Below are 576,716 nucleotides of genomic sequence, written 5' to 3' on the forward strand. Positions count from 1 at the left end.
GAAATAGCAAAACCTTGATGGCCATAGAAAACACAGTGTACTTTATAGATCTGATCTCTGATGGTTCTCACATGTTTTCCTTGAAACTACAAACAACTACAACACAAAGTCAGCTATGGCTGTTGAGCCTCCAAGGCCAAGCTTGTCTCTCAAGGCTAACTGATAAGAGACCAAATTCAGAAGACCTTGCTGTCTTGAAGTATGTTTTATATTTGACAGTAAACATTATCCTCTTGGCTCTTCTTCCTTACTAAGAAAATAGTAATGATCTTTCTGTATGACTATAACTGCTGGTCAGATTTAATTTGTCAGTGTTAGGAAGAGTACCAGTCCATGCTTCATTATTTTTTCCTCATTTAGCTTTATTTATATGGCAGTGTTTTGATTACACACACACACACACAAAAAAAAATCATGAATAGCTATTTATAACACTTGACAATATTAACATATGCCTGATAAAATTAAAACACAGGGATTATCCCATAATCTTAATTTGATAATTAAATATCAGTAAAACTAAGCAGCTCATGGTATCTTTTATTTTTTCATTTCTCTCCATAGGTATTTATGAGATGATAAAATGGCAACATGGTGGTCAACCAGTAGGTAGTGGCTAGACATCATATAGTACCTGAATAGTACCTGAATATTATTTTTAAAATTATATTTAGAATATTAAGAATAAGAAAAGGAAAGAAAACTTCTCTTCATGAAACACTGGTGACAATAGCAAGCATTTTTTTCTGATGCTCAAGAATTAATTGGGACTAGGGTATAGTTTAGCAGTAAAGCTCTTGACTAACACGTGAAGCCCTAGGTCCATCCGTAGCCACACACACACACACACACACAGAACCAATTATCAATGACTATTTCATAATGTTAGAAATCTGATATTCATGTCAGAAAAAAAAAAAACCCTGATAAACCGAAGATTGACCACAACAATTTAGGCCTTTTAAATAAATAAATAAATAAATAAATAAATAAATAAATAAAAAAGATAGTATGTGTGAATTAATAAAGACAGAATCTTACAACTGTAAACTCTGGGTAAGTAATAAACTACCAAAAACTGTTCCCACCAGCAAGGCTCTAATACTTGCCATTTTAACTGTTTCATAGCCAAGAAACACAGCAAGAGTACATTCAGCTACCAAGAGGTTTATAAACTGCATATATATTTATTAAGCACTTTCTTTCAAGCATTAGCAAGGGCTAAAGCTACCTAAAGACATTGCTTAGATATTCTAAATCTAAGTAAAGACAGGGGCAAAATGTCATCTAATAGCAAAATCACCTTCTGTGTACATGCATTTTTGTAGACTAATAAACAAAAAAACTATATAACTGCTTTGGCAGTTTCAAAACTTTAAACATTACTGTTTGTCCCTCTAGCTTTCCTTTTTGAAAGGAAACATAAAATTATTGCAATCAAAAAGCAAAATCTACTCTAATTTGGTGGCTCTTGTTTTAGTGTTAAGTTAATCAATATAGTTTTAATATGTAAATTGTGCTCACTTTTGTCAGAAAATAAGCTGTATGCTGCTTTTGATAATAAAAGAGCGTCCATTTAAAGAACTATGTCCAACTAGACATCATAATAAAACATTTTAAAATTTATTAGTATAAGGGATTCTACACTGAAAGCAACAAATAAACAGAAGTCTGTTTCCCCAACGATGTGAACACACAAGTGCCATTAACACTGAAGTAAGTTAGGCACCCAGCCTTGAAAATTCAATGGGTCTGCCCTCTCAATAAATGCTTTCCTTTAATTTCATTCATATCCAGAAATTACCAATATACCTTGGTACAAGGACTTATTTGTTTTGCAATCTGGTGTGATATGAAATTGTTCCAAGACAGGCTATCTTTTAGTATTTGGTACATATTTTTTAACAAAGTGCTTGTGTTTTTTGTGAAAGAAACATAGCAAGACATTGAGTTTCTAGGACTGAAGACTTAGGAGCACTATGAAGCAATACTTTAAAATTGTATAAACCAGAATAAATAAATTTGTATCAAAATGTAAAAAAAAATTCAAAATATTTATCCATGAACACATTAATTCAGTGAACACATTTCATTTGAGAAATTTATGATTCACCATATCAATTTGTTGTAATGTTTCTTCCTAGGTATAGGTAAGAAATTCGTATTTCTATTCTGAAATTGAATTTTATAAAAGAGCAATATAGATGAACACCTTTCTACTCTATATTATAGATACACTGTTTAGCTAATTATTATATAAATAATTTAAACTTGGATTGAACTTAAATTTTCATTTCCTAAAAGAATTTTAAGATATATACATGAGGAATGTTTGACCCTTGAACTAACCCAGTTCTATAAAAATTCATATACTAGAACTTGGCTCAGATCTAAAGAGTCACTGGGGTTTCAGTTACATGGGTTAAAATCCTACCTAGATTCTCAATATAGACTCTCTAGCAGCTCTCAGTGAGAGATCCATAGGAAATCTGGATTCCTTAGTTTACTCAGTGAAGGGTAACGGTCAATCAGGCATTCAAGGCAGAATGTTAAGTATATATTCAGAAAAGAAAAAAAAAGGTATATGACATAGAGTAAACAAAAATGTTTTAATTTACTTCCTGCTCTCAAACTCCTATTACACATTAAGATTTCATTACTATATAAAACTTCCTTGCCAAGTTTCAATGATTATTACTGTGTTAGTCATTGTTCTGCTCAGAAATACAAACTCATTTGGTCTTAGAAATAATGTCCTAAAATTTTCTCTTAAGACATGACTGCAATTAAAATTTTGTTCAAAGTGCAGAAAAAAACTGGTAAAAGTGTTGCATAGCCATAAATTATAAGTGAAAGAGCACATGTTGAAAGCTTTCATCAATTCTTTCTATATACCTTTTGGAAAATTGAGCTTTGTACAAACATTAAATAGAGTCAAGGGTGAAAATGGTCTGCCTGATGTTTTTAGTGACTTGCCTCAATGAGGGTACCATATCTTATGTTTCAGAGCTGGACATTTGTGACTTGTATAATTCACCAAAATATACCTGATTTAAAAGAAGAAATGTAACTTCTGTATAAGACTTTTCAACATTTTATATAAAAGAAATAGCCATCTTCTAGGCTATTGGCCAACTTTTTGTATTGGTTAAATTTTTTTTTCTTCCATTGAAAACCAATATAAGCAGAACACAATCATGGAGGTTAAGGAAAACTAAAAAGATCTTATCTGTAAAATCTGGTAGCAAAGTATAGTAGATGAAAGCACAAATTTTTGTTTCCAGGTTATACCCAGCTCTAACACTGACCCCAAGAAAGTAATATTCCTCCAGTTTTCTTTAACTATAAATTGGGCACATAGTACTAGTCCCGGGATGATGAACTGGGTCAATACATACTGCTGAGAGCCATAGCCAAGTAGGAATGACGCATGGCAATTTCCTTGTCAGCCTACCCAATGTTGCTTAGAGGGAGGACTCTCCATTGTGGAAATGGGCTTGCCTTGGACCCAGGTCATTTGCAGTGACATTGCATGAATGTTTGAGAGTTTTGATTTGAATGGTGACCTTGCTCAGGGATTAGGGCGGATCCGGGTTTAGGGTGGATCTGGGTTTAGGGAGGATCCTGCTGGGAATAGGGTGTATCCTGCTGCCTCAGGCGCCAGCTCCTTGAGTTCCCATTGAGTTCTGGTGGGATTCAGAGGGTATTTAATACGCAGAGCCCGGTGGAGGGTGGATTTTTCCCCAGAACATGCGTGTAGAGTGCCAGTGAGAGTTCGGGAATAAAGAATTGCTGTTTGAATCTACAAGGCTGTGAGTGGCTCGTGATTAAGCACTTAGAACACAGCCTGGAATATAATTGTCATTGTGTAAAGGATTACTACCAACATCCCAACATCGTTATAATCATCATCAAATTGCTTTTCTCAGAAGCCAAATTAAATAATACACATGGCTATATTAATAGATTATTATATAATCTTGGTCAACAGCATTACCACACCTCCCCTGACCCCGGCCCCCTCTCTCTCTTTCTCTTTCTCTTTCTGTCTGTACTGGAGTTGAACTCAGGGGCACTTTTCCACTGAGCTATATTCACAGCCATTTATTTATTTATTTATTTATTTATTATTTTTAAAAAATATTTTTTAGTTGTTGATGGACCTTTATTTTATTTATTTATATGTGGTACTGGGAATCAAACTCAGTGCCTCACATGTATGAGGCAAACGCTCTACCACTGAGCTACAACTCCAGCCCCACAGCCCTTTTTATTTTTTAAGGCAATATGTCAGTAAATTGCCAAAGGTCTCACTAAATTGTTGAGGCTTCTGGCCTGGAACTTGGGTTCCTCCTGCTTCAGCCTCCTAAGTCTCTGTGATTACAGGCCTGCACCACTGCATTTGGCAACATTTTCCAAGTTATCCTATTTTTAAGTCATTTTCTATTTCAAGTACTTTTGTGCTTCTAAAAGATGAACAAATATATAAAACATCAAGCAACATTAATATGTCAAAGAGTACACTAATATTGAATATCTTTGGAAGCTTTGGATCACAGTTGTTTCGGTCATTTTACTTATAATAATATATATATATATTTTTTTCAACATCATATATATATTTATTTTCTTTATTTATTTTCTTTATTTATTTATATGTGATACTAAGAATCTGGAATTAATCCAGTGCCTCACACATGCTAGGCCAGCGCTCTACCACTGAGCATAACCCCAGCCCCATAATGGTACTTTTTAAAGTGATTAAATAACATTTTTGTTAAGGAACTACTTTTCACTAGCTTTTGGAAGTGAGAGATGGAGAATAAAGGAAAAGACAGCTTCTGTTTATCATTAGAGATAATTTAAATAAACAAGTTGGCTTGATAGAAATATCCTTTTTTTTTATTATGAACACAAGTGTCAGTAAAATTCACAACTTCCTTTATGATAACTTAGAATAGAGCATACCTTGAAATCTACGTTTGACATTTGTGGAAATTGTCAGTACTAAGTAGCCTTTAGAGATATCACTCCAAAAGGATACTCTAAGACAGCCGATGGAGACCAGCTGGGTGAAGATGGAGGGGCCTGTACATCCTGGTGAAGGATGCTGAGGGAGAATCATACCAATCATTCTCAAAAATTCCCTGAGAGTCCCCAGGAGGAGATGATTTAAATATTCTCTTGCGTGGGGCCTTTTTAAATTTTCTTGTGCTCTCTTTTATAAGATATGCAAATTAATTACAGTTGTTTCCAGCTCTGACTCAAACTAGTTTCGAAGCTAAAACAGAACATGGTGTGGAAAATACACCAGAGAAAGAATTCCTTGCTTGAAAACATTCTCCAGACTGTTCAGTTTCAGAAGGGAAAAGGTGGCTTTACAGGAGGAATGTAGTTTACATCTACACTTTAGAAGAACCCTCACATCCTTTCCTCCTTTTTGTTCTTTTCCCTTTATAAACAAAAACAAAAACCAGAAACCTTTATCTACCTTTCCCTGTGGTCCAGATGAGTTAACAGTTTAGTTACATTGCTATATGAAAGAGGACAGATGTTTTAGTAGGTTTTATTTTACACTTTTAAAAAGTGTTTTAAGTAGTGTTTTTTTTAAAAAAAGTAGTATTATTTTTGTATCTCTGTCTTCTATTCATGCCACTTAATTAAAAGACACCAGTAAATCAATTGAGAGGGCAAGGCCTATAAGTCCTAGCAACTCAGTAGACTAAGGCAAGAGGATTCCAAGTTGGAGAAATCCATCTGTGGAATTTAGTGAGACTGGCTCAAAATATAAAATTAAAAAGGGTTAGGTATGTAGCTCAGTGGTAGTTTTCTTGTGTTCATGTCCAATTTCCAATACCACAGGATGGTGGGGGAAGAAAAGGACACCAGTGGTTAAGAAATCTTTATATCCCTTCAAAGTTTAAATGTGCAAATTTACTAATGTTGTGTGTCTTACATAAACCCATGGTGTTGTTTAAGCAAACTCTTGTGTCAACATAGATACTTGAAACTGTATGTGAAATATCTCACTGAGAACACTGGTAGGTTCCAATTGCAATGTCATAGTACTGTTCTATTCTAGTTTTCATAGAGAATAGACATTTTACATGAATTTGAATTCACAGTCTTATATATTGTCCCATTTTCAAAATGTCCCAAATGCAATTTCATCTCAAGAGAACCATCCAAACTCTTTCTTGCTGATGAAATGTTAAGGCAGACATAATGAAAATAAACCATTAGAACCTTTGTTTTTTGGGCTTGAATATTTTCTTTTTCTCTGCAATTATATATATTTTGAGAATTACTGGTAATGATGAAGGACACTATGCAATCTAATGGCATGAAAGAATTGTTAAGTTTCCCTCATTGTCTAACTTAGAGAGCAGACAGTTACTCTGGGAACAATATGAATTTGAAAATTAGTTTCCAAGATGAAGATTAAGACAGTGTATCACATCAGCATTTCATAAATGTCTAGATATGTCATGGGAGCTGCAGAGGCCAACACTGAGTCCCCTATAAGGCACCATTCCCCAAGGTGATCAGCCAACTAAAGCAGGTTGAATACATTGGGCCACTTCCATCATAGAAGGACACTCTTTTGTTCTGACTAGAATATACACTCTGGATATAGATTTGCATTCTGTTCATGCAGTGCCTCTGCCAAAACAGTCACTGTGGTCTTAAAAGATGCTTTATTCACCCATCATCGTATTACACACACTATAGCTTCTGGGTACTCACTTCACAAAGATGAAGTAGTGGCAATGGGCCCATGTTCATGTAATTCACTGGCTTATCACATCCCCATCCTGGAGCAACTGTCTTGATAAACCTTTTGAAGAATCAGTTGTTTCACCAGCTAGGTAACAATGTTTTTCAGGACTGGAGCAAAGTTCTCTCGGGGACTATATATGCACTGAATTAGTGTTTAACATATGGTGCTGTTTCTCTCATAGGTAGAATTCACTGCTTCAGGAATCAAGAAGTAGAAATGAAAGTGTCACCACTCATTATTAGCCCTGATGACTCACTAAGATGCAACAGTGACTTCTACAACAAATGTTAATATTGTCACCTGGGCACTTTGAACCTGGGCAAGCCCTTGAATAAACAGACAAAGTAAGGAGACACTGTGCTTGAAGAGAGTTCCTGAACCTGACTACCATGGAGAAATTGAATTGTTACTCCACAATAGAGGTTAGCAACAGTATGTTTAGAATACAGGGAATCCATCAAAGTATCTCTTAGTATCATCATTTCTGAGGTTAAAGTCAATGGAAAACTTCAAACCAGTTCAGGGAGAACTAGGTATGGCCCAGACACTTCAGGAATGAAAATTTGAAACACCTGTAAAGTAAAACATCCCAACCCACTGAGGTACTTACTGAAGGCAAAGACAGTACAAAGACAGTACAAAGACAGTGGGTAGTGGGAGAGGGTAATTACTAGTACTAGCTATAGTGACATGACTAGCTGCAGAAACAAGGGCTGTAATTAACATGAGTATTTTCTTTTTGTTATGAATATGTATGTGTCAGTACCATGTAAAAGAAGGTATATAGACTTTATAGTCAAAGCATTTTGTAGTATTTAGCTTAGAAGTTATCAAGGAGAAGATGAACATCACTTGAAGACTTTGTATCCTTTCCTGGGAAATCATCTGGTGCATTTTGAGTTGTGCACAGAACAGTTGTATCAAATTAGGCAGAAATATAAGCTTGTTGTTTTCTTCTTCGGGAGCTTATGCTTTAAGAGATTTGTATATGTGCCAATTGACAAAGGGTAGACTTGTGATGGATAATATTATTTGCCAACTTGGCTTGGTCATAAGATGATGGATATTTGTTGATATATTATTTTGTGTATTGCTGTGAAGGTGTTTTTGAATGAGATAAACATTCCAATCAGTGAATTTTTTGAGTAAAGCCAATTTTTCTCCATAATGTATTTAGGCCTCATCCAATCAGTTGAAGGTCTGAATATTAAAAGACCAGATCCCCTCAGCAAGAAAGAATTCTCCATAGACTGTCTTCAGACTGTACCTACAACATCAGCCCTTCATGGATCTATAAAAAATGGACTTAGACTTGAAATAGAACATTGATTCTCATGGGCCTGCAACCTCCAGCCCACCTTGCAGATTTTGGACATGCCAGCCTCCATGATCATGAGTCAATTCCTTACACACAAAAACATACACACACACCTTCACTTTATGGTTTCTGCTTCTCTGGAGAATGTTGAATAATACAATATTACAGAGCTGAAGAATTTCAAAGCTTGGTCCTCCTCCAAGCTTTTATATTACCCTATCTCTTCTCCCCAACCTCTCTCATCCTCCTGGTGCCAAAGAACCCTTTCCTTGGAAAATACTTTTCTTTGGCAATTTCATTTCATGCTCAAAGAGTTAGTACCCCAAATGATTTTCAAACATATTCTTCCAGGCTTGCCTCCCTCTGAAGCTATAGATCCTCATTTCCAAGTGCATAATATTGATCTTCATCTGGTTATTGACGATTCCTCAATATACTCAAAGATGAATTATGTTTTCTTCTAAAAATTATATTATATTTACCTTTTTCTGTTAATAGACAACATTTTGGCCTCGCTACCCCCCAGCTCAAAATTTTATTTACTCCTTTTTCTGTACAACTAGTTGCTAAATCCTAACACATTTTCCTCTGCCACATCTCAGGCATCTGTTCTTTGCTTTCCATCACTTCTTTTTCTCTTCTATTCACACCTTGGTTCAATCCCCAGGTCAGTTCCTCCGCTGGTTGAATTTCTTCAAGAAGCTTCCAGCAGGTTTCCATTATTCTAGATTTTTCTTCCTCACATTTTCCTTATGATGGTGAAAGTATTTTCCTGAAAACATCATAGAAAAATCTTTTTTTTTATAGAAAAATCTTAAGAAGAGATTAGATGCAAGATTAAGGTCTCATGGAAAATACCTGCCCACCCAAATGATTAAGATCAGCTCTGGTCTCCATGCGGACAGCCTGTTCATAATAAAACCCGTCTAAACTTGTGAGGTATCTATGTTGTTGATACAGCCTAAGAGCAACAAGCCATACTCAAAGAATGTAGGATAATGTATAAATTTCAGGGAACAAGGTGGAGTCAAGACAAATGCTAGCTTCCGGATAATGCCATAGATTCAACACATTTGGGTTGAAAGAAAGATGGGAATTCATGGAGGTTTCAGAGGATGTAGCCAACTAGCAGACCAGTAGTGAACAGCCAATTTTCTCTCTCCAGATTATGGAAGTATCCAGCATTGTTTAAGCCACTCCTCTCTGACACTGGGGCAGGGGGCATCTGAGAATGATTTCATGTGAATCTTTGATCATGACTCCTGACTATAGATTCTGGAAACCAAAGATGATCATTGCCATAGCTGTACCTTACACTGCACTTGGTTGTTTAAAAAATTTAATATCTTAGTAATATCTGGTAAAATCAAAACAAAACAAAACATTTAACTTTCCATAATCTAGTTCTTTCCTACCACTTCAAACTTATTTCTCATCAGTGATTCTGGGCTCCATTAAAATGAGCTGATGTTTCATGTATACAGTTCAGATTACCAGTCACTATTTTAATAGTCTTCCATATGACTGAAATTATTCCTTTTCTCACTAAATTGTACATGGTTCCATAAACTATCTTAAATGATATTTTTCCAAGAATTCCCATACAGTTAGAAGTAACACCCTCGACACACACACACTCCTTTGCCAATCTATTAGAAAAGAGAATCATTTCTGAAGTCATTATAATTTCCCCTGTATATAGGGTGACTTTATATCTTACATTCTCCTACTATTCTTAAGTTCCATAACAACAATTTCTATCTGGATGACCTTGGTATGTGAATACCGAGCAAAGTTTTTTTTTTTTAATTAACTGTATTTTGAATGTGTAGTTTATGTCAATATTTGACAACCTTGTAAATCATTAGTAAATACAATTTTAACAATGTAATTCTTCCAATCCCTTTTCTTTGCATATTGTCTAGTTCATAACATTTAGAAACCCAGTCAGATATGGCAATAGATTTTCCAGTATCTGGGAAACTCCAATAAAGGTAGATATACATTCAAATGATATAAATTATAATAGGTATCCCTGTCTAGCGCTGGACATGCCAGACATGGCTTATTATATACATTAACTTGTTTAATTTCACAACACTCCTATGATGCCATTGTAGATATAGAAATTGAGGTACAAAAAATATTAAGGAATCTGTCCAAATTCAAGCAGCTGATAATTAGTAGGACCAAGATTCACATCCATGCTCTCACTTCTGTGATACTCAACTCCTATCACATTCCACCTTCTGTCAGAAAAATGCCCAAGTGGAAACATTCCATGACTAGACGGGTACCTTATCTTCCAGCTCTCTCCAGAAGGTGAGCCTGGAACCTCTTCTCAAGGGTGAATGGGAGGCACTCTAGAGCAAAGAGCATAAGCGGGATCAAGTTCTCCACTAGTATTTTTAAAATGCTATTTGTGCAATGAAAATTCTGGTGATACATCTCCAGTGTCATTATATAAGACCTTTGGTACAGGGACATATAGAGAATGACGTGTTTTGAGGGTATTGCCTTTGTAGTAGCCTCAGAACCAAATTTTCTAAAAAGTAAAGTCGAATATATGTGAATACTGGAATCACGAACACCCTTATTGCACACACCCTGCTGCGAGTTACTCTTTGAACAGAATTGCTGCTTAGACTTCAAACCACCACAGTGACCCTGAGAGGTTAGCAGAAAAAAAGAAATTCTTTGGTTCAGAAACCATAACATGGGTATAATGCCATTTAAAGGCACAAGACTTAGAACTGAATGTGGCTTTTTGCGAAAAGTCAGTCAATCCTCATCTAAAAAAGGAAAAGTCAATGAAATATAATGATTTTAAATTCCAGATTCATATAGGGTAGATATAAAGGCAGTAAAATATTATTTTGCCCACAAAAATAGATGTTATATACCTAAGTATATCACATTCTTTAATTGATCATGTTCCTACCAGGTATTTTTTGAACTAATGACAGTCTTTTCAATGTGAAATGGCAGATATCTGCCTAGGAAAAGAAAAAGTGAAAAACTCTGGGGAATTTTGGGCCCATGAAAAGTACATGATATAGCAACCAGGAAAATACACACACACACACACACACACACACACACACAGGGAATCAAGAGGCAGCGCGGGTACACCTACTTTAAAGCAGTGAATATAAACAAATCCAGGGACAGAGTTATCTTAAGAGAGAGTGTCAGAACACAGGCCAGAAGTATCTACAAGACCTTTTGACTGAACCCAAAAAGCAACAACAAACAAGCGTCTCAGATGTTAATTCTAAAATCATAGATGGTTAAAGGGTAATAGCTGATTCATTTCTCACAGGATTAGATTTTCATGATGCTCTCCTGCTTCCCTCCCCCAAATTCAGCAATTTCTGTCTTTGAGCATCTAACCTAAACAGTGTTTTCTCTTTTTTTCCTAAAGTCCACAGAAATAATGATAATAACAGTTATTATTATTGTTGTTATAGAAGATGGCAAAATCAAAGGAGGAAGAGAGGAAGGGAGAAAAGCAAAGAAGGAAGGAAGAGAGAAAGAAAGGGAACAGGGAGGGAAGGTATGGCTTTAGTTTGTGTCTTTTTTAAAATTTTTTGTCAAACGTAACATCAAGTTGTATCATCCCCTTCTCTCAGAAAAAATATATCAGAATAACACCTTGCTAGTTTCTCTAGCATTTCCATTTTGACCATATTGAAATATACAAGTGTAATATTGTTACTATAGTATATTGTATACAATGACTAAATCTCTAATACTCATGATCAACATTTGTTCAGTTTAACAATGCTCTTAGATTTTCTTTAATTGATTTATTAATAAAAGAGTAACTACCGGTAGGAATACTATTTAAAATAGAATTTCAGTAGCTTTTGATGAATAACGATTGCAAAAAGACTAACCTCATGTTCACAGCCTCAAGTGAGTAATTTTCTCATTCTAAGCCATTTAAAATAATCAGGCTCATAAAACTTTAATGATCACTACTTTCTCCCTCTGTTTTTATAGTAAAGCCTCTTCATTCTTTTATAAGGATACACCTAAATTCTCAACTATCTATATCATTCAATTATTATATGACATGAGTTTTCTTTGTTGGCTTTATCCTAATAACATTGGCTTTATCCTAATAACATAAACTATGCTCTGAGGACTTTCTACACAAATTCCATACATGTGTCAGACCCTGAATATTGAGAGCAATTAAATATTGTTGGAATATATTTCATCTAATCTAATTAACTTTTCATACTATATTAAATATTGCATGATCACACTCCTAGAAGTTCAATTTATAATGAGTTTATTGTGATTAATGAACTTTATGTATTGAGACATTCCAAATACTCTTTTAAAACTACGCTATTTTTTTCATACAATACTAGAATCGTCAGTAGAAAAGTTAGATAAATTCAAATCATCAGTAGATAAGTCAGTTAATTGGGTAATGGTTTCTACATAACTATATTTTCACTATTATTCCTTATGCTGATAAGAGTTCAGTAGAGTTTATTGGGATGAAGCCATGAGTATATAAGTAATAGATTATCTATAATAAGCAAAGTGGAAAAGCATATTCCCTCTGCACAGGTGGATGATAGTATTTGTGCCAAATATTATAGCATTTCTCCCCCTAGTTGATATTTTAAACATGCATTTTGTTGTCAGGCTCCCTGCCAATAGGATGCATGGGTTGCAATGGAGTCTGGCTGATAATTCAAAAGGTGAGTTAATTAGGGGTTACAGTTGGAATGTTATCAAGCTGCTGCTCATACATCTATCTGCTTTCCATACAGGTGTGAAATATTGAAAGCAAATTTTAGAAGTGTGATGACATTTTTACCTTTCATTTACTTGATTAAATTTTGATATGACTCATACTTTAAGGAGAATGAAACTCTCTCTATGTTCAAGTAGCTACATACCTTGAGAAAACACTTGTGGAGTTCAAAGAAACAGAGGCAACATTGTGGGTGTGTAGCATTATGTGAATTATATTGTCATATCTCCTAAAATAATTGTAAGACTACAGAGAAACATAACTTCAATTTCAGGACTATTTTTGCCTTAAGATGATATCATAAGAAGCAGTGACTATAAAGAGGCCCAAACCTTGATATATAGATATAGATTTAGATATAGATAACCCAGTGAGAATTAGGTGAATAACTTTACAACATAACCAAAGAAAGTTCTGTAACATATATTTTACCATCACACTCCTAGAAGGAGTTTTCAGTTTTTTTAATGAGTTTATTATTATTAGTGAACTCTAGATATTGAAATTATCTAAATATTCTATTAGAATTTAGAATCACCCTATTTTTTTAACTATAGTGGTAATATCATCAATAGGTAAAGTAGATAGATATGCACCCATATATAAATACATAACATCAGCAGATAAATCAGTCAACCAAGCAAGTGGTTTCTACGTAATCAATGTCCCCCCTTCCTCATCTATCCAAGTCAAACTAAGATACTAAGGTCAATTTCATATCCCAGTAACACTTTTTCATTTCCTTGATTTTCCCCAAATGAAAGGTAATTTTTATATCCCCCAGTCTTTAAATAATATATATATATATTATTATATATATTATATTATATATATATATATATATATATATATTATATATAATATTATATATAATATTGTATATATAATGAAATTTATTTTAAATGGCATTTAGATATATTGGTATATTTTACTTGTTTGTCATTAGTGATAAAGATGATGATAATGGTGGTAAGGAGGATGAGAATGACAGCAGCAGAAATAAAGATGGAATTGTTATAAACTAAATACAAATTAAAACAAAATCCACTTAACAATTAGTTCTTTTATATATTTGTGGAAGATAACTGTCTTAATTTGGTTCCAGTGAAAGCAGAGCCTCAGACAAGGATGTAAGAGTATGTTATTTAATTGAGAAGTCATCTCAGAAAGCAAGAGTGAGGGAATGGGGGAAGGAGGGAAGGAGAAACACAAATGCTTTTTATTGAGTTTGCCTCTGAAGGGGCTCAGTTCTGATGGGACCTCTGAAAAGCAGAAAGAAGGCCTTCCTACACAATCCACGGAAGGAAGAAGAGCTGGCAGTTCTTAATTCCCATTTTTGAAGGATTATTCCCAAGGGCAATACATCCCCCACTTCTCTCAGTCATGCTAATGTCAGTTCACAGCTGAAATACTAGCAAAGCAAGGAAAGCACATGGGGTGAACCTTGAAAGATGCACAGAGGTACTGAAGATAGGATAACCACCATCCAGAGAGGAGTTACATCTGAGCTCACAAGGACCATGTAAGGCAACTGACCACCATTCCAAATATAGGTGGCTGAGGAAGTATGATGAGGGCCACTAAAAATGTCCAGTGTAGTTAGAATTAAATTTAAAACAAATGTTTGGTTATTTGTTTGTTTGTTTGTTTTGTTGTTGTTGTTTTTACAAACTTTCCTGTGGCCAATTCTTTTAATTCAAACTCAATCAAATCTTTTTCTGGAATATAAACTAATGACTGGCGTTGCTTTCTCATTTTATTTTCCTTTGCATCAGAAAGTAATTAAGCAATGATAGGCTTGACTGTGTTTTTATAGGAAAAGAGGGAAGAGGATTATCTAAAACTTCTCACCCCTAGCACAAACTAATAATTTATCATTATAAAAACTTGGTCTTCTTTGATAAGTTAGTCAAATCTCAATTCCAATAACAATAACAGGAAATAAAATGGTCAAAAAGTACACAGAGGAAGAACTTCTAAAAATAGTCCAAGATAATTTTGTATATTATGGTAAATGAGGTTAATAATTTGCAAATATTCACTCCCTTTGCTCTTCAGAGCCTTGACATACAGTTATACATTGGTCCCCAATAAATCATGCCTCCACATGTTCAATACTCCTTTGAAATGGCTTTATGACTTGACTTTAGTCACTGATACAAACAGAAGCTTAATGAATATTTGTGCATTGGAACATATGCTCTAGAACTCTTTCACATGAAAGGCAGCCACCCTGCGGATATCTGAGCTTTCATCTGAAAGCAGATGTTTGTGTGATTTGGGTTGTAACCAGAAAAGCAAAAAGAACCATCCACAAAATCATTAGATATAATCAATAATTATTTTTGAAGCTGTTATATATATGTATGTATATATACATATACATATTTATATCTAGTTTATATTATACATAACTGATAAAGAAATTGGTACTAGAAATATGGTTATAGGTAACAAACTAAAATATATTGCATTGACCTTGGCTAGGAAGTGAGTAGAGGCCTGAAGGATGGAAAAAAAAATGTTTAGTGGAGTCTTGAATTGGAGTAAAGATAGTATGATTGAAGTTCACAGAAAAGCTAACCCTTTGTTACTGAGAAGAGAAATGAGATGTTTCCTGTGATAACTTTCATGATAAAAAATGTACTTAAAGCATTTATGGATATTTCCATGTGGAATGTTGAACATGTTAATTGCTTCCTCTTTACCCCCTTAAGATAAATTATTGCAAAAAGTGAGATGAATGAAATAGAGTAGGTTGATTTCCAAGCAGAATTTATAGAGGCTATTTGTAACCCAGAACTTTGTGGGCTGGGAAATAGAACTCTTATTTTCAGGGTATCCTTAGCAAAGACAAAATCCAGGGTACCACCATGAAACATGACTTTGGGATCAAAGTCAAATTAAAGATGAAGGTCTAACACCCTTCTTAAAACTTCAAAAGTTTTAAAGAAATGTTTCATAGATCCTCTCAGCAAGGTAAAATGACTTCTCAGAATTCTTAGGGCATTGTTCTATAGTAGGGAGACTCAAGTAGATATAAGTTGGTCTTTAAGAAATACAGGAGTGTGACTTTTATCTATTTGAACAAATTATAATTTGATATACAGAAAACCCATAAATTATTGGTAAGAGTTGAATTGGCTCAGAACAGAAACAGTTCAAAATTAAACAATGTTCCTAGATTTTCTGCATAGAGGAAACAGGCTAAGAAATTTATTCAGTTGCAAACATATGCTATTTCTTATGAAAAAAAAAAAGAATAAGTCAGAGAGCATAACCTGAGAAGGTAGAGCTAAAAGCTAAGTGTGCCATCATGGACATTAAATAGGGAGACCACTTCCAGGATGTATAATTGGATCTTAGTGGAGAAAAGGTCCCTGACCCCAGAATGTGAAGAGCCAAATTCGTGTTAGAGGATGATATCCCAATTACTATGGATAGAATTATATGCCTTCAATTCCACTCATTTTAAATAGGAACCTCTCATGATTATTCTGTTCTATTGTATATCAGGTATGTGTGGAATAGATAGCTTAGCTTTTTAATTTATAAGTCTTTGATACCCAAGAAGCCATGTTCAAGGAACAACATTTAAGAATCTATACATGAGGCACGAGATCCAAGACATTTCATTGTTCTCACACCTGATTTAAATGATATGATTTGCAAGTGTTTTATGGTTGAATGTTTGAGTCCCCTCTAAAATTCATGTTAAACTTAATCCCCATTGTGGTGGCTTTAAGAGATGGTACTTGGGGAAATAACTAAGTCACAAGAGCATAATTAGCAGATTAGTGCCTTATAAAAGAATGAGAGGCAGCTATCTTAGGTTCTTTTCATGCATTTATCCTTTCTGATCCTTCCACTATGTGAGAACACAGCATTCAGGGCACTATCTTGGAACCAAAAACTAGGACCTCCACCAGACACCAAACCTGCTGGCACTTTGATAATGAATTTCCCATTCTTCAGAACTGTAAGGAAATAAATGTCTATTTCTGATAAACTCAGTCTCAAATATTTTTGTATAGCAACACAAAAAGACCAAGATAAAGTTCAAGCCTATGTTTGGTATCAAAATGGGATTTAGATTTATAGGGAGTGTATTTTGCAAGTGCAATGATGTGAATCGTTAAAGACCACAGGGTTATGACATACTGCCACATTGGTGTTCCCCAATGAACTTCATTCATACTCCTGTATAATTCCTCAACAAAATGACTCTGAAGTTGGCCATGTGACTTGCTTTGGCTAATGGGACATTATCAAGTGTAATTCATGCATAATCTTAATAAACACACTTTGAGGCTTGTGCTCTTGAAACACTTCCTTGTAGAAGTCAATTATAATTCTCAGACTAAATTATGGAATCATGAGATCCATGTGATGAAAAGCCCTAGAAGAAGAGAGGTGTCCTGTGGAACCCAACCAATACCATATTCTCAGCAATAATAAGTCCCTAGAGCTTTAAAATCTTATGTTTTGGGGTGTTTTGTTATACACCACTGGGTAATTAAAGCACCATCTCCATAGAAGAACCATGCTGCTCACCTCATAAGCCTTGGGTCTGACCCTGTGTCTTGCATCTTTACATTCCCATGTCTAGCATGGTCTTGCTTTGACCAATTTGGTGTGGTTAGAAGGAAAGTAGACATTCTAACCCAAGTTTTAAGAGGCATTCTGTATTTCTCCATTCACTCCTTCAGCAACTTCTGATTTCTAACACAGAATAGCATTTTTTAAATACCTATTGCCTTTCCAACTTGGACTTTAAAAAAGGCCTGGTCAAGAGTGAGACTAGTAAAATACTCAGGGAATGAAATTTAAGAAGGCAGTCACTCCTGGGGTCAAGCGAATGTTGTCTTTGAATTTGCACAGTGCTGAGAGTAAGATCCTTTTTAATTTTATCTCCTAGCTATCTCTCTTGCTTCACACTAGTCCTGGTCCTGCCCCATAAAGAAACAGGTAAAGCACACCTGCCCCAGCTAACTGTAGCACACCAGACAGATGTAAATGTTTATTGTTGTATGTTTACTAAAGTGATTGTAGTGGTTTCTCAGTGAGCTGACAATACAAACCATACTGCCAAATACAAATCATCACTTCTGTGTCTTTATATTCCCATCCTCTTATGGGTTAAATTCCCCCCAAAGTTCCTATGTTGAAACCCTAACCTTCATGTGATTGTATTAAGGGTATAATTAAGATTAAATGAAGTTATAATAATGGGGCCCTCATCAGATAAGCCTGATGTCCTTATAAGAAGAGAAAAAGACACCAGAGGTCTTTCTCTGCTCCTACACACAGAGGAAAAGGACAAGTAAGGACATTACAAGAAAGTGTCTATCTGCAAACCCCAAACCAGAGCCCAGATTTTCTGGCATCTTGACCTTGAACTTCTTACCTGCAGAACTGTTAAAAAATAAATTTCTTTTTTTTAAGTCACTCAATCTGTGTATTTTGTCATGAAAGCTCTAGACCACCACACATACCTAGCATGATGTTGAACACATGTTTAAAGTTTGCTGCATTAGTAAGAGCTTGTCATCTCTCCCCCTCTCAGCATAAAATATATCACTTTAAGTAATATTTATAAGTCTCTAAAATCATGCATGCAAAAACAAAATGCCTACACACTAGCCATATAATGTAAATTCTATATTTAAAGGACTCATTTAGACTTTCATTTTGAATTGTGGTCTTTCTCTGAATCAAACATATAGAGATACTACCTGTGTTTACATATACTTTCTATAAATTGCACCACCTACCCTTTCATTCCAGCATATTGATCTTCTTTGTGATTTATCCAGTAAATAAGAATGTATTTTGATTTCAGAATATTCTTATGATTTTAATCATTATCCTGAAAAGGAATATAATTGTTCAAATGGTACAGAAATGTAGTATATGAAAAAACGGGTCAGATCAGGAACTCACCAACAGTAGTAATGGTACAGTTTCCAGAAAGGTAACCAAATTCTATGTCATGATTTTTCTCAAACATTGAAACAAGCTGTCAAACTAGTGATCCCTGTAGTCATTTCATGCTGTAAGATTTTATGATTTTATAAGTTGAAATTTTAGGACATATAGTTAGTGGCCTGATGATTTGATTGTATGATACTGTCATGTAATAATTTGTTAATACTTTGGCCTAATCTTAGAGTATAGTTCATAGGTTCAGGTTTTTTTACTGTAAATATCTGATGCTCATTTCAAATAAATCTACAAATTAAGTGTGATTTTTTTCAGAATTTTTGAACATAAGAAAATGTACATGAGTGCTACATAATTAAGTATCATTTTTGCACTGTTTAAGCGAGCTACAGATATTCAATTGCCATTGAAATATTTTTGTAAACCATGCAACCTTTTGCACAAAAGATAATTATGAAATAGCTAACATTCATTTGACCACAACCAATAAATAATTTATGAACTGGGTGTTTGAAATTATGCAAATATTCTAAATACTTTTTGTTGCCTGTACATCTGAGTAAGTATGATTCAGAAGAAAGTGTGCGATGGATTAATAGATTCAACATTGAAGAGATTTGCATTTCTACAGAGTTCTTTTCTTTGCTGGCTCCTACTATCTTTAGTATCATGGCTCAGAAAACAAGCTTGACAATACTGTCTCTAAATGTATTTGAATATCCTGGCATCCCTATTCATCAGCCTCTTTGATGCTTTAAATGTCTTTTGCTTTCTTTCCAGAACTCTTTATGAAGGCAGAGAGATATGCTTTTAGTAGAGTATCCAACTATATTATAATACACACTAAATGGAGGGGGAAAATGGGGACTTTAAATATTTTATATATCTGTGATAGCCCATAGCAGAGTTCTGTTAGAGTAAGTTGCATAATGGGCTCATGACTATAGCATAGTGCATGCCAGTATGTACAGGTACCACATGCAGCATCATAGCAGTGATCAGAAACTGTTGTCTTCATAAATTCCCTAAGCAAAATGAGCATCAACAACTTGCACCTGTGAATTGTTGGACAAACCCTACCAAAATTACATTAAATTGTCATTGGTGTGGACTAACTGCATGAAGAAAATGTGTTTGATTTGGGATTTTTAATTGAGTTTAAGAAGCCTTTCTCATTTTAACAGGGTATCACCTAAAAATACTACTTAGAAACGACTCAGAAATCTGGGGTTATTTATTTTCATTTCCCTTATACATCTTGGGGTGAAGAATGAACCACCCTTCCTACAACACTTCTCGAAAAATGAAAGGTAACATCGTTTTCTTAAGTTATTCACAAATAGTGAAACAAGGGAATATAGGCATTTAGGTGTAGTTTCTATTAATAAAGATATTCAAAAGTCTCTAATCAATGTTACTACACTAAGCAAAGATTCATTCTTGGGCTAGGGCTCAGTGTTAAGAGTGCTTGCATCACACGTGTGAGGCACTGGGCCTGATCCTCAGCACTACATGAAAATAAATGAATAAAGATATTGTGTACATCTACAACTAAAAAAATATTTTAAAAAAGATTCATTCTTTATATTGCTAGTAAATGTGCTGCCATTTCATCTAACAGTTTTCTTTAATGAGGTGTACCTTTGGTCTCTGATCAAATTTTCATCACACAAAGTAATGTATGTATCAATAGATTGGTGCCTCTCACTGTTTTTGTAAATCCAATAAGTACTTAAAGAATAAGAGGAGGAAGTTAAACTGGACAAAGAGCTACAGATTGGCATAGACAATGATCTTGGAAAATCTTTTTTTTTTCCCCTGTAAACTCTGATTGCTTAAAAGTTATCCAATGTTTTGCATATATATATTTTAAAAAGTCCCATCATGTGAGTTTAGACCTTCACTAATTTTGGTGTTTATTTTCTCTGAAGGGAACAATTTTACTTAATCCTAGCCCAGTCTTTCATAATCACAAAAGTTTCTTAAGTAATCATTAGATTTGACTGTTAATCTGAATACAAGATTTTCCTTAATATCTCATTACTATTTGATCTGTTCACATCATCAAATATCTTCTTTATCAAACCAGCATTTAATTCTCTTTATTTTTCTTTTTAGATGTTCACACGTATGCTTTTCTACCCTGAGAAAGCAAACCCACAAACTGATGACTTGAACAAAGAACTCACTCTCTCTGGCACTGTTGGATGAATAATACTGCTTATTTTGTTTTTCTTTAAATGTGCTGTATCTTGCTCTATGTTTGCACAGCACAGAATCACCTACCTGCCCCACCCACCCCCCAAATGGAAGAAAGCATTGTTTTCTTAAGTTAACAATAAATAGTGAAGCAAAAGAACACATCAAAAGCTATGTGGCCTGGGGATTGCTCACTCTGCTCTACATAGAATTCAGCAGAGTTAACTTTAAAACATTCCTTTTCATTTAGAGCACTCCCTTAAAAAGGTGGAAAGGATAGAGCACCATATAAGCTGCTTACATTTCTACTGCACATTTTATCAGGAAAGCTATCTATCCCAGATTTCTTCTCTTCAGAAAAATTTTAATGATCCGAGGTCACACCTCTTAAAAAGAATGAGGTCTAGTTTTACATAAGAAGGTCCAACTTGTAGGGTTTTATTTTCTTTTTATGCTCAGACCTCACAAACCGAGGACCACAGTCTTCAAATAGCATTCCTTGTTAAAATTGAACTCAGAAAAGAAGGTTATTCTACCTCAGAATTTTAAATAAAGCTACAACAAAGTTGAGTGTTCCAAAGCTTTAAATAAATCTGAATTAAAGCAGCACTCCATCACTAAGGTGTTTAAATCAGGTTCCTGATTCTCTTACTCTTGAAATGTGGTTTGTCATTTAGGGGTAGGGTGTAGATCTGGGTTTGCTTCTCAAAGCAGGGCCTCAGACCACCTGCATCACAATCACCCATGGGGCTTACTAAAAGATTCTTGGGCCCATCCCAGAACAACTGAATCAGACTCTATGTAGGGGTCCCTGACCACTGTACCCCTCCTGATATATTCTCCAGGCAATTCTGGCATGCACTGCAGTTTGAGACCACTGCTGGGCATTCATCATTGTTGTCCAGGGAGTCCAGCTGGCATCAACTTTTAACCTCTTAAGTTCTACAATTTCTGGAGACTTGATACGTTTACATTGAACCTTGCCTCCACCTCTTAGAGGCCAGGATTATGCTAAGAAGATTAAGGTCCCTCCAGATATTTAGAACTTTTGTCTCCCTGCTGTCAGCAACCAAGGAAGCTGGCAAACGCTGGTCTCTCACAGTAACATTTAGTGCCGGTCAACACACCGTATGGGCTAACATCTGAGCCCAGAAATAGGAAAGGCGAATATAAATAGATTTGAATTGGGGTTGGATAAGGATTTGGCAGGCAAAGAAATGACTGTGTGTGGATGGGGTGGGAAAGGAGAGCTGCCAATTCAGGGATCCGTGGTCGAGGAGCTTCCTGACCCCCGTCCATTCTAGAAGCGAGAAGTTCCTGTATGCTCTCTGGACTTTGAGCCTTTGGCTATAATTAGGGAGGTTACTGCTTTCCCTGGCTTCTTCCACATGCATGTTAGTTGTGTTTGGCATTAAGCTGCAGTGTTTGAAGAGTGTCTGGCCCCCACCAGCATCTAGTTGAGCCAGTCAGTGGAAAATATGACAATGGTATCTGGCATAGAACTCAGGTGTTAAAATACCTTTATTAAAATAGAGGAAATAGCACCTATTAGGAAGTGACCCCGAGCTACCAAATTTTATTAGACTGGGAGGAGGCGTTTCCCTCCTTTAAAGCATACTGTAAATTCCCTTATGTCTTTCATGATATTTAAGTACAGAAATGGGTGAATTCAGTAATTTCAAATTTTCAGTGCTATTTTTATTGCAACTCACTTTGTAGTATCAGGGAATACCGAGCTGTGACTTGGCATGTTTCAATAAAACTTTTTGTACATATTTAGCTAGAAAAGAAAATTTGATGGGGTAGGAGAGAGAGAGTCAACACTACTGGCAACTTCCCATCAGCAGTGCAGGAGGTAAAAGTCAAAAATAAAGCTTGTGGGATAAGTCTGAACATGGCATCTACATTTAAAAGAAATGACATTTCTTTTTCATCCTGAGGTGGGAGAGGAAACTTGACAGAAATGAGTGAAACCTCACTCCATAATATTCATCTAAAGCCAGCCCTGAAGTCAGCAGTGAGCATGTGAAGCTGTGGATGAAGTGGTCCATGTCCGCTCTCCGCAGCTCTGCAAAACCGCTTTAAAGTCAGCACGAGGTGCCGGCTCTCCCCTCCCCTCAATGAAAAGCATACTTCTTGATTAAAAATGTATGTTTCTAGTTTATGCCAAAACAAGAGAGCATTATTTTCAGGATGATCATAGAAACCAAGTTAAATGTGTTTCTTATTTCAAGAGATAAAAAAGCATCACAACTTGGTAAAGAAACATTGCAGTGCTGGATGTTGGTTTAATGTAGCACTACTATGCACGTAATTTATTTTGAAACACGGTGATGTATGAAAATCTTCAGCATTTTTGACAGAATGAGATTACACATCCATCCCCCTCTATGCTTTAAAGAAAGAAAACCTTGACTTAGCCTGCCAATGTTATAGATAATACCTGCATATGTCTGCCTTGTATACTCATCCTGCTATTTCCCCCTGGATAGAGAGTAATTCCTTGGATAATTTCATTCACATAGTGTTCCCATAGGAATAGTCAGGAAAAAGATATTAAAGATTATTTGTAGTCCTGTTGGACAACTTCTCAAGTCCATTTGACTCTTCCTTATCAGTCAGGAGACTAAGGAGAGTTTGAACATGGATGGAAGAGAGAATATGTAGGCATCCAGGTGCCGCCCATTGCAGAGGGCGAGCTATTTTAGAGGAAAGGAGCTCATGGGAAGGCATATACTTATATAGATGTTCTTTCTAGGCTTGTAAAGAGAACGACTACTGTCTGACCCAGAAAGCAAAATTACTAAATCATAATGTTTTTCCATCACTTGCCTTCTCCTCTCAAGCATGAAGCAGAGATTACAGGTAAATGATAGAGTATCCAGCATAGAGGGATATAAGAACAAATGTGTGTGTGTGTGTGTGTGTGTGTGTCCCACAATGACACAAAACAACTCCTAAATTTTAGCAACTTATTTACTTTAGAACAATATTAAAGATGATCATCAATTTCATATCCTTGGTCTTAAGAATACTTTAAAGAAGAAATTAATACCTAAGCACAAATATCCATATTCTTTGGGATGTTTTCTAACTTAATAGCTTATTTAATCGATTCACATAATTAAAAAAGCTCACCTGTTACTCTCCAAACTAGAAATTATCAGCAGATATTTCTGACTTCTAGTAGTTTTATTAACCTAGACCCAAGAAGCATCTCTTGACTCATTAAGATTTGACTTTCCTTACAGTTTAGCATTATAATATGTGTTGTGGAGCTGGGAATATAGCTCCATTGGTAGAGTGCTTGCCTCACATGCACAAGGCCCTAGGTTCAATCCCCAGATTTCTTCAAAATTGCTAATCCATGAATGATATTCAGAATAGACCTTAGTTAGAGTCCTCAGTTAAACAGAACAGTGCATAGCTTAAAAACTCCAGATAATTCATTTTTCTATAATAATGCTCAAAAAATATATGGCAATACTAGAATCTATATAAAAAATAAATTGTAAAATTATGCACAAAATCATCAATATGTAAAACCTTAGAAATGTGGAATTATGTTAATATATTAATTATTTATTTATATGCCTGGAAATATATCAAATATTAAAAACTGTCCAATAATCACGTGGAACCGTTACTTTCCTGAAGAAATATATAATATAGATCAGACTTTCATTAATGACTGAAGATAAGTATACCACTGAATACATTCATAGCATAAACCTGATACCTAATATAAACACTGAAAGATCAGCAGATAGAGACTTTGGCCTAGGAAGCAAAAGTTTAAAAAAAAATATGTTTTATTACCTCAAAACCAGCAGCAGTATTGTTTTCCAGTCAACCATGTCTATAAATTATGGTTACTCAGAAATGAGTACCAAAACGTACACATGCTATGCAAACACCTTTCCAAAGTTGGCACAGTTTCTTCTTCATTAAATTTCAGCCCACATTTACATGAAGTGTCTTATGTCAAGGCCAACCTATATTCCCAAAACTGAATATTAAAACTATAAGTCTCATGGTATTATATAGAAATGATCCTTAAAGTTTTGCAATTTGAAAAAAACATAGATATAAAAACCTTTCACTTTCTCAATAGAATGGCCAACCTATTTCTTGGATCAAGTACCCTGGGCATGGAAAATTGCTAGACTATTGGTTTGGAGTATTTCTGGGACTGGAACTGTGTTACCACCACAGCTACCCAGGCATAATAGGCACTGCTAGTCCTTTAGTTATTGTTATAGCTGCTAGGGGTCTTTTAATAGGTTATTTAGAAAAAAGAAAAGAGGACAATTGGCCCTGGGTGGTTTTCAAATTGTGCTATTACTGGTTTGTTTTCATAGATTGGCAGTACCCTACAAGAGGCAATGTTCAAGAAATAAAATTACAGTTGTATTAACAGCTTCAAATTAGGGGTATTTTTTCAAAGCATTGTGTGGGTTTTACTGAAGCAAGAATGAGTGGTTTTAATTGGACCTTCCTCCTTAGAGGCCTTGAAGAGAACTCTTCAGCCCAACCAAAGGACAGGAGAACCAAGACAAGAGTCACACACACTATTATTTTATGAAATTGCTGGTCAGTGTTGACAAAACTTATCATGATTTTTTTTAATTAAAATTCTGGGACCACGTCCTTTGCAATAGAGCACATTATGAAGTTTAAGGATCTCACTTTGGTAGAAAATCTTCAGAAGCTGAATTGCCCCAGGTTTCTGCATAATAAAATGATCTTCTGAAAAGTTGACTAGCATATTTTGGCTGTGAGCATCAGAAAATACCACAAACAAAATATTTGTATAGCTTATAAAACACTTGAGCTGAATATTAAAAGCATCTGTTTTCAAGGAATATAATTATAAAGTACTTGAAGTGAATCAGGAGGCAGGATTCACAAAACATTAAACATGTCATAAACAAGTCATTTGACTCATCCAAATACTATGGGTAATAGATGGACTGTTGATTTACAAAGAAATACTTTCATTGAAGATTCTGACATCAGAAACCATGACAGTAAGGGTCAAAAGCTTCCTGATGTCATTCTGGGATAAATAAATTCTCAACCACTTACAGAAGCAGTTTGATATTGTTTCTTGTTTGTTTGTTTGTTTTAAGAAACATATGAGCACAGATAGCCTTAATATTTTACCTTTTAGGAAACATGTAATCTGACCAATTCACACAGACCAGCCCATCTCGGAAATGTGTTGGTGGTGAATATCAGAGTGTATTATACACCCATGAGAGGGGCCACATTTCATCTGTAAAAGGGCATTAACTGTGCCTGTGGAGTAAAAGATTCAAATGTATTCAAATGCAAAGTATTCCTTTTGTTTTTATCTGGCCATATCAAAAATGAGAAACTTCATTGTGGGCATTATGAAATCAAAAGGAATTCATAATGGCATTGCTGTTTTGTGAAAGAAGAGCAGACAGAACCCACTTTCTAAGATTAAATTGAAACTTCCTTCTCCAAATGTTAAGCTAAAATTATGGGCAAAATTCTTTTCTCACATTTACATCATGGGACTTCAGCCTGTTATTCTTTCTTCCTATAAGACAGGCTCCTGGGAGTCCTACGTACTTATCAGGAGCAAAATACTGCATTTGACATCTGCAATATACATCTTTGTTGAATTTTTCCTAAATCAAAATACAATCCTGTTTTACATTGTTCTCCTGAGGTCTTGATGAAAAAAAAAATTGTCTTTTTTGCAGTCTCAAAAATTATATTAATTTTCAGAAAAGTAGTCTCTGAAAGCATTAATCCTTCCAAAATATTCAACTAAGATCACTGTACCCCACACATACATGCATAAACTTTGTACTGCTTACAAAAAGAGAAAGGTGAGGAAGAGGGGTGGATGAAGAATAAAATATTGTGAAAAGAAGAGGTCACTAGGTGTAAAGACTGATGCTTCCAAAAGCCATGGGATCTGAGGTTAGCATATCCTCATGTACTGGTGGGGAGCAGTTGCTAAAATTGTAAGACTCTAAAACAAGTATTGAAGCTTTATGTTCTCTTTTATAAAATTCTCACTCTCCTTTTTTGTTCATTTAATGTGTTTTATTTGACTGCTGATTGGAGTATTCGACCCTGACAGTTCTCTTCACAGATAGAATGTTAAACCTGGGAACCTTTAGCCAGCCACACAAGACCGGCCTTAGGACCCAATGACATCTTTGAACTCTGGCTCTTTCCTAGAGCTTGATTAGAGGTTTTATCCTGACTGCCAAAGGGAATGGGAACCTTTAATGAGAAATTCTGTTTTGTATGGGAATCACTGATACAGGAAGGAGAAGAACTCTACAAATTAGAAGCCAACTTGGCCAAAAAGCTACAGGACTGAAAAATCACTTTAAAGAATCACACCATTATAAATCATCATATAATTAGGCATGCGATATATAAAATGAGCATAAAGCATATGGAGAACAATTTTTATAGATATTGTTAATATGAATTTTAAATGCCACCATAAATTTTTTGCTACCTCAAATTCATAGTGATTTAACAGTTTGAATCAATGAAAATTCTACCATTTGAAAAGAGAAAATGTATGTACCACATCTGATGTTATTTGATGTTCTCTTTACTAAGAATACTTTTTTTGGTCTGGATTTGCAAGGTTTCTGAAAAATGTATTTCTATTGATGTTATTTTACTTGTACTCTTCCTGATTTTATTAATACAGAATAACAAAATAAAAGAATTTTGTAAAGGAAACAGTACAAATGCTTTCTGAAAAACATACCCTCTAAACTCTGGGAGGTATGCCATTAAACATAAGTTTATCTTGCTCAGCCTGAATTCTTTCCTCCTAAGAATTCACTGTCTTAAAATTAAAAATCTAAACTAGGGATCCAAAAATCTTCAACTAATCTGGTGAATATTACAAATAAATTAATAAATCACCTGTGGGATTCGTTTTTAAATTAGATTAAAGTTTTAATCTAATTTAGGTGATGCACTAAATTATTCTATAGGTCTTCATTACATTATTCTGAATTATTCTATATATGTGTTAGATATAATTAGATGGATTTTCTATATAGACAAGGCACCATGATATTTCAGCCATATTCACAATTTCATAGAGACCCCAAATTGTACAGGGGAGAGAAGCAGTACTGGGGCCTGATGCTGTCTTTTAATGGTTGCTAATACAGAAGATAAACTTAGAACCATATTATTTTTTATCTCTGTTAGGATTTCTTGCTTTGATCCATTCACGAACACAAAGTTCAAAGTTTTATAAAAGTTCAGGCATAGATTATATGGCCTGCAACATGACAAACCCTGCAGGAATCAGGTAGGAGATAGCATGAAATCTTTCTTACCTGAACCATTATGCTAGCAAATTGATTACCTCCCCCACCGCATGGAAGGCAAATAGGTACTGTGGTTTCTATTGGTGCCCTAGTTTTTCTCTTTTTCCTTTCCCCATGTTTTAGCCATTCAATCTAGTATACCACTGAGATACTCTTCTCTTCACCTCTCTTGCAAGTTATCTTTTCTTTGTTCAGAAAACACAGAAATGTGCCAGGAATACTAGATGTTTACTGTAGTTACTCATGCAGGCTGAGTATTTTAAGGCAAGGAAACTAGTGGTTTAAAAAAGATCTCTATTTTAAGCCAATCCACCTCCAGTGCTACAAAATGCAATACAAAAGTGTTTGCTGAAATATTTAGCTGTTACCAGTTGAACTAAAGAATTAAGGCTCAGAAATAAAAAAGATATAGACTTGATAGCATATTGGACCAATGTAATTAATTTTAACTTTCAAGTACAGTTAAGTGTGGGAGTTCCACATAGTCATAATTCAACAGTTCTCAGCATTTTGTATGCCTGATCCCATTCATTTTGACTGTTTTCAGCACCAAACAGGATTCTTTAGAGTGTTTGCTTGTCAACTAAAATATGAGCTGTATCTTCCAGCTTTATGTCATATGCAAATTTCATCAGCATTACATCAACATTTTTTACATAAAAGGGAGGAAAAATTTTTCAAATGGTTTGTTTATATGAATGTGTATTTACACTTTCACACATATATGCATCCATCTCAAGAAGCACTCTTTTTAAAGATTCTTTTGATAACAAGTACAATGAAGACCAAAAGTATTAATTATCTTGTCCGAGACTGCAGAGGTACTTGGGCCACATATACTGATAATTCTGCAAGACCCACATGTCCCGTGAGATTTCCAGAAATGTATCAACTAGTCTCCCTCCTCTCTAGATCCTACTTTCCTCAGAGGTTACCCTTATCTGGAATTGTGTCACTCATTCCCCTCCTTTATCATACATATTTGTTCATGTACATGATATATTGTTCCTTTTTGCTTAGTTTTGAATTTTACAAACAGTTTATGCCTGCAATTTTGGAGGCTTGTTTATTTGACTCCATTCTATATCATTAAGATCTGTATATATTATTATATATAGGTATAGAACAAAGTAATATTTATGGATATGTAATAGTCCACTATGTGACAATACCATAATTTTAAAATTTATTATCCCAATTTATATTTTTTGTTTTTTCTTCTTTTTTGTCTTTTTTTTTCTTTCTTTCTTTTTCCTTGCTTTTATGACACTTCACTGAGAAAATTCAAGTATAAACACACATAGGAATTGAATACCTGGGTCAAAAGATAAATGGGAAACCTTAAAAAGCTGAATTATTTTCCAATTTTTAACTGCCTTTATAGCTAGTGATAAGTAATATTAAATAAGAATTTGAATTGATAATATGAATATATAATTTGAATAAATAATATAAGAATATTATAGGAATAAACAATAAAACTTATTCCTTTCCCATTTCTGTTCCTTAGTCCTTTATATACCCTCTTCAGAAACAAGTATTTTACCAAACTTTAATAGACCATTCTTTAAAAATCCTTAATATCACCGAATCATTGAGTGTGAATTTGATTGAAATTTTCAAAGATATTTTTGATCAATTTAAGGAACCAATAAACAATAAAATTTTGGGTCACAATTTACGCAATATAACAAGGGCATCCATGAAATGTTTTATGGCTGACATCATATTTAGGGGTGGGATGTTTTATTGCTCAGTGCTTCCCCGCCCAATATCATGTCTAAGGCAAGGAGGACCACTTTCCCAACTCCTACTCAGCAGTGTACTGAGGTCTTATCCTGTATAATACTACAAAAAGGAAGAGAGGGAATGTGGGCAGAAAAATAAAATTATTTCTTTTTTTTTTTAAAGAGAGAGTGAGAGAGGAGAGAGAGAGAGAGAGAATTTTTTAATATTTATTTTTTAGTTCTCAGCGGACACAACATCTTTGTGTGTATGTGGTGCTGAGGATTGAACCCGGGCCGCACGCATGCCAGGCGAGCGCGCTACCGCTTGAGCCACATCCCCAGCCCCTAAAATAAAATTATTTCTATTCACAAATGGCCTAAATATTTGCACAGTCAATTCTGAAGAATCAGCTGAGGGGAAATAACTACAGTAACAAGTGAATTGAGGAAATCTCAGGATAAAAATTCATACATAAATCCCAATTATATTTCTACATATTAGGAACAAATGATTAGAAATTTGTTAATAAAAGCATACTACTATTACCATTAAAAACTTAGAAATTAATTGTATCAAGGATACATAGAATTCAATACTAAAAACTACAAGATATTGCTAAGAGAAGTTAAAGAACAGATAAACATGTAGAAAGCCAAAACACAATCATGGATAAAAAGTTTAAAAGCTTATTTTTATATTTATATGGAACTGCAGATGGCTACGAATCACCTTAACCACTGAGAAAAGAATAACAACATTGAAGGACTTATACCACTTGATTCTAATATCTACTATCAAGCTATAGTAATAAACTATAGTATTGGCAAAAGGATGTATAATATATGGATAAAATAGAGTCCAAAGCAGACATGGTGTTACATAGATAATTGATTTTTTACCCAAGGAACCCAAACGATCCAATGGGAATAATCTTTAACAAATGATGCTGGTATGTGATATCCACATGGGAAAAGGTTAGTATCAACTTCTACCTCACACCAAACCAAAACTATTTGGGAATATAGTATAGATTTAATCAGAATAGATAAAGTTATAAAAATTTTAAAACAGAAATATAGAATACTTTTATAATTTGAGTATAGAAAAATAAAGGTCACAAAAAAGCAACAAGACAACAAAATTCATAAATTCATCATATTTAAATTTTCTTGCTCTTCAAAAACATTATTTAGAAAAATGAATATGTAACCACAAATTGGGAGAAAATATTTGGAAATTTGGGGAAAAAAATGTATCTTGAAAAGAATATGCATTCATATTAAATGAGCTGTTTACAACTACTTGATAATTAAAAGACAATAACTAAAATTTACAAAATAGGCAAAAGATTTGAACAGACGCTTCACAAAGGAAGTCATACAAATGACCAACTTACTCAAAAAAAATTACATCATTACTGAAATGCAAATTAAAACTACAACTACAAACAAACCCTTACAATGGCTAGAATTAAAGAGTATACTTTCTTGCATTGGAGCAGAAGCAGAAAAGTAAAACACATACATTGTTGGTGGAAAGGTAAAATTCTGTAAGCACCTTGAAAATTGTTGCTATTTCTTATAAAATTAAACACCTGCCATAATTTAGCCCAGCAATTCTACTCCTAGGTGTTTATCTCAGAGAAACAAAAACATATGTCAAGAAAACCACTCATAAAATAGCATAACCAAAATCAGAAACAATCTAAATGTTTAACAACAGGAGAATATGTAAACATACTGTGGTACATTTGTATAATGGAATACTATTCAGTAGTTAAAAAGCAGAATACTGATAACCACAACAGAAATGAATCTTCAAGCATTATTCTCAGAGAAAAATACCAGACATTAAAAAGTGCATATTGTATCATTTTTTTATGTCCAAAATGGAATTTTGAGATCACCCATTGCTGGAAGTAATCAAGAATAATCAAAGTGACCAATTGCTAGGGACACTGCAAGCTAAGTTAGACTAGATGTCCCCACTGGGCCTTTCCAGCATTTATATTCTCTGATTATAGCCATATAGAAGCTGTTTAACAAAATTCAGTTTCCTAAACTTTAAAAGTCAGATTCTACCAGAGGAATGTAAGTAACTGACCTAGCAGCAATTATTATCACTATTTTGACAATAACTAAAATACAGTTTTGGGAAACAAAAATGGCAGATTGCTGTTTTATAAGAAACAGCAAAGAGTTCAGGACTAAAGAGTGCCTCCTAATATAACCTAGTGGCTTATGTCTTATAATAGTAATGTGGACATATCCATTAGTTAAAGGTCATGGAACCACCATTTGACCCAGCTATTGCCCTTCTCGGACTATTCCCTGAAGACCTTAAAAGAGCGTACTACAGGGATACTGCCACATAGATGTTCATAGCAGCACAATTCACAATAGCTAGACTGTGGAACCAACCCCGATGCCCCTCAATAGATGAAAGGATAAAAAAAATGTGGCATTTATACACCATGGAGTAATATGCAGCACTAAAAAATGACAAAATCATGGAATTTGCAGGGAAATGGATGGCACTAGAGCAGATTATGCTTAGTGAAGCTAGCCAATCCCTAAAACACAAATACCAAATGTCTTCTTTGATATAATGAGAGCAACTAAGAACAGAGCAGGGAGGAAGAGCAGGAAGAAAAGATTAACATTAAACAGAGACATGAGGTGGGAGGGAAAGGGAGAGAAAAGGGAAATTGCATGGAAATGGAGGGAGACCCTCATTGTTATACAAAATTACATATAAGAGGTTGTGAGGGGAATGGGAAAATAAACAAGGAGAGAAATGAATTACAGTAGATGGGGTAGAGAGAGAAGATGGGAGGGGAGGGAAGGGGGATAGTAGAGGATAGGAAAGGTAGCAGAATACAACAGTCACTAATATGGCATTATGTAAAAATGTGGATGTGTAACCGATGTGATTCTGCAATCTGTATTTGGGGTAAAAATGGGAGTTCATAACCCACTTGAATCTAATGTATGAAATATGATATGTCAAGAGCTTTGTAATGTTTTGAACAACCAATAAAAAAAAAATAAAAAATAAATAAAAAATTTTAAAAAAGGTCAAATCAAATCCCAGAGGCAACTGAGAAGTAGGGGCTTAATACTACCTAGTTCCTGCCAGGGAAAAGAAATTTTTCTAGCTTAATAAAAGACAGCTGGAGTTCCATATTTTATTCTGTATTAATCTTCTATGATATACTCTCTTAGTTGAAGTATATGAAGAAATGTTAACCTCATGTAGATATGCAAGACTCTAACTACAGATATTGCCTATAAATGGATAAAGTGTGGTGACGACTTTCTCAGATAGTTGAAGACACTCTCTTTACTACTACTTGCAAACTCAACAAGTGATAATTGCTTAAAGGTTAATGTTTTCAGGTTTTATAAATTAACTTGGGTACTCTATTTCTTCAAAATAGACTGAATTATGTAGCACTCTGGATAAATCATTTAACCATGCATTATTTTATAACTTCATACATTGGTCATTCAGGAAATCTCAGATCACTGTTATGTATATCTTCCAAATAATCACACATTTCACTATACACTATCAAAAACTCATATCCATCAATATCACTGTTGATGACCTCAGAAAAGTCTTTAAATATAAGGAAGCTATCAAATTCCTGGCGGTAATTGCAAGTTTTCCAAAATTCTAAATTTATCTTAAAAAGTAAAATTTCATCATTGGCAATCAATACTATTTCCTTGACATGCCAAGATGATTTCATTATTCATGATCCAATATTTGCCAAATGCTCGTCTAACTCATCATAGTGTACTTGCCAATCATTTTTCCAGTAGCATCGGATACCATTTACCTTGCAACTCAATCACTAGCACAATTGTTTCCTCAGGACAAACATGCTACTTCAGCATGCAGGAGAAGTTTTTTATGTGTACTTCCCATTTTATCATACAGAATATTAAAAAGTTATGTACTCAAGGATGAAGAAATAATAAAATCAATCACTTATACTGCTTTTTGAAGGGCACTATTAAGGAGAAACTGATTTATTTTTCCCATAAGTATGGGGCAGTATCTACAATTACAGTTTGATGTCAATGACTTTCTACTAAGATTTCAGAAGTTTTTCCTATTATTACTTTTGCAGTATTAAAAGCATCACTGCAAATGTCAACACTGTGAGAAAAGGCAATGACATCTGCTATCGTTTAAATGTGCTTTGTCCCCTCTGAAAACTCATGTTGAAATTTAATCCTTGTTGCAAGCAATAAGTGGGTGTAAACTTAATCTTAATGTGCTGTATAGAAGGGAGCCTCTAGGACGTGATTAAGACTAGATAAGCTCATCAAGCTGAAGGCCCCATGATTGAATATCAGTATCTTAATAAGAGGGAGAGACCAGGAAACACACATGCATGTTCTTTGTCTCTCCCCATGTGATATCTTGAACCACCTCAGGACTTTGCCAACAAGCAGGCCATGACTAGATGTGGTCCTTGTCCTTAGACCAGAGCCATGAGCCAAAATAAACCTTTTTCCTTTATAACTTTCCTTGTCTGTGGTATTGTGTTATTAGCAACAGAAAACTAACTAAGACAACCTATCGTTATTATTATTGTGAAAATAACTTTGGTTCTGCAGTCTTGTTGAAAGTGTCAAAGGGACCCCTCAAAGCACACTTTCAGAATGATTGATAGATATCATTCAGCATATTAAAAGAGCTTTAAATAGAGCTATTACAGTGTTTTCAGTTTCTTACACAGGGAACAAAGATCTGCTTTTATCATGATTTGTTTCTAGAAAAGCAAGTCAACATTTTTCCATTTTAAAAAAACTTCTAGAGGGCTGGGGTTGTAGCTCAATGGTAGAGTGCTCACCTAGCATGCATGAGGCACTGGGTTCGGATCCTCAGGACCACATTAAAAAAATAATAAAATAAAGATATTGTGTCCACCTAAAACTAAAAAATGAATATAAAAAAATTTTAAAAAGAAAAGTTTTTTAGTATATTTACATACATACATATATACATATACGTATACATGTGTATATAGCTGTGTAGATAGATAGATAGATCAACACATACAAAACAGGCAGCTTGAAATTTTGTCATCATGGTTTTGAATAATACAGGATATAGCATTGTATTGAACTGAATTTTCAATTTGTTTTCCACACTAGGTATCAAGGTAAAGATGTAAGGTTTGATTAGCTTTAGCAACTAAAACTATTCAAGACACTATTCTTATCACTCAGACTAGAGTTCCACCCACTCCAAACTATATGACTTAGGATTCCACTGTAACATACCTAACTATGCTCCAGTATATTATTCAGAAAGACAGAAGAATTATATTTAATTCTGTGGTCTTACGTGCACTGTTTTATGGGACAGATGATAAGGGGGGGTGGAATTTTGCCAAGAAGGGCTTTAAAAAGAATTAGTAATTAGCTAGACATCACTCCTTACCCAGGACTAAAGAAAGACAACATTCCTGGTATAACTGTGGGGGAAAGATGCCCTTTAAAAATATTCCATAATTCTCTGCACTTTTTAGTTCTCATCTGCCAAGAAACATAATAACTTTCCTTCCCACACATGTCCACATTAGGTCAAATATCGACTTTGGAGTCATATTAGTAAAATAAAACATTTGTGAAAGAGCAAAATATCAGTCATAGCCAGCCAGCTAGAATATTATCAAATATCAAGCAGCAGACATTTAGATTCTTTAATGTTCAGACTGTCAGTAATAAGACCTGTGTGAATTTAAACTCAGGCTCTTCTTACACATTCTGCATTAGCTGAGGAAATTATTCTGAAAAAAAATTTCTGAGATTACTATCTTCCTTTTCCTATGAGGTCACAAGCTTCCATTTCTTTCCTCCTTCATTTCTTCCCTCCGTCCCTTCCTTGTATCCTTCTTTCCTCCTTCAAATATTTTCTAAGTGCCTACACTATGCTGAAGAATACTGCAGTATCTCATCATGTGGTATTGGGTTTCCATGTGTTTATGAAAGTGATTAGTGAATCTTTGGGAACCAATAAAACAGAACGTCACCAATAATACATAATTAACTAAGATATCAACTGCTTCTTCCCTACAATGAAAAGTTCTCCCTAGACTCAGCAGCGATAGTGTCATCTGTTATGTCCCATGCTGCTGATTGTGTGCTGCATTTTTAGATATCTCTTATCCATGTTGCTTGGAATTGTGAAATGTCCTGACTTTTACTCACTTCTATTCATTTAATAATAACATTGACTATTTGCTTTGCAAGTACTCTGTTGTTCTTATTTTGTTGTTTGTATTGCCATCACTGGAATTCTGACCTACTAAACTTCTATCATATTTGTAAACCATTCACAAATATGGAAAGACAGTCTATCATAATGCTAAAATGAGGTCTTGACTTCAACATCAGTCTTCCTGAGTTCATATTCCATTCCAACTCACTCACATCCTGGCTTTGGGATTATAGGCAAATTACCCAATCCCTCTAAACCTCTGCTTTCTCATCAACAAAATACTATTAATCATAGTAACTCCTTTAAATATTTGCTTTAAGATTTAATTAGAGGAATAAACTGAAATCATTTCCTCTAAAATCAGAAACAAGACAAGAATGTCCTATTTAATATAGTACTTGAAATTTTAGCCACAGCAATTAGGCAAGAGAAAGAAATAGATACTAACAGGATAGAAAGAAGTCAAATTATTGCTGTTTGCAAATAAGATGATCCCATATACATAAGATCCTAAAAGCTCTACCAGAAGACTTCTAGAGCTGACAAACAAATTTAGCAAAATAGCAGAATACTAAATCAACATACGAAAATCAGTACTGTATCTATAAACCACTAATAGATTCATGGAGAAAAAAATAAGGAAAACTGTTTCATTTGTAATAGTATAAAAATAAAATAAAATACTCAGGAATAAATTTAACCAAAGAGGTGAAAGGTCTTGGTATGGAAAAATTACAAAACACTGAAAAAAGAAATAGAAGAAGACACCAGAAAATGGAAAGACTTCCCATATTCATGAGCAGGCAAAAGTAATGTTCTTAAAACAGCTATAATACCAAAAGCAATCAACAAATTCAATGCAATCCCCAACAAAATATCAATGACTTTCTTCACAGAAGTAGAAAAGTCCTAAAATTCATATGGAAGAAAAGACCCAGAATAACCAAAGCAATTCTGAGCAAAAAGAGTGAGGTCAGTGGTATCACAATACCAGACTTCAAATTATACCACAGAGCTATGATAATAAAAATGGCATGTAGGTAATGGGATAAGAATAGATATGTAGAACAATGGACTAGAAGACACAGAGACAAACCCAACAGATGAGACATCTCATTCTTGACACAGGTGCCAAAAACATATGTTGGAGAAAAGACAGACTTTTAACAAATGATGCTGGGATATCTATGTGTACAGTAAGGAAGCTAGATTCTCTCACTCAGCACAAAGTTCAACTCAAATTTGATCAAAAACCTAAAAATTAGATCAAAAATCTTGAAACTGCTGGAAGAAAACATAGGGGAAACTCTCCAACATATAGGCACAAACAATGACTTACTCAAGAAGACCCCTAAAGCTCAGGAAATAATACCAAGAATTAACAGTATGTCATCAAATTGTAAAACTTCTGTACAGCAAAGGAAACAATAAAGGGTACAAAACAAGACTCTAGAATAGGAGGAAATCTTTGCTAGTTACTCTTCCAACAGTGGATTAATAATGAGAATGTAAAAGAACTAAAAATAAAGAAAAGAAAAGAAAACTTAACACCAAAAATGCAAATGATCCAATCAATAAATAGGTAAATGAAATAAAAATACTTTCCAAAAATGTTCAGCATCTTTGGCAATCAGAGAATTATGCATAAAAACTATACTGAGATTTCATCTTACTCCATTTGCAATGCCAATCATCAAGAATAAAACTAACAATAAATGGAGACAAGGATGTGGGGAAAAGGAACTTTTATACACTGTTGGTGGGAATTTAAATTAGTACCACTATGGAAATCAGCATGGAATTTCCTCAAAAGAGTACAAATGGAATGACCATACAATCCAGCTATACCATTCATTGGTATGTATCCAAAGTCAGCATATTATAGAGATACATGCATACCCATGTTTACAGCAGTATGATTCACAGTACCCAAGTAATGGTATCTAGGTATCTGTGAGCAAATAAATGGGTAAATACCATGTGGTGTATATACACAATGGAGTTTTATTCAGCCATAAATAGGAACAAAATTATGCTATTTGCAGGAAATGGATAGAGTTGGAGAACACATCATGTTAAGCAAAATAAGCCAGTCTCAAAAGGTCAAGGGTCCTATGTTTTCTCTCGTATGTGGAAGGTAAAGAGGAAAAATGAAAGAAAGGGAAAGATGAAAATAGAAGAGACAGAAAAGAAGAGGAAGAGGATCGGGGGAGGGTAAGAGGAGGTAAGTACTAAGGAATGAAATTGATAGAATGATGTTAAGTGTATATATGAATAAACTATAATGAATTCCACTATTTATGCATAACAATTATACACCAATAAAAATTTTAAAAATAAGATTAGTTTGGTAATATACACAAAGTGCTTAGTTTAGTGCCTGGCATATAGTAGAAGAACAAAACATACTAGTGCAACAGAATTTATATCGCATATACTTTACATTCTTCCTATAATCACTTAATATCTTGATTGTTACAGCTTACTTAATACAATTCCCACTTTTATTCATTACAAGTAATTGTCACTCTTGCCTGCTGATTTTCAGACTGAAACTTACACCTTTGAATCACTTGGGTCTCCATCTTGCTGATTCCAGATCTTGGAATTTTCAATCTGCCAGTCTTTGTTTTACTCTGCTTTTTTGCTCCTGTGACTAAAAGACCTAACCAGAACAACTATAGAAGAGAAAATGTTCATTTAAGGTCTCACAGTTTCAGAGGTCCATATACAGCCAGCTCCATTCCCCAGGGTGCTCCAGATGAGGCAGAACATCATGGTAGAAGAGTGTGACAGAGGGAAGTGGCTCACATAATGATCAGAAAGCAGAGAGAGAAAGACTCCACTCTCCAGATACAAAATATATACCCCAATAGCTACGCCCCCAAGGAACCACTTCCTCCAGCCACACCCCACCTGCCTCCAGTTCCCACCCAGTTAATCCCATCAGGGATTAATTAGATGGTTAGGTTAAGACTATGGCCCAATCATTTCTCCTCCAACCTTTTTGCATTTTATTAACTACATAATTTCTTATAACAAATCCCTTTTTACATACACACACAGTAGGTATACATGTATCCAATCGGTTCCGTTTTGATGGAGACCCCTAGATAATATAGGTAAGGATGTAGGAAAACTTGTGCAGTTCTCATTCCAGCTGATGGCTTCCAGGTGAGACTGGTAAACCAATGTTGCCAAAAATTTGTCAAGAGAAGACAACAATCTGGAGTATTTACTACATCAATTTTTAAAAACTAACAAGAAAGTTAAATTAAAAAAAAATAATAAGCACTGCTGGGCACAGTGGCACACACCTGTAACCAGCAACTCAGTAGGCTGAAGCAGGAACACCACAAGTTTAAGGCCAGCCTCAGTAACTTAGTGAGACCCTGTCTCAGAATAAATAATACAAAGGACTGGGGATGTAGCTCAGTGATAAAGCCCTCCCTGGCCCAATCCCCAGTAGAAAGAAAGAAAGGAGCACATCTCATCAGCCTAGCAAAGTATGCTTAGAGGTCATCGGCATCCCAGGATCTTCAAATACTTACCGCATCTTTAGATAGTTAGGAGCCATTAAAGATCTCTGGAGCAAGATTATTCTCTCATAAGGACAAGAACTAGAAGAGAGGCTCTAAGGGCTTGGAAACCAGCCAGGAGGTTCACGCTACAATGGAAGTTCAAATGACAAAAGTTCATAATAAAGTCATAATTGTGAGACTAGAAAAGAAGGAAAGGAACACTTGAGAGGTGGGGTAATAGAGGAGGATGTGAACTGAAACTTACCATCGCAACACAAGGTTAACGATCAGGCTATTGGTAGAGTACTACTTCTCCCAACTCTGCAACAGCAACTTGTCTGATTTCATTTCTTTGACAAAACGAAAGAAATCTTGTTCTATGAAATACATGTTCTTATTAATGTACACTAGTTAACAAAATAAATGTTCTTCAAAACTTCAATGACCTAAGAAACAAAGTTTATTGCTTTGTATATGAAAGCCTACAGGGCTACAGCAAAGATGCCTTCTCCACAGGGATTCAGGTTCTAGGCTTCTCTTGAACATATGCCACTTCATAGGCTTCTGGGTTCCTGCACTCCAAATCAGCAGACAGGTTGTAGGCTGGCCCTGGAGGATCAGGCAGAAAGGAACCTGTGAAAAGAGAACAGACAGGATATTTGCTTTTTTTTCACATTTAACTACAAAGGAGGAAGGAAAAATGAATTATATGAACAGCTAAGCAGTGTGTCACATTATTGTTTTAAGTATTCATTCTACTTCAGCTCATTATCTCACCTATAAAATGAAAGCTTTGGATTTAGTACTTTATAAGATTCCTTCTAATTTATGAAGTTTTTATTTCTTAATAGAGGCATTTCAAGGCAATAAAAAGGCACATTTTCTTTCCTCCATATTAAAAAGCATAGAAAATATTATATATATTCAAATTGAGCCTCCATATTTAAGTAAATGACCACAATATTTGATCAAATTTAATTTCTTAGAATTTCAAAGAAGATTGGAAGTATCTGTATAATTGCCACAATTTTTCTTCTATTAGGTATTGGATCAATGGTCTTTTCTTGATTTATTGTTTTTCTGTACTCACTAGAATTGTTTCATTATTATTATCATTATTATTATTATTGCACAAAGTGTTTTTTGTTGTTGTTACCTTATGACTTTTTTCAACTGATTTCATATTATCATAATGCTTTGGTTACTGAAGCAAGTGAGATAATCTTCCAATCATAACTAGAACCAGTTTAGCCTTTGACAAACCATGAACCACCACCATAAACACAACAGTGTTAAAGAAATGTTAGAACCTTCTTCCCTAAAAAACACATCCAAAGCCAGGTGCCATGTTTAAACCATTGAATCCACCACATGGCAAAGCTGTTATCTTTTAGGGACTTGTACTGAAACAAAGATTCTTTAGATGATGAGTTATAGCTGGTTAACAAGGAATAAAACTTTCATTGGTTGCCTTGTCAACACCCCCTGGTTAATGCTGGCCAATTAAATATTCAGACAGATTCCTCAAGATTTTTGACCAGAGTGAAAGTCACCAAAAGTACCTATCCTTACTTTAGATTCCCCTAATCACAAGATGCATTACTGGATGTATTACTGTCACAAAATGAAATATGCAACTAGGATAACACTCTCTACAGTCACTGTCCTTAATCTGGCTACAAATAATTTTTGCCCTTAATAAAAACTTCATCTTTATTTAATATATTGTGGCTTCTATTGTGCTTTGACTCCTCAGTAAACCACCCATCTCACTATAAGAAAAAAATTCTTTTTTTATATATTTATTTTTTAGGTGTAGATGGACACCAAACAATGCCTTTATTTTTATGTGGTGCTAAGAATATCCTTGATTTATTATAGGACATACATGGAATGATGCTATATCCTTTTTAAAAATAATACCTTACATATTATTCTAACTAAGGAAAAACAATATTCAAATAATATATTTTGTAAGCAATTATCATAACATGAATCACATGCAATTAATTGACATCACACAAAATCTCCTTTATGCATTTTATACACCAGGATATTCTTACAGTAATGACATGAGTATGTACAAAAAGTGTAATGTAATTTTTAAGACTTTAATTAACACTGAATGGAATTATGCTAAGAACAAATAAAAGATGAACAAACGCTTTCTTTTCACCCTCTTGTTCTCTCTTGTTCCTAACAAAAATAATTTATAATTTCAACTCTTCCTGCTGCTTCTCCAAAATCCCAGTTTTAAACCCAATCAAAAGATGCCAACATATTCCAAAGTGAGAGAATGCTTTGGATTCTGTGCTCCTCCTGTCTTCCTTGTCTTTAAGGGATTTTAAGTCTTTTCTTTCCCAAGCTGCCAGTTATGCTGAATTGTTCTGAAATGTGAATGATTTTTTTGTGTAAATATGAGCTACCATCAACTAGAGCAACAATAAGAACTTCACACTTGTCATTTACTAAAACCTGCCTTTTGAGCCCTGTCAGTCATGTGCCTCTACATGTGTGTTTCTTGGTTGGAGCAGCGTTGTTTTATGGCAGCTTCTGTTTAGGAATTCATGTCGCTGTTTGGCATTTATGTAGTTCAGCTGTTAGAGAGTCAGGGAAAGAGGAAAGAAAACATGCAGGAGTGAAGGTTTCAGGGGCAAAGAGGGAAATAGGAAAGAGCTTTAGGTTGTGAAATAACAATGCCAGCCATGTGGCAGCAATAAACCACAGGCACAACCCCTTCGTTTAGGAAAGACACTGTGACAGCAGAACAGATGTAGCCCACACCCATCCTGATGATCTGGGTGGCCCGAGCGCTGGCACAAAGGGCAAGTGTTGCATGAAATATTAGCAGTTACCTTCACATTTCAATATTTGTCATTCTTCAAAACACTGAGCTTGATTACAATGTGTGCCACTGAGCTTAAACATGCTTAAAGCACAGACAAAGAGTCCCTGGAAAGGAGGATTCAGATGAAAAGCTAAATACTTTGGGTTCTCACCTGGTTGACAGAACTGTGCAGGATTCATGTTGGGGTCAAATATGCTCAGAAGTTCAGCTATTTATCTAACATTTATTGGCATAAAACTGTATTCCTTGTGGCTCTTGCATCTTAATGGAAAAAATTAGAGTAGAATTTCTCTGGAGTCCTCAAAAACTTTGAGGTTCATATTAGTCTCAAGTCTCTAAGAAACTTTGCATTTAGAGATTAAAGTTCAGGAAACAAGCTTTTTTAGAATATGTAAACAGAGTGTAATCACATTCTTTTCACTCCTTTTCTAAGTAACTTCAGGAAAAGTAACATAGGTTCTTTTCTTATTTAACTGATTTTTTTTTTAATGCAGGGTATCCAACCCAGGGCCTCATGCATGCTAGGCAAGCACTCTACCTTTAAGCTATATCTCTATCCTTTTAATTGATATTTTCTATTTGTGCTCACCGAAGAGAAAAATTTGAGTGTCTACAGATTGTTTGGAAGTTGTGGATTATCAATTAAGACAAAAAGAGTTAAACAAAAGTGTATACAAATTTTAAAATTGTATATTTTTCCAAAAATCATCATTTCCACTCTATAGCTGCTCCCCTTCTTTAACTAAATAACTTGAGCCTTCATGTGAAGCATTTTAGATTTATTGCAAAATCTAGACTAATAATTGCATCTCCATTTACAGTACTGTAAACTTTAACACATCAGCAAAATTTCTATTCCTTATTAATGTTTTACTATTAATGTATTTATATTTTCATTTCATCTTAGTAGAAAACCTCTTTAAAGTAACAAAGCATAATAACCAGAATTGAAGAAAATTACTATATAATATTTGTAGAAGATTCTCATTCATGTTCAACTTCTTGGGGATATGCAGCTTGATTTATGCTCACCTATTTTAGTTGCAAAAAACAATAACAAGCACAAGACTAGAACAAATTAAGTCTAATAACTAAAGTAGTATGTTCATTATGGCTAAAAGTATCTACTATGTATTGATAATGTCCAACAATAAGAATTCTTTGTATTTGTATCTAAAGAGCAACATTCTTTATTTATTATTATATTTTTTTATACCAGGGATTGAACTCAGGAGCACTCAGCTACTGAGTCAAATCCCCAGCCCTTTTTGCATTTTATTTAGAAACAGGGTCTCAATAAGTTGCTTAGGATCTCACTAAGTTGCTGAAGCTGGCTTTGAACTCGCAGTCCTCCTGCCTCAACCTTCCAAGCCACTGGGATTACAGGCGTGCACCACCACACCCAGCCAACATTCTTAAACTTAAAATCTCTTCATAACTAATGAGTAAAATCATCAGTCAATGGTATATACAGTAATTTTCATGCACTTATAGTTTCTTCCTTTGCAGTCATTTGCCAAAACAGAAGAATAAACTAAACTTCCTTGCCTTCCTCTTCCACACTTAGTATTGCAACAATTCTCTGAAGCTTAGAACTTTTTTTTTTTTAATATAGCAAAGTGGTTAACTGAGGCATAGTCAAGCACATTTTTGTTTCAATATCTCAGCAACAAAAGTATTCTTTATTTTAATGTTAACAAAAGTATTCTAGCAGACTAAAGAAAGTTAGTTGTTAATACCTGATTCAAAAAGAGGTATGCATTGGACATGAAAGTAGGACATTATCTCAAGCATCATGCTCTGATGTACATGGCATAAAACTGGGGTTTTCTGACATTTTCATTCCAGGTGGATTAATAATGGATTTATAATCAACTATTAGAAATAATATCTTGGTATCCAGGAACGGTGTCATATGCCAATAGCCCCAGTTGCCAGTGAGGCTAAGGCAGAAGGATTGTTTGAGTCCTGAACAACAAGGTCAACCTAGTCAGCATAGTGATACCCATTTCAAAATAAAGAAAAACAGAAAAAGGAAAAGAAGTGATATATTGGGAAATTTAATAAATAAATGCTGAAGAACTTTATAAATGAATACCTATCCATAGATTTTAAAAATAAGAGTGCTCACTTGGAAAGCACACTTAATACTACAATGGAAACATGTAGTAGAGATTGGCGTGGCTGCTACACAGGAATAAAATGCAAATTTGTGATGTTATCTGTGTTTTTTAGGGAAAAACAGTGGTTAGGGGATATAAGCATGTAAAGATTACAAAGAAGAATTATATTAAATTTATCTGAAATCATCAAATTGTGTGCTTAAAGTTGGTGAATTTGACATTATAATACCTTTTAAAAAGCTGACAAAATGTCTTCAAATACTAAAAATAAAATCTTTGTAAAAATTTTCATTCTCTCATCTCATACACTAATTTTGGTGATAAAACTTCATGAAAATCAGAGACTGTCCTCTTCTCTGTTCTGATCTGGGGGATTTCAGGCATGACAGAAGCAAGTTTTATATTAATTAATTAGTCACTTGGAACTCAGTAAAAAAATTCACTGTATTTAAATATAAAATCATAATTTTAATGTAGCATCAAATAAATTAGATATTTAAATGAATGTTGAGGAAACATATTAAATGTTTAATAAGTTGCCTCTCAAAAACCAAAATGCTTTTAAGAATCATGGATCTTTTTAAAGATAAACAGTATTATTCAACTTTTGACCATAAAATTGTATTTTATGTTCTCCAACCATTCATTCAATGAAAACATAAAACAAACATGTATGTTCATGTTATGCACAGAGAATGGGTATCTGTGTGTGTGTCTTCAGTATATGCAGTCAAAATGACAGAAGTTTGATGAGATGGCTAATGTGGCATTACTTTCTGTCTTTTCTCCCTCTAGACTTTTTCTGACCTGTCAATCTGATGAGGTGGGGAAAATGTCACTTAAACAGAAAGCAAACTGAAGCTAAAGACGATAGAGAAGATTGATTAACTCCACGTTATCAAGGAAGTGTCAATAGCAAGGAGCTACTGGGCTCCTGCACTGTTTTCCTCTAAACTTTTAGCCTTACATCCGTCAAACTTCAAGATAACTATCCATCATGGAGTCAAAGTGGCGAACAACTGTGTGGTCCTTTGATAAGGGACAGTGTCACAATTTGTCTCCCTCCTTTCCCACGGATCGCCTCTAATGGGGTAAGGCCAGGCCAGGCCACAACAGCTGCAAATAGCCCAAAGACATTCTTCAGTGTAAAGTAGATTCTCAGCAAATACATAGAACAAAGATCCAAGCAGCCCTCAAAACAGATCTAAACAGAGTGATTATTTACTTGAATATTTCATGCCAATTGTATATATTCTTTTCTTTCTAAATATTAGTTTTGATGAACCAACCCAATGTTTACTTATAATTAAATGGCAAGAATGCAATACTTTTTAAAATATGATAATGCTAACATTCCCTTGAGAACTAGAGTGCAGCATCTATATAATAATCCAAGTAATATTTTCAAGTTGTGACCAAATTACATGGTCATTTATGCATTGCCTACAAGGAGGTAATTCACGCATTTAGATATATTATAGAACATCTATGCAATTAAAAGTGGAGCACTATTCCCATCCTTCCTGCAAAAGACAACCTACCTTATAAAGCTTAGTCACCTAGAAAATGTTTATGTCAAATTAGGAAAAAGGAAAACTTAAAAATGTGAGTTGTGAATAAGATCCTATTTAATAAACATTCACAAAAAAATGAATGTTTACAAAGTGTACCATTGATGAGTCAAAGTAGTTAGATAATATATTTTCAGCCCTATTTTATTAATTTTTCCAGAGATTTTTCTAATTTCTTGATATATATTTTTCTCTACACATTTGTAAACTTAGCAAGTTTATTTTAAGATTCCTTAACATTTTGTGTCAGTAATTATTAGCCTTGAAAGGAAGAACTCTGTATCATAACCAGCAGGGGAAAAGTCAACTCAAACAGACTTGTGACTATCTTATTGTGAGTCAGTAGACCTCAGGTTTCTGAGCAGGAAGCAGATCCACTTAAGGTTAGTGAGAAGAAATGTATCCTAAGCAAGCATCTTGCGGCCTTGTCATGGTATTCTGAGTCTTTCTAAGAGGAGGGAATAAAATATAAATTAATAAAGAGAACCTAGGATTTTATGTAATTAGTTCAGAACCTCAAAGAACACCTAGTGTGTTGATTTTAGTTTTGGGGGATAAATAGCTGAGGAATGACTAAAAAAAATTAAAAATAAATCTATTTAAGGGGGAAACACTGAGTTTCCCCAACCCCAATTCTTTTTTGGAGAAGACACAGCATCTTAGCTCATATTTGTCTATCAACATTCTCCAATTGTCATGTTATCTAAAGTACATTATTTTATCTTGAAGGCATTTTAGTATATTGGGTTTTACCAAAATACAAAGAACTATCAGAGAATTATAATCATCTAGTGACATTTTTAGTTAACATATTTACATTGGAATTGGACAAGGATGGGGCAAAACAAGATCTATGGAAAACAGGACAGTAAATAGGATAGAGACCACCAAAAGTGAGGTGGTTACTGAAGGGGAAGGGAAGGACCATATAAATGAAATTTTGTTCAACCACATTTGATCCTGAGTCAATCCTGTTGCTCCTGGTTGAGTAAAGGACATGAACTTCAGAATCTGACCAACTTGGGTTCACATTCTCTCTTTGCCACTTGGTAATTGTGAGGTCATTACCAAGTTTCCTAATCTGTCTCCGCAGAGTATTTTCTTCATTGTTCAGTAAGTAGGGAAGGTAATATATTCTTCATGAAAATATTTAAGTAATTAATGAGGCAACTGTGTATTAAACTAGACATAACAAAAACTTCATAAATGTGAATTACTATCTTCTTTTATTTTCCTTTGTTTTTTTTCTTCTGTAAACTAACATTACATTGTATTCCTTAAACTCATATTTGTAACAACTTAAAACTCTATTTTAAAAAAAAAAATAATAATTACCAGCACTGCCCCTCACAACAGTCAAGATTCAGTCCCCAAAGGCCATAATGGCTCCTGAGGATCCAACTTTCCATTTGAAGAGAAGAGTTAGGTCATTTTGGTGGGTTTTTGTTTGTTTGTTTGTTTGTTTGTTTAGCTTCCTGAGCAAATGGCATGGAAACTCCACTTGCATGCTTCTTGAATAAGGAATTCAAACTGTCTGTTCATCCTAATCTGTTACAGAATATAATGAGCAACCCAGATGTGGATTTCATGAGACTGGAGCCACATGTGAATTGAAGACCAGTAGAGAAATGATTATCTCATCACAAACCCCCAGATGAGGCCTCTAAAGTTCAGTGGGAAAGACAAGGAGCCACAATGATCAGAGCTCTCTAGAAGTCCAGGTAAGAAGGATCAGGAGTGCTATATGAGCACATTCAAGGTTTGCCCAACCTGAAAAAGTGCCAGAAATGTCAACTCTTTCTTAGCAACAAACTTCCTAAAAACTGAATAGAACAGAGTTCAAATAGCAGTGTCTTTTGCTTGTTACATACAAGCTGTTTGGAATTTGCAAATTCCAAAACATTATGGGGAAAAAAATCTTCCAAAGGTGTATAGCAGATAAAATTAGAATGATGTTGGCCAAGGGTTTAACATATAGCTTTTACAATGTTGATATGTTCCTACTATCCCTAGTTTTAGAACAAGCAAATTGGGTTTTTAAAAAATACATTTTTATTTTAAGCTCTATAAGTTTAAATAAAAACAAGTCTAAACAACAGTCATGTTAATTGCTTTGTACCTGATATTTTTATAAAGTCTGTAAGAGTGTCACTCACTGAAAAAGCATCAGGGGGAGGACTTTGCTAGATTCTCATCTGACCTCCCAAAAGCTATCAGCTCTTCCAATCTGATGAGAAAACCAAGCCCATGTAATATAATAATATTATAACAATAGTAACAATAATCCATAAGCTTGCTGTGACAGCATTTAGTATATAAGCATTGTTTCTGAGAATATATTCAAACATGAATAATTATGCAAGGTAGGTCTATTATACTATCAAATAGAAAGAAATTTCTAATGTAAAAAAATGATATAAACTTTGTGCTTTACATTTCAGAAGCCAAAGAGCAAAGGTTATTTTCAATGAGGCTTTTCCATCCACAAGGAATTACTTACCCTACATACATACACACACCCATGCACACATACACACATATCCTAATGCATAGATACGTGTACAACAGTATCTTACAGGATGCTAAGCATATGATATACATGACAAAGCATTGCTATACCAGAAATAAGCTCTTAATAGTCATATGTGATCATTCAGTGAAGAGAATGTTTAGGATAACCCAATTTGAGCAAGCTGCATTACAAGATCAGATTATATTTTTAGGCTGGGTTTTTCTAGACAGATGTTGAAAACCCATAAAGAGGATTTTAAAAGTGTTATTACTGGTAAATTATTGCGCCCTTAATGTGGTCCATACTGTGGCAATAGAAGCTTCAGGAAAACATCTTTTCTTTCTGTCTCTTTTTCTCTTTAAACTTTATTTATAGCCTTGCAAAAGACTAGCATTCACATAACCCGCCTTTGCAGGCATGCCAGAAGATTAATGATATCGCAGTGTTCTTGAGAACAAAAATGTGTCTACCACTGTGTTGAATAATCTCTCCTTTCACACATTAAAAGTGAGATGAGGCCTACTTTAGAAAGCAAGGACAATGTGTCACAAAGAGCTACTTGGCTTAAAGACATACCCGTATTGCTATCCTGAATCACAAATTGTTTTCATGCATGTTATCTCAAGAATAAGAAAGCTTTTATCACCACCACTTTTTGAAAAATTTACATAGAGTCTCAAATTTTGACTTATTCCAGCATTTTTTTTTCGTGTGTATGCAATCTGTTGCTGGTTAAGAATTGATAATTAAGAGAAGGTTGTACATTTTGACCTCTGTCTCTCTTCTCGAATTGGGCTAACAAGACTAAAAGCTATTTAAAGACTTAAATGCTATGGATGTGATCATTTTTGTTAGAGCCATCTTTTGCCTAGGGTAGAAGAAGGATAATAACAATAACCCAACTTTTATTGGAAACTCACCACATGTCATTCAACAGGCTAGGGGTTCAATATACATTGTCTCATTTAATCCAACTAAAAGGCAATCACTACAATTATCCCTTTTGAAGAAGAGGAGAATTTATGCTTAGAGATATACATGACTCACTCTAAATTGCCCCTCTGATAAGTAACAAAACCACAACTCAAATCCAGGCTTTGGATTTCAATGCCATTTTCTTAACCACTAGGCAACACTGCCTCTCAGGCTACATGTATTGATATAAACATTTACTCAGCCATGTAATACTTTCAGGTTGTTTATAATTTCCAGGCATCTTATTACCAACATTTAAGTACTTACCATATGCCAGTGACTGTCTTTGACCTTTGGGATTATAAAAATAAGTAAAACACACTTCTTGTTCTCAATGTGTAGTGAGACCATAGAGCCAATTTAAGACTTCTCACGCCCTAGCCATTCAGAGTTTTACAGATCGGCCTGACATCATATAAAACATTAAAATGCACTCACATTCTCACACTAAATATAACTTGCATATCTACATATGAGTTGAGTTGCATTTGCTTGAGATTATTTTATAGGCATTTTAAGATTCATTAGTTTAGATGCAGATTTTTCAGGATTTATAGCCAATATATGTATTTTTTAGAATTTCAAACATTTTTTCCCAGGCTCCCCACCTAACAGTACCTAGGGCCTAGTGAGAAAGATTTAAAAATTAGGAAAGTGACATAATATAGTAATAATAGAAATGTCTACAAAGTATCATGGAAGCCAAAGGATATAACTTCACAGCACACAGGAAATTTGAGGAAAATCTTGGAATAAGAATGGAAGCTTACTAGGTAGCATAACTCACATTTGCAAAGCTCTCAAACTATAAAAATGTGTGCTATGTCCAAGAAATGTCAAGGAATATTATGTGATTTAAGAAGCATATCTGAGCAGCGTGACAGTGGTTAGAGCTGAAGACCTACAATTCAATGTCTTTTTACTGTATTTTCTCTTATCTGAAGGAAATCCTAATATATTATGCCAAAAATTTTGTTTCCTTACTAAACAGCCTGGTTTTCTTTAAAACATAATGTAAATTATAATTGAAATTCTTTTCAGACATCCTTTGTATTGCCAATTTTCCCAAGAGTATTAACTACATTTTTTTTTAATTTAAAAGATAGATTAGTTAAAAAATTAGTTATAAATTATTTGGGATAATACAATATATGTGTATGTATAAAAATTAGAATTTATAGTATGTGTGATTATATATATTCACACATCCTGTATTCATTATATATATAAATCATACATGCCATAAATATATACAAATTCAGTAAATGGAGATTACTTTTCTGCATATATGTATTCACATATATACATATGTCCATGTATATATATCAAGCAACAGGGATTATATATTGTTTTATGCCCATGACCTAACATTTCTTTTTAAGTTATAGAATATGTCAAATGAAAATGACCAAGTCCTATATTTGTCATTAAATTTTCTGAACAAAAATTGACAAAAGTTATTCTTAAAACTTCTACCGGGGATTGAATTGCAGTAAATAAAATTCTATGCTTGTGTAATTATGTCAAAATGAACCTCAATAATATGTATAATGTACTAATAAAAATAATTTTAAACCTTCTGAGAGCAAATGGAAAACCTGAGGGTGAAACCACTTAAAGAAGTGAGAAATTTTTACCTTGTACTGTTTTTAAGCAATTCTCCTCAAAACATTTAATGTTTTTAAAATCTGTCTCCTTTAGTAACTTGGTTTGATGGGAGGAGATAAAACAAGCAAAAAGGTAGAGGCATCTACCTCAGAGGGAATTGTGAGAGTAAAATCACTTGAAATGGTAAGCCAATTAAGGAAAATAATACTAGTAGTTTAAAGTTATACAATTTAAGAGCCTTTGTTCCAAACAAACATGAAAGATTGTAAAATTGGACAGTTAACATATAAATGAGTTTCCCCCTTGTGGAGCAGTAGGGGGGAAAGGGGGTAAATGATTCATTATTTTAAAATATATTCTGAAAAAAATAGTCTATACAATGCAAAAATTTATTATGAAAAAGTCACACAGAACATAAAAATTCTCTTATTTAAATATAAAGATCTTTGATTACTAAAGTAAACTGACTGAATAAAATACAATGTGCCTGGCTATGGTCAGTAGAGAGTGGAGTTGCTTCCCAATGTCTAGATATTTGAACTAGGTCTAGCACCAGGATTAGGTTATTAGATGTCATTACAAAGGGAATCATTCTGGTCACATCATTCTGTGCTTTAACAACTCTACTCCTCCTATTGAATTCTCAGTTCCTTTGTAATGATTGTTTAATGACATTCCAAAATTCTTTTTAAGAAAAGCAAATTATGAGCTTTTATCCATTTCTTAGTTATTCTTGCTAGAAAAGTTTGATGGTCTAATCTCCACATATTTATATACTTTTATTCTATACATTCTAAATTACTGACATTAAGATAGATGCTATGGATTTAACCTTAAAAAATATAAACATAATACATGTCCTATTGGAATTTCAAATACTATCAAGAAAGAAAGGTAAAGGGACTGAGGCAAGGCAACATAATACCATGAGGTTGACAAAAGTAAACATGGCCAGGCACAGCTCAGGAGGCTGAGGCAAGAGGATTGTAAGTTCAAAGCCAGCCTCAGCAACAGTAAGCACTAAGCAACTCTAAATAAAATACAAAAAAGGACTGGAAATATAGCCTATTGATTGAGTGCTCTTGAGTTCAATCCCTACTAATATATATATTATATATAAACAAAATAACGTATTATATGTATGTGTGTGTATAGGCTGGGGATGTGGCTCAGTGGTAAAGCATCACATACTTTTTAGCTGAGCCAGAGAAAGGTAAGGAAATTAGGAAAGTGTTTCAATAAGAGGAGTTGGTGTGTGCAAGATGCCAGAGGTAGAAAAACATGAATTCCGTGGAGGTGGGTGATTTGGAGACATAGAGGCTAGACTATACATACGTTAAAGAGACTGAATAATCTGAAGTAAAGGAAGAACATGATTAGATTTACTTCATAGAACCATCCTTTATCTTCTTTGTAGAAAAATGAAGGCAGGGCTTGAGGTAGAGAAATCAATTATTAAGTTACCATAGTACCTTAGGTCACAGACCAATTAGCATAAAAATAGCTAAAATATGATAAAGAAAATACGTAAGACAAAGAATTTATATCACTTGGTATTGCACATCAGTAAGTGGGAGGGATGAAGGAAACAAATATATATAACCCTCACATGTGATGTCAACTGAGTAAATGGTAGTCCGTTCAACTAGGTGGAGAAATCAGACAGGAAAGTTGACAAGTCCAATTTCAAACATGTTGAATATGAGTTAGAAAATGCCAAATAGGCAGATAGATACAGAGGTCTGATGTCATTAGTGAGGTCTAGGTAGGAGACATAAAATTAGAGGTCATGATTTTGCAGGTTTTATGATAATTTAAATTCTAAAACCAAATGGCATTGGTCGAGGAGAATTAGTAGAGCAATAAGAGCAGGGTGCCAAGCGCTGAGCCATGAAAGAGCATAACATTTACAGAATGAGAGAGAACAAAAGCACTCAAAAAGAACCTAGGGAGAATGTCAGAGAAAGCTTGACAGAAATAGGATTAGTGAATTTCAGAAAAAGGAATTGCTCTACAGTGTCCCAGATGGCTAAGAAGTCAAGCCATAGAAGGACCAAGAGGAGTCCATTCTAAGATCATTTGGTGACATGGAAGATCACGACCTTAAAGGAATATAGAAGTCAAAATGCTATCAACAATACCAATAACTCATACTGAGAAGTTAAGATAGCTTATATAAAAACACATGCACATATATACACATACTCATGTGGGTTTGTGTCTTACCAAAATATATGCACACACACACAATCATAACAACAATATTAAAAAGTAGGTGCTATACTTTTTTTTCCACTTTCCAGGAGAGAAAGTGGCAACACAGAGGCCTGACAACTTAATAAAAGCCACAGGCTAGTATGAGGTAAAGCCAAAAACTGATGAACAAGGCCAAAGACCTGCACAGTAGGTGAAGGAGTACAGGCTGGGGATGTAAATAATTTATTCCAGAAGAATAGCTGTGATTTTTTCAGAAAGCCTCACCTGGGAAGACTGTCTGCTTATCAGGTACAAGCAATCTGGTGAATACTAGTTTGACTGAATATAAAGAGATATGAATGACTTATGGAAGAATCTTTTTAAATATAAGTGTTGATTTCAAATGGCAATGGTAGCAACATGGAGAACTTTTTTTTCAATGTACTGTTATCTTAAGTTTTATCAACAATACACTATTCATTGTTGTTCATTAAACCTAATATTCATGTATAACACTAATTGGAACTACTTCAAGAATCATTCCAACAATCATTTCCAAAACGGAGTTTTCCCAGCAAATCCACTGAAATAATGGTTGCCATACATTTAATTTTAAATTCCTAGTTTCTTTACAAAGTATCCACTATATGCATGCACTGTGGATCGAGAGCATTTTCCTTACAGACATATCTTAAAACCGAATTGTTAAAACAGGTCAAACTGCTCCACTATGAGAGGTTAGTTAAATGTAAATTGTCAAAAAAAGTTTAGTTTTCAGAATATCAGTGAGATACAAATGATGGTATGAAGTAAAAGAAGAATTTCTTCATAATTTTATTTTCATTTTCAAATATTTTAGGAGTATTGTGTGGCCACATTCATTATCTGTTAGTGCTTGTATCACAAGCCACTGTGTTGGATGAGAAAACACATCAAGTATTTCTTATTTACATGCCTTATTCTTCCAGGATCTATAGCACAAGTAGGAGGATATTAATAATTAGAAAATCTATTTTAAAATCAGATTTAGAAACACAGAATGATCTCTGGAGTTTAAAAAAAAGGAAAAAATATATATTTAAATAAAATCACTAAAATTATGATAGATTAGCAATTTAGGGAAACTTAGGAGACCATTTTTTCAATTACCATTATCATTCCAGTTTTCAATTTGGTGGTCTGCTTTCTGTCTCTTCACTTAAAAAAAAAAAAAAAGTTTCATTTCCAAAAAAGAAACCAATAATGTTTGCAATTGTCTCAAGATTTTTCTTTGGCCACAATTGCCCATTTTCCATAATTTAATTTCCCAATGACAGTCCCATGAACTTTATTGTCTTGTTGACTGGCCAAAGACACACTATTTTGTCTCTAGATAAAGAATTATTTAAGGGATGCTGGACACAACTAACACGAAATTGGGAAAGACAATGACTTGTTTTTAACCACAAAAGGCATAATAATACTCAGTTGAGCCAAACTTTTGGAAGAAAATAAGTTTGGTTCCAATATTCTGATATGTTACATTGGCCATGTCAAAATGAGGTTACATTGTCCCTAGGACAACCCTGAGATTCCTAAGTGGCACTGTTCCAAACCTCACTGCTTTCCTAACTATGAAGTCTCACATGTCACCTCAGAGAGAGGTTACAGTGCTGTCTTCCACTGACAAAAGACACATTAAGGGCTGTAGCCCTATGCTTGGCTGCAGACCTTATTTTAGCATCCAACACCTGATTTTCAAAGGTTACCTTTCCCAAATTAAAGGAAGAGTGAGACAGATAATATGAGGGCTCCCCTGTGCTGACTCCAGTTTGCTTACATAAGCAATAAGAACTATCCCTCCAGGTGATAAATGGGTCAAACTCACAGAATATTGAAAATGTGAGAAGGAGGCTGGGAGAGGTTTTTCCTTATTTCTATTTTCAGAATGTGTTATAACTGGGATATCCACAAGACATTAGAGAAAGAAATAAAGCCAAGAAGTATTGCAAAAAAAATGCTAATATAATAAACTGAGGAACACCTCCATGATTCATTTTTCCACTACTAATACTAAGTTGTTATGGTCTTCTTTTCTTTTTGTACTTTTTCTATTGTTTTTAATCACTTCTCTCCCCCTATTTGTCTTAACCTATCTCCTCTTAAATATCAAATTCTCATTATTGTTACTGTGGTTATGTAATCAAATGTTATCTGAACCTAAATCCTCTGATTAAGGTAATGAATGTTAGATTCAAGGACAATGACCCAGTGGACATCTGCCTTACATGGGCTTTCACTACTTGCCCAGGATGCATGGAGAATTTACTAGTATTTACCAGGCCTTTATGTTATCAGGGACCATATAAAATCATCCCCTATACTATTATCATTCCAGAGTCAGGAATCCTCACTAAATGCATATTTTCACTCTATTTCCTATCCTTTTCTTTTTTGGCTGATAAAGACTAAAGTCCTGGGTATCAAGCCAAGGTGACAGAGGAGTGTAAAAGAACACAATGAACATGAGAATGTGGGAAAAGAGGAGAAATGTGTTGTATGCTAGCTTTAGATAAATGAGAGATTCATATTTAAACTTCTTGCCTCTAAGTTTTCATCTGCCTTGGCTTTTCAGTAATAGCCATCAATATCATCTATTAGAATCCTTCTTCAGAATCCTAAATTGGTATTAGTTCTCATAATAAAAGTCTGGCATAAGACTTTGTTTTTCTAAAAACAATACATGCAACCAGAAAACAGGTACCCCAAAGTCTACATTCTTCACTCTTTAGAGACGATTAATAATCCATCATTATGATGTTCCATCATCAATCTCATCTTCAATTTTCTAAACAGAGACTCTTAAAGATTCTGGATGAGCACGCTGACCGAGACTCCAGAACCAGCTAGTGCTGACTCCATCATAATGGCTATTCTTGGCAGGTTATATATTTTTCTTTTTTCTCCCTCGATTGCTTTGTTGATATATATATATATATATAAAACAACTTTTTAAAAATTGCATTGTACTGTTAACTTCAGTAGCAAGATCAGTGTCAGAGACTGAAGCAGATTTTGGTGGCTCGGCCTGTATGCTAACACGGATGTGATTTTTTGTCATTTTATCAGCAGCATATTAAAACATGGAAGGAATCCATTGAGGCCAACTTATCCATCCCTCTTCCCTTGCTGTTAAAGAACTATGTTTTAAGTACATGAAAAAATGCTCAACATCGCTAGCAGTCAGAGAAATGCAAATCAAAACCACCCTAAGATACCATCTCACTCCAGTAAGATTGGCAGCCATTAGGAAGTCAAACAACAACAAGTGCTGGCGAGGATGTGGGGAAAAGGGTACACTTGTTCATTGTTGGTGGGACTGCAAATTGGTGCAACCAATTTGGAAAGCAGTATGGAGATTTCTTGGAAAGCTGGGAATGGAACCACCATTTGACCCAGCTATTCCCCTTCTCGGTCTATTCCCTAAAGACCTAAAAAGAGCATGCTACAGGGACACTGCTACATCGATGTTCATAGCAGCACAATTCACAATAGCAAGACTGTGGAACCAACCTAGATGCCCTTCAATAGATGAATGGATAAAAAAAAATGTGGCATTTATACACAATGGAGTATTAGTCTGCATTAAAAAATGGCAAAATCATAGAATTTGGAGGGAAATGGATGGCATTAGAGCAGATTATGCTAAGTGAAGCCAGCCAATCCCTAAAAAACAAATGCCAAATGTCTTCTTTGATATAAGGAGAGTAACTAAGAACAGATAGGGACGAAGAGCATGAGAAGAAGATTAACATTAAACAGGGATGAGAGGTGGGAGGGAAAGCGAGAGAGAAGGGAAATTGCATGGAAATGGAAGGAGACCCTCAGGGTTATACAAAATTACATACAAGAGGAAGTGAGGGAAAAAGGAAAAATAATACAAGGGGGAGAAATGAATTACAGTAGAGGGGGTAGAGAGAGAAGAGGTGAGGGGAGGGGAGGGGAGGGGGGATAGTAGAGGATAGGAAAGGCAGCAGAATACAACAGACACTAGTATGGCAATATGTAAATCAATGGAAGTGTAACCGATGTGATTCTGCAATCTGTATATGGGGTAAAAATGGGAGTTCATAACCCACTTGAATCAAAGTGTGAAATATGATATGTCAAGAACCATGTAATGTTTTGAACAACCAACAATAAAAAATAAATAAATAAAAATAAAAAGAACTATGTTTTACACTTAAGGCAACTGAGACCCAAAGAGGGTTAAAAAACTTGAACATCCTTTAGTTAATCTTAAAAGGCAACAGGTAATCTATACCTCCATGCACACAGTAATATATGGTGATCTTTGTGCCCATGAAGGTCAAATAAAAAAGGCCTATTTTATGCTTTCTATAGTCTGAAATATTGAGAAACATCTTTTATCTGCATAGACAATACAAAATATTATATTACAATGAGCAAGTCTGCCAGCCATTGTGACCAGGAATAAATTGTACCAACTTCTCTAAATCTCAAACTTCTTTTTCATAAATTGAAAAAAATTAAGACTATTTTCATGTAGCTTTTAAGGATTGTGAGTTAACATATAGAAAGCTCCTAAACAGGATCTAGCATATGCTAGGCATTCAATAATAGAGTAACTATTATTGTCCATCAGATCCTGTTGATTTAGTTATTTAAATAATCTCCTTAAAGAATTTATAGGAGGCGTATTTAGGGAAAATGCAATAAAATACTACTTTAAGTGATTTGTAGAAAACAAAAAATATTAACTGAAGGAACTGTAAAGGCTAGGTGTACAAAGGAATTTCATGAAGAGGTAATACAAATATGGCAATGGCAATGAACTTGAGCAAGAATAAAAGAAGATTCTTATGAAAGCCTGAGTTCCCAGGTTGGCGATAAAATGAAAACCCTGCTCTCCCACTAATGTCCTTGGCCATTCTCAGGCTTAGCATAAAGTAACCCATTAGGTAGAAGTGCAGTTTTTCTGACATTAGCTGGAGGCAATCTACCCAAACCATCTGACTTTTTCAGTGAACATGCAGGAATGGGCAGAGTTCAGAAGTCCGATATATATTACGTAGTAGGGACAGAATACATGTGCACCTTGCATGAACATGTACATGTGTTTCAGAGTATGGCTTGTGGATAGCAAAAATGACAAGAGCAGCAAAATCTCTGGTATGCTGTTCACTTCTATTTAAAACCATTCTAAATACCCAAGTATCATTGTCCAAATCATGTGAAAATTTATCCATTTATTTCAACTCCTAAAGAATAAATAAGTCCTATCCAATGATGAAAATTTTAAATTTCTTAGATAATAAGACTCCCTTTATTTGTGAATTTTGAGTATTTTTACTTCATGTTAAATCCAGAACAGAATTATGACAACAATAATTAGCCAGTAAGTTTGCAACATTGCTTCTTGGCACAGATACCTTTAACATTATAGATCAGCAAACCATTTCTTCCAAGAATGAAGATTCAGATTGGTTTTTATTTGTTGGAACTCATTTACCACTCTCCTTGCTAGGAGTCCTAAATTGAGAGTGGTGGACTGGTGAGCTCTGAAGATGTGCATTGTCATCATTCAGAGTTCCAGTGACCTTTTCTCCCTATCAGCTCTCCTGCATATAGAACAATTCATACTCTTGCTAAGGCTAGAAAAGTGAAGCATCAGAGATATTGCTTTCCAATAAAGTAATAATGCTCCATTAGCTGTTTTGCTGTTACACGGTTTACCACAGACGACTCCTCTTTAAGCTGCCTTCCCGTATGTGGCCCAGTGATAAATTTTATCAGTGGTCAGCGGGACAGGGTTGCAGGCTGGCCTGTAGCACAGTGGCTTTTTATCTAGCTTAGTTCTCCCCTCTCCTGCCACCCCCCCACCCAAAGCAGCATTTTCTTGGCATAATTTATGTTGTGGCATTGCTGTCAGTAGATGTGGTGTCAGCAATTTGTGTTCCTAGTGGAAGTTTACATGGAAATGAGATACTTAGCCACAGAATAAAATTAAGGGTGGGATAAACCAATAAAAATGGTACTGTGCCTGCTTGTACCTTAAAAGTTTTTTAAAAGAGGATTGTCTCTTGCTGGGAAGGTTTGTATTGCTCGTCTCAGACCCTGATATTAATAGTATGTATAGACTATACCCTTTCACAGTTAAAGCTAAAACCATGTCACATTCACATAAGAAGTTCTTGCATTCCAGAGGCATTATAATACCATGCCAGCATAAGACAATTTGAAGTTACAATGATATTTAAAGTTTTAGAGCCCAAAATGTTTAATCAAAGTTTTTGGTGTTTATACCTTGGAAAAAATCAGTACATATGATGTATAATTTTGTAAAGTTAAAAAATTCAGCCCAGTGTACATTTTAATGGAAAAAATCATTTAACTGAATAAATATTCTTTGTCCCCATATGGTTTACCATAAAAAGATTTTCAATTATCTCATTGCAAAATATTGAGAGAATTTTGATATAGCTGCATACTGCATTAGAAGTGGAATAAAGGCATCATTTAGACTTCTGAGCCAAAGGCTGTTAAGAGAGTCAAAGCTCTAGAGTTATTTGGACTCTCAACTTCTCCTGTCTCCCTCTTAAAAAGGACTGTTGCAAGATTGTATCCTCATTCATTCTGAGGAATAATAGACTGGAAGAAGACACAAGTAGGGTTTTTCCATCATTGGTAACCTCTCCCTTCCCACTCCATTCTTTTCCTCACAGAGGACATGGTGCCCAAGAAGAGAAGCTGCACACACACATTATGAATCTTCTAAACAGACTTTCAGTTCATTATCAGTGGCAGGTTCCTGCCACTACATTAACAACAAACAAATTTTTATTACTTACATTTTTATATGTTTTTAAAGGTATTTGTTCAAAGGCTTAATGGTATTTCTCCCTGAACTAAAATTTCCTAGTTGATCCATTTATCATTTGGACTATATCCTCGAGTATTTAGTAATACATTATTCTGACATGAATGGGAAATGATGGTTATTTTATACACAAAGATGTTCAGAAAACAGATTGACTTCCATGAATGATTCCCCGGTTTCTGAAACTGTTTTCCTTAAGTCAAACTGGGAAAAAAAGCTTTGAATTCATTAGTTCAGACTTTTCACCCTTTTGAAATAATTTAAGGACCTGTCCTTAGTAATTTTGATTAAAGATGAATGCTTTGAAATTCAGTCAGTATATCCCATGTATATCTATCAGAGTCCTGCTAGAATTCTGAATAGACAGCAAGGCAGTATACATAGTTTACACATACCAAAAAGCCAATATATGTATTCAGCTTTGTAAATATGCCTTTAAAAATACCTCGCCATATTTAGCCACTCCTAAATATGTATTTACACAAGTCTACACACTGTAAGTGTTTACTTGGGAGACAGGAAAGGTCTCTCTGGTAAATAATATGGGTTTTATAGCCTTTCATGAAGGAATTTTTTGTTTGCTATGTAAAAAAAAATCAGCTTCTCTCAGTTATAATTTAATAAAAATTTTCTTTCCCTGTAAATTTACTGCATAGCACTTGAGGTAAAGCCCTGAAAAGTTAAAAAAAAAAAAAAAAGACAACACTGGTGTTAGCTTTGGGTACAGAGTAGCTTTGATTCATTTTGCTAAAGACTTTGAAGAGCAGAAAACATGGATATGATTTCTGAAGACTAAACAAATAAAAACAACTTGTCAGACACATTTTAGAGCTAAGGCTATCAAGTAATTATCTATTTGTTCAGTTTGGGTTTTTTTTTTTTTTCAAAATCAGAATCTCTTGGAAGATCGAAATATATTACTTTGTTCTAAATTTTATGAGATTTTGCTTTAATTTTACACTTTATATTATATGAGTGGATATAGATTAAACATTCTCAACTGACAAGCAAAATGTTTAAATTCAAAATATGAACAAATTCTTACAGAACAGCATCATTTTCCAGTACAACAGACAAAGAAAATTTAGAGCATACCCTAACTTGCAAACACAAGGCCTTGAGCAACATAGTTAAACTTTCTTGTATTTTTGAATTTGTAAATTCGATTGTAACCTAATACTAGAACTAATGAATGATGAATCCATACTCAGAAATCAAATACTTAATATTAATAAAGAAAAAAATATCTTTTTTAAAAAACATGGTTATACTTTTATTTTTTGAAGTTGAAAGATACAAAGTAAAATAGAATGTGTTTGGAATTAAAGAGATGTTCCACCATTGGTCATTCTCATAATTCGTCTGCTGTTGCCCTCCCCACTCTTCTCTTCCCTTAGAATCTTAGATATTAAAAAGCACAAATGCCTCTTTACTTGCCTGAGCCACTTCAGGGATCCAGAAAATGGATATGGCTTAATTTGGAGCCCTTTAAAAGTCTTCCAAGAGGAGGTTCTCTGAAAGGATCACTCTTATAATTAGTTTACTTCTTTCTAAAAGACAAAGGTATAGGATTTTCAGCAGTCTGCATGTGTGGAAACACTGAAGATTTCCCTGTTGCCAGTGGACTCAGAGACCTATAAGAGAACAGCAAAAAAAGAGAGGCCTCATACCTGAATTCTGAAGACTTTTAATAAATTAAAGTCTCTTCTCTCTCTTTGTTCCATGTCTTCCAAGAATTTTCTCTTTCAGGATTTTTCTATCATGGGTACTTGTGCACAGAATTGATGAGTTTGATTTATTTTGAGAAGGCAGGAAATATGGACATTTTCGGGGGGAAAGCAGATGAGGAGACATTGCAGGTATTTTCCAGGATAATACCTGGAAAATAATATATTTTTATCCTGGAAAATGATTCTTTATTTTTCAATGGCCCCAATTATTTTACATTTATATAAAAAAACTGGAATTTGTCAATTTAAACAGGTGATTATATGCCTTTCTATCTCTTCTCTTAAAAAATCTTGAAAGAGATTGTGTGTGTGTGTGTGTGTGTGTGTGTGTGTGTGTGTGAAATATATAAAAGGTATGGGATTGTTTACATATCAAATTCAAATTCTAAATATTTTTCTTCTGTTTATTCTTATAGTGTTGAAAGATACATCCTGTTACAAAGGATTAAAATTTTTTTAAAATGTAAAATATGACTTATTTTATTGTAAATGTATTAGAAATATAAATACAATGATATGCTTCATGAATAGTAAACTTTTTCAACTGGGTCACTAATTCAAATCTGATCCAGAGATAACTGAATACCCTACAATTGTCAATTATAAGTATCTAAAATGAATTCAACAACTGAACACCTGATTATAATTTCATTAAAATTTTATAACTACTCTACTAATTGAAGTGGAGCATAATTTACTCTTTGTGTACTCAATTTATACTTTTAAAAATTAGCTTGTATCATCTTACATTTTCACAAAAAGAATAGTAAATTCATTGGCATTGCAATAAAACCCACGAATGTGTTCCAAAGGGTATACATAATATATTTCTCACCCTCTGAATATGAACATGGAAGAAACAACTCATTGAGCTCCATCCTAGATTCCCATATACCTATATGCATGGTGAGTTAGAAGGTTGTTGCCTATGTACAACAAATTCATCCTGGTCATGGTGAATTATATACTGCAAGAAATGATACATGAGTAAGATCACTTATCCTACATTGAAATCAGAATACTGGAAGAAAAACTGCCTCTGTCTCTCAATATGTCTCTGACCTCTAGGGGGAATATAATGATTTCTATTCATTCACTTCTCACCAACCACTCCATACATCTTATTCCCCACTAAAACTTAGGTACAAGTACATAGGGCCAACTTAATTTAATAAAAATTTTCTTTCCCTGTAATGTAACAAGCACCTGCTCTGCTAAAAATTGCCCCTCTGCCTCTTTGTCCATTTCCTGGGAACAGATAGGTCTACTTTGACTTTCTTCCCTGAGGATGTTTTTCTGAAGCTGTTCTAGATTTTGGCTAGCTTCTGATATCCACCTTTGTTGAGGTGAAGGAATGGCAACAGGAAGAATTAAGTCATGAAACTTTAAAGTGGGTGCAGAATGCAACTTCAGTTAAACATTGTCTGAAATTCTTAGGTGATGTTCCCACTCTAGTCTGCATTGGTTAAATCAATCCTGGATATATGGTACTTAGATCCCAATCCTACCTGAGAAGAGTAAATGGCATTCAGGGATGATAATACAGCATATGAGGGAAACACAACCATATTCTGTACAGTGCAATTGAAAACACTGAGACTGGTTAGAAAAATAAATAGAGGAAATTCATAAACACTTTCACTTACTTGAAAGACCTTCATGCAGAGGGTGAATCAGCCTCATTCTACAAGGAAGTACCATGGGATGCCATCTGGTTGAATATGAAGAACTTTCTAGTAATTTAGCTGCACTGAGAAGAAATGCACTGTCCCAAACCAACACAAGAAGCATCAGGCATAGGTTGATGCCTTGGGTGCTGAGCTAAAGGACCTTCAGGCCCTTTTCAATGCTGAAATGGTATGACTCTACAAAACTGACCCAATGGAGAAGTTTTACCTATGTTTATGGGAGGTTTCATAGTAGAAATAGATCTGCCCCCACTAAGCATAATCTCACATTGATCTTCTTTAAGTTCAGAATTTCTTCAAGGAAGATACATTCCTTGAAATGTATGCAATAATAATGGTTTGAAGTCAAAGAGCCCAAGTTTAGAATCTTAGCTCTTACATTTCGTTAGCTGTGCAAATTTGAAGAAGATAATGAGCCCAAGAACACTCAGTAATAAAATGGAGGATTATTAGTCCCATCTCATACAGTAGATGTGAGCATATGAAATCATCTTTATATTTCTGGTGTACACACTAGGTGACTATTGTTGCAGGAACATAAGGACATGGAACATAGACACTGTGACCTACAACTCTCACTACCAGACCTCATGAGGAGGATGACCACATTTTGGTAAATTCTCAATGTCATGAGTTCTTACGATGTATGTCAATTATCTGCTTCTAGGGCTCCCTTTTCCATCCAAGAACATGCACATTTCTATTTTTTTGGAAAAATAAAAAGGTTTCTCTATGGAAATTATGTAATAAATATATAAAGTCTGCAAATAAAATAAAAATCATAGCAATGGACATAATCAAAATTCATATGAGACAAAACAGGGGGAAGGCAAGGGAAATTATTCTTTATGAGTAGCAGAAATTCTCACCATGGTCATGCTTATGAAGATCATGCCACTAATGTAGTCCATCCAATTATTATTTTTATCTTTTTAAAATCAAAACGCCAAAATATGGAAACGTTGGTCACAATGATAATGAATATTGATTGTCTGATTTCTTTGCTAAAGAGATACTTCTCACTTCACTTTGGACATTCAGTTCTTAAATTCCCAAATTAAAATTCTGATTTTTCAAACAGGAGGATTATTATTTTTACATGTAAATGGTTGATAGGGTTGAATCAATTCAATGGCTGAGTTTGTTAACCAGTTATTCTGTATAGTATAACCCTTTTTAGTGATTGTTATATATAATTCTCTTTGTAATTAATATCCTCTCAAGTACTAAGTCTGTACTTAACATGGCTAGTCCATAATAAATTGGAATCAAAGATCCTTGATCTGGTTGGTCTTCATCATATTTCTGGGGCATTTCTGCCATGAATTTAGAATTTTGCCAACCTTTTTTAAAGACTCTACCAACAGCTGGTAGTTCTTATCAGTTTGAACAGGAACATGTAATGAGCACTGAACTAATTGTACCCATTTAAATTCTGTACACTCAAGAGGACATGACTAGATTTAATGCAAACATTTACTCCTAACTTAGACTTATAACCTTAAATATACCACTGAGTTAAGAAAGCTTTTCTATTTGGTTGAATTCCTGTAGAAAAGCTGGTTACAAAACATGACTTCATGCAGCATTAAAAAATGTTTGGCTTTCAACTTGTGAGTTGGGGATGCATGTTCCAGGAATGCAATTCTCTTGCTCTAGCATAAGTGCACGTGGACACAAGAGGGGGACAAATTGTCCAAAAGATTTGGGACAGACCCTGGCTTCCTGCCCTACCTTTATGTGGCAGCAATTTCCCTGCACAAATGGCAGAGGGCCTCACCTTGACACTCAGTGTCTGGCCTTGCCTCCCACATACAAACCAACAATCAAGAATGACCCAGTGGGTATTAAAAAGAAAGCTGGACCTAACCACATAGCAATTCTGAAGCATAAGCAGTGGCCACTGTAATGCTGCTGGTAGGAGTTTGGTAGCATCCAATTTAAAGTGGGCAAAATGAAATTCCTTTGTCAGGAGTCCTGGTGGAGCATTAGCAATTGAGTACATCTTCTCCCCTTGGTGGGTACTGCCATGGAACAGCATGAAAGCCATGTTTTGGCAGCAAGGTGCTACATGGTGCTACATTTTTCTAAAATGAAACAAGATGGATGATTTGGCCTGATACTAACAGGTTACCTGATATGTAAAATCACTTCTAAAAATAAAAACAAAAGATTTGAAGAAAGCTGTGATTCTTTCAAAAGGAGAAGTATGGTTAGATAACAAGGTTTTTGCTTGTCAAGAGTGGTGTTAAAACAGACGAGAAGTATAAGTAGAAGAGACTAAAATACAAAACCAAGCACCTAAAATATTTCAGTTTGTTCATAATTCAAAGACTGATGGATAGGGACAAAATCCCAGAATAATTCAGAGAGACTGTGTTTGTGATGAGTGAAAAGGTTGTTTTATCTGTTAAGTTATTACAGAATTCAATAAATACCAGCACAAAACTAGGAACTAAACTAGGCACTGTACAAGCACAAATATAATAGACCTGCCTTCAGAAAAATCTATTCACAGAGATTGGGTATAAATCCTCTGGACATCAGAGAGAAAGTGTTAAAAATGAAAGAAATTTGACTAAAGGCATTTAAAAAATATTGCAGAAAAATATGTTTTAATTTTTTTAAAATTTCTCAGTGTAGCATTGGGTCTTCCCTGTCTCTTCTCTGACCCACCTCCGTCCCATCAGATTTCTTCACTGGTCAGAAACATTGCCTCACTTTCCTACAAAGGCAGGGTCTTTGTTACCTCTGTGTTCCCAAACTAATTTTCAAACTATTTATCTAAAAATGTGAGCATAGTCCTAGAAGGGGTTCAAGATCAAGGTAACACAAACCCAATGTTTCTTCTCTAAGTTGTATGTTAGAGTTTCTTTTACTAAGAAATTGTGATACCTCAAAGAACCTAAATGAGTACAAAGGATCCCTTTGTTGATGGCCACAACTAAGCTCAGGGAGCACAGATTCTGGGAACAGATTGAAGAACAGGGCCAAGCTTCTGTTCTCCAAGCTCCTGGTACAATGCGATCAAGCCATTTTATTACTTGTTATCTAATTTAATCTCAAAGTGTATTTGATTTGAAAAACTCAATGCTTATTAGATTAGAACCCCGGAGTTGCTTGAGACAACACAGGATGAGGATATAGAGTGTGTATGCTCCACGCAGGCTAACAAAAATGGAGTAAAAACCTGTGTAAAACTTTTTCTTAAGATGCCCAAGATTTTAAAAGGAAAATGAAGAACCTGTCAATGGGGCTGAAATTGAGCCACTCAACCAGGCTCAATGTTTATAAATGAGGAAGAGCCAAACCAATAATAATATTGTGGCATTGATTCTTCATGGTCTCAGTCACACCCACCTCATCACTTAATATTTTTTTCTCCTAATATGTGTTCAATTCCTTCTTGATGGTTTGGCTCAGCACTTAGAAAATGGAGCCAAACCATATCCCTTTGGTTGGACTCAAGCTTGGCTGGACTTTCAGTGACTTCCACATATTAAGAGCCATCCTCACAGAAGGCTTCATATAATAATAAAGCTACTTACCTAACAAGGAAGAAGAATCATATTTCTCCACTGGTTCTATTAACCAGTCTCTGTGCTTAGGGCTGTATGCACAGTATGTCACTCAGTCTTCACAATAGCACTCCAAAGTACCTAGCATTAGTTCCATTTTACAAATAAGGGAATTGAGGCAGGAAAGTTAGAATTTCTCTGTAGTCACAGAACCAGTCAATGGTGGCCCTTGATTCTGTCAACTATGCTCAAATTGCTGAAGGTTCGCAGGATGTTCTGCCATATCTTGAGGCCTGGCAAGTTAACATTACCACTTTCATAAATTCAGAAACCTTCACATCATTGAAATATGCAAAGACCAGCCAGCATGTGCCTAAACAATTGATCACTCACTATCTTCTGAGGCCGCCCAAGGAACTGAAGTTTCACAAACAAGCAACCAGTAACTAACCCCTCCCCCTCTGCCACCACCACCTCCTGCAGCAGCAAGAAAAAAAAAATTAGGTGTTGTGCACCTACACTGAAGATTGCTTTTTGATGTATAAGTGTTTGTTTCTTTTTTAATATAATTTATGTAGTCTGATGTCCCTGTATGTAGTATTTGTGGAGAGGTTACACAAAGTGTAACCTACCTCAGTTCAAACCCAAAATAACCTTGGTCCTCTCATCCCTGAACTTCAAAGTCAGCTCCATTCTCCCTGCTGCCTCTACTGTGGTGACGACAGTGGTCACAGGCCAGGCAGCCTGGGTGGTCCCCCACAACCAAGCATTCTCTGAGCCAGGGAGCAACCACATGCCCTCTTGTGGGGTGGGGCAGTGAGGAGAGAAGAAAAGATAGAGCTGATAAATACACCCTGGCTTCCCCAACTCCCCCTTGGGGAAATTCAACTATATACAAGCTGACTGCTCACCCAAGCCAAAGGGTTTGACAGTGTAGCATTGTCCAGCATAGCCTAGGGTTTTTCCTTCCTTACTACAGTGCAGCAACATGGGAGGCCATCTGGCATCTCATGGGTGGTGAGAAGATCGTGAAAACTGGAAGAAAAGGGACCCAAATGCTAAGAGACTCTGCCCTTCACAAACCAACATTTCTAGCTTTATATGTCCACCATTATTCCTCATTTTATATTTCTCTGAATAGTGGACTCTAGGACTTGTGTGTTTTCTGAAAATGGGGAAAATATGACACATTTCTCCCAAATCTCTTCAGCTCCAGCCTGTTGTAAAGCATCGATTTGTAGCAAGCAAATTATATTCTTTAAGAGAATTCAACTGGAATCAGCTTTAGCATCTTCTAGATGACAGGCAGGAGATCTCAATGAACACCTACCCTCATCCTGGGTACATTGCTCCTCTGGACACACAAAAAAAAAGATGTTTAAACTCAGGGTAACTTTTCACTTGAATCAGAAAGGATGTAATAACTTCATTCCAGTTATGCACTAGATTTTTTTCCTTCTCCACTTCTATTAAACTTTAATCTGGGGAATATTACCCAGAAAAGCCTGGGAGGAACAGAACCACCAGCCTATGAAGTTTTGAGGGAAGTTTCTTTTCTTTATGAATCCTAAAAAATAAACAATCCTTGTATCTGGAAGATTGAAAAATATTTCCAAGCCTTTTCAAAATGGCCTGTAGATATTCTAAGGCCATGGACTGGAGAGAGGGGAAGAACTGATTTTTTTTTTTTTTTGAGACTAAAAATACATTTGCATCTCTGTCTAACAGATACAAGGAGCAGATCCCATGGTCCCAGGTTACACATCTATTTTTCTTCTTTTGGTTTCTTTTGTTGTGAGATCCAAGCTGCTTTGTGCCCTTCTACCTTTACAACTGTTGAACCTCTTCTACAGTTCTGTAAAATGCAAAGAGGCCATTTCCAGATTACCAGCCAGCAATGCCACTTTTGTGCTGAAGCTGATGATGAACATGAAGGAGAAAGGTATTCTCTCATCCACATCTGGAAACACCTCCCTTCTTTCAAATAAAGCACATGTCATTCAAATCTAGCCAAAGCTTATTTGGCTTTGTGCTCTACATAGTTTATATGGTTACACAATTTTTCCCCTAAATCTATAGATTGTTTTTTTCTCCCTGACATTTTTTCTTTTTAAAATTTTGGTATATAAGAAAATAACCTTCTGAATAGAAACTGTATTAGCCTTAGCTATGAGTCCCAGGTGTATCCTAATTAGCTTTAAAGCATATATATATATATATATATATATATATATATATATATATATATATATACACACACACACACACACACACACACACACACTCTTCAAGTTGAAGACAGCTAAAGCAACTAGCAGCCACAGTTTGGGCTAATTAACTCTTCTGGTAATATCTAGTGACTGGAAATTGTGGTCTCAAAAATGCTATGATGATATAGCTACCCAGAATCTTATCTGCTCTTTTATCTTCTTAAAAATTAATCATCTTTGTAATGATTAACAATCTGAAATTATTTTTAGCTCTAGCTCTTATTTATTCTTTTCCTCTTCATTTATGTATACTTGACTATCTTCCAGCAAAACCTTCCAATCTTTGCTTAAAATTCTTTTAAAAAAATTCCATCACTCTTCTCCCCAAACATGGGCAAACATACACCAAATGGGGCAAGTGAAAGGAATAATGTGTCCTCTTCATCTTGAATTTGGCATTCCCAGAAGCTAAGGCAAACTAAGGCAGAGCAAAGAAAGGGGGAAATCTTGCCAAACTCCACTGGCTTAGAAAAGCCTGGGAATCTTAAGCTGCCCTCTCCCATCTTCCTCACCTCCTCAAGGGAATGTTGTATCTGCTCAAAGCAGGTTTTTATCTCTTTGCAGCTGATTTGCAGTATAAGGAAAGCCACACCTAAAGTTTTAGGACCAGCATTTGTCTGGTTCCAGAAAAGACCAACTGTAGAGGACTTGATCATGCACAACTGTCCAACCTTCAGAGATAGCTTGAGACAGACAGCAAGTGGTCCTGGAAATATTATAAGAAAAATGCACTCAATCTTACTTACCTTCATTCCTACCACCCTGTAGGAGAAGGTTCCTTTTTAAGACAACCTATATTTTGCCCAACTTACAGTTTACATGACGCAAGAAGGGTATTCAGATGACATACACAAGAAATCAAGGTCTCTGATATTATATGGAGGAAAGAGAATATTAGCACAGAAATTCAGAGGACTAAACTGTAATCCCCTCTTTGCCATTTGTGACTTTGTAGAAAACAGTTTCTTCACAGAAACTTAAGCCAGAGTATTTCTAAGGCCCCTTCTATCTATAAAGGTTCTGTGAGGGGATGTTTCTCCCAATTACCTCTTTGAAGACCAATTGATAACTTCTGTGCAGATACAAAAGAAAGGAATCAGGCTCAAGGAAATGAGATTTATACTTCATAGGACTTAGGTAGAATATTCAAAGACACATGTTTACCATGCTTTTCTGAAATCACAAGAGTCCTTGAAGGGCCAATGTTGGTTATAATGCCTACAAGTAATAATGTCATTTTTTTTTTCAAATTATCAGTTCCTAGTCAGAAGGTTAGGTTGAGATTCTCTAGTGCAGCAATAAAGCAACTCTAAAAGTTGAACTAAAATGAATATATATGACTACAACAATAGAAACACCAAATGAACATTTTAATCCTTATTTTGTGCCAGACACGGAGCTAGGGATTTCTGCATGTGTTATCTCAGCTTAGCATTATACACACGCTCTGTCCTCTCATTCTGTTCTCCAATTATCCCCCCAAGCTGGCCTGCCATCTGCCCACCTCCTGCACAGAGATGTTGTATGAGGCAGGACCTTTATGCACAGGCACAGCCAGACCCCATCTACCCAAAGAATGCCCATACCTTTCTCCCAACTCACAGGGTCCTTCCTGGTCAGAAGGAAAGAGCTCCATATTTGACACAAGGAAAGAGGTCTCAGTGTTTATCTGCCTTTTCCCAGCTGCTTCCTTCAAGTCTCCAGGAGTATTTTGTCTACATAAGGAGGGATACTCCAGTGTCTCGATCAATATCTGCAAAAGCTTTTAAACTATAATAACTATGGTCTTCAGCACTCAATGTATTTTGACAAGAGCACCTCTATGCCAAGTGAAGTAGGTATACTCTCAGGTAAGGATTTTTAGACTCATTCCTTGGCTCCAAAGTACTTTCAGTAGAAAAGCCCACAATCATTAAGCCAAATGCAAAGGAAAATGCATCCCAATGATACAGTTTTAATTCCCTATAAGTCTAACCAGTACGAACTTCATCACTACATTGTAGTGCTGCTAACTAATGAGTTGAATCTTGGCAGACCATTAATCTTAATTTTGTAAACATTGATTTTTTTTCCCCTGGATTTTGAATGGAACTAAAATTAGCTTTTTTTTTTTTTTTTAATGTAACCTCTGTTTCAACTTCCTGCTACAGGGTATTTTATGACAATAAACAGCTCTATCCTTGACCAAGGTCTAAAAAGAAGTCAGAAGAGTTCTGGGAATAAAGGTCCCACCTCTCATCTTGTTTCACACGCTTCCCTTCTCCCTTCTGGGACATGGAGTAGCCATTGACTGCTAAGGAAATTCACTTGAGACTCAATTAAAACTACTGGGTACAGAGAAGAGGAAGCACATCCTCACCTTTTCCTCTCCAGTAAGGTCTGTTTCCAGGACCATAAGGACTTTTGTGGGCTATGGTTACAAGACAAAACCAGGAGGCCCAACCCAGGACTCACCCATTTGATAACTGCTGAATGCCTTCTAGTTTCTCTTGAATGTACAAAAGGCCTAGAGATCAAAACTGGAAGTCTGGAAGGATCTCTCCACAAAAGGAGTATTCATGGCTCCCAATCTTCCCTCAACTCTCTCTGGGTTCTCAGCGATTGCTGTCGAGCAAACACAGTTTAGGGAGCACCAATTTTATTAGCATAGAATGGGGACTTTCGATTGTGCTCTGCTAAGTCAACCAAGAAGGTAAAACAGGCTATATATTCCATCCCTTCTTCCTATTTTCCTCTCTTTTCCATACTCCAGAAGATTTCAAGACCTTTCCTCTTATTTTCCTCCAATCTACCATGTTGTAGCCTCTAAGATATTTCCTCCCATTCTCTACTCTACCTTTATTCATTCTCATTATTTCATATCTATACTGATAAAACACCAGGCCAGGCTTGGAGCATTCTTAGCTCACTTAGGCCAGACCAATTGCATTTCTTCTGTAGCATCATCGTGAATTTATCACTTTTCCCAATGTTTTCCTGTTATTCACTGAAATTTTAAAAGTAGTAACCAAAGGGGAAGAATCCTAAACATTCTAAAAGCCTCTCACAGTCTACTGTACTTGTGATGCTTCAGAGAAAGTATCTGATAGCCAGACAGCAGACAGCCTGGTAGAAATCCCAGGTCTGTTCCATACTGCTCATGTGTCCCAGGACACATTACCTAACTCTCTGTTCTCATTTTTTTCTCATGCATAAGTTAAAGATACAATAGTCTCTACCTCATAGGAAAGTTGTAGTGAAGATTAAGAGAAATACTATATGTAAATCTTAACCATGGGGCCCAGCACATTTTAATAAATGTTAGCTATAAAACAAAAACATTCAGAATTGTTTCAACTAAAATCATATCTTCTACCCCAGTTGAATTTTTAAAATCATATCTTCTACCCCAGTTGAATTTTGAGGGTTGTCACCCTGTTGCTACACCATTCCATTTTCAAATATATTTAATTCTAGAATCTGGGGAACATGGAGTGTGGTGTGGGTGTGTGTGTGTGTGTTTGTGTGTGTGTGTGTGTGTGTGTGTGTGTGTGTGTTTAATCTCTCCTTTATCCACTTGTTTCTATGGGTGAAATCAAGTAATAAATGTCAACTCTTGATAAGGTATTATCAGTCAACACTATGAAAAATAGAAATAAGTAGGAATTCAGTCCCTGCCTCCAAAATCTACCTGAAAAAGAGGATATACATTCAACAATAAAATTATAGCCATATGAGAATTGGTTCATAAACTTGTATTTCTCACTGATTAAGTGGGCGGTACAGACAATTCCTTGATAGTTGAGATAACGCCTCCCTAACAAGGTGTAGGTCGGGTTCAGAGAGCAAGGAGAGTTAAAGCTGGACCTTGACATGGGCCTATCAGATAAAGGATGCAGGATAACCATAACCAGGAGGGAAATTTCAGAAAGAGTGACCCAGGGACTGGACAGAACAAAGCGTATTTAGTAGATAATTAAGTTCAGAATGTGCTTGAACAAAGCAGGAAGATATTGTACAGGAAGATATTCAGTGAAAAACAGTGGGATCATCATGTTGAGTTCACTGGCTATAGGCTTTGGCTTTGAATTTCCTTTGATTCAGGTGTTACAAGGGAATTTCGTCTGGAAAACAATTTCCTGGAAATTGATAATGATTCACTAAAAATTGTGTTGAGGCTACTGAAACCACTGGTTATTAGGGGGAAAAAGACATGATTATTAATTTTTGCCATTTAGGAGGAAGAGGTGGCCTACACATTTTATATCTGCAATACAGGCAACGTAAACAATGGAAGTCAGGAGGGCAATTTTGCCAAAGAGTGACATGATAAAGGAGATATTGTAAAAAGATTATTTGGCACCAGATCACAGAATGAGCTATTGAGAGAGGAGAAGGGGCAAGAAAACCACTTTGGAGGATAGCAACCAAGTGAACATGAAAGAAAGAATGAATGTAAAAGATTTTACGAATAAATCAATATACTTAGCTTGACTTCTAAAGGGTCTTCAAACTGAGTTACAGCATTTTGATTCTTGAGAAGAGTGCTATATTGGACAGCTCTTGCATTAGCAAAGATTAGTTTATTTAATTCTTCTATCACCTAGCAGAGGGCAAGGTTAGAAACATCTGAAATAGAGTACAAGTAAGCTCTGCTAGATGACAGGTAAGGGACAATTTGAATGCAGTACATGCCTCACCTCAGTGGATATTGGTTAAAATGGTACAAGATTCACCTGGGAAAAACGGGCCAACTAGAGGCAAAGTGACCTTGAGCAAAGATGGTAGAAGAGACTGAACATACAACTTGCTTTTTTCATGATTTGACCAGCTGCTCTGGTCTGAGTTATTTTACTCACTGATACCTTTCCATCCTGTGATAAGGTCACCATGTGTACAAGGACCACCATTGCAATGATACCAGGGTTGGCAAAGACACAAGGTTGAAGCCAGTTCTACTTTCAAAGACAAGTAACTCAAAAGGCCCTGGGAATATAGGAAAAGGGGAAAGAAAACTATAACATCACTATAATTTTTACTCATTAACTGATTTATCAAGGGATCATAAGGTATGAAGCTCTGAACCAAAAAAGCATTTCAAAAGTATAAGAATGATGTATATCTTCCCAAAACATACACTACACCTGGGAGAAAAGATATATCTTTATCCAAATTAAGGAATACAGTAAGAAAGGCACAAGCCATGTTCCACTAATGTGGCTGCCTTGTGTCTAATGGTCTTAGTGTGCTGCTTTCTGGAATATGACAAAATATCATAAGGTTATTCTCAAGTTGGGTGAAGGAAAGTATGACTTGGGGAATAGGAATTATCCCTCATATAAGTGCTGAATCACAGCGGATTTCCAAGGCAAGATGAATGGTAGGCAAAGGAAAGAACAAATGAGGACTAGCTTATTCAGAGAAGAACTGGCTCTGTCAAGGACTCCCTCTTTACGGCACAAATGTGTCGATTATATGTCTCCAACCAAGCCAAGGAAAAGATGGTTGGGACATTTCTTTAGACAATGGCCCAATTGAAAGGTCACTTCCTGCCACTATCTGTGCCCCTGAGGGGGAATCCCATACTGGTTCCCAGTAGACAGTGACTGCTATGTTGAAAGCCCAGCTTCTGAATGAATGCCTGGCTGCCCGAGTTACAGGCTTCTACTTCAGGGTTGAGAGATGAATTAAAGATACGTATTCATGCTTAAATGTACTCTGAAATATAAAGCAATCTGTACAATTTTTCAATTCACAATCATTGCAAAGTAGCTGTCAGTGTTTTCCTATATACTTCATTTATTCTATGATTTTTCGTATCATCTGAGAAACAGAAATTCTTTGCTCCCAAATGAGCAACATTTTGAACTCAACCCTGACCCTCACATGATAAAAATCTGTGCTGTTGAAAAGAAACATAAAGTGTTTTATTGTTTTGTTCTGTCTCTTCCCCTAAAAGCCATTCAAGGGCAGAATCCTGTTGCCTGTGTTCACAATGAGGACGACATAGAAAGAACATGGTATTTTAGACAGAGCTTTCAGAAAAATCCATATAAGGGCAAAAAGAAACATTTGATGCTGAATTCTTTCCTAATTCAAGACATTTTCAGTCCAGTTTTTATTTTACTTTTTTAAGAAAGGGTATAAAAAGAATTCCAGGGCAAAATCCTCTTGGGATTTCTTGTGTGAGCTGAATGTAGAGATGAGCAGACATTGTCCAAGTCACTGGAGGAACCCCAGAAAACCTGCACCTCTCTTCTGTACACCCACTTAGCACTGGCCTGCACAAAAGAGCATATCCCTTCCCTGGTTCACATCCTCATCCCCTGCATCTCAACATAATTCAATACTCTAGCATTTTAAATATGCTGATATGTTATTTTGAAACTCTCAAGTTACTTTAAAGGAACATTACATAATCTAAGGCAATGTTTATCTAAGCAGAGGATCTGTGCCACATTCACCTAGGGGTTTATTAAAATGCATATTCCTGAGTCCTTGCCTGAAATTAGCACATGTGGCATATCTGTGGAAGAGTCTTGGGTACCCAGACTGTTAAGACAGGCATTACTGTGGTCCAGATCCATAGTGAAAAGAGTGCTGGACTTTGAACTCCAGACTTAGTTCCACAATTAAATATTCATTGTAGACTTCAGCCAGTCTTTCATTTTTCCAATTCAGCTTTTCAACATCAGATCATTGAGAGGTAATAAATGGATAAGTATTTGTACTCTTTTTTAAAATTTCATGAATGTACTTGTGAATTCCCTAGTTAGATGATAAACTCTGATACCCAATAATTTCTTTATTGTATTGGCAATATCATATTTATAGCTGGGTTCTAGTAAATAGTTTATTAATATGCTATATTATCGAAAGAATTATAAGCACTTGCATATAACTCTGATGCTTGTAGAAATTCAATTACCAGCCAGGAGTTCAGACAAGAGTTATCTTAGTGAACTCATCATTGACAGGGCTCTTCCCTAGGACTCACAGTTTAATCAGCTATCAGAGTTGATTAAACTTAATGAAACTATTGTTTTTTTATCTAACAAAACTTATAAAGTAGATATGCAAACCCTCTTTGCCGGTTTATGATTTTTGTCAGGAGAAAAATAATAAGGTTGGCCTAGTAAGTCAGATTGGCCCATCCAACATAAGCACGTAATAAAATTGCTTTTTTTAAGTTTTTATTGAAGATAGTCTCAGTCCATTTGGGCTGCTATAAGAAAAGCACCATGGACTGGATGACTTAAACCCTAGACATTTATTTCTCAGTCTTGAAGTCTGGGAAGTCTGAACTTAAGGTGCCAGAGGAGTCAGTTCGTAGGAAGCCCAGCTTTCTGGCTTGCTATAGTCCCACATAACAGAGAGAAGGTTCTATCCCCGCCTCTCCTTCTAAGGGCCCTAATCCCGTCATAGGATTTCTACACTGGTAACCTTATCCAAACCTACTTACTTTCAAATGATCCACCTCCAAAAACCATCACACTGGGGACTGGGCAGGGAGCCCAAAGAGTCCTTAACAAGGAATTCTAATGCTTTGTAATGTCAGTGCTTTGAGAACTACAGAATATCCCTATTCTATAAATAAACAAAATCACAAGGAAATTGCTTTGCTCTAACAATGTGATTTTTCTGTCTTCACTAGAAGGAAGAGCAGTCAAAAGGTAGAGCTCTTAGTATGGGGCTGCCAGGGCACACATGAAGTGCTGAAGCTCTTCACTTAGGTTCGCTGTGGAGACTCACTTCTGCTCTGTTCCATGTCTGACCAACTTCCTCTTTCTGTTTGACATATTTATTTCTTTAAATATAGTAAGTTTTCATTCAGATAAGTTAGTTTTATAGGCACTGGAGTCACTTTATCTTGTACAGTCAATCTTTCCTCAGTTGTGTTTTATGTGGGAAAAGAATGAACACTTTTTGTATGAATAGTTATATGTGTGTGTGTGTGTGTGTGTGTGTGTGTGTGTGTGGTGTGTGTGTGTGTGTTTAAAAACTACAAATATGTATATATGGCCAGCATATCAAATCCTAATTCAAAAATAGTATTACAAACATGAGTTTTACTAATTTTGAATGGTGAGCTGATTAAAGTTAATGGAAAAAAAGAATAACAATGTAGGCATTAAATATAACATCTATTTAACACATGTATCCATCAATGTGTAGAAAGTTTATAAACAATGGAAGTTTGGGAAAGATATCTACAAATTGACTTTAAGTGACTTTCTGTATTTCACTATGAGTTGTTTTTATAGTCTAACTTTGAGAAAATAATATTCATTTCTCTATTTTCATGTTCTTCAGGGGGTGCCTCGAAGTAGCTTCTTTTGAGCTAACAAAATATATGACTTCATTTGGTTTTTAAATGCTGATTATGTGACTCTAAATCACACTAAATATAAAGATAGTAATAATAGTTCCACATACCAACTATTAGCATGAATGATACACTGTTGTAATTAGTCACTTTACACATACTCTTGTTGGTTATCAGAATTCCTGTGAGGTGGAAATCAGTCTTTCCAATTTATGGGTGTGGAAACTGAGATTGTGGCAATGGGATAACTACACATAGACCTAGAGCTTATTGAATGAGGGGGAAGCAAATTTTATAAAATTCCTTAGAACATATTGCCAAAATATTTTCAAATGCCTTTCATGGTAAAGTTTCAGAAAGAGTACTATAATTATAGAAAAACTCAAGGCTCACACGGTGTGTGTGTGTGTGTGTGTGTGTGTGTGTGTGTTTAAGTGAATTGAATTCATTACAGTTTTTAATGAGACACCTTTTAAAAGGTCTCCTGCATCATTTTTGTACTTCTCTCTGAAGCCAACACTCCCCTCCTTCTCATAAAAATTAAAACAGGCAAATCTGTTTATAGACAAGATCCCACCTTGTTTGCCCAGCTGAAGATGAGCACTCATCCTACCCTAGACAGGTTCAATCTGATTGTCTTTCCTAGAAATCTGGATTGAGAACTACTTCACTCAAGAGAGAGTATGTAAACTTGGATGCTGTGGGAAAGAGGAAGCAGAGAAAGAAGATAAAGCAGAGTGCACCCAGATGTAGAGAATCACTCCTTAAAAGAAAAGAGAAAGTCCAAGACATAGAGAAAGAAGTCCTAGCTGGATTTCTAGTTATAGCCCATTGCTAGATCCAGTTGATGCATCTCCTGTTCTTTTGTAGAATGGAATAGCTTAACAATAAATTCTTATGGTTTAATTCAACTTGTCTGATATGGATCTCTGCAGTTATAGACAACAGGTGTTAGGTAATTCCATCATAATTTGGGGGGAAAAAGTTACCTTATAAATTATTTCCAATGAGTAACCCTGAATCATTCAGTTTTATCTTACCATTTTCTGGTAGTAAATACATGACTGATAATTTTAGTTAGTTCTAGAAGTCAAATGCAGTCCCTTTGATTGCACTGTAATATACATACTATGCAATAAATTACTAGGGTTTTTTGATGGGTTTGATAAAACTGCTTAAATATTTTTGCATCATAAAGACATTCAAAGGAGAAAGCATTACATAACTACACAGAGTCACACAAGATGGCCTTTATTTATCAAATAAACCCCAGTCTATCTCATGTAGCTCTCTTTCAGTTGCTTTGTCTACTCATCCTCTTTTAACCATTATTACTAGAAACTCCAGAATAATTTTTGGTCCAGACAAAACTAGAGGCATATTTAGCAACAAAAGCATATTATTTAAAAACTGTCCCTTACTTGGCATGTGTTAATACAATGGTACATACCAGAAGAACAAAATAAAATCATCACAAGAAATGACTGCAAAATACCAGCGTTCTGGATAATTCAAACGTAAGACATTTAGCTGATTCAAACAATTTGGTTTTGATTTCATACATCACCAAAGTGAGACATTAAAGGAGACTGCACAGAGCATTTTTGTTGTTGTTCATCCATGCTTTCCCTTGAGTATAAGAAAGGGGGAAAAAACAGCATTTTTTCATTGAATTGATTTTTTAAATGAGTTTAGCAATTAAAATCAGATTTTTAAAGCAAGAAAAATACATCTGGGTAAATTACTTATACTCAAAGTTTTAACAGAATGTGGATTAAATTACTGGTTTTTAAACCACCCTAAAAAAAATTGTAATGGAAAAATAAGTAGATTCAAAGGAGAACAACATTTTGACAGCAGTAACATTGAAAAATAAATTAAAATTTGTTATAAATCATTTGAAATTTAGTAATCTTAGGAAATTTTTGTCTATACTTTCTTCCTACCTGAAACTGTTCTTTTCCTAGTATTTCCTTTTACTGATTGTTTCTATCACACAAATTCTTCAATCTATAGCTATTGAAATTTTCAGCTTCATCCACAAGTAGCTCTTGGATATCATATCATCATGCTTTAAAGGTATGAGTGCTCAGTTTCTTGACCTTGATTCTTTTAGCCTGAAAGTTATTCTTTTCAAAGTTTTTTTTTTTTTTTTTCAGGAGAGAATGGGCAAATCTAGCCATGTGGGAAGTGCCTTTGCTTCATGAGTTGCCATAAAAGTTAGCAGGTTATAAAAGATCTAAATGTTAGGGACCATATCAGCAATTTTAAATTATGGTTTTTCAAGAAAAAAATTTTGATAGTAACATGTTAATATTATCGTATGTCATATTGTAGATAAGTTTGTTTCTACAAAGTGAATGCTTTGCTGAAAAAATTGCCCAGCATAGATTGTTTTTGAAAGGAAGAATTATTGTATAAAGCTTAAATTCTTTTGTTTTGAAATGTGCATTACCTACTGAATTTATTAGGCCACTGAGAATGATTATTAGGCACCAGTAATATATTAGTATGTGCAGAGTAATGGACCAGGCCGATCTTTCATTGAAAACTAAGCAACTTTCTATGCAAAAATCTATAACAAATAATGTCTCCCTGTATTCCCATATAAAATGCTTTAACCCCTGGTTAATGCATATGAAGAGACTTAGTACTCATGCCTAAGAATTTATACCTCAAATCTACTAGAGGATGAAGCTGCAGATTTCAATAGCTATAACCTGAATAATTTGAGGAATAAATTAGAAACAATCAGTAAAATACCAGGACAAAGATCAGTTTCAACCAGGAAAACAGTGCAGTTATCTTAATGCACTTTTGATTCTTTACACAAATTCTCCTCTGCTTATGGGATTCTTCCCCTTATTCTTTTCTAAGGAAAAAAAAAATGTGTGTTTTTTTCTTTTTGTCTCAGTTTAAATGCCATTTCTTTTTGAAGCTTTTCTCCCATCAGCTCCTTCCTCTTGCCCAACCTCCACTGCAGCAGAATTAATAAATTCATCACATGCTCCTATGTGTTACCATAGCATTGTGTGAATACCTGTAGCACAGCACTTATCATGTTGTGTTATAATTAGCTCTGTGCACATGGGTCTATCACCACGCTCCTGGAGACTTTTGAAAGAGGGGACAATATGTAATTCATTCAGTGTTTTGCTTATAATTGGTACTCAACAAATGTTCAGCAGACATAAATAAGTAAAATCCTCTTATTAGAAATTTGCTCATGCATTCACTCATTCATACCCCATTCAATCATTCATTCAATCCTCAACCCAACAAGAATTACTTAGTGTATATTTTGTGTCTCATTGCAAAATACTTTCTCAGATTCATTCCTAAATAGTAGAGGGTAGGGACTTAGAGGTCATCTGAAAAATCTTTCAAAAGCATGTAATCATGTAATAAAATTCTCCTGCTTAAAAAAAAATATTGCCTATAGCTATCTCTGATGCTAAACATGCCATGTGTTTGATGAAACTTGTTGAATGATTGATTGGTTGATTGATTAATTGATTATAGCTGGGGTTCAACTGTTTTCTGTCAAAACAGGTGATAAAAATATCTGCTAAAAATTTCATCATCTTCTACATAAACTTTCTTTTAAAGTTAGGTTTCATCCTGACAAATAACTAACCCACACAATACTGATGTCATTCCTCAATAAAACCTTTAAAAGGTCTTGCATTTATATTTTTATTTTAAAATATTTATCTATTAATTATTATATTTTGAGTTATTTGTTCTCTTTATGCCCCTTTCTTTATAAGCTGACTTTCCCAAAATGAGAGAAAAAATATTTTCTCTTTCAACTAGAAGCGGGTAGTTTTGTGCCTCTGTAAAGCAGGAAATTTGACTAATTGGTCACAATTGGGTCAGTGATCTTTTTTATATCTATGGTCACCCAAAGGCAATGCAAATTTTTACTGCCCATTCTGGTCTCATCACATGACAAAATTAGATTTTGTGCCATGCTGATATCAAGCATAAATGACCACATTCATAAATGATTATCTACACCATTCATTCTTAAACTTTCAGAGTTAGAAGGCAATTTAGGGAAAATCTATTTCAAGTTTCTACCAATGAGAGAATTCCTCTCCACTACTCCTAATAGCCAAATCTACCTGAATACAACCAGGGGCAGAAATCATCTTTCTTATGGCCTATTCCATTTTGGAAGAAGTATAATTCTTAGAATGCACTTCCATTTATTGAGCCAAAATCAGATTTCCTGAACTTCAAACATTGATCCTGACTCTAGCCTCTAGTGTTTCAAAGATTTAATCTAATCCCTCCTCAAATATTGAAAGGCAGCCATAGTTCCCTCTAGGTATTTTCCAGTACAGCCTATAAACCCAACTAAATCTGTATCATCCAACCCACATGTGTCTATTAACCACAAGGACATCATGAGAGATCACTTCAAACGCCTTGCTCATGTACTAATGCCAGCATTTCTTCAACTACCAATTAAGTAAGCAAAGAGAATTGGTCATGATTGCTCCGAGGAAACACATTGGCTCTTAGTGATCACTGTCTATGTCTGTGTGTACACAGCAATCTGTTTAATAACTCATTTGGAGCCATGCATATTTTTTTTCCAGAATCCATCTTTCTGTATCAGTCAGAGTTCAACTAGAAGGGATGAAATACCCATGTTAAGTATTTAAAATAGAGAGGCAATTTAACCCAGGGATTTGATTATGGACAGGCAGAAAGGCTCACAGAACAGCAGATGCTGAGGCAACTCAGAGATGAGAAACAGCAGAAACTACTAGCACTTCTTAGGCTGAAAGGAGACAAGGAGTATTAGGAAGTGCCAGGAGTTGGGGTCACCCAGAGGGATCTGGATCCCTAACAGTGAAAGCTTAGAGGAGGTGCCACTTGAGACACTTAAAGGTAGAACCTGAACCACAGAAAGCCAGAGCAAGTACCCTGACTCATCCCTTCCTCTAGCCCTCTACTTTCCTACTGGCCAAACCCCTAGAATCCAGCTGACACAGAAGCCAGGAACTGCAGGCAGCAAGAAAACAAGGCAGAGCAGGAGAGAGGGAGAGGCTCTGGCTGCTTTTCCACAATTCCCCATGACACGTCCAAAGCTACACAACTGTAAGACATTTCAGCACTTTGGATACTTTATCATATCAGTTATTTTATTATGGTTTGTCCTAGAAGTTGCTTCTCCCATAAATGTCCCAAATCGGAATGAGATAACATAACCTTTGTCATTGTTACTGTTAATTACTGCACACAGAGACCCTAAATTAATACAACTTGGCTGATTCTGAAAAAAATCAAGTAGTCCCCCCAAAAAGCTACCTTTTTAAACTCTCTTCCGTTGCTTCATGTTTGATTTCTCCTTAGATGTATATGAATTACTATTTTTATTTATTTATTATGTCTAGTTTACTGAAGAGAGTTAACTGGAGTTAAGTAGATCCAATTTCCCTTCTTACAGGGTGAAGTTGACCATATCCACACTTGTGAATTGTTTTTCAAACAAATGCCCACCAAAATTCTATTGTAAGAAACATGGAATTCATCAGGAAATATTCAATCAACCTTTAAATGGTGCTTATCTAAAGACCTTCAATACATTGTGTGTGAGAGAGAAAGACACCCAGACAAAGAGAAAGGGGTATTAGGGATTGAACCCAGGGTTGCTTTACCACTGAGCTACAACCCCAGTCCTTTTCATATTTTATTTTGAGACAGTGTTTCCCTGGTTGCCCTCTAACATGGTGATCCTCCTGCCTCAGCTTCCTAAGTAGCTTGGATTGCAGGAATGTACCACCACACCCAACATTACATTTGTATTTTTAAAGTAATTCCTTTTTGTCTTTTAAGATTTTACTGAAGGAATGTTTACATGGTATCCCTGGCACAAACATTTTTACATTTAACAGCCGGTAGCTTTATAAAATCATGTCAGCTGGCTGAGTTCATGAATCTAACTAATCTTCTCAACAAAATGGCAGGTTTTAACAGTAATTGGCAAATCAGATCATTGTGTTAATTCAAGATGCATATCCAGCTCTTCTTGTCTGTCCAAAGTAAGTAGTTCAACCCCAGGCAGTAGACTGATCCTCTTGGCAATAGATAGAGCTGTGCTGTCCCATACTAGCCATGGAGAGCCACTGAGTATGTGAGACATGGCTCATCTGTACTGGCATATGCAGTAAGCATAATATAAAAAAAAAGGAGTGCAAGATAACTTAATTTTTATATTACTATAAAAATTATTGTGTTAAAATGATAATAGCTTGAATACATTCGGTTAAAGTGTGTTAAACTTAATTTCCTCTGTTTCTTCTTACTCTTTAAGTTACTCCTAGAAAATTTTTAAATATGTATTTATCACTTGTGGCTGTCTTTGTTTTTCTCCGGACCATGCAGGTTTAGAGCAAGTGAAGAAGTGGCCGTGTGCCAAGACAGGGCATAGCAACTAAAGGAGAAGTCATCTTTCCTTTTAATTAGTTTTGTAATTGCAACAAATTCCATGTCAGACATTTAAAAGACACAAGCCTATTCTCCGCATTCAAGCAAAACTCCCACTGTGGTTCCTAAGAGTTCTGCCTGAGTGAAGCAAATGAGATTAGGCCCATGATGTTTACTTCATACTAAAACATTTTCTCTTTTCCAAAACTTTTTTAGTATACTGTTGGCTACCAGACTGTACAAATGCAGAATAGAGAAAGGATGAAAGAACAATAAAGAAACGATTTGAAAGTGTTGTTTTGAAACATGTAACTAGTGCTGTCAGCTGCTGGTTCTTTCCATTTTGTACATTTACATTTCTTGACTGTAGTTTAAGAACATTTCACTGCGTGTTACTATCAATCATCCTTAACCTAGAAGTGCACTGTACATTAGTAACAGTTAATTGGCATATTTAAAGTAAATAGCTACTTAGTTTTGTTGTAAAGGTTCTGCATACAAATCTATAACACCACATGCTTTGTTTGTTTCAATAACAAACATTCCTGTCTGCAACGTTGCCACCTCTGACAATAGATGAATAGAGATGCAGTTGCCTTGAAGTACCCAGCTCACTAAATGACAGCCCAAACCATGTGCAAAATATAAGCAGGCACTCTTTGCCCACCAAATGATGTCCATACACAGGGAAGAACACAATGACGAAAAGGAGAGGCAATGTGAAGCTTTAGAGGGAGGGTCAAGAAGGAAAACAGTGAAAAGAATGGAGATTGTAACTTTGCCTATACTTTTGTAGGTGTCGAGAACATGTCAAACTGAACATGGTTTTTATTTCTCTCAATACATCATGGGCTGATGCTTTTGTAAATTAAAATACAATTATTTAGCAGACATTATTTTGGCCTCTGCCATTTGGTGAATGTTAGGTTCAAACTCTGTATGCTGCATACATCCCAACTCCAGGAGAGGTCTCATCCTACTCACCACTCTCAGTGTCCAGTAACAAGCAGAATAGGGCTTCTTCCTTGGACAGCAGGCAATGGGTTAGGTCTTCCATAAAAGAATGACAAGGACTTCTTTCCAATTGTGAAGTCAAGGCATTTATGATAGATACCTTAACAACAAATAATTCTCACTACATTTGGGGTAAACTCCAGGGTCTCTTAGACATGAGAATATGAATTTTCACTTGAGTCTACACATTCCCTTTGCTACCTAAACCAAGGGGTCAAAAGAGATCATCTGGCACTTATATATGTAGGCGTATATGTGTATGTGTATCAAGCAACAACAGAAACACTTGTACATATGGAAAATTGTCGTAGTTCATAAAAATCTTATTAATCCACAAAATGTTTGAAGCTAAATTAACTAATAACACAGTTAGAAATAGTGGTGATACTATTGTTAGTACTAAAAACATTATTCAAACTCTACTAAGAAGTTAATGAAGAAGAAAAAGTTTTATGGAAATAACCTGGAGATCAAACCTCTATTTCTAATATTATGTCTTTTTGCAAAATTTAAATTAGAGATAGTAGAAAGTTTTACTTAGAATTTCATTTAGGAACATCATTAATAAGCAGGAGTTTGCTACTTTTATTTTCTGCAAACCCCAACCATGGCATTTTCTCAGTGCTTTTTCATGTGACAACATGACCAGCAAATATAGGAGTGGATGGGCTCTTGTCCTTCATCCACTCCCATATATTGCATCAATCTAGTAAAGCAAAAGAAGGAAAGTTGCAAACAGTATTATGTCAAGCATTAGAAAATATCAAGAGGAGAATTTCTCTGAATAAAACTATCAGAAAGAATTTCCCATCTGTTCTAAATTTCTAATATTGAACTCTTCAGTCAAGGACCACAATCTTTCGTGTTTCACTGAAAATTTCTGAATAGATATTTGCCATCACTAACTCAAAACTAAAAAGCCAATGTCTTTCTTTTTTTTTTTCTGATCAAGTGTTTCAAAGCCTTCTTTCCAATGAAGCTTTCTAGGTCTAATAACATCACCATCCAGGCTGATGTTGGATTTAGGGCAGGATGTGTCTTCCAGCCATACAGCCCATTCAATTCACGATTATTTCCTTATTCCTTCTCCCTTGTAATTTTTCCAAGATATATTCCTTTCTTTCCACAATTACTACTGAAGCTCCTGAGTCATGTTTAACCCATAACTAGATGATTGCTATAATTCCCTCTTCCCAGGTGGATCCATTGTCTCTTTTACAGTCCATCCTAAATGACATGTAACATTGTAGAATCCAAGTGATGTTTCTAAACCACCCATGGTACTGAACTTGATTTTTATTTCCCTCAATACATCATGCACTAATGCTTTTGTAAATTAAAATACAATGAAATACTGGGAAAGTGATCACATGTGTAGCTGTCACAATTATATCAAATTGCTCTAAGAGTTTCTAAGTCCTGTCAGTGTCTATATTTTTCTCACCATAGACCTCTACCAGTTTGCTAATTAGTATCAGTCTCCAGACCACACCCTGAGTTGCCCCAATGACCTACTACTGTTCACTTAATCATGATTATTTTCTAGGCTTGTCATTTACACCATTCCAAACCAGGCATCAAAAATTAAAAAAAAAAAAAAACTAAATTATTTAAGGGCTAGCAATGTGGCTCATTGGTACACCACTTGCCTAGCATATAGAGGACCTGGGTTCAATCCCCAGTACTGCAAAACAAACAAACAAAAACCTAAGTTGTTTAGTTTGTTGTTTTCAGATTGATTGTGTTTAGAAAAGGCCTCTTTTCTTTCCCTTTAAATATACTTTGACCTTGAAATGCTTTAAAATTCTATAGGTGCTTGATAAAAAAAAATTCCTGTAGGTATGTAATAAAATTGTCATGGATCTTATAGCAAAGTACAAATGCTTTGATCAAAATATTGACAGGATGCTTGAAAACACAAAAGTCTGATAGAGAAAATTACAAATGACACACATGCAAAATCTCATCTAAATATATTACAGAAAATATTAAGAATAGTATGCAAAAGGAACATAGAAACTGTATCCAAGTTCTTATAATTAAGATGACCAAATTCAGTACTGAAAAGCAATACAGAAATAAAATTCTGTACCCTGTGCTTTTGTATAACTAAAGTTTTTTTAAAACACCAAACTATTTATTTTGTATTATGTCAACAAAATATCCAGATGAATTTCTGAAATTGTAACCATATTGACTGATATTAATATGTTGCAGAGATTACGAAGAGACAGACATCTCAGTGAGACACTTGCCTTATAGGTAGACTTCAGTATGCCATTAGTTTAATGGACTAAAATGCAGATAGCATTAACTTCATCTACAGGCTCAAAGACTGATAATCATCCCCTTCCTTCTGGGTCCCATTGCTTCAGCCAGATTACTTTTCGTACTGTTTCTTCATATACTTTGCAACACGATCACATCGCATTTTTCTTCAAAACTCTGGCAGATTGTTTGGGCTAGAGATAGATGGAGACAAGAGGCACCATCTGGTGCAAGATCTTTATTCCTTGTTAGCACTACAGGAGTTCTGGTATTTTACATGGTTCAAGCAGTAGCAAAGATTTTTTTAAATGCATAGATTGAGAAGGTGTAAGATGGTCAAATGGCCCTTGGCACTGTCTAATCATATCACTGGCTTCTATGGTGGAGACTTGGGGTTTTTTTGTTTTTCTTGTTTTTTTTTTTTCCTTCAATTCAGACAACCAGTGTGGCATATGGTTTCATGATTCACAAAGATGGTCCTGGACTATAGATTTGACGATCTCAACATAACTTCCAGGCTTGCCAGAGCTGTGTTATAGCAGAGAGAGCAAATAGCTCATGATATTTCTCCTCTGATGAGTAAGCTCCAAAATCTCAGGTTTAAATTTGATCTAGAATTGAAAGAAAAGAAACTATGTCCTCCCATGCCAGTATCTATAGGGATTTTTTTGACCAGAGGTGAGTGCTATTTTTGAATTACTGGCCCATAATTTGAGAGCCCAAATGCTTAAATAATTCCCAGGTTAATTCTATGGACACATACCAAATATATTTTCTGGCTATTTTTTTATACCTTTCTATTCTTTGAAAATGCAACTGTTGTTCTAAAACTCTGGTCACTTTTTAATAGTAAAAAAATTCCCTCCTCTCTCACACAATTAAAGGTAGTGTTTTCTAAAGAAATTGACTAAAAGCTGGGAACTAGAAAGTTTGCTGATGACACTAAGAAGCTGATGCACAGCTACCTTGAGTATAAGTGAAAAAAAAATGAACTGTAGCAGTGCTTTGACAACAAACTAAAACACACACACACACACACACACACACACACACACACACACATACAAAATGGGGCTTATACAAGTTAATCATGGCTGAAGTTCAATAATAAAACTAAAGGAAATACTCTTTATTTTCTCTTGATTTGGGAAGGCTACATTGAATTACTGTCATTAGACTGACTGTATGCCAGGAATGTGAAGTGTCTTTATAATGATCACTAATGCCATCTTAATCTCTGTGAACCACTAGCCCCAGTGTTATGCACACATAGTCCTCAGGTAACCCCCTCTCCCTTGGCCATTTCCTTCCATCCTTTCATCCCAAATTAAATTCCCTCTTCTCTTTCATCCTTTCTTTCATCCACCTTCTCACTCCAGGACCATCTTTTTATACAGTTTTTTCAGGGTTCACAAATTATTGCTTTTTTCTAGTGAGACCTTTGACTATTTATCCCTGCCATCTACCTCTCTCTCACTGAAATCTTCCTTTTTTGATATCAGGAAATGTGCAGATATCAGCTGGAATTATTTGAAATGATGAAGGAAAATAAAAATAATAAAAACACGCCTAAGATAAATAGGCATGTTTTCAACTATGTTGGGAAAAGAGTAGATGTCAAAAAAGTGGCTATGAGAGTACATGGTGTAAATGAAGTCAGCATTAACATGGTCAACCCATTGCTTTTACCTCATGGTAGATTGTAAATCATACTTACAACTCTGAGGAATCACAAGCTTTGCCAGTGGTTTTTCATTGACTCTCTTTAGTCAAGAGTCATGCCACCATCAATTCTTATTGTATTTGTCCAAGAGTCAGAACACCTCATAATTTTTAGGGCATTCTTCTTCAAAGTTAAAATTTTGTAAAGAGTCTTGTTTTTATGTTTATAGCAAATAATTTCCTTTAAAGTCCAAAGAAGAGTTATCTGTACACTTCCCACAGAATTATTTGGAAATGAAAATCTGCTTTTTCTTGGATCACACATCCCAAAAAGAAAAAGGGAATGTGAATGACTCTGTCTTGATAAAGGAAAAGTCATCTCGCAGTTGCAGCTCATCTGTTCTGTATGTTGGAGGTGAAACAGATGATGGAGTTCAGAGAATTACCAGTTTCAATGTGCTTTAAATTTAATGACTTTCGAAATCTTGACTTGGGAGATAAATCTGAAGCTACTGACAGAACTTAGGATCCAAGTTGCTACCAACAAACAGTTCATCTCAAGACTTCCAATGGTTCTCTTATGTAAAGACCACTTACCGATTTTACCTTAAGCTCTCCACCATCAGATGGCAACCTATCTTTTCAATGTTTTATGTTCTGTTTTTATTTTCTAATCCACAGTTCCTGGTAGAAAAATCTATATATCATTACTTTAAAACTTCATGTAGATTCAGGGTCTACAATTTTATTTATATGCATTTCTTTTGGAGATGTCCACCTTCTTGCCTCTCAACTGATCTACGCAACACCCTCCCTTTGAATCTGTCCTAATGACTCACATTGTCTGTGATCCTGTCCCAGCTACTTTAGACCTCAATACCTCTCTCCTCTTATCACCTACAGATCTGATCTTTCATGCTAGCCAATACACCCTTGTTGTGGGCTCTTTTTTTGTTACTAGGTAACATTTTTTTACATGTATTTTGTGTTCTCTACCAATGTAGCTGTGTCTGGGGCTGGGGTGAATTCTCAAGAATGTAAGTGACTTGGAGTCGGTCATTTATCTCTAAGTGCAACCTTAAAGAACTGAAAAAGGCACCTGTTATATTTGTCAATTGTCTGTTTTATTGAATTCATGCATTTTACAGTTAAGTACATGATCAATGTTAAATATTCAACTTCAAATTTCTCTAGCTATAAAGATTTTTGTAAATTAAGTCTAGCTTTAATAAAGTATATTACTAGGCATTAATGTAAGCCTGAGATAATACCCTAAAATCTAACTTGGTAAAATATGGATTGAAAGCTTAGAAAAAATCGAGATAAAATTAAAATTTCCTTTAAAAATCTGAAGGTAATATATGTGGCTTTCTAATGCATCCTCTTAACATAGCTAATAATCTGACTATCAACACAGTATTGATAGAGTTGGTTTTTGTTAAAGGAGTTGAATGTTGACCTGTAGGATTGATCCCATCAGGTACTAATAGAAAAAACACAAGATGCCAATTTGTTTATGTTGAAAAAATACTGAGACAAACCTATTCCATATACTCTAGACTAAGCTCTGGAAGAAGCAGTCTCTTGAGTAACCAAGGACAATAGAGCACTCTAGGAATTGGAAAATGTATATCAGGGAAGGTGACAGTATAAAGAAAAGTAAGTATAGTGATAATGACAATTTTTTTATTGGTTGTTCACAACATTACAAAGCTCTTTACATATCATATTTCATACATTAGATTCAAGTGGGTTATGAACTCCCAATTTTGCCCCAAATGCAGATTGCAGAATCACGTCGGTTACACATCCACAATTTTACATAATGCCCTATTAGTAATTGTTGTATTCTGCTACCTTTCCTATTCCCTACTATCCCCCCTCCCCTTCCCTCACATCTTCTCTCTCTACCCCATCTACTGTAATTCATTTCTCTCCTTGTTTATTTTCCCATTCCCCTCACAACCTCTTATATGTAATTTTGTATAGCAATGAGGGTCTCCCTTCATTTCCATGCAATTTCCCTTTTCTCTCCCTTTCCCTCCCATCTCATGTCTCTGTTTAATGTTAATCTTTTCTTCCTGCTCTTCCTCCCTGCTCTGTTCATAGTTGCTCTCATTATATCAAAGAAGATATTTGGTATTTGTTTTTTAGGGATTGGCTAGCTTCACTTAGCATAATCTGCTCTAGTGCCATCCATTTCCCTGCAAATTCTATGATTTTGTCATTTTTTATTGCTGCATATTACTCCATTGTGTATAGATGCCACATTTTTTTTATCCATTCATCTATTGAAGGGCATCTGAGTTGGTTCCACAGTCTAGCTATTGTGAATTGTGCTGCTATGAACATCGATGTGGCAGTATCCCTGTAGCATGCTCTTTTAAGGTCTTCAGGGAATAGTCTGAGACGGGCAATAGCAGAGTCAAATGGTGGTTCCATTCCCAGCTTTCCCAGGAATCTCCAAACTGCTTTCCAAATTGGCCGCACCAATTTGCAGTCCCACCAACAATGTACAAGTGTACCCTTTTCTCCACATCCTCGCCAGCACTTGTTGTTGTTTGACTTCATAGTGGCTGCCAATCCTACTGGAGTGAGATGGTATCTTAGGGTGGTTTTGATTTGCATTTCTCTGCTAGAGATGGAGAGCATTTTTTCTTGTACTTGTTGATTGATTGTATGTCCTCCTCTGAGAAGTGTCTGTTCAGGTCCTTGGCCCATTTGTTGATTGGGTTATTTGTTATCTTATTGTCTAATTTTTTGAGTTCTTTGTATACTCTGGATATTAGGGCTCTATCTGAAGTGTGAGGAGTAAAAATTTGTTCCCAAGATGTAGGCTCCCTATTTACCTCTCTTATTGTTTCTCTTGCTGAGAAAAAACTTTTTAGTTTAAGTAAGTCCCATTTGTTGATTCTTGTTAGATAATGACAAATTTTATATCAATGACAATGTGGTATCTATATAAAGTTCTGCACAATTTTCTTATGCCATAGTAACTATTTCAGCAAAACTTTTGTGAATTTAGTCAACCAATCAGGTGAATTAATTCCCTCAATTAATTAGTTGGTGGATTAAACTGACTACATGTTTAGGTATTAAAAAAGAGTATTAGTATGCAGCCAAATCAATGTTTATAACAACTGGACTCACAGTAGCCAAGCTATGAAAAAAACCTAGATGTCCTTCAATGGATGAATGGATAAAGAAAATGTGGTATATATACACAGTGAAATGTTACTCAGCCATAAATAAGAATAAAATAATGACATTTGCAGGTAAATGGATGGAACTGGAGAATATCATGCTAAGGGAAATAAGTCAAAAAACCAAAGGCCAAATATTCTTTCTGATATGTGGATGCCAACCAAAAACAAGGGAGGTTGGAGAGGGAAATAATAAAGCTGGATTAGACAAAGGGAAATAAAGTAAAGAGAGTGGGGAAGGGAAACAGGAAGACAGTAGAATTAATTGGGCATAACTTTCCTATCCTCATATTTGAATACACGACCAGCATAGTAACTCCGCATCATGTACAACAGGAAGAGTGGGATCCTAAATAATAAGTTATACTCTATGTATGTATAATTTGCCAAAATACATTCTACTATCATGTATAACTAAAAAGAACAAATGCAAATTTTAAAAAAATTTAAAAGCATCACTCATAACTTAAAATGATCTCAGAAGTTGAAGAGTTTATAGCTGTAAAAAAGCATTTTATAAGCTTAAAGTACTGTAGAATATCTTGCACCACTGACCACCAGCTATCTGCCATAGATGTGTGCTGCCCCACCACAGGGCAGAATTACAACTGGAAGGAGACTGCCCAGTCCTGGACTCCATTTCCCAGACTCTTGCATCTAGGTGATGTCCTGTGACTAGTTTTTATTAAAGGCAAATGACCTAAGAATAGCATAGGCTATTTGGGGTGTAGTTGTTAGAGAACACAAGTGCTTTCTCCACCATCTCTCTGCCTTTGTCTACTCAGGCTCTTCTCTTCACAAGTTTTCAACATTGCTGTAATCTACTCCCAAGATTTCTCTACGTCTATTCTTTTTTTATTTTCTCCATTCCAATCATAAAGAAAAGCCTAAAAAAAAACAGTTATCTGGGGAAAATTGGAACCACCAAACATGATTCATAATTTTATGTTTGATTATAACAATAATGATAATAGTGATAATGGTGCTGATGATAATGAAAAAACAAGGGGTTTTTGTTTATTTTTAGAAAAAATGTATTTACAAAATATTTAATAAAATAAATACCACATAAAGCTTTCCCTTTTAGTCTTTCAAAAAGATAAAAAATAATTATTTCAATTAAAACTGAGCTAAGCAGAATTTAAGCAATCTCTCTGTAACATGAGAACTACTATAAAATCCTGTTGCAAATAATTTCCCCCAAAGCATTCATTGTTAAGGCCTCTAAGGCATCAACATAGCTTGGTTTTAAAGTTCTGATTCAAACCACAGTTCATCCCAGTAAGCCCCCTGTGGAGCCCTTACTACCATGCAGTGCAAAGAATTGCATTGACTTCCTAAGCATCTAATGTAGAAAGAACTTACATGAGCTCTCATCTTTACAGTTCTCCTGGAACTGGCAACATCACCAGGGAAGAGTCTAGAGTTAAGATCTTGCAAATTGGAAAAGAGGGAGTCAACCCCAACATATACAAAAAAAAAAAATCTTGGAAATAACTTTTCCACAATTTCTTTAACTGTTAGCTAATATTAGCATTTGCAAGGGAAAATAAGCAGTAACATAAGCTAAAATCTCATTGTTTTAAATATACAACACTTTCCCTTAATCTAAGTTTTATTTCCCCTCTTTTCTCCAACTTGTGCTATTATTTGGGGTTCCCAAATGTAATAGCATTTCTGACCATTCTTAATTGGAATTTAATGGGTGTTAAGCATGGTAGTGTGTGCAAACATGCAGAGTTTTCTAGCCTTTGACTGTTCCTTGCCTCTGGCCTCTGTCAGGGAGGCTTGCTAACTGCATCTCTGGGGAGCAATCACACAGCTTGACTCAGCCTGTGGCTCTGACTATTGAGACTTCCTGAAGTCACAACCACTTTGGCGTCCAGAACTGGGGCACGGTGTGTCTACTCTTCATAAAATCCAGAGATTGCAAGGGAAGTGTGAAACGTGAGAGCTGATTAGGGATGCACCTTAAATGGTATCAAGGGAGCCAGTTAGCAATGCAAAATATGAGATAATATAAACATAACATTCTCTGCCTGCCAGTTGATCACTTATGTGAGCACCACAAAAAGCAAAATACAGCAGGGGAAAAAAACTGGTGATCTGCAACAAATACAAGATTTTCTCAAAGATAATTTTGCCTAAAAGTTCAATTTTGTGAATAAAATGCATAATAAAATGACATGAATGACATGCCAGCAGAATTTGATATGTCTATTTGTCTTTCCGGAACTTGCTTGGTATTAATTTCTAATGAGTATATCCAGTTCTTTTATACACACACCATTCCTTTCTTGCATGTTATTGATTGAGAAAGTGAGAAGATGTAATTATTTTGGTTCTATTTAACCTTCTTCTTTGACTCCAATGGAGTGATTCCATTTTTGCTGGTAAGAAATCAATGTAATTTTATTTCAGGAATTTCTTTTTTAATTATTGGTTTTTAAGGAACACAGCATCATGTTTAGCAGAGAGTCCCTTTCTTCTTCAGTATTCTGGTTTAGCTACTCTCTTGTCAGCCTAGGCTTTCATAGAAAGGAGAAAAAATTCTTTCTAAAAGCCTTGGCCTAATTAACAAGAATGAACTAGATTTTATGATGAACAATTTATAGGCAGTTAATAGAGCTCATACATGGTAGCCAGGAGCTAGATAATTTATCACAAAAGGAATCTCAGTTACAGTCCTAATCCCTGTTCTCTTGATATTGCAACCAACTGCATTCACAATGGCCAGTTTTAGAAGCTGTGATTTACACACAAATGATGCTGCATTTTGTGAGGTCATAATGAAACATACAAATCCAGCAAAAACTGTATTTCTGCCCATATGCTTCCAATTCTTTACCAAATCATTTACTTTTCTGCATTTTTGTCTCTAGATTAAATAATTTTTTAAAGATCTCCTAGGATTCTTCATCCTAGCACAAACAATAATAAAAAAACAACAGCAAATTGTTTATTAATCATCCAATGTATTTGTTGAAAATAAACTGATTTGTCCCTAAAATAGTAATTCCGCTATTTTAATGAGTAGTAAATAGGGAGGATAAATACTTTTCAGAATGATAAGTAAAATAAAATGGCAAATGTCCAAAAGTCAATTTTTAAAAGACAGAATTTAAGGTAGGTGAGACCTAGGAGAACACAGCATCATGTTTAGCTCATGTCATCTGTTAGCACTTAGTGCCCTACTGCTATTTCTGTTTTGAAGTTGTGACAAAATACAACACACCCTGGGTGGGCAGAATGCCTAACTGTATATGTACTGCCATCACCATCACATGAGCTGCATCTGGTTTATCCATTCCTCTCTACAGGGAGTTCTTGAGGTCCTCAAATTAAACAACACTTCCTCCAGGGGCTCTCCTCAACTCTGGTGTCCTTTCTATACACCTTCATACATGTAATTCTTCCTTCTGCCACACACAAATAAATTATACACACACACACACATTGAGCTGTAAATGCCTGATTAGCTTTCAATATCACATTGACCATGAACTTCAGGCAGTAAGGACCACTGTATTTCCAGTCCCAAGTCAAGCATAACACCTGGGACACAATGTACATGTAAATGAATGTGAAAAACATTCTGGTTTCCAAACATTCTGGTTTCTCACTTAATATAAGTGAGACTAATCATCCTAGTGGTATGATTCAGCAATAAACTTGATTACAGAAATTGACAATGAATTCATCTATATTTTTAAAAGTTGAACATTCAAAAGGCTTGACTATTCCTTTCTCATGTCCAACCTTTTTCAATAAAAAATAATGAATAGAATAAAAATTCAGATGATAAGAACAGAGAGATACAATTGTTTAACCTAAAACAGATGTGCTCAATATCACATTAATTGTGGTCTCTGGGGGTGCAAAGAAAGTGCTGCCCATCCCTTGAAGGCACAGAGTCATGAGCCATTGTAAGTATCAGCCTAGAAGTATCAGCTTCCTACCTAATAGGGATGAGATCCAAGATTATGTGTTTGTGGGTCCACTCAATGGACCATATTTGAGGTGATTAGGGAGTTAGTTCTTCCTTACAGGGAACCAGTTTTGTTTATAGCTTATCAAATTACCAACATGTGGTCAATTTTATTTTATCATCAACTATCCCCAAATATTAATATACATTTCTATGCTATGTGGGAGTTATTAGGATAGGTTCTGATATTTTTTTAGAGTAAGCTATTTTTTATAATCCACTTCCCTCCTGGATTCTCCCCATCTCCACAGAGAGCCAAGTCTCCAACAATAGTACCAGAAGTCAAACCCATGGCTGCCGAGAGACCTGCAAGAAGAGAACATCTCAGTTGGATAGCAGGAGAATGTAACGGGAAATTTACTAGTTCCCTAACACCTTTTCCACTTTATTTTCTGTCACAAGGTGCAAAGATGCAACACAGAACATGCCCTTAGCCATGTCTCCTGAGGATGCCAGACCAGCAGGATCATGCAGCCCGTGACACCTATGAGCAGATGGAACCAACAATTCTCTGCTCTAAATCAAAATAAAGCCTAAAAAAAGTTACCTTTTATGATTTCAAATGTCAACTAAAAATAATAGAGGTGGTTAGTTCAGACTGAAGGATCACCTTGGAGATTTTTCCCTAATTGTGCATCTTCCAAAAAGTGTCTTTTTTCCAAATGAAATTGGTCATTGACATGTGGATGTGCTCCTAATAGCAAAATAAAAATATTCCCTGCCTGAAGCATTATAATAAAGTTGTCTTTTTCCATTTCATTGTCTCAGAACATTTAATCAATTGACATGACATCCAGGGCAGGTCAAAAGGAGCCACCACTATTAATTTATAATTACAATAGTCATTAACTTATTGATGATGCACTATTATTACTTCAACTTATTTTTAACAGTTTTAGTTTTAATTTTGTGAATTTTTTCATTCTGTAAAATCTCTTAGGATTCAAGGATAAATGCCTAGACACTTTTTAATCCTGTGTTCCCATTTTGAAAACAATCCAATCACAAGGAAAATTCTGAAGTGGGTGAATTTTTGTCCAGAAGAACTCCTGGCCTCCAATTTAAGAGGATTTTTCTACTATGCACCTAATTTCAAGCATCTAAGATCTTCCTCCTATTAAACTCTTATCTAAGTTTAATATTTAATAAAATTTTTAAAGCCTATGTAATTCTTCTAACACAGAACTGAGCAGATATTAGAAGCCCAAAATTTATTAGCTGGCTTATATTTCCAGCCAAGGAAATTCTCTATTATGAGTTAGACTCATGTTTTGTTTTGTTTTTGTGGTGCTAGGTATTGAACCCAGTGCCTTGCACTTCCTAAGAGGTGTTCTACAATTGAGTTACATTGCCAGCTCACCAGTTATTTTCAAATCCATGAAAATATTGATTGATAATTTTCTTCTGCTTGTAGTATTTTATCTTCTCTAGTTATAAAATAAAAGGGTGCCTTCTCCTATGAATTATATGCACATGTTGGTTTTTCTGTGTTTGGATGGGAAGAGGGAAAAGGAAAAATTGAAGAAGTATGTATATCATTGAGGATGCTGAATTGACACCACATGAGCAAGTTATTAGCTCCATCTACACATAAAATCAGTCTTGGCCTCTGTGTCTTCCCTTTGCCTCATTGGCAGGGCCAGCTTCCTTGTCTCTATCTTCCTGAGTTAAGAACAGGATTTTGATGGTGCTATCTCAGTTCTGGAAACAGCCAGCTAAGTACTGACAAGGCAAGGCTTGTCCCAGGCAGACAATGGGAAGTAGATCACTGCTAAAGTCACTTAACTCCAAACATGGAAATGAATTAGCTAAACTGCTCTGGCAATGATTTCCCCCAGTAACAAATAGCATGAGGCAAGGCATTCCTTAGCACAATAGTGTGTACATGACAAGTGGTCGGGTTCATTCACTTAGCATGTTTTGCATAAGTTGTGATTAACGGTCCACGTTTTTTTCTGATATTGTCCTCATTTTATTGTGAGTTTTAGGTCTTAAACAACAGCTGTGTTTCAAATATTTTAGAACTTACCAGACAGGAATCCTCCACCCAATTACCAAAAATATTATAAATACTAGCTAAATTGGAGAATCTGTATACCACATTTCTTTCCCCGCCAAGTTTTTAAAATACTATACATATATGCATTCACATGCAAATTCTTTGCTGCATATAAGTATACTCACAAAGTCATTGTCACTTTCTTATTTGTGCAGGTAGAGAGTCTATTAGAACAAGAACTAAATTTCATGTACAGTTCAGGGCATCTTTGAATGGCACACCCTCTCTACAGAAAGTGGGCCACTCATCCAGACATCCTTGTATTTTGACATAAGCCCTGTCACAAGAAGATTCCATGCTACCAGATACACTTCTTTTGAAAATGTCATCCAGGGTATAAATTGATTTTCTGCCTCAAATGCAGCTGCTGCTCTGAGAAACCTCCCATCCTATTAAAAGTGTCCCTGTTCTTCCTCCACGTAGACATAGACTACATGATGGAGTTGACATATTTGTAGGAATACAAAGTTCTAACTGATTACATTCATTTATTCAACAACCGTACACCAGTCGCTCTTTCAGATGCCAAGGATATATAGCAGTGAACAAGATAGCCAAAGGTCCCTGCTCTCATGGAACAACTTCAAGAGTGAGGAAATAGATAATAAATCAATAATAAACAAGGTGATTTTAGACAACATGTTTTGAAAACATAAAAATAAAACAGGACACGATGATAGTGCGACCATTTTGGAAAGGAAAATCTCTCTGAAGTTTGTGATATTTGATAAAACCATGCATAATTGACTTGGTAGAAAGGAATCAGGATTTAGAGACAGAAGATGCAAGTTAGGATTTTTGTAAGCACCTTTAGGCAAGTTCCTTAAATATTTCCACCATGTAGCATGGAACTGGTAGCCCATTGGGACATTTCTCAGTATTCCTAAAAGGGTTCATACTGGCTCAACTTGAAGATCTTTTCAATTGTGACATTTACATCAAGGATAAAACCCACTACGATCACCTTTCCAAAGACTAAATCAATGGTTCTTAACTCTATATGCACATTAGATTTTGCAAGAGACCCTTTAATAAAATACCTATGCCTATGTCCCAGTCATTTTAATTCAATCTGAACCTTAGACAGAGACTGGACATTGCAATTTTTACAAAATCCCAAGTTATTTTAATCCTAATCCTATAGGAATTCCTCTAAGTACTGGTGCAAATAATGCAAGATGAATTATTAGGAATGACTTGCAGGTGCAAAAAGCAGGTAGCTAGAAAAGTGTTGGGGGGTAAAAGGCTGTTGGAAAGACATTGTGTTTAGATGTTCTACTGACTTACAGAAAACTACCTAAAATCAACAACAAAAAAATGAAACAATTCAACATTTTCTTAGCAGGTTTATCCTAGGTGCTTTAGCACAGGTAGCTGTATCAAGAAACAAACAAACAAAAAAATCATCAAGCCAGATTCATATTGTCTGTGGTACTGCCCTTTTTCTCAAGTTATACTACAGAAATCACACTCTTTGGAGTTAAATACTACCCTACTCTCTCCAAATGATTTTAAATATCATACCTCTACCCACACATTAAATTGGTCCAAACCAGATGGAGGCTGGTCTTTTAGGTTAGGATTACTGTCTTGAACAAGTCTTTGTGTGCTTTGCCCCATAACTACAGCTTTTACCTTTAGGCCTATAAGTGCTTTGCTTGATTTCAGAAATTAAAGCATATTTAGGCTGTTATAAAGTCTTTCTCTGCACTACAGTCTTCATATGACCATATGGTATGAGACTCCACAATAGTTTTTGGGTTGATCATTAGGAAGAACTAACCATGGGTTCAGAAATGAGTCATAAGATTTTAATAAACAAAAACATTCATAGGCCATTCATGGTGATTCCCACTGCCCCTACCAAATGCCTATTTCTTCTTTCTGCTTATTCCAATCCTGCCTGATTTCCAAGGTACTCTTCCCTATCTTGTTTTCCCTTTTCTAACACTCTATGCAAATTTGGTACCCTTGGTTGTTTTATGTTTGATTTATCAGGAGCATAAGTCTTATGATGAAAAGAAGCATATCTTACACTGCTGCCCTTCAATAGCTTTTGTGGAACTAGACTAGAATTTGTCCACAAATACAGTGAGGACTTGGAAGGTGGGCAATAAATGAAACTGATTTTGGAGAAGTCTTTTGGCCAACGGCCACAGGATTAGAGCTTGATCTAAATCAAGTCTTTATAAGGACAAAGTTGAACAGGCCCAGTCAACATGATCCCAAAACTATTCTAGAAGCCCGTAGTTTGGGAAAACAAGAGAAAATATTCCAGAATCTGAAGGCAGAACTAGATTGGAAAAGTCAAGCACAGATAGACAAATACTGCTTGATCTCACTTATATGAACAATCTAAAAAAGTAGAACTCATAGAAGCAGACACTAGAATAGTAGTTGCCAGAGGCAAAGGGGTAGAAAAATTAGGGAGATATTAATCAAATGACACAAGGTTTAAGTTATGTGGGATGAATAAATTCTGGTGATCTAATGTACAAGATGGTGACTATTGTTTAAAAAGACTCTAGATATACACAAAATTTTCAGAGAGTAGATCCTAAATGTTCTCATCGCAAAAAAAAAAAAAAAGTGAGATAGTAGATTTTATTAGCTTGATTACCATAATCATTTTACAATCTGTGTGTATATGTACATATTCCAAAATATCACACTGATATACATTATATATCCATAAGTACATATAATTTTATTTGTCAAGTACACCTGAATACAGCTTGTGGGGAGGGGGTATTTATTAAGTTACTTATTTGTGAAATAGGTTTGCAGACTTGCAACAAGAACAGACACAATATGTATATAAAGTTGCTACACAGTGATAGGCATTTAGCAAATTCTTAGTAAGAAATAACTATTATTATAATAATCTAATGTTGTTATTTCAAAAAGGACTTTATATTACACAATGTATACATGTATCCAACATCAAATGGTACATTATAAATAGGTACAACTTATATATTTTATGTATCAGATTTTTAAAAATTAATTAAAATAAGGACTAATCACATATCTTTGCAAATTCAGAATGACATGAGATATTAAAACATATGGAGGGGCCGAGTGCAGTGGTCTATGCCTGCAATCTCAGCAGTTTGGGAGGCTGAGGCAGGAGAATCGAGAGTTCAAAGCCAGCCTCTGCAAAAGCAAGGCACTAAGCAACTAAGTGAGACCCTGTCTCTAAATAAAATACAAAATAGGGCTGGGAATGTGGCTCAGTGGTCGAGTGCCCCTGAGTTCAATAACCAGTATGCCCTCTTAAAAAAAAAAAAGATATATATATATATTTGAAGATGTGGCTTATGGGTTTAGGGCTTGCATAGCATTCATGAGTCCCTGTATTCCATCCTCAAGCTCTGCAAATAAAAAAAGAAACATAGTATAGGCAAAAGGAAATTCATGAGAGATGAGTCACAGTGAACACTTAGATATAAGTGGTGAAATTTAGGTTCATGTGGGAAAAGGACTTCTTTTTGGCCTTTCTCTTATTATCACAGAAATGCCTCTTTTTTTTCCATTCTTTTGGCTGACTTTACAAAGTGTTAAAGCCTTCACATTGTAGAAACTACAACAGACAGGGAAAAAGGAAAGAGCCCAGGATTTGAAAAGGTTTTGACCTCACTGGAAAAAAAAAATATATTGTAATGTTGAATAGATATCATAATCTCTGCAAACTGTGCTCATCAGTTACAAAATAACTATACTTAGTCCATGACGCTTAAGGAAATTAGTACAATATGTAATACTGTATTCATCAGCTTTCCACTAGCGTAACAAATACCTGAGAAAATCCATTTATAAAGATGAAGCACCAGTTTTGATCCATGGTTTCAGAGATTTCAGTCCATGATAAGTTTGCCCATTACTTTTGGGCCTATGGAAAGGCTCTATATCATGACTGGGCTCAGACAGTGGAGCTCTCAGATGGTGATACCCACTCTCCTACACTTGCTCCTGATCCTTTTTTTAACACCTAACCATGCATCATCTCATGGCACTCATGGAGAAAGAGAGAGAGAGAGAGAGAGAGAGAGAGAGAGAGAGAGAGAGAGAGAGAGAGAGAGGGAGGAAGAGAAGGGGACAAGTCTGTGGTTCCAGTGACCTAACATCCTTCCACTGGTCCCCACCTCATGAAGGTTCTGCCACTTCCACATAGCACCCTGGAGAAGTGGCTGAAGACCAAGCCCTCATAACATGGGCCTTTGAGGGAAAATCAAGATCCAAACTATAGAACTTACTAACACCTTATATTTGAGACGAGGCAACAGATTTAATGATCAGACAAAAAAAATCAATGCTGAATTAATTCTTAGTATTTACCATGAACCAAAAGCCATGAAAAACAGTAAAGAAACCTAAGTTAGAAAATCTAACTTTAGAGAGCTAACTGCTACAATACACTTTAAAGGAGCACCAAACCAGGGGCTGTAAGTGGTGGTGGTGGAGTAGTAGGTACTGGGTTCAATCCCCAGCATCAGTCAATAAATAAAAGGAACAAGACTAATTGAGTGAAGGTCCAACTGTGAAAGCCATCCCACACAGACCCTGATTAACCACCAGGTCTATCATTCCAAGGCCACCTCAACAGAGCCCTAACCCACTTCTTGAAGCCTTGCTTGGAAAAATGTCTCCATCAAGTTAGATCCTGTGCCATTCCCAAACATGTGATACCCACTCTCCTACACTTGCTCCTGATCCTTTTTTTACACACCTAACCATGCATCCACTAAGAATATTTTCTCTTCTAAAAATCCCCCATTCATGACTACACATCTTAAATGCCCCTTTTGCATGAAGCTTTTCATAACTTTTAGAACTAAGTATTAATTTCCCATTTTTGAACCTCTATTTGGTTTTGTTAACTCTCCTCTGTAGCTGATGCAGAGTATACAAGACAGTATCATTTTGCTTCTGGATTAGTAAGCAGAAAGATATGCTCCTTCATTTTATATTATCCCCCAACAACTTGCTCATGGTAGATACTGAATTCACCAGTATCAGATCAGATTGAGGTGTGCAATTAAATTATTAATCTTAAAACCGATTTAGACAAACCAACTCTTTCTCACCTTGAAGGAATGGAGGAGCCCCAAAACTCCAAATTCATCATGCCTAACACCTGTCAGTTGTAATCTTATAATTTCCATTTCACTTACATCTCTTGGTGGTTTTAGTTTGCTTAACCTAACAAATATAGGCTCAATAGGACACTAAAGCAGAAGGCATGGGCCATGATTTCTCCACTCAGTTCAAACCATAATTAAAAAAGCATGTGCAGTACAGTTAAACTGACAATGTCCTAGATCTTGTTGAAACTGGATTAAAGAGCATGCATAATGCAGTTAAAAGCAGCACACTTCCCCCTTGTGAACAATGACATCAAATGTTAGCTCACCCTAATTGCAATGCTAAATCTCCACCTCTGGTGGAACATAGGACACATGATCAGAAAACATGCTAACATGATAAACTCCACCCTCAAGGCCTTTCCCTTACTCATCTGCTCAGGAATCTGACTAGCCCAAACCCATATAAGCCAAAAATATTTTGTCCTCAGGTAACCTGGGAACTGTGAGTAGTGGGACCACTCAGTTTCCTGATTTTGCAATTCAATAAAGATCCTTTCTGTTGACTCCAAAGCCTGACCTGAGGTAAAGCCTCTGAAGGTGTTTCGTGAACAACCACACTTATTCCTTAAATAGCCATTGGTGCCTATGATGTGTCTTGTACTGTGTAAGCCTAGAGGACACATTAAAGCAAACAACCAATTGCAGTAGCAGGTTATAAGGTTTTGACAAAAGAAGTATTGGACAGGAAGCAGAAGGCAGCATAGATAAAACTTCATTTCTTAACATTTTCTAAAGGACCTAAGAGAAGGGTTATCTAAATAGATGATCCATGAAACAGGAGGCTGACTTTTATATCAAGTCTCTCTCTCTCTCTCTCTCTCTCTCTCTCTCTCTCTCTCTCTCTCTCTCTCTCTCTCTCTCGGGCAGGAGCAGAATAATATGAGCTCAATCAGAGAACTTAGGAAATAAGGGTGGAGGAAGTCCCTCTTTTCTCTGCCATAGTAGTCTTATCTCAGAAGAAAATATTGAACAGATTGATAAATATTTTAGGCCCCTAGTAAAGACTTATGTTACATAGGAACAATCTTTTCTATAATTACACTGTTATCTTCTACATCTTTTAACCAATTGAGAACAATTGCATCTTAGAAAAGAGGATGTTGAAATGTGGCAAGCATCCTACTTCCAGGAGCAATAAACGAGGCTGTAATTATAATGTTTTTAGCATATTCTTTCTCCATTTCTCCTTTTGGATTATGGATTATAAAAGAAGGAATTTTATGCAGCAGTTGGTGACAAAATATATTTCTTATTAATGTGTAATATTTGCTACATTAATAATTGTATGGTTTTAATTATTGATGCAAACTTAATTGTGCCCCCTGTCCCTTTTTCTTGCAGCTCAATAAAAACTATATATTTCTTTAATTAGGCTTCATTTGAAGACTAGAAAACAATGCAGTAGTGGTTTCTTGCTAATTCACCTATACACAGTCAGGAAAGAAATGGAATTAGTGTCTTGAATGTGGTTTAGAAAGAAAAATTATCTAACTGAATTGAAAGTGTGACTTTCCTTTGCTTAGTTAACCTCACTCAGAGGCCAGAGACACACAGCCAGCTGAAACCTAACACCACAGCAAGGGATGGCTTCCTCCCTTTCCTGGCTCTGGGGAGAAATTTCATCCATTTCAGTAAAGATACAAAGAGAAAATTGGGGTCACCTACATGGGTATCATACCCTCTTCTCTCTTTACAGTCTCTGCTTTAGTGGAAATACAGTCTCAGTCATTCCTGCTTGATTTCAACCTTTGGTTATGGTGCTCCATTTCCAGCCACTGGAACTGTTATAACCACTTTATTCCATGTCCAAATGTTTCAAAAACAACTAAAAGAAAAGATAGGTGGAAACTAGCATTTGTTAAATATCTGGCTCAGGTTACACTAGGTGCTTCCAATCAATTCTTTCTTTCCTCTCTGGGGGTCACAACCATAAATGCCAACAAAACCAAAAAAAGAACAAAGCATACTGGGATCAAGAAACAAAGAACCCTCTGAGCTCCACCTCTCATATTCCATTTTTTTGAAAGAGAAATGAACACAGAAAAAAAAATGTTTTCCTACTTTAAGACTGGCAAGAGAGCAAGTACAGTTGCCGAATGGCAATTGATAACTGGATCTCAAAGTCAAGCAAGCCATTGGGAATAAGTGACTGGGAAACTGAAAGACACCACATCACATCATGTGAGAACATGGGCTTGATATTGACAAATCTTCTCAATTTCTGAGCAAAGATGAAAAAGCAGTGTCTTGTGTAAAACTATCCAGTTTTTAAATACCTTTATTTTTCTGAAGACAGTGCAAAACAGCCACAGTTGGATATGGCCCAGAGCCACTAGTTTGGTGTCTGCCACAGGTCTTCTTAGCACAGATAAAATATGTGGCTCTACCTTACTGCATGTGGACCATCCTACAAGGATAATCACCATGGATTTATCCTTAGAAGACAAAGGGGTCTCAAAGACTATTTTCCTTAGAAAGAATTTCTGAATATGATTTTTATGTTATTAAAAATTATTTTAAAGGCATATATATTCATTAGATATGTTTTAAAATACTAAAAATGGAGAACAAAGAAGTAAAACAAAATTGTCATAGCTCCATCAACCAAACACAATCAGTAAAGACAGTATTACACATTTCTATCCAGGATTTTGAATTACTCTTGTATTTGGTAACTTTTAAATCAATGTAATCACACAGTGTATATACAATTCTGCATACTTCATCTTAGCTGGTTATAATAAGAATTACTACACACGATGAACTGATTCATTCAACATTTTTTTAATGGCTGCATAACATGTCACTGAGGAGTTTTTTTACCAGTTTGCTAACTCAACCTAACTGAGATTTTCATTCGGAAGGAAATCTAAATATTGCATAAAATATTGCAGAGAATATTTTCTTACATAAAATATTTTGTATATTTAATTATTATTTTAAAATATTTAAAAGTATAATGTGCTACTAGTTATGCACACGGCTCAGGTTATTAAATTAGCATATCAGCTCTTTTTTTTCAAAGTATTACCAATTTATACTATGGCACATCAGTTTACAGGTTTTACTACATTTTTATTCACCTATAAAGTCTTAAAAATTAAGTGAATTTATATAATAGATTTTTGTATCACAGTCATGAAAAGAGAAATCTTTTCCCCAATGCTGATTATAAACAATTGATACCTATTTAACTGCATCTTATCTTTAAGAATCAGACTTTCACTTTGCTTTATAACTTAATAGAATGAAAAATCCATATCACCATCTCAATTGATGAGGCAGATAAGGATTAAAATGTAGATAAAGAGTTATAGATATTTTGTTTGTAACACAAAGACATAAAATATATTACAAAAGACATATGCATTAACTTATATGCGTATAAATTTGATGAGAAGAAAAAAGTCAAGAAAAGAGACACATTGATTTGGACTCTGGATTACAGCTAGCTGAATACTCTTGAGTCAAGTGCCACTTATGGTCCTGTCTTTTTAGCCTTACAGCTACAGTGTCTACTTAAAAGCATTGGTTTCATTTACATTCATTATCTATTGTCCTGTAGCAACCTAAAACCATACAATTTTATTATCTTCGCTTTCTTGCTCTGCAATATAGACATTAGTTAGCTGCATCTTCTGCTCAGGGTGTCAGCAGGTTAACCTCAAGGTGTTGACAGGGACTATAATCACATATTCTACTCCAGGACCCTCTTCCAGGCTCACTGCAGATGGTAGAATTTGTTTAATTGAAATTGTACAACCAGTAGTTATATTTCTCAATGTTCACCAAGTGTTATAGTCAGCTTCTAGATCCCATCTTATAATCCCCCCATCCTGTAGTCTCCTCAATGGACCCTCTTGTCACATAGATGCTTACCTCTTCCAGGCTAACAAGTGTATTTCTCTAACGCCTCAAATATTTCTGTTAAGATCTCACCAGAAAATGTCTGGTTCACCCACATTTATCTCCCTCTTGATTAAATAAAAGTGAAATGATTAAGGACTTTTGCAACATCTACAAAATCCTTTCTGCCACCTAATATAACACAATCACCAGGGAGATATCCCATCACAATATACTAGCCCTGTTTGTACTCAAAGACAGGGACTTATACACCAGGAGGAGAGAATCTTGCGGGTCATTTTAGGATTCTGTCTGCCATAGTACCTTTCTGGGGTCTCCCCAAAGAAGCATTGCACTCTTGTCAAAAAAATGAGTTTCTGAATAGTTTTAAACACTTTCTTAACTGCCGTTCTTTTTCCACAACTGCATTGATCTCTGGGCAGTGTCATACCACATTATCTGATAGGTCCAGTGCCATCTTTCAAAGCCTGTGACTATTTTAAAAACTTCAGTGCTGGAGCCTTTTTCCTGCCATTTGATAAGTATAATAAATAGTTGTCACAAATGAAATTCACACAAAAGCTGACTGTGTGATGTCAATAACAGGTATAGTTTTTGTTAACAGTAATGTAGGTTGATTCTTGAAATCCTAAATTTATCATTAGTACACCCCATTCAGAGGGACTTACCTCTCTTGATATACATAGAAAATTCAAACTTCAAAGCATTTTAGAAAATGACAGGCATCTGAAAGTCCCATTTTTTATTCCAATGAAAACACCTTTTACCAAGAAGTTAAAATTTCCCACAAAATTTAAAGTAACTAAAGAAAATAAAGGTAATCAAAAGTGCTATTATTCTCAGTAAGACAACTCATAAGCCTATTGATTTAGGAAAATCTTTGAGCATTTACTCATGAAATTGTAAGGTAAATTCAATTCCCACAATGCAAGGAAACTGCTTGGAGGAGTTTTCTGGGGTTTCTTTTCAGTGTATTTGCTTCTTTGCCTACAAAAATATTTTATATCATTTTAAGGACAAACTATAAGAGATGTTTATGTTTGGAAAAGAAATCCATCTATAGGAATTCAAATTTGGAAATCCATCTATAGGAATTCAAATTTAATTTCAATGTCTACCTAGACATTCCTATAAACAAAATCAGTGATTTCCCAAGGAACTTTTTGAAAACAAACAAATCAGCTCTCGCTATCTCATTTGTTGCATGAACACTGAAAAGCAATATATTGGGAGTTTAAAGAACAGTTGTATTATTTTATATTTTAGCAGATCACTTTACAATACTTTATGGCTTAGAAAAAACTATTGAGCTGTGTAGCTATTCTCTTTGAAGGATAACAGTTGAAACAATCAGCTTACTTCGTGTATGGAAGAAAATTCTCTAAACTATTCTTAAACCGATCTTCAATTATATAAATGACAAAATGGCTTTAAAATGAAGTATCTCATACTTCCCCAATTATTAGTGATAAATCCCTCATTCATAATTTTAAAATTTCTGTATAACTAAATAGTTATAAATGAATTGAATTACATTTTTATATTACATGGATTTACTAGATCAATTCAATCAAATTATAATATTTCACCATCTCTGATTTTAACAGAGCATGTTGACAAACATTTAGAGAAAGATGTTTCTGAGGATATTATTTGAAGTCTGGGGATATTAATAATGTAATGCAAACGTAACCTAACTTGAAATTTTAATGTAAAAAGAAATTATTTCTGTACTTTTTGGTTGCAGCAAGGTTGATTTTGGAAATGTGTGATAATTTTACTGGAGGCACTTGATTACAATAATAATTTTAAAAAACTAGAAAGAAAGTAGAATTACTAAAAGCAAAAAATTTAAAAAGCTCAATTTTTAAAGCACTTTGTGATTTTTGTTTCTGTTATTTTTAAAAATAACAGCAAAGGGGCTGGGGTTGTGGCTCAGTGGTAGAGTACACGCCTAGCATGCTTGAGGCACTGGGTTCAATCCTCAGCACCACATAAAAATAAAATAAAGATATTGTGTTCACCTAAAACTAAAAAATAAATTAAAATAAATAACAGCAAAGCTAACTTTAGCTCCTGTTGTACCTCTTCCAACTATTAGACGAATTGTGAAATTCCTGCATGGTATAATTTAGAAGTGTTGAGCACCTTCAAATGGCCTTACGTTGATTTCTGGTGACTAAGACTTCAAAACCTTAGTTGAAAGGCACTGGCAATTCCCAATTAAAGGCAGCAGCTACCTGGAGAGGATAATTTGGAAAGTCATTATCACATAAGATTAGTTCAATTGTGGCCTTCTAATGGGCCCCGAGCAGAATAGGAGCCAGAACAGTTGAGTTTGAAGTTGATACAGAAGAGAAAAGGCAGGTCTTAAAATACCCCAGCCACAATAACCACCTAGTAAATATTCATTGAAAAGAGTCAACTTGAACAGAAAGCATCAGACTATCTGGGAAAGTGTCTTAGGGTAATGCTTTATAACTGGAGCTCAAACAAAGCTTTGAGGACCAGGGGGAAAGCACAGACAGAACAGAAACTGCAGAAAGAAACTGCAGAAGACTATCTACAACCACATCTGAATATTTAAAATAAAGGTATGAGGAAACAGGAAAGGCGTGGACCAGAGGAATTCCTGCTTCTCACAGTAAAAAATTTAATTTGTCCCTATAATTCATTCATATATGTATAATTATATTTATATATAAACTTATTATACATATTACATGTAATATATACAGATATATTGTATACATATAGATATAAAGACAATACATCTTAGAAAGCCATAAATGTTAAACTGGTATCTGGAATTCAGACAAAAATTTAAAGAAGTTCCTCATATGTCTAGATAACTTCTAAGTGTAATTTTCATGTCTTTTAAGAGAAGAAGAGGAAGAGGAAGATGAAGGGGAAGGGGAAGGGGAAGGGGAAGGGGAACGGGAAGGGGAAGGAGAAGGAGAAGGAGAAGGAGAAGGAGAAGGGGAAGGGGAAGGGGAAGGGGAAGGGGAAGGGGAAGGGGAAGGGGAAGGAGAAGGAGAAGGAGAAGAAGAAGAGAAGAAGAAGAGAAGAAGAAAAGAAGGAGGAGGAGGAGGAGGAGGAGGAGAATGAGGAGGAGGAGGAGGAGGAGGAGGAGGAGGAGGAGGAGGAGGAGGAGGAGGAGGAGGAGGAGGAAAGAAGACGACGACAACTTCCTTGGCTTTTATCTTGAGTCCAGAGTATAAATTAACTATGATGAAAAATATAACTATTGATTAGCAACCTGAACTGCCAACACAAAGCATAAGATTAAGTCAATTATGCATTTTTTTCAGCATTACAATGTCACTTTCAAAATTGTCAGAGCTTGAGTTCAAATCTGGGATAAGGTGTTGTAGAAGATCATACCCTTAATTTTGTTTTCTGATCATTTTACTTAAGATCATGTAGATTCCAAAGTTTATAATTGTTAACATTCACTTTTCACCAATAGCATAACAATAAGTTTTAGTGAATTAACTGGTAGAATCACATATTTTCTTAATTTATTTTTTGCCTCTGAATAATTTTTCAACTCGTGTAGTTTCTAAAATCTCTGTTTCTTGCTTCTTGAAACAGAAGACCGAAGGAGCTTGTTTTCCACAATACACAAAGATTGAGGAATTTGAAATCTGGGAAATTGAGCAATTGTTTTAGTATTTCTACCAGCAGTTTTCAGAGGTAGAATTGTATGCCTGTGTTTAATCAAAGGAACTTAGCAAAGAAGTTCAGGCTGTGAATGCTGGGACACTGCACACAAGACAGGTATGCCTGTGGCTATTCAGAATCTCTTGGAGTTCAAAGGAAGATCCTCTAGAAGAGCTTTTGGGAAAACTGGAGACTTCTGGATAATATTTCAAATATGCCTACTCCCACTTGACAGCTGGTCATATTTCCTCGTATCAAGATAATTATTTGTCACAATTGTGGATTGCAAAATCAGGCAGAAATTTTTTTTTATCAAGGAATACTTTTAATATGGTAATATTTTCTTTCCTTTGAAAACATCATTTGATCAATATTGAATCTTAAACAAGAGTTCCTTTAGAAATTATAAAACGTGTAAATATTTCAATAACTAAATATAAGATGGAACATGAGAATAAAACCTTTTTTATTTTTCCTGATAGAGCTTTAGTGCCCTCTTCATTATTACAAAACCTTAACAAAAGAGGAAAAACAGAAAAAAAAATCTTTATAAATTTTTATAGAAATCTTAGCTATTAGACAGATCTATGTTTAAAAGCATGTGGAATTCTTCTCCAGACTAAATTTAGTATCCTTGTGGGGAAGAGAATTTACTTGTTATTTATAACAACTATGTGTGTGTATGTGGTGTGTGTGTGTGTGTCTTCCAAATAATTCAAAGCACTTTAGAGACTTTAAGACCATATCTACAATTCAACAATCACCGTTTTCATGAAAGATAAATTATTGCATGTGGTTAAGAGAGGTGATAACAAAAGGAATCCTTTTTGTTGAAAACTTGTAATTTGACCTGCTTTGACACATTAAGGGAAGGCTTCTAACCTAATTTTTTTAACATATTAATCAATCCAATGGTTCTGGGGCTGTAATTGAGTATTTTGGCACTAGATGATTTAATGATTGTCTAGAACATCTGAGTAATTTTATAGATGAGATAAATGAAGAAAAAGAAAAGAATCATTTTCTTTGCCCAGTGTTACCTAGCTAATTAGTGACAGAATCATGGGTGTATCCCAGTATTTCAGTGTCCAGTGTGATGATCTTTTCAGTAGAGAAGAAACTACTTCCTTTCCAAAATGTGAAAAAGATGCTATGGTTCTGTTCAGGGGTACCAGAACCTACAAACTGAGGCCAGATCTTAGAGGAGTTTTGAGAAGGCAGAATCAAATTTCACCACAATATTTCAACTTATTCTCCTCACTCTTATGGCCACTGTGCATAAATATAGTGTCTATATGGTGTTTGTAGCAGATCTGGGAATACTTGCATTAACAAAAATATTTCAAACAGTTGCAGAAGTCTTAAGAAGTTAAACTCATATATAATTTTTAGAACTGATGGCATCCTATGCAACCATTTCATTTTATTCCCTAAATTTGGGAAGGAAGTGTCCAGCAAAGTAAAATGGTTCACCAATTGCTGGCCAGAGCACGATCAGAACCAGAATGCTAATGTTCTAGCTGTCTGACTACTGCTATCTTATAACACTGCTTATTCTTCATGAATTATGTCTGTGAAATAGAGAGATGCAAAGTTACCTAACCTATGACAGCTTTTGCAGGAGAGATTTCTCAATGAAACAATTGAGACTTGTCGTCAGGGTTAATTCTCTAACATTTGCACCTCTCAGTGGTCATTGTCCTCCCTCATGGGTTTACCCTTCTTGTCCTATCACAATATCCTGTAAAAATGTTTTTACAAGCCATGTAATTTTTATTCTTCATAGAGCCCAAGAGGACCCAGGGTTACCTACACAGGATGGAGGAAAAGCTGGTTCCAAGAGGAGTGGTTCTAAACACAAACAAAATGCTAATGTGCCCATATGGGGAAAGATCTAACAGAAGGTCAGAGGCTAGAAAGATGAGGATTAGGGCTTATGACAGTGGCTTCACCGCCTTACCAGGGAGTCAAAGCAGTACCTTCATGCAACCCTGGTGTAGCAGGTCCAACTACTTTGACTACACTGTGCACCCTACTTCTCCACAGAACACCCTGGAGTTTGTGCAACATTCTCCCTGCGCACCCAATGAGACAGCTGGTGGTGGCATGCCTACTTGGGCACCTCTAGTCACCTTTAATCATTTTCTTTCTACCACTAATTTGTATCCGAACTCAAATCTTTGAAACTTTAATCATTAATTTGTTGGGGAAAAAAAACATTGGGATTTCTAGATTTCTAAGATGACACATTCACATTTAAAATACATATATACATATGTATGTATGCACATTATACATGTATATGCATATATATTTTTTCAAAGAAAATCTTCAAAGGTCTGTAATACATTTCCCTTTTAAACTTTTCAGTAATTTATTTTAATAATGGCTTCATGTATTTTTCAATTGGATATTTTGTTTAGCTCAAAAAATAGCTGTGATATTTCTCTTCCAGTAGAGTCAGGAAGCTTCTGTTACTGCCTAAAATGAAAATAAATCACTGCAGTCTGATTTCTTTTTCATTATACAGCATGAGATGAAAAGCCACAAAAATCATTATTTTCTTGATGGCTTGATCCTCCTATTCCTTTAAGGAAAGGAGATGAAGGGTGGGACTATGTGGCATTCCTAAACCAGTTTGCTTTTGGGTCTGGCATATTCAGGCAGGTACTGTTGGCTGTTTTACTGGTTTGAATAACCCAGGCATGGTACCAGAAAATCTAATGTCTTCGTTAGAATCCACATCTGCTTATGCTAGAATGAAAACCCATCTGAGAATCAATGAAGCACATGGAGAGGGTCTAATTAAATCCCTATGCCATTTCCTTTAAAACTGTCAAATTGAAATTGTAATCGTGTATTCATTCACCCCCAATGGTGTAGTGGTAATTTTAGAAGTGGGAATATTTAAGCAATAAGACCCAACAGGGCATGTTTTGCTAGGATATCAACAACACCAGATAGTTCTTAGGTAAGCAGCCAATATTCTGAAAACCAAACTTCTCCTAAATAATGGGTGAATCACAGACCCTTCTTCAATTGTACCCCTACACTAATGAAAAAGACAAAATTCTGTATTAGGAATAGGAATTTGTAATAGATGTGTTCATTAAATCATACCACAAAATCATTCTGAGCAAATGAAAATAATACCAGGCATTGGCACATTAAATCAAAGTGATGATATGTTCAACAAATTAAAAATCAAATTTTCAAGATTTGCTGGCTTTTGAAGTCACCATAAAATTCCAAAAACTTGTTCTGTCTACCATTCTTTGTCGTCTTCTGCTAATTTTGCTGTTGCCTTAAATGGTTCCCACTTATAATCTAATTGAATACGTATGAGAGAAATATATGCTCTGCACCGTGATGCTATGGCACCGTTGTGTCTCGTTTTAGAGGATTTGAAATGAGCCTGTTTTCAACATGGATTGAAATATATTTAGTCCTTTATACATATATTTCAAAAAGAGAACTGAGACCTGCAATTACCTATGATACCTTTGAAGCAATATTTAAATAACAAATAGTGAAAAAAGTAATTAAATTATATATTATGTTATACAATTCATCAACTTCTTGTGGACACATCCTGAGGTAAGAAACCATGAGAGATAGTCCTTAATGAAAGTATCTTTATGTTCTTATGTCTGGGCTATACTGTAGTTTACTTCATCTGAAGACAATGACAAAAAGTACTGCTGCAAATTATATTGTTAAACTGCCTTCCTTGTTATACCTGTTGACTAGAAGATTCAGTAAAAACAAGACTAGTACGACAGCACTATAACCACCTACATATAAAATATTCTTTCTTCTACTCATCTCCTATAATTTTATACACTCCTGCTTTCCCCTCAACTCAACCCCAAACATAGACATATCTGCAGGGACTGGGTTTTTGCTTGTTCTGCAGATATAACCCAAGCCAGAAAGATCATCACCTCAGAGCTACAGAGCACAATGGAAACAGGAGTTTGATTCTACTTTCATGCCAGTCTCCCCTCCTCACACAAGCCTCTTAAAAAGCTCTCCACAGTAAAGCTGGGCCGACCTCCAAGGTGTCTGTCTGCAAATGCAGGAATAACAAAGAAATTTAAGGGAGATCCCATTTTCCTGTGTGACTAGGGTGTCCTTCAGGGAAGAAGTTAGACAAGTAATGCTGACAGCAAATAAAATAAATCTAAATAGAACATGGAAAATGGAGAACAACTCAAGTTCTCACAAAAGAAATAACTGAGTAATAAAGTAAAACTGAATATTGTTGCTGTATAAGGAATAATGGAAGATAACGTATAATGAGAATTCAAAGAAATGAGCAGGTAATATGAAGGCACTTTCCCCATGTTCTTCTCCACTTTATGCAAGCCATTCCACTTTCAGTGACTGGGGATGGGGAGTAGAGGTAAGTTGGACACTTAACAGAATGGAAGAAGCCCACTGCTCTGATCAAGTACATCTTCTCTGATCTGTCAGAGAACACGAAGGCCACTCACACATCAATGTAAAGTGTAATATCAAGTCACATATTACATTCTCTTTCCTATGTTAGCAACATGTCGATATGAGCAATGACGGAGTAATCCATAAATTGTACCGTGGCACAATAAGGCAAATCTCCAATGTCAGAGTCCATCACAGGAAAAACATAAACAAGGTTATGATAAAACTCTAATCTTCAGCTTTCTTAAAAAGGAGCAGAAAACAGATATCATGGGACTTTTCAAGTATAGGGTACTAATTTGGGGGCTGTTTATTATTCTACCAGAACCTATTTTTGTCTACTTACAGAGATTTGTTTGTTTGTTTGTTTTATTGAACCCAGGGGCAATTTACTACTGAATTACATTGCAACTGTTTTCACTTTTTATTTTGAGACAGAATCTTGCTAAGTTGCTTAGGACCTCACTAAGTTGCTAATGCTGGCCTTGAACTTGCATTGTACCTGTCTCAGCCTTCTGAGCCACTGGGATTACAGGCGTATGCCACCACACCATGCCCAGCAACATTACTTATGAAAAGCATGTAGTCTCACTTTCCAAGTTTAGTGATACATTTCTAAAACTTTGCAGAAAAAAATAATAACTATTTATTTTCAATGTTCATTGGTTAAGTGTATTTGCAAGCTCAAGTTAATTAAGCATAATCCAACAGCCTTCATCAGAGATGTCAAATACATGACCCTAATTAAAACAAGTATCTCATAACTTTATTTCCTTAAAAGAATTATCAGAGTTTCACTGATATAAAAGTATTTTCACTCAAGTTAGAATTTGTCATATTTGCATTCTGTAAAGGATCCACATAAATAGGTCTTGAAAGTATCTTTCACTTATAAACATTACAAAATTTGATCTTTCATTTTTGCTGGGTTTTTACTTTTATTTATAATATAAAACATCAGAAATGTCTACAGTGAAAGGGATGTCTCCTTTTAGATAAATATACTAATTACTAGCAAATTATATCAAAAGTCAATAATTTTATATCATTCAGATGATTGCTTCTTTTACACATGTCCAAAACTAAAATGAACCATTTATAAGTACTAAGTATTATTAGCAACTTAAAATATGAATGATTTTGCTACAGTGTAAGCAGATTAATAATGAAACATACTTAGCTGTTTAATTGGTCTTTGGCCAGATAAGAAACATGTAGAAGACATGCAGGTTTAGGCATTTTAGATTAGATAACACCTGACTTACCTTGAGAGAGAAAAATTGCAAAAACTTGTTAAAATCTCTTTTGCTTTAATTAGGGATGTGATATCATGAAATATTTATTATTTGATTTTTTCCCCTCCTGGTGGAACAACACCTGCTCCTTGCCCATTATCTGAACTTGTCTGAACCCAAATAGTAGACAGGAATGCTTTCTGAGTGGTACATCTCAACTAAACTTTACCACACACTGATGGCTTGATAGAGCATTAATAATTAAAATTACCCTACTAATAATTTAGTTGTGGAAATCAAAGTATAGGTAAGTTTTCCTACCAAATGTGGCTTTTTTCACCTATAAATCCTTCCCAAAAATCATGCTGGAAGTTTAGTAGTAGGCTAATATGAAAGTCAAAGTCAAACGGAATTGTGTAAAGCCCAGGCTAAGAAAATTAACAAAGCTTCAGATTCAACCTTGAGGGAACCAATATTATGCCTAAGGAAGCATTACAACCTCTGATGGAATCTAGACTGGTATTTATATATAACCAGATCAAAATATGTGGCTATAGTTTGGATTGCTCAGGACCCAGCCCATTCAAACATGAGACAGGCTCAGGACAACAATAAGACTATTGCCCAGTACCTGAACTGGAGATGTAAATTATATTTATCTTTCAGTCTTAGTTTTCACCAGCTCAGCACTGGACAGAAATGCCTCAAGTCAAAGATTTTCAATATCTAAAGTTAGATAAGGCTAGAAGACATGTGAATCTAGCTTTCTGTTTTATTTAAACAAATGCTAAGTTCTATTTTTTCTATTAAACAAATGCTAAGGGGGCTGGGGATGTGGCTCAAGTGGTAGCGCGCTCGCCTGGCATGCGTGCGGCCCGGGTTCGATCCTCAGCACCACATACCAACAAAGATGTTGTGTCCGCCGAGAACTAAAAATAAATATTAAAAAAAAAATTCTCTCTCTCTCTCTCTCTCTCTCCCCTCTCTCACTCTCTCTTTAAAAAAAAAAAATAAATAAATAAATAAAAAAATAAATAAATAAACAAATGCTAAGTTCTCCTCACACACATACACACACATACATAGTACACACATAGTCACATGCAAGCACACTTTGTTAATATAGTATGAATTATTTTCTTAAGTTTAAAATTTTCAGTGGTGCAAATTTGTTTCTGATTGACACATTTTTAAAAAAAACATAAGAACTTAGGAAATCATATTTAAACTTAAAAAAATTATATTAAGTTTATGAGCTTTCACATGCATAATGTTGATTAAATGTTTATAAAAATAAGGAACTTTACTTGAGAGTTTCAGTTTTCTACTTCATCACAGATTGTAAAAGTTGGTGGGAAAAAAACGTAGAGTTGTGGAATAACCAGTGGGAATATACACACTTGTAATTCTAGTTTTCTTAATTTTAAGATCTTTATATCTTGGCTAGCCAAATGTAAATTTTGAACTTCTCCAGTTGAAATATTTCTTGAATACTAATATAGAAAGATTTATGTATATTCCCTATTGTTTCATTTGCTTAGAAAACAGATTGAAAGAACAATGATGCTGGATTTTTCAGATATCTGGAAGAAATACTGCATGCATGACATCTGTTTACCCTGGGGATTTGACACAGATTTGCTTTAATATACTGTTGTGTTCCTCATTACCTTAGACACTATATGCTAAAAACAAGAGTGTATTCCAGTTTTTAAGGAAAAGAAAAAAATCATAAATCCCAATGTCCTTCTCTCTGAAGAACAGTAATTTGGGGGTTAAGCTTTCAAAAAAGAAAAAAAATGCAAATAACCATGTTTTTAATTGCCTAACTTTTTAAAGATTATATCTAAGTCTTTCATAAGCCTTTTATACGTATTAGCCTTCCTTGTTATTGAAGAACTATCCAAAGTCAGAAAGAACATGCCTTTGAAAGTCAACAGCTAAAAGAAATAAGATCTGCATCCCTAAATAGGTCAAATCATCAACTTAGGATGTTTGAGATATTAATCCACTGGAAAATGGTTTGGCTTCCAGAAGCAGTGTGTCATTAAACATCTTTGGTGGAAGTCCTGGAGTTTTGACACAAACTGACACATAAAGTTCCACACAAAACACAGAATATCACTATTCCACACAACATCAGCTGCCTGATAGCATTTATTTCTCCGTATAATTATTTTTCATTAAAAAAATATACAGTATTCAAAATACTTACATGATTTGCATCCTGTATTTGTTCAACTTGTATACAAATCAAAGAACTGATCCTCCTCAGTAAAAAAAGCTATTGTAAAGCACACAGATTTGCTGAAGAAAAAGAATTTATATTATAACATGAGGAATAAACTATATTACAAGTTAAAGTTCTCATTTCATGTGGGTAGATAAGATAAAATCTTTTTCTTTTCACTGTATTTTTCTTTGCCTGAGACGACCACATCAAATGGTCAGATGTTATGCTGTAGTATGAGAACCTGATGGAGCTCTGAAAGCAAATGTCTCAAATCATTTCCTAAGTCTGGACAATGATAACAAACATCCCTTGAAGGGTCTAAGCCAGACCCACCAGTGGATACAAGCTGCCTTTGATCAGCTGAAAGGAAAACTGTCTCCTAAAGTTAAAGAGAGATTGACATCAACGTTTACCTTTTACTGGTACCATCTTGAGAAAGTTGGGTTCAGACCTTTGACTCATGTATCCTGATACACTTCAGTAAAACTAATATGACAAAAATCCAGTACTAAGTGAACTGAAGTAATGAGAGACACGAATTAATTTGGCAAACTGCATCTATACATTTAATTACATGCATTTGATTCACAACTTAATTTGGGGGATTAGGATTAATTTTTCTTTTATTATGATAGTTTTCCTATAGGCTGAGGCAAGAAGATTGCAAGTTCAAGACCAGCCTCAGCAACTTAGCAAGGCCCTGTCTCAAAATAAAAACTAACAAGAGCTGGGGATTTGGCTCAGTGGTTATGTGTCCCTGGGTTCGATCCTAAAAAAATAAATAAAAATGGAGAAGGCCCTACGTAAGAGATTAACAGAAAGTAATTTAAATGTCACCATATCCCTACAAAAACATGTGATGTTCTGTTTGACTAGAGAGCTTCAGCCTTATTTGCTGGTGTTGAATTCTGAACATAAATTCTATAGTTTTTAAAATATATATACATATGTGTATATTTAACTGAAAGGTTTGGAACAACTGACAGGTTTGGAAAACTAAAATTTTGAGACTAAAATTTGCTTATCCAGAAATTAGGTACAGTGTTTTCAGCCACAACACAAATGTGGAATACCTACATGAGCTTTCCATTGACAATCTTTAGACTAGGACAATAGTCTAATGCCCATCTTAGCTATACACCAAGCAACAAAGAAGGTTGATCCAGACCTGTTCTCTGAGGCAAGTTATTATTGCTAAATATCTTTGCCAAATGTGAGATTTTTGTCATTTTTGTGGGCTGTGTCTCTTTTGGTTTGAGTTTTTTGAAGTCTAAAAATTACAAAAACTATTAAAATAAGAGTTCTCCACTGATTAACTTAATAAAGCAATACATTGGTGAATAAAGAGTAAGCATAAAGGGGCTGGGATCGTGGCTCGTTAGTAGAGCACTTGCCTAGCATGTGTGAGGCACTGGGTTCAATCCTCAGCATCACATAAAATAAATAAAGGTATTGTGTTCATGTATAACTAAAAATATATTTTAAAAAGGGTGAGCATATGTGTGTGTGCATACATCTTTCAAAGACTAATTTACAATATAATTTTTAAACTTTTTTGTTTTAATTAGTTATACATGACAATTGAATGCATTTATATACTTTGATATATTGTACATAAATGGAGTATAATTTCTCATTTTTGTGATTTTACATGTTGTAGAATCACATTGGTCATTCAGTCATATATGTACATAAGGTAATAATGACTGCTTCATTCTACTATCCTTCCTATCCCCATATCTCCTTCCCTCCCTTCACTGCCCTGTACCTAAAGTAAAGTAACTCTGTTCTTCCCTAGTACCCCCCCCTTTTGTGAATTAGCAGCCATATATCAGAGAAAACATTCAGTCTTTGATTTGGGGGGATTGGCCTTATTTCACTTAGCATGATATTCTCCAGCTCCATCCATTTACTGCAAAATGCCATAATTTCATTCTTCTTTAAAGCTGAGTAATATTCCATTGAATATATATACTACATTTTCTTTATCCATTCATCTTTTGAAGGCACCTAGGTGGGCTCCATACTTTAGCTATTGTGGATTGAGCTGCTATAAATATTGACGTGGCCCTGTCACTGTAGTATGCTGATATAATTTTTAAACAAAAGGCCCAAGTATTTGATTTTTCTTCTTATGGTAGCTGGCTTGAACATGTGCCCAGTAGATCAAAGACAGCTGAGAGAAGAATTGGAGAAATTGTTCCTTAAAAGACTATAAAGACATTCGCTTTCTGTATGTTATAGACATAATGATATAGTATAAATTAAAGAAATTCCAAGAAAGCAAAAGCTGTCTCAGTGTTGAGTCTTAAGTCAAAACATCTCCCTGACAAGACTCCATTTTTTAACAAAACTGTTATCTCAAACTTGTTGACTGGGTATATATATTATACCAGAACAGGTAACTGAATCCTGAGACACTAAATTCTCCATACACCAGGACCATCCCCCATGTAAATTAAATACCAGTGGAAGTCAAATCAACAGAGTGTAACTTATTAATCTACTGCTGTGTTAATGCAACTTCCATAGGTGATTCACTTACTGACTGGGATTTGATTAGCTCCTAGAAGAACTTTGCTCATTTTATTCAGATAAGGCTGTTTCAAATCATAAACTCCATAAGCTGATGCTGACCCTCAGAAAAAAAAAAAAAAACAAAGAAAAAAAAACTTGTGAATTTCATTTTGTTGGCTATCTGTAAAACTATAACTCATTCACTTGCCGTCAATATGGAACATGGCTGGCTGTTCAAGAAGTTATAAGATATATAATCCTGCTATTTTTCAAAGATGTTTATGGCCATATTATGGGGAGGCATATTTTCCTCTGGGATCCTTATGCCATTATGACACTATCCAATATGCTATGACCATTGTAATACTTTGTAGACCAGTGGAAAATACATCTAAAAATAACTGTGCCATTTCTGAACAAACGCAGAAGTAATTGATGTTTCCTAGAAAAATGAAGCCACCTGGCTTTGTAGAAGAGCAGCATGAGTATTTCAGTGACAGGTAGATCCAGAACAGAGCTTTGTCCTCAATATCATTCTGATTTTCTGAAACCCCAAAGCAAGGTTCATAGAGATTCTTTAGAATGCTCTACTTGAAAGCCAGATTACACTATTTAAGTGGCCCATGGAGTTCTGTATTAAAGGCTCCCTGCTGCTCAGGAATTTTTCCCATTATAATATATTGCTGTAGATTTAACACTGTAGATGTCCTATCATTTAACTAATATGGCGCAAAAGGTTGTCATTTGGGATGATTCTAAATTATATCATTGCAAATAAACTTTGCTACAGAAGGAATTGCTTATTTAGCAAAGACATTTTATGGCATATTAGCATAAAAATACTACTTCTGTCTTTCAAGTTCACTTATAGCATAAATGCTAAACAGAAAAGCATTAGATATGTTACAAACACAAGCAACTTTGGCAGCAAGCTAATTTGCAAATGCATATTTGCAAACTTTAAGTGCACTGTTATGCCCTAACTTACACTCTGCATAACTCATAGATGTTTGTATATTATAAAAAGAGAAAAAAATACTTATTACTCAACTTTTTCATCCAACTTATAGGAAATTGGTAATCAACCACTGGGATGTTTGCCCCTGCTATATGTGCCTGGAAAGCAGGTGAATGAAGCAATTCAAAACAAGGCAGTTTCCAGAGGGGAATGAAACATTGGCTGTACAGTTGAATTGCTTGAGGGGATTTTTTTCACCCTCCCTCTAAAACCAACCATCAGTGAACACTGAAGCTGACATAATGAGAGCCATTTACCAAGCATTTTCATGCCCTCTTGATCTCAGTCGAGTGTCCATGATGGTTGAATATTGCAAAACATGTTAATAGGTTAGGTTTTAGAATCAGAGATGCCCAGACCCAGCATTTGTCTTAATGTTATGTACTATGTGTTCTTAAACAAGTTGTTTGACCTAAGATTCAATTTCCTCACACGTTTTTAAATGAGTATAATATACTGATCTTTGTGTTTAAAAGAAGTTAATAGTCTTTTGAAATAGAGAAAGCCGATACCTTCACTCACAACCTGTGCATAAAGATATTAAGGCTCAATGAATTTAAGAGATTTGTTCTAAATCACAAACAATAGAGTTGGGTACAGATTCTAATATTCCTGGATCCTAGCTTGAAGATATTTTTATTCTAAGCTTCAACATTCTCAATTTGCTTGGTTGGATGTTCTGACCTCACTAATATACATGAGTTATTTTCATTTTTAACCCAAACAAATCTTTATTTGATCCAGGCATGTTAAAAAGTGAAAAGGAAAAAAAAATGTCAAACAGCTAGTCAGATCAAATATATCTCACATCTGTTATTTTGAAAGTCTGTCCCTTGTTCTCCAAAACTGTTTCTGCTTTTCACAGATTCTTCCTTTGCTTCACTTCTGAAATTAAATATAAATCTTCCATTCCTCTCTGAAATTCCATGAGTATCCTGTGGTACTACAAAATACTGGGTGAAGAAGGTCATTTATAAGGGTAAATCATTCATTTGTTGATAGGTCACTGCTTTGGTTGCTATATGGTTGCTATGAACATTTTCTCAATTTCATTTACTTGATCATCTCAGAAAAGTTAGAGTACAATAATAGCCAATAATAGTAAAATATATGTTTACAAATTAATTTCTTCCCACAAAGGATTTTTTAAGTTAAAATTTATCCATGCCACTTAGTATAATATACCATAATATATAATTTAGGTATTTATTTATATTCTCATTTGTCATCCATCATTAGAAAGAAAATACATGAATTTATTTCTATTGTGATTCCTACTATATCCTCAACACCTAGAAAAAGTGTCTAACTAAATATTTGTTTGATAAATGAATGAATGAGTGAATGAAGATTTCCTTCAACCAATAACATCCCCCTACCTTCTTAGATATTTGTACTCTAACCTCCATTCATACTCCAGTTTAGAGTATGAACTCCTATATAATAGTCCTTAATGACCCTTCTTACTAACATTCCTTTTGAACTCAGGTCTCTAGAGAGAATTTCATCCAGTTTGAATCAGGAGACCAGGAGTCTTCACTCCATGTTCCCCTAGAAAAATTGTAAAAATAAAATAAAATAAAATACACTGACTCTGTACATGGTCTTCTGGTCCAAAAGAGGAATAAGGCATATGGGGGAACTCACCAAAAGGGAAAAGAAGTCTGAGTTGGAGGCCTGACTTATCATTTGATCCCATGTCCTTAGGTAGCATGCTAACTCTGGAGCCAGACACCCAAAGCCGTGGTGTGTACTGGGGAACAGTGACTGAGCAATTACTATGTAATGGCACTCTTATATCACTTTTCCAATTTTACTCTCTACTCCGTATTTGGAAGCAGGAAAAAAAAAACAGTTTTTAGACTGGGTAAATATCAGATTTCTTAGGTAAATCAAGAGAGTGAGCATAGAGAAAGCAGTAATGAAGATGGTGGCCAAAAACAGAGTTTCCACTAATAATGGCACATTAAGCCTACACATTTTTTAAGCAAAAATGATTATCTGCATGCAGGGCTAGTGAATCAAACAGGAACAATTATATGAACATTTCACAAAATGTTATTCCATGAACTATAAATAGAAGTTACCTAGAAAAGAATTTCCATGGCCAAATAAAATAAGAAAATGTAAGCTTAAATAAATTTAAATGGATTTCTTGACTGAAAGAGTTCTCAAAGATACAGAGAAGCACTTCCTGAATTTATAGGATTAAGGAAACATTCTTTATGAGGGAGATTCCTTGAAACTAACATTCTGAGAAACACACATGGAGAAATGCTCTCAAATCTGAACTGTACAGAATAGAATGTGTTTTGCACGTTTTCATTAATGATTGATTCAACACCAAAATTTGGGGCCAGAAAAATATGGCACCCAAATTCATATTAAATGACTTTTTAATTTAAAAAGCTCATTTTAATTCTATAGTGCTGAAAAATAAATATTTTTAAGCTCCTAAAGACAGGAAATTTGGAAGCAAATGAGCTAACATGTGTGGCAGGTATAAGCGATTGCATTGGTGATGTAAGAGTTGCCATTACATTCTTTTCACAGAGATTTTATGAGATATTTATTGTTATCTCCATGTTTCATATTAGAGATAAAGCTCAAACTGTTTAGGTGGCTTACTCAAATTAATGCAGGAGCAGAATTCGAAGCCATATCATTCCAGGACCAAAACTACAGAGTGCCTTCCTTCCTTCCTTTCTTCCATCCTTTCTTTTCCTTCTTTCTCATCCATGATGAAAATTTTTAAAAAAATCAGTCTAATAACAGCAGTCTCACTACCAAGATTTAGTTTTCTGTTAAAGGAGAAATATTCTGTTTTTGAAAATCAGCAAGGATTTTGCAGGTTCCATGAAAATGGTTCCCACTTGGAGTTACAGTGATCCATTATTTTATATGGACCACCCTGTAGTTCCTATATTGTCCCCAGGCTCTTTTTATTTCATGGGAGCAAAATTATTTTTTCTCTTAAAACAAAAGTTTCATTTAAAGGAAAAATTAATTAGTGCTTAAAGGGCAATTCAAATGCCATTTCAAATCATATACTGTTTCCTCTCTTCCAAGACATTCTACTTAGAATCTGAGCTGATTCAATGGGAGACCTACTATTTTTAAAATGGTCATTTTTTTTTTTTTTTTGTAGTCAGTGGTGTGGTAAGAAGGAAAGCAAAGATTTCACACAGATGTGCTTGGGTACCACTTGAGACCCATATTTTGCATTCTTTTTTTAATATTTATTTTGTAATTGTAACTAGACACAATATCTTTATTTTATCTATTTTTATGTGGTACTGAGGATCAAACCCAGGTCCTCGAACGTGCTAGGCTAGTGTTCTACCTCTGAGCCACAGCCTCAGCCCCAGTATTTTGTATTCTTGTTTCTCCTTTATAGCCACAAAAAGAGTTACTCAAATTTGGGAGGTATTAAGTAACATAATATATAAATTTAAACAAATTAACAGAAGGAAGGAAAATAACCTCTTCTTTTGCTTTTCCTTCTCTCAATTGTCTTTAAAACTGATTGTGATTTTGTTATTTCCTAACCAAATACTTTTCTACCTTAAATACGGGTTCCCATCCTCAAGTTGAGCTCTGATATACTACTGCTATGGTAAAACCTGACTGTAAGGATTTGACTTCACAATACTTACTTATATTGTCTAACAAATTGAGCAATTTAAAAGTTTGAGAAATAAATAGTGAAACATCGACTTTGTGGATTTATTCTCTGAAAAATTTTAATTCTCACTTCATTCTATAGCATCCATTCAGATCAAGATTTCTATTGGGATTCTAATCATATATATAGATATAGGTATACATCTTCATTCATAACAAAGAAAAATGCTAATTTAAACAATAATGAGACACCATTTTTTCACCCATCTCATTAATTAAAAATAACATCAAACCATATTAAAGCCATATTAAAAAATAAGAGCATGAATTGATTTAGTGACTTTGGAGAGTAATTTTGGAGATTGTAGTTAATTTTCATATTGGAAATGTGCCTATGCTCTGATTCAGCGATTCTATTTCCCAGTTGTCAGCTAGACTGCCAGTACAAAATATTAGACAGGGTGGGCTAAACAGAAGACATTAATTTCTTAGCAGTCTGGATAGAGGCTAGGAAGTTCAAGGTCAAGTTGTGGAGAGATTCGTTCTTGGTGAGGGTGCTTCGCCTGGCCTGCCAATGGCTGCCATCTCCCTTTTCCCTGATGTGACCTCTTCTTTGTACATGGAGAGAGGAAAAGAGTTCTTTCTCATCTCACTAGGCCACTAATCCTATCCTGAAGGACCCACCCACATGACCTCACCTAAACCTAACTACTTCTCAAAGGTTCCACCTCCTAATACCATTGTACTGAGAGTTAGGACTTCAATAGTGAATTTGATGGTGATGCCAGCACTCAGCCCAAAACAATGTTAGGGGAAAACTTTTGAACATGTGCTATGAAGACTCAACTATGGATGGTCCTGCAGTATTGATGGTCCTACAGCATTGTCGGTCCTACAAAAGTTAGTTCTCAAAATAATAATACTGAATAAATTGCATTTCTAAATACTAAACTAAAAAGGAAACTGAAGATGATAAAATGTAGGGGCACAACTCAATATAAATGTTTTAAAACAAAAAAACTATGAATTATTTATAATAAGAATATATATTAAGGGGGCTGGGGTTGTGGCTCAGCGATCGAGTGCTCGCCTAGCATATGCAAGGCCCTGGCATTGATCCTTAGCACCACATAAAAATAAATAAATATATTTTTAAAAGAGAATATGTATTAAGGGCTGGGGTTGTGGCTCAGAGTTATAGCACTCCCCTAGCATGCATGGGGCACTGGGTTCTATCCTCAGTACCACATAAAATAAACATACTGTGTCCACCTAGAACTAAAAAATAAATATTTTTTAAAGAATATGTATTAAAAAAATGTGCACCAAATTCATAGTAGAGATTATCTATAGGGACAAGAAAAGTATAATGAGATTGGCACTGATGATTAATGGAAAATATGAAAAAAAATTTTGCAACTGTTATTTCTAGCAATAGGTGTTCCATTAGTCTATGTATTTTTTGGAAATATTTATATTTTAAAATTAATTTTGAAACAAAGATGTTTTATGATTAGTAACAAATTACTGTTTTTATTCACATTCGAAATGCCACCAGGATACAGAGGTTTTGATCATGTTGTCTTTTATATGATTATGATATACAAGGCTATACCTGAAAAATAACTAAAATTGTTCAACAGTTCTAATAATGATATACTGGATGTTTTGATAAAATATTTACCCAGTTGAGATGTTGACAATACACTTAAAATATAGAAAAAATCATGAAATTTATATTATAATTGGCATTAGTAATGTGTTACATGATCACATTAGTTGAAATAATATGGGTAAAAAGTAGCATGAGCAACCTAAAGAAAGATTATAGTGTTGTTGGATGAAGGAAAACACTGCTGGTATTCAAATGCAATGTAAGCATGAATTCTGAACCAAACTGCGAAGGGATTTAGCCCTCTGAGCTTTGAAGGAAGTTTGACAATGTGTAGAATAAAGGAGAAATCGGAGAAATTTGCTTTAAATGGAGGAATAATGCATCATTCTAAAAACTCTAAGCTGGTGGTAGATATTTTGAACTTAATGCTTCCCTAAGCAGCACACTTAGAGAATCTAATGTCAAAATTTTTGATAATGGTCATATTGACGTTTTATTGAGATGTACAGTATGGTAATTCATTTTCTATTTGAGGCTTTTATATGCTAAAGATATGTCCTGGCCCAAACTGATGGCATGAACTCAGGCCCACATCATTTATTATCTATCTAACCTCTCAGCTTATTATTTTCCTCCAGTTTCTACCCACTTTTAAACTTAATATCCATTTCAACATGGTATTTCAGATATAAAGTTCTGATCAGGTTAACATCCTATTTAAATGCCTGTGTGACTGGGAATTTAGCTCAGTGGTAAAGACATTCTTGGCATGTGGGAGGCCCAGGTTTCAATCTTTAGGAAAAAGAAAAGAAAAACCACAGTGAATTAGCCGTTGACTTGGAAACATTTAATCTAAGAATAGTCAAGTAAGCAAGCAAAATATAGAAAAATATGCAAAGTATTCTTTTGGGAGTTTTGTTTTGTTTTTTGGTAACTGAGATTGAATCCAGGAGTGCTTACCCACTGAGCCACATCTCCAGACCTTTTTTATATTTTATTTTGAGACAGGATTTCACTGATTTGCTTAGGACCTCACTAAGTTGCTGAGGCTGGATTTCAACTCGTGATCCTCCTGCCTCAGCCTCCCTAACCTGTGGGATTACAGGCGTGTGCCAAAGTATTGTTTTGTAAAATAAATGCTAGTCAAAAATAACCCTATATTGAGCTGGGGCTGTAGCTCAGTGGGAGAGTGCATGCCTAGCACAGTGGAGGCACTGGGTTTGATCCTCAGCACCACAAAAAAAGTAAATAAATAAAACAAAGGTATTGTGTCCATCTACAACTAAAAAAATATTTTTTTAAAATAGCTGTATATCGGAGCTGGGGCTGTAGCTCACTGGTAGAGTGCCAACCTCGCATGTGTAAGGCACTGGGTTTGATCCTCAGCACCACATAAAAATAAATAAAGATATTGTGTTCAAGTACAACTAAAAATTTTTTTAAATAGCTGTATATATGGATATTAAATATAAACATATAATATATACTTGAATGTGATTTTATAACCAAGGAGAAAATAAAAGAAAGAATACAAAATAGTTGTGTGAGTTGGGGAAGAAAAAATGTTGCTAGAGTAGAGGAAGAAGATGGTGGAGAGAGTGGAGTGGGAGCAAGAAGCCAATGCTAATTTAATTTTTTTAAAAAAAGGAAAAAAATAGTACGTATGGTACAATCCCATTATAAATATATATAAATATATAGATGTGTGATTTTTATTTGAAAATCATAAAGTAAATCACTGAATAATTATAATTTCTCATTGACTGTAGAAAGAAGTTTAAACTCTTTGGCACAAAACAGTCTTTGCAATCCCTATATGACCTGACAATTGCACAAGTCTTATACCTTCCCCCATCACACCATCTGAACATTCCCTTTCTTACCCTTACACAACTCCTTGTGATGTAGCATATTCTTTCCCCTTTCTCTATATTCATTCAATATTGATTTTGAATGTCATTTGCAAAGCCTTCCTTAGTTAAATTCAAATACTCTGTCTTCAGTGTGCCCTTAAGTTTTTGTAGAGCCTTCTATTGTGATGCCAAATGCATTGTGATCGCTTTTAGACATATTTTATTCTATGATTCTCTCACTAGACAGCTAGTTCTATGAGAATTGAAACCATATGTTTAATTTTTTGCACATCAAGCACCCAGGATAACATCAGCATTATAGAAATGGTAAGCAGTTATTGTTGAATGAATTTATTTGTTTCATTTTACATTTTTAAAATGATGCACAATATTGTTATGCAGCAACATTGTTCTGTTTATTGTATGCTCAAGATTGAGCATTTACATTCCCCACAAACCAATTAGTTTTATTCTTACTAATGGCCATGATTTACATATATCTCATACTTGTCTGTGCAATAAGGAATGAAGGACAAGATTATAAACTTTGGAGGCCCCCCTAATCAAGAAGAAAACAATAGGTAGTAAGTTATTCCATATTCCAAAATGAGGCACCAGGCTTTATGAACAAGACTTGAAAGGAGGTGGGCTGAAACTGCTTGGTGACTCAACATCTATCTCATGAGTCTGAAGAGTTGAAATTGAAGGTAAGAAATTACAATTTCTCTGAAGAAAGCTGATGGAAGCTGTGACAATTTTCTGTCTCCCTCATTTAGGAAAAGCGTTTGGGGAACCCCCTCCCAGAAGGCTTGATGTTTATTCCCTAAAGTTCAGGGGACAAAGGGGAGAAGTGCCTAGTCCATTTTTGAAAATTTTCATATGGGCCAGGCACGGTGGTGCACACTGGTCACCTCAGCTGCTCGGAAGGCTGAGACAGGAGGAGTACATGTTCAAAGCTAGCCTCAGCAATTTAGTGAGGCCCTAAACAACTGAGCAAGAACCTGTCTCAAAATAAAAAAATAAAATAAAAAGGACTGGGGATGTGGCTCAGTCAGTAAGCACCCCAGGGTTCCATCCCTGGTATCAAAGGAAAAAAAAAAAAGAAAAGAATGAAAGAAAATTTCCAGGCAAAAGTTTCTGTCATTGTGACTGCCTGCTTAGTGGCAATGCAAACAGATGCACTCTACTTAGAGTCAGTTGCACTTCCACTGACAGTGGGGCAGAGATTCATGTTTCCATAGACCAAAGTGAGCCTTTTAGAAGGGAGCTGGCTACAGAATTATTTAAAAGTGATTTGTTTTCCTTTAGGGCCAATGCAACCTCAGTATAAGGAAGAAATGGAGGACAAACAGGAAAAGAGGTTGAGGAACAGTTACCAGAGTCATGCAGAGAAGAGGGGTGGCTCTGGTGGAGGAACCTCAGTGGAACACAAGAGTATTCCCCATGTCAGTTGAATACACCCAACAAGCCAACAGAGATCACTTGTCTCTCCTCACTTTGTCTCCACCAACAGGTGAAAAACCCAGAACTGTCAATTAAGGGGATGACAGGACATGTCTTCACCTGCACCAGAACCAAGAGGGGGAATGAGAGATTTTAACTTTATAATAAACTTGAATTATGGATTATTGTAAAAACACCAGTCATTTTAATCACTGGTAATTTTTGTCTCTTTGGGAATTGAATGAATTTAGGAGATGGACAACAGCTTGTGATGAGACCCTTCCCAGAAGTGGTTATATTCTTTTATATACATTCTTTTATATACATAGAAGTAGGTTCAGAGAGACCAGGTCCTAGAAGGAATTGGGGCTGGAAGAAACAAGATTACCAAGACTTAAGTGAATAGAATAATTGTATTGTCTAATACTGTAGCACTCACTTAAAATTTCAAGTGGAGATGGGGAAAAATCAAATCCACAGGAAGGGTTTGAGTTTATTATGTTTTAGTTGTTCACACAAATTGGTTGTTCTTGCTATTTTACACAACAATGGAATGAAAAACATATATTAATTTGTATACATTTATTGCCACTACTAGAAAAAAAATCCAAGTGTATGCTTGGCTCAGAGAGAAATATTGAATCATTTTCATATTGTAAACCAGCAATAGAGTAAATAGTCTATTTTATCATAAATATACATATACATATGAAATCACATAAAACAAAGTTGAGCAATAAATCTTATTTTATAGGCACAAAATATCCTTTTAATTTCTTGATTGAGACTCACAAAGATACCACTGCAGCAATTCCAGCACAAAAATATATTATCTTCATAAAGGTTTTAAACAGTCATAAAATAAGATAGTCAGCATAGTGTAACAGAATAACTCAAAGAACACTTTTAGAAAAATTTCATCTGCTATACTTATTTACTGCATGTCAGAAAAGATAGTAGGCACCAGGGATATGAAGACCACATCTTTGTTGTTGAGAAGCTCATAACCTAGAAGCAAGATAAATACACCAAAATGCTGGTCAGTAGGCTAGAGAAGCCCCCCTGTCAGATCACATCTGGACAATCATAGTGTTAGCCAACTATTCTTCCACTTCTGGACTCAACCCTCTTATCCATCTTTTAAGTTAAAACTAAATATGACCACAACACACACTTTCACAGAATGCTCTACTGGTATTATAAAATACCTTAATCTGGGATCATCTTTCTAGTCTGCCCTCTGCTTACCTCTCCATCCTCCCTTATACGTACTTCCCTCTTCTGAACCTAGACTCTCAGGCCTTAACTGCTCCAGTGTTCCTGCCACTGAGCCTTTGCACATGCCTTCATGTCTCCCTGGACCATGCCTTATCCTTTCTGCTTTTGAAACTCCATTTTGTCCTCTGAAACCTTGCTAAGAAATTCACCTCTTATGAAAGGTCTTTCTTACCTACTCCTCCTTTTTACAAAAGCTTATCCTTACCACTAAATGATTAAGCGCCTGGTATTGTGACTGGCACGTTGCAGAAAATGAAAAAGGAAATAACTAGACCAAGGCAAATTTAGTTCGGTTGTATGATGATATTTACTGATCATGATTACAGACCAGCACAGTGGTTGGAGAGGCCTAATGAACTGGGCTTTCCTCAGGACCTCAGTGGAAAGTTGCTAATAGGTCCTTCTAATTGAGTCGGGAGAAAATAAATGAGGCAATTTTTAGGAGAATTGGCTACAAATCAGGCCCAGAAATTATGTGATGGAAACTGGGGAACACGGAGAGGTTCAGAGAGTCCAGGTCCTAGAAGAAATTGGGGCTGGAAGAAACAATTAGCTCACAACACTGAGAAATCAAACAAGAAATCCCTCTGGCCTGGCAGGGTATTCATCCGAACTTTTTTTGATTTTTTTTTTTTTTGTTTTGTTGTTGTTGTTACTTTTCATGTTCAACTATCTTCCCCAAAGGCATACCTATGTGTAGAGAACCTGTAATGAAATAATTGAACAACAATAATGACTGCTTTTCACTTATTGGAAATTCACACAATTTATATAAATGCATGAATGTTCAGGAAGAATTATTAACCAACCCCACACTCCCAAAATTACACGGCATCTTTCTTTTTGTTATTGTCATTGTTTTTCAGTTGTAGATGGACACAATGCCTTTATTTTATTTTTTTATGTGGTGCTGAGGATCAAACCCAGTGCCCTCCACATGCAAGGCAAACACTCTACCACTGAGCTACAACCCCAGCTCTGCTTGGCCTGCTTGGTCATTTTTTTTTAAAGAATAAAGAAGTAGAATTATTCTCAGAAGTATTATCTTCCTTGAATAAAATTGGGTGGAAAATATTTAAATTAATTTTTCCATAGCACCACAATCCCATCTTCATTTTTACTATTCATCATAGTAACTAACAGTTTCCCTATCCCCATCACTACCAAAAGGATTAGAACACTCTTAGGGTCTGCTTATCCAGAAGATCAATTGAAGTTGGTTTACAGATTATCCTTGGTACAAGGCCCACATACACAAAGAGAAACTTAGTCCATCTCCAAACAGTTTTTGACCTTGGTTCAACATGGCCCAAGAGGCAACCTACTGAACAGCCTGTTTCAAGATAACTGAGACATTAAAGCTTCGTTGATAGTTTCTGACCATTCACTCATTCAACAAATCTGTAGTGGGCTTCCTATGTTTATTGGCCAGTCCTCTACACAGGGCTGGGGATGTAGCTGAGGGATAGACCACTTGCCTAGCATGCCCCAAACCCTGATTTCAATGTCGAATACCACCAAAAAGGAAACAAAACAAAACAAACAAACAAAAACATATAAGGACAGGAAAAGTAAGGGGCTAACCTTCTCTTCTAAGGATACCCAGAGAGCACTGTGGTCCCTAGTGTTTTGCTTCAATATACCAACATCTAAAAAATCAACAGGCAGCTACACAGGTTTGAAAATTATGTTATAAATTTCTTTACTGCACTTTCATATAGGAAAAAAATTTTTTGATAAGTGCATGTTTGGATTACTCATGCTCCTCCAATAATAATTTCATCTCATATTTCAAGGAGTTACTATTCATATTTCTGGAAATAGGAGGAAAGATTTAAGTTAGAGATATTCAATATTCAAACAAGAAGAAAGGAATAGAATTTTAAAATTCTATACTCTTTGGCATGTGAACGAAATAGTGTCTCTAACTCTATCTTAATGACGAATGACCAAAATAAATAAATGGATGTGAGTGCCAAATATTGCAAATAATGGACTATAGTAACTAACCAAGCATGTTACAGTTTTTGTTTAATGATCAAAAGCCAAACTGTCACTATGTAACATTTTCTTTTGTGAATGAATGTAAAAAGTTTAGCAATTCATACACTTTATAAATTACAGTTTCCAAATTAGTTTTGAAAACTTTGAAATGTTTAAAATGTAATTAACTCCAAAATTTATGTCTGCCTAAAAAGGAAATACTTCATTGTATTTTGATAAAACAGGCAAATTTTAAAGTCATGAAATTTTATAAGTCTAAGCTTCTCAAAATATTAAGAATTATAGTAATGAAACTATACTATTAGCTCATTAAAACTTTTATTTCAATTTCTAAACATGTTTTTTTTTGAGAGTACTTGTTTTTATTTTTTTTATTGGTTGTTCACAACATTACAAAGCTCATATTTCATACATTAGAATCAAGTGGGTTATGAACTCCCATTTTTACCCCAAATTCTAAACATGTTTTATGCTAAAATTAAAGATTATTTTTAGCGATTTCAGTTGGTATTTTAGAAAAACACTGAGTTTTAAGTCCATAAAACTCCAAAATGTAAATGGCAGTTTATATTTTCATAAAATCACCTTATATAAAAGGCCAATATGAAGTAACACAAGAAATCAGCACATTTTCTACCTCTTGATAATGGTGACTGGAAATAGAATTCTTAAAAAAAATTAAATAAAATAAGACTGGCTCCTTAGTTAGCAACTTTGGAGTTTCTCGGTCTGTTATGTGGTTGGAGTATTGCTGGAGTGTCTGGCTGGGGTTGACCACCCATCTAGCACTCAATCCACATGCCCAGTTGTGTGGGTGTCTTTCTGCTTTTGTGTTTTCAGAGCTGTGTTTGATTTTTTTTCACTGACCTCCTGTTACAATGACCTTTGAAGAAAAAACATTATTACTTCCCCGATGGGCTATGTGTGATGTTGTAAATGTGAATTAAGTATTGGGCAGCTGGATTATTTTAGAGCTAAAAATTCATGTAGGAGGCTGAACAAATTTGAGGAAAAATGCAAAAATTGTAAACTTCTGAGAATTTCCCAGGAGCCACACATCATTTCCACATTTTAAAAAAGAATGTAGTAAGAAGTTTTGCAAAACAGAGACTGATGCAAATAAGTAATAGAAAGAAAAAGGAACTGTTATTTATTTTTGAAACAAAAAGGATAATATTTTGAAGAGTGTGTTTCATGTAGTTGCAACAATGACTGGATGTATTCTAAGTGTTACCACATGGCTTCTCAGGGCAACCAGAGTCGTGTCTCTGCCTCAATGATGATACATGAAATGTTGAAGACGGGAAAAGGCTCAGATATTCTCTTTTGATGGAGGCTTTCGAAGCAGGACCAACCAAAGATTCTGATCTGTCACCATTACATTCAGTTTAAACCAGCTTCAATTCATTCATGGGGGATATTTTACAGGTACCATCTGTTTGAACAAAATGCTCCATAGCTTAAGAAAAATTAAAAACGATTAATCTAACCTGGAACTCAGATCAATTTACTACAAGTAACAAGGTAGCAGATTTGAGCACAGAACCCCTTTCTTCTAACTGCTGGTCTGGGCTTTATTTATCTGCCTCATAGTGCTTCAAATGAATTCAGCTCACAAAAATGGAAGAAATTGTCACAATATCTTACAGTCAGGCAACAGGCCTAACTTTTCTCTTAGGCATTCTATTCTTTTGTCAACTTAGGCTCTTAATTGTTTTATTTTGAAGCTCTAAGCCAGATTTATATTTTTTTTTATTTTGAGATTTGTAGCAGAGATGATTCGTTGCCTGCATGATATTCATTTACTCTGTCTTCCTCACCGACACAATTCAATTTAGTTGCAGGTTACAACAGGATCAGCTAAAACTCTTATTTTTCAGCCTCACTTGCAGGTAGAACGTAGTCCTATGACTATGTTCTTCCAATGAAATGTAAGCAGAAGATGTTGGGTGGGACCAATTCTGCAGCTACATGCCCCTGCCCCTTCCCCTTCTCTGTACTTTCTGCCTCAAAAGGATACATTCTGTTTAGAATTTATTTTGTCACCACTATGGAGCAGAAATCTAGAAGGATTGTGAGATACAGGGACAGTATGAAATAACCCACCAGCCTGGAACTTTGGGCTTACCTCGGTTGGTAGCTGTCAGTTATAATCCTACCTGATGTACTTTGGTAAAGAAATAGTTAAAAATTCTGTAATTTCTTCCACAGTTGAAAAGTAGCACAGTAACAATAGTCCAAATTTATAAAGCCTTTTCAAAAGAAATTTATCATTCACACATAGTAACATAATTTGGATCTTCTGTTCCTGGTTTCAAAAGAATCTCAAATTCTGAATGTGACAATAGGACCATAGCTTTTGCTTGATGTGTGCAAAAACAGTTTCCTAGGACATTTCTGTAAAAACAAATCCCTGAGCAATAAAACTGATGTTAATCACTTTACATGAAGGAAGAAATGTGTGTTAGTCCAATATTCTGATTTATAAATTATGTCTAAAACAAAACATTGTTATGGTTTTCCCAAAGCTAATATCTGTTTATTAATAGGAAACACTGTTGGTTCTTTCAGGTTAATTAAATATATAAATCACATAATATCTAGCTCATCTCCTCATGTTACAATGGAAAAGACAAAAAAAAAAAGAGGAAAGAGGAATTCAGGTGATATTTCTGAACTGTTTGACTGGATTCCCAAATCAAAGAACTTTATTAAATAGTGGGAAAGAACTTGTCATGCCTCCTTGGAGTTCTCCTTCTCCCATTTATTTTGACCACCCCTGAGCTAGGATGCTTTTCCTTCCCCCACTTTTAAAACTCCTGCCCTCCTTTCACCTGGGTAATGGCAAATCAGCCTTTAAGACCTAGGCACGGTCTCATCCTGAAAATTGCCTGGCTTCATATTCCCTTCAACCTGCAAGGTAAGAAGTTGCTCCCCTTTGCTGGCTTCATCTTTGGGGTTCCCACTCATACACTCCCTCCTGATCTTGGTAATGTGGGTACACATCTTCTCTTTCCCTAAAGAAAATAAACTATGCAAAGGTAAGGACCAAATCTGCAGTCTTCACTGTGCAGCATGAGATCTGGCCAAATATATTTTCCCTAATACTTTTTAGAAAATATATGCCAGTGATTCTAGTGTAGTGAGGACAGCTGCTGTATCAGGGGAATCTTACTAAGCTCCCTAATGTATCTTGAAACCCTTTTCCTCCTAACTTCCATCCTACATCCCAACATCCATAAACTCAGGAGAACTGGCTCCAAAAGCAAAAAGAGATTTAGTAACACTAGAAAGTTGTACAGAACCTGTTTAAGATATGGAAATACAATTCAAAGTACACAGCTTTGTCTTCAGGGAGGGTGTAGTAATTCAATTATAAGGAGCAAACAAGGGCAGGTAAATAATCAGAACATATTTGATAACATCATTGTACAAGTCTCTGGTTTGGTTTCTGAAAACACTGTGAAAGACATAGGTTTTGAAATTAATAGGTTAATCTAGGCTTAAGAAAAAAGATACAATGAAAAAAAAACACTAAGATAAAGTGCAATAGGAAATCCACTATTGGAGGAAACTTAGTTCCTAGAACAGAGATAAGGAAAATTAAAATGTTTCAAGTTATATTATTTGGGTAATGTATTAAATTTTTTCTTTACCACAACAACCATAATTTAGTGATTTCTAGTTGAAGAGATTTCTAAATGAGTGCTCTCTGGTAATTTCCCCCACCTCTTTTTTTAATGAATCCCTTTTTTTCCCATTCATCACATTTTCAATGATTCTATAAATAGTTTTTCATGATAAAAATAGTTTTTCTTTTATAATATAGTATTAAATGGGGGTCCTATATGAAAGATCCTACAGAGTGAAATATTAAGAAATTACCAATTGACATAGTCATTTTAATTACTACCTTGTTATCTGTGACCTAGTTTGCTTGGTAGTTTTTATGGAGCCTGATTTACTGGAGAATGAATGCTGGATTCAGAATGGATATAAGAACATCTTTTAGTTTTGTTGAATGGACAGTATTTCTGTAAAAACAAATCAAGCTAGTAAAACTCATTTTGGTATGTTTTTTCTAAATAGCAAATTTATATCAAATTAGATTTAATAAAGAAAGCAAACAATTTTTCCAATAATTATGACTCCCTATAGTGTCTATATATCAAGGTAGACAAAAGAAAAAACAATCTTATATTCTCTTGGAGTACTATTATACACAATCAAACTAAACCTAAGTTTACTCTTTGCTTTACAAACTAAAAGCAAACATAATAACTTGGGGAGCCAACATCAAACCTTGCACTTAGTTAGTTTCCTACACCCTATAACAGGTTTTAGTCATTTGCAAATGCCTTTAAACCCCAATGAGTCATCTCAGCTAACCAAGATACAAGTTGGCATTCATTTGTGATTATAGTATTCCCAATGGCATGGATTCCATTCCCAGAATGTGTAATGGTCTAAATGAAACCTATATAGAATAGTGAAAGCATTGACATTTGCAGGTACAAAGGCTTTTCATGAATGGTGAGAATAACAACAAACAAATGATAATAATCAAGGTAAGTGAAAGAGGGAAGAAGGTTTTGAAAGGCCCACATGTACATAGGCACACTCACACACACAGGCATGCCATGGCATGACTAGAGTATAAGGATTTCCAGCAGTCTTTGAGATCAGTCCCCTCCCATGAGAGTCATTTTTCAGAAATGACAAATTACCTCTCCAACAAGAGTCAGCATCTAGCCTGAGGTGTGGACTGAGACCCCAATTGTGCTCGGGTATCTGTGTGTGCACGTTGCGTGAACTTGTACAAGAGATTATAATGATAACATGAGAAATTAAACCAGACCTTCAGAGACCTGTTTCAAATATCCTAACCAAAGACATTCTAAGATATAAACTGTGTAAACTACAATGTTGCTGCTTTGAGGTAATTTCTGAGTAACTGGTGTGTGAGTTGAATGACCATGTTTCTTTCTAGAGTGTAGCTGCTAAGAATCTTAACTTCATCTTTGTCATGATAAGTTCTTCGGAAATTGATCAGTGGGGACTTTCTGACTAAGGCCATTATCCTACAATTAAACTTTGTGGGTGTGTTGTGTTTTCCTTCTTTTGTTTAATGGTTTTAAGTTATTTTCATTTATTTTGCTATATTTCCTTTGTGAAACATTCTGACTTTTATGATATAAGATGAAAAGAAGAAGGGAGGGAGGTGAAGGGAAAGAAGAAACAGGGCCTGTGTTCTGGGACTTGGGGTCCCATAAGGCCTATACCCTTTTACTTTGGGCATGTTGTCTAACTGGAACTTACTTCTCTGAGTCTCAATTTCATCTAAAATAGAAGGATATCAGTTCCTACCTAATGAAGAAAATGTGGTAAGAGATCAATTAAGTTTAGTTTCTTTGTTCCTGATGTTTCCATCAATTTTCTGTACTTGTTATATAAGTATGTTATATAAGTATATATATAAGTATGTCATGTATGAACAAGTATTTATATATACATATTTAGGCATACTATCCACCTGTCCCCCACAACACACCCACAAAGCTTAATTCTGGGATCAAGGCCTTAGTCAGAAAGCCCCCCACTAATCAATTTCCAAAGAACTTCGAGGAAAGCAGTTAGGAAAATAATCTATCCTTCACCACAATTGCTGTTTTTTTGTGTGTGTGTGTGTTTTTTTTAAGAGAGAGTGAGAGAAGAGAGAGAAAGAGAGAGAGAATTTTTAACATTTATTTATTTATTTTTAGTTCTCGGCGGACACAACATCTTTGTTGGTATGTGGTGCTGAGGATCGAACCCGGGCCGCACGCATGCCAGGCGAGCGCGCTACCGCTTGAGCCACATCCCCAGCCCCTGTTTTTTTTTTTTTGTTTGTTTGTTTGTTTTTAATTATGACCTACTGAAGATATTGAAAATGGGTCTAGGAAATGAACCATTTTATTAAAGCAGTGTTTGGGTAATCTCTATGTGTTAAATAGAAACCTAAAAGAAAGTCCTCCCCTTGGGTCCCCCCTACCTCGTGATCTGCTCTGTCTGCTACAACAATCATTGCCATGGTACACAGTGCTCACCACTGACCTACTGCCGACAGTTAATCAAGAGCAGAAAGCAGCTTTCACAGTACAAGCAGTTACTTGTTCTCAAGTTTTTAAAGTTCATAATTCAGTCTTACTGTCATTTCTTTCCTCTTGCTGGTGCTTTTATGAAAGGTATAGCTGAACAGAAAGAAAACCAGAGTCATTAACTGTTTGAAAGTTTAATGTGCTACCAAACCAGAATGAGATGTGATAATGAAATTTCCACTACTGAAAGAAGGTTTTGCTATCTGATGTATGTAGTGAGAAGGTGGTCACATAACCAACAAAAATAAAAACTCTGCTCACTTTTTTATATTTCTCATTCCTTTTTGTTTAAATAGTTCAAACACCAAATTAGACTTCAGTTAAGATATTTTAAAAGGTGTGTCTAGCAAAATTCCACTTGTTTCTCTTAGAAAATGTATTCTATATGTACAGCATCAATGCTGATCAAATATCCTCATATCTAAGATAATCTAGAACAATGGATAAGGACTAATGGCTCTACATAGCTAGACAGTATTCTGCCATCCTAATTGGTCAGAAGAGCCAAACACATCACCAGAATCCTTTCCACAGGGCCTATTCATGGCATCCATCAGTCTGCATTCAAGGTATGCCCAAATGAAATTCTAATTTACCTTTTCTCACCATAAATAATTCCCAACTTATAATGATTTCATTTGTAATCTTTCAACTTTACCATGGGATTAGAGCATACTTTGAATTTGATCTTCTCCCAGACTAGTCATATGCAGTACAATACTCTCTTAAGATATTGGGTAGTAGCAGGGTAGCAGCTTTAGTCTATCACAGGGTCTACAGATAAACAACCAATCCTCTACAGTGTGCTATGTTGCTAAGTAAAGATGCTCAGTAGTTTAGGTGATCAAAGGCATTTTCAACTTATCTTTTCTATTTAGTGTGCGTACATTGGAATATAAATAAGGGATTATGCTTAATAGTCAAGGAGGGTTGGTTCTTCAGTTTTTTACTTCTATGCTCAATATAGACAAAATGAATCATAGTTGTTTCCAAAATGCAACATGCTCTTTTCCCCTCCTTTGCCTTTGCTGTACTAACCTCCTAAAGTTCTCAGCCATAGCATCTACTCCTCCAGGAATCCATTGTGCCCTTCTTCCCATGACTTCCTCTCAGAGATCTCTTACAGATCACCATCTGTTGAAATTATATGCATTTTTAAATTGGATTAAGATGCCCTATTTTTCAAGGAAGTTTTCCTTTTGCCTATCTCAAACTGACCGTATCTCCTTCTCCTCTCCCTCCGATATCACTTGGACTTAATTCTAGTACATCACTCCTCATAGTTGTTGACACACAGTAGGAGTTCAATCACTGTACGATGAATGAATTAATGAATCCTGGGCTATAATGCATTTCCATTTATCCCCAGCTTCTTCCTTAACTTATAAGCCTTTTATTAGTAAAGTGGGGGGAGCGGGTTGGTGGGAGGATGGTGCTTATTAATCTTTGTAACCTTCCCATTATCTAATAGGCTCATTGCACATAATGAAGGTTTGATAAATATTTCTTGAATTGCATGATTAAACTGGGTCAGCCAGGTTAGAGGCACCTCAAATCACTCCTGGATTTATCAGGAGCAGTGCTAGTGATGCAAGAGGTAATTTTCTTTGCTGAATCATAGCTGAATTTATATCACACTAAGCTTTGGAAGGTACCACTTTTCAAATTAAATATAAAAACAATAACCTTTCTGTGTGTAATGTTTTAAGTTCTTCTGGCTCCTTTCAGGCATGGGGGCATCTCTGTAAGGTGTTGACCTAAATTTCTTCTGACCTAATTTCCTTGTTGCCAAAGGAATTCGGTGCAGCCAGCCCCCACTGCGGAAAGGTTTTGTTCTACATCACTGTCAAATTTCAATGACAAATGGAATGAACTTTGTTAGTCCTTTTGAGATTTCAGAATAGCTCAGGATATTCCCCTCTAATATCTAAGAGGATTTCAGTGATTCTTCCTGCTGGTTACAGAGTGTGAAAAGGCCTCGGTCTGTCCTGAGCATTCCCCCTGAGCAGCCAGACACGCCCCACAGAAGCACGAGGCACTACTTGAAAACATTTTTCCTGCACAGTAGCTGAAGAGATTGCCAATGAAATGGAGAAGAATGTAAGTGGCAAAAAGGACTCATTAGGTTCTTGATCCAAAATATAGAAACAATCTCAGCACCAACAAAATCTACTTTGGTTCTAGTCCTAAGTGTCTTGAAGCAAAAATAAATAAATCTCTACCTCGATGATTAAAAAGAAATTTCCTCCAATGATACAAAAATCTTTTTTTCCACAATGTTGTTAGCATGTTATTTTTGTGTATATATGTGTGTGTGTGCATGGTGTGTGTGTGTGTGTGTGTGTGTGTGTGTATTTGAGAAGAGGGAGCTAATGAAAGAATAGGATTTAGCTCAGATAAATTAGTAGCTATAAAAGTTAAAAGACAACAGACAGGAACATACTAAAAATGCATTCCTTTGAGCTTTTAAAGAAAAGATAAGACAGTCTTCTACTAAGAATAGCTTCAGTCTATCAGTTTCTGAAAGAAGATGGATATACTAAGATGACTACCCAGGGCTTCTTTCTGATGTTGTTATTAACCAATGACCATTATCTAAATCATGTACTCACATGCAGTTTTAATATAGGATAGATTGATTTTAAGATTCAAATTTTTTATAATCATTTCAGTAATATGGGGAATGTACCTTAAATATTTGAAATTACTAGAATTCTTTCGCATTTGATCACAAATTATAACTCAAAAATGTTACTCCATTATTTCCATGGGAAGCAATTCTCTGGAAGACCTTACAGAACCACACCCTGCCAGTTGGTGATGTGGTCAGCAAAGTCTAGAAGAGGTCAAAGAAAGCAGCTGTCCCAGCGATCCACCCTGAACTAAATGGGAACTTAAAAGAGCTATAAGAGGAGAGGAAAAGCTGACAAAGGAAAGCAAAGGAGTCAGTCTCAAAAGTGAAAAGATGTAAGAAAACCCGTGACATCTTGATATTAAAGAAGTGCATGGAGTCAGGGGTAGCTATTTCTAACAACAATAACTAAAGTCAAACGAATAAACAATCTGAAGAGGAAAGAATTTTAACCACCCCCCCAAAAAATTGCTGAATATTCATTGAGGCACTCCCCAAAAACCTAAAAAATAAATACATAAATTAATTAAATTAAATAACAAGCAAAGTGAAAGATGCATTGAAATAAACTGGTTATATGAAAATAAAGAAAGCCAAATGGTAATTCTCCATCTGCAAATAGTCACCAAGCAAGCATGGGGGGCAAATGCTTCTCTGGGTGCCGGATAAGAGATGACCAAACAAGCAAATACATATCACAGAGTTATTACACCAAGATTGTGTTACCCCATGGCCAGAACTAAAGAACTGATTATTTAGAATTGAATTTTGTTATAGTACATAGTATTAAACCATGATCAGAGAAAGAGAACTCTAGACAAAGAAAGAGAGAAAGGAAATGCATGTATATACTGGGACTATTTCACTAGTTCTTTAGCAGAAGGGCTGACATGTGACCTGGATCAAACAGAATAGATTCTCCCCTGAGAGTACTTTCTGGAATCTCTAGAGAGATCATCTACTAAAGAATGAAAAAAAAAAAAAGAAATCTTTTGTGAAATCAAAGGAAATTATTATTCTGGAAAGTTATTTTCTAAGAAAGAACTTTTTGGCATATTTCTGTGGATTGTAAAGGACAGCAAGGATTTCCTAGTGTGAAATGAAATTAGAAAAGTTTAATGGTTCAGTGAGAAATGATTTCAGAAGATTCCATTACAAAATGGCCAGGACAAGTTGTATGCAAATTAGAGAATTTGCCTGGGTCTCTTGCATCTCTTTGGTATCTTCTCCTAATCAAGGACATGATGATATGATCTCTTTACTTTGATTCATAGATGAGGCAGTAAACTTTTAATAACCAAGCCTATTGGTAACCAAAAAAATACATCTTAACATACATGTAAGCCCTGTGGAAAGCTTTAAATTTATTTCTTCTTAGGGGACCAGCTTTCCGTGACCATCTATTACATGATCTATTTGAGGAGTAAAGGGCCTTCATTTATTGACTTAGCACCCTGGCATCATTATTGCCTGATCCTTTTGCAAAACACACCTGATGCTCTCGGATCTTGCATCAAACACATGGAAAGGAGAACAAATTCTAAAATCCAGTTTTACTTTACCAAGAGCAAAAATGACAATTTAAAGCAAAAGCCAGGTCAAATTTAGCTTTTCATAAAATTGGCTGGGCCTGTCTCTGTTCAAGAGAAAGACTTGCTGAATCTCTGTTTTCAGAAGCCACACTAGATTGAACAATCAGACTGTTTGAAAAACCCATCATCCCACAAGGATTTGTGAAGTGTTGAACGTCTGGCATATGGGTGTTCTGAATAAAAGGATTTTGCCAAGAGTTTTGAGATCAGAGATTCACGATTAATTCTGACTGCTTGGATCAATAAAGATTGTTTTCCTTTGAAACAGAGCACCTATAAAATTATGTAATTTGAGGTATAGGAAAATCATTGCGAATGAGCAAAGAGTACTTTGCTGCCCACAGAATCCATTTGGTAATAATTTCAGCATGAAAAGTAAGACCATTATTTTGATAGGACAAATGCATTTGAAAGTCATGAAAGATTATATCAGTTAAAAATTATATTTTCATTAAATATGTTTTCAGCACAAACTCATTCAGGTGTAGCACTATTGACACCAGAAATGCAATTCAGTGTGAGCTGTTTCCTAAAGGAAAAGTACATGTGAGAATTTAGATTATTTTGTCTAGCACAGCTGCTGCTTGTACTGCAAAAGCAGAGATGCAGCTGATGACAAGGTAGAATGGAACTTGACACCTCCATTGGCATTCAGCCAAGAATACAGAATGTTTTAGCCAGTCTGTGGCATGTGATCCATTTCTTAATTGTTGATAACATATAATTAGGACAATCTAAGCCTAGTTTAATGAATGCAATAAGTTAAACTGCAGTGCTTGACTATACTTGGATAGACTTTGTTAGTCTTGGAGCATGGAACTGCAGAGTAACATTTTATAAACAGTACAAAATGGAATCTTCCCTTTACAAACTATCGACCTAGAATTATGGCCAACATCCTAACCCACAGTATAAATTGTGTGCACTGTATAAATGTCAACTGATATTCATGGCCAATGTGCCCAAAATAAATTTTCCCCTTGAAGATTTTAAAGGTAAGATTTATGTGAAGAAATTGGGCACATATTTAAAAATGACAGACTACACGTTCTGCTAATCAGTTATCAACCTGATTTATTTTGACAGACTTCTTTCTAAGATGATCAGAGCTCAGTCTAGTGTACTACACATTTTTTCAAAATGCAATGATTTTTCTTGAAATTAATGAATTGATTATTAATTTCTTATTAAAATAGATTCACTGCATTTATCTTTTTCACACTCCTATTACTTAGCTGCAAATTTTGTAAAAACATTGTCATCGTAAAACTTGCAAAAGACTTTTACCTAGGCCATAAAAAAAAATTCAACTAGATTTTAAATATCTGTGATAAAAGATTTATTTTTTCTAAAGGAGCAAAAAATCTTACCAATATATAAAATAATGCAAGAAATTAAAAGTTCCAAAAAATGTATTTTAACTTCTGACAAAAGAAAAAATATTACATACATACTATTTATCTATAGTATGTATGCTTTCTCTGATTTATTTATTAATTTATTTATTTGGTCTTTAAATTTGTTCTAATGTTATCAGAATCGATTTTTAGTCTCACTCATCCCCAAGGAACTGTCTTGAGTGAAGCTCTTATCGGGAAACTGTAATAAAGAATCAGCTCGCAAAGCTGTTACTATGGTGCTCACATATCTGAAGAAATTTTTAGTGGAAATAAAATTCCAAAGCACTAAATTTAGAGGTATTTCGTTTCCTAGTAAGAGGCATAAAAATAGTACTACTAGATACAATTTAAATTCCAAGGGGGAGATATTTATTTCTGTACGATGCTCTACCATGTACATTCTAGAAAGCTAGCTTCTTTCCACAGGCCTTGAGACAATTAAAAGTCATATTAACTAATTTCCTGTCAGGACCGCTAAAAGATAGTACTTTTTAGAAAAGGAGACCTTCTTCATTTTCACATTTTAATTTTCATGTTACTTTTAAGAAGAAATTTTACAACTTGGAAATGTAATCTTTTACATGTATTTAAGAAAACCCAGTTTTGACAGTGATACATATCTGTATTTTCAGATGTTAAATTGTATAGTAACTCATAGAGGGCAAGAAGAGTTAAAGAACATCATTGGTGCCCTGGTATGGTTACTAGAAAGCTCAGGCTTAAGCGATATTTTACATTAAAAGTAACAATTACTATGATGTTCACAGTCGCAAAATTCCTTTTTTCAAAAATAAAAAAAATGAACATTTCCAGAAAACATGACAAAGTATAGTTCTGAAATGAAAATAATTCTAAGTATCATACTTAAATACTCTGCTCACCATTCAAAAATGTACCAAATTCCTCAAACCAAATTACATTCCAGAGGTGTTGCCTAAATTACTGCTTGAAGAGGAAGAAATTTTTTAAATTATCATTAAATTTTTGATTTTATGATTAAGTCACCAAAAACAACAGAAAAAAATCCTATAATAACATTACATGGGTGAGAATATTATATTACATCTGTAACTTCCAAATTTATAAGAAAAAGGAAAGAAATTATCATCTCTCAAGAAACAAGACTAAAAACAACCACAAATCTATAACTGTTGAATGAATGACAGATACACTTATAATTATTGAAGAGGAGATAAACACTGTTGCCACATTTTTCCCATTCATTATTTGTAACTTAGATCTAAGTATAAATGTACTTGCACACAAAGAAACTTTTAAATATTCAGATTTGACAAGTGCAATAGAGAAATAGATTCTTGACTTACGCAATTTCATGTACACAGGAGAGAAAAAGAGAAGAGTTCATGTTATAATTGACTTTGATTTTATCTGTTCTTCCAAACTGTCCTTAAATGAAATTATTCAGAAAAGCAATCCACAACTCCATCCTCTAAATTAAAATGCAAACCTCACGTTAACACGAATAAATGTGCCCATAATTTCAGAGACTATTTTAGGAAATGTGGTCATTATATGTGTTTCTTTCTATGATGAATTTTGAATTTGGGATAAATTTTGGCTCATAATTAGAACAGAATACCAAGACTGAGAGACATAATGCAATGTGATAGTGGGCAGTTCACTAGTCTTTTAGAGTATCTAATTCAATACTTCTAATTATCAGTTTGCACCAGGAAGGAATATTTCTTTGCTTAAAGTAAATGCAGAGCCTTCCTTAAGTGTCCACATGATTTCCAAGGTATACTTTCCATATTATCATAATTTAATTTTCATCTTTATGTGACAAATCCTGCTACAAACAGTGAAATCTAATGGGGAGGAAAAGTATAAGCGAACTGAATTTATTTTGCTATCACATAAAACAGAATTTCACACTGTGGCATTCATAAAATAAAATTTTCTAAAGATTTTTTCTGTGACAAAACACTAAGGAAACAATCTCTAAAAATGTCAGTTTAAAAATTGCTCACTGTAAAAGTCACCTTTTTGTTAATTTGTTATTTCTTGATTAAAAAAAGTGTTTTCCTTTTTTTGTTATTGTTTTGGGTTTTTTTGTCACTATGACTGTAATTATTTCTCTTTTTAAAAGTCTATTATTAAATATAATCTACTAGTTTTTATCTACTTTTCATTTACAGTTAAAACTTGTTTTCCACCTTTTCTAGTTGCTAGACCAAATGGATTAGAAAGTGATTCTCATGTTAATTTTATCAGAAGCTAGAGAATGCAAACTGCACATTCAGCCACACAGATTTGCAGACTTTTAATTGTGCCCATGTAACTGTACCCGATGATAGTATTTTGTAAGGATTAAACCAATACATTTCAAGATATTTTCTAAATCATGTTTCTTTTCACTAAGGCCAACCCAGAAATCTTATTGCCCTAGTCAGGGAAGGAAAAGTAGTTAGTTTGACAACAAGGCTCTGTGCAGAGTAGATAGATTTGCTAAATTCTTTTAAAACCTCCTTCACATCTCAAGGACTAAGCCTGGGGACTCAATCATAGAATTCTCATTAGGAAAGAGACAATTCCTCCACCTGTGAACTCTGTAGGTCATGAGGTTGCTGCTCTATGGCAGAAGGGCTTAATATAAAGAGAAAGGAGAACAACCCTCTGTTTCTGGCAGCTAAGGATGATAGAGAGTGAAAACAATCAGAAACTGCATGTAGATTTCCCTTTCTGGCTTTCACTTTTTTTTAGTGATTAGATACAGGAAAGTTCAAGAGAAGTGCAGCCTCAAATTCCATATCTGATTTCCGATTGCAACCTCATAAGAGCTCATCTGTTACCCTTGAGGAATAGCTTTCTTAGACAATTCTTGGTTTCAGTGTGGCCTGGATAGAAACCAGGAGTTCCCATAGAACCCCACCCTTAAACCCAGGGGAAATTGACCAGGGAGCTGAGTAAGAGCTAGTACACAAGGTGACTCCATGGCAGAGACTCAGAGAACTACATGCAAATAAAGCAGACATGAGATTCTGTAGCACCAAGCAAATCAAAGGTGAGGGCAAATAGACCAAACCAAGATAAAAGGCATCCATATCTGCTGTAGTATCTGTAAGACCAATAGACAAAGGGCATCATCCTGAACACCAGAGGATCAATCAGACTCTGCAACAGAGGATGCCAGTTCTTCCCCACCAGTCTTAGACTGCAAAAGCTCCCACACACCAACTTGAAGGGGTGCCCAGAACTGGACAGAAGGTTGAGAAATCTGGGAGACTAAGCATGTTTTCCTAAACAGACAGCATTACCTAAAAGGACGGTTTTAATTATTGAATTGGACTGAATTTTAAGATGTACAGGACTCTAAATTTATAAGAGAACCAGAATAGTTATAGACAAAATAATGGAGCTGTTTTCCAGGCATATCCAAGTGGCTGTGTGAGTGAAGTCAGTCTTACATAACCAACACAAAGAAGAAAGTTTCTGCAGTAAAAATAATTCCCCCTCCAAACACATATTCATACACATATGCAAGCTCACACCAGGTTATTTAGTGAAGAGAGAACTTTTAAGAACATTTAAGAACTTTTCAGATGAATAACAAAAAAGTCATTCAAAGAATGATGGTAATGGGAAGCAAAATACCAGTGATACTGAAGGTTTCTCCCTAGCTGACCTTAGAAAAGGTATGAAGATCAGTGAGGAAGGGGTGGAAATAAAAGTGCCAGACATGGTGCCTGCCAATTCACAGAAGGCCCTTAACTTTACAAGTACTTCTTCAAGGAAAGGAAGAAAAAGAATAGGAGGAAGAGTAAAAAGAAGAACAACAACAACAACTTTAGATATACACTGGAAGATGCAACTTCTCATATAGTTTTATATTGATTTCCTAAAGAGTTAATTAATATCAATAGTTTTTAGATGTACCATACTCCCAGCATCTAGCACAGTGCCTTGCCCACTTTATTTCTGAATGAAAAGCAGTTTTTATTTACTTTTTGAATGAAAGAAAAGTCTGATACACTACAAAAACTTTCAATATAGATCTAGAACTGACTGTTATTATGAAAAACAGTTTTCTTCTTCTATTTAAAATAGCAACAACTATATCTAGCATTTGGAGATATTATCAGCATGGTTTTACAAATATCTCATTTGATCCTTACAAGAAATCTAGGTTTCTGAGAAGTTAAATAATTTGACTGGGATTACACATCTAGTAAATAATAACACAGAGCTTGAACACAATTTGCCAAGTTTCTTCTCATAACTCCAATCAGCTTCAATTGATTGATTGATTGAGAGTATTAATTATAAGCAACAAGAGCCTGGGTCACTGAGAATATATTCTTCATTGCAATCTCACTCAGGCTCATTTTTACATGTTATATTGTCCTCATTCCCTGTCATCTGTTTTAACCAAATAGGTGGTAGAAGTGATAATTGTGAAGGAGGAAAGTGACATCTTGCATGTGTATGATGTGTATGATGGACAGCATATGTTTGCTGAGGGCTTTTAGGAAAAAAGGTTCTATAGTGGCTACAATGTGTCTGCAGGACATGAACAAGAAAAAGGTAACCCTGGTATCAGCTGCTGGCTACCATCTTGTGACTATAAGAGAAATTGGAAGGCATAAAGGATAGAGGGTAAAAAAAATCAAGTTTTTACAACAGTATATAGCTTATCTATACTCTATCACCTATCAATTAAGAGGCCGCTACATGTCCATTATGCAGTTTGAAATGGGTTTCATGCTACGTGCAACCAAAATATATGAATTGATACTCGAGAGGAGAGGAGAGGTGAGGAAGAGGACATTTCACACTTTCCTATGTATTTCAGTCTGGTGTGCAAAGTCATTAATATCATATTGGCATTTAGTGTTTTAAAGTTTAAATGTTCTTGAAGATGGTTTGGATCACACTAATACGACTTGCAAGAAGTGGAAAATAATGTCCTAACAGCGCTTAAGGGAAACAGCAGATGCTTTTGCAAGAGTTGAAGGAGGAAACAGAAGACCCCTCCTTGTCCTACACCACTCAGTATGTCAGTAGATATCCCATCTGGGTTACAGGTGCCAGAAACAGAAAACGCTGGGGAAAAAATTAGACTAGAAGGGAATGTCTAAGTGGAACATCTTCTGAAAGGATCTCCTCTGCTCAAGAGGGAAAGGGGAAGTTTTCTACCCACACATTGGGCATTCTGTTTTTATTTTATAGGAGGTACCCCATCCCAGGCCCCTTTCTGCACTAAAAGGCAATGGGGAAAATAGACTTCTCCAAAGCACAAGGCAGAATGACCCACAGTGCTGTTCTGGAAGACAGCCAGTTCCCCAGCATTGATGTGGTCTCACTTAACTCCTCTGGGGTGGACGTATGTAGAGGCTTAGTGACAGCAAGCTCTTGCAGCAGCTGGAATACACTGTACTGAACTAGTGGAGTTACTGCGAGTAGGGTGGGCAGAAGAAATGCTTCAGAAAATGCTGAAGAGTCATTTCGAGCAATGCCGCATTGTTTTGGAATGTGGGAAACCACAGGAGTAAACAGGCCAAGCTGGCATGCAACAGGCAAAAAATAAGGCAGGACTTTTCTTTTCTGACCCAACAGAGAAACCAGTGACTGGCAGGGAACTGCTATTCCACAATATTGATCCATTCTGTGTCCAACTGTTTATTGCATGCCTACTACGTGTCACACACGCTGGCACTGGGGTCTACCAATGAATGGGAGGCCTGACGCACACATACAAAGCTGAGCCACTGAATTCAGATGTGCAAAAATATACATCTAATTTTACTTTTCTCCATAACAATTTTAGTATTTGAATTCCCCACTCTTATAGTGGCAGAAAGAGGGTGTCCTTCTAGCCCCTTTCACCTGGGTTACCATTAACTTCAAGGAGTTTAAAGTGTCAGGGAGTCTGGGGTGAGGAATTGGGTCCTCACTGCCATTGTCCCTGTGCCTGCTCCATGGGGACCTGCAGTCCATTTTGGTGCATCTCTGTCCCCCCCTCAGCTGGACAGGAGCACTCCTCTGGACCCTCAGACATTAATTTTCTGTTTCTTCACCATTCCAGGCATTGTCTGGGCCCCTTCTCAAGCACCCTCCAGCATTTAAACTCTTTCAGATCTGTTTTCTAATTTGAGGCCTTAACTCTAAGTTACAAAAATGCAGAAGTTGCCTCGTTTACTGTTGCTTGTTTTCCCTCCCTTGAGGTAGCACAGCTTCTGAAATGCAGAAGGGTAGAGGGCCTAAGAAATATTAAATATTAGGAGGACAGCAACATCAATTCACATCTCAAAAGATTATTCTACTACAAAAGTTTTGTTCTTCTTTGGGAATATGGAAAAATTTTTCCACGAAGAAACAATATATAAACTGGTTCTTGAAAGTTGGTAGGTTTTCATTGAAAGAAGAAATAAGAGCAATGCTGTATTTGTGCAATGCCCACCGAAAAATGTAGAAATAAACTGATATTTCACTTTATGTGGTTAAATGTCTATTTTAAATTTATATGCCTTCCCTCAACTTAAAAGTTAAAAATTTGAAATACTTTAATAAAAATATAACCACGGAGTAAATCCCCATAGCAGAGATCAGGTAAAAAATGAAGAATATTTCCCTGTCTTTCTGCAGCAAGTGCCTATTTGACTGGAGACTTCCAGTAGAATAATTGAGAAATGGAATATTTCATCATAATTGAAGGAGTCCCTAACAACACTGCCGCTACTGAATTAAACATTTAATTGTACATAACTGGTTTGATCAACTGTTTTGTCAAAGAAATGTGGAGACACAACAGGCAAAAACACTTTTAATCACCCGTGAACACTCAACTTCCTACCAGCCTTTTGTCTTACAAACTTCACCAGCACGTGTGTAACCCCCTTTTACTTGTGCGAGTTGTGTGGGTATCCACGCACTGAAGAAGAGAATCCCAAAAGCACACATCACTCTTCCCAATTTACATTTTTGGTATCCTGAACTTAAGCATGCTCAATGAATCTGACAGGGTTGCTACTGAAGTCTCAACTTGAAATAAATAGTTTAAAATAAAAAGTTGTATAAATATCAGTCTGTGCCAATGATGTGGTTTGAGAGGGAGTGCTATAAACACAAAGTAAATTAAATGGGATCTACTTTTGTGGGGTAAAAGGCTACTTAGACTGGTTATTATAGAGAAAATTTTGTTGTGTGGTGCGACAGCACGTACCCATGTGGCTAACCTACAACTGGTAGAAGAAACAAATCCCACCCATACCTAGGAGCGGTGCCACAGCCAGACCACAATTCCTGTGAGGGATGAACTTAATTTGCTGAAAATGAAGGCCAGGCTCTGTTGCAGCTCATTAGCTGGTTACAGACACACTGCGAGAGAAGAAAGTGGAATTTAGTCGATGTTCCAACTTCTACATGTGCTGCGAATAAAACAGACTATTGTTTTTTTGATAAAGAAGTATTGTTTTGAATGTGCAGATTGGCTAAGTAAAGCCAACAGAATTTTTTGGCCAAATATAGTCTCTTGCTCACTCCTAAAAATCCTAGCTTTCAAATTAGGAGCTGAAGTCATTGAAAAAAAAAAAAAAAGTTTACATTCCTGCAGCCTGCTGCAGCAAAGCCAAACAAATGTTTGGCTTAAAGCTCACTTACATTTCTTTCATGAGCCTTTTCTTTAACATGGAAGTCTGAAAAATACCATTTCTTTTATCGAGTCATTTAATGCCAAGTGGTTGTGTGTGTGTATGTGTGTTTATGTGAGGACACGCACACTCAGCAACAGTACTATAGGGTCAGTGTAGTAGTTTTAAAGCATGTGGGTCATATTTGAATTTAAAGAAACCATGATTTTACAGCTTCTGCCATAATTTAGGTCACAGTCACAAAACTGTGATTTTTTTTAAGCATCATTAACCACTGAATGGACAAGGAATGTGTTATTTTCAAGGAGTTTCTTTGGTGCCAGTTCAGGCAATAAAAACCCAAGGACAGGGTCAAATGGGGAGGGTAACTTAGTATATAGTTGCCCTCCTGATGCACTTTTTTACTGTAAAAATTGCATGCTTTATGACATACAGTCTCCAAGCCTAAACTGGGTAACATGGAATGTCAGCTTCAGTTTACTGGAGACACCTTGATAGTCAGTTTTCACATATCCCATTGGATTGGTCATTTGGCACATTAAAAAGCCCACAAAGATGACCCAATTGCAGGAATGAAAATGCACCAATCTGACATTCTTTAGGATCACAGGTAGATTCTCCTTGCAATACTCTTCACAGATCAGCCAAGATTTTGCTATAAATACAGGTGAGTTTTGTTTTACAGATGACATTCACATTAAACAAATTCCCAGTCTGAGAGCACTTTGTAGGTATTGAGCAGAAAATGAAATGCTTTAAATCAAGCCTCTTTATAATTCATCGGCTGCTGACAATCTGTGCCCAGACCTGAGAAAAGGGAAATGGTGGGAGCCATGTGTACATAACTCTTGTGGTCCCCTCTTAGCTCTCCATTAGCTCTGCGTGCTGGTGGGTTATTTTGTTTGCAGGAGCGATTTGCTGTTTCCTAAGTACAAAGGAAAGGATTACTATGTTTGAGAGGTGAACAGAGGGTAAGGACGACTCAGGTCAAACTATAGCATGATGGGCAGCTGAGGGCCTCTTTAGGCTAATTCCAATTCCCTCACACAGGAAGCATTTTCACTACAAAGTGTAGTTATTATGCAGAAGGAAATAAATGAACTACTTACTACAAAATATTATTTATATATTAAATATTTTAATAACTTCAAAAAACCCTGCTTTTTTGACACATCCACAGGAACCCCAAACTTTCTCTTTAAGGTGCTTTCTTTGTAGTAGCAATGGCTATAACAGAATTTTATCTGCATGGGTTACAACATATTATATTTGTGAACATGTTCATGTCAGAAGAAAAACAAACAAAATGGGTTTGTTGTACATTTTTTTCATACATCTCACATATCAATTCTTGTACTTTTGATGAGTATTTTAATATATTGTAATCTGCCAAAGAATGTTTTTGATTTATGTCAAAACCCCTAAGAATTAAATCTGGAGAGGCCATAAAAGGAAGAAAGAAGGCCACTTTTTAAAAGAATGGACAAAAAGGCCTTCAATTCTAAATACCATGCCACCTCATTAATAAGAGGTGCCCAGTCATGCTTTTTCTCAGATATGCATGTCAAGTATGTAAACAAATAATTTAATTTTAATCATTTTTTACCAGTTAGTTTTTAAAATATTTTTATTTGCACTTATTGCCGTCAAGATAGGTTTTAGGATGTAAATTTAAGTTTTATGTCTTTTGTCACCATTGTAAAGACCCACTATTATGTTATCTGCGTCCTGTTTGCCCTTTTAGTTGCTTTCTATTTTAGTTCCAGATTCTTGGTTAAGACTTTTCTACTGCTGCTCCTGTGTCTAACAGCATTTCATATCCTTTTAATCTGTTCTGCAATAAAAAAAGAGAGATCTAAATTTGTTAACAACTGATGCTCAATAGTAATTTGACTCTAAATGAAAACCTACTGTATAAATTCCCAAGAAGTTTTGTGACTACATTTACTGCCAGAGTTTAACTTGCCAAAATACTGAGGTAAGGAAGAAACCTTGTACTATACGAGTCCTGCCCACCTCTAGAGACTAACTGAAAACTCAAGGAATACCAATTGCAACAGATTCAAGTTGACCAACTGCTGACAATTCCCTTGAAAAGCACTTAAATTTGAGAGGAATTTGTATCCTCAACTTCTTATATCTTATCTTTGATTTTTTTAAAAAAATTTTTTAGATGTTGATGGACATTTATTTTATTCATTTATTTATATGCTGAGACTCGAACCCAATGTCTCACACATGCTAGGCAAGTGCTCTACCACTGAGCCACCACCCAGCCCCTTATCTTGGATTTTAAGACAATTGACAGTTTCAAAAAACCTTCGAGGTAATGTATTATTCTATATTACTTTTGTAACATGAGTGTGTTTGGCTTTTTCAGATTAAAAAGAATACACATGTATGTCAGTTACTCAGGGTATTAATCCTGAGGTTGGCTTTGAACTCGTGATCCTCCTTTATCAGCCACCGAGCCTCTGGGATTACATATGTATGCTACTGTGCCCAGCTCCTACCAGTATGTTTAACTAAGTACCAATCACCTGGAAACTTAGGTAGAACAGGAAAAGAATGAACACAAGTGTCTTTACAAGGAGCCTGTGGACACTGGACGCCATGCAGGGAGGCGAAGATCACTCAGGCACTATGAGTCTGCACAATTTACTCTTCCCATTGTCACTTCAGCCATAGGAGTACGTGTCTGACTTTGCTGCAGCTTCATCATTATTGTCACCTGTTTTTTTATTTTAGTATGTTCTTAGTAATAATAAAAAATATCCAATAAAACACTTCTTAGGTATTAAAAATATTTTTAGTTTTAAAAATATTATCTACTATTAATTAAATATTGCATTAAAGTGATGTGTCAGTGTCGGAGATGTGTTCTGAGAAATTCATCATCAGGCACTTTTGTCATCATGTGAACATGAGACAATACTTTCCCAAACTAAGACCGCTACAACATTAGTAGGAGATAGGATCTGATGGGACCTCTGCCATACGTGCAATCCATCATTGACCAAAACATCATTAGGTGGTGCATATCTATATTTCAAAATTACTAAACTATTAATAATATTTTCAATACTGTATGAAGGATTAAATAAATGTCTCACATTTTAAATAGCCAAAACCAAAGTTGGCTTATGATACACATACTCTCTCTCTCTGTCTCTCTGTCTCTCTCTCTCTCTCTCTCTCTCACACACACACACACACACACACGCATCACAATGATTCACTGATAAAAGTAATAAGTCTTTGGGTATGAAACTGTTCTGATGCTACACAAGTAAATTTTCCTGTTCTACCTAAATTTTCAGGTGATTGGTACTTAGTTAAAGATACTGGTAGGAGCTGGGCGCAGTAGCATACATGTATAATCCCAGAGGCTAGGGTGCCTGATAAAGGAGGATCACGAGTTCAAAGCCAACCTCAGGAATGGTCTCACTAAGCAACTCAGTGAGACCCTGTGTCTAAATAAAATACAAAATAGGGCTGAGAATGTGACTCAGTGGCCAAGTGCCCCCTGGTACAATCCCTGGTACAAAATTTAAAAACAAAAGTTCAAACCCTAGTACAAAATTAAAAAAAAAAAAAAGATAAAGGTAGGAGAGGCTATCACCTTCAGTCTAGAAAAATAGTAACCATTCAGTTATTGACCTCAATTTTCATTAAAAAAAAAGTCAAAGTTTCTAGTCTCCCTGCTGTCTTGACTGCAAACTGAACACTCTTAGAGTGTTCTCAGCCAGAAGAGACCACTTTACAGTGAAGAGAGACCAAAAAAAAAAAAAAAAAAAAAATCTTAAAGGAAAAATAGAATAAAAGTTGGGTGAGGAGAAATTTTTCAGAGCCATAAAAGCTGGGGAGAAACATTAACACCACAGACTCTTCAAGGTATGGGCGATGTGTAGCCATTGTTTTGCCAGTTCCCCTGACCAAGTCTGCCTTAGCAAAGCTCTCATCTCAGTATCTTGAGAAAAGAAGTAACTCAAAAGGAAGTGTGGTGGAAATTTCCAAAATACAGAGAATGTGTTTGGACAAAAACAGTGAAGACAGGCTTCTATATTTAATGACAGGGCCCGGCTGCCTGTGTTCTGTGATCACTGGCTCTGTGTGGTACACTTTGGTGAGTTTATGATGGTGTAATTCGGCCTATGAATGAAGCACTCCCTCCCTTTCAGAGCTGTTTATTCTTAGCTTATGCACACAAAGAGCAAGAGAGTTGTCAACAACACATCCAGTTTATACACTGAACACTGCTAAAAGCCAGCAGACTCAAGTGAACCAAGAAATACTTGTATCCTGAACGTCCTTCCTTCATTCATTCACATACACAAATATTGACTCTGCACCTACTATGTGCCAGGCATAACAGCAGAAGAGGTTAGATGAGGAAACGTGAAGAACAGGGACATGGTAATGGTAGAGAAGGCAGGAAAAAGGAATAAATAGTTTGTGTTTGTATTAATAAAAGAGGAGATTATTTTCCTGACACCCTGCAAAAATCTGTGAAACTCTTACTCTAAGGTCTCTGTCATTGTAAAAGAGTTCACTTCTAATCTGAACCATAATCATCTGAGAGTGGGCTACCATCTTGGAAACCTGTTCCCAATCTACCCCAAATTCTCATAGTAGTTAAAAAACACTCTGTAGTTCTCTAAACTAATGTAAACCTAAATAGTATACAACCCATATATTTCTAAAACAAAGACAATAGTGACTTGTTGCTTTTCATGAAAAAATGATAAATTTCATAATTATAAAATCACTTATGTCAATTTTCCAATTAGAAAATAAACAGATTGTCAGGGGCTGGGGATGTGGCTCAAGCGGTAGCGTGCTCGCCTGGCATGCGTGCGGCCCGGGTTCGATCCTCAGCACCACATACCAACAAAGATGTTGTGTCCGCCGAGAACTAAAAAATAAATATTAAAAAATTCTCTCTCTCTCTCTCTCTCTCTCTCTCTCCCCTCTCTCACTCTCTCTTTAAAAAAAAAAAAAAAAAACAAAAAACAAAAAAAAAAAAACAGATTGTCAGGCATGATGGTATATTCCTATAATCCCAACAGCTTGGGAGGCTGAGGCAAGAGGATCATGAGTTCAATACCAGCCTTAGCTAAGCAAGTCAGTGAGACCCTGTCTGTAAATAAAATACAAAAAAGGGCTGGGGGTGTGGCTCAGAGGTAGAATGTCCCTGAGTTCAATCCCCCTGAAAAGAAAGAAAGAAAGAAAATAAAGAGATTAAAGTGAATGTTGTCGCAGCACCTAAATTCTAGTACCTTTGAAATAATAGTTTGGGGAATTGGAAAAGAATGGAAGACAAGTTTTTTAGCTGGAATTTGGAGGAGTTGTAAATCGCTCTGTATCTTTAGAAATGGAACCTGCCCTTAAGGGGGAAATTTTAGGAGTTCTGGCCCATAGCAGGCTGTTTTAATATCATTCTGTGAATTGGGACAACAGAAATAGCACTTGCTCAGAGAACATTTTCAAGGCATGATTTCTAGAAGTCATTCCACTTATCACTGAGTCAGAATATTTTTCTTCAGTCCATTAAAAGCAGGCTTTGCCTTTATGCTGCTTTCAAGGATTCCAAAGGTTCACTCACAATGTCAGACTACAATAAAACTCAGCGTAATGTGAACCACTCTATGATATTGCCTTTCCTTATTGCCTTTCAGTTACACCATTCTAAATGCAATAAAGGAGAAGTTGTTCTGAATGGGACAGAGAGAGAAATGAGTATCATTCCCTGAGTTGAAAAGTCACAGGCTGTAATACGCTAACAGCTTACAGGAGAATTTCTTATATTGATGGTTGGTTATGCGTGTTTGAACATCTGAGTAACCTGAAAAGCATACAAGATTGCCTATTTTGAATCATGATGGGTTTTATTTGGCATGCATTCCACAATGGGCAATAAAGCAGTGCCCCACCAACTGCAAATGTATCAGAGTGTTATTCTGGAGAGCAAATCTGAGCAGTACTGTGTCAGAGGAAAGGGAAACTAGTGGCCACTTGCTCTGCAGAACAGACCTTGTGAAAATGAGGTGCTTCTTTTGACATAGTGGCCTGACTCTCAGCAACAGGTCAGAGCTATTCAGGGGGCTGTAAACCTAGGAATGTTCTCAGAGCTGCCAGTGGGGCCCCAAAGCATCTGGATCAGTTTGCATACAACCTCACACAGTACAGACCAGTCTTTCTGCATGCATTAGCCTGCAGGTGAGTTTCTTAATGGGAGGGCAGAATACATAGTGCAGCTTATTTTTCAGGATCTTGTGTGAACCCAAGCAGGAACATCAGGGCAGAAAGCACTGATTTTTGTAGGTGATATTAGGAGCATTCCAAACACAAAAGTCAGATCTAAAATACTCAGAGTATTCAATGGCGATTTTATGTACAGTCATCTGTTTATTTTAAGATGAAAAGAAGGACGGCCAGACAATTCTAGCCTATAAATATCACTATCCTCAGTCATTATTTTAAGTGTTTCCTTTACCCACAAAGAAAAACAAAAGAAAAGAAAAAACTCAAAGTAACATTTGAAGAGTAATTATACTCATATTTTGAAGTAACTTATCTTAAGAATATGAATGATTCCTGTCCAGCTCACATCTTGGGCAGTTTCTCACAGAATTCCCACTAACGATCCCTTTACCCAGTACCTAAAATAAACCCATCTATCCTTCTTCCAGAAGGAAAATAACAAAAGTCTCAATGGTCACAGGGAAATTATCCCCTACGACATGAGTGAGTCATCTAAGCCACTGAATGCAAAAGCTGCCTTTGACTGGTTCTCTTCTTCTAGGGAACCTGCTTTGCTGGATTAGGATGGGAAAACATGGGCTTTGCTTCACTTTATGCTCCAGAAATAGCTTGAAGATTTGTTTAAAATTAATGCTAGAGCATAGTTGATTTTCACCATAGAGTTACAGCTCTAGACAAAAGGAAAGAGTTTCTCCTAAATTAATAAATACATTATAAAGTTAATCCATTTATTCTAGAAGTTTTCCAAATTTTTTAAAAAATTTGTCTTCAATTTTGAATTTCCAGTTTTTCAAAGGTGTACAAGCATTAGAGACATGGGATTACTTTAATATGAAAAAGAAAAAAAAACTACCAGCAATTAGAGGGTTCTTTAAAATTAAGACTCTCCAGTCTGCCCAGTTGAAGGCAGTGCATTTTCTGACATGAGTTTTCAGAAATACAATAGGAAACATTAGTTAGTATAGTTCTCCATTAAGGGGTCAGTGCTTCCCATTATCTGTAAAATATTAGATATAGAATAGAAAGGCAAGAAAGTTTACATATAATGGCATATATTGAGCCAAATTTAATTAAATTTTAGACCCATGCCAAAACACACACACACACACACACCCCACACACACACACACACCCCACACACACACACACACACCCCACACACACACACACACACATCTACCTTACTAAGTGGTTATCTTCATAGGGTCAAATCCTCCCATGAAGACCACAACACAACTGACAACCACAGAGAAATAAGCCATCACCTCAGCAGACCCAAATATCCTGAGAAAAATTTCTAAGAAAAAAAAATACAAAATAAGAACCACTGGAATTTAGAACTGAAAGGAAACTGTATAGGTCAGTGGTGATAAAACTGCCATTTGTGGAATAAAATAAAAGAATTGGGTAAATCATAACATTTTAATGATTTTTGATTAAATGTTTGGCTGATACATACAAATATAAAAATTTTATATATGTATGGGGCATCATGGGATATTCACTCACATATATGCAATTGTTAGGCTTAAATCAGGTTAAACATCTCTCTTTAGACATATATAGACATACTTTGATGAAAATATTCAAAATTTTTTCTTCTAGCTTTTAGAAATATGCTGTACCTTATTGTTATCTATAGTATCCCTACTACACAGTAGCCCAGAACTTCTTGCTCCTATGGAAGTGTGGTGCCCCATCCTTTCCTTCCTCCTACTTTCATCAGCCTCTGGTAACCACCATTCTACTCTCAACTTCTATGAGATCAACAATCTTAGATTTCACGTATGACTGAGATCATCCAATGTTTGTCTCGCTGTGTCTGGTATATTTCCCTTAACATCATGATCTTCAGTTCCATCAGTGTTATCACAAAAGACAGGATTTCTTTCTTTTATGGCTGAATAGTATTCTAGTATGCTTATCCATCACATTTTCTAGTTGTTTTTTTTTTCTTCTGCATTTGGTTATCTAATTTTTCAACACCATTTTTTGAAAAGACTTTCCTTTCACCAATTTGTTGAAATTCAGTTAGCTATAGAAGCACGGGTTTGTTTCTTGGCTGATTCTGTTCCAATGGTCTGTGTGTCTAGTTTTATACCAATATCTGTTGTTTTTCTTTTTTAAGTGAATTTTAATTTTCCAGAACAATGGGTTTCATTATGGCATATGCAAATAACATACTTTGATTGTGTATACTTATTATTCTCTCTTGCCCTCTTTTCTACCTTCCTCCTGACCCCCTTCCTCTTCTTTAATAATATCCCTGCAACTTTCATATCTTTCCACCCCTATACGGGGAAAAGATATGATACTTGTTTTTTCTGAGTCAGACTTACTTGGCTTAACATTATGATCTCCCATTCCATCCATTTTACAAATGATGTGATTTTACTCTTTTTAATGGCTAAATAATAGTCTGTTGTGTACCACATTTTCTTTATCTACTAATCCATCAATGGGCACCTAGGCTGATTCTATAACTTGGCTATTATAAATAGTGCTGTGATTAACATGGGTATGCAGGTATCTCTGAAGTATGCTGACTTTGATTCCTTTGGATATATACCCAAGTGTGATATAGCTCAATCATAAAGCTCAATCATATTTTGATGACTGTAGTTTTGTAGAATATGGTGAAATCAGGTATAATGTCTCCTGCTTTGTTCTTTTTGCTCAAGATGGTTTTGACTATCAGGTGTGTGTGTGTGTGTGTGTGTGTGTGTGTGAGAGAGAGAGAGAGAGAGAGTGTGGATGTGTATGTGTGATTCTACACAAATTTGGGGGGATTTTCACATACTGTGAAAAATGTTATTGGTATTTTGATAAAGAATGCTTTGAATTCATAGATTGCTTTGGAAAGTATGGATGTTTTAACAGTATTGATTCTTGCAATCTACAAAATTTTTTTATTCCATTTTTCTTTGTCATCTTCAAATAATTTCACCAATGTCTTTTTTTTTCTTCTGGTTCTGGTGATTTAACCCAGCCTTTTATATTTTTTTTATTTTGAGATAGGGTCTCTCCAAGTTGCTCAAATTGGCCTTGAACTTGAAATCCTCCTGTCTCAGTCTCCTGAATTATTACACATAGTCATGTGCAGCCATGCCCAGTTCACTAATTTCTATAATTTTAATCATATATATATATTAGCTATAATAAATGAAATTGCTTTTTTGATTTCTACTTGAGATAATTGGCTACTGGTATATAGCAACACTATTGATTTTTATATGTTGATTTTGAGTAAATGTGGCAAAAGTGGACATCCTTGTTTTGTTCCAGATCTTAGAAAACTTTCAGTTTCTCTCTATTCTGTATATAAGCTGTTATCTTATTATATATGACATTTATTATGTTGAAGTATGTTCCTTTTATACCTAATTTGCTCAGAGTTTTATCATGATGGATGTTGAATTTCATCAAATTCATCTTCTGCATCTATTAAGATGATCATATTAGTTTTCTCCTTCATTCTGTTGATATGTTGCATCACCTTTATTAGCTTGCTAATGTTGAATAATTATTACATCCCTGGGATGAGTACCACTTGATCATGGTAAATAACATTATAATGTGCTGTTGGATTCAGTTTGCTAGCATTTTATTGAGGATTTTTGCATCTATGTTCATCAAGGACATTGGCCTGAAGTTTTATTTTTTTTGTTGTGTCCTTATCTGGTTTGGGTAGCAAGGTAACACAGGTCTCACAGAATTAGTTTGAAAGAATTCTTTCCACTTCAATGTTTTGTGTACTTTAAGAATTAGTATTAGTTTTTCTGTAAGTGCTTTTTTAGAATTCAGTAGTGAAGCCATCTGGTCCTGGGTTTGTCTTTGATAGGAGACTTTTTATTACTGACTTGAACTCGTTATTGGTCTGTTCATTTTTATTATTTTAAAAAATTAATGAACATACATATTCTTTTAAAAAAATAAAGATGGTTCCAGCAAGGCTCAGCAAAATAATTATATAACCAGAGTTTAGCAAATTTTTATAACTTTAATAAACAGATAGTAGACAAACATTAGAGTTTGTAGCTCTCACTTTCAGACCTCTCTCTACTTTTTCAGTCACTTCCAGGTGACATCTCTATATACTATTTGCATAGGCCTACTTTTTATTGTTTAGATAAAGTGTCCCCCAAAAGCTCATGTGTAAAACAATGAAAGAATGTTAAGAGATAAAATGATTAGATTATAAGAGTCTTAACCTTAATCAGTGTGTTTAATCCCCTGAATGGTATTAACTGGGTGGCAACCCTAGGCAGTTATTGTGTGGCTAAAGGAAGTAGGTTTCTAGGGGGGTGCTTTTAGGGTATATATTTTGTCCCTGGAGACCGGATAATCTCTCTCTGCTTCCACGCTGCCACATCTTGAGCTGCTGTCTTCTGCCAAACACTTTCACCATGATGCTCTGCCACACTTTGGGCCCCGAGTATTGGTGCCTGTCATCTATGAACTGAGACCTCTGAAACTGTGAGCCCCCAAATAAACTTTTCCTCCTTTAATGAGGAAAAGTTTTCAGCTCTTTTGGTCATAGCAGCAAAAAAGCTGACTAAACATTACTTCTCATCAAGTTGACTACTTATTATCATTCAAGTATTAGTTGTAGCAGTTCAGCATGTTATCCCTACAACATGTATTTCCATTGAATACTATCATCTCTTAAGACCTCAAAGAATGGATATTAGAAATTCAGATAGTTAATAAACAATGAGAACAATATTTAGTTCCCAAAGGGCTTCAAATTTGTGTTCAGGCATGGTTACCTAGTCAGTAGACCAGCATCAATTCCAAAAATAGATGTTGCTAGATTTCTTTTAGATGATGCTTCAACAGAAATTAATGGTAGCCTTTGTTAGAGTGGCTCAATTACAATTATATAACTGCTAAATTATAATAAATTCCACTCAGGGAATGGCTCTGTTCCTTTTCCAAAGCAATATTTTCATAATGCAATTTCCTGGAAATGGGGGGAAAAATGGTGGGAAGTGTGCCTTCCCTCATGAACATACACATCTTACTAATTAAGCCATGTGTTCTAATTTTATCTAAGCAAGCAGGAATGCACATAAAAGTGCCTAAATTTTAGCATAAAATCTTGATCTAAAACATCAGCATGGAATAGAAGAGTAAATTATCACTAAGTGGAAGGTGGTAACATTAGTAGTTCAAAATTCATAGTCAGCAAAACAATGTTTACACAAACTAAGGCCCTAGGCATACCCTTCACTTGAGTGGCAGAATAGTGTGGAGCCATACACTGCACACTGAAGAACTTTGTCTGTAGACAGTTGTGACAACCAGTGAGGAAAGTAGCGAGAGTCACAACATAGCGTTTTTAAAAGGGAGAATCATTCTTTGTGCCCATTGTAGTTCACAGCCTAAAAGCAATACTGCTTTAAAAATGCTGCAGTTTCTGTGGCAATCTCTGCTGGTCCTTTGAACTTATTTAGCCCTTATCACTCTGGGAATTTCACTGGAGATTTCCAAGGAGCCAGCTACAAAACTCAGAGTCGTTCAAAGTCGTCACCACAAATTTCCATAGGTTATCCAGAAATTGTCAATAATGGAAGAAAGTAACTGGAGAGAAACAGCTGTACCCTGAGACCAGACCAACCTGGTGGTCTGGCAGGACAAGTAGGCAGGTACTGGGGACATCTAGGCAACAGATACAATAAGAAGTCAGGTGGCAAGTGGACACAGCTGGGAGCTTCATGAAGAATGAGGGAGCTCCTGGGATCCAGAAGCACCTTTTCCATGTGGTGTGGGGTGTGGCAGTGATACACCCAGAGCTAAATACATATACTGGTCCTGTGCTCAAGTCTTGATGTGTGTTCACCTCTGAAGGCCACAGTGAGGGTTTGAGACACAGCACAATGTGTATTAATAGAAAAAAGACCGGGAAAATGATCTAGAGAAAAGAGATGGGGGAGACAAGGTAGTTGTTTGTGAGGGTAGCAAAGAAGAAAAGGAATGCCTAAAAGGACTAGATCTTAATTCAAAAGTAGAGTAGATTAAGTAGGACTATATTGAAAGGTCCATGAATAGTCTAAGCCTTTTTCCTTTAAAAAAAAAAATATTGCTTTCTCTGACATTCTGGATTGATGAGCTGATGTTTCTTGCTTCTCTCATTTTCCTCAGTCTAGAAGTCCTGTGAAAATAACAAAAGCCTGTTAGAACTATATGTAAAAAAAAAAAAATGATTAGACTCTGTAAACAAATGAAGGGCTCTTTTCCCTTTTTTTTTTTCTCTTTGTATTTCTAGCTCCTTTTTACTTCTTGATTTTTTTTAAATCTTTTTTTTTTTAGAGAGAGACAGAGAGAGAGAGAGAGACGAAGAATTTTTTAATATTTATTTTTTAGTTATCGGTGGACACAACACCTTTGTTTGTATGTGGTGCTGAGGATCGAACCCAGGCCGCACGCATGGCAGGCGAGCGCGATACCGCTTGAGCCACATCCCCAGCCGAACTTCTTGATTCTTAACTATGGTCTCTATGCTTGAAATACTGACTTGTTATAGGATGATTTAGTGTGTCAATCTTCTTGTTCATTTCCTCTACCAATTTTAGTTCTGAATTAAATAAAGACTTTCAAATGAAAATGGGGGTTTTGATACTTCTTTATGAGTCAAGATGTACCTGAAGTAACTCTTTCTTATGAAGTGTGATGATAAAAGTAGTAGTATTAGCTCACAATCTGAATTGTCATGAAAGTAAACACATTATTCAAGGTAAAAGAACATTGTAGGGGCTCTTGAATGTCCATGGTATGCATGGAGAGTGTTCCTTTTGTAAATAGATTTCTCAACCTGCCTCATGTGGGATATTCTGATGATACATGACAGATATTATACAAAGGTATACTTCCTTCAAAAAACAGTTATATAGTTTCTCTCAAAGTCCAAGAAATTGTTTTAAGTATATATGTAATCCCTACACTCAAAAGATTCACAGTCTTACTTGGGTGATAAACTTACCTTCAAGTACTCAACAAGGTGAGAGAGCATGGATAAATGTCAAAACTGGCAAGAAAGTGAGGGAGCTACTGACTTCCTTGTATGGTCAGTGGATATTTCTCTGAGGAGACATCATTTGGGCTCTATCTTCACAGGACAAATACTTGTTTCTAAGGTAAACAAAACCCATAATGCTTTCTTGGAGGAAGAGAGTCCAGCTATAATCAGATTATGGTTAATATTTGGTAATCCATAGCTTGGCGTTGCTATGAAGAAGTGGTGTAAGTGAGTCTGAAAACTAGATGATGCATGAAGTTTTTTTATGTACTATTTTATCCTGTAGATGACAGCAGGCCATTGTAGCTTCTTTGCCACATTTGATAAACTTTTCCAAAGAATTAAAACACAATTTAAAAAGTTAAAAACACAATTTTTAGCTCTGTACCTAATTACCATCTACCTTCACTCTTTTTACAAGTCTTTGTACATTTGACCAATCTCCAGAAATATGGTCATAGCAGAGTGGCCCTAGACCTCTCATGAGAGATTTAGTTACTGACAGCAAGATTCTTCAGTCCACAAGAGGCCACTTATTTTATACTTGATTTTATTTCCAAAATGTGGCTAGTATTTTTCACCATACACAAATGACATAGAAACCAACCAACCAGTAAAACATTTCCCAACTCTAGAAATATTCAGTAAAAGGGACTTTATCTTGCACATTCCAGGAAAACATAATAAAACTTTCATATAAGAATTTATAGCATGATTGATAGCATCACTTCTGTCTCATGAAATTCTCAGTATCATATGAAAGTTCAAAAACAAATGAGAAGCCTTCACAATCTAGTAAATCTAGTCACCTTGCAAAGTAGAGTTTTATGGCTTTGCAGAAGGATGAGGTGGTGGGAAGTGCAACTGTTTGAACTGGTTCCGTGATATCTCTGATATTCCACAGAAGACCATGAAAGACAAATTATCCTCACTTCCTGAGCATTACTGGGTCAGAAGGTAAGTTCAAAAAGTTTATTGAAGAATATAATTATTATAAGTATGTGCTCAAAGAAATGACTTTCTTTTTAAACTATATACACAAACAATGGTTTTATTTTCGTCACACTCTTGGCTCTTGTCTATCAATGACTATAAATGGATTGAACCAAAGCTTCAGAAGGATAGTGACAGTGAGAAGATCTGAGTGCCAGATAGATTATAAACTTCTGTAATTGGAAATAAAATGAATACCCCCCAAAAAAATAAGACCAGAACTTCACGAAGCTCATAAATGATAAATTATCATTTTATTTTCAGTCTATGATCTCTTCCAAGTACAAAAAGTCATTATCAATATAACCCTAATGAAAGTTTACAAAACAAAAATTTGTAAACTTTTCTGAAATGAAAATTGGCAGCAAAAATCAGAGCATATCCATGGTTTTCCTGCCTCCGTGCTCTTATCTATTGATACACATTCTGATTTTCTGTATTTACTCTTTTTTTTTTTTTGACTGCTCATATTTTTAACCTGTTTCTTCATTTGAACACTGTATGGTAAATTTCTCCTTTCTTCTCCATTTGCTACTTGAAAATAAAGAGCTTGCTGTTGCAAATGTTTCACAAAGATTTTTATACTTCCTAAAATGTATAACTGACAGTAGAAACAAGACAGATGTTAAAGGTTATCACAATTATATTGATTTTCATTTTATTTCCATTAGCAACTTTTTTGTTAACTTATCAAATTATGCATTGTTACCTTGACCCATTTTTTAGATGTCTCAATGGATCTGAAAGGCAGTAATTTGGGACTTAAAATTTGAACTTTCAGTTGCTATATTTTTAGTACAACCTAAAGGTGTTCACAGGAAAATGTGAATCTAGACTAGACAATAAGAGTTGTTTCATAAAAGCACCCACGTTTCTGGTTCACAAATCTTTTCATCTTTAATTTTTCCTGCAAGAATATTGTTAGCCAATATTTTTAACTACTTACTTACTCATGGCTAATGGATTATTTTTTTATTAGTGGGTTTTTAAATTCTATCTCTCTGCTAAGCTGAAATAATGAAAAAAATTTAAATTGTGTGTGCTACTTTAACTTCGCAACATAAATGTAAATTTCTCTTTTTTTACATTTCTTTATTATAATTTGCAACCCAAAAGTTTCAGACAGTGAACATGGTATTCCAATTCCTAAAAGAAATTTTTGAGATTCAGGAATCATGAACCATGCCTAAGTTCTTGGAAACTATGTGTCTGCTATGGAGGCTGTTGGCTCCTGTGAATGGAAAAAAGTGCCACCGAGAATTTCAACCAACATAAAGCAACTGTTCCAAAGAATGTGGCTTAAGATTTTCAAAGACAAGTCAGACAGTTAATACATGCAGCTGTACTAGAAGGTGACCAAGAATAAGAATAGATGAATCACACAACAAATGCATTATTACAAGGCAGGTTTGGGTTGTCAAGATGAACTCAAAAGTTTTATATTTTTACCTGAAGAGCATTTATATTTCAAGAGAAACAAAGAGTAATATAGACAAACAACAAATTTTAAAATGAGCATCCGTAAATAAACTGGTGAGTAAGCTGATGCCCAAAATCAAAGGAATTAGAGATTATCAAAGTTACCTTGACAACATGAAATACCTAAATCCTGTATGTTCTTTTAAGGATAGCACATATGACAATTTTAAATCACACTAAAATTCAACTACAAAATTCTTCCAGAATAAATTAGCTTCCAAAAATCAAACATTTTCAGAGAGCCTATAAAAAAAAGATAAGTGTGAAGTGTAGGCCTTCTGTGGAATCACCAAAATCTCTTAGCTCTTTATTCTTCTAAAAAGTTTCTCTACCGAAATATAATTTAGAGAACATGCAGAAAATAAATTTAGGACGGGCCAAAAAAGTAAGAGGCCTGAAGTTCCAATGACAATTTAAAGAATGTATATGTTATTCAACTTCAACCTATCTCTTCTTGGTGAACGCATCTCATTATTTGCTCAGGAAATGAGTCTTGACCAATATCATTATGAGCTACTTATATAAATTAAATATTCTACTTCTATAGAAAACTTTAGGTCAGCAGCAGATGTTGGTAAATTCCTACAGAAATGCATGCCCAGAGAATTTTTTTTTTTCTAAATGGCAGAAATCTGCTAGCTATTCCTGCCTTATCTGCAACAGCTGAGCAATCTTTCAGTGCCACGCGGAGACGGAAAACTTGGCTCAGATATAGCGTGGACAAGCTTGCCTTAATCACATTGCTCTTTTACATGTGCACAAGGACATCAACATTGACAGTACAGAGTAAAGCAGCCATTTGCTGAAAACAACTGTCAACGTTGTCAAGTTTTTGGAACCTCTTATAATGTGATTTGTATGACAAATCTTGTGGCATTTTGTTTGTCAGCAACAGTAGTGAATTTCCATGTATCTGGAAAGGAAGGAGAACTGTTCATAAGTGGATTGCGTTTCTTTACACAGACTGTATTAAAGGAAAACAGTTATTAATTTTAAAATGACAGATTTCAAATAGAACTAGAATCTTGAAGCGGAATTTCAGTTCGAATATCACATGAGAGTATGTCCCCTCTTCGGCTCCAACCTTGAAAATCTGCAGTAGTCTCTCAATCTTCCTTTGTTGCTCTAAGTTTTGAAAAGTGTTGCCATAAAATTACGGACCTTTCCCGAGGCTTGAATCTACATCAGTAATTAGTAAAGTGTGTTGTAAGTGACAATAGTAGCACCACTCCTTTCCTCAAGAATTAGGTGTGTATGGCCATAAAGCTCATAAAAGATGGTGGTACTAAATATTACATAGCCTACTGTACACACCAGTGTTATTTAACAATGTTCCTATTAAGAAATGATGACAGAGACCTTATGGCTCATTACGTTTTCAATATTTCCCTATTTCTACTCTGTGATGCATTTTTCATACAGCTCTTCCTTAATGTGCTTCATTGGTCTGTCCTAAGCCAAGGTCCTCCTCCATGTGGGTGGAGTCAGCTCAGACATGCTTGTGCAAACGACCAGGAATACTCCCTCTGTGCAGATGCCAAAATGCCCTTGGATGCCTGATACTACAATACCAACCCAGCCAAGAAAATCTCAGGTTCTTCACCTCTACACTAGTTATGGTTTCTTTAGAACAGATTTGCCAAAATCTATTGAGAAAAATCTTTTTTATGCTTTCTTCCACATGGATCTGGTTAGAAAATCCCAGAAATATATTCCTTTGGGATTCTTTTCCCCTCTCCTCAAAAGTATGCTCAACATAATACTTAGGACCACCCTTATAAATTAGGAACTTGATGGTGTTTTAATAAGCTGAATTGAAAATGATGGATATAATTGAGACACACTCTTATCATTGAAGGTCAAATGCTTTGCTTCAAATCCATTACACCCAGTTATCCCTCTTTTCTTTCTTCCTTTTATTTCTCTGACAAAGTACTGAATGAGGTGCCCAGAATAGCCTTAGAAACAGAATGTAAGCTATCAATGCAAGCTACAGAAGTAATTATAAATTTTCTAATAGCTATACCAAAAAAAAGTTAACAAAAAGAGATAAAATTAGTTTTAATAATGTTTTATTAACCCAATAGATCCATAATGCAATATAAACAATATTAAAGATTAGCAATAAGATATTTTGTATTCCTTTTTCTTTGCTCTAAATCTTGGAAATATGGTATGTGTTTTACACATATAGTATATCTCAGATAGTAGGTACATTTCCAGGGTTCTGTAGTCCCATGTGGCTAGCTGCTATCATGTGAAACAGCAGAGTTCCGGAGGCTTTATTCTAGTGCTGCTTTATCCACATGCTTACATCACTTCAGGTAAATTTCTATTCAGTCTCACATTCCCTGTCTTTTAAAGGATTTTTAATAACTTCTTCCCTATTTAATTTGTGAGTAGTTCGTGACGAGCACATGGAAAAGCATACATAGTTTGAAAATTAGAAAGTTCTCTCCAAGCTAAAATTCTTATTGCCATTTCCACTTTAGTTCCCCAGAATTCCTTCATTTTCCTTTCTTTAAAAAAAATGTTTAAATTACTAGCTGCTGGTTAAAATCAGATTTGGGAACACTGGAAGATTTTTTAAAATTACTCCTAAATACTTACAGTGTTCAGTCTTCCCCAACTTTCAAGAGCAATTTGTCTTCATAAAATCATCTTGCCTTTTCTGTGACAGTCACTATTTCTAAAGACACATTCCATGGTTTTGACCTCTTCCCATCTTCTAGTTCTACTCTGATGACTCTAAACTAGAACTCAGGTATGTGTCAAAGATGGGTAGAGATTAAAAGGCAGGACTTCTATACCTAGATTTATATCAGATATCCAGCTTTTTCCTGTTTATAAAATAATTAAAATTAATACATCTATATGTATTGAAATATATATGTTTACATATATATATGTTGAAAATATATATATATATATATATATATATATATATATATATATATATATATATATTTCCCCACAGTCCTCTTCTTCACCCTATGTGGTCTCCATTCTGAGTGACTAGAGCAACCTTGGCTCTTTTAATTTTATTTTTTCTTTTTAGTTATACATGACAGTAGGGTTTATTCTGACATATCTATACAAAAAATGGAGTATATCTTATTCTAAGTCAATCTAAAGCTGTTCACAGGAAAACATGAATCTAGATGAGAAAGTAAAGTTTTGTGAACACAACCACCTTTTGTAGCTCATCTCTTTTCTTCCTTCATTTTTCCTAAAATGATTTTCAGCTAACACTTTTAGCTAATTACTTGCTCATGGGTAGGAAATCCTATCTTAGGATACTATAGTTCCATTATTTAAATTCTGAAAAACTCCTTTGCCATGCAGTGGTTCTTAGTGGCTATTTTCCTCCCAATTTTTTCAAATTCATAGCCATAGTGTTCCTTCTCTTGTTCCTGACTTCTCAACCTCTTTACCAAGTGTTTTTATACTAAGTTTTATTTTATGTATTTATTCTTATATGGTGCTGAGGATTGAACCTAGTGCCTTAAACATGTGAGGCAAGCATTCTACCACTGACCTACAATCCCTGTCCTAAAGCTCAATTTTAACTAACCCCTTTCCTTTCTCTACCTTTCCTCTCATATTTACCTTGAACTCACTGCCTAGGAGACTCTTAAGTTGGCTGTAACAAAAGAGCTTTGAACTTTTTGTTGGTTTTCCAACAACTGTTGTCCTATATCCTGCAAGGATATAAGGTTAAAGAACTTTTAAATTTAACACAGTCATAAAACAGCTAAACAAATCTAGCAGAATATATAAATATCACTGGCAAGCCAGCTCACCTAGTATCCCAGAAAAACAGCAATCTCTCTGAACAGTGATCTAAATGTTGTGGGAGTTTTTTAATGCTTTTGAATAAGATTTTAATCACCCTTTCCGGTGGTGTGTCTATATAATAGCTGCAGCCACACTGATTAGAGCATCAATACCAATTGATTTTTCCAACTCATGGTTGCAATGTCTGTTGTATCTCATTGCACACTGTACACTATTAGTATTTAGCCAAAGCTAAGAGGGGGAAAAAAAGATTTTGTTTACAGAATACATGGGTTCAAGTGAGTTTCCTAATTCCCACAAGAATATAAGAATCAGGTACTCAATGTCATACTAAATGGCTTCTTACTGTTAATGTGTTTGGTGACCACAGCCTCAAATAATTCTCTTGTCCAGAGCCTGGGTTACTCAGCTGTATAATAACCTCTAAAGTCTCTCCTTCGCAAAGGACTCAGGATTCATGGCTTTAATTTTGCCACTGATAATATGAAAAGTATACTCCACACAGTACTGAGCAAGCATTCACTCTCAGCTCCCACTATAATGAAATTCTAATTGTTTCGAAAGTTTAGGAAGGATAAAATGGTTAATCTCCATGATGACAAAAGGAAGCCAGGAAAATAAAGTGACACACTTGAATGAACTGTAAGGAAATAAAGTGCACAACATGCGATAATGCCATGACTCCGTGTTATTGCGCATTTCTGGGCTGAAAAGATATGGCTTGATGGGTAATTTGTCATGCTGTGCAATAGAGAACAACAGTAAAGAGACTTCAGACAGAAGAAAATTACACAAATAGTAGGGTGGAAAGGTATAATTGAAGATGGCAAAAGATTGAAAGAAAGACATTTAAAATTACTGTACTGACCTACTAAATGCACTTGGGCGTGGAATCCTGGCCTCACAAGAAGAGGCATTAAATGACTGCGGGCTGTGACACTACTGCGGAGTAGTGCCAATCTCCTGAGCTCTCAGAGAAGAAAAACACCATGCACAGCCTGATGGAGCAGCCTCAACCTGCTTTCTTAATGAAAGGAGTCTGGGCTTTGGGAGGCAAACTTAGATCAGAAAAGTTTCCTGAACAAGTTTGTTTGTTAAAATTATAAATATATTTTCTTTAGTATTTTGTGGACTTAACTTTAATTTTCTGAAGTCAATAAACCGCTACTTGTACAACTATAAAATCAGTGTAATGTTGTTGGTTTTTTTTTTTTTTAATGAATCCATGCAAAAGAATTTTGCTTCTCATGTTAGGTTACATTTCTTTAAAATGGAAGAATCCTAGAGAGCAACATGGCATTGTGCAAAGCACATCCAAAGCTCTGAGAACCAGGAGACACAAGCACCACCCTGTCTCTTCTGCAGGCTCATTAATCATACAGAGCTCTGGGAAAGTCCCTTAACCTCAGGAAGTCCAGGTCCCCTTCTCTGTGTAAGGGAAAGCATAGACAAGATATTTTCCCAAGACTTTGAAAAAGTCCAAAGATTCTACGGAAAAACAGCAGATGCTCAAAAGGGCTTCTCCATAAAAGTTATTTCATTTTCCTTCCCGGGATTGCAAAGCAGGAGATGTCCCAAACAAGATTCCTTTGCAATGACTCAAGTCACTCATCTACTTTATTCCATTAAATTAAATATGCCTCCTATCATGTTAAGATGATTACACGGGAAATAAAATTGTTTGAGGCATGAGTTAATTATAAAGATCTTTCCATTTCTTACACATAACCATATAATCATAACTTATCTTTATAAAAGTAATTCTTAATGACAATAAAAAACTTAATGACATTTTTTTAAAAAAGAAAAAAGAGGATGCTATCCTTGATGACAATACTAAGTGAAAAATGAAGTGGTAGCATTTTTTTCAGTTCTCATTATCATTATCATGTCCACATAGCTTACTCCAGGAAGAAGAAACTTCCAGGTTATAATAGATGTGATGCTCCATGAGCCACTCAAAAATATTTTCCAATAGGAAATGTCTCAAATACATTACAGGTAGGGCAAAAAAATATAAGCAATATTTATAATAAATAAAAAAGGATTTCCATTTTTAAATTTTTTTATCATTTGAAGAAAGTTAAGTAAGATAAATGAAATCATAATAAAGCCAGTCTGTCTAAATGACACTGTACGGAATACACTGAGGTATCAAATTAGTAAGGATAAATAAATTCAAAAGATATCTAGGAAGACTACACATGACAGATGTGTGACAGACTATGGGGAAAACATCAAGCTATGTCTTAGCTTTAAAGGCACAGTAGACAACTAGGCTGCCCGCAAAAGGACCTTAAAATCACAAATAGACTTTTGGGTTAAATTTCATCATATCATCATATTGTCTTCTGTTCTTATATTCTTTTTTTTCCCCCAAGTTAAATGGTGTGTGTGTGTGTGTGTGTGTGTGTGTGTGTGTGTGTGTGTATTTGGAATGAGTAGTGCTAGGACTGACCCTGGAAAGCATATGCTTTCCCATGAGCTACACCCCCAACCCTTTTAATACATTTCATGCATCATATTTGCAGATCATAATGCTGATGATAGTGAGCAGCTGATACAATTGGGTATACAACTTTATCCAAAGACATTTTTTTCTAATTCATTTCAGTATATGACTCTCTCAAGTGGAGAATGCATAAAACAAAGCAGACCTATATGTGATTTCTAACTAATGTCAATAAAATAATTTGTATATTTCAATCTAAAAATTTAAAAATAATAAACCTAGAGGAAACACAAGAAAGTTACCTGAACTGGAGTTTTACACATTGGGGTTAATGTTTTGAAGAATGTGGTGAGCCTAGACTCAGTCCCCAAAGACAGAAACACTTATTCATGCACCAAGTAAGAGTCTTGATGACACTTAAGGTCTTTTCCTGCTCTGGGATCATACTGTGTATGAAAACACAAAATTGTGCTTCAGAAAATTCTATTCAAAATAATTGGTCATATCAGAGTCAAAAACCCAGAATTCTTAAGTCTCTATTTATAAGAAATCTAATCAGGGTCATGAAAGTTATTATTATTATTACCAATATACAAATGACCAGATCCATGTGCTGATAGTTATTAAAATTATAATAAACTTCACATTCATTTACACATTTGATGAATATTTATTAACCATCTACTATGTTCTCGATACTGTGTTAAGTAAGCATTAGGAACAGAGAGAATTAGACATGTACCCTCCCAGTGTCTAGTGGAGAGAATAAATAGTAGAATGAGTAAGATGAAGGGTGGGGACAGTTAAGATGGGGCAAATGCAGAGAACTATGATGCCACAGAAAGGATCTGTGAAATCTCCAAGGTGCAGCTAAGACCTAAGAATGAGTAAGGTAGCTGTTTTATGCACTGTGCCTCTACTTCTGTGTCCTGGCACATAATTCCTTCATTCCTGCAGTGCCCTTCCTTCCTCCCCACTGCTTCTCATCCTCTTGGATTCAGTTTCGGCAGCACACTGCAAAGCATTCTTCCTCCACCTGCACTAGTTGGGAGTAGATGCCTCTCCTTCCGAACTGTTCATTGAACCATACATCTGAATCCACTGGTTCAGCATAATCTCAGTCTCTTGGACTAATAAAATCAAAGAAAAGTTTTCTTGGAAGCTTCTGGGAAGGTTTTTCTAGCTCTTCTAGAAAGCCTCCTGATAGCCATCTCCCTCCCAGCCATGGCTGAAACTGATCCCCAGAGAGGGCAAACAATGAAAGGAAAACTAAGTCCAAACTACTGGATTAAACTGACCCTGAATCCACCCTCCCTCTGGATTGTCAGTGGAGTGAGGCAACAAATTTGCTTTTAACTAAAGCCATTTGGACTTGTGTTTTCTATTACCTGCAGGGAAGAACATAGTGTGTAATAAAACATTATGGGTGGAAAAACATGTCTTTTTTCGTCCAATACACTTTTTAGCACACAGCAGCTACTTAAAAAAAAATCCTGAATAATTGAACTAGGTAATTCAAAGAAAGTATCTGTACCTCAATAAAACTGAAAAATATTTCAGTTTTTCAACCAAGATATATTCAAAACTATATTCAGAAAGTCTGACATTCTTTATAGAGATTTTTCTATACTATAAAGAAAATAAATATCATCCTGTTTTGTTTCAAGCCTCCTCTTTCAGTATCTTCCACATTTCCCCACAATCTCCCTCAAGCTAAAAAGCACTTCCTCTCACTCTCCAGTGACTAGAGGCCTTCTATTTTTCTATCCAATCCCTTTCTTTTTTTTTTTTTAAAGAGAGAGTGAAAGGAGAGAGAGAGAGAGAGAGAGAGAGAGAGAATTTTTAATATTTATTTTTTAGTTCTCGGCGGACACAACATCTTTGTTGGTATGTGGTGCTGAGGATCGAACCCGGGCCACACGCATGCAAGGCGAGCGCGCTACCGCTTGAGCCACATCCCCAGCCACATCCCCAGCCCCTATCCAACCCCTTTCAAAATATGCTCTCCAGGGTCTAGTGTTGTGTCTCAGTGATAGAGCACTTGCCTGGCATGTGTAAGGCCTTGGGTTCAATTCTTAGCACCACATATAAATAAATAAAGTTTTTTTTTTAAAAACATGCTATCCAGAGAGAGCTAGTAAGACTATTCACAGTGTAGTCTAATGATACAATTTAAATCAAGTGTTATAATTTTTAGAGATATTTGCAAAATCCAAAGATTTTAATCTCGAAGTATGCAACTTCAGGTATCAGCAAGCAGATAAAAGGGCACTTGAGAAGCTTCCAGCTGACTCAGTGGTCATAAAACAGCAGAAAGAGATGATTGATTTCCCTCCACACAAGGGCAACTTCAGATATTGTCATCCATGGCCAGCCAAATAGCATGACAGGGTCCTTTCTTGTTCCTTTTTCTTGAAAGCAAATACATTCACTTACCAATGAACAATGTCCACCAAGGGATATTCTTACCTCTAAGAAGTTGTGGCTGTAGACTTTATCAGTGGATAAGATTTAACACCATGTGTTCTGTGTCCCATTTGGAACCAACTTCACAATTATAGTAAGTGTCTGCCTCCAAATCCTATCAGCAAATTATAAATAGTGCTTAGTTTTTTACAAAAATGGGCAAACTCACGATTCTTTGTTCTAGATCCTAAATACAGATGAAAACTAAACTCTCAAATGAAGTAGATATCCCAACATAAATTCTCTAGTCTCTCTTGGATGCAGTGGTGCATGCCTGTAATTCCAACAGCTTGAGAGGCTGAGGTAGTAGGATTGAGAGTTCAAAGCCAGCCTCTCAAAAAAAAGTGAAGTACTAAGCATCTCAGTGAGACTTTGTCTCTAAATAAAATACAAAATAGGACCGGGATGTGGCTCAGTGGTTGAGTGGCCCTGAGTTCAATCCCCAGTACAAAAAAAAAAAAAAAATCTCTAATCTTAAGCAACTACAAACTGATTTGGCTACAGTTTTTTGAATCAGGTATTCCAGAGCCACCTTTATTGCCAAACATAAAAGCATCCCACTGCACACCTCAACAGAACTGCTTGTACACCCTTAATGTTTTTTCAAGTAATTTTATGCAGTCAGCACCCTATACATTAGGAAAAGAATGGACATGTGCCCTATGGATTACTTATAATAGCAATGAACCTTCATAATCAGACCCATTCCTTAATTTTGCTTACTTTTTTTATGCAGCTGCATTAATACTACATTGTCAGACGAAGACAAGGATGAACATGAGACATGAGACCTTAGTTTAAAAAAAAGCAGAAGAAAACAATACAGCCTTCCAAGGAGCAAATGCTGAGCTTGTGAAAAAAACATCTCTCATTTTATTAAATAATAGTGTTCCTGCAGGGATGTCTGAAGTACTCTGCAAGGCTAATTAGGACAGATCAATGTACACTTACCTCTTCAGAAGGCTGAAAGGTGTGTAGTGACTATGTGTCATTAAAAATTTACTTGACCATGGGCATCAGATGTCCATGAGAGAATGACCCTGGTGAGCACTCTAAGTTTCCATTTTACTCATGTCATCCTCAATGTATCAAAAATGCCATTGACACCATTGCTATAATCTAGGCTCATAGCAGCTGATGTGCTATATATGTTTGAGAGGGTGGTATCAATTAACTATATTATCTATAAAGCCATACTTGCAATTACTACCACTTCACAATTTATCATTAACACATTTGGCAGATTTTTTTCCAAAGTAACATTTATTTAAAGGTTAATCAAAATTCTTAGAACAGCATTTATTATAATGTGATTTTTGATAATTGACTAAATCAGTGGCTCTTAAGAAAACACCCTTGTCTCAGTCCTGCTCAGTATACACCACAGTGCCATTTGGGGAAAAGAAATACATATTAGAAATGTTCATTTCAGACCTCGTCATGGAAGATCATATATTAATGTAATCAGGTGGTACATTTACATGCTCATTAGTAATCCATCATTAGTCCAAATGCTCACTATTAGGAATAAATGTACAACGAGTTATTCAGAATACCCAGAAATAGTATTTCTTATTTAAACATTCAGAATAAGCTGACTGAAATAAGTGCACACCTTGAATTTGAACTTTCAAGGCACATCACAGAAGTCAATCAGTTATGTCAGGACACTCTTCCATAATAATCTCAATTATAAAATCCCTGCCCCTCCCTAACATAGGAGATGAGGGTAGTTCAAACATAGGAATCTCTCTAATTCACTGTAACTGCAAAAATTCCTGATGAAATGTGTGTTTAAATTTTATGCTTTAATACATAGCATGCCACTAAAACCACATTAGTTATGCTTTATGCTGTTTAATCATATGTCAAATTCTGTAAAATCTGTTCTTGCATGCTAAGGTAATTTAACTGCAATTAATCAATCAGGAAAATAAATAAAATATAATAAGTACCAAATAATATAACTCCTTTAAAACAAACCACTATCTACACGTTTGTTCTAAAAACTCTTATCAACCTCACAGAAGGAAAACACAATAAAAATTAGATTTCGCTGAATATTTCTCTCATTAGTAACTTGCTCTAAACATACAAATGGTTTACAGAGGGCTTTGACATGATCTGATTTTCCAACCAAAATGTGAGCAACTTGAGAGTCAGGCTTTTTTAAATTTTTTATGCTCTGTGCCTAATACAATGCCTTAATCCTCATGGGTGCTCAGTTTGTTGAATGAAAGAATTGAGTGATTCAAATATCTACAAAGTAGATTCTTTTGCCATAGAGGTTAAGACTTATGAGAAGAACATGTTTTTTTTCTTCTGGCAATAATTATATTTTATTGGTATTTAACCAAAGATAGTTACACTCTTCATAGTTTCTTTCATTCTTTCATAGATCCATGTAAGAATCCACAGGGCAGGTTGGTAGAAATGTTTGTATTTGTTCCTCCAAATGAAGATTTTGTCCAACTATGTAATTTAACAGTTTGATGATTATAGTTTTGGACTAAGACTAGGGAGGACAGTTATAAGTCCTGAATCCAGTCAGCAAGAACTTATTAAGCACCAACTGAAAAACCCATACTAAATTAGAAAACAAAAATACACCAGAGAAGTTAAAAACATGCTCTGCCTTCCAGACTTTAAATCAGAGAAGGCATGTACATGTCCATTCCACAAGCATCTCTGAGTACACCCTGCTTCATGCGTGGCACTAAAGAGGCAGGACAGCCAGCAAGTCTCAGTTCTCCTCAAAGAGCTAACACAAGAAATTAATGAGTAACTGTATATCAAGAAAAAGTCATGATATCACTGAAAAATTGCAAACTAATTCCCATGGGAAACTCAAGAGAGAAAACTGATGAACTCATGGAAGTCTTAAAGAAGCAAATAGCATAAAAATAGCTCCAGAATTTCCTAGATAAGATAAATTAGAGCATTCACTAGAGATGAGGGAATTGAAAGTAAGGGTCCAAAAGTTTTCAGAATAAGTTGTTTATTTGCTTGAAGATGACTTAACATAGCTGTTCTTCTCATCAAATTAGTTCTGGTGACATAAAATAACAACTTCTGAATTAATACCCACCCCATTCAAAGAACCCTGGAAGACTTTCCCTTTCAAGGTCCCTGATGGTAACTATTGATGAGGTATCTCACAGCTGAAAGCATCCCAAACACATTACAACAAAGGAGAGTTGCCCTTCCCACCCACTCCATTGTCCACTGCGGTGCTGTGCAACACAGAAGCCCTGGCCACATGCAGCTACTGAGCACCAGAAACATGTCCAGTCCAAACTGAATCGTGCTGTAATTGTAAAATGCACACTAGACTTCAAAGACTTTCAAAAAAGAATGCAAAATACTTAAATAATTTTGATATTAACATCTATTTTTTTCTTTTTTTTATTGGTTGTTCACAACATTACAAAACTCTTGACATATCATATTTCATACATTAGATTGAAGTGGGTTATGAACCCCCAATTTTACCCCAAATGCAAATTGCAGAATCACGTCGGTTACACATCCACTATTTTACATAATGCCCTATTAGTAATTGTTGTATTCTGCTACCTTTCCTATCCCCTACTATCCCCCCTCCCCTCCCCTCCCATCTTCTCTCTCTACCCCATCTACTGTAATTCATTTCTCTCCTTGTTTATTTTCCCATTCCCCTCACAACCTCTTATATGTAATTTTGTATAGCAATGAGGGTCTCCCTTCATTTCCATGCAATTTCCCTTTTCTCTCCCTTTCCCTCCCATCTCATGTCTCTGTTTAATGTTAATCTTTTCTTCCTGCTCTTCCTCCCTGCTCTGTTCATAGTTGCTCTCATTATATCAAAGAAGACATTTGGTATTTGTTTTTTAGGGATTGGCTAGCTTCACTAAGCATAATCTGCTCTAGTGCCATCCATTTCCCTGCAAATTCTATGATTTTGTCATTTTTTATTGCTGCATAGTACTCCATTGTGTATAGATGCCACATTTTTTTATCCATTCATCTATTGATATAATGGGATTTTGATATTATTGACTGAAATACAAATATTATTACATTATTTTCATGCATGTCCTTTTACTGTAGATACTATAAAAATTAAAATTAATTTTATGACTCACATTACATTTCTAATGAACAATGCTAGTCTAAATGCATTGCAAAAAAAAAAAAAGATTAACTTTTTAAAGTATACCATACCATTCAGCAATATGAGCTGATGCCTTAATATGATTCTCTGATATAAAACGTAACATAAAGAACCATTCAATGCATACTGTCCCAAAGTTCTGAAAAACAAGAACATTTGTCCTGGCTCCCTGGGGTCTCCAGCCCCACTCTGATCTCATAATAGGTACATCATTTCTTATGATTCCCTTTTCCCCTGAATGGCAGAAAGCATGAACCTGAAACCAAGTTATTCAACAACTGAATTTGGCTGGAGGGTCTTAGTGTTCTGGTTTAGTTTTACACTGTCCCCCTTTTATTGTTTGCCTTGGTTTTGCTTTTTTTTTTTTTTTTTTTTTTTTTTTGCAATCAGTGAGATGCCACACTCTTCAGAGTTTGGAAAGACTCATTTTGTCTGACGCCTTCTTCCTTATTACAATTGTGAGCAATGATAGATATTTAGCCAAGCAGGCCAGTATGCACATTTAATATCACAAATGTGGACCTGTTACTACCCATATCTGTTACTAAGAGTCAGCTCTGAAGTCATACAAACGGCTGTAAATAATAAGTCATCAAATAAAGCAGAGGTCAGAGCAATTATCAGAAATACCTAAAAATCAAGCAGGTACTGGTCATTATCAGATTTGATCCTATTTTTTTAAAAACCACAGAGTGTAATGCAGGCATCGTGATAGCATCTAAGGATCCAAGAAAACTTAATAGATATTGAGCCCTTTTTCTAGAGAAGGGGATAATTTCTGAAACAAGGGAGCCACACCAGCCCCTGGGATGTAGTTCAGAGAAATGGCCTCCCCAGGTCTAGTGAACCATACAAATTTCAGTTGAGAATGAGCAGTAACATATAGCCCAGCTGTTGGAGCTGACCCACTATATGCACCCAATAAGCAAGAGAAAATTAAAGGCTTAAACATGCTTCTTGTTATCCAGGGACTGATGGGCTCATCTGCAGGTAGGAGCATTAGCTTTGCTCAGGTGATCACAGAGGAAGAAGAAAGATGGGGCTTATCTTTAAAAACTGGAGAGTTAAGCCAGGTATGGTGGCACATGCCTCTAATCCCATTGGCTTGGGAGGCTGAGACAGGAAGATCGAAAGTTCAAAGCCAGCCTCAGCAATGCAAGGTGCTTAGCAACTCAGTGAGTCCCTGTCTATAAATAAAATTCAAAATATGGCTGAGGATGTGGCTGAGTGGTCAAGCACCCCGAGTTCATTCCCCAGTACCCCCCCCCAAAAAATAAAAACTGCAGAGTTATATTGATGGCTATGCAGCTCTCATTCTCAAATTAATATTTCAAAACTATTCAGGAAACTTAAAAAATCAAGCCTCTTCAGTGGGCATCTGAAATCTATGTAAAAGGCAACTGGCTTCCTATTAATTCCTATTCCTCTCCAAAAAAAAAAAAAAAATGCTTGTAACATTATTTAATAACATGGTTATACCTGTGTATCCAGGGAAAACCATGGATTATATGGAGTGTTATGTAATCTCTAGAACATCCATTATAACTGCATCTTAAAGATATAAATAAGAATAATAAAAAAGCCAACAATTTTCTCAAATATAGAGACAGAGATAGGAGAGGACACAGAAAAGACTATGGCCATATACAAATCAGGACCACACACTCACATAAACTACCAGAAGGCAAAAAAGAGTCATTCTAAGTCAGCTAGACTTTTGACATACTCTCTAATGTTTTCTTAGAAAGGTGTTAAAGCATGTAGCACACAAATAACCAGTTTTGTTTCAGAAAATCAAATTAATAAAATGTTAAAAATGAAACCTAGTACATAGTTGGCCTCAACAACAAAAGAATGAAAGTCCCAAGATCTAATCAATGATACATGACCTGTTACATGTAAAATATCCAGAAAAAAAATAAATATGAGTCAAGGACAAGGAGTAGAAGGAGGAAGTAAGGGAGAAGAAGAAGGAGGAGAAGACATGAGTCAGAACTAAGTGGCCAATTTCACAAATTATATTTAGTCATTTCAAATTGGCTACTCCCCTGATGATGGTAAAGGACACAAACCAAAGCTGCCTATACACACACTTTGTGATTCTGTCTCAAGGAGACTCAGACCAGGTTAAAAACTCCAAGAACGTTTCCTTCCCAGGGAGCATTCTAGGAGCACACAGGTGCAGACTCAGACCCCTTCTAAGTCAATGGTGACTCTAAAGGAGGTTCTCCTGGCATTGATAAGAGAGGGTGCATTTTAAAAAGAAAAAAAAAAGGAAAGAATCAATATATTTCTAGCCCACATATTATATAAGCCCATTTATTCATGGATTTGTGAAATTCAGAAACAACCTAATGAAATTTCTAAGACAACTGAGTTGTCACAATTTGACAAGAGCACAAATTCATATTGAGTGGCTTTTCTGGTGCCTCCTACTAATATCAACAAAACCCAAATACGGATTTCACCTAACATTCAGAGAAAATTCTACTTAGTTACTAGGAGGAAAAAAAACGCATATAACTTAACAAAACTCACGATATATATCAATCTCTCACCAAATTAAAATGAGCTACAGCAACAGTAATAAAACCCACTGCACCCATGTTCATCTTCACATGCAAAGGCTATTTCTAAGCAGGTCTGAGTGAAGCTTTGACTGCTCCATGCTAATGGCAGAGCGGGCCAGAGGTGAGCCAAGGCTGTGCGTAACAGAGAATTCATGGATATTTAAATTTGGAACCAATTTTCCTACTTACATTAGAGTGTGTTGTGGAAACACCAGACTCCTGATGCTTGATACGTACTCATTCTTACACAATGCCTGCTTCATATGGTTAAGGCATTTCATACAGGCACCTGTGAGCAGGACATGTCATTGGGGTAGCGATGGTGGAGTCAATCTCATCCATTCTGCTTCTCCATTACTGCTGATGGAACCAAGTCCCTCAGACAAAAGCATGACTTGCCTGGAAAGTGAGAGACATAGTAGAGACATGGTTTTTTAACTGGGGAATAGGAACAAGATATTTGCTGTTATTTGGAAATGTGCTATTTCTCAAAGGTTCTGTGCTGGAATTATGGTCTCCAATGTGGCAAGAAACTTTAAAAAGTGGGGCCTAATGGAAGGTGATTACATCATGGGGGCTTCACGTTCATGTATACATTAATACTGTCTTACAGGGGTAGGTCAGGTGTGGTATTAGCTCTCACAGTGGATTAGCTCTCAGAAGAGTGAATTGCTTTTTTTTTTTTAAGTGAATTTGTCCTATTCTTTAAGCAGCCTGTTTTCTTTTAACTTTTCTGCCATATTGAGACGCTACTAAGACTGCAGAAGCATGCTATTTGGACCCTCCAGAATCAGGAGCCAAATAAACATAAATACTTTATAAAGTACCCAGCCTTGACTATTTTGTTATAGCAACACAAAAAAAAGACAGTATTCCTCCATATATATACTCTATACTAATTCCTCTTGACTAAAGATTATTACAATATATTATAATGAGCTATTCATTTCCCTATATCCTCTACAACATTGCACTTATTTTAAAAATTAATATAAAATAATTAAAATTAACAAAAATGTACAAATAATTGACAGAGAAGCCCTGTGGATCTTTCACTCGGTCTCTGTTTCCATATTAACATCTGTGATATCCAAACCTGGAAATTGACATTGGTACAATCTATAGAGCTTGTTCAGATATCACCAGATACATATGCACTTATTTGTGTTTGTGTGTGTAGATCTCTAAGCAATTTTATCGTGTTGTAGTTTTAAGTAACCATTAGCTCATGCCAAACCCTTAACTGCATCATCATAAGAATCCTACCCTTTTATGTCTACCCCTACTCCATCCCCTGCCCTCTCCCTTGCCCCTGAAAACCACTAGTCAGTTCCCCATCTCTATGATTATGTTACCTCATAAGAGTTATATGAATGGAATCATTCAATAAGGTATTCTTTTAAGGTAAGTATTTTTCACTCAACATATTTTCTTTGAGGTTCATCTAAGTTGTTGCCCATAACAACAGTTCATTTTTTTTATTGCTGAGTAGTATTCTACTATGTAACTAAATCACTCTCTATTTAATCATTCACTCATTGATAGACATTTGGATATTTCCAGGTTTTGGTTATTACAAATAAATTTGCTAACCAAGAATAAAAACAGGGCAAGGGTTGTGGCTCAGTGGTAGAATGCTCGCCTAGGACATGTGAGGTACTAGGTTTCATCCTCAGCACTACATAAAAATAAATAAATAAATAAATAAATAAATAAATAAATAAATAAATAAATAAGTTATTGTGTCCATCTACAACTAAAAAAATATTTTTAAAAAGCAGCAGTAAATGTTGGCGAGGATGTGGGGGAAAGGGTACACTCATGCATTGCTGGTGGGACTGCAAATTGATACAATCACCTTAGAAAGCAATATGGAGATTCCTTTAAAAACTAGGAATGGGACCACCATTTGACCCAGTTATACCACTCCTTGGTATATAACCAAAGGACTTAAAATCAGCATACTACAGTTAGGCAGCCACATCAACGTTTATAGCAGCCCAATTCACATTAGCTAAGCTATAGAGCCAACTTAGGTGCCCTTCAGTAGAGGAATGGATAAAGAAACTGTGTATGCAGACACAATGGAATATTACTTAGCTCTAAGAAAAGAATGACTTCATGACTTTTTCTGGTAAACGGATGCATCTGGAGATTATCATGCTAAGTGAAATAAGCTAGTCCCAAAAAACCAAAGGTCAAATTTTCTCCCTGATATGCAGATGCTAATACACAAGGGGAAGAGAAAGGAAGAATAGAAGTTCAGTGGATTAGACAAAAGGGAATGCAGGTGAGGGAGAGGAATAGGAAAGACAGTGACATGAATCAGACATAACTTTCCTATGTTTATATATGAATACACCACAGTGAAACTCCACATATGTACAACCACAAGAATACTATCCTAATTAGAATAAGTTATCCTCCATGTATTTATAATATGTCCAAATATACTCTACAGTCTACTGTCATGTATATCTAAAAAGGACAAATTTTTTAAAAAAGACACACAGTTCTGGAAACTACCACTTGAAGTAGTGCAAGCTACAATGAATAAGGTAGAGTTACTACCATCAAAAATCCAAATAATAATAATAAAATCTGGACACACACACACAAAAAAGAAAAGTTGTTATGAACATTCACATGCAAGTTTGTCTGTGAAAATAAACTTGCAAGATTTTTTTAAGGGGAGAGAGGGGGGTCTTCTTCACTATGGTATCTATCCCACACTGTAGGACACATAGTAGTTAATCAAAATATCTGTTCAAGAAATGAATGAATGAGCCACAAAATTGATTCTAAGTCCAGAAAATAAAATTGGATCATCTGGTGGGAAAGTTAGGTGGGAGGGAAAATGCCACCATGTGGTTCTACAAGCTGTACTGACAGTTGCAAAACTGCAGTGGTGAGGACTGGAGATGGAGTTCAGGGGTAGAACACTTGCCTAGAATGCATAAGGCCCTGGGTTCAAATCCCAGGAACAACCCCCATTACCCCTGCAAAAGGAGAAAGGAGAGAAAAAAGGAAAGAAAAAGGAAACTACAGCAGTTTATTCAAGGGGGTTTTCTACACACACTACAGTCAAATGTTTTAAAATTCATTTCAATTATTGAACTTCATATTAAGACACTGATTGGATAAATAAGGTATTGCTGAACTTTTTTGGAAACAACTGGGAGAGACTTCTTATTCTAGCCCATATGAACTGACAGAGGGATCCGACAAACCTTCCTTCTTAAAACTACCAAACAAACAAACAAAAAAGGAAGGAAGGAAGAAGGAAATAAAATACACAATACAATGGTTTTCAAGACATAGGTCAACAGGCCATGAGGGACAGTGATTCCTGAGGGATGAAAAGCCAAGAGGTGAATCCTACAATCGCCTCAGAACACTGCCTTGAGGGCTTCTCAACAGCAGCATGGGGAGGACACCCATCTCAGGGGAGCCAAAGGCTCTGCGTTCAGGAAACAGACGTGAAAGTATCAAAGAAAGTGGCCAGAGCTTACAGGACCAAGTCCCTGGGAGGAAAGACATGCAGCACAGAAAAGTACCCTAAGAATTTAGCAGAGTACTAATCTGGGCATATGCATGTAGAAACTACCCAAGCCTGGGAATAAAACATTTTTAAAGAATTATAGAGGAAACTTGTGCATGGCATTAATACAGGGCTGGGAATAAACCTTTGCCATCAGTTACAATGGAAAATTTCATGACTTCTGTGTTGTTAGTTAGAATCTCAACAGTGGGCGATAATTCACCCTTAACCATGCACTACTCTGGTCTCACCTAAGATTTTCATTCCTAAAAATTGAAAGCAAAATGAGCCAAATGATTCTGTGTAACATAATCATACCAAAAAAGAACAATTCCATATAGTTGAAAATCACAGAAATATGTACATTCCTATGAGGGGAGAGAATTCTGCACAAGGTATATGTACATTCCTAATGATGGTGGTCATCCTGGTATTATTATTCTGAGCCTGTTGTAAATGTATTGTCACTTAAAGCTAATAAGCATACTAGTACCATTAAGAATTGGAATTGTCTGTTTAGAAGAAAGGGCAAATGGATAGAGGATTTATGATTAAATTAAAACCTGTTGTCCTTGATGTGTATTAAATTTAAGTGTTCCTATGGATCTCTATGTATTTTGTCTTAAAAATTTAAAAAGGAAGTAGCAGGATTGCAAGTTCAAAGTCAGCCTCAGCAATTTAGTGAGGCCCTAAGAACTTAACAAGGCCCTGTCCCAAAATTAAAGAAAAACAAACATAAAAAAGAGAGCTGAGTATTCGACTCAGTGATTAAGCATACTTGGGTTCAATTCCTAGCACCAAAAAAAAAAAAAAAAATTAAAAGAACATATATTCTAGCTCTTTCTTTTGAAAAGACCTAGACTAAGGGCCATGTTAGTAAAAATTAGCTCTCCTAATTTCAAGAACATAATTTTTAAGTACAATTTCCAAGACAAAATTCATTAAAAAAAAAAAAAGAAATACAACTTTTTAGAAAATTGCCTGCTTCCAGATTTGGAAAGGAAAAGTTCAAGATAAGCCTGTTAAATTTTGTCATATCATTATCATGGAAATTTTCAAAAACTTGAGGTTCTTTGAAAAATATATAGGAACATGGCTGGGACAGGGCTCACTGGAAGAGTGCTTACCTACCATGTGTGAGAAACTGGGTTCAATCATTAGCACCATATATAAATGAACAAATAAAATTCAGGTATTCTGTCCATCTACAACTACATTTTTTTAAATAAATAGGAATCAACTGAAATAGACTGAGTAACCAAAGATGTAAAAATATGGGCATCTATAGGCATTAACAACTGTAATGATTGAAACACATCAATGTTCATAATGACATTTTAAGAATAATATTGATTACCTTTTGTGTGTGTGTGTGTGTGTGTGTGTGTGTGTGTGTGTGTGTGTGTTGCTGAGGATTGAACCCAGGGCCTTGGGCATGCAAGGCAAGCATTCTACCAGCTGAGCTATATCCCCAGCCCCATTGATTACCTTTTGAGGATGGTTAGAAACTATTTACATTGTGCTAAGAATTTACAAATAAACAGAACAAATTAAGAATTTATTCTGATTTTCTTACATAAATTGAAATTCAAAATAACAAACTAGTTTATCTATAAAGAAGCATTCTTGATAATAAATGAAGCAGATATGATAGAATTATATTACTATTCTTACAAAATCTAGGAATAAGTGAATTTAGGCAATGATCATCAACATCTGCTAACATCCAAAGAGAAAGAAAACAGTAGTTTTGCCTTCCCTCCCCTAAATAAATATGATCAGATTTTTAGTCTTAATTACAACAGTTAATTAAAACGTAAAGCACAGGGGGCTATGGTTGTGGCTCAGTGGTAGAACACTTGCCTAGCATGTGTGAAACACTGGATTTAATACTCAGCACCATATAAAATTAATAAATAAATAATATAAAGGTATTGTGTCCATCTACAACAACAACAACAAATTTTAAAACAAACCCCCCCCAAAAAAAAAGGTAAGGCACAGGACTGGGAGTGTTATTAAATATCTCCACGGGAATCAGCAAATTCAGACTATGGAAAGCTTCACAACACAACAATTCAGTTTTCTTCAACAAATAAAGAAAATACATAAAAAACTGTAGTTGAAAAGAAGAGAGACACATTAACCAATTGCAATATGGACCTTATTTGAGTTCTGCTTCCAAAAGTAAAAAGTACAGAAAAACTATACAAAAGGGAAAGTTTGAATATTGGCTTTGTATATCTGAGGATAGCAAATAAATATCAACATTTTTGGTGTAATTAACTTTTTAGATAAAGTTCATTTTCCAGCATTAAAAAAAAAAAGTTGTGTTGCAATGAGTACAATGAATAAAAATGCATTCTACTGTCATATATACCTAATTTAAATAAATAAATAACAAGTTTTGTGGGAGCCAAGGCCAAGATTAGGACCTAGACCACGCTGCCAACCAGCAGACCCACACTGGAGCTCAGGCCTACCCCACCTCCTACTTGGGACACTGCAGACATTGCCATAGCCTTCTACAGGCAGTAGTCTACACCTTGGGACAACAGATAGGGCCTGGAGGCAGCTGCATCTCCCAGTAGGCAACCCACCCTTTCAGCCCCATCTCTGAAAGTGGTTGCAGCCATCTTGGAACACCCCTACTGCTATTTGAGTTACCTCCACTATTACCACCACCACCTTTAGTTGCAGTAGCAATTTTCGTGGGACACCAACTAGGGACTAGAAGTCCAACACCTTGCTGAGGTACAGGTAATCTGCAGGGACACTACATGATTATAGGGTAGAAACTGTAATATCTCAGATCTGCATTTCAAAAAAGGGAGACACATATAAAACATGAAAAAACAAGGGAGGAAAGTGCCCCAAACAACCCAAGATACTACAATAATAGAATCCATGGACAGCACAGTTAATGGAATCTCAGAGAAGGAGTTCAGAATGTACATAATTAAAATGATCTACAAATTAAAGAATGACCTAAGTGAGCAATACAGGCAAAAATTGATCACTCCAACAAAGAGATAAAAGAGCAAATATGGGCAACCATTTATCACAACAACAAAGAGATAAGGAGCAAAACAGGTAGCAAAAAATTAAATAAAAAATTAAAAAATCAGAAATCCTTGAAATGAAGGAAACAATAAATGAAATAAAAACTCAAAAGAAATCATCACCAACAGACTAGATCATTTGGAAGATAGAATGTGAGATAATGAAGACAAAATATACAATCTTGAAAATAAAGTTGATCATAGTGAAGATGGTAAAAAACCACGTATTGTGTTGTGTCCATCTACACCTAAGAAAATAATATAATATTTTTTTAAATCAACAAAACAAAAAGCTGGTTCTTTGAAAAATTAAATAAAATTGACAAACACTTTGCCACTCTAATGAAAAGAAGGAGACAGAAAACTCAAATTATGAAAATCCGTAATGAAAAATGACATATCATAAAAGACACTATTGAAATACAGAAGACAATTAGAAACTATATTGAAAATTTATACTCCAGTAAAATAGAAAGACTTGAAGACACCGACAAATTTCTAGAGGCATATAATCAACCAAAACTGAGTCAAAGGGAGTTACACAATTTAAATAATCAATTTCAAGCAAAGAAATAGAAGATACCATCAAAAGCCTACCAACCAAGAAGAGTCCAGGACCATACGGATTCACATCTGTGTTCTACAAGACCAAAAAAAGAATTAATACCAATACTCCTCAAATTATTCCATGAAATAGAAAAGGAGGGAACCCTTCCAAACTCATTCTATGAAACTAGTATCATCCTGATACCAAAACCTTGATGTGTCTCTACACATCAAGGAAAGAAAATTTTAGACCAATATCTCTGATGAGCATTGATGCAAAAATTCTCAATAAAATCACAGCAAATTGCATACAAAACTTATTTAAAAAAAATACTGCACCATGATCAAGTTGGATTCATTCCAGGAATGCAGGATGGTTCAACATACAGAAATCAATAAATATAATTCACCACATCAATAAAATAAAAAATAAGAATCATATGATTATATCAATTGATGCAGAAAAAGCATCTGACAAAATACAGCACCCTTTCATGTTCAAAACACTAGAAAAACTAGGGATAGTAGGAACATAGCTCAACATTGTGAAAGCTATCTATGCTAAACCCAAGGGCAACATCATTCTAAATGGAGAAAAATTGTAAGCATTCCCTCTAAAAACTGGAAGAAGAGAGTGATGTCCTCTTTCACCACTTCTGTTCAACATAGTCCTTGAAACTCTAGCCAGAGCAATTAAAGAAATGAAAGAAATTAAAAGGATACAAATAGGAATAGAAGAACTCAAACTATCATTATTCACTGATGACATGATTCTATCTATACTTAGAGGATTCAAAAAAGTCCACCCCAACTAGAATTAATTAATGAATTCAGCAAAGTAGCAGGATATAAAATCAATACCAATAAGTAAAATGTATTTCTATACATCAGTGATAAATCCTCTAAAAAATAATTTAGAAAACAACCCCATTCACAATAGCCTCAAAATAAATAAATAAATAAATTAAATACTTGGAAATCAATTTAAAAAGGTGAAAGACCTCTACAATGAAAACTACGGAACACTAAAGAAAGAAATTGAAGAAGACCTTAGAAGATGGAACGATCTCCCATGCTCTTGAACAGGCAAAATTAATGTTGTCAAAATGGCCATACTACCCAAAGTGCTATACCGATTCAATGCAATTCCAATTAAAATCCCAACGTCATTCCTTATAGAAATAGACAAAGCAATCATGAAGTTCTTTTGGAAAAATAAGAGACCCAGAATAGCCAAAGCAATCCTTAGCAAGAATAATGAAGCAGGAAGCATTATAATACCAGACCTTAATCTATACTACAAAGCTATAGTAACAAAAACAGCATGGTATTGGCACCAAAATAGATATGTAGATCAATGGTACAGAATAGAGGACACAGAGACAAACCCACATAATACAGTTACTAGAGAAAGGCGCCAAAAACATATATTGGAGAAAAGATAGCCTCTTCAACAAATTGTTCTGGGAGAACTGGAAATCCATATGTAGCAAAGTGAAACTAAAACCCCTATCTCTCACCATGCAACTCAACTCAAAGTGGATCAAGGGCCTAGGAATTAGACTAGATACTCTGTGCCTAATAAAGGAAAAAGTATGCTCAAATCTTCATCACGTTGGATTAGGTCTCAACTTCCTTAACAAGACTTCTAAAGCACAAGAAATAAGATCAAGAATTAATAAATGGAATGGATTCAAACTAAAAAGCTTCTTCTCTGCAAAAGAAACAATCAATGAGGTGAAGAGAGAGCCTACATTTTGAGAGCAAATTTTTGCCGTACACACATCAGATAGAGCACTAATATCTAGGATATATAAAGAACTCAAAAAACTTAACACCCAAAAAACAAACAACCTAATCAATAAATGGGCTAAGAAACTGAACAGATACTTCTCAGAAGAAGATATACAATCAATCAACAAATATATGAAAAAATGTTCAACATCTCTACTAATTAGAGAAATGCAAATCAAAACTAATCTTTCATCTCACTCCAGTCAGAATGGCAACTATTAAGAATACAAGTAACAATAAGTGTTGGCAATGATGTGGAGGGAAAGTTACACTCATACTTTTCTGATGGCACTGCAAATTGGTGCAACCAGCCTGGAAAGCAATATGGAAATTCCTTATAAAACTTTGAATGGAATCACAATTTGACCCAGGTATCTCACTCCTCAGTTTATACCCAAAGAACTTAAAATCAGCATACTATATATAGTAACGCAGCCACATCAATGTTTATAGCAGCTCAATTCACAATAGCTAACTGTGAAAGCAACCTAGATGCCCTTCAATAGATGAACGGATAAATAAACTGTGGTATATATACACAACAGAATATTACTCGGCTTTAAAAGAGAATAAAATTATGGCATTTGCAAGTAAATGGATGGAATTGGAGAATATCATGCTAAGCAAAGAAAGCCAATCCCCAAAAACCAAAGCTGAATGTTCTCTCAGATAAGTAGATGCTGATCCATAATGTGGGGGGAAGGGGCATGGGAAAAATGTATCAAAAACTTTGATTGGGCAAGGGGGAGGGAGAAAAAGGGAGGAGGTATGGGCCTCCTATGGTGGAATGTGATGGACATTATTACACTATGCACATATATGACTGTGCATATGGTGCAACACTACATAGTGTACAATCAGAAATGAAAAGTTGTGCTGCAATGTGGAGAATGAATCAAAATGCATTCTGTTGTCATATGTACCTAATTAAAATAAATAAATAACTTTTTTTAAAAAAAAGTTTTAATGCCTCCTGAATTACTAACATGAAATTGTTATATTTGATATTAGCTTCAAAATAATTTGGGGTGGAGGTGAGAAGCAGACAGAGAATGATGAAACAAAATATCCATGCGATGATAGTTTCTGAATGGAGTTGCAGGTTTACAAAATTCATTACACTATTATTTTCACTTTTTAATATTTGGGGGATGTTCATAGTAAAAATATAAATAATACTCATAAACAAATAAAGAATAAATTGAGTTTGAGTTTAAGGTCTCAGAGCTCACAGTCTATAGTTCTGAATGAAAACACTTTCTCAGATATACAGAAAACAGACAAGGGATTTTACAAGGATATTGAAGACTGATTTGTAGGAATTCCTTAGTGAACAGCCATGTTTTCTCCACACACAGAACACTGGTTTCTGAGCAAAGATAGGCCTTTTTTTTTCTGAAAGTAGATAAGTCAATATGATGTGCCTGATTATCTTACTGAACACATGAAAAGACATAAAATGAGACACAAAATGTGGGTCCACAAATGTGGTTGTAGTTCTCCCTATTTTTAAATAAGACCAGTTTCTGAGAAACCTAATAGAGCATATGACTGCTCTCCTTTTAACAATATCTTTGCACATATAACCCATGCATTCCATTTGGCCATTCCTGTCTTTCCTGTTTGCCATTTATTGCTCATAACTACAGTCTTCAATTCACACTTTTTTGGTTTTTAGTTTTGAGGTGAGGAAGAAGAATCTTTGAAGATGTTCAAAAATTTCCTTCAAGTCAAATAAATCATTAGAAAGTACGTTTTATCCAGAATCTAGTTGTTTTGCAGTAGGAGGGGGCATTCTAAGTAGCTTATCCAAGGTTTTTCCAAAAATAAACAAACAAAAACACTTCTCTTTCTTCTTATCTGAATCCTATCCATCCAAAAGGCGTTGACCAAGTCTAACAAATGTAGCTCCTATAGGGTAAATGCTGGGTCATCAATTTTTTTGTGTGGTGTACTGGGGATTGAAATCGGGCACTCAACCACTGAACCACATCCCTAGCCCTATTTTATATTTTATTTACAGACAGAGTCTCACCGAGTTGCTTAGCGCCTCACTTTTGTTAGTGCTGACTTTGAACTCTAGATCCCCCTGCCTCAGCCTCCCAAGCCACTGGGATTATGGGGATGTGGTACCGCGCACATCTGGGTCACCAATTTTAAAATATATTTTTCATGGTCTCTAGTTCAATGTCCTACTAGTAATCAGCATTCAATAAATGAATTGACTGATTTTTTTAATCAATGCAAATTTAAAATTTGTGATATAATTTTGTAAATCATTATTTTGCTTATAATATTACCATGCCACCATCACTATAAAAATACCATCATGCATCCTAACGTTCACTTTCACTAAATGCCTAAAAAGGTCATAGGAGCAGATTTAAACTCTGATGTGTGTTTTGGGAGCAGAATCAGCTATGGAGAAACAAGGGTATTAAGCATTTATGTAGGCTTGTTACATTTTGAAAATTATTTGCAAGATTTATTACAGAAATTGTAACTAAACTTTTCAAAAATATTTATCATGATAGTTAGAACTTACACTACAGTATCTTTTTGATGTGATCATGTTTATAAAGGCCATTTTAAATTTTGCTACCCTAGGCTTATACAGCAATAATCTAATGTCTTTCTAACAATATTAAAAACATTTATCTCTGGGAAAATGTTGTAGAGAAATTCTAGCGCAATGATAATCCAAATACTTAAGTAAATGTAAAAAAATAATATTGTATTTCAGAATACCAAAGAATTGAATTTTTTTGAAAAGGGTATTTTAATTTCTCATGAAAGCAAAATATTACTTTCTGAAATTCAGTTGATCATATGACAATATTTCTTAAAATTCAACTAAATAATGTTGAAGTACATTTGTTCTTTAAGCATTAATGATTTGAGTTATAGTCCATGATAATGATATGCAGATAAGAAATAATTGACAACAATATTATATCTATACAGATTTTAATCTCTCCACATTTAAAAATGTGATCTAGACTAGAATTATGTTGTCTGATATTATAGCCACTAGTCACATGGAGGCTCTATAACTGTAATAAATTAAATATAAATAAAATTCCAATTTCAGTTGCTCTGTTGCACTAATCACATTTCAAATGCTTAACGACTACATGTGGCTAGTTGTTAGCATTTTGAAAGTGTCCACATGCAACATGACCATCATCACAAAAAGTTCTACTGAACAATGTCAGTCCACAGTAGAGACCAGTTACTGATGAATGGAATCTCAAGAGTGTGTGTGTGTGTGTGTGTGTGTGTGTGTAAAGAATTTTCCTTTTAGTGTAAGAGGTTGAATTGAATCTATCAAATTTAAATGATTTTTCTAGAAAAATCTATATTCTGATGTAAATAGTTATAGCTGTATCCCAAGCATTTCAGTATAGATTTTTTTTTCTTCTTGCATGAGAATGATTCCATTTCCTCAAGATAGTGAATTATACCATTAGTCAGTCTTTTCTTCAATTAGTGCTTTCTTTCATTATAAAGCTCTATTCTAACCCTTCCCTGCTTCCAACTTTGGCCAGCAATAGTTCAACTTCTATTTTGCAGCAAGGAATTCCTATTTTAGATAGCAGCATGTCAGGCCTCGGACTCCATACTTGGGAAGTTTGTAACTAGCATGACTTCCTTGTCTCATATTTTTATTGGGTTCAGAGGTTTTTATGCCCTTCAGATGTTCCATCAAATTGTGTAGCCTAACACAACTTCTTATCTCTCAATTCAGAAAGGTGCATTTTTGTAACATATAAAAAGAATCATGGAAATGCATAAAGAATGCAATTTGATATAGTTATGTGATAAACAAACTCTGTTCCTGCAGTTAGAGATTGAACATAAAAGGTCCCAAAAACCGTAAGGAAGATTCTCTCTATCATTTATGCTTTAACTAGGAACTACACTGCAGAGGAAAACTGGAAAGACACATGTAACAAAAAACAGATGAAAATATTATAAAAAACACACAAACCACAGGGCATTTAAAGGCAATTCTCAAAAGCCCCAGTGAAAAGTAATATGGCTATCTGTATTTAAAAGACCAGATAAATCAAATGGCAGATCTAGAAGGTAGAAAAGAAATTCTAAATTACCTGAACATAAAGAAAAAATTAAGTATTTTCATGAAAAAGTATATAAATAATCATGAATAATCACATCCTAGTGAAAATAATTTGATTTTATAGGTAGATAGTACAAATATGAAAAAGATAATGATTCCAGATAAGGAAATATTTTAGTACAAATTTCAAATATTTTAGTAAAGGGTCTTTCTCCAGAGTGACAATGTGTTGCTCGGAAACTAAACTTCCACATTAGATTTTATAGCTTCTGAAAATAAATTTGAACCTTGAAATAACCTATAGAAATGTACATTAATTTGGAGAAAAAAAAAGAAAGAAAATAATACACCAGCCTTCCAACCCTTTTCCCAAATATATATTTGCATTTTGGTAATTATACTTTCTTTCAAGATTCTCTGTGGAGTTTAAATAGATAACCACATCTCAGTTCACATGCTTACTCCTCGAGAAGCCTAAAACCAAATTAATTGCTATTACTGTTTACCAGTAAGATATTCTTTTCTGACCAATTTTTTCTTCATTTTTGAAACTTAAAAAATGTTTTATTACACTTAGGAAACTAATCCTGGCACAAGGCCTCTGAAACATTGTTTTTCAGACACTAATGGGTCTTGGAAAAGTTTGAAACTCTCAATTCATTAAAACTTTGAGTAGCTGTTTTGTACCTAAGAATGAGAATTGATGGAGAGGTTGGGACTAAACACATAATTTTATGAAATATGATGAAAACATAAGGGTTTTGTTATGACGCATATAACAATCAAGAACCTGTTTCTTTTTAGCAAGCTCCTAAAAAATACCTCCCGTATAATTATTAAATAAAAACACTCACTCATTCAGTACTCAGCTAGCTTTTAAACTCTGAATAAGAGAAGTACACAGTGAGAGAGGTACTTACATGGTTTCCTTGGATACTGGATGATGCTATTCAGGTCTATGTTTTTATCTGAAAGTGGTGCCCTGCGGAGAAATGAGGCTTGGTGAGTGGCTGTTTATACATAGTAAGTAAATAGGAACTTTGTTTATTTTACAAAGCATTTTTTATTTTGACCCAGATTTCTTTTACTCATCATACCCAACCCTTGTAAACAACAATAATAGGGTAGAACAGGTATTCTGTACAACTCTTTTTAACTCCACTTAAGAAATCATAATTATCAAGGCATAAGCTCAGAATGCTTTGGCTAAGAATGTTACTCCTTAGGCTGCTTTATATATCTTGACTACTATATTTATTTCAGACATATTACTGAGTGTTGCCTGCCTCTCTAGTTGCCTCCACAAGGACTTTTTCCGAAGCTACCAATAGAGAAATTCATCAGAAAATTTCACATAAATGATAAATGTCCTTACCTTAACCAATGAATAAGAGAACCCTAGCTTTAGCCAGCTTCCAACTACCAGGGATTTCCACAGACATGAATTGCTATGTCAAGTGCTGCAGGGGAAGCCTAGATTCCCAATAGTTTAAGTGCTATGAGCACACAATTTCCACACTCGGTCTTACAGAGCTACATGCTTTCTAATTTTGGTAGCATGATTAATCCCTCCTATGTGATAAGTTTTAACCTTCTAATATTTCTTTGGATTGAGAAGAACAAATGAGCTACAGCAAAGAATTGCAACTAACTTTAATGCTTAACACAATTTAATAACCTGAAATGAAGTAAGTGTGTGCTATGTTTCCATTAAAAAGTTTCCAGCCACAATTAATTGAACAAAAACTTGTCTTGTTCCAAGATTATTCTTGGAAATGTAATTTTAAAGCCTGTGTGAAATGAGGAAACTTACTTTTTTATACCATATGAAAGCAATTTCATTTTTTAGGAATGATTTTTGGATAGACTTCCGATTGGATATTTTCCATTGGAACTAGTAGTGGAGGGGCTTTGGAGGGGGGAGGGGAGGGAAGTAATTCTGTGTTCTTTTGCCAGCACTGACAGAGGTCTGGTTGTCAATGATACCTTTACAGCTAAATTTACTCCAGAGTGACATGAACAGGTGCACCTCGGCCTGCCAGACACTTGTGCAGAGAGATCACGCATCTCGCGGCTTGACGATCAGGGGGCTAAGCCTCGGTCTTCATAGAAAAGGAGAGGAGGCAAGCGCAGCCCAAACTGGGGGGTTTCTCTTCAAAGCCAGCTGGTCTGGCTTTATTCTACAGGAATTTTTTACCTGTCAGAGTTTGGACAACAAAGCCCTCAGCAGGTGCTGACGGGTACAACTTCCTGGAGAAGCAGAAAGGCACTGGTGAGTTTCAATTGCCAAATTATATATTTTTAATCTCTAAAAATTGATTTTGTTATCTTCAAGAAGCCTTGCTGTGGTCCCTACGTTCACAGAGCTGATGAGACCATTGGAATCAGAGCCAACTAACTCAACAGTGGGTTTGCCTTCTGTACAAAATAGAACTGCTACTATTTGATAATTTTTAATTTAAAAAATTATAAAAAATAATTTGTACTTTTAATATTGGTCTCTCATTACTGTCTTCAATGTCAGAAAAATGAAGAGTTAATTACATATAATATTTGCCTAACTAAACAGCATTTTAATCTTTTTTAATCTAATTTTGTCATAATCTTTTTTGAATAAAATGATGTTTCCCAATAATTCTCCAAAATTAAAGTATGAAATGGTACACACTCTTTTCAAAACTTCCATGTGCTGGGCTTTTTAATGCGTGCATGTTATAGAAATATGATTAAAGATAATAAGGATTAACTTAATTTAAACACATTTTAAAAACGTATTACACAGATAATTTAGTATTTAAAAGTAATCACATTTTCTCATTACTTTACAAAGAGTTTTTGTTTTTTAGTTTGTTTTAGAGGAAAGTCTTTGAATAAACAAATAAGACAGTACTAAAGCATGTTTTTACGTCATTGATATCCAAAATTAGTACATTTATATATTTGGTATTTTTGTTTTGTGAATTCAAAAGTTTAAGCAAAAAAAATTTTTTCAGAATAGGATTTTAATTAATGGAAAAATGACACCACATGTTAGGACATATTTTTAAAAAGTGATTCTATTTCAAGGACTCATTCTTTTAACTATGCTTCACAGCATTTCTCTACAAATTGTTGTATTATAGCAAATTGAAAACATTTATTTAAGCAAGTAAGCAGCTCAAAGCTAGAGACTATACATAGTAAACATATGAAACCATTTTAATAACTAAATTCCATATTCGTAAGCAACATGGGCTAATGAATGTAAAAGACATAACAGCATACATTGATCAAGAATGCTATAAATTATTATGCATAAAATCAATTTTCTGGGCTGTGGGGGGTAGAATTAGTACTTAAGAAGAAAAAGGCTCCTACCAATATAAATTACTAAGACTATGAGACAATTGTTTTATTCTCATGATCCCATAAATAATTTCCAATCTACATGCTTAATACATTATTTGTATAGTAGGAAAAAGAAATAAAATCTGACTTTTGTTAATGACTATTGTATCTAAAACAAAACTAAATCAATGATTTAGATATGACAACAATTTATAAATATCATTCTCTTTTAAAGTGGCTTAATTGTTTTTTAAAATCATGAAATATTTGTGATTTAAAAGTAATCAGCAATGGTTCACCCGCCAAAAATTCAATATTTTAAAAATATAGTCTTATCTACAAACACTTTAATGAACTCATATTTTAAAAATTAAGACCCAAATTTTCTTTTTATTATAAATTATTACATGTAAAACAAACTTTGAATAATTAAGATATTTTAAAGTATACATATATAGTGTTTCAAACTGTTATTTTCATGTGATATTTTGTCATGTTTCATTATATTTACTTGGATACTTGAGTAGCCATAGTCACTGAATGTTTTTATCTAACCTCATTAGTCTCTTAAAGAATGAGTATGTATTTCATGCACTTTAAAATTTTTTTCTAGTGTGTTAGATACTACTTTCCAAATGAATCAGAACACTTTTTTTTAAGAGATGATAACTAATTACTGAAAAACTGAACAACTTACATTCTTAGGTCAACTTCAAAATTATATTTGTTAAGTTTTCATGTGCATTAGTATTGACTATAATTATCACATTGTTTGTCATTATCACCAAGGATAAACAATACAAAAGCTTCTATCAAACCATTGTTTATGACTCTGTCAATTTCTTAAGGGCAATAGAACCTATTAGAAACAATGTTAGTTAGATATAGTTCAAATATCCAAAATAATTAAAATTCAGATTTTAATTGTGTCATCAGTTGTGGACTAAGTCTAAAATCCCATAATTTTTTTCTTTTAATTATGAGAAATCATAAATCTTTGTTCAACATGAGTTTGTCCTTTCTAATAAATCTTTGACATTGTGTTACAAAAATACTCATGCCAAATCCCTCAATGTATCAAAATAGTTTCCTTTAATAATTTTTACTAAGAAATTTCGACTTAAAATGACGGTGACTCATACCTGCCATAAAAGTTGAATTTTAAAATGTATGTATCTTAAGCATTATTTGCAATACATATACACATCTTCAAGATACTTTATTTGCAGTGGGGGCAAAGTAATCATTCTCTTGCCTCAAAAAAAAAAAAAAAACAACACCATATAAAACTGTTTTGTTTATTTTATGTATTCATATGGAAAATCCATTCTTCCAGCAATTAATTTTATAAATTATGTTGCAAATATCTATTTAATTTTAGTACAATGGAGCTTCCAGTTAAAGTAGTTTACTCGTAAGTATTTAAAGAAACAAAAATGTTTTGGCAACTTTATATGTATATCCTCATTGACCAGACACCTGACTGACAGCTGTCAACTGTCTGTGGGCCAAATGTAACCCAGTAAAGATAAAAATTACATATTACTCATCCCCGTTGATAATACCTGGTGCCAGTAAGTTTTCAAATAAGAATAATTAGACTATAGACTAAAAGAAATAAAAGGGGAATAATTTCTACTGCCTACCAGTCTTCCTTTGTCATTAACTCATTTTACCTTCCTTTTCTCAGTTATCCCATTTTTCCCCTTGTCCATATGTATATCACATTTACGAAAAGTTCATTTCCTTAAAGGAATTTTCAGAGGGTGCAACATGTCTTTGTCCATGAAATACTAGGCATGCGTGTAATGATGCCCACACATATCTTTGAATTATATTTTCTTTTGAATTTATGAAATCTTTAGGAGTCATGAGAAGGAAGTTCTAAAGTTTTAACTTTTCATTTTTTTAAAAAAATGAAATTAACCCAAAATCTCTGATATGGGTATTTAGATACACCCTAGGGCCTGTCCCCCAACTTCATATTCAGTGATATTTCTTTCATTTGACTTAAGAATTTGGACACTCAAACTACAAGTTTGGACACTAACATATTACATTCCCTTCAAGAACATTTTTCAGTTACTAGTCAATACCTTATTAGAGAAATATACACTTTGCCAGAGAACATTAAAATATAGTTATAAAAAATAAAAACATAAGCACATAAAACATCTGTGCTACAAACTCCTTTAGATTCTCTTTACCATTTAAATAGATTTAAACCTGAACATATTTACAAGGTATATGCAATAACAGAAATAAAAATAATCAATAGCAATATATATATATATATATATATATGTTTAAATGATGAAAGTAGAAATCAAATGTTCAAGTTGGAATTTTTTCTTGAAAAATCAAGGAATAATTTAAAATACTAAATAAACTAACACACAAGCATGTCTACAGTGTTCAAGTACAGGATATCTTAAACGGTTCATATAACTGACTTAACCAACTAGCTTAGTATCTGTGTGTGAATATGTATGTGTGTGTTTGTGTGTGTGTGTGAGGGCACCCATTAATTACCAAATCTTATGAGATACCAGACCCCTCATCAGCAAGGTGTCCTAAAAAACTTAGAAACCCTACCATTCAATAATCCTCTATTTATAAAGTATCTGATATTTGTCCAAATAGTTACCAATTATATTAATTTTTTTGTATTTATAAAATTTGTTGATAATTCTGTACTGGTTTACTCAAGGTTATGAAAAGAGTAATATACAAGAGTGTATTTCATTGTTTTCTGGCCCTTCAGAGAAGAAATTCTTCAAATAAAATCCATCATATTCTGAATTTAAAAGAATTTATCTTATCCCTGGGCTTTGGAGCAGCATTTTCCAGTGAGAAGTACAAATTAATAAGAAAAAAGGGGAGGGAGGGTTTAAAATAATGCTATACAATATGAGAGGAAATTGTAGTTTCCTTGCAAGGAATTGATCAAAAATAATCAACAATTTTATGACTAATAACACCATTTAACAACTAAATGATATAACTAACTTTAAAAATGTATTTGCTTATTCCATTAGATCTATTTCAAATCAATATTAGGCATCAACCAGCAAACCATTTAACAATATGAGATGTTGTATGATTATGCAAACAATTATGAGCAAAATAGTCAGTAAATAATACCCACTTCTAACTATTGTGAAAGACAGGGTGTCAAGGCAAAACATGCAAAATCACAAAAATTTCAAGTAAGTTTTATCTTGAAGGAGTTTTAGTGAAAGTAGTGACTTGCCCCTTGCCTGCTTTTGAAGGATTATAAGTGTTTTCTCTTTAGAGCTGAAGAATGCCGCCCAAAAGCATCAGAGCAGAAATAGGAACATTTGCGTCTTAGTCTCTGTTTCACTGCTAAGTAATTTTGTGACTGAAAACAAGTCACTTAACCTTTATGTGGCAACCAAATGGATGGGACTTTTTGCTTAGTAATAAAGGAACCATGGGAAAGGAGATTTTAGCTATCCAATAGAAAGTAATTTCTCTGCTTCATGTGAGTAGGTCCCAAAAGGAGTCTGGACCATTATTGGTGGGTTCCTATATGTAATGGCATGTCCCCTCCTCTCCATATTCCTACAAGTAGCCCATCAAGCCAGCATTCCAAATAACTGAAGCAAATAAAATATAGCCTATGAAGTCAGTGGGTAAAACAAAATCACTGAAGAACACTACAGACAAACAGGCCATATTTTTTTCCCATTTGGATACCCTAGTAACATAAAGATTTCACCCCCAAAATTCTATTATCACACAGCTGGGAATATGGATTAGTCAGTTGTCTGCTAGGGTAATGTTATGAAGGCCCTTGTGATTGCTCAGCAAATTAGGTAATTACCAAGGTCATAAGGAACATTTGTATTGATTGAAAGTCTCTTTATTGTAAGGCCACACTACCAAAGTGATTGTGAACAGTGCTGTTCCCTTTGCAGGGAGTCTAGGTTTAGGAGCAGCTGGCTGTCACTAAAGCATGCATGTGTTTTTGGGTTAGCTGACACCAGCAGGAGATATCCTAATTGGAAGCCCACTTTACATGTTTTTCTGAAGTACCAGATCTAAAGAACAGATTCCATCCAAAAAAAAAAAAAAAAAAGATAAGGACCATCACTCAGAGAAATAAAAATGAAGAGCTATACCAAAATTTGAGAGAATTTGCTTAATCATTTTTCTAATTAAGCAGTTTCCAACGGGCATAATATATGTGACATGTCTTTTTTTTTTTTTTAACTTGTTCACAATCTGAACCAAAGCAGGCAATGGAGAGAGTCATATCAATTTTCACTCTTGTTCTTACTATACTGAAACGTATTCATGAATGTAGAGTTTCCATAAAACTTTGTTAAGATTAGTTGAGAGAATGGAAGTGAATAACAGAGAACCAAGGAATGGCATTGGAAGACATTGTAGATCTTACACTTTCTCTTACCATAACACAATAGCATACAACAAAACATGTGAAAAACACAGGGAGAGCCTGTTCAAATGCAGATTCCTGAGACTGGGGCTCAACAGGCGTGAGATGCATCCAGAAATATGCATTTGACATGAACCCTTGCTGATTCTGAGGTTGAAAAACTGTTCTCTGCATAAGTCTGCTAAGTTCCTCATCAGAACCATTTCTCATTCAGTGTCAAATCTCACACTCTCCGGTAGCAAGGAAATAGCACTTAGTGATCCCAGGTCCTGAGAGAACAAAAGGGAACAAACATATAGACTCAGGTATAAATGTTAGCTGTTTTTATTTATTTTCTGGTGTAATTAATTACTACCATGCTTAAGTAGTTTATTCATTTTAATTATTTTATTTGGATTAGCAAATGATAAGTATCACCCAATAGTAGTAAAGTGCCAAAAATCATTCTCAAGTATTATTGTGAGTTTAAGCACTAAAAAAAAAAAAAAAAAAGCATCTTAAAATATAATAGAATGGCTGGATCTGACTCTCCAGCAAAGTCATTTTCGAAAAAAGCACAAACAGTGTTTATTATAAGAAGCTCACATGCATGCACATTCACCAAGTTTTAGAATACTTAGTTGTCACTGATCTGGAGGGTTTAAGAATTTATAGCCTAGTGATAATGTGAGGGAAACCACAGCTTTTATTCTCCTGTAGGTAAGTTATTTTATGGCCATAGGCTACATAAATTAAAATCTCACAGCTCTGTAAGGATGAGTTGAGAATGTGTAGATGAATGAGCATGAATGTTTCACAAATACTAGATAAGCAGCACAAGCATGGCCCTATTCATTGTGAGTTAACCACTGTTGTAGTCAGATAATTAAAGTGATTAATAACAAAACTGACCACAGAATTTCTTCTGTGGACACATTATCTATAGCATAAATCATCAATTATTTTTAAAATAATCTCCTTTGATAGTAGTATTTTATTTTGAGGTGATTCCAATAAATAGAAAAATATTACTAGTATACTATCTTATGGTTCTAAGACAGAAAATGTAACTTCACAAAGGAAAGAAAAAACCCAAATGTGGTTAATTGTTTTTTATTTTTTAATATTCTTTTAGTGGTGAGCGGGTATTTATTTATATGTGGTGCTGAGAATCGAACCCAGTGCCTCACACACACTAGGCACATGCTTTACCACTGAGCTACAAGCCCAGCCCTGGTTAATTGTTAATACTAGTCTTGCACATGTGTGTGTGCATATGTGTGTGTGCTCCCTTGTGGAGTATACAACTGATAAGAATTCACAACTGAAAAGAGTTGAAGTAAAAAAGATAAAGGAATCAAGGGAGGGAGAGAGAATGGAAAAGATGGAAAGAAAACTATTAGTTAGCTGTTTAGTCGTTGGTAAAGGAGTCAAGAGACAAGAAAGTTGCAAAATGTTTCTTAAGTAGTGTTCAAAATTTTTTATTTAGCCAGCCACAGCCACAGTGGTGCACACCTGTAATCCCAATGTCTCAGGAGGCTGAGGCACGAGGATTGCAAGTTCAAATACAGCCTCAGCAATTTAGTGGGGGTCTAAGCAAATTAGAGAGACCTTGTCTCAAAATTGCAAAATAAAAAATTTTAAAAAGGACTGGCAATGAGGTTCTGTATTTAAATGTCCCTGGTATCAATTCCTTGATAAAAAAAAAAACACCACAACAAAACATATCATATTTAGAATTATTATTTCTTTACTTCTGAATCTCTTCAGAAAGATTATGTTTAATACAACATGCATTCCATTTTATATGAATGCACTAAATTTACAAGTTTAAGGCCATACAATATTGGGTAATATTTGTTAAGTGCCTTATCTTTGCACAGAGTAAGATGTTTTATTTGTGATTTCATGCAGGAAATAAAGGACAAAACAATCTTTGCCTTCTGACCCTAAACCTTTCCCCAACCTTCTTCCTTTCATCTAAGAAGCAGCACAAATTCTCCAAACTGGGTTTTTATGCCACTTCGAGGCATTTCTGGAAAAACAATCACTAATTACACCTCTGGTGGCTTTTTAGGGGCAGAAGGGAGTGCACATACAATAAGTCTGAGTGACAAACAGTAGCTATGGCACAAGAGTCGTGCGACCAACTGTGCAACCCATATGCAAAAAGTTATCAGAAGAAGAGACCAGAGAAATAGGACCTGAAATGTACAATATTTGAAAAAATGTAACAATATAATCTTCAAGTAGCATAATGATCTCTGCTAATCAAGTTAATCTTCCAAACCCAGTATTTTTAAAAAGCAATACATTTCTTCCTCATACATGAATTAGGCTTCCTATGCACTTGCATCCAGTGCTTGCCTCTGTGTGGACAATTAAGTGGCTGGCGGTGGGAGAGACCTGAGACATGCTGAAAGTCCTCCCTAAAGCACCCTTTAATCAACACAGCAGTGGATTTGTGGACCCATGGAACTCCTTTGGATTATGAACTCTTTTTCAGAAAAGTTTTAAAGAAAGCTTCACTTAAAGGAGTAACAACATTGATATCGTGTCATGGATCAGACAGCTGGAGCAGCAGGCTCTCCTGATAGAACATAATCCAAGAGAATTCTGGGGCCTAAGGGGGCTGCTGAGGAATTAAAGGATGTTGTAAGTCACATCAGTGGAAGGCCGAGAGGAAATAGAGGCACTCATGAAGGAGCTATTATTGATTATAAAAACTGCTGCTGGGTAAGTGGAACATGCCAAAGTGAAAGGGCATGTTGAAGGTGAATGAAGGAAGGGCCTCAAAGACAGACCTTGGCAACTCCACAATTCTGCCTACACCACATAGATGGGGTCATTGATTCCAAAGGAGTCAGAAACTTAGATTTAACAGGAAGCCACTAATTCTACGCATTTATGCTCAGATTCCTTAAATTTATGTGCCAAATTAGGCAATCAATAAGCAATTTAGAAGATGTCTGAGGTAACTAAAAAATAAAATCTTGGAACCTTATTCTAGGCAAATGGATATATCATTACTTTCATAAGTCTAATAAAATTTTTCAATGTGAACACAAAAACAAGTCTCCCTGAAAACAATATTATATGGAACCACTGACAAGGATAATATAAATGAGCAGCCCCTAATTTAAGTCTCCTTGGTGTAATATATATTGATCTCATCAATATACTATCATAAATTGTTATCTTTATTTTAAATATCAAATACTCTAGCATGAAATAAAACTTCTTTGCAGCATGAAACCTGGAAGAGAAGAAAATAACTTCCAATATATCATTGGAACACAATTACAGTAATATCTTTTTCAGGAATATGAGACAGTCCTTGAGAGAGAAATAAAGTACAGTGATAATTTATTGAGCATTTTCTACAGGCCAGGCATTAAGTGGCTACAGAAGTACAATGTCATGTCCTTCTCTCAGCAAAATGATCATCTTTGGTAGGTCCTGTCAACTCCCCATTTTACAAAAAGGACATCGAAAATTAAGGGGAAATGGTTATTAAGTTTTTGAGCCTGGATTCTAATCCAAGTTCTGTGATTTACCATTTTCTGCCTGTTTTACATTCTTTTAAAATAACATTTCCCATGCTGTTCTTGCATGATACAAAACTCTTAATTAGTGACTCCAACATTAAAAAAAATTATCAGATTTTTATGAGTGCTACTCATCAAAACTCTTTCCTTAAAGGCTATTTAATCCTACCAGGAATAACCTTTAAATTCCTTGTATATTTGTAGTTAATTTCAGTTTGTGAGCCAGATATCCAATAATCTGATGCTTTATATTCAAATATTAGTTTCCATCCTATTCTCTACACTTGGTTTGGATCTATTTTTGGCAACAAATTCATCTTGAACCACAAGGATTTGCCAACAATCAGACCACTTTTAAGATTGTGTAGCAAATTCCTCAGGGAGATTTCTAAACAGACTTGAGCAAAGGCATCACTGAAAAAAAATAACTAGCCTTTTAAAGTGCGCACAATGAAGAGGGTGACATGTAAATGGGCATGTATCTCTGAAACCTTTTCAGTTTGGGGAGGGCTGGAGATACAAATCATACCACTTCTGCTCTCCTCAAGCACAGGTTATGAGTGTCACAAAACAGTGTTGCATTATAGCTAAGGACAGAGTTGTAGCTAAGGACAAAGGGCTAGAAATAAACAAATATGGTTTTGTGTCCTTTGTCTGGCATTTATGACGCTATGTGGTCCTGAGCAAGTAAGGTCACCTCTCTAAGCTTTAGTTGTAGGCTTTTTGTTTGTTTGTTTGTAGTTCTGGGGATTGAACCCAGGGCCTTGTGCATGTGAGGCAGCACTCTACCAACTGAGCTATATCCCCAGCACCCTCTAAGCTTTAGTTTTAAAATCTGTAGAATGGTGATAATAGTAGAATCTGTCTATGGGTTATTGTATGGATAAAAAGAGTCTGACAAATAGCCATTAAATGTTAGGCATTTTGAACTTATTTTTTCAACCGACACTCTAATAAAATAGTATTATTTTTGCATGTGTATTTCAAATAGTATTATAAGTATGAATATTGATGTTAAAGATTCAACTACAAATACAGTGCAAATACATAAACAAACAATAATAGTTTATAGGAAATCAAGCCTCTCTTTGATTCATTGAATATGCTGGCAAAACAAACTAGCTTTAATCACCAATATTTTGTTCCACCATTGAGCTAAATCCCCAACCAGTTTTTAAATTTAATTTTAAGACAGAGTCTGGTGATTCTCCTGTCTCAGCCTCCAGTTGATGGGATTACAGATGTGTGCCACTGTGCAAGATCAATCATTGACTATTAACTCTCAACTACATTCCAAAAGGATGTAGAGACTCTGTCCCAAACAATAAAAATTATTTGTCTTCCAAACAAATTAGAATATGTGTATAATTATGTAGCATCTTATTTTTAAGTTTATATAAAACTATGGTGTCTTAGAAACTTATACATATATACATGATATTGCTTTCTTGAAAAAATAAAACCTTTTGCTTAGCTAAAATATTTAGGTTATATAGCTGGGCATAGTGGTGCCTGTAATCCTGTAATCCAAGTGGCTTGGGAGGCTGAGGCAAGAGGAACATGAGTTGCTTTAGCAACTTATCAAGGCCCTAAGCAATTTAGCAAGACCCAGTCTCTAACTAAAATATAAAAAGGACTGGGTATGTGTCTCAGAGGTGAAGTGCCCCTATGCCCAATCCCTGGTACCAAAAAAAAATGGGGGGCTTATAAATAATATATTTTAAAAATAATGTGATGTTCTTATTTAAGTAGAATACAATCATTTGAAAAATTACCTAGAAAGAGAAAACGAGGTATATTTTGCATGTGGTGGCCTTATTCCCTACTTTCTGCATGCTTTGTCTTAACTTGGTATTTATTCTAAGGAATGTTAGGATGAACACAGATAATTTTTATTAATGTCCTGAGTCTGTTTTCTGTAATATATACTTATACAAATCATTAAATCAATAGGAATTATAAGCACTCCAAGGGGACTTTGGAAAAATCAAAAAATGCAAAATGACTATAGCTTCTTTTTTTTTTAAGAAGTGGTACCATCCCCTAGACATAGCTGTAATGTTGATGAGTGATCTTCACAGACCGATTTCTAGGTCTCTTTTGAACAGAATGCTCCATCAGGCATTTCATGGGCTCCCCACTTCCCAGCAGTCCTGTGCCCAGCCCAGTTGCCATACATGGCCTTCAGACATTTGGAATGACATCAGGAGACAATCTGAGCAGACTCTGCCCTGAAGAATTCAAGCTAATGGAGACTGAAGATATCAATGTCTTCTTGGCCGACAACATTCCAAAGGTCAACTGGGGTGAAAAGAGGATGGACTTGGAGTTTCCAGTGCCTCTTCAGCAACCAACCAGCTAACAAGTATAAGAAAGCATCCTTAAAAAAAAAAAAAAAAAGACAAAGGAAGACTGAAAGAAAGCCATGCCAGAAAAGGGGAATTGCCATCTCTCTGATGACCTACTTTTTTCCTTTTTCTGCAACACAGTATGGGTACACATGAAACCTGATGGGATACAGGTGGAACTTATTGCATAGGAATGAGTAACTTCCATTGCAACTTGTCAGGTTCCAGGCCCTGTGCTTTCTGTTGAATAGTTCATTTAATTCTCATGCTAGGTTTTGAGGGTTTCTCATTATGTTCCACATATTATAGATGAAAAAGCTGAAACACAGAGAGATTAAAAACTGGTGCATAATTCCACTGTTACCTGTGATAGAGTCAACTGACTTTTGGCCATACATGGTCTTCCTAGTTCCATCAGTATTTTTGGTTTTCAGCTATGAAGAGGTTGAGGACTTCTATCTCATCTGCAAGCATTTGGAGAACTAAAATATTTTCTCTTAGGGCACTGAATTTCAAGTAGTATGGACTATAAACCTTTCCACCACTAGTCTTGTGCAAGTGATAAATCAATAACAGAAACAGATGATTACAAATATGGATATGTTCAAGAGAAATCCAAGTTTAAAATTTGCTATTATTTTTAAATGATTATCATTCATGAATGCTCCTATCCGAACATTTAGTGATCCTTCATTAAGGGTTAAATTAAAAGTTAATTACAATGAAAGATAACAATATCAACATTCCATCCCCAAGTAACATTAAGAAATACAGAGGGGGCTGGGGATGTGGCTCAAGCGGTAGCGCGCTCGCCTGGCATGCGTGTGGCCCGGGTTCGATCCTCAGCACCACATACCAACAAAGATGTTGTGTCTGCCGAGAACTAAAAAATAAATATTAAAAAAAAAATTCTCTCTCTCTCTCTCTCTCCTCTCTCACTCTCTCTTTTAAAAAAAAAAAAAGAAATACAGAGGACAGCTGGGAGTAGGGAAGCTTGCCTATAATCCTAATAATTTAGGAGGCTGAAACTGGAGGATATGAGTTCCAGGATAGCCTAGGCAATTTAGAGATACCCTGTCTCAAAAAAGAAAAAAAAAATTATAGAAGAAAGACATTATATATATATATATATTAAAAATTTAATATCTATATATTAAAAAGTTAGAAAGTTTATACTTTGTCTAAATTTTTATGATGTAGTCTGTTGCTTTATGTTTCAAATAGTATAATTGGTGATTAAATTTTGATCATGTTAACATATTCTGCTCAAATTCCACCCTAATTATATCATAACCAATTTATCTGAGGATAATCAATGTGTCTGATGATATCTTTAACCAAACTTGAGGAAGATTATGCCTTGCTAACAATTCTCATCTCAGGTAACACACTTCCTCTCTGTCTTTGTAACTGTTTTTTAGCATTTATTTTAAAGGAATAATCCTATTTCCTCATAATTTTCAAAGTTAAAGTAAGCACAGTCATCCCAATTACTCTCTTAGAAAAGACATTATAAGAATCTATGGCAATACCAATAATACATTTTAAGTTTGAGAGACAATGTTCGCCATTCACCTTATTCTTTATTAAATAGACTTTCTTCATGGATAAATGCTTAGCAGTATTTTCTCTTTTAAGAGAGTACTCCTGCCTAACATCTTCTCTCAGTTCACTTTTCCACAGTTAATTTGCCTAGCCAACCAGACAAGGTGCCCTGGTCTGGCACAGAGTGTACTGGGCCCTGTCAGGGGATCTAATCTTTTCAAATTTATTGCATGAGTTTGAGTTTATCACTTAACTTTTCTAAGTCTTGTGTGAGGCGCTGAAGTGTTCCCCAAAATCTTCTCAGCAGAAAAATAATGAAATTCTAACTTTAAAACTTTTCATGTGGTCATGAAAATTTTTATGGTGGCACAGGTTTGTAATCCCAGCAGTGCAACAGGAGGATGAAAGTTTGAAAACAACCTGAGCAACTTTTGGCTAGGCTCTAAGCAACCTCTCTCAAAAGAAAAATAAAATGATCTGGGGAAGTGACTCTGTGGTAAAGTGCCCTGGGTTCAATACCCAGTAACAACAACAACAACAACAACAACAAAAAAAAACTTTTCATGTTAAAGAAATGAAAAATGCCCTAAATTTTCACTGGTAATGATCATAAAGCAACTTCTTTCTTTAACAGACATTCACCTTAACTCTACAACATCACTCTCCAGTAGAACCTTAAGTAATGATGGAAACAAGATTCAACATCTCCTTCTATAAGATAGCCCCTAGTCACATGTGCCTACAGAGCATTTGAAATGTGGGTGGTGTAACTCAGGAACTAACTTTTTACTTTAATCTTAATTAAATAATCACATGTAGCTAGCAGCTATCATATGGTTTCAAGAACAGGCTAAGAAACATTTTTGTGCTTCTGATATATTCAGCCATATACTTTCCCACACTTTTGGAGCATCCCAAGGTGGATCTGTCCACCTTTCCAGGCCTTTGTACAATGCCCCAAATAAAGCAAAGATCATATACATCTGCGTTTTGTGATGGCAATTTGCAAGGCATCCATGAACTGCTTCTGCATGCTAACAAATAAAGGTGGTATAACAGTGAAATGAAGTTTTGTTTTGCTTTTTGGTTTCATTTGTCCTGTATTGTCCCTAGTATCCCAGTTTTCCTTCTACTTGGTGGCCTTTCTATAGCAACGAATTGTACATATCCATCCAAAGCTTAACTATTGGAGCTAGCGTTTGGCCTTTAGTTTTTAAAATTCTGTGGATGCTAAATGCTTAGGCTTTAGAATTCAGTTCTGAGTCTCTGTCCTTTCCTATTGCTTGGGCACGCAAAAACCCAGGATGGCTGGTGAAGGGCAGGGCAGGATCTAAACCTGCACGAGGCACTCTTGCTCTCCCAGGCTTGCAAAATGCTTGGAGCGAGTGGGGCAGCCGGAGCAGCTGGATGCGAACTGCGTGCTAGCTTTGTGCACTGTGCGTGGGTGGGTTCATTTTTTACGTAGTCGCTAAGAGTTCATCTCCAGCTCTTTGGGATAGTCTTTCGCCAATATATGGAAAATATTCTTAAGATCCCAAAACCAGACAAATAGGACAACTGCTCCAGCACTGCCACCTCCTGTTTCCAAAGCCCACCCACTGCCACTGCCGTTGCGCCCTCCTTCATTCCCTAGAGCCCACCACGTGCCATCGGTACCAACAAGCCACGGGGTCGTTTTTCCCCAAGCCGTGACATCCCCCTTCTAACCAAATGCCAAGTCTGCACGCCGCTTCCAGCCCCCACACCGAGACAGCGTGGCAGTCTCCTCTGCGCGCGTCCAAGCCCAGCAGGTCTGCAGGAGGGCCAGAGCACGCCTCCTTCTTGCCAGTGGCGCACGCACGTGGCGCACTCGCCCCCCGCAAGCAGCCTAGGAACTCCAGAAACACGCCAGGAAAAGAGCCCCCCTCCCCCTCAGCTCCTTGCACCAGGAGAAAAGTGGGTGGGGGAAAGTAGAGACCCGCAGAGAAAAGAGTATATAGGTGGGGAAAGCAGCGTTGGAGGGGAGGGCCGTAATAATTGGGCGGTGTTGTGGCTGTTGCGCCTCTCTGGAACGCCCAGCCAGCGCGGGTTCACTTTCCACACAAATTAACCCGAGGGATTCTTGCTGCCTGCTATCAATAACTCAGTGGAGTGAGCTGCTGAAATCAGAGGCATCCCTGTCTGGGTCTTTAAGGGGCAGTGCGGACTGAATCCCAGCTCTCTGCTTTCCAAACAAAGAAGTGGGTTCCAAAATGCTGGATGAGATTTTTAACCCTACACTTCCACCCCAACCCCGGGTAAAGATCTTTGAATTTGAAAGGGCACAGACATAGTAAGGTATCTAGAAAAAAAGGTTAAAAAAGTAATGTGTAAAAATCTATTCCTTGAATTTAAGGTTCTGTGATATTTCAAGAATTTGCATATTTCAGTGTTCAAATAAACATTTAACAATTTTGTAGGTAAAGGTAAAGCCCCATTTAGCTATGCGTGTGGATGCCTTTGAATCAGCTACACGCTCGCAAGCAAATTCACGATCAAGCCTTATTTGGACATACTGAAGCAGGAAAAGAAAGAAATATGTCATAATTTGTAGTGTCATTTTAAAAAGCCTCAGCGTATCTTTCAGATATTATTTCATGAAGATTGCATTTCTGGGAGGTGGAAAAGCCTTGGGAGATATGTGTCAGGATCCTCACTTAATAATAGACTGTAAAACCAAGCAGCTGGGAGAAAGGGAATTGGCCAGGTAACTTTAGACCAAGATCAAGTTTAGACTAACTGTGGGCCTGTACTTTAATAAAAGATAAAACTAACATAACCCATAAAACAAAATTGGCCAAAATGATTCGTTTCTCCTTAACTCTGAAGCAACTTAATAAAACTATAACTCATGGATGTCAACCCAAATAAAAAGGATTTATAAATGTCTCTTCACTATGAAAAGTCTTCCTGCTAATCAAATAGAAAATGGATACTGACCATCATAATCTAATATGACTCCAGGTTAGTTTTCTTTCTGGGACTAGACCCAGTCTGAAGGAAAAGAAAGATTCACTTGTGTACTCAAAGTCTTGGACAGCTAGTCTAAAACAGAGATTAGAATACTAGAGCATTTGTTTGTGTTCAGTACTGTTAAACACTGCTTGGAAGGATAAGGTATTATTAGCAATAGAATTTATAAATGGTCCTGAATCCACAGCATTAATTCCAAAGTATCTTAAATTGGCCTTTAGGCAATACATAAAATGAGCCTTTTCTGCAACTTAAGTTGCTTTGCAAACATTTCCCAATTTGACAAATAACAGCTTGAAAATGATGGATAAAGTTAAAATCCCAAGGATCACTTTTTTCCTTGTAATTCTTCATCAGATATAAAATTAAAGATAAGAAAATAAAGATGGTTAGATATGAAATACAGGGAAAAAATTAAGTCTTTCCTTGAAATAGCAAATCCTTTGTATATTGCAGATTCTGAACCACAAACAGTCCATATGCTATATAATCTGTTTGGGATAAAGCTGCACCTAGTAAATTTCTGAAATTCAGATATGTGACACTACTTTAATGATTATAAGTATTATCACAATTGGTTATTTTAATTATTTTATTTCCCATATACATTTGTTTGGCTTAAAATCAGAATTATTACTTTGGATTTGAAGTTTTAGAAATAAATCTACTTTCATGTTAAATTTAAAAATAATAAGTATGTGCATTTTTGTACTTACATATTTTAAGGTGCCAAAGAAGAGCTGCAAACTGTGAAGTAACTTCTATGAAGAGATGAAGTAAAGAATGGAAGGCAAATGACCGTCACAGTAAAGAAGTGTATGTGGTGAGTGCTTACATTTCTTTTAACATGTACCACAAAGTTATCAAAGGTAAAACTCTTTGACCTTAGGTATTTATAGCATAGAACTGTATAATAGTGTTAAAGAGTTAGATAACCATTAAATACTTTATGTTATAAGCAATATCAGGTTGTTTTGCTCACATCACTTTTCAGGGTCTACCTTCTAGGTATCTCTTCCAATTAGTTCATTTAATGGGAAGACATGTATATTTCTATACTGTAGCTGTAAAAAAAAAAAAAAGATTAAAATGTTTAATGCTATGAAATTTGTATCTTACTGTTTTTAGAATTTTCTGAACTTTCATGTTCAATTATGTTTGTGTTGAAAGTATTCGGGCTGAAGAACAAATACTATACAGTTGAATAATCTTGAAGGGTAGATTAATCTATAGCCTTTCTTCATCTCAGGGTGGGTTGCTGTGGCAACCGCCCCAGCTCACTTTAAAATAATTTTTTAAAGCTCACTTCAAGAGCTACACCCAGCGTGGGCCAGGCTTAAAAGCAGGCAGACCCAGTGCACAGGGCTTTAGTGGACTGCTGCTTTAATGTAGGGAAGTAGTGAAGAGAAGAGGGTGGAGTAAGACAGTGTGTAGCTGAACAGAAATTGGAATATGAGCTTTCCCTAAAGTTAAAATCCCAAGGATCACGCTCCTTCCCTGTAACTTCTTTAGCACTTTAATTAAATATATGGCCAAACATAATTCTTTTGGGGAAAAATAAGTTAATGCATATTTACATTTAAAATAAAACACTTAAAGTGCTTGGCCTAGCATGTGTGAGGCCTTTGGTTCAATCTCCAGCACCAGGTAGAAAAAAAGAAAAAAGAAAAGAAAGCACTTAATGATAATTATTTAATGAAAGAAATATTTTGTAATTAGGCACCCCAACAGACACACACACACACACACACACACACACACACACACACAAACACACAAACACAAACACACACGAGCTGATTTAATACATTGATCCCAGACACCATTTTTTTCTTAAAAGAAAGTCACCTTTTATTTAACTGGATAGACCCCTAGCTTCCAATTGGTTTCTATTTAAAGCATAGAACTGGAAGAGATGGGAGAACTCATTTCACACATAAGCAAACTGAAGCCTATAAAGGACACATCCAATAGTAACACACAAATCCTATACTAAATGGAGAATCCAGGACTCTGTAACACCTAGGACGAGCTCCTCCCTAGATGAGAAAACATTCTGATTCTAGCCAAACACTATTAGGTGAGAAGGATCAGGGTGATTTTGCTAAAAAATAAATAATGTCCAGAGGTATTAAAAGAATACAAAGCACACTCTGGATTAACCACTTTGTGAATTACTCATGAATAATTTTAAATCTCAGGTGACTGCCTATTGTACATTTCTAGGTAACTGCTTCTGTTCTGCTTCAACTATAAAGGCTTATGGGAAGGAAACTAATGCTAATATTAACTTAGGTCACACATAATTAAGAAGTTAAAACTGCTGAGGGAAAAATCTTATATTTTAAAAGGCCACCTGTGATACATTCCAGATCCAAATTATTTTCAAATTATCCACAGTGTGGGGTTGTGCATATTTTTGAATGCCTGTACTATCATTGATAATTATGGATTTGTTATAATGTTCATTATTAAATAATTCTTTAGAATGTGAAAAGGTAAAATAAAAGTGTCTTCTTAAAGAAAAATAGATCTAAACCTGAAGTGTACAGTGGTAAACAGGAATATTCACTATCACCCATCAAAAATAACATGATTTAAATTCATGTATTGGCTGTGTCTATTTGCTCATGTAAAATAGGCTGTCACAATTCATCACATTAATTTCAAGCATTATGGCAATAAACTCTGATGGTTCTCATATGGTTTCTTTTGTCAGGACATTTGTGAAACTTGAAAAAATAATTTCATTTTACCACCATATATTCAAGATGTCTGGGTACCTTGAAATTTTTTATTTTTTTTTTACAAGTTGTACCTTGAATGAAAACCTGACATAGATGCTCCTTGCCATATTATTAAAATGAACTCATAGCAGTAGCAGACTCACCATATGAAAGTCACACAGGCAAGCAAAATATGTTATAGATTGCAATCTGCAATATATGGTACTATTTCAGATAGTTTGCTTTGTGACAGTTTTCCAGGCTTTCTTGTAATAAAAGCAATGAATTCATCTTAGCTGTACTAATAGTTACAATGGTAATGAACCAGAAGCTTGAAGATTGTTTAGATCTAGTTGTACTTGCTTGTAAAATCAGTCTTCTCCTTTCACGTGAAGACTTGGGAGGGTGCCTAAATGTTGAGCCCACTCTTCTGAGAGAAGCTAATAACAACAAATAGCCCCTACAATGAAGCAGAAGGCTTTTTGAACCACATTATCCTCATGCATTAAAACAGTCGTCTGGAGGCATACTGAGGAACTTAACAGGAAATGCAACTAGTTATTGGACTAAACACACAGTGATGATAGGAATTTTTTTACAGTGAGGGAATATCTTTAATTAGTTAGATATTTCAGTATGCTATTATGATCTACTCTTGTATAGTCAATGTTTTTATGTCCCCTATGAATTTTCCCTTCTTCTTTCACAATATTAAAAAATAAAGATTACTCTAAACATTTTATATAATCTGTAGTTCTGCTGGCATCCAATCTTGTCTTTTCATGATTTATATACCGGTTGATACATTTTATCTTTGGCTTTCTTGGGTGTGGTGTAATTGGCTAGGGCAGAGAGCAGCCAAATCTCTAGTAGTTTTTCCTAAACATTAACTATTATCCTATATTTTTGGTAAGGGAAATGTTTAATGTGCTTTAACCTTAACATAAATATTCTTCCTTATCAGTCTCTATTTCTGCTTCCTGCGCTGCTGAAACTCTTCAGGATAAGTGAAGTCATCAGCCATCGTCGGGGTAGCCTAATGCATTTGGGAAGTTGGTTTGGTTTACATGTTAATGACCTGGATAAAGTCCAGTAAGGTGTGGAAGAAAGAGTCGGGGGAAGAGGGGGAAAATCTCCGAGGAAGCTGCCCCCTCGGTAAATATTTCCAAACTGATTAGAAAGTTCATGGCCCGCGATAAAGTGGAGATTTTATAAACTGGTAATTCTTTAATTATTTCATGAAATCTTTCGGTTCACTTTTTAGCCCTTCCACTTCTCAGGGCCGAAAACCACGTATTCTGGGCATGCATAAAAGCACGCTGGAATGGAGTGCTGCAGATTCTAGACCGTGGTTTTTACGCGTGAGTAATAGAGGAGGAGCGCGTGGACCCGTGGAAGAATGAAGTAGCTAACGCGTATCTAAATGGGGGGAAAAGTCACAAGAACAACTATTAGGGTCGCGCTCCTATTGGTCAGAGGAAAGATCCCGACTTTAGAAGGACTTCCCTGCTGGCTGGCTCGCAGCGTCCCTGGGGAGTGAGCGCGCAGCAGCGGGAGACTCGGTTCCCTCCGAGCGTCCTATACAGCCGCTCTGGGAGAGAAGCTGGGAGCCGCCACTCACCGTGTTGTCTTCATTTCGTGCAATAAAGAATTGTCATTAGGTTTGCGTATGGCATGTGCCATTACCCCACCGTAAAACTAAAATTAGCAAAATGTCAGGAATGGAAAGATTGATTCACCAAGATGCAATTATCATTTAAAAGTGCTTGATTGAGGTACTGATGTTCAGTGATTTATTCTGCATACCATATACATAATTAAAGTAGTGTAGTGGAGTAATTTATCAATCTAGTTGAGACTGGAGGGGTGAGGAGGGAGCTGCTGTATGTTTGTTTTATTAAAATGCTCCGAGGTCTAGTCCCGCCCCCCTTTTGCAAGAGTGAAACTGATGATTTCTCCAGCTCGCGAGGAGAGAGTCAACGGTTTGGGATCGTGGGGGAGAGAGAAATGGGAGAGGAAAAGGCAGCGCGAAGCAAAGGCAAGAACAAAATAAAATAAAGGGGGGAAAAGGAAAGAAAACGGCACTTTCAGCGGACGTGCTGCTAAGAACCCCCAATCCTGTGTGCTCGGTTTACCCTGCCACCCCCGCCTCCCCTCCCAGTATCCTTCCATTTCCCTCGACACCCCCGCCGCCCCCCCCCTGCCTTTTTACGCGATGTTTCAAAAGCTGTGAGCTGCTCTCCTTTTCCCATTCGTCTTCTGTCACTTCCTTCCTGGACGCAGTTTTCTGGTCGAGTCCGGTTACTTTTAATCCGACCGGCAGCGGAGAGCCACTTTCTCCTCCTCCTCCTCCTCTTCCTCCGCCTTCCTCCTCCTCCTCCTCCTCCTCCTCTTCCTCCTCCTCCGCCTCCTCCTCTTCCTCCTCCTCTTCCGAGCGGCCTTGGCGCGCGCGAATGCGCGACCCCGCGCGCGCCTCCCCCCGACGCGCGCTCCCTTCGCGCGCGCACACACGCACACATCGTCTCCAGCTCTCTGCTCTCTCTGCTCGCAGTCACAGACACTTGAGCACACGCGTACACCCGGACATCTTCGGGCTGCTATTGGATTGACTTTGAAGGTTCTGTGTGGGTCGCCGTGACTGCATGTTTGAATCAGGTGGAGAAGCACTTCAAGGCTGGACGAAGTAAAGATTATTGTTATTTTCTCTCTCTTTCTCTCTCTCTTAAGAAAGGAAAATATCCCAAGGACTAATCTGATCGGGTCTTCCTTCATGTAAGTACCTCTGACATTTCTTGAAAAAATAGAAATAGCCTGGGTATTGTCTCTGAATTTGGCATCAATATATTCCATGGCTCGGGGTCTATCCCTGTGCCTTTTTTTGAAGGCTGAAGTTGAGACTGGTTGTGTATTCTTTTCGTTAGATTCCATGATTTCCTTGTGTGCTGCTAAAAGTAACTTTTTAGATAGTCGTATCCGTTCGCCATCAGTTATTGAAATCATTCCTGACTCGTTCCTGTCACACCAATATGTTTAAAGTTTCATGAAGTTTGTTCACGTCATTAGCATGTTTGATATGGTGGAGAGTGTGGAGCCTGAAGGATTTTAATATTTCACAGAATGTCCTGTGACCTTGAAGTACATGCCTTAAGATTTAGCAGTTAGTTCACTGTGGAAAGATGTTCCCACGAGTCCCCCCAGAGACTCTGATTTGCCCTAGGTTATGCTTCTGAGCCACTAATTCTTGGGATTAGTTTAAGCTTCAGCATGGCTGTCTGACTGTCAGAGTCTACCTTTGTGCATCTCCTTCCCTCACTAAAGTGCTGGCTTGGTGGAGGGCTTCTTAATTGGTGTGGACAAAAAGTAATACCCTGGTCAAAGTAGTCTACACATTTCAAAATTTATGTTTAGATTTCAGCATCTGCATTGCGTTTAAATGTATTAAATTAAATTCAAATACATAGATATTTAAAAACAAACAAGGTTAAGTCACTTCAGTTGCCTTCTGTCTGGACTTTGGATGAAAGTTACTAAACTCAGTGATAAAGTTGGGCACAAAGGAAGCCTATATAGACATGGCACATTTCTATATTATTACATATTATGCAAGTATTTAGATTAAGTGTTAATATTATTTCCTATCAAAAACATGGCTATTAATTCTTACAGGAAATTTTATATCTGAATCATTTCTGTCTATTGTAGGTCCAGTTCTTTGGAAAAAGCCTTTTTTCTTCACATTTTAGGAATGGATGTCTTTTTTATAAAATACCTTATATGTAAATGCTGAGAGTATAATAAGTAGAATTAGGCTTTCTGCCAGTTCTTTAACCAGTCCTCAGTGGAGAATTGCTTTGACACAAAGTGCATTTTACTATTGTGAATATGATACTAACTCTAATAGTATCTGTCTTATGAAATGCTTACTGACTGCGTGTATTTTCTAACTGCTATAGAAGAAACTCCAGTCACCTCATTATGCCAATCCAAAAAAAAAAGTGACCAGACGCTTTTTTTACTGGCAACTTGCAATGGAATTGTGGTTGCAGAGTAAAGATGCTTATGTGGACTATAATAACTCCAATGCCTAGAGACTTGGTAGGACATGGAAATGTGACCACCTGTAAACCCCATTTAACCTTGTATCACATACCAATTTTAGCCTTAAATAGATCAACAATCTCTAATTTGAAACTAAAACACCTAATATAATTTCTAAAATAATGTCAGTTTTGATAAGTAAAATAAGATGTCCCTATCTAACATCCCATCTCAAGAGGGGCAAAAATAATCTTTTAAATCAATGAGTGTATTTTTTCCATATTTGTAGGAAAATACATGTATTAGCCTACTAACTCAATTCTTAAAACTTTTCATCGAAACACATTTTAAATACAACATTTGTTTAACATTTAGTTTCCAGTCAGGTTAGAGAGACAATAGTTGGTGGTTATCTTTACTGAAGTTTTACTAAAATTCATAAAAATCTATTTTTATTAATTTAATTTACACAGCTTTGGAATATTTGTCATATTTTTCAGACTTCTTTCTAAAGAATTATACTTCATTCATTAATTATGCTGTTTACATCCTGAAAGCTATGCATGAGGAATATATTGAAAGATAATATTAAGGTGGAACTTTTATAAAACACTAATTTTGTTGATTATAGATTTAAAAACAAATGAACATATGATAAGTTAGTTTTCTATATTTCCTGAGTTAGTCATATTTTAAAGTGAAATCACAACATTAACTTTTCAGGATAGAAACACATTAACACTAAATAACTACATAAAACTTAAATCACAAGGACTTTTTGCACCTTGCTTCTATTCTTTGTAAGCAGGTTTAGTTTGCAAATTTGGGGGGTAATGATTTAGCCCAGTAGAGAAAGGGACTCTTTAATGATTCAAGAATGAATCCTGAAAAAGCATTATATTCTGTGTTTTTCAGGTATCTATTAATTTTTTTCTTGGCCCTCACTTTACTGAATCAATAAGTTGCGTAATACAACTCTATCTTTCTAAGAAATTATTTATGTATTTGAATTTCTTTTATAAACAACTGCACTGATTAATTCCTTGATATGTGTTAACCTTATCTTTTAAAACTTTGTTCTATTTATTTTAGTGTTTTTTGTGGTTTTATTTCCCAACTCTATGTGCAGTATATTTTGAGTCTATGCAATCTCAGAAAGTGACCAAAATGGGGAAACATCCATGCAGCAGTACTTGTGCTACACAACAACAAAGAAATACTTATCAAACCAGAGAACCATGATTTTTTGAATATGATTCAAAGCAACATGGAAGAATTTAATATTCAATTTAGGGTCACTATGTGGAATGTAAAGAGATTATTAATAAAGTTCTACTTGTTTTTCAAAAGTATATCTTCTAAGAAAATGCCTCCCAAACTAATATCTAAAGCTTATAAAAATGTGCATATTCATTTTACGCACATATGGTAATGGTCTGGGCACAATGAAAGGCTTTTATCACTGATGTTCAGCTGCTAAGCTCTGTGTGGAAGGACAGGTGATTATGATCCCCATCTTCAGCACTGTACCTTAATCTCATGGGCTCATGGGCTTGTGGACTGTCCTGCAATCACTAAAGCTTGACTGTTGCACTGAGATCTGTCACCTTTAGGAAATCAAACCAGATTACAGAGGCAATTCACAAAACCAGGAGCAACAACAAAGTCTGTGTACCTTACAAAAGGTAGATTACACAGTTCACGTGTTATTTTGATAGGTCAAAGATAAAAGCTGATTGTTGAAGAATGGCAAGATACTCCAATTTCAAATGATTGCTAGATAAGTATACTGCGACCCTGTTGCTTCATCATTATGAAGAGCCATTCAAGCCGTAGAAAACTCAGTTTTCAAATGATAGGCTTTCAATAGTACAGTCAAAGAAAACATCCTTTTTATTCATTGCTTAAATTTTAAGTTCTATCACTTTTCATGAACAGACTTAGAGTTGTCTGTTACATGAAGTGGTTATTATGAGACTGAAATTCATTAAACATTTTTGGAGGAGGTGTTGAAAAAAAAACAGAATTTGCCAGTAATAAAACACACTTATGGTATTGAGAAATTGAGGAGAAAATGCATAATTGTCAATATCTATTATATTCTCTGTTACCAAGTATATGCATCATCAAAATTTGTAAATACATAACTATGAATTCATGCATCTGAAATATATCTAGATAAGTGTTTATTGATCAAGTTACATATATACATATGAACATACATATATATTTCATGAATGTCATATGAAGATCTTTCTTCACAAAAAATATGTTGTTTTGAGGATTTATTGCAGAAAATAAATATTTGGTTTACATATTAACATTTTGAAAACCCAAACTTCTCACACATCCAACTCTTCAGTAATTTTTTGCTTCTTCTAAAATTGAAGTCCTTTTTTACCCAACTGATGCCTCCTAGTGTTTCACACAATAAAACACTAATGAGTCACCCATAAATGTAAACATTGCATTTTCATTGCCTACATCTTCTGTGATACATAAAATTAATATTTATGTGTTTAATTTTCTGTGCATTATTATAACAAGATAGGAAATTTTAGTGAATGAGATGTTTCATCTGTTTGGATTTGTGGCACACGCAGGTTTTCTTTGACCATAACAATATCTTACTAAGTTTTAATAAGTTTATTGCCTTTGGTTCAAATTTATATATTCCCTGTTTATATTCACTCTTATTCTAGTGAAAAATATAGACAAAATAGAAGAGCTTCCATTTTGTAGGCCCTGCAAATACATAGCTGAGTTGATCCTGCAATGCCCGATGAACAAATTGCAAAGGATCCAACCATTTATTTAAACACTAAACTGTCTTAAAGAGATACTTTTTTTTGTCTACTCTTCGTAGTTACACTTGAAAATTTCTAATTTAAAGTTGAAAAAGAGGGTTTAGAAAAATCAAAAAGAAAGATAAATTTCTACAAATATGGAGTACATCACTTCATTAGAAAATAAGAACAGAAAGAAAAACTTGATGAGAGTATACAGTTCTACATAATGGAAGGAAGGCTTATTAGAAGATAATTTTTCATGACTTAAACAATTGCATTAATGAGATAGGAGTAAGTGGACACCAACTTTAGTGTGCGTTTTCTGCCCTGTACCTGTGATATTCTTGCACATCTGTAATTTCAGACAGCTCTCTAATTATACTTAGGAAGATGATTACTTTAGTTTCCAAATATTTTTACTTTAACATGCTTATTAAAGAGATGGGCCATTCCTCTAATGGGTCTTAAATTCAAAGGATGCACTCCAAAACTTGTAACATTCTTGGGCCTCTTCCTGAGTTGTCATACAACACACATGTGCACAAAAGCATTCATGACTTTCTTCCATTAACACTTAACAAATGTTCTAAGCATCCAAGCACAGACGCTAGACTGAAGTTAGACCATTGCTACTACTTATGTATGTGTCATTTAGTTATCCTGATTAAAAATGCATAGTATATTAACAATACTTGAACATCACTTAAATTTTTCTAATTTAGTCAATAATATAGTGCTATTACAATTCTATGCTTGTTGGACACATTTCAAAGAATGTAAGGGGGTGTGTTCCTTTCGTTCAAGGAAGCAAACATGTAGAAAGGGGTGGGCCTTTCCCACAAGAGCCACATTTCTTCCCTTAGAGAGTTGAAGCAAATATGCAGTACGTAAGAGAATAGCAGCATGAGAAAGAAAATAATTTGTAATGTTCTATTATAGTTAGTGAGAAAAGGAAACCATCAGTTTTTTTTTTTTTTTTTTATTTTTTTAGCAGCGCTTACTGGTAACTTATCTCACACTGAACGTTGAGAAATATTCATGAAAATTTTGTACTTTTAATGTTTTTTCATGTTCATGCATACAATAACTATAAAGTGCTGTTGAATAATTGTGGTTTAGTTCACAATAGGATTTAGTAGTAACTGTCATTTTTACAGATAATATTGAGACATAAAGAAATAAAAAATAAATAATGCTGTAAAACTCTATTCCCAGCCTCTCTTTTAAGATATGTAGGTAGCATATCTGTGCAAGAAAAATAATTTTAAAATGTTTTATGACAAAGAATACCATTTTAAACAAAAACATTGTGGAAAAGATGACCCAATAATACCAATTTCCTTGGTATTATTCTCACTGGTATTATTCTCACTGCAAAAAGAAATGCATATTCCTATTAAGTATGGAAATTGATGTACATTTTATATAAGTCTATTGTTTAGTTTCATTTGATAATATGAGTAACATTAATTTGTCATCACTATAATGTATTTGCTATACATTGTCATTCCATTGCCCAAGTTAAATCTCTGTATTTATTTTTGAGACATAACCAGTGTAAACAAAGTTCAAAGTACACATGAAGAGAATCTTTTGAGTGCATTATAAAGAAAATTGGTGACATTACAAGCAATAAAGACAGTAAATCTATTACAGGCAGATTGCTGCAGGAATCATTACTCTTTAATAATGTAGACATTATAGAGACTTTATTAATTCTTAATGCTGCAAATTTGAAATGAATGGAGCAATGTTGTTCATCCTGCAAGTGGTTGCGATTCATGTAGAATGACAGTGCAAGTCTTTGAGCAATGATTTAAATAAAGTACCTTAAACTTCTTTTTAGAGACTGGAGGAACTGATCTGTGAGGCAGTCCCTGGTGAGAACCTGCTTTTTTTCCGAATAGCATCCTGAGCATGGTCTGGTTTTCCTCTTATATCTTGTTATCATAGATAAGATGCACATAAAGAATTCATATAAATTATTCTCAGATATTATGATTGTCTAGCATTTTGGATTCTAAAAGTGGTGGATATGGTCCTTTGATAGAATGTGAAGTATTTTTTTAATAGCCCAAAACTACCCTTGTATTTTTTTTCACACATCCGTGATTTTTTTCAGCTAGTTAAATTGATAGCAAGAGAATGTATCCCTTCCCTGAACCCTAATGATAGGCAGCTTCATCTTATATATGCTTATTTGAAAAATTAGAAAATAGATTCACTAATAAAAATAAGTTAGAGCAGATAAGGAAATTTTCCTACTACTTAATAGAGTAAACATGACTTATTTATTTTATCTTATTGTATCTTCTAATTTAATTGGTGACCCTATATAAGGTGTACAACCAAGTCTTACGGAAAGCTGCTATTATTGCTTAATGTCACATCAGGGATTGGGATTTCTTTTAAAGTAATTTTGAAGATGTGATTATTTAGCAGAAATATTCACTGGAGCATTTTATTTTTAGAAATCATGGTCACACAAGGAAGCCTTTATAGGACCGACTACCTAATTGCAGTCAAAGATCTCTTTAATGAATGAACACACACAGAGAAGAACACATATTTTAAGAATATAATGGCCCTGTATTTTTAAAATTTTTGCCACACTTTTTACATCGGAACAGAACATATGTGTCTAAGCAGATGTTTTAAGTTATATCCTTCATGTAGGTGAGTCTGTAAATGTACCATTTAACTTAAATGGCTTTGTGGGAAGGTAGTTTGAGGAGTTTAAAAAGGAAAAAAAAAAAGGCAAAAAACCCTCCAGTTACTATAGTTCCAGCTCTTTCTTTTTTAAAAACAGTAATTACACTCAGGATAAAGAAAGAAAAATAAACTCTTTTAATTCTTTGTAACATCCACAGTTTCTGAGGTAGAACACTTGGTGTATTTTTATTCCTGAATATGCAGGGCAGGTACTGGAAGCAGAGCTACAAAAGGAAAACTTTCTGGCTGCAGACCAGATACCGGTGCACAGTGCCACATCAGAAACTTCCCCTCTTCTGTCTCGTAGTGATTTCAGCCCTAAATAATGTCCTTTCTTCCCCTTGCGTAGGCTAAGGAGCAGAGGGCCTTTTTCCTGGGCACTCGAATTGGGAAAGGAAAAGAGGAATTTTTCCCTTTTTGAACTTGAAAATTCTGCCTCTTAAATCACTAAGATATTAATCGCAAAGTGTATTCAGTATGTTTTATTTTATGTATCCCCTATAACAATTTAGAATGCAAAAAACAATAGGTATGAGATAGAAAATGAGACTTCCTCCCAACCCCCACCTCTAGAACACCGCAGGCCCAATTAAATATCTGTAATTTTTGGTTTTGCAATAATAATAATAATAATAATAGTTTCTTTTCAACAAAGCCCCTGTGCATTATATTTCTAATATATTAGGTCATTTTGTGATGCAGATTAACATTGTACGCTTATTTATTTATTTAACTTTTCTTGGGTAATAGGAATGTTCCACTACACTATAGTGCTGCAGTAATCTTGATTGATAAACATTCACGCTTAAATGGCCATTAGGTAAAAATACAGAGTACAAAGAGAAAATGCAGACTATAGTGTTCAGATATGATCTATGCTTTTCATTTGGAAGATTCAGTGTAAGTAATACAAAAACCTAATATCAGGCAAAATTAACTTCTAAATATCTGCATTAATGTTTCTTGCTTTTGGAACAGTAGCCTGAAAACTTACACTTCTTGAAATACAGAGGGGGAAAACTGTGTAAAAGTAGCTTTTAATTGCCAGATACATTTTCAACTTTTACCAATGTGATTTTTTAAAAATCTTATTAAAAATAATTTGTAGGTACCATGGTTCCTTTCCATCAGCAGCAGAAGTCTGATTTGTATGAGTTGCAGTCTCAGATTATTGCAAGCACACCTTTTTAAAACTAGCCTTCTCCCTTGAAAATGTATTAAATGGGAGCCTTTAGTAGAAAGGGTTACTATGAAATAAATATTTGTTCCAATTTTATTTTTGAGCTAAATTATTGATTTAACAGTGTATGACTAAGATATAAATGTTCTAATGTACTAAACCAATTATTAATTGCCTCTGTAAAATTTGCTAGATCAAACAAACAGTTAAGTATAATTGAAATTTATTTTTATTGAAAATAGGTAAGGAAGATAATTTCAATACTGTTTAAAAATCAAGCAACTATTTTTCTTTAGATGCAAATGTTTACCAATAAAATCTTAAATTAATACCACGTAGATCTTTAAAAATGTAAAAGACAGATTATAAGAAAGTAATCACAAGGTCATATTCTTACTGTAAGTGTTAGGGGCAAATGCCTATAGCTAGCACCTTCTCAAGGACCATTAGCAAGTGACAAAAAAAGTGAATTTTTTGCATATATTAATATACATAAGAAGTCAATAATTTTTGACAGTTATTGCCTTGAAAATTAGACATTGTATTTTAAAATTCAGATGAAACATTTAAAAATATACTTTAATTTACAATATGGTATGAAATTTATTTTTTTGTATTCTTTGGAATAGTTTTAATCACCAGCCTTTGATAAACATTGTCAGACCTGTTATCAGGTATCAACTGTTGAAAATGTATCCTGGATAGAAATTTTTAAATAAAAACTAAACTACCTTGATGATTATTATTAAACCATACCTGATTAAAACATGACTTTTTCAGGGGTTTACCTACTAAGTAGTTCTCCGGTTGAGAATTTTAGAAATTTTAAACTATGTTAACAAATTACAATTATTTCTATAAGGTGCTTAATGTCCATCCATATTTGGGCAAACTTATTAAGCTATTGATTTCTGAGTAAAGGTTTATGTGGTCTAAAAAATTACTCCATAAAAGGTAAAAATTTCTTTTGTAACCATTAATATTAATATTCTACAAAGGGATAAAAATGCAGTCCTAATTCCATCTGGATCATCTTTTTTAACTAAATGAAGGTTAACAAACCTGACTACTTGAAAAAGAACATATCTGTTCATTCACTTCTAGTATTTATTGAAAGCCTCCTGAGAGTTTGTATAGGTTAGAGATTAAGGGAATAATTTCTACTATGTTTTTCTTTTCTTTCATGTTTGAATTTTTCTCCCCTTACATAAACCAAAAAAAAAAAAAAAATCCACAATGACATTAGTAGACTTCCAAAGGGGTCCATGAGTTACTTAGTACCCATTGCTTGTTTCCCGATGGCCCTTTGGTCAAAATGAATTGACATTGCCCCTCCGGTGGACTGTGGATCTTACTTGAGTTAGAGTGAGTATTGTGATTTTTTCCCCCTTTCTATCATTTTATAGCTCAAAAAAAATCAAAGAATTCTTGACTTCACTTTATTTTTTTTCCAATTTTTATTGTTTTTGTATTCTCTGCTGTCTGAACTCTTTTCTTGTTTCAGAGTGCATGTATTTGGTTTTGCAAAAACAGCTGCAATTTTAACTTGTTTTGACTACACATGTGAGATCACAGAATTGTTTCAGGTGTTATCTTCTTATCTCCTCATTCTTGAGAGATTGATGTGGTTCATCACAGCCAATGCCGTGTCATGAAAGAACGCTGAGCACCGATCTTGAAAAAGCAAGGTCTATGGGATGGATAGTTGCTTTGCAAGGAACTGTGGACATCTTTAGAATCAGTAGATGTTATAGCCTCAGCAAAACTATAGAGCATCGTGAGCGCTCAGGAGGTAGTACAGTTATTGGACAAGTGGAACCAAATTGTGGCTTTCGCGATGCTTTATGAAGCATTGGATCAAAGCTCCAAGGTGTGTGTGTGTGTGTGTGTGTGTGTACACACACGGCAGGAGAGAACACATAGACATGAAAGACACAAAGCATGAGAAGATGAGGAGGAATGCAAGAGAAAGAGAATCATTTAAACAAACAGTACTTGAAGACCCTATTGCCACACTTAACTTCAGCTTTTTGATTATACACATGTGCTATTAGACAAATGTGCCCCTAAACAATAGAGGGTAGTGATTAAGAGCAACTACCAAAACGCAGTTCAAAAGCCAGCTTACTATCTAATGTTTGGTGGTTTTAGGCATGTTACTTAGCCGCCGCAAAGCCTCAGTTCCAGCATCTGTAAAATGGGGATAAGATAGCATCCACTTAGGGAATTTTTAAAGATAAAATACATTCAGAAGCATAATGAAAACATAGTAAGTTTTCAGTAATTATTTGAGTATTATAATGCCATACTATATTTAATTATTTTTCTTTCTGCCAATGATGATCACTTAGAAATGTCTAGTGGGATAATTATTTTGAACTTTTTTTTTCATTAATACTTTCAGATTATTAAAATTGGGTCATTTTCAGGGCAAGTATCTAATTCTGATTCTTTGCTAGGTCAATTCTAATGATTGCTGAGTACAGTATACTCGTTTCTCTAAGAAAATCAAATGCTTTCATAGATCAGATGTTATTAAATATTACTTTTAGAATTAGATATGGAACCAAAGAAACAAAATATTTTCATCCATGAGTTTTAAAAGTCATCTGTTGAAAATTCTGAATTCCAGATAGGTTATTGCTTAATACTAATACTTTTAATAAAAGTTCAGTTTGGAGGAAGAGTCATTAGATATTTGTGAAAACAGCCTCCAAAGAATACTCTAGGATGGGGCTGGGGTTGTGGCTTAGCAGTCGAGCACTTGCCTTGGATGTTTGAGGCACTGAGTTCAATCCTCAGCACCAAGTAAAAATAAACAAACAAAATAAAGACACTGTATCCATCTACAAATAAAAAAAAAATTTAAATAATATTCTAGGATTTTTTTATTAGTATTACCCACTTCTGACAGATACTTTAGTGTTCCTTTTTTATTTTTCTTATTGCAAAATTTCAGCTTGGTATGGAGATAGAATCAATTTATGAAGAATGAGTGTCATTTTACTCATATTTATGTTCCTTCTCAAGCACTCTTGCATATTAGGTATTCCATAGAATCTGTCAAATAAATAAGCGAGTTGTGTTTACCCAAAAAGATAAATGCATTTTATTTGAATAATTAAAAAAATAAATAAGTGTCACTCCTACTCTCTTTTTTATGTCCAGATTTGAGGGATTGTTCATTATCTATAAGATGTATTTTGAATATTTTCATCCATGTGAGAAGAAATGTATAGTTTAGAAAATGCAGAATTTTACCTAAGAAGTATAGCTTTTGATAACACAAACACGCTTAGGTAAAATGTGGATGAAATGGGAATATTTCTGTTGTCAGAAACTGTTTACCACTCTTTTGTTCAGTTTTTATATCCACTTAATTTCTCAAAAAAATCATATTTTTGATGACAGGTAATGTTGAGGAGGCCTGCCTCGTTTATAAGGCCTGGGGAGTTGTGACTGCTTCAAATTGTTCTCATGCTTTTGAATAATGCCCCTCTGGTGTGCACCTTGTATTTCAGCTTTCTTTTCTAACCCTGTTTTAATGCCTGGATAAAGAGTGCTCAGCGCAAGGAATACTTGCAGAGTGGACTTCCCTGTGGTAAAACAGCATGGACAGCTCCCAACACTGCAATCAAGGATGCCTCTAAAAGCTTTAATTTAAAAATAATAATAATAATAATAAGTCCGCATGAAGATGATGGAGCCCTCTAAGGCACACGGGCTTAGAGAATTATTCCCATCTGCAACCCCCTCCCCCTACTTAGTAGCCCTTTCCAGGGTTATGATTACTGGAAAATGGCTGTTAATCACCAGATTTTTTTTTTTTTTGACTGCAGCTGCTTCAGTCAGACTACTAATCTATTAAACAACTTCATCTCTAGTTTAAAATTTGCATTGTATACTGTATAGAATAAATTTTCATTGTAATCAGAGCATCCAAGAGAACTTCCTGATATGATTTATAGAAACACATTTGTTTTTTTTTTATGTATGGACCTCTCTACTGCTATTGAGCCAACTGTTTAAACAATACTGTGGTTGATCAGCATAAAATACCATTGCGCTATTGAGTGCAGGCACCATTTACAATAGTTACATTTGCAGAATATTTGAATTGTGGCATCTTTGGTACTTGGCAGTATAATGCCCACATAATTCAAAAACTTAACCCAGATATTTAAAATTTGACTTGAACCTGAAAGGGTTTTAAAAGTTTAGTGTTCGTATACCAGACTGTGGTAGAGTGGTTTGGCTTCTTTTTCTACACTAATGCTTATTACATTTGCCATAATTTGAAGAAATAATCCAAAACCGGAGTCAATATTTAATGCTGAAAGAGGACAAAACAGCCTTAATTTACAAAAGATCCCTTTAAAACACATTCTTATATGTAAAATTGACAGGCTACAAGAGGTGGTTGGATGATGTTCATCATGTTGGAAAGAATGTTTCAATTAAAGTTGAGCACTTTCTCTTCCAGGTCTTTTTTTTCTCCATTTTTTATTTGCTGTGCCAAGGTATCCATGTGCGTTTTTCCACTGTCATCTGGCTCATTCCCAGCAGATGCACACAATCTGTTCTGCTGTCACTAACAGGGTTCGGTTTATGAAAAGAATGTGTCAGAACATGCCACTATAGTCACTTTTACAGGTTTTTTTTTAAAGAGTAACTGAGAATATATGCATTGCCCTAGTTTCATTGTACTCAGCCTCTAAGAGATTTCTAAGAAACTTTTATAAATTCGTAAACGAAAAGCTTTCTTCCAAAGGTTTTTGACCAAATGTTTACTTTCCATTCAAAATAAAAATTTAAAAGTCCACAAATGTCTTTCATCGTGGAACATGTTATAGTTAAATTCAATAGTACATTCTTATAGGAATGTTTAAGAGAAATCAAATATTTTTTTGGTAAATCATCAAATTTCCAATTATGAAATTTACTGCAGAATTAACTGTCTATCTTGATCTCAAAATCAAACCTACTTTATTACTTAAATCGAGGCTTTGTTTAAAAAATTTATGATGTAATATTTAGAGTATGGTCATAAATATCAATCATTTGACCTGATAGATAATATGATTTTCCTCAAATCTTCGATAACATTAAGTCAAACTAAAAGTAGCTAAACTGTCATACATTCCTATCCTCTATAGACACTTGATAAACTGTACTTTCACAAAGCATTGTGACATGTTTCTTTTGTATGTGTTTACACTTTTAAAAGCATAATAGGTAAATATAGATTTGTTTATTATATTTTTGTTCATTAAGATTTCTCTAGTCCCATCATAATAAAAATTTCAGATTTATGTTGTGTTCTTCATAGACAGTAATTTTTTTGTTTTTATCTAAATTTTTTAAAACTTGAGTAATGGAAGTTGCATTCATTCCCAAATTAATGAACTTAATAATTTAGTAGAATTTTAAGTAGGTACACAAACCACATATGTATCCACATGCAGATAGTTACTGGACACATTTATATTTTATGTTCAGTTCATGGTGTTTAAACACCTCTCAGAATTAAAGGCTTTAAAGGGTACTTAGATGCTAATTTTAGGTTTTTTAAAATGATTTTTGACTTAGATTACTCAAAATAAAATTTAGGAAAATCAAACTTTCTTTACTCAAAGTTAGAATTCGAATGAGTAAAAAATGCAGATTAAGAAAATATATTAGGGAGTGATAACATACAAATTAAACATTAATATAATACATATTTATTTAGGAAAATTAGTTTTAGTTTTCTGTACAAAAAAATTCATGAAGCACATTTGAGGCATAATGTGTGACAAATTTTTCTGATTATGAAACTGATAGTTTCACATACAACTCAAGTGATATAAATAGGACTTTTTCAAAGACTACTCTGCATAGTGTAGCAAGAAAATAATCTACAGCTGCAATTCATTGGCACAGTTGTCACACCATATAGATTAATTGCTATATTATCTGTGGAGAGATGAAACACATGATTGTTAATACTAAGTTTCCTTAATTCCTAAAGAAAAAGAAATCCTTATTCATTATACTTGAAATATTTTAATGCGTATGTCTATCTTAACTTGCTTTTATCATGTTCTTGATTAAAGGAATGTGGCACATAGACTTGGGATAAGTCTTAAAAGATAATTATGAAAGCCACTTTTTCTTTCTGACATTTAATAATAAATAAATTTATTGATGTTTTATATGTTTTTATGTAACTTTACTTTTAAACTCTTTAATAGGCACTTGAATTGCTTAGTTTTTGCAGATCCCAAATGTTTGTTCTTGGCATAAAAGGCCAAGAGTCACAGGTAACCTAATAAGACATTTGGACCAAATCCTATGGGATGTCACAGTCTCCTTTTCCCTTAACTATTAGTGCTGGTGCTGGAATAGAACTCTAATGTGTTCCAAGAGGATGGACTGACCCTTGCCATCTCCTGCCAGTATTGAGGAAGGGGTCACGTGGACATGGAGAATCACTAGACTCTTCAATTGTGGTACAATTTATACATAAGATCATTTCAAGTGAAAACTCCTTGGGCAAACTTAGTTATACCTGTTCTGAATTACTAATCTCTGAAGTATATCACTCAAAACTGTAAATGCAATCTTCAATTTCATTAAGACCGTAAAAGCTTATTCCTTTTAGTAAGATTCATAGAACTTGAATATTGGCAAATACGTTTTACCTTGTGAAACACTTATAGATACCAGGTCTTTTAAAAAAGTACACTCTTTTATTTAATGATACCTTATAGAGAAATTCAGATTTACCTTCTACCTTTATTTTTTAATTAAAATAATGGTTTTGAAAAGTGAATTTTTTTTTTCTTGTTCTCTAAGAGATGAACTTTGGAGCCATTTTGTCTCAAAAATACTTTCTGGCAATTAACAAGTTGCCTTGATTTCCAACATAGTGGAGACCTGGGGACCAGCGTTCTTTATGGTTAGGAGGTGATGCTCCTCTTTGCTTTGCTTAGTCATGGGTCTCTTTGGAGCAAAGATAGATTCTTTCTGTGAAGCTTTCCCTAAAATATGTATTATTCATAGACTAAGAAACCCATCAAAGACTCCTCTGCATGCGTAATGATAGGTTGGACTGCAGTGACCAGAAGGCTCTCCACTCCGCTTTCTTTAGAGAATTTAAAGACAGTTGTCTTCTTTTTCCATCTGCACCGACATATGTTGACCAGTTGGTTTTTGGTTCTTGCTGGCTTGGTGGTTGGAAGTAGGACTGATCTTCTATAAATATAATTGATACTTTCAACTATGACTTAGGAATTCCACTTTTACTTTCCTCCATTGTCACTACTCCAGATATCTCCGGTAATTCTGGTAACTTTTATGATATATATAAAAAGATTCTTTTATTCATTTGAAAGTGCTATTAACTATAATTACTCTTAGGTAGTCAAAAATCACAGCAAACATTTTTGAGAACTTACCGTACACTTCACAATGTTGTAAGGGCTTAAAGCTTTATATGCATTAACTCATTTATTCATCAAAAGCTCCATTTTACAGATGAAAAACTGAGGCAAAAATTAAAAGAATAACTTGTCTAAGGCCATGTACTCAGTGGCAACAGGAGAAGCTCAACCCAGATAGTCTTCATATTCCACTTTCTTACTTACTAAGCCCAAATCTCACACACGTTGTCACATCTGGAAGATAAGGGAAAGGAAAGAATCAGCTACTGAATATTAATTTTGCCCAGCTTCTAGGATAAAATTACTCAGTAATCCCTGAATGACTTTTTAACTATGCTTATATAAATATAACTGTATGATTTTAAAGAAAAGCAAATTAACTCTTGGTCTATGATATGTTCTTCGTTGTTAATCTGGAGGGGAAAAATGTATTTTATCAACTCTTTGCTAGATCTTCTTTTCACAAGCAATGTCTTATCACTATTTGTGAAAATTTATTTTTCTAGTTATAATATTAGCCTTGATTGAAATGCAAACATCTAGCTTTGTCATCATTGTTTAGTGACCCCCACTTAGCTTCTCATTTCTTGAACTGTTTTAATTTTTTAACCTTAACTTGCAAGAATCATAGTAATTTATATGATTTTTATTTAAGAATGTGAGCTTTTTGACAGAGTCTAAAATGGATATTAAATGGATTTAGGAATTATTCAATTAATATAGTTAGTGCAGATGGATATTCTAGATAATTTGAATTCAAGCACACCTTTCAACATTTTTTGTAGTTCCAAAAGAAAACAAAAAACCAAAATCTTAAAACCAGAGGTGGACATGAAATAGTGATGAGATAGAACATGTACATTTTATATGTTAAAACTAGGAAATATTTTATCAAGTTTGTTCACCAAATGCATGCTTTTTAAGTTTTTAACTGAATATTTCTGGGCTTAGTAAAAGACCTTTTGAAAAGGGAAAAGGATCATTTTTAAAATTTTCACTATGAGAAGCAATGTGAATTTCTTTCCTCTAATAAACAATTTCCTTGTTATTTTCACAGAAGTATTACCATGCTCTTAACTAGAAGTGAGGACAGAGAGGCTGGCATAGGTCAAATGGGACTCATATATTTCTGAATTACCAAATATATAAACTTTGGACTTCAGAATTAATAGCTACCATATTTTTAACGTTATGGTTTCCTTGCCAAATTTCCACAGTTCATATTAGTAACTACATTTGGTTCCGCTTTGTTTCACTGTTGAAGCGAATGAAATGCTTGTTTGGATTACCATGCAAACACCAAAATAATATATGTTCTCTGTATTTAAAAATGCTTTATTATAAATGTGATTTGAAGATTTGGATATTCAATGTGTTATTTGAAATTAATTGACCACAGTGATAAATGACCTCCATACACTTCATGGTGCCCACTTGCAAAGAAGATTTGGTGTGCTTTGTGCAATATGAAGTGCCTCTGGTAGTGCTCAGCACTCCCTCTTCTCTTTCTAATGAAACCACTAACACCAGTTATGTCTACTTCCTAATGTGATTTTGACTACAGTTGTATGAATTCCCTTTCTTTGGAAACTTCCAACTCTTAACTGAAGCACACATTTAAGACTCTATAAAACATTGAATTTATATTTAGTTCTCATTTGATAAATATACAGGAAATAAGTATTTACTATAAAGGCCTGAGTTACCCAAAACCTAAGGAGGAAGTTATAGATGTTGGTTAATTCTATAAAAGATAATTACATAAATTTATTAGGAATATTTCTCAAAGAGGATTGTGATGCGGCTAATATTGCATTTCAAAAACCTTTTTGAAAAATTTAATTACATAAGAACTAAAATCAGCTAACAAACAGAGGCCATTCAAACACTGTGTGCAGTAATTAATCTTAGGTGTATGCTAAGTAACAAGGTCATAAGTATAAAACATGGGGTTTTCTTTGAATAGTTAGTTCAGATCCTGTGTTCGCAGTCCTGGATAGGTGAGGAGGTTTATAAAACTACCAATGCCCAGGTCCCACCTCCAGATTCAGATTTAACTGGTCTACCATCTGGGCTTTGCGATTTCTCTCTTAATGTAAAGCCTGCATTGAAAACTTAAGTTAAAAGGTTAAATGTGAATCTTGAACTTGAGCATGCATTCTGAAAGTGATAGAAATAGCCAGGCACAGTGGCACACAGTTGTAATCACAACTGCTTAGAATTTTGAGGCAGGAGAACTAGAAGTTCCAGACCAGCCTGGGCAATTTAGTGAGACCCTATCTCAAAATAAAATAAAAAAGGACTGGGGATATAGCTCTGGGTTCAATTCAATCCCCAGTATCACAAAAAAAGAAAAAGTTAGAGAAACAAACATAACTTGAAGATTACCTGGGACTCTGCCCTTATAATATCTATTACTACTATTCAAGACTTCCCTTCAAATACAGACTGTAAACTTACTAATTCATCAGTCTAACATTTAATAGATCTTTAGTGTGGGAGGTTGCTAGCATTAGGGATGCAGAGGTGCTTTCCTGCCCCTGAGGAAATCCATCTAATAAAGGAGATGAATAGGCTAGCTGCAGTCATACAGGTGATGTGATCAATATACACTGCAGGCATGTTGAAAGTGAAGTAATGTAATCATCAACTTTTTCTGAGGATGACTGGCCAGGTCAGTCTTCAGTGAGGACGGGACACCTAGAGGAATTTTAAATGATGAGCCAAATCCTGGCAGTGTTTTGCAACAAGGCATCTGTGGGACAAGCGCACCTCCAAAAGCATAATAGGCCTGCCATATTCTCAGCTATGCTTTCCCATTTGGAGAAGCAGCCTAAGCCTTGCCTAGGTTCTGTTGGAATTGGGGGCTGCAAATGAAACTGTGAAGATGAACCACAAAATAGGACAAGCTGAGCTAATCCCCTTTCCATTCTCTGGTATGCCACCCAAACCTCGCTGTTGTGGATTGCAAGGTAGCTCTAAGGACTAGCTCCTCCTGCACTCCCCCTCATGCCCTATTTCCTAGACACAGCTGAAAGGAAGGATGGCCTTAGCCAGGTCCTCCTCTGCAGTCCAGTATTTTGACAAAGGATGTAGAACAAGTTGTGAATAAGAGAGAAGAGCACCAACAGGGAGATGCCCCAAGAATACTTTCTGTAATAGGGACTCAACTTTTATCTTCTACAAAAAGTATTAAAAGAAAAAAACTTCAACTGGTATGTCTCCTTTTTCTCCCTTTTTGTTCTAAAAAAGCAAAAACAAATAAATAGAAGTCCTCAAGGGGTGTCTTATCATTAGGAAAAAACCTTGTGTATTTTAAAGAACTCTGTTAAAGGTACTCTAGTAGAAGAGAATAAGTTCATAATTCATAGCAAATCCTAATCTTATAAAGCACACAGAATCTGAGAAACTGGACCTGCTTATTCCATGTTACCAAACAAGGATACAAAGTACACACACACACACACACACACACACACACACACACAGGTTAATTAGAGAGAGAGTGTGTGTGTGTGTGTGTGTGTGTGTGTGTGTGTACACATGTATGTGTCAGGAGACAGAAAAAAGAAGCCATAAAAAGGACATATAAGTTCTAATCCTGCAAGTTACATTTTTAAATGTTTTATTATTTCGCAGGAAGCATTACCTTAAAACAACTACATTCAGCTCTGTGTGCCGGAGGTGAGGTGATGATAGTCTGATAGTCTCAGTTATGTAAGGGAACAAAATTCCAAGTCTGTACATAAAATTCCAGTCTGTTCCAGCTGCTAGACAGTGTTGCCTCCACAAACCAGACTCTTAACAAAATAAGTGCGTTTACATGTTGGAAGGGAGAAGGGGAACTAGGTTGCTCTGCTTCATAATATTATTTCCTAGTGATTAAAGTATAGAATTAGATCAGTTATGAAAAACAGAGAACTTTAATGTACGGGGCTGACTTTTTTGGAAGTCTTACAATGTAGTGAATTTGATCTCAAATAGATAATACATTAACATCACATATGCAATTAGAAAATTGTCACCTTCAATAAATTAAGTGTATAGCATGAAATTCAATTAGTGTATTAGAGATTTACAAGGCAGTAAATATATAATACAGTGAGTTTTTTCATAATTAATATTGGAAACTGTCCAAAGATTTCTTCTGATCCAGGTGAAAACAATTGGTTTTTAAGCCCCCTAAACACCCAAGATTGGTTCTGTAGAAAAGGCAGTGCTTTCTGTGACCGTAACTTATGCATTTGTTGAGAATCAGTGAGATTATCCTGACAGAATTTTCCTCTTGTCTCAGGCAGTAGCTGAAAAGCTCCTTCAGGTGAATCAAACTGTAAATGAACAGACTAATAAATTTCAAGGACATGTACCACCGAAGTTAGATGTTGCAACAAATATATCTGTATTGGTGTGTTTTATTTTTAATTGAGTTAAATACAGTGAATTTCAGATCTCCCTACATATTTGAATTTAGTTTTTAAATAATGGTACCAGGAAACGGGCTCCTATGATTCTGATATCATTGGTCTGTGAGAGGTCTGTGTGTCAGCCTTTAAAAATAAAGGTCCAAAGTAGTTCAAATGTATCATCTTGCTAAAAACATCTAAAATCTCATTAAGTTTTGAGATATCTTTGAACATTAAGGTGAAATAAATGTATTTCACTTAGAATTACTTACCTTCTAACTAGTGAAATAAGAATAAGTTGATTCCTTTACTTTATAACAGGAAAAATTTTCTCTTCCAGAAATTATTCCTATACCCAGTTTAAGAGACCAGCTGCATCATTCCAATTATTAAATTATTGACATTTTTAAAGATGAAGTAACAGGGGAAGTGATGAACTTTATAAATAGACTGCCTAAAATATTTGGCATGAGGGGTCAAGATGTAGGCGAAGTTGGAAAAAGACTTTAGTTTGGGTATTAGCCAAAGGCCAACAGTTGTTAAATTCCCTAAATTTCTTTAAGAAAGGGAAGAGTAAGAATCCATTTAAGAACATAATCTTTTTTTTCTCTAATGTATAGTCAGTGAAAGCCAGAAGGGGATGGGGAGAATGTACCTTTTGAGCCCAAATTAGGTCATGCCAACCACAGCAAATTGGAAGCTCTACTTAAAATGTAGTCTTGCAGGATTGCTGTGGATCATCTTGATGTCACGAATGTGGTGGGGCCAGTGCTTCCAGATCGTGGCTGCCCAACTTGGCTGAGCAGGCCTGCTCTGCTGACAAGTCTGATCACCCCAGCAGGACTGCAGTGGCTCACAGACATGACCTAAGGCTGTGTCTGAGAGGTATTCTCTGGAGGATGGCATATTTTAATGCAAAAAAAAAAAAAAAAGACAGTTTCTAAAAACAAAAGAATGCATTTTGTTTTGTTTTATGATGCTAGTGCAGAGAAATGTTAAAGGAAACAGGGAATGGTCTATTCAGCCAAGTGACTAGCCATCCTCTTCTAAGGACAAAGGCCTAACTTATCTTTAAAAAGGAAAAAGAAAAGGAACCTATAAAGCAGTAGTATATTCATTTATTCATCTGTCCACATTGAAGTGGCTCTAATGTTTTTTTCCAGCCACAGGAAAAGTGGAATAAAATTGAGAGGTACTTCATTCATTCCATTGGCACGTCCCATCATTATTAGAATGGCAAACCTACTATAAAATGCATGTGATTTCCATTATGTAAAAGAAACCATTGCATTGCACTTCTTTACTACCTGCAGAATGTAGTGTTTCACTGGTGTTTCTAGTCATTATTAAAATGTTGAATTGGCCATAAAAATGAAACTTATTTCCATTACATAAAGAAATATATACTTTTTTCCTACTTGCAAAAAAAATGATTTAATAAAATTGTAAGACCTGTAGGGTTTAAGGAACTTTATCATTGACTGCTCTACGGAAATTTGCCAAGTGGTGTAAAGAAAATATCATTGTCTATTATAGTATCCTATGTATTCATTCTGTTCTCAAAAGACAAAAAAGTATTTCTCGATGTTGTTGATCTTGACTGAATTCACTCCCATGGGGAGGGGGATGTTTGAACTTGCTCCTAAAGGAGCAAATACGTTTGCATCTGAAGGCCTGGTTTGTAGCCATTAGCTTGACTACAACATATCTGCAAAGAGAAGTTTTTCTTTTTGAGAGTAACTTCCCAGTGTTTATGACTAGTCATCAGTGTTGTTTCCAAATTATTGGTTTCTCATAGGATGAGGTAGCACTGGTTATATAATAGTATGTCTGTTATTAACTGAACTGGGATATTATGCAGGAGAATGAAAAAAAATAAATGCTTTCTTTCTGTTCTAGAACACTGCATTCTTAATTACTTAACACAGGAACTTTCTTGTGTTAAATGGCATTCTCCTTGGTTTTTCTTGCATTCTGGTTCTATATTCTTGATAACTAGGAAATAAAAAGCCCAATCTGTTCTATGTGTGGATTCTGGAAATACTTTACCCCAATTTATAATTAATTTGTGTTCCAAATATCTGCTTTAGAATTAATGTCTGGAATTTAGTTTTCATGGGAACCGTTTTTCCCCCCCAAATGATTGTTATCTCGTGAGCCAACAAAACCCCACTGTGTGCCCCAAATAAAAACTTTAAAAATAGTAGAGAGCCACACAGGTGCTAATACAAATACTGAATCAAGTTGTTGAAGGTTTCCTTCATTGACGCTGTTAGCCAAAGTCCTCTGGCAAGACAGGTGGAATGATTGTGGAAATGAAACTATTTCTCAATTTTTGAAGTGTAATTTAGCATGTACGGGCCTTAGAATGGTTTGCACTGCTCCTTCAAAGTACAGATTTTTCATTAGCATGTTCCTGGGAAGAACTTGCCACATGATATTTAGGTGATTAAAATATTTACTGGAGTTTGAGGACTACTGCTGAAAGCTTCAAGCATTCTTAGTTAATAGTTTCTTTAGAAATAGCTTTTTCTGTAGCTTAATGCAGATATATAATAAGCATCACTCTAAATGTTTATTAGTTATCTTTAACTGACATGTGGAACATATGAAAAAGATATTTCCCCAAGGGATAGCTGAGCCGAAACCAAAGAGGAGAGAAGGGGATTGATAATGATGCGTGCATGTATGAGAACGCCTGAGAGGGATGGAAGTAAACTAGCATTAAGTCTCAGGCAGTTGGACTTCAAACTCCAAGCCCTTGTCAGCGGCATCCTGCTGCCTCGCCTATTCCCTAATTCACTCTTACTGGGCCATCTCCTCCAGAAAGTCCCAGACAGACTTGGACTTACAAAACTGCCAGGTACGTGGCTAATACATACTTATTAAATGAAGAGGCAAATAAGTTCCGCCACTCTCTTCCTTCTCATCTCTTTAGATTCTTTCTCATGTCGGGGTCTGCTGAAGTGTCTGGGAAGGTATCTTGAACACATTATAGGTGGATACTACACATGAATTGAATAGAGAGAGGTGAAGAAAAAGATCGAGGGGCTTAAACTTAGAAACTCTATTGCAGGAGGTTCATCATGAGATGATTTGCATATGTAAGGAAGTGGGGGAAGGATGAGGAAGATTTCAATTCCATAGGGGTGGAGAGGTATGCATTCAGTTCATTTGAATTTGATATTCACAAGTTGGATTTTATTATCAAGAAATGTCTAAATTTACTGAAATTAAGTTAATAGGAAAAGAGTATTTTGCTGAATATTTTTGTAAGTCAAAAAGCAATACTTTGTGTATGTAAATTTTTGTTGGTGGTGTTTTATTAACCTTCTTGTTTTTAAAATCTTGCTTTGAATTTTTTTCTCTATACCACCTGGACTTGAACACACATTCAGCTATGCAGGGAATCTGAAGAAAGGGAATGAAAATTCATGCAATACTTTATTCACTGCCTTTTAAATCATTTTATCAGCCTAACTATGTATTTTATTCTTTGCTATTAGAAAAAGAATCTGTGAGGAGCTGAGAAAAATTTATGCAAAATTATTAAAAGAAATGTGTCATCTTATTACTATGTGTAGAACTGTCTTAAAAACTATAATGATGCTTATTTGAAGCGAAGTAATTTGTTTTGGAGATAACGATACTTTCAGATTCTTTCAGAAAATAAACTTCAATGTAGGATATATTTCAAATTATTTTATATAGCACTTACTAAGACTCTTTCAAGTTCTAAGATTTTCTAACAGCAATTAAGAAATAAACTAAGCCGGAGAGAGAGTTCCAGAGCTCCTTTTTAAAATTTGTATTGTTCATCAGGTTTCTCCAGCAAGAACAACACTGGAGCCTAAGCCCTTGGTGGAGTGACCCATGGGGCTCCCTTCCTGCACATAGAACACCTTGGGGTTCTAGAATGGGTCAGTTCAGTCACATAAATAGGAAAATTAGAGTGAATCTCAGTTCTCTGAAACACAAAATTAAAACCCTAAAGACTCAACCGAAGACAGTTATAATTCATTGCAGTCCTTTTTTCATATCACAGTAGGAAGAATGTCAATTTTTGTGATTTTAGTAACTACAGTTCTCAAGGATGAATGAAATGACATATGTGCAATAGCACTATAAAATGGAAGCGCTGTATAAATGTAAATTGTTCTTTGTCCACATTAGATTGTAAACTCCTCAAGCTTGTAGACTGTACCTTATTCATCTTTGTTTTTTTTTTTCTGATCTGAATGAGTCTGTAACATAATAGATACTCCATCATTGTTGAATTTTATTGAAGCAAGTGAGTAAATAGTAATAAATGTCCTAACTTAAATGAGAGAGACCTGGGAAATGAAGTATGTCCTCCATGAGGTGTTTCCCAGTAGAGATAGCCTTCCCATATTTGACTTTTAGAGGACTTTATGATGTTCACTAGTTTCTGTGTGGCACTAAAATTAATATTAAAAGTGGCATCTTTCCCACTTTGGCAAAATTTAAGCTCTTTGGGGTGCAGAGATAAAGTTTTATTCATCTTTGTATTTAGGATATATTTACTGATAAATTTGTCATCTCTCAAGTAGCAAATTACTTTTTGCGCCAGAGCTGCTGTATATAATATCTGACTGGCCAAAAATGTTGATTATAACTACTCCATAAACCCATGCCAGTGATGTCTATTTATTGTCTGCTTCTACATGTCTTGCAGCCAGGGAATCTGAAGCTTAGACATGACATGGACTAAAACTTTGATCTCTGACTAGAGAGCATGGTTCTTTTATAGCTACAAAAGGCTGCACTCAGTGCACTCTAAATCATTTTGTATGCAGGTAATAGATAATGCTCCTATCCATTTCTTAATTATAATTTTTATATTTCTTTCTCATATTTCCCCCCTGTAAAAATCAGTAATTATTGTGCTTATTACTAATTATTGTGGTTCTTATTTATGTCAGTAGTGAAAATCATGAAATAACAATACTGTCCTAATTCTAAAACCATGTGAAAAGATACAGGTATTATTCACTAGAAGACATTGTATATCATATTGGCCCTGTTTGGCATTTAAGCTATATCCAATCTATTCATAGAAGTTGATTTTTAGTTTTGTTTTGTCATGAACATCTAACGGATTGATTTCTTATTCCTGTAAATAATATGAAGAATTCAAGTACATTGGAAATGGTTTACAGCTCTTGTAAACCCATTATATAGACAGATAACAAAAGGTAAATCATGTCTTTTATCTATTCTACTGCTAGTTAGCATCAGCAGATGTTGAGGATAAGAAAATCGAAACAATGGTTAAATCATGAAGTTTTGCTCTTCACTAGCAATCTTCATAATACATTCATTTTAATATAATATTGTTTTCTAAAAGGATCATTTTTACATTTCATGGATTTTGTTTATGCAGGCAATTTACAGTTACCTGCATCCATTTAATTATAGTAACTTAATACTGTTTTTAGTTTACTGAATGTCTAGATATTATATATACAGCATTTCTTCTTAGTAGTCTAAAAGGAAGATGAGTTAGCTACCACATGAATATAGGTGTTTGATAATTGACTCTTGTTCAGGGGTGTACAAGTTCGGCCCAGAAACTTCATTGCCGATTAGGTTCCCAACTCAGCTAGAGCTACATTCTTCAAAGCAACAGACACATCATGTTAATTATCACTTGGAAAATAATTATAAACATTTTGTTAGAGAGAGCTCATCTTATACAGTACACTTGCTTCGGACGATGGTTAATATAGCCAGGATTCTGTGTTCATAAGGTGAACATAGCCTTGAACAGCCCTTCACCAGACCTAACTTTAGAATGTGATTCCACCTTCTCTCATCATGTTGCGTAGGCATGTTTTTCCTCCAACTGCTGTTTCTAACATTGGTGTTTTGCAAGGTGTGCTTTCCTTATATTTACTAATAAAAATAGCTTTATAATTATATCTTTAATTATATAGAAGATATTTAAGTATAAAGTAAAAGGATGTGATTTTTTAACCATAAATTGCAAATCTTCTGTTGCTGATATTGATCACAGTTTAGTGTGTAGTTCTAAAACTGTTTTAATCATGTCTGAGAAGATACCAATAAGTTTTTTATCTTGATAATGTCCAAGAATTAAGAGCATCCTGTATATATTACTGCCAAATACAATTACTTTGGGGTCATTTAAATTTCCATTTAAAAATAAATAAGTAAATTTTCTTTTTGCATTATGGAAATGTTGCAACCTAAAATGCAAATACAGTTTAATAATTTCTTTATATTCTGGATATCCATAGCACATATGGATTGAGTCTGATTGTATTGATTGCATTATAAAGTTTCAAGTAATAATCATCTCAGTATGTTTTACTACAATTAGAATACTTTAATCTTTTTGAGATGCTGAAAATAGATTTTATAATTTCAAGTACTTATGATAAATATTATAGCTCATTCACATACATAAATGTGCATAAAATCATTCTAATTTAAAATACAAAATAAAGAAGTTGTATTACTAAATATTGAACTTTTACACCTTAAATTTGCCAACTGGTCATCCAGAATGTGAGTCTTAACAATTAGTGGTTTATATAGAATGTTAGCATGTAGTCATAGCATTATTCTAATAGTGAAACAGAATGATAAGGTTTTCTCATTAAAGAACTATGTAGAGGGCTGGGGTTGTGGCTCAGTGGCACGTGCGAGGCCCTGGGTTCGATCCTCAGCACCACATAAAAAATAAATAAATAAAATAAAGGTATTGTGTCCAACTACAACTAAAAAATAAATATTAAAAAAGAACTATGTAGAAATTCTTGATTTTAAAAAGCATATGTGAGAGTGTGTTTGTGTGTGTGTGTAATATGTGTATATAATGGAGATCACGGAAGTCCTGGTATGTACGTGAGTCCTGAGATTTCCCTGGCTGCTACATGTTGAAGTGAAGGTCATTTTATTTTATTTTTTTTTTATTAGTTGTTCAAAACATTACATAGTTCTTGATATATCATATTTCACACTTTGATTCAAGTGGGTTATGAACTCCCATTTTTACCCCGTATAAAGATTGCAGAGTCACATCAGTTACACTTCCACTGATTTACATATTGACATACTCATGTCTGTTGTATTCTGCTGCCTTTCCTATCCTCTACTATCCCCCCTCCCCTCCCCTCCCCTCCCCTCTTCTCTCTCTACCCCCTCTACTGTAATTCATTTCTCCCCCTTGTATTATTTTCCCCTTTCCCCTCACTTCCTCTTGTATGTAATTTTGTATAACCCTAAGGGTCTCCTTCCATTTCCAAGCAATTTCCCTTCTCTCTCCCTGTCCCTCCCACCTCTCATCCCTGTTTAATGTTAGTCATCTTCTCATGCTCTTCTTCCCTACTCTGTTCTTAGTTACTCTACTTATATCAAAGAAGACATTTGGCATTTGTTTTTTAGGGATTGGCTAGCTTCACTTAGCATAATCTGCTGTAATGCCATCCATTTCCCTCCAAATTCTATAATTTTGTCATTTTTTAATGCAGAGTAATACTCCATTGTGTATAAATGCCACATTTTTTTTTATCCATTCGTCTATTGAAGGGCATCTAGGTTGCTTCCACAGTCTTGCTATTGTGAATTGTACTGCTATGAACATCAATGTAGCAGTGTCCCTGTAGCATGCTGTTTTTAGGTCTTTAGGGAATAGAGCCAGAAGGGGAATAGCTGGATCAAATGGTGGTTCCATTCCCAGCTTTCCAAGAAATCTCCATACTGCTTTCCAAATTGGTTGCACCAATTTGCAGTCCCACCAACAATGTACAAGTGTACCCTTTTCCCCACATCCTCGCCAGCACTTGTTGTTGTTTGACTTCATAATGGCTGCCAATCTTACTGGAGTGACATGATATCTTAGGGTGGTTTTGATTTGCATTTCTCTGACTGCTAGCGATGGTGAGCATTTTTTCATGTACTTGTTGATTGATTGTATGTCCTCCTCTGAGAAGTGTCTGTTTAGGTCCTTGGCCCATTTGTTGATTGGGTTATTTGTTATCTTATTGTCTAATTTTTTGAGTTCTTTATATACTCTGGATATTAGGGCTCTATCTGAAGTGTGAGGAGTAAAGATTTGTTCCCAGGATGTAGGCTCCCTATTTACCTCTCTTATTGTTTCTTTTGCTGAGAAAAAACTTTTTAGTTTGAGCAAGTCCCATTTGTTGATTCTAGATATTAATTCTTGTGCTATGGGTGTCCTATTGAGGAATTTGGAGCCCGACCCCACAGTATGTAGGTCATAGCCAACTTTTTCTTCTATCAGATGCCTTGTCTCTGGTTTGATATCAAGCTCCTTGATCCATTTTGAGTTAACTTTTGTGCATGGCGAGAGAAAGGGATTCAGTTTCATTTTGTTGCATATGGATTTCCAGTTTTCCCAGCACCATTTGTTGAAGATGCTATCCTTCCTCCATTGCATGCTTTTAGCCCCTTTATCAAATATAAGAAAGTTGTAGTTTTGTGGGTTGGTTTATGTGTCCTCTATTCTGTGCCATTGTTCCACCCGCCTGTTTTGGTACCAATACCATGCTGTTTTTGTTACTATTGCTCTGTAGTATAGTTTGAAGTCTGGTATCGCTATACCGCCTGATTCACACTTCCTGCTTAGAATTGCTTTTGCTATTCTGGGTCTTTTATTTTTCCATATGAATTTCATGATTGCTTTATCTATTTCTACAAGAAATGCCATTGGGATTTTGATTGGCATTGCATTAAACCTATAGAGAACTTTTGGTAATATCGCCATTTTGATGATGTTAGTTCTGCCTATCCATGAACAGGGTATATTTTTCCATCTTCTAAGATCTTCTTCTATATCTCTCTTTAGGGTTCTGTAGTTTTCATTGTATAAGTCTTTCACCTCTTTTGTTAGGTTGATTCCCAAGTATTTTATTTTTTGGGGGGATATTGTAAAAGGAGTAGTTGAGCTCATTTCCGTTTCAGAGTATTTGTCGCTGATATACAGGAATGTATTTGATTTATGCGTGTTGATTTTATATCCTGCCACTTTGCTGAATTCATTTATTAGCTCTAATAGTTTCTTTGTAGACCCTTTTGGGTCTGCTAGGTATAGAATCATGTCATCTGCAAATAGTGATAATTTAAGTTCTTCTTTTCCTATTTTTATGCCTTTAATTTCTTTCGTCTAATTGCTCTGGCCAGTGTTTCGAGGACTATGTTGAACAGAAGTGGTGAGAGAGGGCATCCCTGTCTTGTTCCAGATTTTAGAGGGAATGCCTTCAATTTTTCTCCATTCAGAATGATGCTAGCCTGGGGCTTAGCGTAGATTGCTTTTACAATGTTGAGGTATGTTCCTGTTATCCCTATTTTTTCGAGAGTTTTGAACAAAAAGGGATGCTGTACTTTGTTGAATGCTTTTTCCGCATCTATCGAGATGATCATATGGTTCTTATTTTTAAGTCTATTGATGTGGTGGATAACATTTATTGATTTCCGTATATTGAACCATCCTTGCATCCCAGGGATGAATCCTACTTGATCATGGTGTACAATTTTTTTGATATGATTTTGTATCCGATTCGCCAGAATTTTATTGAGGATTGTGAAGGTCATTTTAGATGTTATAGTAGCTATTAAGAACAGTGGCCTCCAAAGGTTGCCTCCAATTCTGAATTCTTCCATAGGCTCATTCACTTTTGCAAGAATCACTCAAATGTATTAATAAAGAATCAAAATAAACATCTTTTTCATTAAGATGTTGGATTCTTTTTAGCATGATGATAAAAATGCAAATACTAGAGTCAGATGCCTAGCCTCCAACCCTAGATTCATCATTTATGATGGGCAGGAAAAGTCCTCCATGCCTCAGTTTTCCCATCTGTAAAAAGAAGTTAACCATATACAAAATGTGGTTAGGATTAAATTAATTAGTTTATGTAAAGTAAATAGAACAGTGCATGCATGCTACAAACAAGGATTTACAAACACTATTTTGTAACTTTTAATAATCAAAAAATCTTTGCTTTGAAGGATTTTTGGTTTTGCCTCTTTTATAGAAGTTCTCAGAAATAGATTTTATAATTTCCTATCAAATTTGACATTACCTTACAAATTCTTGTCATTAACACAACTTTGCTATTTTTTATTGTACATTTCCAAAGTTTAAAAAGTTCTTGTAGTGGAATTGTAATGGTTTCAATTCAGATTATTAAATTAAAAATTCAAATAAGAATTGAAATGCATTTCACTGTCACATATAAATTAAAAAATTAATTAAAAAATTCAACTAAGGAATGCTAAATAGTCTAATGTTTAGAATTTTCTGAGTTTTGAAATGTTGATTAAGAGTAGACAGTGCATTGAAGAAACTTGGAGATTCATCTCCCTGAAAAAAGAGAGAAAACAGAACTTTAATAGGGGTCAATCACTAATACAACCAATATAAAGTTAAATATTTAGACAACACTAAATAGGATGAATGTGTTGAACTGTTATTGCAATTTTTGAATTAACCTTAGAAAAAATTTTGCATTGGCCAAATATTATAGTCATTTTCAGTATATTTATCATGAACACATGACCATATTATTGATTTATTTGTAACCAGTAGGTCTCACCATCCCTATAGGGTTCACTAGAGATATTTCCCACAGAATTCAGCAAAGTGACCCAAATCATGTGTGTTGGCTCTTGATATGTCAGTCAATTCTAAGATTTATGCAGTTAGAACATGTAGATAAAGCTTTTATTTTCAATTTAAGTGGTTTAGAAACAAGCAGATTAAAAATATATTAAAGTGTTCAGTACCATTGTATTTTTTAAAAAAAGTATTTTTCTGCATTGAATAAGTTTTGTACCAGTGAAGAAAGTGTAATACTCCCCCATGGCCCACCTAAAACTTTAAATAACCAGTTCATTGATATAGAGAATCTTTTAACTAAATCTTTCAGAAAAAAATAAATTTTTATCCCTAGTAAAGTCAATTTTTTATTAAAATCTAAACTTTGTTTTCATCAGTGTGCCCCATTCATTAGTGTACATAGGATGAATTCATAACTTTAAAAAAAAAAAAAAGTTCCTTACCTTAGTTTGGAGTAAGTAGTTACATTACAGTTTTCAGACTGTGTCTCAGTTTATCTACCTTATTTGACTAAAATAGTCATGAGAATTAAATAGCATTTGTAAAATACTTAGCATATTTCCAATCATTACTATGTAGGGAAATGAAAATGTGTGGAAATGTAAATTTTTACATTAGGATATGGTTTTAATTCACATAAGATCACAAAGCAAGAAATTTTAAATAACTAGAAAGTTGTACCCATTCAACCAAACTTCTGGAACTAGCTTTGTCTTTAAAATTGTTTTGGCTGCCAGGCATGATGGTGAAGACTATGATCCCAGTGACTCAAGAGGCTGAGGTAGGAAGATCGCAAGTTCAAGGCTAGCCTCCACAATTTAGGGAAGCTCTAAGAAATTAATAATAATAAAATAAATTAAATTAAAAGGGCTAAGGGATGTGTCTCAGTGGTGAAGCACACCTGGGTTTAGTCCCTGATACCAGAAAAGAAAAAAAATAGTTTTGGCTACCAGAGCTTTGAATTTTCAAATATAGATCACTACTAACTTTTTGAATTATGCATATTCTCTCTACACCCTAATTTTGCTAAGAATTTTTATTAATGCTAAATTATACTACAGGACCTTTGTAAAAATGTTGATAATAAAAAAGATATAAATCTTAGCTAAAACATTCCATATGAAATTTATCCACATGTTCCCATTACTACTTGTAGTTGTAAGTTGGCAAATGGAGTTTATTTGTATTCTGTGTATTGACAATTTTTACTTACATGCTTTATAAATGAAATTTCTTTGAATCTAATTGTAATTCAGATAGAATTTGTTTGTATTCAAATACAAATTTGAGGAACTTCTTTGTAATGCATTTGTGATTCCACTCATCACGAAAATTGTGTAAATATAAATGAGTAAGCAAAATAGAAATAGTGATCTTATGTGAAAGCGATAGATTGGTATTCAATCTTAGTCTAATTATGTAACTGGCCAGCCTGTTGAAACTCTGTCTAAAGGTCTTGGGATTATTCTCTCTTTTAAGCAATGTTGTTTTAGATGAGTTACAAAACAAAACAAAAAAAAACACAAAAAGACAAAAAAGAAAGAAAAGTGGTAATAGAGGAAGTTGGCATGGAGAATTGTTGCTGTACTCAGCTCTTTTGATCTTTATTCTAAATATAGTTTTAAAACATTGTCCTGGTCAGCTGATGTAAGTAGGGAAGTGCTTCTTCTTGTCTTCTTTGTTTCCTAATCATTTCAATAATGTTTTGTTGAATTAAAGGTATAATTGAAACAAATCAGTGCTGAGCTCCAGTATCAGATTGAGAATTGAAATTACAAATTCTTCAGATTTTTAATATGTTGCTAATCTCAAAACCAGCCTAAATTGGTATTCCATGGCTAAGGTAGTAAATTTTTAATAGAGATGTCTCTTACAAACAAGTCTTATTATAACATTCTGGAATATCATTTATTCTTTGAGGGTGTGATTTATACTACTTAAATAGAAGCCCTGTAAAGGATATGTGTTCATCTATTTTTACTCTAAGTACATAAAATATGTCTGCTACACTCTAGTCAGTAGATGTATTCAGAAGCCAATATGCCTACACTCTCACATTTCTTCTGTAAATGATGAAAAATATTGATAAATGAAAATTACAAATCTGCAATAGAGCTTAACTATTGAATACTAAATCATTCTGTTACTAACTCTGTTCCAATGACATTTTCTTGATAAAAAAAAAAGTCATTCCTACATTTAAAAAATATTGTGTGCTTTTGCAGCAATGTAAGCAAATGTTCATTTGAAAGAAAATTCACAATGCAGCCACAAATAATTCCTTTTAGTATTCAAAGTGCCATTTTCAAAAATGGTTCAATTTTCAAAATATGATATTTAAAACCTCCTTCCTGCCAGACTATGTACATTCCACGTGTTTGTTACAATTAAAATAGAAGAGTGATGGGAAGAAATTCTTCCATCTATATTTTGGAAAAACACACTTACTCACCTCAATTTGTCAGTGTACATTAAGAGGCTGGTCATTATGCAGTAGAAAAAGAAGAAGAAGGCAGCTCTAACTCATGTGACTGACATATACTGAACATGGCCATTAATACAAGTTGGCAGTGACCTTGGAGGCATTACAGGTAATCTCCTTGCAGGGATAAACTGTATTTGAATGATATTTCTACCATGTTGAGCACAAAGAGAACTCTCCTTGGAACTTTACTGTTTAATTTTCTTTTATTCTAACAAAATAATACTTTAAAAGTGATCCCTATAATGATTTTCTTCTCCCCTTTGCTCCTGCAGATGAGAGTTTACTCCAGTGCATTGTTGCTCTCATCTTTCTGTCATGATGGGGTACTGCCATATATTTGGGAGCACTTTCAGAAAGAATTGAAGTCAATTTTATTTTTATTGTAGTTATAAATCTGCAATCAAATTTTATTGTACGAGTCATAACCAAAGTCTTAAAAGCAGAAAGTACATGTAGAGAAGATGTAGTTTCAAAACCTGATATTGAAGAAAATTCTTTATAAAGAATATATTTTATTTTACAGTGATCTCAGCATCATAGGTTATTACTAGTTAGAATTTGTTTAGAATTGAGATGAAATGTGTATTTTTACCACAACTTCTGAGATGTTTGCAATAATAGATTCAAATGCATCATTGCTTATTTCTTGCTTCTGATGGGTTTATCACAGAAGTAGAGAACTGTAGTTCATAGAAGATTTAGATAAATGAATGGAAAAGATTGTGACAAACAGTAGAGATTACAAAATGTAAAGGTATAATCTTATTAAAGTCTTTTGCTGTTGGAATAGAAGATTGAATAATATGTCTGTACTCAAATGTCTACAACATAGAAATGTTGCATAGTGGAAGTTGGTTTTAATAAAAAGTCCCTAAGCAGGTCATAATTTCTTACTTACAGTTGCTTCTATGTCATATTTCAATACAGGAAATGAACAGTGACTATAAAGGAAGAGTGTTTTTTTCCCTAATGTGGATTCATTTAACAACTATTCCTTCCTGAATTGTTTCTGGGGTCTTTTGGCAATTTGAACCAGCTGTTGACAAGAGCATTTATAGGCGCCATTGACACAGGAGAGTATGACAATTTCAGTTCAGTATTCATACCGTTTGTAGTGTGGATTCTAAACTTTTGCACACAATTCAAATTAATTAATGCATGGAATTAAATCAAGTTTTGTGGTCATTGCCATAGTATTCCCTGTATTAGAAAGTTGCTTACAATCAAACAGGCATTTCAGGTGCACAAGGTGAATTATTTTCACACACAGAACCCTGAAGAATCATTGAATAAGAAGGACATAGAAATTTATTAGGTATGGCATGTTCAGTTAATCATTGCACACTGCATTTCTCATCAATCCCTCTTTAGATTTAACCTTTAGGGGCACCTGTTTCCAATTCATTGTCAGGTTGATCTGTATAGTCAGAGTTCCTAATGATGTTTACAGTACTAAGGCATACCAAATGGAAAATTAGAAGTATCTTATTCCTTGCTATAAATTTGAAGTACATGATTGCCAGAAGCTATAGCACTATTTAAAATCTTAACCACAGGGAAAAGAGTTATCCTTAAGTATAGTGGTGCATGCCTGTAATCCCTGCTACTCAGGAGGTTAAAGCTGGAGGATCCTAAATTCAAGACCAGCCTCAGCAACCTTGTGAGACACTGTTTAAAACAAGAGAGAGAGAGAGAAATATTTGTCCTTGAATAGGCTATAAATATTATATTAAGTAATACAATTTGAATCAGAGAAAAAGTTAAATTTACTTAGTATTTTTGTTGTGTTGTATTTAAACTACAAATAGCAATATACTTTAATCTACTTTCCAAAGTATGATACAGAAAAGCCAATCAGAAACAAAAGGACTGTAGTGAGAATCAAACTTTGAGAGATTTATTTTTAGATTAAAAACTCAGATCATGAATTTATTTGAATTTGATATCTGTCCCTTTCTGCTGATTTAGGACTTTGACAAATAAATTTTAAAACAAAATGAGGAAAATATTTCCTTGGGATTTTGTAGATCTTCCTATCACATGCAGCAGTACAACAGAAACGATAAAAACTTGGTATATAGAGTCAGCCTTCCTAATCTCTAAACCCAGTTCTGCTCCTCACTTTCAGTGTAGAGTTGGACAAGTTATGTCAATATGATATAAAGTATGATCATTGCAGTATGGATTCAGTCAACCATAATATTCAATTGAAATAATAGAAATAACATGCCTGGGACATGTTCATTCATTGTTACTACAATCACAAGAGGTTAAAAATGTGTTAACCACTGGTTAACCAGTTGTTAACCAATAATGGTTAAAAATTATTTCACAAGAATAAACTATCAAGGCAAATTTGTCACCAAATTTGTAGATTTTATTCTTCGGTTTTTCTCCCCTCCCCTTTCTGTGTTTTCAGTCCAAAATAGATTTTCCTAACATAATTATCTGGATAGTCATGGATATTGGCTCAAAAGATTATAAGTCATGAAATCTTTACTGAAAGATAAAAGAAAAATATATATAATCTAGGTAATATCTCTTGATTTTTTAGTGGATAAATTAAGTCTTAGAAACAAAATATAAAAATTGAGTGTTAGTATTATGAAAAATTCAGTTTAAATGTATAGTATGCATTGTCTGCCTAATTATTGATCTGTCTCACCTTTTGCACAGAATTCCAGTGATAGACTTGGATTTTTTTTAACCTTAAAAAATGGGTTTTAAGTAATATATTTGTTTACCGTTGAGGGTTTTAAAAATATTTTTGATGAATTTATTTTATTTATATTTCTAAAATTGTTTGTAAAAGAATTTAAATGATATGTGTACACATACAATACTTTGTGGTGAAATATATTTATGTCTGGGTGTATAAGCACAGCAAAAAGACAGATAAGGTTTTAGGGAAAGGCAAGTGGCTTTAATGGAACAAGAGACCCAAGTAGGAGTGCATGTTGTGAATTTAAAACAAAACAAAAGCAAAGAAAAAAAGAGGTTTTATAAAGTCCTTCATCCAAAAAAATAATAAATAAGTAAATCAGATAAGAAGCACATTGAGATAGACACAGAATAACCATCTCTTAGATTGGAATCTAATGAGATAAATTTTTTGTGTCTCCCAGCCAGTTGATTGATGCTGTCTGTATCCATCATACCCTTCTCCTTCTAAGGCAGGAGTGAGGAGAGGCAGTAAGTTTCTCCAGATGTGTGGTGAGAATCCTCCTGTGCCCTTTCCAATTTAGACATTTCACTGCCATGATATTGTCCATCCATAGCTTCAGGACTTTTGGAAGAGGAAAATTTGGTTTTTGTAAGAAATTATTGAGATCCTAACCTAGAATATCACCTTTAAAAAATGATTATTATTATTTTGATTTTCATAAACACATGAAAAATTACCCAGGAAGCTGACATCCTGGCAAACACCTCTACATTTGAGATGTGTTTTCTGCTTTATCTTACTATTTTTTCTTCCTGAGAATTCTCCCAACATATTTAATGAAAACTAAAGTTATGACAAAAAATCATCACAGCATTTCCCACTTCATTATTTACTGTAATTTCACAACTGATTCTGTATTCATAAATGCTCAGGAAAGGATATTTGTCACTGTGTAATTTTTTACTTTAGTTTTTGCATATGATTGATGTCTGTAATTGCACTCCATTTCTAATCTACTGTCTTTTATTATGTGATAGTAATTGGTCACTTGCTCTCATCCTAATATTTCTAAATATTGCAGTCATGGATTACCCAGATATATAATATCAGCAAGCGTGGAAGTGAATTGGCTTCCTTGATTTATTAGCATTTTTCTCTTTCAATAAGGTTAAGAAAATATTATTTATTAATTAGTTTAGTTTTCCCTCAAACCCCATGATTGGCAAAAGACTCATAATATTTTAGGGCCCAGATATAGGCAGGAATTGAAGGTCTGAAAAAATTAAACAATAAAAAGATTAATATTAATGTAGCAGGTTCAGAGACTTGGATATATCACAGACTCCTTAGAAAGTTTAGTATATAAGGTAGAAGATTACACACGTGGACAAAGAATATTTCATCTTGGATTACAAACATTCAAAAGTGGGGAGAATTGTTGGGTTGACTAAAGAAGGACCTGCATAAGAAATGGAAATAAAAGAACTGAGAGAAAAGGGAAAAGATTGAAAGTAACATGAAAATCGAAGTTCTAAGAAATAGTGAGGACTTGAACTGGGATAAAGAGAATCAAAATTGAGGTAATCTTTATACATGTATTTAGTTAAACCAAAAATACCACCAGCAGAGAATAAATATGGCCTTTTTTTAATGGGGAAGGGTAAGTAAATATAGTTAATACCAGGAATGTGTATGTGCCAGGAGGGCATATTTTTGTCTGTTCATCTCTAATATATCTCACCTGAATTAGTCCCTGGAACATAGTATTCCAACACTTTTTTGTTGAATTAAGAAATGATTGAAATATTTCTTTGCTTTATTTTCCACCTTTATTAAGCAGAGAAATGAACACATGCTTGTGGCTGCATACATGAAATGTAGCATACCTATGTAAACTGTGGAGTTGAGTGATACTAAGAAACAGACTTCATGGAACTCCTAGGCAGGACTGATTGAAGCCCAAGGTCATTTAATAGTAGGAACTATTGTAACAATGCTATTACAAATCCACAAGCTACTATCAAGAATTTTTGAGTAAAGACTAGGTTATCATAGTGAGAACCTCTTTTAAAGGAAACGAGGAGTGATTCTAGGAACCATAGGCAGTAGCTTTCTTGTTTGCAAACTTATAAATAAATAAATAAATAAATAGGTGTGTGTGTACACATTTTTATATATGGAGAAGTCACAATGAAATCTATATGTTGTCCATCCTATAAAACTCAAGGTGTGAGTATGAACCAGCATCCTGTAAGAACTGGTCTCATGAGGGTATTTTCGTCTTCAGTGATAAAGTGTGCAGGAGGAGGAGGTGGAGGAGGGGTAGATATAATCTCGATTTCTGAAGGTTCATGATTGCATTCAGTATGACATCCTCATCCATAAATTGGGAAAAAAAATGTCCTCTAAACTGTACAGATTTTAGTGGTAGCTAAAGGAATAGTGATATAAATAATTTAGTCATTAAGTTTTAAAATGCCAATAAGTCCTGCGTAAAGAAAATATTTGAGGTTTGGCCCTTGAAAGATAGGACTGGAACTCAGCATGACCTTGGTAAACTGGAGAAGTAGTCAGAAATTATGAGGAAAAAAAAACAAACTCAAATACAAAATGTGAAAAAGTTGGCTGGAAACAAGTCTGGCAAGGAAAGAGAGGCAAAATTAAAATGAAATTAAAAGGTAAATATTAAAGTTAATGTAGTGTGTATAATTACAAATATGTTTGATAAGGATACAAAAAGTCTTTTTATGATTATTTTTAGACTACAGAGCTAAGATAAACACATGATTTGAAACGAAGAGCTGCAAAGATAGAGGAAAGAAATGTAGAAACTCCAGTAAGAAATGAAGTAAAAAAGTAGGTATGATTTAGTACAGTCTTCAAGTATATGAAATGAGGTGCCAATGTCTTGGCTTGGCACAGAATCACGAGTCACCACACAGCTTTGTAGATTCAAACAGCAATTCTTTATTCCCAAACTCACACCGGCCTCCACACACGTTCTGGGGCAATCCCGTTCTGCCATCGCCCAATTCACCTACTCCACGAGGCTTTTTTCCCAAAATCCTTTCTGAATCTCACGAGAACTCAACGGGAGCTCAGGCAGCAGGAACACCCTAATCCCGGCAGCAATAATCCTCAACCTCCAACTTCCCTAAAACTCCTATTGTCTTAAACCGGGAACGCCCTAAACTCAAGGAGCGGGATACTTCCTCAAACCTGATCAGCTCTAAACCTTGAGCAAGGTCACTTTACATGCAATGTCAACAGCAAAATCCATTTAACATGGGGTACGCTATGTCAACAGCAAAATCCATTTAACATGGGGTACGCTAGCAAGGAAATTTCGGTGCGTCATTCCTACTTGGCAATGGCCCTCAGCAATGAGGACATGTTCACCAAATGTCACTGGACAGAGGACAGAGCAAGAGGAGTGAATGTAAAGTATTCTGTGAGGGATTAGCTATAAGTAAGAATTTCCTGAGTGAGAGTTGTGAAATATCAAAATAGGTTACTGAGGAAGGTTATGTTGCTCCTTTTCCGGAAGGCCTTAAAAATAGGAGAGGTGGAATCTTTGTGAAATAATTTGGGTATGGTATTATCTGAAGGAGGGGAAAATGATATGACCTTGCATAGCTGTGCCAATGTTAATATCCAGCATTTCTACTCTTACCTTGACTGAATAGGAATACAGATACACATTTCTATCCAAAAGAAACAATTTTTTTTTCTCTTTTCTGACATGGCAAAATTTGTCTTTCTCATAAAGATCCATTGTAAGAAAGGTGAAATGTCCAAGCCTATCCTGAAATTCACCATAGCAAATTTTGGAAAACATATACACACATACATATATATAATAACAAAAATTATTTTGAAAAAGATAGTTAATCTTTTTCAAAATAATTTTTGTTATTATATATATGTATGTGTGTATATGTGTATATATATATACACACACACACATATATATATACATATATGTATTTAGAATCCTCATGGATATGCAAATCATTATCTGCTGTGTCAAATAGTTATTTGATGGAAATGTTCACTTTTCTGGCATCTGAGAGTAATCACTATACACTCCTTCCCTCTTCAGAACACTAGATATCTGAACCCACCAATGGTTGTGAGTGACACTGGTGTAGAAATTATTAGAGAGGTTCCTTCCCTTTGGAAGGCAGTATTTTCTAACCAGTCCTTTCTTGCTGAATTAGATATCTAAGTGATTTCCTGTTTGCTGAAAGCCCGGTGAGGGTGCATGGGGCAGAGAAGCAGCCATGTTGAGCGTTCCCTTCAGTCACATGCCCAGTGTCTCACATTGAATTCAGTCTTGTCTCTAACATGCCATTGTCACATTGTTTTTGAATGGTCCTAACCCACTGTTCTCATTGATTAGTGCAATAACATATGTAAATACATAAATGAATATGTATGTTCTTATTTGTCTAGCATAGTGTGGTATTCTGCCAATGGAAGTATGAAAAAAGTCTGACACATGCAAACATGTAGAAATAATTATTTCCTCACTCTTTGTGGGCTTTGATAAAGGAATTCTACACCATGTACTGTGAAAAAAATTTAAAACAAAAAAACATCGACACAAACTGGTATAAGGCACCAGGGTGTAGTTTTTCAACAACTGTAAATATATTGCTAATTGTGTTGACTGTTTTTAAACAATTAATTAGTATATTTTATTTATGTAACATATACAGCTGATAGCCATAAAATTACTTCTAAAATAATATATATACAAAGAGTTTGAGTTGTAGCTCTTCAGAGCTCTCAAATACAAAGAATTCTGAAAAGGTAGGTAAATGCAAGAAGTTCCCCACTGCAACTGCATGCAAATAGAAGATTATTAAAGTAGCCCATAATTTGAGAAGGAATAGAAATGTATAAAGAGAGGGGAGAACAGAGGAGGAGCAGCAAGGCTAACAGGAGCAGACCAGGGTGATGGGAATGTTGATGGGGTCTGGTGTAGAAACCTACTCAGGGTCCTTTGAAGGAAGGCAAGATGACTGCTTCAGGCCTTGGAGAATGAGAAATTTGTAATAGTCTATGGAATCTCATCTTCATAATAAACAAAATTGCCCCAATTATCAGGAGGACATCTACTTTGAGGATTTTTTTTTTCAAAAAATGATGCATTCTTTCTGATTTATGTACCTTTACCTGGTTGTCCTTATGTGCAGCCACATCAATTTGTACAAACTGGAAACAAAGCTTCTGATGATCAGCCAGTAGATTTTAACTTAAAGACAAATATCTAACTCCAGTTTGATTCTTCATCCCTGCAAGCACAGTGAAGTAAATTCATCTTTGTGGAAACAATAAGAGAACGTTAGATGAGTCTAAGAACACTGATTTGATCTCAGAACATGTTTTTGGAATAGATATTTAATTTTTATGCACCTTTTGAATATTAACCTTGAACCATGGAAAAGTATCCAGGTACGTAGCTTTAAGTACTGAATCTGGGACTAGATTTATACAAGTTGAAAATTTAGCCTTAACACTTACTGTGTGGCTTTGTGCAAGTTACTTAACCTCTTTGTGCTCCAGTTTTCTTTTCTCTTTTTCTTTTTTTCCCCAGGGGAGGGAAGCAGTACTGGGGATTGATCCCAGGGACACTTGACCACTGAGCCACATCCCAAACCCTATTTTGTTTTGGGGGTTTTTCTTAGAGACAGGGTCTCACTGAGTTGCTTAACACCTCGCTTTTGCTGAGGCTGGCTTTGAATCCCCAATCTTCCTGTTTCAGCCTCCGGAGCCACTGGGATTACAGGCATGCGCCACCATGCTGGCCCAGTTTTCTTTTTTGTAAAATGAAAATTACAATAGCACCTTCCTCATTGACTGTTGTGAGGATTAGAGTTAATATATTTAAAACATTAGTATCTTATTAAGTATTTTATAATTCCAGGCTTTTATGGGTTTATCCAACTTCTAAACATGATCAGGAGTCCCAAGTACATAATGTAACCTTGGTCTTACCTGTTTGTATTGCTTGAGGCTGAAGTGAACCAACGTTTTAATGAAAAAAAAAAAAAAGTGCAAAAATTATGTTAATAGGGACATTAAACATCACCGTGAGCTTACTGTTTTTCATGATGTCACCCTTTTGGGAAACATTCTGACCCACTTTTTTAGACCTTTCTTGAATTGATAGCATTTAGGTATTTGAAAGGGGTCTTATAATTTGAACCCAGCTCCCCTTATATGTCTGTAGAAAATGAGACCCACAGGCTTTGACTGGCCAAAAGGCATACAGTCAGTGGGTAGCAGAACCCAACCAAGGATCTGATTCCAAATAGGACTTTCTTTCTACTGTGCTCTGGGCTTTGTGCTTAGTGCTTAGGCTTTGGGAACAAACTGTACTCATTAATTGGTAAATATTTTAAGATATACTTTGAAATAGATTTTGTCTATATTTTTATTTTAAATGAAATGTTCTCTGCGCCTGATCTCACAGGTGTGCTTCTTTGTAAAAGTGAAAGAATGATTTCCTCATTTCTTCTACATGATACATATCATTCTGTTGTCCTTGTTCAGGGTACTAAGCTTGGGGCATTCCGCAGTGTGAAGTATTCTGTCAGCGGAGGGAAGCAAGCACTTTACTTCTTTAGATCTAACCTTACCCAAAAGATAGTCCAGGTAAACTGGGAAGTACTCCAGGTTCTAGCATTCAGCATAGAGAAGAATGTGACAAACCCTGAAGTAACAAAACCAGTCTTCCAAATACATGTGATTTTTCTGGCTTCTCCCTTCCCCTTAAAGGAACAGTTCTTTTAGGATTCTTAGGATCCAGAATCTTTGAAATCTACTTTGGAGCATGCTAACTCAGGTGCTTTAGGATCTTTAAACAGAGTCATGAGGTAGTTTATACCTATGGGTGCTTTTCTTTTAGATTCCAGATTGAAGAGAATCAGGCTCAAATAGAGTCCATTTTAGTAACTTCTAATGGTAGCATGGTGTTTTTCACAGGGGAAGCACTGTAATTCTTTCCAGTTAGTATTATCTGCCAAGGATGACTTGGGCTATCCTTGAAAACAGCCTGGGACACAATGTGTAGACATGCAGAGATAAGGAGCCTCCTGCCAGACCTTCAGCCTCCAAGCATCTCAGCTCAGCTGTGGCCCAGGCGCATAGCACGCTTGCCCTGGCCCTGCCTACATCGAATGGAGGAAACATTTTGCTTGTCTGAGAACACCTCTATTCCTAGCTCTTTGACAGTTTCACTTGCCATATCCCCTCAGTTCTAAACATGTGGAAAAGGAGATAAAGAAAGGTGATGAAATTAAAAAATGGAGTGGGGAATGCTACAAGTAAAAGGAAGAAACTCATTTTTACGTGCCTGGTTTGTGTGCAGTCATGACTAGGTTTGGAGGTAAAGTACATGTACCCCAAAGGTCATCGTAATACTAGGTAGGGGACTGGGGAGATGGGAATGCCATGTGAAATACCAGTTAGCTTTGAGAATAAAGTCAAACATTCTACAATTTTTTACTATAAATATATATTTAGTAGTTCATTTTGGAAAGGAAAAAAATACCATTTAATTTTTAAAGCTTTTCAAATTTATTATTCTTTTTCAAGTCATTAGATCACTTAAAAATAAAAAATAGATTAATGTTAATTTAGGCTTCATAGAAAATTGTTTAATTTACCTTATTTACAACTGATAAATTAATTTCATAAATAGAAAAAAACATGGCCAAGGATAAAGGATCAAATTTATAATATCCCTTCCAAAAAACGGCAGATGAAAGAAAGTTATAAATGTATACTTCTTAATCCTTAAGTAAAGTTTCATTGTAAAGGAAATTTTGACCTCCCCTCCTCCTCAAGTTGCTGTAGTTCTTCATTGGACATTTCTATTTCACAATTTTTTAAAATTAAAGTGTGAGTAATTGCCCTTCATTCTAACTTCTTACTTATTAAAATTCATAATCCTTAAATTTGTACTTTTTCCTCTTAAAAATGCTTTGATTTAAAAAATACTAGATAATTCAATTTGTCTATTCATTTCAAGTTGGAAATTAATGTATTTGGCTTGAGGCTACGTAGCTTTCTCTCATTAGTTGGGGCTGTCCAAAGATATGTGAATATTTCTGATACAGTGAGACACTGGGATTTTCAAATATTGCTGAGATCTTAATCAAAACTCTGCTGATTGCTTGGGAGTTGGGTCCTTTGAGAGAGAAAACAAATCAAGCTGCCCTATGACTAAGTTATATTCATAATGTTGCAAGATCACTTATTTCTAAAAGTTAAAAAAGTGGTTTTTTTATAATTCCGTATTTTATATTTGCAGAAATCTTGCGTTATACTTGGCAGATTGTCCAAAGTGCTACGCATATTTAGCACTGGATTTATGTGCCCAAGAACTATTTTAACCAGTGGGCATTAATTCCATGAAATACCCAATTTCAAGGGAAGACACGTCTTTGGATTCAGTTGGTGTCAGCTTAGAAATCTTTTGCATTATACTGCCTTCACAGTGCTTCAAAGTATTCATAATCTTTATTACTGTCTTATTTTTTAAGATACATATCTCACTGAGATAGTGTTATATCAGTGAAGCAAACAAGTTTAAAACAGTGAATTTATGAAATGAATTTCATTCGGTGAACTTTTACAGACAAGTATGATTCTGCTTTTTAGTCTCAAAACCTCATAACAGAATGTACATGTTATTATTCCCATTCTATAGGTGAGGAAATTGAGGATTAGGAAATTATGACTTGGCCAAATTCATACCACCAGTGACCAGCAGAGTCCTGGAGTACTCATCCTCAAACAGTGCCTCGGTCCATCACGGTTTAAGTCTTCTCTTAGATATCATCTTCTTAAACAACCCTGAAGGCTATCCAGTAAATGCCATCTCTACCCTTCCCTGCTCAGTCAACCCTCGCCCACTTTAATTTTCTCTAAATCATTTCTTTATCTAAAATCATCAAATTGGTGGGATCATATGTTGGCAGCCGGTTCACACGTCTAAGCCGGAATCTACACTGCCAGAGTGCTGATAATCCCCACAATCATATATTGCCCCTTTCTCCCTTTAGAACATAGACCTCGTGGAGTTTTCTTTTTGTTCACAGTGGTGTCCCTGGCACCACACATCATGCTTTGACACTTTTACATCTCTGTGACTAATGGTTGAATGTTTTCATTGACATCTGTGATTTCGGCTCCTGGTATCCTGTGGCAGCAATTAAGTCCAAGATAGAGTTTAATTTAAAGTCTAAAATAAGAACACACTGAATATGTTACAAAAGTCTAGCTGCCCCAAAGCTGTGGCAGATAGCTGGGACTGCCTTGTGACACAGGCTCTGTTCTGACTGCATGCACCTTAATCTCATTTCTGACATTAACTACCATCCTTCCCAACCATTACCCCAACAAAAGTTCTAAAGTATTAAAGCTCTGTGTCATGCACAGCCCTAGCGTGTTTTACAGTGAGTGGGGCAGACATGGAGAGTCTACTTGTCCAAGAGTTTTGCACAGATAAAGGAAGGATATAGTTTTGAGAGGAATGCTATAACTACAAAGTGCATCCTGAAGGCCATTTAGCTCACAATGAAGGTCTGTGTTTTAAAATAGCACTATAACAAAGTAACTACAGAGTTTTGGCAAGGGCTTCGGCTATTTATAGAACTAAGTAAGGCATGGTAAATAGTGACACAGTACCCAGTTCTGCCTCGCCATAACCCCAAACTTATAAGAAGTACTGTAATTATATTTTTCTACTTTAAAAAAAAAATCATAGTAGCCATTATCAGTTTAACCATACGGAAGCTCGGGCTGAGATTTCTTTTTTAAATGCATAGTTTTGATTTTCAACAGCTGCACTGGGTCTTTAATCATATATTATCTTTATGAAGCCTTTTTCTAACATATGTTAATTGGCTGTTTTCTGTGACAAATTATGAGCTCTTACTTTGATGAGGTTCAATTGCAATCATGTTGGAGTCGAGTACGTAGAGTTTCCACCCCTGCTGGCTCCTCAAACCACTACAAACATCCGCACGTCACTACAGTGCTGAGTAATGGCAGGATTTGGGCTGGCTGATTTTGCTACAGATTTTTTTTTTTCCCACAGGATATTTTCAGCTTCTTTGTACTAAATCTGTTGCAGGGTTTGCCCTTTTTAGCAGAAGCATGCTCTAAAATTAACATCAAATCTTATTGGAGATTACTATAATACAGTGAAAAATATTTCATAATACCACACTCCAGCATCTGTTTGGCTTTACTGAAATTTCAGCACATTTATTACACACTTTAAAAAAGTCAGTCCATTGGGAGTTTGATATTTTCTATATCATTAGCATTTTGTAACAAATGTTTGAATTTTCCTCTTTTGAGGGGCAAATGTATTGAGTTTCACAATCCAAGTATAATATATATATATATATATATATATATATATATATATATATATGTTCAGCTATCATAAAGAAATAAATACACACAGCTATTTTTCCTAGGTGTTGCCAAATGTAACAGAATTTTTAAAATTAGATTATATATTTTCTTTTTTTCTTTTCAGTTACATCTGTTGGTTAAGTAATAACAATAACTGCATATTCCATTAAGGTTAATGTCTTACTAGATATACAGCGTACATTCCATTCTCTATCCTAATGTCAGCTTTTAATGTATGATTAGGATCAACTGAAATGTTCTAATCCATCTGCTCTGAAAAGTGTGACAGATAGCTTGCATCAAAAACGAACAGATGATCAGTGGTAGCTATACTTAACAGTAGATATAAAGTGCATTTGTTTATATTTGGCGGGACCTAGTCCAGGTAATTGATTAAGTCCTCAAGGACCTGCTTCAAACATCAGTCATATTGGTATTGAGTTAACTGTTTTTGCCTTGACATCTAAGGCATAGGGCCCAAGGTAAACTGCAGTTATCCAAAAGCCAAAGCTGGGGGTCACATTTCCATACAGGTATGTATTCAAGTTTAGAATAAGATGAGCCAGATGTGAATAGGCACTATTCCTCCTCAGGAGGCTGTTTTTAATCAGTCATTTCCCTAGAGTAGCACACAATCAATGAGCTCTAAATCCTGAGGCTACCTGCACTGGTACAAAAGCCTGGGAACATCATTACAGAACTGACAACTGAGCATTTGTGAAAAAATTAGAACAGAAATTAAGGGTAGGAAAGGTTAACTTCAGAAATATTTCTGTGGTATTGCTTTTTTTAGAGGGAGGTAAAAGATATCATTTCAGATGTTTCGAAAAAGGATTATTAAACCCAACTTCTTTACTAATGAAGTTATTATTAATTGATATTAGCCAGAATGCTTAAACATGTGTACTATTTTGAGAATGTGCATGGGGTCCCTTTCAGCATGAGGAAATTGGCATAAAGCTTCTTTGTCATTAGGGTCAATGCAGCCAGAGAAAATGGCTTCAAGAGCCTGAGTGAAACTTCAGTGTGACTGCAAATCCATGGATGCATGATGTCTTGAACAAGTGTACACAAGGAAATTTAGTCCCATTTGATAAGACACATGCTTAATTGGCTTTAAGAAAATAAACCAAGGTAAAGAACAATGTGTAAATGAAACAGAGAACTTGACACTTGACTGTATGGGAAGCCCGTGAGCCATGTGGCTTAATTGGGGCCAGTTGGGATCATTTAATGATTGCTGTCAGAAGATCAGATTTAATTCTCCTTATAAGAGGACCACAGTGGGATAGAGTTAAACAAATTGTCATCAGAGGTTTCAGATGAACAAAACCTTAATTAGGTTGATTAGGACGCTGTAAAAGAAAAGAAGAGAAATATAAAAATTGATGAATCACTGGGTTCCACACTGAGGTATGTAATAGTAATATTGTCTTATATGCCATATTATTGAGGCATTTTGAATGTTCACTTCTGTTATCCTGTAAGGTTTTCATATAAACTTTCTAAATGTCTAAAGTTTAACTGGAAAAGAAAAATACGTGGCATTCAATTTAAATAGTAAATGTTTATCAAGCAACAAAAATGCTAGCAGAAGGACAATGTTATTTCTTCCCATTTTTAAGGTTATCTTTACATATTAAATAACTAGGAAAAGTAATGATAGTGTGAATATAGAGTAAAAGACAGACTTCACTTAAAATGTCCCTTTGACCATTCATATCACAGACTGTTTAACTGGTGATCATACTCGGGTGTCTTAGAATGTATTCTTATTGTTTGTTATCCATACATTTGGAAAAACTGAACTGTGTTTTCCCATATGCTGTGCATACACTACAACATACACAAGCACAAATGTACAATCCATATAGACATCTGAGAAGAAAATATTCATAGAACATTTCCATTTTAATCGTGAAATGGGATACAGTAAAGATTGAAAACATAATGAACATATTATTTTTCCTATCATGATCATTGAGGTGCCTGGGAATTCAGATTTTTGTCATAATAAGATGAAAATATATAATAGCAACGTGTCCCACTTCAAGCCTAGCTCGCTTGCTTCAGAGGCTGACAATTTTGTTTCGCTGCTGGTGGTGGTGTATATGCTTAACTTTCTTTGTTCAGGAACAGCAACAAAAAATCCAGCTGCATGTGCTTATTGAGAGGTTACAGCTGGGGAGCAGAACGGAATCTGTGATGCTAAATAGTAGCTCTTGCTTTGTGCTGAAGACAGTGTGGCTTTACCTTTGTGGTAAGCCTTGCCACATCACTAAGTGGCCTCTGAAAACACGGTGGCTGCACTGTTATGAAAACTTAGGAAAACAAAGACATGATAGAACCCTAAATTAATTACTGAATCTGATGTGGAAATACTGAAAACCGTGGTGTGGTTGAAGAGCATGAGCCTTTTGACATATTTAGACCATTTGGAGTTTATTTTGGCATGAGGATTGCAGAATGCTGTTTTAGCTACAGTGTGAAAAAAAAATGTCCGGGACAGACTATACTATGCATAGCTGTGACAGGAAAGCTGTATTTCCCTCATGTTTATTAAATTGTTTATAACGCACTGCCATAGTCTAAAGGTGTGTGTCTCCTAAATTCTGGAACTGTGTAAATAAAATGATTTATGTAAGTGATAATGGCAGGTTAGGCATACTTATTAAATTAATTGCAGGGGTTTTCAAAACGAGTTCCTTTTTAGCCTTATTATATTTCTGACATACATTTCATCTCCTTTTGTCCTTGGGGAAAGATATTAAAGTAGGACTAGAAGCATTAACTTAGAGTTTCCAGCAGCCCTGGTCATTGGGAAAATTGATATATTTCCCTAGTTATTTCTACTTTTGCAGCCTGAAGCTCTTCCATGGCTGATACTTAAGAGAAACTTCTTAATTTTTATAATGTTATAAATTTTTCTTCATATAGTGATTATTGTTACAAGATAAATGAAGCATCGTCTGTTAGAAGTAGTTCCTCATTAACTTTGTAAAGTGAGGTTTTTGTGGTTTATAGTAAGGACTACACTGTTCGCTTGATGGCCTTCTTCTATGGTATAACTTTCAATTTATGCCTTAAAACTGAAGCAATCTCTCAAGTAGTAGCCCATGCTCCCAGTCCTACTGTGTACCCAGCAATTCATGACCATCCAGCAAATGAAAAACTATTTTTCTGATTTTTGTTAGGACAAGTAACAACAAGTAACTGTTGTTCTGAGGGATTTAATCACCAGTCCCTAGTTATCCATGCTAGAATTCAAGCTCTGAGCTTACTGACTCCAGGATCTAGTCAGCTTCCCCTGCTCAGTATAAATTATTCTTATCCTACTTATGAGAGGCTATATAATTTTGATAAAAATATGTAAGTGAGTTTATCAATCTATTTCTGTATAAGCAAAAATAGGAAAATGTTCTTAGGAATAGACATTAAAAATAGCAGCTAAGGGAAATACCTCAGCTGAGGGATACAAATTTTAATAAACTAATTCAGTTAATCAACTAGTAGCTATTTAGCTTCTACTGTATGCCTGGCTCGGGGATATAGACAGTGGGAAAACAATAGATTTATCTAGCAAACAATTTTTACTATGGTGAATGCTGCAAAGGAGAGAGACTTGATCCTGTGTGACCTTGTGACAGGGTAATTTGATATGAGCAAGACATGGAGTGCTTCCTTAGGAGGGGAAACTGGAGCTGGTACAAAAGAGAGGAGACTTTAAGGAGGCACAGAAGGGAAGGAAGAACATTCCAGGCAGAAGGAATTGCATATGCAAACGCCCAGTGGTAGGAAGAAGTATGACAGAGATTGGAAAAAACTCATCAATCCTATTTGTTTTATGCATGTGAAATATCATGTTACTAGAATTTAAAAATGATTCAAAATTCATCACATTGATATGAAATTGGAGTAAATTCAGAAAATAACTTGGGTGTTTGGCATGGTGTTATTTATCCAGTGGAAAAGAATGGCTGTTCTTTTGTTACCCTGAGAAGGATAAGTCTTGGCTATATGACTTTAAAATTAAGTATTGGCCTTCTTAGCTAGGATAACATGGCATATAGTAAGTTCAGAAACAGAGTGACTTTCAGGACCAATGAAACATTCTCAACTCATCACATAGTCAGGCACCAATAAGAATAATAATTTGGTTATATCATTTGACGTTTAGAATAGCTCTTTAGGGAAAGAAGGTAAAAGTTCTGCTTATTCTTTTTAACCAAAGTATAATTGCACGCCTCATATGTCTTTCAAACAAATCATAAAGTAGAAAGTTTTTTTTTATTGGTTGTTCACAACATTACAAAGCTCTTGACATATCATATTTCATACATTAGATTGAAGTGGGTTATGAACCCCCAATTTTACCCCAAATGCAGATTGCAGAATCACGTCAGTTACACATCCACAATTTTACATAATGCCCTATTAGTAATTGTTGTATTCTGCTACCTTTCCTATCCCCTACTATCCCCCCCTCCCCTCCCCTCCCATCTTCTCTCTCTACCCCATCTACTGTAATTCATTTCTCTCCTTGTTTATTTTCCCATTCCCCTCACAACCTCTTATATGTAATTTTGTATAGCAATGAGGGTCTCCCTTCATTTCCATGCAATTTCCCATAGAAAGTTAAGTGTATCTAAATGCAACATAATGAGCTAAGTTTTCCACCTAAAATGATAATGAATCATTTAATTGTTGAATCAGTAATACCAAGCTTACAGCAACTGGGCTTATGATCATTTTTGACCTTTAGTAGGTATCTGGCTTGTATTAATTTTACAGTGGCATTTCTTCTTGTATGATATAGTGTGCTTAATTTTCAGCCTTGAGTTTTTATGAGACATTCTATGAGGTTGCTAATGTTAGTGAAAATGTAAGTCAATGAAAAAGTTATCTGCCAATATGAATAAAAGAAAACCAGAATGCTTTCTTTGCAAATTGACATCACATATTCTAATGTTTTATCCTTATTCATAGGCTGTTTTTATTTAAGTGACTGCATTGTACTTATTGTAGCAAAATACATGCTTTGCAAAGATAATTTTAGCAGAAGAGAATTAATTTCTTCCCACATCTTCTAATGTGGCATGGCAGTCTCACTTGAAGATCAAAACACATAACTGAAGGTTATGTTTAATTTCTAAATCAAAGTGTTGTGGGAAGATGATTGAAATCTGACGATGACTCAGATCCATTTGAATTGTGGCTTTCTTCCTACAGAAACTTTATGGTAGGCTGCCATTTCCACATTAGGAAAAAAACTACTAGTGATAAGATTAAAATAAAGTTTCACTATAAGCTGAAAGTTTATGTTGGTTACTCCATTTGTTCCTAGTATGAATTTAACAAACAAACAAACAAAAAAAAAACTTGGAACTCTCAGTAACATAATGATCCTTTTCTCTCCCATATATCATCATCTTTTTTTTTTTTTTATTGTAAGGATGAACAGGTAGTCAATGTATTTCACCAACAAACTTTTTTTTAGTCCAGTTTTTGTGATTCACTTTTTTTTTACAAACAATTATAATTTATATATTTTGGTTCTTTGTTTGTATAGAATTCATTTGCCTTGAGGGAAAGACTATATGGCTATATCAACTATATGGCTATATTAACTATATGGCTATATTAACTGTGTTAGATGATTTTGGTACAACACAATAGATGGTAATTGAGATATATCTGCTGCTTCATCAAAGTCACTGTGAGTTTTTCTTCTTTTTGTTTCTTGAAGTAATTATAACAGAACACAAACCTAGAGCTGAATTTTTTTTTTTTCCTCCAGGTATTTTAAAGAAAGAAATTAAAAATCAAGTCCCAGGTCTGGATTTCCCTCAGTGTCCCTTATCTGAACCTCACCAAGGCCTGTGTTTGGGGTGCTGCACAGCACACTCAGACGGTTCTGCTCAGAGAAGGAAGTGGAGAGTTTTGGTTCCCATTTTACACTTCTGGAACAGTTTAGGGAAGGAAGCACCTTTACACCTTTTATTGTTCGTGGTTGCTGACATCACATCCTTCCCTGACCAGTCTGTGCGTGTTTCCTGCCATTCTGTCAAGATTCTTCTGTGTTACTGGGAGGGATTTGTAGGAGGGAGGGAGGGTGGAAGGAAGACAGCAAGAAAAGTGAGGGAGGAAAGGGGGAGGGGAGGAGTGTGTCACTCAGGGGAACTTGTTTGTAAATGAGAGAGCCAGTGGGAGATGGTCTTTAGCATCTGCCCAGAAGAAATTCTTCTCTACTGGGTCCCAAACACTTTGCCTTCATCTGTCTGCTTATGCCAAATTCAAAGTGAACAGAAGCCTGCCATAATGAAGTTCCCCTTTTTAGTAAACAGCCTGATTTTCTTTTTCTTTTACTTAGGTTGGCTGAAAGGGGTGGGGGGAGAATGCAGAAGACTATAACTCTATAGAATGTAACTATAGTAAAGTATTTTTTCCTTTCTTTTTTGTAATTACTAATTGTTGATATGTAAATTTGTCATTTCAAGAATGGTTCTTTTATGTGGAAAAAAATAGCAGCAAGACTCCTGGAATTACTTTAAGCATATGTTTGTATATAATGAAAGTTTTCAGTGTAATTTGGAATTCTACTATAGGTTGTTTAGCTCTTATATTATTTTCTTTTTTTTTTTTACATATGTGAAAAACAATTTAACAGATTAGTAAAGTTATATTATGTCTTCCTATGCCTCTTTAGGCCTCCTAAAAATTACTACTAGAAACTGACCTTACAGTATAGTCTTCATGTAAAACTCAGTTTAGAAAAATAGTTATGGCTAAGAAAACAATGTGTGAGCTATTGTTAACCTTCCTAAATCTTTGCATCTTATTGACATCCTTGAAATATGGTGACCACAATCAAATGCTCCAAGTTACATGTTTCATTACATATTTTCCTTTACAGTTACTCAGTGGTATCATCCCTATGAATTGCATGTGAACTTTTATATCAATTTTGCGTATTATGAATGTTCAGAAAGCAACACTACAAGAAATATTTTTTCACACAGAAAACAAAAAAGTTAACTTCTGTTGAAATTTAAACTTGTGTCTCTCCATTATCTTGCATATTTCAAAAAGGAAAATATATTCAATTTCTAACAATCATTTTATATATATATATATATGCATGTGAATGTGCACACACATACATGTACACACACACACACACATATATATATATATATATATATATATATATATACACATACAATACATTCACACATACATTCTTTCTGGCAAAATATTTTTCATTATGTTTTTAAAAAATTGTTTTTAAAGTCTGCTCTTTCTAAAAAGCCTCTCGTTTCAAAGTTGTGAAACACCGGTGGTGATGCGGAGCAACTCTTATGAGTTGGTTTATCAGACCCTCGCTCTGTCTTTCTGAGTAGACTTTTTTCTCCAGGATGTCTGGCTACTTGTTGGGTTATTTGTGTTTTGAAATCAGGGTCTGTAGACCTTCGAGTCTCCTCTGCCTTGTCACCACGCTCTAATCTGTTCACCCTGACCTTCCACCTTAAAGTGAATAAGCGCTTAGGCAGGCAGAGTTCTGTAAGCCGATAGTGCCACCCGCCTCAGCTAAATGAAAGGAAGGGAAATCGTCCCATGTTCATTTACCATGGATTCATGGATTGGTTTTTCTGAAATGGAGAGAGCCTCTTTGTCTCTTTGGGGTCTGTTACATGTGTGGGAAATACCATTCTAATGTGCCGCTTGCTTCTAAGGTAAGACTACAGAAAACACAGGGAAGTTGCCCAGTTGAGTGATATTTAAGACTGATTCTAAAAATAGATGGACAATGTTTGGCAACATGGACTACATGATGCAATTGTGCCGTGTGGATTTTTTTTATATTTTAATGTGATTTTAATAGAAGTTATATAGCAAATATTTTCGTGTAAATTTGTCAAATGTGTGTTATTTATGGACCTTTTTAAAACTTTTGAACTCTTTCCAACATTTAAAAATGCAGCTGGAATAATAGTATTTGATAAGCACCATGGTCAGGATGTAACTCAGCATGTACATTCTGAGAGGCAGAACCGACCTACAGGTTAGTAGAAAGGCATTAAGCAGAAGAGAATGGATAGTCTTAGTATTTAAGCAGTGCTTAATCCACGAGAACTAATTATATCATAATAGCTTTTGCAATTAGATAATCACTGAAACTTACATTTAAAAAAATTTATTCAAGGTGACAAAAATTTAGAAATTAAGTTTGAAAAATCAAAAGGCAGCTGATGATCAGACGGAATACCTAACAGCCTTCCTGTTCCAAGAACCTTGAACTGGAGCCAAATAATCTATTAAATAGCCAGGACATTGGCTTAGCGTTACATAATACATGTGGGAATTTATCAAGTCCGTGTCAGACATCAACTAAAATAAACAGGGAAATTCTGAACAGTGTGTAAAGTAGTTGTATTCATTGACATAAAATGAGATGAAATAATTGAAGCTGTTGCTTGCAAAGAAGAAACCATTGTGGAATGCTTTCTTGTTAACTCCCACATTTCATAGCAACTCATGCTCATTATGTTCAAATATTTTCAGATATAATTTAAAATTTACTAAAAATATATTTTAGGTATTCTGTGTTCCTTGAGTTTACCTCATGTAATTGATGATCAGCACTTTGATTTTAATTCATGACCTAGAGCTCTCCAGTATATAATATCAAGCTTCTTTAATTTTGTATCTTACTCCCCAAAGAGATATGTCTTATTTAAATGTTTAAATTTAAATGGCTTATTATAAAAATATAGTTTTAAATGGAATAATTAATTTGACTTTTTTGCGCCATTACTTTTCTATCATCTTTTTTTGATTCTTGTGTTCAACATACAGTCTAAGGGCTTTCAAAAGGAGGAGCTCTCACTGCTGACAGATGCTTATAACAAAATGAAATATACTACATTACTTTAACAGTGTTCTCAGAGCGGGGATTTTTTAAAAATATGATTAAAGGATTTAAATTTAAATTAGTTGACATTTACATATACCAAATAGCACTTTCATAATCGTCCATCCTATTTGCATAACTAGGGACGTTATCACCTCTGCTGTCAAAACATGAGATTGTTTTCCCTTCAGAAATGAATTAGCTGCCCTACTTAGCATACACAGGTATATAAAGGTTCATTAACTCCCTGATTTAGGTAATTTTTCATAACAGGAGGGTGAAAATTGTCACCTAATTTTATTAAAAAATATTAAGAAACTCTTTACCAAAAAAATGCATTTCAAGTGTTTGGCGTTAAAGCAGTTTTCATCATTTAAATGAAATGTCTTGTTAAATTACTTATGAGGTTATCTTAATTACAAAAGCAAACAATTTCTACTTGATATGCTACTGAATATGATATACCATGTGCTTTAAATAAATATTTATTTTATTATTTTACTTCCATATAGTCTATTTCCTGGATGAAATTAGAGTATAATTGTTCTTCTGAAACAGGCTTGCTGTTAAAGTGTTATTTAATTTTTCTTTTTTGTTCAGCAGGAACGAATGCAGGAATTTGGGAACTGAGCCGTGCAAGTGCTGAAGAAGGAGATTTGTTTGAAGGAAACAGGAAAGAGAAAGAAAAGGAAGGAAAAAATACATAATTTCAGGGACGAGAGAGAGAAGAAAAACGGGGACTATGGGGAGAAAAAAGATTCAGATTACGAGGATTATGGATGAACGTAACAGACAGGTGAGTGGGGTAAAAATTTTCTTTGTATCTTTATTTCCTTAGATTATTTAGTACATTTTCCTCAGGTATGTTAAGGGTACTGAAAACATTTTGAACTGGTAAATATAAATGATAGGTTTTTGGAATTAATTGTGGCCAGTTTAAGTGCTTAAAGTCTTTTACATGTAAAAGGGAAAATAAAATCACCTTAACTGTTAGAAGGTTTAAACATTCATGATTAGTTTAAACATTCATGATTATTCACTTGTTACTTCAACATGAATTTTAAATGGGAGCTGTACTTGTATGACATGAATAGCTTAATAATTAGGAGTTAATAAGCATAGCATTGCTATATTGCACGCATCATCAAACAAAGATATTCTTATATTCATGGGAACTAGGACTTTTGTGGTCATCCATTTGAAGGTTTGTAATATAGGCTAAATATCCTATCTAAAAATGAGTTTCATTCTTTTCACCATGAAAGGGCTTTGAAATGTATCCCAAACATTTTAAGATTGTACTGACAACAACAACAAAACACCCATACAAGATATTAGTTAACATACGACATATAGGCAAGAACTTTCAGTTATCATACTATTTTCTTCAAATCTTGAATTTTATAAACATAGAGGCAGATGGTGTCATATTTCTTTCTAGAACTCCAAAGATAATGTCTGTATGAGACAATCAGTTCTGAAGACTTTACATATCCAAATGTTCTAGTTGACATTACAGACTAGAATGCCTTTGGTCTAATTCATGTGTCTTCACACTTGAGAAGAATAGATTTAGCTAGGCTGTGTAAAGGCAGCTTGGTGATAGATAGATTCCTTGATTTTGTTCTGTAGAGTTTAGGATCCATTTATTCTTTTATCCAATCTGAAAGTATAATAGGATGTTTAATACAGTGCTCTTAAATGGAAGAGTCCTTGGGAGAAGCTACAGTGCTGCTGGACCCCAGCTTTTGCATATGAATCGTGGAACGTGCAGAACAGCCATTTCTTGGCCAGGGGAGAAAAGACTGTTGTGCCTATTACCTGTTTACCCTAATGAAAGCCAAAGATAGTATTGGGATCATCCTGCGGTGATTCCTCCCAAATAAAGATCCTTATCTCTGCTAAATGTCCCTTTTTATCTTCCTAGACTTGCAAGGGAGACTAGAATAAATTCATTTTTCAAAACTCAAGGTTGAGATATATATGTACACACACACATATATAGTATGTGTGTGTGTGTGTGTGTGTGTGTGTGTGTGTATATATATAATGAATAGGAATTGTTATTTATGCCATCAAAGCTAGTAGGATATTAAAAACTCAGGAGATTTTTAGGTGTTCAAGTTTGTACCCCTTTAAATTACTATAAATTTTTAAGTTACACAGGCTAAAGGATGAATGATGCAAAGATTTAAGATGGATTCCTTCTGGGTTTTCATACACATTCATTTACTACCATAGGTCAAGACAAACAGCAATAACTGTCAATATTAAGGCATTAACTTTTAATTGACTTATAGTTTAAAATTGAAATTAAACTGAAGTATCAACTTTCATGTACCATTGACTGTCCAGAATTTGTTATTTGGACTAGAATGTGTTTTGATTGCAGTCAAAAATCACATGAATTAGCTTTTACATTGTATTAATTAATAGCACCAGATAATTTTTAGGTTCATGAGATTCATTGTATCCTTCTCTCACTTAACAAACATAGAAGAAAAATTTGCCAGTTGAATTCATGAGCTTTCATTATGGTTTATTTAAAAAAAAAAAAAACCATAAAACTCACCTAGGGTTACAAGAACTTTAGCATCATACTTTTGAGCTAACAAGTGAACTTTGTGTTTGCTACTTCCTGTTACTCTTACCTATGTTAAAAGCCATAAGAATTTTAGGAAAAGAAAAATTATTTAAATTTAGTTTAGTTTGACTTCTTCTCTGATCCTAAAGATAGATTCCTTGATTTTGTTCTGTAGAGTTTAGGATCCATTTATTCTTTTATCCAATCTGAAAGTATAATAGGATGTTTAATACAGTGCTCTTAAATGGAAGAAGTAAAATAGAAAATTGTTGTGACTTAATATGTATTTTAGTGATTGTTTTAGATGGCTGTTGACCATTTTGATCAGCTCTCCTATATATTCATGTTTTTCTTGCTTACCTCTCCCCTCCTCTGAGAGTTGTCTCAAAAGCCTAAAGTATGTAGGTCACTTCTAATAGATAATCAAAACCAGCAGATCTGTGGAGGCACCCCTAAACTGGGCTTCCTTTAAACATGCATTCACATGTTAAGAAGAAGTATGCTAGCTGTTTTGCCTTTCTGAAGCTGCCCTGCCGTACACAGTCTAGTAGGACCTCACATTGGCTCACTGTCATGTTTCTTAAATGGGGTAAGAGCTGCTTTTCAATTGCACTTGTCTATTTGTCTCTAAACAGAACAGGATATGTTTTTACCAGGAATAAAAAACAAAAACAAAAAAAAAGTGACTTAAGGTACACAATGAAATGTGCTATGTGATAAGTTGTGTATCATTAAAAAATAAAACTGTTATAAAACAACCTGGCTAACTGTTTAAACTAAATTTTGCCTTTTTAAAAATTTTTGGCTTTTTAGTTGTAAATGGATCTTTTATTTTATTTATTTATATGTGGTGCTGAGGATTAAACCCAGGGCCTCACACATGCCAGGCAAGTGCACTACCACTGAACCACAACTCCAGCCCCAAATTTTGCCTTTTTAAATGGAAGTACAGAACAGCTAAAATTCAGAATCTGTTTGTATATGTAATATAATTTAGGGGAGGATAAAAATTAGAAGTTTTTTATTTGAAATTTTCAGGAGTTTTACGTTTGTGAAAATGACTTAGTTTTTGATCTAGACAAGGTGGATTTCTTAAGTTAGTATGTAAATATAAGTTAAATCATGAATTATCAGTTTATTTTACAGATATGTTCTGACAGCTTGATAAAAGTAGTTAATGACTATGTTCCAAAAACTATTTGTTATTCCATTTAATCCTTAGTAATCCTATTTTATAGCTGAATAAATGTATTTATTACATCAACAAATATTAATAAACTGCAGTTTGCCAAAAACCAAGCTTCAGTGATAAAAATCTCATCCAGATAATTGTCCACACAAGGTCAGCAAAGCTGTCCACAAAAGACCAGATAGCACATATTTTGGAGCTGTGTTTCAGCTACTCCACTCTTCCCTGGTAGCTTGGATACAATATGTAAATGAGTGAGTATGTCTGTGTTAAAGCTTTCATAACATCAATTGAGGTGGACTTGAGTTGGCCAGTAGGCCATAGCTCATAGGAGACAGGACCTATGGAAGTATGAGACGAAAATTTCATTCATGTGCTAGGAATGAAAATATGAAAGCACTATGAAATGTCAAAGAGGTATGGTATTTACCATGGAGGGTTGCAGAATGGCCTCTTTAAGGAAGTGCTAAGAGATGGGAGCTAAAAGATTAGTCAGGCGGGTGACAACATTCTGGAGGAAAGAGAATTTGCCAAGCTTCTCAGGATAGGAAAGTGCTCGGCTGTGGAGTCAAAGAAGGCCACTGGGATTTGAGCCCAGCGTATAACTTTAGGAAGTTGAGAGGAAAGACTGAATGCTAGGCAGGACCCAGATCATGCAAAGCTTTGAATATCCTCGTAAGTTTTGATGAAGATTATAAAGTTAATACCAGAAAGTAGCCAGAATTCAAGCCCAGATCTCTCATATTCAAGACAAAACAAAGCATGTCTTGATGCATTTAGCCATATCATTGTTTCCCATATAGCATCCAGTAAAATATACTGGCTAAGAGTATGGGTTTTTTTTTTAGAAACTATACAAACCTAGTTCTACTTCCAGTTGCTGCATCCTTCACTAGCAGGTTACTCTGAGCCTCATTGCTCCTCAGTAGAATGAAGATTAAAAAAAGAACCTACCTCACTGCATCACTGACGTAATGCAATGAGGTGATAAAGGGAAAGCACCTAGCACATAAGTGCTCCCTTAGTTGACCTAATAAAGACACATGCTCTTTGAACCATTAGCTCTTACGGTTAATATGATTTCTGTCAAAACAACTCCTGTGCTGTGTTGCATACCGAAGAATGCTACCTGCATCTTCGTTTCAAGGGTGCTTTACCTTAAAAGGGTGTTAGAAAAATGGAAGGAAAAATGAAAAAGAAAGCAGCAACACGAAGGTGCCTTCAGAAGCTAACAAGGGGCTTAGAATCACACCCCAGCAAGAGCCAGTTGATGCAGAGAGGATGGTGTGTAAACAGGAAAGAAAAATCACTCAGGACTTTGAAGAGCTGGGTTTATGATGATGATAGGGAGTATTTTCCTAAATTCTATGCCCAAGGGACTTCATTTTCAAATGTGTGCTGTTGATCAGATTATTTTTAACTACTCATCACCAGTTTTTAAAAATCATTTCCAGCATCTAGTCTTTGCTAACAGCACAATTTCAATTTCTTCAGCTACATTTTTTTCTTTTTTACTTTTTAAATATCTGCTTGAATTAGGCCATCATATACTCTTAGCCTCTTTCATATGATACCAGTTTTTAACTATTGATGCCTGAAACAGGTTTTTAAATGAGTTTTGTCCTTATGTAACTCTTTTTAAAAGCAGAATATATTTAGAAACCTGTTGTATCTGTTATGTTAAGAAGAAAGATATATCAGAATTAGGCTTGCTTAGCCTAACTACATACTGTGCTCTGGAGAAAACGTGTATGTTTGTATTCAAATTTTTCGGCTTTCCTACTTTGGAAGGGATAGGAGAGGTAAAATCAAATTTATTTATGAGACTTGTTATTTAAAAAGAACACTTAAATATTTAGGTAACTATAATGGGAACATATTTGCAAATAACACAATTAGGGCCTAAAATATTAAAAGTTAAGAAAAAAATGTTAAAAATGCCTTAAGTTTTCTTTTTTCCATCAGATCTGGCACACTAATAGCTTTTGCCTGCAAACAAAATTTCATGTAATTATCAGTGCAATAACTGGAGCACAAATTAAAGACAATTAGCTACAGTCTCCTGTTAATAGAACAGAAGAATCCCCTTATGACTAAAAAGAATTCAGAGTTCATAGCTGTTAAATTTTCTAACATTTCCTCTTCTCGTGTTCCTATCTGTTTCTTTATGTGACTCATACATTATATGAAATGAGCTGAGGGGGAAAAAAAAAGCTGGAAAAATGTGCTCAATGTAGATGCATCCTCTGACAGTTTCCACATACTGACATTTTTCAGCTAAATCTGATGTATTCTACACTAAACTAAAAGGGGATGGATTGATTCCCTCAAATGACTCTTTTGAAAAGAAAAACTTTTTTTTTTTTGCTTCTTACTTTCTTCTGTTCTCCATTGTTTTCAGTCCTTAGAATTTTAGCTAAAATTTCAAAGGGATTTTTAATGTAACTTCCTTTCAAAGTGATATCCAGAACATCTGTAAAGGGTTAATTATAATACTAAATTTGGAAATTTCATCCTAAAAATCTTGTATAAAATTTGTTGAAATTGAGACAGATGCATTGTTTAAATGTGGGCAACTGGTTAATTGAGAAATATGAATTAATTGCTTTGAGAAAATCGCTGTATGGAACTCTGAAGAACAGTGCCATGCAGTCACACAGTCAGAGGCTTTTCTTTGCCTGAAGGAACAGAACTTCCAGGTTCATCAGTTTTATTTCTAAATACTATGGCAGAGTTGTCCTCCTTGGTCAAAGAATAGCTGGAAACTTTTTCAGCTTTAATGAGAAGCTAATCGATGCAAAAGTGTTCATTGATTTCTAAACCCCAAATAAACCTTAAAATATCTTATAATGATGATGATTTGCGCCTTTTTTTCCTAGTATCATTTCTTAATAGCTGACTGCCTACTCTACACTTGGATTAAAAATTAAACTAAACTCATTTATAAGTAAAATTAGGATGTATCATAGTAATATATTAAGATGTGGTACATTTCAGAATTGAATTAGAGAGTACATTGATGCATACTGGGGATGCCTACTTTAAAAGTTTCTCATGAATATTAGTTAAACCATTCTTTCATTAATCTTAAAATCACCAAAATCTTTATTCAGAGTTGGAATTACTGGTGATTGAAAAGATTGAGAAAGAAAACCAGAAGGAAAAAAATGGCATAAATTATACTTCCAAGGATTTCCAAATTAAGAAAAAAAAAAAAAAGCAGTAGCCAGAGTGCTCACGTGTGTTTGACAGGACATCATACCATTTACTTCTGTTTATCCCAGCAATTTGAAATAATTCCTAGCAATTTAAAATTATTCCTAGCAACTTTGAAAACAATTCACAAGTGATCTCTCCACTATGAAGTTGAATCATAGCAATAGTCTGCATTCTCTACAGTGTATGACATTTATGTTTTATTCTTTTGAGGCAGGGTCTTGCTAAATTGCTGGGGTTGGCCTCAAACTTGCAATCCTCCTGCCTCAGCATCCAGAGTCTCTGGTGTTACAGTCATGTCCCACCATATCTAGCTGATATGTGACAGTTTATATTTATAAGTTCTATCTATTCCACTATTGCCAGAAAGATATCCCAACTGCTGTCAAACCCATTCATTAGATTTTCTTTGGTAGTGGTAAATTCAGGAGAAGCCAAAATTTTCACAAGAGAAAGAACTCTGTCACTTTGTGTAAAAAATATATTTTGGAATTGAGGGGGGGTGTGTTACAATGTTTTATTGTTTCATTTATAATTTCTATATCTCACATAATTTCTATTCAAAACTGTGACTTAAAATATTCTGTTGCTTTTATTTATTGTACCTCATGCATTTTGTGTAAGAAGTTGACATCAACAGCCCTTTCACCTGTGAGTCCATGTACACAATAGTTCTGCTTACTACAAGTCATTTTTTGCTTTGCAAAAGGCAAACTATGTATGACACTAAATAACTGAGAAACCAGCACTAAAAATACTAACATTATAAATAAACCACATAAATGAAGAGATTTCTTTCAAATTGTAGATTAAAAGACGTGTTGCGAATTATTTCAAAGGCCATGTCCTTTGCAGTCAAAATTTCCCTTAAAACATTATAATTTATCCATTTAAAATGCAGCACCTTCAAAAATTAATAGGGTGAAAGTATTTTTAAGGTTTATATCCTATTGCTCTCTAATTGAAAACAATTTGGAAACTTATTATTTTTTTGAGAATAATGGCTGTGGCTAAGAAAAAAATTAAATAACATAATTAAATTGAAGTAAATTAAAATTCCATAATTTGCAGTATGCATTTGTGTTTCTCTTGAAATATGTTGGACCATTAATAGGAATAAGAGAACCAATTTAAATGTTTGGAAATTTGACTTTTAATTTTAAATTGGAACAGTTTAGCTTAAGAAATAACTAACATTTAAATAACATTTCAACAAATGTAACTGTTTGGAAACTACAACCGAGACAGCCTCCTGCCTTCTGTCTTGCAAGGATTGATTTGGAAGGCCCTGAGGGAGAAAATATTGGAGTTAGGAGGTAAAACTGAAGCCATTGTGGAAAGGAAGAAGTTACACTCTTCCTGTTATGACAGGAAAACATAGACAAATGTGCTTCCTGAGCTTTTGCTCAGCAGGGAATGAAGCATTCTTTGACCTTTACCGTAGGTACATTTTGGCTTTGTTGAACTAGTAAACATGTTTTTGCCCCAAAATATTAATCTGGCTTATTTGATTCGTTGCAGTTTCAGATTATATATTTTATGTAGATGAAGTAGAGAAACAGAGGTATTTATTTTATGACTGCTTCTACAGATTGGATTTAGAATGTAAATCAGCCCTTTAACAAACCAAGCAGATCTGAACTGCACATATACAAAATTAAAAGCATATTGCATTATAGTCTTCTCTTTTAAAAGCCAAAAACACTCCTAGACTTAAAAATAGGCCACAATAAAATCTTTTAAATCCTGGCAAATTTCATCATTTTAAATCAACCTTCCCTTTCCTTACGGAGACAAATGTATCAGAATATTGAAACCCAGACTTTGTGAGTTTGATAATAAACACTCAAGTTCATGAATATGCACTTGATTATTTGGGATCTAATTTACTGTTTATTATTTTCCCTCACAGTACAGTGCACAAGATGTAAAATTTTATTTTGGGATTTGAGTTGTTGTCTTAGGGTGAGGAGTTGATAGAATTATGAATTTTATACTCTTCAGCCCTTATGTTAATCCTTTTATCTTGTTCAGAATTTTAGGAACTACTGCTTGAAAATCCTTTGCAAGTACTACTATGTTTCAGTGAAACACACTCGGTTGCTTGAGGCTAGCGAGGACAATGGTCCTCTTTGCAGCAGAACACACTGCTGTCTCATCCTTGCAAGTTGTGCTGGAGGGTTACAAGCACATGGTAGCAGTCTGCTTAAAAGAGTCCCTCACTGCTCTTTAAAGAGCCTTTCATTTAGGATGGCAGGCCCCGTCATTGTATAAAGGAGTGCTTGTCTAGAACACAAGTCTGCAGTTGCATTGCTTCCTCCCACCGAGAGTAATCATCAAGCCTAAAGCTCGCAAGCCTTTCTAATGACAGACTGAATTAAACAAAATAAAACTAAAGAGAAATACTTCAGAACAGTCGTACCATTACTTACTGTCAGGAACAAGGGAGGGGGGAAATGGAGCATTTAGGAGGGCATTTCCCTTTTTTTCAATTAAAGATTGTTGTTACAGACTCTTGACTCCGTCCCTAACCCTTTAAACACATAGGGAGACCCAGTGGCTCGTGGATTACAGAGTACTTTGTCTCTATGAACTGTCCATCTTCTTACTCATTAGCCATTCAGCCTTCCTAATTGGGAAGAAACAGAGATTATCCAGATGGGGGGATGAGGAGAATGAGATCTAAAATATTTTCGTAGAATGAAAGTTATAGCTATCATGATTCTATTTGAAGAAAGAAATGACTAAATATAAAAATAATGACAATAGAATTAGATGGGTATATTAGTTCCAAATACATTATAAAACCAAGAAATTACTGTTATTTCATGAGTAAAGGAAATGGGCAGGGTAGAGGTACAGCTCATAGGCAGAGCACTTGGTTAACATGTGCAAAGACCTGGGTTTAATCCCTTGTACTGCAAAAAAGAAAAAGGGGACATGGGTAAAAATAGTCCACTCAGTGAGTACTATGCAGTTTGACTAATATTAGGCCAAAAGTATTCTGATTGGTAGAAAGAAGTATTTGTGACTATAGGTAAAGTTAATGTTGCTTCCGAAGTCCTTTAAGTTAGGCTTCAGTTATTCTTATAGATGTGGGTAACTTCTATTGCCAATGGCCCTTCTCCTTCATTGGTTCACAACTCTTTCCTGTAAGGTGCAAGAACTCCTGCTGTTAATATGGAGGAAAGCTCTTCTAAGGTGACTTTTTGAATAAGACCAGGACTAGGATGGTGAATGGAGGGAGGAAGGGTGTGGAGTGGAGACAGATCATGAAATACCCTTTCCATATGCAGTCATTTGAGTAGCTTCCCTGCCCCACATGAAATGACATAGAACCTGTCCTCTGTTTTCAGAACTTGTTGTTTACATTGTGTGTAAATCAGAGGTACATCTTTTTTATTCTTGCTATAATCAGGCATGTGTTTGCTACCAAAATATTTCCCATGTTGTGAAATGTAAACCTCCATAAATACAAAAATAGTATGGACCCACTTATGCCACACATGGTCCTCACTAGCGTCAGGGGAAATGACCTGAGTGTCTGCAAGCAGCCTAGGTTGCAGAGATACACAAAAGCAGCTTTGTTTTATAATAGATACCCAGAAACCAACTTGTTCTTAGTATCTTTTTTACTTCAACCTAGAAAGTTATCCTTACATTAATTAATGTTACTACTACTCTATCCTTACATTAATTAAAGTTATCCTTACATTAATGTTACTACTACTACTATCCTTACATTAATTAAAGTTTCCTTACATTAATTAATGTACTACTCTGCTTGTACTCATCAGAATTTCTGGTGGTTGTTAATGTCACAAAAGATAGTATCTGTATCCCACTCAATTATCACTTGACTGGTCCATGCTGTGCTAAATTTCAGCCCATGAAATGTACAGTCAACTAAAAGAGGGAAGAATCGCTGACTAGAGAAGGATGAATTTTGTGTGAAAAAGATTCTATTCCTAGTCCATCCAGAACTAGTTTTGTGGCCTTGGATAAGGCAATTCAGCTCTTGTTTATATGAGAAATGGGCATGATAAACTGTGTCATCAAATGTCTTCAAGGAGATACTGTCAAAAGTAGCAAGATAGCTTATTATATGAAGTCTTTGAACGTCTTTCAAAACTTTGCCAAAGTCAACACTCTTCTCTAAAAGTAGTATTAGATGACATATGATATGTTCCAATTTCATCAACAAACTCATACACAAAATTTGTCGCAATTGTTTTTCTCCTGCTCAGTTTCACTAAATGTTTGTTTTTACTTTAAGTTAAAGTAACAGAAAAGTAAAACAACTATGTGAAATTTTCCCCTCTTGGTGGCAGACTTCCTGTTAACATAGTCTAAACATAAGTAAGAATTTTCATTTACCTATAACTTTTTGATTGCAAGAAATGCATAATTCCTAGATTCACCTATCCCCTCATTCATTATATAAATATTTTGCCAAGTATTGTTCTTGAACTTAAATTATAAAGATGAACAGAAGGTGGTCCAGGCTTTCAAGGAAAGCCCAGGATCTAGTTGAGAAATACAGTCTAATATATACATTGCTAATAATTGTAATAAAAATTTACAAGTCCTGAAATAGCAGCCTTTTGCAATATAGAAGAAGAAATAATTGAGCCTGGCATATCAAAAAAAAGATACTGCTTGCCTTGTGTAATGTTTCACAGTGACAAGTCACTTATACTTGTACTATGTCTTTTAGAAAACTCCATAAGATGCCTATTAATTCCTCTATTTTACAAGTGGGGAGATAGGTTCAGATATTTTAAGCAATTTACCCAAGTGCATACAGCTCATAAATAACGTGACTCAGACATGGTTTTCAATCCCCATGTTTTTGCTTCTTACCACGTTGACAGTAATGATGCACAGTAATGATACCCTACTTCTTTAAAAATATTTTAGAGATAGGAATATAACTCAGTGGTAGAGGACTTGCCTAGCATGTGAGAAGCCCTGGGTTTGATCCCCAGCACAGGAAAAAAAAAGTGATAATGTGTATTTCCTACCTCTTCAATTTGGACAGTTATTTTTCTGTGCATTTTCAACACATCAGGTATAACATTGCTTAAATTCTTGGCAGTCTTTTGCATCTCCTCTAACTATAAAAAAAGGGACTTCATTTTATTTTTGGTGTATGTAAATTTTAAGTGATAATTATAAGGTATTGATGAAATCAAGTAGACAAAACATAAAACATTCTATTCATGTCACTAACATGTCAACATGAAACTATAGCAGGAAATGCTCGTTTTGAAACTTATACCAACCGCTGTAATTCTCCCCTCGGTAGTGCACTACCAATGTATAGAATCTGAATATCTAAAAACTAGAATAAGTGTTCCAGTCCAGTTTCCTTCTTAACTCAGAAACACCTTAGACAGAAATCTTGATATCTCCTCCATTTGAGCATGTTCAGGGAAGAGCTTGGTGAAACCAGGCCCACTAGGTATACTCTGGTTCATTTTTGGACAGTTCTCATCACTAGATTTTTCCCTTCTTTTGAACTCCTTACTCTTTTCAACAGTTCTTTCTAACTGTATTCTATAAAACAAAACGAGTCACTCGTATGCCTCTTTACATGGCCTCGGCGTTTTAGACCTTGGAAAATGTTTAACATTCTACTTAAAACTTTTTTGGGGGGGAGGAGGGAGTAGCATTAATCATACCGGATTTCCTTAATGGCTCCTCATGCAAAATTGTCTCAGACCCTACATCAGTCTGTTCGCTATCCTGTAGATGATCTAATTTAGCCAATGCCTTCTTAACATGTAACTATCAACACTGATTATAGTGCCAAAGGTGGTTCTGACTAACAGAAAGATCAGAAGCGTAATTAATTCTCACTGTGGAACACAACAATTTAGATCCTTTTCCCCAAATCAGTGACCATTAATCTTCTTCAAACTTGGGCTTGTGTAATATGAATGCAGACTTTAAAATTACCTCTGTTTGATTAATCTTGTTTGTGGCAGAGCTTCCTAAAGTCTATAGAAGGAGCTGAAGATGCAGACTCTAGCAGCCATGAGCTAACTCTGTAGCCCAGACTTATGTTCTACACAAAGCTAGTAAGCATTACCTTCATCTAAGCCACTGATAAAAATGTTGCCTGGGAACAAGAAAGTTGTTTACCTCCATGGAACTATACTAGAGACTTTTCCTTAAACTTAACACGGATAAGTTAATTCAACCTCTGTAAGTATAGTTCTTTAGTCATGTATAAACCAGCTAACTTACTATCAGCCAGTCTCAAATATATAATATTGTGCATGAGGATTTCACCAGACCTTCTGCCAAGTATATATTCTTTAAAAACTCAGAACTCTTCAGAAAGTTCAATTAAGTTTTTGCTCAACAAATGCAGTCATCCTGAACCCTTGATCCTCCCCTTTCTCTCTGTATCCTGTGATTGTAAAATGCAATTTTTATCTTTGGATTTTTCCATCCTTCATGATGAGTCATCCAGGCAAGGAATAAAAGCTATTCTACTCTGAACATCTTGAAATATTTGCCTTTAAGTCTAGAGCATCTGTACCTACATCTTTCTTTTCAGACATTATCTAATTTCTGTTATAAATTCCAGAATAATATAATTACTTTCTCTCAAGATTCATGTCACTAACATGTTAACCAAACTTTTAGTTAAAAAAAAAGTATACATATCCAGAATCTTATTTTTGAGAAGTTAAATTGTCAAAATATAAGCAAAAAAGTACCTACCACTAGCAGAAAACTATTCTGAGACAATCAGACTTTAAAATAGTATTTCCATTCCACATCCACTCCCTCAGCAAAGTGTGCCCAAGTGTCTGGTGCTAGGAGCCTGCCTGTGACCAGATGGAAGGGGAGAGGGCATCAAGCCACAGTTGCTCTTCATCAAGTACAGGATAAGATATGACCCAATATGGTTGATTTTATTTCATATTCGTCTTGATTGGTTTAACACCTACTATTATTTTCCTTGATCACTATAGAGAAAAAGTTGTCTAAAAACAAAAACTAAATTCACCCAATTCTGGATAAAAACACAATTCCAAATCATTAGACATGACTAAAAATATAGCTCTGTTGGCCAAGTAATGTATTTTGTTCCCAATAAATAAATTTCCTTTCAAGCTTTAAGGAGTTAAATAACTTTTCTCCAACCACAAGGAAGTGACATAAACAAAAGAGATATTATTTCATGTAATAGAAGCCACAGCACCCATCACAAATGTCTGCAATGGAGAATATTCAATAAATATCTTTTAGCATAATGTTTGGCATATAGAAAATGCTTAATAAAAATGAATCCAATTTTTTTTATGTTTCTTTTGAGTGGCTTATCTTAACTTCTTCATAACTGAATTTTATGTAGCTGTTTTTGATGAACATGTCTTTTCTCAATTGCAAATTCTAATTTTAATTTCTGATTCATACCCCATAAATTCTTTAACCATTGTCAACAAAGTGGTGTGATACCTGCCCTTATGATAGGATTTAAAACTCAGGGTTACTATGAAACTTAATAATGAAATATTTTCTTACAACATAATCAACAACATTTGGGGCTATTTAAAGATTCAACAGGTAAAGAAAATAACATAAAATGGTCAGTGTTTACAGTGTAGTTTTGCCTTCCATGCATATATACTTTATTAAATCTCTTTAGTTCTGAAAACTAGATGTTCAATTACAGTGCCTACTTAAATAATATTGGCTTTATTCTTTTCTGGATGCACCTTGATTAATGAAAACACTGGGGAAAAGCATCTCTTTACCTAACTACTATAAAAACAGCATTCTGTCTCACCTAAGGTTCTCAAAATATGCTATTGAAATAGAAATATGGCCTCATTCCCATTACCAACTATTGTCAAGTTATGAAAAATGTAATCATTACAATACATTATTATATTTAAGTATAAAAGCTCTGGATTGCAATCTTTGTCACTGAGTGGCAGATTTAAAATGAAGAGTAATATTCCAGATCTCTTTGGAAAACTTAAAACTTAAAAACAATTTTACCTAATGATGAACAATGAGAAAAAGCATTATAGAATACATTTTGAGTATGCTACGAAGAAAATGAACATAATACAGAATTAAATTTAGAGCAATTAAGAGTAGATTTTGAAGATATTTTCTTAAATGCTTTAATATAGTCATCATTTCAGTTTGCAGTTTTAATGAAAAGAAGCTATATGCACTGACTTTTTTGACAGGTATTATTGAATAAGTATGCATTATCCAGCAGCCTATTTGATTACACAAAAGTTGAGGTGGATCTATGAGTAAACACAAATGTAGTTTTAGTGATATTTTTGTACAGAAATACACTTTGATGGCAAATGTTGTAACATGCTAAATTCTGAGGTTTGAATATGATAGAAACCATACTGTATGAGACATTCCACCTACAGTTTGTGGTCATGAAGTCTGATTAAAAGTAGTTTGAGACATGAAAGTATTTTAGACCAGTGCCTTCTGTTTCAAATATATTTTGTAGCCTATTTCACTGGATAAAATACCAGCATGCAATTATAGTTTCATATCTAAATTGCATCTGAAAGAAACATTAAATGACATTTTGAATGGCTCTATGTAATTAATGATTATATTTCTTTATCCATTCTAAAAAGGTGGTCTCTAGCCCATCCTTAATATCAGCTGTAACTCATCTGAGTGAGCCAGAACAAAGTTTCTAAAGTAGTGTGGTAATCAGATATGAAAATAAAATCCTAGCTATATTTGTTTCAGAAGCACTTGAGAAAAACAATAATCATACATAGAAGGTGAGACACTGGCAATTATTACAGAAAAAAATTGTCCACATTGAATGCAAGCAACATCTGAATAGATTCAGACTAGCTGATGTGTGCTGGCTGATACCAAACGCTTTTTTCTGCAGAGTATGGTCGGCAGGGATAGTTCAGCTTTATCTTTCCATTGGGAGTAGCGGCTGCCTCAAGTAGCCCTAATCAGTGGACTCTTCAAGACACCAAAGCATGTATTTTGTTAGTTCATTTCCTGCTTAGTCAACTAAGAAATGGATGGGAACCAAGATTTATGGAACATTTACGCTAAACTCTGTACTCTGTACTGCACATACATTATTTTATATAATTCTCACAGTGAACCTGACAGAAAGTATTATCTCCATTTTATAGATGAAAAATCAAACTCCAAGAAGTTTATGTGAATTTCTCATGTGTAGTAAAGAGCACATTCAGCATTTAAATCCAGGGTTATCTGAATCTAGACTCCACATTCTTTTCCTTTCTTCCATGCTACCATCAGTGCCAATACAATAAAGTTACTTATTATTAAGTAAAAGTTTATCTTTTAAAAATTCTATGTATGAATTTTCCCAGAAGTTATCACATAATTTTATATAGCATACATCAACTTGTTACTTCTAAAGACTTGACACAATGGTTTTCCCTATTAAGTTTTTATTCTACAGACATTTACCATGTACTTATATATGTCTACTGCTCTGGGCACCAGGATACAGCAGTGAGCAAAATGAAAATGGCACATACCCTTGTGGAGCATGCACTGTAGTGAAAATACATAAGTTAAATCATGACAGGAAATATACAAATTATAATATGTAAGTGCTGTTAAGGAAAAAGGAAAGGTGAAAAGTAAAACAATAGGGGCTGAGGTTGTGGCTCAGAGGTAGAGCACTCGCCTAGCACGTGCGAGGAGCTGGGTTTGATCCTCAGCACCACATAAAAATAAACAAAATAAGGTTATTGTGTCCAACTACAACTAAAAAAAAAAAAAAGTTAAAAAAAATCCTAGCTATCTTTAAAAAAAAATAGTTAAACAATAACGAGCTACCAAAATGGGGAGGAATGAGAAGACTGGGGTCCAGGTTTTCTGTCTGCTAGCTCATGGTTTCTGTCAATACATTTATTGAGGTGTTGGGGTTGGGAGTAGGAGTGGAAGGAATAATTAAAAACTCACTCTAAGCTGGGCAAGATGGCATAGGCCTATCATTCCAGTGGCTCAGGAGGCTGAGATAGGAGGATTGCAAGTTTGAGGCCAGGCTCAATAACTCATTGAGGTTCTAAGCAATTTAATGAGATCCTATCTCATAATAAAATCAAAAGGACTGAGGATGTAGAATGTATCTCAGTGGTAAAGTGTCCTGGGTTCAAGGCCCAATACCAAAAAAACAAACAAAAAAAAAAAAACCTTACTCTGAGTAGACAAAGAGGAATGAGGAGAAGGAGGAGGAGACAGAAAGGGGAAATACTAGGAACTGAAGTGGAACAAATTATATTCCATGTTTGTGTGATTATGTCAAAATGAACCCCAATATTATATGTAACTATGATATACTAATAAATAAGTAAAAAAAAAAACCCTCAGTCTTGAGTTTGGACGGCTGAGCTTATGAAGAGATGGTGAATCCAGAAGGGGAAGTAAATTGAAAAGTAAAGATAATGAGGTTGAGCTTTGGAGATTTTTCTATTCCTAGGACATTTTGATCGATGTAGGACTGCAGAACATCCATTGGGTATCTGGAGACAGAAAGAGAGAATGGGATCTAGATTTAGGAATTATAAACACATGGTAGAAAAAATTGGGCTGGCCTCTGCTGGATGTGAAGGTGAGAAAAAAAAATTAACTAGTCCCTACTGAAATCAGTAGCTAAAATAAGTTAGTCAACATTTCGCAGAGTGTATGCCTCCAAAACCTAGTTCTCAAGAATCATAGTGTTAAAATAAACAGAGAAACAAATGGTTCTGTCAGCCATAGGATGGGAAAGCAGGTTAAACAAAGGTTTAAATCGTTTCTTAGGCTCCTTCCCAAACATACTAGGCCACTGAACTTTTCTCGAAGGAGTATTTTACAGGATTGCTCTTCTGCATAATATGTACTGGTAAACACTAGGCCATATACCGCCTTGTAATTGAAGATGTTCATTCCTTTTTGGTGGGCACGCTGGAGTGCGAGCTGAAGTTCAATCAAGAAAAGACTGAAATGCAAAGAGTGAAAGATATTGCATTTACTTTTGGTGGGATTGACAGGAAAAGAACAGTGCTAGAATGGAAGCTGTTGGGGACAGCTCATGAGAAGAAAGACAGAATTTATAGATTGAGATGAATTGAGGAGGGAATGATTGCAGGCAGAGAGATCCTCTAGGACAGGAAGCTGTGAGGCTGGCCTAAAATGAAATGATAAGGGCACGAGTGATTGAGTCGCCTGGGAAATAGACAAGTGTGAACTTGAGAAATATTTTGAGGGAAGGAATTATGGGATTGTTGGTAGATTAGATTAAAGAAGAAAAAGTCAAAAATAACAATACGGTTTCTGGCCTGAGAAGGGAAAATAGATAAGCAAAAGAATAAAAATCCTCACAGTATTATGGCTAAAGTACTTCCCAATGCCTTGATGGATTTCTAGAAAACAAAATACAACTTTAAGAACACGGTCAAGGTTTACAGTGTTTTCAATGAAGTGGCATGAGACTGAACAATAAGGAAAATGTTAAGATATATGAGCAGTTCTCTAATCACCTTCATTAAGTTGCTGTATGTTAAATCTTACATTTATAGTTTCATGTTCTGCAACAAGCTAGGAATGTCACATTTTGAAATTCTAAGCAGAAATTCGATTTATTTGCTTTCTCTCCAAATGTGTTAGTGCCCAAAGCTCTGACAATTACACACCATTGTTTTCTAAAGAAAAAAACAACTGTAAACACAGATAGACCACACACACACACACACACACACACACAATGCACATGTATTTTTTCTTAAAAAAAAATTTTTTTTGCCTGCTATCTTTTTTCCAGGTGACATTTACAAAGAGGAAATTTGGGTTGATGAAGAAAGCTTATGAGCTGAGCGTGCTGTGCGACTGTGAGATTGCACTGATCATCTTCAACAGCACCAACAAGCTGTTCCAGTACGCCAGCACCGACATGGACAAGGTGCTGCTCAAGTACACGGAGTACAACGAGCCGCATGAGAGCCGGACAAACTCAGATATCGTGGAGGTGAGAGAGCGAGCTTCTGAGCCCCAGGCTTTGGCAGAGGATTGTGGGGTGTGGGTCTCCTCCACCATACACACACCCCCTTTTGCCTAATCTGTTCACGGTCTCATAGATATCTACTCAATTATTTCCCTCCCAGTGTCCTCAAAGTGCAAGTTAAAGTGATAGGATAGGGACAAGGTAGAATCTTCCCTTTGTTGGAAATCAAGTTCCAGGGTCAAATTGATCACCTTATCCTTCATGAGTAATCACTGTCCACTGCTCTGTATCAGGACTCCAGAGTCAGAAACTGGTTAGGGGCAGCTCATCCACATTTTACATAACTTCTGATGATTTGAGTATGTAATAGTTCCAAACATAGTCTTAAGAAAAAAAAAAGTTTTAAAAAATGTTTTGAAAATGAACTCACTCCAACCTTATACTTTGAATTTTTCACTTCTAATTCATTTTTTTCATATTCATTCTTTCCAGAAATATAAAGACAATTATTCTCCTAAAAAATATTTTTTTCCTAAAAATTGTATCATTTTGCTTAGCAGTGAAATATGTTGCATGGAATCAGAAAACAGCTGAATATGAATTTCTAAATGTTAGTTCCATGTTTTATCAAAGTCAGATTTAAAGCATTGGTTGTGACAAAAATAGATGAGCATCATGTTATAACTCTCAAAAATGTTGTAGATTGGCTAGGCTGAGTCATATACCAAACAATTTTAATCTAAATTTTATCCCATTTAAATGTTGTGGCCTGGCAGTGCCTTTCATGAGGAATGACCCCTAGGCCAAAGAGAGAATGTGTAATGAAGATGGCTCTCATCTTCCTCGCCTGTTTGTCTGCTCTTGGTTTACTAGTTTGTGCCTGCTTTCCCAGAATTTCCCAGAATTAAATGAATATAATGTTTCAGAAGTGTGTTCAGTCACTCTTGCTGTGGCTGAGGCTGGAGGCTGGTTCCGTATTATGAAAAAAAAAAAAAAACCTAGGACTAATTCTGATCAAATTAATATGCCTCCCACATCCACCTCTCTTTTATATCTACTTGTCGTAATTGTCTAAGACTAATTCTCATTTCTTTACTTTTATGTGAGAGTTTTTCTGAAGTGTTGAGCTGATCGATTTTTAAATTTTATTTTTTTAATATTTTTTGTCCTAATAAAGCTAAGCAAATAATTTCAGTAAAAGAGAAGTGAATAACTGGACCTTCAATGGCATGTGCTTAAGATGCTACACATCATTTAGTTTCCCATTGACTGATGATTTGAATTGTGTGCTTGCCTTGATCATCCAATTTAAGGTTGCTTTGTAAATTTACCTGCATTTCAGAGTTTTAATTCACACACACCTAAACGTGAAAATACATGAACAAACACAAAGTTTGAAAGGTACTAGTGGTTGTCAGACCTCAGAGGTGTATGTGTGTGTGTGTGTGTGTGTGTGTGTGTGTGTGTGGGCACACACATTTATAACATTTTCTCAAAACAAAACAGACTCTTATGCCCTGTCATTACTAAAACCATCACAATAGAAATTTCAGGTTAACAAACAATTTGAGCTGGAATTTGTCATTAAACTATTCCAGTTCTTAATGTGCCATGAAATGCAGTAAATTTATAATGAACCAATTGGAAAATGGGTTGACTATTAAAATTTGTTCCATGAAGGAGTTTAAAATCTAGAAAAATCATCTTCTGAGGGTTTTGCTTAGAAATATACTCTGTGACTTAAAGATGACTTAAAATTTTTACTGTATGAGATTTTCATATTCCTGTACATGTGGATATCTGAGAGTCAAATAAGATCTTAAGGGCCAGTGAGAATGGTACTGAGTCAAGGGTCAGAGGTCTTGCATTTGACTATCTGTCAGCATCATGCTGTGTGGCAGTTAACCTCTCTGGGCTGATATTTTCTCATGTCAAAAGTGAAGAGAGCCGGGGATTGAAATTTAGTAACTCAGTGGTAGAGTTCCTGTGTAGCATGCATGAGACTCTTGGCTCAATCCCAAGCACCAAAAATTAAACAAATAAGTAAACAGATATTGAATCTGAAAACTCTTTGCAACATCATCACCACCATCATTTTTATTACTGTTATTGTTATTATTATTTAATATCAGAGATTAAATAAACCCAGTGGCACTTTACTCCTGAGCTACACCCCAATCCTTTTCCTTTTTTAAATTTTATTTTGAGATAGGGTCTCACTAAGTTGCCCAGGCTGACCTCCAATTTGCAATTCATCTGCTATAGCCTCCTGAGTTGCTGGTATTACAGGCATGTGCTACTGTGTCTGGCTAAAATTTTTTAAAAGCATTATTTTTAGAAAGACTAAAGCAGCAGCTCCATTTTTTCTTTCACTTTTTATTTCTTCTCTTCTTCTTTGTTTTTGTTTGTTTGTTTATTTTTTGCATTTAACATCAGTAGATTAAAATTATGAATCTCTCAACACAACATCCTGGAGCTGAGGATGTAGCTTAGCGGTATAGCACTTGTGTAGCACACACCAAGTTCTTTGTTTAATCCCCAGCACTACAAAACAAACAAACAACAACAACAAAACAAAAACAACCCACAACATTCTGGGGCTCCTTGATCAAAATTAAAAGATTCAGTGGCTCAATTCTCTGGATGAACATCATGTGCAAATCTAATACATTGTGAGTCTGCCCTTCTCAACTGCCTGAATCACACATTCTTCACATAGCTGCCTTTCCATATTTTAGTAATGACAGAGATGATGAAAAAAGGAGTAAAGCAAGCTTGATTAAATTTTATAGCACCCTCACACGGAGTGTTTTTCAAAGTGATGATCATTGAAGTCAGAATGCTTGAGATACTTGGTGGAGAAGAAGCGCTTTGGATGGAAAGTTGTGTTTATAACAAGTTCTCCAAGTTTGAAAACCTCTGAAACACCAAAATATAACTTGTATTAGAAGCTAAGAACCCGCAATACATCAGGGACTGGAGAAATCCCATTTTAGAATGGATCTAACAAAGTTGAAAGTTAAGATAGTTTACTACTCCTGGGTCAAATTTTAAATCCTATTTATTTTAATTTAATGGAATACATTTAACTGAGCAAGTTTAATGAGGAGCATAATATGTTTCATGAAGGGTCATTAGTTTTATATTTCCCATTTGGACCATTACCTCTCTCCCCAAACCCTCTAAAAACAGTTTACTCACAAGAAGAAAAAAAAAGAGGTGGGGGTATAGGGAGAAAAAATATGATTTCCAGCATTTAGACTGAAATACAAATCTCTGGGCCATACCAGAGTAGTGTTATAGGGTCATAGGAAGTGGTGCGGCGTGTGGGCGTTGAAAAAGATTCCTCCTTTTAGCAAAAACGCTCTGTGTAATTATCATGTCTTTGCTGGATAATTAGTACTACTGTTACGGTGGCACAAAGATTCACAAAGCCTTAACAGACAAACTGGGTTAGGCTTTTTCATTATTATATTATAATGCAGCTTGAATATCTGTTTAGATACAATATATAAATATGCCAGATTTAGTAAATGTGTTAAATTTCTAATCCTTTGGTTTATTTAAAAAAAAAACAGTTATTGTATTAAAAGCACTGCCTTTGAAGGCAGTCCATTTTATTTAACTGCCTGACACATACCCCGGATATTTATCCAAAGTGCTAGTTATGAGGCTGTTTGAAACTCAGTTGTGATTCTGATGAAGGAAATGCCCACTTCCTCACTTCCAATGACTAGCTCTACTCCCATTCTCTAAACCACCTAGGAGAGATTACCCTAGCAGTTTCTTTAGGGCTCTGTTCTTGGAAGTAGATGGGGTTGTTGAGCATTTTGGGATGGATGACCTGAAGAGAGCAGATCACACAGGACTCGTTAACAGGCCGGTGCTTCATTGAGCAGTGACTCAGCATGCTCCAGCTTACACTCAGCACTGTTTGGGGGATTCTGAAATAGCAGAAGATAGGAATTCTTGTTAAAGATGTAAAACATATATGCAAGAAAGGTTGGAGGCAACTGGAAAGCAAAGAAACAAAAGCCTTAGCACAATCTATGGTGCTGAAATGAAAGGGTAGGTTAAACAATTCAACAAAACTTTCAGACAGTATGTGTTTGGTTAGCATATTCCAGGTGCTCCTTGAAGTCCCAGACAGGTCACCCCGATATCCAGCATAATGAGTGTATTGCTTGATGCCTAAGCAGGAAGGAACCTCTCACCCCTCAGTAACTCAGTGAATGCTACTGAGCTGCTCATCCATCCGGAACCAGGAGTCCAGTGATTATCTGTGAAAGGGGGTCAAAACACAGGCCCTTCTTTGCTCCCCAGGAAGTATGAAGGTGGATGTAACTCTTGCAGAAGGAACCTTTGATGCACCTGTCTCAAGAGAGGATTATTAGTTTTTATTTTTAAGTGCAAGGAAGGGCGAGTATGGTGTGGGGGTGGGAAGATTGAGATTACATTTGCCTTAAACTCTATTTTCTGCCATCTGAATTCTGTTTGGATTCAGAAACATCTAAAAACCGTTATTGCACAAAATGTTTCCTTTCATGTTAATAGTTATGAACTAAATTGGACTTAAAAGGCCTTAAAATAGGTTATAATCTTTATTGCTTCAGAGTGCTACTGGAAGTTATCAACAAGCTAACTGTCCTTGCATATAGTTTGATGAAAATAGTTGAATGCAATTTTTGTTGCAAAGCAAATGCCCCATTTGTAGAATTGGATTTACTTTACAAATTAAATATTACAAAATTTGGGAATGGATGTAAGATGACAAAATTTATATTTTACTTGAGCTTTTATTATATCTTAACCAATTAAATTGATTCCAGTTTTATAATTATAAAATATATACTCATAAAATCATTTTTCTGTCCCATATAGGAAACCACAGATATTCTTCTTAAACAGAAAAGTATATTCTCTTATTTAGTCCTTTATGTTTCTTCATCCTTTCAGTCATTCACTGAACAAAGATTTTTTGAGCTCTTAACTTGTGCTACATGTTATTTTACTCCCATCAATTCCCACCCACCTCTCCAATCCTGTATGTAAGACACATTAGATATATTTATACCCTCCAGCCTCTCCACATTCTGCTATGTCTTCGAAATTTTACCAGGTCTTTCCATGGCTTCTACTTATCCTTCTTTCAAGTTGTGTTCTAGTTAACGCCTTTAGGAAGTCATTTTTTAAAACCCTCAATATTGTATTAGGTGCTTTCTTCTATTTCAGTAATAATGTGTTCTGTCTTCCCCTCAGACCTCTGTTCAAGTTGTTATTCAGTTGCTGGTTCTACATTATACTATAAACTCGTGAGGGGTACAGATGGTATGCATTTTGCTCATCATCACATTCCCAGTGAGGTCTAGAGTGTAGGTCCTCAGAGCATATTTAATAGAATAATAAGCGGGAGACAGACATGTAACCAACATAGCACCACGTTACTCATTTAAAATTTGAAGAAAGTTTTCATAGGTCTAATGAAAAAGTTCATTGAAATTGGAAAGAATTTATCAAAGGATTGTCAAAAACAATTTCCATCTGTGTTGTCCCATGTGGTAATCACTATCCACATGTGGGTCTGCATGTAAATGAATAAGAATTAAGTAAAATGTCCAGTTCAAGTCCTTAGTAGCACTAGCTACTTTTTAGGTGAGTTGTGGCTACTGAATTGAACAGGGAAGATATGGAACCCATGGGTCATCACAGAAGTTCTATGAGATAAAACTGTTCCAAGACTGAAATGTGAAAGGGGAGACATATAAACTAATCTTTTTCTCAAATTAATGACAAGATTAATTATTTAGCTAATTTTATTCTTCATATAAAATATGAGGAGTATATTTCCTTTGTGAAAAATTGAGTAGCCTTATCACTTTAGATCCAAAGTACAAATGTTCACTTTGAGACACCAATTTAGAACTAAACATTCATTACAAAACTAAAAGTATGTCTTACTCCTAACCTTGCAACTATAGAGTCAATCAGTAAACTCACTATCTGGTCAGCAAACACCTGTAAGCTTTCCAGGCTGACCAGGATCCTTGACCATCAGCCCCGACTGTGTAAGCTAGGTAGTGTGAGCTGGATTGTTTGTTTGTTTAATTTGGAACTCATGAACAGAGAAATGATAAATCTTTCTTGTTACTATCTTAAATTTACTTGAAGCAACATTGGACCCAGAATTTAACTTTATAATAAGTAACTTAATTTCTTCAGGAAAACAGTCTATTTCTTTGTGAAAGAATTTAGAGAGATAATATTCTTGAAATGCATTACAAATTCTTCTTAGGTTTACTTTAAAATATAATTGAAATGGTTCTTACTGCTAATGAGTCAGCAAGCCTTCTCTGTCCTCTGTTAAATCAAGGATATAATTGCTCTTTAATTGATAGTTTGAAAAATGAACAGATTATTAGTATATTCCATAAAGATTTAAACCTTCAATGTTGAGGCTTCCAAGGACAAGGGTAAAAACATGATTTTGGAAAAAAAAAGTTTTTGCATATTTTTCATTGTTGTTTATATATCTGTAAATATTTCTACCAATACCTGTAAGTCATATTTGCATTGGTTCCCAAAGTCTAAAAGAACAAACGAGACTAAAACTTTTTAAATGTATTCATGTTTCTCAAAAGTATATCACAATGATTTTATATATGAAATTTGAAGAACTATTTCTGTTTAAAATAATGTTGTTACTTAATTTGCATATGTAAACATAAAAAGCTGCTTCAAATATCATTTATTAAGAAAATAATCATTACTGAACAATAGTGTGCATATTAGATTGCTTAAGTCATATGTACAAGGCAACAAAATGAACTTCTCTCATATTTCCAGTACTGCATAGCTCTAATGGTTTGTAGGCATTAGTACTAACACAGTCAACAGAAAATTATTTAATAGTAGGAATAGAAAATGCAAACCTCTATCAGTAATGTAACTTCTTTACCAGTATTATTATTTTATATGAGCCTTCTTGAGATAGAGCAAACCAAGGTCCTCATGTGTTTGTTTCCCCAGTAATACCTGAAAGTGAAAAGGGGAAAAAACATTAAGCTTAGAACAGAATTGTCAATTTTTAGTCATATTTATAGATTTCACAGCATGTATAACTCCTGGTGTAGCAGCATATTGGAACCTAAGGTTGCATCCTAGTCATCCATAGCACCTTAAATAAATTAATAACATTGTTTGGTTTTAACAGGTATCAAATAAAGTATGAAAGATTAGAGCATTCTTACTTCCTCAAGATTTGTTACTGAGTATATAATGAAATAGTCAAAAGTGAAGATTTAGTAATTTTTTTTAGTCCTTCCTAGAGTCAGAATAAAAGAAATGGCTCTTACAACATCAAAGGAATGCTTATTATTTCTGTTTCTTCACTGTATTGCTGGATTTTTGGCTTGGTTTTGTTTTGGTTTTTTTTAAATTACGAACCTCTTTTCCTATAGTCAAACGAATCCATAGGACATTCTGGAAGAGACTTGATAAAACTCACAACAGAGTAGGAGGATAGATTTTATTACTGTGAATACATCCTGTTTTACCACTAGCTACTTGGCATATCATCTAATCAGACTCCTCCATGGTGTTGTATTCTGTGCTACCTTAAAATTTAACCATATGATGGAAGTTCTGCATAAGAGAAAAAATTCTCTGTCAATTATTTCTAAAGGTCATAGAGTTAATGACTAACTGGGAGGTTAATTAGATTCTGAAAGCCTCTTCATATCAATTAAATCTCTTATCTTTATGTTTTAGTAAATAAACTCAGTAACTATTTAGAGCTACTGTTCTAGAATAAGAAACATTTTAAACAGTAAGCTGTACAATGGGTATTTGGTTTATTCTTACATCTTAAAAATTTACAAGAAAATTGATATATGAATTAATAATAGTAACTCCTCTTCCACCGCTTCTGAATTAGATACATTTGTTTTCCAAAATAGCATGCAGATTACTACTTAGTCATAAACAAATAGCATTACATTTCCCCAAGGAAACCATGTTATAGAAAAACTGAGGTTAGAGTTACCCTGAGCATAAACTACTAAGCTAAAACCAACTCCATTCTTTTTCTCTTTTTTGTTTGAAAACTGAACCTCTTTCAATATTACACTTTTTTGTTTTGTTTTGTTTTTTCAATGCTGGGAATTGAACTCAGGGCCTTGGATATGCTGGGCAAGTGCTATAACACTGATCTTTATCCCTAGTCCTATTGTACACATTTGCAAATAAATGATGTATTTAGCTTCCATGGTATAACAATTACAAACCAAGTCATTTCTGTTATGTGAATTCTTCCTGGATAATAAAACCAGATTTCAGATGAAATGAAATAGATCTATACTAACCAATAAGATAGTCACTAGTCATATGTGGCTGTAGAAACTGAAATTAAAACTACAAGTTTAAGTCCTACTTTTGACTAACCATACTTGAAGTACTCAATAGCTATATGAGACTAGTGGCTCCCATGGAGAATTGTTCATCATCAAGGAAACTTTGTATTGGGCAGGGAAGTAAATGGTGAAAGTGGTCAATCTAACACACTCGTTCGCTGAGGTAACTGGCATGATGATTGATGGATACAGCCTACTGAAGGACACATAAACTGGAGAGCAGTTGGTTATTTCATCCTGTATTCCTGCAGCAGACATTTATTACATGCCTACGGTGCATCAGAACCTTCGAGGCAGAGAAACCCAGTTAGGAAAACTGAGCCACTCAGTGTTATTCAAGGAACAGAATATTTGTTAAAATATATGTGATGTTTGTGGAGCACAATAAAATAATAGAGAGATCACTGAGCCTGAAATTACTCTGAGGAAGAAGAGAAAATGGAGGAAGGACAGGGAAGACGAGTAGTAAGAAAGTAGAAATAAGCCTGGTCTTCTCTGAACTTTTCCAGCAGGGGAGAAAATAAAAGCGTGCATGCACACTGTTTCTTCTCATTTTTCCAAATTAGATATGTGTGGAATTTTATCTTCATCCAGGATTCGGGATTTTGTCTCTTTAGCTGTGGTTGTTCTGAATTAATTTCATGTGGGGAAATAGAAATCTATATAGTGATTTTTCTAGTGTTATTTAAAGCATTATTATGATAGTTCATCTTTTAAATTTTACTTTTAGGGAATAGAACTTTAAAAGCCCCACAAATTTGGAAGAAAGATAAAAATTTTATTGCAACATCACACAAATTACATAATCTTTCTTGTTGGGTTTCAGGTCTATTCTCAGTGTTAGTATCGTCTACTCTGAGTTCCCTCTAAGGATTGACAGATTATAAAAGGTACCAGGGCCCATGGTAAACTGTTAAGTTATAAACGTTGGTTTTATTTTCAAAGTCAAGATAAAAGTTCAGGGAATAAAAAGTGATAACCATAGAGAGAGAGAAAATCAGTGACCACTTAATTCAGGATTATATAACCTTTTATGTTAATAAGTCTATCATTAAGTAAATAGAATTTTATATAAGTAACTATAACATTTTACATAAACTAAGAAGTTCTAACGAAAGTTAATGGATTGATTTTTTTTCTTTTCCTCAAGTATTTATGAAGTATTTATGCAAAGCATTATACCCTGGGAAATACAATGATTATGACATATTTACTGCCCTCCAGGGCCAATAGTTCAGGTGGACAAAACACACAAAGGATCCGTTCTTCATTCAGCAGATATATTGATAAGTATGAAGACCATGTCGGGCATTGTGCTAGTTACTGATGATGCATCTGTGACTCACATAGTCAATTATCAGCACCATAGTGAGACCTGACGTGCAGTAGGCTGACAGAGGCAGAAGAAAGTAATTACAGCTATGATCACCTGAGAACATCTCATAGTGGATTTTAGACAAAAGCATGACCTTGAATGATAAGTAGAATAAGCTAATATGCTAAGCAGTCTGCAAGCCATTTATTCCTATTTAAAGTAAAAGACTAATAAATGTTGTGATAGACATTAAGTGCATAGAGACATTAAATGCAGATAAATGTAAGTGTAGCAATATGTAGACATTAAATGCATGTATATACCTATATGCACACTTACTTGTATGCATAGATAGCAGCCTTTATTTTGTTTTCCTGTTGGCATTGGACTTTTAAGTATATACTTACTCTACAAACAGATGGTTATGATTTCTTGAGAAATTCCACAGAATACAACAAAGGTTAGAAAAATGCAGTAAATATAACTGCCTTTAAGTTTGATAAAAGGTTCAACCTTAAGAGTTGCATCCCACATCCTTTTAAATTCACAGATGAATTCTTTTCCCCCTACAAATTCTAAAACATGATACATTTGGCTGAGATGCTGGAAAATTGTTACATGCCTGTGTAGCATTCTTATAACCTAATCGTTCTTCAACTTTTCTTGCAATTTAATCATTGGAGAATGTTCTTTGTTTTTGTAGTCACTGTTTCACATAGTAACAGCTTGTTGTATTTTGGTCTGTTTGCCAGAGGGTAGGTTTATTTTTAAAACCCTGAACTCTGAATTTTTCTTTATTTTTCCAAGATTGAAAGCAGCTGAAATGCCTGGAGTTACAGGTTGAAGGCTGCTTTTACAATATGTGGAGGGAAGCTTCTTTCCCTCCTCCCTTTGTGTGTGTGTGTGTTTTAATTTTTTCCCTAACAAATGTCTTCTAACTGGCAGTTGTCTAAAAATAGAAAACTGCTTAACTAAAAATAGCCTGGCTCTCAGTCGTGCCAAGGAAAATGGAGAGGAATAGGCGTGGAATAGAAGGCTGAGTAATCCAGTTCTATTCATTCAGAGAAACCTTTGAGAATGCAGGCGATGATAAAGTGGCCTCCAAAAACCACAGGCCTGACTCTCTCTTCAGACTTCTAGGTGCCAATAAACATTTTAGCCCCAGGATACTTTTTTTTTCCCCTCATAGGTTGTAAACATTTTCTGAAAGACAAGGCTTTGTTTCACAGAATGTGACAAATTGCCATAACTAACTTTTGTAAGGTCCTAAAAATTCATAATTGTAAGATGCATTTTAAAAGATCATCAGAAATGAGAGTGCTGTAAATTAATGCACATGATGTAATAATTAAGAGAAAACTATTGGAATAAAAAACCCTCTTACTGCTCCCAAACTCAAAACTTTAAAAGAGTTTCACAGAGAGAAAATTATTCCTGTGATTCACCGTAGCTGGAGAACAGCTGACTCATTCTTGCTTAGTTCCCTTTGACATGAAATGCTGCTGCTGACAGTACATCCCCTTGATAAACCAATATTATTCTCTTTCTTAGCATTATAATTTTCACCCAACTAGATTTTTACTTCCAATTTTTTTTTAATGAAGTAGAAATTACTTTGAAAAAATAACATTTTGGGAGTAGGGTGGCTTTTAGTTTCAGGAAATGGAATTCTGAGTAACCCATAAAAATATTTTTAAAAAATAGACTGGGTTTTGCAATGGTAATGCTCCCCCCTCCTCATTTTGTTTTGCTTAACTAATCTGAATAACCAGGTCAAACATAGCAACAGGGTATGGAACTGTCAGTACAGTTCATGGGGTTATATGGGTCTGAGCATTGTTATGTTCAGTTCCTGTAATGCTGCTGGTGATAAGACTCTTGAGACAAAGGACGATAATTGATGAAAAGAGGCTTAAATCATTGCTAGAAGAATCAAAGTCCTTGTATCTGTGTACATCGACTCTTCTGGGCTCCTTCCGTCTTGTAAAGCATTTTGTCGTCTTGCATGTTGGCCCCCTACTGCTCTTTGTAATGGATGCAGACCACAAGTGATTCCTTTATGCAGCATACAGGGTGTAATTGTGTCTGTGTGGTGTATTAGTAATTACCAAGCTGAATTCCCATATTGTATCTTTACTGCAGGCATGGAAAAATAGGACATACAATCCTGCATAACCATTTTCAACCTAGATAGTGAGCCACTTAGAGCTCTATTCCAGGGACAAAGCCTTTCATATGCACACTTTTTAAACAAAATTTTCATTGTTGAGTCATTTCTGCTATGCAGGATAAATTCGGTTTTGTGAAACTATTATCTTTGATGTTATATTATTCAATTTTGACTCTTCAGCAAAACCTTTGTAATGTGAAAAATACTGGCTCTTTTTAATTGCTGAAATAAAAGATTTAATATTGCTAGAATATAATAGTGATAGGTGCTATAGTAACTCTGCTAGACTATAATATGGAAAGAACAGTTTATGAATTATACCACATTTTGTAACATTCATGAACATTAAATATTACTTTAGTAGCATTTTCACCTTAAATTTTTACTTTCAGATATAATGAATTAATCTTGGCTCAAGCATGATTCAACTAAAGAGAAAGCTGTTGACAAATTTTTGTTACAGTAAACAGATATAAATTAATTATTAATTCCTTTGCTATAAAATTTGTATTCATCCTTTATGTATTATGTAGCTGATATTGATTTGACTTCCTCCTAAGCTTTGGGTATTATTGTTCACAATATTATCTATCTACAATAAAGTCAAAATAAGGCAAGTGGATTGGCTTAAACAAGAGGAAGTATAATGACTTTTTGCTCAAATGTTAAAATGACAGTTAAAAACCATCAAATAGAATAGAAAAAAATTAATATGGTTATTTCATTAGTGATAATCAATGCAACTAGATTTATTTGTGAATTATTGATGCATACAAAATTCTAACTGTATTTTTTTACCTTCAAATCTAAAAGTGGTCTTCCAATTTTTTTAATTTATTTTTACTTTTACTGTATATGTTTTTATTCAGGCAATGATTAGATTCCTAGGATGCACAGAATTCCATAGTGGTGCTAGAAGAGAGAGAAGTTTGGAAGACATGGTCTGTGACCTCATAAAAATTAGTGAAGCTAAGATAAAAACTACCCATGGGAGTCACAATATAACTGAGATATTTGGTAGAGGCAGCATGGCATGGTGTCAGGGGGCATTGGTTCTGGGGATAAATTGCTGGAGTTCTTAGCCTATTTCCACAGCTTGACTAGCTGTACATTCTGGGCAACTTACTTCAACTCTCTGTGTCTTAATTTCCTCATTTGCAAATGATGCCTAATAATGGTACCCAGTACATAGTCACTGTAAGAATTAAATGAAAGAATATTTGTAAATCACTTGGAACAGAGCCTGCACATAGTAAGGTTTACCATGGTGGTAACAAAAAAAAAAAAAAAAAAAAGATGATGATGATGTTGATGATGACACACGTAATCAAGTAATAATAATTGCTAGGAAGCAAAATATTTTAAAACTCAGAAAAAGGCAGCCATTACTGCCATTTTTTAGGCTCAAAAAAGTCAAGATCAGAAAAGTGGGTACGGACTAATGAAAAGATGTGGCAGACCTTTCAAAAGACCAGTTATGCAAAGTCGCAAGAAAAAAGGGAATAAAGTCATGAAAAATATTAGTTTTATAGGAATAGAGTGTTCACATACAGGAAGAGACAGAAGGTAAAGCAAATGGGAACAAGGAGACAGGTAAATCAGGAGCTTGAAATGTTTGGTGTGGAATTAGATACAATAAAATAGATATGAGAAAGGTAACATATCTCAAGCAGAATGTAATAATGACAACCAACTCTTGAGGAATGTTCTATTCGAAAATATAACTATCTCTAGAAGCAGTGCAGTTCAAAAGTGGAAGTGCCAAAATATTTTAATTTTGAGTAGTATATGCTAGAAAACCTAAAACCTTTCACTAGTATATTTTAAGCTATTTAGGTCATCCTGTAAATATCTATGCTTACAATGTCCAACAAATTAATTTTGAAATAGGCATATAACTTCAATTTACACTGATAATGTACACATCATTTCTCTGAGGACTATTTATCACCAGTTATAGAGATCACAGGCAGTATATTTTAAACTCTCCAGATAAAGTTAAAGAAGAAATCAAAAACAATAAATTTGAAAGTTCTCAGTATAATACGTGCATTCTTAATGAACACTTGAACAGATCAGGATTATGGGTGTAGTTTATACTGCAAAATATAAAACCATTTACACTTTTCTGTGTATAGTAGAAAGTCTGCTTTAACATGTAAAGAAAGCCCAGCTTGCTGGATGCTGTGGCACACACCTGTAATCCCAGTAGCTCGGGAGGCTAAAACAGGAGGATCTCAAGTTCAAAGCCAGCCTCAGCAATGGGGAGGCACTAAGCAACTCAGTGAGACCCTGTGTCAAAATAAAATACAAAATGGGGCTCAGTGGTGGAGTACACCTGAGTTCAATCCCTGTACCAAAAAAGAAAAGAATGTCCAGCTTTATTATGTAAGACAGTGTGGTATGGGAGATGAGCAGAGGTGAGTTTGGGAGTCAGACACACCTGGATTCTACCACTTTAATAAACTCTGATCTTGGGCAAATTTGTTAACCTTCACTGAAGTGGTTAAATAGAGATAGTAAGCCTCTCATTTGGCCTTTTTTTTTTTTTTTGTAAGAATTAAGCTTTTACTGTGATTTACACATACAATCACATACCTTTTGGACACCAAAAGCTTTAGTATATTTTGCGTTTACAATTTTTAGAGTTGTATGTAAACCATTGTATATAATACATGTATAACTATTTTCTTATGAATTTCTTCAGATATAAAATCCTCACTATACAAATTTCAAAACTAGGGAAAAGTTAGGTAGAAGGAAAAAACCATGAGTGACAAAATAATTTTATTAAGTAACGTCAAAATAGAGTTTGAAAAAAAAATAACTAGAACCCTCTCAAACACTCTCTCCAAGTTCTGCTGGTGAACTCTGGTAGATAGAGTTAGGATAATATCATTTATTCCTTGTTGTCCTCTGTGAACTACTGTGTCTCTAAGGAAAGTCACAGTTACACACACACAGAGAGAGAGAGAGAGAGAGAGAGAGAGAGAGAGAGAGAGAACAAGAAAGGAAGAGAAGGAGAGGAGGAAGAGAGGGAGACAGTAAGAGAAGCAAGGAGTTGACTGAGATTTTTAAGAAGAGTAATTGCATATCCCTATGCTGCTAGCTTCTCTTCTGACAAAAAAATAATTGATTTCATTAAAGTACTAGCCAATCAACGGTATTTAGTGTGATGGTATTATTAGTAATAAAAATATATACATATCTTGCATTGCTTCTAGTATGGAACTGTAACTATCTTTGCCCTGGCTTCCTCAGTATTTTGATGGCAGTAATGATACATACTCTTGGAAGTGAGCCAAGCACATGCTAATATATTACACATTTGGCTCAATTCCAAGTGAACAGGTGTTTTAAATATTCCAGTCACATACTCACAGTGTATATCGCTACTAGGGAAAGGAGATCATTTCTAAACCACTGATGTTTGCTCCAACCACACATATTTCACATTGTGAAGACTTAGCAAAGATGGACCTGGATGGGGAAAGAGCTCTACTTTTACTGATAGGAGTGCAGCAAATTCTTACCTCTGAAGGAGGCACCTTGATGTCTGGCTGCAGAGATCAAGGCACTTGCTGATCAGCCTTAGGGAAAAAAAAAAAACAAAAAACAGTCATTTCAGCACTTGCTACAATTGAATTCCAACAAATGTGGAAGATTTTATTTATATTAGTGAAAAATGTGGTAAATTAGATGACAGCAAATTGTTATATTATGTTTAGGGGAAGAAATTTGTTTTTCATTAGAAACCACCATTCAGTGTGCAAACATCCTACCATTAAACAATCCCACTTTCCTGGGATCCTAATTACTAAATTGAACTATTTCTTTTGAGAAGGAAAGAAAAAAGATAATAATAGCTGCACAGAAATACATCTACCCGGAAATAATACTGAAACTTCTTTCAAAATTCTTAGCTTCATGCTATATACATATTCTTTCTCTCTTTCCCTCCCTCTCTCCCTCCCTGCGTGCGTGCCCCTCTCCCCCCCCCCTTCATACATTCACCAATGTGTGTAGTTCGAGCAGATGAACTCATATGTAACTTCCATTTCACTAAGCACAAGTTCCTCTGTCAGATAAACAAACTTCCATCGATCTCTATCTATGCCTTTGGCTTCAACAAGAAAGTAATGCACTAAGGTTGGAAAAAGGATTTCTAACTTCTCCCAGCCACCTGCCTTAACCTCATACTTCATCTTGGTATACCCCAGATTCCTTTGATGATTAGTCAATAGCATGCATTACCTCATGGAAACAGACTTTGAACCCTGTTTTGCTTCCTCTTTTAATGGTTATGTTTCCCCTCATCTTTTACCAGTGATCTTTAAAAAGAAGTGAGATTCTGCTCAGAATGATGATGATGGCTGTTTGAGGTATTTTGAAAGTATTAGGTGGTTAATATGTGGTTAGTATTATTTATTCAACAGAAAATTGACTTTTTAAGTCCAGGTAAAAAGCCAAGCATCATCACTGTAAACTTTTAAATATTATACAACTTTGTTTAATTTCAATTTTCAAAAACTCCAGTTTCCCATCTGAGAGACTGGGGTATTGGCCTAGCTGTGGGAAGCCTCCAGAGAAAACAAGGGAGCTCGCTGCGCAGTCAGTGCCTGTGGGTGGCATTTTCTCTGCTGAGTCAGGTCCCGCCAGCTGTTCCCCAGGCTTCTACCAACAGTTCGGATTTTCTGACAAGATGAAAACCCCAAGTCTTTGTGGTTCTTGAAACTCTCCTGTAATTTTCCTCTTCTCCTTAGAACTTTGGGAAATTTTCACCCAAGATTGCATCTTGCTGTCTTCCTCATAACTGGTGAAGAAAATTGGGAAGTTTTACAGTCATTTATTTTACGTATCTTGTCATCTGGTCTGTAAGGAAAAACAGTGCTACCTGCATCTTTTTGCAAAAAAAAAAAAAAAAAAAAAAAAAAAGAAAAGGAAGAGTTTGTATAGCCATGACTAGAAAAAGAAATTTTATAGTGTTCACAAGATTTCTTCATGAACTCATCCATAGCTTTTGCCCAGAAAGAGAGAATATTTTCTCCATAAATTTATAAATTTTTTCTTTTCCTCAACATATCACCTCAATTCCAGAAAAAAAAATGTAATCTCATTGTTATAGGACTTTGCCTTCCTCATCTACTCAGGCAAATTGAACTCAAGAGCTGAGCAGTTGACTTAATCTGAAAAATAAGGTGCCCCCAAAATAAAGCAAGCAAATTGTTTTCTTAGTAACAGATTTAGAGTTCTTACTAATATTATTTTGATAATTGCAATAAACCTGCACCTTGTTTTACCCAGAAAGCTTATGTAGGTATGTAGAAACTCAAAAAAATTAAAGATTTGCTGGGCATTTTGTTCAAAGGATACATAGACATACTCTTGGCTATCATATTTTGGGGGGCAGTGCAGGGAATTTAACTTACGCATTGCACATGATAAACATGTGTATCCCCAGCCACTGGGCAGTCTTTATAATTGGACAGGCTTGAAGAGCAAAAATAGTCCAGTAAATAACCAAGAAAGTAAAGCCTGGAGCTCATACACAGATTCATAAACTTGATTCTAACCCTCATTAACTCTGTGGACTTGCCCAAGTTCTTGAAACACATCACGCTTCTTTTTCTTCATCTGTAGAATGGCATTCATAGTGGAAGAATGGTTATGAGGACTGAGAAAAATAAAATTTGTGCAAAGCTGCAGACTTGGTCCCTGGCATAGATGAATGCTCAATAAATGGTAGGTGTTATTGCTGAGGAACAGATTCAATTAAAATATTAAGAAAATTAATATTTTGACAGTGAGAGAAGACTGGTTTAATTTCCTTTTCATGCCATAGGAGAGGAAATGTTGTTTTTATAATTACCTAATAAAGAACATGGAAGAAATGATTGGGCAAATGAAAACTCTTAAGTGTACCACTGAACTAACAAAATCACTGAGATTTCATACGTTATGAAAATTGAAACATCGAACTTAAAACTCAGGTTCTGTATATTCCCACTGGCAATGCTGCAGTTACTGAAACCAGAGTATCTAAAACAGCCTTCAGTTGAAGACTGCAGGGGCCAGGGTCCCAAGTCCACAGAAACTCTTTGGAGAAAGCTAGTAGGAGATCCAGAGGACAGGGCAGTCTGTGGGGCTGGCAGCCTCTACTTGACCACACTGAGTTAAGACAACAAGAGCCCAGCTGATGTCAAGGATGGATATCAGGCTGAACAAAAGTGCTGATGGCCTGTTATAAATCTTCATGTTAGAATGTAAAATGCTGAGCCCAGACACAATGAGTGGCCAGCTTACATACCAAGGGTCACTTGATGGGCTGACTAAATTTTTTCCTCTCTTTCACAGCACCCTGAAATTCTCGCTCCATCATGAATTCTGATTTCCTCTTTTCCAATATCTATCATCTCTCTATCTTATGTTTATGATCTCTCTCATTATTTTCAATCCTTTCCCTAAACATTTTTTCTATATCCCTTACTGCTTTTCATCTCCCAATATTCTCTCTAACATCTGTAATATCATGTTAAATTGGAGGTGACTGAATGCAGAACCTAAGAATATTACTATCTGTGTAATATATGAAGTCATGGGAAATGTAATTTTGTGAATTATGACTTAGGTCTAAGATTCTGGGACCATAGATTCATATTTGGGTAGTATTCATAGCATAAGGAAATTAAATTGCAACAAGTTTGGTTTTAATTATTAGTTAATTTAATTTGGAAATATAAATTTAGAAAAATTTAAGCCTGCTCTTAAAATAATAAGATAATTTAGTCAACGTAGGCCTTGATCAGCATTCAATGGTAATAATACAAGGCTTTCCAAAACACTTCTTACGAATATATTCTATTTATAGGTATTTAATTTAGAATAAAAGGTCCTATTTTTCACATGATGGAATGTATTAGGTATTTTCATAATCTCTTTGTAGATAAAACTTACGTCCTATTTAATCATTATACTCAGTTCATAATTTCCTACACTAATAAGAAAGGACCCTTCCCATTAATACTATAAAGTAGCAGGAACTACAGAATAAGTCCAGGAGATGCAATCCCTGATAACAAATTAGCCAGGAAACTAGAGGGCAAGTCCCTGTGGAAAGTTAACCTAAGGGTCCTAACTCTGAAATGCTACTGGCACTTTTGATGTCACTCCTAGAAATACTCTGGTTATTTTTCTAGTACCAGCTGGAAATAATTATATTGTTAAGAAAGCAAATAGTGGTCCTTTGATTAATGAACTCAAAGTCTGCACTAATATATGAAAGTCGAAAGGCCCAGTAGTCTCCCACGTCTTAGGGAGACTCAGATAAAAGGCATAGGCTCTGAGTCCTGTGTGGAGACTGAGGCAGAAACTATGTTACGATGTGATTGTGAAGAACTATAATAGAAATACAGGAAGGGTGAGTTTAAATAATGAAAGCAATTGGAGTGATGCAAATATAGCAAAAGTTTTAGGGAAAAGGCTGAGACAGAGTTGAGGCATGTTTGTTTTTAAGCAAACTTTTTATTTACTTGAAGCTTGTTGAAAGAGTACCATCCACATTTTGTCCACTGGACATCTACCCAAGGAAGTTAAACATAAAACCCAACACTTGTTATCAGTTCACATGCCAGTTTTGTGGCAGTGAGGCAACACCTATCGAAGACAAGTAGACTAGACTTTGTCTTTCCTGCAAGTTTAAGTACCATAAATACTGTAGTTCATAGAATGATGGGTGAGGTAATAAGTAGGAACCAGTATGAACTTATTTGCAAAAAAGAAATGAGGGGCATTGAAATGTACTGCTGTGCATTTTGGAGATTGAGTCTGTGGGGCTTTCTCAATACCTCTGTGAATGTGGATAGGTAGAGGTTTGTTCCAGTTGACATCACATAAACCTGACAACCTTTACCTTCTAGCCAACCCTTTCAACCTTCAAGGAGGCTTCCCCCTGCCTCCATCCCTGATGTCTGGCATCTTTCTGGCCTTGTTCACCAGAGTTTCCTGTGTGTAGATCAGATTTGAAGAAACTCCACTGCATCTTGTCTACTGGTTTAACTGGTCTAGCCCCAGCCACTCATTGTATCTTGGACGCTGTCTACTAAGCAGGAAGTTTGCCATTGCATCAACCAGTAAATGAAAACATTAATGCTGCATTAACCAAGTCCCAGGAGAAATTTTATGTTGAAAGAGACAACCAGGACGAGTGAGGCTGGAGACCAAGACTGCTGGCCTTTGACAGAATTAATATTATTTAGGCTAAAGGAAAGAGAGGAAATTCAGCATTCATGGTGGGGCAGCTTGGATTTCTGGCCACTAGCTTTTGTCTGTCTGAGCCTCCTTATTGTCTGTCACCAGGCTGTCGTTAGCAGTATTCTCCCGTAGGACACCTGTCCAAAGGAGTTAACTGATTTGTCACAACATTCAACTGCCAGATACTGTGTTAGTTGCCAAGGATAGAAAGCCCTCAAGAGACTTCATGTCTGCAAGAATCTTATCATCTAGAAAATGAGATAAAAACAATAATACAGGCAGCAATGATATGAAATAAATGGTATTTATAAAGTTCTGTGGAGGAATAAAAGGGACATATTAATTCTATTAACTCTGGTCCACACAATTCTTTCCTTTTGTAATTTAAATTCACCAGTGAGAATAATTGATAGTGGGGTTCTGCAGTGGGTGTTGCTAGGGGTAAATGAAACATTTATCCTGAGTACAAAACTGGTAGCTTCTCTTTTCAGATCTCACTGTAATTCCACTTTAAATAAGAACCTCTGGTTCTCTGTAGTCTTGAGTTTCATTATTCTTTTATTTTTTGAGAAGCACCCATGTGCTGGGCATTTTAAAGTTGCTGTGGATATAGAGGTAAAAAAGATAAAGTCTCTCCTCTTGTAGAGGTTTTCTCTGACATTGAGACTTCCTCCTCTGGCAGCCACAGTGACTGTGAATTACATATTGTCCTCACATCATCTCAGTAATGCCCGGCACTCCTGAGACCGTATTTCTCTCTAATACATCATAGCAAGTGAGTATTGAGCTGTCCCTGCTAACACAGTTGTCAATACAGTCTCTGGGATGTCATGTAACAGGCTTAGGCACAGCCCTCAGAATTTGGGTTCAGGAGAGTCTTCCTGGGAGCTAACTGGGAAGATGGAACAGATCTCATTGCAAGTCACCATGGAATAACCAAAACAAAAATTTTAAAGAAGAGGGCTAAAAGCCACTCATTGGAGAGCAGACTGGTTTATTAGGAAGAGTGATAAATTAATTTTTAAAAGAAGATTCAAATCTCAGGTCATGGAGGAAGAAGTTGAGGATACCATCCAGAATTGGCTCTTCAGAATCTCTCCACCTGCCATTTAAAAAATTGAGGGATAGATAGCTGAGCACAGTGGCACACACCTGTAATCCCAGGAGGTTGAAGCAGGAAAAATGAAAGTTCAAAGCCGGTCTCAGTTAAAAACTAGGCACTAAGCAACTCAATGAGACCTTGTCTCTAAATTAAAAATACAAAATAGGGCTGGGAATGTTCAGTGTTCCATTGCCCCTGAGCTCAATCCCTGATACCTGACCCCACAAAAAAAAAAAAAAAAAAAAAAAAAAAAAAAAAAAAAAAAAAAAAAAAATTGAGGGATAGAAAAGAACTTAGTGAATATTTTCACCTCTGTCCCAGAATGAAATTTGTTATTGGTACATGTTGGTCCTGTGACTTAGGAAATGAAAAATATAATACTGTGAATGAAGGGCAAAGAGAGGGTTTCCCTACTCAAGCAACCCAGATGGGTCAGGCTCAAGCTGGTTAGAACGCTAGTTCTCTTGAACCTTCAGAGTCCCAGGGTAGAAGAAGCATGTTAGGCAGAAACCCAATTTAACTTAAATCCTGGGAGTCCTTTGCTAAATGAGGATTTGTGAATCTCCTCAGGTATCATAAATATTGACAATCATTTGCCAGCCCCCAGTTTTTATTTTGCATGTCTCTTGAAAGTTTGCTGTATATTCTCCTTTTCTGATAAGCTGATGATCCTAACCAACAGAAATTCCTCAAGTCCATCAATGGTAATGTCCTTGTTTCTAATTGAATCCTAGAAATAGAGGATGCACAGAGATGTCTCTTGAAATAATTTTGGTTCTCAAAATGTTCATGTCCTCATGGCAGTAACTTAAAGCACCAGCAACCACAAAAACTCCAGAACCATAAGCAGGAAAAAAATCTAAGTGCAAATAAATCTAATCATTTGTTCCTCATGCACTGTGTATGTGTTATCTCCATTGTTTATTTGGCTCTCAAAGGAATATCCTGTGCAGTAATCATGAAGTCTTTACAGAGATTGCTTTAACCTACCAGAACTTGAACGCCTAACTTGTTGATGTAATAATCTTATTAAAACAAATAAATAGCACTGCTACCTAGGGAGACCATACAGCTCATTTCAATTAATCTGTCACTGTTAGAAAATATGACTATCAAGTTTGATAGGTTATTCATTTATCCAATGAACAGTTAACTAGAACCTATACTGAACCTTCATGTTAACCAAGTGTTTTGTTAGGGACCAGAGATGCCATTCCTTATAGAACTTGACATCTGATGCTGACAGACATGTAAAAACATAAATGGCAATATAATATATCCCATATAGAAAGCACATACATACACAAAAATATGAAGGACTGCAAGGGTACAGAGAAGGGAATCCCTGAATGCCTATGAGTGCTAGGAAAAACCTTGCTGAGTAAGTGATGACATGAGGGAATAGGTATTCCGGTATGACTCAGGTCTGTGCATGAGAGAGGGGAAGTAAACAGGAATATTCCAAACAAGAACAAATAACATACCCAGAGAGTGTTTTGAAGTTCGTATCTGATTTGTAAAATGCTCAAAAATCCCCCTTAGCCAGAACACCACATGCTGGAGAAGAGAGGAATTGAAGTGGGAAGAAGAGGTGGAAGGTTTGTGTGCAAGCTCTTGGGTGTGGCTCTTGGGAGCCACCGTGGATTTTAAGGAGAATACTGTTAGGATTAGATTTACATTATAATTAGGCCCTGTTGGAAGTATGAAGGAGATTGACAGGAAGGTAGGGTCAGAAAACAAACCAAAAATGGGAAACAAAATAGAAAAGTAATGATAGTTGAGTCAAGAGATGATGAGATTGAGAGTGATTTCTGAGCTTCTGGCTTGAGCAGCCAAATTGTAACCTTTGCTGAAAAGGGAACAGAGATAGGTGGAATCAAGAAAATCAATCAAGAAATGGTGTTGTAGTAGAGATATGGGAAATCCTGTAAAAACAAGGATACATCTGAAAGCCCTGAGCTGATGACAATAAAAAGGTGTAGGCTGTAGGCTACTTTCATTTCAAATGACTAATCATGTGTTGACTCAACTTATGAATAAAAAGGCATTTATAACTAGATAAGATTCCAAATCATGGAATCATGTTATGGTTTTTGTTTCCTTGCAATACTGAAGATCAAACGTAGCGTCTTGTGCATAGGCAAGCGCTCTACCATGAGCTCCATCTCCATTCCAAAAATTATTGAACTTAATCCGATCATCCAAGATAACATGCACCTTTTTTTATTGTTGTTAAAATAAGTTGTAATGGTTTGTAAAAGATGCTCCAATGAATTATTTTTAAAGCATCAGCGTCTAGATTCAGCCTGTCCCATTTGCAAGTAAAATGTCACAATCTAAGAAGTTGGCATGTGAAGTTACATTCACATCATATACTTTCGTAAAACCTACTTCTAGATTTTTGTTACTTTTCTCTTGTTCTCAACCTTTTTTAAATTTATAGTTCTAACTTTTATTTTCCTTCCTTTTTTACAAACAACAGCATCCATTCTTCAAAACCACCTACAATTCTTTTGCATAACAGTTCTTATTTTCTTAACTTACTTTTTAACAATTATTAGTATATACTGGGTATATTATCATGCATTTCAATTGTTACATATGCAAGTGCTTCCTGCTTAGTATTTGACTTAGGATCTCTCCTGGTTGCAGGATATCAGGGAGTGTTTCATGGCTGGAATGTGCCAGATTTCCCAGCTCAGTCCTGTTCTAATCTGGCTTCATGATGCATGCCTTGTCCAGGTTCCAGGAGAGCTGTGGTGGAAGAATCCTTAAAAACTCCAAATGCTGACCTATCCTGAGGAAGTCTGAATCATCCAATTGGCCCTAGAATCACCCTGATTTTCCATGAATTCCCCCAGGCTGAGGTTGGCCCAGAACAAAACCAATGTCAGAGCCTAGCAGAATAGTAGAGCAGTAGACCAGCATCCAAGGATTAGGGGGGGAAAATGAACTTTGCCCAAGAATTTTAAAACATGCTTATTTCAAATTTATAGTATCTGACTCACGTTCACAAAAACTTCCCTGTGCTCTTTCCTACAGAGCTTTTGTTTTTTTTTTCCTAACATTTACATTCTGCTGAAAACACTACTCCCTTCTTTTCTGCTTCCATGCTAAATTTTGTGCCCTCTTTCCTGCTACCCTTTAGATCACAGATATACTTATGACTTCCTTCAATGATTTTTTCAATATGCTTTTTTCAAGATTCCATGTTTAAACCAGTATCCCAGTTTCTAAGCATTCAATGATATGAAGCTCTTGTCATAATCAGTTTCATACATAGTACAAATTATGCCTATACTGTATTGCTTTCAGACTTAACAACTGTGTATTTCAAAACATGGTAAATTTGCAACAGTTACTTGAAAAGCAAAATATTGAATTTTAACATAATAAAGAGTGATATAAGATCACAAAAACATATTATAGTTGCAAAAATACTCCCTGAGACTACTCTTTCTCTTTCTAACATTTGAAGATCCTTTTCTGTTCTCTTCATCCATCCACAAAGTCTGTCATTAAGTCTGCAAACATTTATTAATCTCCTAGGGATTGATGACTAGTCAACAATCCCTACACTCCAGGAGCTCAGGATGATGGGAATAAAAACATGTAAACAAATAATCTGGATCACAAATTTATAAAAAGTATCTTTACATCCAGAGGACCACAAACAACCCCTGACACATATTAGTGATTAGCAAATATGTTTCAAGGGGTTTGGTCCTACTACCATCCCTGCCTCCAACCAGCCAGAAACCTCTGCATACATTAATACTGTGGAAATGTGTGTTCTGTTCATTCAGCTAGCATTTATGGAACACCTACAGTATGTCAGACTGTCTATACTGAACCTCCAAAGTGAATAAATTAAATGATCCTTGTTAAGGATCTCTCAGGGTAGCAAAGGAAGTAAAACCACATGCATGATCACTGTTGTGTGATTTAGGATATAATAGAAAAATGTATAGAATAAAATGAATGCATCAATGTGGGGAGAAATTAATTCAGCCTGGGTGATACGAAGTCTATAGAGAGGAGATGGAAGGAGAGCCCAGGTGGAGAAAGGACCTCAGTGTGAAAGGCAAGTAGCTATGGACATTACTGCTCACCTCCTGGGAGGTATGAGGAAAGGCTAGGTGATCCCTGGTGATCTGATCCACACTGAAATCCTAATACATCTACAAACTGTCACCATGTGAATTTTTATATGAAATAATCTATGGCCATTAGGAGACAGGTGGTGGATATATCCTTATGTTTAGTACATTAAAAGTCTTTCAAATCTTTAATTAGTGTATTTTATATTCTGTATTGAAAGACAAAAATAATTCAGTGAAAAAATTCAAGCCAATATTAAGATTATCTTTTGAGGTATGAAATAAAAACAAAAGCAATAAAAATCTCTAGTTCTCCCCTCTCTCCCCAGTAGAAGTAAATGCCTGGAATCTGGAGAGAAAAAAAGGTGTTGTAAGGTTGTATATTTTAAACTTGTTAAAATTTTTCAAAACAAATGAATACCTATTGGTACAAGTTAATTTCCTTATATTCTGTATTGACTATGATTTGCTTATCTGATAAAAATCTACCTAGCAATTGCACTAGCTTTGTGGCATTTTAATATACATTTTTATTTCTAGAGTAAAAACAAAGAAGAACCATGGTATAGAAAGAAAAAGTCAGACAATTTTTGCAGTGTTGATTATTGAAATGTATGGAGAAATTTCTTAGTACCTAGACCTCTCCTTGCCTAAGTGATCTATGCTGGAAAGCACACACAAAAAAAATTTTTTTAAGTACACTATTATAGGATAGTTCAGAGCTTTTTATTTTAAATTTATATTGCCTTCTTTCAGATACAAAATTGTATCTGGCATATAGTTGGTATTTGGTAATTGCTATATACATGTTAGAAGACGTAAGTCACAGGGCACCACACTTAAGTGGCCACTCCCCTGATGCTGGAGAGTCTGAAGCATCTTTGTGATAATGGGCGTATCTGTGAGCCATATGAATGTTTAACAGCCATTCTCAGAAACTTTGTTCATGGCTAGCATCCAGTTCATCTACACTTTTTTTTTTTTTAAGCGAGAGTGAGAGAGGGGGGAGAGAGAGAGAGAAAGAGAATTTTTTTTTTAATATTTATTTTTTAGTTCTCGGCGGACACAACATCTTTGTTGGTATGTGGTGCTGAGGATCGAACCCGGGCCGCACGCATGCCAGGCGAGCCGCTTGAGCCACATCCCCAGCCCTCATCTACACTTCTATTCCTACATGAATTTACTACTTTCTAAAGACTGTTTAGCTCATTACCCATAGACACTTAACTATTATAGAGCTATGAAAGACCAAAAAAAAAAAAAAAGTTTAAAATCAGAGGAAAGGAAACTACCTTTTCTAAGTCAATATCTTTTCCCTTGGCTTTTTTGTGAACATGGCATTCATGCAACTAATAGTAATAATTCCTTCACGTGCTCTTAACACATCAAACCTCTAAAGTCAGACTAACTAGCTATGAAGAAAGGGAGGTTATTTGGATTTTTAACAAAAATTAATAAGTAATTTGGGGGTTTTCACAAAAGGACTTCAAATTTTAGCTGTACAATGGGAAGGCATAGAAAAAAAAGATGATGAAAATATATATTCTAGAGGACTGAGACTGCAGACATGAAAAGAAATTGACTAGTCAGAAGCTTTTTCTGTGATGATGATTCTCTAACAAAAAGCCAAATTTTACTTAAATAGTATTGATACAATATATAGCATCCTCGTAACTGAGAAAGGTCAGTAATCTAGATGTTTCTTTTTGCTAACAAGGCATAATTTTAAAGAGAAAAAATAATAATAATTAAAAAATAAATTAAGAATGAAACCACCACAGTGTAGGAAAGGGATTTTCTAGTTGATAACATAATGCCTGAGACAAGAAATGAGAGCTCCATGTGGCATTCTTTTTCATTTATATTCCTTGCAGTAACGAAATAGAATCTGTTCCCTTACATCTATTTCATTAGAATTTTTGAAGCACCTGTCACCTATCATCATCATTTTATACATATTTCAAGTTTTTTTCTGATGAACAAATGTAATAACACAGGTCCATATGTGCTCATGTCTGGGAGGAGAGATTCCACGTGGTTTTTGGATTACCTATCTGGACTCCTTCTCCCATTTATTGTTTGGAGTGTGTCACCTTCTGTCAATCTAATTACTTCTCTAAGAGCGGCTGTTCTCAGCTCACTATATGACAATCGCTACTTTGCGAATATACCCGAGAAGCCTCAGCAGTCAATTGATGTACCCCAAAAGTGTCACTCTCAGGTGGCAGGCTAGCTCCGGTACACCAGCTCATTCCAGGTGTACAGAGTTCTGTGGAGGAAGAGTTCCTTTAGATGCCTAGTAAGAGAGCCTGGTGGTTTTCAAAAGATTTCTTGCTTTTTCGTGACATACAGAATCAACCTTTTCAAAATGTAGTCAGCTGAGAGACGTTTACTATATATCTGGAGGATGTGTAGCACCTATAAGAATAGCAATTAAGTACATACATTGCCTAACCATTCACACTTGTAAAAGAGCAGAGAAGCTTTCAAAGGCCTGTGTCAGAGATTTTTATTTTGATAGAACAAGACTTAAAGGAATAATGCTTATTTATGCATTTAGTAAGCTCTTTAGTTCATATTGACTATTCATTACTGTGAATAGAGAGACTTGGCTGAATCCAACAGTAATTCCTTAGTCGTCATTAAACAGCTGTAGATTTTTAATATAATAAAGATAAAACTGCTCTTATAGCTCCAAATTCACACTATGGTATTCAAGTTTGTGCCATCACTTCCATTTTCAGAGCTTTATAATTCCACCATAATCATTTGTTCTTGGCAGAAATGTGTTATACAAGCACTCAGCTGAGGATAATATTTTTGAACAATTTTTTAAATGTTCTGGTGATGTGATTATGGGAATTTGGAACTCAGTATTAATTTGCTCTTGAATTTTGCGTTTATATGTCTCAAAAAGCCCTGTTTCAAGTAACACGATTTAACTTGAATCATTACTTAAATACTGGCAGTATGCATTGCAAGATAATATAATCAGATAAAAGAATTTATTGGTAGAAAGTGAGTCATTGTCCCCCCCCCCCATCACTGCCGTTTCCTCTGTGACTCCACACCACCTGCTTTGTTTGCTTAACAATTCATATAATTCTTCAGGTACAAAGTGAGATGTTGATCTAATTGGTTTTTTAATCAGGGAGCTAAGCATTTCATTGAACAATAGACATTCCCACTTGACTAAAATTTGATGTGCAAGAAGTATCAATATTTTAGCCATATTCTCATACTTCAAATTTTCCCAGAGCAAGTTTTTTTTTTTAATTTCTACCTCATTTATCCCAGTATTCAGTCTGCTACTGTAATTGAATATGAATTGGAGAAATCTAGTCTGCATCTCTCATTTCACAAGCTTAGGAAAGTTTGGATGGGGAAGGGTGGTCTCCACATGGTCACAGGCAATAGCTGATGCTTGGATCCTCATATTTAGCAGCACTGGCTGGTGTAAGATTTCTGTAAACTCGTCGTGAAAGGCTTGAGAGATAATGAGTTAATATTCGTGAAGATTATTCAACAAAGTGTAGTTGATATTTGAATTTTTATAAACCAAACACAGTATCTATCCCCCCAAAGCTTTGTAAGAATATTTAGCACACATGCATGTGCCAGATGGATTGTAATGACAGTTGATAGGCCTCTCCTAACCCTTGCGTTCTGTTGTCAGGAGTCTGCATAGCAAAACAACTAGAATTTTTACAATAAGACTTATTGGGTTAAAGACATGGGTGCACATTGAAAAATCTACTGTCTACTAAGACTATGAATTCGCATTACATAAGACTTTAAATCAAAGGTTTGTATGAAGATATTTTAATATGCCTTATAGAAACATTAATGTTTTGAAAAATATCAGGTTTTCTCTTGATCTTACCTATTTTTCTCTACACAAGTGATTTCTTATGAAAATGTGCAATATGATGCATTTTTTTAAATAAGTGTAAACATTTGCAGATATCAAAACAGAAACACATCATGATATGACAAATTGTTATTACCCAGAGAAATGCTCTTATGGTTGAGCCTAATGCTAACAAAATGAGTTTAAAGCCTAGGAAGTTAAGTCAGTGGATGAAATTATTAATGTTTTATGATGTCCTTTGGAGTACTATTATAAAACCCTCTATAAGTACTTATTCTGGCCCAAAAATGATGGCTGTAGATCTTTAATACGGGGACAGGTGGCCCCACCAATTATAAATTCCCCAAGATTGTAAATGTATATTTTATCATCTTGTGTCAAAATATTCATTTTAATATTCAAACATTTTACCACATAATAAGCTGTAACCATATGTTTATTTGTTATATTATACTACTATAACATTAATAAATATTTACAGAGTAGTAGTGTACCCTAAATGTATTGCAATGGTAGCTCTTAGTTTGATTTTAAGTTAAAATCTTCAGTGCCTCAGAAATTCATTTTAAGTAATATTACATTTGTTACACATTGATAAGAGCCAAAGAATTAAAATTTTCAGACTGACACTCTCTTTTAAACTCATGTTGTTGTATTTATTTTCCCCAATTGCATGAATTAAAAATGGAGTGTTATCTCAGCTTTTAATTCCTTAGCTTAATGTTGCAACTTTTGCTTGATTTTTATGTGAATTCTATCTTTAATAAAGATGAGCTCTACTGAACTTTCCATTAGCAAGAGGCACAAAGGTACACATCACTTTGTAACTGATCTTGGTAATACCAGGAAAATTAGGAAATGTTGCTAGTCTATTAGTAATGAACATGGTGGGCTGGGGTTGTGGCTCAGTGATAGAGCACTTGCCTAGCATGTGTGAAGCACTGGGTTTGATCCTCAGCATCACATGAAAAAATAAATTAACAAAATAGATATTGTGTCCATCTACAACTAAAAAAGAAATCTTTAAAAAAAATGAACATGGCAAGCTATGTGATTAATCAGATGTGTTATGGTTTATAAAAATATAGCATCATTTCTGTAAATCAGGTTGTATGCAATTGAACTGACAACCATCAGCTTTAAAAAAAAAAAAAAAAGGTAAAACTCAGGCCTCCTGACTCATACTTTTTTGAACTGTTGCAATGTTATATTAGTATTTATCGTTCTGTGACAGCTGAGACCAGACCATACCTACAGGAGGAAGAAAGGAACTTTTAAGAAAAGGCATCAACTTTTCCCTTTCTTGTGTTGGAAGATAGTATCAGGGTGATTCCTACTCAGCTAAAACCGGGTGGTACTTTTGCTAGTTTGCTAGTTAGTGACTCGGTTGCCTACTTGGCAGTATTCTTTGGATCCCTTACTCAGCTCAGGGTAATGAAGCCCTAAGTTCAGCTGTTTTGATTTTTCTCGAAGCCTATGTTTAGGAAGATAATTTCTCAGTATTGTAAATTTCAATAGAGATTTTCACATATACTTTCTAACAAAAGTAATTCTCCGAATGAGCATGGCATCTCAACATTCTCAGTCAGTGCTCAGTGAGCATATTAGTCGTGTTCTCATATGCCCTTTTGCTGTCAGGGATGTGGGAAGGGGCCAGGACACCATTGTTAGAGTCAAACTAGAGGTGTTTCCAACATTTCTGTTGTTGTCGTCATCACAGATTCTAAAATAGTTGTGCAACATCCTGACTTCTGATTTTTCTGTGGGAAGAAAGAGTGCTGCAGTTTGCCACCTTAATTATATTCTGCTGCAATTGTTTTTCACTAGTTCGTTCTTAAAACCCATATGAATTCCAAATCACCATACTTTGGTCCTGAAACCCTCTTGGTTCCTTGACTGAATTTAGTTGTGGAAAGAATATATTTGTTATTTTTGTTTAAACAGATGATGAATGCTCTAGTGAAATGAATCGTGCTTTTTACCTATGGTTTTCTAAACATAATGTAGCATGTGTAATAACCTGAAACACTGGACAGCTTGAAATTTTGTAACATCCCTGAATGTCTCTTACAGCCTTTGTCTAGGTTTGAACTTTCCAAAAATTATGTATTTCAGACGTTGAGAAAGAAGGGCCTTAATGGCTGTGACAGCCCAGATCCTGATGCAGACGATTCAGTAGGTCACAGCCCTGAGTCTGAGGACAAGTACAGGAAAATTAACGAAGATATTGATCTAATGATCAGCAGGCAAAGATTGTGTGTAAGTACTCGGAACTCCCTTCATTTTTTTTACTCTTGGTATTTCTCTGAACCTGGCAGGCATTGAACAAGAAAGAAAACAAAGGCTGTGAAAGCCCCGACCCTGACTCCTCTTATGCACTCACCCCACGCACCGAAGAAAAATACAAAAAAATTAATGAAGAATTTGATAATATGATCAAGAGTCATAAAATTCCTGTAAGTACCAAAGGTAGATGGCTGGTCTGCTGATAACTGCTGCAGTAACACACCTTAACCCTCTCAGTGATGGCTTGCTTTAAGAAGCACTCAAAGTCAGATAAAATAGCCATCTCATCCCATGGGCAGTGCATTTAGAAAGCGAACCCCTACGGGATGCTGAAATTACATAATTACAAAGAGTTGCCATCGAGAAGTTCATTCCGAGGTAGAACAGTTCACAGGAGGAAGAAAAAGATCAGTGTGACACACCCTGAATTTACACAACCTTTTAAAACACAGTTCACATAAATCAAGATACATGAGTAAAACAGTAGAATCACTTTCTGAAGAAGTTTGAAGATTTGCTCTATAATACGTGGATATGTGGTGTGCTGAGACCAGATGCATGAGAAGAACTGCAGTTCTCTCACATAAAATGACAGTCATCACTTAAATAAAAGCTGATTTCTGAATAAAACTTCTCCCCTCCCCCTACACATGAAATTCAACAGCACTGAAGGGTTAAAGCTAATGCTCGCTGCAGGGAACAGACTGCATGAAACCTAATGGTAAGATTCCAACGTTTGTGTGCTGGGGTGATTTTAAAGCTTTATCAGAACATTATCTGCTTTGCCTACACCAACAAATTTCATGCTTTAACATTTGGCTAAATTTTGTCTTAACCAGTTCAGAAAATTTCTAACAAACAATCATATGCCTTGCCAGATATTTAAGAGAAATAACTCTGCATGTATTATTTTGTTTGCCCACATGTATAGAGGAAAAATATATACTATTTATTACATTGTCATCGATCAAATGAAGTTAATTTTGTGCCATATAGGGATGATACCCAAGGCTCACTTGCTTTCTGAGTAACTAATATTAGTGTCTGAACCTCACTGTACATAAGCTCCTCAGTAAGTAATTAATTATTTTTCAAAAAAGTACACTGTTTTGTAAGTTAACAAAACAGCTTAAATCTGAGTACTGAGAACAACTCTGAAGCGAAAACAGGCTTTGTTAATTACACGTGCAGATCTTTAGGGTCAAAAGCTCTAGGCTAAATCCACAACTGCATCCACAAGATAAATGGATGCTTGGCCATAGCGAGTGCACACTCAAACCTATTTTGAATGAAATTGGTGTTTTAAAACTTATTTACAAAATGTATGCATATTAAAATTTCTGTCCTCAAAAACACATGTCTGTTTCTTTTGTTAAATTGAATAATATCTGTAGTAGAGCTTCTGTTGACTCAGAATTATTGCTATACATATCATGAAGGAAAGTTCTATGCCATAAATTCTGAAAGATTTCATAAAACCAAGTACTATATGCAACACATTCACAGTGGGTACTTTATCCCATGAAATATTTTCTATTGTATACAGGCCATGAGTACTAGCTAAAAGTACTCAAAATTCTTAAGTGATAATATATCCATTGGGATTTTATCTTTCCCAGGAGAACGAAAGAAACAGCTCCTTTGGGCCACCTTTCAGTTCTTAAGGCCTGAATTTTTCTTGCTATCTAGTCCATCATTTGGAGTTTGAGTTACAAAGTTTTGTGAATGTAGAATATTAAGGCAAAGCACCTCTGATGTCTCAGATAAGAGGAATCCTTTGCACGGCTAGAGAAAAAGCAAGTATATGCAATACTGCTGGATCACTCTCAGTCTAGGTGATCCTACATGTGGAAGGAGATTTAACCCCCAAAGTTCCAGGGAAATGTACATTGGATCGTTTTTCTCATGTTTTAAGAGAAAAGAGATGTGTCGCGTTCCTGGATTTTCTCACAGTATTTCACTCTGTCATGTAAAGAGTTCAAAATCAAGACATGTGATTTCTTAAGAGGTACAGTGGTGTGTGGCAGGGGATGAAAACCACATGAGTGTTTACAGGCAGAGCTGTGAGAAGGAACCACACTGCTCTGAGTTGTTCAAAGAATCTTCATGGCTTTTGTAAGTGCTTCAGACTTCATGATGAAAACACCAGTTTTTGCACATTGCTCTCAGTTGCTGGAAGTCGGTGTTGTTGAAAGTTTCCACAGCTGCTAAAACATTTACAGCAGAGCAAGGACACTCTGACCTTTGTGTGTAGTGAGTGTCTCCACCTCTTTAAAAACATTATAACACTGTTTTTCTTTTTTCAAACACCCAGTTTGAAGAGTTTTCCTTTTAAAATAGAAAATTTAATATTGCAGTCACCTGTTGGAATCATATAATTTATGCCCATATTCCTCAATTACGTGAAATAATTCACGGGTGATTTGGAATCTTGTCGACCAGCATTTCCTCATGCTGGGTTTGCCACAGTTCATGCTGGGCTTCACAGCAAGCAAAAACAGCTCCATTTGAGGAACCAGGAATTAGGAAATGTGCTGAATGAATGAGAGGTGGATGCAAGACTGGTTGAGAGTAAACAAGAAGGGAGGAAGTGGAGAGAAACAGTCTATATTTTATTCAAAAGAATGAACTGTGAAGAAAGAGATAATGCTTGTACCTAGGATCAAAGGAGGGAGTTAAAATGAAAACACTTGACATTATTTATGTACAGAGAAGAAATGCTTCAAAAACACACAGGTACAATGGAGACAAATGGTAAAACTTCTCAAAGGGAAGAAGGATGGGGCCTAAGCAAGAAGATGGGATCTAAGCAAGATGGAGAAGAATACAGGAGAATCCAGGTGTATTTAAGGTGGAATATGGGTAGGGTGAAGGCAGGTGGGTAGCTAAGAGTGATCTTTTTTTAACTTTTGTAGGAATTGAGGGGAACAAGATCAAGTGCTCACTAGAGGTCAGAGAATGATAAGCCTGGACACTGAGGAATTGTAGAAGGAATGATCAGGGAAAGACTACAGTCCTAAGAAAATTTAAATACCAGCAGTGGTAGTCACTTCATTAGAATCCTGGGTTTCTTTTTTGTTTTGTTTTGTTTTTGTTTAATTTGCTAGAGCTCTGAAGCTAGATAATAGTTGTTCAGAATATGAGGGTATCGTTAGTGGCAAAAAAAAAAAAAAAAAAAAGATTCAGTCCAGTCATTCAAATCAAATAAAAGAAGGCCCATTCAAAAATAGTTTATTAAAAATGTTTACGTATATGAAAATATCTAAATACCTAAGTGAACCCCACCATTGTGTACATCCATAAGAATGGGGTCCTAATTAGAATAAGATATAATCTGTGCAAGTATAATTTTATCAAAATGGATTCTCCTGTCATGTATAATTAAAAAGAACCAATAAAAATGTATTACTTTATTTTTTATTGGACTTTTCCTGTGATAGGTTTGGAAATGTAGTAGATTTTGGATTAAAGTTCCAATATCCTCTGACTATGATGACTTAACTTCAGAAACCACCATCACTTTGTTTAGGGATAGAAATTAAGTTGTTTTAGCCATCATGTCTGTATCACTTAAAGGCAAGAGGACCAGCTTCCTGTGCCTGTGACCTGGCCCTGCTCTCTGAGTGCTGAGCTGGATTAAATGCACAATATCTTTATTTTTATTTTTATGTGGTGCTGAGAATCGAACCCAGTGCCTCACACATGCTAGTGAACACTCCACCTCTGAGCCACAATCCCAAACCAAAATTCTTAACATTTTAAAACAAGAGTTACATCCTCTTTTCATTTTGTACTGGGCTCTAACTACAGCATTTTATTCAATCATCCCAAATTCTCCCTTTGATTTGAATGTTCTAAAAATTTGGAGCTAATCCGTGAGATCTTTGCAAGTTTAGAATTTTAAACTACTTTTTGGCTTTCGTTTTTTAGACACCACCACCCCCCCCCCGCCGCAATAAAATTAAATAAAGATGTTTTTAAGTTTTCTAATTTTGAAAAGTCAAGAAGAAAAAGAATAATGCCAATTTCTTGGAAGCATTTATATGTAACTATAACCTTTGCATTTTCCCAAAATGTTTAGAGCCACTTGGTCTCTTTATGGATGCAACCATTCCATGCCTCAGATAAGGAAATCAAGGTCAAGAAAGATTAAATGACTTGCCTTGTTTAATGGCATTTTACTATACCACCTGGACCGCTGCTAAGATTTCTGATAGCAAGGCTAATATTCTTTCTAATTCTTTAACATATTTTCTCAATGTGATCATTTTTAAGTTTATAACTTGCTTTCAAAATTATCATAGCTGGTTTCTGATAGGGAAACAAAGCAAAATATTCAATGAAAAGGATGGTAGCATAGTTTATGAGTTTTAAATTTTTGAACTATACATGTGATATCAGAATTATATATATTTTTAAATTTTTGTGTAGCTGTAGGTGGACAGGATGCCTTTATTTTATTTGTTTATTTTATTTTATTTGGTGCTGTGGATCCAAACCATTACCTCACACGTGATAGGTAAGCTCTCAGTCACTGAGTTACAGCCCCAGCCCCCAGAATTACATTTGACTGCTACTTAGCCAATCACAGTAAGCTTTACAGTAATCATTACCAAGTTTTTTATGGCTCAGAATGCTAGAAAATAAATAATTCTTGGGATGATGGTCAGAGGAGGGGAAAAATAGAGGACAGTTCAGAATTTATCACATATTTATTCAAAATCTTCTATAATTCTGAAGTGCATATAATCAACTCGGGACTGGATAAGTGGACTTTTTTTTCCTAATGAGACTGTTTCAGTATTTTAAAGAATGTTTAGAGAAGATGTAGTTTTATAGCTGATCCTTAAATATCCAACAACAGTGAAATATTTATTAGTAGGAAGAGTGAGCAAAAATTTAAACATTTGCAACAAAAAGAGTTTTGAAATACCTATTCTCATTAAATACCGAAGAAGGGGGTCTTTAAGATTTACTTTTTCTCAATATTTCAGTCACTCCAGTGTGGATACTCATCCACATTCCATGAGAACCTGTTTACTTTATTATTTATGTGGTCCACAAGTAATAGGCTACTATTGTCAGCTCTGAGTCAACCAACAGTATGATTTCAGACAGCAACATCTTATTTGTCAAAAACATACACAGTGTTGCACAGTGATTCAGTAGCAAAAGCAAGACTCAGTCACTAACTTAGATGGCCTTGGGTCACTTACCAAATGTTACTGATTTGAAAAGGGGAAAATTATACCTGAAATGAGAAGATGTTGAAGGAGTTGAATCACATCATGTATTTAAATTGTGCAGCCTAGTGCCTGCTCAATAAATAATACACAGTAAATGTTAAGCTTATATTTTTATATTAGTATAGTATCTTTCCCCCCATATTTAATTAGAGTGGGCTTTGCATTGCCTTATAGCAAGAGAGTTTGTGGAACTTTGATGAAAGGGGACAGTAGTCAGTCAACATCATAAATGATTTTATGAGAGAGGAGGGAGATCAGGAAAAAGGCAAGTTGCAGAATTAAATGTATTGGTCAGTATGGGCTTTCCTGAGGCCAGGTTCTGAGCAGAGTTTGAGGAGGTAATGGAGTAACCACAGTAATGAGTCAAGAATGAGGGAAAAACAGACTGACTGGAGAATACATGATTGAGGTTAGTCGAAGCTGGAACTTACAGGACTGCATGGGCCATTGAAAAAAGTCAGGTTCTACCTTTAAGGAGTGATGAGAGCTCTCAAAGGGTTTTGAACAGAAGAGTGCATCATCTGATGCTTTTTAAGGATCAAACTGATTGCTTGGTTGAAAATAAATAGAAATTGGGCAAGAACAGAAATGGGTAAATCTGTTAGAACACAAAGACAACAGATTTCCAAAAGGCACCCACCTCTGTGGACTACTACTGTTCTAAGCTTAAAAAGTTACTATTATAACTGAAAGTTGCAGCATGAAACAATTGGCAAATTCAAAAAAGGTAACTAAAGAAATTTTATTTAAAGGACTGTGTATAGATGGACACAGTTAAAGGAAATTTGAGAGGATAATGAATTACATCAGGGCTTGCAACCTAGAAGCTGCTCTCACCACTGAGCCCCAAAGGAGGAAGGAGAGGAAATCACCAGGGCTCAGCAAGAACTATGTCCATAAGAGAGAACAACCGTATTCTCCTGGCCTGCACAGGAACAGAGCAGCCTCTGCCAATATGGCTGTGGCCCAGCATGGATGCTGCTCCTGTAAAAAAAAAAAAATTGCCCTGACCTTTCTTGTCCATACTCTGTACTGCCACTGGTGCCTCTTCCACTGGCTGACCTGAAGCCACATGTCAGAGGACCCTGGTTGCTGGTATTGTAGGGTCAGTTTCTGGGTACAGAAGAGAGTGAACATGATGGAGAATGGCTTGCAGGACCAGTGTAGGATGCCTGGCATGTGTGTTTTCTCTGGTGTGCTTCATTAGCCTTTTAATGAAGGAATACAATATTTTATTCATTCTATGGACATTTACTTTACCGCATACACTAGTATTTTTGTCTTTAATAGGGCTCTAGAAATTGGGGTACATTCATGCTTAGAGGTCTTATCAAAAATTCCACGATGTCATGGTGTTTATCCAAAATTATTTTCTGTTACCATTTACAGCAGATTTTCTGTTGCCATTTATCATTTCAACACATAAATGACCTAAAAAAGTCTGTATTATTATATCACTTGAACTTTTTTATTTCCCTCGAATATAATAAAGAATCAAAAGAAAAATGCACAAAATGTTTACTTTTGTCAATATCAACATTTCTAAAACATGAAAGAAAAGAAACATGGGAAATGAAGAACATGGGAGCATAAACACAAACAGAAAACAGTACTGTAATCAGCAACATAAACACAGAAGTGCCACAGAGCACAATGTGTGATCCAGACCAGCCAGTCAACCAGTAAAAACAAACAACAACCCAAAACAAACAGCCACACATACACACACACACTTGAACTTGTACAGTGGTTTACTAAGAACCTCTGAGGGCATGACTTGTATAAATCCTGTATTCATTCATACACATGTATGTATGTATGTGTAAATGTATATATGTACACATATACATGCATGTATAAAGGATTTATACTCGTGTATATAATATATATATATACATATATATAATTTTATATTGAGAATCCTATATGATCTGACACCATGAGTCCTCTGGCAATATATTCACACAGTATTTTCATTTGTAATGCTAAAAACAGAGAAAGAAAGGGAAGGGTATTTACAACTATTAGTGCAGGCAAAAACATAAACCATATTTTTTCTTCAGTTGCAGAAATAATACCAAATATCAATAATTGAGACCTGAATCACTATAATTGGGCATCCATACAGCTTCAGTTCACTAAATTTGCCAACTGTCTTGTTGGAGACAGATCTTGCCATTTGTCGGTAGTAGTATGTATATACCCAAATGTGAAACATATTTACTGAGCTATCATTTTTAAATGCAAGTTATTGAATGGTACTTGTTCTGTTGAAACCTGTATCTTAAAATGCCTATTATTTTTAGAGTTAGTTTTAAAAGACAGATTTTTTAAAATAATAATTAAACTATATGCTATTCACATGCCTGGGGATGATTTTATATCATTAAACTTCTGCATAAATATGCTTCAGTAAGCAATTAAACCAAAGGCTCTGGTTTGCATTTTAATCCTCCTTTTTATCTGTGAAGTCATCACAGTCATGTACCTTTGATCTTGCAGTCATTTCTGGCACCAGATTCAGACATCACAAATGAACAATTATTACTTAATAGAATGGAATTCAAAGACAATGGAGTCTAATGAAATGGGGCTTTGTTTTAAACAAAAGCGAAACCTTTTCTAATAGTTGCAAAGAAAGAGCTCTGAGAATATTAAAGAAATCAATTTATGATCTCAACTTCTTCATGGTCTTCTGCACACCATGGGGTTTGGAATTGGAATGTTTCTTGGAAAAGTAAGCACTGCCTGTACTTGAGAGCTTCTGTTGCTGTTCTTTTCTTTTACCTATATTTTTTGGGTTTATTTGTCTCTGTTCCTACAGGCTGTTCCACCTCCCAACTTTGAGATGCCAGTTTCCATCCCAGTGTCCAGCCACAACAGTTTGGTGTACAGCAACCCCGTCAGCTCACTGGGAAACCCAAACCTTTTGCCACTGGCTCACCCTTCTCTGCAAAGGAATAGTATGTCTCCTGGTGTAACACATCGACCTCCCAGTGCAGGTAACACAGGTATGCCCTCAAAAGGACTTAATTTTAACAAGCCATTGGAGGGAACCCCTTTTGGCAAAGCCCAGGCTGTTTTTTCTATGAGATATTCTTTGGTTTCCTAGTTATGTGCCTTCATCCTTTCATTGCTTAGCATCCAACCTTACTAAGTCTTCTATCTGATAAGCCTAAATCTTTAGCATATCTTTTGAAATCTTTCATAGTCTACATTTTGTCTTTTAGGGTGTCACTTATCTCCTCACATGGCTGGGGTTTTTTGTTTGTTTGTTTGTTTGTTTGTTTGGTACCAGGGATTGAACCCAGTGGTGCTTAACTAGTGAGCCACATCCCCAGCCCTTTTTTTAAATTTTATTTAGAGACAGACTCTTTCTTTTAAATTTTATTTAGACTCGGGGTCTTTCTGAGTTACTTAGGGCCTCACTAAGTTGCTGAGGCTGGCTTTGAACTCACGATCCTCCTGCCTCAGGCTCTGGCAGTAGAGGCATGCACTTTCATGCCCAGTGCACATGACCGTATTTTAACTATGTACTTCTCAGACAGGATGTCAAAAATCCTGTCAACACACTTCTCATTCTGCTGTCCCCCTGCCTAAAATGCCCTTTTCCTGCTTCTTTCTACCAAGGTGCCACTTCTACTGTGAAAAACCCGCCCCTGCACTCTCTGATAGCATCTGTCCCATTTAATGATTTATTATTTTGGCCAGTTTTATTCACTTATACAATACCTTATTCCAGAAAGAATTAAATGTCGAAAATATAGATAATAGGATTGCATGTTTTATAGGAAATGTGAACTAAAAACAAAGAAATGAAGTCAGGAGCATGTCATCTCATGTGTACTGGACATAGATTTGTCTCTGCATGTCTCCTTAATGTTGTTCAACTCTGAATGTCATAAAGAAGTGAAATTTTTGCTCAGGGAAAGTCTGACCATTATTAGGACTCAGCTCAAGCTAAATACATTACAATTTACAGTATCAAATATGTGTCGGTTTTTCCCACTGGATTGAAAGAACTTGAAGGCAAGAATACTCTTTTTTTTTTTAATTTGTTCTTTTTAGTTAGACAGAAGAATGCCATTTTGATTTGCCAAACTCCCAGTGGGAACTAATTCAGTGTGTATTGAAAAAAGCTTAATTATTTCTTCCTACTTCCAAAAGCAGCATCAAAAATAATTGTATTTATAAATCACATAAGCAAACCATTATATATTTATGTTATATTCTTAAGAAAGCACTTTATAAAGAAAATTTTAGAATATCTTAGGCACATATAACTGTATTTAAAGCAGTTTATTCACTGAAGAATTTTTCCTCTAGAAGACTTTATAAATCCTGAGTCTGGGAAATGTGTACAAAGGACTTTATTGTGCTATTCTGTCTATATTTCAATATGTTTGAAATTTTTCATATGAATTTTAATAACCAAATATATTCCTTTCACAGATATTCAGATGAAGTTGAATTTCCTATTTGATAAATTCATGCTAATTTTTTTTTAATTTTATATTTTATTTCCAAAACAATATTTTATGGGAAATATTTTCTTAAAATGTAATGAACACGCCAGGCACAGTGATGCATGCCTATAATCCCAGCAGCTCTGGAAGCTGAGGCTTGAGGATGGCGAGTTCAAAGCCAGCCTCAGCAATGATAAGGCACTAAGCAACTCAGTGAGATGCTAAATAAAATACAAAATAGGGCTGGGGATGTGATTCATTGGTTGAGTGCCCCTGCGTTCAATCCCCTGTACCAAAAAAAAAAAAAAAAGTAATGAACATTTTCATCTAATTCTAAACCCTGAACCAACTAATAATGAAAAAGTATCACTTAGAAGCAATTAGAAAAACTAGATGACATGTTTGCTATTATTTTTTGGTTAAAGCTTATTCCTTAAAAACTAAAAGTAATTATTATATTCAGCATTTTGTTGAAACAACCCAGCTCTCATATGTAAACATTGTCAAATGTTAATCTACTTGCTTAAATTAGCAGTGAATAAGCATATGTTCCTAACTTTGTGAAAACATGCTTATTGTGTCAGTATAATTTATGTGGGTAGACTTACTAAATGGTCAAAATTCTGGACAATTAGCATTGCATAAAATTAATGATGTAAGATATATTTACATATATGGTGTAGGATATATATACATGGTTCTCTGAGCATAGAGTGGACCTATTTTTTTTATTGCCTATGAAGAATCTACTTAGGAAAGACCTAGATTTGGAAATAATAAAAATGAAGCTACTATTCAAAGACTGGATATTTTTTTAATGTAATCTTTCCTAGAAAAAAAAAAAAAGATCCTGCAAAATGTCAGTGATTGAATGTATTTTTAACATTTGAGCACAGCATGTCACAATAAAACAAATGTCAGCCATCTGACTTAGGTAGCACTTTACAAATTTATGACTGTCAGGATTGGACAAAATACTGAGGTTTCTAAAGGTAAAGTGTTTTGTTCTGTGGGCCTTTAGCCTTTCTCCTTTTGATCTCCCTCCTTAATCCCTAGGTGGTCTGATGGGTGGAGACCTCACGTCCGGTGCAGGCACCAGCGCAGGTAAGCAGGGACTTCCCTACTGCACTGTGTGTCACTGTCTAGATTGCCAGGAAGTCAGTCTTTTTTGTACAAAGTAAAGTTGAGAGGTCTGTGAGAGGCATGGGAAAATGGCCCCAAGAATTTCTAAAGCACTTTTTGAAGCAGGAGTGGTTAAATAATAACTTAGAAGAAAACTATTTATTAACTAGAACCGTCCTTAATAAAGGGTTCATCTGGTCAGTGAGAGAATTGAAGGCTCCAAACAAGTCAACTTAATCCTAGGTACTATTCCTACACATAAGAGTCCCTTTAGCAAGTCACACTTTGTGTGTTCTCTGTTAATCATTTCACAGTAAAAGTGAATCATTTTCCACCCAAAAGAAGTACTGAAATCCTATTCATTTCTAAAGAACAGTGAATAAAGAAAAGAAGGGAATAAGATTTTAACGATTCAGCAATCTGGTAATAAAACCAAATTTAACATTAAAATGAGTTTTCAGAGAACATCAACGTAATCTATCCCCCCCCAAAAAAACTCTTAAATATATGTTAGCTCTTAAGAACTTCTTAAACCATGGCCAGTTGTCTTATAGCCACAGTTTTCTGTATAATTCATGATATTGTGATTATTGAGATATAAATGCTATTTTCAATGCAGAGGCAAGATAGCACAATACTTTTAAATGCCATCTGTAGTTTGCTATTGGCATAACAAGTAACCATGGTAATTTCTGCAGCTGGAACATGCTATACATTTTAAATAGTGGAGGCATGCATGAATGGCACAAGGTTATGTTTGAAATGTCAAAAAAAATTCAAGTTTATTGAAATATCCATGGACAACCTAATTAAAATATTTTACCAGGGTCAAGTATAATAGCCTACTAATTATAAGAAAAAAGATAAAGAAAAATGGGCATACAAAAACATACAAATGGATAAATATGTCCATTTGGGGGTAGTGTTTCTCACTCTTTGGTATTGGTTCTTTATTAATTTGATGAGTGATGAAGAAAAAGAATTTGAACTACATAATGAATTAACAGGATGAATAGCTCTAACTTCCTATTTTATATATAAAATTTTACATATAAAATTGAAAATTAGAGGCAAATTAGTGAGTAAACTTAAATGGTAGTTATTTTGCTGGACTCTAGAAAGGATATGTTTTTTTTTTTTTCACCTTAAAAAAGACTTTGTAGTTTGTTGTCTCAAAATTAGAGAACCATATTAAATCCAGACCTCTGTATTTCCTGGATTCAAGTCTCTGCCAAACACTATGTTTAAAGAGAAGGGTGGAGACCAAGAATTGGGTGGTTACAAAGACCAAGACATAATGTAAGAAAAATTCCTTAGATGTTATGGTGATTTATCTAATATCTCAGTGCACCAATTTGCTTGGGAATATAGGAACAGTCAGTAGCAGAGATGAAAGTTATTAAAACTTATAACAAAAAAATATGTAGAGGAGAACAGCTTTGATGGAAGTGGTCTCTTATTACTGCTAGAATAGTGGCTAGAATGCTTTAGAATCCTATGTTGAAAATTTAAAGTGTTTGATTGTTCAATGCTGCTCTCATTGTCAGTTCCCTGACAGTCAGCTAAGTTGATTGGCCCTCCAGGGAGAGAGAAGACCCTCCATCTTGTAAGCATAAAAGTTTGCCACATAACAGGCTATAGCATTATTCCACTAGCAAAGTCTCAGGAGTTTAACAAATGCATCTTTCCACCTCAGACCTCTGCTGTAGGCATGAGACTCTTTTAATTCAAAAATAGAAGAAAAGAAAAAGACAATTGTTCCACCCTAATGACAATAATTATTCTGTCTTGATTGTATCTTATAGCTGTGAGAATATAGTTTCCACAGTTGTATATAGTTACTTACCCACTTTTTAAAAGGAGAGGAAGAAGCTCTTTCTAACATGGTGCCAAGGCACACCTGTTACAGATGTCATTTGGTCTTGAGCTTAGCTGTCACATCTTGCCCATAAACTCAGCCCTCTTCCTCTTCTTTCACATGCCAACCAGTATCATATGTTGAAGCAGAATATATCTGTGCTGATGTCAAGGAATCTCACAACACCAGAGGGAAACAAGATCAGCCAGAGTGTGTCTGCATTTTCAAAAAAGAAAATTAAGGCAAAATAACTCCCAATTTTTTAATATTCTCATTTAAATTCAAGGTCTCAGAGTTAGAAACTCTAAGGCCAAGTGGCAATTCTGCAATCAAACTAAATGCTTTTTAGCCTTTGAAGTTTTTTTTTTAATCAAGTCATATCAGATTGTAAAAAGGGAATAGTTTCATGAAGGAAGGAAGGGAGTTCAACATTTATTATGTGCCTAGAATCAAAAGACCAAAAAGGTAAGCATTCTCTATTTCAGGTCAGTTCAGTCATAAAGTGTAGCCTCTTTCCCCAGCCAGTTGACTAAGCCATTCTTCTCTGTTATCCTGTCATGCTGTGAGCCACGCCTTACCAACTCTCTCCCAGGTGTTTTCTAAATCTACCCCTCTTCTTTCCCATCCCATTGCCCTGGTTCAGGCTCCTACCAGTGCCACAGGGATGTATCCAGAGCCTGCTATTTCAGTGCTCTGCTTCACATTACATTCTTCTTCAGTCTCCCTGTGACTCATTGATCTTTCTCAAAGCCTTGACATCCTGAAAATTCAGCATGTGGCTTCCCAGGTCTTTTGCAATTCACCAAAAGCCTCTTATCTGTGACCCATTCCTATTCTTCAATCTTAACTTCTCTTCTGCCACTGCCATCAAGAACCTTGCACTTCAGCTCTACTAATAATAAACATTTAAATTGCTTTTATTATCTGTTTTGCCAAAAGAAGTAACTCGTTCATCTTCATAGAGATTCTTTTAAGTAGAAACTCTTGTTAGACCCTTTATATAGATGGGTCCAGTGAGGCAAGGGGAGATTAAACAATTGCCCAATAGAACTCAGGCATCACCCTGGCTGGAGTCCAAGCTCTTAACTCTCTACTGTGGTCCACTTCACAAATGGTGTCAAAGCTGCTCACACTTACCTATGCCTTCTCCTCCCTGCTCTGGGCTACTGAGTACTGTTTGCCATTGCTCAGATTTTATTTCAGCTGTTCAGGAAATCCTTTCCTGGATCTTCCAGAGGAGTTATGCACTTCTTCTCTGTACTAATAGTGGCAGTCTGTACTAACAGTGCATATCACCTTGCATCATAATTGCAATGTCTGGGCATGTCTCTCCTGGACACAGATCTCTGGGAGCAACTGTGTCTTAGTTTGTATGCTTAGCTCAATGTATAAGGGTTAACATATAGTCGATACTCAGTAAATGTTAGCTAAATAAAACATCTATCTTCTAGACATAGAAGTTTTAAAGAGTATTAATGTAAAGCAGGAAGAACATTTTAAATAAATGATGTAATTTTAAAAACAAAATGATATACCCTTGATCTGTAATTTATAAAAATAATGTATTTAATATTGTATATAGTGAATATCTGTTTGATGAAATGGAGAGCAAATGGGTCAGTAAGGCAAGGTTTTACTCTCCTCTAATATAACAGAAAACCTGAAAAGCTGATACATAGCAGTAAATTAAATGCAGGTTGGTATCTCAGATTATCACTCATCAACTCTTAAAGCAATGAAGTTCTTATCGCTTAAGTTGAAGTAATTTCAAAAATGAAAGCAAGTAGTAATGAAGAAGTACCAAGATGGGCTTGTGCTCTTGGTATAGGATATATACAGCAAGTCATTATAATGCATTAGTAGCAGTGACATTTCTAGGATTCAATTGACAGTTATTCCTCTACTACTTAATCCTTTCCTCCCAACAAGCAAAGTGAGAAGTCAGTGCTTTTAAAGTTACATTTTGTCATATCTCTGTACATTAAAGCTTTTAACATGCTAATCTGAGTGGTTATTGATGATTGTAAGATCAAGTTCTGTTGAGCTGTTGTAATCATTAGATTTGATGGAAATAACCATTAGCACAGCAGTGCCTTGTTGGGTTATGCACTACTCTATTAGTGCCCTCTGTTTTCACCTTGATAATATGGTTGCCTTGTGTTAAGTAGAAAGTACCAGTGTGTACAATATCTACTGATTTATGGTTGATATTTTACAAAGGAAGAAGACAGAGGAAGAAGAAAAGCCTTTAGCGATTCCTTTGAAATTTTTACAGAATTTTACAATCTACCTAGCTATTTGTTTGGGGGGGCGGGGGGTGAGACTGAACCCAGTGGCACTTTACCCTTCAAACTATATCCCCAGTCCTTTTCATTTTTTTTTTATTTTGAGACAGGGTTATGCTAATTATTGCCGAGGCTGGCCTAGAACTTGCAATCCTCCTGCCTCAGCCTCCTGAATCAGCTGGGAAGACAGACATGTGCCACCACGCCAGGCTCTACATAGCTGTTTGACAATGAGGCAAAGGAGATTTATGTATATTGGTTAATAATTTTAATTAGCATTTATTGTAAATTAGACATAATTTTATATAAAAAATAACAGCTGTTTCTTTATTTTGATTGTTAATTGTTTACTATTTTATGCATTGGGTTGTCAAGCATTGTCATTTCTGGAATGCTTAATTTATATCAGCTAAATACTTGGAGACTTGATGGTGGCAATGTACTTCTGTGTATACCAAACGGCAAACAGGGAGACCTGGCTTCCAGGCTCTGGAAAAAAGCCATCTAGCAAGACATTCTCATGACTTAGTACCTTTGAACTTAGCAGTTACATATGAATGGGCACAAATACCTTTGCAATTCAATTATCCATGATGTTATGATTATATAATCATAAAGCAGTTTGATTTATCTTACATTGGAAAGAAAGTTTAGGATATTACAACATAGAACTAAGTAAGGAGAGGAATGATCATATAACATTTAATTTTTTTGTACCGATAACACCGTTTTGCAAGTATTTGAGAACACCTATCAGAAGTTTCTTGGCTGTGATGACTTATTTTGGGGAGCGGGGGATAAAACCCAGGGGTGCTCTACCATTGAGCTACATTCCCAGCCCTTTTTATTTTTTATTTTGAGACAGCGTGTCTCCAAGTTGCTGAGATTGACCTCAAACTTGTGATCCTTCTACCTCAGCCTCTTGAGTCTCTGGGGTACAGGAGAGTACCACCATACCTGGCTCTGAGTTGACTTTCTCATCACCTGAAAGACTTCCTCCCATTTCTCAATGGTTTAAAATATCAACAAAATGTTTAAGAATTTAGACTAAAAATATTGGTTTTAACAAGTTTGCACTTTTATTGCCTAACAAATTCAGGTTATAATATTCCAGAAACACAAAAGAATGCCATTTAATTTTTCTCAAATAAGAAAACTAATTGTTAGTATACAGATATCATTTTTATCATCCTTTGAAAAATATTATTAATCTGCAAATGAAAAAACAAAACAAAATGGGTTAATAGTTGTATTCATTCTTATGGAAGAAAGAAAAAAAGAAAACTCTGAAATTATTCTGTTTTACATTGGGAGTTCACCCAAAATATGAATAAAGATAAGTAGCATTGATTTTTGTTTTTATCTATGAAATTAAGTAACACTGAGAGTTTTGACCCAACCCAAGGTCATCTAGATTTTTTTAAAGGGGGGAAAAAACCACTTAGTCTTCTCATTGGGTGATGTGCAGCATGTGTTTTGCAGCCAACTGCCAAGAAAGTCAGTGTCCGCTTCCATCTACAATCCCTGGCAAATCACAGAGCAGTAGTGCCTTGATACCATTCTGTGGGGCTGCTGTCAGTGTGGCAAAGGCAGGTCAAAGAGAAGACAAATTAAAGAAGTTTCAGGTCAACTCAGGATACTGTAAAACCTGCCTTCAACTTCTGCTCTGGACTTAATGCCTAAGGACTTTGATTTCCAGAGGGAGAAAGAAAATCTCAAATTAAACTTTATGGAGAGTATAGAAGCAGATTTTATAGCCCTTTGTTTGTCATATTTTCAACTTAACAAACCATGTATTTTGGTTTTTTTGAGCTAGGGTCTCACTGTATTGCCCAGAATGATCCCAAACTTATGCAATCAAGGGATCCTCCCACCTCAGTCACTAGAGTAGCAGGGATTGCAGAAGGGTGCCACCATACCTGCTTCCACACCATATATTTCTTCTACTCACCTACTTGTCAATTATATTCAGTAAAGCAAGGTAAAAATTGGTCTCTCTGTTCATATCATATTGATTTACTGTAAGAGTATAACTGATAATAAAATTTTGGCCTTTTTAATATTAAATTCAAGCAGTTAATATTCTTCTCTAAATATGAGTTTTACTCAAAGTTGTCGTTTTTCTTCCTCACAGCAACCATTTTTTTCCTCCCTGTATACTACTGGGTTCTCTGTTCCCTATTTTTGGCATCACCATAAGATTTTATTTAGAGATAACACATAAAAAAGCTTTTTTCATAATCATCAGTAATGTGAAATTGTGCATAAGTAGACAGCAGATGCTGAAGGAGGAATGTGGTTAAAAAACCCCTCTTTTGGAAATCAGTTTTTTACCTACCAGGGACTTTCTCACTTGAGGCTTCAAGGCTGTCAGCCAAGAGTATAATTTGCTGTTTTTAGATAAACTTTTGCCAATCACTTAAATTTTGCAGTTAGACTTAACTTAGTGTATTTCAGTTGAATTTCAATTCCAAGAGTATATAATCTGATACAGACTCATATTTGAGACATCATTAGCTACTTTAAAGAAAACTAAGTGTACTGTACCAGAACCTCCATGAAACAATTTGAATTTATAATTTACAGATGTCCCCATAGGGTGCTAAGTAGTTCCTGGGTTTATAATTTCTCCACTCTGTTGTTTTAACTGAACCCAGTATTTTCATGTTAGCATAGAGACTGTGCCCTCCTTTCACAGTTTCTTGGACTTAGAGTTCACTTACCATTTCCAGTTATGATAAAGAACTAATTATGTTGTATATAAAGTCTGTGGAGGAGGGAGCCCTGCTATACTAATATAGGCTATTGTAATATAGTGGTAAATGCAAACCGAAGTCCATCATCCGTTTGTGTGTGCAAACATTAACTTATTTTATTTTTTTAAAGGAGAGAGAGAGAGAAAGAGAGAATTTTAATATTTATTTTTTAGTTTTTGGCGGACACAACATCTTTGTATGTGGTGCTGAGGATCGAACCTGGGTCGCACGCATGCCAGGCAAGCGCGCTACCACTTGAGCCACATCCCCAGCCCGCAAACATTAATTTATATAACAGTCATGAAAAAGGGACCTTTAGTTACCACTGGTATTAAGCAATGTAATGAGAACAATGAAAGCATGGAACAGAATTTTTGCACAAACAGTAATTTGGGAAAATATTCTAATGGCAGATATTCAGGATAATATAGTAATCAAGGAGAATATATGACATACAAGTTATTTCAAAGAGAACAGTATTGCCTTCAGAAAGTCTGTGAAAATCCCATTTTGCAGGATTCTTGTGAGAATTCAGTGAGATAATTGATGTAAAACTTCCAACACAGTTTCTGCCGCAATGTAAGCACTTGTTAATAAATGATAGCTATTGTTATTATGGGAATTACCTATATTTTTATTTTCTAACCAAACTAAGGTTAGTTTAATGCAGTTCCAGTAATATGAGTTAAGTGTACAATGAGCACACACTGGTCAGCTTCCCAGAGCTATCTGGTGCAGCCCTCTGTCCTTAACGGTGGGAGTGAAGCAGACTTTTCCATCACTCTGAGGCAGAACATGAGAGCAGCACAGCTCAGTGCAACACATTTCACTTTGAACGCTATGAACTTCTGATGTGTTCAAAGCAGTTGTGCAAATGTTAAAACCACAAGTAATTATTCTTTCTCTTCTGTCACGTTCTCTCTAATTTATACTGTCTCAATATTTTTGTTTAGAAAAATGACTGAAAGAATGAGCGATTGTGTCAATAATGAAGACACCCCCTCATTTTTAGCAGAGACAGGCCCAAAATCGCAAGGAGTGAACAATTAAATGAGTCATAAATCCATCACTCATTGCTAAGTGGAATTTTTTAAAGATAGTAAGGTTCAATATCATTTTGATGGTGCAATTAAAAAGTATCCCTTAAGTAAATCTGTATGCAAAGCAGAAGGATATTTTGTGCACTGGAAACATCAGATTGTCCATTTCTTCCTTATTTGCAAATGGAGCTTTTTTTTTTTTTAAGAGAGAGAGGGAGAAATACAGAGGCATGCTAAGTCTCAGACATCTGGCTTTTGTAATAACTCAGTGGGACCCTGTGTTCTGGATTCATATCAAAGCTCTCCCACTTGCTGACAGGGAGATCTCAGTCTTGACACAGAAGCTCCCAAAGCCTCAATTTCCTCATTTATCAAAAGTTGGGGTGATACTGCCTGACCCTCATGAGTACTAGAACAAATGAGAGAGTGGCTTGCCAACATAAACCCACTTTATGACACAGACTCTCAATCTTTTGGAAAAACAACTTAGTGATAAGTAACAGTTCTGAGCTTCTGCTTCCCTTTCTGGAGCTTAGAATATGTGTGCATGTTCAAAGTTCAGTATTTAGTTGACAGACAGACTGTTAATGTACAAAAGATCACTAAGCAGAGTGGCTAGATGTGAAATGTGCAATGCTGTGTCCTGTTATCAGGTAACATGGTTAAGCAGAAGAGGTTAATCTCTTTTTAGAATGTCAGCTGGCCCTGAACTGGTCCCGCCAAGAATAGCCTTGGCATTAGTGGATCTTGGGTATTTTTTCTAAGAACACACCACAGAAGGTACTGAGGTTTTGCTAGAATTTCTTCACTATCTCATATTTTACAATATCGGTTCCTCGCCCCCCCACCCGAAACCCCTAGAAAGAGTGGAGACTTGATTTTGTGTGTAAGCATCTATAATCGGGAGTCTTTAGCAAGATAAGAATCAGATCTGATTTGCCTCCCTTCTATATTAGTCTTGTTGAAATTTTCATCATTTCCAGATTTCTGACCCCAGAGCCAGAAAGGCAATTGTGGTTGCCTTTTCTCTTAGAGCCATCCATGAAAATGATCGCCTTTTCCCTTTAAGAAAAAGAATTGATTGTGATTCACAACAGCTGAGTAACATAGTTTCTAAAATGGCAGAGTAAATATAAAATGCAATCTAGAAGGTCATATTTTCCACTAAAAAAATTGTTTAAGAGTGTCATTTTCAATAGAGTGGGGATTTGTATAAGCAAGTTTACCATATATAATTAAAGTAATTTTTGTGAAAAGATGTAGATTCAGTTGAGACACAAGATAGCATCCTGATAACAAAACTAACTTGTAAAACTTTTTCAAAGTCAAATGTAAATTGATGAGCATTATTATGAATTGGTAGTGAGCATTATTATGAATGTGACATTTATGTAACAAGATGCTATCCTGTAAATATTTCCAAAATTACTAATAAAAGGAAGAACTAAGAGCCTGGGGTTGAACCTCAGAGGTAGAGCATGTGCTTAACATGTACAGTCTTACGTTCAGTTACCAGCACCAGGAAAAAGAAATGGGTAAAACATTTTGCTAAAGTAAAAGCAGATGAACACATAAAAGGTACAACTGTGTATTCAGCTTGTCATTCTCCTGTGGCAATTTGCTCCAAACTCCCCCAAATCAGATACCATTAACAAATTAGTACACAAAACAATTTTAGGAGCCTATATATTATGAGTTATTTTCAGATGACTAATAGCAGGTACCATAAAATCCCAGACATTTTTCTAACATGTCCAGTGGTTCTGATAGAAGCTGGTCTTTTTCAATTGACAGCAAGTATAAACATCTTTACCCTCTATTAGTCCTGAGAAGATTATTGACTAAAATTTTATGAAATCTGCCTTTAAAAGCATATGTAATTATCCACTGTAAATAGTGCACCAAAGTTAAATAGTTGCTCTAGTGTTTAGTGTGGCCTCAGTGTTTCCTATTTATTTTAAATATTCATTGTGAATATTTATCCAGAGGGAGAATGTAATTATGATCTGGCATATTGCCATTCTGTATCTCTTTATATGAGTGCAGTATCTTCTATTTATGATGCCCGAGCTGACCATGTCAAGTGTTCCTCAAACTTTCACACCACCTCTGACTTAGGAGAACCTTTAAGTCTTCGGTTCCTGGTCTTGAATTTCATTTATTCTCCTCTTCCTCTGTAATCCTGTACTTTTAAAATGAGATGAGACATAGAGGGCTCTTAAAGCTCAGAGCATGACTGATTTTCAAGGGAGCAGTGCAGTGTATTTCAGCTTCAGGGCATGGACACACTGCTTGAGTTCCTATTATGGCTTCTCCATTTGATGGCTGTTTGATGTTGAGCAAGTTACTGGACCTCTCTGTTCCTCAGTTTTTTCATTTTATAACAAGGATACTTTTAATATCTCACAGGGTTATCCTGTGATTAAAGGTCTTTTACATCCACGTATGATATCAAACAGTTACACAGCAGTTACTAGTTACCAAGTACTATTTGGGACAGTTAATGTGCATGCTTGATGTTTTTTGAATGTCATTGGTAAATAAAGCTATACTGTGTTGCTGTTGTTAATACTGTTGTACTATCATGTTGACAACACCTGCCTCAGATGAGTATCTGAGAGTCTCTGATTCAGATTACTTTTATGCTTCTTTTACTTAATCATTTATATTTAGAAGGCTAAGGCTCCACAGGGTTGAAGGAACTATGTTGAAGACATTGGTGATTAGCACCTGAATTTATCTGCTATACCTTCCTTTCCCCCCTTGCTCCTGACTGCCATGTCAATCTTTCCCTCTCTGCATTTGGATCTCATTCCACATGTGTCCTGTGTCTGGTGCATCCTAACTAGTCTCTCTAATTGCAGTCTAATCCCTTTTAAGTTCTGATTTCCACTGCCACTATAGATATTTCCCTAATACACACTTAATAAAACTAACCACTGAGAAGTTATCATTGGCTGCTCATTTTCTATAGCATAAAGTTTGGTACAAGTTTACTGTAAGGTCTACAGTATAAAGTGAACATAATCTGAGAGCTTGCCAAGCCTTCTTGTCCAACTCCTGAGGGCTGCATACTCTAAAACATCCAGTGTTTCATCTTCATAGGGGGCTCATCGTTCTCGAACACAGTTGCTCTGCTCTTGTCCTGTCCTGTGTTTCCTCTCTCTGAGAAGTCTCTTTCTGAACCTTCTAATAAAATTCTACTCACTCTTAGTTGCCACCTTCCTGCCATTCTTTTTCCTAGATTGCTTATATTTTGATGAAAAGGTCTGTGTGAATTAATTACTGTTGAGACTTGTCTTGAGACAACCTATGACACTAAATGTTTGTCATTGTAGAAGAAAAGTTCAGTGTCTCGTTAAAGTTTTCATCTTCGTTAGGAAAAATTTGTGCCTTTTGATTCTGCTACTGTTCGCAGTAGCTAAGGTAATGTGCCTGAAATAATTAACAGATATGATAGGTAAAAAAGGAAATTCAGTTAACTCTCTGTAAACAAATTTCATAGAATGGTATTTGTGTCATTTCCTCTCTTACATATTATATGGTTGATAAATACTTTGTCTCAAATGGTGGACTTGGCCACCAATGTACAATGATGATCTAAAACAGAAAAATTTTGCAAGTAGCATAAAGTGAAAAGACCCTTGAGGCTGGGGTTGTGGCTCCGTGGTAGAGTGTTTGCCTCGCACGTGTGAGGCACTGGGTTCAATTCTCAGCACCACATATAAACAAATAAATAAGTGAAGGTCTGCCAATACCTAATAAAAATTTTTTTTAAAGAAGAAAGATCCTCATTCTTGGAACTTAACAAGTTACTCTTCACATTTTTAGTTTTCTTCTCAGATTCCCTCAGTAAATCAACTCTCAGTGCCACTCCTAAATAATTCCTGATTTTTCTAGCATATTCTCTGTATGTTTTCCAAGCACATGAGACATTTAAAGACATAGTAGTTTGTACAGTATCCCTGCCTCTAATTGCAGCAGGAGTTTAGAGGAGAGTGAGTTCAGTGTGGGCTGAAGTTGTCTGAAAGGCATCATGAAAGAGTTGGAACTATAGCTGATCCTTAAAAGATGAATTTGAATTAAACAGGAAAGTGAACACTGCCAGTTATTGAACTGCTAGAGCAAAGACTAGGGCATATTCAGAGGACTGTCAACCTGACTTTGGCCATTGGAAATTGGATTAGATACAGAGAGTGGGTCAACTATGACAGTCCTGAGAGCCAGACAGGGCACTGACCCAACTGTGTTAAATGTTATTTGAAAAAGTAATATGCTGGAAGTGGTAATTTAGAAAGGTTCCCCTGGGTAGACCGGTTAATATCACATATAATCACAGAAGTTGCATAAAGCTATAGGAAGTTCACACCCTCCTGAAGTCCATCTTAGAGGCTGGTGAAGAATCCCTAACTAGGGACCACAGGACCAGATGGGGTGTTATTGAAAAGCAGTCAAATGGAGATGAAAGCAATGAAGATGGAGATAGGTATCATAAAGAGAAGAGACCCTCAATGTCTGAATTTAACATTTTCAAAATGTTAATGAGTAACTTGAAGAAAAAGTAGAAAGATTTGGATTCATTGGGCATGGAGATGGAGGAAGAACGGAAGGAATGGTCAAAGTCGGCAATTTGTGAGATTAAAAGATTATGCCAGTGAAAAAATTAGACAGGATCCTTAAGGACTAGTTTCAGTTTTGTGCTTATTTAGTTTTATGTGCTTGTATTTATAATTGAAAGTCTTGGAAAAGAAACAACAAATGAAAAGACTCATAATGCCCAAACATCCAAATAAAAGGAAGTTTTAGAGCCACAGGCTCAAAGAGAGCTACATGCTCAATTGAGCTTTGTAAGACAAGGCAAAACGCCTTCCTCATAATATCTTAAGCCAGGAATATGTTCTTTGAATTTACAGCTTCTTAAAATAGGAGTCAATAAAGGGGGGGGGCAAGTGTTTGCAAGTTAACCTTTCGTGGAAAGAAAAAAAAAGTTTTTTCTCCTAACACCATATTTGAAGTCCTGGAGTATTTACACTAATTTTAATGTTTACAAACTTGTAGCCAGTAGAGGTAGATTCCTTTATGTAAGTCATACCGTGAATGTGTAAGTTTTTTTTTTTATGAAATGATATTTTTAATCAAATGAAACTATAAAAGCTTCATTTAACTGTACAGTTGGTCTGTACCTCTTTTTTATATATATATAATCTGTAGTCAGGAAATCCATTCACTCATGCTTTATAATTTTTGTACTTTTAAGTGGTCAGAAGAATCTGACATCTGCATATAGTCACGTCTAAATTGATAATTGTCCAGAAGGAGGGTAATTTTAAAACACAGCATGAAGAAAGGTTGAATCTGTATATTAGAAGGCTGTTGAGAGGTGGAGCTTCCCACCTCCCGACCCCTGAATTTAAATGAGACCATTCTCTCTGGTGAATTTATCTTAAGGTGGGACAACAGCCTCCACACAGGCCGCAGCATTTTGAGTGAGGGAGGAGTCTGCGGTTGCCCAGCCGGTTTAAATGCAGCCTCTTCTTAGCAGTAAACCACACGCATGTATTCATCATTGATTTTCAAATGATAGGTTTCTATATCACTGGTTTAGGATCCACAGTCTTGCATTCCTGAATCTATATTATGCCAAAAGAATAACAATTTGGTGGCTGGAAACAGAAATGGTTATTATACGGCTCCAAAATGCTAGCTGGCACAATATGCTAAAAACAGCAGAACTTCAGCCGTAAAAAGCAGAATTTTTTTTTGTTCTTAAAAATAACTTTATGCTCTAAAAATATGAATTTAAGAAGTGTCATCATGGTTCAAAATATTTTACATTGAATATGTAAACACCTTAAAATATGTGACTAATCTTCTAAAATGGCATGATTTCCAAATAACAAAAAATATCCAAAAATATTCTAGAAATAGAATGCTTTTTAAATCAGTTTTTTTAGTTTTGAGGTATTTATCGGATGAAAAACTGATGTATGTTTTTCCCCCCTGCTGCTGCCCCAATCATTGTTTAAAATGTAGGCCAAAAAGACGTAGGCTTTGTTGGAATTTCTCAGTAAGTATACTGCAGAAAAATAGTTTTTTTTAAAGAAACTTTCTTCAGAACCTCTGTGACACATTTCCATTTTCGTGCACTGGCCCAGTGCTTCTCATATCACAGGACAACACATTTCACGAAGCGGTTTTACTTCCTTTTAGCAAAATAACTCCTCCATGCAAACCAGTATCGGCATCTACCGAGCCGGGGCTTCAGTTTCTTCTGATCTATTCAAGCTTCATTGCACTGCTTAACTGACTATTTTTTCCTTCTTCTTTTGAAATTACTTAGCTAATTTTCCATCTGATTGTTTATTTAAACCAGATCTCACGCAGGCTTAATATGTAAGTGACACATGTATTCAGCGTGTCTGTCTGAACTTCGGCTGACGGGAAAGTATAATACTAATTTTATTGGTTTCCTCATTCCCTTCTTATCCAGTAGAATCTATCAATTCAGACTAAGGCCCTAACATAGTCACAATTATGATTCAGTAAAACATGTTAAATATACAAATCCTCTGAACATTCCAATTTATCAAGGTTTTTTCTTACAGTCTTGTCTTTATTTTTCCTGATGCGAAAAGGTAAATGTATTGTTTCATATAACATCTTTTGCCACCAAAATGCTGTCTAAGTTAACTATCTGGTCATTTTGGTTTTTTATAAATTTAGCTGGCCATAGAGAATTCAGCTAATTTTCTTTTTATTTATTTATTTTGGGGGGTACCAGCGATTGTGCTCATGGGTGCTTCACCAGTAAGACACATTGCCAGCCTTTTTCACATGTTCAATTTAGAGACAGGGTCTCACTGAGTTGCTTAGGGCCTCACTGAGTTGCTGAGGCTAGCTTTGAACTTGCCATCCTCCTGCCTCAGCCTCCTGAGCTGCTGGGATTATAGGTGAAGGTCACTGTGCCTGGCTCCAAATCTTAGCTAATTATTCAAGTTTTGTTTTAGAAGAGTAATTTATATTAAACATCAATGAACATATCTTAAGCAACTACTGTGTACTCAACACATGTTGGGGGGGCAGTATTTGTTTCCCCCATAACTTGGAAAACTGTATTTTTAATCCAATTGACAGATTTAATACTGCAGTTATTTGTTATATGTTCAGCCTGTTCGTTCATGCATAAAATGAGACCGGTAAGTGATTTGGATATGAGGAACAAATATGCTATATGCAATGAGCCTCAAATATACTTTAATTCAAAAATGTTTCTTCAGATTTCTCCTGAAATAGATTTACGTTTTGCTTTTCCAATTCTTCTTTGTCTCTACCTCATGCCATCACATTAGGTCTCCAGACTGGTCCACACCACCAGACCTCCCTAATTCTGAGAGGCCTGCACTATTCCTCTGCTCTAAAGCTCTGGTGGGTCTCACTTCCACCATATACACCCTGGAATTCAAGGTCTCCACAGCCCAGCATCCGTGTCCTCAAAGAACCCTCTTTTTTCATGGGTTCCCCTTTAAACAGATTGCTCACAGTGTCCCCGCCTGTGCTGTTTAACTTTCCTCCCTCAGTCCTTCCTCAGCACTTAGTCACAAGTTTAACATTATATTCCTGTGTCCTGCCTTTTTTTGAGGCCCACACCAATTCCTTCCTCTTTCATGAATCTTTATTGGATAACCTCTTCCCTCCTGGGAAATGAATAAAACTTAATCAGAATTACTCTGTGAGCACCTCACGCTAGGCTGCCTTGTCTCAGTCGTGTGTGTTCCTTGGTTTCTGGATTACCACAAAGGAGGCTCAGGGCCTTTCAAAACTGGAGCCCTGTCCTTGCCTCCTCGCTGGATAGCACACAGTGTCTTTGGTCCAGGAGTAATAGATACTTGTGATTTGTGATGATGATAATGTGACAGTGAGGTCTAACTGCCTCCTTTGGAGCCTCAGAAAGCAACTGTCTCCTTTCCTGGTGAGCATCATGAACCAAGTAGTTGGTTTTGTCTTACTCTCCTGTCAGGGGCCGTGCAGGAAGCCAGCACATGACTTTCTAAGTTAGCTCTCATTCCAGCTCAGGTAACATTTCCAGCCAACCTCTGTAGCTCTTCTTGTCACGGAGCAGTATATTTTGAAATATGAAAAATGGAGGCCTTCAGATACCCACTCGTCTCTTAGTAGGGAGCTAAACAGAATCCTGAGAGAGTCCTTCTGGTCTTCCTCTGTGTTCTTCCTGCGCCTAGTGAACCAGAACTTGAGTGGAGGTGCCCTCGCTTCACTTCAGCTCCTCAGGAGGAGTTGCTTTTCAAAGATCTGTGTGAGCAGGAAATCCTGGCAAGGCTGCAGGGTTATCACTGCTTAGTGAGGAGGGCACACCAGATGCAGGAAAAGCCATAAGGAGTATTCACTTCCAGAAAAAAGGGGAACTGAAGAGCAAGATGTGTAAGTGGCTTCCCCTCCCCCAGCACATCCTAGAAATTACAGTCTTGCTGCCCTTTCTTCATTTAAGGACACACACATACACAAAACAAAAGCCAAACCGATGAGCTGAAAGAGTGAGTCACGCCAGCCAGGCCTCCACCAAACTAGTCAATTAAAGTGCAGGACCAGTTCTGTGCTTTTCTTAGACCCTGAAGGACTGTCTGACTATCTTCCTGAATTTTTTAAATAGAAAAAAATTATATGCTGATTTCCAAGCCAGTCGATGTATATAAGCTCTTTTCTCATAAAAGGGTTTTAATCTTCATTCAGAGGAATATTAAATAATTAAATGATTGGGTTACTCTTTACACGGAGGCCAAACCAGTCATCCAATGTTTTTTTTTTTCCATGTGTGTATCTGTATGTCTTACCATTAGCTTTTATTTTTATTCTCACATAGCACAGTCTTTAGAAACATGTTTGAGTCTAGATTTCTATATGAATGCTATCACTGTTTTGTATTAACAGGGAACGGGTATGGTAATCCCCGAAACTCACCAGGTCTGCTGGTCTCACCTGGTAACTTGAACAAGAATATGCAAGCAAAATCTCCTCCCCCCATGAATTTAGGAATGAATAACCGTAAACCAGATCTCCGAGTCCTTATTCCACCTGGCAGCAAGAATACGATGCCATCAGTGGTAAAGCAAAACTATATTTTAAATAAATGTTGATGATGTTTTGTATATGTTTTACTGTTTTAGTACTTGTCTAACTTTATGAATTAAGTTCTCTCAAATAATTAACACTATTATCTAATAGGGTTTTAATGATATTTATAGAACCCTGATTTATTGAGCTGTTACTTCTGGTAACTGGTTGGCATTTGCCCTCTCCATGTTGGAAAGAAAAAGAAAAAAAAATCTAGTAAACTTCTCTATAGGACTACATTCTTCTGGAGCAACATTTTTTTTAAGGTTCCCAATTTATAGTTAAAAAAATAAATCAAGTTCTAACTTTGGTCAAATCATAACATTCCATAAGCAGAATAATAGATAATGAGGTATTTCATAGCCTAGTATTTTTACAATATTTAGTTATTTATGTCCTCAAGGTTCTAACAATGAAAAATCCCATAATTCTTAAATGAACTTTTCTTGTTGACTGGCAATTCCTGTCTTAGACATATTGCAGTGTTAATACCTAATGCATCGCATGCCTGTGTACTGTCTCAGTTCATTTTTGCATGTATATTCTTCATGAAAACAACTGTTAGCTCAAAAGCAAACTGTTAAAACCGTAGACATTTTGAGAACAAGGTTATGCTTCATCACAAGAGTTTGTTGGACTCCTAAGGAAAAATAAATAAATAGATATGTAATATGAATTTAAATATATATTATATTCTCAGATCCTGTCATTTTTCTATCTCATGGGTCTGTGCGCCTAAGATGAAGAGCACATTGTGGGTACAAACTCAACAACAAAGAGGCTTATATCAGTGTTCTCCAAATTATCTAGGCTTAGGAGCGAGAATGTTTAAAGATCCAGTAGAAAAAATTAGATCATTCTGCAAACACATTTCTACATTTCTTTTCTTCTCTCTCTCTCTCTCTCTCTCTCTCTCTCTCTCTCTTTTCTCAGTGGAAAGCTTCAGGGTAAAACAGTCCTGCGAGCTGATTAGTTTATTATGGCACAGTGCAGATTAATTTTGAATATCAACCAAAAAAATCACATAATATTCAATGTTCCCTTTGGAAAAGACTAGGTCTAATAAATAAAACCTCCCACAGGGCTACAGCTAAGCAGTGTGGGCCAGGCATGGCAGGCTCTCTGTCTCAGCAGATTTATTTCAGGTCCCTTAAAACTGATGCTTTCCCAGGGACTCTGTGAGTGGCCTGTCAGGTCTCTCTCTGGCAGCCAGGTGTGGCTTCCTCCTCCTCCAGCAAGTAGGGTTTCAAAGTGCAGTCTTTTTTGTTCAAAACATGGTGGTGATATAATGAACATTGAGACACTGACCTGTACTGAAAACTAGATAGATTGTCTTCACATTTGAGACAAACACCTCATTAAAGGAAACAAAGAATGCCTTTGTAAGGAGTTATCTTTGGAGTCTGGGTTTTAAGTCTGTTTAAACTGTTGTGTCTATCAGAAGATGTTTTTCTTTTTGTTGAAAAGATTTTGCCCAATTATAAATATTTACAGACACTAATTAATAAAACTCCTTTCCCATGCTCTCAGTCTGAGGATGTTGACCTGCTTTTGGTAAGTGATGAGAACACTTCCCTTCAGAAATATCCAGAGCTGCTTTGAGGTAAAGGTGGTAGCTCTGATAAAATAGAAACAACCACAAGAATGAATCCTAATTAGAATAAGTTTTACTCCATGTATGTATACTATGTCAAAATACACTCTACTGTCATATATATCTAAAAAAGAACAAATAAAAAAATAAAATATAAAATAAAATAGACTTTGAAGCTTAATATAATGTGTTCACATCGATTATAGTAAAGTGCCACTAATTTATAGTACCATTCATAGGTGAAAAGAATGTCTAGTTATTATTATTTTTTTCTGTTTCAACCTCTGTTACTGGAGGCCATATTTTCAGTATATTAAGACTTAAAAATTCCAACACAAAAAATATTTCTTTTGTTATTTAAAACTAAAATTAAAATACTCTTTTTCAAAAAACTTAAGTGCCTTAAGTTTATGAATATCTTTAATCTCCTTGCTATAAGGAGTTAAATATAGGCATTGGCTGCTTTACCACCTAGTTTGAGGGAAGTTTAGAACAATCTGAAGAAAGTGGTCAGAGCACCACCTGCTGGTCAGAATATAACATGAACCTCTACCTGTCTCTGTTGTACATAGAGCTGAACATAAAACCTACCATGGTTGATTTTAATTTTTTTTTAATTTGCATTTGAATAAAAACTGAAACAATGGAAGTACAGTATACATATTTCATCAATTCTCAACATAGTCTGTTTTTACCCATAATAAAGCTATGGTACTTGTTACTAGTTCAGTTGCCTAGGAGATACTGATGTAATGGGTTACTATGGCAACAGCTGGTCTCTTGAAGGATTGTAAATGATAGGGTTGGCAGAGTTCATAGAGACACATGTTAAATGATTAATTTCATGAGCTTTGTATCAAGTTATCTCTTTATGTGCAAAACTAATACTGAAATCTAATATTTTTAACTTTTAAAATTTTTCCATTGGTAATATATATATTTTTTTACTTTAAAAGAATCAAAGGATAAATAACTCCCAGTCTGCTCAGTCATTGGCTACCCCAGTGGTTTCCGTAGCAACTCCTACTTTACCAGGACAAGGAATGGGAGGATATCCATCAGCCATTTCAACAACATATGGTACCGGTGAGTAGCTTTGCCATGTTTGAATATTACATTAAATATTTTTATTAAAAAGAAAGACGAAAAAGTTATTATCTTTACCCTACTACAAAGTTCTGTCTAGCACGTGTGGTACCCCGAGCACTGTGCCATTACTTGTGTTTACTAAGACAAAATGAACATCCACATTTTTTTTTCTTAAATGACTGAAAGTTTTATTTACCCAACCTGAATTCCAAATAGAAGAACAGTCAAGGAAATTGAGCTGTTATTTATTTGATGTAATAAAAAGCTCACTTTCTCAGGATTGTTTAAAAAAATTCTAGATCACTAAAATATGTAATTGCTGTTAAACCAGTTGTAGTGTAGTGAACTGGAATTTCAGACTACACTATTTCAAGGCTTTCATGGAATACTTATTTTTGGTGAAAAATATATTCTTGTTAAGTAACAATTATCCTTGATGTTTTGTCTCCCTCTCTCAGATCAAAAAATTTGATCAAAGTCAAGAATATTTAGAAATTGAAAATCTTTAATTTTATTTACCATTTGCTAATTTTCAAATTAAATTCCCTCTCTCTCTCTCTCTCTCTCTCTCTCTCTCTCTATCTATCTATCTATATAGAGTATTCTCTGAGTAGTGCAGATCTGTCATCTCTGTCTGGGTTTAACACTGCCAGTGCTCTTCATCTTGGTTCAGTAACTGGCTGGCAACAGCAACACCTACATAACATGCCACCATCCGCCCTCAGTCAGTTGGGGTAAGCAATATCATTTCTTTCATAATATAACTCTAGAATCTGTGTTTAAATGACAAATGCGATCTTTAAATGTATGTTTTCATGTCCCATTAGAGAGTGTAAAATTCTACTTTGTAGAAATATAAAAGTAATTTTCAGACTAATAACTCTCAAGGAGAGTAAATATTATATCCCTTATGCTTTAAGAAGACGGGGAGCTCTGTAATGAGATAAGTCATGTCCTTATTGTTTTAGGCTATATCTGTTTCCACTTATATCAGTGATGGAATTTTTATTTAGTTGAGTTTCCATACAGTTATTGAGGGAAGTTTGAAGGCATATATAGTTGAGTTCTTTGAGTTTTTGAGACATTTGCGATTCTTTCTCATTGAACATAAACCACATAGTTTATGCTAATGTGAACCTAACATTCATAGGATCAACTATTCAGTTAACATATAGGTTTCATATATTTATACTCATAGAACACGTGTGTATTTATAGATATTTTATTTAAAATGTATGTATAGATACTAAAAACATACAATACTAATTAGAAATGAGGGTATAAAAAAATTTCTGGTCTTTTCTGGTCAAAGATGTGTCTTTCTGCCCCCTTGTGGTAATATTGAGATATGTCTTTATCATAGAAATGACTTGTCATTTACCTATGGAAGCATTCAAACCTTAAAAAATCCCTAAAGTCACAATTCACGGTACTTATTATAAAACAAAAGATTTCAAAACTAAAACATCAACTGAGCAACAGACTTAAAATCTAACTCTAAAATGGTAGTGAATCTTCAAAAGGAAATGGTAGGAGGAAGGATATAAAATAATTAAAGTTGAATTTTTATATTGTAGAAACTTTCTACATGCCTAGCTCACTTTTGCTTTTCTTCTGAGCCATTTGGTTATAGTTACCTATAGTTAACTAGTTATGGAAGTGAGAATAAACCATTGATTAGAATAAAAGTCACTAATTTATATTATACAACTTCGCTTCTCTTACCTTGCTCACCCCCCCCATTAGCTTTCATGTAGTGCTGATGTTACACAGATAGTGATCCAATGATGGAGTCTTCACCCAGTCACCATATGCTTATATCCATCTCACTAATCACTGTCATTGAAAATCTAGCCTTCCATGTAAATAATAAAGTGCTACTCTACTATCTAGAAATATCATTAAAGATGAAGCTGTATTAAATATGATCAGCAACAGAGTTTCTCTTTGTAAGACATCTAAATTTTCTCTCAAATACTATCTGAATAGACATTAATTGCAGTAACTTTTTCAGGTAATTATCACTAAGTACATAATACCATCCAGGCAGTTTTACAATGTGTATGGGTATCAGGCCCAGCTGTACATATCTGTAATCTTAACTACACAGGAGGCTGAGAAATGAGGATTGCAAGTCTGAGGACAGCCTGGGCAACATAGCAAGACCCTATATCAAATTTTTTTTAAAAAAAATTAAAAGGGTTGGAGATATAGCTCAGTGGTAGTACACTCCTGGGTTCAACCCCAGTACCAAAAAATAAATTAATTAAACTATACAAGTGGTATTGTACTTCCATGGCTTAGCATTGAGTCCAGTGTGCAAGCTTATTGTCAATTCTAAGGGGAAATGTTTATTTCTCATTTTCACAAAACTTATCCATTATGGTGCTAGATTTCCCTAGAAATGGCCAATGTCAAAAACCATTTAATATTGTCTGATGTGCCTTTCTCTTGTTTTTTAATAACATCTGATATTATGCCTTTTAACTTACGAACAGATATTTATTCACATATTTTAACTATACTACAATTTTAAAGCTCTCTTCTATTATATGAGGAGAATCTAATTCATTGTTGATTCTAGTAGAAGAATTTATTCAGTTCAAGTTTTCTTTCAACACTGATCTGCATTGTGCATAATTTGACCCTGATTTTAGTCTAGGAGTTTTAATTTCATTTCCCTTATACCTCACATCAGTAGAATGACCCTTACATTCCTTCCCTTGCTGGCCCTTCTCTCTCATGCAGACACACTTTCTCACACTTCTCTCTCACACACAAACCTGCATAGTAGCTTTTTGAAAGTGAGTTCCTTCAAGGACTATCCCTTACTCACACAATTAAGTGTTAAGCTATTTTTTATTTATTTTTATTTTTGGTGCTGGGGATTTAACCCAGGTGTACTCTACTACTAAGCTAATTCTACCGCCCTTTTTAATTTTTTTTTTTAAATTTTGAGACAGGATCTTGCTAAGTTGCTTATAGGGCCTAAATTGCTGAGGCTGACCTTGAACTTGCAATTCTCCTACCACAGCCTCCAGAGTTACAGGGTTTACAAGTATGCACCACCATGCCAGACTACACTAGTTTTTAGAAAACTGCAAGTTGCAATATTTTTGTAAATAAATTACATGATCTGCCTTAATTCTTTTTTTTTTTTTTTGCCTTAATTCTTTACAGTATAAATCAATGAGGAGTTGATGTGTTTTTAGTCCAAGTAGTCTCTTAAACTTGTGTTTGGGCCTCATTCTTTTGGGTAAATAGGGTGTTCCAAGAAAAGAATGAAAAAGATTTTTACCTCTACCAAAGTAGATATTCCTAGCAACCCAAGATGAGTACAATAATTCTTTCTCAAAACTCCCAAAGTATAGTAGAGCTCTTTATAGTTTATCAGTGGAAAAGAGCTCTTTGGTCTTAAGCTTGTGACTTCAAAGATATATTTGTAAAAACTATCTAGTATCTGATTTTCTATTACAAAGTTACATAAGCATCAAAAATTTATTTTACATAGGATAAGACATATCTGTCAGAGATGCTTGCCATATTTGAGAAAATGACCCTCAAGTTTTTTGTTCTCAACTACCACCTCAAAAAACAGGCAGCCTAGGGGCTGGGGCTGTAGCTCAATGGTAAAGCGCTTGCCTAGCACATGTGAGGCCCTAGGTTTGACCCTCAGCACCACATAAAAATAAATAAATAGAACAAAGGTATTGTGAGGAAAAAATGCTTAAAAGTATCTGGGGGAGGGCAACATGTTTCCTGGAACCGTTTCCACACATTGACTTCATTGATGTTGGTGTTCAGTACATACTGAGGGCGATAACTTTGAGTAGAGACAACTCTTCAAAGGTTAGGTTAATTATACTATGATTATCTAAATTCTAGGGCGTAAGAGTATAAAATTTAAATAAAACTATCACTCATTTGATTTCTGAACAATTTAGGGGAAGGGTAGGTGTTCTCCAATTCAAAGGCATCCATACTAGGTAGAAACGTTCACAGGCAACTGTGAAGGTACACAGGCAACTTAAGTGTCTGATCTCTCTCTCCTCACCAACCTCTTCAGCCCCCAACCACACATATGAAATATTTAACAATTATCCGTGTTCATATTTTGTTCTCAAGAACAAGTAGGCCTACACATTTACATCTGAATGTATCACATAGACAATTAAGTGATTTTAATGCTGCCTTTTCTTTTCAAGAAAATACTTCTTTAATAACAGAGACTAGGCATTCTGTTTTGTCTCTTTAATACAGTATAATGAAACTTAGTCTGAGATAGCCATTACCTTTCATGACTGTAGAGTTAGTCCCTAAAACTACTCAGCTTGTGTATACTTTCAGTGTCAAGTGAAATGCCACCAAAAGATAAACAAGTTGTTCTGTTTATGGGAAAAGATCATCAATAACTGTTCCATCTTTTATGGAAGAGAGATGCAGCTCAACTATACACACCAGTTGGCTTTAGGAGACAAATCGAATAAGTAGAGAATGCAGCTTCCAAAAACTGTCATTATTATTATGTTATATATAAATTTTTTACTATATTATCTAAATTAACTTTTTAACACTGGTCCAACTCACCAAAATTTTAAATTTTTAACCTTGCCTGGGAAGACACAATATAAATGTCAAAGGGCAAACAAAAGTATTTTGATATGCAGCATTATTTTCAGGATCTTAATTGACTTTCATTATTAAACAGTTATATGATCCATAGTAGAATCACTTAATTACATTTTAGCAAAATAGTCTTTCTTACCCAGAACCAGGAAAATTGTTTCTTCCAAAAATCAACGGATGATTTTTCTCTAACATCAAAATGAATCATTAAGTAACTTTAAACCAAGAAAAATAGTCCACCATTATAAATCTTTTTGAAATACAAGTGTTCGTTTCCTCCCCCATCTTAATATCTTCTTAATTCAGATTATTTAATTAAAATTCAGAGAAAATTAGTAAACTAATATAGACTATAAAATAATAAACTAGAAATAAATAGCTCTAAGTACAAATAAAGTAGAATCTTGATATGAGGGCTAAGATTGCTTTGATTTGACAAGATCAGAAAATCAGAGAAAGAAAGGCTTATTAAAGAAGCAAATAATTCTCCATATTATTCTCTACATTAGCTCATCTATTAATAAGAGAAGGAAAGTAATTCTTTGCCAGTAGGTGGTGCTTTCGTATAAAACATCACTCAAAGATAAACTCGTTTCTGACTAATTTTATTTCTTTATGTATCTTGAGCCTATATGGCATCTCCCAAAATCGAACCCCAAGTCACTCCACTGTTTTCTCTGAAATATATACCCATTCTCTCAGTGCTCGTAATGACACTGTTAACGCCATCCAATTCTCTCCACTGGAAAGCAGCATAATTACATACATTACTAGGTAGGCTTGCTTTCCTTTGTTTAAAATGGGTGTGTCTGTATAGATAATTCTGTACTGTGACTCTTCCTCAGTAAAAGAGATTACTGTACTCTTTGACAATATGGTCAAGTAATGCTGACTCTGGCCATGGAAGTCAGTGCAATCAGAATGTAAGAACAATAAACGCATCTCAGAATTGATGCTGGCGATGTAACCACAGTTTATCCTGATCAAACTCATTGTGATTGCTAATCTACACTGAAGGGCTTAATGCTTTTCTCTCTAGAATCCTAAGTATTTAAATTCTCTCGTATTTTGGAAGAAGGGAAAATTATACTCTCTGGGAATAAATGAGGATTAAGTATCATAAACACAGTAAAATCACATTACATCCTTCTTTGCAACAATCTCTCCTTAAGCAACACCAGATTCATCAATTAAGGCCAATCATAAATAAAAGGAACAGTAACCTAAGTATGCCATCAGAGAGCGACTGTCAGTAGTCAAGTTGAGGGCATTGTGGAAAATGGTATTATCATCCCATGTAACTGAAAGGCTGAAGAACGTCTAATTATTTATCAATTTTAGTGCAGTAGAAAGTTCATTTTTAAGCCAATATTTGAAATTTCTGCCGATAGTTTTTAGTCTCCTTCCTCCTTCCTCTTTCCCTACTTTGAGGCTTGTCCTGAGTTATGGGTATTGTGTAGCATTTAATGGATTCTATCACCTGAAATTTGAACTCTCTTGACTTTGGTTGAAGATTGTGTAACTCCATTTAATAAGTGCTCATTTGTTGGAAGGAAATGTTTATATTGATCACAAGGTTTTCACAATAATTTTCAAACACAGACTTTAGTAAATCAAGAAAGTCTCATGCAAAGATAAACAGGGTCTCTAAAGCCTTAGAAAATTAAAATTTGGAATTAGTGGAGGGAGAAATCCCATGGACACAGAATGTTTTTTCCATCATGTTCTTAAGCCCTTCTGAAACAGTAACCTCTAAGTTTAGGGAGACTGTCAGAAACTAGAGAAGTGACTCATGAAGCCTGGCCCAGCTAGTACTGTGAATCGACAAAGACATCCTGAGTCACTGTCAGGCAGTGATGCCCTGAGTGCTTCACCGCACTCCTCACTCTGGGCATGCTCTGGTGTCTAAGGGAGACTTTAAGCTGATGTGTTATGTAATTGTGAGTTCCTGGGGCCTCCAGGCCTCCTCCATCTGTAACTGGGTTTCCTTTCCTCCTACAGAGCTTGCACTAGCACTCATTTATCTCAGAGTTCAAATCTCTCCCTGCCTTCTACTCAAAGCCTCAACATCAAGTCAGAACCTGTTTCTCCTCCTAGAGACCGTACCACCACCCCTTCGAGATACCCACAACACACGCGCCACGAGGCGGGGAGATCTCCTGTTGACAGCTTGAGCAGCTGTAGCAGTTCCTACGACGGGAGCGACCGAGAGGATCATCGGAATGAATTCCACTCCCCCATTGGACTCACCAGACCTTCGCCGGACGAAAGGGAAAGTCCCTCAGTCAAGCGCATGCGACTCTCTGAAGGATGGGCAACATGATCACATTATTACTTAATAGTTTTTTTTTTTTCTTGCAGTGTGTGTGTGTGCTATACCTTAATGGGGAAGGGGGGTCGATATGCATTATATGTGCCGTGTGTGGAAAAAAAAAAAAAAGTCAGGTACTCTGTTTTGTAAAAGTACTTTTAAATTGCCTCAGTGATACAGTATAAAGATAAACAGAAATGCTGAGATAAGCTTAGCACTTGAGTTGTACAACAGAACACTTGTACAAAATAGATTTTAAGGCTAATTTCTTTTCACTGTTGTGCTCCTTTGCAAAATGTATGTTACAATAGATAGTGTCATGTTGCAGGTTCAACGTTATTTACATGTAAATAGACAAGGAAACATTTGCCAAAAGCGGCAGATCTTTACTGAAAAAGAGAGCAGCTGTTATGCAACATATAGAAAAATGTATAGAAGTTTGGACGGACCCAGCAATGGGTGGCCACTGGCAAATATTAGGAACACATCTGGTCACCTAACATCCCGAGCACGCTCACAAACCTGCAGGTGTATCATTGGCGTATGGCACTCATTAAAAAGGATCAAAGACCATTAAAAGAGGACCATACCTATTTTTAAAAAAAAAGTGGAGTTTGAGAGCTAACGTATTTAATTAAATAAATAAATAAATCTGGGTCTGCATCTCTTATTAAATAAAAATATAAAAATATGTACATTACATTTTGCTTATTTTCATATAAAAGGTAAGACAGAGTTTGCAAAGCATTTGTGGCTTTTTGTAGTTTACTTAAGCCAAAATGTGTTTTTTTCCCCTTGATAGCTTCGCTGATATTTTAAACAGTCCTGTAAAAAACCAAAAAGGACTTTTTGTATAGAAAGCACTACCCTAAGCCATGAGGAACTCCATGCTTTGCTAACCAAGATAACTGTTTTCTCTTTGTAGAAGTTTTGTTTTTGAAATGTGTATTTCTAATTATATAAAATATTAAGAATCTTTTAAAAAATCTGTGAAATTAACATGCTTGTGTATAGCTTTCTAATATATATAATATTATGGTAATAGCAGAAGTTTTGTTATCTTAATAGCGGGAGGGGGGTATATTTGTGCAGTTGCACATTTGAGTAACTATTTTCTTTCTGATTTCTTTTACTCTGCATACATTTTATAAGTTCAAGGTCAGCTGTCAAAAGGATAACCTGTGGGGTTAGAACATATCACATTGCAACACTCTAAATTGTTTTTAATACATTAACAATCTATTGGGTCAACTGACATCCATTGTATATACTAATTAGTTTCTTTCATGCTGTTTTTGTTTTTTGCATTTTTATCAAATGCAGGGCCCCTTTCTGATCTCACCATTTCACCATGCATCTTGGAATTCAGTAAGTGCATATCCTAACTTGCCCATATCCTAAAGTATATGGTTGGTTTTCAGCCTAGAATTTGATGTGTGTCTTAGAAATATGCCCAGAATAGAGAAGCTGTGTTGGGGCACATGTCCTGCAAATACAGCCCCAGAAACAAGTGAAATGGAGTTTACTTGGTGAATGAGTTATAAATTCCCACAGAAGAAAAATGTGAAAGCCTGGGTGCTAGACAAGAGGGAAGCAGGTAAAGGGATAGTTGCTTTGTCACCCATTTTTAATTATTTTAACTGACCCTTAACAATCTTGTCAGCAATATAGGACTGTTGAACAATCCCGGTGTGTCAGGACCCCCAAATGTCACTTCTGCATAAAGCATGTATGTCATCTATTTTTTCTTCAATAAAGAGATTTAATAGCCATTTCAAGAAATCCCATTAAAGATCCTATGTCCCTTTTTTTTAATTTTCAAGAAAATATAACTCTTGTCTAATATTCGTCTATAAGGGATTAATTTCAGACCCTTCAAAAAGTGAGTGCCATAAAAAAGTCAATATATATTGTTTAAAAGATATTTCAGTCCAGGAATGATTACCTTCTCTTGGAATGTGAAGATCTGTCGATTCATCTCCAATCATTTACATTGACATACACAGCAAATAAGATATAGACAGTAATATCAGCACTGCTATATCATGTGTAGGACATTTCTTACCTATTTTTTTTTCTCTTACTTGCATAGTTGTTATGTGTTTCTGATTGTAAAAGGCTGCCGCTGGGTGGCAGAAGCCAAGAGACCTTATTAACGAGGCTATATTTTTCTTAACTTGATCTGCAGTCCGTAATTAGACCACAATGCACCTTTGGTTGTATCCAAATAGGATGCTAGCCTGCCTTGTACTAATGTTTTGTATACTAAAAACAAAAAAAAAATCAATCATTTCATAATATCCCACTACTAAAGGTATCCATGGAACATAGGGAAAAAAACAAAATCAACCCTGAAAATATACATACTCGTGTATGCACACGGACATACACAAACATACAGGGGAAAGAGTAAGAAAATCATTTTCCTCACCATAGACTTGATCCCATCCTTATAACTTACCCTTATAACTTGATGTGTACTAAATATGCAAACATATCACAAATGTTCTTTGTCATTTCAAAACACTTCATCTATCAATATCAGTAGAATCTTACAAGTGGGTGGGGAGGGGTCATTATATGAAAATATGAAGAAATAGCCATATTAATTTTTTACCTGCAATTTGCCTCAGCAACAAAGAAAACGTGAATTTCTAACGCTGAAGATAAAGTAAGCTAAAGTACTAGCAGAAGCCTTGGCTATTTATAGCAGTTCTGACAATAGTTTTATAAGAACATGAAAAGAACAGAATCACTCAAAAATGGATGCCAGTCATCTCTTGTTCCCACTATTGAATTCATATAAAGTGGTAGCAAGATAGCGAAGGGATAATCTGAAAATTTTTTAAAGATGATTTAATGAGAAGAAGCACAATTTTTGATTGTGAGCGTCACTTTCTGTAAACAATCACTGTCTATATTTACCCTTATGCCTTTTCTGTAATTTACCATTTATTGTATTTGCAAAGTTAGTATGGTTTTTATCACAGTAAATCCTTTGTATCCAGGAGTTAGGGCAGCGCCCTGAGAAAGTATTACTTTACATTACCTGTCCTAGAGCAACATTTTAGACAACATTCTTCATTGCAAGTGCAAGCAAAAGACCTTAAGTGGCATTTTACACAGCTTCAAGTATTGTTATACCTATCCTATCTTAAAAGATTTTTTTTGGTAATATTGAGCTTAAAAATTGGAAACAGCGATGCAGTATTCACAAGCTGCACAACCTGTATATTGTATGCATTGGTGTGTGGAGGCTGTTCATTTCAATCTTTTTAAAACTGCTTTTTAGTAAAATGGCTTATTTTTCCCAGAGATGGAATTTAACATTTTGTAATGATGAATATGAAAATACCTGTCATCCTTAGATCATTTAAAGGTTAACTAAAATGAGCATTTTTAAAAAATCCCAATACACTTTTGAAAAGAATGTCTGCCCTCTCACACTTCTACATATTTATTTTCTTACATACCTATCTTTTAATTTAGAGATAGCATTTTTGCCCCTTTATCCCTTTTGGTTTGTTTTTTCGGAGAGTAAATGCTTTGTATTTCTTTCTTTAAAAAAAAAATTTTTTTAAGAAGAAGCCACTTGAACCCTCAATAAAGGCTGTTGCCTAAGCATGGCATACTTCATCTGTTCTCGTTTGTGCCATCTGCTGTGATGTCGTCCCTTGTATGGCGTTAATTTCCTGCCACTACAGATCTTTTGAAGATTGCTGGAATTCTGGTGTCTGTTAGAATGCTTCAGACTACAGATGTAATTACAGGCTTTTCTTAATATGTTTTAACCAAAGATGTGGAGCAATCCAAGCCACATATCTTCTACATTAAATTTGTCCATTTTGGTTATTTTCATAATCAGGTATTGCATTTCGCCTTCCCTGTTCATACCTCAGATTGATTCATACCTCAGTTTTATTCAGAGAGGTCAGCTAAGTAATGGATTCTGTTGTGGTTTGCAAGCAGCATCGGTGTACTCTTAGAGCAAATAGACCTGGGTCACTGTAGGCATAGGACTTGGATTGCTTCAGATGGTTTGCTGTATCATTTTTCTTCTTTTTCTTTTTCTGGGGACTTGTTTCCATTAAATGACAGTAATTAAAAATAGCTTGTAAATGAGGGCATACAAGCATTTGCAACAAATATTCAAATAGAGGCTCACAGCGGCATAAGCTGGACTTTGTCGCCACTAGATGACAAGATGTTATAACTAAGTTAAACCACATCTGTGTATCTCAAGGGACTTAATTCAGCTGTCTGTAGTGAATTAAAGTGGGAAATTTTCAAAAGTTTCTCCTGCTGGAAATAAGGTATAATTTGTATTTTGCAGACAATTCAGTAAAGTTACTGGCTTTCTTAGTGATGCAGTGTCTGTGGTGCATTTTTTTAATTAATGTTTTGCTGTTTAAATTTATTCCACTTTATTGTGTATTTTTTTAAAAAGAGCAGCATATTCCCCAAGCATAAATGAGCTTTCTCAGTTTTCAACTCAAAATTTATGAAAAGATGGATACGTGTGTCTGTGTGAGGGGGATGTGAACAGGATTACAGTTCTTAGGGTAATGTGGTATTTCACCAGTGTAGGAAGCTTAAGTTTCTTATTGAGTGGTTCAATCTCTTTTTCAAAACAGTTTTCCATGAAGATCTCTGATAACCTTCTAAATGCATAGAATTTTCCAAAGATCATTAAGAAAGAAGTTACCATGAGATAATTAACTAAAATATGTAGAAAATATTTCCAGAAGATTTATTTTTTCATCAGAATAGGTTAGTGACCAAAAAGAAAAAAAACAAGTTGAAAACACAGACTCATATCTAAATATTTGAGTGAATTCATACATGCTTAAAAACTACAAAATATGCCCATTGCCAAAATTTAATTATAATTCCTAAAAGGAATGTCCTTTTAAAAGAACAATATTAAGATAAATTAAGTGAATTTGGAAACTGAAAAGAAAAACAAGAAGGCACTGCTAGCCAACTGGAGAAGTTGGACTTTTGCATTAGCAGTGATTCCTGCTCTGAAAAACAAGGAACTTAGCTCAGGGAATGTTGCATGTGGTTTCAAAATAACAGTGGTTTTTGCTTTGTTCTCTTTATACATTTTTGGCAAACATTTATTAAGCAATAATTATATGTAGTTCATGGTAAATTCCAGGATGAATGAAGATGTAGTTCTTGCTTTTAGGAAACTTATTAACTAATGGGACACAGAAAGTGTTCTCAGAAAAGTCAACAAAGTGCTATGAGGGAAGAAGCACTTTGCCAGCCGTTAGTGTGAGGTAGAACAGAGGCTCAGAGTGTGGACACCTCCTCATCTATCCAGCAGAAGCAGCCTTTCACTTGTTTTTGAAGGGTGAGCAAGATTATACAGGCCAGGAAGGATGACTTTGTGTTCATGTGACCCCTGTGGTTGTCACATGGGCCTGTCCTGTGTTTACTGTTCTGCTCTCACCATCCTTAAATTCATGTGTGTGTGTCCCACCCTCCTACCCCCAAGTACTGGGGATTGAACCCAGAGCCTCACACGTGCTAGACAGGTACTCTACCACTGAGTTATATCCCCAGCCCTCTATCCTGACATACTCGTTTTTTTATCATGAGCTTATGTTTTATAGGTAAATTCCAGTGGGACAATGGAGCATGTGCACTAGCAGAGGAGATAAAAAGAAAAGATAAAAAGTTTTGTATTTTAATATCTTTAACAGAAGGTACCTTTTCCTACTTTCCAACAAGACCCTGACATATTCAACAAGGGCTCCACAATTATGATTCCAGCCCTGGGTGAGGGCTTTCTGTGAAGAAGAAATAGTAAATAAAAGGAAGGGATGAGAAAGTGAGAGACAAATATGCAGGAATTGGGGACCATTGTATTTAAATAAGATACAACCATGTCAAAGGGAACAGTAAGAGACCAGATTGCAAGAGTTGTTTAGGGGTCTGATTATATAATTGTGAATATCTTAATATCTGGAGTTTAAGAAATCAGTTGAAAGACTTAGTAGAGACAGAATTGTCAAAATTTATCAAATGTAATGGTAGGAGTGATGATACATAAGTAATTGTTAAAGTTTGCAGTTGTAAGAAATGATTAGGATGCCAGTAATATTCAAATTGCAAACAGTGGAATCACCACTTCATGAGGAAGGTAACTAATTCAGTTTTCAGCATGTTGAATTTGACTTGTATCCATGAGAATGTTGTAAATATAGACAGACTTAGGCTATCAGTTAATGCTGAATATGGAGGCTGGGATATCATTAACAGGGGAGGTATTACTGAATGCCACACCTATAAGTGAGTGAGCTTGTCAAGGAGAAGGGGAAAGGGAGACAAAAAAAATATCTTAAAAGAGAAAAGAACTGCAGAATAGAAAAGAAAAAAACAAAAACAAAAACGGTGAAGAACTCAAGAATGAGCAGTAACACAGAAGGAACACTGAAGTGCTGCCAAGGCAGAAGAGGTTTCAAAAAAAAAAAAAGAAAGAAAGAAATATTCAGCAATGTTGAGGGCTTTGTTGAGGTCACAAGGAAGATGGAGGAAAGGACATGACTGACTCTTGAGTAACAGCTGAGAGAACCATTTCAATAAAATGGTATAGGAGGCAAGAGAGATCACGAGTGTTTGTCTAGCAGGTATTGAATTTCAGACTATTCCTATGGATTAATCTATCACAAACTTTGGTAAGAAAAATATGAGAGCTGATTTGAGAAGCTAGCAAGGTCAAGAGCCAAAAGAGGGTTTTTGAAATGGACAGGAGATACACTGGGAGATCTAGGAAGAAGAATAAAAAAAAAAATCTGGACCTTCCCAATCAATGGCTTGAGAATTGTGTCATGTGTCCCCCAAAGCCCAAATTGAATGGGATTCTTTTATTTCAGTCATTTTTGGGTGTCTGGATTAAGTAGAGTAATTGAAATTGACAAAAGAAAGCTATTCAGGACAGAGCATCTGAATTTTCATTTTTCTTGCACCTGTTACTGTGGCATCTTTCCTGCATGTTATCCTTAGAGACTGACTTCTAAGCAAGAAAAAAGCCGAGTTCAATTCCTTACTGTGTATTGCCCTTGAATTCCAACTTCCCTGTTTTCTGAGACAAATATCTCCATCACTGAAAATGAGGCTACTCTTTAAGCTTTCTTCTCCCAGGCTCAGCATCTCTCTTTGGGAACTTTTGCCTGAAAGGTAGAGTTAGAAAAATATGTGGGGAAATATTCGTGGTTTATTATCCTATAATAATCTCTGGTTCCAGTGGCAGCCTTGATTACCAGATCTTTAGTTTCATCACATCCCAGTCTTGATTACCTCCAACTTGAAGAACTTCCAGCCCTGTTATACTCATCCCTGCTCTCGACCAGATGGAAATGATGATCATGCTTGGAATCTAGTTGCTCAGGACTAGAGCCAGGTTGAAAGGGAGGGAATATGTACTACTAGTGAGGCAATTCCAGGCTGAATAGAAATTAGGTAGGAGAGCACTTTCTCAAGACACTCCAAAGCCAGCAATGCAGAGTCCTTTTCAGTTCCCTTGATCTGTCCACCCTCCACAAAGAGAACCAGCACCTGGGATGGCAGAGGGCAGCCTGAGAAAACAAGCTGAAGCTGGTGTGAGTGAGGGCAAGACATTAGCATACACTAAGTGCTTTTTCTTTGGTGAATTTGACCCACATTATCATATTTAACCTGTTGGATGACACTGTAACAAAGATGCAGTACTTCTGAGATCCTAATTGAGAATCAGACCAACTTTAACCCTCACAAGCAAGGTAACATTTGTCAGGTTATTTACTTTCTTTAAGTACTCACTTTCTATGACAATTGTGGGTTGTCACTAACTCACAAGTTGCTATGGGCTCAATCAAGATTTTTATAGTCTTGATTAATTTTATAGTCTTTTTAAATCACTCAAAAGATGAAGATTTATACTCTTTCATGAGTTATTTAGCTTCACTTCATAACACAATGATTAAAGAAATCTGAATTTTCTACTACAGTATGTATTTTTATTTCCTTAGTAATATATTCTTTCCCAAAAGACCATTTGGTATGTCCCTGCTTTGTTGAAGCTCAAAGTGCATGCTCTACTCATGGAAAAAGCCATGCTATCGTGGATGTCCATCCCAAAGCTCCCACTAGTGGTCTAAATATGTGAACACAGAGAGACTTCCCTAGAAGCTATTGTTACAGAAAGAGAATTACCTCCTTCAAGCATTTATTTCATAAGTATTCCATATAAGATGGCTTTTTACTTTTTATAAATAGGAGCCCTGCTTGAAAATGCAAGCCTGTTTTATGCAAAAGATTATATGTGTAGTATTTTTTTAAATTAAGTATAGAGAAGGTGCCTGTCTATAAAGGTGTGCTTAAAAGTTAAGTTTCGGTAAGCCACACAATGGAATGCACTTCAACAGTTAAAAAATAATGATAATAATAATAAATAAAACAAATCAAAGCCTCTATGTACTGATATGGAAAACTTTCATAACACTTTGATAGATTAAAAAAGCAATAATGGAGTAGGGTATAAAATACAAAAAAAAAAAAAAAAAAGAAATGTTCTTATATTTCCATAAAGAAACCCTGGAAGGATATATAAAGAAGCCAATGCAGTAAGTTACCAAAATGGGGCAGGGGTGGGAGTGGGTAAAGAGGTGAATGAGAGAAAGACTTGACAACATGTATTTTTAATATTTTTCTGATTTTTTTTTACTATAAGAATGTGCTGCTTGTTTTTAGAAAAGGGTTTTCGTTTGGAAAAAAAACTTCCCCAAAATCACAAATGCCTCCCACCAAATAAATTTATAAAAAGCTCTCATCAAACTGAAGAGAACTTTAGAAGCTGCCAGTGTGTCCAGCAAACTCAGGACGGATAGGCTTGCGTCCAGGTACAAAAGGCCCCAGCTGTTATCTCCAGAGGATAAGACCCCAACCTTAAGATTAGGAGTTTGCTTCTCTATCAACTACACCAGCTGTCCAAATAGCCTTATTAAAGCAATTTCCCCTAATTAAATCCATTATAAATATTTTCGAGTTATATTTGGAGTTTCTTTGCTGTTTTCTCAGCCACTTATCTCCATTTTTTAAACCTAGATTCAGAATTCATTCCATGAAGCTAATACTCTGCCTAATCAAGATTATCTTCTTGATACATCTAATCATTAAGACTTTAAAATCCAGTGACCTTGGCTGAATTTCTGTTGAACATACAACTACCCTGTTCGTTGTCATTGTAACCTGCTCCCACATGTGGCCAGTCCAGCTCTAGTATGAAAACATAGAGGACACGTCCTCCCTACAACTTCTGTGTCCATAATGGTCTGTTGAAACAGCATGGAGAGGTGTTACTTTCTGGTACTTGCTAATTCATCTACTATATTTTCAAGTATGATTAAAAAGGTGCAAAACAGGCTTCTTCACTTTCCTGTCCTCCACGATTAATATTCTAGTTATGCACTTGGCGTGCACAAAGTCCTACTTTTAAAACATGCTAAAGAAAAATTCTTTACTAAATCAAAACACATGTTCTACTTCAGACTTCTACAGACAATACATGAATAATACATTCTACAACATTGCCCCTGAAAACTCTGGCCAGTGATGCTATTTGTCCTTTGAATTTAATTCTAAAGGAAGAACTTAGAAAAATGGTTTACATGTCCTAAACAATATGTCCTCTACACAATCCATTTTAAAGGTTCTGACAACAGTATGGGGACATATACATCAGCCCTTGAGACCTCAGTTTTCTACCTGTATTTAATAATGCATTTTATAAAATATGGGAATAGAAGAGAAAGTCACCATGAATGGGAAGAACCAAGAATGGGAGCCATGTGGCCCTGAACTTTTGTTTTTAAATTTCAGAAAATTAGAAATGTGTATGCATAGGGTAAAATTTTAGAATTAGGAAATTATATATGACCAGATGCAGAAGAATGTAAGCAATTTGGCACCAATTATGATAATAATTATTAAAATCATTCATTAAAATGCATACAAAAACTATGGTAAGTGAAAGAAGTCAGAAACAAAAGAGAACATAATGTATGAGTCCATACATATGCAGTTCAAAAACACACAAAATTAATCTGCATTAATAGACATCAAAGTAGTGGTTACCTGTGAGGTGGGGACTGAGTGCAAGAGGCACAAAGAGTTTCTCATCATTTAATTGCCAGTTTAAGATCTACACATTTTTCTTTATGTCAGTTTTACCTCGATTAAAAAAATATTTATGTGAAGAGAAATATCAGTTTCAGAATATTATAAGAAATAGTAGCCAGGAGGGGTGGCACATGCCTGAAATCGCAGCAACTCAGGAGGCTGAGGCAGAAGGATCACATATTCAAGACCATCCTAAGCAACTTGGCAAGACCCTCAGCAATTTAGTAAGAGCCTGCCGCAAAACAAAAATTTTAAGGTCTGGGAATGTATCTCAGTGGAAAAGTGCCCCTGGTTTAGATCCTAGTTTAAAAAAAAAAAAAAAAAAAGAATAGTAGGCACTACTACTCTAAGGTGCCTTCTGTTGAAATGCAGTAGGGCCTGCTCCAAAAAATAATTATTGTACTTGCAAATCAGGAGAAACTGCTCAATAAAGTGTTAGTCTTCTTAAGTACTTTGAACATACTCCCCCACAATGTTTATGTTATTATTTTACCATAGATAAAGGGAGTAAACTTCAGTTCACTCCTGGTCAAATTATCACAAATGCCAAAATACAGGTAAATTAATATGATTACATTGAGACTGATCATGTAATGTAACAACATTCATCAAATAAATTGACTACTTCAAGGATGAAGTTATGGGGCTGGGGATGTGGCTCAAGCGGTAGCGTGCTCGCCTGGCATGCATGCGGCCCGGGTTCGATCCTCAGCACCACATACAAACAAAAATGTTGTGTCCGCCGAGAACTAAAAAATAAATATTAAAAAAAATTTTAAAAAAAAAGGATGAAGTTATTATTTATTCCAAGATATTAAATCCTTTGACTAGTTGCTATTGAGGGTCTTATACCATATTCTTAAATTCTTATTTAACATGATATTGAACATCACAAGATAAGAAAGATTAAGAAAGCTAGAATGTTTACCTTTTGTCTTAAGATTATTCCCCCCAAAAAATTTTTCATTTACTTTCTTTCAAGGAAAAATATTTGGAGCTTCAATAAATAATAGTAATACCAAAAATGATAGTCAAAGCAACTAGTAAGTAATACTAAACAACTTCTTTGTGAAATTGATCTATCTACCTTTGAGGGTTAAATAAAGAACAACTCAAATGAAAACAGAAGACTCAAGTGCATTTTGAGTTGCACTTAGTGAAATTAAGTACAAGACCTATCTGTTTAAGTACTCTGAAGCTTGAGTAGAATCCATGGGTACATGAATTTCAGAGAAAAGTACATGTGATCAATAGAAAAAAAAATACTAGAATGGAATAGGGAATAGACATTTTAATCTTCTTTCAATTATTAAGAAAAAGAGATCTAAAACATTAAAATATAAAATATTTTTATAACATATTAAGGATTATTTTATGCACTTAACTAAATACATGCATAAAATACTAGCTAACATTCAGCATTTACACACACACATAAACTACATACACACATATAATTTATATAAAGTTCATTAACATGAATCAGAGTGATAGAAAACCTGTAGAAAAGAGCTCTTGATTTTTGTCTACCTGGATGTCTCCTTCAGAACATTAACTCCATGAGACCACAAGATTTTCCACCATGGCTTTTGCTCATTCTCATTTGTCTATCATCACTGCATGGCTGTGCACACCCAAGCAGGCCAAGTATATGAAGACAAGTGGAAAAAGCCTAAGAAAACTTCATTCTGCAGTGTAGATATTTGAGCCTACATTATAAAGTTCCTGGATTACTTATGCATTTTTCCTGAGTAACATCAAAGAGTGACTCTTCCATTGCTCCCAGAGTTTCTTCATGCTGAAGAAGAGGGTTGCATGTGTATAGAAAAGGTGACAAGCAAAAAAAAAAAAAAAAAAAAAAGACATATAGTTGCATTCCAGAAGTTGAGAACCCACAAAGGTCCATCCTTTAGAATGAATAAATTTAACCTGATGAAAAAAAAAATAAGAAAAAAAGTAAAGCTAACCAAGAAAGAGTCCCACAGAGACATCAACATTTGTTTAATTTATAATCTATCATATGGATTAAAGTAGCCTCTACTTTTGGTCTTGTTTTTATAATGTAATATGTCGGAAGTTCTTAGTAATATCACATAATTTATTACATGTTTAAAAATGTCTTAAATATTCATGGTATCATTTAAAGTGTTGTGGACATTGATAAAGTGGCAGTGTGATGTGGTCAAAAGATTGTATAATGAAATCTGTGTTAGAAAGCCCCCTTGGCCAACTACAAGTTAAGCAGAAAAATTGTTTAACTTCTCTGGTCAGTTTCCTCCTCCATAGCCCTGAAAGTACACATTCACAGCATGTCAATGAAAAATAAATATATATTCACCTGAACGCAGGGTTCCAGGGAATAACTGGGCATAATAAATTATTATTCTCCTTACCTGGATCCAACCTTGAGGAGTACTGAAGTAAATATTAAAGCATACTTAAATGAAAATTAATTACACATATTTTAAATTAGGTTAAATTTTTTCAGAAATAGTAGAAAATGAAACTGATATTAAGAAGTATTATTGCGTAGAAAAACTTTCATGAGTCTCTCATGTTGACATTCATCCTGTGGTCAGGACTACAAAACCAGACACCTTTACCCAGGCTATTTTTCAGGGTTGAGTTTGTAGGAAGCAACCTTGAAAGATAAAGTAGTATGTCCCTCTTAAGTAAGTATGGACTGTTTTACTGCTTGCTATAAATGTGGTAGATTCCCCCAAATCAGTGTTCCTCAACCACAACAAAACCCCACAGTGTGCGTATCATTCATCACATTGCTCCCATGAGACTGTGGACTAGGGGAACCAGTGCTGATATGTTGAAGATCATGGTGCTTGCATGCCACGAGTCTTTTGTGTCTGACTCAGAAGATAATAACGGACTAAAATTTTAGCTTGTGAGTTTGGCAAGGGGGTAGAGTGGTGACAGAAACTCAGCTTTTTAAAAGAGGAAGGACAAAGAGTTTCACAGTTTGCATTCAAATGTGAAATGAAAAGATTCACTGGAATTCAGGAATTAATGTTCCTGCCCAAGTGGTAGATGGGAGTAGGTGGGCAATGGATCCCTTTGTTGTACCTGTTAACAAGGCTAAACAATAAGAGGTAGAATTGAAACAAGCTCCAAAAAAAGGGTGTCCTAGTTGTTGCTTACTCTCCAACAAATGGAAAAAGGAAGGCAGTTGCTTCTGGTAAGAACCCATCACCACAGTAAGCTGTATTGAAAGCTATTATCCTTGCCACACACAATACTTCTAAATACCATGGATGCTATGTTTTGATTGGCTCTTGGTCTTTAATGATGGCTGGATATAGGGTATACCACTTGGAAGGCTATAGGCTTACTAAAGACAGCCCTGTTTAGGGGCACTAAACTAAAAAGAAATTATGAATGTTAATGGGAAAATTAAAATCAGTCACGTAGACTGCTTTGTAAGGATACATTTTCTAATGACACTGACTTGGGGCTAGGGATATAGTTCAGAGTGCTTGCCTCATTTGCACAAGGCCCTGTGTTCAATCCCCAGCACCACAAAAAAAAGAAAAAAAAAGACTATTGAGACTGACCTGTATGAAGCTGATGATTAGCCCATATTCTTCAGCCTGTATCACACATGTTAACATATCCACCAGCATGGCCTGAGTACAAGTTAAATAAATATATTTATGGTTCAGTTCCTACCACTCCAAGCCAAATTTGGGGCTGCTACTAAATAAAATTGGGATTGTTTGTCTTTCAACAAATCACTACACTGGAACAGGCATTGTCTCTGCCTATTTCTGAAAATTTGACTGTATTGCACATTTGACCCACTCTCAATACTACCATCAATGTCTGACCGCTGTTGACACTTTCTCAGGTTATGATGTAACTGTTCAGAGCTAACCATCTGACTCTGATCATACCATTGTGGTCCCTGAAGTCAAACTATGTCATGTTTTTAGCTTTTCTAGATTATCTGCAGTATGAATGTATACCTTTTGTCTCAAAGGTCACCCAACAATGGACCAAATATCAAAGCATTTAATAGCTATTCTGTATGCCTAACCAATCACAATCACTGGTATTATAAAGCCTTGGAATAGCCTTTTCCAAAAAAGTCAACTCCAAAAAATTCCTAGTTGCTGAATGCAGCCATTCATGGAAAGTTTTTATCCCCTTGAGACAAAAGACAGGCTATAGATACCAATTGAAACTTCAGAATTCTACCCTGACCATTATTGGCTATGATGCTTCTTTCTTTCCCCTGATGGCAACCACAGGCTGGCCTAACTGATCCATTCTCCAGATGACAAACTAGCCAAAACTGTGTTTCTTCTTGTTCACTGCAGTATCTTGAGCTGCTAGAATGGTACCAGGAATGGATCAATTCTCAGCAAATATTTTTTAATTTGGCAATGATGATATAAGTAAAATAAAATATCCTATAACTTTTGAGCTCTTTAAATTGGTTAAAACTTAAAAATATATATATTTTTAGTTATATATGGACATGATACCTTTATTTTATGTATTTACTTTTAGGTGGTGCTAAGGACTGAACCCATTTCCTCAGATGGGCTAGGCAAGTGCTTTACCACTGAGCTATAAGCATAGTATGTAACTACATTTAGATATATTTTATTCACATTAACTCTCAGTGTTATTCATTTTAAGAATAAACTGGTTTTTCATTTCCTCTACTGATGAATAGTTAATTTCCATGAATCAACATGGAATAAAGCAAATTCTTTTCTTTTATTTCTTTTTTTAAGATACTTGTACTAAGGATTGAAGCCAGAGGCACTCTACCACTGAGCTACTTCCACAGACTTTATTTTTTTGAGACAGGGTCTCACTAATTTGCCAAAAGTAGCCTCAAACTTTCAATCCTTCTGCCTCAGCCTTCTAAGTATCAGGGACTGCAAGTGTACTACACTGTCCCTGGCATTTAAAACACAATTTTTATAGAAAAAGTAATTTTCTGGATCCATAAGTAAATATGTAGTAAAAGATGTTCAAAATATATAGGAGAAACATACTAATTTTTGGAAGGTAGTTACTTCTGAAAAGAAAGGAAAAGATCAGAGAAGGGATAAGAATGTGGAGAGATAGTTAATTTCTAACATTTCTTTAAATAAAAGAAGTCTGGAAGTGTAGCTCAGTAGTAGTTTGCCCAGCATGTGAGATTAGTGTTGGGTTCAATCCCCCTAACACCACTCAAAAAGAGAGAGAAAAACAAATCAAACAAACTGGGCGCAGTGGGGCACACTGTAATCCCAGCATCTCAAGAGGTTGAGTCAGGAGGATTGAGTTTAAAGTCAGTCTCAGTAACAGTGGGGCACTAAGCAATTCAGTGAGACCCTATCTCTAAATTAAGCAATACAAAATAGGGCTGGGGATGTGGCTCAGTAGTCAAGTGCCCCTTAGTTCAATCCCCAGTACACTGTCCCCGCCCGCCCCCCCAAAAAATCAAACAACATGATCTTTCAAAAGAGGATAGTTATTCTAAATATTTTTGTTATTTTGTTTTTATTTTTCTGCACATTTGAAATATTTTATACTGAAATATAAAAACATAAAGTTTAAATGATGATAATATATTCTGGCCTTGAACAAGGTCATTGACTACTATTGGAAACATAAAGATTAAAGTTCAAACTAAGATTAGTAACTAGCATAAAACTTTCATTTATGCTTCAAATCAATAACTTTAATACCATGGTGTTTATTTTTATATGCATTTAAATAAAATGAGATTAAGGTGAATTTTTAAGGGAAGAATACCATCCACATTTTGCTATTTTATTTGTAGTCTTGTAAGCATATAAATGTGCTTGGTTAATATAAAATCTATTATCCTTTCTTTGAGCAGCTAGTAATATCCATTTCCAGTTAATTCATGCAATATTTCCAAATAAGCTTACATATACATAGGGTAACATACATAACAGCTCTCCATACCTCAGTTTTGTGAGAGATAATTCCTCCACTTACAATAAATGAGTAATTCCATAAAAACATGTTCTTCCTTGCTAACAGTTAACATACAACCTAAATTATTTAGATATTAGAGTTGTATTCTACTTACAAATTCAGTCTCCTGTATGTTGCCATCTTATTTTATCTAATCTCCTCAGGGACTTGTCAAGGAGAATTTCAGCTAATCTAATAATGTAGGTTTGTTATACTCACAAGAACTTGAATCTATAAACAGAGAGAATCCAAAGTTCTTTAAGTTAGCTAAAAAAAAAGTTAGTTAAAGCAAGTTAAAATCTTCAACTATCTTAAGTTGAAGGATCAGGTACTATCTAGATATCTTGATTTGCATAGTTACTACATGTAATGTGAAGAGTAAATAAGAATAGGAAGAAGAAGCAAAAAATAAATCCTTATATGTTTGATTGCATTTTTGCCTAAAAAAATAGTGTTCTCCAATGGTGAATTTTAAAGATTTTGAAATAGTGGACTGATAAAAGTCTTATTCATCCATTATAAGATACATATATTGGGTCAACATAATTAAAAGATTTGAAGTAACTTTTTACCAAGTTCTCAGGTAACTATATAAAATAGTTACATAGTTACAAAGTCCTTTAGACTTTGGCCACAAGTTTTTCTTTATTGAGAGAGATATTTAACTGAGCAATTAAAAAAATATATTTCAGTCATTTGTGACCAAAGAGCATGACTGAGAGATGAGAGATGGCTATGATTTTGTTTTTCCCTACACTAAGCAAATAGTTTTTAAATACTGAAGACAGAACAGCAGTATTCTAGTGCTTTGTAAAATAAATTTTTTTTTCTGAAGAATAGTCCTATTGTGAAGACATTTTGAAACTCTAATGCCATGAAGAGTTAGAAATACCATCTGTTGCTATAGCAAAGAGCCAAGCCAACCATTCCCCTGGACATGTTCAGGCAAACAACCCAGCTGGTTTACTCCCATCTTCTGCCAACTGAACCAAGAAATCAATATGAGGGCAAAGTAGCCACTCAAGGGTCATCATACCTAATATCATTAAGGTAGAATTCTAAGGCAAAGTATATGTTACAAAGTTATGTGATAAAGGAAACATAACTGCAAAAATAGAGGCTTTAGTAATTAAACCACTGTAGATTATGTTCTTTGCTTCAGATTATGTTCTTTGTAGTATTTTCCGTAAAGCAAGATATCAGACCAAGGGAAACTTACCTACTAAGCATTAATGTCTTCATTGTTGCTGCTTCTTACATGTAGATTTTATACTTATATACCTCTTACAATTGGTTCTTTCTGTTTTTTTTTTCAATCTTACATGCTTAAATTGAAGTTTAAATTATAACGATGATGATTTAGGGCTATATGGGAAATGCCACATTGCTAACATGACATGATTTTTGTTGTATTTACCTGAAAAAAATTAATTTACCTCATGAAGGCACACAAGGTATTTGAACCCAGCCTATGATCTGAACCCTTTGGGGCACTCTCCTTGTAGTATGTTTCTCTCCCTCAGCACAGGATATACAGTGGAGGATCCTTTTCTTCTCTCCACATGTAGAGGAGAAGGGGCAAGTGAGATATTGTGACACCACCTTCCACTGATGTAATATTGAGTCCCTTGTCTTTGGATTTCTGGATGTTCCACAATAACATGCAAAGTTATCCTATGTTTGTCTTTGCCTGTGTGTCTGCAGTCTGTGAGTATGCACACACATGTACATGTGTGTGGTGTGTCATGACACAGATAATTGTTTTGGTAGGTCTTGAAGTTTAAACCCTCACTTTACAGTCTTGGTAAAGACTAATCGTAATCTAATTCTTGTCCTTGTTAAGAAAATTATATCTTGTATAAAGACTCTGTCAGAGCAATCACTGCAGTTAACACTTTCTGACCAAAATGCTGAGAGACTCAACAATAAACCAGAATGTAGGCTTTATACATTAAAAGTGTGGCAAGCAGGAGCCTGTTGTAACCAGACTTGAAGTAGGATACAAAACTGAAACAGCATTTTATTTAAGGTGGTAAAAGAGTTGGAAATGTCCATGTAAAATTTGTAGCCATAGAATTTATTCCATAAAGAGGTAATGAAAAACATATGTCTGTTAAGACCACGATTTAGGTGGAAGTTACACAACCCCTTAATCTTCCCAGAGTCATTAATGAACAAAGCTGGGAAGAGAGCTTAGTCAGGACATGTGCCCTGAACATGAGTGGAGGGCCAGGAACAAAGCACAAGGCAGCAGTGATGTCATGATGTTGAGATTGCCCTGGACTTTCTCTTGGGGAACCCAGTATAGGCCTGATCTCTATAGAATATACCTGTGCTTCAGGGCATTCTTACCCAGCTTCTAGGGATGAAAATGTATATGTCTGTGTCCACATCATCAAGACACCATCCTGCAGTGTTCCAAGAAACAGATGCATGCCATCACCATCATCACCACAACTCTGCTGACACCAAATACTTACTAGATGGCAAGCACCAAGTGCTTTCAGATACTAGTGCATTGAACCTTCAAAAGAACCTTATGAGGCAGGAACGATCATTAAACCCATTTTACAGGTGAGGGAAAATTGAGACCCAGAGGTGCTAAGTAACTTAACACAAGGTCAACCAGTTGGGAAATCAAGAGAACCTGTACTTGAATGTGATGGTTTGAATCCATAACTCTTAATCTGTAGATGTTAGGAGTCAGTGCAGTGGCCTTTGCTAGGATCTTGCCTCTCTCCTCACCTTGTAATACAGTTCATTCTAAAAGTAAAAATTTTAGGTATTACATTAAGTCAGGGTGGAATTATTTCAAGCCAGTGAAATTTAAAGCAAATCTCCAATAAAGTACACATTCCTTCATGAATCGGACAGGGGCATATGCTAACTGACATAAACCAGCTAATCTCAAGAATTTGGTGTGAAGTTCAGTTGAAAAGTGATTATATGAGCCAGGCATAGTGGTGCACACCTGTAACCCCAGAAACTCAGGCCGGCCGAGGCAGGACAATCATAAGTTCCAGCCTAGGCAACTTAATGAGACCAAATCTGAAAAGGGATGCCATTAGGTTCAGTCCTTGGTGCAAAATTTTTTAATTTAAAAAATAAAAAAATATGAAATAAATGTTGCAGAGAACAAATCTTGGAACTGTAACAAAAGATTAAACTGGAACAAAAGATTAGCAGGAAAATATCCAAGGTGATCTGCAGGATTTGAAGAGGAAATCCATATTATTCAAGGCAATTGTTAGGCAAAGCCTGTGTCAGTTTCAGTCTTTGTGACAAGGCATGGACAACTAGTAGAAGTAGTTAAAGTGTCAACTAGGGTACACATTAAAAATCAAAAAGGGAAAAATGTGACAGTCAATGTTTGGACAATTGATATTAAAAAAAAATGGATACAATATGGCAGAAGGTGGGAGAAGGTGGCCTCCCCTACAAATGCAATATGCTCAATGAAAGAATGTTTTACATGAGCATGTCAACAGTTAGCCTAATCCGAAAACCCAATCATCAAGTGCCAGATGAAGAGTGCAAAAATGCCAAGAAATATATCAAGAGGTAAAGAGATCCAATTAAATTTTTTTTTCATTTTGTGGCAGAGTTATTGAAAAGAATCATGGGCTAATAATAATGAGAGCATATAAATTACTGTATAAAATGATGATTAGTGATAATTGTTCAAGAAAACATGTGTGTCTCCTGTCTCTAAGTGGTAAATTAATTTTGACTAATGAATAATTCAAATACCTAAGCTTAGAATTGACCCTTTGTTATGGCTATTTCTCTAGCCATACAAAGCAGGTGGGTATCTGAATAGAACCCTAAACTGACCTGCCCCTTACAGGCGATTTCTTCACTGCTACTATCTGCCTGGAAATCTCTCTCCTTCTCTTCTTGTTTTATAGCATTTCCTGATATCTTCTGGATTTCCTGGAGAACAGGAAGAACAAGAGTGAAGAAGTAAGAGGAAAAAGGGAAGGAGGATCAGGAGAAAGGGAAGTGGAAGGAAAGAAATGAGAAAAGAGGGAAAAGAAAGAAAAAGAAAGAAGACAACATGTGAAAGAATCTTCTCTCCAAATATTAAATGCATTGAAGAAAGTTTCACTTGGTTTTTGAAGTGCACATGGACTCTCAATGATTAGATCTCACAGAAAATCCTTTTTACTAAGTTCTCAAAATTTATGAATAAATAAATTAAGCAGTTTCCTAGCTGTTGTGATTTCAGTAGTACTGACTTTAAAAATAACTCTATCTTCTTTCTGGTTTGACAATTCTATAAACAGCCTTTCTTTTACTTTCTAATTTGGAAAAAAAAAATAACTGTCTCTAGGAGATCGACAATGTCATTCACATTTTGGTATGAAACTTTATCAGATACTTGATATCTGATGAATATCAAGTGTTGAGGACTAAACCCAGGGCCTTTTGCATATCAACTATGTACTATACCACTAAGCCATACCCTAGTCCTATCAGACACTTTTCTATAAATGATTAAAGAAACAAGAAAAGCCAGATACAAAGATGCCTAAAGAAAGGCAAAGTGTAGGTGAAAAGAAGTAGATAAAAGACTAGATGCACTGTAGTTAATTTTTCCTGACTTTGCAGTTTTTGCTGCAGAAAAACTAATGACAATTATGTATTTCTCTAACCACTGAGGGAAGGAACTATATCAATTGTGTTTGTAAAAATAGTATCATCCATAGGTTTGCCACTCTAAATACGTGTGCTGAATTAATAAATAAATGAATGCAAGTATTCAACAATTAATATATACTTGATGTTTTGTAGGGTCAATACATGATTTCCTTCTTGGAAATTGTCTTCTGTGAGTCACAGTGGATGTACCATCTGCATTAATTTCTAAACCAGGTTCTGGCTTCCCCCACAATAGTTTGTTTCTGGTTAAGAAATTTATTTTCTTGCTAGAAGAACAGACCAGATCAGGTGACTTTTTTGTGTGTGCACATTGTATTGAAGGATGGTAATGATTAAGATATTCAAAGATGATCTGCATTACAGATAAGCTTACTGAATCATTTATTTAATATTTACTAAGTGTCTGTAGTAAGGAGACGAAGTTCCTAAGCTTATAGTATTTACTCTAGTAAAGAGTGGTAGATAAAAACAGTGTAAATGAATGTAAAAACAAAATTCTTTCAGATTGGTGTAGATTCTGTTTTTAAAATATGAATGTAACAGAGAAGAACTTATAGGATGTTAGATTATTGAGTCAGTCTAATCCAGAAATGCTTCCTGAGAATGCAGTGAGAAGGGCATAGACATGTTTATGTCTGGGGGAGTGTTCCAGGAACAGGGAAGAGCAGTTATACCAGGCTACCAAGCAATTGTTCTAAGGATAGAAAGATGAATGTGGATTTAACATAGGAGGAAAGTAGTATTCTTTCTAATACAAGCTTAACAATTCAAATTACTATTGAATTCTCTTGTAAAATTAATTTCTAAGAATTAGAAATTGATCTTCCAAACTGTCTGAATTCTAAATCTGTCTTTGCTGCTGTTTTTCATTTGGCAGTTTTATGTTCCAGAGATGGTAGTTTCCAGTTCTTTACCTAATGGACTTTCTCCATAATTGCATTGATAAGTTTTTAAACATTTAAGACAAGCTGGCCTTGAAAGAATGAGCTTAAGATGTATAATTATTCAGCCGTTACTTGAAGTTAGGCAACAAAAGCAAGAGTATTCTCTACAAATATGTTCCTTAGAATTCACATCTGAAGCCAGCTACAGTGACCTGTGCCTGTAAACCCAATGACTTAGGATAGATACTAAGGTAGGAGTATCCCAGTTTCAAGGCCAGCCTAGACAACTTAGTGAGACCCTATCTCAAAGGAAAAAAAAAAAAAAAAAAGGAGGGAGGGAGGCGCTGTGAGTGTAGCTCAGTGATAGAGTACCCCTGTGTTAAATCCCCAACAACCACCATCCTCTACACAAGAAGAATTTACATTTGAACTGAGAAGCTTAAGGAGTTGTGGCCTAAGATGTGGACATTAACACATTTAGAGTCAACAATATATTATCATGGATTCATTTTCCAGAATCATCTAAGCATCACTTCAGAAAGCAAAGAATTAAGCCCTGAAACACTAGAATAAAGACTTAGTTTGCTGATAAAACAGAAAAGAAAAAAAAAGTTCAATAAATAGTAAATGATGAAGACAAAGTTATTTCATGCTCAAGATTTTGGTCATCCTAAATAGTGGTTCTAGTGTATTTTTACATGTAAAAATAAATGTTTCCTTGCTACAATAGAATGTAAGACTACAAATGAGCGCTTTTCCCTATAAATAACTCATATTTTCCTTGTGATTGTGTCTAACTGCTGATTGTCTTATGAGATTTGGTGCTTTCCTTGGTTTTTAGAAGTGATTGCAATGCTAAATACATTACAATGGGAGCTTTAAAATGTAAATTTTTACATTATGGTATCATTTATTTTGATTTGATGATAACCTAATAATAAATCTAATGTGACTGTAAAACAACTTCTGAAAAAACAGTTTTTATAGAAAACCTTCTTTGGTATGGCACATATTATTCTAAAAGTCTGCCACAGTCAAGAGAAATGGTATTCAAATTAGCATACTGTCCTCAGTTGAAAAAAAAAATCTTTTTTTTCAAAAATATCATTTGGAAAAAATAGACAAATGATTTTCATTTTCTCATGTGTCTCAGAAATAGATTCCAAGGACAAATTGGGTGGGGGGGGAGAGAAAGGGAAAAGGAAGGTGGAGGAGGAAAAAAAAGAAAGAAAAAAATAGAAAAAAGAAAAAGGAGGAAGATTGGAAAAGAATCCAAATATATTGTTGGAAATGACTTTATTCAAATAAGTACATAATTTCCCAGATGAATATTTTGCATATTTTGACACATTTATTTAAAAAATTTACTTTATCATTGCATGTTATAATGTATAGCACTATATAATGAGTCTTTTTTCATATTTTTCTCTCTTGTCTTAAATACAAAGATTCTCTATCAGAACTAGCAAAATGAAAAGTAATTTTCAAAAAATATGAAATTGCACCCAACTATAACTTTATTTTCTTTGTGTATTGCCATAATTGGTCTGTTGCCAACAACTTTCAAAGGACAAGTCCTTTTTTAAATTTTAGTCCTGGTACTTGATCTCCCTCTTTATATCATTCCACTATGTCTTCCACAATTCTAACCACAGATTTTTAAATAAACTGCCAAAGGAGAATGAAAAATATTTGAATTTCTTACAGAGTTATAAAGGTATGATAAAAATGAGGCAGAGATCGCCAGAAGTGACATCACAGGAATCACTGTTCCTGGAAGAGCATTGAATGGGATGGAAACACAAATCTGCTTCAAGCTTTCTATACTGATTGTTAGCTCCAATTTAGCTTGTATGGCTTCTGCTCCTGCTTCTTAATCAGGGCTTTCTCTTTTAATGGGCAACCAAGAACTATAGAGTAGAGATCACTGGAGAAATATGGCTCCACCTGAAAGAGTGAGTGGCTCCTGCCATTAAGTACACCTATACCTGTGTAAAACTCACTTAATGTGTCTGTGCTTCCGTTTTTTAAACTGAAAGACAAGAGGGAGGGAAGAAGAGTGGGAAGGAGAAAGCGAGAGAAAAAGAAACAACTGCCTTATATAGTTGTTGTGAGAGAAGAAAACATGAAGCATTTAAGTTCAATGCCTAGTACTTAAAAATTATTAAGTAAATGGCAACTATATTACTTAGCTCATAAGCAAGATACTTTCCAGATATGGTTTTTAAATAACAACGGAAGTAAAACTTAATTCAAGTAAAACACGTTTTTTCACCAGCAGAAATATATGAGCAGGCAAACCGACTTATGCATAGTTTAGTGGTTCTTTCAAATCAATCCTGAAAAAATAAGATTTACCATGTTTTGGGGATTAGGAGGTAAGAAATATATGAAAGGAAATCGCCTTCAAAAGAATCCAGCTCTTTTAAGTCCATCTATGGCAAATGGGGAAACTGAGGCCAGGAAGAGCTTATCATTCGCCCACTCTCACAGAAGCGGTGGAGCAGCGGTCTTTAGGGCTTCATCTTTCCTGAAGACCAGATTTACCATCTCTTGACTCTGGGATCCTTGTCAGGAAAAGAGTCTTCATTTAGTTTCCCACCCAAATTCAGAAGTCCGCTTGTGTCCCAGGAGTCCCAGTCCAAAACTCAGCCCCCCACCAGAGCCCGGACGTCTTAAGTGTCTTGGAACCGCACTGTGGAGTTCCACTCATAATGGAAAACCTGCTTGATCAGCTTCACGACTCTTCTGATAAGCAAATAAAGGATATTCAACAGGACGAAACTGGAAGGTTCATGTAGTTGGCAGCGCCAAGGGTAAAAAGCCCGCACAAGGTTTCTAAGGAGGCTCACAAGGATTTTTTATTTTATTTTATTTATTTATTTATTTATTTATTTATTTATTTATTTATTTATTTATTTATTTATTTATTTATTTTTAACATCCCACCCCGAAGTCTGTGTGAGGAACTCACTACCCTCCACCCTCATTCAAAAGTTTCAGAAAAGAAATCTCACTCAGTTGCCTCCGTTTGATTCCCAGGACTTCCGCAAACCTCACCGGGCGAAAAGCAAATAAATTTCGATTACCGCTCAGATTATCATTGCCATCATTTAAGGAAGAAGACATTGAAGGTAAAATTCAAAAAAAAAAATAGGCAGGAAAAAATTCACTCCAGACATCCACAGTCTCTACCGGGTCCTCCTCTCCACCCTCTATCTAGGAGCTAAAATTTTGCAAAATGAGAAAAAAGAAAAAGTGAATAAAATATCAGAGTGCGAGGCTTTTGGATTCCTATTTTTATACACATACATATAATAGCCTAAATAGTCTAAATTTATTTTCTAAATTTCTCCAGAACACAAAATCTATAACTAACTAAATAGGAAGAAAGAAATGCTGTAGCAGGGAGCCGGGAGAAAAAGCAGCACCAGCCCGGCGCAGAACTACCGCCCCCACCCCCGGCGCGCTGTTGCTCGAGGGGGCTTGAGTAGCCTGCACCCTCTCCTAAGCCCTACAGGTCTTGGGAGTCCTGCGCCTGCGACACCGACAGCGTCCCCAGGGCGGCGCATCACCTATTGTCCAAGATTTCAGATATTTTGAAAATTTCCCCAATAAATTGTTTGGGGAAAGACTAGGGATCCTAATCCCCGCGGGGGGACTCCTGGAGAAAAGGAAGTAGAGTTTCCACCAGTAGCAGAAGGACAGGGAGGAGGGATTCCTGTCAGGCCACATTCTCAGAGGCTCTGGGGGGGTCATCTCAAGTTCGATCTTTTCTAAATTTTACTGGGGAAAACAATCCTGAATGTGAGCCATCTGAAAAGAGGACGATTCGTAGGAGAACCGTGCCCTGCGGCTCAGTGTTGTAAACTGGGAAATAAACCCTGCCAACTCTACCTCGCCGTGGGTCTGGTGAGTTAGCCCGGGGTCACAGGGCCACACTGAACGCCCACAGCTCCCTGTTTTAAGTCTCTCCAGGACAAACATAGGGGTGTTCTTAATTGGTGCCTACTCAGAAGTTTACTGAGGAAGGCTGCTATAGAGTGCCAGAGCAAGGATAAAACTGGCACCTTCGGGCCTGAGATGAATTCCTTCGGGCCTGGTGGGCTCAGGTAAGCCCTTGGTAAATCCCAGCTTACACAGAAAAGAAGAGCAGTCACTTAGACTCTGGTGGCGGCATGAAAAGGAAAGCTACGTTGGCCATAGGTGAGTCCCCAAGTTCTCAAGGGCTCAAGACCCAGAAAACTTCTTTTTGGAAACTGATGGAACCTGGAAAAAGTTTGTTCTCCATCCCTGGCTCGGCTTTGTATTCCTCAAATGGTGGCAAGTGTGATTTAGCCACCTCCCCAAGGACACAGAGGTTAAGAAAGGGAGGCAGAAACGCGAATATCTCTCTCTCTCTCTCTCTCTCTCTCTCTCTCTCTCTCTCTCTCTCTCTCTTCCAATTAGATGGGCTTTTCTCCTCTCGAGGTTATAAGGAATTTTCTGGAGTTGGATCTCAAGCACTGTCGCCATGAGAGGTCATATCAGAGCATTTTAAAATTGAACATGGTTCTGCTTACTGGGTAGTTTACATAAGAGATTATTTCATAAACTATTACAATTAGATTTTAACTATTAAAATTGTATTTTTAATGTGACATATGTTTACTGTTTCTGGCTTATAAAGTCTATTTCCCTAAGCAGCTCTCAATCTTTTCTCCTTGGTCCACAATGAAATATTGCTTTTTAAAATCTTCAGTGACTTTGAGTCCATTTTCATCGCTCACTGCCATCTGACAGTGTAGCCACCACCTTAAGACTCTGAACTCTCGCATTCACAAGAAACCCTCAACCTCTCTGGCCCAGATTGGAGGAGATGGGAGCTCCCTCTCCCGGCGTAACTGAGCCTCCCCACTCCCCATCCCATTTCTGCAAATTTTTAGACACTACCACAACCCTGAGGGGAAACGTTTCTGCTCCCACCAAGACTTCCTGGCCACTGCAACTTGCTCCCAGGCCATTTCCGAAAGCGCAAAGCGCAGTTGGGGGAAGTTTGGAGAAAGAACACCACAGCTTCGCCCAGGGTCCAGTTCCTCTCTTCCTTGCCCATTGTATACTGCCCACCACAGGTGACTGTTCCGCTGACTACGGACTCACTAACGCCGCAGTCTTCTAATATAGGACCCCAGGCACACTTAACGCGGCGCCTGCGGGTGCCAAAGGCACAACTGCGTTTCAGATTCCAAACCCCAGGGGTTTGAAACTAATCTACTGCAGCTTTTGCATATGGTCTGGGAAGAGGCTTCATGTCCCCACGCCAGTCTCTTAGCCCTTGAGAATGAATTTGTGTACTCGACACCAAGAGCGGAGGGTTAGGACTATAGGCTACCACCGCGAGGGGATTACCTCTAAGTCCCTGCTCTGAGTGGCTAATAATTAATAACTCAGACTTTTGCCTTCAGGATAAGAGTGCCAGGGAAGGAAAGATACTATGAAATCCTCAAATGCCCATAGGAAAGAATTAGGGAGGAAGGGCCCGGGAGGGCTCTTCAAGGAAGTAAACCCAGCCGCTGACAGACAGCTAGGAAGCAAACTCGCTGCTGCTAGTCGTGGGATTTTACTGGGACCTCAAGAGTTTCCCTTCTGAAGAAACGATTCTGCTGCCGTCTCAAGAATACAGAAGGACAAAATAAATACTTCACATATTTTTTTTAAAAACCGGGGGGATCAGTCTGAATCACCATGGTTCATGGTTTATTTTTAATATGTGTAGTGTCAGGAAAACCTTTTCCAAAATAACTTCTGTATTATTAGTTTATCTGATGAAATAAGTGATAGGTGAAGAGGGAAATAGGTCACTTTCCGTCCTAGCTTTTTTAACTTTTATTAACGGAAGAGGTTCTTTTGTGTTACACTTGTCCGTATTTTTGCAGGGTCTTTTTATTTGTCCCAGGGGTGTGAACTTAGAGGCAACCGCAACCTTCCCTCTTTTACTTGTTGATCAAGCTAATCTTTTTTTTTTTTTTAATCTTTAAAAGCATGAATAGATCTTAGAATACTGAGGAACACTATACTGAACCACATTCTGAACCCTTTCCCTGCCTGGCTGGAACTTTAAAATTCCTGCATTTCTTTGGATTCAAAAACCAGAATTCCTTATGCTTACCTTTCAAATCCTATTTTCTTTCTCTCTCTTGCCTTAAAGAACGGTAAATAACATGTGTGCTTGTTCGTGTGTGTGTGTGTGTGTGTGTGTGTGTGTGTACACAAACCAAGTTCGGTTAAGATTTCAGATACACCAGAAAAACTGAGGCCCTTGCCCGACATCACTTGCTGAGATCTCTTTCCACCTTTAACTGGGGACTTGTGTCCCTCCCTGCTGAAGGATTCCGAAGAGGCTCTGGGAAGCCGCGCAGGCAGGAGTTTTCTCAGCCACCCAGGCAGGCGGGCTGACTCACCCACACTGCATATCTCCTCATGTCCACTAGAGGTCACTGGCCCCTCGCAGCTCACTGAGCGACCCGCAGCCTCCGGCTTCTAGAGCTCAAATTAGCCGCGCGTTAATTAACACCCGAGTCCATCAAGGCGCGTTCCTCAATACAGTACTCCAGCCGGGCTTATATAGACAACCCAAATCCAGACAAAGCAAACCTCCCCAAACCCAACACTTCCAGCATGTCCAAAATGGGAGACAGGCGCCTGAGTAACCCGGGGCAAGGTATAGTGCCATTGCGCTTTAACTTTTGTTGGGTGGGGCTTGCTAAGTTGCTGTGAAGATTGCCTTCTCTTCGAGCTCAGGGTCGGTGGGGTCCTGTTCCGCTGTACATCTCTCGCAGACAGGGCGGCGCGCGTTCTGGTCCCTCCAGCAGACTGGTCTTCTGGGCGAATTTCTCCAACTGGGTAGCTAAGGGGAAGAGGGGCGCAGATTTACACTGCCCTAGGCGCACACGAATGTAAAGGAAGAGTATTTTTTAGGGCATTACACACAAAGAAATGACTGATGTCTTTGAACATGTCTTTGGTAAATGAAACAAATATAAAGGAGGACGTTTCTCATTCCTATTGAGGAATAATGGGGAAAGAGAGGGTGATAATAGAGATGAACACCAGGAATCCACCCTGGTGGTTATAATGCGGGACTGAGGAAATGCCTGAGATGTACAGGAAAGGTCCCTTCCTCTTGGTTCCTGTGCATCGTTACTGTTTTTGTTTTGCTTTGTTTGGGTTTTTAGGTCCACAAGAAATTTAAACTCTAGCTTTTATTTTACATTATTTTTCAACCATAGCCCCCAAAGCAATTCCTACTATGGACTGGGGAAACTGAGTCATGTCTCCAGGACCTCAGTGAAATTCTGAAGAACTGAATGAAACGAAGCCCAGGTTTATTTCAACAGCACTTTCCAAGTTCATGATATTTGTAAACCACCATAACAAGTTCTTTTGGTGTCCGAGGGGATGGAAGGGTCACCTCAGTAGCTCTTAATTCTTTTGAAGAAAAATCTTGGAAACATTAATTCAGGTTCTGACAGGATCAATACCGCTGGAGGTCTTTTGCATTGATAGAGAGCAGAAAGTTTGCGGAGGACTGTGGGTTTCCGAGGAGTTTGGGGGATGACCTTTCTTCACAGGGTCATTGATGCGGACCCCAAAGATCTGGACATTTCGGGCCTTTGGAAGGATGAGATCCACTGAGTTAACTGCCATTCACCAAAACTGCTCAGGAACAGGCAAAAGATGCGTGATGCGTGCTCATTGTGGGGTTGGTTTAATGGTGGCCTATTAATGAAGCCATTGTCCGCGTTGGGGGTAAAGAGTCCATGCAAGCAGGTTACCGACTGCACCCGCGTGTTACATCACGCCGCGGACACCCCCGGGTCCTCATCAGTAGTACCCAGGAGTCGGCAGGGGTCCAGAGTGCGGGCTTCCTAAAGCCTCATGGCAGGTGAGTAGTCCGCCCTCGAAGAGGCCGGAAGGGGCCCCTTGGGGAGCCTGCCCGAGCCTGTAGCTGCAAGAGGCGTCGGTTGCCCCGTTGCCCCGTAGCCCTGGGAGAAAGCTCTGGGACTTTGAAAAAGAGCTTTGTGTTTTCATAGCCCTAAATTATTGGGAAACCGCCCTTGAAGCGGCCCCTCCAGGATCTGGTTCTTCCAAACAAGAGACCAGCTCTAGCCCAAACTTTGTTCATGTTACCCTTTGAATTTGGCTAAAGAGCTGTGCAGCCAGCAGCGTTCCAAGCCGGGAGCAGCCGCCGCAACCCAACCCAGCTCCAGTGCCCGCACAGGTGTCAGCTTGAGCTGGCATTATGTAATGGATTTGGCAGCCTAGGCTATTACCTAACGGAATTAAAAGGGTGGGGTTTTCTCTTTTCTTTTCCTTTTCTTTTTGACTACATCTGGTATTAGGTGTACTGATCTGCGGCAGCAGGTGTTATTTGCAGGAAAAGAACAAGCGAAATGGCGACGGAGGTCAAAGCGCTCCCAGAAAGCTACGGGAGGTAGACTGGAGGCCCTGGGGCAGAGCATCCCTTCCTTAGCCGCTCATCTGACGCCCTTATCCTCAGGTGTCCTGAATTCCAGGTGCAGGGAGCAGAAGCGAGCTGCGCACCGCTCGCTCTGTTTTATGGTCAAAGCCCCTTTGGTAGAAATTGTGGAGTTTCAATCTGATGACTGTTTACCTTTTATTATCTTACCGATCCCCCCCCCCACCCTATGAACGTGGCTAAGTGAGTGTGGATGTAAAATCAAGAGGTTTTAGGTAACATACCCTGGCAGGCGACAGGGAGCCCCTCCTTCATTTTGGCAGCGTCATCTTCGAGAAGCCCTGGGTGAGGCAGGTGCCTACAAATAAGCCAAAGGGAGTCTAAAATGCGGGGCTCTCGTCCAGTAGAATTTTTAAAACAAATGTCCAATTTCGATAAGCCATAGAAGGGGATTTCATACATAGTCAGCCTCCATCTTATTATATTGGAACGAAAGAAAACTTAGGAATGGTAACCTCTTCCTCTCCAAGTGTCAGTTTACTTGTGGACACCAAATTATTGCCATGATGGAATTCGACGCTAAGCGTTAGCCTTAGAGAAACAAGGAAGTGTTTGAACCTTAAAACGTCAAACTCGGAATTTTGGAGAGTGGGCTTCATTTTGAGTGATAGAAGAGAATAATATTTAAGTGACTAAGCCTTTTAAGTCTAAATTTGAATTTCCTCCTTGATTCCTGAGAGGAGCACTGATTAAAGGTGATAAAGGTTAAAAGAGTTATGGCAGTAACTATGAGGACAGTGGCCAGAAGCTGAGGGTCAAAGTAGTTATTTACAAGAAATATGGGCATGTATCAAAATTCCTTAATTTATAGTGATGGATTCAGTAAAAAATTCACACCTATAAAGAACCTATAAAGACTTCATTCCAAACTACATTAAAAAAATTTTTTTTGTCTGTTTGTGGAATGACTCCCACTGGCAGAAGTACTACTACAGGAAATTTGATGAATTCTTTATATTCATGTTTACATGACCCTGAAGTGTCCTTATATTTCTGTGTTAATTATAGTTCAATCCCATGCAACGACTACCTATAAATTAAATTTTTAAAAAATTGCAGGAGATAAGCAGGGAGATGACTAATATTACAGGGAAAATTTCAAGAAAGTTTAACCTAGCCTTCATCAAGTATGTCATGGTCAAAACTGGTGGTGAATTACTTGTCCTACTCCCAAAGCCATTGATTATCACAGGAGCCCATAGTGAAAAGAATCAAGAAGCAGCATCCCCTCACTCCCATCCCCCTTTTTTGAAAAACACATGAGTTTCTTCATGAATCCCATTTGCTGGATCTCCTCTTCCAACTGAAGATCTGTAGTGACCTGGGTAGGGACCAGCCCTGACATGCAGCCATCTGTTCCTGGGTAGAACTTGTAGATATAACTACATTTTCTTGCCAGTAGAACAAAATGATTTTGCTCAGGATCAGGTCATGTTTGTAAGTTACCTTTTCTGTCTCATCACGTGGTGCTTTTTAAGCTGATAAACTGAAAGCACACTCCTCAGTGCTAACACCACAGAACCAGTTGCAGGTTGGGGGCTTTTCTTGATTCCTCCTAAAATGTTCCCCCACCTTCCAGAGGTGTTTACTTGGTGATTGTCTAGGCATCAGTGGCTACTTGTTGTCTAATTCAGCCTTCAGGTGCATTTCACTAGTGAAGAAAAGGAGATCTCCCAAATTGTAAATATTTTAAAGGGGGAAAAAATAAAGGAATGCAATTTTTGAAGTTGTCTGTTTCAAATATAGAGAAAAGTTTGGCAACTACTAAGACCTACTTAAACATAACCCAAAATTTCTTTTGTCCTCCTCTATTAGATTACTTTCTTTTACACGATTGTTCTGTACTTCAAAGCTATACTTTTTCCGAACCCTTTTCCCCTCCTCCTTAGAGCCCTATAATGAGGCCTGTTAAAACCAAAACCTGCAATAGTTTCAAAGATAAGCTCTCTAAGATGGTATTCAATAAGCAGGGCAGTTTAATTGTTATGCAATTGTTCAACAATGAAAAAAATAAGGTTTCTATCCCCACCACCAGACTGAACGTTGCCTTTATACAAACACCCATTTCTGAACATAGGTTGATCCACTGACACTTCTGATCCTCAGAAACCCAGCCCTGAACAGCGCCCAAGCGTGAAACCGGTGCGTGAGGGCGGGGGAACAGATCAACCGCTGAGCGTTTGCTCCTAGCACTGGGACCCATGGGTGCAGGATAGGCTGGGATCTTCGTGCTCTCTACTTCCTCTCCTATGGCTACTCTCAAAAAGAATTTTGAAAATTTCCCTCGGATTGGTATAATATGGCTCTCATTTAAAAGATTTTATGACCAGACTTTCTGTTGAAGGGAAATATTTTTATTTGTCTTCAACTGACATAATTTTCAAAGAAGAACTTCGTTTGTTTCATTTTTCCTTCAAAACTATGGTGGGCACAAGCTAGCAACATTTTATTATCCTTATTCTGAAATAAAATCTGGTAGGTAAATGGACCTTTGAACATGCCAAATGTTCAGCAATTCAATGTTCAGAGCTTTTTTAATACTACAGTATAGGCATATAACTGTACAGCAATAATAATCCCTTAACTAAATATACCAATTCCTAGTTCACCAAACCGTCTGTGGTCTCACTGGAGTCGAAGAAAGGAGATGGTTACCGTGACATCATTGCTATTATTTAAATTAAACTGCTTTGGGAGAACATAATTGTTAATAAAAGCCTTCTTTTCCACGCCCCTCAAGGTTTCCTTCCCCCTTTGGCATTTTTGACGTGCCATTCTGGATGAATGTAAGCAGAATTATGTGGAGACTAGTAGCTTACTATATAACTACCATGTTGCACCTGCAGGTTAGCAAGGAAAAGCAGAGGAAATTTGCTATACTTAGAGATAGTTGTTTGAGAAATATATACTCATTAGATACTGATGTTCAAAGTTTTTCTCTTCCTAAATGTGTGTGTGTGTGTACGCAGAGAGTTTTATATGGGTTATATGAACCCTCTGTAGTGTCCGTGTTTGTACATTAAAGACTGCCATGTAATCATTCCAGGGGGTTGGTTTAATGCATTTAACAGAGAACTAATGGGTCTTCTACGTCGAAAAGCATGCTCCTATTTTTAATCCCGTCACGTATTGAAGCGGTTTTGTGTGAGTCTGAGGCGTCCACCTTTATTCATAGTAGATGCTCTTGTTCAAGAAATCATTCCAACCACTTTGGGTTCCCCATCATTGCTAAAATGCCCCCCTTACTTCTCTGCTACTATTTTTTCTTTATTATTTAGCCTATTTCCGTCATACTTAACAAAAATAAATAATCCTTGCTGCCCAGAAATTCAGTTGAAATGATTCGGTGAGCTCTCGCCTTGGTCCTTACTTCGAAATGTAATTTCAAATACTGGATATGATAGGACTTGGTCGTTGATCAAGCTGCAGGAGACCGAAGCTACTTTTTCGTGCCGGATTTTACCTTCTTTCTTGCCTGGAGCGTGCGCTCTGCACACGCGCGTGCGCGCGCGCACACACACACACACACACACACACACACACAACACACACAGAGAATTCCGTAAAAAGAAGCTGGGTGAGGGTGTCCCAATGTGAACTGAGACGCTGGGCTCAGGCTGAACCTGGGCAGTAGGGAAGCCGCTGGTGATTGGCGCCAGCACCAGGGGCTAAGGCTGAGGGTGGCCCGCGGCCTGGGTGAGGACGCGCGGAAGCAGTGCGGGCCTCCCGCGCTTGTCTGATGCTGGAGAGGATGGCCAGGCTCCCGGGAATGAAATCAAAGTTCCGTAGAGCTCAGAACCCCTAGACAGCAACCTTGTCGGGGCGAAGTGCCCTGTTCGGTTTGAGCTCGCGCGTGGAGCGGGCTCCAGCGCTGGGTCTGCCGGGGAAGAAGCCCACGAAAGGGGTCCCGCGGCGTTAGCTTTTGTACCGCCCCGCCTTGGCTAGCCGCGAGCTGACGCACGGGCTCCCCCGGGACGCAGGGGGCGTCGCACTGCAGCTGGGTGGGGAGCAATTTATTCCTCGCGGTCCCATCCCAGCAGATCTACGGTTACTCCACCCTACCCCTCCCATCCCTCCTCCTCCTCTCTACCGACGCCCGCACTACCTTCAGATTCTCCACCTCCCCTTCATCCTCCATCCCCCTTCTCTCTCACACTCTTCTCTCTCTCCCCTTTCTCTCCTCCCTCCTCCCATCCCTCTCTTTCTCTCCTCCCTCTCCTCTCTGAATGAGCAAGCTTTTGCTTCTAAAAGTCACAAGTAATGAGAGAGAGAGAGAGAGAGAGAGAGAGAGAGAGAGAGAGAGAGAGAGAGAGAGACCGAGAGACCGAGAGGAGCGGAAAGCCGGAGGGAAATCTGGCACTACGTCTGAGAGAAGAAACTTGATGCTTCTGGGCCACCATTTGCCAGGGCCTCGCTGGAGGTAAGTACACTGAGGGCCCGCAGAGTTCGATACCTGGCAGGGTTCGGTCCTCGCCCAAAGCCGAGAGACCGCTACCCCGCGTTTTCAAATAGTGAGGAAAATGTGAATGGGGTGCGGGTGGGAGGAGAGCTCCAGCCCAAGGGTCAGTGGGGACGGTGTGGGGTGGAGAGGATGCTATACGCCTGGGAATCTGAACCTCCGGCTGGTGCCTTAGACAGCTTGTGCCTTCTGAGTCCTGAACAAGCGACTTCGGGGGCTTCTCGCTATCTGATTTCCCTCTCCCTGCTCAGAGTTCGACAGCTCTCCTCCTTACACATCCGCGTGCAAATAGCTCCTACTCGGTCATTAAGTGAGAACGTGCACCTCTCTCAAATCTCGAAAAGGGAAAGTTTGGCAAGGTGGGGGCTTCGCAACTCTGCCATGGAACCTAAACTAGGAACCTAAATTTGCACAGAAAATTGATAGCTCCCCCCAACCTTTCACCCCTTTAAAAACATTGACTTTAATGAAAAATTACATGTAGTAGAAAAGATTATTGGATTACCATGTCTGATCAGCTGCTGCTGACCTACCAATAAGCGTTTTAAACACACACGCACATTTGTGCGACACCCCCCCCCGCGCGCTCACACACGCGCGCGCGCAACACACACACACACACACACACACACACACACACACGGGGCAGGAGGGCTGTGTGCAAAGAGTAAGGCTGTCGCAAGTTACCAAGAATTCAGAGGGAGTCACAGGGTTTTTAACTGTGTAAAGGCTGTGTACGTGTCCTCCATGTGTACAGAGAACAGAGGGAGGGGGGCAGAAGGAACACGAGTTGGCTGGGCGTTTTCTCTGTGCCTGTGTGTTTCGTGTGTTGTCAGCTGGCTCTGGTTTCTAAGCGCTGAACGTTGCCAAAGGCGGGGGCCAGAATCCACCATCCACCTCGGCACCCTAGTGGCGAAACAGGACTCATTTGTTTGGTGCAGAGCGGTGTCGACCTAGAAGAGACTGAAGTGTAGTTAGGTCGGCCCCCTGCCATCCATTACACCTGCGGCAGATGGCTCTAGTGGTAGAATGGTTTTGTTTTCCGTGATCAAGAAGGGAGGAGGGGGAAGCGAGAGCCTCGCCCCACTCAAAAGTATTCATAAAGAGCCAGAGAAACGAAAGAAGCCATATTCGTACCATCAAAAGCAATAATGTTGCCGCTGTCTGTGAGTGAACCTGGACATGTTAGTGACCTTGGTGCCTGGTCCCAACTGATGACATGGCAGGATTTTAGGACAAATATTTTTCAATTTTTTAAAAATAAAATGTCTTCCACTCCCCCCACCCCCCAACCAATCTCCAGATGCACACAGGTGTCCTTGGAGCTCTACTCCCTGAAGTCAAACATCAGTAAGCCTCTGCAGATTTCACTGAGGCTAAAAAGGAGGCCACTCCAAAGGCAGGGAGTCTGTCTCCCCAAAAGCTTCCTTCAACCAGATCGCGAGCGTCCATACACTAGTGCTTCCTCCCTGGACAACCACCTAAGTGGGGATTTAGTCAGGTTTCAAATTTATCCATTTCATTTTCACACACAATCATGTGCCTTTCTGATCAACATTCCCTTTCTTGTATCCCTTCCTTCCTTCATGCTACTCAACAAGCAGGAAAGGAAGTACACACACCCTCCACAGCAAGCCCAGACCCAGGGAGGGCAGGTGTGACAAAGGACTCAGATGTAGTCTAATGACAGTTCAACCTGTTTTAATTTTTAAATTCTCTTGCTAAATAAGAGAAATTAAAAGATTTTAATGTCAAAGGAGACCTAATTAGACCGAAAAGCCTTGTTTCCATCCTTATTTCACACACTCAATTACTATAGTAACCATATATTCTCTATATATACTCATATTTGTATAGAGAATATATACTCATTTTTTGGTGAAATAAGAAACCATTTCACTGACCTAATTTTATATTCTAAATCAAGAACATTGCTTTAACAAGGGCTTAGAACACTAATGCTTTGGGAGTGATTAGCATGCAGAGAAATTCCGCCATTTTTGATACACAAATTCTATTTTCTATATTCTTTAATGCCAAATGTCAAATCAACAATTTTTAGAGTCAAACCATGAGAAATCATTCTAGCTAAGATTTTGGAATGACAAATAAAAATACATTCCAAAAATTCAAAAGGAAAGGAAAAATTCAACATTTTTCAAGATGCTTTCAATTTCAAATAAACCTTTGAAATGGGTTTGGTTGATGGCTGCTTGTTGCATGCCCAGTGTAATTTAGTTTTTCTGTAATAATTTTCCTTTCCTATGAAGGTTTTCATTTTTCAAGGAGAAAGTTGACTATGATATGCAGTGGTGTGCAGAAGTCATTGAAATAAATGTCAATTTTATTCATTATTAGTACTACAGGTTTATTTACCCATCATAGAAACTGCTAAGGGTCTGTCCTAGGATATGAATTCATGTATTATCAGAACACATTTGGATCCACTAGCAGGAATTTTTTAAAAGAAAAAATACATATGAAGCTGGATTGAGGAACAGACTTCTTGAGTCTTTTAGAGGTATTTTGTTTTAGCAATAAAAGAGGAAGAGCAATGATATAAAACTCTTGACTTTTAGGGTCACTAAGAGCTTCTAATTTTATTTAAATAAAATACAATTAGTAGACTTATGCAATTGTAGAGAGGAAAACAAAAATTTAGTCCTAGTAAGATTTTCCCCCACACACTCCTACTCAAAACACTTTATAATCTAGTTCCAACAGTATCTAAAGCTAAGTAAAATAATTTCCAAGATGAACTCTTGAACTTTGAATGAAAAGTTGCTTTTTTCCTAAATTCTGGGATTTATTAATGAGTAATATTTTAAATGGAAATCTAAAGGATTCAGACTAATCCAAATACTCCAATCTTTTGAGGGAAATGAATGTTTTAATATTTGAGCAATTTAATATCAGAATCACTCAAGCAGGTTTCTGAGGCCTAAGCAAGCCTCAGAGATTGGCACAGGAAAAGGTATAATAGGGGACTCAGGGAACCTGAGGTCCCTCTCTTCTCCAACTCATACTAGGACCACCTACAAGACACCTTCTTTCATATAAAATGGCCATTTGTTTTTACAGATAAGACTCAGAAGACTAAGTAAATCTGGAATACACGAATTGGTTTCTTTCCATCCTCATCCTTGCTAGGTTTTCCCCAGGACTTGTCTATCATCCTTTCTAACCCTTTCCTATACGAAAGGCATTCAGTAGGATATGTGTATGTGTACATACACAATTGATAAATAGTTAGAAAATACACTTTGATATATATCCTACACACACACACACACACACACACACACACACACACAGTCAGGTCTCGAAAATATCCCCAACACTCCAAATTTGCCTTTACTTTAGGAGTAATTAATGAGATCATAATTCTTAAAGAATAGCTGCCAAATCCCAATCCCTGGAAGTAGTGAGAAACGCTAAAAGTGCCCTAAACTGGCCCGTGGGAGGACTCAACCAATTCGCAAGCCTGGTGCCCTCGACATTTGTGAAGATAGCGTCTTTAGTCAGTGCTGCCATGGGATGGTGGTGAAGAGGCCTGGGTCATGAACCCAAGGAAATCAGATCTCCAACTTATGCAAGGGTCTCATAAAATCAAGGGATAGTGGCCAACTGCATCTGTAGGTTTCTCCAATTCTGAAGAAAGGACCCCCTGCTAGATGGCATGTGTGTGCGCATTATGTTCAGCCCCATTGTACAGTTCCCTTAGGGAGTTCCTAAAATTTGACGCTTTGCCTTTTCTGGGGTGAGCAAAGCCTGGGTAGGTCCTGAGAGCCTTGGGCACAGGTCGCCGCAGCCTCCCAGGTCTATATGGCCTGGCATCTTGCCGCCCAGGGTCGCCCCCGACGGCCCAGGCGCGGTGCACATGAGACCAGTAGGTGTCGCTGTTTCCCCGCTGGCTGGAGCCAGGAGCCCCGCTCTGGCCCCCAGCACCACTCAGCACACCGCGCCGGGTGGGTTCATGACCCACTAGGGCTCAGGAGTCAGGGCCGTTCCCTCCACCCACCTTCTAGGAATTGTGCCCTTGCTCACCTGGCCACAACCGCAGCGACATTAGTCAGCCTAAGGCAGTGCCTTCGGAGGGGGAGAGAGAGAGGCGCTTCTGTTGGGGAGAAACGCTGCCCCCGACGGAAGCGGCTCAAAACCGGCTTCTTTAGCGGGAAACCTCTCTCCCTCCTTTCTCTTCACGTGCCGCGGGCGACGGTGGGGTAATGAGCACATCCTGGTAAACCCCCCCGAGCTGGGGAATTCGACTTGGGTTCTACATTGGCTTCAAAAAAAAAAAAAAAAAAAAAAAAAGAGGTTGAAATCCTAGCTTCGTGGGAGCTAGTCACAATAAGGGTGGATTGTTTTCAATATTCTTGCCCCAAAAAATGTAAAAATAAATAAAAGAAGAAAAAAGATAGAAACCGGGGCCTGGGTGCATGCGTAAGATACATACCATCTTGTACACACGTATGCGGGTTGAGATGTCGGGTAACTGTGACTGCAGCCCCCTCCCTGAACCAGGAAGGAGTCAGCAATTGGAATGTGGTGGTCTTCCCCCAAAGCATTGCTCTCCAAGTATTAATCCCCTTTGGAAGAAATCTAGCGGTCAGCAACTCTTTGGAATCTGTATTAAAATTCTAGGTATTGATACTTCTTTGGCGTCCTGCGGCTCCCTTCTTTTGGCCTCAGTATGCCGCATAAGAGATTATTAATCAGTGGCGTTCTTTTTGTGTGTGTTTCAAAAGGAGGGCGTTTGGCTTATGAATACCGAGAGGGATATTTACAATGGATACATTCTATAGATGACTGGAAATTTTATTATGATTTTGATTGTTTTGTATAGGGAAATGAGTGCTATGATTCGAAGATAGGGAGGAGGAGGCGGCACTGAACACGCTAAATTCATAAGCTCTTGTTATGCAAAACAGAACTGCCTATGTATTTAAGCTAACGTTTAAAATAATATGTTCAGTCAAAAATTTGCAGTAATTTTTTAAAGACCCCCACTTTAAGTGTATTTTTGGTAAAAGTAATATATTTGTAAAGAGGAAAAGCAAAACATATCAAACTAGAGGGGGGGGGAATCTCAATGTCCACACTATATTGGAATACATTTTTATTTTCTGGATTCTGGGCCTCTATTTAACTATTTCTGAGGATATTCTTGCATAAGTCTAAGTCTTTAAAGGCAAGCCTTAATTTTTAACGGGAGGTGGCCAATATCATTTTTGAATGTCATGCCTTTTGCTTCGTTTCATAAAATTAGCTCCTTTCTGTTAAGTTCTATGTCTGTTACACAGTTCTAAATAATTATTTCTGATTGAGATGGCAAACTAATCATTGGGTGACGTGGAGGGACTGACTCGTCTAATTGGAGTTGTGAAGTTCAGTGAGGTGATATTTTTAGCTTAAAAAGTCCAGATTCAGATATTTAGGTATTTCTCTTTCTCCCATCATTTCCCACCTCGTCCCCATTTCACTCTCTCGCTCCCTTTTCTTTTTTCTCCTGTCTTCCCTCTCCCCTCTACCGTGCCACTCCTCCTTTCTTTTCCTCTCCTCTCTTCTTTTCTCTCCCTCTCTTTTCTAATTTATTGTCTGATTCTATCAGTCAAGTTAATATAAAAGTAGCAAGTGGGAGGCCCAGCACCCTTATCTGGCCCTCTCCCCTGCGCGCGCAGGGCACTTTAGGGAGGTGTCGGTCGCTGCCAGCTACTGGCCGAAGTGTTGGCCTTTGGTGCAGGACACGCAGCTTGCGGGGGAGTTGGGGTCTGCTCCGGTTGCGGGGCTTATTCAAATACCGCCCGCTGCTGCTGTGATTCGCAGGGACTCGGCCTCCATATGGTAATATGGGGCGGGGTGGGGGAGGCGCAGAGGGGAGGGGAGAAGAGGATGGGGGTGAGGGCTGGTGGGAGGGGGCTCCGGCACCGCGCGCTCGGATGCTGGGCTGGGACAGAGCACCCGGACCCGCGGCAGCGGCGGCAGTGGCGCTACCCACCCTCTGCCACAACATCCATCAAGCCAGCGAGCCACCAAACCACGGGCCCTCGGGGTAAGCCACAGCGCGCACACGGCAGCGACGGTGACGATTCACACGCTTCGGGTTACTACTATGCGCCAATAAGGGAGATTAGAAACAGAAAAGGAGATTACAGAGAGATCAGAGATAAGAGATGTACCTCCCTGTGTCCCTTGTCACACAGCGCGCGCGTGCACACACGCATCTGTACACACATGCATGTTCAGACAGCCGTACCTGCACATATTCCTTGCTACTGCCATCTAAATATATGCACCCACACTCTAGGTTCTGCAACGTGGCCGGTGTGTCTGTCCTGCTCATGCATAGAGGCGGGCAGATACATGCTAGAGTCCGGGCAGGAACAAACAGCCTCACACAATTTGATTGTTGCCAAACTCAGAGAGACATTAAGTCTGCCGAATTGTTTCACTGAGCCAGGTGTACCCACCCCCCCACCCCACCCCCCGCCCCACCAGTAAACCGGTAATTCTGTAAGCAGTTGCGGACTCCTGCAATTATTCACAAAATATGCTGAAAATATATTTTAGGAAATGTAATTTTGCTATATAGAGATGGCAAGGTAAGGGCGAATGTGAAAGATGAATGTGTTTGCATTTTTTAGTGTTTTACACGAAGCTATCTAACCACTTTTTATTGGGTGACATATCATATGAGCACTTTGGTGTAGGCTTGGAAAAACTACAGCTTGAGGTAAGGCTGGAAATGCCATAAGAATTAAGGTGGCTAAAAATGGATGCTGAAGAGTCCAGCATGAAAGATGGCATACAGCTGTAGGTTTCAAATGGGGAAAATACATGTGAATATTTACACATAAAAGCCATTGGGGAGGGCTGAGTCTCGCCCTGAGTAACTGTGCAGGTAAGTCATTCATAAGAAAACTAATTACCTGTGCATGTACTTGGACTTGTCTAATAAGCTGCATGTGTGCATATTTTCTGTTCTTTGTGGCTAAGCAATTATGAATTTGAGTCTTTTCATATGATAGCATTGGGGGAATTCTTAATGTGATATACATATGCATATATACATACACACATACATACACACACATACACATACATACAAAAGCCATCATGCTGAATAGCTATATAGCCAGGAAGGAAAATCCCATCCTCTAAAGGAGACTACTATTGCTTGAAATCCAACTCAAGGCCTGTATATTTTAGGGCAGAACAAATGACTTAACATAGTCAACTGTTTTGTTTGTGTATTTGTTTTCATTTCAAACTCAGGAATTAAGGATGCTTTTCAATCAAGATAGTGTGCTTCCCTATTAAAATAAAAATGAAATTCGGTAAATTTTGAATGCAGCAGATATGGTACAACATACAACATGGTTGAAAATGTCTTCCTTGCAGAAGGCTGTCCATTGCTGTGTCTACACATTTTAAAATAGATTTTAAAAATAATAAATGCTAGAAAGCAATAGGGCAGTGAATACCGCATCTCTAATCAGCACAAAAATTCCTTAGAATCATTAAAATCACTTCATTTATACATAGATTATCTCAAATGCACTGTCCTGAACTGTATTTCTGCTATATGAAGTTAATTAGACAATCAAACTTTGAGCTTTGAATGATGGGACCTATAGTCAATGGAGGGGTATGTCAGGAAAGAAAAAAAAATGTGTCTTTTCTTTTATGACCAAACTACAGCTGGCATTGCATACATGACAGATGTGCATATCTGTAACCTTAAATAAACAGAAGCAGGGAGGCAACTGTTGTATATTATCTAGCAAAAGACAGCAGCAGACACTCGCCAAAAAAAAAAGAAAATTAAAAAAATACAGACAGGGACAACAGAGACAGATAGACATAACAAAATAGCAACAAAAGGGGGAGGGGAATCAATAAAATGATACAACCTGAAATTTTCACAAATTAAAAATGCAAATATATCTTTACATATGCATCAGTATTAAAAATAATACACGCTGGAACCAACAGGAGCGGGTGTAGGAAGAGGAGGAGGAGGAGGAGAGGAGGAGGAGGAGAGGTGGAGGAGGAGAGGTGGAGGAGGAGGAGGAGGAGGAGGAGGAGGAGGAGGAGGAGGAGGAGGAAAGAATGGAGGCGCCGCGGAGCCCTGATTATGCATGGGCTGGAGCTGCCTCCTCTAACCTGTTCTTCTCGGAGCCGGGCAGCCGGCGGTCCTCAGCCGCCCACAGAACAGGAGCCGAAACAACCGTTCCCGAAGGCTACAGCGTTTATTTTTCTCTTTTGGGGGTTTTGGCGGTTGTTTCAGGGGCTCGCCAACCGGCCCCTTTAATTAAAAGCTTCAATAAAGGGCGATCGCGCCAGGAATGCACTCGCTCCTCTTCGCGCAGGATTTGCATATTTTTTTAATGCCCTAATTTCCTTGATGTATGTAAATGTAGCCGGACGTAGAGGCAGACAGGGAGCTGACGTCAATGGACGTGACCTCGCAGCTAAACCTTGAACGTGAAGCCGGGATGGGGGAAAACACGGAGCGGCAGCCGGCGGAGCCCGCAAGCGCGGGCGGCGGCAGCGGCGACCTAGCCCAGGCTCGAGGTGCCAGTAGGGCCGGTACCAGCCTCAGGGGAGGACGAACCGCTGCATTCTTTCCGCATCGCGCGGTTCACAGCCTTGCCAGCCTTCCCGCCATGCCGGCGGACTCTGGTCCTGCGCCTAGAGCCCCACCACATACACATTCTTTTGCTTTACTCAGAAGAACAACACACCCCAACAACAAACGAAAACAACAGATAACAAACCAAACGAATCCCCAAGTGTTTTAGACCATTGCTTGGGTAGCTTATCAGGAAGAAGACTCTGACAATGGAATATGATTTAATTTTTTTTTCTTCTCTCCACAAGAAGAGGAGGGGGAGACAACAGACAACAGCAAATCACTCCCAAAACACTATAAGCTACACATGTTCTCAGTAGGGAGAGGTAAACTGCCCAGCCGACTGGTGTGGGCGTCTCGTTTTGGCATCTATTTACCTGTTCACCTCATTATGCGCGTCGGCTTCGTAACAGCAGTGCCAGGAGCGCGCGTTTTAATGTGATGGGAGTGTCATACGTGTGTGTGTGTGTGTGTGTGTGTGTGTGTGTGTGTGTGTGAGCGCGCGCTCGCTCGCGCGCGCTCACGTGTTGGGAGGTGCTTGTGTTGGTGAGATATGCACTGTGAGATGACAGATCAGTATCTTTCCAACGCCACATCTGGGACTTATCTGCGGAGCTATCTAGGCCAGAGTTTCTAGGCTGGGGTTCGAGTTCATCCCATTGAAAGGGGAGGCCCCAAAAAGGCTTTCCTTGAACAGTCGGGTCATTCCTACTGCTTTGTCTGGGGAAGGAAACTCGAAGTGCGAGCTATTTCAAGACAGCTGCCTTGATGGATTTGGCCTGGTGTTTTTCACTAGGGGATAGTGGCTCTTGGAGATGCAGCTAGGAGGCCTTCTGCTCCCCTCCTTGCGCGACGTGCGCCAGCGTCAGCGTGCCCGCGCACCGGGCGGGGGCCGCTGGTAATTCCTGGTGCATACTGGCCCCCTCCCTGTTTCGCCAGCCTCTTGCACGTAGCTAAGACTTGGTCTTCTGCGTCTTCTGGTCCCTTGTTTAAAGCCGCAGGCAGTCTAGGAAGGGGCGCCAAATGCCGCGATGTTGACCTGCCCTCGGCCGCCAAGGCTGCGGTTTTCTAGTTCCACCTTGCAGCCTCAGCTTTGTTTTCTTAATGAGCTCGTGGCCACGGGACCCCACGCCTGCTAGGGGAGTGTGTGCGTGTGCGCGGGGAACGGGTGCGCGCAGCGGGCAGGGGGCCATCCCGCCAAGGACACGCTGGGGTATCTGTCCTCCCGCTGCACTTGGCGGGAAAGCTGGGGGCCCGCCGGTAGGGCCGTGTGCCCTCACTCTCTTTACTACCTTTTCTCTTCCCCCAACTGCGGGCTGTATTTACATACGGGCTACTTGTCTGAATTTTTACAGCGCTCCCTCCCTTCTCCCCACCTTTCGGCCCCTGGTCGCACGCGCGCAAGCTCGGAACAACCGCCCCAGCGTGCAAACACTCGCTGTAGGCTTCGGCCGGCCCAGGGCGCGCAACTGGGCCCAGGGGGCGCACAGCAGTCAGCGGGATGGATTCCTGCACCATTTTCCCGCCACCCTCCCCCACGCCCACACCCCTGACGGCCTCCCGTTAGTGTTGCAGGAAGCCCTCCCCGAAAGCCCCCACTCTTTCTGCACACTTCCATCCCCACCCTCCCACATCTCTGTCTGTCCCTGGAAAAGGAACGCGCGCGCGGGCGCGCGTGTACACACCCCCCCCCCACACACACACACACGCTTTTTCTTCCTCAGATAACCCCTATGGCGCGTCGTTGGTACCTTTTGAATAGCATAGGAGTTTAGAGAATAAAAATCCTTATAATGTATTGCTTGTCTTTAGCCAAACTCTTTTAACACCCACAACAAAAAGGGGGAGGAGAGGCGAAGGGGACTTGAACCAAAAGACCTTTCTTTAAAAAAAAAAAAAAAAGTCTGCAAGTCAAAAGGTCATTCTCCAAGTTTGTAAATAAAATTGCAAAGGGAGCCCTTAAAGGAGTGGAAAGAGGAAGGAAGGTAAAAAGCCTGCAAGTTACACAAAATGCTGCATTGGAAAAACAAGACTGGGCGATTCTTTAAAAAAAAAAAAAAAGAAATGTGTCTTAAGAAACCAACAAGGGAAAAATTTAGGGGGAAAAAGAAAAAATAATAATAAAAGGTAGAAAAGGCAAAAGAAGTTTCTAAAGAAATGTGTGCTTTGCATCCTACAATAGGAAAATGTAGCCATTGCCCTCCTTCAGACGAGACATTTCTAATTTGTTCCGTCTGTCAGGAGGGGACTATGAGAGGTTTGGGTGCAAATTCATTATCTCTGGCAACGCAGAACGTAGTGTGGGGACTGAAAAAGACCGTGGCAATGGATGAACAATAGGGCTTCAGTTCATCAGTAACAAAAGCAGTGGGGAAATTGGTTGAGTTTCAGAGCACGTCCTCCTCGGCAGAGGGGGCTGGACTAGACCTTGGACAGCCCCCCCAAAAACTTGCCGAGCCTCGCACACACCACTTCACTCTCCACTCCGAGGCTCAGGGAGCAAGTGCCTGGCGTGGGGGGGAAAAGTTGGCTTTTTATCCTTCTTGGTCTTTTGAGCCCTGCTCTCCCCAGAAGGGAAGACCCGTTTAAACTATTTTAGACGCAATCAAGCAAGGATCACTATGTGGAATTGAGCGGCAGTTTTAAATGTGTTTAGGAGAGGAATGATATGAATTTTTTTTCTTTTCCTTTTTCTTTCTTTCTTTCTTTCTTCTTCTTCTTCTTCTTTTTTTTTTTTTTTTACTTTTTTTTTTTTTTGGAGACGCCGAAAAGAGCCTGTTGGTGTGCTGCGGCCGCACTGTGACTGGATCTTGTCTTCTGTCTGGCGCCTCGATTTCTGTCCGGCTGGATTTGAGGGGCAACACTGCCTGGCACAGGGAGATCAAGTGAGTATCAAGGCGGCCCTCAGGCTGCAGCTCCGCCCGCGGTGTCAGCAGTGCCCGCCGCGGCCCAGAGTCCGCACTCCTCACCTCGCCCGCTAGCCGGTGCCCGCAGAGGCCGCCGCGGGCCGCTCCGAGCGCCAGTCCGGGCCTTTGCTTCAGCTAATTGATTGTGTGCCTCTGATGCCAAACCTGTTGATCTTATGAGTTGTCTGAGTCAGGATGGTTAATTATCCACGGGTCTGACTCCCAATTGCAGAAAGATGCCAGGAACATTTCACATTGTAAAAGGGAAATTTGTACGTAATTTTGTGTGTGTGGTGATGGGACGTTGCCCTCTTCAATCTATAGAGAAATACGATTGTATTTTGCGTTCCTGGATTCCGGGTTCGCATGTTGAATAATTTGCCTCCTTTTAACGCCCCAAAGTTGCAATTACCCGGCAGTGAAGCCAGGGTCTGATTTCGATCCTGTTGGAAAACTTGAGTACAGTAGCTAATTCGATTTTACGGCTTTCCTCTTCCTTTTTCTTTTTGCCTTTTGGATTTGGGGAGGCGAAAGGCCGCTTTACAGGGTTATCCCAAGTTCAGCTTCATCAAGATGCAACCTTCGTGGTTAGTTATTGGGACTTGGAGCGGTTCCTTCTGACGCTTCTGGCATCCTAGCGAAGCAAGGTCTTAGCGGTTTGCCCAGGGCCCAGATCCAGCTGGGGAAGGCAAGACCTCCTTCCTGTGGCCTGGAATTATCTGCGGAAACCCAGGGCTCTGGGAACCTGAGCAATGTGTTTGCTTTAGAGTCTGCGGCGTTTTCTCTTGCAAATGTACCCGCAGTGTTTGAATGGAGGACGGTCTCGAGGGGTCAGGGCAGCGGTGGAATTGATCAGAAGTTAGACCGGAGGCCCTGTCAAGTCACGGCCACGGCTGGGGGGGCCTCTTTGGAGCTCTGGCTGCCTTGGGCCCAGAACTACGGGGTCGGATTCAGTTTCCTCCCACTCCTGGTGCCACATTTACCTGCCACCCTCCTTCTCCACCTTGGCACCAGTAATTAGGGTTCTGTTTCAGGAATGAGCTACTAGAGTCAACATCATTGAACTAGTGCAGTACTTTCATTTTGCAAAACCAGTAGCCCCACCCCACCAATCCAGACTACAATAAGCATTTAAAAAATAATAAAAGCAACCTATATTCAAGCGTGTAAGACTTCGTGAATATTGGATCTTGGGGGGATGGGAGAAGGGAATTTTAAAAATCCACCACTTTACAGCAATCAGGTTTTACATTATTCATTGATTTACTGAAGGAAAGAGCCAATCAGGAACCGTAGATATGAATGCACATCTCACTGTTCTGTGGCTTTACAGTAAACTATTTGCATCTTTCTAATGGATTAGACATTTATCCAGGGATTCCTATTGTTTGAAAGGCCTGGAATTCAATCCCTCAAACATTTAGAAAATAAGATTGTAGTCTAGTATTAAAATCTTTACATAGAAGGACTCTCTCTCCTTTTTTGTATGGCAGATTGCAAGGTTCAAATCCTTCATGTTTCTTAAGTCTCTCTTCCAAGTTAAAAAATAAAAGGAGAAAGAAAAAAATAATTTCCTAAACCCCTCCAGATTCTGCATATTTTGCATTCCCATTATCATGCATGTCTCCATTTAAATGCAAATTAGCATATTTAACCCAGTGGATGCTGAGGCCCTGGTTACACTGTACTGGGATTTTATGGACTCTCTTGGCATTTTAAGGATTCATGGTAATTGCAATACTTTAAATGAAGCCATATCTAGATATGATTATATATATATGTATATATATTTGTATGTGTATATACATATATATAAACTGTGATCATTTGTTTTCTTGACTGTTTTTCAGATGAGACTGCAAAGAAGCATAAAATGAATAGACTATCTAACCAACCAAAGGTAATTCTAAAATTTACATTCCAGAAAATGAAAGTGATATACAAAATCAAAACAGAATATAATTTACTGATGTCAGGCCTGCAGTGTATTGCATATCTCCCAATGCAATAGATAGAATTCCAGAAAATCTAAGTTTCTGTATGTTCAGTTTTTTCCCCTGTAAGGAGCCTTTGTATATCATATATCAAGCATAACACTAGCATAATCTGTAACTGCCTATAAAGAGAAATTTGGGTTACAGAAGAAATAATATAGTACTTTTATTAGAAAGTAAGGCAGTCAGAAACCTTATGTGAACTACACAAGTGGGTGTAAATTAAATGACTTTATAAAAAAATGGTAGTCTTGGCTGTGTTAGGGGACTGTGGGTTACATACATAAGAATCATACAAACCAAGTATTTTAAAGGGATTTGGTGGTAGGCCACTACTTTATGTACTATGCAGTAGTATGAATAGATATTCTGTTCAATATCAGAGATGTTCTAATATTGGTGGCCAACTGATGTATCTGAATTTATGGAATAGCATAATACTGATCCAGATACATGCAAAATCATAACATTTTAGTTTAAACTTAAGCAGAGATTGTTTATTCCCAAGTAAAACAGGATGTTTCAATTCATGTTTCAGCCATCTGGAGATCTATAAAAAGATTAGAAAACAAGCATGACAATCATGTCCTAATCTACTAGCTATTAATGGGAATTTATTAGAGAATGAATAGGCAAGCCATTTGAATTCAGTATATCCTTCAATATGTAGATTTCAAAATGAGTATTCTGTACTCAATAGCTCTTTGAAAACAAAAATGTCTGATTTAAAAACATGAAGGTGTTAACAGTTGCTCTTAACAACATGTGACAGACATTGCTAGGAATCTTTAGAGTGCACATTGTTTTAAGTTGTTTCCCGTTCTATAATCATCCAGCCTTTAAAATACATAGGTAAACCATGGCATAAACATAGACAAAATTGAAAAAATCAAGTGCTCAATGTTAAGCCCTTCTGTATATTTTGTTTTACTTCTCCCTACCATGAGAAATAATGTAAAGGTAAAATATTTAACTGGTTATATGGCTAGTGAACAGGTTGTTTATAGTCTTGATGTTGGTTCATTTCACTTATTGAACCTCCCATAATGGATCTATGGTATGTGTACCAGGATTGGAGGCCAGTGCTGGAGGAAGTTGATTTGACTATGTGATGTTGCCCTAGAAGATGCTATATTTAAGGCAGTATCTTCTGTAACTTCTAATCGTAGAAGAATGTGAAATGTTGTGTTTTGGCACAACGATTAGTACTTTGGTTCTAAAAATGAATTTAATTGTCAAGTGTTGCAATATAGCCATAATAATTTGCAAATTCACACAAACATGGAGTTAACATGCACACACACAATACAGACATGCATACATCATATGCTTCTACTTCCATCAGCCCCCACCAAGGTTTACTTAAAGCAAAAAGATAATATAAAATTAGCTGGAATTTATTGGGTTTTGACTTAAGGAATTGAACACACTTGATCACATGCTTGCTTTATGTAATACATGCCAAATCACTAATGATTTCAATTCTGGATCTTGGAATGCAAGGCCACAATACTCTTCAATATTCCAAGGCTTCAAAGCTCATTAGGGTTTTACATAATATCAAAAGAGGCTTGTTCCTCAGTGATGTGTTAACTTTTTATTCAGTAGTGTATGTTGTGACCAAGTAATTTGAGATGAAATGGCAGTTCCAGGATTGTGTTTCTCTGAATTATTTTGTAGTTTGCACATGTGCTTTATATATAACCTAATGCAGCCATTTCTGGTCTTACCTCTTGATCCATAATTTGATAATATACATGAGCAATGTCCACAGCTTAGTGTTTTCTAAATAATCAACACTAGAATACTCACCACAAAAGTAAATAAATAAAAATATAAGGAAAGTTGGCATCTGTGTTATTAAATCATATCTTTAATTGGTGTGATATTATTGTTTAAACTCTTCATTGGGTGCTTTTCCTAACAATTCTGGTCTTCTCTTCAGTCTTTTCTACAGGTGTACACATGTGTTCTCTGTATGTATTTGGATAAGCACCTTCACACTCTAGTCTTATATGAATAGATTACTGAATTAATGAAGGAGTCAATGTTAATTCTGAAAATGTTTGAATTATTAGGGAAAATAGTCAACCTATAGAAATGAGGGCATTGTGATAAACTAGTGATATGTGCAATGTGTATTAAGATTCATTACATTCTTGTAGCATATGTTTTAAGAATGGTAACAACACCAAACTTAACTTGAATTCTGAAAAACAGTTCATAAAGTTCACCCATGGTGAATATGCCTCTTATGTAGACTGCTTTGGATGTTTTATTAATTGATATCCGAATATTAGAACTATAGTTCTGTACATATACTAATATACATATTATAGATGTGCTAGACATAGATGACCCATTAGGAAGGAAAGGGAAGAAAAGAATTCCTTGAAGTGATCATATTCACACTTTGGAAAGTTCTAAGAAAAGGATTGAGGCTAATTAATTCCCCTCTAGGTAGGAGAAAGGTGGGAGTGAAGAAAGAGAAGGTGAGGGTAAAATTATGCTATTAACATCCAGGTGTTTTATCTGTATTTTCCAAGAGGGAACAATACTTTTTTCATAGTTTCAAAAGCAAAAGCAAAACTAGTGCATTTGTCCTTCTGTATGAGAATTGATGCTTAAAACAATAGACAAAGGTTGAGTATTTTTATTACAGCAGAGCTATGTGCAACATTAGAAATTATTGCTGCAATGTTTACCTGTGCTGCCTTTTAGCACACATATCCTATTTATGCAGTCATTTTCTAAAAACCAGGATGAAGTCCACCTGCTTAGAGCAATTCAGTTTGAACTTATAGAACAAAATACCATGCCCTATCGCCATGGCACACAGATACAAAACATGACTGAGCTGTGAAGCCATTAAAAACACAACACCAGAGCAAATTGTCAATGTAATCACACATCGACTCACTGTGTAATACTGATCTGATTCCCAGCCCCAGAAAGCGAGGCCCTTCTTTAAGCAATAGCAAAGTGCCTTCCATCTGTCTGCCTATGCAATCTGCCAGAAGAGAAATGCAGGCAAAGACGTTCCCCAGACCTGAAATGCTTTTATCTGTCCTTAGAGAGAGATTTCTTCCAGTCTTTGGATATTAGAACGATCTACACTAGCACCGAGGAGGTAAAAGGCCGCGGGTTGCTTTTCCAGGAGCAGTCTGTAGTGCTAGCGGAAGAAATGTTGATTGAGAAAATAGGGCTTGTTGCAATGCTGCTGCTGCTGCTGCTGCTGCTGCTGCTGCCGCCGCCGCCGCCACTGCCGCCGCCGCCGCCGCTGCTGCTGCCACTACTCTGGCAGCAGGCGTGGGGCAGTTGGCTGATCACTGATGCATATCAATAACCATGTACTTGAGATTTCTCATGACATCATCATTACCTTGGTCTCCCGCGGTCTCGAACCTTTGACCTTGCCGGGCTGGTCAACGATTTGGCAATGAAAGCCCCTCCAATGATGGCCCTTTTCTCCTTCTTTCAGACCGGGGGCAGCAGCACACCAGCAAGACGGCATCTTCTCCTCCCCAGCCTAGAAGCCCTGTGAAATCGAGGATCTTTCCCCTAAAACACTAACATACAAGATATGTGCAATCAAGCTGCCACCGCTTGGTAAAAACTCACGATGCCTAACCCAAAAGGATCGGGAGCAGATCCTTGAATCAGCTGTCACTTCTATAGAATGGGATATTTTTTTCCTTCCTCCTTAACCTGCGCTGGAAATTGCCGTTGGCTTTATACATCTCTATAGAGGAAGGCCAAAGAGTCTTGCGTGAGAATGAAGCGATTTACAATGCAAATAGAGGCCTGTGAAGGGATGGATGCCGCTACTCACTCCCAACAGCTTGCTGCGCCTTAATAGCTGGTTTTATTTTATGATATTAATAGATGAATTGTTTGCTGACGCTGCCGGAGATTACTTGCTGGAAGGGGAAAAAAGTTCGGAATAAACTCTGAAGGCAACAGATCTTATTTGGATGTTTTAGCCGCACATACACAAACAGAAACCAGGTCATATTTACATCAAAGGAGGAATCTTGGGCATGGCAAGTATCCTGGACGACTACTCTTCAGTACTGCCGGAGAGAACCGGGATCTGGAGTCTGGCAAGAGGAAGACAGAGGCATGTGAGGGAAGCGAGTTGTTATCTTTGGTTATCTAGCTGTATGAGTGTATTGGTCTTCATAAAGCTAGATAACCGAAAGTAAAAACTCCTTCAAGATCGCCGGGGAGCGTGTGAGATGAAAGACTACAACCAAGAGACAGTAAAAACCAGAAAGGTCAGGAATACTTATTGAATCTAACTTTGTTTTTGTTTTTGTTTTTCCTTATCATGAAAGGTGGGATGAGAGGAAATTGACACATATATGCTGAGATACTAACGTGTCAGGTTTTGAAAGGGGTTGTTACAGCTGCAAAGGAGAATTGTATAGTACTAATGAGTAAAGATGCATGTACACTTTGTTCTATTTAAGGCACAAGTTTATATAAGGGGAACTTTTTTTCTTAGAGATCGTAGAGATGTCTGAGACCTAGTTTAAAAATGATTCCATAATTATGTAGACTTGGGCAGTTCCCTTCTGAGGCTCCTCCCCCCCAAAATTTGAAGATTGTGCTTGGAAACTACTTTAAATGTATTTGGGCTGTATGTCAAATTCTATAAAATTAGACTTTAAGGCAAGTTTATACTGAGAGGTTAATAATTTATATGTATTGAAGACTTAGAACTAGCAGGGAAAAAAGAAGAAAAACAAAAGCAAAGGCTGATTTTTATTCTTCTATTCAAAATACAAGGACAGATGCTTCTCTGTTCCAAGAGGGTTTCCTTGAGGAAGCTACTGAAGCAGAAAGACATGATGGAGACGAGATCGCCTCCCCTCTTGTCAAAGTGTTAAAAAAATGTTCTGTCTTACTCTGAGCCTAGCATTGGAAATGAAAGTGACATTTACGCCACAACCCACGTGTGCGCCTCCTCTCTTTTTGTTTAAGGATGATCAGGTCTATCCAGGAAACAGCTCTGGCATCCCAAACTGAAATAATTAGGACGTATATAGACCTGACAAAAATGGAAAGGGGGTGGGGAATCTGAGGGTCTGTCCTGCCTAATTGATTCCGCTAAACGGAATGCAGGAGATGTGAACGGCAGGACGCTCCGATTCCCACGCTCGGGGGCAAGTGGTAAAGCGGGCCGGCAGCCTATGACAGACAGCCCTGTTGGGGGGGGGGGGTAGGGGTATGAAAAAAACATCAAGTGCACACACCATACTCATCTCCATCGCTTAAGAAAGTAAAGGCATTTCCCACCCACAGCCATCTGCAGCCTCCCAAATGGCAACGCCAACTGGTCTGTAGCTGCTGCATACTGTCTGTTTCTGTTAATTTTTAACCGCTGTTTAATTTGGCCCTGATCAAGTTTGGCTTTCTTTTTTGGTTGAGATTTTCAGTATTTAAGGAAAGCTAGTGGAAAGTGATTTCAAGAAAGTCCCATTACTGCCTGCCCCTCCTGTGAAATCCTCAGTCTCTACTTATGGCCTTGTGACCACCTTTTGGCTTTTGTTTTGGCTGGGTTGTATTTTTTTTTACTATTTGTCTCTATGTAACAGTCATTATTATGGCTTCATCAGGTTGTTTACCTCTTAAGATGACACACCTAGGAACTTGGCCTGATTGTGCTAATTAAATACACATTGAAAGTCAAACCATGAAGTCAACAGCCTATAGAAAAGTTGATTACAATGACAATGTGATAAAAGGTTGTTTTGGAATAGTCCCAGGTAGATGCATTCTAACCAGGCATTTTATATCTTAATTTAAAAATAACTATTCTTAGCTTTATAAACTTTGTGGTTTTTAGACGTCCTCATTGAGGTCTTTTCATTAAATTTCTTACATTTTGCCACATGTCACCAAGCAAACATTTGTATAGGCATTTACACATAAACACAACCATTACAATAAGATGCCCAAAATAGCCTGCTATCTTCCACGTGACCTAGATTACTGACACTTTCAAATATATAATTTTTCTTCAAAGGCAGTACATTTTCCTTTGTAGCTTCAATTCCTTGTAGGACTTCATACTGTAAAACCCTGTAAAACCATTGTTAGTTTCCTTTAGGAACTCTGAGAGACTTTAATAACATAAATTCTCAATTTGGCTGCTGAACACGTGCCAGAGTTTTACTACCATAGTGACCGTTGAGAAGACCCTTGTTTATTTACATCTGAAGCACTGTTTGTGCAAACAAGCTTTCATTGTTAAGTGCCTGTATTCCTTTCATTTACTTCATGTCCAGGGGTGCTATTTACCTAGAACCATTGTCTACTACAATTAACATTTACATTACAAAGTGTGTGGTTTTCTTTCTCAAGGAGGTTCAATTAAGGCAATAAGATGTTTGCGGGGGAAACCTATTGTTTACTGAAAGCACTCAATGGAGTCAAATTACTGACGCTTTTGCCTACATCTTGGTCTTTTATGTAAATATGTTAAATATAACATCTAAGGATAATAAACAATATTATAATTATGTGTTTGCCATTGTCATATCAAACTTGCTTTGTATCATACTAATGTTACATAACTTATCGATCAATAAAAATACATTTCAATGTTATTTTCATTTTATTTTTTGCTGTTCCACTGCTCTTGCTGCAACATGTCCCAATTTTTCTTTTTTCTATTACACATCAAACTTCTGACATTTTGTTTTATTTGTGTGTGTTGAAGAGAGGTACTGTATCTGAGCATGGGTCTGAAGTATGTCTGAGATAATCTCTACAATGACCTTATAATAAGGTGATATTTCTTTGAAATCTGAAATATTCCAAAGGCATGTACATTTAAGTCAAAAGAAGTGTAAATATCAGTTAAGTAGTTCTTTGAAAGCTAGTTTTAACATTGGCAGAAACCGGATCAAGTTTATTTAGCATACCACTGCATTGTAAAACAGTTGGAGTGAAGTTGCAGGTTGCGTGAGTATGCATGTTAACTAGTGGGAACCAAGCACAGTCTTTGTGAAAGGGGAGCAGCAGATTGCTGTGCAAGGCCAATGTTAAAAAGGCAGCTGAATTTAACACCATCTGGAAGAAAAGATCTCTTCACGACTTTCTCACACCGTCAGACAAAACTAGTGTCTCTTGTTCCGAGCCCTTGTCTATGCAACCATACAATACTGAGTCATTATACTTTTGCTGAGAGAAAATTTGAGAACACAATATGGGTAACCAGTGAATGACCAAGTTTCATTGTGCCCGCTTAAGTCGATTGAAATCTACGTCTAGAGCTATGAATGGTAGTATTGTTTTCCTCACCAGGGCTGTACTAAATGTCAGCACAGTGTAAAGAAAAACTTGAAGTCTGCAAATAACTTACCAGATCTCAATTATAATATTTTCCCACACTAGAACTAATATCATTGCGAGGGGCTACATTGCAGAATATATCAAAAGAAAGGAAAAGAAATAAGAGAGTTCATTAAGAAGTTATTTTATCTAGACAAACATTTTAATTTTCTGATGGGAACTTCAATTCAGGCTGCAGGCTGAGTTGAGGAGTGGAATTCATTACTTGGAAGTTCAAGTTACAAAAATGCTAAACAAATATCTATTTCTACCTTTAAACACTCTTATTAGATATAAACAGACCCCACTTGGGTTTTACTGCTAGTTCTTTTCAGAATTGTTAGTGTAAATCTAGTTTTAATTTTGCTTTAAATTTTGGCACACTGCTCTTTCAAAGTTTGCCACTGTGATTGACATTGTAAAAGAACACCATAGACATACATTTCCAAAAATTTACAAGATGATTCTGGTACCTCCCAAGGTAGATTCTAGTGCCCTTAGAAATATGCTTCCCCTTTATGTTATACCCCTCCCTCCATCTTGAGTGTGTGTGTGTGTGTGTGTGTGTAAATCAGTTATCCTTAGGGTTAACGTTCACACAATCTATTTGACTGTAAACAGTCAGAAAAAGGAAACAAAGCAGTTCAGAAAGAGTAAAAGGAGTTGATTGTGTATGTTTTATTAGGATGTCTATTTTAAATATAATTGACTTTGCAATTTTGTTATTGTGTCACTAAGTGTCGCATAGTTCTTAACATGTAAGTGCAAAACAATGAGTAATTGCTGTTTTGCTGAATAATACATCTAAGTTGCCAACGTCAAAGGTATTATTTTGTGTATTTCTAAACAAGAATGTTAACTGCAGGTTTTGACATCTAGAATCTTTTCATGAAATTCTTAGAAATAGGCTGATAAAATGATGCCTTTAAAACTAAATATAAAGATATAACCAACTTATTTTTCTTGTCCTACTAGAAAATTAACAATGAAAAGTCACTCAACACTTGAATTGGAAATAACATAAACACAGTCATACAAAAAATTCAAAAGAACAACAAAATGGAAATTGGATAGAGATTTAAAAAAAAGAAATAGGAAAACTTCTGCAATATCTTTGCAAAATGTGAATGGCTATCTTAACCAATACCTCTCCCCTACTGAAGTTACCATTATTATGCACAGTAATGAGAGAAATGTATTTTTTACATTCAAAATGAACTATTTCCCCAAAGTTGCTTTACTTTATTCTTAAGCACTAAATTTTCTACTACTAGTACTCTGTGTTTATTTTAAAAAGTAAAAGTTTCTATCATTTGGAAATATATGAAATTCTATTTGATTTTGTGTCACTTGATGAAATTAAGAAATGTTTATAAATAATAAGACATTAGGAAGAGTCCATTTGAAATTCAGAAACATTATCCTATTCATAGGCTACATGTAAACACTTCAGGATATTTTAGCATTTTAAGAATTTTGACTTTTTGAAATGGAGACATGATGCCAAAGATTTTATTTTCCAGTGTGTCTAGAAAATGAATGAGAGTGTGTTAACTATTATCTAGGTCCCCCCCCCCTCCTATGAAGCTATACACTTCTGGGGATATCTTTGTGGCATAAGAATATTGATACCCTTTTCCCACTTTGCCTTTTTGTGACTTATCTTTCCCTAATTTGCTAACACCACATATTGCATTGGGATGCGTGTTGTTGGTGGTGAGATGGGCGACACAGGGCAAGGTGTCCCTTAAGAAAAAGAACTAATTTAGAACCAAAGTTATTGATTAAAAGGTATTTGTAATGCGTGGGCCAATTGTTTCAACATTAGTACTTGAGATATTTAAACAGGTTCTACAGTAGTGGGGGCATGTAAGGCAGTTCTTCAGTGTCTCTGGATTTTAATGGATGGCTTTGTTATCCTGTTTTTCTGTTTCTCAGTTTCTTAGCACAAGTTAAACAAGCTAATACAGAAATCAGTAGACACTTCCATTCCTATTTGATTAGATAACCCATTTCACTCCTCCTGGGAATCATTCAACTTTATTGTGGAATTAATTCTAAGATGATAAATGAAGATGAAAAGTATATAGTTATGAGTGCTTCTAAGGAATATCTGCCTTCCCTCAATCAAGGCCCAGGGAGTTAGTGCACTCCCTTAGAAAGGTGATGACCATCTTTGAGGTAGAAGCTTGTGGCTTTCCGCTTTGCAACCAACTGCCAGACCACAGGAGGTAGAGCTTTAAAAGTGCAGATAATCGACTTTATTCATGGAAATATGGAGTTCTGAGCCATGTTTGTTCAAAGAGAAGCACATCACTGTGCTTGGTGGTTGACTCGGTTTTAGCTTAGCGCCGGCACATAGCATTCTAGGGATCTAAAAATAGCCAAGTTTAGCAGTCGCCTCTCAAGGTGCTTGGCGTGGGCGGTGTAGAGAGGAGACAGCCAATTCTGTGAGTGGCAGCAGGAGCAGCTAGGCTAGGCAGAGGCAGCGGCGAAGGCTGCCGGTGCGCCGCTGGGCAGCACGACGCCTCCGGGCGACCGCCAACAGCCCAAGTCTTCTAGCAGCTAGGGCTGCCCGCGACTCGCGCAGGAAAGTCGGCGTCTGATTGGTGTTTCCCGGGAGACGAACTGCCCGAGCAACCGGAGCTGGTGCGCCGGCGCGCGCGCTCCCGGAGCTGGAGCGCGGCTGGGAGGCTGGGGGCGCGCTGCGGCCGGGCGGCGGGTTGGGAGGCTTCTCAAGTTCGCGCGAGCTTAAGTTCCCGCGCCGGTAGCCCGCGGCTGGGAGGGTGCTGGACTCCAGAGCCGCGCTATAGGACGCGGCCCAATCAGACTGTCAGCCCCTCCTTTGCCAGGCACGCTCGGTTGCGTCTGCGAAGGCTGTTCTGTATTTTTAAAAAAATTCCATTTACTTATTTATTTACTTACCTACCTACCTGTTCCTGGGCCCCTCACCATAGACCTCGTCCCTGCTTCCGAGCCAGCTTGGGTCTGCCTTTGCTTGGGAATCCCAGAGTCGGGTTCCTGAATGGGGTGGCTTCGCGGTTTAGTCACCACTGGACGTCGGGTACTAGCAGGCATCACCCCGCAGCCATACCCTGCCACAGGGCCCCTTCCTCAGCCTGGCAGGCAACTGTGGTTAAGGGGTTTTCCTCTGAGTTTCTCTAGTTCTGCCCAGTCGCGTTTTCCCTGTGTATGATTAGTATCGTTGATAAAGATGGTGCCCCTCTCCCTCCACTTGCACTTTTTTTTTTTAACCTAGTGGAACGCTGCTAACCGAATCCTCCCCCCCCCCCTCAGGCTTTTGATTGGGGGTGTTGTGGAGGGTGCTGGGAGCTGGGTTGGAGCGCTCACCGCTCTAGGCCCTTCCAGGAGCAACCTCTACCTCTTTCCCTGTTGCCCATTAAAGAGCGCAGGGCGCATCTTCCTCCCATCAGATTTGCTGGAAATATTAATCTCCTTGTTGGGTGGATACAGTAGAACTTGTTCAGAGATTACTTTAAAAAGAGAGCTGGGTCTTAAGCACTTACTAAAGCCAGTTAATAACATCATGCATGGACATTTAAACTTGTTGTAAGTTGCAGAGAGGATTAGCGGGAAGTCACGCTGTGCGCAGCTAATGATACCATCTTAACTCTAACCGGGCTAAATCCACCTCGCCTGGCTCAGGTCCGGCTCTTCAGCCCTCGGGATGAGGCTAGGAGAGGAGGGTCTCTTGGAAGAGGGGAAGGAGGGCAGAAATAGAAGGAACTACCCTGCTCCTAGCTTTAGGTGATGGTCAATCATCCTGGGAGGCCACCAGTGGTCTTGCTGCTGGGTAGGCACGAGCACAGGACTAGGGCCCAGGCATCCTGGTGTGCATCGTAATCCTTGGGCTGTACTTTAGTGACACTGAATGGTACGGGCCCACATGTCAAAACAATTTGATTTTATAAGCCAAAGGGCGCAAGGGTCTGTTGGAAGCTCTGGTAAGGTTTGGGGATTGCAAAGGTGATGACTTTCTTGATGCTGGTCTATTTGCATCATAAAGACCGCTTACTTCCAAGTCTGCTTTTAAAAAAAAGTAGTCCAGCTCAGTATTTCACAGATAAATTTCACAGCATATTATTAACAACTTCCTGTCATAGGCTTGCTCAACTGGTTTCAAACTGATTACTGTTTTAAGGCAGTTTGCGACTACTATATGACAGAGCCAATTAGAAATAATCCTGGGAAAATGCTTCGAAAATACTGCGTTATTAAAACACTTACCTAGTAATATTCATCTAGTTCTTTCACTAAGTAGCTATCTGACGGGTTTCTTGTGTTTTCTGAGCTCATTTTAATAGTCACTTGCCCTGGGAAAACAAGCTATCAGGAAAATTTTTAACTGCAACCTGGCTTTTGGTATTATTTTTTAGTTTTAAATTCAAACTTGACAAGTTAAAACGTTTATGTATTATATTTTTAATAGCTAGTGTGAGGTTGGAAGTAACTATAGATGCTGATTAATCTAATAATTGATAAATACCTGTAAGTAGATGGTAAAAAAACCCCACAAGATAAAGATTGTGTATGAAACCAAAAAACTAACCAATAAAAAAGCCAACAATAAATATTCTACTAATTAGGTCACAAAAAGTAATTTACAGAGTATTAACCAATGTTTCTTCAATTGTCTTTTAGGGGGAAACAATCTTTCTATACACACGTGCACACATACACACAGATTGATTCTGAGTGAAATTTACTGGAATGGAAGAATTTCAAACATGTATGATTAAGAAATATTTTCACAGAATAAATATCTCAAACATTTAATTTTTGTATTTATCAACACTGATCTAATGAAAAAACTTCCTATAATTTATTTGGAGATAATACCTTCATAAAGATAATAATAGATTTAATATCATTGAAATTCAAAATCCATGGAATTGCTTCCTGTCAAGGCTGGATCTCTTGTATAGTAATAATAGAAGTGTACTTAGTCCTTAATTTTAATTCAGTGAGTATTATGAAGGTACCTGAAACTGTTGCATGAATATAACAGCCTTTGAGAGGAATTCAAATAATAGATATTAGGCCTTATTTTAAAAAAGCACACAGTTTGTATACAGTAGCTGCTAAGTATATATTATTTTAATTTATTAAATTATCCTTGAAACACACGATGTATGTGCAAAGTTAAATTAGTATTGGCTGACATTAGGGATCTGAAGTTGAGGATGTTGAATTGTCTGTGGGATAGCTTAAAAACTGTTTAAAAGCTTTGAATATGAAGTTATCACCATGACTAATCATAGCAAGTGGGTTTGACAAGAATGGAAGAAAAATAATGTTATAGGTCTTCATTTTTAGGATTTGTAGTATATGTCTCTTGAGTGGTTCTAATAGTGAAAATACTTAGACCACAAGGAAATAGGAATTAAGTAGTGAATTTACATTTGAATTGCTTTATATATTGACTCATCACAATTTATAGGTACTTAGATTGATATAAATAATAAAAAGTTCAGCTGTTCCTAAATAAAGTTAGAAATTGCTGAGTAGCTTAGTTTTTCACACTGAAGACTCATGCTCAATTATAGTCTGAAATCTCAGTTTGCAGATATGACATAGGATAATAGTGATTCAAACAGCAAAGTACAAATACTGCATATATTTCTGCCAAATTTGTCTCAGATGGACTAGCTGCTAAGGAAGAATCCATAGCATGACTGAGCTAACAAAAAGTGTGTTACCTCTCCCATAGGTAATCCCTCCATTTGCATGCTGTGCTCACTGACAGGAGAAGGGACTTGAATGTCTGTCATTTTTCTGGACTTTAGCCTTAAGGCCTATATTGTCACTTCAAAATACATGAAGTGAACAATATTTTTGTTAGCCAGTAATTGTTATTAAGACAAAATTATTTTCTTAGCCTTTAGAGACAAAACTTTCGTGTTCTTTATTAAAAGTTAAACTTAAACAACCAATAAAAAAAAAAGTTAAACTTAACTAAGGCTTATTACATTAGAAATTGTCTAATTCAATTTTTATTCTTCAAATTGCATTTTATACTAAAGGAGAGCTTCTGCATAAAATGCAGTTGAAAAGAGAAAAATATTTATTCTTTTATCATTTAAGTGATCAAATACTGCAGTGCTAGACATTAGAATATCATATGCATCACTACATTATTAACTTAATCTAATGCTCAGAGTCATTACCACATTCATGGGTGTCTTTCTGATATCTCTCCAGTCCACTGGATTTTGAAGTGTGATTATGTAAATTTTCTACTGATAAATAAATGACTATAATTGTACTTGAAATACCACTCAAATTCTTAAGACCATGGCATCTAAATAATATATTATGCATTCCTTAATTATTTATCAAGACTAATTCAAAATAACTGTAGGGCAAAGCATACATTGATTTTTAAATAGCCATCCCCATCCCCAATTTTTTCAGGTTAAAAATATTCCAGATGGTGAAAACATTGGGGGGATAAGAAAAAAGTTGATGGGTGGAGTAAGTAGCAAGTCTATCCTTCATGTAAACATTTTTGGTTTGCCCAATAAAACTTATATCCTGATTCACTTTTTATGGCATGTGATCTTAATGCCAGTTCAGTGAGAGTATTTTGGTGATAGAAAAAAAATTTTCTTCTAAATGTTAAACATCAGTGCAAAAAATGTCCTCACCATTATTTGTCAAGGAAAAAGGGAAAAGTTAGGAAATAAAACATTTCATCTGCAGTTATTTTTTAAAATTCTTTTTTAATTCAAGTAAAGGTTGTACCAAAAAAAAAAAAATGATCCTAAATGTCAGGTATGGCTTTCCTTCATTTAATTGTGAATACAGAACTACAATAACTGAATGGTGCCTTTTCATTGTTTAACATTGCAAAGCTCTACTCAGAACTCTTGTTGCACTGTGTCTTTAAAGGAAGCATGTGTGTGTTTTACCTACATAAATTCTAATTGCAGAATCCACTTTAATCACCACATAGAAATCTGAAGCCTCATAAGTTCATGAGCTACACACTTTTCTTCTTTATTCTGCAGACCACACCTTATCTGGTTGCTAATGAAATACAGGAGATTGATTGCAGAAAATCTTCAAGGGAATATTTGCTGTACCACGTATAGTAAGCTCCATTTGGTGCATTAGCATTTAGCCATTTTATGCAAATTTAGGGAAAATGACTCATGTATATGATTTAATATGCATCAGCGATAACTCATACCACCCTTATAAGAAAAAAGAAATTAAAAATTCATTAGAAAACTAGACTAGTGTCACTACATGGTTAAAACATTATTAAAGCATATTTCAATGTTTTGCTTACACTAGTGTTCTCATCATGGTGCCACCATTTCATGACAAAGGCCGTAGAGGAGAAAACATTCAACTTAAAATGTCTGCTGGCACACATCGCTGGATTTGTGTGTCACTAAACAATGAGCGAGCATAGCCTTGAATACCAACTATTTAATTAGCACTTTTGGAAGCCATGCATAGAAAATAGCTCATTTACATGCATCTGCTTAGCGATTAGTCCCATAAAAAGCTACCATTTTTTTTTGTTGTTTAATATAGCGAGCATTTTACCATTCGGCCATGAAAAAAATCAAAACATATGTTATTATTTTCAAATCCTGAAATTCAGAATTTAATTAAAACAGCTAAAAGTCTTCATATTTCTCTTCAAGGTATATTTAAATTATTTAATTTAACCTTAAGTGTACCATAAAAGACTGGATACAAGTAATAATTAAGAACTTCAAAGGGCAACGGAAACCCTCTAACAGTCCTTGGTTTAATTAAAGGCTATTATTAGAAAGCTCTCAAATATACAGTTACATTTAATGACAAATGATGACTAGTAAAAGCAGTATTTGAAAGTTATGAGTACCTTATTTTAAATACTATTGGTAGACTCTAGAAAGTATTTCTATCACTCCATTTTGAAAATAAATGACATGTATTTCTTGAAAAATCAAATTTGTAACATTAAAAGCCTGTTAGTTTAAGAAGCTTTGCTTTTCTCTAATTCTCTATCTATATATACCTGTCACGATCACAAATTAATTGTATGCTTCTTAAAAATAATTTTTTAGCAATTTAAATGCTTTTAAGAGGGTATATTTTTCTAATAAATTGAGGGTATTTATAAAGGCACACATGCATATATATAAGGATGCATTAACATAAAAACTTGGCTATACTCAAACATTTTGGTATATAATCTTTTTTTAATGTGAATTGATATTTACTATAATAGTAGTGATTTTTTTCAGATATTTATATTATCTACCATATTTGTGTGAGTAGACAAATGGCCATAAAAATGATTCTAAATAAATTTTAGAAGAGTGAATAAACTATATATAATATAGGAATGGGCAATTTATGTAAAATTTGCTATTATAAGAATTTATATTCATTGGGCTTTATTGTCTTATTTATTTATATAAGGAATTTGCCTAGCAGTTGCATAGTTACAGTTCAGGGCAGATGGATGAGTGATATATATGTACATTCTCAATTGAAACTGGTGAATAAATACTTAAAAAGTTCATATAGGACATTTTGCTGATTCTGTTAATTATCTTTAGTAATTAGCTTATAAACATGTATAATAAAAATCCACCTATTTATTAAGCAGATACCATTTTACTTTTATGAGTAATCTGCTCTGTTGAATTGTAACACTGTTTCTTTTGTTCACCGTGGGCCAGTGAATACCTTGGGATGTGTGATCTTGGAATGACTGCTTAGATTAAATAGGTGGATATGAATCTCTTATCTACCTACCTTATCTTGTTAGCAGCTAAATAATGTATTATATGTACATACATAGTCCGCTATGTAAGAAAAGTGTGTTCCTGATGTGCCTTTCATAAAGGATATTCTTTAATTTGAAAATTTTTGACTTCAATTTCTTATTATATCCTCCTTTAAACCAATATCATTCTTTATTTGCTTATCATTCTCCTCTGAACCCTTTCCCAATGCACAGGCAATCAGAATATGTATAAGGTTTGTAGAGGAAAGAAATTACCTATCTTACTGCTGAATATACTGCATAAAGACCAAGATAAGACACATAGTAGATGCTCAATAAGTAGTTGATGATGAAAGAATGAATATACTTAAATAAAGGATTAATCTTTTTGAAATAGCTATTGCCCTACAGGGATTCATTTAAATACACTGGTTCCTACAATATGGGAGCCCTCTTAAAGCTCCCCAATTTTGCTAAGATTTCCTTTCCTAGATAGAGTAATACTGTTGATTCATTTGGGCATGAGTGAGTGCCTGTAAGCAAACTCTAAGCTGATTTTTTTTTCAGGGAGGTGGGGTACTGGGGATTGAACTGAGGGGCACTCAATCACTAAGCCACATCTCCAGCCCTATTTTGTATTTTATTTAGAGACAGGATCTCATAAGTTGCTTAGTGCCTCACTTTTGCTGAAGCTGGCTTTGAACTCTCAATTCTCCTGCCTTAAATTGTTGGGACTACGAGTGTACACAACCACACCCAGCTCTAAGCTAACTTTTGAATCTGTTTGTAGAATATCTATTAAAGATATTGTGCTGCATATGGGGAATAGTCAGTGGCTATGGAACAGGGCCAGGTTAACTGGAAACACCTGGGAACTGAATTCTAGAACACAGTATTACAAACATTTCAAACAAAAGTATTTTGCAGGTAATTGTATATTTTTATTTCACTTCGATAAAAATGGCTAGTTCATAGAAGCATGCTGCTGGTGAATGCACTGAAATCTTGTAGTTTGAACTGATGACAGGAGAAAGAAATGATGATCAGAGAATTTTTGGTCTAACCTCCTTGATCATTTTTCAAAGCTACATTAGCTCCCTTATAATACTAGGAATTATTAGTGTAAATATATTTCTAAATGGTACTCCCATGACTTAAAAATTAATCTCTCTGATGTCTCACCTACAATTGAGGAGCTACATGAGAATTTACATCATTCATTATATTGATATTACTCTTACCATTATTGTTATTTGATTCTGGGGGTTGAACCCAGATGTGCTTAACCCCTGAGCTACATTCCCAGTCCTGTTTGATTTTTATTTTGAGATAGGGTCTCACTAAGTTGTTGAAGCTGGCCTTCATCTTACTCTCCTTCTGTTTCAGTCTCCTCAGTCGCTGGGATTACAGATGTGTACCATTGTGCCTAGTCCATTGATTATACTCTCATGCAGAAATTAGAATAATAAGATAATAAGATCTTGTATCAATAATGAAAAGTTGCTTTTCACATTTTTATGTAATATGTGTTCAAAATGACAAATGTCAGATGGGAAACTCAAACAAGTGAAGTGTTTATTAGGTTCCTATTATGATACTATCATAAGGTTCTAAAGTTCTTAGAAAATAAGCAACAGGGACTTGTTAATAAGAACAAGCAAATATGTTCACAAGACCAGGTAGTAGAAAAATGAGTTGTAAAAAAGTTCAGCCTTCTCTTTGTGACCATTGAGAAATAATGTTGTTAATTTGGAAGTTGGGTTAAAGTTTTGATTGCCTCCTAATAACTCTTTCAAGATTATTAATGAAATATTTTAGTCTATAAATGCATTTGGAAGCTGCAGTAGATTCTGTTTTGGTACAAAAAGACACCAAATGGTTACCTGGGAGATATAATGGGCTTTACAAATCAACTATCTTGAACATCATGACTGACTGGACTTTGATAAAATCTGGATCCAAACTGGTTTTGTCAACAGAATTTATCATAACACAAAGCAGAAAATTCAGATGAAATATTTTATATGGATTGCTTTTGACCTTTAATTACAGAAGAAAACTCCAATATACAAGTGATTATACTGCTCCCTCTTGTATTAAAAGTAGAGCTAAATATGTGGAAATCAAATAATAATTTCCAGGCTAACACAAAAATCTATTAACCAGTCAATATTATGTACTTTGTAAGAAAGTACAGAATGAGGTGTTTTTGTTTTGTTTTGTTTTGTTTTTGTGGTGCTGGGGATTGAACCCAGGGCCTTGTGCATGTGAGGCAAGCACTCTACCAACTGAGCTACATCCCCAGTCCATAAGGTGTTGTTTATGTGTTTGACAGTATAGACTTGGTAGATAAAAATATTTGAAAGAAGACTTAGAAAAGCATATAAGAAATGATGCTAACTTTAAGAAACTTAAGATTGGGTTGGCAAGACTAAATTTGTAAATATGAATATTTAGTGAACAAGGTAAGATAATATTAAATTGTGCGACACTTATTAATGGCATTACAGAAATCCACAGTAAAGTGACCCATGTAGAGAAAAATGATATTTGCAGCTTTGAATTTGGCTCTGAAAGAGTTAAGACAGATAGAAGTAAGAGCGTTATGGGCCAGAAAAACAAAATGATTGATGATGACCTGGATGCATGAATGAGTTGAGCATGTTTTTGAGAGAAGAGAATTTTATATTTAGTAATGGTGATTAATATTTGTAGAAGATGGAATCAGGCCAGATTATTTATATTCTTGAAACTTGGCCATTGGAGATAGACACAATGATGAAAATTATGGATCATTACTTTGGATTTTTCTTTGTTATATTTAACAAATATTAATTGAGCATCTATTATGTGCACAGTAGTGTGGTAAGCACTGATAGAATACTGGTGAACCAAATCAATACATACTTAACATTATGAAATTTGTGTTCTAGAAGGGAAACCAGACTTTAAACAGCAAATTACACAATTGAATAATAATGGCAATGATCAGTTCTGCAATAGAGAAGTATGGGGGCAAGTCCCGGACAAAAGGCAAGATTAGAAATCTTTCCTTCAGAGGTAAAGTTCAACAATTTGAACTAAAGAAGAAGTAGAGTCTAGTGTAGTGGTGCTCAAGCATAATCCTAGTGACTTGGGAGGCTGAGGCAGGAGGATCAAAAGTTGGAGACCAACCTCAGAAATGTAGTGAGACCCTCAGTAACTTAGTGAGATTGAGACCTTCTCTCAAAATAAAAAGTACAATGGGCCAAGGATGTAGTTCAGTGGTAAAGCATCCTTGGGTTCAATCCTCATTACAAAAAAATTAGTAAATAAAAAAAGGAGAAGTAGAAGATGTTTGAGTAAAAGTTAGGGGGACAGGCAGAAATTTATAGATAAGAAGACAACATTTATCACCCAAGATAGAAGGAAACATACATGTTGGGAAACTTCAAGATCAGTGTGATTAGAATACAGAAATACATAAAAATCAGGTAGGATAGCTCAAGATGAGGTTAGAGTGGTAGGCAGATTTTGTAGGATTTTGGTCTTTGACCTAAGTATGGTGAAAAGTCACTGAATGATTTTAAGCAAGGCATTGACCTGTATGTTTGAATTTATAGTTTAAACCCATCATTTTTTCTGCATGATATATATCTAGATATCTAGAACTACCTATATATGTATATATCTAGATATCTAGACAGAAATCTATAGATCTAGATATATCTATAGATATAGGCGTATCTATTTAGATAGATAGATCTATATAGATATCTATAGATATGCCTAGGGGGCATATCTATAGATATCTATATAGATCTATCTATCTAAATTGGATAAAGGCAAGAATGGGTGAGGGAAACTAATTTTGAAGCTGTGGTAATAGTTAAGAAGTGGTTCTGGTTTGGACTAGGGTGGTATGAAAGCAAAGAGAGGCAGACAGATTTGAGAGATGTTTATAAAACAAAATATAACACATTTATAAAATGAGGGAAATAGCCTTTAAAGAAGCATCCACTGTCATCAACATTCAGGTGGGCCAATGTGGACTTAGTATGGACTAAGGAAAACCAATTTGAGACTGTAATACTCTGAGATCGTAATGAAACCTGAATTTGAGAAGGAAAGACACGTGCTAAAGACATTTTAAAAAGAATAATATGGGCCTGGGGTTTGATTGGCAGCACCACATAAAAATAAAATAAAGGTATTGTGTCCATTTACAACACACGCACACACACACACACACTCACATATACACGAATAACATGGTTTTTGACTCATAAGTTTTGGTTTAGTGTGTTATATTAGTTTTCTATTACTATAACAAATACCTGAGATGAACTGACTTTAAAAGAGGAAAGGTTTCTTTCATACATATTTTGTAGATGGACACAATACATTTATTTTATTTGTCTATTTTTATGTGGTGCTATGGATCAAACCTAGTGCCTCAGGCATGCTAGGCAATTGCTCTACCACTGAGCCACAACCCCAGTCCCAAGGAAAGTTTTCTTTTGGTTTATACTTTTGGAGTTTTTAGTCATGGCTGGATTGACTCATTCCTTTTAGTCCTGTGGTGAGGTAGCCATCATGGTGGGAGTTTGTGGTGAAGCAAGCTGCTCACCTCATTATAACCAGGAATCAAAAAAGCAAGAGAAAGAGACCATTGACCCACAATTCCCATGGAGGGATTGACCACAGTGATCCTAAAACCTCCCTCTAGGCCCTGGCTTCAAGAGACTTCCACCATCTTCTAATAGCATTAGCCTAAGGATCAAGCATCCAATACAGAGGATATTCCAGATCCAAGTGCTAGCACTTAGTTACCTTAGTACTGCCTGGTTGGCTCCAGGAAATAAGTGTGTGGGGCGGAAGAAAACAGGCCAACTCATTTCACAAGGGTTGAGTTTACAGTGTTACATAATTAGGAAATCCAGATGTAGGGATGATATTCTATTTGAGAGGGCATAATTAGAGATTTACGGTAGATTAAAGGCATAAAATACACTGAGTTTGCCAAGGAAAAGGTGTAGAGAGCAGAGAATAGCAAGCCAACACACCAATTCTGAAACTGATGGAAGGAATAAGCATGTATCATTCATAAATTAGCTTATATCTGGAAAACCAGTAAATCAATATCATAATTCTTATTTCTTATTTATTTTTTTGTGGTAATGGGGATCTAACCTAGGGCCTCCTGTTTGTGAAGCAGATATTTTACCACTGAGCTACACCTCCAGCCCTTTTTATTTTTTATTTTGAGACAGGGTCTTTATTTTTGAGACAGGATCCTTCTGTCTCAGCCTTCTGAATAGCTGGAATTACAGCTGTGGACCACTGTGCCTGACTTAGTAATTATCTTTTGAAATAAATTTTGATTGTTAGTGTGTGTTCAATTATTGACACAAATAGACTCCTCTCAAAAAGCCAAAGTTTGTCATTCTTAAGATCATGTTATGGTGACAGAAAGGGAGAGAGATGAGGTGAGTGTTCTTATAATTCTAGAAATAGTTAGAATTTAATGCATCATAAACATTTAACTTAAAATGATTATCAAGTTATCCAATATATGCTCACACACATTTCTTTTAGAAAAATAAAACATTTTTGCTTCCAGTAAATATTGATTCAATAAGGCCTGGCACTATTTTGGTCCTACTGTTCTGATTATGGAATCTATAGTTTTTTTTTAAAAAAATATTTATCTACTTGTCTTTAGTTATAGGTGGACACAATACCTTTATTTTATTTTATTTTTTTATGTGATGCTGAGGATCAAACCCAGTGTCTCATACATGCTAGGTGAGAGCTCTACTTCTGAGCCATAACCCCAGCCCTGGAATATGATTTAAAGAGGAAAGATATTTAATGAACAAGTAATAAAGGAAAATATTAAAAAATCAGATAATTATAAGTGCTGTGACAAAACATACCATTGGAGTTACTTTAGATTGGTCAAGCAAGAGTTACTTGAGAAAATGATGTTGAAAGTGGCACTATTATACACAAAAACATAAAACTTATATTTTTAGGGAGATAGACTTGTCTGTTAATTTATGTAAGATTAATGAACATGTTGGGGTTTAATAGAAACAAAATCTTGACTTGATTGCTTTAGTTTTTCATTCAGGATGATAAAATACAGAAGAATAGAGAACAAAACACTGACATGAATGTGATTCTTGAACTGCATGCTTTACTTCCATAATTATGTATCCAAATTTAAAGCAAAAAGAAAAAAATAAAACCCATAGGAAGTAATTTCTTACCTACATATTTGGACTAATAACTTAAGCATCCATTTTTTAAAAAGATTTTATTTATTTATTTATTTATTCATTTACGCATCCATTTTTATTTTTATTTTATTTTATTTTATTTTTTTATTGGTTGTTCAAAACATTACATAGTTCTTGACATATCATATTTCACACTTTGATTCAAGTGGGTTATGAACTCCCATTTTTACCCCTTATACAGATTGCAGAGTCACATCAGTTACACTTCCACTGATTTACATATTGACATACTCAAGTCTGTTGTATTCTGCTGCCTTTCCTATCCTCTACTATCCCCCCTCCCCTCCTCTCCCCTCCCCTCTTCTCTCTCTACCCTCTCTACTGTAATTCATTTCTCCCCCTTGTATTATTTTTCCCTTTCCCCTCACTTCCTCTTGTATGTAATTTTGTATAACCCTAAGGGTCTCCTTCCATTTCCAAGCAATTTCCTTTCTCTCTCCCTGTCCCTCCCACCTCTCATCCCTGTTTAATGTTAGTCATCTTCTCATGCTCTTCTTCCCTACTCTGTTCTTAGTTACTCTCCTTATATCAAAGAAGACATTTGGCATTTGTTTTTTAGGGATTGGCTAGCTTCACTTAGCATAATCTGCTCTAATGCCATCCATTTCCCTCCAAATTCTATAATTTTGTCATTTTTTAATGCAGAGTAATACTCCATTGTGTATAAATGCCACATTTTTTTAATCCATTCATCTATTGAAGGGCATCTAGGTTGATTCCACAGTCTTGCTATTGTGAATTGTGCTGCTATGAACATCGATCAGTGTCCCTGTAGCATGCTGTTTTTAGGTCTTTAGGGAATAGACCCAGAAGGGGAATAGCTGGATCAAATGGTGGTTCCATTCCCAGCTTTCCAAGAAATCTCCATACTGCTTTCCAAATTGGTTGCACCAATTTGCAGGCCCACCAACAATGTACAAGTGTACCCTTTTCCCCACATCCTCGCCAGCACTTGATGTTGTTGGACTTCATAATGGCTGCCAATCTTACTGGAGTGACATGGTATCTTAGGGTGGTTTTGATTTGCATTTCTCTGACTGCTAGCGATGGTGAGCATTTTTTCATGTACTTGTTGATTGATTGTATGTCCTCCTCTGAGAAGTGTCTGTTCAGGTCCTTGGCCCATTTGTTGATTGGGTTATTTGTTATCTTATTGTCTAATTTTTTGAGTTCTTTGTATACTCTGGATATTAGGGCTCTATCTGAAGTGTGTGGAGTAAAGATTTGTTCCCATGATGTAGGCTCCCTATTTACCTCTCTTATTGTTTCTTTTGCTGAGAAAAATCTTTTTAGTTTGAGCAAGTCCCATTTGTTGATTCTAGATATTAATTCTTGTGCTATGGGTGTTCTACTGAGGAATTTGGAGCCCGACCCCACAGTATGTAGGTCGTAGCCAACTTTTTCTTCTATCAGATGCCTTGTCTCTGGTTTGATATCAAGCTCCTTGATCCATTTTGAGTTAACTTTTGTGCATGGCAAGAGAAAGGGATTCAGTTTCATTTTGTTGCATATAGATTTCCAGTTTTCCCAGCACCATTTGTTGAAGATGCTATCCTTCCTCCATTGCATGCTTTTAGCCCCTTTATCAAATATAAGAAAGTTGTAGTTTTGTGGGTTGGTTTATGTGTCCTCTATTCTGTGCCATTGTTCCACCCGCCTGTTTTGGTACCAATACCATGCTGTTTTTGTTACTATTGCTCTGTAGTATAATTTGAAGTCTGGTATCGCTATACCGCCTGATTCACACTTCCTGCTTAGAATTGCTTTTGCTATTCTGGGTCTTTTATTTTTCCATATGAATTTCATGATTGCTTTATCTATTTCTACAAGAAATGCCATTGGGATTTTGATTGGCATTGCATTAAACCTATAGAGAACTTTTGGTAATATCGCCATTTTGATGATGTTAGTTCTGCCTATCCATGAACAGGGTATATTTTTCCATCTTCTAAGATCTTCTTCAATTTCTCTCTTTAGGGTTCTGTAGTTTTCATTGTATAAGTCTTTTACCTCTTTTGTTAGGTTGATTCCCAAGTATTTTATTATTTTTGAGGATATTGTGAATGGAGTGGTTGTCCTCATTTCCATTTCAGAGGGTTTGTCGCTGATATACAGGAATGCCTTTGATTTATGTGTGTTGATTTTATATCCTGCCACTTTGCTGAATTCATTTATTAGCTCTAATAGTTTCTTTGTAGACCCTTTTGGGTCTGCTAGGTATAGAATCATGTCATCTGCAAATAGTGATAATTTAAGTTCTTCTTTTCCTATTTTTATGCCTTTAATTTCTTTCGTCTAATTGCTCTGGCCAGTGTTTCGAGAACTATGTTGAACAGAAGTGGTGAGAGAGGGCATCCCTGTCTTGTTCCAGATTTTAGAGGGAATGCCTTCAATTTTTCTCCATTCAGAATGATGCTAGCCTGGGGCTTAGCGTAGATTGCTTTTACAATGTTGAGGTATGTTCTTGTTATCCCTAATTTTTCGAGAGTTTTGAACAAAAAGGGATGCTGTACTTTGTCGAATGCTTTTTCCGCATGTATCGAGATGATCATATGGTTCTTATTTTTAAGTCTATTGATGTGGTGGATAACATTTATTGATTTCCGTATATTGAACCAGCCTTGCATCCCAGGGATGAATCCTACTTGATCATGGTGTACAATTTTTTTGATATGATTTTGTATCCGATTCGCCAGAATTTTATTGAGGATTTTTGCGTCTAGGTTCATTAGAGATATAGGTCTGTAGTTTTCTTTCTTTGAAGTGTCTTTGTCTGGTTTAGGAATCAGGGTGATGTTGGCCTCGTAGAATGAATTTGGAAGTTCTCCCTCTTTTTCTATTTCCTGAAAGAGCTTGAAAAGTATTGGTATTAGTTCCTCTTTAAAGGTTTTGTAAAACTCTGCTGTATACCCATCCAGTCCTGGGCTTTTCTTAGTTGGTAGTCTATTGATGGTTTCTTCTAGTTCCTCAATTGATATTGGTCTGTTTAGGTTGTCTATATCCTCCTGTCTCAATCTGGGCAGATCATATGACTTAAGAAATTTATCGATGCCTTCACTATCTTCTATTTTATTGGAGTATAAGGATTCAAAATAATTTCTGATTATCTTCTGTATTTCTGAAGTGTCTGTTGTGATATTGCCTTTTTCATCCTGTATGCTAGTAATTTGAGTTCTCTCTCTTCTTCTCTTCATTAGCATGGCTAAGGGTCTGTCGATCTTATTTATTTTTTCAAAGAACCAACTTTTAGTTTTATCAATTTTTTCAATTGTTTCTTTTGTTTCGATTTCATTAATTTCAGCTCTGATTTTAATTATTTCTTGCCTTCTACTTCTTTTGCTGTTATTTTGCTCTTCTTTTTTCTAGGATTTTGAGATGAATATGAGATCATTTATTTGTTGTTTTTTTCTTTTTTTAAGGAATGAACTCCAAGCAATGAATTTTCCTCTTAGAACTGCTTTTAATGTGTCCCATAGATTCCGATATGTTGTGTCTGTGTTTTCATTTAACTCTAAGAAGTTTTTAATTTCCTCCTTAATGTCTTCTATAACCCATTGATCATTCAGTAACCTATTGTTCATTCTCCAAGGGTTGCATGATTTTTCCTTCCTTCTTTTATCGTTGATTTTCAGTTTCATTCCATTATGATCAGATAAGATGCATGGTATTATCTCTACTCCTTTATATTGTCTAAGAGTTGCCCTGTGGCATAATATATGATCTATTTTTGAGAAGGATCCATGTGCTGCTGAGAAAAAAGTGTAACTGCTTGATGTTGGGTGGTATATTCTATATATGTCAATTAAGTCTAGGTTGTTAATTGTGTTATTGAGTTCTATAGTTTCCTTATTTAACTTTTGTTTGGAAGATCTGTCCAGTGGTGAGAGAGGTGTGTTGAAGTCTCCCATGATTATTGTATGGTGGTCTATTAGACTCTTGAAATTGAGAAGAGTTTGTTTGATGAACATAGCTGAACCATTGTTTGGGGCATATATATTTATGATTGTTATGTCTTGTTGGTGTATGGTTCCCTTGAGCAGTATGTAGTGTCCCTCTTTATCCCTTTTGATTAACTTTGGCTTGAAATCTATTTTATTTGATATGAGTATGGACACTCCTGCTTGTTTCCCAAGTCCATATGAGTGATATGATTTTTCCCAACCTTTCACCTTCAGTCTATGTATATCTTTTCCTATCAAATGCGTCTCCTGTAGACAGCATAATGTTGGGTCATGTTTTGTGATCCATTCTACTAGCCTGTGTCTCTTAATTGGTGAGTTTAAGCCATTAACATTTAGGGGTATTATTGAGATATGGGTTATCCTTCCAGCCATATTTGTTTATTTATGTTACTGAATATGGTTTGTTTTCCTCTTTGATTATTTTCCCCCCTTTACTGTCCTACCTCCCACTGTTGGTTTTCATTGTTACTTTCCATTTCCTCTTCCTGCAATGTTTTGCTGAGGATTTTTTGGAGAGATGGTTTTCTAGCTGCGAATTCTTTTGTTTATCGTGGAAGGTTTTAATTTCATCTTCCATCCTGAAGCTTAATTTCGCCGGATACACGATTCTTGGTTGGAACCCATTTTCTTTCAGTGTTTGAAATATGTTATTCCAGCATCTTCTAGCTTTCAGATTCTGTGTTGAGAGCTCAGCTGTTATCCTGATTGGTTTACCCCTAAATGTAATCTGCTTCCTTTCTCTTGTAGCTTTTAAAATTCTCTCCTTATTCTGTATGTTGGGCATCTTCATTGTAATGTGTCTAGGTGTGGATCTCTTATGATTATGCACATTCGGCGTCCTGTAGGCTTCTAGGATTTGGGATTCTGTCTCATTCTTCAAGTCTGGGAAGTTTTCTCGTATTATTTCATTGAATAGATTGCTCATTTCTTTGGTTTGGAACTCTGTGCCTTCCTGTATCCCAATGACTCTTAAGTTTGGTCTTTTAATGTTATCCCATATTTCTTGGATGTTCTGCTCTTGGTTTCTTAACAGTCTTGCTGAGCTGTCTATGTTCTTTTCAAGTTGAAATACTTTGTCTTCATTGTCTGATGTTCTATCTTCTAAGTGTTCTACTCTGCTGGTAGTATTCTCAATTGAGTTTTTAAGTTGGTTTATTGCTTCCTGCCTTTCTAGGATTTCTGTTTGTTTGTTTTTTATAACCTCTATCTCCCTGTATAGTTGATCTTTTGCTTCCTGGATTTGTTTATGTATTTCATTGTTGAAGAGATCTTTCATTGTCTGATTTTGCTGTCTAATGTCTTCCTTGAGACTCCAGATCATCTGAAGCATGTATCTCCTGAATTCTTTATCTGACATTCCATCTGCTGCAGATATTACCTCTTCTAACGTTGAGTTGACCTGCATTGCTTGTGGTCCTTTCTTTCCTTGTCTCTTCATACTGTTCGTGTTTCTTTCTGCTTACTGAGACTGTTGTGTTATTGAATTTTCCCCCTATATATTTGTATTACTCTTGTGTAGTTGCAAAGTCTCCCACGCAGGCGTGGGCAGGGGCTCTGCTCCTCCTCCAATTGGGGCACTGTGCCTCCCACATCGGCAGGCCGCTGGGCCTGTTCTGCTGGTTGGTAGCAGGTGCGCCTACCTTGCAGGCGCGTGGGGCGGCTCTGCCACTCCCAGGTTGCTGGGCCTGACCTGCTGGTGGGTTGCAGGTCCAGCTACCTTGCAGGCGCGGGAGGAGGGTGCACACCTATTTGTATTTAGACAGTTACGCGAAATGGAGGACGTAATGCTTGGGATGAAAGTTGGGGGATAGGGGAAGGTAGGTGCTCTTGAAAAGAAAGAAGGAGAGGGAGATAGATAGCATAGAGGAGAATGGAAAGAGCAGTAAAACTTGGAAGGGGAGAGAGAGAGGGAAAAGGGAGAGAAAAAATTAAAATGAAATAGGAAATAAAATTAGGTCTTAGAGATCCATTTTCTTCTCTTCCCGTAGGCAAAGTGCCCTCCGGGCTGAGTTTTGCCCTCAATGTGTCAACAGCAATCCCTGTAAGGCGGTTCCTGGGAGTCTCTCAATCCTGTTGGTCCAGAGCCGTTTCACTTCTATGGCCCCTCCTCCCCTTCCTCCTGCCAGCCAGCCAGGTCCTGCTCACCGGAGGCAGTTCCCCAAGGATTTGGTTACACTTTCAGCCCCACCGAGTGCTCTATTTCCCTAACTACTGAGTACTCTCGCTGTCATTCATCTAAGCCCCAGTGCTGTGGAGCTGTTGTCTGGGAGTCAATTGTTTAATTTTTCCGGACCCCTTTGGTGGGCACACCTTCGGAATCTGGCAGCTAAGACCATTGGTGTCGCTGCTGGCAGTAGGAGGAGTTGGGGGTCGAGGATCCCCTCTACTTCCCTCAGCCCCTACAGTCACAACCACACTGCTGGCGGTAGGAGGAGTTGGGGGTCTGGAGTGTCCTCTGTTTCCCTACGCCCCTACCGTCACACCCTCTCAGTTCGCGGTTGGGGGATTTGGGGGTGGGGAGTCTTCTCTGCTTCCCTCTGCCCCTACATTCACGCCCTCGTCACTGGCAGTAGGGGGAGTTGGGGGTCGAGAGTCCTTTGGCCCTTACGGTCACGCCCAGGGAGAGATTTTGAAGTTTCCCGGTTGTTTGTATCTGGTGTGGGTGGGAGTCACACACCTGCTAAAGTAGATTCCGCTGGGAAGGAATCTCTTTGGCTGAACTTTGGTGACTTCCCCTCTCTGCTATGGCAGGCCCCTGGCTCCTTGCTGGAGTGTCCGAAGGGAGGGGTGGAACTGGCTTGTCTCTGGTCTGACACAATCTCTGGTTTTAGTTCCCAGTTCGCTATTTCGTAAAGGGTTGGTTAGATTCCCTTCTCGCTGTCTTGGGGGGGGGGGAGCCGTTCACCGGGTAGGCGGGGCTGTTAGTAGAGCCGGGAGGGCACGGGCTGTCTGCTGGGCCAGGCGGGGACACTTCTTGCTGCGCCGGCCGCTGGGGGCTGCCTGTAGAGCCGGGCAGCTGCGGCCGCGTGGCTAAGATCCGGGCGGGCGGGGTGGTCGTTCGCTGAGTGAGAGCGGGGCCTCCCGGGACGGCGAGATGGCGGGTGCCGTCTGCGGGTTCGGGCGGGCCGCGCCGCTCGGGGCCACCGGCCGCTTTCTGAAGCGGCTGGTGGCCGCGGGATTGTACCTCTGCACCCGCCAGGGGGCCGCCTGTAGAGCCAGGCAGCTGTGGCCGCGTGGCTACGAGCCTGGCAGGCGTGGTGGCCGTTCGCAGAGCGAAAGCAGGGCCTCCCCGGGACGGCGGGATGGCGGGTGCCGTCTGCGGGTTCGGGCGGGCCGCGCCGCTCTGGGCCACTGGCCGCTTGCATAAGTGGCTGGTGGGTGCGGGACTGGACCTCCGCGCCCGCGTGGCCGGCCCAGATCCACTTGTCTGGGACAAACTGACACTTCTAATAAACCTACCAATTCCTGGCAGGTCCCCTCTTAACGGAATTTTGCTAGAAGTTCCTCAGTAGGTAGACTGCCGCTGTTCCAATGGGTCTTTCTGATCCCGTTAATGTGGAGACATTGGAATCGCTGCTTCCTTCGGTGGCCATGTTGGATCCGGTCTAAGCAACCATTTTTAAAAAAGGACTTTTAAAAAAATAAATGTAAGTTAGTGAATACTTTTGAACTTCACCATGATAAAGTATTTAATAAAATAACACTGCCACTAATATTAGGCACATATATAGAAATTAATATTTTTGAAGTATATCACAGGTATTGATTGATTGGAGAATAGTTACTCAAGAGTAGTGATTGAAACTGCGGATAAAACGTTTTGGTTAACCATTAAAGTAATAAACAAGAAAGTAAGGGCTTGGGACATCAATTCATTGTTCTTTATATATATTTTTTTTATTTTTGCATTACTGTTCTTTATATTTATTTATTGAGACAAAGGATAGTTCTTTTTAAATTTTTGGCAGTGCTAGTGATTGAACCCAGGGCCTGGTGCATGTTGCTGTAACACTGAGTTACATTCCCAGCCCAAGGATTGTTCTTTTTCATATCTGATAATGATGTTTTCATTAAACATCTAACTTTTTTTTAAATTTATAAAATAAAAATTGCCTTTTAAAGTCATTTCTTAATTGTCTATTTCATAGTTTTGAGAAATATTGGTATTTCTAATCCTATGTTCTTAATGTAGTTTTAGGAATTCACATTCAGATTTGAAACTATTATTTATCAATTTTAAATTCATCGATTAAAAAATAGGAATACTTGGGCTTTTTTTTTTTAAAGTTCAAAGTAGGACAGAGATAACATGGTAAAAAATAAGCTTCCTAGTTCCCTAAGTTCTCCTCTCCAGAGTTAACTAGTAATTTCTTGGGGTTGGGAAACTTTTAAAATTAAAATTATTTTGCTTATATGTAAGTTTCTCAAATTATACCTATACTGGACTCAAGAGCATTTTCCTATTATTTCACAACTTTATATGTAAACTATAATGCCAAAAGTATGCAAAGATCAAATTTAAACATAAATCACATATTTCAGAATGTTGGTTATTGTTAGTGAAAATTAGGCACAGTGAATTAATATTGTGATTGTGTGTGTGTGTGTGTGTGTGTGTGAAATTCACATTTGAGAGACTTAAAGGAAAAAGTTATGGGCAGTTACCCATAACCCCTAAGAGGTATTCATTTTTGCCTCATGGAATTTCATAAACATTGTAGTGAACACAGAAAGTTTACAAATTATGGGTTAGTTTATGAACTTCTCCCCCATGTACTTGACTAGCTTTCAATATGCCAAATAGTTAGTGGTTTATTCACTTGCTTTAAATTAGTTAGTCTCTGGGCTGGGGCTGGCGGATAGAGCTACCGCCTTGCATGTGTGAGGCACTGGGTTTGATCCTCAGCACCACTAAAAATAAAGATATTGTGTCCAAGTACAACTAAAAATATATTTTAAAAAAATTAGCTAGTGTCAAAATTTTAACTTGAACTATAATCAATAACCTTCTTGTCAACTTCCATGTACTTATGAATTAGTTAAAAATGTCAGGATAGAGTGTTCTCATGGAATCAGGAGATGCTACTCCATCTCTATAACCAATAAACTTCCACAGTCTCAACAAGATCAGCAACCCAGCAACCCAGTAGCCTAATATCCAATCCGTCCCTCTTTCTATTGACAGAAAGATTAGTAATTGATATTCTGTATAAACACCCTTAATACTTAACTGTTTATACTCCAACAAAGTGTATGTTAAATCAGACATTCTGCAAAACCATCAATTTCTATAATTAGCTTTTGGTTTTGATCATTTATCAAAGAGCAACTATGGCTGCCAAAGGGAGAATTTGCAATTGTCCTACCATGAATTGTCTACCTTAGTAGAATGTAGGTGGAGTATTATGTAGTTAGGTGCATGTCTTGAGTTCCCTCAAGAGCATATTATAAATAAAATTCTGAACATCAAATATATCATTAATTGATAACTAAATTGAAGAATGAACTAAAGTTGTGATTGAGGGAACACTTTTTTTCTCAAACGTTACAATTATTCTGACTGTTCTAGAACTGATAAGACTAAGAAAGATAAGAAGAAAATAAATTATTAAAACCACATGAAGCTACTCTGCTGAGTGCTTTATGTACATTATTTCACTTAATCTCCCTAAAAATGTTGCTGTTCTCAGAAGCAGAAAGTGAGGCTTGGAGAAGTTACTTAATACAAGAAAAGAAGAGAAAGGGCAAAAGGAGAAATACTTAGATATAATAAAATCAAGTGTCAGGATAAGTTTATATGAAATAAACAAAAAGCTCCAGGCTAGGGAGACTGAGGCAGGAGGATTGTGAGTTCAAGCCAGCCTCAGCAACTTAATGAGACCCTGTCTCTAAATAAAATATAAAAAGGGCTGGGAATGTGGCTCAGTGGTTAAGCACCCTTGGGTTTAAAAATTCCCAGTACCAGAAAACAAAACAGAGCAAAACAAAACAAACAACAAAACCAATAGGAAAAAAAAAAAAAAAACACCACAAAACTCCAACTAGAGTATGTTATGACTTGTCTATCTCAATACTTAAGAAAGGCTTCAAGTTAGCAAAAATGTCAGTACTTTGAATTCACAAATTATCAAAGTAGCAGACCATTCAAGGGAAAAAGTAGGAGAACAGTGAATATGTGTATGTGTACGGGGTCAAACTAATACCTGCAAAATGAATTAAATATTTCATTTTGCATTCCAATGCTGTGATATATGTAGGTACATATTTTCATACATATTTATAAATTAAATCTACATTTATGATTAATTCAGTACTTGAATTTCTTAACAAAAATGACCACTTTTATATGTAAAATTTTATTGTTAACTTCACAGAAACAAAATGGTGTTGAAATTATGTTTGTTATGTGATGCTATGGCTATCTAAACATAACTCAAATAAGTGACAGTTTTCTTTACCTCATGTTGAAGTGTTTGGGTAGAAGTGTCTTGATGATGAAAATAAGCTCAAATTAACATAACCTACATTTGTCACTTAAGCATTACCTCAATCAAATATACATTAACTTTTTTCCTTTAAGCTTCCGAATTTAGGCACCAAAATGAATGTGGTTGTGCGTGTTCTACAGAAGAGCTAAGTGGACTATACTGCTGCAGTTTGACATTGCCTAATTGTATGGAAGGCAAATTAACAATGGAAAAAAATTGTGAAGGAAGAGGAGTTTGTTTCTTGTCTTTTATTAATAGATCCTCTGCCTTCTAAGCTTTTTACCTTCACACAACTTTTACTCTTCCCACAACTCTTCCTCCTTAGAGAGTCACAATTTTTTATCTTTTCTTCCCCAATTCAGCCCTATTAGTCCTTGTTCTGAGAACTGGATTGAAAGAAATTAATTCACTAGGTAAAAAAATCACTCTGTTTTAACGTCTGTCTTAGTTCATTCCTGCTGCTACAAAAAATGCCTTAGATTGGAGCATTTATATGAAATAGTAATTTATTTCTCATAGTTCTGGAGGCTGAGATGTACAAAATCCAAAGGCCATCAGATTTAACATCTGATAGCCTGTTCCATCAATGGTTGTCTTCTTGGGGTGTCTCCATATAGTGGAAAAGGTGAAGAGGAAAAGGATTGGAAGTATAAAGTAGCTCTCTGTAGCCTTTTATAAGGACATTAATTCCATTCACAAGATCAAAAAAGCCCTTATGACAATAATTTTCCCAAAGGTTCCTCTTAATACTACTACTTTGGGGATTAAGTTCCAACATATGAATTTTGGAGGGACACATATTCAAACCATAGCAATATCTTATTTCTTAAGACATGTTATAGGTTAAAGGAATGAAAATTGTTTCACTTAACAATCTTTCATTCTCTGTTGTGTGTGTATGTTTTATAAACATTAACTCATTTAATCCTCACGATAACTTATGAGGTCGGTTTTTAATTACAGAACTTCAGGTAATCAGTAGGGGAAAGTTTGGGAAGCAATTGATCTTTTTATCCTTGGAAAAGTATCACAAAACAAAATTCTATTTCTATAGCCAGCCTTGTTTGTTACTCCTGTGATAGTAATCAGGAGTCAAGGCCAATCAAGCACAAAACAATCTTGGGGTCAGTCTGATTCACTTTGTGGCAGATGATGGAGCCAATGAAGATTCAATTACAACTTCATGACAGGAGTTTTATTGACTCAAACTCAAGTAGAAATGTTCACATCTAAGTTTTAGAAGTTTCATGAAGATATAGTAATTCTTGAATTTTCACAAATGTTACAGTTGAAATCTTACAATTTTTCATTGAGTAATGTCACAAACATTTTATAGTTAGTAGTTAATATTTTAATATATTAAAAAGTTAATGTTTTAATTTTTGGAATATCAAAGTGTGATTCCAGTTTTAAAGTGAGTTATCCATAAACCGTAGTTGTATTCCTTTTTAAAAAAGATTCTATTTATTTATTTATTTTGTGGAACTGAACTCAGGGCCCCAAGTATGCTGAACAAGTGATCTACCACTGAGCTATATCTTTAGTCTACTTTCCATTTTACAAAACACTTTTTAGAGAAATCCTTCTTTATAAGGATGAAATGAGTTATATTCATTCTTTGTAAGGGGACTATACAGAAGTTACAAATATGTTTTGAGAACATCATAAATTATTTCCATTTTACATTTATTTAACTCTGTTTCATGTGTGACAATATTTACATGTGAAATACATTGTCTTTTCAACTACTGAATGTTACTCTTAGGATTCTTTAGAAAACCCTTATAAATGTATAAAAATAATTATAGAATTGTAATTCACACAGTACTCATTTTAATTGAATGTTAACCAAACTTTTTAGAATATATGAATCACTAAGAAAAAATATGTTATCAGTAAAAGCACAAAAGAAAGGAAATAACCAACAAGAGTAGATTGATACTAGTGAAGATCAAATTTCAATTTTAATTGCAACAGTTGTTTCTCAAATCTTACATGATAAATTGACTGATAGTATATTCAACGTGAAGCTTTTTATTATAGAATAATTCCAATTGTCATTTAATTTTTCAACTGTTAATCTCTCAAATAAGTCTTTGAGGAAATAATAAAACTTTTTTATTAAGGTTAATACACACAGGCCTAAAACAGTAATTCTCAACCCTAGCAATGCACTAGAACTAGTAGAAAAATTTTTAAGAAACAATCAGTGTTGGAACTCACTTCCTGAAATTCCTGATTTAAGATATGACCTGGGCACTAAACAAACAATCTGTACTGGCAGCCAGAGTTCAACTACCTGACTATGTAATTCAACCACTCAACTATATAATTTTCATACAATTATTTCTACCACTTAATTTTGTTTTCTAAATGGGTCCTTTATTTTCTAATGTTTTAATTCTGCTATTATGGTCAGTATTGAACTTGGTACAACATATAGTTTAATATAATAAAAAAGTCAATTGAGAAGTGAGGTATTAACTATTGTTTTCTACTTGGGTGATGATTGAAAAAGTTTGTCCAACTGCTTATCATTACTCATTTAATTGGCTGAGTCATATTCCATGAAACATTTTGTAGATACTGTGACTTAACCAATGTCCACATTCTAGGACAAATTCTGCATGTTGAAAAGAGATCAGCTTTCCTTGTGTTTAAATTGAGAAAAGCATTCCTCTATATTGACACCTTACTTTGTGCTTAAAAGATGTAGTTCCAGAATGAGTTCTTACTACTTAATATAGTTAAGTTCTAGATAATTCTCTTTTTTTCTCCACATATACCAGGAAGAATCATGGAGAAGCAAAATAACAATAAAAACCTATTACTATAATTTGACAACTAGAGAAAGTATGAGGCACTTTTCCTTTTTCTAAATAGTTATATCTTTAGGATTTTCAAAAAGAATGTATACAAAATTCAGGTTGAAATAAAGATGTTCTTTTTTTCCTGGGGAATATAGTTTAGTGCATGTGAGTTGCTTTTAATACATATATAAAATTGGAAATAAGTCAGTCTTAGCTATGTATGTATTCCTTGAGAGACAGCATACAATTGTTGGTTTGAAATAAACATTAGGTTTACTTATGTGTTAGTTTCCAATCACTATTACAGATTTACTTTGAGGAAACAAAGATACTTTTCTAGTGATTCCCAAGAAGTTTTTCACATTTTGAAATATTTTAAAATTTATTATTGATTATTCATCCTTTCCTATACAATTATGGCTAACAATCACATTTTACAAATTAGGAAATAATTTGGATATAAACTAAATAAAATTTAAATAAAGTAGAATAGTTATCAGGATATTTTACAAAGATGGGATTCAATGATTGCTTTGGACTTGTGGTTGGAGCTGAATGAAATACTAAGCTCTGTATCAATAGGATATGAGATTTTAGTAATCTATAGCTTGTAGTAGCATCAAAATTAATCAAATCACCACCTATAATTAATTAAGAACCTTCTAAAATAAGTAATTTAAGAGCCTAAGTAGTTGCTGCACTTGACTATTATAACTATATTAATGACTTAAAGGACATTGTTGTGGGATGAATTCTTCTTCCCAATGAACTGGAAGATTTGCAGAAAGCAAAAAGTGTGATTTTTAACTCTTATTTCAAAATGTAGTCAAAGGATCTGAGGACTTCTAAGGTATCCTTAAAATAATCTCTTATTTCTCACAGTAATGACAGTATTATTGCTGGAAATAAAAAAACCAATTTAATTATACAGATGACAAAATTCTAATGTAAGTTTAATTCACAGGCTAGTCCAGTCTGTCCCATGTCATGTAGGGTGTCAGCTGGAAGATGTGCGACTCTGAAACTTGAAATAGAGGTATTGTTAGTGGAACCAGCTTGCCTTTCCACATCTGAGAAGACTAGTCTTGCCCTGCTTGAAAAACTTGCAGTAATATTACCCAGGGTCATTGCCTTGCAAGAGAATGTCCATATCCTTAAGACCTAGCCCAACCATTGTTTTTTGTCACTAGACCCATTACTAGGGTCATAGCTTAGTGTGCTTCACAAGTATGAGTACAAAGTTTCACCTAGGAAGAAACAGTTTATATACCAAGAGACCTGAAAAATTTGCTAATTTATATAGCAGAAATCTAGGGAATATATGACAGAATGAATTACAAGGACATTGGGTCAGGAGGATGTAATATAACATTTCCTTGGACCACCTTTGTTGATGTGGGTGCACTTACCGAAGATTCTGAATGTAGTGCATTAGTCTGCTGTAGTCCGGCTGAGTTAAATAACCGAGAGGTGACAAGCAACTTGAAGGTTGAATCGGGAACTACTTTATTGCAAGTGAACTCAGCAGGAACTGAGCAAGAACTCAAAGTAGCGGGCACCTGAGATAGCAGGAGCCACTTCTCTGCCGGACAGCAGAGGTATATATACTTAACTAATTACACACAGCTTAACTAAATTAACATAAACTAGATACAGCAGTCAACCAATAAGGTATCCTCAGCATCTTAATGGCTCCCTTGCTTCACAGACCACTCCTCCTGGCAAAGTGCCAGGTGCCATCTTGACTTGATTTCAGCCTCAACATTAGTCTAGTACATTCACTGGAAGTGATTGCAACAGTTTTCTCGATTGGTTAGCTGAAAGTTACACTCAGTGGTCGTTTATATATAACAAGGGAAATATACCAGAATGTCTTTGGAACACTAGAAACCAAGAGCTTATGGAGATAGATAAAAAATATTGTAGTATATTTGTGCATGTCATTCATAGCCATTGCCTAACTACATCTCCTGAGATAGTCCAGAGGACACTTACTTTATAAAGCCTTAGAGAGGTACATTAGAGAGTGAAGCACCTGCATTCTTGATCAGCTCTGTAGTGACTGTCCTCCTTAGGTCAAATGGCAGAATTAATTTCCAAAAGCAGGTTGGCCTATTTATTGTAAGAGGCAGCAGAAATACAGTGGTAATTATCACATTTTGACCTACAGGAATATTTGATGAAAGGCAAACTTTCTGGTGAGCAGAAATTTAAGCTGTCCATTTGGTTTCTAATTTGAGAGGTGGGTAGAAGTACATTATATTAGTTTATCAAGGCTGCCACAGCAAAATATTATAGACTGGAGAGCGTAAAGAACAGAAATTTATTTCTTTATAATTCTGGAGACTAGAAGTCCAAAATCAAGGTATCACTAGGATTGGTTTCTTCTAAGGTCTCTCTCTTTACCTTGTAGAAAGTCATCTTCTCCTTTTGCCTTTATATGGTCCTTCCTCTATGTGTGTCTGTCTTAATCTCTTCTTATGAGGACACCAGCCAACTAGATTAAAGTCTACCCATATGACACCATTTTATCTTTGTTACCTTACAAAAGATTCTATGTCCAAATATTGTTACACTGTGAGGTATTAGGGGGACACAATTAAGACTATAAGATCTACACTGATTTATGAAAATTTGCCAATGGTTTTGTCAGATGATGAGTCTTGGAATGAATTAGGATTGTAAAATTAGACCAGGAAGTCTGGGGAATAGTTATGTAGATGTGCCTTTCAGAATAGTTATGAAGATACTTATGTCCCACATAAATGCTCATGAAAAATCATTCACTGCAGAGACCACTCAATAATTAGGTGAGTAAATTTATATATTCTTGCTTGGATGTCAGACAACCTCTTTCCCTAGTTACCCTGGTACTTAATCAGTTAGAAGTGGTCATGGCTGCAGGAATGTTAGCTCAGCAAGCACTTAATAACTTCCCCTCTCCAAGGCTGATCTGGTTACCACTACTCTCCCATTATATATCGTGCCAACATTAAAGAAAACACTAAGTCTCTGAAGAGAGCCAGCCAACTTGGCTCTGACTGGTAACTGACTGACTACTTCTGTCATGGAGCGGGTAAAGATATTGTCCTCATTGAAATAAGACATATTTTCTGAAAATAGAATTACTTCCCCTGCCAACACCAGTATCCTTGATCTTAGATAATACCTGCATGATATTCATGGTCATGATATTCTATATAACACTTCTTCTGACTGAGAATTCATCATATAGCAAAATAATTGAAGGAATAGACTTATATCCACAGATTCAATGGTCTTGCCATATATCCCATCATCTGGAAAAAAACTGGCCTAATAGAAGAATGAAATAGCCTCCTCCATACTCAGCTAAGGTCTCAGTTGAGAGACAATACCCCGAAAGGATGGTGCTTTATCTTCTAGGATGAAATATGTGGTTTGCCTCAGAGATCAAAATATGATTTGTCTCCCATAGCAAGATTATATGGTCTCAGAATCTAGAAGTAGAAGTGGGAATGTCTCCTTTAATTATTAGCTGAAAAACCTATTCCCATAATTTTTTCCTTATGTTTTTACAACTTTAAATTCTATTGGTTTGGAGTTCTTGATTCCCAAGGAAGTATTGTTTCCATTTGGGGTCCCACAATGGTTTTATTGAATTAGAAGATGAGATTTCTACCTGGCTATTTAGGGCTTCTCAATCCACTCAACCAATGGGGAGGAGTCATTATTCCCAAATTACCAAGAGACACAAGTACTTCTTGGAGATGGTGTGTGTGTGTGTGTGTGTGTGTGTGTGTGTATGCACACACACACATATGTAGTATATAAAGGAATAAAGTATTCAGAGATGATATTATTTTAATTTCTAAAATTGTTCAAGAGACCATAGTTGATGTTTATAACTTCTTTCTTTCACTGTTCATTACATATTTTCGTTGCCTTCCCTCTCAGCCAGGGCCTCAGCTGGTCAAAGTCCTTTACCTGGCCAGATGATCCAGACTTTCATTTGTGATGGGTCTGCCTTTTTCATTTGTGGTAGTTTTTCATTAAAGTTATACTATTGGACATGGAACTCTTGAGAAGTGCCTAAAGAATTCTGTAAGTTCTAGACATGGTCTCCTTGCTTTCTTAGGAATGTCAACACAATCATAAAGAAAATGAACATATCCATCACCCCCCAAAAAAGTTCTTCATTTCCTACCTCTTGACTCTTCCTGTCTCTCTCCACTCTCACATATCCAGATAACTTCTGATCTGCTTTTCATTACTATGAATTCATTTGTATTGTCTAGAATTTTTTATAAATTTGATCATATAGAATGTATTTTTCCCCCCTAACTCCTTCAACTCAGCATAATCCTCTTTACTTCTTTCATATTGTTGAATGCATCAGGAAGCATTGTCAATGGAAACTACTTGCCAATTATGATACTACATTTAGCAGTCCTTTTTATTTCTGAGTAATATTAGAGTGTACAAATATATCATAATTTGTTTATTCATTCACTTTTTTAAAAAAAACTGTGATAATAGTGGGGGTAGAACCCAGGGGTATTAAACTACACTCCCAGCCTTTTAAAATTTTTTAATTTGAGACAGGATCTCACTAAGTATCCCAGGTTGTCCTCAAACTTGCAATCTTTCTTCCTCAGCTTCTGGAGTAGCTGAAATTACTTTCATGTGTCCACACACCTAACTTGAATCATGATTTCAAAAAAAAGTTTTTTATTTGCATTTAAGAAGTCTTGGCTTAACCCATTATCACAATTATTTTTTTTCCCTTTAGTTTTAGGTTTGACATTAGTTCTAACTATGATTCATTTTGCTTTAGAATTTTCATGTGATTTGAGATATAAACCAAGGTTTATTTATTTATTTTCACTTGTGAAAATGCAATAGTTTCAGTGTCATTTGTTAATAGCTCTTCATGTTACGTTTTTCTTTTTAAAATAACTTATGTGACTTCTCTTTCCTGACTTGATTCTCATGGATACAACATGCTTGTCCTTTGGATTGTGATTTGGATTCCTAAAGTACTTTACGTAACATTTTTGCCTAGTCTCAGCCTATTACATAAGTAGTGTCCAAAGAAGATCCTCAAGACAAATCTGTTGGTACTAATGTTCACTTTGTTGTAAAATAAAATTTCAAGTTCTGCTTCCCCAATACCTAATGATAAAATATTTTAGAGGAAAATAAGTGGCTTTCTCAGTCAGCACTCCTACATATTAAATATTGAATTCTAAGTACGTTTAAGGGTTTGAATTGGTGCAAATCTTATGTTAAGTGTCAATGTATACGCAAATATTGAAAATAAATGGCTACCCATTTGTGTTTCTTATACATAGCTCTAGTTATTTGGGCTGAATTGATGATAATTTTCATTGTATAAAACCAACCAACCAACCAATAAACAAACTAATGCTCAAACTCAAAACGAAACAGTGGAATCTGTGAAATAAGGCCTGTTTACATTTTGTTACTTTATAAAGGCTCCATCACTCGTTTTATTGTTTTTCCTTTCAACTATTCTGTAATATAGATAGGATAGATAGTACAAATGAAAACACTCATATTTGGAATCCATTAATAATTTGTAGTTTCTTTTTTTAGAGTCTTGACCTTCATATCAGCTCTTGCTTTGTTATCTTGGTAGGAAACAGAAGTTAGGTATCATAAAGCTTAAGGTTTTTGCTTTAAACCAACTTCATTCATTGCATTCTCCTTTACAATAATTTCATGTTTGGGACATGTGAATGTCAACTTAGTTACCATCAAGTCTTTTGCTTAATGAGAAAGAATACTCTAAGCTAATAGTTTGAAGACACACAACCTTAACATAAGGATTCTTAAATTTTAAACATATATAAAATAGCCAATGGGGCTGTTTATTCTGAAACTCAACTATGCCTTCATTTGCTGTCGTACAATGAGGAGGGAAGAAAGCTTAGTAATATTGAGAGACTTTCTAATGAGGTCTCAAAGAGTCAGAACAAATTTATAATACTGAGAGTGAATCCCATACCAATTTTTAAACCAAAGAATAAAGGAGGGATTGGTTGATAAATCACTCAGAAATAGAACCATGTTAAAGGTGATGTTTGGGCTGTGAGGCTTTCTTCAGGCCATAATATATAAAACCAACATTTTTATATTTCTTCTTCTGCCCAAGGAAGGCCTCAAAGACAAAGTGTTGCCTTTAACCTTATTTTATATTCTATGGAGTATTTTAAAAACTAGAAAAATATTGCTGGGGCAAAAATGATTGGGGCTCTGGAAGATCAGAATAAATCTATCATTATATATATATTTATTTATTTTAAATCAGCAGTCACTGAGAACTTCATCCACAAAGTTATTCTGAATTCAGTATTCTAGCCAAGGCCTTTTGTAGTAAATAAATAAGACTGACCTTGAGTTCACTGTAGTTTTGGATCTAAGTGTTACTTTCTTTTAGATTAGTTTACTTGAAATTTTACCTACTTTTCTCTAATAGAAAAGTAGAAAATTTTAGTTTTATTTTTAAAATTTATTTTATTTTTTAAGAATTGAGTTAGTTGTTAATAGACCTTTATTTTATTAATTTTTATACTTGGTGCTGAGAATTGAACCCAGTGTCTCACACATGCTAGGCAAGTGCTCCACCACTGAGCTACAACCCCATCCTGAAAATTTTAGTTTTAAGTCAAGTTCTAAATTATAAAATGACCTTAATTTAGGCAACTCATTTTCTCAATACATTTTATTTATGTGTCCTTTTATAACAGCTTATTGTTAAATTATTTGAAGTTATTTTTTAGAAATTATTAAAATATTAATATTCTAATATTTTTCTCACTCGATTTTGTTCATGTCATTTGAGAAAACAAATGAGTTAATGGTTTATTAAAGATAAAAATAACCGAAATCAAAGCATTAACTCTAAAAACGACTAGCAGGTTGGTCTTCATGGATTTTTATATGTCTAATAGAAGACAACTATGTTTTGGAAAAAAAAATATGTGAGAGATATTGACAGGTGCATGTGATATTTACTGAGGTCTGCAAAACTTTGCTCTAAAAATCCAGGTAGTGCCTCAGCGACCAACTATGTTGGCAAGTTGTCAATATCTAAAAAGTAGAACAAATATATAATATAAAGAAAGAAAGAGAATTGTAAAAAGGAAAGGTACTGTTGTTTAACAAAAGCTGACTCTTACTCATACTATCTCATTTAATCCTTACAGCAACCTCATAGGTATAAAGCAATTTGTGTATCATAGAGCTAGAAAGTAGTCATATCTGGCATTTATCTGGTTGTTCTTAAAGTCCCCGTTCTTTCCACTACACAGAACTACCTTTTAAATGTATACCAGGTAATATTCATTCATTATTTTTGTGGAAAGCATCAGCTTTATAGCCAAATAGTATTTCATCTAATACCATGAAATGTATTAAATACTCATGGACAGTTATATATCTTTAGCATTATATCTTATATATTCTATAAAAACAAGTGGATTTTTTAGTATGTTTCAATATATTAGTATTAGACATTAAAAAATAATATTTCTGAGTTAAGTTTCATTTTTTGCTTTATTTTAAAAAATTTGCTGTGTATTTTATAATATTGGTGGCCTTTAATTTATCATATTTTTTTCTGGGAGAAAATGGATTAATACAACCCAAATAATTAACTAAAAGAAATAAGAAGTTCTTATGCAATGAAGAAATCATTCAGAAGCTCAGTGGTCTGTTAAAACTTACATATGTTAATAGCAATTACTGTCTCTTGCTAATTTGCTTTTACTCTATTTAGTAATTAGTGAAGTTCTCTTTGAAATCCCAAAGAAATTGTCATATTTTGTTGCCTTCATTAATAATAATAAACTAAGTCATGGAATATGGATCCTAATTCAAATAAGATTTTCAAATTGATTGTGACAGTTTTTTTGGAGGTGAGGGTTACTGGGGATTGAACTCAGGGGCACTCAACCACTGAGCCACATCCAAGCCCCTTTTTTAATATATATATATATATTTTTAAGACTGGGTTTCACTGAGTTTCTTAGGGTCTCACTAATTTGCTGAGGCTGGCAATGAACTTGCGATCCTCCTGCCTCAGCCTTCTGAGTCACTGGGATTATAGGCATGTGCCATCGTGCTCAGCTGATTGCAGCAGACTTTTTGTACTAATTTTTACTATCATATTTTCTAAAGAGCTGCACAAATTTCAGGGACAAATTTCAACACAATTTCATCAGTACATATTTGAAGGTTATATGGCTTATGAGTTCACTTCTCATATAACCTGATCAAACCTACCAGAGGATGGCAAATATTTTCTTACTACTTAGGGATAGAGCATTTGCTGGGATTCACTATTTCAATCTAGCTGCAGGATATTTGACTAAAAATATGTGGTCTCTAAAATCAACCTCTATAATCTTTTTGAGACTAATTATGTAGTGGAAACCTTGGAGAATAGATCAGTGTATGTACTTGAACTGTGTTTTCATGAAGGGATCAAAGATGGAGAGGCATTATCATTTTCAGTAAAGTCTGATGAACAGGTCACTAGGTGTATAAACGTCTGTTGGTAACCTTGGGAAATTGGTTCCAGGACCCTCCATGGACACCAAATCCACAGTTGCTTGAATGTCTTATATAACATGGTGTTTTATTTGCATATAACATACACAGTTTCCCCACTTACTTTAAATCAGCTCCAGATTTATTTTTTATTTATTTATTTATTTTTTTAAAGAGAGGGGGAGAGAGAGAGAGAGAATTTTTTTTAAAATATTTTTTTTTAAAGAGAGAGTGAGAGAGGAGAGAGAGAGAGAGAGAGAATTTTTAATGTTTATTTTTTAGTTCTCGGCGGACACAACATCTTTGTTTGTATGTGGTGCTGAGGATCGAACCCCGGCCGCACGCACGCCAGGCGAGCGCGCTACCGCTTGAGCCACATCCCCAGCCCCAGCTCCAGATTTAATATAATATGTACCACAATGTAAATGATATGTAAACAGTGTTTTTTGTATACTTTAGGGAATATTAACAACAGAAAGTCTGCACATGTTTGGTACGGAAACAATACTTTTCTTGAACATTTTCTATTTGCAATTGGCTGAATCTACAGACGTAGACCCCATGGATACAGAATGTCAACTATATTTCCCATTCTTTGGGCTGAAGCTAAGGGAACAGCACAAAGTATTAGCAGAACTCATCATCTGTACCACTCACTCTACTGCAAATAACAATTGGAACAGTTCTACTCAATCTGTTTCTAGCTACAACACTCCGTCTTTGTGGTCACAGTCCATGGCTAAATGGCCATATGCTGTATTTTGTTTTTTCTTAGGATGAACTAAAATTTTGTTTTGGGAGAGTAAGGAATTTTCATAATACCAACTAACTTTTGGATATTCTGAGGAGTTCAGGAATAAGAAATCAGAAAAAGCGGCTTAGAGCTACTATGAAAATTATAATGAATTGTTTCTTGGTAATAAGTTCTGAATGTGACACTCCTAATGTTTTTGCTTGTGATTTAATGGATTACAAGACTGTAGGTGAGTAGTAAAAAATAATTATGAAACTAACTTTGTAGACTCCTTTCTCAAGACCATTTCAATGCCATAATATTTGCAGAAGACAAAAATAGATTTGTTAGGATCCTCATTTTTTTTTAATTAGAGAAAAACTTTTATTAAATTAGTACTACTTTTAAATAACTTTGGTTCTGAATTTAGTATTGGTTCTATTAAATTAGTTTTTTTTTTCTTTGACAAATACTTGGCTTTATTCATTCCTTTGACTACTGATAGCTTTGCAATTAGGTTGAAGAAGGAAAATGTAGCATGTTCCATGTACTGAACTTTCTTGCCTGGTTTATTTTCAAGATAATGTCTGCCCTTAGAAGAATTTCAGGTCATGATTTTTGAACAAACACTGAAGAATTAATTCAAATATAAACTGCTAAGGTCAAATTAGATTAATTCCTGAATTAATTTTATGATTTAATCTAAATTGAGCTGCTAAGTTTTCAACCTATACTTCAGTGTTTTTCCCCCTCCAAAGACAATCTTAATCCTTTATATTTTGACATTTCAGTTGCATTTTTAAAAATAGTGAATCCCCCACTTTCCTTTCTGTCATTAAGCAAAATGAAATTCATAACTAAAATTAAAGCCGGAAATGGCTTTGCGAAAAAGTACTTAATTTCCAAACTAAAAACGAAAACAATATTGATATATTGTGACAAATATATGTTCCTCAAGATAGGGTCCTGATTCCCCCATCCCAATTGTCTGTGACCCTGTGAACCTGCAGAAGACAGGTAGAAGTGGGGCTGAGGATATTTTATTTGAAGAGCAAATTAAGATGGTCTAAACAGTAAAGTAATGCTCTGAGGAATTGGTGAAGGCTTTTGCATGAAGAAGCAGCAAGGAAAAATATGAAATGCATAAAAACTCTGCACAGCAGTTTTAGAGCTTTGATAAAATATAAAATGTCTTTAACCCCTTTGCTGTTCTTGCAAACGCCTGCAATTCAAGAATTTTATTATTCTGGGGCTAACGTATTTTAAACCTCAATAACTGAATGTTTCCTTTGGGAAACCTTCAGGCAAACTATATATTGATTTTCTCAGAATGCACTGTATTTTTCATTAGTACCAAGGTTTGGTGGATATCTAGTCATTTGTTCACCAAATTCCTCTGAAAATTAAAATGGACTACTCCATTTTGGCTGTGGAGCATTCATAGCATGGACGTTAATTTTTTTCTATTAGACACTGCCAGGATATGCTATTTTTGTCATTCTTCTTGTACAGGGCATATGATGACAAATCAACTCTAACTTGGTCTGCCATTATCCTCTGCATACCATCCTATTTGCCACTGGATTTGATGGGACATTAGACATACAAGATCAGAATGTTTTTCTGACTTTTTAAAGCTACAAAGTCACACATTTGCTTATGTAGTACAAATAAATAGTATCAAACTCTAATTTATCATCTTTGATCAAAACTTTCATTTAAATTATTCAAGAAATTTTGTTCTTTTAATTAATTAGTTATTATTTTTTTTTTTTTTTTGGCAAAGGTGTGGGGAGGGGTAACTGGGATGGAACTCTCACTGAGCCACATTCCTGGTCCTATTTTGTATTTTATTTAGAGGCAGGGTCTCACTGAGTTGCTTAGTGACTCGCTTTTGTTGAGGCTGGCTTTGAACTCGCCATTCTCCTGCCTCAGCCTCCCAAGCCATTGGGATTACAGTGTGCCACTGGGCCCTGAAAAATTTAATTATTTTAAAAAGCAAATCATATTGACTTGGTTCAAAATTCATTGTTTTCTGTGTTGGTAAACACTCAGTCAATGGTGTAGATGATATGGTTTTTACACTTGGAAGTAGAATTATCCAAGCAGTTTTGGTGTGCATTCTGGGTTTATTATTTACAAATGACTTCATTTTTCTGATTGAGGAGAGCTACAGCTTTTCTCCATGCCTATACTGCTTATTAAGCCACATGTATATACAAGAGGTTATGTATTAAGGAAAGTTAATCACTTATTTTATCTTATGTTTCTTGATACACAGCACATTTTAAAAAAAGTTTTACCAACCACCTTCCCCAAATCCCACAAAGCCACATAGTTTGAAGTCATAGTTGGTACCTATTTTGGGTATACATTGAAGTCATTCAGTTTTTCAGGGAATGAGTCAACTGAGGAGCCTCCTGCATCCATATACCATCAAGAATTTGTTGTCTTTATTTTATTCTCATGATAACCTTCTGAAGTAAGAGCATAGTGGATACCAGTTTTCTAAATTAGGAAGCTGATTAAATGTATACTGTGGTCTGATTGTTAATGCAGTGTTTCTAGCAGATGTATCCTGTGGAATCTATTATGATAGGAATAATTGAAGGAACCAAGGAAGGGATTTAATGTTGACATGTGCTTGCTATTCGATATATATATGCATTTTCAAATATTTTTATGCCGTCTATGAGTACTGTACTATTTTAGGCATAGAGAATTCAAAACTAAGCCATATAGGAAAGGCTCCTGATGTTATAGAATTTACATGTAATCAGGGGTAAAAAAGAGTTAGTCAATATGAAAGGTACCTGATAAACAAACAAGATGATTTCAGGTAATCAATAAAGGCTTTGAAGATAGTAAGACAGGGTGAGGTAAAAAGAGAGATGAGATGGGAGCTGAGATGGGAGCTACTTTAAATTGGTTGATGATTTTGCTTAGAAAGTTTAGAAATGTGGGGGCAAGGGAGAACAAGTGAAGTGGCCCTGTGGGGGTAAAAGAGCTTGTTACATGTAAGAGAGGAGGAAGGTAAGTGTAGCCAAGAATAGAGAGCAATGCAACAGCACTATATGGCATGATGTCCTTCACCCCGTGTTAACCAAATTTGTAACTGAACTATGAAAATGTAATTTTGGACTTCAGAATTTAAAGCTTTTAGGTCAAGATCCAGTCTTAACTTACAATGAAATATTAAATAAATTGGGATCAAACATCCTTTAAGAAGAGTTCATGTCAAAAGAGGATATAAAATTCAACTTATACCAGGTGCAGTGGCGCTAAGCAACTCAGTGAGACCCTGTCTCTAAATAAAATACAAAAAAGGCATGGGGAATTTTGAGGAAGATGGCGGTGAAGGGAGTGCATCACCCCAGTGCGCCGCGTCACTGTGTAGGAGAAAGACGAGGTGAAACAGCTGAAGGCTATCTTGTTGGGAGTTTCCAGTGAAATTGAGGTGCTCCAGAATCTAGTGGATGGATTTCCATCGCGCGAGGTTCGGCTGCGGGGGCTCAGACGCGGGCGATTTCTCCGCACGTAGGGTCGCATTGCCTGATCGGCGGATTGCCCCGCAGTTGGAGTCTGTGGCGCGCGCTGGGAAGCTGCGAGGTGCCAGAGTGGGGGTGCAGCGATGCGGATTCTGGGGGCTCCTGCCAGTGGTGCAATGGCCGTGCTTAGTGCTGAGTTCCGGCTTTGAGACAGAGGAGAGAAGCGGTCCAGTTTGGTTCTCGACACCGGTCGGACCACGGAGGAGGACAGCAGCCGCCATCTTGGAGAGCTGATGTAATCATCCCTGTTTTCTACTGATCTCAGCTCATTCAGCTAGGGAACAGGTGATTTCAGGCTGGTATTTGCCTGCGTCTCGCAGACAGATCGCTCAGGCTCGGGGCTGGAGAACCAGTGGAGAATACTCCTAGGGGCTCGCTCCTGGTAAGGCGTGCGCCGGGCTTTGAGCGGCCGGATTCTGGTTCCCGGGGCTGCTTTGGCCCAGGGCTGGGGAACCTGCGGAGACTGCATGTTGAGGCCAGCTCCAAGTGGAGCGTGCGCTGAGCTCAGGGCGGCTGGGTTCTGACTCCCAGAACAGTTTTGGCCCGGGGCTGCGTCTTTGAGCCTGCTCCCAGTGGAGCGTGCACCGAGCTCGGAGAGTTTGGAGCGGCCGGGCTCTGGCTCCCGGAGCTGCTTTGGCCTGGGCAGGGGAACCCGCAGGGCTTGCTCCTTGGAGCCTGCTCCTAGCGGAGCGTGAGCCGGGATCGGAGAGGCCGGGTTCTGGCTCCCGAAGCTGCTTTGGCCCAGGGTTGGGGAACCTGCGGTGACTGCTTCTCAGTCCGGGTCCTGCTGGGTGCTGTGGGGGCCAGGGGGGCAGAGTGGAGCTGCCGCCTGCGCCCAGAGCAGGCCAAGTGACCCGCCGGCGTGGTATCACGACACTCCAACTGCAGCTGGGGCCAAAGAGAGTAGCCGCCCACGACTAGAACAGGACCAGCGACCCGACGGCACAGTAGCCAAGTCACCCCATTTGGAGTAGGGGCTGTGCAGAGCCGCCATCTGAGCCTGCAAGGTAGGCAGACCTGCAACCCACTGGCAGGACAGGCCCGGTAGCCTGCCAGCGTGGTGGACACGTAGCACCGAGGCAGTCACGTCACACTGGTTGGAGTGGGGGTGGAGCAGAGCCGCCGCCCGTGTCCGGAAAAGGCCCAGTGACCCGTTGGAGAGGCAGTCAGGTACCCCCATTGGGAGTGGGGGCTGAGCAGAACTGCCGCCCGAGCCCGCAAGGTAGGCAGACCTGCGACCCACCAGCGGAACAGGCCTAGAGGCCTGCCAGCATGGTAGACAAGTCACACCATTTGGAGTAGGGGCCGAGCAGAGCTGCCGCCCACATCCGGATCAGGACCAACGACCCGAGGGCGTGGTAGTTACGTCACCACAATTGGAGTGCGGGCAGAGCAGAGCTGCCACCCGCGCCCACAGGGTGGGCAGACCTGCGACCGACCAGCGTGGTAGACAGATCACCCTAATTAGAGGAGGAGCACAGCCACTACCCGCCCTGCAAGGGAGATTTTCTAACTATACAAGAGCAATATAAATAAATAGGGGGAAAATTTCAAAAACACAACAGTTTCACCAAGCAGAAAGAAACGCGAGCAGTATGAAAAGACAAGGAAAGAAAGGACCACAAGCAATGCAGGTCAACTCAACTTTAGAAGAGGTAATACCTGCAACAGATGGAATGTCAGATAAAGAGTTCAGGATATACATGCTTCAGATGATCTGGAGTCTCAAGGAAGACATGAGACAGCAAAATCAGACAATGAAAGATCACTTTGACAAGGAACTACATAAACAAATCCAGGAAGTAAAAGATTAATTACACAGGGAGATAGAGGTAATAAAAAACAAACAAATAGAAATCCTAGAAATGCAGGAAGCAATAAACCAACTTAAAACCTCAATTGACAATACTACCAGCAGAGTAGATCCCTTAGAAGATAGAACATCAGACAATGAAGACAAAGTATTTCAACTTGAAAAGAACATAGACAGCTCAGCAAGACTGTTAAGAAACCATGAGCAGAACATCCAAGAAATATGGGATAACATTAAAAGACCAAACTTAAGAGTCATTGGGATACAGGAAGGCACAGAGCTCCAAACCAAAGGAATAAACAATCTATTCAATGAAATAATACGAGAAAACTTCCCAGACTTGAAGAATGAGACAGAATCCCAAATCCTAGAAGCCTACAGGATGCCGAATGTGCATAATCATAAGAGATCCACACCTAGACACATTATAATGAAGATGCCCAACATACAGAATAAGGAGAGAATTTTAAAAGCTACAAGAAAAAGGAAGCAGATTACATTTAGGGGTAAACCAATCAGGATAACAGCTGATCTCTCAACACAGACTCTGAAAGCTAGAAGATCCTGGAATAACATATTTCAAACACTGAAAGAAAATGGGTTCCAACCAAGAATCGTGTCTCCGGCGAAATTAAGCTTCAGGATGGAAGATGAAATTAAAACCTTCCACAATAAACAAGAGTTAAAAGAATTCGCAGCTAGAAAACCATCTCTTCAAAAAATCCTTGGCAAAACATTACAGGAAGAGGAAATGGAAAATAACAATGAAAACCAACAGTGGGAGGTAGGACAGTAAAGGGGGGAAAGTAATCAAAGAGGAAAACAAATCAGGTTTAGTAACATTAATAAACAAATATGGCTGGAAAAACAAACCATATCTCAATAATAACCCTAAATGTTAAAGGCTTAAACTCACCAATTAAGAGATCAGGCTAGTTGAATGGATCACAAAACAAGACCCAACAATATGCTGCCTACAGGAGACGCATTTGATAGGAAAAGATATACATAGACTGAAGGTGAAAGGTTGGGAAAAATCATATCACTCATATGGACTTGGGAAACAAGCAGGAGTGTCCATACTCATATCAAATAAAATAGATTTCAAGCCAAAGTTAATCAAAAGGGATAAAGAGGGACACTACATACTGCTCAAGGGAACCATACACCAACAAGACATAACAATCATAAATATATATGCCCCAAACAACGCTGCAGCTATGTTCATCAAGCAAACTCTTCTCAAGTTCAAGAATCTAATAGACCACCATACAATAATCATGGGAGACTTCAACACACCTCTCTCACCACTGGACAGATCTTCCAAACAAAAGTTAAATAAGGAAACTATAGAACTCAATAACACAATTAACAACCTAGACTTAATTGACATATATAGAATATACCACCCAACATCAAGTAGTTACACTTTTTTCTCAGCAGCACATGGATCCTTCTCAAAAATAGATCATATATTATGCCACAGGGCAACTCTTAGACAATATAAAGGAGTAGAGATAATACCATGCATCTTATCTGATCATAATGGAATGAAACTGAAAATCAACGATAAAAGAAGGAAGGAAAAATCATGCATCACTTGGAGAATGAACAATAGGTTACTGAATGATCAATGGGTTTTAGAAGACATCAAGGAGGAAATTAAAAACTTCTTAGAGTTAAATGAAAACACAGACACAACATATCGGAATCTATGAGACACATTGAAAGCAGTTCTAAGAGGAAAATTCATTGCTTGGAGTTCATTCCTTAAAAAAAGAAATAAACCAACAAATAAATGATCTCATACTTCATCTCAAAATCCTAGAAAAAGAAGAACAAAACAACAGCAGAAGAAGTAGAAGGCAAGAAATAATTAAAATCAGAGCTGAAATTAATGAAATTGAAACAAAAGAAACAATTGAAAAAATTGACAAAACTAAAAGTTGGTTCTTTGAAAAAATAAATAAAATCGACAGACCCTTAGCCATGCTAACAAAGAGAAGAAGAGAGAGAACTCAAATTACTAGCATTCGGGATGAAAAAGGCAATATTACAACAGACACTTCAGAAATACAGAAGATAATCAGAAATTATTTTGAATCCTTATACTCCAATAAAATAGAAGATAGTGAAGGCATTGATAAATTTCTTAAGTCATATGATCTGCCCAGATTGAGACAGGAGGATATAGACAACCTAAACAGACCAATAACAATAGAGGAAATAGAAGAAACCATCAATAGACTACCAACTAAGAAAAGCCCAGGACCGGATGGGTATACAGCAGAGTTTTACAAAACCTTTAAAGAGGAACTAACACCAATACTTTTCAAGCTATTTCAGGAAATAGAAAAAGAGGGAGAACTTCCAAATACATTCTACGAGGCCAACATCACCCTGATGCCTAAACCAGACAAAGACACTTCAAAGAAATAAAACTACAGACCAATATCTCTAATGAACCTAGATGCAAAAATCCTCAATAAAATTCTGGCGAATTGGATTCAAAAACATATCAAAAAAATTATACACCATGATCAAGTAGGATTCATCCCTGGGATGCAAGGCTGGTTCAATATACGGAAATCAATAAATGTTATTCACCACATCAATAGACTTAAAAATAAGAACCATATGATCATCTCGATAGATGCAGAAAAAGCATTCGACAAAGTACAGCATCCCTTTATGTTCAAAACTCTAGAAAAATTAGGGATAACAGGAACATACCTCAACATTGTAAAAGCAATCTATGCTAAGCCACAGGCCAGCATCATTCTGAATGGAGAAAAATTGAAGGCATTCCCTCTAAGATCTGGTACAAGACAGGGATGCCCTCTCTCACCACTTCTGTTCAACATAGTCCTCGAAACACTGGCCAGAGCAATTAGACAGACGAAAGAAATTAAAGGCATAAAAATAGGAAAAGAAGAACTTAAATTATCACTATTTGCAGATGACATGATTCTATACCTAGCAGACCCAAAAGTGTCTACAAAGAAACTATTAGAGCTAATAAATGAATTCAGCAAAGTGGCAGGATATAAAATCAACACGCATAAATCAAATACATTCCTGTATATCAGCGACAAATACTCTGAAACGGAAATGAGCTCAACTACTCCTTTTACAATATCCCCCCAAAAAATAAAATACTTGGGAATCAACCTAACAAAAGAGGTGAAAGACTTATACAATGAAAACTACAGAACCCTAAAGAGAGATATAGAAGAAGATCTTAGAAGATGGAAAAATATACCCTGTTCATGGATAGGCAGAACTAACATCATCAAAATTGCGATATTACCAAAAGTTCTCTATAAGTTCAATGCAATGCCAATCAAAATCCCAATAGCATTTCTTGTAGAAATAGATAAAACAATCATGAAATTCATATGGAAAAATAAAAGACCCAGAATAGCAAAAACAATGCTAAGCAGGAAGTGTGAATCAGGTGGTATAGCGATACCAGACTTCAAACTATACTACAGAGCAATAGTAACAAAAACAGCATGGTACTGGTACCAAAACAGGCGGGTGGACCAATAGTACAGAATAGAGGACACAGTAACCAATCCACAAAACTACAACTATCTTATATTTGATAAAGGGGCTAAAAGCATGCAATGGAGGAAGGATAGCATCTTCAACAAATGGTGCTGGGAAAACTGGAAATCCATTTGCATCAAAATAAAACTGAATCCCTTTCTCTCGCCATGCACAAAAGTTAACTCAAAATGGATCAAGGAGCTTGATATTAAATCAGAGACATGGCGTCTGATAGAACAAAAAGTTGGCTATGATCTACATACTGTGGGGTCGGGCTCCAAATTCCTCAATAGGACACCCATAGCGCAAGAGTTAACAACTAGAATCAACAAATGGGACTTACTCAAACTAAAAAGTTTTTTCTCAGCAAAAGAAACAATAAGAGAGGTAAACAGGGAGCCTACATCATGGGAACAAATCTTTACTCCACACACTTCAGATAGAGCCCTAATATCCAGAGTATACAAAGAACTCAAAAAATTAGACAATAAGATAACAAATAACCCAATCAACAAATGGGCCAAGGACCTGAACAGACACTTCTCAGAGGAGGACATACAATCAATCAACAAGTACATGAAAAAATGCTCACCATCGCTAGCAGTCAGAGAAATGCAAATCAAAACCATCCTAAGATACCATCTCACTCCAGTAAGATTGGCAACCATTATGAAGTCCAACAACAACAACTGCTGGCGAGGATGTGGGGAAAAGGGTACACTTGTTCATTGTTGGTGGGACTGCAAATTGGTGCAGCCAATTTGGAAAGCAGTATGGAGATTTCTTGGAAAGCTGGGAATGGAACCACCATTTGACCCAGCCATTCCTCTTCTCGGTCTATTCCCTAAAGACCTAATAAGAGCATGCTACAGGGACACTGCTACATCGATGTTCATAGCAGCACAATTCACAATAGCAAGACTGTGGAAGCAACCTAGATGCCCTTCAATAGATGAATGGATAAAAAAAATGTGGCATCTATACACAATGGAATATTACTCTGCATTAAAAAATGACAAAATCATAGAATTTGGAGGGAAATGGATGGCATTAGAGCAGATTATGCTAAGTGAAGGTAGCCAATCCTTAAAAAACCAATGCCAAATGACTGCTTTGATATAAGGGGAGTAACCAGGGACAGGGTAGGGACGAAGAGCTTGAGAAGAAGATTAACATTAAACAGGGATGAGAGGTGGGAGGGAAAGGGAGTGAGAAGGGAAATCGCATGGAAATGGAAGGTGATCCTCAGGGTTTTACAAAATTACATATAAGAGGAAATGAGGGGTAAGAGAAGAATAATACAAGTGGAAGAAATTATTTACAGTAGAGGGGGTAGAGAGAGAAAAGGGCAGGGGAGGGGATGGGATTGAAGGGGGATAGTAGAGAACAGGATAGACAGCAGAATACATCAGACACTAGAATGGCAATATGTAAATCAATGGAAGTGTAACTGATGTGATACAGCAATCTGTATAGGGGGTAAAAATGGGAGTTCATAACCCACTTGAATCAAACTGTGAAATATGATATATTAAGAACTATGTAATGTTTTGAACGACTAACAGTAAAAAAAAAAAAAAGGCATGGGGACGTGGCTCAGTGGTCAAGTGCCCTTGAGTTCAATCCCCCGCCGCCCCCCACCCCCGCAAAAATTTCAAATTACAGTAGCAGAGAAAAATCAATTTAATGAAGTATTAAGCATTTCTATGTATCAGATTCTGGAAAGGAAGAGATAGATGTATGAAAAGAATTATCCTACATGATGCTATCATGGAAGAGATCTCTCACAGGAAAATGCCAGTTAAAACTATTACCTGGAGGATGTTTGGAAAGTCCACCTATCTCGAAAGTTAGACTTTTTAAATCTGAAATGACTTTTATCTGAAAATACTTAAGTATTTTCTTGCTTCTTACTGCAGTTTCTTGTCCAGTGTCCACTGTGTTTGATTGAAATAAAATTTACATTTAAGTATAATTTATACATAATGGGTGCTTTTAAGTGATTGATTCATTAGTTTTGTTAACAACACTTAGAAATTCAATGTATATAATTTATACCATTTTACCACAACAATGCTATAACCATAACAAAATAAGTTATAAATGAATAATGTTTAATCCATATCAAATCTTTCACATGTCCTATCAGTTTACAATAGTATACATCTTAGTTTACAAATTATTATTTTATTTAAATTATTTTTATTCTAAATTCTCTGAAACTAATTTTTTAAACTAATTTTTAAATTTATGTATGACAGCAGAATGCATTACAATTCTTATTACACATATAGAGCACAATTTTTCATATTTCTGTTGTATATAAAATATATTCACACCAATTCGTGTCTTCATACATGTACTTTAGATAATAATGACCATCACATTCCACCATCATTTCTAACCCCATGCCCCCTCCTTTCCCCTCCAACCTCTCTGCCCTATCTAGAGTTTGTCTATTTCTCCCATGCTCCCTCTCCCTATCTCACTATTAATCAGCTTCCTTACATCAGAGAAAACATTCGGCATTTGGTTTTTTGGGATTAGCTAACTTCACTTAGAATTATCTTCTCTAACTCCATCTATTTATCTACAATTGCCATGTTTTTTTTCCCCTTTCAATGCTGAGTAATATTCCATTGCGTATATATGCCACAATTTTTTTTATTCATTCATCTGAAGGGCATCTAGGTTGGTTCCACAGTTTAGCTATTGTGAATTTACATTGATATGACTGTGTCCCTGTAGTATGCTGTTTTTAAGTCCTTTGGGTATAGACCGAGGAGAGGGATAGCTGGGTCAAATGTTGTTTCCATTCGCAATTTTCCAAGAAATCTTCATACTGCTTTCCATATTGGCTGCACGAATTTGCAATCCCACCAGCAATGTATGAGTGTACCTTTTTCCCCACATCCTCGCCCACTTATTGATGCTTGTCTTCATAATAGCTGCCATTCTGACTGGAGTGAGGTAAAATTTTAGAGTAGTTTTGATTTGCATTTCTATAATTGCTAGTGATGAACATTTTCTCATATATTTGTTGACTGATTGTATATCATCTTCTGAGAAATGTCTGTTCATGTCCTTGGCCCATTTATTGATTGGGTAATTTGTGGGGTTTTTTTGTTTTGTTTTTTGCTGCTTAGCTTTTTGAGTTCTTTATATACCCTAGAGATTAGTGCTCTATCTGATGTGTGAGGGATAAAGATTTGTTCCCAAGATGTAGGCTCTCTATTTACTTCACATATTGTTTCTTTGGTGCTAGGAAAACTGGAAATCCATATGCAACAAAATGAAATTAAACCCCTATCTCTCACCATGCACAACTCAATTCAAAATGGACCAAGGACTTAGGAATAAAACCAGAGACCCTTCATCTAATAGAAGAAAAAGTAGGCCCTAATCTCCATCATGTGGGATTGGGCCCCAACTTTCTTAATAAGACTCCTTTCATGCAAGAATTAAAGTCAAGAATCAATAAATGGGATGGACTCAAACTAAATAGTTTCTTCTCAGCAAATGAAACTAATTTGTTTTAGGGCAAATGTACATTGACAAATTCCCAGAATCCACTATTTTCCCTCCTTTTAATTTATAAAAAAGATACAAAACAAAAGTAAGGAAAAGTCTATAGAATAAAAAGTTGAAATCCTACTAGTCTGCTCTCACACCCTCCAATCCTAAACCCAGTATAGCCATCATAAACACTTTGGTATATATCTTGCTAATATTTTTTATTCCCACTCCTCTTCTTCCCACATACAAGGTTTACATGAATAAATCACTGTACATGTTCTATAATTTGCTTGACATTGTATCGTTATTATAATTTCAGGTGAATGTACATGGTTTATACATTCTCTTAGGGTTGCAGAGAACTACTGTATCATAATTTATTATTTTTTTATTAATAAATTTTTTTAAGATTAAGATTTTAAAGATTATTTGCATTACAAAATGTTTGACATCCAAACAAGAGTAGAGAATAAATTAATGAAAATAATAGACATCTGTACCCATTAGTGCCCAGCTCCATTATATATTTAATAGGTTTCCTACTGATGTGAATATAAGTTATTTCTAGTTCTTCAGTGTTAAAAATAATGTTGCAATGCATAACATTTTTACACATCTAACATTTTGCATGTATGCAAATTAATTATGAAAGATCAATGTTTAAAAGTAGAACTGTGGCAACAAAGGGCATGCGTATTTGAAAATTTGAGGGGCCCAGCAAAACTACCCTTCAAAATTATTGTGGTTCTTTCAGCTTCCATCAATAACAGATGATGTAAACTCTCTTTCTTGAACAGGTACACTAGCATAACCAGGAATGAAAAATACTAGGAACTCAATACAAAAGCACAATTTTTAGAAAAGTCAAGTTGAACTTCTAAAATTCTATTAACAAATTCAGTACTACTGAACTATTTTATTAAAACTTTATTATCTGTCTTTCAGTGTTTGATTTTTTATAACAATACAAGAATTTCTGCAAAGAGCAAGTAAACTTGATTCCAAAGGTTTGCTTTCTATGGCTTATATTTGCATATTGTTTGCACCCATTATGGTGTTTCCATTGTATGAAGCAGTTTTATGTGGTATCACCACCCAAGCTTAAAGGCGTCAATTAGGTTCCTTTCTTGAATTACTGTAATTATAATAATTCCAATATTGCCTTTCAACATCCAAGAACTAGGGGAAAAAATTTAATCTTTGATCAAAATTCCTTTTCCAGGAATTCCAGCCTCTACTTAATTTACCTACTCACTTAGAAGTGTTGAATTCAAAGTTACATACCTATATTTCAAACCCAACAATGAACAAGTTTGTATGAATTAAATGTTTCCATGAGTCCTAAGTGCCATTTGTGATAATATCATTACTTGCTAAGTGATATTTAAGGTGAAACTAAATCAAAGAGCAAGTTTATCTTTCTCTAGAAAGTTTGTCTTCATAGGTATGCGTGGGAGCGTGCACACACACATACCAACCTAATTTCACTTCTTTCTCATTCTAACTCTGTATCCTCAAATTAAATCATTTAACCACTCAAATTAAACCACTTAAGATATAATATTTGTTCAGTCACAATGAAAGAATGAATGAATTCAAGTCAAGCTTGTGGTTTAATTTCATTGAAACTAGGACTAAATATTTTAAGGCTTATGTGCCAGATATTGGAAAATTACTTTTTCTTTGCCATAGTGGTAAGTTTCACTGTGAGCTAGAAATAAAATGCCCTCCTTTTTTTTCAGGCTTATTAAATATTTTATCGTAATTGTTGTATTAGTCAGCGTTTCCTCACTGTGACTGAAATACCTGACATGAACAACTTAAAGGAGGAAAGAATTATTTTGGCTCACAGACTCCGAGATCTCAGTTCATGGTCCAGTAGATCATTGCTTTGGGCCTAGGTGAGGCAGAATATCATGGGAAAAGGGTGGGTCAGAGGAGAGCTACTCAGCTTATAATAGCCAGGAAGCAGGGAAAGAGGGCCAGGGACAAGATATAGTCCTCAAGGGCACACCTCCTCCCCAAGGAGGATCCACTCATTCAACTAGGACCCATATTTTACAGTTAAAATGCCCTCCTTTATCTCTGTGAGCTTAAATTAACCTCAAATTAATCTTTTCTATTATTATTTTATTTTCTATGCTAACAATATTACAGAAGGTATTTGGCTATTCATTTCTCCCAGGACACTGAATCATATCCCAAACATCTGAGATAGATATATGTCTGGTATAAAAAGAACTTTCTTTCCCTAGAGAGATCATTACAACTCTGCAGTAATTGTTCTCCAGTACTGTGAGTAAGAATCACCTGGGTAGCTTATTAAGAATTTAGATTCTGGGCCTCTTCCTTTTTGATTCTGATTCAGTAGGTCAGTGGTGGACTTCAGGTATATATTTTTTTCCTCAGTCACCCTTGCCATTCTGATGCAAGAGATCAGGTCAAGGCTTACACTTCAAGAATGCTGTTAGAAGCCAAAATCTAAAATAGATTCAGTGAAAATATTTGTAGCAAAACTGAAAGTTTTCTTTCTTCCCTACTCTTTTTATTATACTCCTTCTCTTTACTTCAAGCGTCATGCATCAGTTCCACTACCAGTATGTTTGCCCTCAAATCAATTAAACTATACATCAGATATCTTCCTTCAGTCCATATTTTTCTCATGGAAAATATTACTTTATTCTTTTGTGTTCCTCTAGTAAAGTTTGTGCAGAAATAACTGATAGTGTTTATGAATAGGGCTAGGGCTCTGTAGATTGTATTTTTCTTCTGAATGTTTTCTCTCTTAATTGCTCTGCCTTCATGAAAAAGTGATAAGGAATTAATAGCTCTGTTAGTAGCCCTGCTTTGTAAAGAGCTAGTTTTCAGAATGATTGATTTTTTCAGCAGATGATATTGTTACTATTATAAGGGCTCTTTTCTTTGGTGGATAAACCATCTTAGTCCTTTCATTCTTGGTGTTTTTATTTGGAGAGCTGTAGTCTTGTTTTCTCTTTATTTCAAGTATGAATTTGAAAATTAAGCATTCAGTTTTCATTGCACAAGTACTTATTCAGTGCCTTTTAACTTTCAAATTCTATCCTTAGCCCTAGGAACTTCTATGAGCAAAACAGAACTAGTCTTTGTCCTCCTGAAGCTTTCAGTCAAAATTATGGCCTAAAATAAATGGTAGTTTTAGGAAATGATTCTGTTTGGTAGAATAAACTTGAAGTTGAAAGCCATATTAGTAAAACATGCTTGGTGAGGATTTTTAGATCTGGAAACGTACGCAAAGATGCTTTATTTTAGTCTTCTTATTTTAAAACTGACAAAACTGAGATCAGAGGAGGTCAAAAGACTTTTCGAGAAAGAAGGCAGGAAGTGGTACAAACAAAATTTGAATTTAGCTTTATTAAAAAATGCTAGAAAATTTTAATAAATTGATTCAGCTCTTCATTGTAAAACTGAGGATTCTGAGCCAGGTCCCAAAGCCATGTGGTTGCTCTGTGGCACAGTCAGAATCTATGGTTGAGTGTCCTTTATGCCAAATAGATTTCTTGACAGAAAACTTTGGTATTAACTCTGAGTTCAGGAGTTTTCTAACAATACCATCCTTCTAGTCTCAGGGAAAAAACATTTGGCTGAAAATACTAATCACTTAAAAACAATAAACGTTAGATTTTTAGAATAATTACAGCTTTACATAAAAATGGTGAAGATAGTACAGAGAGTTTCCATAGACTCCACAGTTTCCCTTATTATTAATATTTTAGACTATTACCGTATGTAATATATTGTACTATTAGTATGATGCATTCATCAAAATTAATAAACCAATAGTGACACATTATTATTGACTAAAGTCCATAGTTGATTAGCTTCTCTAAGTTCTTACCAGAATACAGGATCCCATTCAGGATACCACATTACATTCTGTTTTCTTAGGCTTTCCTTAGCTGTGACAATTTTTTAGACTTGTTTGTTTGAGGAACCCTACAGTTTTGAAAAGTATTTATTAGGTATCTTGTAGCATATTTCTTGATTGGGATTGTTTTGATATTTTTCTTATCATTAGATTATAGTTATGGATTTGGGAAGAATTATCACAGGGGCTAGGATTGTGGCTCAATGGTAGAGAGCTTGTCTCGAATGTGTGAGGCACTGGGTTCGATCCTCAGCACCACATTAAAAAGAAAATCAATAAAACAGTATGTATGTGAGCTCTGAGCTCATAAAAAAAAAGAATAATCACAAAGGCTTTCTCATCATGTTATATCAAGGATGCATACTATCAATGTGATCTATCATTGTGGACTTTAACCTCAATCACCTGGCTGGGGTAGTGTTCATCAGGTTTCTTCACTGTAAAGTTAAGCTTTTTCTTTTTTCCCCATATTGTTCCATTTAAAAGATAGTGACAATGTGCATCTCACACGTAGAGGGTGGGAAATTATGCTTCATGTCTTTGTAGTTGGAGTATCTATATAAATAATTTGGAATTTTTCTGCATGGGAGAATTGTTTATATTTCCCATTTTTCATTTTTTTCTATAATTTCAATAATTTATACATAATGTAAATATATAAACATTTGTATATATATATTATTGGAAATTACTGAATAAATGAATAGATAGAACATTTTGATAGTATTTCAGTAAATGAGAGAAACATAATTCAATAGAACTTTATTTGTTGTACTTTATTTTGTTGCTCAAATTGTTCCAGCTTTGGCCATGGTGGCTCTTTCACTTGTCTTCTGTTTCCCTTGACATACCTCATCTGTGTGTGTGTGTGTGTGTACGTATTGTATGTAACATAGCGTAATTATCAGCACTCCCTGATGATCTAGGGTCATTTTTTTTTTTCTGCCTGAGTTCTAGATTCAAACATTCCTCCAAGGAGCTGAGCTTCCTTTTATTGGAAAATGGTATTAGAAACCAAAATTTAGGGACCAGTTGTGCTTATTGTTACTGAAATGTCATTGCTTCTAGGCTCTCTTAGCTAAAAATGTAAGACAATATATGTGTGTATGTTAACCTCTGTATTTTCATATATTTATAATTTTTTTGTATGTTTCCATCAGTATCTGTATTAAGCTAACAGAAAGTCCTGCTAATGTCTTCAGTTTTGATCCATTGCTACAGAGATCATTTCAGCCATTTCCCTTCGCTTATCTGTAATCTCCTACCCCAATGTAAGTAATGTGCCTTCTCCTATTTGTCATCCATTTATTTAATTTTTCAATTCCAGTATGTATGTATAATATCTGTACCACTTTAGCAAGTAGAGTGCAGTATTTGTGTTCAATTCCCTTTGCCTTTGGTCTGATAGATTCCATCCTGAAGTAACTTAGGTCAACACCTTTTCTCCCATCCCTTTCAGTGAGGTTGTTTCCTGCATTTGTAATGTAGTTGGATTATTTTGCCACACTCTGCATTCATTCAAAATGATTTTTAAAAAATTTGCATATGTTAATGTCCATTTTTGGTTCTGGAATGTTCTATAGGTTTTGACAGTGTGTAATATTTATTTATTTATTTATTTGTTTATTTATTTATTTATTTTGTGTGTTTGTGTGTGTGTGTGTGTGTGTGTGTGTGTGTGTGTGTGGTGCTGGGGATCGAATCCAGAACCTTGTGCATGTGAGGCAAGAACACTACCAACTGAGCTATGTCCCCAGCCCACGGAGATGAATAAGCATCTTTAAGAATTGTTAGTAAAAATTTGTACATTTTTTAGTTACTGATATTGCTGAAATATTTCTGAAGTGTTTCCATATACGCTTCAAAATTATAATCTTGAAAATATTTTAACCTTATTTTTATAAAAACCATATATATCAATTATAGATAATTATGTTAATTCAAAAAAGCATAAAAACCGAAAAAAATTATAATACCATTACACATCTACAAAGACTACATTTAGTATATTTCCTACTAGACTTTAAATGGATTTTAAAATATTTTGCATTTTAATTTTAGTTAACATTATGACATCCTATGTTAAGATAGTTCAAAGCATAAATTTAATGGCTGCAAAACCACTTGGATATTCTCTGATATTCATATGTTTTGTTTTCCACTATTGTAAGTAATTGTGATAATACTATAACAAACACTTTCATAAATAAATTTTTCTACATATATCAATTTTCTTCAGAAAGGTTTTTAAGAGGAAAAATAAAGCCAAAATCTTGCATCAGTTAGGGTAATTTCAGCTGTAAATGACAATAATCTGCAACTAAAGAGATTTAAATGATAAGAAATTTGCTCTCCTAGAAAAAGCAACCCAGCATTAGAGTTCAGAGTGCTTCATTCACTGACACAGTGATATGATATAATCAAGAGTCTTTGTGTTCTTATTTCAGGCATATATATTTTTTTGTATCAGACCTTATGCCTTCATTGGTTGTAATACAGTGGCTATAGTTCCAGGTATCATGCCATCACCCACTGCCACTAGAAGCAGGAAGTTTTCCTTTTGTCAATTTTTATCAAAAAGTAAAATATTCTCAGAAATCCCCAGTATATACTCCTTGTATTTCATTGTCTAAATTTCCGCCCATGTCTGGCAAATGGGGATGGTATTATCATGATTGACTCAAACCCACATAAATAATCCCCTGTAAATGGTGAATGATCTAGGCTGATTTATATCAGAGTTTTTGTTGGCAAGAAGAAAATGGCAGTTGGTTTACAACCAAAAATATCTTATATATATTTTATATAGTTATTGAGATCTTTGTTTTGATGCAACTTTTAATCATCTAGAGAACAATTTCAGGTAAATTTTTAGAGAAATACAGAAATTTTCATTTCATTTCAAGAATATCTTTGTGTTTCATACATGAAAAGATAATACCATTGAATACACTATTCATGTATCATAGATGTTTTGCCTCAAAATATATAGATGTTGCTTCACTGGCTTCTGAATATTAATGGGGAAAAATACAACACATAGACAATGAAAGACCAAATTAATCATTTATTGTTAAGTAAGTCTTTTCCTTTCTGAAGGCTTGTAGGAATTTTTCTTTTTGCCTACATTTAAGCAAATTTCTTCTGATATTTCTCCTGATCTTGTTGTGTATTAATTGATTTCTTCTGAATACCACAAATCCATTTTATTTTCATGGTCAGACTTCTCTTTTTAAATTTAACAATTTTTTTTCTTACAGATAATCTTTTGTTCAGGTTTTGGTTCTTTATTCTATTTCAAATATTGTGTTTCCTTCCCTAGAAACACTTAGTTTTATTATTTCGGATCTTTATTTTCTATTTTCAATTTCCATATTTTATTTTTCCTATTTCTTATTGTCTCAATATTTTTCCATTTGATTGAGGTATAATTGAAAAAAATGGTTTGCATTCAAGTGCTACAAGGTGATGTTATAGTACATGTATAATACACACACACACACACACACACACATTATAAAATGATTGCCACAATCAGACTAACATTCATAGTGGTTATGAGTACATTTTGTGGCAAGATTACTTAAGATATACTCTCAACACATTTCCTGTACATCTAAGTTGTACAGTAAGTTTCCAGTTTTATTGATTTAAAGCTGAAAATTTGTATCTTTTGAGTAACATTCTCCGAAATTTCTTCATCCTTAACATTTCTTAGGTTGGACTCTGTTTTCTGCTATATTTTTATTTCTCATATTTTTCTCTGTATCCTTTCCCCTATGAAAACAGGGCAATCAAATTTACATTTTACTTTTATTAATTCATTCATTGAAAAAATATTTATTTAACACTGTGCTATTATCCAATGCCACCAGAAACAGACACAATTTCTCCTGTTTGTCAGTTGTTATCAAGAGGAAAAATGTTTCTCAGACATCTCCAGTGACATAAGATTTGAGACCTCCTATGTGCCAAATATTATTTCAGTTGCTGGAGATACATTCATGAAAAAAGAAGACAAAGTGCTAATTCCACTGAAGAGACAGAATATAAATAGTTGCATAATGTCAAGTAATAAGTGTTATAAATAAAAAAATAAAGCTGAATTGGAAAATAGAGAGTAATGGAAATGCTATTGTAGTTGTAGTGCTCAGAAAAGTCCCACCTAAAGAGATGAGGTTTACACAGGAAATAAAGAAAGGTAGTCTCACAGAACATGGGTAAGAGCTTTCTGGGAGGAAAAAAGTTGAAAGGCACCCAGAAGGAACATGCTTGTTGAGTTGGAAGCCTGGCAAGGAAACTGGCATGTCTGTGTGCACTAAGAAAAGAAACAAGAAGATGAGGGTTAGGCACCAGGTACCAAATAACCATACCTTTATAAGGGCTTTGGATTTCCCTTCTGTCATCCCCTTTCTGTTTAATTTTTTTTCTTTAGTCAGTATTTTAGAACAGGTATGCTAGTGAAAAATTCTTGGATTCATTCTGAGAACATCTTTTTATTTCATCTTCATTTCTGAAGAAAGTTTTGATTGATATAGAGTTCTGGATTGATTTTTTTTCTTTCCTCATGTAATAAATGTTGTACCACTTTCTTCTGAACTTCATAGTTTCTGGTGTGAAATCCTTTGTCAATCCAATCATTTGCTGACTATAAGCAATATATCATCTTTCTCTAACTGCCTTCAAGATTTCTTCTAAGTATTTAGTTTTCAAAAATTTAAGCATGATGTACTTGGACCTGGATTTCCCTGAGTTCATTGTGTTAGGACTTTGCTTACTTTCTTGAATCTGTAGGTTTGTGTCTTTGGACAAATTTGGAAAGTTTTTAGCCATTATCTATACAATTTTTAAAAGTCTTGCTCTCTTCTGTACTCTCTCTCTTTCCTTCTAGAACTTAGAAGATATAAATATTATATCTTTTTATTATTTTTCTGTGGGTCTCTGTGCTCTGTTCATTTTATTTTAATCTATATTTTCTATAGTTCAGATTGGATAGTTTTTACCAATATATCTTCAAATGCACTGATTTTTAACTCTGACATCTCCTTTCTGCTCTTAAATACTATGACACATCTTCAGCCCTTTTTAAAAATTTTTATTTAGAGATAGGGTCTCACTGAGTTGCTTAGGGACTAAGCTCAGTTGCTGAGGCTGGCTTTGAACTTGATATTCCCCTGCCCAGCCTCCTGAGCCACTGGGATTATATATGTGCACCACTGCACCCTGCAGTTTATGATTTCTTTTTCTTTATTTTATTTTATTTTTAGTTGTAGGTGGACACAGTGCCGTTACTTATTTATTTTTATGTGGTGCTGAGGATGGAATCCTGTGCCTCACATGTGCCAGGTGAGTGTTCTACCACTGAGCCACAACCTCATCCCAGTTTATGATTTCTTATTGAAACATTTTACAGTAGCTGCTTCACACTTTTTTTTGCAGTGCTGGGGACTGAACCCAGGGATTTACACATGCTAAGCAAGCATTCTACTACTGAGCTACACCCCCAGACTGCTTCAAACTTGACAGATAATTCCCATATCTGTGTCTTCTCAGCATAGATGTGTTTTAATTTTCCTTTTCTTATTCAAGTTGAGATATTTATTTTTTAACCATAATTAATAATTTTATATTGTATTTTCAACAATATAATTCTAGTTATAAGATTCTCATTCTTATTTAAATATTTTATTTTATCAGGGATTTAGCCTGTTTATATTAAGAATGCACATCCTTACCTGCATTTGTGGATTGTGGTTCAAATGTCAATATAGTTTTCAAAATCTTTGTAGTGTTATTCAGATCTGCTCTACATGTGTGGTTTCCAGAGATCAAGCTTATTCTAGTGTTTCAAAACAGAACACTTAATTTGCAAACAGTTTGCTGTGTTGTTTCTGGAGTTATATGGATGGGCTTCTCAGATGTCTTCTCAGGATTCTGTAGCTTCTTCTTCTAGTTGGATGAAGAAGGAACGTCATTTCAATATTGTACAGCAGAGATAGAAGACAAGGCACTACCAACAGTCTCAGGATGCAGCATCTGGTGATGAGGAGAAGGTGCATGTGTATGGTTTTCACACAGAGACATTGTGGTCAAAATGTTTATGTCCTGCTAGATAGACTTCCTTTTCCTCTATCCTTTGGCTACAGGGAGTGGATCTCTTTGAGGAGATTGTGTGTGTATGTGTACATATGGGCATGTGCTTGTTGGTGTTTTGGTTTTGGCCTCTTCAGAGCCCATTCTTGGATACATAGGACACAAAATGAAACAAAGCCTAAGAGATTCACAGCCGGGTCATTCTTCAAATATTCAGGTCTCTAACCAGCCTACTTTCTTTTCTCTAGCTTTCTCTGATTTTGCTCATTTTTATGAATTTTGTTAAGTGTTTTTTGTTTGTTTTGTACATAGTGATAGAGATAGAATGGATGGATATATTGATCACCATTTAGTCAGGACTGGAGGCTCAGGACTTTAGATTCTATTCTTTGGGTAATGGAACACATCTAAATGAATTTGGATAAGGGTGGGGCATCATCTAACTTACATGTTAGAAACATTAGGATGACTATTGTATAGAGAATAGATGGCAGAGAAATAATAAAATCAAAGAAACTAGTTAGGAGACTGATACAATGAACCTTGTGGAGAAGATAGTGGAGAGGGTTAGAGAAGGAACAATGGGAATGGAAATGGGAGAAACTGACAGAATCTTGAGAGAATTTGCTGATGAGAGAGGAATCATAGTCTTTCCAAGTTTTTGACTAGAGAAATTGAGTGAATGATTGTGTCATTGACTAAGATAGGGAAACCAGGGAAGAAGCAGGTGCAGGATTAGGCATGAAAAACAAGAGCCCAAACTTTACATGTTGAACTCAAGATGCTTGCTAAGTATCCAAATGTAGATGTTGAATAAGGAGTTGGCTGTTCAAGTCAAGAGATTAGAGGAGAGGTCAGGAGTGTTTATATGTAAGTTTAGAAGAAGGCATAATTTAGAAGAAGGCATTGAAACAAACAAGCAAAAAAGATGAGATCACCTAGGAATTGAGTAGAAATTGAAAGGAAAACAGGTCTAAAATTTACAAAGCCCTTTGGTTTTCCTAATTTCAAATTTCTAATGGAATTTGATGTAGCTCAATTCCATTAAAAATTTGGAATTTTCTAATTCCAAATTAGAAAAATTTGTCTTAAAATACTTTGTCTTAAAATACTCTCTCCCCCTCATTTTTTGACATCATATGTTCTCTTGGTTTTGCTCCAGTCTCACAATATCCTTTCTCATTCTTATTTTGTTGTCATCAGTCACCCTGCCTTCATGACCCATCCCTTAAAGACTGTTTTATTTTGTGTTTTTTCTCCTATTGATTGTGTTCTATACATGCCATTTTCCATTGGGACTTAAATTTATATCATACAAATAAAAAATGTCTTCCAACTAATAAACAGGGAAGTTATGATGTTTTCCAGTTCTATCCATATTCCAGCAAATGAAATAATTTTGTTCTTCTTTGAGGCTGAATAAAACCCCATTGTGTACATATGACATATTTTCTTTTATTCATTAATCTGTTGACAGACACCTAGGCTGGTTCAATAACTTGACTATTGTGAGTTTTGCTGCTACAAACATGAGTATGTATGTATTGCTGCCATATGCTAAAACTTTCTTTTGAATAAATACTGTGGAATGCTATAGCTGGATCATATGGTGATTCCATTCCTAGTCTTTTTAGGAAGCTCCATACTGACTTCCATAGTGGCTGTACTAATTTATATTCCTACCAACAGTGTATAAGTGTCCCCCCTCCACACCACATACTTGCCAGCATTTATTGTTATTTGAATTCTTGATGATTGGCATTCTAACTGGAGCAAGAGGAAAGCTCAGTGTGGTTTTATTTGTACTTCTCTGATGACTAACAATGTTGAAAATTTTCCCATGTATTTGTTTGCCATTTGTACTTTTTGTCTTGAAAAGTGTCTGTTTAGTTTACTTGCCCATTTATTGATTGAGTTCTTTGTTGTTTTTTTTTTGGTGTAAGTTTTTCCCAGTTCTTTATATATTCTGGATGTTAATCATCTGTGGAAGAGTAGCTGGCAAAGATTTTTCTTCCATTCTGTCGGCTCTCTCTTTATGCTATTATTTCCTTTTCTGTGCAGAAGCATTTTAGTTTGATGCCAGCCCATTTATTGATTTGGGGTATTATTGAGCTATAGGAGTCCTACTGAGGGAACCATTGCCTGCACCTATATGTTTATTTCCCCTGTGTCTTCTAGCAGATGCAGTTTCTGGTCTTATTCTTTAGATAATTTTTCCTTAACCCAACCAACTCTGTCTTAGTCTATTTCAGCTGCTATAAGAAGCTACCACAGAGTAGATGGCATGGCTTATGGATAACAAATACCTATTTCTTACAGTTCTAGAGTCAGATCAAAGTACCATTTAGTTCAGTGTCTGCTGAGTGCCTGCTTCCTGGTTTATGGAAAACCACCTTCTTTTTTTATGATTTTCATTCTATTCAAGATAATTAAATTGTTTATTGATTACACATGATAATGCATCCACACAAGCTTTAGTCCCATTTATTACTTATCAGATTCCATTATTCAATGCAGATATTGCATAGGATGTACCAACAATCATTTTTATAACTAAATAATTCTACGGGTGTGCTTGGGTGACCCTTTCAGTAGTGAACTTCAGAAAGTCACAACTGCACCAAGGTTTCTGAACTTGGCATCATCCTGAATAAATTCTGTCTTCACACCATCTTTTACGAAGATGGCTTCAGTGTAGACTAACTTTACACAGCACATTTTTAAAAAGGCACATTTATTCAGTGTCATGATCAGACTATTACATTTAGCAATCAACAGCATGGGTGCAAAAAAAAAGTCTACATTAAAACACTTTATTGGAATGCTTTACAATTTCCACAGAACAGAAACTAAAACAACCTGTTATCCTGTCATACAATTAGTCACAAATATAGTCCTCAAGTTTTTTGCCCATACATATGAGTATTGTTTAAATCATGTCTTCTTTGTAGCAGCTAGGCCCTGCCACTACTGTGCTTGGCTGAGTTCACAAATCTGTTGTAAACTTTCCTGTCCCTTCTCTGGCTCTCCTTTCCTGCTAAGCTTTGTTTCCAGGTAGTATTAAAACCTTCTGCCACTGCCATAGCTATTGCTGCTGTGGGAACTACCATAGCCACCTTGGTTCTGTGGTTTGGCAAAATATTGGCCTCCACCATCATAAGGTCCAGAGATTCTGCCTCCAAACTTTCCACCCTTCATGGGTCCAAAATTTCATGATTGGTTGTTGTAATTGCCAAAATCATCGTAGCTCCCACCACCTCCAAAATTGCTTCTATCATTACCAAATCCATTGTAGCCATCCCTGCTACTACCATATCCACCACCACCATGGGCTGCCACCAAAGCCACCACGACCACTAAAGTTTCCTCCATGACCAAAATTGTCATTTCCACCAAAACCATTTCCAAGACCACCACCAAAGTTTCCAGAACCACCTCGACCTTTTTGGCTAGATGAAGTACTAGCCATCTCTAGCTTTGACAACACTTTCCTCACTTCACAGTTGTGGCCATTCACAGTATGGTATTTCTGAATGAAAGTCTTATCTACAGAATCATGGTCATCAAAACTTACAAAAGTAAAGCCCCTCTTCTTTCCACTGCCTTGGTCAGTCATGATTTCAATAATTTCAATTTTCCTGTATTGTTCAAAATAATTTCAGAGGTAGTGTTCTTCAGGGTTTTCTTTAATGCCCAACAAAGATCTTTTTCACAGTTTAGTAGACCCCTTGTCTTTGAGCATTCTCTCTTAAGACAGCTCTCTTTGGTTCCACAACTCTTCCATCCACCTTGTGTAGTCTTGCATTCATGGCTGCATCCACTGCCTCCACAGTGGCAGACATGACAAACCAAAGTCCCAGGAGAGCTTGGTGTTTGAGTCTTCATTACCACACAGTCCGTGAGTGTTCCCCACTGCTCAGAATGACTTCTCACACTCTCATCAGTTGTTTCAAAGCTCAGCCCCCAATGAGTAACTTCCGTACCTGTTTGGGTTCTTTAGGGGACTCTGATTTAGACATGACAGCAGTAGGAAGAGAGACTTTAATGATGCTTTCTTGGCAGTACCCACGGGCAGAAAAAGGAACATCTCCCTTCTTGCTGTGTCCTCACATGGCACAAAGACTGAGGGAGTTCTCTGGTGTCTCTTTCATAAAGGCACAATCACATTTACGAGTGCTCTACCCTCATGGCCTCATCATATTCCATGTTTTTTAACACCTTCCCAGTAGAGGAGAGGATTTCAACATATGAATTTGGGAAGGACTCAAACATTCAGTTTGTAGCACTCTCTTTTTCCCAAATTAAGAGCTTAATCATTAGAATTTTTCTTGTGTTAATTATTTAATAAAAAATTATGATTGACCAGAGCAGGTTTTGAAGACATTTATTGATAGTAGCCACACTTTCATACCTACATGTAATCTAAAGCCTATTAAAAGATTTTCTAATTCTTAGTGCTTAAAAAGCTCAGTTTATTGATCATATGAGAAATAAATGGTAATTTCACTAATGCAGCATTTATCATATTTTAGACTTTTTTTTAAAAAAAGATTTAAGTGATATTCTCAAGAGAATGGAGCAGGTAGCCAGAAGATTTTTAAGAAGGGAACCAAGAGGGTGAGAGATGTGTGTGGATCACCTATTACGCAGCACATTCTCACATTCAGTAAATATTAATCCTTTTCTTATGAATCCTTCATAGTGTGACTGTCAATGATTAGAAAAGTTTAGCACTCATAAAATAGGATATAGTCCTTGGAATATAAATATAAAATTGTATTACGAAAACATTTTACATTATCCATCTTCTTGCTTTTCTGCAGAACTCAAAATGTTCCCCCTCTTTTCTTACATGGCAATTCTCAAAAGTTTGCCTCAGGAACCCAGCTAGATAATTAACTAATCCTCAAATCAATTGAGGTTTATATTATATATATATAGGAAGTAATTTTTTTTATTTTAATAGGGGTCTTTAAACGCAGTTGTTTCCTGTGAAGCAACATATTAATACCAAATTATTATTGGTAAGAGGTAATTTGGACTGCCTTATATTTCATTCCTGATGTTTATAGGCACTGGTGTTTAGACTGTCCCATGTCTACTTGCCCCAGGGCTGTCTTCATCTGCTTACATCAGGTGCACATGCAAGAAAACAACTACAGTTGCATAAAGTGAATGGGAACTTGACCCCAGAGTTTATATTGAGCTCTATTGCAGCACCTGTGTATATGTGAGTATAGTATCCTAGTTCTGTGGTCTGATTGCTTGGATTTTAATCTGGGGCAGAGTACTTACTCTTCGTGTGACACTGGGTAAATTATTTCACTGCTTTGGACTTGTTTCCTCTTCTATAAACTGATAAAATTGTAGCATCCATCTCAAAAGAGATTCAACAAGTTAATGACTGTCAAGTGCTTAGAATAGTTCCAGGTCTTTGGTAAGTATTTTGTATTATTTGTTATAATTATATGACAAATATTAATATAATATGTCTGGATTTTTTATGTGGGTAACCTCCGATCTAATTCATCCATGTAGTCCTGCCATATTATAGTCAACTTAGAAGCAATTTTAAACTTGACCTAAATTAGGTATTACATTATCAATGTTGGTTAGGTATTTAATTATGGTTTTTCATATTATGCTATGGAGTTTAAATATAGGACATGATATCTGGGTTATAATAATATAAAGGTATTACAAATTATAATTGTTAAAAATAATCAATTTTAAGGATAAATTTTATAAAAATTTCCCCTATGAATTTTTTCTTATGTTAGGATTTTTTTAAATTTTAATTTTTTAAAAATTTTTATTGTTAGTTGTTCAAAACATTACATAGTTCTTGACATATCATATTTCACACTTTGATTCAAGTGGGTTATGAACTCCCATTCTCACCCCGTATACAGATGGCAGCATCACATCGGTTACACATCCACTGTTTTACATATTGCTATACTAGTGTCTGTTGTATTCTACTGCCTTTCCTATCCTCTACTAACCCCCATCTCCTCCCCTCCCATCTTCTCTCTCTACCCTATCTACTGTAATTCATTTCTCCCCCTTGTTTTTTTCCCTTTCCCCTCACTTCCTCTTGTATGTAATTTTGTATAACCATGAGGCTCTCCTTCCATTTCCATGCAATTTCCCTTCTCTTTCCTTTTCCCTCCCACCTCTCACCCCTGTTTAATGTTAATCTTCTTCTCATGCTCTTCCTCCCAGCTCTGTTCTTAGTTACTCTCCTTATATCAAAGAAGACATTTGGCATTTGTTTTTTAGGGATTGGCTAGCTTCACTTAGCATAATCTGCTCTAATGCCATCCATTTCCCTCCAAATTCTATGATTTTGTCATTTTTTAATGCAGAGTAATACTCCATTGTGTATAGATGCCACATTTTTTTTTTATCCATTCATCTATTGAAGGGCATCTAGGTTGCTTCCACAGTCTTGCTATTGTGATCGTGCTGCTATGAACATCGATGTAGCAGTGTCCCTGTAGCATGCTCTTTTTAGGTCTTTAGGGAATAGACCAAGAAGGGGAATAGCTGGGTCAAATGGTGGTTCCATTCCCAGCTTTCCAAGAAATCTCCATACTGCTTTCCAAATTGGCTGCACCAATTTGCAGTCCCACCAGCAATGTACAAGTGTACCCCTTTCCCCACATCCTCACCAGCACTTGTTGTTGTTTGACTTCATAATGGTTGCCAATCTTACTGGAGTGAGATGGTATCTTAGGGTGGTTTTGTCCCCTATAAATTTTAGCACTAGAATATGTGAGATTATGTTGCACAAAACAAAACCACTCTTACTATTTCTATAATAAAAAGAATATAAATAAAAACTTAATATTTATTGTATACAATTATGCTTTTTATGAATCAAGATATTTAATATAGTTCCACCTTTTTGAGTTTCTTGCCTCAGAGATACCTGGGTTACTTAGTTATAAATTTAAGTGTGTGAGTCAGGACTCTTTGAGTTTTCAGCAACCAAGACATAAGACAGAAAGTCAATCCGAAAAGAAATGACTAGTTCATGTGCAACTCAGAAATCTAAGGGACTGGCTTCAAGTATGGCCATTATATTCTTTCAATTCCTTTTTCCTCTTTATATACCAATGTTCAAGTAGATTTCTAAGTTCTGATTAAATACTTTTTAGCTTACATTCTCACACCTAAAAAGTCATAGCTAAAAGGTCACTGAAGTGATTTACTTTGAGTAAACTGACTGACTTCACATACCCATATCTGAAAATTCACTATGGCCAACAGATGAATTCACCCGAATGATCAGGCCTGGGTCACATTTTTTTTTTTCTGGGTCACATTTTTGTCTTTGGAATGTGGGAGAAACTGAGACAACAGGAATAGTGCACAGTCAGATGCTGCTATAAAAGCAACACAAATTCTTGAGCAACATCATCATTAATATCATAAACCTGAAAAGCCAGTTAAGACCTGAGCCACCAGAGAGATGTCTGCAACACAGGTGAAAATGGTTAAAGGATACTTCCCAAAACATCCCTAATAAATCTGAGTGACATTTTGTTCATGCAAAGAATAGCAAAATCCTGGGCTAGGGCTGTAGCTCAGTGGCAGCATGTGTGAGGCATCCATCCTTAGCACCACATAAAAATAAACAAATAAAATAAAGCCATGCTGTCCATCTACAATTACCTAAAATAAAATAAAATAAAATAAAATAAAAAGAATAGCAAAAGCACCAAGCTAAGCATGGATGGCAAGTGTGATAAACTCTGATGAAATAAGCAAAATAGTATCTTAACAGTAGCATTTATGTTAAACTGAAGAGAGGTAGAAAACACATTCAGTGTGGTTAATGAGTTATTTAAGATCAGTGATAAAGACTAGATTAAAAACTGATGAAAATATACCTAGTGTGAGCTCAGTGCTTGTCACTGTGAAAGAGAGCAAAACTGTGCCACCTCTCTTGTCCTCAAGTTTGATGTTTGTCAGGACAAACTTGTAGTTCACCTTAGCTTGGCAATTCAGACCCCCAAAATGGAGGGGAAGGAAATTATCTAGCCTCTTAATGTATACATGTTCTTTACAAACTCTACTTCTTTCTGAACTATGTCCAGAAATAGAAATAGGTGACCTCAAAAGTGTTGGGGATTGATAGGTATACTTAGAATTTTGAATGTTAAGTATTTTTTTTCCTTTATGGATTCTTTTGGGCCCAGAAGTCAAATCTCTCTCTCTCCCTCCCTCTCTCTCTCTCTCTCTCTCTCTCTCTCACACACACACACACACACACACACACCAGTGTCCTAAATTGAAATTTTCAGCCTGACTCTTACTTGAGAAATATAGTAAGTTTAAGCTGTGTTAATGATGGTCAGTGAATTTTTAAATTGGGAACATGGGCAGAAAGATCATCTATGAATATTTGTGAGGAAAGAGAAAAGATCTCTGGTTTGGGAAGCTAGTAATTTATACACATTTTTATGATGTGAGAAAATTTTAAATGCTTTGAAAATTTGATTTACTAAAGTTCATTTATTCAATAATTCTTTCATTTACAAATATTTATTAAGGCTATGCATTTTTTCTAGAAGCCAAGAACCTAGCAGTGAACCCAACAGACATAAAGATCTTCCTTTAGTCAGTTCATATTCTAGTTAAGGTAGGAGACAGAGTAGACAAAGAAATTAAACATGCAAGTGCTACAGAGCAAAGGGATCAGGGCTTGCTATTTTAAATCATGTATGAGAAGTTGATATTAAAGGAAAATGAAAGGAGGCCAGCTCTGTAGCTGTTTGGGGGAAGCAATGTACCTGGTGGAATAGGAAACAGCAAGTGCAAAGGTCCTGAGTTGGAATATGCCAGTGTAGCTAGAGCTGAATGGGTTTGGGAGAGGACTGGAGATAATGTCACAGGAGAAATGGAGACTCACATCATGTAGACCTTTAAGTTTTTGAGGATTTGGACTTCTACTGAGGTTGTGAGAAGTCATTGGAAGGTTTTGAGCAGGACAGTGTCAATTGTCTGGCATATACATTAAAAAAAATAATTGTGGTTGCTGTGCTGAGAATGTCCTGTGCTGGTCTGGGGCAGAGGTGGGACACCAGTTAGGAGGCTATTGTGGTAAGTTAAGAAAGGACAGTGGCTGGAAACCGACTGGTAGCAACTGAGATATGGAGAGGTTGTCAGAGACCTGTATTTGCTCTGTAAGTAGAGCTGAACCATCTTGTTAATGGGTTAGGTAGGAGAAGTGAGCAAAAGAGAGAACCCAGGATGACTTTGAGATCTTTGCCTTGAATAACTGTAAGGCTGGATCTGCCATTTACTTTGTTGGGGGCACTGGAGGGGCAGTAGGTGGGGACAGAAGGCTAGAAGTTTGGTTATCAACTTGGTTCACTGCTATTTTTAATATGATTTGAGATTTACTGTATGTGTAATTATGTGAAAAATCAGCAATCTTAAAGAATTGAAATAAATTAAATTCCTATCAATTTTGGTCAAAACAACGACCAAAAGCTTTTATTTATTTATTCAATTTTTTATGACTGCATATTAATTACACATAATAGTGGAATGCAGTGTAAGTTTTCCACAGACACAGGCAGTTCACACTGATGAAATCCAGCCACCCTTTTTCCAGGCCCTGTTCCCACTGACCCCTCTCAATCTTTTGTAAGTCACCATTTTACTTCTAGGTTCACTTTTTAAGAGAAATTCTTATTTTTTGATCTGGAAAATGTAACGAAGTACTTGGTAAACATTTCTTTACAATGTTTAGTATATATTTAAATTGAAAGATTTATACTTTATGCAAATCAATGACATCTTTTAACCCAGAATTCCAGGAGACTTTTCGAAATGTACCAGATTCAGTTGAATGTTAATAGATTTAATGATTGATTAATTTTTAATGCGTGATTCTAAAGCAAATCCAGATAGAATATATTTTCACTCATATTCTGTGAAAATGCTTATGACTGAAGGATATGTTTTCTTTTTTTCCATTATAAAAAAAGATGTAAAAATTTTATTTTATGAAATTCAGCAATACATAAAATAATTTCTTTTTTATTCTAATTTGTTATATATGACAGCAGAATGCATTACAATTCATATTACACATATAGAGCACAATTTTTAATCTGGTTATATATAAAGTATATTCACTCCAATTTGTGTCTTCATACATGTACTTTGGATAATAATGACCATCACATTCCACCATCATTTCTAAGCCTATGCCTCCTCCCTTCCCCTCCAATACCTCTTCCATATCTAGAGTTTGTCTAATCTTCACATGCTTCTCCTCCCAACCCTGATATGACTCAGCCTCCTCATATCAGAGAAAACATTGAGCATTTGGTTTTTTGGGACTGGCTAACTTAGCATTTATCTTCTCTAATTCCATCCATTTACCTGCAAATGCCATGACTTTATTCTCTTTTACTGCTGAATAATATTCTATTGTGTATATATGCCACATTTTTTTATCCATTCATCTATTGAATGGGCATTTAGGTTGGTTCCACAGTTTACCTATTGTGAATTGTGCTGCTATAAACATTGATTTGGCTGTGTCCCTGTAGTATGCTGTTTTTAAGTCCTTTGGGTATAGACTGAGGAGAAGCTGGGTCAAATGGTGGTTCCATTACTAATTTTCCAAGAACTCTCCATACTGCTTTCCAGATTGGCTGCACCAATTTGCAGTCCCACCGGCAGTGTATGAGTGTACCTTTTCCCGCACATCCTTGCCAACAATTATTGTTGTTTGTATTAATAATAGGTGCCATTCTGACTGGACTTAGATGAAATCTTAGAGTGGTTTTGATTTGCATTTCTGTAATTGCTATCAATGATGAACATTTTTTCCTATATTTGTTGATTGACTGTATATCATCTTCTGAGAAGTGTCTGTTCAGGTCCTTGGCTCATTTATTGATTGGGTTATTTGTTTTTTTGGTGTTTAGCTTTTTGAGTTCTTTACATATCCTAGAGATTAGTGCTCTATCTGATGTGCAAGTGGAAAAAATTTGCTCCCAAGCTGTAGGCTCTCTATTCACCTCACTGATTTTTTTTTTCTGAGAAGATTTTTAGTTTGACTTGTTGTATCCACTTATTTATAAAGCTTTAGTTTCCACTTATAATCCACGTACTATATCACATGGAAGGTCTCTCCTGTCACAGTATAGGTATGAGCTCAAAGTGGTCCAGGTGCAGTGGCACACACATAGCTCAGAAGGTTGAGACAGGAGGATCTAGAGTTCAAAGCTTGCCTCAGGAAGAATGAGGCACTAAGCAACTCAGTGAGACCCTGTCTCTAAATAAATAAAATTCAAAATAGGGCTGGAATGTGGCTTAGTGGTCGAGTGCCCCTGAATTCAATCCCTGGTCCCGAAAAAAAAAAAAAAAGAGTTGCTCAAAGTGACAGTAGTAAAGTTAAATAAAATTCCTCAGTGACTTACACTATGCATATTAAGCAGAACACTTTCTTTTCTTCATTCAACCTTGTGAGAAGTGTTTCTATAGAATCATTTATATGTAAACAAAAGTTACATACCTCTTTGATAAAGTATAGTTTCTGCACACTTAACTGAAATGCAGCTCAGCCTATGTCTGCAAATGAACTGAACTGATAACTTTCCTGGGAGATTAAAAGCATTTTAATATTCTGTGTAAAAAAGCAAGAGATTTAAAAGGATCTGAAGGAAAGTTTCTAGATGAATTATATTTTGAAAGTATTTAAGTATACATGAACTTTACACTATTTATAACATTAGGACATTTAAGAGATTAGATACCTAAGAAATATTTTGATTAATAGATTTATTAATGTGTATTTGTCTCTCAGCTACCTCCAGAATTCAACCTCACAGATTATCATTACATTTATAAAGCTTACAGTAAAAATTTATTTTAGCCAAAAATATTCTGCAAGATACTAAAAGAAGGCACAGATTTCAGCTGTTCTCAGATACTTCAAACTGGTCTTTGTGGTGTATCAAGGATTCATTTTGGAAAGGACATCATAGGCTTCCAGGTCTGGAAGTGCCTGTAAGGGTTCATCTGGTTCATCATGCACCCTAAGGATTATTAAAATCGCCAGATGCAAAACCAGTTATAATGGCTGGTTTTCCAACCTGTGAACTCTGGAGAACTCTTCTAAAGGCAGAATCACCTTTTCAAAGGTATTAAAAATAGGGTTCCTCCTCATTTCACTTTTGCTGAGTTCCCAACAGTGGTGGTGTGTTTTAAAGGGTCTTCTCATAATACTTTAAACCCTTAAAAGAGTTTAGAACTTAAACTTCAAATAATCTTCTCTTTGTCACAGTCTTTTGGTGTTCCTCAAATAATAGTCCTTTGTTTAAAGAAAATCAGACTTAAACTTGTGTATTAAGTGATTAAAGTAAAAGCTCATTATTATGTTTTCCCTGTCCCTTCACCTCTGATCTTTCAACTATGACCTCTGCTTTTGATCCATTTCCAAAGTACTAAAATATAACCTCTTTAAAGAACTAGCCTTTATAATAGCACAATCACCAACATGGCCCTTGGTTATTTCCAATTATTCAGGCCTTGTTCTTCAGTTTTGATTCTACCTAGTGGGGTTTTTTTTTTTTTTTGGTTCACTTTATATCAGTGATTACCCAACATGCTCTTTCAAAAGTCTCTATCAACATCTAATTACTTTGACTATTAAAAATCATTAAAATGTTAAAAACATTATTTGGAAAACTATTTTTGCAACTATAATTATAGAAGGAAATAAGCAAAAAATGAAAAACTGTGTTAGGGTAGAGCATGATAGGTGATTATTTTCGAAATATTCTTGAATACTGTTGCTATATTATTCATACTAATACATACATATATACTTACACATAAACATATAAGATGGGCTAAAATATGTTCAAATCTCTGTTAATAATAGTATTTTTAAAGCATAGCTCCTTGATCATTTTTGGGAACCAAGTCATTATTCTGAAAACTGATCAATAAAGTTAAAATTATTTGTCCAAATAGTGAAAAATTTTCTTTCCCTTCATCCTTAGCATTCCAGATGCATTTTATATTTGCCACTATTGTAATATACTGGGGTTCCAGGTTTTACAAAAGTCAATTTTAGAACATTTAGGAACTTAGTAATATTCTTTTCAGTGATAGGCTTCAATAAAAAATTAGTGGTGCTGTTTAAACAAAATAAAGAAATATTTGTTTATTTGTTTGTTTTAATAACCATTAGTGGATAAAAAGTCGAGTCAAGATATCACTGGTGCTTTCTACCAGAACTCATGAGAATCTCTGAAGGCCTTCTTCATCCCATGGAGCCTGGAGCTATCTCAAAATATCTCAAGAGCTCCTTAGCATCTTGTGGAGGAATGTGGTTTTAAATTTCAGTTTCTAACAGAATGTGACACATTAATTAGTGGCTCCAGGTCATTGCTCTGATTGCTTTGTATGTTTTCTCTTTTAAACTTGGGTAATGAGTGAGGGTGACACCTCCTACCTCAAAGTCAAACTCTCCCTAGGATGAATTCCAACCCAGAACTTTTCTCTGCCCTGACCCACCTGCTACCAATACTTTCACTATATTGTTCTCTTTGCTGGTTTTGGCTCTTATTTCAACAGGAATTCTATGACAAACTTTTTCTGGGATACTTTTTTTTTTCCTAGAAGGAAAAGACAAGTTCCTACCTTTCTCTTCTCCTTGATGGTGAACACATTCACTTACATTCAGCAAGCATATTTGTTCAAGACAGTCACTTCTACAAACATGCAGATGAAGCTAAAATGTTCCTATCTTCAAGGAATCTTCCTCCAACCTCCTAGATGGAATTAACTGCTCCATTCTCTTGTACGTTCATGGAACTTGCTTTATAACTTTATTGTAGCACTGACTGTGTTTTATAGTCACTTACTCAATTAATGGTGTGGATCTCCCTGGATATGAGCATTACAGGAGAAGAGGCCATGTCTTATTTATCCTTCTCTCTAGCATAGTTTCTGGTCTTTGGTAAATATTCAATAAAAATTTGTTGAAAAGTAAAAAAAAAATGAAAGAATAAACAAATATTCTTGTGTACTTTTTTGTCCCTCTACCAAACAATTTCTTACTTGTGCTTATGGAATTTTTTGTTTATTTGTTTTCAAGGATACTGTGCTTTTTACATATATTAAGTGGAAATTTGATTTTTAACTAAGTAACCTTAATTCTTAATTTTCCTTTAAATTCAACTTGAATAATCCATGCATTAGTGAAACACTGTGGGGACTTCATTTTATATTTGAAGTGAAACACTGGAAAACCCTGACTGAATTATTCCAAAAAAGCAAAAATTTTGCTTAGTCCAATCATTTGAATTACCCTGTTAGAACCTGCCATCACACACAACACTTGCCATCAATGATTTCTAATATTTTGGCAGCAGTTTTCTTTCCTTTGGCAACCTTCTCTTTACTCTGCTTCACCACCCTGCTGTCTTGGCTCTGCTTTATCTAGCCCTCCATTCCCACCCTCTCACTTCAAAGGGCCTTGTTTTGTTTTAGGGATAGTGTGGGTTAACAGGTTTCCTGGGTAAGTCACAGTTTATTCATTTTTAGAGAGGGATAATAAGGTCTAGATTCTTTGCAAAAATCAAATATATAATACAGGTGAAAATTGCCTGTGAGCTCTAAGAAGCTATGTAAAAGATTGTTACTTTTAATTTATGAGCAGCGCTATGTGTAGTACCAGAATTCAGTACTTTTACTCATGTCTCTCTCTATGTCCTGTATGATAACAAGTAAGTAAAACAATAATCCAGTCTTCTTGTAATTTGGACGTACTTAGGTCATCCCCAGGGGCCATTTTAGCAATAGCCATTTGAAGAGAATGTCCCTTTTTCTGTTGACTAACCCTGCAAAGCTGGGCCCCAGGTAGAACCTGGAGGGCAGGTGGATGAGAAAGAGCATGGATCTGGGAAGACTGGAAGTGAGGGACAAGGACACCAAGTGGGAAACCATAGAATAAATGATTATATTATAGAGATGACCCTATAATCAGAGTACCAAAGTAGCAATTATAAATTATAAAATTTTCTTTTAAACAAAATTATATTTAAATATGGATTTAAAAGAAAATCTGTGATGTAAACAGAGTCATTTAAAAACCATTAGGTGGTGAAAATTTTCCAAATTAACAAAACAGAGGTTTTAACTCTCACTTTGTTAGTAAGTCTGGCTGGGCATAGTGATACATGCCTGTAATCCCAGTGACTTGGCAAGCTGAGGCAGAAAGATAGCAAAGTCAAGGCCAGCCTCAGCAACATTAGTGAGACCCTGTCTTGAAATAAAAAATAAAAAAATAATTGGGATGTAGTTCAGTGGAGCTTAGAGCACTCAGAGCACTCCTAGATTCAATCCTCAGTACCTTGCCCGCCCCCCCCCCAAAAGCATTCCAAACCAGTATATCTGAAGAAAGATGTTACTGTAGGTTACCTATCAAGACATAAGAAACCAAGGTCAACTTTGATATACCAAGTTGTTAGCCTACTTGTATTTATAGTGATGCTTTCACTCTTAGGGGAGAAACTGCATAAAGATAAATGTTAAAGAAACCTATGGTGAACACCTGCACACATACTCACATATATAACATACTTGTTTAAGGATATGGAGTGACTGAAATTTCATGTTAATCAAACTTGTCTTTTATGGTCTTCCAGGTAACCTTAATTATTTATGTACTACAAAATTCATAATATTTCTAATGTTAATTTAAAAACAAGTATGTTGGAAAAAAAACTTAGGAAGATTACAGAATATCATGAAAAAGACATTAATTAAACCTCAGTATCACACAGTTCCAGAGAGGTGAAATAGCAAGATGATGTGGGTGATAAATACAAATAGGGAATGGGGAAATTGGAGGAATCTTGTCTAAATTGTCAAGAAACAGTTTACCTGTAGAAACTCCCCTGGGATGATTCATATGCTACCATTATGTTTTCTAGCACATTTACTTTAGCTTTACCATCTTCAAAAATAAGTGCTATATGTTTTGCCAAAATTAAAGGAAAGTGGAAAAGCAGGAAGAATAACTTAAACAAATTTCCTGGTTTCCAGGTAAGATCCAGGAGAAGTTGCTTACTCCAGTGTTGTCCTTCGTTCACTTTATTGCATTGCAGTTAGGTGTCATGCTAAATAATTTTTCTAGCCCTTGGATGATAAATGGTTAGACATTATTCAGTCATTATCTGAGATGAGAGTTCTGACTAAAATTAGTTCAGGTTAACCCCAGAGTAGGCTGTTGTTTGGTCTCAGAGGAGACAGACACATCTGGTGGCCAACTCAGCACCCTTCCTTTCTCTCTTCCTGTGGTCTGACCTCCCCTGCCCCCAATTCCTTTTTTTAATATATGTTTTTAATATTTATTTTTTAGTTTTAGGTGGACACAGTATCTTTATATTTATGTGGTGCTCAGGATAGAACGCAGTGCCTCATGCGTGCTAGGCAAGCAATCTACCACTGAACCACAATTTCCCACCCCCCAATTCCTTTTTGATCTCACCTTCTTCAACTTTCCTCTTTATCACACAGTTCCACCTACACTGGCCTCCTGGCTGTTCCTGAAACACTACACATATGCTCTGTATTTTGACCTTTGCATTAGCTGCTTCTCCTGCCTGGAACATTCTTGTTATAGATATATACTTAATTAACTCTCTCAGTGATCATTTTCTCCACCTAACAGTCTAGTAGACATCATTATCAATCACCCAAAGCCAGGTCTCTACCACAGGACTGATCACATTTCCATCCTCCCCTGAAGTTAGACATGGCCATATGACTTGTTCTAGCCAAAGAAATATTAACAGAAGTGACATGTTTTACTTCCAGGTATCTAGGTTTATCTTAATTTATCAGAGAATAAATACTTCTTTCTTCTCTGATCTTCAGCTGTTTGGGGATAACAACATGAGAAACATTTATTATGGCCTGTTACATGGGAGGATTTAAAAAATTTATTGGTACATTATAATTATACCTAATAGTAGGATTCACTGTTACATATAAAGTCCTGTGTGAAATTTTTCATGTTCCTTTCCCTATGTCACTACAAATGGGAACTTTTGTCATTCTGGATCTCTGAGTGAGGACAGCATGGACAGAATGTCCAACAACTATAATGGACATGTTGTATGAACCAGAAGTAAGCCTTTGCTGTTTTAGAGCAACTGCTGAGATTTAGAAGTCATTATTACTGCAAAATAACATACCCAATCCTGAACATTACACCTATTACTATTCAGTACTGGAACCTATCCACCACCCCCCACTCCTGAGCATCCCTTTTTCTTTGCTCTATGTTACCTTTCATAGCACTTATCATCTTCTAACCAGACACTACATAATTTGCTTACTATGTTTATTTTCTATTTTCTTTATCACCCTATTTGCTTCCCTCCACTAGAATGTAACTGCATGGTCAGGGTTTTTGTTTTGTTTAATTATGTGAACATAAGAATGTTGATAAATATTTATTGAAATAATGAGTGAACAAATGAATACTAAGTATCACCATATACATTCTGTGTGTTGGGGATGCAGAGATGATAGACTATCCCTGCTCTGACCGATTCTCATGACTGACATATGGTTATTTGAGGAAGGTGTTGAAAGAGCAGAGGGACAGCCATAGCACTGTAGGGAGATTCTGTATTCATAGTCCAGGATTAAGAAGGAGAACCACAGAGAATGAATCTGCAAAAGCCAAGAGAGGAGGGTGTGGCAAGGGTTCAACATGTCAAATTCTGCATGGAAGTTAAGAACTTGAAACGAGCCCACTGGATTTGACTTGTGCGACATTGGGGACTTCAGGGAAAGTAGCTTGTAAACTTGGTTTTGCTTACCAATGTGCAAAGAAATCCTTAAATCCTGCTTCAATGAACTTGGGTTCTCTGAAGATGCTGATGAAACCAGAGTGACTTGCTCAGGATCACACAGATAATTTGTAGCAAAATGGAGCTCAAATGCTCTCTGCATTTCTTATTCATTCTTTGCCTCAGGACTGTTTTTAGATATATGAAAGGTCCTAGTAAACCAGGCCTAATAGATCAGCAATAAGACACATCGTTGTTTCCCTTCTTTTCCTCCCCTGTCCTCAGCTAATTCATTAGCCAGTCCTCCTAACTCTTTTTCCAAAATGTATCTCCTTTCTAATCTGTCACCCCGCTCCACGTCCACACTGCAGCTCAATCCAGCCATCATCTTCTGCCCATGCTACTGCAGGAGCCTTGTGCCCTGATACTTCCACCAACTTCCCCACTACAGTCCATTTTTAGCAGCACAATTTCAACTCTCTTTAAAAATCAGATCATGTCATTATCTTGCTGGACAGTCCAAAACAGTTTCCCATAACACTGATAATGTCATCCAGCACATTCCTACAAGGTCCATGTACTCTAAAGTTTGCCCTCATTTTGGATTGAGCCACCCTCTACATTCTGCATCATTACTGGTTTGGGCACTGTCCTTTCTTTCCTTAGAGAAGGCAGCACACTCTTGCCCTGTGGTCTTTGCACTTCTGTATCCTTTTCCTAGATGATTTCTCCCCTGATTTTCACTTGGCTAGCTCTTCCTTCTCACTCAGCTCTCAGCTCAAATGCCAGCTCCTTAGAGGTCTTCCTTCCCATTCTAACCAAAGGACCTTCCCTCATTCTGTCTTTATTACCACAAAAACCTATAGTGTTGGGGGTGGGCACTGGGGATGGAACCTAGTGCTTCACATGTTAAGAAAGTTCTCTGGGGCTGGGGCTGGGGCTCAGCGGTAGAGGGCTTGTCTTGCGTGTGTGATGCCCTAGGTTCAATCCTTGGCACCATATAAAGATAAATAAAATAAAGGTATTGTGTCCATCTGCAACTAAAAAAAAAAAAGAAAATTCTCTGCCACTGAACTACAATGCCAATGACATTAATTATCACTTTTTGAAATTGTATTGCTTATTTATGTGTCTATCATGTCCTTGAGAATAAGGACATCTTGTTCTCCTTAGTATTTCCAGGGCCTAGAATAGTGTTTGGATCAAGAATAGTAGCTCTTATATGCGGCACTTGTGTGACACCGTTCTAAGCACTTTACAGATATTAATTCATTTAATCTTCACATGCATTCTTTGAGGCAGGGACAGTGCAAACCTTCATTTACAGGTGAGGAAATCAAGGCCAAGACATAGATCATTAAAGTTCTTCTTAAGCCAGTAAACAGGCAATGTTTCAGAACAGAACTGCTCAAACTTAGACACCCATCAGAACCACATGCCCAAATTCAACATTTCTCTTTCAGTAGATCTGGGATGGGTCCTAAGAATTTTCATTTTCAAAGTTTACAAAGGTGGCTGTTGCTGCTTTGAGAACTAATGCAGTAGAATTAACAAAGCATTTTCCTATATTATGCATATTAATGCTCATATTCCCATGAAAAATTATTATGCCCATTTTGTGGATGAGGAAACAGAAACTCAGAGAAGCTCATTGGTTTTCCCACGACCACAGAGGCAATGAGTGGAAAAGTTGCTTAGACCCAAGTCTTTTGGCTGTAAATCAAGAGCTCTTGGCATTGCCCTAAGAGGCTTCTGCCTGGTATTGAATTTTTCATAGTGATGCTCCAGTAGGTAAATTGTAAAGACTTCATGGAGTTGGCAGATAAACAAAGGAAGCTCTTGGGAACAGAGGGAATTTACATCTTCTGCTCTGTTTTGACTTAATTAATTTGAATGACCAAGATGGTTTCTAAACAAGCTGACTTGATTGTAATTTATTTTTTGTCTAATTTAGACATGCCATAAATATGATACAACCGTTTTTCCTTTGTTTTTGCTATAATATGAGGTGTATGATAACATTGCAAATGAGGCCTTCCTGGATTTTTTTTTTTTTTTTTTTTTTGCTGTTAAAGAAGCTTTGCTGCAGAAAGAAAGTAGAAATTCAAGAGTACTTATTGGAAAATTTACAATATTTTAACCCTTACATTTAATCCTTTTTTATAAATAAAAATTGTTCTGAAAGGATTTTTAAAAAATCTTACAGAAGACAATTTTTGCTAAAATTTCCTAAAAAGTACTGAATTTTTTTTTTCTTGGATAGTGACTCAACTGCACAACAGAGATTTGAAGCTACAAAACTTGGTTTTCCTCAGGTTCTCTCTGGCATTAACATTCTGATGCCATATTCTTATGACAAAGACTAATAAGAGAAAATGGCACACCCTGGAACTATTTTAGTGATAAAGATAGGAGTGGGAAATGGTAAAAACCTACCTTGTTCTCATTACCACCGTGCTAAAACTGTCATCAATTATAATCACTCACCACATCCCTTGCGGGAGACTTTGTTGCTAACTTCTCTTCAATACAAACTCAGTCTCCTTTAATCCAGTCTGGATGTGAAATATATATGGAAATATATTGATAGTGCTTACATCAATGGCATTTTCTTCACTTATAAAAGCATGTGTTGAGAAAGAAGTGATGTCAGCACATAATAGCCGGGTTTCTATAAGACAGTTATTTCTGTTTTATTGCCCATCATCTTATAGGCAAAATAGAAAACGTTTCAAGCATTTACCTTGACCTATATTTCATAGTCATAGTTATGCAGAACACTTCTTTTGTCTTTGCCCAGTGCACAAAAGTATCAGTTCACTTCCCCCACCTTTGCCTGTGGCCTTATGCCCCACTGCTTCCTTTTCTTTTATTCAACAAAGAATTATTGGGTCTATGATTCTCCATAGTTTGAATGGTAAGACATTGACAGTCATGCTGGAGATGAAACCATGAACATGTGAGAACACCTATGAGTCAAGATGATACATTATATGAAGAAGCAAGAAAATAGTACCCAGGAGGTGACACAAGCATGCAATGGGGATAGAGATCTCTGTGGAACTGTTATTTTGAGGATGGCTTCATAAGAAAGTTTTGAGTATCTATGGCTGCATGATAACTGTCCTAAAAATGTAGTAGCTTAAAACAATAGTAACCTATTATTTATCTTAATTATACCATCTGGGCCAGGCTCAGCTGTCTTCTGCTTCATCTGTTGTCTGCTAGTGTTGGATGTCCAGGACGGCTTCTTTATTCGCATGTCTGGCACCTCCTCTAAATGGCTGGAACAGGTGGCAGCTGGCTGAGCCACACCCCCACTCCTCGCCCGCCTTCTGCAGTCTCCTGAATAGAGTTTTTTGCATGGTGGCTCAGGCTCCAAGACAGCACATCTCAAGAACACAAGTCTCAGTGTGCAAACACTTACCAAGACTGCTTGTTACCCTAGCTCATGTCCAGCTGGTCAAAGCGAGTCAGTGTGGGAACATAGTTCTTTGTGGCCAATAATCCGAATGGAACACTTGGAGGACCTGATGATACATGGGCATGAAGAAATGTTCTCTCCTTTCAGATATGGAGAACTGGGGCTTGAGTGATTAGAAAACATGTGGTAACACTAGCCAGGAGAGAAGAGGTTAGGTAGGAGGGTCAGTTTCTGATATGAGGAGTTTGAGATCATGAAAATGTTCACTGGGTAGGTAGAGAAAACTTACTCGAACAAGAATGTGAGCAGAAGACTGGACTACTAAACTCTGGAGTCACGTATAAGTAAAGTTGTGTGAGTGGAAGAGTTCTGAGAGACAGAAGTTGCATAAATGAACTTTGAACTAATGTTCCAGTTAGATGTTGGGAAGAGGAAGACAGCCAGATTAGGAGACAAAAATAGTGCATAATTTCTATATTTTGTGATACTGTTACAATTTCTTTATTTCTAGTTGAATTTGGCTCTCATTCATTCACATATGTGGATCGAGTTAAAAAAATTCAGTTTTATTTTAGTAACTTTTACTGTGGAACATCTTTAGTGCTTAAGATTACTGATTTTCAAATATGTATTTACCAATAATAACATTTCTTTTTTATATATCATGCTTACATCCTTTTAAAAATTTATTTTATTTATTTTTATGTGGTGCTGAGGATCAAACCCAGGGCCTTGCACGTGCTAGGTGAGTGCTCTACTGCTGAGCCACAGCCCCAACCCCTGATAATAACATTTCTTTGAGATTTTCTCATAGTTCTGAAGTAGAGTGGAATCATTATTTAAAAAAAAAAAAAAGGTAATTATACAGTTTGACAGAATTAAACTTTACTTTGTTTATCAATCTACCTACATACTGTCCTGCCTTTGTTTGTTTTTTTTTTTTTTTTTTTTGGTGGTGCTGGGGATTGAACCCAGGGCCTTGTGCATGTGAGATAAGCACTCTACCAACTGAGCTATATATCCCCAACCCAACTGTCCTGCTTTTGGAAACATTAAAAAAAATGGTATAAAAGCTTGGTTTCAATGATTAGTCAATTTTATTCTTATGCAACAAACTTGATGTTAAGACTAGATCAACACAAGCCCAGGAGATTAAAAATTTATTGCAGAGATATTTTCTTGGTTATCCACCGAAAGAATAAAGTCAATTTTCAGAGGAAATTAATAGTTTTCTATGAACACATTGTACACTAAATGAGAACTGTTGATTGAGGAACTAAAATCGGAAATTCCCTGGAAAGTGGTCAGGAAGTTTTGAATGGTAAAATTTGTATAATCACTGTCTCATGTCACCAAGGTGCTCAGGGAGGCCTCAGGGAGCTCTTAAAGGTAGATTGCTGCCCAATTCAATGTGACACCAGCCCAAACCACTGTGGGCACGCCATAGAGACCTCCCCCACAGTGACCAGAGGAAATAGACTAAACCACAGAAACCGAGTGGAATGCATCATCTTTACTCAGTCCTCTGCTTTTAAAGCCAAATGTGGAAGCTAAGAACTCAGTCGATTCTAATTTCTTCTTTGATTTTAAATCATTTTGGAACTATTATATGGAAAACACCTATACAAGCTTCCTTGTCTCCAAGAATACAATGAGAAAGATATAAAATGTGATTGTAATTTTATATGTGCTGTATAACGATTTTATTAAGTATGTTACTTGGCTGACTCCACTTTTTTTTTTTTACTTTTTTTTGAGAATTTTTTAATATTTATTTTTTAGTTCTCGGCGGATACAACATCTTTGTTTGTATGTGGTGCTGAGGATCGAACCCGGGGCCGCACGCATGCCAGGCGAGCGCGCTACAGCTTGAGCCACATCCCCAGCCCCTTTTTTTGAACTTTAATGGTAACATAGATATGTGTTATATAGGCCATACTTCCCCTGCATTGTGACCCAATAAAAATAGGTGACATTTATTGAGCTCCTACTATGTCTTAACTGCTTTATGTGTATACTTTCATTTGATCCTTACCACAGTTCTATGAGGTAGGCACTATTATTATCCTTATTTTGTGGGTTAGGGAACTGAGACACAGAGAGGTTATATAAGCTGTCCAAAGTAACACAGCAGGATTTAAACATGAATTTCTGAATTTGCGGTCAGAACTTTCAACTACAATCCAGGCACCAGACATTTATGATCTTTCTCCTACTGTGTTGTAATTCCTTTATTTTCAACCTTTAAAAATCTTGAACTGTGAAACTGAGGACAAATTTGTCCAATAGAGAAAGGGAACTCATTATAATATTTTCTTGATGTTTTCTCATCATAACCTAAGTGGCTACATCTGAAATCAGGTAGCTATCAGTAATAATAAATACATGCCACTTGCTATATATCAGTACTGTTAACAACAGTGCATATTAGTTTTAGTTCATTTAATTCTCATGAGACCCCTATGAGATAAGCATTCTTACTAACTTCCTTTTGGAACTATTATATGGAAAACATCTATACAAGCTTGCTTGTCTCCAAGAATAACAAAGAAAACAGAGAGAGGTTGTGTTATGTGTCTAGGATCACCCAGCTATTAAGTGGCACAGTCAAGGTTCAGATCTGGCAGTCTAACCCCAGAATTCAGGTGTTTAACCACTACATATATTGCCTATTTATTTTTAGTTTTTTTTTTTTAAAAAAACAACATCTTCATTACATAATGATTTTGATAACTAACTTAACCTACATAAAGGCTAAGATGTATTTCATCCCTCTCTCCTAATTTCTGTTAAAAATTGATTGGTTTAGACTAGGATAATGAAGTTAGTCTTTGTATTTAACAATCTTTGCAGTTTATCTTACCCTTCTAAAGTAATTTTGTTTATTGGAGGTCTACTTATTCAATCAACTGTATATTCAGGGCCAGGAAATGTGAATCTTCACCCATCATTGGCACAGAAGAATATTGAACTTAGATTAAATATTGTTTAAATAAAATAAACTCCTGATCCCGTTTGAAAACAAAACTAACATTAGAATATTCCATTATCATCTCATTCACGAGTATAGAAATAGATGCATCCCTTGATATTTGCAAGTTCTTCTGCACTAGAGGGCTTCTGTAAGGACCCGCAGTAGCTGTTTCATGCTCACAAGTGAGCCTATTGACGCAATACTGACAAGTCTTTTATCGTATACCATCTAACACTATGCATTCTTGGAGAAAAGATAGCTTACTGACTTTTTTACTCCAGAAAAGCAATTATCAAAATGATTGTTGGGAATAATTCTCAAAATTACACCAAGGTCCCTTCTGCAAAGCTATAGCGATACTGTTGAGAGAGAAAATGACAACAGAATAGGTCCAGGTAACTCTGTGTTGCTAGTGTTTACCAAGCAAACATTCTGATGCCTGAAACCCAGAGTCAGAGAATGGGTGAGTCTGGGGATGTCACCTTTCTATGGAACATGTTAAACACCAGTCTGTTGAAAGGAACCTTACTTGATGGAGCCAGAAATTCTTAACTTCTCTCATTGCGTCCCATGACAAGCAGAATGACTAAATATTATGCCTAAAACACTGAGCATTCTTCTTAATGTTGAAATGCAAAAGAAAAGAGTTTTTGAGCAAGTTACTTAACAAATAACAAGAGCAATGTACTTACTATGTGCCACACTATGAGATCATCTCCTTTCTATTTATTATGTTATGAGATTTGAAAATTTTCAGTTTTCAAAATTGATTCTTACAACACTTTGCTGATCAGTAAAATGAAGACACTTGTAAAAATTTATCTTAAAGCCACTGGAATACTTTTTAAATCCATAGGATCTAAAAAATAGTGGAATACAATAGTGTCACTTATAGAATTTATGTTTATAAAGTTTTCTCTAGTACAACTAAATTAGACCTTCCAGTGAACTTTTAATGTGAAAATAATTTTTACTCTGTTTCTTTAATTTTAGCCTTTTAAGTGATTTTTTTTTATTTTAAAAGCATTCAAAATTGTGAAATACAGAATCACTGAGAGTATATACATAGTGACTACATATCATTCTAATACTTTTCAGGATGTGAGTATAATTATATATATTATACTGGTAGATTTGTTGTCTCATTGTAAGAGTTATAATACAGCTTTAACATCATAACTGAGAATTCTCTGGGATTTTTGTTATATATGAACAACTGAATTAATATCTTTTAGTTATAGTCATTCATTCAGTGAACACAAAGTTTCGGAAATATTCTATATAGGAATATGAATCATAAAGCAGAAAGATTTTTATGTAGCTACTTGTATCCCCACAATGATAGTAAGTATTAAACCAAAGCTAGAAGGAGATTCCTTACTTTCATATGGCCTTCAAATAAACCAACTAAATTCTTTTTGAGTTTGAATTCCATGTATTTCAATAACCATAGGCTCTTTTTTTGAATCTTGTTATCACAGGATGGGTGATTTAAAAAATGTTTTTATTTAAGCCATAAAATAAAATGTACCCCTGCTATTGCATGGATATTGCATGACTTGGGATTTAACACGAGTCAGTCTTTTCTTTGCAAACACGAAAGTCAAAATAAAAAAGGCAATACTTCTATTTTATATGAAACATTACTAACTATTCTTGCACTGGATAAAAAGTTTTGCTGTTTCACAGTGAATTCCAAGAGAGCAGGACCCAGTAGATACCATCAACTCAAGTTCAGTAGCTGGCTGTGGACTGGAAGATTAATGACAGACTTGAACTGTGGGCTGTGCCTACATTATAAAAAACAAAGCCAACAAGGTTATTTGAAGATTTGATCAATACAAGTGCAGTTTTATTCTGAGTTAATGACTCAGTTCTTCACTGAAGTTAATGTATTAGTTCAGTGTACATATAATCTTGGTTTTTTTATTAGCTTCAAAGCAATAGTCCATCAATAGTAATTATTTAGCTTTACTAGAATGACAGAAAGGGTTGGAAGAGAATTGTATGTAAATACATTCATTCACCCATTCATTTATTCTCTCTCATTCATTCATCCAACAAACATTTGTTACCTTCTTGGTATGTGTTAGGCCCTATTCTGGCCTTCAACATACCTCAGTATGCCCTAAATCCAATGACATGTCCCTCGTATAGATAAAAAAAAGAGAAGAACTACCAAGGGGAGGCCATGTGAAGATGGATGCAGGGACTGGGGGAGAAGCCATAGCCAGGGAATGCAGAGGTCCATTAGAAGCTGCAAGTGCATTCAACAGTTCCTCCCTAGAGCCTCTGGAAGAAGTCCAGACCTGGGGTACCTTGATTTTAGACTTTGACCTCCAGAACCATGAGAAAATAAACTTCTGTTGTTTTAGCCATCACATTTGTAGCAATTGGTCATGATGCTAATTCTGGGATAACAGACTCTGATTCCTGCTGTCTTATTTTGTCATGGACATTCATTCAGCAGCAGCAGGTGGATATCTGACCCAAGTCAGGACAGAGAGGACTGGAAGAAGGGACCAGGGGAGTAAGTTTTCACTTTCTTTGAAGTTAAGAATTTAGTGAGTTTCTTGATCAGAGGATGGTGGTGGAAACAGGCTGAAAAACTAGTTAGGAGGAAAAGGTGAGAGGACTTGGTGATGGACTATATACCTGAGTGAAGAAGAGAAGCAGGTATCACTTTTAAGATTCACGTTTCCTTGTGTTTGGCAGAAATGTTAGGTTTTATTCCTCAAGGATTATTTACTGACCAGTATGGTCTAGCACTGTCCTAACTCTTGGAATGTTGGTCAATAACAGAATTGTGCCCTGTCAGAGATTACAGGTAAAAGAAGATGAGGACAAATTATAATTCATGAATGTGCTCATAAAGCCATATAGAAGAACTCAGTAATTTATTAAGAACATTGAGTTAGTTTATGTTGGACCCCGAGTGGTCATTATATCACAATTATGTTAGACAGAGCTGAACCAGCAGACCTCATGGGACAAGCAGACACCCTTTTAATGTAATAAAATTTTGATAAGAGAATTCCCAACACAGTGTCCTTCTGCTGGGTTGAGATGAGAACACTGATAGTTAGATGTCATGGTAATATTCTTATATCTAAACAAAAGAATAATTATTTTCTTCTCTGAGGGGATTAGACAAACAAATTCTCTAAGGTCCTTTTTAGCTCAAAACTTTTTTGACTACACATTATGAAATTCATTGTCAAGAAATCATATTTAGAAAGAACTAATTAAATACGACTTAAGGACAGGCAATCATTTATAAATATATCTTAATTGGAAGAAAGTGTGAATTTTCATAGATGAGTCCTAGATCATAATTTTTCCCCCTGCAATGTTGTCAGACCAGGAATTGGGGATTCCAGTATTATCTCTGGTCTTCTCTATAGATTTTATGTATTCATAAGCAAATGTCTATCTTAGTATTTTGAAGAAAAGTTCTGAGCATTAACTTTTAACTTATGAGAACCTGAGTCTAATTTTAGGAATCATTTCTTAAAACTTCATTTCTAAAATCTTATTTCATAAGCCCCTGGTTTGATAATTTTTAATTGGCTTTCTAGCTTCAGCTAAATTTAAAACTTATGCTGACATGGCCCCATTCTGTGGTATTTTTCTAAACAGGGGCAGGATATCTACTTTGTGACATTTAGAGGGTTCTGACCTTAAGAGAATAGATAGAACAGAGCCCACAGCTAGAGGAGGCTGATGGTGCCTGTGTGGGAATCCTGATTTACCACTCATGCACTATAATCTGACTTCTGCATTTTTTTCTGTTTTACAACCTATAAAATACCCACAAAATTAATTTGAGGATTAGCAAATCTGCTTGGGAATTATGTAGCACAGCTCTTAGATTGGAGTAAGGGCTGAATAAAGGGTATCAATTATCATGATTATTGCAAACGTGTTGGGAAAAATCACCTTACATCTCTGCAAAACAGTTGCCATTGTGTAGCCATCTTAATGCTCTAGATTCAAGTTTTGGTGGCTCCCCTCATCTGAGGACATGAGCTGTAGATTCTCTGAAGGAGAATGTGAGGCTCATATCCAAGAGAATGCAGAAAGGTGAAGATCTTCAGAAATTTCAAAAAGCTCTATTCAAATATACTTAGGGAAGGAAAAATCAACAATGTGCTTAAAATAGCATATTACTAAAGCTTCAGTATGTCATCATACATATCTATTTATTTTATCATTCTTATTTTAAGCACTGGTTTCATTATAATTTTATATGTAAAAGACAAAGATATTCTTCCAGGTTATCAACTTCCCAGATGTTCCTTGGGTGCTTCTTAAAGTTGCATTTTATTTTTGCCTTCCTAAAAGTATTAGTTAGCAAAGCATTATTTCCTCAGCTATAACTAAATATTACCTGAGTGAAATTGAAGAGATGCCTTATCAGATTTCCTCTGAATGGCCAAGTACAGTTGGCTCTCTGAATCCTTGGGTTCCACATCTGCAGATTCAACAATTCTGAATTGAAATATTTGGAAAGAAGAAGAAGAAATTCCAGAAAGTTCTAAAAAGCAAAACTCAAATTTTGTTAAGATGAGCACTATGTTGAATGCTCTTGAATGAAGTGATGAGCAGACACATCCTGCCCTAGCTTCTGCTGTTCCACAGACCCTGGGTTTCATTGTCTATCTCACATCTCATGTTCTATGCTCGGTTAGGCCTCTGATGTTTGCATCTGTGCTAAACATGCACAAACTTTTTCCCCCTTTTAATTTTTTTCTAAACAATAAAAATGACAACTATTTGCTTGAACTTTACATTGTATTAGGTAATCTAGAGATGATTTAGAGTATACAGGAAGATGTATTTGGATCATTTGCAAACACCATGACCCAGAGAAGGGACTGGAACATCTGTGGATTTTAGTGTTGGTGGAGGTCCTGGAACCAATCTGCTGTGGATGTAGATGGATAACTGTATTTCAGTGCAGATCCATTTATTTTAAAATCACCTCGATTCATATTTTCTCCTATTTTATCTGGGAAGTGCACAATGTTTATTTGTAAAATGGAAATGAATTTCAATATTGCACTTCTTACTGCTGTGGGGTTTAGAGTTGACTTCCTATCATTAAATGCATGGGTGAATTAGTGTATTTATTTGCATGTATGATATATCTGTATTTCAAAGCAAACATTTCAAAGGATCACCAAAATATGTATGTAAAGTTTGTATTTGCCTCCTAGTAATATTAATAGAGAGGGTATGCGCTACACATATCGGGTTTTATAAGAAAAAATTGGACTGTTTGGAACTCTATTAACCAATTTTCATGGGCATAGATGTAGGCAGACTTATATATGCAAATTTTGTAAGTGTTTATGACATAATTTTGAAATCTGACCATAAATAGGTAAGATCAAATTCTACCCACAGGTGACTTAATACTGGTCAAAACAGTGCCTTTGTTTTTTCGTATTTGTAACACAGAGCCAAGACACACAGGGCCAAGCGAGTTTGTGAGACAGTTAACTCATACACATTTCATTTTATAACGTGGGTGCTTTACAGTAAATAATCTGAGACTGAGCACATATTGGAAATAGTGCCAGGGGGTAGTAAGCCAGTTTCGTTATCCATGGATGTAAACTCCTTTAATTAAACACAACATGGTCTCATTTTTCTCTTACACTTTCTTCTGGATTTTAGTTCTTGCTTTTTATTTTATCATGAATAGATTTTAATCATGATTTGAACATATGAGAGCCTGGTTTCACTTTGATATATGTGTATCTGATTCCCATGGAAGTTAATGGAGGTTATGAATACATACAGAGGGGAGATTGCACCCACAGCTTCCAAAACAAATTTAGAACAATTTAAAATGCCCTGGAGTAATAAAGAGCTAGTTTAAGGGGTCAATAAGAGGGTAAATATATGTTTTAAAGATTATTTTTGTGAAAACTCTCATGGCTTTGAGGCCCAAGGGAGGAATAGATGGGTGTGAACAGAAAAAAAGGGTAAACTAACAATTATGCCTAGGGTAAGAGTGTAAATTATGGTTTACCTTGGCACAAAGCACATGCATGGTAACGCTTTTTTTTATGAGTGCTATTTATATTTCTAAGAGCCATGTAACTGTTGTTTATCCCTCAGAATGTCCTTGCGAGGTGTGCATTTTCTGCCAATCAGCCTTATGTGACAGTGACACAGACAGACATTTATCATTCAGTTTCCAGGACCTAATATTTTAAGTGATGGACTAAACTACCATCACTATGCCCTTGTGCAAACAAGGAAATGGAGTTAATGGGGGTTAGGAACTTTCCTCAAATATTCCAGTGGCAGCATATGGATTGAATTTTATAAAGAGTTCCTCTGTTGTGTTATTTAGGAGGCATGGAACATATTTGTTGCCTCGTTAGTTAGCTTTTTCTCACTGTGACCAAAATACTTGACAAGAACAAGACAGAAGGGGAAAAGTTTATTTTGTGATCATAATTTCAAAGGTCTTAATCTATGGTTGGCTGACTCCATTGCTCTGGGCCTGAGGTGAGGAAGAACATCACGGCAGAAGGGCACGGCAGAGGAAAGCTACTTAGCTCATGGCTCTTGGGAAGCAGAAAGAGAAAAAGCAAGACAGGAGCCAAGGACAAGACACAGTTCAAGGGCACACCCTCAGTGACAAACCTCCTCCAGCCATGCCCCACCTGCCTAAGTTGCCACCCAGTAGTCCACTCCAATTACTAATTCATCAACAGATTAATGGCGTTCCAGCTTTCATAATCCAATCCATTTCTGAGCGTTGCTACTTTGCCTAATACACGAGCTCTTTGGGGAAAATTTTTAGATAACACTGCCTCCCCATTCTTTCTCTTCATTCCCTTCTTTTCTTCAGGGCTGTGGACATTGTTATTAGTTATCAAGGTGCCAGGAAAATACCTGCTTAGAAGCTCAGTCTTGAATACTACAGAAATGTTGGAAATCCTACCCTCTCTTTAAAAACCATCAGCAAATATTAATTAGCTCAGTAAAACCAAATAACAAACTTCCACCTTTACTCTCTTGAAGAAAACATAACAAAAATAACTTATGCTAATACCACTGGTATCATATACTGGTATCATATACCCACGTGATTTGAGATTGCATGGTATAAAAACCATTGAACTATAGTCAGAAACCTGGCTTCTGATCCAGTACTTTCAATACTGGTTGCTTATTGGAAAAATGTGATGAAGTTTGGAAAACAATAGGTGATAGAGACATTCCTTATTCTAGAAGAGTCTAATTTAGGTGTTTTTAGGGTGAGGATCAGTTATCAGTATCAACAGTTATCAGATGAATCCGCTATAATGCTTTCCATTTTATAATACTTAAATTTTGTGAATTTCTCAAGAAAACATGCCCCCTCCTTAATTAAGCTTTCATTTTTGCATCTCTAAAACTGAAGCAACATATACTAACTAGCCTATTTTTCTTAAACAGTCATGAAGATAAAATGGAGAAATGATTTTAGAACTTGTGAAAATTATGACATGTTGTACAAATGTGAGACATGATAAGATAGACAAGTTTAGATTTCATATAATTGAAAGGAGTAAAGTTAGAAGAAAACTTCTTGAGAAAACATTTTCCCCCATTTCCAGTTTCCTTGATTTTCCATATTGGTAACTTGATAGAATTTTAGTCTATTTCTACTTGAGTATATTTGGAGAATTTGTTTGTGCTTAATGTTTGCTTATTATATTTGTCAAGTCACTGGTGAAGTATAGAGAGTGGGGAGTGGTGATCTGTGTGAGTATATGTGAGTGTGTACAAATTTATCCACATAGATACCTGAGAAAACTCTCTTGATAGATTTAAAGAACAGATAGAAAAAATTGTAAAAATGCAATCAGCCAAAGTAAGTCATAGTTTATTCATTCTTAAAAAAAAAAAAAAAAAGCTCTTTTGAGGGATAAATACTTGCTAGGCCCTTTACCAAGACATAGAAATAGATGACATTGTCAATGCCCTCAAAGAATTTCTGGGCAATTGAGAATAACAAACAAATAAACCAACACTTAAAATACAGTCATGAATGCTGCAGTTGAAGATTTTTCAGCATTCTTAGGAAGACTGTAGGACAGAAGAGAAGGGCATGGGAATGTGGTCAGGTTAGAAGATATAAAGTATGAATGAACTGAGTCTTCAGAGACACATAGAAGTAGGTCAGGTGGAGGAAGGGAATGGGTCTTCCAGGCAGAGATAGATATGCAGGGAAAAAAGTGAGAGAACATCACTCATTCAAGAAAGTATGTGAAGTTCATATAACTGCATGTGTGAGTACATTTTGGGAATTAGTAGTGGATGAGGGAGGAGAGGGGTAGCCATGGGCCAAAAGCAAGCGGTTTTATAATTTATTCTGAGAGTCATGGGGATACATTTTATTTTATATAGGGCAACAACAGATTGGATTGCTTTTTTGAAAATTCACTTCAGTGACCATAAGGCGGGGGGGGGGGGAGATAAAGAGAGAGAGAGAGAGAGAGAGAGAGAGAGAGAGAGAGAGACACTAGAAGGTGGGTGATCAGAACAGTATATCAGTGATGTCTTTGAGGCAAAAAACATTGAAAGACTGAACTAAGAGCTGTGACAGTGTGAAGAAGGAGTAATTTAGTAGACTGAGTCATTTAGGAGGGTAGAATCAATAAAATTTAGTTACATTAATAATGGCTTTAATTTCTAAAATAAAATCAACACCTGAAAAACAGGATGTTAAAATGGGACTGTGATGGGTTGATTAGTGGCTTCCAAAGATGTCCATGTCCCAATTCCTGGAACCTGTGAATATGTTACTTTATACAGTAAAAGGGGCTTTGCAGATGTCATACATTAATGATTTTGAGACAGATTTTCCTGGCTTTTCGAGGTGAGTCCAATGTAACCGCAAAGGCCTTTTAAAACAGCAGAAGGGTCAGAGTCCGTAATAGGGGATGTGACAATGAAATGACAGGTTGCAGTGATGTGAGGAGCGGGTCATGAGCTACAGTATGAGGGTGACCTCTAGAAGCTAAGAAGGTAAAAGGTAAGACAGATCGCCCCTAAAGCCTCCAGAAGGAAATCAGCCCCACTGATATTGTGTCATTTTCTTCTATCATCAGTAGTGAGATGCCATTCTTATCCCCTTCATACTCTTGTTCTTCCTACTAGAAGTTTTAAAGAAATTATCTTGAAACCTTGGTGTTCAGAAAGTTTACAAGGTATGTCCAGTTGTAGGGCTTTCAAAAATTAATTCTTCTTATCTTTTTGTGATTCTTTTGATGTAACAATGACCCTTCTCTAGCTCTGGAGATACACACACACACACACACACACACACACACACACACACACACTCCCCTCCTCCCGCCGGACTGAGGACTGAATTACAGGAGCAATTCAACACTGAGCCACACCCAGAGTCTTTTTTTTAATTTTGGGACAGGGTCCCACTAAGTTGCTGAGATTGGCCTCAAACTCCAAAGTAGCTGGGATTATAGGTGGGCACCATCATTATGGACAAGCTATTGATATTTTGTTTTACTTGCTCCTTGTTTCTCTTCCCCCTTTATTGAAAAAATAATTGTCAGATTTAGTTGTATTAATATTAGACCTCCAAGAGTAATTCTTTTTGACCTGAAAGTTTTTCCTATATTTTTATCTATTTTTTCATTCTATTTTTTTGTGATATAGTCTCAACTTTCTTTTAATTCTTTATTTAAAATTTTGTATTTTAATTTTTAAATGATTATTTATTTTGCTTCTCTTTTTTTTTTGCAAAGCTTCATGTTTTGTTTTATGTATGTTTTATGTCTTATCTCCAATCTCTCTGAGTACAAGAATTAAAACTTTTAAAATTTTTTAAATAGTTGCAGATGAACACAATATTTTATTTATTTTTATGTGGTGCTGACTATCAAACCCAGTGCCTTACACATGCTAGGCCAGTGCTCTACTACTAAGCCACACCCCAGCACCAATTACTATCAAAACAAAACAAAACATCTTTTCTTCTATTTACCGAATAATCTCTTGTTGCATTGAAGCGTGTGGGGGTGTCCTTAGGATCAACATCTGGGGAAGTGGAGGGGAGGAGAAGACACAAAACTGGGCAGAGGGAGAAGGTACACTGAATTGCAGTCTCAGTGGAGCCTTCAGCCAAGCTTTGGAGAGTTTGGAAGCTGGGATGTGAAGTAGTTCATTGTGTACTGGTCACAATTTATCTGAGTCCACTGAGACTGAATGTACTCATATGCAAAAAGTTACATGAAGTGAATTATTACTATATCAATAAGAGCCAGTACCCCAGGGCTCAGAATGCTACATGGGGTGAATGGAGTCTTGATTGCATGTGTCCCTCCTGCACGGCAGATGAGAGACCCCAGAAAGCAACACACCTTGGATTTTATATCTCATGGTCACATGACTCACTGGGCTAAAGCATTTGAGGACATCCTGGCCTGGTTGGGGTTGGGGAGAACTGATACAGATCCTGAGCTGCCTTAGCCAGCCTGCCTCAGAATGCTGCATTCCCAGTACATTCTGCACTTATTCTTGAGAACTACAAGTAAAAAGGAGAGGAGAACTGGGTCAGTTCTCTTGGAGAACTCCTGCTGACTCCTTCAGTTTCTTTAAAGGGGAGGGAAAGGACTGGGAATTTTTATCTCCATGCTGATATGTGTTAGATGGGGACCACACTAGGAAGGGGCATGGCCATGGGTGAGGTGCATTTCTTTGGCCAGGGCAATTTCCCTGGGACTTCCTGTTGGCAGCTTTCCCGGCATCTGGGGAATGAATCATTCATTTCTAAAGGGGAAGTCTATGTGGTTCATCTCAGCATCTACCATATTTCTATTTTTTCTCCCAAGGTTTGATTTAAGTTCTACTTGTTCATTTTTTTCTTTGATGCTGTTGTTTTTCTCTCAAAATATTCACTGAGTTTATATTCTCATTTATATGTAGGCATGAAAGTCTAGTGAGTTAATGCAGCCAACTCTGTATCTGTTTCTCCAAATAAGGACCTTCTCTGAATGGAAGGGGGCAGCTCACAGAGAGCTGAATGTACATTGGACATGGTTGGATCATACATGTTGGACTTGTATCCAGACAGGACTCACTTTCAGATGCCCAGGCAGAGAACATTCTGGCACTTCTAAATGCCAAAATGAGGACAGACTTATTCCGGGGAGCAACTTATCTCTGCTAGTTAACCTAGACGATTTTAGAATTTCTTTAGAAATTAAATATCTGATTTTTAACTGGGGGAGGGTACATGTCAATCCTGTGTGCTGCACAGATCTGTGTGGGGTGGTAGGAGTGAGTTTCTGTACAGGGAGCTCTCCATATTCCTGTGTTGTCCAAACTGTTTTACCATAAAGACCACATGAAACCCTACTGCTGGACTCTCTGAACAGAGTTCTCAAGGAAGGGTCCTGAGGTTCTTTGTGTTTAACAAGAACTCCAGGTTAATCTTCAGTAAGCCAGGGTTGGCAATACTACCTATGCACCCTTCAGTCTGTACTTCCTAGTCTGCTCTTACTCTCTGAGTACCTTCTCCCTAATCTCTTTGTGTCCACAGCCAGGAAGAGTGCTTCTGTCTGTTGGTGTAATCTCCTGAGTTTGTTTGTGATGGAGGCTCCCACTTTCACTTGCCTATTAATATGGGTTCAGTTGCTTCTCAGGTTAGAGAAAGTCATCAAACTCTCTGGTCTTCCTGTTCTCAGGACTGTTTTGAATTTATTCCCCTTTATACTTCTGTAACTATTTTTTCAATGTGTTTTTAGTAAAGAGGGAAGGTAAATATGTGTACTCAGAATATAATCTTGAATCAAACCTCAATAATCACACTTTGGAAAAATCTCCTGAGCTAGACTATTGTTGATATGCAAGGTAGACAGATTGGATAAGGGGATAAGGGAGATAGGGCAGTCTTGGATAATCCTCAACTATATGGCCTTACAAATTGGGAAAATTTTTATGTGAAAAGAAGAACAGAAGGAGAAGAAACCATTTTGCTTGGGGAAAAATGTTGAATTTAGTTTTTCACATGTCTAGTTTCATTTGAAGGCCTATGGGGGACAGCTGACCTGGAAGCATCCCTTTGTGAGTCATTCATTCATTCATTCATCAGTTTATTTATATGAGCCACCTTTTAAATATGTGCCAGGATATGAAAATAAATATATTTTATAGGGTGTAGAAACAAATAAACAAGTGCAATGATGGAGGATATAATAGTGCTAGGGGAACTCCTTCAACAGGCAGAAAACACAGACTTGGGTGATCAAAGAAGGGGCTTATTCTATTTTTTTTTAAAGTAGATTTCACTGATGCCCTTACACAAACTTTTTTTTTTTTTATTTTATTGTTGGTTGTTCAAAACATTACATAGTTCTTAATATACCATATTTCACAGATTGATTCAAGTGGGTTATGAACTCCCATTTTTACCCCGTATACAGATTGCTGTGTCACATCAGTTACATTTCCATTGATTTACAAATTGCCTTTCTAGTGACTGATGTATTCTGCTGTCTACAAACTTTTTAAAAAATATTTATTTCTTTCAGTTTTCGGCGGACACTCATCTTTATTTTATTTTTATGTGGTGCTGAGGATCGAACCTAGCGCCCGGCGCATGCCAGGCGAGCACGTTACTGCTTGAGCCACATCCCCAGCCCCATACACAAACTTTTTTAAAAAAATTTTTAGTTGTAGATGGACACAACACCTTTATTTTATCTATTTATTTTTATGTGGTACTGGTGATTATACTAATGCCTCACATACGCTAGGCAAGCACTCTACCACTGAGCTACAGTCCAGACCTAGGTTTACTCTTATAGGATGGATTGGGTGAGCTTGGACAAGGAACTTTGCTCTTTAGAGAGCAAAATTATTTTAGGAAGAATGGAAAGTTAGTAGGAAAGCTGAGAGTGAAATTAGAATACTGCTAGGAATTTCTGAATGACAGGTTTCTGGTAGGAAGGAAGGCAAGAGAGGAGACTGGAAAGGCAAACAAGTGTGAAGTGATGTAGGGTCTTATAAATGGGAAGCCACTGGAGAGTTTCGCATACTCATCCTAAAAGTGGATTTGAAACTTTGGGAGTGGATATTGGCAGTGGTTCTCTAGCTTTAGTCTACATCAGAATCACTCAAGAAACTTGTTATGTGTGTATATATATATATATATATATATATATATATATATATATATATATTTACTATGTGTAGCATTATGTTAAATCCTTTACATGTAACATCTCTTATATGTAAATTATCTCTTAACCATCACAGCCTCAGAAAATGGGTAATATTTATATTATAAAAGTCATAGAGCTATTAAATGCCCAAGCAATCTGGCTGTAAAGTCTCTGCCTTTTCTCTTGCTCTGTGTTGCCTTAGATACATGCAGTTTGTAAAACACACCTTGAATTTCATGGAGACATATAATGAGGCCTTGGAGATTCTTAGATTCACAATAACACCACAAGAAACAATTTATTTTCTTCCACATCCAAAAAAATTAACTCAGGAAAACAGAAATAGGTCCAGGAATCTGAATTTTAACAAGCATTAAAGATATTGCAGATCACCCCCTGGTCCTGCTAGGAGTAACTTCAGAGAAGAGAAGTTGATGATAGAGCCTTAGGACAGGAAAATGAGCAAAAATGACTAGAGAAATAGGAGGTAAACTTTAGAAAAGTGTCATCAGTTCACTGATGAAACTGAGACCTTTCCCTCCAAAGCCATGATTTCTACTTGGGAAGACCTTCTACTTCTGCTTGTCTGGTTGTCTGTGTTTCAGGGAACTTAGCTTAGAGATACTGCCATATTTCTTACCATTCTCCCTTGCTTACAGGAACAGTTAACAAGGTAGATATTGGGAAAGTCATTTCTCTATTACACGTCTTTGTAGACATTGAATTTAAATCACGGGTAGCTAGGAATGACAGATCTGCTTAAATTTCTTACAAATTCTCAGACATACTCTTGGATTTGACCATTGGTAAAATGATTATTTAGTTTGTGCGGTAGAAGGCTGCTCAAGCAGCAGTTGCCTTTACATTGAGGAGCCCACCACCCATGATAACTGAAGGATAGACAAACGATTTAAGAAAAACTTTGTGCCCAGTTTCAAAGGTAGGCAAACAAAATTCTAACAATTCCACTTTAAGCGGGAGGTATATAAGTCCAATGACTTATATTAATGCTTTCAAAATCAAAACAAACAGACTCTGCTCTAAAGCTATGTTGATTATTCAGGAACCTGATTTCTCTTCAACCTGCTGTCATGTACGTGCCTGATTCCTGCTGGCTTTTACTGGGATTCAATCTCTGTGCACAGAATTAATTAATTTAAAAAAGTGTTAGCCATACTGGGAATGTAGCTCAGCAACAGAATATTTGCACCCTTTTCTTGCACCTTTGAGGCCCTAGGTTTCACACCAAGTACTACCAAAAATCAATCAATCAATCAATCAATTGATAGATAGATTAGAAAATAGGGGATGGGTTAAAATCTCCACATAGGGCTGGGGTTTGATCCTCAGCATCACATAAAAACAAATAAATAAAATAAAAGTATTATGCCCATCTACAACTAAAAATATTTTTCTCTTTTTTTAAAAATTATTTATTTATTTTAATTAAATATATATGACAGCAGTAAAAATATTTTTAAAAAAACTCTACATAACTTATTCTCAATATCTAGATGTCTATATTCTAACCTTCAACAGCTCTTATTTCTTCCTATAACAAAAACATTTCTTCCAAACTGACTTCTAAACCTAATTTTCTTCAGCCATTCCCTTATTTTTACATTAACCAATGTGTTCTTTTAAATCAGGGTCCCAAATTCACAGCCCTAGATATTACTTAGAAATGTTATGATGAGAAAGATAAATAACAATTATCAAGTACCTGCTCTGTGTGGCATTGTGTTAAGTTCTTTATATATGTTATCTCCTTTAAGCCTCACAGTTTTGGAAAGTGAGTGATATTTATATTCCCTAGGTCATATAGCTAGTGATATTTATATCCCCCAGGTCATATAGGCAAAGACTTAAACAATCTGGCTGTAAAGTCTCTGCTCTGATTCCTGCACTGCATTATCTACTTGCATTATCTCCAGGTATAGACATTGTGTGTAAATTTCACCAAAGAAGTAGAAGAGGCCTTTGAGAATTCTAAGACTCAATGCCACCACAGGAAGCCATTGCCCTCTGAACAGCAAGTGGTTTCCTGAGAGCTTGCTGACTTTAGCAGACTAGCCTCAACACACACTAAATTCAAATCTATGTCTAACAACACGGTAGGTTACACACTGTAGACCACTGAGTTCATTAGCTGTCATGTTTAATTTACTCAACAAATGTTGAACATCTGATGATTAAAACAAGATTCTTGTCTTTGTGGAGTCTATAATACAGTGAAGGGAAACCAAGAAGGGTAAATCTATAAACATCAAGTCTAGTAGGTATTGTGGTTTTTATATACATGTAAGTGTGGTTGAGGTTGTAGAAGCCACTCAAATAAAATATATCTGTTTTGCTTGTTTTTCCTTCCTTTTTTTCCACATTTTTATTGATGTATTTAATTGTACATGATAGTGAGATTTGTCATTATGTATTTGTACATGCACATAATATAACAATGTAATTTAGGCAACATCACTCCCCAGTACTCCCCCCCCCCACACACACACACCCCAGTCTCTTTCCTCTACTCTTTTGGTCTCCCTTCGATTTTCATGAGATCTCTCCTCTACCTTTCTTTCCTTTTTTCCTCTAGCTTCCACATATGATAAGACATCTTTTGGGATGTGAAAAGAGGTTAATGAAATAGGTTGCTAATGATTAAGGGATGTCTGTTTGGAAATGTCTGAGAGCAACCATTCTAATCAGGTAAAAGTACCAGGAGAAAATGTTCATTGGAAGGAAAGAAAGAAGTCTTGTCAAGGAAATGTTCTGCTATGAGTTTTGAGATACAGACATTCAGAGAGTACCATCTGGACCACCACCTTTCTTTGGCTTGCATATCCTTGTCAGATCAGAGTTAGAGCTCCCTGACAATCATTGAACATTTCCACAGTATCTGAAGATGCTATTTCAAACTTCCAGTTCTTTCTGGAACATTGCTTCTGTCTACCCTTCCTACCCTTTTCTTCCATTTTTATTCAAGTCTTCCTGTAAAGGCCTATCACTACTCCAAAAAGTTTGAGTGTTCACAGTTTTTAAACATTGAGCTCTTCAGATAAAGGACAAAAACTTATGCTTTTATGATTACTATTAGAAACCAGGCAAAAATAATTTTCTGTTCTGTTGCTTTTAATCATTGAGCTTCTAACATTAAATTACTCTGTATTCTAGATTTGGTGTAGGGATTTTGAACTTATTTCTTGCAAAATTTTCATGAGACACAAGCTGTTTTTAATAATTCACCAGAGGACCTGAATTAAAGGCCCTATAGTTATTTTTATTGTTTTATTTCCATATGTGGTATTTTCTTGAGTTCTTTACATATATTTTCTCTTTTAAACCTGAAAATGCAAATGGATCAACTATTGTATTAACAATCACTGTTAGCCAACCTACTAGAAGTCTTAAGATAAGTATTACCATAATATTCTGTTTCTTCTTGAAATTTGAAGAAGTATCTCTAGGTTATTTCCAAGACAATCTATTTAGCACTATACTTTGTTAAAATGTATAAATGGAATTATTTTTAAAAGAAGAAAATTCAATTAAGGGACAGAAAAAGTAATTCAATGAAAAAAATTTCTCAGGAACATATGCAAAAATTTCAATCATCTATATTTATGGTAGAAATATTCACCTATGTCTTCATTCACTCAAGCTGTGGAAAACAATTTTTTGGGGGGCTACCAGGGATTGAATTCAGGGGCATTTGACCACTGAGCCACATCCCCAGCCTTGTTTTATATTTTATTTAGAGACAGGGTCTCACTGAGTTGCTTAATGCCTCACTGTTGCTAAGGCTGGCTTCGAACTAGCAATCCTCCTGTCTCAGCCTCCCAAGCTTCTAGGATTACAAGCATTCTGGAAAAACAATTTGTCTGTACAATGCAACTTAAAAATCATTTGAGGGAAATATTACTCTAATTCTTATTAGAAGAATAGAAATGAGCTCTTCTATTAGGTTCATGTCTTATCAGTTTAAAAAGCAATGTGACTCTTGAATTTTATTCTGAATTTAAATTCTGTCTTCATTACTTACTAGACATGTATACTTGGACAAATCATTAACCTAGCAGAACTTTTGATTTCTTATTTACAAAATAAGGGCAAACATAACAATTATCCAATTACCTAACAAATTTATCAAGAAGATCAGATGAGATAATGCATGCAGTGTGGATAAGGGGTATAAACTAGGAAATCCTACACAAACTATATACACAAACAAATACTCATAAAACTTTTTTTAAAATTTAGATTGTTTGACTGGATTTTAAAGGGAAAACCTAATCAGTTGATAATTATAGAAAAAATATTTTATTTCCAGAATATTACACAAGAAAGGGGAATATATTAAAGTGAAAATGCCCCTAGACTAAAGTTGGAATAGAGGAAAGACCTTCCAGGAGTTATCCTGGATGGCAGGAATATTTCTTCTGTGTTGGCCAGATCCACAGGTGATATCACCTTTACTTTTAAGGCCATATAATCCAATTGAAAGAATGCACAGAAATACCTGAAACAATGGAAAACCCATTGATGGACCAACATTCCAGAAGAAGCAAATTGATAAAGAAACTGCTGACCTAACAGAGATGACAGACCCAAACATTTTAAATTCAGATTGTTTCCTGCTTGGGGATGGTCTGTTGTGGCCACATATGATGTGTCTGAATGGTTGTCAAAAGTGTGATCTGAAACTTTCATTTTACAACTCATCTCTCTTCTATCCCCTCTCCTGCTATCCTTGCCCTATAAATTGGACAAACTATAGTTTTGTAGAGTGATTTGTATGTTACTGTGTGCATTTTCAGGCTTACTTCAAGAAATTACATTTGCTCTCTTTAACAAAATAAAGAAAATCCACTGTCAAATCCTATCAAATAGACAATTTGTGTCTAGACTAATTACTAATAGTAGTTGCATTAGGCAGCAACTGTTCTTTTGTTATGCAACATGAAAAGTTCCATTAAATAAGTGAGTAATGTGATCAACTGTAACCAGACTTTTAAAGTTGTAGTTTCTATCCAGAGCTCCACAAATGACAGGGCTTAATTAGTTCTAATAAGCTATTTTCAGAGGAAACTACTAAGTCAGGATAGGATAGGACAACAATTCCCAAATTTTTGGTCTTTCGTTTCTTTACTTTAAACATTATTGAAGACTTCTAAAGAGCATTTGTTGATGTGAGTTACATTAAATTTTTATTTCAGAAACTAAAGTTAAGAATATTTAAAATTTTGTTATGCAGCATGAAAAGTTCCATTAGATTTTATTAATTTAAAGCTAATAACAACAAACCCATTATGTGTTAACATAATAAACATTTTTATGTCTAAATTTTCTAAAACTAATGAACAAAAATTTAGTGAAGAAAATGGCTTCTTTATTCATTTTTACAAATTTTTAAATTTGGCTTAAAGAACAACCATTTATCACAGTTCTGGAGGCTGGAAGTTTTGTTTAACGTGGTTGGGTTCTTGGTGAGGACCCTCTTTCTGGTTTACAGATGGCTTCCTTTTTGCTGAATCCTCAGATTGGGGAGGCAGGGGATTCTTATTTCTCTCTCTTATAAGGGGCAGTAATCCCATCATGGGCCTCCATCATCATGGCCTCATCTAAACTTAATTTTCTCCTCAAAAGTTAGTGTATCCAATTTGTATTTTGAAAATGCTATTTAGTTTGAAATATATTGATAAATCTAGACAAATACCCAAATTATGTCATTTTATAGATTTCTATATTAGAGATGCAAATTGTCCAATACCTAAAACTTCCAAGACTCAAAAGAAAAAATAAGACAGTTTCAAAGTAATTATAAATGCAGAACTTGAAATACCCAAACTTTGGGTATTAGGGCTTCAACATGTGGATCTGGGTACACAAATTTTCTGTCCATATGACCACTGGATTCTTATATTAGCAATGATGGTCTGTTGCAATATTACACATCATGGAGCCTTTGAAAAACTCCAGTTAACATTTGTGAGAGAATGGAATAAAAAGAGGAAATAATATTTTCATATTATTCTGAAAATAATTTTGAACACATGGATCCATTGAAAGTGCTTTAGGGACCGTGAAGTGTCCTCAAAACGCACTGTGAGAACCACTGGGCTAAGTATACCATGATAACACAAAATTCTCAAATCCTACTGACCTTAGCAGTGAAGTAGGGTTTTGTTTGTTTCGTTTTGTTTTTGCTTCTCTCTCATTCCATATCCACTGTAGATCAGTTAGATATTTTACTTCATGTCATTCCAGTCCTCACTCTGGGACTCAGTTTCTGAGATCAGAAACTATATAGAACATTGCTGGTAACTGTAAGCACAAAAAAGGAAGAAAACATGACAAAGTATGGACGAATTCTTAATGTTTCTTCCCACTCCTACAAGATACCTATTGCCACTGCTTAAATCTCATTAGACAAAGCAATCCACATATCCTAGCCCGACTTCACTAAGGCAGAAGATCTATCCCTCTTATAGAAGAGGCACAGAATGTTAGTTAACAACATTACAGTCTGTTATCCCCATTGATATTTTTTTCCAGTGTTGGGGATTGGATCTAGGGACACTCAACCACTGAGCTGCATCCCCAGTTCTTTTTATTTCCTCCTCAGTAGCTGGAGTTAAAGGCATTGGCCAATATGTCCCACACCACTGATATTTTTAAGCACATTGAACTGTGTTGTGTCAAGTCATTAGATGCCTTGTAGACTTCCATCCTGGTCAGAATTTGTAAGGTTATCTTTATCTTTGCCTCTAAATCTGATGCTTTTACTGGTTTTGAGAATTTAACAAGTGGCTGGCATATATTCAGTATTTAATAAATACCATTGAAAAGGGAAAAAAGATGGAATATTTGATAAAATACCATTTAGAATTGGGTGCTATACTTAGGTGTCTCAAATTCCAAAAATGGTCTGTCCAAATATTAGCTAGGCTAAATTTGGCTCTGGAAAGAGGCTTCTTAATAATCTAGCTCAACCTCATCATTTAACGGATGACTTCATTGTAGTATCAAGAAATTAAATTACACCATTCTAATATGAAATGGAAATAGTTGTGTCCAGCTTATATTTTAAAAATGATACTGAGTTTGGGACATTTTCTAAATTAGTCTAGATAACTATTCAAATGACATAATTTTGTAGGTTTCTATATCAGAGAAGCATATTATCCAATATCTAAAATTTGTGTTACTCAAATGAAAAATTAAGATGGTTTCAGAGTAACTATAGGTACAAAAGCTTTATTTACTGCTTCCCTTGAGGTTCCACTGGAAGAAGAAGTCTTTCCTGATTTCTAGTCCTGCAACAAGCTTGCAACACATTCTGAATGCCACTGTGTAGACTACTTCTATTGCAGAAGCCATTTTATAAAACCAATTATACTCATGGAAATATCTTGCAGGTGATAACAAGGTTATATAAAATAAATCATCAAGATGTGGTGATTGCTTCCACTTCCAAGAAATCTAATGAAACATTTGTGGTTTATTTTCATTAATTCTAGGATCAAAAGTCCCAAACTTAGGAAAAAGAGATTGGCTGGATATAGAAAAATATACAACACTGCATTTTCTCACAATATAGTAAAAATTAATCAGTGAAAAAAATGAAAGCTTGCATTTAAGATCTTTTTCTTAGGAGTGATATTTTATCCTAATTAAACTTCACAATAACTCAGTAGGGGTAGGTAATGGACAAATATTTCCTTTCAGAGATGAAAAAAATAATCAAGGCACAAACCGGTTAAGGAAGACTCCAGAGGTCACACAATGAGTCATTAAAAGAGGCTAGAAAACATAATGATTTTTTTTTCTTTCAAGATGGTACCCTAAACATGTAGCCACTGTCACCATGATTATACATCTTTATAAATAACAAAAAAATAAGGAAAAAATACCTTGGTCAAAATATATGAGATGAAACCTAAATTTTATGTATGGCAATTACCTTGGGAGGAAACAAGAAATTACTTCCATTTTCAAAAGCATACTTCCCAGTATTTTATTTTTTTCCATTTTTTTATATTAAAAAATTTCTATTGTCCAACTTCAAATAAATGCAAATATAACTGTAATACAAAGTACCATTTGTGCCACTAGAACCATTAAAAACCCTCATGTGTGAATGGGTGTTTAATTAGGCTGTATTAGATTAATCCCATGTCTCCATTGGTTGTAACAAATGAAAAGATAGTGTGCACTGTCATGGGGATAGACATTTAAAGCTCAATGTAACTTTCATATTTTCTGTGTGATCGGTCAGCTAGGACTTCCCTTTAATTTAATGAAAATTTGGTTTATACATCAGAAAACCTTTTTAATTGCAAGAAATGCAAAGCAGGAATTTTTTTCAAGGATTGACATTACCTTTGTTGTTTGATACATTAAAATAAGGCCCATAAGGGACTGCTATAAACAATGAACTTCATATAAAATAGATAAAAGCTTGCTCCTTGGGCCTACATAGTAATCCAGACAGAGGCTTGGAAGGAACAACCTAATACTTCTAATAAGATGATATTGTCTAGGTAGCAGAAGAATATTTGTTATAAAAGATCTTAGATGTCATTTCTTAAGACATTTTGAGGTAATTTTTACCACTTTTAAAATAATTGCTTATAGATTATAGTTATTGTATAAGAAAAGACTTGCTTCCAATTTAAACAATGTTGGGAAGTTAAATAGAAATTTAAGTAGTGAAACCTAATTTTTGAATCAGAAAAATATTCCAGCCGACATCTAAGTTTTGCTTTGTCACTGTACTGTATTCTGTTCAGTAGAACAAAGACGGGATGCATAATGAGCCAATGTAAATGAAGTCAAATCAGCAAAAGCATAGTGGGGGAGGGGAAGGTATAAAATATGACAGTCAGTATAATGACCAGGGAGTAGAGAATTTAAATGTTTAATGCCTACACACTCAGATTCATTTTTCTATCATTGCTTTGAATGGTAGACTGAGGTGTTTGAAAGTCTAGAATGAAAGCATCATCCTTTGGACAAAAAGAATTATTAATACTATTTAATCGCACAGATATGATCTGCAATCCTAATTTTCTTTTTCCTACAAATTCCCACTCACCTGTCCCCACTGGGGTAAGAGGGGGTTAAGAAAGGTGGTCATAATTAGAGGTGATTAGAAAATGCCATCAGTATTTATTTGGGGGTTTTCTGTTTTACCCTCTCTGACTGCATGCCAGCTTCTCATCTCCCAGCCATGATGGAAGCTCAGAACACAATAGAAACACAGCAACAATATGAATTGCAAATGCATGTATATCTTTCCACACAACCTATCTTATTGACTCTTAATAAAACAAGTATCTTCCAAAAAATAGCTTGAGCTGCTTTACTATTGATGATGGGCTTTGGAAAAATACTACACATGCCTTAAAATCAACTAGACAGAGTTGTGTTAAAGAGAATTTCTTAGCTCTTGTCTGTAAATTACTCCCCTCCCTCTCCAATGAGGGAATGAATCTTGCTTAATAATCTATGCTGCTTAACATGTTTTATAACTTCACATGGGAAAAATCTGAGTATTTTGTATACCCCACACTTTAGGACTACGGCAAGCCTTTATTATAATGTTCTCATATTTAACATTCTTCTACATAGAGTGAAATTTCAAGAATACTGGCATAAAGACCACTTAATGCAGTGCCCCCCATCATTCCATTTTCTCTCATATGCCATTCCAAAATATTGCTGTCTTGAAAGATATTCATAAATTCATTTCACTGTCTAGGCAGTTTAACACACAGTAATTAAACTGGAGCTATAAACAGAAAAGCATATACATGGACTTCTTTGATTTCGATGTTATGTTAAACTAGTGAATATTAATCCCTAAAAATAAGTATACTGATAATCTGAATGTGAATTCTTTGTGGGGAGGGGAGTGGATAGGTGGGAAATTAATTGAAAATTATTGTAAAATTAAATTCTAGTTTGGATGCAAATTAAATTATTTAAAAATTGTCTTTATATATTGAAAAAAGAAAAATAAATTTCCTTGACACTGTTAACGTGTGCTAAAGGTCTTATGTTAAACTTGCTTCATATATAGGACAAGTGTGTATATTAAAGGCTAAAGGAACTTAGGAGCTTGAGTACTTTGTAAATATTTAAGCTTTTAGCAGACTAGTATCTACAGAAGGAATAAGATTCTAGCCTTTTACCTTTGAACCCTTTTGTGAAATATCTTAATGTTGCCAAATGTGAATATAGTGAACTTAATCAGCAAATTTGACCGAGATTTATGAACTTTTTCATTCTAAATGCATTTACATATACACAAGCACATATATGTACATAAATTTATTTTATTACATCCATTTTACACAAACTGAACCTTATGCAGTTGAAGTACTAAAAAAGCCAATCAAAATACTCTTCATATATCCTTAAGTCCATAAACCTCTTTAAATTGTCTCTTTTAAAAAACAGCTAAATTATGGAAATGCAGACTGCATTACAGAATATTTGCCAGTTATATCTTGATTCTTATTTGAAATTCCCACAAGAATATAGGCATGACAGTAATATAAACCATAGAAACAGGCAAAAAAAAAAAAAAAAGTAGAACACAGGGACTTGTAAATAAATCCATGAATATCAAGAAGCACAGATGCTAAGATTATGCATTTTTACCAGTACAGTTCTGTGCTTGTAAACTATAAGGCCAGACATTTGTAAGATGCAGTGTAGCAGGCCCTGCTGAGGGAGGGAGAGGAAGGGGAGACTCTGAGAAAGCTGGGGAGGAGGGAAGAAGGGAGGGAAGAGGAGTGAGAGGGAGAGAGATTGAGGGGAGGGGGACACATAGCCAGACACAATACCGCATAATAATGTTAACATTCCTGCATGTCTAATGGCTTAAATATGCTGTGCGCCTCACTCTAGCCCCACACTGCAGCTGATGTCAAAGAACCATTTAATATTTTATCAACAGTCCTTCTTTGAACGAAAAAAAAAATTTTTTTTTTCTTCATGAAAAGGATTCAGGGGTTTCCAAGCTTAGGAAAAATGAAGTCCCTTGAATGGCAAAATTTTAAGACACAACACTTGCGAATACCTCATGTTCAGCAAGATTCACATCATTCTCCAATGCATCTTACATTATTTACATCTTAGCAATGTCAACATGTCTTATTTACTAAGGAAACATAAAGTTATATTTTAGCTTCTTTTTTTTAAACAATAGGAATGTATAGCTTGATTTTTTAATGTAAAAGAAACTCATTGAATAATATCACTTGGACTTTTAGTATTTTGTTTTTTGGTGGGTTTTTTTTTGGTGGAAAATATTATTTTCTTGTTTAGTGGATACTATGCCTGTAACAAAGAATGACTGAATTGTCTTAACAAAGAAGATGAAGGCTGTATGTGTTGGTTACAATAGAATAACCACCTTCCAGATCTCTTAAATCCACAATATATGTAGTGTGGGTCCTGAGTGGCTTTTGTTTTCAATGTCTTTTGTAAGCTTTTAGGGTTTTTTCTGCATCAAATGTCAAGTTAATTTACAGGGCGCTATTACTGATATGTTTCCTTGGTTTGTGGTTTTCTGTGAAAGGCAGGCAGCTGAGACCAAGTCTTAGGCTGGGGGGGGGAGGGGCAGCCAGAGCCCATAACACATACACTGTGCCAGGGTCTGTAAATTGGCTGCCTGTATGACAGCGGGCCCAGGGAAACCTCTAGTCTTCATTTGCATGCTGAAGAATATCCAGGATTAAACCGGACTGATTTTCATACAGGATTTAGACCTGACATTTATTATTCGGTTCACAGACCTCTTGAAGGAAAGTTTGTTTTCCACTCATAGATGAAAAATCTTCTAAGATAAATAAGGACTGGCTTAGCAGTAACTGTAAATAAATATCTTTCCTGTATTTCTTATGAATTGATCATATATGATTAACAGACAGATGTTTGCCACCAAATGATTATATTTTGCTCCTTAGCAATTCTAAAGGAAAATATCTGTCAAGGCCCCACTCAGTATTTATAAAATGCATTCATTTTAATTCTGGAAGCTAATTTTTCACAAATAAAATTTAGAGACAGACATTTGATTTTTTAGGAAAAATTAAAACAATATTGGAGCAGTAAATTATTCTGAAATGCTTAATTTTGCATCTGCTCCATGTGTTTTTATGAGGACAGAGAAGATTTTGGTTATACTGTAAGCATCAATTACATACTTTTATATAAAACATGAAAATCATAAGTGAATGCTACACGAGTCCTATCTGCCAAATTTATAATGTGGCTAGTTCATTTTCATTGCCAAATAGGTCCATAAAATATACTAGTGTCTTTTAACATTTTAGGTATTAATTGTTTGTCCAGACAAACACTTATAATTTGATACTTCAGCAATATTTCAGTAAACAAAGATTTAATTTCTAATATTTGAACAAAACATATTTTGACACAGTGCCAGTATGAAGAAACATGATAGAGCTGCTTTACATTTTCTGGAATGCATTTTCTATGTGAGCCAGAAAAAAGACTGCAAATAGTGATTAAACAGGCCCAGAAGAAATTTAGGTTTCCTCATGTATTAATAAACAGAACAGATTTTCAAATGCATTTAAAATATACTTTATACATTTAATAAACATAAGGTAAAATAATACAAATGTCAGCAATTAAATATATGATTGTGTCTGTCAGTGCATATGGAGAAAACACTGTAAAATCTGCTACATATTTGAATTTTTAATGTGCCAATGAAACTTTTGAAAATGTGCTCTCATATTTGATTTCTTTATGAATATTAACTTACTTGTGACAAATCTTAAACATGTACAGTATAGGACATATTCCTTGGAAATTTTTCCTTGTTTATTTTAATGTTGCATTTTATTATAAATGTACACATGAATCATATTTACTCCTTCAAATCAATTTATGATTATACTCAGAAATATATGCTACTAAAGTTTTAGACAGACTATACCAATGGACTTTTTATAGTGAGCTATCAGTACCATATATACAAATCTATTTATTAACCAAGTGTTTAATAAATGATCATGAGTCTGTCTAGTTTTCTTTTGATTAAATCACCATATATAACATGAACACAATGATCTGACTCCACCAAAAAGTAGGTAAAACCAAAGAGTAGAAGCTACTACTGTGAGAAGATTTTGGTCACCTTGTGTGTAGAAATAATTCTATTTTATATGTGTGTAAATTGCAAATGTTAACATAAATATTATTGTAAAATGCATATACACATGCAAAATGAAGAGAATCAAGGTAATTATTTGAACAATTCAGACTAAACCCTTCACTTTTGCTTGCAATAGATAATTGAGGCAAAAGTGTTTTCCCCTTGAATTATCTGGATGATTGCATCAATTCTTCACTTTGCTTTATATGTGTATACAGACGTAGCAATTGTGTGTCTTCAGAAAGTGCCATATTAAAAATATGCAAATATAGAATACATTCATTTACGATACTACTACCCTTATGGGTTTAATATACTACCAAACTTGTTTGTTAATCAAATTGGGACCTTAAAAAAGGTTAAATATATTTTCCCAAGTAATTATTTCTAAAGCAACATACAATGATATTTAGATGTAACATACAATTATATATGCATCATACAAACTAGGTTTCTCCAACCCACTCTGGCATACTAATGCCCCCATCCCTCATTATTATTTCTATTAACAGTGTACTTCCACAGTAGGCCCTGATAATTGTATGGAGAGTATTCACGATGGTGTGTTAGCAATACAGTACTGAGCAATATTTAATTGTGAAGGTTTGACCCTCAACCTGAAATTCTTGTGAAAAAGAAATTCTGTATCTAGTTGGTTGAAATAGGGAGGGTCACTTTCAATCAAGCCAATTTTTGGTGACTTTACAGTTAATACACTTAAAAAAATAAGGCTGGTATAAAGACGTGAGTGAACATGGTTATTTCATCTTTTTTAGTGACTGCATGAGAAATAGGTATTAATTGCCCCACCGTTTAGAATTCTTGATACAATTCACATTTACTCACTTTAAACTCAAGATGTCTCTCAATCAAATTGTGGTACTCTTTATTTCTTCAAGGTAATTAGTATTGTACAGTATTCATGACAAACATAAAGAAGAAGGAAAAGAATTCCTACTTGATAATCATTGTAAATATGAAATTGTCAAGCTAGTCCTAATTAGTCACTGAAATAAAGATAATATGCAAGTCTCTAAGAGGTGCAATAGACTTAGAACAACATTCAAATATGCCACAATTAGATTATTGTTTCAAATGCCTATGCTTAATAAAGTTGGTGGACCATGTTTGCCAAATAATTCTGTCAGGCAAGCAGTCATAGTTTAAAAGTAATTAAACAATTTATCCTCATCTTAAAATGGCACAGGCAAATGTCCATGCTTTTGTTGCCTTAGAAATGTGTAAGATGCTTGATAAAAAGTATTGCCTTAAAAAAAATTCAGTATATTCTACTTTTTAAACTTCAACAGGTAAAGACTCATTTTAAAACTTGCCTTTAAAAGACATTCTAGTAAAGCATTTGATTGTTTAACATTTTTATTATTCAAGTTCTTACCATTTCATACTACTCCCTGGAGAGAGGCCAAGGAAATATTAAAAATACTATAGAAATATAAAGGATAAGATATTTGTCACTCTCGTTTAAATTGATGTATGCTGCTGTCCTATAAACGTCACATCGGATAACCCTGAAAAATTACCATGAATCTCCATAATTACGCATATTCATGATGGTGTTTTGCATACTGCTAACAGCAGACTGCATGTGGGGTGGGACATGAAGGGGGGTAGGAGTGATGTGACAGATTAAAATTATTACCAGTATCATGGAAATAGACATAGCAACAGTTTCATTTTGTTAGGGCTTAGAAAACAAAAGCATATCATGAAATCGCACAGTAATTAAATAACTAGAAATTTTTCTCCTACATATTTCATCATAAAAAGTTAGCAGCGATGAACTGACTAGGAAGATCATTGTTACTTGAAATGTGCTCGTATTTATCATAGATTCCTAAGTATAGGACTCCATTAACTGAAAGGAGAGGGTGCTTTTTAACTTTTCTGAGGGGGGAGGGGAGAAGGTGGGGTGATAGTGAATTTTCAAGCTTGCCCGGAATCCATGGGTTGCTTATATGGTTGGGAAGCTCTTGGTGATCTGAGTGCAAATCATGTAGGTGCATTTCTTTTCTTCTGATAAATATGAGGGCTGAGTCATATTTGGTAAACTGTAAAAAGGCTCTAAGAGAGAGAAAAGTTGTCTGGTGTCTATCTCAATAGCTTTTTTGTGCTGAGGCAGAGAGCAGAGTTAATCAGGGACTCTAGAAGTAATTATCGACAGAGTTTGGGTAATACAAATGCTTGGGTAAACAGCGATTGTTCTTTCCACAAGATTGCGAGTGGAAACAACAATACTGGTATTGTCCTCCACTTCTCATTAGGGGGACTTGGGAGGGAGTGCTGCACTGCCAGGCGGATGGGAAACTGACAGGCGAACAGTGCTGGGAACGACTCTCTCCTGATCCCACTACCACAAGCTCTGGCTTTTGGCATCAGGAGTGCCAGCTGCATCGGGAGAAGCCAAGCCTGTCATACCATCTTCACATCAAATCTTCAGGGTACAAGAGCTAGAGCATAGTTAGAGCTTAATGAAGAAACAAATACAAAAGAGAAGATTAAGCCTTGTTAACACTTGCATTCATTTGTTCTTATGGAAACTGCACTGGAAGGGTTGCTTTATAGGACCCATTCTTTTTTCTCTAAGTAGAAAAGTTACAGTGAGGGTGCATTTTTAAAATATATTTTAAATATGCAGGGAAAAAAAAATCTTTCAGTTCCCCTGTAACTATCAGCCAGCAAATTGTTTTGTCAAAAATGCCACTTGAAATAGTGATGCCCATGACAACTGTCAAAATTGGTAAATAAATACTTTTCATTTTTTATATTAATAATATTGTACTTGTTTCCAATTCTTTGCATCCTTAAGTGGAACCATATCATTCTTTTGAAAAATCGGGATGTGAAACTTTATCTATTGTTATGGGATAACAAACAATCTCCTCTTTGGGTGAAACATTTATGTTTCATGGCACCACTTACTTTCATCTTCAAATTAATTGTATTTTGATAAAAAGGAACCATATTTTTGAAGTTCACTATAAACTATCCAGAAAGTTTGACAGCAGAATGCTACAATTATTTTTTATTGTTGTAAGCAATCAGTCAACTGTACAAAGGTGCATTGTGTACAGCTGCAATGTAAAACCTATTTTTGTTTATGCTATCTGTCAACCACTTAATATGCTAAGGTGCATTTTAAATTCCAAAGGAAAGAGGGACACGTCAATGGAATAATGTACCTTCTATTCTACACTTTGTATTTAGAGTCTACCCAAGAAGGGTTTAAACATATCTGTGGCTCAAACTTTAGACCGATGTTGAAACAAGACACGCTACTTCTTAAAGACTGAAATAGAAACATGCAATACTTATATTGGGACTGAAATATTTGACTTTTAAATTTTCACACATTTTAGACTCAGGCTTGTTGAAGAGACCCTTCAGTGCTTTGCTTTGCCTATGATAAACAGAAATATGGACATCTTGATATTATTTTCTGTACTTTCTGTTGAAAGGTATCACTTTCTGGAAGTTACTTTCGGTGGAAGTAGGAAAAGATACATACCTAGACACAATGCAGTCTAATTAAATGAATTATATTATGAAAAAGGCACTAAAATAAAGTATACTATAGAAAAAGCCAAGTCACTTTTATATAAATTGAGTCCACTCAAGGCAAATTTACATCTGTACTCAATTAATGATGACAAAGAAAAACATAAGAAGTTAAGTTTTATACTGTATAAATCAAACTGACAGTTTCACATAAAGTATCTCAGTTATTACTGCCCAATTATCCCTTACATTTTGAAGGTATTACTTGAGTTTACATTCGCCTAGTATGAATGAGTCCTTCTGTTTTATATGGCCTAAAGACAACCAGCAATTTCAGTAGCTACAAGTGAATCCTCTTTATTCTGCTGGTGTTCAAGGTACCACCAAATCAATGTCAGGTGAACTGAACTGAACTTTCACTGGTTGTAATCATTATTTTTTCAAGATGTAGTTTAGTCCATGGTGTACACATACCTGAATAACAGTGGGCCTTGAAATACTAAAAGTAGCTCATATTTTCTAGTCTACATAGTTCTCGGTGCTCTGCCATTGTGGATGTCACGCTTGAAGATGAATATATCCTAAAATGCTGGGTCATGCTATAGGGAGCTGACCTCATCACAGACTCTTCTCAGAGACTTTATTACAATGAATTCATCGATTATTTAAATAGTACTTGGTATTTATAAGTGGTGATTCGCCTATGCTTTCAGGCCAAGAGCAGTTAAATAAAGAATATTGATATTTTTATTTTCTAATTTTTTAAGCAATCTCCTCAATCACTTGTAATTAAACATGACAGGTAGATCTGCATGGTGTCTTCAAACACAAATACTATATGGTAACTACTATATGATAGTGTTAATATAACTCTGTAATAACAAGTAAAAATTAGACTACATTTTTCTTTCTGATCAATACAACTCCTTTGTAAGATTTTATGAATAATTTCTTTAGTCATTAATTCGGCAACAATATAATATTTATTTCTAAAACTGCCCAACTATGTTTAGCCCATGCTAAATTATGTAGCATATTTGTTATGCATAATTATGTAGCAGCAGGACAAAACTTTGTGTAACTAGAATATTTACAAGAGAATCTTTACCTCTGCAATTCATTGCATCTTCAGTAGAACAATGTAAACTTTATGTTTGTTTGGATTGTTTTAAAACAACAGAATGATGGAATATACTAAAATAAGTTTACATTGCAAAGAAAAATCCCAGAAGCAAAATTTATAAAAGTATTTGTTTATCCTTCTATATATGTCATGTGTAAATATTATATACATTTAAATATTTTTCTGATGAAAAGAAATACAAGACAATGTTCTGTTTGAAAATGTATTGCTGGATTAAAATTTTAGAGATTAGGTGAGAGTGGATAGTACTATGACTATTAGTACATGCATTTAATTGACAGTGATTTGGTCCTATTTTGGATTACAAAACATTATTCAAAGAAGAATACATTTTTATAAAGTTTAATGTTAATTTGCATAATTCATAATTTAGTTGCTCAGAAATCAAAGGATAAAATGTTCTGTCATTTATATCAGGAAGAATTCACCATGAATTTAATTAAAATTTTCTTTAATATGGGCTGATCTTTGGGTGAAACCTTAGCTACCATGTGAAGAATCAACTTTTCTTTTTAAAGTATTGAAAATTTTGTTTAGTAAGAAGAGAAAACATAAGAAGTTAAGTTATTCAACTTATTCTTATTTTGTAAATTTCTTTTTTCTTTTTGGTGATTGAACCAGACCCTATTCATGTTAGGCAAGTGTAGCATCACTGAGCTATATCCTCTCCCAACTTCTTTTTTTGAGAGACCACATCCTTGTTCAGAACTTTAAGGAGAATGAAACTGTAGCATTGCTCTGGCCTTCTGGCTGGCCTCCAGTAGTGTGGGACCAGTATTTAGAGGGGAAAGGAACCTGTAAGAGAAATTTCCAGAATTATGGCTCAGCCTCATAGCAACTCAGTTTCTACTACAGTATCCTAACTGCAAGTTGTACTAAAAGGAGACCTGCAATCTCATTAAGAATATCTTCCAGCCCAGCATTGAAAAGCATAGTTTTCTTTGAGAGAAAATTGACTGAAGGTGGGGGTGGGTTGGTGTCAGAGTTCTTTCAATCTGAGCCCATGCTTGTTTGTACTGATATGTTTATCTTTGTTTATTATCTTTTCCACAGCTTTCTCTACCTAGGGATTTATAAAAATATTCAGCCAAATTTTAGTCTAATATTGTAGTCTAACTAATATTTAGTCTAAGTAATATTTTTACTCAATATGGAAGTTGCTTGCCTTTTGTGGGTCAGGTGGTTATTTTGGCCTATTGAATCCCTAAGAAGGCTGATTTAGGAATGAGAAAGTATGCATCAGAATTGTAGCTCCTTTTCACAGGGAGCTAGTTGCATCTCCTTTGAGCCTCAGGAATTTCTTCTTCATACTGTGACCCTAAAAATTACATAAAATATCATATAACAAAATAACTAGGGCTGGGTCTATAATGCAAGAGATGCCCCAACTTAGTGACTGAATTTACATGTGAATGTGCAGAGTTCAGGACAAATTCAGAGCTGAGTGTGTTCTTAAAAATGGTTATTTTATCCTGAGAGGTGCATGAGGGTTGGGGGACTAGGAACCACAGAGCCCTTCATCACCTGTAAAAAGTGACAGGGTGCTATGTGGTGCTGCTACTTGATTCTCAGATTAGGCTTTCATATTTTTTTAGAAAATTTTATTAGTTATTGATGGACTTTTATTCATTTATTTGTTTATATGTGGTGCTGAGGATTGAACTGAGTGCCTCAAACATGCTAGGCAAGCACTCTACCACTGAGCCACAACCCCAAGCCCCCAGGCTTTAATATTTTATCAAGCCACATGAAACTTTGCTACAATGCAGGCAAGACTTGAGACACTGGACACTTAAAAAAGAAGAATGAAAATTGACACAAAAATCCAGTGCTATTTTTTTCTCTTCTTTTTAACATGAAAACTTGCACATAATAAATGAAAACCATTTGCTGAATAATTAAAGGTGAATTTTAAAGCCACTGAAATTTGAAAGTGAGTAATTTATTATTATTATTATTATTTTGGAAAATAAAAAGTTCAGGAGACTTTAATAGAGTGAAAGGTACTTCTTATATTGATGTATCTTGAAGAATTATTTGGCACACATATTTATTTATTGGAATTTACCTTGAAGTACAAGCATCAGACTCATATCAATAGATGCTTCTTATACAACTTAGTTTACCACAAATTCTATCATAGTCACATGCTTATTCACAGAATGGTCTATCATTTCTTCAGAGTATAAGCATTTATTCAAAATGTTTACTTAAATAGCATGGCCAATATTTACTGGATATACCTTTTAACTATTTCATGAAGAACAATATATTTTCAGACGTTACATTTAGGTCTCATCAAGATTGCTGACGTATGTAGGCCAACAAAAATGAGAGTGGCTCAGCTGTAGGCACTGTGTTGACCTGTTAACCTGAATTTCATTCTAACTGCTATTGTATTTAAACTTAAATTCCATAACCTACATATGCATGGGGAATTAATTCTCATCTGAGAATTACCATTCTACTTTAAAATAACTATAACAGCAAAAATAGGTGTTCATGCCAACCATCAACTTTTTTAAAGATTTGGAGCTTGTCTCCTTGAAAGTGCTTCCATACCACAGAGTGAAGAGGTGGCTTAAGAGTGATGTCAGTAGGAGGGGTGTACGGAGATCCTGCTCCATGATGAGTGGAGGCCCTTCATTCTACGTTGTTCGTAGACATTATACCATACCTCTAAGCATTTTAAGTTCCAATGTAAATATACAAAACTTTCTACTGAATATAATTCAAGTAAATATCAATGATTTGAAGTAAAATTGGTGATGCTAATATTTTCTATCTGGTATAAAATTTGTTTGTAAAACCATTGGGTCATTGTAAACTAAAAATAAACAGATGAGAGGTTTTATTATATTGCCATATATGCCCACTTCTAAATGGTAGTAATATTGTAAAAAAAAATACATGGATGTTTAACTCAGCAGATGCATCCATATAAATTAGGAAGAATATTATCTTTGAATCTATTAATCAAAGGACACTCTTTACATAAAAGTTAATATAAGAAAATATTTCCATTTCACTCTCTATTCTCTCATTGTATACTGATTTTAAGTCCCCAAGAAACCTCTTTATCGAGTATAATAAATTTAATTTTGTCCATTTTTATCCCAAGAAAGCTGATCATGATTTTACGTTATTACTTGAATATCTGATTGGGTGCCAAGTTGGTTATTTTTTGTTCACTTTAAAATGATTTTCACATGATGAATATTTTAACTGAAATATAAAATCAAGATGATGCATTTACCTATGCTCCTGGAGTACTATATAATCTGATAAAGCATACTTATAATCACTATTATAATAAAAAATGAATAGTAAGTTTTATGTCCAGCATTTTGGGATAATAAACACTTCTCACAGTAGCTTATTTTAAGAAATCTTCTTATTGTGTAAATAAATGAACTTATCTTTTTAGAAAAATTTTTAGATATTTTTGGAAAAATCTTTGCCAACATTAAGCTTTTTCAAGTAAAAAGCACAAATATCTCCTTCAAGCATTATTTCTCTTCAGTGTGTTTTAAAGAGCTTAGGAGATCAAATCTGATGAGGTAGTTCACTATTGCATAAGAACTTGAGATAACCATATATAAACCAGAAGGCACTTGAGTCCAATTTCTATTTTGAGAACTAATAGATCATACCACAGTTTTTACTGGTGATTAGGACTCAGAGATGTACTCATTAAGTGCTGTGTCTGTGTCACACTTCACATCCGTCTGCAATAACTTTCTAATAATAAATTTGCACTTATAAATCTTGTTAATTATAAGGTTTATTTTTCCTTTATGTTGTTCAGTTTTAGCAAATATTACATTTTCCTTAAGATGAATTGTAGTGAGTTTATAGTAATACCGCACTCATAATACATTCTAACACCAAAAAAATATATTTGCCATCCTTCCTACAAAACACACATGCCAATTTTTAGTATTTTTGCTCTTTGCAGTGTACTCATGGTTATATATTTCTCACCGGTTGAAATCCTTTTTCTTCCTCCCTCTCTTTCTCTCTGCCTCTCTCTGTCTTTCTTCACTTCCTCTGTTCTTCCCTCCCTCCACAGTTCCCTTCCTCCCTGCCCTCAGTTCTTCACCGAAGAATACAGTGAACATATTAAGAGCGTTCAGTTGTAGTTGGGCTTCTAACCTTGCTCAACTCCAGCATTAGCAAAGGGATTCAGTTTCTTGAATTCATTAATAGTGTTTTGCCACAAAAGGCTTTGTAGTTCTCTCCTGAATATTGAGCCTAGCTTAATAACATTCCATTTATGTTAAAGACACATTTAATCTGTAAATGTGACCTTTAGAAGAATTCTCTTGTTTTTCATTAAAGAAACATTGCATTACAAATATTAATTATTCCTTGATGCCGTATTTTAATTAACTAATCATGTGCTATTTGCAGCAATAAAGAGTGTAGTAATGTATGTGCAGTAATGCTATGTAATGCAAGATCAATATCAAAGAATCCACTGCTGCAGAAAAGACAAGTTTTGGGCATCTCCTCTGGTTGAATTTGCTTATATGAAACACTTAGTCTAGAATGATGCTTTGTTTTGCTTTGTGTTTTGTATTTTTAAATGCCAACGCAAGTCTGATTAAAATGCTGAACATATCGTTAGCCTCATCACTAATAAGTGAACGTTCACTGATGCATATTAGCAGGGTCTAGCAATGTGGTAAAATTGTCACTTAAGTGTTTGGAATCTGAACACAGAAAATGACAGGCAATGCCGAAGGTCCGGCTCCAGTGCATGTCTTCACTGTAGCTGGAGTCACTGGAATGGTGAAACCAGTTTAGGTTCAAGGTCGCTGCTGACATTCAGCTGTCATGGCTTCATTGTCTGCAGGCCTTCTCTCCATTGACACATTCAAGAGTACTTTATAGCAACCACAAAGAGCCAGTCAATTGATACCATTACACTTCATGCACACACAAACCACAAGCCTGTTCAAGACTGTTGATACAGTCTAACATTTATTCATTAAGGGATCTATTGAAAATGCAACTTGCCCAGCCCCACTCTTAACAACATAGACTTACTTGTTTAGTCCAAACATTTAGCTACGTCTTTTTCAAGTTTTGCACAGCATTCTCTAATTGAGGTAACATTATCTGCATTTTAATGCTACACCATTTATGTCCAATGAAAGATTACCTGAAGAACCCTGCCATTACCACACTAGTTCAAATACGGGCAGTTGTATAGAAAAAATATACACAAAAGATGTAAGCAGGGGAAAAGGGAGATATTTATTTGTTCTGGGAGTGCCACGGAAATCCAATTGCTCAGAAATGAAATAAGAGTCTGGATTGAAAGGAGGGAAAACCTAAGCTTGGGTCAGGGAAGAGGCAGTGATTAGCTCCATTGTTAGGAGCTCTTTGAGCTTCGTTGCTTATAAAGAAAAACCCACTAATGAATCTATTGAAGCTTGCCAGAACTTTGTGTGGAAGACAACTTAAGTTATGGTGCTTATCTAAAAAATGGTGGTAAAGCATGTGGATAAATAAAATAGCACATATGTCTCTTTATTAACAGCTTGCTCATAAAACAAAAAAAAATTGTTTAAAGATTGTATGTTGTACAAATGACCTATTTAACATACATATGTTTGATTCAATATTCATAGGTCTTGAAAAAATCACCTATATGATGATGAGATATAAGAAAATATGTCCTGTTTAATAGTAAAAGGGCAGGAAGTAGGCAGAAATAAAATGTAGCTAAGGTTTTCTTGGTTTTCCACCAGTATTTGTAATGAAAGATGGATTTTAAAGTCAACTTTGAGGGCTTTTTCATGGTTAGCATATCTTAAATATGCAAAAACATTTCATTAAGGAATGTAATCAACTGACATTAAAAATAATAGACTTTTGGAAAAAAGACCATGTACTGTGTATAGGAAAAGCCTTTGCCATTCTTCCATCATATACGGCATTTCTAACATAGAATTGAATCAATTTCTTTTGCAGTTTGATAAAATATTTAATTATATACACCTATTTAACTCTACAAAATACATTACACTGTCTAAAATAAGACTAATATTAATGTAAGAAGAATTTAGTTGGGCAGCAGTATATTAGAAAAAAAACAATTTGAGCCAATCACTTGGTCAAGATCATTGCTACTAGCTGGAAATGCATACTGTGTAGTAAGTAGTGGTAGAACATATTCTTCAGAATATGTCATTATGTTAAGTTTTGCCAAATACATTTAAGAGTTATATTGATGAAGCAAAGTTCAAACACTAAATGAGAAGAGATCCTCATACCCACCAAACCTCAACCATTAAACATATGTATAGTTCTATGATTTTTTTTTCTCACAAGAATGAACTTTGTTACTTGGGAAGCATAATTCTCTATCTCTGAGAACTTGTTTTTATAAATAAATGAGTGTTATGTCAATTAGTTTGCTATGTCAATTAATGTCCATGAGCATATATACATCATTCCTTTAAAACATACAATTTTGGGGCAACAGGACCAACTGCTAAGCAGAATTCTTTCTGACAATGTCAGGGTTCTCTACTTTGACATCACAGATTCCTAAGGAAGGCCATAGTAGAATTTGGGGGGAGATTATCTTGTAGTTATCATGGTATTGTCTCTTAAAAACAGTGTCCACATAAGGGAAGATAACATTGCTACAAAAGATATGAGCCACTTTTCTTCAGTGATGGCTGTTAATGTGCTTCACTGATTAAACTAGCCAAAGTGAAAGCTAAATATGACCAAATAAAATTTTGTTTCATGGTTCAAATTTTCCTTAGGTTCAAACCATCAAGAATCCAGTATGTCAATATTTGTTACCAACAATCTCTTTTTCTATATTATTTTAGGTCAGGCAATTTGACTTATTTTCTATATTATTTTAGGTCAGGCAATTTGACTTAGAGACTAACAGAGAAATTTTGGATAAGAATTGCAAGATCTATATCAAAAGATTGAGGGAATAAAAGCAATTAATATTTTTAGAATAGGTACGTATTTTAGATGCTGTATTGGACAATTTACCTACTTTTTAAAAGTTTCCACACACTTCTATATACCTTGGGATTGTTATTATTATTTTTTTTCATGGATGAGGAGACAGAAGATGTAGGATCTTTAAGAACTTACCTGAAGCTCTTAAGCAAGACAGTGGAAAAGCTGCTATTTAAATCAAAGCTCATATACTCTTGAAGTTTATGTTTTCTTGGAAACTTGTTTCACTCAAGGAATTTTAAAGACCTTGGTCAAGTTTGCCTGATATGGCTGAAGCCATCTACGGTGAATACTACTTCTTCTCTTTATATTACCTTGCTTCTTTTCTAATTAACTCCCTATAATGAGCTTTTTACTTTGCCTTTCTTTCTGTTCTCTCTTTCCTTCACTAGTAGAGAACACTGAAGACCAATCATCTTCTATTTGGGACTTCTTTCATCTCAGACATATTCCGTATTAGCTTCACTAATAACTGAAGATGATCTAGCCGCTCACAATTGTTTCCCCTGAAGTCCCCCCGCCCCAAGAATACAAACATAATACTGTCAGCCCCAAAATTGGGTCTCTGTGAAGCATTGTGTTATAATCCTTAAAGCTTCCTTTCAAAATTTGTTTTTATTTCCTTTTATTAATTTAACATTTGTTTCTAAGAAATTTATTTGAGTTGAGGAAGCATATTTTCATGGTAAGTTACTCTGTATTTCCAGTGAGGAGAAGTGTGATAACCCGTCCCACAGTGGCCTTCTGCGCATGCGCGGTGCACGCATGTGTGCATGGACTCCCAAGTGGATTCATTCTCTCTAACATCTAATCATTCTCTGTTCACACTACTGTTGTATGGAGGAATTTTTTTTTATTATATGCTTCTGACATATTTCTTCAAGACAAATAAAAGACTGTTGAAGTGCACATTATCAGTTAAATAGCTTGGTCAATTTTTGGAGTATTCACTCATTTGGCAAAGAAATTATCCCATTTGAAAATTAGAAAGGGTATGGTGCTTTTATCACAGATACATTTACTGTCTCTCATAATGCAATTTTTCTTTGTCTGTTCATCTGTATTTCCAAAAACTATTCAAAACAGGGACTTGAAAAAAATGCCTTTCTAAAAATAACACCAAATAATATTCAAATAATAGCAGATGGAGAGAGATGACCGGAGCAAACCATTGACTTTCTTTCTCTAAAACTTTGCTGAAATTAGATATCAATTTCTATTTTCCATGATGTAACCTGATCAAAAAGATTTTGAAATTCTATTTACATTAGAAAAAAAACCTATTTTTCACAAATTTTCTCCATGGTATAATTTTATTTTGTATAATTCTTTACTAATGTATAGTTAAAGCAAATCTTTTATGGCATGGTTAATGTTACTATTTCACCATTTTTGGAAAAAAATTTTTAAGTTTTAACTTAAAAATGAACTCAGGAAAGTGAAATGTGCTTTTAAGAACTGCTTTCAGTTAATTTCTAATCTAGAAGGAGGCTTATTTGATGGTGGTATCCTATAATTAGCAAGATTAGTAATCAAGACAAGTGTGATTTATTTTCCTGGAAGAGCTTAGAGAGTGAAGACATCTGGCCTAGACAACCGTAATGGTAAAAATTCACAGTACACAAAATTTGCTTTGTTACATGATACTCTTCAGAGAGACAAGAGATGTTAGATTCTCTGCAAGAGGACAATTCTGCAGTGTCAAAGTTGAATATTTGTTTTATGGCAGCAGAATTTTATATCATATTTCTAAAGACAGTAAGCACTTGGGTGGACATCAATGAATACCAAACACTAATTGATGTGATATATCCATATGCACACATGCAAGTACTCGTGGTGGCCTGTGATGGTTGAAAAATTACGTTTTGGTTCTATTAAAAGATCTGTCACTTTTAGGCTAGAGCGGGATTTTGGAGGGGTAGTCCCTCACAATAGAGAACGAGCTTGACAATGGTGGTGTTTTAGAGTTGTTTGTTGTTTGGCTTGTTGATGATGCTTAGCCAAGGAGACACTTCCTTTCAGATTCTGTCTTCCAAACCCCAGGGCTCTGTTCTGGGCAGTTCAGCCTAATGGAATTAAGCCTGACATGTTTCAACTCTATTTCTTTATAAAATAAACATAAAACAATGGTTTAGATTTCCAATAAAACTCTTGAAGCATGGGGGACTCCAACTTACCCTGTTCTTTACACATCTGTAAATAAAGCACATAAAAGAAGAACACAACAGGATAAATCAACATAAATTTGAAATCCACTGCAGCATATTAAATGGCGAAGTCTCAGTCAAAGAGAGGCTGACCCCGAGGCTTCGTGCAGTTTGAAGCTAATTGTTTTCGTCAGGATGGGAACGTCTGGAAGTCCATGGCTGTGTCCCACCAGTAAGGCTCCAGTAACTGAGCTGGCCCACAGAGAATGGACCCACTTTGTAGCGACACAGCGGGCTCAGACACCACCTATTCTGCTCTCCAAACTGTCATGCATAACAACTTTATTGTGCTAAATTGAACTTGAAAGCAACCAAAGGCTATGAGAAGGAGAGGCTATGAGAAAAGCGTGCTGTCAGCGCTGGCAAAGGCTGACCTGGAAAGTAGGCTCAGAGACAGGGGAATAAAAGACCAGGCCCCATGAACACAGCATATTGTTTCATTTTAAAGTATGATTCCCATACCAGAGAAAGTAGCAAATGTGATGTAAATTTATTTAAATAGATTCGACCGCTTAAAAGTTTGCCAGCCGCTCTTATCCAACTTTCCCAGCTCTCTGATTCGTTACTTACAGTGGGAATATAATGACATATAGTCATCATTGTAACAGCTTCTTTGCAGGGGCACAATGATGATTAATAGCCAGCAGCAAATTTTCACATGGGCTCTGAAGCACTATGGCATTAAGCAGCCAAACAGTCCCAAATCCCCCTTTTCTGTTCCGCTGAAAAGTCCCCTCCTTGTACCTTGCAGATAGGAACAAAGCCTATCTTAATTCCAATCAGCTTTTCCTCATTCAAAGGGACCTTCTCTTTTTCATAATTGATTCATGTGCATTTTTTAGTGTTCCACTGAGCTGAAGCCACTTTTCTCCTATTTTCTGTTCCGTCTCCACACCCGCACCCCTCTTTTTTTTGAAGGGGTGAGGAGTGGGAAACATTTCAACAACAACAACAACAATAAAAATCAGTGTGTTTTTTTTTCTTATCCAAATATTTGCTAAATTGATTTGTCAATTAGTATCTTACATTTCAAGAGTTTAAAACAAAAATCTACTCCTGCATTTCTGCATCACTGGAAATGGTTTTAGTTATAAAAAGTCTGGACTTAACTGCATTGACTCCAGTGGGAGCCCCGCATTGATAACCTGTTCCACTGGGGGAGTCTGCGTAGCATGCATTCCCACGAGAGACTCACAGCTGGAGCAAGGACAGAGAGTCTCTGGCTCCAGACAAATTCTTTTTTTCTCCTCTGTGCTGGTAGCCATCAAAAAAAAAAAAAAAAAAAAAAAAGGCACAAGCGCCCAAAATGGAAGGCAGCACATTGAAACCTCCTCACCCATTCTGTCCTTCTTAAGTATCATTTCACCCCATAGTAATCTTACATCATAATTATTAGCAGAAGCTCCTATGCTATTTGTAGAAGTGCTCTCTCATCTACAGTTTCCACCTCCTGTGATAACGACACAAATGACACCAACCAGTGCTGTCTTGGAGGGGGTTTTCCACAGGCAAACTCATTTGTGTTTCTATGACAATATAATGGCCATAAAGTGCAGAGTTTTAGAGATATACTTTGCATATTTGTTTACATTTCACAAAACCCTGCTGTCATTTTTCTATATGAGTAGGGTGACCATATGCCCCTATTTACTCAGGACAAATCTCATTTATGTCTATTGTCCTTACATAATTATTGACAGTGAGCTCTTTCACTCTCAGAAGTGTCCTGATTTGAACAATTTGAAAAACTCATGACTTTTGCTAATAAAATGGTCCCAAATGGCTTAAACAAACAAAAACTATGGCCTGTCTCTTACCTGATTGGCCACAGATTGCTTTATATTACCCCAGTTTAGAGGAAGGACTCAAACTTGGGAACCCTGTCACTAGTGTAGCAGCACTGAGTTCTATCTTATCCACTTCTAAAAGGTCCCTTGACCCTATATAAGTTCTTTGATATGTGGCAAAAAGAAGGTCATTTGCTGAAATGAAAGACACATTATAAACCAGATTTTAAGTGTGATACCCTCCCTCCTTCATCTGGATCACAGTTCTCACCGGGAACCATAGCAATATACTTTGCTAACCAAACAAAAATACTCTGCCATATTTTAGAATAGTAGTCCGTCTTATGTTATAGTGTCTTTAGGTGGTTAAGATTATATCCAATTGATAGGAGTAATTCTGATCATCATTTTCATATTAGTGCTTAAATCTTTTCATAAAAAATTAACATATGAAAATAGCAATAACATCATATATTGTATAAATGCTGTATTTTTCATTCAAAAATCTCATACACATGACTGTAATCCAGCCTTTGGGTTAAAAGAAGTGAAATCTCTCAAAGAGTGTTACAAATCTACACAGCAATGTCCCTGAGGGTTGGATTTGGATGTGGATTATGTAATTAGCTGAGAGATACAAAATATTATCTGTAGTCAGAGAATTTGCTATGGATGGGTCACTGAGGAGGTTCATACCTGTTGTTTACTCCTGAAAGTATATGGAATAAATGGACTTTTGATACAGTAGCTTCAGAATTGCTATAGCAAAACCCTATAATCTCCCACTTACTATCAAACTATAGCCACATTCAGGACAGACATAAGAATTATAACTCTGCCCAAATCGCTCCTTTAGAGGATCACAATCCCCTGGGTGAAACCAACATCCTAAACCAAATCTGTGCCTATGCAATATTTATGCATACTTTTTACCTTCTTTTTAAGACAATTCTTTCAGAAATAAAATGAGTAGAGGGGCTGGGATTGTGGCTCAGGGGTAGAGTGCTCGCCTAGCACGCACGAGGCCCTGGGTTCGATCCTCAGCACCACATAAAAAAAATAAAATAAAGATATGTGTCCACCTATAAGTAAAAAATAAATATTAATAAAATAAACTAAAATGAGTAGAGAATATAAAAGAGCTTTTTGGATAAAGCCTTTTAATTTTTTCTTTGTGAAGTGAATAATTGGATAACTTTAAAACCAATTCTACTGTTCTTCTTTGACTGTGATGGCAATCTGTTCTCTTCAATAACAATGGAATGAGCCGCCACTAAAATTCCAACTCTTGGAAATCACTGTGTGTGTAATCCTAGTCTCTGTGAATCTAATAAGGAGAGCTCCTTTTCCTAACAGTTATATCATCTTGCATGTAGCTGCATCTGTTCCCAAAACTTTGACTCATCTTGCTGGGTCTTTTACAAAGGTGCAGGTGTTTCTTGAAACAAGAGATCAAAGAGAATTTTTGTGCCTAATGTGCTAGAATAAGTCTGAGTTCTGCTAAATCTGATTTGAACATACTAAATAAAAACTTTCTGATGTATTCGTATGCCCACATTTTCACATAATGTTACTCCTATTAGAAGTATGAATAAGATTTGATATGAGGTATCACACTCCAAGGAGTGCTTTCGAGTCAACAATTTTGTCAGATTATTGTGATGGGTACAACTGTGAAAATCCTACATTCATGAAAGGCTCTACTTTTTTTGTGGCCAAGAACAATATTTTTAAATAAAGTGACTCTTAGGACTCTCAGATAAGTTGTCTCTTCAAGCTGAGGTTCTTTGATAAATTGTTGGGGACACACAGAAAGAAGGATTCATGAATACTACACTCATCTTGTCTGGTGGCACCATTTAAGGAACTGAAGGAGGACATGGTGACTCTTTAGATTTTGGATGGAGATTACATGTTGCCTCTTACTTTACTATATTCACTATCACCCAATCCATCACTCTCTAAAATCTTTCAAATCCAAAAAACATTTAAAGTACTTTAGAAAAAAACATTTTTTTTGGTTGTAGTTGGACACAATACCTTTATTTTATTTATTTATTTATTAGTTGTAGTTGTACATAGTATCTTTATTTTATTTTTATGTGGTGCTGAGGATCGAACCCAGCGCCTTGCACCCACTAAACGAGTGTTCTACTGCTGAACCACATCTCAGTCCTTAAAGCATTTTTTCTTAAGTAGAAAATCTCTTTATACAAACTATATAAACTGAGATCTACTGTCCTTACAGAGGCAGGTTCAATCCCTTTTCCCTCGTCAAATTGAATTTTTCCTGGATGCCCAAGATATTCTCTCTATATATATTATCTTTATCCTAATCCTAGATTGCCTAAATAAATATGCCATACCCAAGGTGCCATATCCCATGGTGTCTACATTCAGAAGTATAAGGTCTCTTAATGATAGGGATGCCACTAGACTGGAGGAATGACTTCTAATATTCTGTAGTACAGTAGTATCTCTATAGTTGACAACGATTAGTTGGATATTACAGAATAGCTAGTAGAGAGGATTTTTGAATGCTCCTACCATTCAAGAATTGGTGTTCACGAGATGATAGATCTACCCTCATCTACTCATTATACATTGTGCACGTGTACCAAAATGTCATGCTGTACCCCCTAAATACTTGTTACTATGAGTCAATTAAAAATGTAGAAAAAAATAAATTTTAAAAAGAATCTCTTAATCGGTTCCTGTTCTGTTCTTTCATATGCTTTTTAGGTTTTTACTCTGCTTTTTCATTTTTCCCCTCTTTTTAGTTACTAATAAAACTCTGGTTTCTTTTCCAGTTATCATGGAAAAATAGGCTCAGAGAAGGCATGCATATTAGCCCATGAGATGAATCATAATGGGTCCAAATCTTCCATAATAATTACACTCTCCTGTGCCAGAGATTGCTTTAGGGAGGGGCACATGACTCCTTTGCCAATGGATCTAAGGGGAAATCTGTTGTGAAAGATTTACTCCTTTAAGAAATGAGACAGACTCTTGAGCAGAATCCCATGCTCCTCCCTGATTTTAGGTGTTGTTTATAAGGACAGGGGGTTGGACTTGTAACAACAATGACAGAACAGCCAAGAGAATCCTAACAAAGGTGTCAGAGAGCCAAAATATCGGTGAGATGTTATTTAATCCGTTTGGAAATGGCTGTGTCTAAACTTTTCTAAATTTATTTTATGAAAAACAACACCTAAAATTTATGTTTATGAAAAAATAAACCCTTGATATTCAAGCCTGTCACTTGCAGCCCAAAGTACATTAACCAAATTCCTCACCTTTTCTTTCTCCAATTACTCCTTTCTTTGTACACAGATTTTTCTAGTTTCCATTAGTCAACTTAATGATGGTAGAGAGACTGTCTTCACTGGAAGCACAATTGAGATTACTTCAGTTAATCTCCTCAGTTTTCTCTGAGTATGCTAACTTTATCCCCATAAGTATTCGTGTATCGCTTTTGTATGGTAACTTCATTTTCTTTGGGTATACACTCAGGAGTGGTATAGTTGGATTGTATTTTCCTATTTATTTTATGGTTTGGTTCTAGAAGAACCTCCATACTGTTTTTCACAGTGACTGTACTAATTTGTATTTCCACCAACAGTGTATAAGTTTCCTTTTTCTTGCCAGCATTTATTGTTGTTGCTGTTATTATTATTATAGTCATTCTGACTGGTACGAGATGAAATCTCAGTAAAGTTTTGATTTGTGTTTCCTTGTTGGCTAAAGAAGTTTAGCATTTTTTTCATATTAGTACTTCTTTTGAGAAGTGTCTGTTCAGATCATTTGTTCATTTATTGATTGTATTACTTATTTCTTTGTTATTTTTTTTTGAGTTCTTTTTGTATTCTGGATATGGGTGTATCCACAGGACACTAATTAAAAAAAGTAAACTGTAAATAGATTGAAGAGGGATCTATGGAGTGTGTGTGTGTGTGGGGGTAGATGTGCTGGGGACTGAATTGGAGTGGGTTGTCTTCCATGCTTTTATGATTATGTCAGGATATATCCTGGTATTGTATATAACTAAAGAGAATAAATAAAAAATATATAAAATTTTTAAAATCTGGAGCTAAATAAACTTCTTTTCTTTGTAAAAAAAAAGCTTCAGGTCTTATATTAAGGTCTGTGATCTATTTCTAATTGATTTTTATATATAGTGAGAAATAATAATCTAGTTTCAAATTTCTACATGTGGTTATCAAGTTTTCCTAGCACCATCTGTTGAAGAGACTTTCTTGTCTTTAACATGTTTTTGTACTTTTGTGAATGACCATAGATCACTGTGGACTTATGGGTTTAATTTTGGATCCTCAATTCTGTTTTTCTGAATAGCCAGTACCTTGCTGTTTCTGTAACTATGGCTCTATAGTATATTTTTAAAATCAGGTATTATGATATAACCAGCATTGCTGTATTTACTCAGGCTTGCTTTGGCTATTCTGGGTCTTATTGTGATTCCATATGAATTTTAGGATTGTTTTTTCTAGTTCTGTGAAGAAAGTCATTTGTATATTTATTTATTTTTCTTTTTAGATATATATGATGGTAGAGTGTATTTTGACATATTATACATACAAAGTATAACTTATTCTAATTAGGATTCCATTCTTGTGGTTGTACATGATGTGGAATTTCATTGGTGGTGTAGTCATATATGAACATAGGAAAGTTATGTCTGATTCATTCTGTCCTTCCTATTCCCATCCCACCTTCCTTCCATTCATTTGCCTTTGTCTAATCCACTGAGCTTCTATTCTTTCCCCACCCCGCTTGTTAGCATCACATATCAGAGAGTACATCAGACCTTTGGTTTTTTGGGATTGGCTTATTTCACTTAACATGATAATCTCCAGATCCTGGAGTCATTGTTATTTTGGTGGGTATGCATTGCATCTGTAGATTGCTTTTGGTAGTATGGCAATTTTAACAATATTAATTATCCCAATCCATGAACCTGGGAGGTCTCTTCTCCATCTTTTAGTTTCATCTTCAATTTCCTCAGTATTTTATAATTTCTTACATAGATCTTTTACCTCCTTGGCTAGGTTCTTAGGTATCTTAGGTATTTTATTAAATTTTTGAGGCTATCAAGGAAGGGATTGTTTTCCTGATTACTTTCTTGTTGAGTTCATTATTGCAGTACAGAAAAGCTGCACAATTTTATGTTGATTTTGTATTCTGCTATTTTACTGAATTTATTTATCAACCTAGGAGTTCTTTGGTGGAGTATTTAGGGACTTCTAAGTATAAAGCCATATCTTCTGCAAATAGAGATAATTTAAAAAAATATTTATTTAGTTGTAGATGAACAAACAGCATCTTTATTTATTTTTATGTGATGCTGAGGATGGAACCCAGTGCTTCACACATGTGAAGCAAGTACTTTTTTTTTCTTTTTTTTAATTGGTTGTTCACAACATTACAAAGCTCTTGACATATCATATTTCATACATTAGATTGAAGTGGGTTATGAACCCCCAATTTTACCCAAATGCAGATTGCAGAATCACGTCGGTTACACATCCACAATTTTACATAATGCCCTATTAGTAACTGTTGTATTCTGCTACCTTTCCTATCCCCTACTATCCCCCCTCCCCTCCCCTCCCATCTTCTCTCTCTACCCCATCTACTGTAATTCATTTCTCTCCTTGTTTATTTTCCCATTCCCCTCACAACCTCTTATATGTAATTTGTATAGCAATGAGGGTCTCCCTTCATTTCCATGCAATTTCCCTTTTCTCTCCCTTTTCCTCCCATCTCATGTCTCTGTTTAATGTTACTCTTTTCTTCCTACTCTTCCTCCCTGCTCTGTTCATAGTTGCTCTCATTATATCAAAGAAGACATTTGGTATTTGTTTTTTAGGGATTGGCTAGCTTCACTAAGCATAATCTGCTCTAGTGCCATCCATTTCCCTGCAAATTCTATGATTTTGTCATTTCTTATTGCTGCATAGTACTCCATTGTGTATAGATGCCACATTTTTTTATCCATTCATCTATTGAAGGGCATCTGGGTTGGTTCCACAGTCTAGCTATTGTGAATTGTGCTGCTATGAACATCGATGTGGCAGTATCCCTGTAGCATGCTCTTTTAAGGTCTTCAGGGAATAGTCCGAGAAGGGCAATAGCAGGGTCAAATGGTGGTTCCATTCCCAGTTTTCCCAGGAATCTCCAGACTGCTTTCCAAATTGGCCGCACCAATTTGCAGTCCCACCAGCAATGTACAAGTGTACCCTTTTCTCCACATCCTCGCCAGCACTTGTTGTTGTTTGACTTCATAATGGCTGCCAATCTTACTGGAGTGAGATGGTATCTTAGGGTGGTTTTGATTTGCATTTCTCTGACTGCTAGAGATGGTGAGCATTTTTTCATGTACTTGTTGATTGATTGTATGTCCTCCTCTGACAAGTGTCTGTTCAGGTCCTTGGCCCATTTGTTGACTGGGTTATTTGTTATCTTATTGTCTAATTTTTTGAGTTCTTTGTATACTCTGGATATTAGGGCTCTATCTGAAGTGTGAGGAGTAAAAATTTGTTCCCAGGATGTAGGCTCCCTATTTACCTCTCTTATTGTTTCTCTTGCTGAGAAAAAATTTTTAAGTTTAATTAAGTCCCATTTGTTGATTCTTGTTATTAAGTCTTGTGCTATGGGTGTCCTATTAAGGAATTTGGAGCCCGACCCCACAATATGTAGATCGGAGCCAACTTTTTCTTCTATCAGACGCAGAGTCTCTGATTTGATATCAAGCTCCTTGATCCATTTTGAGTTAACTTTTGTGCATGGCGAGAGAAAGGGATTCAGTTTCATTTTGTTGCATATGGATTTCCAGTTTTCCCAACACCATTTGTTGAAGATGCTATCCTTCCTCCATTGCATGCTTTTAGCCCCTTTATCAAATATAAGATAGTTGTAACTTTGTGGATTAGTCTCTGTGTCCTCTATTCTATACCATTGGTCCACCCGCCTGTTTTGGTACCAGTACCATGCTGTTTTTGTCACTATTGCTCTGTAATATAGTTTGAAATCTGGTATCGCTATACCGCCTGATCCACACTTCCTGCTTAGAATTGCTTTTGCTATTCTGGGTCTTTTATTTTTCCATATGAATTTCATGATTGCTTTATCTATTTCTACAAGAAATGCTGTTGGGATTTTGATTGGCATTGCATTAAACCTATAGAGAACTTTTGGTAATATCGCCATTTTGATGATGTTAGTTCTGCCTATCCATGAACAGGGTATATTTTTCCATCTTCTAAGATCTTCTTCTACTTCTCTCTTTAGGGTTCTGTAGTTTTCATTGTATAAATCTTTCACCTCTTTTGTTAGGTTGATTCCCAAGTATTTTATTTTTTTTGAGGATATTGTGAATGGAGTGTTTTTCCTCATTTCCGTTTCAGAAGTTTTGTCGCTGATATACAGGAATGCCTTTGATTTATGCGTGTTGATTTTATATCCTGCCACTTTGCTGAATTCATTTATTAGTTCTAGTAGTTTCTTTGTAGACCCTTTTGGGTCTTCTAGGTATAGAATCATATCATCTGCAAATAGTGATAATTTAAGTTCGTGAAGCAAGTACTTTACCACTGAGCTACAGCCCCAGCCCCAAATAGAGATAATTTGATGTCCTAATTTCTATTTGTATCCCTTTGATTTCTTTGTCTTGCCTGATTACTCAGGCAAGCACTATGCTAATTGAGAGTGGTGAGAATGGACACTCTTTCTCATTCCTGTTTTACAGAAAATACCCTCAGTTTTTCCCCATTCAGTATGATGTTGGCTATGGTCTTGTCATACACAACCTTTATTATGTCGAGATATGATCTTTCTATCCCTAGTTTCTTCAAGGACTTTATCATGAAGGAATGTTAAACTTTGTCAAAGTTTTTGTTTGTTTGTTTTGCATTCATTGAGGTGATCGTGTGATTTTTACCCTTGATTCCATTATAGTCTGTAATATGCTTATTGATTTGCATATGTTCAAACATCCTTACATCTCTAGAATAAAAGCAACTTGATCATGGTATGGAATCTTTAAATATGTTATTAAATTAAATTTGCAGGTATTTTTGCATCTATGTTCATCAAGGATATTGGTCTATAGTTTTTGTTGTTGTTGTTGTGCCCTTATCTGATTTTAGTAGTAGGCCAACACTGGTTATGTATAATGAATTTGGAAGGATTTGTCCCCTTCCTGTTTTATGGGACAGTTTGAGGAGCATTGGTTTTAGTTCTTTAAAAGTTTGGTAAAATTCAGCAGTGAATCTGTTCCTTGGCTTTTCTGTGTTGGAAGATGTTTATTACTGCTTCAATCTCATTGCTTGTTATTTCTCTGTTTAGTTTTAAAATATCCATTTGATTCAATTTACGATGACCATTTGTTTCTAGAAATTTGTCCATTTCATCCAAATTTTCTATTTTTTGGACTATAGTTTTTCAAAATAGTTTCCAATATTCATCTGGATTTTAGGGGTATATGTCATAATATTCACCTCCCCTTTTTAAAAATCTTTTTTTTTGTTTATTGGGTTTTCTTTCTTTTATTTAATTTAATTAAGGATTTGTCAATCTTATTTATCTTTTTGAAGAAACAATTTTTTGTTTCATTGTTTCTTTGTGTTGTAGCCTGTATTTCATTTAGTTCAGCTCTGATCCTTTTTATTTCTTTTCTCCTACTCATTTTAGGTTTCCTTTGTTCTTGTTTCTCTAAGACCTTGAGATGTGCCAGTACGTTATTAATTCAAAGAACTATTTTCATCTTTCAAAACTGAAACTCAGTATCCATTAAACAATAATTATCCATCAACACCTATCCCAGGCCCTGGCAACCAACATTCTACTTTCTCTCTATATAAATTTGACTATTCTATGTGCATAATGTAAATGGAATAATCCAGTGTTCATCCTTTTGTGAGTGGCATAATTCACTTTGAGCATGTGTGAGAATTTTCTTCATATTTAAGGATGAATAGCATTCCATTATTTTTGTATATGCCATGTTTTGTTTATCCATTTATCCATTAATGAACACTTGGGTCACTTCCCCAGCTATTGTCAATAATGCTGTTATAAACAAGGACCTACAAAAATCTTTTTGAGTTCCTTCTTTTAATTATTTTGAATACATACTCAGAAATCTAATTGCTGTGCAATATGCTAATCTTATTATTAATTTTCTGGAGGCCCACCCTACTGTATTATGTAGCAGATGCAATATTTTACATTCCTCCCAGCAGTACACAAGAGTCCCATTTTCTCCACATCCTTGTCAACATTTGTTATTGCATGTTTTTATTTATTTATTTAACAATAGGTATCTTCATGGATATAAAATGATATTTTATTGTGGTTTTGATTTACAATTCTAATAATTATTGATACTGAATTTTTTTGTATGTATGTTTTCTTTTTTGGTGCTGGTGATCTAACTTAGGACCTTGTGCATGTTAACCAAGTGCTGTACTACTGAGCTATATGCCCAGCCCCTGGCAATATTTTCATATACTTATTGGTTTTGTATTTTCTTATTTGGAGAAATATATATTCAAGTGTTATGCACATTTTAAAATTGGTTTTTGTTGTTTTTATTGACAACGAGTCTTAGAAATTCTCTATATACTCTAGATACTAATCCCTTATCAGATATGTGATTTATGAATATTTTTCCCATTCTGTAGGTTACCTTTTTCCCCTATTGATAGCTTTCTTTGATACATAATTTTTTTCATTTTGATGAAGTACAATTTGTATTCTTTTTATTATGTATGACTTTGATGTTCAAGAACAACAAGAAATCATTGTGAAATCCATTTCAAGTTTTCTTCAGTTTTTTATTCCACCTGTTTTGTAGATTTTTATATATGGCATTAGAATACAATATTTTGTAAAAGTGCTGTATACAGCACTCTTTTGAATGTGGACATTCAGTTTCACTAGCAATATTTGTTGAAAAGACAGTTAATTTTTGTTTTCATGTCTTCAGAGCATATTCCTGAGAACAGAGCAAACTAGTGACAGTAGAGCAGGCATTGCAGTTAGCTACCTGTATTTCAATTCCACTTGTTGACATTGGCACTGAGTAATTCAGTTAGCTGCCTGAATCTTGGTTTGCTCATATTTATCATAGGAACCATACACTACGCTGATCATAGGGATCCAACAGTTCAAAAGATAGACTCCCAGGCTCACAAGGCTTATGTTATTGTGATATATCAAATGAGAGTGGAGGGTATTACAATGCCCACTTCTTAGATTTGCTAAGAGGATGAAATGGGGGGGGGGAAGCACATGACAAATAATTGTATCCTAAAAATATTAATTCTCTTCACTTTGTCTCAAGAACTTATACTTATGATGACTATATGTGGTTGTTTAAAAGTTGGTCCAAGATTCTGTGACACTTTTCCCATCAAGTGGTAGGATAGTTATGTTGTAACCAAGGTGTGGTAACAAGGACTAAATTTTCCCTACCATCTGAAACAACAACAACATTTTTTTTGAAACAATAGTTTAAAGTAACAGGACATTAGGCGATGAGGAACAGAGATCCTTGAGAGATGGAGAATAAATAAGGTGTGCCCAGTGATTGTTTCAGTTTCATGAACTGAAAGAGTTCCCAAACTGTGTCACAGAAAGGAAACCTCAGCTGAGCCCACCACAGTGCCCTGTGTTGAGGGTGTATAGTTGAGAATCTGGATAGACCAAAGCAACATGTACAAAAGGGAAGAGTGGGAAAAAAAGAGTGAAATACACATAGAAAGAAATTCAGATGTCTGCACAGGATGCTCCTAAGTATTTAGTATTTAGCAGAGAATTGATCAGTAAGTCCATGTGAGGAAACCCCAAAAGCCAGAGATAAAACACCCAAAAAGGTTAGAAGATATAATGCCTGGAACTCTCACAGGGCAGGGAACAGACCCTATTTCTACCAACCAGACTAGAAAATCTCATAATTCAAAAGTCATGGGAAGGCTAGTCAGAGTATCTTGCATTAGAGATGGGGAAGACTTGCCCCTAGACTACTTGTTGCTCTGGTTCCATGTAACAAACATTAAAAATTAGATCCAAAAGAATCAAACTGCTTTAAGGAATTTAACATCACCCCAGAATAAAGTTCAAGAATATTATTATTGACAAAATTATATCCAGCACCCAATAAGGGGAAATTTATAATGTATAGTATTCAATCCAAAATTACCAGGTTAACAATAAACAAAGCCCATGACAAAAGGGAGAAGGAGTCAATTGAAACTGACTTGGAATTGACAAAGCTATTAGAAGTAACAAAGACATGAAAATAGATATTAAATTGTATTTCAGGTGTTCAAAAATTAAGGGTAGAGAAAGGGAATATTAAAAACAAACAACAAATAAACACAACAATAATGATAAGAAAAAAAACAAACTTTCAGATAAAATAATATACCATATCTGGGATAGAAACTATCCTGATGAGAGTGAGGATAGATTAGACATTGCAGAAGACAATATTGATTAAAATCGAAGACACGTAGTAGAAACTATTAAAAATGAAACACTTAAAAAAAAAGAGTCATTTTTGAAAATGAAAAGAGTATAAGTGATCTGTGTGATACTTTCAGGAGACTTAGTATCTGTGTAACTTAAAGTACCTCAAGAAGGGGAAGAATCAAAGAAATATTGAAAAGATAATGGTGAGATATTTTTCCAAATTTGATTAAAACTATTCAAGAATTTCAATGCACTTCAAGCAAGAAACATGAAGAAATGCACATTAATACATACCATAATCAAATTGTTCAAAACCAGCAATAAAAGAAAATTATGTTAAACACAGCAATAGCAAAAGGGGGGATAATATTTTCTAGAGGAAAAAAGGTTAAGGATGGCAGTAGATTCCTTTTTGGAAACAATGCACATTAGAAGACAATGGAGCTGTCTTTACAGTATTGAAACACAGGGAAAAAATCAACCTTGAATTCTATATCCAGCAAAAATAACTTTTAAAGATAAAAATACTTTAGACATATGAAATTGGAGAGTTTATCACCCACAGAACTGTGCATTAAGAAATTTAAAGAAATTCCTTAAGAAAGAAAGAGAGACCACATAGAAATAAAAATTATTAGAAGTGGCTATTTTATGAATAATCTTTTGTATTATTTAAATCTCTTTTAAAGATAACTGATCTGACAATTGACTTATATACACTATGATAAAGAGCTTTAAAAACTCAACAATGTGACTATACAAAGGAGTACACAATTTCCAACACACAAAAATGATTGTTAAGAAATAGAAATGCTTATTATCCTGATTTTATTATTATATATTGTATACATTACCATAAATGTACCCCATAAAGATGCACAAATATTGCTCAACAAAAAGTTATTTAAAAAACCTCAATAACAAAATAATTCAATAAAAATGTGCACAAGACATGTAAAAACTTCACTGAAGAGGATATAGGCAAATAGGCACACACACAAAAAAAATTTAACATTGTTAGTCATTAGGTTAAAACCACAATGAGCATGTTAGAATGGCTAAAGAGAAAAAAGAAAAAATCAAAGCTCCAAATTCTGGCAAGAATACAAAGAAATGAGATCGCTCATACAGTGGTCCTCTGGAAAACAGTGTAGCAGTTTCTTAAACACTACACAGCCACCTACCATACAATGAATCAATCTTACTCCTGGGTTCTCCACACAAGTTACAATGTACATTCACTACCAAAACCTGTACCCAGTGATTTTAAGCAGTTTTGTTTATAACAGCCCCAGACTGGAAACAAACAAATAAACCTCTCAATAAATTATTATTTAAACAAACGTGGTATATCCATACCATGGAATACTAACCAGCAATTAAAGGAAAGTACTAGTGATAACAATTTAGATGGCTCAACAGAACTTTGCTGAGTGAAAAAAAGTGTCTCAAAATGTCATATTTTATGTTTCTGTTTATGTAAAATTCCCAAAATCATGAAATGGAGAATAGATTAATTGTCTTTAGAGATTAGGAATGGAAAGGAAAAAGGGATATGGTGGCATATATGACTAAAAAAGATAGGCACACAAAAAATATTTGCAATGGTGAGATAGTTCTGTATGTTGACTGTGGCTACATTAATATTCATTTCTAATAATGGTACAGACAACTATGTACTGATGTCAAGTGTCAGGGCTTGATATTTTGTTATCTTTCATAAGATATAACCCCTGGGGTCTGTTTGGGGGAAATGTATACGAGTACTATCTGTACTGTTTTAGCAACTTACAACAAATCTAAAATTATTTCAAAATTTAAAGTTCAAAGCATTATTAAAAGAATGAGAATACAAGCCACAGACTGAAAGAAAATCTTTACAAAGTATATCTTTGAGAAGGGACTTATGTACAGAATGTATAAAGATTTCTCAAAGTGCAACAAAAATATAAAAAAGGACCTAGTTTAAAAATAGTCCAGATTCAAATATTTCACTAATGAAGATGTATTGATAGCACTAAAGCATACACCAAAAAGAGGCTCAACCTTATTGGTCAGGGGAAAAGGCAAATTAGAATTACAATGAAATACCACTACTCACTTTTTATTAAAATCTGGCTGTAGCATAAATGGTGTTGGTGGTAACATAAAATGGTGTGGCCACTTTGGAGAACTGTTTGTCATTTTCTTAACAATTACACACATACTTACCACATGATCCAATCAATTAATTCACAGGTAAAATGAAACCCAAGAGAAATGAAAGCCATTCAAAAGTTTGTGCATGGGTGTTTGTAGCAGTTTTGTGTTAGTCACAAACTGAATACCACCCAAATGTCCACAAGACTTTAATGGATAAACAAATGTTGAAATATCCATTCAAAGGAAATCTACTCTACAATAACACAGAATGTATGAAAGAACTGTGGATATACACAATATGGATGAATCTCAAAATAATTTTATTGCAAGAAAGAAGCCAAAGAAAACATTTTTAGTATTCAATTATATAAAAAAAATCTAAAAAAAAAATGCAAACCAATCAACAGTGACAGAAAGTAGATCAGTAATTGTCTAGAATTGGAAAGGAAAGCAAAGAGGGAAGAAACAAAGGAACATGAGAAAAAATTTGGAACTTTTAATTATTTGGGTTATTATGATGGTTTCACAGATTTATAGATGTATCAAAACAAATCATGTTGTTTATTTGTTTCTTATTTCAATTATTCTTAAGTTTTTTTAAAAAAAAGGTTAAAATCAAGGTGGTGTCTATTTTCCTTTCTGTAGGAACTGCTTCTACTAAGAGAATATGGCAGATGTGGATTTACATGAGCTGTGAGCTTAGGCACGGAAATTGCAGACAACTTTTCCAGGTTCATTTTTCTTGTGGAGAGTCCCAGTGGACCCCATGTCTACTGTGCTGTTAAGATCACATAAAAGGCCCTGAAATCATGTGCAGTTAAAGAGATGCCCAGATAGCTGCCACTGGCAGTCTGAGCTCTGGCCATCATCTGACTGCAGCTTCATGAGAGATCCCACACCAACACCATACAATTGAATCCTGGGAGATAATATGAGTATTGCTGTTTTACACCATTAAGTTTTGATTTGATTTGCTATATAGCAACAGATGACTAGTGTATCAAAGTATTTTCCATGTTAGTAGTATAACTACAGTAGTATAAAAGACAATATGTTAATTAATGACTAAATGTGATTGTTCTTTATATTTTGTTACAGCTTTCCATGTAAACAAATCTGCAAGTCAGAAAAAAAGTTGTTTTCTATTATTTATGTTCTAGTTTTAAGCTTAGAAAAAATTATAGCAACTCTATCTGTGGATTAATAGAATTTCTGGATTCAACCCAAACACTTCAAATTTAGCTAGTCAGGAGTGAGATTGTGGCTCAGTGGTAGAAAACTTGCCTAGCATGTGTGAGACACTGGGTTCAATTCTCAGCACTGCATATAAATAAATAAAATAAAGTCCATTGACAACTAAGAAAATATTTTTTAAAATTTAGTTAGTCAATTAATTAACCACTCAATCAACAAACTATCAAATGTTGGACTTTGGGGAAGATAGATACAAAGGACATCTGGCCTCATGTATCCTCCAATGGTTTTCACTGGATTGGTGAAACAAGACATTTTTTGCAACAGGATGCTGTGAAACGTCTTCATGGAAAAGGAAAAATTTGGACTATAAATGATAAATTATGCACATCAGTTATTTAAATAATTTTGAATTACTTCATTGTGTATCAACAGAAAAAAATTGTGCATGATTATTCTATTAACATTGAACCTCAGAAAATACAACCTAAAAACTCCTACTTGCTAATCAAGCAATTTCCCTCCCATAGTTTATCTACTTATTTCAATTTAGGATTTTTCTTGAGTGTATATTTTTCAAACACCTTGTCAGCTTTAATTTGAAATAATCTTAGCAATGGGACCATTGTAATCCAGCTAATGTGAGGATGAGCAGGGGTGCTGCTTAATGTAATCAATGTTGTGAGGTGATGGATTTGATATAAACAGTGACTAAGAGCATTAACCTGTATTGGGTCTTCAACATGATTTCCAATGTTTCATATTCAAAATGTATAGAGGAGGAATGTGTCTGATTTGTACTCAGTTCATCCATTGCCATTGCATGAAGCAAAGGCCTGAAGTGGGTCTCAAAACTTATAGGTGGCTCCATAAAGAAATTTATGTCTCTGATACCTCTAAAATCTGTTATCTGCACTTAAATGATTTTTTTTCTTGCCACAGTCTTGGCTGGGCACAGAATCACAAGCCACCACACAGCTTTGTAGATTCAAACAGCAATTCTTTATTCCCGAACTCACACCGGCCTCCACACACGTTCTGGGGCAATCCCGTTCTGCCGCCGCCCAATTCACCTACTGCACGAGGCTTTTTTCCAAAATCCCATTTGAATCTCACGAGAACTCAACGGGAACAAGCAGCAGGAACACCCTAATCCCGGCAGCAATAATCTTCAACCTCCAACTTCCCTAAAACCCCTATTGTCTTAAACCTGGAACGCCCTAAACCCAAGGACCGGGATACTTCCTCAAACCTGATCAGCTCTAAACCCGGATCCGCCTTGGTCCTTGAGCAAGGTCACCTTACATGCAATGTCAACAGCGAATTTCCAAGGCAAGTCCATTTAACATGGGGTACGCTGGCAAGGAAATATCAATGCGTCATTCCTACTTGGCAATGGCCCTCAGCATTTCCTTTTTTCTTTTTCTTTGTATCTAGCGTTAAACCCAGAGACACTCAATCACTGAGCCACACCCCCAGCCCTTTATTTTTTATTTTGAGACAGGGCCTAACGAGGTTGCTTAGGGCTTAGGGCTTGGTTAAGTTGCTGAGGTTGGCTTTGAACTTGTGATCCTCTTCAGCATCCCCAGCTGCTGGGATTACAAGTGTATGCCATGGTGCCTGGACAGTTAAATGCATTTTTAAAGTCTGTGTCTAGTAACTGGGTGCAGTGGAAGTAGAAGTTTATAAACTAAGATTTTATGTTGTAAGATACACACTTGTTAAGCTTATGGGACAGAAGAGTTAAAATAATGAATTAATTTAAAAGAAGGTAAAAATGAACACAGGGCACCTGTAATCCCAGCTCAGGAGGCTGAGACAGTAAGATCCAAGTTCAAAGCCAGTCTCAGCAATGGCGAGTTGCTCAGCAACTCAATGAGACCCTGTCTCTAAGTAAAATATAAAATAGGGCTGGGGATTGGGCTCCGTGGTTGAGTGCTCCCAAGTTTAATTCCTGGCACCTCCCCCCCACAAAAAAAGTTTGTGTCTAGTAAACTGAGTATTCTAGAGAAGTCTTCTTGGAGTGGCCTGCAGGGAGCAATTGTTATCACCTCTCTCCAATATTACAATCAGTGACATCACATTGGAAGCTTCAAACCTGCCATAATGGTAGTATTGCACTATGGAAAGACGAATGCTACAAGGCAAGCCTCTCTACTATCCTTGCTCCTCCCATCTCAGAACAGATTGTTAAACATTTACCAGCAGAACACATGATATACCTCCAACTCATGTGATATAAATCAATTTCAGTAGCTACTTGAATCAAATGTATGAAATATGATATGTCAAGAGCTACATAATGTTTTGAACAACTAATAATAAAAAGAAAAAAGAAAAAAAAAAGAAAAGAAAAAAAAATGGGCCTGGTTTGAAAGGTGATGAACTGTGTTTGTAGATGAGGCTAGGGCCAAATAGGTTGGGATGAGAGTACATAGCTGGGTGCAAGTAGTCAGTTTTCAAGATGGTATTTATCACACAGATTTTTTTTTCCTTTTCTTTTCCAGCCACTATCAATCCTTATGGGACAAAATTGTGGCTTCCTGACTGCTTCAGCATAGCAAAGAAAATAATGTTCAGTTAGGTAGTGAGAGTTCTCAGCACAACAGTGGCAAACTGGAGTGTTCTGCACCAAAGTGTCACACAGAAGACAGGTTTGGCCCCCCAAATCCCAAAGTGAGGAGAATGCTTGTCCTGGAGATTCTAACACCAGGAAAAGTTTCATGTAGTTTGGTGAGAAGATAGAATCAGTCAATGTTGACAATAGCTAAACTGTAGAACCAACCTAGATGCCCTTCAGTAGATGAATGGATAAAAAAATGTGGCATATATACACAATGGAAAATGAAAGCTTTGGGAGAACTGCAGCTATGTGAGGCTTTCTATAGTTGGGTGATGGGGATCTTGGATTTTAGAACAGAGAGATCCACTTCTCATAATCACCATATTTGAATTTTTAAAATGTAAAACTTAGTGGTACTCACTGTATTGCCATCCAACTCCCTTGTATTTGATTCCCCATTAACTATTTTATCAACTCCCAGGTCCTTCTTGAATAAATATATCTGTTGCACTATTGAAATTTATTCATCTCTAGGTGTATCAGAAGATTAAAAATTTTGAGCATGAAAGTATATACTGTATGTTTCAATGAGTGGACAAAAGTAAGTGTGCAGTCTGCAATCCTTTAGATGCAGTTTGCAATCCTTTAGATACAGTTTGATGGACCCAGTAGACAACATTAGTCCTTTTTATCTGTGGCATGTTTCCCAAGCGGAGCTTCTCTGGCCGATTACCTCCTGATGTATGCTACTTCCTTATACCTCTGCACTATTTCCTCTTCTCATTGGCATTTACAGCTCCCAGGTTTGTATCACTTATGGATTTTATTCATGTGTCATTTACCATTTTTTTTCCAAATAATTAAGCCCAAAATTACATTAGAGTTTGCTCAAGCTGCTTGCCACTTGGATAAATTACACATCATGGCTTCTCCAGTCAATCACTATCTAGCACTTGCGACATTCTACAAGTCCCTTAACTTTAGTCATTGTCTTCTCTGGCAGCCCTCAGAAGGACCAGTCTTACTAGAGAATTGCAATGAGAAAAACAAAAGTAGATCTTTTCTGTTTGTTTTTTTTTTAACATTTTAATTTGAATGTTCTACTATTTTTTTTTGGGGGGGGAAACAATGTTGTTAACCTCTTATTATATAATGATTGGTCAGCTCTACCATTTTGAAACCAGTAAGATGGAAAATATTTTCTCTAATTTGAGTTTTAAGATACAAATCATGCATCACTTAACAACACAGTCTGAGAAATGTGTTGTTAGATGATTTCATCACTGTGTAAACACCATAGCACGAAAACACAAGCCTAGATGGTATAGGTGAATTACTTGAGTAGACAAAATCAAGAGGCACAGTAAACATGCCTTAAATTTTATTATATGTTTGCATATTTGTCAAATTTTATATTAAATAATAAATGTGAAATTAATAGTAATTACAAAATAATATTTTGTAACAAAATTTCCAGAGAAATAAATCCAATGATATTTATAATAATAATATTATTATATTTCAGACTGATGATATAAAAGTCATATAAAAGTATATCCTCTACAATTTTGTATAACATACAACAATATTTCAGACTGACACTTCATTCAAATTGGCAATACATTTTTGTCATTTCAAAACAATACAGATAATTGATAAATTTTATCCCATTTTACTTAATACATCTTTAACCATTTCTTTCTAACCCCAAATATTCAATGTGCTCAATATTAAGGAAAGATGTGCAAAATGAGCTGTGGCTTAAATACCCAGTTGATGGTGGCACTCACCATCAACTCCAGAGTAGCCAAATTTAGAAACCATCATTTCATAAATGCATTTTTAAATTTTTGGTACCGGGGATTGAAACCAGGGGCACTTAACTACTGAATCACATTCTCAGCCCTTTTTTAATTTTTATTTTGGGACAGGGTCTCGATTAGTTGCTTAGGGTCTTGCTAGTTTTCTGAGGCTGGCTTTGAACTTGCAATCCACCTCAGCCATGATTCACTGGGATGACAAGCTGTGTGTGCTACCACACCCAGCCCAGTTCTCACTCTTGAATGCCTCAGTCATGTTTTCTTAACATACTGCACCAGGTAGCTTCCACTCCTCAGCCCCAGCTTTTCCCTACCATATGACCTTGTCTTTTAAAAAATTTTCTGTTTCTCTTACTAGAAAATAAGCTCCCTGAAGCAGGAAAAGTGTCTTTATTCATTATTTTATTCCTAGTGGTTAACTAATGACTGACACTCAGTAGGAATTCAGTAAATATTTTTGAAAAAAAATGAGTGATTAAATGAACGAAAAGAATGAAGAAATTCCATTAATAATTCCACTGTAGTGACTTAATGCCCCATTTTTTGATATTTAGATTACTTAAATCTCATATTACTATAAATATCACTTGTATATATTTCTCTGGAAATTTTGTGTATATTTATTTTCTTAAATTCCTAGAAGAAAACTTGTTTGGCCTAAAGATAAGTGAAATTTTAAGATTTTAATATATATTATAAGAAAGTCTGGCAATTCACACTCTCATCAATGATATTTCAGACTGACACTTCATTCAAGTTGGCAATACATTTTTGTTGTTTCAAAACAACGTAGTTAACTGATAAATTTTATCCCATTTTAAATGAAATATTTTTGATTTTTAAATATATGTATTGCTACATATGCATACAATTATTTTAATTTCTCCTTTTCCTTTGGTGAATTGTCTGTTCATATACTTTGCCAATTTAGTTTTGAAAACTGATTTATGAGTATTTTATATGCTAAGGGTCTATTTAATTTCCTGTTATTCATTTTGCAAATATTTCCTCCTCATCACAGTTTCTCTGTCATCTTTGTGTATGGTATTAAAAATTTATACTATGTTAACTTTAAAATATATACAAAAGTAGAGATAAAATGTATTAATTCCATTTATTCATCATCCAGCTTCAACAATTATCAACTCTTGTCTAATCTTGTTTTATTTCCCTCCACTCGATTTTTCTTTTTTTTCTTCCCAACTTCTGATTAAGTTGAAGAAAATCCCATGCATTGTAGCATTTAATCTGTAAATACTTAAATACATATATCTAAATGACAAAGAGCTTCTTTCTTAACATAGACTCAAAACTCAAGTTATAGATAATGGTATGAAAGAGAAAAATTTAACTTTTAAAAACTATAATCTTTCACTTGTGGTTTCTGCTTTTGTTGTTATCCTTAGAAAAATGTTCCTTATTTTATGACTATGAAAATTCATTTATTTTGTTCTAATTACCCTATTAATATATAGCTTTTGTACGAAGTTTTGAAAATACAGATGAATAAAAAGATTTGAACCTCATATATATCATTACTACATTGAATAGGAATATGGACTATATTCTGGAAATATTTTACAATTTATATTTTCAAAAATAGAATGACACCATACTTTGTAACATGATTCTTATTGTAAACATCGTTCTACGTCAAAACATATGGATGGATGGCATTATTATTTCCTAAAGCACATAGTATTCTATTGTAAAATTATACCATAGTTTACTTTGCTCAATGTCTTAATGTTATTTGGGTAAGAGGCAATTTTTTATACCTTTATTTATTTATTTTTATGTGGTACTTACGTTCAAACCCAGGGCCTCGAACCTGCTAGGTGAGCGCTCTACCACTGAGTCACAATCCCAGCAAGAGGAATTTTTTGACAATGTAAATAACTGATTAAATGCATACTGAATCCCTTTAATATTCTAAACATGATAATTGATGATATTAAAGATACAAAGATAAGGAAAACAAACACATTAGCTTCCTATGTGTAGCACATTGTAGTTATGAACATTTTTGCTCAAATATTTTTGCACCACTTTCAACTGCTTCCTTTGAAGAAATTCCTAAAAATGAAAGATAATTTTAAGAGAATGAGTTTTATAAATACTGTCCAATTCTCCTGAAGAATTATCATGACATTTACATTTCTAAACATACTATGTTAACATTAATACTAGGCATCACTGCTCTTTTCAATCTTCAGTAATGTGAGAGATGAAACATGGTTTGTCACTGTTGTTTACATAGCATTTCATTTATTACTAGGATGTTTACTACTTGCTCAGATTTTATTGAACATTTGTATTATTTCTTTTGTGAATTGTCTGTTCATGCTCTTTGCACATTTTTTCTCTCATTCAGATGTTTGCCTTCTTATCTTTTACAATTTTGCTTTTAAAATTTAAACAATACTTCACAACAATCATTATAAGGGGAGGTCATTATTGTAAGCCATTACATTTGTTGTCTATTTACAATAATAGTACCAACCCAATTGGGAGATTTTCTATATTGCCCAACACTGTAGGTAAATATTCTTATACTGGAAGATTCAATTTAAGGTACAAATTCTTGAACAGGTCAAATGCTTCTTTGTAAATAAATGTAAAACAATTACGTTTTTGTGTTAAAAGGGCCTTCAGTGGTTGTGAAATTACTAATAGATTATAGCATCTTCTGGTTCAAACATGGTAGTTTTGGCAGTGACAAAAAGTCATTGCAACTTCCAGTTGTTGGATCATGCAAAATGGAATGGAGAACTTAGAATAATTTTTTTTTTAGAGAGAGAGAGAGGAGAGAGAGAGAGAGAGAGAGAGAGAGAGAGAGAGAGAGAGAGAGAATTTTTTAATATTTATTTTTTAGTTATCGGCAGACACAACATCTTTGTTGGTATGTGGTGCTGAGGATCGAACCCGGGCTGCACGCATGCCAGGCGAGCGCGCTACCGCTTGAGCCACATCCCCAGCCCAAGAATAATTTTAACGTTAGTGTAAGAAAAGTCATCAATGCTGGGACAGGGATGTAGCTCAATGGTACAGTGCTTTCCTAGCATGCATGAGGCCCTGGCTTTGATCCTTAACGTGCATGCATACACAGACACACACACACACACACACACACACAAATCACCACCACCGACAACAAAACATCAGTGCATGCAGTTAGCACCCTTGTGGGCAATCTCAAAGGAATAGCCATGAACTGAAGTATTGTGGAGTAGAAAATACATTCTTAACTTTAAGACAAATTGGCATGAAAACAGTTTCCTAGAGGAGACTAAGAAATTATACCATAGGGAATGAATGAATGATTGGAAATTGATTTCAATTTCTAATACCATTTTAAACCTCCTATCTTTTATGGGTATTAAATTATCTCTAAATTAAAACAAATAAATAGTATAACTGTCAGACTAGGTGTCAGGATAAACATAGTTTCTCTACAACTAGTAATTAGAAACTCTAACCTGATTTACTTAAGTGGCTTTGACAAACAGGGGAATATAAAACCGATTTTTGTTTCCAAAGAGAAAAATAACTTTTAATCAAAATTTTGAAAAAAAAATGACAATTTTTACGTTTTTTTCTACGAGTAGTGTATTACATTGATTTTCTTTAATCACAGCAGTTTTAAAAACAGGCTGAGAAATATCGCTTGTGTTTATGCCACATTTTTTGTTTTGTTTTTATTTTTGCTTTAATTCTCGTATTCAAGAAAGTCTGGGGTTGGGAATGTAGCTCAGTGGTGTGGTGCTTGCCTAACTTGTGCAAGGTCCTTGATTAGGTTCCCAGCAACACACATGTGATGCCTGTGTATGCACAGACACACACACACACACACACACACACACACACGCACAAAGTGGTTGGAATGTAAGTCACTATCACTCTTGTTTTCCAACATGTAAAGTCAGTAACACATTTCTAACCAAATTAAGTGCCAGCTTGAATGAGTAGTGTCTTGAGAATATGCTGATATTCTGCTTGTCCCCTACCCAGAATTCTGTGGTAAAAGATCTTTAGTCTGTGGGAAACTACTAACAGAAAAACTGAAACTATAAAGGGTGGTAGAAATAATTTTATACATAGGGTAAATGTTATTAAGTTTATTATTTGAGTATTTCCATTGAAGAGAATAGTTTTAATTCTCCCTGTGAGTTCATTAAAAAAAATTAATAAACCAAGCCTATGGTACGGAGTCAGGATCCTTTCTGTAGGCTGTGGTGGGATAGGAAACCTGACTTAAGCTTGAGTTCCATAACTCAAATGCCAGAGGTAACCTGGCTGCAGGTATGATGATATCGGGATCAAATTGATTTCAATAGGATCTCATTTCTCTTTCCCAGGATTTAATCTCTACATTATCCTCGTTAGCTCTATTCACAGGCACTCTCTACCTCATTTCCTTTCAAAATTCTCAGCCTTTACCCCACCAGGATTGGCTGAATTCAGGAAATACTTGACTTAACCTTAGCCAAGGCTCCATCCACAGAGCAGGAGGGAGGAAGCCCCTGCCCTGCCAAAGGAAGCAGAGTAGGGAAGGGGAGAATATCTAAGTAAGTGGATGAAGGAGAAAAGGGAAATCAGGGTTGTAGAAGAAAACCTCAAAGTTCTGCTATTCCTGGGAGTGCAGCAATTTTCACCACTGGGCTTTTTCTTTCCTTTTTGGTTGCTTCTTAGCCAAAAAATCCTTAAGAATAAGTACAGAGAATTCTTGTTGTCACAAACTCTGAAGGAGTGAGAGATAGATAGCAGCATTGAGAGATGAGCCTAAGAGACATGGACATCTAGACAGAATATTATATGCTAGGGATGTTTTCCAGATCACCTTAATATCTATCAACCTTTTTAAAAAAAATTATGCACAATAACTTTAGTGAACTATTTCCCTCTTCCTAAAGAACACTGAAACTAACCTGATTGTATATACATATTATTTTGTGGAGCCACCTTTAATCAATAAGCTATCTTTGAAAAGTTGCACATATTTTGTTGTAGTTGCCCATATATTCAAGGAGTACATGATTTATAAATGAGAATGATTATTTCATTTCCTGAAAATTTCCCAACTGTAGGCATAAAATTATTTTTTGAGACCATTATACAATTTACACAAGAACATAAACAAAAAAACTGACTATATCTTCTTTATAACACCAGTAGGAAGTCCTCAAGAGTTATATTGGTTTTCTTGCAAAACATAGAATGACATTCTGAACAAATAGGTGACATTTGATCTAGAAATACTGGGGTATAGATGTTTTCTGCAGGGTGAACTAGAATGGCCAACTATTTCAGTAAACTTCTACTTATTGTTACCAATTAAGATATTTCAGTCTTGCACAATTTTCAGGAAAAGAGCTGCAAAACTTTCAATTACATCACATAAAAATATTTGCATATATATGAATACACCCCAGTGAATCTGAACATTGTGTACATCCACAAGACTAGGATCCTAATTAGAATAAGATATATTCCATACTTGTATAAATATATCAAAATAGATTCTACTGTTATATATAACAAAAAGAAAAAATAAGATTTTTTTTTTCAAAAAGAATGTTTACCATGAGTAAGAGATGTCAAATAGACATACAAAAGCCCAGTAGAAAATTAGGGGACTTTTTCTAAGATTATTTCTGTTCTTAGTGAGAATCAGGGGAAAAAAGAGCAAGCAGGTAAAGGAGAGCTCTTTTTTGAAAATGAATCCTTTGAAAAAGAGGTTGCAATTGTAGTATTTTTTCCCTGAGCCACAAAGAGCTCATGGGAGTGAAATAGGTGTATATGTATTCTTGATGGATAAGTTTATAATAGAGAAAGATGGAAAGACTTAGATTTCTCCCCCATTAGTATCTGATTATAAAATGATTATTTCAGATAATTAAAAATGCTTGTTTTGACTATTTGTTGTACCAAGCTATAACAAACATTAAATCATTCTCTGAGTAGATTTTTCCCACCCAGTAGAAAATGTGTTATATGCTTTCAAGAGAAACTTGTTGGTTCCTTGTAGAGACCAAGATAGATTTTGCAATGTATCTATAGGTTGTAAAAATACAAGTATTACTTTAGCAGTTACTTTTTTCTTATTTTTAACAACATCATTGTAAATATAGTGAACAAACAATGTTCTAATTCATTTTTTATTTTTTTCTAGGATTGTGTGTTATATATTTTTTGGGTTGTCATTAATTTTTATAATGAACTCCTACCAATGAATTACTAAATCTGAAGACTCCAAGATGGAATTTGTTGTGGTGGTTTTCCTCAAATTATTATGCCACTTGTCTATCTTATGCCTATCCTGTCACCATATTTTTGAAACACAAAACTTGTTTGGTTTTACAACTTAATGTCTAGAGGAGACATTTCCCTCGGGGTATATTTTACTTCTAGTCTCAACCACATCTGATTTAGATTATATTTAAATGAGACTTTGGGTTTGGTCTTTAGAATTGATGTTGAAATGAATGAAGACCTTTGGAAAAAAATGTATTTTGCATGTGAGATGGACACGAATTTGGGGGGGGGGCAAGGAGGAATATTATGGACTAAATATTTGTGTACCACCAAAATTTATATGTTAAAAGCCTAACCCTCAATGTGATGATATTTGGAGGTAAGACCTTTGTGGGGTAAATAGGTCATGAAAATAGAATCTTTGTGAGTGGGGTCACTGTTCTTATAACAGGCATGAAAGCTGACCCTCTTTTTCTACTCCTTGCCATGTGAGGGTACAACAAGAAGATCATCTGCAAACCTAACTGGGATTTGACCAGATGGCAATCTGCAGGTAATTGATCTTGGAATTTCCAGTCTCTAGAAATGTGAGAAAAACATATTTGTCCTTTAATCTACTCAGTCTATGGTAACTTAAGATAACAGCCCAATGGAAAAATCAAGCACAGATGCAAAACTATATTTAAGATATTTTATTTATTTTCCTCATTTTTTTTTCTTCTTGGATGTGACTCAAGTAATGTGTTTTAGGGAATACCTTTCCAATTTAAGGAGTTGACATAGTTTGTGGCCTTAAGAAGCTAAGGGAAAAGGAATTACTATGGTGTAATGGGAAGAATACAGGCTGGTGGAGAAAGACATGGTGTCAATATCAGCTCTGCCACTTGGTAGCTCTCTGACTATGGGTAACTTTCCATAGCTCTGGTTCTCTCATACTGGAGGGCACCCTAGTTTATTCCAGCTAAGAGGTTAATAGAGGGAATTTAACATGCTCATGTACGTGAGATGCCTAGCATACCACTGTTAGTGACTGCCAGTAGAACTTCAACAAATACTATTTGCTATCTTCTATTAAAATGGTTGTTTTCACAAACATTTATTCAGTAGCAAAATATGTCTTTTTACCATACTGAAAGACACTTGATCTATAGTGCATACAAGGTATATATTGTATAATGAATTACTATGGATTATACACTGTAGGCACTCATGTAAGTCAAAAATAGGTTTTCCTATTGATGGGCTAAGTGATTCAGGGTATTGGACTCTTTTTAGCTTGTGGACTACACCATTTTCAATGCTTGACCTCCCAGGATACCATACTCATCTGTACAAATCTATCAGAAAGAAAGAATATGGAAAATGGTACATGAAAAGTTTCTATGGGCCTTATCTGGAAGAGCACATCACTTCTAGTCACATTCCACCAGCCAGAATGCCATTATATGACTATATCTAACTTTAAGGCAGCATTAAGAATGAAATCCAACTGTATGCCCAGAAAGAAAAGGAGATGTGTATGAAGAGCAGTCAACTAGTCTGCCACATCAAGCAGTTAATAATAGGAAAAGTTGACATGAAAATTATATTATAAATAGACAAATACATTCATTCAGAAGCTATATTTATAATTCTATTATGGATTATATTGTGCAATTGGCTTGGCAGAAAAAGAAATGTATTTTTAAAATAACAAAATTTTTATGGGAAAAAGGTATATCTGAGGAGGTTTGTGAAATGTGCAGTGCAGAAAAGGAGGTGGATATAGATGGGAAAAATCATCCTACATTCTTAGAAATAGTCTGGGAATATTTTTGGAATTGATAAGGGACAGCAACATTTATGAGAATGGAAAGGATAGAGAGGAGTGAGATACGAAGATTAAATAAGTAGCAGTCAATTAGCTCTCATTCCAATTGGTCACTTGAAATCATAGTAATCATTTTGAAGCACATGAGATTGACCCACAATTGCTCAATTGTTGGTGAAATTACAAGTGTTTACTCTATATCCATGAGTAATTGCACATGCAATACACATCGATGCCAAAATTATGTGTACAGAATGGGTTTTACTAGGCAACTTTATAGCCTTTATCTTTTACTCGATTATAGCTCTCTAAACTATGCATAGGGAACACTTGTAGAACTGTGGTTAACTGCTTCTTTTAATCCCTCAATATATCCTGAAACAGTGACTTAAAGGGCAGGGGGAGAAAGCAACCGTAATTTCACCTGCACAAGTCACACCACTGAATTTGTTCCTTTGCAAGTTCATCTATGTCTAGCCATTTCAATAAACTAAATGTTTGTGCCCCCCCATTCATATGTTGAAATCCTAATGGCTAAGGTGATGGTATTAGTAGGTGGAAGGAGGCTTTTGGGGTGATTAAGTTATAAGGGCAGAGCCCTCAAAAGTAGGATTTGTGTCCTCATAAAAGACACCCCCGAGAGACCCCTGACTCCTTTCACCATGGAGGTTACAGTGAGAAGACAGCCATGAGGAAGTATGCACTCATCAGATTCCGAATCTGCCAGTGCTTTAATTTTGGGCTTTCACTCTCCAGAATGAGTAGAAATATATTTCTGTTTTTAAAAAGCCATTCAGACCATAACATTTTGTTATAGCAGCCAAGTTAGACTAGGACCCAATGTATATGTCAAGGACCCTGGCTTGTTATGATACACTAAGTTTCTACAAAATGAAATTTTAGTTGTAAAGCCAGCTCTTATTCTCTTATTTATTTTACTAGCATAGTTCCTGAAATAAAATTTTTATGCTTTTCTAATATGAACATTGGGACTGTATTTACTTAAGCTGTATTGATTTGCCCATGTGAATGACTTCTGCTCAGAGAAATATTTTAATGACATCAACATTTAAGAGCTTAATATGTGAAGCCTTCATGAATGGAATAAGGGCCCTTATAGAAGAGGCCCCGGAGAGTTGCCTTGTCCCTTTCATTATGTGAGAATGCAATGAGAAGACATCATCTATGAACCAGAAAGCCAACACTCATCTGAAACCTAGTCTTGCCAGTGCCTGGATCTGGGACTTTCCAGCCTCCAGAACAGTGAAAAATAAATTTCTGTTGTTCATTAGCCATTCAGTCTGTGGTAATTTGTTATAGCCTCCAAGCAGTGTAAGATACCAGGTTTTTAACCTTAAGCAAATTGCGTAGCCACTCTAAGCCATAGTTTGCTCACTCATAAGGAGGGGGTCCTGATACCTCTGAGGATACCGTGAGGAATAAATGAAAAGGGATATGTGAATAGAGTCCTTAACAAAGTGTCTGATGCACAGCAAATCACACAAAAAGGATAGAAGCATTAGAATTATATATTTTATGTGAATTACATGGAAAATGAATATCAATTTTATGAAACATACATAATTTATGTGGAATAAGAGTTTTAGGTACTACTGTTTTTATCAAGTCTATGAAGATTGAGGTTTATGTACTCCAGTGCAGTTAGAAACTGTTATATAATCTTTTCCTTCCTTCCTCTCTTATTTCCTCTCTTCTTTCTTTCTTTCTTTCTTTCTTTCTTTCTTTCTTTCTTTCTTTCTTTCTTTCTTTCTTTCTTTCTTTCTCTCTCCCCTCCTTCCTCTTCCCTGTTCTCCTCTCCTTTGCCTTTCCTGTTCCTCCTATAAAGTCTTATTTTAAGTAGTCTTGTAAGGGGAAAAAAAGAATATGTAAGGTAAGTGAATGCAAGGTGTTCTAACTGGTGAGGAAGTGCAGTGCCCACAACTCAGCCCACTCAATCACCCCTCCCTCCTTCTCTTTCCCTAACAGCCTGCGAAAGACACCAAAGAAATTCCAATGGGTTTCTAGAAAAATTCAAAATCATTTCCAGTTCTCTGCTTCTTGGGTTAAAATGACTGGTGGAGAACTAGGATGACTTCCAAGGGTACTGATCTTTGCACTAATTCAAGCTGCCTTATTAATCCCCTATTTAAGTACCTGAGGGGAGGGAGGCATCCGAATTGTTGAGACAACCCGTCCAAAAATGACCCTTAGACAAGTCATGTATAACTGACAAGAGAAAACTCATTCTGCACTTTAACATGATCAAGCAGTATTGGAGACTTTAGAGGCCCCATGACTGTCATTGATATTTTCGACATCAAGTCCCAGAGGGTTTTAAGGTAAGCATAGAAGTGAGATAGAATGTTAAAGAAGAAGGTCCTGGAGGGAATTTAAAGAACTAAGAGGTGGGCTCTTTTTGAGAGAACACTGCAATAGGTTTCATTGATTTGTAGGCTGAGAAAACGAAATCAGTTCAAGCTAAACTTCTTAATATGTCCAATACTAATTAAGACCTGCTTAAAATAATACATTCAAGGTAGAAACCTAAAAACCACCAGCTTTTTAGATTATTTTTTATAATGAAAATAACAAAGAAATGAGGTGATACTAAAACAGTGTTATCTCAGACTAGAGAGGCAAAGACTGAGAGAAGATATAGCTGAATCTCATGACATCAGAAAAGATATTGACAGGGCTGGGGATATAGCCTAGTTGGTAGAGTGCTTGCCTCACATTCACAAGGCCCTGGATTCAATCCCCAGCACCACACACACAAAAAAAAAAATATTGAAAAAGGAAGACCATCA

General features: G+C 35.7%; 1 protein-coding gene, 1 long non-coding RNA gene and 1 pseudogene across 25 annotated transcripts; 1 reads left to right on the forward strand and 2 right to left on the reverse strand.

The window, feature by feature from the left end:
- Positions 1-39,801: 39,801 nt before the first annotated feature.
- Positions 39,802-199,759, reverse strand: LOC308648226. 7 transcript variants are annotated; one of them, XR_014021786.1, is made up of 10 exons: positions 199,619-199,759; positions 199,164-199,225; positions 185,409-185,618; positions 109,894-109,969; positions 63,135-63,266; positions 62,240-62,447; positions 62,007-62,119; positions 40,343-40,489; positions 40,122-40,233; positions 39,802-40,002 (listed from the first exon to the last, which is right to left on the reverse strand). It is a non-coding gene; the product is annotated as an uncharacterized lncRNA (long non-coding RNA). The 7 variants fall into 7 exon arrangements; XR_014021789.1 differs by lacking the exons at positions 39,802-40,002; positions 40,122-40,233 and having other exon boundaries at positions 40,300-40,489; XR_014021790.1 differs by lacking the exons at positions 39,802-40,002; positions 40,122-40,233; positions 40,343-40,489; ... (1 more) ...; positions 62,240-62,447; positions 63,135-63,266 and adding exons at positions 104,749-107,586; positions 161,144-161,287; positions 161,471-161,587.
- Positions 199,760-200,290: 531 nt separating this feature from the next.
- Positions 200,291-385,056, forward strand: MEF2C (myocyte enhancer factor 2C). 17 transcript variants are annotated; one of them, XM_081290794.1, is made up of 14 exons: positions 200,292-200,515; positions 217,131-217,227; positions 277,405-277,600; positions 295,603-295,806; positions 327,114-327,173; positions 327,317-327,454; positions 335,355-335,532; positions 338,053-338,100; positions 355,001-355,173; positions 357,734-357,863; positions 358,465-358,600; positions 364,494-364,763; positions 366,126-366,171; positions 384,834-385,055. In XM_081290794.1, exons 3-14 carry the CDS (start codon positions 277,547-277,549, stop codon positions 384,882-384,884), a joined length of 1,488 nt encoding a protein of 495 aa, XP_081146920.1. In that variant the 5' UTR covers positions 200,292-200,515; positions 217,131-217,227; positions 277,405-277,546; the 3' UTR covers positions 384,885-385,055. The 17 variants fall into 17 exon arrangements, with proteins under 17 accessions (XP_081146922.1, XP_081146920.1, XP_081146907.1 ...); XM_081290780.1 differs by having other exon boundaries at positions 200,293-200,515; positions 335,355-335,541; positions 384,834-385,049; XM_081290789.1 differs by having other exon boundaries at positions 200,293-200,515; positions 277,408-277,600; positions 335,355-335,541; positions 384,834-385,049.
- A 98,342-nt stretch (positions 385,057-483,398) lies between these two features.
- On the reverse strand, positions 483,399-484,357 carry LOC308640898 (heterogeneous nuclear ribonucleoprotein A1-like; annotated as a pseudogene). The gene has a single exon. The product of its transcript is annotated as a heterogeneous nuclear ribonucleoprotein A1-like (transcript).
- Between the last annotated feature and the right edge of the window lie 92,359 nt (positions 484,358-576,716).

This window comes from Spermophilus citellus, assembly GCF_964194105.1.
Source record: "Spermophilus citellus genome assembly, chromosome: 1".
NCBI lineage: Eukaryota > Metazoa > Chordata > Mammalia > Rodentia > Sciuridae > Spermophilus > Spermophilus citellus.

What these genes read in the sequence shown, in the direction of transcription:
- MEF2C (XM_081290780.1), top strand. Translation starts at nt 277,547, where the DNA reads ATGGGGAGAAAAAAGATTCAGATTACGAGGATTATGGATGAACGTAAC. An exon ending in TCAAGAGTCATAAAATTCCT is followed by an intron (nt 327,455 to 335,354) that starts GTAAGTACCAAA and finishes CTGTTCCTACAG; the next exon opens with GCTGTTCCACCTCCCAACTT. An exon ending in AGAATACGATGCCATCAGTG is followed by an intron (nt 355,174 to 357,733) that starts GTAAAGCAAAAC and finishes TTACTTTAAAAG; the next exon opens with AATCAAAGGATAAATAACTC.